The sequence below is a fragment of the Stegostoma tigrinum genome, chromosome 11 (genome assembly GCF_030684315.1).
Source record: "Stegostoma tigrinum isolate sSteTig4 chromosome 11, sSteTig4.hap1, whole genome shotgun sequence".
Classification (NCBI taxonomy): Eukaryota; Metazoa; Chordata; class Chondrichthyes; order Orectolobiformes; family Stegostomatidae; genus Stegostoma; species Stegostoma tigrinum.
Genome location: NC_081364.1, coordinates 44,780,504 through 45,357,219, shown reverse-complemented (window position 1 = coordinate 45,357,219; position 576,716 = coordinate 44,780,504). Strand labels below are relative to the sequence as shown.

The following is a 576,716-nucleotide window of genomic DNA, read 5'->3' as shown; positions in this document are numbered from 1 at the left end:
ATCTTTGTATTTATATTCACTATCTCTAATTTTACCTCCTTTGTGGAATTGAAATGCTGCTGCTGTAATTTATGCACAGGGAATGAAACAGCTGAACTTTGCATGGCTGGGAGCTCAATGTTAAACCAAGAACACGCATACTAATCAATATCTCAGTTCTGTCTTACAAACAACTAATAACTCCTAACTGCAAGACAGGTCAGGTAAGATTGTGAAGGTTGCATTAGTTATGATAATGGTTTCATCGGGTTTGCTCATTAAAGCCTTGTAGCTCACTGCAAGACAAAGAAGGATGAAATCAAACCTTTTAAACTGCCATCTCTGTAAGCCATTTGCAGGCAGAGGACAAGAAATGAAAGCCCGATGAAGTCACCCCAAAGGCATGTTTCTCTCTGAAAGAGTGATCTGGTGCTCTGACAGACTACCATTTAATTTGCCATGCAAGGCATAATGTCCTGGCACACATCAAGTTTCAGCATGATTCCTTTATACATCAGATCAATGCTCTAATATTTTAATAGTCATTAGCTTGTTTCCTTTCAGTTTTGTTTTCCCCCAATGCCCCATAGATGAGGTTCAGTATTGTTCCCTTAAAACCAGAATGTCACAGTTAGTTACACAGCCTTTCTCACAGTCGTGCAGTATTATTACATTGCCATATTTTTCACATAATCATTGACTTAATAAGGAGGCTGCACTGCTTTCTGAGAGAGGCAAATTACTTGCACTCTTCTGCTCTTTCACCAGTTGTCCCTGCTTTGGACACTTCAACCAATTTGTGTATTAAAAACACTTTACCCAAGTGGTCTTGCAGGTGGTGCAAAGAAAGGCACAAAGAATTCAGTTTGTTGTTCAACTCAGTTTTAAAAACAAAATATTCCTTGTTAAAACCACGATGTGAGCATTTCCAAAATTCCCATCAATTTTTACTCTTTATCTGGCTCTATACATCTGACAACAGATATTTCCTGCAATGATCCATGTATTTGATAGCAAGTTTTGAGAATCCATGTATTTGAGCTAAGCCATTGGAATTTCCTTCCTCTCTGATATAGGACTGATCTCTCCCATAAAGGTGGCTCTCACAGGTCAGGGTGGATCTTCTCCTGCGTCTCTTGGGCTCCACACAGACATCCGTCACAGATCTTGCTGCCAGTTTTTGCTGCAAGTCTTTGTTGACAGGTGGTTTCCAGGTTTGCGTTCTTATCACCTCCTGTTCCAGATCTTCCTGAATGTCCTGTGGCCTTTGACTAATGGGGTCATGATGGGGTTCAATGGGATTTCACCAACACCCTTCACTATTGCCATGCCAAAGACATATAAAGTGCCCTTCCTCAAGCCCTGGCTCGAAGTAAAGGTGCCAGAAACTCTGATCAGTACTTCTCCAGTACACAAACCTCAGGTTGGTTGTAACTGGTTCCCCCAAACCTTTATGACCTCTTTGACCTTGGTTTCCACTGTACTCTGTAGCTGACAGCTGCTGGCTACTGTTAAACTTGACCAATTTTCTGTCAAGCCCGAACACTCTGGCCGTAGCTCAATTTAGAATTTCCAATTTTGGGCTGTTGTTACCCCTTAGAGCCTGATAATTTTCCTGTTAAATTTACTTTAAAAATTAGGCATCTCGTTTAAGGCCAGACAAAAAGTAAAGCCCAGGATGCATCAACCTCAGGTTCAGTAACACCAAGTTTGGGATTTAAAACCTATAGCTTGCATCAAGACAGAAAGAAGTAGGGAATTTGAAAATGAATAATGCATATCGATTGTAACACAATGTGTGAACGGAGGAAATGTAACATAGTGTATTTGGAATTAAGATGTAACAAGTGACGACAGTTAATAGGAAGACTTAATAGGAAGTCATTGTGCCTTCTATATAATTGAGAGAAGCTCAAAACTAGATTTGAGAGAGCAATAATATCCTGTCCAGAATTACAAGCCCTTTGTTTCCAACATACAGAAATAAATCTATTCTACCATTCAATCAGATCGTAGATGCATAACCTGTTCGTATTTTGAATTTCATATCCTAATTATCCCTGATAACGTTTTATTCCATTGCCTGTTCACCACAGCTTTAAAAATGTTTAATGGTACCATTTCCATGGCCTTCTGAGGCAGACAGTTCCAAAGCTGCACAATCCTCAGACAAAAAGATTCTCTTCATCTTTGTCCTAAAAGGCAGACCCCTAATTTTTAAACTGTGATCTTAGCTCTGGGTTCATTCAGAAGAGGAAACATCATTTTCGCCTTGCCAAATCCATTCAAGATCACTTATATTCAAGTAAGTCATCCTTCTAAACATCAATAGAAATAAGCCTAGTTTATCTACCTTTTTATCATCAGACAACTGCCTATTCCAGGTATCAATCTGGTAAACCTCCTTTGAACCACCTGCAATGCATTTACATTGTCTTAAATACGGAGAGCTAAACTTTATAGATAAATTCAGCAACATGCTTTAAAAGCACCTAGAAGGCACATTGTGCCCATGTACGTTATTTATTACAGGAAGTAAATGAGGCAGTACTTTTTGCCCTGGAAGCGTCAAGACCAATTTGGCGAAGTGATCTTTTCCTTGCACTCCAGAGACCTCACAGCCGAAGTAACTATTTAATACCTGAGATAGTAGGGGGTCTAGACCTGAAACGTTAGCTTTCCGGCTCCTCTGATGCTGCTTGGCCTGCTGTGTTCATCCAGCTCTACACCTAATTATTTACTACCTGATTGTTGCTGGCAGTACTGCCCCCCAATTTTTGGCACATTTATTAACCTTAAGATAATTCACAAAAATTACTAAAACTGCCCATAAAAGCAGGCAAGCATTTCCCAAAATCTGCCAACAAAAACAAGCAATTTAACATGTTCGAATTCAGATTTGTGAACAGATCACCAAAATGAGCCCTTGGACAAGGGTATATTATTTGGACAGGCTGCATAGAATAACACTTGTATACACTAGAGGATAGAAAATTAAGGATAATCTAATTGGAGTGTTGACCATGATTAAATTTGAGAGTGTAGATAGAAATAAACTAGCTGCTCCAACTTTAAAATTAAAGTAAAGTGGTGTGAAGGTGAGAATATTATTTTCAAACATAGGGCTGTAGATAACTGCAATATGCCCCTGTTCAAAGTTGTTAGCCAATTCAAAATTTCACATTTGCTGCTGATAGATTTTTGTTAAGTAAGGGTACAACAATTACAGGATCAAAACAGGTGAATGCCCATCAACCACCAGTTGAACTGATTGATGGTCCAAGTTTGAAGAGGTAAATGATATACTTTTACTCCTATAATCCCCTGCTTTAAAGTGGCAGAATAAGTTAAATTCTATTAAAACTTTATGAGATTCCAGTACTTTTCACAGTGTCTTAAAGTATCATTTCACTGTTATGAGTCACAATTATCCTGAGTTTGAAATCAGCAGATGATGAATATGTCACAAGTCTACACTTATATAATTGATATAACTGAGTGAGGTAGCATTGTTAATAAAAGCTAAAAGTGCTGCAAATTCTCAGCAGTCTGGCAGCGTCTGTAGGCCCAGAAGAAAAGTTAACAGGTGAAATTTTATATCTATCACGCTACTCCACCCAATACCCAAATTATACTGGGAGGTGGGAATATAAAATTCAGTAACGTGCAGGTAAACTGTTTCGAGCATCTACCAGCTAGTACCAAGAGTTTACTAGTGGAACTGTTGTGCTATCCATCCAGCCTTGAACCATTTAAGGCATCCTCCTGCTGCTTGTGGAATTTTACTAGAGGCAGGGGAGATGCCACCATGTGATGATGGCAACATTTCATGGGAGCTGGAGTCAGTCCTATTCAGTCACAATGTGCTACACATCTGGAGAGGGCAGAGCAAGTCTAGAGGAAGTTATAAAGGAGCAAGCACATTGTCGACATATGCTCGTGTGGGTTTGGATGTCCCAAGAGCATGAGTCCTCAGAGAATTCACAAACAATGGAAAAAGCCTACTGAGGAACAGCTAATAATATAACAGGCTACTCTAATATTTTTGAAACATTCAAATGTCACAATCAGTTGTCATATTGTAATTCAGATGTATCCCTAAATGCAATGATTCATCAAAAGGACTCTGTCCTGCAATGTTAACTATTTCATTTATCAGCAATGTGCGAGTGTTTACATTAATTGCAGTACGTTTTCCATTGGAGAAAGGATGTGTTCCAGCAAGTGAGGTGTAAAGGGGTGTAATCAGTAATGCTGATGACATTCAGGTATATGGCATAAATGAAATTATCATAACAATAATCTTCTGCAATGGTCCATGAGGAGAATCAGGAATGGGATCAAATAAAATACAGACAATTGCATTATATCAGAATTCCGGTTCTTCAGGATCGAGTACACTGTTAGTAGAGTCAAGCTGACTCCTGAAAGAATGATGTCCATCTCTGGGAGAGAAACCTTCGGAGATAAAAGAGAGTTGAGAAATTTCCTTGAGGTAGTCCAAATCATGAACTCCTTCATTCTGCGTATGTCATGCAGAAAATGTGCAGGAGCTGATGAAAGCAGGTATAGAGTAGCAGTTGTCCAAGTCATGTGACAAGAGTTTCAACAAACTAAAAACAGGAACATGCAAAGCCAGAAATTTGCCATACAATGAAAGAACAAAAAACTACCATTATGCGAGTCGACAATTCCACAAAAGGATTAGGGTCAGAAATGGTAAAGGAGGGAATGCCAATAGCATTTGCACCCAAAGATTTAACCTTTTATTTGCTGAGACCAAATTTTCTAGCATAAAAGGAAAGCTTCTGACTGTTGTGTATGGATGTAAGGAGTTTCACACATCTCTCCATGTGAGACAGCTCATATGGAGAGTGATCGTCCTCTACTGAAGCAGATCTGCAAGAAGAATCAGTGCAAAGCACCAGCAAGATTAGAAATTGCATTTGACGCTTCAGAGTTATGGTTCCACTCTGAAATTCAAGTCAGCAAGAAAAATGGCGAAGACAGTTACCCTATCTCTGTTGTTGCTATAGGAAAAACATGAAACGAGTACAAAGATTCATCATCAACATCACAAACTAAATCAAATAAGAGACCAGCAAGATTTGGGAGTGAAAATTGTTTCAGAGATAGTAGGAACTGCCGATGCTGGTGAGTCTGAGATAACAAGGTACAGAGCTGAATGAACACAACAGGCCAAGCAGCAGCAGAGGGGCAGGAAAGCTCATGTTTCAGGCCAAGACACTTCTTCAGAGAATCAGATTTTCTGAAGAAGTGCCTCAACACGAAGCGTCAGCTTTCCTGCTCCTCTGATGTTGCTTGGCCTGCTGTGTTCATCCAGCTCTACACCTTGTTATCTAAGATTTGGGAGTGTCCTGGTCTCTGAGTCAGTTTGCTTAGGGTCAAGTCCCACCTGTTCCAGCTTAACATCCCAGAATAATTTGATTAAAAAAATCTCCATCACATTCACTTGTACCTTGAAAATTGAAAGAACTGCGGATGCTGTAAATCAGGAACAAAAACAAAGTTGCTGGAAAAGCTCAGCAGGTCTGGCAGCATCTGTGAAGGGAAAAAACAGAGTTAACATTTCGGGTTCAGTAACCCTTCATCAGAACTGATGGTGGCTGGGAAAACATCGGCTTATATGCAGAAAATAGGGAGGTGGGTGTGGTGGGGAGTGAATGATAGGGTAGAGCCCAAAGAGAGAGAAAAGCAGTTGGACAGAGAAAGGAGTTGTGAACAATTGGGCTGGGAGGGTGAGTAGTTGTTAATGGGGACTGTTAGTGACTAACAGCACAGGGTGTGTAATGGCAGGCTATGTAGTAACAAGGCCTGTGGAGTGTGGGGTAGGGGCCTGAGATATGGGGGAGTTTAGGCCCTAAAATTATTGAACTCAACAATGAGTCCGGAGGGCTATAGGGTCCCCAAGTGGAAAATGAGGTGTTGTTCCTCCGGCTTGCATTGGGCTTCACTGGAATGCTACAGCAAGACAGAGACAGAGATGTTGGCCAGGGAGCAGGGTGGTGCGTTAAAGTGGCAGCATTATACCTTGAGTTTTATTTTGCAAACTTAATGCAAGTTCTTACATGTTCCAAGAGCTTTATATGCAAAGCGGCATTGTAATGCACACGCAGAGTATGAAAGTGAAATAGCCAGTGATTTCTTGTATTAAATACAAAATAGATTGAATCATACAGTGTGTGATAAAACATAACATGGCCATTCAAGTGTTTGAGAGATAATAGGAACTGGAGATGCTGGAGAATCTGAGATAACAAGGTGTAGAGCTGGATGAACACAGCAGGCCAAGCAACATCAGAGGAGCAGGAAGGCTGATGTTTTGGGCCTAGAAGAAGGGTCTAGGCCCGAAACGTTAGCCTTTCTGCTCCTCTGATGCTGCTTGGCCTGCTATGCTCATCCAGCTTTACATTCGAGTGATTGACTTGTTTCATATGATGACAATGATGAGATATCAAAGTAAGACACTTCAGTGTTGCAGCTAAAAAACGATAGTTTTACCAAAGTCTAAATACATGTGAACAATGTTTGCACTTAATAAAGAAAGAAGTAACAGCCAGCTACCAATTCTGTTCTCATTCAGGATTTATATTTTTTGAATATTTATTTATTGAACTAAAAGTAAGAACTTCCCTAATCTGCTGCGAGGTGGTACAGGAAGGTGAAGTTACGGCCCAGCAGTACAGTGGCTCCCAGCCCATTTCCACTACAAGGAAGCACTCTCTTGCTTCCGAGAAAAGTCCAAATGATTAATATTCAAAACAGAATAATTAAATCATAAATTTAATCACAGGCCGCCTTCAGGTGCAAATGAAGCCACGAGCTTGTGCCTGTCAATGGAGCTGTCACCGGGACTGCAGAAAGACAGGAAATATTTGTTGGATGCCGAGGAATCTCAAAAAAACTCAATGGATATGAAAGACCTTAGCCCTTAGCTTGGGATAAAGAGTCTGAAGCCTAATGTGGGGAGAGAAGCTACTACCAGACTGACGTCCTCCGAAAGGACATTGGTATGTCACCCACTGCTGCCCTGCAGTTTATTGTCAACCATCTCCTACCCGTGCCTAGAACTGACTAAATTATAGGCACTGAGCAAGAAGACTTTGCAGTTCCCCACACCCATGCCATAATATGTAGAACAGACAGGGAAGGAATCATCAGTGGCCATCCCATTAGAGCTGGACCAACAGAAGATATAAATGGATTACAGCAGAGCTACATTGGCTCATCTCTATATGCATGAAGACAAAGGATAATCCCACCTCGTCTTTCAACAAAAAATGAATGATGTGGTAAATGAGATTGGAGTGACACTGAGGTAGCATTTGACCAAGTTTGGTATCGAGGAGCTGTAGTAGACTACAGTCAAAGAGAATCAGGGAACATTAAGTCACATCTAGCACAAATAAAGATGGTTGTGGTTGTTGGAGGTCAATCATCTCAGTATAAGGTTCAACAGGATAGCCTCCAAAGTCTAACCATCTTCAGTGGCCATATCAATGGCATTCCCTCCCTCATAATGTAAAAATTAGGCTTTGGCTGACAATTGTGCAATGTTCAGCATGACTCCTAGCTCATCATTTACTGAACAATCCATGTTCATATGCAGCAAACCCATAAAATCCATATTTGTGTTGGCAAGTACAAATAACATTCATATGCTACAAGTTTCAGACAATAACCCTTCCCAGTGAGAGATCTAACCATTGGCCTTGACAATGAGTGCTATTACAATTGCGGAATCTCCTGCTACCATGAGGTTATTATTGACTAGAAACTGAGCAGGAACAGCTGTAGAAATGTTCTGGCTATAAGCGCAGCTCAGAGACTTGGGAATTCCAAAGCAAGTAACCTATCAGATGACTCTTAGAATCCTGTCCACCATCTACAAGGCACCAGTCAGAAATATGATGGAATATTCCCTACTTACTTGGATTCATACAGCTCCATAACACTAATGAAGCTTGACACAATCCAGGGCAAAACAGTTTGCTTGATTGACACCGTCCACATTCACTTCAGCATTCACTCCTTCACTTTACACACTGGCAGCAATGTACAAGAAGCACCCAAAACACACCAATACTCTTTTGATGGCACCTTTCAAACTCATGACCTCTTTCCTCCTTATGAACAAAAGAATCAAGTGCCTGGAATACCTGCAAGCTCCCGTTCAAGTCACACACAGCTGATTTGGAACTTTATCGCTGCTCCTTCACTGTTGAAGAATCTACATCCTGGAATCCCTTCAGAACAGCGCCATGGATTTCCCTGCACCCCATGAACTGCAATGGCTCAAGAAGACTGCTCAAAGGGCAATTAGGAATGGACAATAAATGCTGGCCTAGACAGTGACACCTATATCCCATTAATAATTTTTTAGAAAGTGATTAAATCTTGATGATTGTACATTTGGATTGCAAACTGAAAGCAATAATGAAAGTGAGCATTGATACAAAGCTAAAACAGAATCAGTTCAATAGTTCAAATGAGAAAATTACAGCTGTCAGAAATTTCTGAAATATAATAGTATCAGATTTCACCTAAATTGGTTGTCTTTGAGTGGCAAATATATTCATTTGTAACAGGTCAGAATCTGCCTCTAATGAATACAAAGCAGAAATAAATCTACACATAAACCTTTTAAGTGTTTTAAAATCCCAAATTAAGCATTCCAAATTTACTTTTAATTTTGGGACACAAGCATTGGATGGAACTGCAAAAAGGTGCCCTCACTATCTTTCTTTTAGTTGTATTCTCAGTCATGGTAGAAATTATATCCCTTAATTTGGTTCAAAGACACGTAGTTCAGTAGTTTCAATTTTTCTTTTATCTTTCAGTTGACCTCCCCAGATTTAAAGTTAAATCTCTGCCCTGTACTGAGGTCAGTCATTTAGTGGACAACGGAGAGTGCTAGATTGGATTTTACTGTGATGTCTCGCCTGGATGAACAGTATTCCCTAGGTTTGCAGATAAACTGTCATCACTGACTAAATTGCAGGCCTTGATTAATACTATGGGTCCACCCCAAAGTATGACCAATGTCCTTGGGAAAGAAAAACATTCATTGAGCCTTTGTTTTATTCAGCTGTTCATTACCATGGAGGGTAATAGCAGTTCATTTTTAATAATTTTACTTCAGATTATTGATAAATGGAAAGGAAGACAAATCAAATTTGAATATGACCTCAAGGCAGCTACCAAACTATCAGACACAAGTTTCTATATTCAATGTCTTATGAATGATATCTTTTTAAACTTAAATGTGGTCAAATTCATTAATATGCAATTAGAATTTTAAAAAGAATAACAATAGTCTATAACATGCTAACAAATTATTTGTGTCCCACTCAAGACATGAAAGTTCATAACTAAAGACTGATTGTGTCATTCATGATTTATAGGGTCGTCTTTACTCAAGTCATTAAAAATCATATTTCAATTACAGCACCTGTCCTCTAAATTAGCACAAAAAACAGAACAATATTTTACAGAAGTATTATGTGGCTTTATGTTCTGAATCTTTCCATGTGGAGGAGAGATATGTTTTCCAATTAACATGTGCTTTATTTCATTTGTTGTGTAATTTGTGTTTGTGGTTTCATTGTCACTGATGGATTTCACATGCTTAAGCTACCTGAGGGCTTCTAAGTTCTATATCCCTGCTGGCAGTTGAGCTGTCTTGTATCTATATCTTCTCATGCCAAGCACAAAGTCAATATCTCTGATGGGAAAATTGTGTGGGATTTATTCCTTTAATTTGTCGACTAGTAATAGTGATTAAACACTCAGTATAAAGTATGCATGATATGAATTTTTTTTTAGGATTTCAAATTAAAGGCTTCAAATGATGGTTCTTAGCAATGTTGAAAAAAAAAATTCATAGCATGATTGATCATTGTGTTACATGTAAAATGAGAAAGCATAGGAATAGAAACATAGGAATACAAAGAACTCGAAAAGGCATCTTGTCAGCTCAGAATTTCAAAGTCGGTGTATCGAATTCATTATCAATGATGTGAAATAGGCAAGCTGAGAGTTGTATTATTGTGTTTCACCTGTCTTTCTTTCTGTTGCTTGGTAATTTAGAAGCTGAGAATATTGCCCTAGAAGTTTTTATGTTTAAGAAAAATAAATAACCTGTATCCTGTTACATGTTTGGAGTATATTTGAAAAATAATTAAACTTTGCACGAATAATTATAATTGATGCCCTCGGATGTCTTATGCTGAGCGGAGTATCATTGTGTCTTACATTTTTTTTAATCGAAGGGCCCATATAAAACATGCTGGGATATTGATTATAATTTCCAAAAGAAATGCATAGAAATAGGATAATATTATTAAAAAGAAAATCTCTATACATGAACAGGCTCGAAAGCATAAAATGTATAAATTCTGATTTCAGCTAGAGCCTAGGTTCAAACCTAAATCTAAAAAGAAAATGAATGTCTTTTGTGCTTTGACATCAATAAACGTTTCTGTGAAATGAGTTAAGAGCCTGAACCTGGTTCCTATTGGGTGTGAGTCCATAGCACAAACTGCATGCCTTTCTGTATTAAATTGCCAATCTCACTTTGAGAGGCCACAGGGGTAGTTGGTATGGCTTTTAATCACCCATCAGTGCAACAGGGAATCAGGGTCTATTATTGAGAAAGAGTAAGTAGTATTTTGACCTGCATTCATTTCTAACCAAACTTGGAACTCTTGGTGCTACTACCGCATGCAAAAGGTAAAAAAAAAATCAATCTTCAGCACTGACATCTTTCATCTTGATAAGTGGGAACCACACACTCATTCCCATTAAAACAGAGCTAGGCAGCAGACCTTTCAGCTTTTAACTATGTTCAAAGCTGAAGGTTTTTATGGTGTCTCTGAACTGAAATGCTTTCAGCACACCTAACAATCTGTCCATCTGCTATCAACTTTGCCATTTTTCTACATTAATAAAACATTGCTCCTGCTGGTACACAATCATTCAAAAACTAATTGGCAATCATTATCCCAATGATTCTTTGGGTAGTCATCACTGTGGTTTGGAAGTTAGCTTGAGTGTGGTCAGTGATGTGACTAGGTGCATAGCAATATTTGTAAAGGATTCACTGCACAAATCTGTCTAGAATGCACTGATACAGACAATCAATGTCTGTTTTTTGGGACCGTTTTCCTGTCTGCTGGGAAAATTTCATCTCAGTGAATAGGCCAATTTGGACTGTGTGGTTTAGATGCTTCAGCAGAATATCAAAACAGTTCTATGTTATCTTTCTCTTTATTTCATTTTGTTACTTAATGACCCAAATATTGCCCTCATCTTATTTCTAACTCTGACTGGATGAAAATTAACTCACTTACCCTAAGATGACTTCTGTGTTGAAGAGTTCTGGACAGAGGCTTCCATTATGAACTTGTCCAGGAATTTGTGAATCCAACATGGAAGAAATTATTCACAGAAACCACAACTCGTTTTGCAGCAGAGACTGTACCATATTCTCTGATTTAAATATCCAACAGCACAACCAGTTACTTTGACAGCTCCTGCGAAAAGGTAAATGTGTAAGGTCAGTGTGGGGTCAGGAATGGATTGTCAGTTCAGGCCAGGGTGTGGAAATATCCGGCTGGACTGGAGTCTGGTCGGGATGGGGGCTTGCCGTGTCTGACTGGAGGGAGGGGATGTTAGATGTGGGGCAACAGGGGAGATGGTGTCAGTTCCTCACGGGTGAGTAAGGCCGCTGGTAGTAGGAGGAGATATCTTCACCTGTCCTGGTGAAGGCAGTATGACGAAACTAGGGAATTCGTGTTGCGTTGGGGCTGGAATTTTGGTAGGTCAGGGAGATTTGAGCAGAGTGCCCTTCCAGAGTTGGGTGAGGTTTAACTGTGGGAAGGCGGAGAGGGGGCTTTAGGCTCAGTTCAACAGTTACCGGGGAATTGAAATAAGTTTTTAATTTCATTTTTCTGAGTTACCTCTGAAAACCTTAAGCAAGTTGGGACCTTTCAACTCTCCAACATGAAAGAACTCTCTTAGAGCGTTCCATATGCAAGTGAATAGCCTGTCAGGGAATCCAATTCCCAGGCAGTCTCTGCCAATTCAGCTGCATGGGCGATTCTACACGGTCTCAGCACACAACTCCAGCCCATGCTGCTCCAACAACTCTCTGGCCATTGGAATATGTGGGCCATTATGCTTTGTTTTTAATGAGTAAGGAATCAAAATTGCTAAATTCTGACTAATGAGCTCTTCTACTTAATCTGTAATACATACTGCACACAAGTGAACTTACTGCCACAAAATCATGTGAAAACATCACTGAGAAAGGGTACCATTCTTACTGACAGGACATTTCAAGATCACAGCTGAAACACCTAGCTCTAAAATAGCATAAAACATACATCCTAATACACAAACTGCAAAGAAATGCCCCTAACAACAGTCAGAGAGCTCGGCAGCAAAGGTTATATGCCCAATGTTTGCCAATAGGAAAGTCTTCCTTTCAGTGGTGTGACATGTAAGTTCCTGGGCCTTAAGAGAATGAAGTAGAGAAGACACTTTGGCTGGAGAGAGATAATGGGAACTGCAGATGCTGGAGAATCCAAGATAACAAAGTGTGGATCTGGATGAACACAACAAGCCACGCAGCATCTTAGGAGCACAAAAGCTGACGTTTCGGACCTAGACCCTTCATCAGAAAAGGGGATTGGGGAGAGGGTTTTGAAATAAATAGGAAGAGAGATGGAGGCGGATTGAAGATGGGTAGAGGAGAAGAAAGGCCTCTCTCCCACTGCAACTAATTTGTTTGTCTCCTCTCCACCTACCTCCTCCTCTATCCATCTTTAATCTGCCTCCCCCTCTCTCCCTATTTATTTCAGAACCCTCTCCATCACCCTTTTCTGATGAAGGGTCTAGGCCTGAAACATCAGCTTTTGTGCTCCTAAGATGGTGCTTGACCTGCTGTGTTCATCCAGCTCCAGAATTTGGCTGTATGTTTTTAATCATTGAATCAGAATCTGTCCTCCAGTCAATTGACGAAGGCCATTCAATTTCCCTCACAGCGGGAATAGTCATTCACAGCAGGCCAGCTATTCCTGCCAGTGTAACACTGAAAGTTAGAGGGTACGATAAATTGAATATGCAACATTTTTCCATAGCTGATCATTATGACCCTTTCCTGTACATATCATCTGTTACTGACCAGATCCTGACTGCAATGTTATCATACCCCACCCATCTCCATGACGAAGGACAAAGAACATCATTTTACTATGTTAGAATGTGTGATGCATGATTAAATTATATTAACATAAATTATGAAATAGACTAGCATTTCCAATTACTATTAGAACAGATCTACCTGACAGGAATTGTGTCAAAACACGGCCATCGCCTTCGCTCTACTTTTAACTGCCTGACTTCTGACTCTGCCCTGTCCCAGGATATTGTTGGTCAGCATATAAGTCCTATCAACACAAAAATTTATCTGTGCAGACGGAAATGAGACATAAGTCATCTTCAACTCCCTCAGGAGTCCAGTGAGGAATGTTTTAAATTACTGCTTCTCATCCCAGTCCTCTAGAGGGGCCACCTGAGTCACACGGACAGACAGAAAAGAAGTAATAAATCACATGACTGGTTCAGTGCCAGTTGGGCTTTATCCAAGAGTACCTGAGGTTCACTTCCTAAACTTCCCGGAGGTCCCCATTGGAGATGAGGGGAGAGTTAAGTGAAGAGCATGAGGTCATGCACTGTCTCACTGGAGTTTGAATCTAAGTGTCCTCCATCAAGCGACTGACCTCGTCCAAGGGTATGGAGCTATTTCAAAGCCACTGGCTGATCATGGATGTATCGACCCCATCAGAGGGCCTTCCTGCCTTCCTTACATGTGAATGCTCTCTTCTCAGCTCACGAGCATCTATGGTGTCATCTGATTCCAGTGTAAACTCACCTTGCAGTGTCTGATGTGGATGGGATGTGGGGTGAGGGAGTTTTGGTGGCATCAGCCATAGACATTGAGTGGATCTGATGGATTTGGAGACAGAGTTTTTTCTCATATTGGTCACCTCCTTGCAGGCCTGGCACTGCACACTGCCCAACCAATATGGTAGGCAGCCTCCTCATGCATCACAATAAATACTCCTCCTCCTCTCCCATTGGCAGAGATGCGGAGGAGGAGTTTAAAAATAAGGAGATTAAAGGGTGGAGTATTTGACAGAATAATTAGTTGTGCGTTAGCCTCTAAAGGGTCCATTAGCATGAATGCCCCATCCAAAGTGAATCCCTTTTCCAATAGCTAGGTGCACCATCACCAAGCTCCTTCACCCAATCTCTCAACAACTCCCAAGTAATGGCCTCTGAAGCATTCAATCAGTCACAGTTTATCCAGCCACTGATATCTTTAGCTTATTAACAGAAATCTCCCTTCTACTCTCGTCGCTCTGTACCAACAGCTCCCAGAAGTGAGATGCCTCTGTGCAGGAGCAAACAATAACAAGCTTGTAGCTGGGAATATTTTCTTTGACCACTTCCTCACAGACTCAAGAATGAATCCTGCTCTGTAGGCTGAGTCTAAAAGTTTAGTTAATTATCAGTGTCAGATGATAAACCATTTTTGAGTCTTAGAGAGTTTAAACAAATGTTTTATACAACAAGATGTAGTTTAAAGTGATGAGTTAGGCATAAAAATAAAATAGAATTCCCTACAGTGTGGAAACAGGCCATTGAGCCCAATGAGTCCACACCAATCTCCTGAAGAGCACCCACCCAGACCCATCCCCCTACGCTATCCCTGTAACCCTGCATTTCCCATGGCTATTGAACCTAACCTACACATCGCCAAACAATATGGTTAATTTAACATGGCCAATCCACCTAACATACACATCTTTGAACTGTGGGATGAAACCAGAGCACCCAGCAGAAACCCATGCAGACATGGGCAGAATGCCCAAACTCTACACAGACAATCCTCTTCGTGTGAAATTGAATCTGGGTCCCTGGTATTGTGAGGCAGCAGTGCTAACCATTGAGCCGCCGTTCCACCCTAATTACAAAGACTATCAAGAGCTTAAGATGGAACATGGTTGAGACCTTGTGCTAGACTGTTCCTTCTTCATATGAAGACTTTGTAAAATCATCAGATTGGGTGGAGTTTAATGCAACTTCATCATTTCAGGATCATTATCTTCTTCAGCAGAGTTCAAAATCATGAAGTGTCTGGACTGAGTGGAAAGGGAGTAACTGTTGTCACTGATGGATGCACCAAGAAGCACTGATTAAATGCACTGATTAAAGATAACTGGTGAAAGAAGCAATAGTGATGTGAAAAAAAATCTTCTGGATGCTGCAAGTGGTTAGAATTTGTAATGCATTGTTTGAATGTAGAGCAGGCAATGTCAACTGAAGATTTCAAAAGGGAGTTGAGTGGAGTGGAAAAGAAAAATAAGCACATAGGTTTTTCAGGAAAATACAGGGGAGTGGCATCAGGTGAATTACTCCATTCGAGAATCCACACCGACATAATATGCCAAATATCAACCCCAGCCCCACCTCTAAGCTGTATATTCCATACAACGCCGAGATTGAAATTTGTCATTGGGGTTTGCGTTCTGACCCCAGCTAATGTTATTCCTGGGCTAGTCAAATCCCAGAACGAAATCTACTTTGATAGATCATGTTTTGTTTTGGTTTTGATGAGACTTCTCATTGAAACATAAGCGTGAAATGTTGTAGATTCGAGATAAAACCATAATTAATATGGCAAAAGAAGTTAGGGTAAAATAGAATAAACCAGACTATTTGCTTATAACACAAACTTAGAAGATTTTAAAACACATAATAACATATATCCCCATCAATCCAAAAAAAAACTTCTTGACAGGCCTGAAAAATAAAAGCCCCTGCACAGTACCCAAAAGTGCCCTTCGTTTAATAATCACATTGGAAAATAAAATCTCTTTCTCTAACATATCTATAGGCTTAATTTAACTTTGAATTTAATTCCCTGTCTGGAAATTCTGACAGGCTTTTCTTGGAGTTTAAATGTTCCTAGCTTCAAATAACGTCTCTAGGGTTGTACCAAACACTTCTAGTTTGGGACAAACACTAAGCACTTACACTAAAGTAATTTATTTTTCTATTACCTTCTCCCTTTTGAACACTGCTTTTCACATCAATCTTCATCCAAAATGCTTACAAACTGTCCCAAAAACCTGAAAACAAATAACTTTTTTTCCAAGCTGTGGGTGGTTCTTTTAGCTTTAAAAAAATACAATTCCTGACATTTCTAACAGAAATCTTGAGTCAAATTGGTCTCCTTGCTTAGTTGTAAACTCTCCCAATGTTCAGAAAAACAAATTAGTTTTGAAAGCTACTCCTCAATCAAGTTATTTTTAAAGAAATCACCATGGCAATAGAGAGACTTACATATCAATTATTTAATTTTTCGGAAACACAGAAAAACTTACAAGTTATTAATTCAAAATTTAAAAATCCAAACTTATATACTATTGAAAGTGCATAAAAATCAGAATCAACATTGTATTACAAAAAGTACGCTGTAAATTTCAAATAATAATGGAAAGCTTTTATTTTTATTATCTGAATTATAATATTCAATTGGACAGGAAAGTTCCTTTGACAATGTTTAAAGGCTTGTAGCTGAATTTCTTTTTGAAATTGATGCACTATGCGATAGTCGTACAATAGTTAAACCACACCAGAGAGGTTTTCAATAATATCATTACGACCAGAATTATCAGATCAGCGTTGTTGATATTTCACAGTGATAACAGAAGAACCATTTTTGTTTAAGTCAGCAACAACTCATTAACAGATTAGGAATTTAACATTAACATATGATGTTAGTTACGGACAAGTTAAGTGGACATAAATGACAGGCCACCCCAGAGTAACACTAGAACATTCTCCATGATCTTGAATTAACGCAACAGGCAAAAATATAACTTACACATTATCTGAGATCTTGCTTCTAATAGGAAAGCTGTAAAACTTTAAACAAAGTGGTATTTTGATGTAAATCTTTACTCTATTAGCATCGAAATACACATTTTTCTCTCTACTCCACAATCTCCATTATTGAGTTGCACCAGAAATTGGGAGTATGAGCAAGAAACGCAGCCTGGATCTTCCACCAATGGATGGACGAGGTTACAGGACATAAACCACAGTGATGCAACCACAAAACTTCCCATTCCACCTGGTGGTAGGAAGGTAGGGGTAACTGGGGGATGTTGAGAATATTTACAGATGCTCACAGCTCATAGACGGCAGAAGATCTATAAATGGACGAAATAACAACAGCACTGTTTCCATTTATATGGCTCCTTAAATGTACTTAAATGTCCCAACAAGCTTCACAGAATCTTCACCAAACAAAATTAAAGACAACAACTAAATAAGGTGATATTAGGTCCTAAATCTTAGTAAAGTATATAGGTCTTAAGAAGCATCTTAAAAAGGACAGGGGATAATTCTAGGGCATGTGCTCAGGCAGCTGAAGGCACAATGGTGCTTTTAAAATATAATGTGCATAAAGCATTAGAATTAAGCAACACAGGGATATGGAGGATTGTAAGGTTACACATGGATACCCGAGGTTCTTTTCTAGATGTGGCTCACAGCCAGTAGAGCAAGGAAATAGGGCTACCAGATAAAAGAGCCCCCTACTTCCATTTGTATGCAGAAAAAAGGTAAGTAGCAAATACTACATACCTCACCCAACCTACTGATGCCTTAAAATTGTTTCAGCAGATATGTAAGACTAGGAAGCAATGATAGGTCTTTCCATTCCATTTTTTCTTTTTTGATTGCTTCCAGACTACTGATAAATGGATGGTTAGCGTTGGAAAGTCCAGACCTTTATACGGCCACATAACATTACCTTTGATTTAACTGGTTAATATCAAAGGAACAATGCGAAAATATTTTCGGTCTTTTTCCAATAATTGAGTGTCATGCATTAAGAATAGGTTCAGGAGAAGGCCATTTTGTCCATTGAGCTATTTCTGCCATTTAATACAATCATGGCTGATCAAAACATCAATGCCTTTTACATACACTATCCCGATCACCCTCTTAGTCATTGACAATCAGAAACCTCTAAAGATAGCCAAAGACTGAGCTTCCACAGCTGTGGGGTTGGGAATTCCAAAGATGCACCACCCTTTGAGTAAAATAGCATTTCTTATGTCATTCCTAAAAAGTATCTCCATTTCTTTTTAAACTGTGCCTCCTGGTGCTAGACTCGCCAACCAAGGGACACATCTCACTTGCACAACTCTGTCAATAATGTAACTTTATAAATCACTTTTCTTTTCCCATTTTTTGCCTTCAACTCGCATGGAGGGAAATGGACAACTGAGCTGTTTGGTGGTTTTGCGTAGTATTTATTAGGCCAATTATCATGAGGGACATCACTACCTGCTCAGTCCTGTTCTGAGCTAACATTCAAAAACATACCACTGGAACTCATCAGAAACAAACAGTTGATTTTTCCATTTCATAGCCTAAGGGTATTCAAAGCAAAATTGCACTGTCGTCATCTAAGATCAGCTAATTTAGCAGAACCTGAAACTGAGTCAGATACTTTCAGATGTACACAGATAAATATCTCACAACATCATGGCTCATTCACCAGATTGTAACTGGATTGTATTTCTTTGTAAATATATTTGCTATCGGTCAAACCTTTACTCCTGACCAATGTTTTCTTTGAACATTTCCTTGCTATTTCTGTTCACAAAGTGGCTTCAGTTCTAGTAGATATATGCCTTTGTGAAAAAATATGACACTATAGTGATTGGAAACAAGGATGAGACTACACTATTCAGGGTAATAATTAGGTACAGAAGCTTCGAGACACAAAACTTATCCAAATCAAGGATTAATGGAGCATATTACTAAAGACAATGAGTTAAATTTATAATTGCAACAGTAAGATTGACTCAGGTGATGCTTAAAAAAAATTGTACTAGTTCTATACCCAGTCAACCAACTTCTGAAAATTTGGTCTGGCTCAGATTCATGATATCTGACAAAGACTAAATTATGTTAGTCTATGTTTCAGATATGGTTCTCACACTTCTTGACTGAGTGCAGTTCAAGTCATTTCATACAGGGAATAAGCTATATAGTGCAGAATTTTATACTCACCAGTGGAGGGTTAGTGTTTAGGGTTATACTATTCAGCATGATGGACATGGTCACCTTTCCTGATTATGATCCATACCTATTGTAAACTCAAGGTTATTTGATGAATTTTGGGTGTGCTCTCCCTATCTTACTGGGTGGCAGTTCTCAGATATGAGCTTCTTCCCAGAGAAGTGTGGAAGCCTTGTTCTGAGTCCATGAGGACAATTCCCAGCTTAGATGGGAGCTGAGGAGCACATCACTAAAGAGGGCTGATTCATAATTGTCTTGTTCACTGGGAGGGTAGGAACTCCAGAAAACCATAAAATCTTGTCCATAGTTGCTTGTTGGGTGCCAAGGTCAGTTCTAAATTTAGATAATGCGATAAAATTGACTTGTCCAATTGTCTTTCGAACTTTCTGAAAGTGGACTATCTTATGGCAATTTTCATTTTCTATAAAATACATCTTGCAAAAATTTTGCAGGTTAATTTAATGCCTTTTTATTGTTCTAACCGTAATCCCTTTCCATGAAAGCCCAATCATTTTGACTGGGTATTTTTAGTCACAAAATAGGATGAGATTAGTAAAGAACTTCACTTACCAGTAACATTCTACAGTCAGTCAACCAGCACGTTAACGTTTCCAGTCAAGTGACCCTTCCTCAGAACTTGACCCAGAACATTAACTCTGATTTGTCTTTGCAGATGCTGCCAGACCTGCGGAGCTTTTGCAGCAAATTCTATTTTTGTTTCTGATATACAGCATCCACAGTTCTTTCAGTTTTTATTTAGAACACTACTGCTAATAGGGTGAGATAGATGATCACCTCCATCTTTACTCCCTTGAGAAAGAATATTTTCATTATCCTCCACTAAATAATTTGTTACAGAACTCACAAAATTCCCCATGACTGAAGTAGTAAATCCCAAACCTTGGACTTGCATTTACTTGTATCTGCCTTTAAAAGTTAAATGTGGGTTCATATTTAAGATTCAGCATCATTTAATTTTAAACTTTTATGGGGTTCCTGAGTGCTAATGGCTGTATTAAACAGATCACAATGAGATTGTCTGAAAGTTCAAATTTATCACTAGAGCTTGGAACAGTTTGGCATATGTCTTTTGCCAATTGACAGATTCTGACCTCTTATTCTGGATTCCCCCAAATAATTTCTCTCTACCTATTCTATTGATGGTTAGTTTTCTTTTTAAAAAGAATCATTATTAGCACATTACTTGGGTCATCAAGAGATTGCCATGTCTTATATAATATGTCCCCTTAATTTAACTCTTCAACTTTGAGCATCACTCATATAAGTTTGAACCCAACTCCCTCCAAGACAACTATACCTTTTTGTGAGGTGAGTTGCCCAGACCTGAACAGGCTGAAATGGTGGTACATACTGGAACCAATGACACAGGGAAGAAGTAGGGCTAGGGCTACAATATTCCTAGATATTTCCCTGCTGACTGACAATGAAACTGCATAGATGATCAATCCGGCATTATTCCCAATATCACATGAAAGGCCAGTAGATAAAATTATGTGTGAAAGTAATTACAGATAGAGTAGAAGATTAAGCTTGGCTGAATGGCCTGTGCCAAAATGATAGTGTCACTGCTTCTGGATCAGAAGGACTGGGCTCAAGCCCTACCTGTAGCCGAGTTATGTCAGAACATATCCAAACAGTTGATTAAGATAACAACAAGGATGAGTTTGAGAACCAAGGTGTTGGGATGAGATCTAAGTTGGAGGAAATACTGCTGACAATCTGAACTCTACTTCCTCTGGGGATGTTATGAGTATTCTTGAAGTGAGATTAAGGAAAATGTAAATCAGTGAAAGGCAACTTAGAAAATGTGGGGTGGAGCTAAAGCATAAACACATAGTGAAGGAATAACTTTGTCTAAAAGGAGAAGCCCATTCCAGGGGGACAATTAAAGAGTATGCAAACCACAGGGAATACCCAAGATTTGGATCTTGTGGTTGAATGAATGAGAATGTTGGCAATATTCACTGTTATTAAATTGTAACACAATTATCAAATTCCAGCAACTACAAATAAACTGTTAAATTCTGAAATTAGGAAGTTGTTCTCTGAGCTGCCTTGCACCATCAGAAGCTGCACTGCACTGTTGTCTTGCTGGCAGGTTCAGCATAGAATGTTGAATGTATCAGTGTGTAGTTGTACTATCTGTATGATAGATCTTCCAAAGTAAATCTTTAGAAGAATGAAAGATTTAATTTCTGCCAAACAATCCCTCAAGACTTGAAAGTTGTACTTTGTAAGTGTGAAGTCTCAATTTGTAATTTTTGTTGGAGATTTAAAGAAGCTTTTTTTCTCTTTCTTATCTCATATCTCTCTTTCTTAATACAACCTTTATTTCCCTCTCTTTATTTTGCTTTCTGAACTTAATGTGTCACTGAATTCAATATTCTAATTCACACATCTGTATAGAAAGTGTATTCGATAAGAATCCTTCAAACTGATCCATAATTTACCTATGTCTCAGATTATCTTGTAAAGAATATACTCCAAAATGGAATTTTAATCATTTCAAGTTGCAGTACAAAAGTTTGTGAACAAGTGTTAGTGTGATGAATGGCTGCATTATTACATTGTTGCTGTCAGCAAAATTTGGCCAATTATTCACTTCATGAAATAAAGTGGTTTGAAATCACCGTAGTCATTTGGGACACAAAACTTGGCGCTATTATGCTTGCTTTTTCAGCACTGTGTGTGCTTCTCTGAGTGCAAAATGTTGATACAGCTCTATGTGCATACTTCTGGTACAGTTTTCAATGTACACTATTTTTGGCAACTCTTTAGTGCACAAGTTAAAAGTCTACGTTTGAATTATGCAAGAATGCAAATCATGACATCAGCCAGCAACTGACACTAGTTTTGCTATGACATGCTAATTTTTAACTTCTATGATCCAGCTTGCACTCTCAATCTTGGACAACAGTAGATATGCTCAACATCAGGTGCTCAACTCCTGAACAATGCTATTAAAGTGGTCATCAAATACCATCAGGCTATTTGCTGATTGATGTCTACTGTTTGTAGAAGCACTGAAAGTGTTCTTTTATTACAAAAAGTTACTGAAGCCTACATGTGTTTCATGCAAGGAAGGGCTTGTTCTGACTTCAAGAGTCTGAAGAAATTATTTATTTCAAGTCCTAGGTGCTGTTGTTACCAAATTCCTAGTCCTGCAGTAGATCAAGGGATTTGAGAAGCGATGGCATAGAGGATCAGCTGATTAAGTAGAAAGAAAAAGACTGTCAGTGGGAAGTCTTATCCACCTTTGGACTTCAGGGAAATCTGCCATCTGTTGCAAGCAGATCTGCAACATCAGAGCTAATTGCAGTTGGTGCTGTCAGTGATTGTGAAGGTGATAGGGGCTAAGAACATCTCCACATTAGAATCCTTGATGAATGAAGCAGGTGATGTCTCCAACATCTCACGCTTTTGTAGTAGAAGGGATGTCATTAACATTCTCTATGTCAGAACAGGAGAATATACAGCATTGTCTCTGGTCAAAGATGAGCAGTGGAATGTTCACATGGCTTTTTCAGGATAACAGATTCTTCTATGATTATCAGATGCCATTGAACACCCACATGTTGCTTCACTAACACAGTGAACTGTCACAAGTATAAAATGTTCTCTTCCCTAAATGTGCTGTTGGTTTACAACGATACTAAGCACAATCAGGTAAGTAAATGTCTAATACCTCAGCATCTACATTTTGCAAGTCAGCTACATCATTAACATTTATATGTGTATTGCTACAGTGTGCCATGTTTCATTATGTCTACATGAAAGTGAAGTCCAAAATGAAATATATATTTTTTAAAAAACTGATTCATTTTAAAAGAATCAATTGAACACTCAAGAGATCATTCACAGTCTCCTGCTTATCCCCTTGGAATATCCCAGAAGTAAAAGCATTTGGGGTGATACTTTTAAAGTGCCAATTCATTTATGTCACTTAAGCTTTCTCTTTGCAACCTTGTCAGTCAGCTTCATTTCTCTCCTATCACTAATGGATCTTAGATGGACCAATGTAATAGCTATTATTTCTGGAGAAATGTGACAATATCGCCCTTGCATCAATATTGTAATATTCACACCTCATCATCAGTTTGCTTCTAGAAGCAGTTCACTTAACCTTGAGGTATCATGCTGAAATATAACAAACTTCAGTGTAAGAGGGTATTGACCAAGAAAATAGCAATTTAAATTGCTTGCTATTCACTTTTGGCGTTACAGATTCATTCTTCTCTGCGTTGCCCAGTAACAAGCTATGCAAATCAGCGTGGCCATCAAAGGGAGCATGGGAAATATTGTCATCTCCTTGCCATCAGATTGTCCAAGAACCTGCAACCCAGAAAGGACAGTTATGAGGGGAATAAAGAATGAAAAACAGTGAAATAGAATTCAGGGTGTGAATGGTGGTAGGGAGGCACAGCACCTCTCACAGGCAGGCTCAACACATTGTTTAAAGTGGAGATAACACAGTGTGGAGCTGGACGAACACAGCAGGCCAAGCAGCATCTTAGGAGCATAGAAGCTGATGTTTCGGGCCTAGACCCTTCATCAGAAAGTGGGGATGGGGAGAGGGTTCTGAAATAAATAGGGAGAGAAGGGGAGACGGACCGAAGATGGATGGAGGAGATCATAGGTGGAGAGGAGAGTATAGGTGGGGAGGTAGGGAGGTGATAGGTCAGTCCAGGGAGGACAGACAGGCCAAAGGGACGGGACGAGGTTCGTAGGTAGGAAATGGAGGTGTGTCTTGAGGTGGGAGGAGGGGATAGGTGAGAGGAAGAGCAGGTTAGTGAGGCGGGGACGAGCTGGCCTGGTTTTGGGATGCAGTGGGGGGAGGGGAGATTTTGAAGCTGGTGAAATCCACATTGATACCATTGGGCTGCAGGGTTCCCAAGCGGAATGTGAGTTGCTGTTCCTGCATCCTACGGGTGGCATCATTATGGCAGTGCAGAAGGCCCAGGATGGACATGTCATCTAAGGAATGGGGGGTGGAGTTAAAATATTTCGCAACTGGGAGGTACAGTTGTTTATTGCAAACCAAACATAGGTGTTCTGCAAAGCGGTCTCCAAGCCTCCACTTGGTTTCCCCAATGTAGAGGAAGCCACAACAGGTACAGCGGATGCAGTATACCACATTGGCAGATGTGCAGGTGAACATCTGCTTGATGTGTAAGTCATCTTGGGGCCTGGGATGGGGGTGAGGGAGGTGGTGTGAGGGCAAGCGTAGCACTTCCTGCGGTTGCAGGGGAAAGTGCCGGATGCGCTGGGGTTGGAGGCGAGTGTGGAGTGGACAAGGGAATCGCGGAGAGAGTGGTCTCTCTGGAAGGCAGACAAGGTTGGGGTTGGATTGTAGATGGATGAAGTGTCAGAGGATGATGCGTTGTATCCGGAGGTTGGTGGGGTAGTATGTGGGGACTAGGGGGATTCTCTTTTAGCGGTTATTAAGGGGGCAGGGTGTGAGGGATGAGTTGCGGGTTATTAAGGGGGCAGGGTGTGAGGGATGAGTTGCAGGTTATTGTTTAACGTGGTTCATTATGGTTCTCACATTGCTTCTCACCTTCACCCAGCCCTACCATTGTCTCCTAGTAGTTATGAGCATGCTGTTGGGGTCACACTTCAATAAATTGTAATGATAGGTGAGTCAGGCCTGTTGTCTCAGATCCTATAAACCTACAATAATAATTTCCTGGTTATTATACTGAATTCCCCTTGCAGCAATTCATTTTTCTTCCTAATTACTGCAAACTAACCTTTGTGACTCCTGTACAAGAACACCCAGATCCGTCTGTACCACAGAGCCCTGCAATCACCCTCCATTTCCAATCTTATTGCCAATGTGGGAAAGCTGACATTTTCCCACATTATACTCTATCTATCAAAAAGTTTGCCAATCACATAATTTGACTAAATCCTTTTGTCAACTATATCTTCTTGACAACTTACCTTCCTGTGCGTTCAGTAAATTTAGCTATCGTGCATTTGGTTCCTTTACTCAAGATATTACTGTAGCATATGAATCATTTTGGCCCAAGAATGAATACTGTGGTCGTCTGCTAACAATTTTCCAAATTGAGATTTTCTAGAATCTAAGGGACTTTTTAAAGATCACAACCGATGCATCGATTATATTTACAGCAATTCCTTTTAAAACCTTAAGATGAAAGTCATCATGTTCAGAGGACTTGTTAACCTTTGCTTCTAATTGCTTTCCTACTACCATTTTCATAATGACTGTGATTGATTTAAGTTCCTTCTTTCCTTTGATCTCTTGATTGCCGAGTATTGGGATTTTTCTAATGCCTTCTTCAACGGAAACAGACATGAAATAACAATGCACCAATTTTTTTATTTAATTGCTGCCCATATTCTTCTATCTTAACCTCTATAGGGCCCATACTTATTATAGCTATTCCTTTCCTTTTCCTGTACTTGTCGAAATTTTTTTTTTCAAAATAGTTTTCTCGTATCCTCTAATTTCTCCCTCCGTTTTTCATCCGTTGCTTGTTTCTGACTTCTGTCCATACCTTGGGCCGATCTCTAATCCTCACAGTTTTGTGCACTTTTTTTCCTTAACTGCTTTAGCTAGCTATAGATGGTGCATGCTTCTCTTTCTTTCTTAGTGGAATATTTTGCTTCTGGGATGAATGAACAATGTTTCCTCGAAGCTACATGGCTGCAGCCTCTCCAATGTTCTACACACGATGATCAGAGTTAGCACACCGATCATGACATTGACTTCCAATTACAAAAATCACTGCCACACATGGGCCCAGGAGGCCTGAACAGCCAGTAAGTAAATTAGAGAGAATGCTGAGTGTGATCTTCTTTCTTAAATATCTGCCATTGCTTTGTATTGTGCTACCTTTTAACATTTTCCCCAGCTTACTTTAACCAACGCCGATTTCATAGCCTTCATCGGATCACTGTGGCCTGAAGAATCTTTTACAATTAGGTCATTAATTAATTTAGTCTGAATGCACAGACAGAACTTACTGCCAGACAAGTTATTCTGAATACATTCTATGAACTCATCATCCAGTCTATTTTGCTAATCTGATTTGTCCAATCTATAGGAAGATTCATGTTACAGTTATTACTGTACCTATCTAATAATCATCCATTTTTTTTCCAGTACATTATGTCCTCTAGTTAGCTACTATCAGAGTAGCTAGAAACTGCTCTCACTCATGATTTCTTACTATACTTATTTCCTATTTTACATAAGCTCCTTCCATATCTCACTGTTCTGAATGAAGGTCTTTTATTACCATGCTAGTATGATTCTTTAATAATAGAGCCACCATCATTTTCTCCTAGTTTCCTGTATTCCATAAATGTTAAAACCTTGGATATTTAGGTCTCCATCATAGCTATTTCAAAGAAGCAGTTGCAGGATGACCATCAGACAAAAAATGTCTATTTCTAGTTGTGCTATCAATTTAGCATTTATGGGATGACCATCGGGACATAAATATCTCTTTCTAGTTCTGCTATCAGTCTTATGAATATCATTCACTCAGATGCAGAGTCTTTAACTTTTTTTAACCATTATTACAAACTCTGGTCTTGCCTTCTGGAGCATTCTTAACTTTGTACACTTTGTCCCTTCCTGTTATACTCTGGTTATCATTGTCCACATCACCGCCTTAGTCTATTGGTTTACTGAGATAATAGGGACTGCTGATGCTGGAGAATCTGAGATAACACGGCGTGGAGCTGGAGAAGATAGGGTGAGAGGAGACAGACCGGCCAAAGAGGCGGGGTTAGAACCAGTGAAGGTAAATGTAGATGGGGAGTTAGGGTCGTAGGAAAGCAATTAGAACCAGAGGCTAACAAATCCCTGAAGAAAGGTCTCGACCTGAAACATCAACTTTTCTCCTCCTCTGATGCTGCTTGGCCTGCTGTGTTCATCCAGCTTCACACTCCGTGTTATTTCTTTTGGCTTACTCTTTCTCTTAAGTTTACCACATCTCCTTTCAGCAACTTCAGTTGTGAAGATTGCTGTAAAAAGAGAAAGCTGAAGTATTTTTATTTCTCAATAAATTGAACAGTGGCCATCCTCTATACTCAATTAAGTTCTGGGTCACAATTTAAGTTTAGATATATTTTTTAGTGGTTTTAGGACGTAAGTGTTACCTTGGTGGCAGGCACACATATAATTTCTAGGAAGGATTGCTGTTGAGATTTGGTGGCCTGCAGGTAAGAAACACAATTGTGAAATGAATCATCACTACCCAATTAGCTGGGGCCTGAATAACATATTATAGCCTACTGCTCTGGGATCCTATTGGATTGTATGGCTAAGTACCACACTGTGGAGTGTAGGTATCCATTCAGCCATTGAATAGCTCAATTTTTCTTTTCAGATTTGACTTTGAATTTATAAACCATGGGATTATTATTTCCTCATAAAGTGTTCACTTTCAGCTAATGCACAACTGGTACATTTGTGGTACATCTCAGAGATAGTCATTGAAATCAGTAAATTTGTATGCCTTTTCAAGAAACTAACTAACAAGTCCTGAATTTTTCCATTTAAAACATATATTTGTGAGTACGTTAGGTATACTCCAGTAGGATGATGTCACCTTGACAAAATAGAGGGCAGAAGTTTAATATGGGAAATTATTACAAATTAGCCCTATATTTCTATATTTTTACATACTATGGTGACTAATAGCTTTAATTTGTTTAAGCTGTCTATGTAGAACCCTTTGGAGGCAGACACTGCTAAAATTCCTTTGATTAAAGCTAATAATGCCAAATTTGCATGTGCTAACTGAGTTACAATATTAGTTGCAGTTTTTCAGACAAAACTGTACAAAGGGCATTACTGCAACTTTAAGGACTTTTGACACTTCCTCAGGGACTTATTCTGTTGACAAATATCACATGATAAACATAAAAATGCAAACAATCTTCCTTACCTATTTATATATGCAGCAACTCATGCAAACAGGCCACAGTGAGGCTCGTACATCATTACTAGTCACAAAATGGTGCATTATAATGGCAAATTTACTAAACAGCATTGTAGTGCTTTGACTCTGTTGCTCACATTGAAATGATTTCTGTCGTTATTTTAGTCCTGCTCTGTATGCCTTTCTCTGTCAATCATATCTAAATCCACAAGGACTAAAAGCTTGAAAATACTTGTGCTGTGAAATTGTTACTTAAACGGTGTCAATTATTTGTTTCTCAAGCAAAGGTCCATAAATAAATGGAGCAATTTGTAGCTGCATCAGGTAAAGTTACAGTCTGAATGAACATTTTTTTATACTGATATGTAGGACTGAATTTTGAAGTATTAACGTGTTCTAAATACAATAATTTAAGGACTCAAGGTCATTTATGTGGTTAAATTAAAACAAATCATTAGAAACAAATTATTGGTGTTATTTTCAGATCAGACCTTTCTGTTTTTACTAGATTCTTTTAAAAAATTATAGTAAAGGTAGAATTAGTAATAGCCAGAAATAAAGTTATATCATTTTTATACATCTAAAGGTCTGATGTAACTTAACGACCTTTGAAAGTGTTTAATTGAGTGAAATTATCTAGAATCCTCAATAACTTTTAACTTCTTTCAAATCCCAAGACAAACCAGGAGCTGAATATAGCTCTCATACCAAAAAATGGCTTTTTCAACATTTCTCTTTCATTCTAGGATAAGGTGAAACACTGTTTTCATCTTAGAGAAGATGCTTACCTCATCAGTAGCTCAAAGTCTTTTTGTTTCTATTCATTACATTACTTCATACATTCTGTCCATGACAATGCATATAAGCTCTGTCATTTCCTGTAACTGTAATGCTTTGCATGAAAGGAGGTGTGCCTTTTCTTATCCTTGGATTGGGCTTTCAATTCAATGGGTCAGCGGGAAATGTTTGTGAGTTGAAACTAAAGAAGGTTATTTATTGTCACACATAGGAACTGAATTCCATTAGTACGTATCAGGCTAGGGGTACAACTTTAAGTTAATTCTCTATCTGATTTCTGAACTCTAGATACGGACTGCCAGGCTTGAGCTTTTCCCCTGAATAGATTCAATTAATTCAATTTGAAGTGACGCTATTATAAGGTGAATGGTCCACAGAAGTGTGTCCCTGCATTTTGTAACTGCATATCAAAGAGTTTGGTTATCGGGTGAAGATTGAAACTCAGATGTCAAGGCGTAGAGCTGGATGAACACAGCAGGCCAAGCAGCATCAGAGGAGCAAGAAAGCTGACGTTTTGGGCCTGGACCTTTCTTCAGAAAATGAAGAAGGGCCCAGACCCAAAACGCCAGCTTTCCTGCTCCTTTGATACTGCTTGGCCTGCTGTGTCCATCCAGCTCTACACCTTGTTATCTCAGGTTCTCCAGCATCGGCAGTTCCTGCTATCTCCAAGTTTGAAACTCAAACAGGTTAAATATATTGAATAAAAATGAAACAAAGAATTGTGGGTGTTGGAGGTCTGGAACAAAAACAGAAATTACTGGAGGAATTTCAACATCTAGAGACAGAAAGCAGAGTTAATGTTTCAGGTCCAGTGAGTCTTCTTTAGAATGCTTGATGACTTGTAGCTAGTTTGCAAGTCTAGTTCTCAAGCTGATTGACAACTGATGGTTCTAATGGATCCACTTCTGCACATCTCTTACTTGATCTTCTAAAATACCAAAAAAAGTGGTTGTTTTGCCATGGACCTTTTCATTAGTCCAAGATATTTTCCAAATGAAATGTTGTAAATTTGTTGATTTCCTCCATTCTGTGTCATGGGTTCAAACCTCAGAGGCCCACTTAGTTTAGTTTGGATGGGGGAGGCCCGTGATATAAGAAGCAAAGACGAGAGTACCTCTTTACTCCCATCGATCACAAAGTAAGCTTTGATTATTTTTCTTTTATTCTGTGTGAAACTAGGGGAAAAGCAGCAGGGAAACTCCACAGTATTTAGGTCAGGGCCACTCCTTTTACAACGTGATGTGTTGTTCCCAGTTGACAGGCAGCATCACTAATGTCTATTTTAATTGAGTATTTGAAAGTCTATCACCTCCGTGATTACTGAACTACCATCCCATCCAATCACCAACTTCTCTTACCTCTCCAAAGTTCTTGAATCTGCTATCATTTCTAAACTTTTTGCCTATTTTCCCTGAAACTCCATGTTTCAATCCCCACAATCAGGTTTTCATCCATGCCACAGAACCAAAATTACATCTGATCCAAGTCTCAAATTTACATCATGCGTGCATTTATAGAGTCAATGAGTGTTGCAACACAGAAACAGACTCTTCAGTCCAACTCGTCCATGACGATCAAGTTTCCCAAACTAAACGAGTCCCACTTGCATGTGTTTGGCCCATATCCCTCTATCCCTTTCCTATTCATGTACCTATCCAAATATCGTTTACATGTTATAACTATACCTGCATTTACCACTTCCCCTGGCAGTTCATCACACATATGAACCACCCTATGTGTGAAAAAGTTGCCCACCAGTGCCCTTTCAAATCCTTCTCCTCTCACCTAAAAGATGTGCCTGGTAAAGTTCTGATAATTATTTTCAAATCTCTCCTTGATTTTATAACTTCTTATCTTGCAATCTCTCCCCAAAGCAAAACCCTCCAGGATGCCTATGCTCTTCTAATTCTGGCCTCTTGTGCATTCCCGATCATAATTGTTCGACTTTTGGTCACTGTGCCTTCAGTTGACGAGGTCATGATCTCTAGAGTTTGCTCTCGGCACCCCTTTTCCCCACTAACCATCTGCCTTCATTTTAGAAAACCTCTTAAAACCTATTTCTCTGACTGGCATTGGCTCACTTGACCAAATACCTCTTTATGTTGGGGTTATAATTGACTCAGAGATAGCAAGAACCACTAATGCTGAATTCAGAGATAACATAGTTGGAGCTGGAGAACGCCAGGCAGCATCAGTGGAGCAGGAAGGTTGACTTTTTGGGTGGGGACCCTTCTTCAGAAATGGGGAAGGGGATAGGAAAGTGGAACGCCCCATCTTGGGGGCAGACATGGTGGAGGCAGAGGAATTGGGAGTAGAGGATGGTATTCTTGCAGGAAGGTTGGTGAGAGGAGTTGTAGTCTAGGTAGCTATGGGAATCAGTGGGCTTGAAATAGGTATCTGTTTTGAGGCAGTCACCAGAGGTGGAGACAGAGAGGTCCAGGGAGGACAGAGAGGTGTCAGAGCTGATCCAGGTGAATTTGAAGTTGGGGTGAAAGGTGTTAGTAAAGTTGATGAACTGTTCAAGCTCTTTGTGGGAGCATGAGGCAGCACTGATACAGTCATCAACATTGTGGAGGAAGAAGTGCGTTATAGCCCCAGTGTAGCTGCGGAAGACGGTCTGTTCCATTTAAACCAAGAAGAGGAGGGCATATCTTGGGTCCATATGGGTTCCCACGGCCACTCCCTCAGTCTATAGGAAGTGGTAGGAGTTGAAGGAGAAGTTGTTAAGGGTAAGGACACGTTCGGTTAAGCAGGTGAGGGTTTCAGCGACTGGGCCTGTGGGAGAGGAGAAGGCGGAGGGCTTTTAGGCCATCTGAACGGGGAATGCAAATATATAGGGATTGGATGTCCATGGTGAAGGTGAGGTGTTGGGGGCCAGGGAATTGAAAGTCTTGGAGGAGGTGGAGGGTGTGGGTGGTGCCCCGGACATGGCGGGGAGTTGTTGGAATTGGGGGGGTAGAAAATAGAATCAAGGTAAGAGGTGTTCCACTTCTGAACATCCCAGATGTCCTCTTATTTCAAGGGCTGCAACTTCCCCCTTTCAGTGATCGAAGATGCTCTCCACTGCATCTCTTACGTTTCCAACACCTCTGCTCTCACATCTCCTCCCCACAACCAAAACAAAGATAGAATCCCCATTGTCCTCACATATCACCCCACTAACCTCTGGATTCAATTTATCATTCTCCATCACTTCCGCCACCTGTGATCTGACCCCACAACCAAGGATAGATTTCCCTCCCCACCCCTATCTACCTTCTGTAGAGACTGCTCTCTACATGGCTCCCTCATCCACGCCACACTCCCTACTAACCCCACCACCCTTGGGACCTTTCCCTGCAACCACAGGAGGTGCTTCACTTGCTCTTACACCTCCCCCCTCACCTTCACTCAAGGAACCAATAAACCTTTCACATCAGACAGATGTTTACTTGCAGATCCACTAATGTGGATCTGCTGCTCCCGATGTGGCCTCCTCGACATCGGAAAGATCAAGTGGAGGTTAGGAGACCACGTTGTACAGTACCTGCATTCTGTTCACGACAAACGAGAACACCTTCCAGTTGCGAACCACTTCAATACCCCCTCCCACTCTCTGGCCAACATGTCCATCCTGGGCTCCTCCAGTGTCACAACGATGCCACCCGGAAACCGGAGAAGCAGGACCTCATATTCCACCTTGCGAGCCTACAGCCCAATGGTCTCAATGTGGACTTTACCAGTTTCAAAATCTCCCCACCCCGGCCTCATCCCATGACCAACCCTCCCTCTCATCCCTGCCTCCTTGACCTGACACAATCTGTCCATTATCTCTCCCATGCCTCTCCCATCTCACTGACCAATCCTCGCCACTCCCCACCTGCACTCCCCTATCACCAACCCACCTACCTGCCCCAGCCCCACCCTCCTCTCTCTATTTTTTTCAGACCTCCACACTGTGTTATTTCTTTATGTGGCTTGCGTTTTAAAGTCCTCCTGTGAAATGTGTGGAAATGACTCTTTACAATTAGATGTTATACAAATATAAATTGTTGGTGTATATTTGAACATGCTAAGTGCATGTCTGATTTTAAAACTTCTGAAGATGCAAATATCTCATTCTGAACACTTTTCATTCTCCATATCTATTCGTGTTGATATTCAGGACTCATTTGAGCCTTCTGCCACTCTAACTCATTGTTTCCCAGGACCTCAACAATAACGAGTTTCTTATAGTCTTTAAACATTATTCAGGCTTTTCAACACAAAATTGACGTCCTGGCGTCATCACGTCTAGGTTTACTTTGAGTTTCCTTCCTTTTTTTTCAAATCTGGCAATCTGTTCCAAGCATATGAAATGCTGAGATTAGTCTGAAGTAATTCATTTATTTTGTTGTAGGTGTGATAGAGTAAATCTGCTGGTGGTCAGAAAATGTGTTTGTGTTTCCAGGTGCTCAGTGGTCAATAGAGGTGGTTCGAGGATTATTTTGGTTTATATTTTCACCTTATCATCTTTCATTTTACATCATAGAAGTCAAATAGCAAAGATGCCTTTCTATGACATATATATTGAGAAATACGTCTTGGGCCATGTCATGACAATGATCTCAAAATGCATGTTCAGAGGAGTTTACTCAGGTGCAGTGGACATATCGGATATTATTAGGGATCATTTGAAAAAAACATGTCGCAACAAGCAATTTTAAAGGAAGTATCACAACAGGATATCTGTTTTTGAGATTGCTCCAAATTTACTGGCTGTCTCATTTGAAAAATATGAAATTGAGCTGAACTGTACAAATATTGACAACAACTATAATAGATGAAACCTTGAAATTAATTTCCTTAAGATCATCAAAATGCATCTTTTAATCACGATCAATATCCATTTCCAAATACCAGAGCTATGTTCAACAGACTAAGTTATACTTGCAGTGTTGCTATGCAACAGCATGAATTGCACTGCTCTGTAAATGGGATTTTTTTAAAATGAGCTGATGTACCTTGGGGTATTTGTCTGAAAATTGAAATACTGCTGCAGGTAACAGCACCCACATGTTTTATAGAGCATTTTAGCATTTGATGGTAAACCTTAATTGGTCATGCTCAGGCAAAAGATTATATTATCCTCGAACACCGCGGCTTTGAACAATAAAAAAGAATGTAATGAAAGAGTTTGCTTGTATGCATTTTCAATGACCTTGACTTCACAGTGTTTGATGCCCTGAAACATATCCCACAATTTACTAATGAATTATTTGTTACTGGCTTAACAGTCTTCTGAAAGTCATTTACATTGGCTTGTTTCCGATCACATGGAAATATTGAAAACAATGAATGTGTTACAGGCAATCATATGAGGTAAGATGGGTAAAATATAAAAATAATACAAATGCAAAAAATCTGATGTAGAATTTTTAAAAATGTTGGAAAATTACAACAAGTCAATCAGCATCAGAAAACTTAGGTTTGTTTGTTTCTGCTCAGCCCTTTCTTAAACCAATGGCACTGTGACTTCATGTGTCCCCCTCTATTACATTGGATTCACTTCAGGCCTTTCCGCTCTTTTCCACCTTCTTTGGTCTCTTTTTCACATATTCCCAGTGGGATCTATTTTTCATTGAAGGATTGGCCATTTCCCAATTTCTATCCCTCATAGAATGAAATTGCTGTAGGAAGCTATATTTTGATTTATGCACTAATGTATATTCATCTGCCAACTCTGAAGCTCTTCTCACTGTTTTAACTTTCTGTTCCTCAACACAAGTTCTTATCATTTCTGGAAGGGAATTTTTAAACTCTTCCTGCAGAGTAGCCTGTCTAAGATCCTCCTATGTCTTTCCTATCTTTAATGCTCTCACCCATCTATCAAAGTTGCTCTGCTTGATTGTTTCAAACTTTGCATAAGTCTGACCTGGTTTCTTTCCTACATTCCTGCACCATTGTTTTTATGTCTCTGGTACCAATTTGTAGGCACTTAAAATAGCTTGTTTTACTTTTTCATATACTCTTGACACCTCTCTGATAGCGCTGCAAACACTCAGTAGCCCTGCCTACCAACTTGGTCTGAATTAACATTATCCACATATCCTCTGGGCAGTTCATCTGTTTAGCCAATTTCTCAAAGGAAATAAAGAAGGCTTCTAGAGATAGTAAGAACTGTCAATCTGGAGTCAGAGAAAATACAGGGTGGAGCTAAAGGAACACAGCAGACCAGACAGCATCAGAGGAGCAGGAAAGCTAACATTTCAGTTCAGGAGCATTCTTCAGAAAATCATTTTCATCAAATATTGGTAAGGCTTTGACATATTTGTATATATCCCTACCAGGTCTTTGGCTATAATTCGTTTTCTCATCATCACACTCCTCTTCCCTAAGCCTACCTTCTCAACTTCATCTCCATCCTTTTAACTCGACTTTACTGAATAATTAATTAAATTAATCTGCTGGAGCTCTTCTTTCCCTTTCTTTTTCCTCAATTAGGAATCTGCTTTCTCTTGCTTTATCTTCTAATTGCAATCAGCTAATTTGCATTTCATTTTCACTGCACTTAACTGTTTCTCTGTTACACCTAAATGCTTGGCCAACTCCTTTACAATTTCCACTTTCTTGTTACCCCTAGTTAAACCCAATTCTAGCCTGTTTGCTAAGTCTAAAAGTATATCCTTCCTCTGTCTTTCTAAACTTTGTTGGCAAATTTAGGAAACATCCTCAAACCGAAGAAGCTCTTTCGCAATGTTAAGAGCAATTTCCCCTACTTATGATTTAACCAACTGCAATGAACCAAAATTGCAGATTTTCCACTTCTCACCTAAGTTTTATTTAAAGATCTAGGACCCTAATCCCCAAGTTGTTTAAATCTGCCTGGAGCTTTTACATCCTGATTCTGTTCAAACCTGTCCAAACCCCTTCAGACCTATTCAGATCCTATACACAAACCAGCCAGATCATGGACCTGAGCCCCCAGTCTGTCATGGAGGAGTGATTGAACCCCTCTGACAATTACTGATTGAATACCCAGCAGAGCTCACCTCGCCTCATAATCTGTTAAATGAAATGTGAAAAGTGGTACAACCTGCTTTTCACCTCCCAATCTGTTATAAAGGGGGGGGGGGGGTTAAATAAAATGCTCTCCGACAGTTACGCTATGATCAACAAGTAGCAATTTATTTATTTAACGCTAACAGTTAACAAATTAACAGAACTACTAACAAACCAAACAATTCCCCTTTAATTACTAACTATTCCCAAATAAAACAAAATTCTAATAGTATGCTGTTGAAATAGATACAAGATCCACTGATGTAAAACCAAATTAATAAAAAAATTAAAACTTAATCTCACAAAATTACTGTTAGAATAAGTATTCTAGAATGTTCTTTGCTTTCTCTGCTGTCCTCCAATCAGGAACGCATTCTCCATTGAATTCCTCTGTCAGGAATGCTTTTCTCCATTGAGGTCCTCTGTCAGGAACATCTTTCTCGGTCAAATTCCTATGTCAGGAATATTAGCTCAGAGTGCCATAGTACCTTTATTTAGATGGTGCTTAGAGATTTCTGTGAGAACCAGTGAGTTCCTTTTCGGATGACAGTTTTCTCTCACACCAATTTTCAAATATCCTCATTTTTTATACTCTTAATGACCTGTCAATTTCTTACAAAATGATTGGCCCTAGGTTGTCAAATTTAATTTTAATTGATTTTTATCTCTAAGCGCCTGGTTTAAATTAATTAATTGATATTTGACTGATTACCTTGCTAACAAAACAAGACTGTAGCTTTTCTTTCTAACCATAAAGCATTTGATATAATGTTTCAATTTCCAGAACTCTCTGTGCATCTGCAGACATTTTATTTTTAAATTGCCAAGCCTAGAAAAGCACATTATCTTTTAAAGGGACGATGCACTCTTTCCCCCTTATCATTTTGCAACTAAATTCTACTGTCTACCTTCCAATCCACAAGTACTATACACAACTTTGTTCATGAAATCAAAATGTAGACCAACATTAGAAGGTATTAGTTGAGATAATGTAACATTAGAAAGTGGCATGGTTCGTTTCCAGTTTCAAGTTTCAAGGTGGATACCACAATGCTGATTTAAAACTATATATAATATTATTTAATATCTAATAATTAGAAGCAAAATTGTTGTGAAATATCGTAATTTAGTCCTTCAAACTGCCTTTGGATAATCAGCAACAATGACAATAACAAGCTTTAATGTAGTGCCTTTAAAGTATTAAGATGTCACAAGGCACTGCATAAGGACTGTTGTCAAACAATATTTGACAGCAAGCCATAAAGTGTTATCAGTTTAGTGAACTGGTGGTTTTCAGATTAGTCTTTTGGGGGAGAGTGAACTAGAAAATCAGAGGGACTGATGGGGTGATTTTCAGCCCATACAGCTCCAACAGTTGGAAGTATGGATGTTTATGGTGAGGTGATCAAAACTGGAGATCAGAAATGGAAGAGCTCAAAAATCTCAGATAGTTAAGCAAAGAAGGAGGTTACAGGGTAAGGAAGGATGAAGTCATGGAGGGATTTGAAAAGAAGAAAAATCATGTAAAAAATACTACATTGCAAAATGAGGTGTGTTAAAAATTAGCCAGCACTGTACTTGCAGCCCAAAGAAGCAAGTTAGAGACTGCATGCACAGATAATGTGGAGAACACAATGCTTTGCCTGCTGCTTTAAGCCAATGCTGCTATTTGCACACGTACAAGTTTGGAGTACCTCAGGCCTCAGTTACAGTAAGTAAAGAAGTTTCAGTCTTTATATACTGTACCAATTGTTAAGTACACCTGTACATAATAGACACCAAACATAGCACTCTGGTACAGTGTCTAAGACCTCTCTCCTCACATGTTCATTCGAGACTGGCCTCTTATTTCTTACTGATGTTAGAGTCAAGAGATCGTTACTACTTACATGAATCCTATTATTTCTTACTTCCTCAAGTTTTCTTTCCATTTGGTCAATATTATTCAAACAACTTTTTTTAACTGACTTACATATTCATAGTAATCATTATCACCATTATCATCAGTATTGCCTTTATTGTTGTTAACACCATTCTCACTATCTCCCCGTTTGCCCCCAGGGTCCAAATCTCATGGCACGCAACAATCTAGAACTCTGATTGTTTTTTCTGATCTGCTTTGATTGAATTCAAAACTAATGGTGATAGTGATGTGCCTAATACTTTGATAACCACTGTTTTGGTGACTGTTTTTAGGGTACCAGTGCCACCTTGGTGTCTATACATCCAACAGAAGAATCCTTATGTTTCCTCACAATACATTAAGAGTGACCAATTTTGGACCCTGAGTTCTGCCTTCTGTCGAATCGGGCTAACATTAAAACTCCCTTTTATTGAAAAAGTTGCATAGCTTTTCATCCCTCAAACTGACTATTATATCAACATCAACCAATTCATTTTTCAAAGCTCCATACTCACATAATCCTTCTGAATGATATAAATCATTCTAAAAACTGCTATTGTTTTGCTTAAATACCTCAAGCTTTGATTAAATCTTGTCCATTATATATTTTTTTTCTTTTAAAGGCTGAAATACATGTTGGATGCTTTAATATTTACATCATATTCCATAAGGTTTTCTTTCATGATTTGTCCTACCAGAATATCATCAACAATGCATATAAAATGATAGTTTGCTCTCACAGCAATTTTCAAATACCCTCTTTATTATACCCTTAATGACCTGTCAATTTCTCACAATAGGATTGGTCCTAGGTTGTCAAATTTACTTTTGTTTTTTTTAGCTCTAAATGCCTGGTTTAAATTAATTAATGGTTATTTGAACTGATTACCTTGCATATAAAATATACTGGCTAGCTAGAGCTCCACCTTAACGTGTAAGTCCAAAACCATCCTATGATGTTGAATTGCCAATTTCAGAGCTTCCAATTCTGGCATTGCTGTGATTCTCCGACATTACGAAATGATCGAGTTAATGGCAAAGTTTATATTCTCGCTTTGTACTTTGTGGTTTCCTTCTTATTGCCAAAGTATTGTGATCTTATGTTTTTATTCTTTAGGGTATTGCCATCTTTTGATTAGGCTTGAAGTATTCTAAGATTCTTTCATTCCTGTTTTGAGTCTTTTTGCTCTGTAGCCTTGTAATTGAAGTCTTCCAAGGTATTATTTCCATGCTTTCAGAAATCTTGCAAAGTCATGATACCTACTTAAATTTTCCAAGCTCCTGTCCTTTTTCAGCTGTGCCCCTAGGACTCAATTTGAATTTCAGATCCTAGCTCTGGAGATGTCTTCCCTCGTGGCCGACAAGCTTTATCTTGTACTTTAATTCTGTTACTATCTGATGCTACCTGTATTTTGAGATATAGGGCCTGGAGTATCTCTGGGCTGTAGGTATATGCACTGCACTGTCTCAAAGGCTGCTTGCTGCTTATCATTAAGCTTCAACTCCTTATATACTGTACCTCTATATACATCCATATATAAAACAGGTTATCAATACAGCTCTCTAGTGTACTATCTAAGACTTCTCCCTTCATTTACTCATTTTAGATCAGCATTTATTTTCTTCCATGTATCAGAGTCATGTGATCAGTTACAGCATCACAATTTATATGAATCTCACTATTCCACAGCCATGAAATGCAAAAGCCCAGGAAAATAAATTAAATATTGCGAAAGTAAAGCTTATTTAGGTCTGCAAGAGAGTGAGCTGCACTAAGTTGGTGGTCTATTTTACTTTTTAGCTTAAATGGTTTTCCACAAGTTGTTCAATTCTGTCATTGTTGTATGGCGTTTAAAGTCTGAAAATATCGAGTGAAAGGCTGGGAAGTGGATAATGTTCTTTAAGAATACATCTGAATGGAATCAAAAACACTGTTTTCAAGCCAAGCTGCTGCAAAATTCTGTATTTGTTTGTCAATAATAATCTTTAACAAGATAACAACATTATTGGTCATTACATTGAGTATAGGAGTTGGGAGGTCATGTTGCAGCTGTGCAGGATATTGGTTAGGCCACTTTTGGAATACTCATTTAATGCTGGTCTCCCTGCTAGAGGAAGGATGTTATGAAACTTGAAAGGGTTCAGAAAAGATTTACAAGGATGTTGCCAGGGTTGGAGGATTTGAGCTACAGGGAGAAGCTAAATAAGCTGGGGCTATTTTCCTCAGAGCGTCAGAGGCTGAGGGGTGACCCTATAGAGATTTATAAAATCATGAGGGGCATAGACAGGGTAAATAGACAAGGTCTTTCCCACATTGTAGGGGAGTCCAAAATTAGAGTGCATAGATTTAAGGTGAGAGGGGAAAGATTTAAAAGGGAACTAAAGGGTACCTTTTTCATGCAGAGGGTAGTGCATGTTTGGAATGAGTTGCCAAAGGAAATGGTCGAGGCTGTACAATTACTACATCTGAAAGGCATCTGGATGGGCATATGAATAGGAAGGGGATAGAGGAATATAGGCTAAATTCTGGCAAATGAGACTAGATTTATTTAGGGTATCTTTTCGGCGTGGACAAGTTAGACTGAGGAGTCTATTTCCATGCTATACATCTCTATGACTCTATGACTGTAAGTAAAAATGAAGATTTTCAAATTTTTTTATGAATGTCTATTCCTCTACTTTTGGATCATTACATATAGATAAGCACTAACCATAGACAAAGGGACTCAGTGGAACTACTTCACTTCTTTTTTACTCATATATAATTTTATTATCAAATAAAATTTTAAAAATTGAAAACTATGTTTGCATTTTTTAAAGCAGAAATAAGAACGTTTTTACTTCACTCAACATTTGGGACTTCTATTTGGGGTTAAGTAATGCACAAACTGAAGAATAATTTCACTCACAATTGTGATTTGTAATAGAGTATTTATATATCTTTTCTTCATGAGTCACATACAATACTATAGTTATTCATGTAAAATCCTTTCAGATTCATCTGTATGACTCACCAGGATTACGATTTCCCTTGTGAAATATTTTCAAATTGCAGCATTACTTTCTCCAGGGTTTTCATAGATTCGTGGTTCAATCTGTAACAAGTTCCAATTATTTTAGTTCCATCTGATATGAAGTAATTACTTCATCCCAATCAGTTTTCTATTTGAAGCCATTTAAATTTTATCTGTGCAAGCCACATACTGAAGGTCTTAGTTGCAGCATGTATCTGGCTGGATAAACAGAAATCACTGGACGTTGATCTTGAATTCACAGAACTGATGAGACAGTGACAGCTAGATGATTGGAAAACAGATAGGGCAGTTTTCAAGTTGTTTGAAGTTTAATCTGGATAGATATAGGACCTGCCAACATTGTTGACATTTCATTTTGATTACAACAGCCGAGGCAGGACGGTCCCAATAGCCCAGTGGATAAGTACACTACACAATGTGGTACTGAGCCAGAACAAGCAAGCCTGCAATTTGATTGTGGCCTGTGCTTTGTTAGCCGGTCTTTTCAAGATGGGAATATGATTGTCAGTATTATTCTCTGAATCCTTAGTTGAAAGAAGCAAATATTTTCAGGGTTCCTGTTCCTGATTCCTGCACTGCAGAAGTGTGATGTTGAGGAAAGATCTATGGTTCAGCTGTACTTTGGTTGCTTAAACAAAGATAGCAACAAGCAAAACTGAAGTTCTTCACATTTTTTTCCTGGATGTCCTTTTTACTTTTGGATAGTTACAATCAGAGAAGCACTAACCATAGAAGAGGTGATTCAGTCAAACTACTTCTGATATTTCACTTCTTCTTACTCAGTTTTATTCTCTTAAACAGTGAGAGGCAGGGAAGTGTTGAACCTTTAAGGGACTTGCGTACTTGTATTCTTATGTCACTAAAGTCAGCAACTCGCGATTAAGAAGGTGGATGGCATGTTGGTCTGTAAAATGAGAGCACAGGAACAAAAGTGTCTTATTTCAATTTGATAGAACTTTGATGAGACCATAATTGGAATACTGTATACTGTTTGGTCTCCTTATCTCAGAAAAGATATACTTGCCACTGCAGGAATTTAAGGAAGGTTCACCAAACAAAATTCTGGGATGATGGGTTTGTCCTTGGAGGAAGGATTAAATTGACAGGACCTAAACTCTCTGGAGTTTAGATACATGAGAAAGTATCTCATTCAAACATACAAAAAGATTACATCAGTATCCAGAAAGGATATTTCCACAGGTTGATGAGGTAGTATGGAACAAGATGACATAGTCTCGGAGTAGCGGCCAGATCATTTAGAACTGAAATGAGGAGGATTTATTCACATGGGGAAGTGATTCTTTGGAAGCTTCTTTACGTATCTGTGGAATCTCTGCTGTTAAGTATATTCAAGAAAGAGATTGATAGATTTTACACATGAAAAATGCCAACAGCAGGAAAACAGTGATGGAAGATCAGCCATGATCTTGTTGAATGAAGGACTAGATAGAAGGGCCGGAATGGTCTGCTGGTCCTACCTATCATGATTTTGTATTCTTTTGAACCATCTCGTGATTTCAGCACATTTGCATTCGCAACCAGAATAGGGATATTTCTAGCGGCAACATTTCTTCAAGTCAGCATTCAGAATGTTTTTTTTAGGAGGAACTGTCCTTCTTTAGTGATGGGACTTGCAAAGATTATTGTATCCGCTGAATTTTATCCAGTAACATCTGATCTGCATTGCAGTGCTCCACTTACCCCCTGGCAGAGAGCTGGCTGAATAATTGCATAGTGAAAACAAGTTATCATATAAACCGAACGACCAGCTAAAATGAAGGAGGGGTTTCATGTTTTTCTAATTTGTTTCTGAGTTTTAGCTACTGAGTACAAAAGGAAAGCACTTTCCTCATACATTTAATAAAAAAGAAAATCTGATTTGAGGACAAATTTGGAAATAATATAGAACAAATTGAGGAAAATAATTAAATACGTCATGTTAACTTTCATTTTCTATTCATTCCTTTGTTTTGTATTACTTTATTTTTATTCACACAAAATCCTGATGCAACCCATCATAAGACCTTATGGCATAGCAGCATAATTAGGTCATTTGGACCATTGAGTCTGCTCCACCATTCAACTATGGTTAATATTTTTCTACCCATTCTCCTGCCTTCTCCCCATAACCCTTGATACTCTTACTAATCAAGAACCTATCTATTTTTACATTAATAAATTGGCCTCCACAGCCTTCCACAGCAATGAGTTCCACAGATTCACTACAGTTTGGTACAAAAAAAATTATCTTCCTATCACTTTTAAAGGATCACCCATTCAATCCGAGGCTGTGCCCTCAGGTTGTAGTCTCTCCCACTAGTGGCAACATCTTCTCCATATCTGTTCTATCCATGCCTGTTGGTATCCTGTAAGTTTCAATCAGATCTCCCCTCATTCTTCCAAACTCCACTGAATACAGACCCAGAGTCTCAACTGCTCTTCATATGACAAGCTCCTTGTCCCCAGGATTATTCTTGTAAATCTCCTCTGGACCCTCTCCAAGGCCAGCACATCCTTCCTTAAATACAGGGCCCAAAACTGCTCACATTCTTTTAAACGTGGTTTGGCCAGAGCATTATACAGCCTCAGAAGTATGTCCCTACTTTTGTATTTTAACCCTCTTTCTCCTCCCACACTAAGTTCCTCTGCAACCCAGATGAGATATTCTGAACCTAGGTGCCAGACAGACAACACAGCCTTTGGGACTGTTCATCCTAGCCACAGAAAATATTGTCTGTTCCCTTGACCATATAATACCTATTTCTCTTTTCTTCCCTCTGTTGAATCACTCCCTATGCCACACTCTCATCCACATAGAAGCAAGAATCTCAAAGCTGTTAGACAAGCTCAAAGACTAAGGCTTCTTCATCATTGTCTCCTGGATCCCTTGACCTACTTCAATCATTGTCACACCCTCCTGTCCTTGATCGCTGTCTGAATTTGGGGTAGTTAATCCACGGAAGTCATCCAGATAATTCTGCCCTCCCTGATGTGTTGCAGTTTTTGTAAGCCAAACTTCAACTTGTCAATTCTGAGTTCCTCAAGCAACCAATACTTGCTGCAGATGTTCTCACAGATGTTCTCACAATGAATCTCTGAATTGGGTCCAGCAACTCCCACAGGCACAACACATTACCTGGCCCAGTGTCTCTATTTTAATTACTTAGTTCTCAATTTGATTTTCTTTCAAAAATTCATACAGGTCTTTTAGTTTGTACCCTGTAAACATTACTCCTATTTACCTTCAATCTGAAAGTAATTTAGATAGTCAAATTAGCAGTTAATACCATCCAATGAACTAACAGTTTCCTGTGTTGCTCAGTTTTGCCTTTGCGCTGGGCACCTATTCTTGGGCTTCAATTTATTCTGTAAAAAGCCCTTCCATACTATGAATGAAAAAAAAACAAGCAAAATGCATCTCATACCGTCTGCAATGATTTCACACACTGCCTCCAAATTTCTCAAACTACACATTCACTCAGTCTGTGTATGGGATCACTCCTTCCTGTGCTGCAATCATATTTAACTGGTGATATCCCCTCTTTTAGCTGCTCTTATTTTTATACACTTTCAAAGCATCATTCAGAACTATTCTGCTTTATTATTTTCTTTTTGCAGGGCTGAATTACCATGCAGCTAAAGAATTTCTATAAATTGCAGGACTGTTAAAGGCTGCTAAGCATGCCAATCACGTTCACTACGTTTATTCTCAACCTAGATCACATCTATTCAGTATTTTCATGGATATTGTGCCCAGAGCACATTTCACTGGTAAACCAAGAGCTGGTATGACAGCCAGTGACAATTACAGCTGGGATTAATGCATTGATGGTGGTCTCATAAATATGCAGGAAAATTTGGGCAACACCATTGTCACCAACCTACTTGTCATGACAGACCTAGCTGGTTCAGCCACTTCATTTCATTTATTGATTCATGAAGTGTGGCCATCACTTACCTGGCCAGCATTGATCGCCCGTCCTGTTTGTTCTTCTTTAACTGCTGCATTCCATTTGTTCGAGGTACACCCACAATGACATGAAGGATGGAGTTCCAGGATTTAGTCACAATAACACAGAAGGAACAGCAGTATATTTCCAAATCAGAATGTTGTGGGACTTGAAGGGAAACATGCAGATAGTGGTGTTCTCACGAACTGCTGCTTTTGTCATTCGAGATGGAAGTTGTCTTGGGTTTGGAATGCGCTGCTAGGAAGCCTTGATTAATTTCTACAGTGCATTTTGTAGATGTCACACACTGCTGCTACTAAGCATCAGTGGTGGAGGGTATAAATGTTTATTGATGTGGTGCCAGTCAAGTGGGCTGCTTTGTCCTTGATGGTGTCAAGCTTCTTGAGTGTTGCACTCAACCAGGCAATTGTGATTATTCCATCACACTCCTGACTTGTGTCTCGTAAATGGCATACAGGTTATGGTGAGTCTAGAGTTGAGTTACTCACTGCAGGATTCCTAATCTCTGACCTGCTTTTGATGCAACAGCATTTAGATAGCTAGTTCAAGATAATAAAGTGTGGAGCTGGATGAACACAGCAGGCCAAGCAGCATCTCAGGAGCACAAAAGCTGACGTTTCGGGCCTAGACCCTTCATCAGAGAGGGGGATGGGGTGAGGGTTCTGGAATAAATAGGGAGAGAGGGGGAGGCAGACCGAAGATGGAGAGAAAAGAAGATAGGTGGAGAGGTAGGGAGGGGATAGGTCAGTCCAGGGAAGACGGACAGGTCAAGGAGGTGGAATGAGGTTAGTAGGTAGGAAATGGAGGTGTGGCTTGGGGTGGGAGGAAGGGATGGGTGAGAGGAAGAACAGGTTAGGGAGGCAGAGACAGGCTGGGCTGGCTTTGGGATGCAGTGGGGGGAGGGGATGAGCTGGGCTGGTTGTGTGATGCAGTGGGGGGAGGGGACGAACTGGGCTGGTTTTGGGATGCAGTGGGGGAAGGGGAGATTTTGAAGCTGGTGAAGTCCGCATTGATACCATTGGGCTGCAGGGTTCCTAAGCGGAATATGAGTTGCTCAATTCTGTTTCTGGTCAATGCTAAGCCCCATGATATTGACAGCGGGGGTTTGAGTGATAGTAATGCCATTAAATGTCAAGGGGCAATTGTTAGATTTTCTCTTACTGGAGCTAGTCATTGTCTGGCGGTTGTGTGATGCTGGATGCCCAGATTAAAGGTAAAGTGGTGTGGCTTCTCAGGGAGAATCAGTTAGGCCTTGTCAAATGCTCATGGTGAGAGGTGAAATGGAGAAGAATGTTGGGCTTTTTCAAGTGGAAGCAGTCTTTGATCATAGTGGGAGACATCCATTGGACACAGTGCCTAAACAGGAGGACCCCAGTGCCCCACTCCAACCTGCAGTCAGGCCATAGCATTTCCCTGACAGCCTTAGTGTGTGGGCTCCCCACTGCAGGTGAAGTGCCAGTGGCAGTAGGAAAATGCACTGAAGAGGCACTTTCTTTTTACTGCCTATTTAAAGGTTTCTATTGGCCCTGGGCAGGCAACTCATTCACCATCGACTTTATCACTGGTAGCATATCTGCGACAGGCACAGCAACCCTTCCATCTTACCCAATTTTTCATCTTTTACCCACGGCCAGCCTGGGGATGTACAATTCTGGACTGTGGCCCATAATCATTCGTGATTAACATAAAAATAAGATTTAGGGAAGTGAGTCACTGACTTAAAATTCTTACTAACATTAACAAATAAATAAAGTTCCAAGTTTTTTCCTTTTAAATTTTAATGTATACCACACAAATGGGATTATCAAGATGGATGACAGCCATTTCTTCAAAGTGTTTGGAGGCAAACTCACTCAGAGAAGGATTTGATAATTTCCAACACAATCATGGTTCCTAATACACAATCGATTTTCAAAACCCGTTATAACATAGAAAGTGGAAATGCATTATCGAACATAATTCCAGTTATGCTCCCTTTGACCTAAGATGTTTATTTTGGCATTCAGTACTTTTGTTATGATGGTACTGATACCTTGGGTGAAATTTCCTTGTCCATCATTATTAACATTGCGGCTATTAAGGGAGAGAGTAAGAGCATTTCATTTACAAGTTTCAGTCACTATTTTTACTAGATGTCAAATGTCTCCCAGCTGAGATCAGGCCATATCTACTTGTAAAAATGATTTTATAGAGAAATGAAAGTCTCGGGGCAAGGTTGATAATATGGATTGCTACTATTATTGAAAATAATACAGTGATTGAAGATAATACACAGAGGCATTTGCTGATAAAGTATCTAGCAGCACTTTTAGCCCAGTCATTTGTTGAGGCATCAATAGATTATCAGTCCAATTCTATGTACACAGATACTCTCACACAAGCATTCACACAAACACAGTCAAGGAATATTGGATTAAGTTCACCTGTCAAGGTATATACTTGTGATGCCTTGCCTTCTATCAACTCCTGACATAAAACAAAGACAGTTTTATATTCTATCTTGAAGTATATTAAGAATGGTGATCAAAGAGAAATTAACAGAAGAGACCTATTGAAGCCATAGGCCAAATAATATTTGCAATTAGATAATTTTATATTGATACATCTCATGGCAGTTAGTTATGTAGATGAGAAATAATTTAATAGAGTGTTTTGCTAATCGGGGTTAGATGTCATAAAGTAGGAATAACTTTTTGTGGTGCTTAAACCTGTTGGACTGAATGATCTGCTTCTATTCTGTCAAATTCTATATATCAGGTAATTAGCCTTGATCTACAAAGGACCATTGGCATCTCTCTTCAACAGAGAGATGAAGTTAGCAATGCTCAGTGTGAACTTCAAGCATGGAATGAAGAGAGAAGCAGGTCACCATGAAATCCCACAATTAGTATGAAATTGAACCCACACTGCTGTATCTAGACAACTGAGCTAACCAAATGTAATAGGAGCAGGTTGGCATTCAGTTGAGCGAACATCAGCAGGCTTTATTAAATAAAGCTATATGAATGGGATCATAAAATAAGACATCTCTCGAAGCCCTAAAACACAGGTTCCACCTGACATTCCAATGGTCTAGCTCCTTTCGTACCTGTTCAACAGGTATTCATAGAGTAAAGGTATTGTTAACCCAAAGACATATTGCTAGAGGTTCTAGTTGAGGCTATACAGTAAAGAAAGGAAGTCTCCTTCCTGAGGGACGGTCTCAGGAATTGTCTCTTCAGAGCCGGGTGTCCTGAAGAAGGTCACAGCACTGGTCAGTGCCAGTCGCCCACACACCTAAGAATCTGGATCTTTGCAGAAAGAGAATGAACGGCCTGCTGCTCTGCATCTTCTCACTGTAAGCTCACATTCATAGGGTGTCACTCAGTCTAACTGTGGAACTGTTCAGGCATGTTACATAGGCTGAGAATTTCAACCACATCAAGCTGTCAATGTTCAAACAGTTCCAAGGCAGCATGATTCCTTTTCACTTATTGGGAGAGCTCAGGACCTGTCATGGCTGTGCAAACTCATAAATCACTAATGAACTTCAGTTCTCCTATTTCTCTCCTTGCAAGATAAGATCACCTACAACAAAAGGGATTGGGACCATGTTGATGGAGGGATGCTGTATGTACAAATCCGTACCTATTTGAAAGCTGGCCTCAGAGCTGACAGGGAAAGACTATGACCATGCCTGTGAGAGGGTCTGACAGGAGTGTCACAAGAAGCCCACAAGGAATCTTGTTGGCTGCTGTTCTCAGATGTGCTGACAACATCAGGTCTTGGTCTAGATAAGGGACTGCGCACTTTCACCAACTTATGCCTTCTCTTCTCCACCACAGGTATGAAGAGAATGAAGCATGGGATGCAGCAATCCTCCCTTATTCGCACCACCATCAGCACCAGCGGCACATCTATGTTCAATGTATCTGAAACTTCAGTGAAGGCACTAACATGATATTTACCTTCACTACCCATTACAACAGAGATATTCACCGTGATGAGTGTACTTCTTACACATGTGGAGGATGTAAATCTCAAGGTCTTTGACATTCAGTGGACTGCTGGCGAACATTTTCTGCTGAACTCCCTGCAGAAGATGTGCCTTTCTATTCAGCCAGGAGTGACATGTTGTACTTGTACAGACAGGTGGGGAATATCAGACAGCGATGCCAAAGCCATTACCGGACAAGACAGCAAGATTGAGGAGCCCACTCACAGTGAATTTGCTGTTATGCCTCCACAGATAGAGTGGCAAAATGGCTTCAAGGCCGAGACTCAGCAAAGCACTAGATGGTTTTGGATGGGTGCCTAGAAGCTCACATCTACCTCTGTGGTCATGGATGCACAGTAACATTGGTAAAGTGAGCTTCAATTCCGTTTCTGGTCAATGCTAATACCCATGATATTGCTGGTGGGGGATTCACTGATAGTAATGCCATTGAATGTCAAGGGGTTAGATTTTCTCTTGTTGGAGATAGTTATTGTCTGGCATTTGTGTGATGCTGGATGCCCAGATTACAAGTGGAACATCTTGACCTCTGTTCTGGTACCCCTTCATCTCAATGAGATGGAGAGGTAATATCAGGGACTCACATGGTTGAGGAAGGTCAAACTGGCACCTCAGGAGCTTCATCTCAGGATAGTCCAGAGATGATTTGCCTCTTTACCCCCTGTCATTGCTCATAGAATTTCAGGTTGAGGAGGGTGCTCCTTCATAGGACAATCTCAGCAGGGTAGGGCCCTGTAGGCCTAGAGACACCAGACGATGCCTACCAGAGTCATCACAGTCACTCAGCATAACAATCAGCAAACTACATCTATTTCTGCTGGGGATCCTGGGGTAACATTTGATGAGGCAATAGGCAAAGAAAGAAGATATTCTGATGCAGTTGGGTGGCACAGATTTTCATACCATTTAGTTGATATATCTGTAAGTATATGTTCATTTGTATGTTGGAATATTTGCAGTACTCTCATTATGATCCTGGGTACTGACACATTTATCAGAAATGAAAAATGTTTGGCATGCATTCGCATCAGAACACACTGCTGGCATCCCATCAGCAAACCTTTTACTGGCTTTCATCAACAATTTGTATGTCTAAAGTTGTTTTCATGAGCAAGTGAAACATGGGTGTAGTATTTGAGATTGCAGTCCAGGTCCATGAGATTAACCTTAGAATCATAGAATCCCTACAGTGTGGGAACAGGCCCTTCAGCCCAATAAGTCCACACCGACGCTTGAAGCATCCCACCCAGACCCATCCGCCGATAACCCACACACCCCTGAACACAATAGTCAATTTAGCATGGCCAATCCACTGAGCCTGCACATCTTTGGACTGGGGGAAGAAATTGGAGCACCTGGAAGAAACCCATGCAGGCACAGGGAGAATGTGCAAACTCTGCACAGAGAGTCACCCGAGGCTGGAATCGAACCCAGGTCCCTGGTGCTGTGAGGCTGCAGTGCTAACCACTGAGCCACCGTACTGCCCCACCTTGCCTAATGAGATCAGAGTGAGGGCACTGACACTGGATTTTGACAAGGTGGACACTACAGAGACAATTTACATGAGTAATGGAGAAATGTGCATGGTTCTGCAGGATATAGGAAAGAGATTTTTTTTCCCCTGGCTGCGACCTTGAAAGTTGTACAAAGCATTCTCAGCATAAGAGGCAGGTAATAAATTACTGATGTGAAAGATTGTATTCTCTTGGGTTTGAAAGGATTGGATCTTGGATTTGTCCAGCTATCATATTGGAAGTGCAGTTACTGAAGATGCTCAGCAATTTTAACAATACAGTCAAGGAACTTAACAGTGTCTAGGGTCTGTAGAAATGGTTTGAGAATAAGGTGACAACTAACATCAAACAGGATATCGGAGAACTGGGAAGCATACACAAAGGTGTGTGTGCCCTAACCTTCCTCCTCTTTGCTTGAGTCAAGGTGCATACATTCCATCATGAGTCCTGGTCATGGGAGTACACACTGTGGTACAGCTGCACTCACTGCAATTTGCATAAAGGCTAGGTTTCTCATGCAGTTTAATACTTTCAAGTGATCACAGTGTCAGTGCTTCCATTATTTCCACTCACCACACTCCCTTAATTAAGTTAAGAATCCTAATGGCATTCTTATTTGTTTGTGGATTTGTGAGTTGTTAAGTATGAAACTTTAAATACAGTTGGTTCTGATACACAGCCAAAGCTCCATTCTCATGCAATCTCTCATTATAAGAAAATGGTACAATTGCCGTGACATTTAAACTAATTGGGCCAGAATCACAACATAGCCAATACAGGTAAGGAAGAATGTGTTCTACAAATCATGATCTAAATCCTTCAGAAGCGTTAAAGCCAATTTGTGTTTAAGAAACATGCGATATACTAGAACTGACTGTACTTGCTTTTCATTATTCATTGTAAGAATCAATTTTGATTATATTATACTCACCATCCAACAGATTTCTTAACTTGATGGCTTATCTTTGGAAGGGGAATTCTCTCAGAATTTACATTTTCTTGTACCCTATAAGCAGACTGACCTGTGTCTGTGTGTGCTGTGTTTATTTCATTCTAATTTTAAGACTTATCCTGTAGCCCATCAAACAGGTCGGCATTGATCATTCCTCAAATTCTAAAGCAACAAATAATTACTGAAGATCATAACAGCACTTTATTTCAAGAGGTTTAATTTGGAGAAACAATTTTACAGGCACAAGATTAGTAAGCATTAGTTCATGATCCTGGCAAAATTTCAAATATAGATTTTAACAACTTGAATGCATTCATTGCTAGATAAATTTTGTGCATTTCTACACAGCAGTACCAGGACATTGAAATACTACAAGCATCCTTTACTTTAAACAATAGTGCAAGTAAAAATCATTTATATCCAAAGAATAGGTGGTTTCCAAAAACAAATTACAAACACAAACATGTGTAAGTACCTCGATCACAAATTAGTTTACTATAAAATTATCACAAACTTGTCTTTCTCATGGTTTCTTCTTATTGTTGAGTGACCTCCTATCCCAGCTTCAGATTCTTGTCTTCCCTTTGCCATCAGAGGCTTTTCCCTTCTACATCTCTTTATCTCCTAAGAGATATCTACTTTGTTGAGTGAGATTGTGGAGAACACCACAATGAGGTGGAACAACCTCGAGAAGCAGTCAAGGTATTGGAATATCACTTTCAGCAGTCCTATAGCCTGCTCAGTAATGGCCCTTATTTCCTTTCCTGCTACTACATCTTGGCAGCCAAAGCTGAGTTTAAGGAAGCCAGCTGGCTGCTTTGCCAGTTTGCCTCAGATGACTTGGCAGTCATTCTCTGGTGGTTCGGGTCTTACAGAGCTCCAGTCACCTGAGGGTCATCTGTAAAAGTGCAGATGCAACATCCTCAGCTTGTCCTGATGGAGACATATGGATCATTGACAGAGAGTATATAGTATAGCTGGACAACTCTAGAATGTCCTCAGATGACAATCCCTGCATACCTGCCTGTCACTCCTATGCCATGTCAGAGCACAATGCCACCTCCTTCAGGCCTTGAGGAAATGGAACATCTGGAAGTTTGGGCCAATTTCCCTCACGTCCTTAGCCACTGAATGCATGCATCTATGGCTCAAGCAATGTATTGAAGGTTTTTGTATATGTTTGACTGGTGCTGCTTATTTCTGCTAGAACTTACTTTCCGTAGCAGCTGCCAAACATTCCTTGGAGGCAGCTATATGCCCACATGACTGAGCCACAACATCAGACATCAAAAAGAATGTGGGCAAAATCCTATGCCTGGATGGATGCAGCTTCAACAACTCTCAAGAAACTTGACACACTCAGGGCAAAGTAGCCTGCTTTATTGGCACCACATCCACAAGAATTCACTTCCTCTACCACCGATGCTCAGTAACACAAGTGTGCACTATCTACAAGATGCACCACAGAAATTCACCAAAGATCTTTGGATAGCACTTTTCAAACCCATGACCACTTCCACCTCAAAGGACAAGGGCAGCAGATACTTGGGAATACCACCACCCACAAGCTCCTCACATTCTTAATTTGGAATTCTGTTATTGTTCCTTCACTGACACTAGGTCAGAATCCTGTGCTTCACCCCACCCCCGCCAGGGGCATTGTGGGTCAACCCACAGAGTAGGGTCTGCAGCAGTTCGAGAAAGCAGCTCACCACCTCTTCTTAAGGGCAACTAGGGATGGGCAATAAAAGTGCCAGACAGGCAATGACACTCACGTCCCAAGAGTGAATTAAGAAAAAACGTTCTGCACATGATCTCTAGCACTACTACCAGATATTCCTTGCCTTACCTATTCATCTCTGTGAGCTCAATAATGGTCAAATCATGTAGCTCGTGGTCTCTGTGGGACTCAGATGAAACCTGCTCTCCAACAGTCCAAGGCTCAGAGACCTTTTCTTCCTTCTCTAGCTGTTAGCCCAAGTCAGTGCTGTGCTCACCAGAATGTGACCCCAAGGCCATACTAGATGGATTCCTCAACTGATTGACTGTCTCCATACTTGAGGAAGAAGGCTGTTGCCTGTGTGTACCTCCTCAGAGGTACACTTTGAGGGGCTGCTAGAGACGGTCCTGGCTTCTTCTTTTCTAGTCCTGGCATGGGAATGAGATCTTGAGGCTGTATAAGAAAAACAGATTATTTTTATTGTGAGTCCCCACTTTTTCCCATAGTTTCGTTCAGGCAATGGGACTTAATATGCAAAAGGAAGTGGCGAATTAGGGTTTTTCTTATGAGATGGCTATAAATATCGGAGCTCCCTTTTCATTATAGGCATGTTTTCTTTGCTCTACTGCCTGCAATTGAAACACTATGCAGTCCTCACAGCTTACGTGTCTTATACAAGCAGTTAGAAAGTAAATTGTGATGATCATACGTAACAATTCTGCATTACAGGTTCAACATGTCAAAGGGATTGCTCACAAATTGGTTTTCGTAAAATCATAGGAAGATTAAATATAATCAGATTTTGCGCATATCTGTTCCAAGAGGCAATATATTTCAAGCCATTTATAACTTCATATCCTCTGCAGATATTCCTCAGTACATAGTTACCACACAGGTGATGTCCCCAACTCAGCCGAGGTTCTAGCTTCAACATTTTGCTCAAGAAGTAATCCTTACTTGACTGATTGTTGAGATTGACTCCTATTCAACATTTAATGAAATACTGGAACAAAAACAAAGTTGTTGGAAAAACCCAGCAGGTCTGGCAGCATCTGTGAAGGAAAAAAACAGAGTTAACGTTTTGGGCCCCGTTGACCCTTCCTCAGAACTGATGGTGGCTGGGAGAACATCAGTTTATATGCAGAAAATAGAAAGGTGGTGGGGAAGGGGGTAAACGATAAGATAGAGACCAAAGAAAGAGAAAGGCAGTTGGACAGACAGAGGGGTTGCTACCGATCAGGCTGGGAGGGTGAATAGTTGTCAATGGGGACTGTTAGTGACTAATAACAGGGGATGTGTAATGGCAGGCTATGTGGTAACAGAGCCTGGTGTGTGGGGTGGGGGGTGGGAAATGGGAGAATTTAGGCCCTAAAATGATTGAACTCAATATTGAGTCCGGAGGGCTGTAGGGTCCCCAAGCAGAAAATGAGGTGTAATTCCTCCTGTTTGCATTGAGCTACGCTGGAACACTGCAGCAAGCGAGAGACAGAGATGTTGGCCAGGGAGCAGGGTGGTACATTAAAGTGGTAGGCAACAGGTAGTTCGGGATTTTTTTGCGAGCAGAACGTAGATGTTCTGCAAAGCGGTTACCCAGCCTATGCTTCGTTTCCCCAATGTACAGGAAACCACATTGTGAGCAGCAAATGCAGTAGACTCGACTCTGGGAAGTGCAGGTGAAGTGTTGCTCCACCTGGAAGGTATGTTTGGGCCCTTGGATACTGGGGAGGGAGGAGGTAAATGGGCAGGTGTTTACCTTCACCGGTCACAGGGGAAGGTGCTGCAGAGCTGTGGGGATGTTCTGGGGTGAAGGAAGTGTGGACCACGGTGTCCCGGAGGGAACAGCCCCTGCAGAAGGCAGACAAGGGAGGGGAGCAGAATATGTGTGTGGTGGTGGAACCTCACTGGAGTTGGCGGAAATGGCATCGGATGATCGTCTGGATGTGGATGCTGGGTGTTGGTAGGTAAGGACAAGGGGAGCCCTATCGCTGTTGCAGGATGGAAGAGAAGGGCTAGTTGATGTTCACGTATCCTGGTGGCAAGCTTTCTGCCTGTTTGTCCAATGTAATGTTTGTCACAGTTCTTGCAAGGTATTTTGTAAATGACACTTGTTTGTTTGTTGTCTGTATAGGGTCTTTTAAGTTCATTACTGCTGTTTTAGTGTGTTGGTGGGTTTGTGGGCTACCATGATGCCGAGAGGTCTGAGTGGTCTGGCAGTCATTTCCGAAATGTCTTTGATGTAGGCAAGCGTGGTTATGGTTTCTGGGCACGGTTTGCCTGTTTGTTTGGGTTTGTTGCTGAGAAATCGGCAGACTGTGTTCGTAGGGTACCCATTCTTTTTGAATACGCTGTATAGGTGATTTTCCTCTGCTCTGCGTAGTTCCTCTGTGCTGCAGTGTGTGGTGGCTCGTTGGAATAATGTTCTAATGCAGCTTCGTTTGTGGGTGTTGGGATGGTTGCTCCTGTAGTTCAGTATTTGGTCCGTATGTGTTGTTTTCCTGTAGAGCCCATCTACCACCCTCTGAGAAAAAGAACAAGAAATGACATCACCAACGCAGGAAATGACATCACCAACCCAAGGAAACCTAAACAGATAAATAGAAAGCGGGACGTAACACCGGCGCTTCATCGGAGGCTCTCTGATGATGTTACCTAGAATGGTGATGAAACGTCTGAAAACTAACCTGCCAGCTCAGTGAGCAAACTCACATCCAGAACCTCAACCTGAGCTACAAATCTTCTCAAAACTTACTACCAGAGTTCAATTCCAGCATTGGTGCCTGTCTGCATGGAGTTTGCACATTCTCCCCATATCTGCATGGGTTTCCTCCAGGTGCTCTGGTTCTTCCCGCAGTCCAAAGATGTGCAGGCTAGGTGGATTGGCCCTTCTAAATTGTGCATTGTATCCAGAGATGTGCAGACTAGGTGGGTTAGCCAGGGTAAATACAGAAATGGGGTAGAGGTGTGTGTCTTGGGTGGGAGGGTTGGTGTGGACTTAGTGGGTTGAATAGCCTGCTTCGACACTGTCAGGATCGTATTCAACTTTCCCTATTGTCATTATGAAACATCCAGCAAATAACAAATAAGTTTATTTTATTCTTGTCCACGCCTGGCATCACTTTGCTGAAATAAAGGAACAGTTAACCTTTCAACTCCATTATTTGATCCCTCATTTTCTCTTGTAGACTTTTGAATTATTACGGTGTATCTTGCCAGAAAAATAATGAATCCCTGAAGAAGGAGGTAACTGTTTGTTATTTGTCAAAATGATCAAATAAGCCATCTTCTCCCATCACAGTTAACAAAGTCCAATTGCAACTGAACAACAAATGAATTTGGCAAGAATATGAAAGGTCTTCATGAGTCCAATAATATTTATAACTCAAAGCTGGTAATTTAGCAATGATTTGAACAAAAGAATACATTTCAAAGTAGGCATTGTCCAAACAAATTATAACAAAGTGAATAACCGTAATATTTCACTGCCTATCAGGGGACTGCGGGCCTGTGTAAAGCTCCACTGAAACTCATAAACCAGCTTTCACACCTGGACACAAAGAAATGAACAGCTGGCAATGTTACAGCCAGATTTACAGACTCTCAGATTTAATGGCTTAGAGGCCTTGGGATGACAGAGAGACAGTGAAGAAGAGAGAGAATATTGCCACAAACAGCAGAGGAAGTGACTAATACCTAATAGACAGCAAGCAGATGCAGGTGGAAGCATATTTTCTGGTCAGGAAAGATAGAACCTGCAGACATTTGAGGCTGCTGGAAGATTTGTCCTGGTGTAAGCATGAAAAATGTGGGAGAATCATATTAGACTAGCTGCATAGACAGGGCTGAAAGACAGCAGTGGCGCCAGCAATGACAGGATATTCTGGAATACTCTGGCAGTAGCAAATATTTCCATCCAAAGTGAGCAGAGAAATTTGGGCTAATGTTAGAGAAGCGGGATGCCAATGGTAAGTAATAGGTATTTCGGGAAGTATACTTACGGTGACGGCTCGCTAGACCTGGCAAAGCAGAACCTTCCATGAAACACAACAACTTCTCAAAATTTGAGAAGATTCATAGAACATGGAACATAGAACATAGAACATTACAGCACAGTACAGGCCCTTCGGCCCTCCATGTTGTGCCCACCTGTCATACCGATCTCAAGCCCATCTAACCAACACTATTCCATGTATGTCCATATGCTTGTCCAATGACGACTTAAATGTACTTAAAGTTGGCGAATCTACTACCGTTGCAGGCAAAGGGTTCCATTCCCTTACTACTGTCTGAGTAAAGAAACTACCTCTGACATCTGTCCTATATCTTTCACCCCTCAATTTACAGCTATGCCCCCTCGTGCTCGCCGTCACCATCCTAGGAAAAAGGCTCTCCCTATCCACCCTATCTAACCCTCTGATTATTTTATATGTTTCAATTAAGTCACCTCTCAACCTTCTTCTCTCTAACAAAAACAGCCTCAAGTCCCTCAGCCTTTCCTCGTAAGACCTTCCCCCCATACCAGGCAACATCCTAGTAAATCTCCTCTGCACCCTTTCCAAAGCTTCCACATCCTTCTCATAATGCGTTGACCAGAACTGTACGCAATACACCAAGTGCGGCCGCACCAGAGTTTTGTACAGCTTCCCCATAATCTCTTGGTTCCGGAACTCGATCCCTCTATTAATAAAAGCTAAAACACTGTATGCCTTCTTAACGGCCCTGGCAACCTGGGTGGCAACTTTCAAGGATCTGTGTACATGGACACCGAGATCTCTCTGCTCATCTACACTGCTAAGAATCTTACCATTAGCCCTGTACTTTGTCTTCTGGTTACTCCTACCAAAGTGCATCACCTCACACTTGCCCGCATTAAACACTAATTGCCACCTGTCAGCCCATCTCTGCAGCTTATCTACGTCTCTCTGCAACCTACAGCATCCTTCATCACTATCCACAACTCCACCGACCTTAGTGTCATCTGCAAATTTACTAACCCATCCTTCTACGCCCTCATCCATGTCATTTATAAAAATGACAAACAGCAGTGGACCTAACACCGACCCTTGCCATACACCACTAGAAACTGCTCTCCAGGATGAACATTTCCCATCAACTACCACCCTCTATCTTCTTTCAGCAAGCCAATTTTCGATCCAAACTGCTAGATCTCCCACAATTCCATTCCTCCGCATTTTGTACAATAGCCTATTGTGGGGAACCTTATCGAACGCCTTGCTGAAATCCATATACACCACATCAAATGGTTTACTCTCATCTACCTGTTTGGTCACCTTCTCAAAGAACTCAACAAGGTTTGTGAGGCACAACCTTCCCTTCACAAAACCGTGCTGACTATCCCTAATCAATTTATTCTTTTCTAGATGATTATAAATCCTATCCCTTATAACCTTTTCCAACACTTTACCAACAACTGAGGTAAGGCTCACTGGTCTATAATTACCAGGGTTGTCTCTACTCGCCTTCTTGAACAGGGAAACCACACTTGCTATCCTCCAGTCATCTGGCACTATTCCTGTAGACAATGATGAGTTAAAAATCAATGCTAAAGGCTCAGCAATCTCCTCCCTGGCTTCCCAGAGGATCCAAGGATAAATCCCATCTGGCCCAGGGGACTTATCTATCTTCACCTTCTGAAGGATTTCTAATACATCTTCCTTGTGAACCTCAATCCCACCTAGTCTAGTAGCCTGTATCTCAGTAATCTCCTCGACAACATTGTCGTTTCCTAGAGTGAATACTGTTGAAAAATATTCATTTAGCGCTTCCCCTATCTCATCTGACTCCACACACAACTTACCACTACTATCCTTGATTGGCCCTAATCTTACTTTCGTCATTCTTTTATTCCTTAAATACCTATAGAAAGCCTTCGGGTTTACCCTGATCCTATCCACCAACAACTTCTCATGTCTCCTCCTGGCTCTTCTGAGCTCTCTCTTTAGGTCTTTCCTGGCTACCTCATAGCCCTCAAGCGCCCTAACTGAGCCTTCACATCTCATCCTAACATAAGCCTTCTTCTTCCTCTTGACCAGAGATTCCACCTCCTTCGTAAACCACAGCTCCCGCACTCTACAGCTTCCTCCCTGCCTGACAGGTACATATTTATCTAGGACACACAGGAGATTTTTCTTGAATAAACTCCACATTTCTAAGGTGCCCATCCCCAGCAGTTTCCTTCCCCATTCTATGCTCCCTAAATCTTGCCTAATCTCATCATAATTGCCTTTCCCCCAGCTATAACTCATGCCCAGTGGTATATACTTATCCCTTTCCATCACTAAAGTAAACATAACAGAGTTGTGATCGCTATCACCAAAGTGCTCACCAACTTCCAAATCTAACACCTGGCTGGGCTCATTACCCAGTACTAAATCTAACGTGGCTTCGCCCCTTTTGGCCTATCTATATACTGTGTCAGGAAGCCCTCCTGCACACTCTGGACAAAAACTGACCCATCTATAGTACTCGAACTATAGTGTTCCCAGTCAATATTTGGAAAGTTGAAGCCCCCCATGACAATTACCATGTCTCTCTCACTCCTATCGAGAATCATCTTTGCTATCCTTTCCTCTACATCTCTGGAACTATTCGGAGGCCTATAGAAAACTCCCAACAGGGTGACCTCTCCTTTCCTGTTTCTCACCTCAGCCCATACTACCTCAGTTGACGAGTCCCCAAACATCCTTTCTGCAACTGTAATACTGCCCTTGACCAACAATGCCACACCTCCGCCCCTTTTACTATCTTCTCTGTTCTTACTGAAACATCTAAATCCCGGAACCTGCAACAACCATTCCTGTCCCTGCTCTATCCATGTCTCCGAAATGGCGACAACATCGAAGTCCCAGGTACTAAGCTATGCTGCAAGTTCACTCACCTTATTCCGGACGTTCCTGGCTTTGAAGTAGACACACTTCAATCCAACTTCTTGCTTGCTGGTGCCATCTTGCTTCTCTGAAACTTTATTTCGGACCACCCTACTCTCAACCTTAGTCTAATATTACTTTTTGGTGATAATAAGCCATCTATTGTGGGTTCTGGATAGTTCAAGGTAGGTTCACATTGGTCCAACTGCAGCCTAACACTGTCACTGTAAGGGAAATGCCAACAGAAAGCAAGGAGAAACCCAGAAAAGCGATTTACAACAAGATCTCTCTCTCTCTCTCTGCCACCTTTGTCTGTAAAACTGCTCTCTCTCTAAGTCTCTATAGAAACAGTAGGATACAGAGATGTTGAAAGAAATAACTCCAAAGTCCAAAGGAGATAAGAAAGACCCCCAGGGATAAACAATCAACCTGTGCCGTAAAGATAGGTCATTACCCTAGAGATAACGTTGCGGTGTTATCAAACAATTGAAAGGATTGTGAGATCAAACTCTCCAGTTTTCGTGATTTGGAGTAATAATCCAGAACTGTGTTTTGCTGATTTTTTTTCTGCCAGTAATATTATGTTGGTCTTGTCTGTTTATTTCCTGTGTCTGCGTGTGCATGGGGGGGATATTTAAAAGGGGTAAAATATAAGTTGTAAAGTTTAAAATTTTTTGTTTATCTTTTTTTGCCATTGGTTAAGAAAATCAGTTAAATTACAATAGAGAGGTGGCACAGTGACCCAGTGGTTAACACTACTGTCTCATAACGCCAGGGACCCAGATTTGACTCCACACTTGGGTGTTTGCATGGAGTTTGTACATTCTCCACGTGACAGTGTGAGTTTTGTCCAGGTGCTTTGGTTTCCTCCCACAGTCCAAAGATGTGCCAGTTATCTGGATTGGCAATGCTAATTTGTCCATCCTGTTCAGGGATGTGTAGATTAGATGGGTTATAGGGGCATGGGTTTTGGTGGGATGCTCTGAGGGGCGGTGTGGACTAGTTGGGTCGAAGGGTCTGTTTCTACGTTGTAGGGATTCTATGGTCCACAATAGAGAGATATTTTCTTGTAAATTATAATGATCTGGTGTATGTTTCTTTTAAGCTGAATCAGACAGTTAGATAAATTTGGCATTTTGGTAGTTCAGCTTGATATCAATGCACTTTTCTAAGTGAGTTATAACAATGTTTCAGTTTCTTTGTTGGGGATATTTAAGAACAAGAACAATATAAGATTGAGTGTGGAGTTACTGAATGTGGTAAAAGATAAAAGGGCCAGGAAAATAGATTCTCTATTAGAAAATAGGATGCCATTAAAGGCTGCTAAAACTTTCTTGCAGGTAGGAGAATTACGTCTAACCAATTTACAAAACCTGACAAAAACTGAGTTTGTGGAATTAGCAACAATAAGATGGAAATAGTATTGCCTGTCAGAGTTAAATAGGGAGAGATATTGTAAGGACAGTATTTGGGTTTGTTTGAAATATAAAAGAGTGTTGGTATTTTACATAGTGAGACATTGGAGTTAATTGATATTGAACGACAGTTAAAGTAGTTTGAACGAGGAAAACTGCAACAGCTGAAGGTGGAATTACAAATGTAGAGGAAGGCAAAGAAAAACAATTGGAATTGAAAAGAATGGAATTGGAATGAAAAAGTTGGAATGAGAAATCTGGAACTAGAGAGTCAAGGGAGGCAGAGAGAAAAAAAACTTTTGCTCAAAATGATAAATTTAAAAAAGAGATACATCAGATGTTGGAGGCTCTGATGAAGAAAGTTCTGGTCAAAGTCAAAAATCCAGTAAGGGAATGTTTAAACTTGTATAAGATGTACTAAAACATCAGAAAATAAATGTGGGTATGTTTTCCATACTACTGGAGAAAATAGTGAGACAAATGAATTCACCAAAGGAATACTGCACATTGCCAATGTAAATTGAATGGAAAGATAGATCACAGGAAGTTTATGTTTCACTGTTAGAGGTAGTTTTTATGGATTATGATGATATGAGGAAATTCTATTCTGAGTGCAAATGAATTAGTTTCTGAAGCATACAGACCAAAAATTCAAAACTTAAAGAAAACAGCCTTGAAATACCAAAAGTGAATTTGGCTGGGTTAAACCAAGTAATTTTGATGGATAGAAATTATCACTATAAGTGCAAACCATGTGTTAACATTCTCAAGATAACAAAGTGTGAAGCTGGATGAACACCGCAGGCCAAGCAGCATCTCATGAGCACAAAAGCTGACGTTTCGGGCCTCGACCCATCATCAGAGAGGAGGATGGGGACAGGGTTCCACCTCCTCCAGAACTTCCAATTCCCTGGCCCCCAACACCTCATGTTCACCATGGACGTCCAGTCCCTATACGCCTGTATTCCACATGCAGATGGCCTCAAGGCCCTCCGCTTCTTCCTGTCCCGCAGGCCCGACAAGTCCCCCTCCAACGACACCCTCATCCGCCTAGCCGAACTCGTCCTCACCCTCAACAACTTCTCTTTCGATTCCTCCCACTTCCTACAAAGGGGGTGGCCATGGGTACCTGCATGGGCCCAAGCTATGCCTACCTCTTCGTAGGTTACGTGGAACAGTCCCTCTTCCGCACCTACACAGGCCTTAAATCCCACCTCTTCTTCCGTCACATTGATGACTGTACTGGCGCCACGTCTTGCTCCCCAGAGGAGCTCGAATAGTTCCCCACTTAAAATACACTAGGAAGAAAGCCATTAAGTCCATAAGACTTATTAGCCTTTAGTTTTAACAGTCATCCCAGTATTTTTCCCAGAAACATGCTTGTTCAGCCTTCAGACTTACTACTCATCCTTGCATTACTACTCTATATTTTCTCTTTAAGCTTGATACTGTTCTACATTTATTTACATAGCAATTGAAAACCCATCCTTCTAATAGAGCCTTTATTTCTCAATGGAATATTTTGTCACAGAGATTTATGAAATATCTCCTAATTGTCTGCTGTTCTACTGCCATACCTATTGACCTATTTCCCCAATTCATTTTGAGCCAACACTTTCTTCATGCTCTTCTAATTGCCTTTATTTGAAATTAAGACAATAAGCTTCGACCAACTTTTCTCATTCTCACAAGTTGAATATATAATTTTGTCATGTTACATTACTGTTGTGTAGGGACTTTTATTGTAAGGTTGTTAATTAATCCTGACTCATTCAATATTAACACATTTAAAATAGTTTTCTTGGATGGCACTATAATATACTACATAAATAGACAGTCAGAAGTATATTCTCATAGATTCATAGAGGTCTATAGCATGGGCACAGGCCCTTCAGCCCAACTTGGCCACACGCCCAATTTTCACAATTTATAGTAGCCCCATTTGCCTGCATTTGGCCCATATCCCTCAATATCTATCACAACCTTATACCCATCTAAATGTTTCTTAAATTATTGAATTGTATTCACTTCCACGACTGCCTTTGGCAAACCGTTCAAGACACTCACCATCTTCTGTACAAAAGAAGCTCCCACTCTAGGCACTTCTGTATGTCTCCACTCTCACCTAAAACCTAATTTTAGACTCCCCTACCATGGGGAAAAACTGTTGACTACGTACCTTATCTATGCCTCTCATGAGTTTACAGATCTCTATAAGGTAAACCTTCAGTTTTCTACGCTCTGGTGAGGAAAGTCCCAGCCTAACCAACCCTTCCTTATAACTTAAACCTTCCAGTCCAGGTAGCATCCTTGTAATTTTTTCTGGTTTAACCTCTTTCTAGTTTAGTTCTATGAGCTCATCTTCCAGGCTACCTCTGCCAATCTGATTTGTCCACCTATGTGAACATTAAAGCCATCTATGATTATTACAGCATCTTTCTTGTATTAGCCATTATTTCTTTCTGTACACAGTATACTGTGTAGCTATTATAAGGTGCCTAAAAACTACTTTCCCAAGTGAGTTCTTATCTTCACGATTTCTAATCTCTATTCAAACTGATTCTACATCTTAATCATTTGAAACAAGGCCAGAATACATTGTAATGTTATCCTTAAATAACAGCTACACAGACATTTTACTGGATTCCTGTCCTGCCAAAATGTTAAACACCCTTGAATATTTAGGTCCCATACATGGTTATCTTGTAGTCATGTATCTGAAATTGCCACCAGGTCATCAATATTCATTTATTTTTATTTGTACTATTTATTTATTGTTTTTGGTATTCATATGGTTCCATTCTTCTGGCATGTACAGCCTTACTCAGAACAAACTTGGACTATTAGCACTCTACAATTTACTTGTAGCAAACACAAATATGATACATTTTAGCAATCGAGAAAGGAAGGTATTTTTCATCAGCAAATAATCAATTATTTATCATTAGACTAAAGTCTCAAGCACATTATCATTGATTTTACAGGGCAAGCTCAAAAGATTTCAGGAAAAGCAATGAATTTTGCTATCGTGAATTTATTGCTTGAGCAGATCTTTTCAGCTGCTTTATTTGGAAGTTTTCTGAAGGCAGCCATCTCAGAATATCAAAACAACCCCATTCTCAAAAACCAGTGCTTCAGCCCAGCAGGAAGGAAGTCATTTATCATTGCTTTAATTTTTCATTTTCTCATTTACATGTCTCCTCCAAGACTGAAAATTTTCATTGATTATATTGAGAGATGTTGTTAATTCAAACCATACACCAGGAAGGGGGCGTATAGATTAGAAGCATGTCAGTCTTCAGACAAGCACTTCAGAAAGAAACAGTTAGCTTGAATTCCTATGAATCAAAAACATTAGGAATTTTTCTTTTTCGTTTCTGACTATCATTGGTTTAAGTAAAGTATCATGACTTCTAACTCTGCTGTTTGAAAAAATCCACATAACACTGTTTAATAGATGATGAAACTGAAATAATATATTTTAAAAATGAAGCTTCTATGAACAAAAACTATCAAGGGACAAGTTAGTCGTCTGTGTTTGAATGCAATGGATAACATGCCTGATGGTTCCTAATGCTGACAACCAGCATATTTTCAAGCATATTACAATTCAACTTCACAATTTATTTTTTTGATCATCTGTCTGGGAGCACACTGTTTAAATAAGTAGACTTTTGTGATACTGCTGAATCATCCAATGAGAATAATATTTTAACTCGGTTACGGCAGAGCAAATTGATAGGTAAAGTATGAGGAGGAGGACTTGGTCACCTATATCAAATGTTGCATAAGCTGAGTAGGATAAAAACATCGAGTAACATGGTCACAGCCACAGAAGATGTAATCTGTAACTTTGATTAGGCTATTTCAGTGACATAGTGAGGTGGAAACCTTAATGGAGTGGGATAGATGATCGTGTATTTGAAAGGTGGCAGCACATGCAAAGAGTTTGAAAAAAAGAGCAGTAGTTAGAATTAGAATTGAAATTAGATTTTATTGCCACATGTACTGGAGTATAGGGACTCATGAATACGGTGAAAAGTGTACAAAGTCGCCATTTCCTGCGCCATCTTAGTACAAGATTGTCAGGTACAAAATCTTAGGTATAAATTAGAAAAATCAAGAAATAAAGTTAAAACTTCAGCATTGCATTCCTTCTAAATCAGAGGAAGGGAGAAAGAAAATAAAAGCAGAATGAGCAGGAGAGTCCCCACTGGATTTTAACATGGGTCCATGCTGGGCTTCACCTCGAGACCAGGAGCCTGTGCTGCGCTTCTGTTTGCAAGCATAAAGGGGCTGTGGTTGAATTTTCTATTTTGAAGCAGGGAGAGAAGGATAATATTTATGGATTAGGAACCATTTACAGTATTAGCTAAATTGGGGTTAGGAAAGAAAGCTATGTTTCCAATATTTTGTTTGAGACAGGGTAGTGATTATGTCTTGCATGTCTAATATGTAGTATAAACAAAGTGTCGTCCATTTTTATGATCTTATTTTGATGAAATTGTTAACAGGGGTGCAGAAGATAAACAGTCAGTTTAGTTTAAACAGCACTAAAATTATGAGGTATAAAATCCATAATATCAGTGGGATATAATGAGAGATTTCAGAGGAGTTTGGCAGGATAAAACCAGCAGGCATAAAAGCAAATCATCAAGCCAGTCAGAGCAACAGGTAACTCTAACAGGAAGCCCACCAGTGATATCAATGCAGGTAGAGAGCTGATGGACAGGTTATTGGTTAATTGTTATTTTCCACTTTAAAGCTACATTAAGGCAAAGTAAGAGATCTAGCATTTGTTCTTAATAGAAACTTAAATAATTTTACATTACAAAGTGCAGACCTGGATGAACACAGCAGGCCAAGCAGCATCTTAGAAGCTTTTGTGCTCCTAAGATGCTGCTTGGCCTGCTGTATTCATCCAGCTCCACACTTTTTTTATCTCGGATTCTCCAGGATCTCAGTTCCCATTATCTCTGATTAAATAATTTATACTTGTCTTAAAGTTAGTGTAAAATACTTTAATTGAAGGTATGACAGAGGAACTCAGTCTGTGTGTTGCAAGGCACGCAGCATGTAGGATGTCTTAGATGTTCCTAGCAATCTGGATGACCACATCTGCTGAGGTGCAATTGGTTTGACCAGTTTTAGTTCACAGACATTGATTATCTGCAGGAAGTACTGCAGCACATCCAGAAGGCTGAGATTTACCGGTACAGCAGATTTTTAAATGTGGTCATATGTTTAAAGAAGTGCAGTTATAAAAGGTATGGGTGATCACCTGTCAGAAGAAGAAAGGCCAGTAGGTAGTCAGGAAAGCCCCAGAGTACATCTCACTCAATAACATCTTTTCTGTGATGGAAAATGGGGAGAGTAATGGCTTCTCTGGGGACTGCAGCCAGAGCCCAGCTGCACAAGGGGGAAGAACAACAGTGATAGGAAACTCAACAGTGAGAGGTACAGACAGGCATTTCCATGTTCACAGATGTACACTTGCAAAAACTCTACACCTCAACACATAGAGGAGGAAACCGAAGTCTGAATAAGAATAAAAACCCTCTTTTGCATTTCCCTTGGCTTTCCAAAACATCCTGGAGGAATAAGTGTGATGCTTGTATTTGCATCACATGGAAGAAAAACAGACATAGCAATTAAGTGTTAGAGGTCCAATGTAATCCCGAACCTGATAGGAAATCAAATGGGTGGCCAACCATAGATTCGCAGAATAAATATGCAGTTTACCTGATGTCACTTTGTTGAGGACTTTAATATAAAATTTTTCAGCCTCCTGAAACACTGGGCTCGGAGCTTTTCTGACTACTGATTTTGTTGCTTAGCAGCTGGAAGGACCTAAAGCTAATGGCTATTTCGATGCTGCAGTTTTTCAATTCTGTATCAAGGGCAGTATTCCTGAACTGTTTTCCAGGGACAAGGCCCTGTTGGAGAACATCTGCCTCTGGGATGTGTTAGCCTTTATTACTAAGCAACTTGAACGCAGGAGGTTTAGGACAGATCAAGTTAGAACAGGCAGAGGAGCAGGTGTTACTGGGCAGAGGTCATGGTCGAGACGGAGATAGCTGGCTGTGCGTGGAAACTAGGCAGGATAATTTCACACAAAAGTTTACAGTCACCAAATGTGAATTGAGAAAACTCAAATTCAAGACATTTGTTAAAAAGCTGAAATTAATACATATCTTATATTTCACACGCAGTAATTGTTTATAAAGTTGTTTCCTGTGAAAACTCACTTGATAGAGACTGGCCTGTATTCAATGCCATATTTTCTGCAACTATCTTCATTTCAGCTGCCTTAATGTTGATCTCTCTCTGTGCACCTTCTCTGTGGCTGTAGCACTGTATTCCGCACTCTGTTCTGCCACTCTGATGCAGTTTGTATGGTAAGATTTGCCTGCATAGCATGCAAAACAATACTTTTCACTGCATCTCAGTACATGTAACTACAGAAATTCAAATCAAAATGTTTCTTCTTTTTGGGATGAATTTCTGCTTAGCCTCTCAAATTACCCCCAAAAACCCTGGCCATAGCTGATCCACCATCTTCCCAGTTAGGCTACCATTCCTATCAATTCTGTCCAGCCCCTTCCTGAAGTCTTTGTAGTTACCTTTACTCAATTGTAATGTTGTTACATCTGATTCCAACATCTTCCTCTAAAATTACACAGTGAAGTCTATCACATTATGGTCTCTGCACTCGAGGGGCTTAGAACATAGAACATAGAACATTACAGCACAGTACAGGCCCTTCGGCCCTCGATGTTGTGCCGACCTGTCATACCAATGTGAAGCCCATCTAACCTACACTATTCCATGTACATCCATATGCTTGTTCAATGACAACTTAAATGTACTTAAAGTTGGCAAATCTACTACCATTGCAGGCAAAGCATTCCATTCCCTTACTACTCTCTGAGTAAAGAAACTACCTCTGACATCTGTCTTATATCTTTCACCCCTCAATTTAAAGCTATGCCCCCTCGTGCTCGCCGTCACCATCCTAGGAAACAGGCTCTCCCTATCCATCCTATTTAACCCTCTGATTATTTTATATGTTTCAATTAAGTCACCTCTCAACCTTCTTCTCTCTAACGAAAACAGCCTCAAGTCCCTCAGCTTTTCCTCGTAAGACCTTCCCTCCATATCAGGCAACATCCTAGTAAATCTCCTCTGCACCTTTTCTTCACCATAAGCTCCTTATTCAAGCCTGCCTCATTATGGGGTGGCACAATGGCTAGCACTGCTGCCTCACAGCGCCAGGGAGTCAGGTTCGATTCCAGCCTTGGGAGACTGTCTGCGTGGAGTTTGCACATTTGCCCCGTGTCTCTGTGGGTTTCCTCCAGGTGCTCCGGTTTCCTCCCACAGTCTAACGTTGTGTAGGGTAGGTGGATTAGGCATACTAAATCGTGAATAGTGTCCAGTGAGTTAGACAGGGGTAAATCAGGGATAGCAGAATGGGCTTGGATAGGATGCTCTTTGAAGGGGCAGTGTGGATTTGTTGGGCCAAATGGCCTGTTTCCACACTGTAGAGATTCTATGATTACATGTACCAAATCCAGAATTGACTGTTCCCTAGAGAATTCTACCACAAGACACTCCAAGAAAAGCCATCTTGTAGAAATTCTACAAATTCCTTTCCCTAAGATCTGCTACCAACCTGATTTTCCCAATCCACCTGCATGTTGAAGTCCTCCATGATATAGTCACAGTTTCTTTCTTATGTGTCTTTTCTGTCTCCTGATTTATTTTCTTCTCCACATCCTGACTACTGTTAGCTGACCCATAAGGGTTTTTCCTCATTTGCAATTCCTCAACTCTACCCACCAATCCTATGCCTTGCAACTCCATATCATTTCTTGTTATTGATCTAATTTCATTTCTCACTAACAAGGAAACTTCAATAATTTATATGGCTATAGTAACACAGACTAATGTGGTCTGTGTTTATAGTCTATAGTCTGGATTTTGTGCTTACTGATATTGCTTCATATACATATAACTGAACAATTATATCCATTACATAAAGAGAGAAAAATTGAAGGCAAATTGGGTATTTTTGTGCTGAATGCCACATGTAGTGATGTCATGTAATTATCTTAAACATATAGTGCCTGTGAGGCCTAAAACCGATGTCATAGTAAAACATTCCTCTTTTCTCCCTTCAAAGAATAGGAACACTCTCCAAGGATGCATATAGATGCATTGTCACTACATATTTAAATAATGCTTTGATGCAACCAGATCAAGGCTTCATTGAGCTACCATCACTTGATAGTGTATCTTCATGCTACAGTGTGATATCTCTCATTGTCGATGGACATGTATTGCTTGTTGCAGGTGTGAAGTCGTTGTCTGCCATGATAGCTTCAGCATCCGAGTTTTCACCCTGTGTGATGGATTGTTGATATTGGGCATTTTGGATTTGTTGTCCATGTCTTAGCAGGACTTGGCCATTGGCCTTTACATCACATCTCATGATCTAGGCAGCTCTTCCCATGAATCCATATGCTCATATGGAAGCTTTAAACTTGTGTGTTTTGTCTTGGTTCAGGATGGGATAACTGTCTACATGTTGCCTGATCATGCTCTTGTAACATTTTCTCCTTTCTTGTTGATAATGCATCATGTATATATTGGTGGGTGATGAGATTATGAGAGGGAAGAGCTGTGTGGATCTATCTTCCAAAAATGAGACCTACCAGTGAAGGTAAGCCATTACCTTAGGGAGAAGCACATGGATTTAATGTAGCTATTTGAAAATATTGTTTAGTCATTCTACATTTAATCATTATGGATTTGGCAGTATAGACCAACACTTGTGAGATTGTCCAACCGAGATTATTGAGAAGGAGTAATACAGGTATTTATCCTCTAACACAACAGTTGCATTCTTGTGAGATCTCATGCTGTAGAAAATCACGCTGTAGGGAAATCTCGTTGTAGGGAAATCGTTATAAAATACAGTGCAAAGTTTGCATTATCTATATAGTGTCCACTATTCATCAATTGCGTTACAGCCAAATCACACTAATGAAGTGTGTGTTATAGCAGAAATATCTGTATGTTGAAACATTGCAGTTATAACATTGCACATCTCTCAAAGACACAAAACTCCAGAAAGATTTCAATACAAGCAATGAAATGTGAGGCTGGATGAACACAGCAGGCCAAGCAGCATCTCAGGAGCACAAAAGCTGACGTTTCAGGCCTAGACCCTTCTTCAGAGAGGGGGATGGGGTGAGGGTTCTGGAATAAATAGGGAGAGAGGGGGAGGCGGACCGAAGATGGAGAGAAAAGAAGGTAGCTGGAGGGGAGACTATAAGTGGGGAGGTAGGGAGGGGATAGGTCAGTCCAGGGAAGACGGACAGGTCAAGGAGGTGGGATGAGGTTAGTTGGTAGGAGATGGAGGTGCAGCTTGGGAGGAAGGGATGGGTGAGAGGAAGAACAGGTTAGGGAGGCAGAGACAGGTTGGACTGGTTTTGGGATGCAGTGGGTGGAGGGGAAGAGTTGGGTTGGTTGTGTGGTGCAATGGGGGGAGGGGACGAACTGGGCTGGTTTTGGGATGCGGTGGGGGAAGGGGAGATTTTGAAGCTGGTGAAGTCCACATTGATAGCATTGGGCTGCAGGGTTCCCAAGCAGAATATGAGTTGCTGTTCCTGCAACCTTCGGGTGGCATCATTGTGGCACTGCAGGAGGCCCATGATGGACATGTCATCTAAAGAATGGGAGGGGGAGTGGAAATGGTTTGCGACCGGGAGGTGCAGTTGTTTATTGCGAACCGAGCGGAGGTAATACAAGCAGTTGGGTTAGAGCTGTACAGATGTCACTTCTTTCCTTGCCCTCAGCTTCCAACTTCTTTCCATGTCATGATCTTTCCTTTATTGATTCCACCATGATAGACTGTTCTGGTGAGTATTGTCCCATTGTTTGTTCCAGGTTCTGTTCTCCCCCCATTTCCACATCATCTTGCAATCAAGATCAATGGTAATGCAGTCAATTCTAATTCATTTTTACCATGAACAGAAAAATATTCAGCTCCTTCCTTCCTTCATACATTCCTTTTACCATTTATCAATGCAGACTTTTATACCAAATCTAGACGTCACCTGTCATGACCTTATTGAATAAGCTTTCTCCCTGACTCTTTACAACATTCATAGTGTCCTGCCTGAAGGACAAAGAACTCTGATCTAAGTTTGTCCATTGAAAGCACTTATAACAAAAGGAATCTGCTTCATCCACAATCCGGCTTTCATCTGGCACTGCAAGCTATACAATTATTCATTCTGAATTCAGTTGCCAGCTTCTCTGCTAAACTGTTTGTTATGTACAGTATGGATTTTTCCAAAGATATATCTATATGAATAGGTTTTTCACAAGAAGTTTTAATCAATAAAATTTTAAATGCTGAACATATTAATAAAAGACGCTGGCTATCGAATGAAAGCTTAATCTTGCAAACATAAACAAAAAACAGCCTCTTCACTGTCCTCCAAGTTATCCATCATGAAATCGGTCGAATTATAGTATTTATTACAATATACATTTTGGCTGAATGTGGTCTTGATTATGTAACACTCAGCAAGTGCAGTATTGGTGCAAACTCAGCGCAGGTTACCTATAGTATTGAACACTGAAGTTCATGGTATTCCTGTTTGCTTAGTGAGTTAATGAAATGTGGATGTCTTTGTGCTGTTGAGTACATATACTATGGCTCATTAAGGAAAGTAAGATATTAATAGCCTCCTTCCCCATGACTTTGTCACAGTACATGAACTGCACTACTTAGCCTCGGCATTCATATACAATGTATCAGGTTGGTGACCTATGCGGCATTTTAGTCATGTTCCTTAAGGACCAGTCTGCTTGATAGCTGTATCAATTATGAACATAACAATGAAATTATTTTATTGTTCATTTGTTGTCTTGGCGCTTCACTGCTGCTTTTGTCACATCTTCTTAAAGCTGTACCTCAGGTGACATCTTGGTATTTTTTGAGTGAACTGTAGCTGAGCTCTGCATAAATAGTATCTTCTGCAATTCTACTGGACATCTCTCTAGATCTGTAAACATAAAGATAACACACAACATTCATGTCCAGTTTTTTTACAATTATTATGAGCCCCATCCAACCGATGGACTTTTAAAAAAAGAACTATGAAGTACTTAGTGGTAAATTCAATGTATAAATATGACAAGATTTCATATTTTAAATGTTAGAGCAAAATCATAACCAATTTAAACATTGCTTTGTAGTTAACTAATACACCTAACTAAAGAAAGGGTATTTCTCGTTCATTTCTTCAGGTAACTGAATTCCCTCTGCCACATTTATATATTACATTGCACTCTCAGAAGAGAGTATAAAAGCCTAAGCCATACCCAGCTTTAGCAAGATCCCTTCTCCCTCCCCCATCATGGTAAATTTTTCAGTGTCTTGTTAAACAAAATGCCTTCCCTCAATTTTACGTGAATAATTTAATTCACACCAGGTAGTAAAGTGCTCTCTGACAATTTTTAAAAATTTATTCACAGGAGGTGGGTATCACTGGCCATGTGAGCATTCATTGCCCTTCCCTAATTGCCCCCAGCTAAGTTAAAAGTCAACTACATTGCTGTCGATCTAGAGTCACATGTAGGCTAGACTGGGTAAGGACGGCAGATAGCCTTCCATGAAGGGTATGAGTGAACTGTATGGATTTTTCTGATGATTAGCGATGGTTCCATGGTCACCATTAGACTCCTAATTCCATATTTTAGACTCTTTGGTCTTTAATTCTCCACAACCATTGTTTTTGAATAAGGGATTTGTCCACACAAACTTTCAATTTGGTAATTAACCTAAAAATAGTTCATCTGTTATGGGACTAGTTTCTCAAATCTTTCCAATTGTATCTGAGAGCTTGAGCAAAGCAAGATTTTTATGCTCCTGAGATGCTGCTTGGCCTGCTGTGTTCATCCAGCTTCACAGTTTGTTATCTTTAATTGACATCTCCTGTGTTTTCAAATGTTAAAATTTGCACCTCACTTTCAATAAGCTTTGATATGGGCCCCAGTTCCAAATAGAACCAGATCACATTGGCAGATTTCAATAAAGATCACATTTCCCTCTCCAAACTGCTCAATTTTATTTAGAATTAAAGGAGTCAGTTTAAAATGTAACTATGTTATCAAGTCCACCAAACAGAACCTAACATTGCAAAGGGCCTTGATAATAAAATGGACAGAGAAGGTGAAAACCTGCTCAGCTCTTGTTAGAAAAGGAGATTAACCATCTTGCTTTGGTTACATCAAGATTAATTTTGTCTTCAAGCTACCTGTTTGTTTCTTGTCACATATATTCTATAGGTAAAAATACATAGTTCAGTTCTGAACTGTGCTAAAGCTGCATTTGGAACGAAATTGGATATTTTCCAGAATGTTATTCTTTCTGCCTCTGTGATACTCTATCAAGCAAACAATGATGTGCTGTTTCAATGTATTGGGAAGCAGCACTGCAACACTTGTCAAAATATGACCACATTTACCTTAACAATCCTTCAGTGATTACAGCATTTCACCTTTCATTTTTCCCAAAATTGATCACCAGTCAGACAACACAAACTTCAGTGGGTTCTATATAGGTTCGGCACCCTCTGTGTCACAGCCTGTAAGATCTCATGGTGACTGCTACCAATATTTTTTTAGAAAGTAGTTGTAGGATTTTATGACATGTTAACATGGATGAAACTGTAGCTTTTGGTGGACAAATAAGATCGAATCAATGTACAGTACAGCTTTTGTAACCTTTATTACAACAATAGCTAATATTGTGCTTTCAATGTAATAAAATATGCTCACTATGGCTGAGTCAAAAATCCAGGTCAAAATAATAATACAATGATTATTCTTCAAACCTAATATCATGATATAATGCTTTCAATGCAGTGAAATATCCCGAGGCTCTTACTGCAGCTGAGCGATACATCCAGGTCAAGATAATAATACAATTATTATTTTTCACATTTAATATCGTGAAAATATAGTTTTTTTCCCAAAATTTTTTTAGGGTGTGTTCTTAATCTATGTAATCTCAATGTCTAATCTCATGATCCTGCCTACAGTTATAAAACAATTAAAGTTGTTGTTTCAGTATTTTCATTCCATGTCATGTTAAGCTTTCAATATAAAAACTTCGAACATTTTTATTTGCCAGTGGGTTGTGACAAACCAATGGCTGCGACCTATTATCTCATGAATCAAATGCATCATGATAATTTTATTTAAAAACACCTCCCACAATGTAATTATTTTTCATATTATTCCTAAATTGACTGCTGAATAAATCATTGCACATGATGAATTTCTTAGCATTATCAGATTTATTCTCCATAATATTGAAAGAGTTGCTTAAAAACTTTGAAAATAAAAGAGCTTGTCAACTCAACAATCCATACTAATGCTTATTTTATAAGTGAACTGGAACCCTAGTCCCAAATGAAACCTTGTGTCCGAAATAAAAGATCTGAGCCTACAGACAAGACAACAGGACTCTATTTTTGCTCTCTCCTTCGTGAAAGTAATTTGGGCTATTCAAGCAATAATTATGCTTCCTGTTAACCTAGTCTACCGACAAAAAATTAATAATTTTGGACTTTATTTTAGATTAACCAATAGCTACACAAAATTTGAATTTGTGGAACCAGATTGTTCACTTGAAACTTCTTTAATGTTGTAAGTGATCTGATGGTAAAATGCCATGTTTTTAAAAAAAGATGTAAAGAATGATGGCAGCAGAAATTTTTAGCTGGTGCTCACTATTCCCTAAAAGAGGATAAAGAGTAAAGGTCGCAATATTATATTCAGTAGTGTACTGATATTGCCATAGGATGATAAAAAGTAAAATGTAAATGTTGCTTGCATATAATCCTGCTATGTTTTAGCAGCTACTTCCATACATTCTGTGATCATATTTAAACATGGAGGCTACTTTGATTGAAGTTATAGTAAAATGGTTAACACTCTAACTTTAAATTCCTCCCACAATTAATTTAATTGAAGCCTTACCATTTTTTACTTGAATCTGGGGTAAATGCTCTGTTCCAAGAATGAGGGAGAATCTACATCTTTCTTTCAGTTTTCCACAATGTTTTCTTCTCAATAGTTCATATTTCACTTGTTTTCTACTTAACAGTTACCTAAGAAACATTAATAAACTGTTATTGCGTTGGTGATTTACAAGTATAAATGATAAAATATGGAGGACAACATATCTAGCGATGTTCAGTCTTACTAACAGGCCTGGTGTGTGAGGTGACGGGCTGGGACATGGGGAAGTTTAGGCCCTAAAATTATTGAACTCAATATTGAATCAGGAGGGCTGTAGGGTCCCCAAGCGGAATAGGAGGTGTTGATCCTCCAGCTTGTGCTAGGCTTCACTGGAGCACTGTAGGAGTACCCCACACACCAGGCCTTGTTACCACATAGGCTGCCACTACACACCCCCTGTTTTAAATCACTAACACTCCTCATTAACAACTATTCATCCTCCCAGCCTGATTGTTAACAACTCCTTTGTCTGTCCAACTGCCTTTCTCTCTCTTTGGGCTCTATCCTATTGCTTACTCCCTACCCCACCCACCTCACTATTTTCTACACATAAACTGATGTTTTCCCAGCCACCATCAGTTCTGAGGAACGGTCACCGGACTTGAAACATTAACTCTGCTTTCTCCTCCACAGATGCTGCCAGACCTGCTGAACTTTTCCAGCAACTTTGTTTTTGTTCCCAATTCTAAGATCTCTGGCTTTCAGTTGCCCCAACCCTTACTGTCCATGATCCATATACTGAGATGTAAAGTATCCCTACACAATTTCCAACATTACTCTGTCCAATATTCCTGGGTCTTTGTCACTGAATCCTGGTCGTACAGACTCCAAGACACTCTTGTTCTTCTTCTGGATCTCACAACCCAACTCAATCACTACTTGAAACTGAACCCTATGGGCCCCACTATACTGCATTATCTGCATTAAAATGAGATTTCATGCCTAAATCCCAGGAGGCCATTATTTGAGTACACTCAGTTAACACTGTGTAAGTATGGGCTTCTAATAATGGTGTTTCCAGATCATCTCCAAGTGATAATGTATGAGATGGGAGGTCACATTAGTTCCTCAAGTACTTAATGACCATGATATTTTGGAGACAATCACGATGATTAAATTCAAGTTCTGACAATTCGTTTTTATGTTCTTCAGCTCCACATGTGTTATGTCCTTAACAAGGGTTTGTTACCTTACCTACCAAGTTAAACTACAATTCCAGATTAACCTTTCCTTCTTTAATCTTTTTCAGGATCGGGGTTTTTACTGAGAGGGCAAGCATTTCTTGGTCTTCAGCTGAGTGGCTGGCCATACCATTTCACAAGGGAGTTAAGTACAAACCACATTACTGTGGGTCTGGAGCCACATGTAGATCAGACCAGGTAAGGACGACAGACTTCCTTCCCAAAAGATCATGAGTCAAACAGATGGGTTTTAACAACAGATTGTACAATTCTTGACTTAATCACTGAATTTAAATTTGAACAGCCTCTGGTGGGATATTAATCCAGGTCTCTGGAGGATTAGCCTGAGCCACTTGGTTTAATGACCTAGTGGCATTATCACTACATCACCATCTTCACCAAATATCCCCCTATCTTCCTTTTAGAAGATAAAAATCCCGTTGCAATTCATTATGTTCTGGCCCCACTCCCTGTTCTACTGAAGGATTATGTTTAGAAATATACGTCTCTGTTATCTTCTTATTTTCTTTGAGTATCTGGAGTTTCACTAAGAGGGTTTAGTATGGGCAATTTCGTCCTTCTAAATATAAATAAAAATACTAGCATTTAGATGGTGTCATTTTACAATTTCAGGACATTTCAAAGGACTGTAAAGCTCATTAATACTCTTGAAATGCACTTAATGTAGTAACTTAGGAAGCATGGTAGCCAATTTTCACACAGCAAGTTCCCATAAATTGCAGAGGAATAATATCCAGATAATCTGAGACAGCCATACACATTAGTCAGAGCACAGGGCATAGCCCTGCTGAACTTCCATTAAGTAGTGCATTGGAAATGTTATGTCACCTGAGAGAGTGGAATCTGAGTTTCAGGTCTCTTCCAAAAGATAGTACTGTGGTGGAGTGACAGCCTAGATTGCTGTGCTCAAGTCCCTGGAGGAGGGCTTGAACTCACAGCTTAAGGGGAAGAATTTTACTAGTGAGCCATGACTGATAGAAGTAATCTTTGACTGCTTGTACTAATGTAATTTCCTATTGATTCACCTTAATCATAAGTAAAACAAAATATACTTTCAGTACCTTTGCCATTTCTGATCATCTCCGGGGGGTTTACTTTGCTCATCCTTTCAGATGATACATTCATCAATGTCTTTTATGTCAGGGATATTTCTGAATTTTATTTTGTATTTTCAACAAAGCTCAGATCTGTCACACATTTAATTCCTGAGAAGTCATCAAAATCTTTCTATTTCAATAGAAATAAATTTTAATTGGCATTAATTTTTAAAGCTGGAAAACAATTGTGTTTAAAGGAAATAAAGGTCTTAAGTTAATTTCTGGGTCTAAATTACATTTGGATAAGTGAAGTTTTGCTATCAAGGTTTATAATTTAGCTGAGCACCTCTTTCACATCTGTACTTCTACTTCTTTGCGTAGAATGTTTGGTTTGGGGAGATAATTCCCTTGAAATTAATATCGTCCTGGGATGCTGGCAACATCCCACCCTTTTCAGATTTCCTCAATGCAGGTTCCAAGCCCAAAGGAGAATTCTCTTGGGCTCTGAGTGGGAAGCAATTGAACCGATTAAATATGGATTAAGAGCCTTTTTAATTTTAGATTTCTTATTTCACAAAACTGCACGGGTTTCTTGTGTTAGCAAGGGTCATCAAGGAGTATGGATTGCAGGCAAAATTTCTTCAGTGAAACTGACACACTACAAAAGCTTTAATCAATGAAAAACTGTTAATCAAAGCAGAGATAGCAGGAACTGCAAATGCTGGAGAATCTGAGATAACAAGGTATAGAGCTGATGAACACAGCAGGCCAAGCAGCATCAGAGGAGCAGGAAAACTGATGTTTCGGGCCTAGGCCCTTCTTCAGAAATGGGGGAGGGGAAGGGGGTTCGGAAATAAATAGGGAGAGAGGGGGAGGCAGATAGAAGATACATAGAGGAGAAGATAGGTGGAGAGGAGATAGACAGGTCAAAGAGGTGGGGATGGAGCCAGTAGAGGTAAATGTAGGTTGGGAGGTAGAGAGGAGACAGGTCAATCCTCCGACACTTCCGCCATCTGCAATTCAACCCCACCGCCAAAGACATTTTTCCCTCCCCATCCTTAACTGCTTTCCAGAGGGACCACTTTCTCCACGACTCCCTTGTCCGCTCCACACTCCCCTCCAGCCCCCCCACACCCGGCACTTTTCCCTGCAAGTGCAGGAAGTGCTACACCTGCCCCTACACCTCCCCACTCACCCCCATCCCAGGCTCCAAGATGGCTTTCCACATCAAGCAGATGTTCACCTATACATCTGCCAATGTGGTATACTGCATCCACTGTACCCGGTGTGGCTTCCTCTACATTGGGGAAACCAAGCGGAGGCTTGGGGACCACTTTGCAGAACACCTCCGCTCGGTTCGCAATAAACAACTGCACCTCCCAGTCGCAAACCATTTCAACTCCCCCTCCCATTCTTTAGATGACATGTCCATCCTGGGACTCCTGCAGTGCCACAACGATGCTATCCGAAGGTTGCAGGAACAGCAGATCATATTCCGTTTGGGAACCCTGCAGCCCAATGGTATCAATGTGGACTTCACCAGCTTCAAAATCTCTCCTCCCCGTACCATATCCCAAAACCAGCCCAGTTCGTCCCCTCCCCCCACTGCACCACACAACCAGCCCAGCTCTTCCCCTCCACCCACTGCATCCCAAAACCAGTCCAGCCTGTCTCTGTCTCCCTAACCTGTCCTTCCCCCCGCCTATCCCCTCGTCCCACCCTAAGCCCGACTCCCATCTTCTACTTACTAACATCATTCCACCCCCTTGACCTCTCCATTCTCCCTGGACTGACATTTCTCCTTCCTAACTCCCCACCTACGCTCACCTCTACTGGCTCCATCCCTGCCTCTTTGACCTGCTTGTCTCCTCTCCACCTAACTTCTCCTCTATTCATCTTCTATCCACCTCCACCTCCCTCCCTATTTATTTCAGAACCCCCTTCCTCTCCCCCATTTCTGAAGAAGGACCTAGACCCGAACTGTCAGCCTTCCTGCTCCTCTGATACTGCTTCGCCTGCGGTGTTCATCCAGCTCTACACCTTGTTATCTCTGTTATTCAAAGCAGTTCTTCTCTCAGAGATTGTAATCACAGCTTGACATGTGATTGCCAACTGCTTGTAAAGAACATCACCTGTGTAAGGACTTCACTTGTGAGTAGTTGCACATTGCAGCTGCCAACCAACATCACACATGGACAGGGTTATACAGTTCCACCGTCCATCTCTGCTGAGGAGAAAGGCAAAAGTCACACCAGAATCAACAATTAAATCAGCTGCAGCTCCAGCTGCCTTCTTCTCACCATATACACCTCCATTTGACAGAAGAAGTAGATATGTCGATCAAGCAGGAAGGAGACAAGATCTCATATAGGGTCTGCGGAGAATCAAATCCTTACTTATGTCTGAGCAGTAGCATCTCAGGAGGCTCAGACTCTCACAGAAGGTCGTTGCTCAGCTCCTGGAACAAGACCTCCTTCCCAGTGGAGTAGATGGTCACACATTCATTCTATACAGGAGGGATTCTCATCAAATTATGTTTTCTTTTCCGGGAAGAAGCGAGCGCTCACAGGGGTTTGTGTGGAGAGGATAGAAGGACATCCTTTGTGTGGGGTGACTATGAGGTTCAATTGTGAGAATTTAAAAGGCTGGGAGTAGATGCTGGCTGTCCAGGTGGAAATGCAAGGTGCCAGCAGAGACAGGAATGAGTGAAGTTCTAAGGTTGTGTTGTCCTGAAGACTGATGCAGGAGAGTGCTGGGATAGTCAGAGAGCAGGGCTTGGTCCTGAAAGTATTATACCTTTCACCATTTGTCCTGAAACCTGTTGATGTAATGTCTCATGGCTGGAAAGACCACACTCCTCTACAGACTTCCTTGGCCACTTCCTCTACATTTCATTCATTGGAGAGTTTGTCCAGTCCCTTCCATCCTTCGGGGGCCTTACCTTGTCACTGGCCCTTAAGTCCTGCAACAGGACACCCAGGGAAAACAGACAGACTTCCCATGTCTTCTCTCCATAGATAAAGTTGCTGCAGCCACAAATATCCAAATGCCGGTAAACCTTTGTACCCCATGCTGTGGTTGTCAAAATTTGAAATCTCCCTTTGACAGCGTGGAGCTATTATCCTCCCTACCCTTGCTAATCGGCCAGGGAGCTGGAGGATCCTCAGCAAAGCCCACATGAGTAAATTGTTTCTTATCCTCAAAACTAAAGCTAAATACTCAAAATTTCAACCCACATTTATCTAGTTAATCATTTGGTTTAGTTAAGTCTGCACAGGAACATTTCTGCCAAAGAACTACAGTTTAAACTAATTTTGGCTGACTTCAATTTGTCGATACTAGCATTTTTTTATTTCTATATCTTCTGGATATGTTTGGCAGAATTTTGTCCAAAGTGAAGCTTTAGATGACAAAGACACTGAAATGTTACTATACATGTTACACAATGAACCAAAACTGAATTACTTGCTAGCAAGTTTTGAGTTTGCGATTTCTCAGCAACAAACCCAAACAAACAGACATACCGTGCCCAGAAACCATAACCACTCTCCCCTACATCAAAGACATTTCTGAAATGACTGCCAGACTACTCGGACCTCACGGTAGCCCACAAACCCACCAATACACTAAAACAGCAGCTAATGAACTTAAAGGACCCTATACAGACAACAAGCAAAACGAACGTCATCTACAAAATAACTTACGAGAACTGTGACAAACACTACATTGGACAAACAGGCAGAAAGCTAGCCACCAGGATACATGAACATCAACTAGCCACAAAACGACATGACCCACTATCACTCGTATCCTTACATACAGATGAGGAAGGACACCACTTTGATTGGGACAGCACATCCATCCTAGGACAAGCCAAAAAGACACACGAGAATTCTTAGAAGCATGGCATTCCAACTGGAACTCCATCAACAAACACATTGATTTGGAGCCAATCTACCATCCTCTGAGAAAAAGAACAGGAAATGACATCACCAACACAGGAAATGATATCACTAACCCAAGGAAACCTGAACAGATCAATAGAAAGTGGGACATAACACCAGCGCTTCATCGGAGTCTCACTGATGATGTTACCTAGAATGGTGCCGGATTGTCTGGGAACGAACCTTCCGGCCCAGTGAACCAGCTTACATCCGGAACAAAATAAAGACCCATTCTTTTGTGGACTGAGCAGAGGAGAGCGTGACTGTGTTGGAGGTGGAAGGAAGATGTCGGGTTGGCTGTGCACCCTTGCAACCGATGGATGTTAATGCTGGCTTTGGCCTAACGCTCGTTCAGGGGATCAGCCAACCTGCAACGATGGCTGCGGCGAGTGCTTGTGCCCTGGGTCAGGGGGTCCGGAACACCATCCGTGTTTCCGTGAAGAAGGTGGATGAAGGTGCACCTGTGGACCGCACCTTCTTTGTGAAGAGGGTCCTATTGGACTGTTGTGGGTTCGCTGCTGCGGACATTTACTGCCTGCAGGATTTCCCCGGAGGAGGTTTTTACGATGTAACCTTCCGGAGTGCCAAGCCTTGCCAGCGCTTCCTGGAGGTTTTCAAGGAAAAAGGAGGTGAGGGCCCCCTCTCTGTACTGACCGCTGTCCCGCTGTTCGTGATGCCGGTGCAGAAGAGCCGTATGGTGACTGTACACATGTACAACCCGTATGTGCCAGCAGTTGATGTCCTGACCTTCCTTGGAAGGTACGTGAAGGTGGAAGGGGACCCAACCAACATAATGGGCCCCTTCGGGATCTGGACCAGTAAGAGGCAGGTCAGGGTGATGCTGAGGACAGGCATGGATGGGAACATCGTACACCCACTGTCCAGCTTCGCGATCGGTGGGAGCAAGGGCTACCTGACCTACGCAGGGCAACCTAAAGTCTGCCATGCCTGTGGTAGGTCAGGTCACGTGGCGGCCGACTGCAAAGCCACCATCTGCAGGAACTGCAGAGAGGAGGGACACCTTGCAAAGGATTGCCCACAACAAAAAAGCTGCAACCTTTGCGGGGAAGCGGGCCACCTCTATAGGGCATGCCCGCAGCGGGGGACCACCTACGCCCAGGTCACCAGCAGGGGCAATGCGGGGCAAGCCCCCCCAGAGGAGAGGAAGGCACCAGGGCCCTGCAAGGAACCCCCTAATGTGCAGGAGGGCCAGGCCGTGCAGGAGGGCCAATCCCCGCACGACGGACCTGAGGCCAGCAAAGCGCCCCTGCAGGCTCTGCTCCCCCACCAACAACCCGGAGTCGATGGAGGAGGCGACAGGTGATCCAGGGGAGTGGACGACAGTCCAGAAGGCGAGGAGGAAGGCGTGCTGGAAGGCCCCAGTTCCACAACCGTCACGTGGAAAGAGGCAGCTACAGGGGGGCTATAAGAGCTCCTCTGACGAGGGAGATTTGGAGGAGGCCCGCCCAAAGCAGAAGCTGAAGATCTCAAGGGAGAAGGAAAGCAGCACCCCGCTTCCAGGGAGCGGGAGGTGTTCTGAGGTTCCCTCCGACACCCAGCCACGTGCCGCTGAGGCCCTGGAGGGCCCCCTGGAACCTGCAGGCGGGAAGCAGGAAACAACGTACCCCCAACCTGACCCAGAGCCGGACTCTGCTGCCTCCGTACCCCTGGCGGGGGGATGCCACCCGGAAGGGAGCACGGATGGTTTCCTGAGCCCGGAGAGCATCCAGCAGTTCGTCCGGGCAATGGGCATGAAGGGACACAGGGAGGGGCTGGACCTTGGACTTGGGGAGGGTACTGCGGTCACTGCCCACAATGGGGGTACGAGTTGCGAGCATTAATGTGCGCAGCATCAAGTCCACCACAAGATGTGTTTCCACGTTGGCCTACCTGACCACCGTCAGGGCGGACCTCCTGTTTCTGCAGGAGTGCAGGATACCGCACCTCAGCAGGTATGGGAAATGGTCCGGCGTCTGGACCTGTGGGCCTTCGATCTGGTCAAGGGGTAACGACTGTCGCTCCTCGGGCCTGGCTATTCTGCTGCCGGGGGGGCAACTTCACCATCTCTCAAGTTCAGGAGGTGGTGGGGGGCGGGGGGCGCCTCCTAGTTGCTGATGTCACCTACAGAAACGGTCCCTTGAGGCTGATCAACGTGTACGCCCCAGCGGTACGGAGTGAGCGGTTGGCCGTCCTGTAGCGGTTTCCACCCCTGCTGGCAACGTCCAGGCCGGTCATCCTAGGCGGAGACTTCAACTGCATCATCGATGCAGATGGAAGATCCGGTGTGGGGACAGCGGGTGGAAGCTCAACTCGACTCTGTTGACCCCAGAGAACATCGAGGAGCTTAAGTGGGAATACGCCAGTTGGAGAACCGTGAAACCCCTCTTTGAGTCTCCGGGCGACTGGTGGGAGACGGTGAAGGAGAATATCAAGAGGTTCTTTGTCCTCAAGGGTGTTCGGAAGGCAAGAGAGAGGCGGGGAAAGCTGTCGTGACTCCAGAAAAGGGTGTAGAACATGCTCCTTCTGCAGTCGATGGGGGTCGATGTCACGGAGGACCTCCGTGAGATGAGGGGCCAGCAAGCCTCGCTCTTCGCCGCGGAGGCCTCCAGGATAATTTTCCGGTCCAGGGTCCGCTCCGTGGAGCAGGACGAGACGTGCTCGTGTTTCTTCTTTCAGAAGGTGCACAAAGAGAGCTCTGTGCTTAGCCGGCTGAAGGAGGACGACGGCTCGGTGACGTCGTCTCGGCCCGACATTCTGCGGATCAGCAGATCCTTCTATGCCGGACTGTACGACACGAAGCCCAAGGACAGCACGGCCTCTGAGTCATTCCTGTCGTCTATCACGGAGGTCTTCGATGACGGCACAAGGGAGTGGCTGGACCGGCCGATATCCCTGGACGAGCTGACCAGAGCCCTCAAGTCATCGGAGAGGAATAAGACTCCCGGGAGCAACGGCTTACCATTCGAGCTGTATTCCTCTCTGTGGGACCTGGTCGGCCAGGACCTGCTGGAGGTGTACGATAGTGCACTTCGGGCAGGGGAAATGTGCAAGTCCATGAGGAAGGGCATCATCACCCTCATTTACAAGAGGAAGGGGGAGAGGGAAGAATTTAAGAATTGGTGTCCCATTTCACCATTGAACGTGGACTACAAAATCCTGGCAAAGGTCACAGCCAACCGGGTCAGGTCTGTTCTGGAGTCGGTGATTCACCCTGACCAAACCTGTGCTGTGCCGGGCAGGAAGATCGCTGAGAGCCTCGCGCTCATAAGGGATACGATTGCCTACGTGCAGGACAGGCGGGTGGACACCTGCCTCCTCAGCCTGGACCAGGAGAAGGCCTTCGACAGGGTCTCTCATGCTTACATGAGGGATGCCCTCTCCAAATTGGGGTTCGGGGAGGGCATCCGCAATTGGATCCGGCTGCTCTGCACCAACATCGTTAGCGCAGTCTCAATCAACGGGTGGGAATTGGACAGTTTTCCTGTCAGATCTGGGGTCAGGCAGGGCTGCGCGCTCTCTCCTGCCTTGTTCGTGTGCTGTGTGGAGCCCTTCGCCGCATCCATCAGGAAGGACGTGAGCCTGAAGGGTGTGACTATCCCAGGCAGTGGAGGCCTTCAGGTCAAGACCTTCCTGTACATGGACGATGTCGCCGTCTTCTGCACCGATCGTCGGTCGGTGAGTAGACTATTGGACATCTGCGGCCAGTTTGAACTGGCCTCGGGTGCCAAAGTCAACAGGGGTAAGAGCGAGGCCATGTTCTTCGGGAACTGGGGCGACCGTTCCTTCATCCCCTTCACAGTCATGACAGACTACCTGAAGGTACTGGGTGTTTGGTTCGGTGGAGCTGGGGCATGCACTAAGACTTGGGACGAGTGTATCACCAAACTGAAGCAGAAGCTGGGCATGTGGATGCTCCGGTCCCTCCATCGCGGGTAAGAACCTGGTTGTCAGGTGCAAGGGGCTTTCGGTACTGTTGTATGTGGCACAGGCCTGGCCTATTCCCTGGGCCTGCGCTGCTGCGGTCACCCAGGCCATCTTCCACTTCATTTGGGGGTCAAAGATGGACCGGGTCCGCAGGGACACCATGCACAAAGACCTGGAAAATTGGGGGGAAAGGACGTACTGAACGCCACCCTCGCCCTGATGGCTACCTTTGTGAGCAGCTGCATCAAGCTGTGCATAGATCCTCAGTACGCAAACATCAAGTGTCACTACTTACTGAGGTTCTACCTGTCCCCGGTGTTGCGGAGGATGGGCCTGGCTTCGTTGCCGCAGAACGCTCCGAGTAGTTCGACCATCCCATACCACCTGTCCTTCGTGGAGAAATTTTTGAAACGAAACACCTTTGATCACAAGGCCGTCAAACAGTGGTCAGCACGTAGTATTCTCGAGACCCTTCAGGAAAAGGAGAGGGTGGATCCCATTGTGTGGTTCCCCACGCAGACTGCCAAAGTCGTTTGGCAGCATGCCTCATCGCCAGAACTTTCAAACAAGCACAAGGACATTGCTTGGCTGGCGGTGAGAGGGGGTCTGCCAGTGAGATCCTTTATGCACGCCCGGAATTTCTGCGCCACCGCACGCTGCCCTTGAGGTGGCTGCGGGGGGGACGAGACTGTCGATCACCTCCTTCTGGAGTGTGCCTATGCACAGGAGATCTGAAGGAGTATGCAGTTGTATTTGTCAATGTTTGTCCCGAGCAGCTCCGTGACACGGGACTCTGTGCTCTACGGGCTGTTTCCCAGGACGCACACCAAGACCAACATCAACTGCGCCTGGAGGACCATCAATGCGGTGAAAGATGCTCTTCGGTCTGCCCGCAACTTGCTGGTCTGCCAGCTGAAAGAACTGACCCTGACCGAGTGTTGCAGACTGGTGCACTCCAAGGTCCAGGACTACGTGCTGAGGATCGCGCTAAAGCTTGGGGCAGCCGCCGCCAAGGCACGGTGGGGAAAGACCACCGTATGAACCCCCTCGTCCAGAATAGAAACAAGGGCCCTATCTGGTAACTGGGCCCAGCTGGCGCCTTCCCCAACTGGTCAGGGGGCCAACAGGGACTGTGCGGGGAGACGACTGCTGGGGTATTTTCTTTGCTTCGTTTTTTTTTCTTTGTTTTGTTTTTTTCCTTTAGTTGGTGTACGTACCCCCTGGGTAACCCGGAGCGGCTTGCATGACTGGGTAGGTATATAAATGTTTTATTTTTTGTACATTCTATGAATAAAGTATATTTTTTTCAAATAAAAAAAGTGACGAAACGTCTGAAAACTAACCTTCCAGCTCAGTGAGCAAACTCACATCCTGAATTACTAGCTGCTTGAATCATTACTCATATACACTGAAAATTCTAATGCTTTAGCAGTTTGTATATTCTCACATTCCTATTCTAACATGACATGAATTTGATTGTGTAAGTAAAAGTGAACAAATCTTAAACTAACCTTAAATTTGTTTTAGAGAATTTCAAAGCTGTTAGGAATTTTACAAGGAAACACTGGATATGATTGGATCAGCCAATGGTGTTCTCTTGCCTAACACTGTTACCATTCAACAAACTACAAGAAAATAAAATTGTTTTGTAATTTAATGTAAATGAATTAATTAAAAAGATAGAGTTTAGTAAAACTCAACATTTCAAAAATGATTATCTAAAAATGTAATATTAATTAAATGTCTTCCTCCGTTCTTAACATTTAATAATTGTATAAATCATTTTAAAGGGAATTTAAATAATATTCTGTTTTACTAAGTGGTGCACTTAATTTTGAGCAGTGCACCCTGTTTATTCTCCAATCATCATACTTACTGATCCTTTACCGCTATAGACAAAAGAAGATTTATGAAAGAACATGGCAAATCTGCTATGGACAACTGGAAAATAAATATAATGAATGCATGTACACTGAAAAGGTATTGCAGCAAGCTATTAAGAATTTAAACTGGAACTGCAGGTAAATTTACACAATCTTTTGCACAATGCTTAATTTTTAACACAATGATACTGTATTTGTTTGTATTCATCTACATTTTTCTAGGAATAAAGAGGCATACTTTGAATTTAACAATTACAAATAAATTTCAAGTTCTTAATCCTTCAGGAAAAGCCAAATTGAAAATGTCAAATAGTTGAGTGGCAAGACTTTTGGACTGTAGTTAATGAAAAGCCCCAAGTTTGACCTTGGTAAGTTTAACAGTAAAAGGCAGCTTTAATCCAAAGGCATATGGCCTTCGAACTACAAATGAAGCTGCAAAATGGGCTCCCACTGGAATTAAAAGCCTCATTGGAACTGTAACAAGTAAATGAAGCATTATGCAGAGTGCGTGTGTGTGTGTCCATGAGTTAGAATGGATGAGAGTGAGCTGCTGTTTTAAACCATCATTCAAGATTTGCAGTTGAGCTCTCCAGTGGTCTAGTACCAGCTAAAAGGCTTACACCTGAGTGGATCCAATCATGTAAGTTTGTTTAAGATGCATAATTCATGAAGGGTGTATATCACCACCCTTGAATAACTTCCCACATATGACATGCTTGACAGGAAGAGATTGGCAGGAGAGCATAGCTGAGGAAATCTGACATTATCACATCACATTTGCCAAAGAAGGACATCAGAAAGCAATTAATCCATGAGAATAGTTACTTCTGTCAATAGAGCTTTGATTCAAAATGGAAAAACTGTTATTTTTCAAAATCTGTGGTTAGTGAATAAGAGTCCAAAGTTGTCCTCACAAAGGCAATTAGTATGCTGTAATATAAATAGCGGCATTTCAAACTTATTTTTAAATAAAGTTTGTCACCAGTGTTTGATTATAATTTCTTAATTTTTTCCTCCAATTTGTTTTCAGCCTAGGTGTATTCATTTTCTAATCCTATGGCACAAAGACAACCTTTTGATAGTATCTCACCTAAATTAACACAAGGATAGAAGAGGTGTTTTGGAACAATGTTAGCTCATTGCCATAACAAAGATGGGTTAGAATTATTTATAAATATTTCTCTAGAAAGTAAAATGACAGCTTGCCTAGTGGTTAGAACAAAATTAGAATGCTTCATTTTATTCAAAGAACATAGGGAATACCAAAGCATTTTATTCTTTGATGTATTTCACCAATCCTGCTTCATGCTACAGTACAGCTTTTGTATTGCAAGTAGCAGAAAGGCACATAAAGCTAATTGCTAAAATGTTCATGTGCTTGAGCATAGTCAGGATGTGCTGGTCTGGTATTTCAATCTTTAATGGCCCACAATGAGTAATGCAGCTGTGATTAATGAGAGATGAATTATTAATAAGCCTGAATCTAACAAAAATGATTATTTTGTTGACTATTTAATGCAATTCTAATTTTTTGCACAATAATTTAGGAAAGTATATCTCTGACATCACTTTTGTAAATCTGGGTTCAGTCTTTCAGTTAAATCATTATTTTTGTGAAATGATAATGAGTTAGTATTTTCCAACTTTTTGTATTATCAAAAGAAATTTAAGAATACAAATGGAGCATGGGACCATTGCAATTACCTGAATGTGGCACACTACTGATTCATGCAAAAGGCCATCTAGAGCAATTGTATTTAAAACTGACCTGTTTTATATTCATTTTGAGTATTTCCATAGCAATGTAGACTGTTATGTTGTTAATGGTTAATTGCTACAATTTCTTTTTATACTGTTGAATTTGAATGAAAATTTAAGAAGCATTTAAGAATGGCATCTGTACAATTTGCTTTTCTGTCCTCTCATTTAACTTCTTTGTGGCTTATTGACTGACAGGAAAATAAGTCGAGGTAAACCTACATTCTGTATAGATGGTGTATAACCCCAGGAAATTTTACAACCATGAAACTTGAAACTCTAAAATCCTGTCAGACAGAAATCAGAAGCTGAGCAATACATTTCCAACAGCAATTACCTCATTGAAATACAAATTTTAAAACATGTTTTCATGAAATATCATGTATTTGCTGAAAAATTCAGTCTCTCTCCGATGAGATTTTAAACCAGTGCAGTCTATCTGCTCAAGTAGATTAAAAGCCTCATTGAAGCATGTGATGATGAATCTGAATGAATAAGAGCAGGGAAGAGATTTGAAGAAATACAGGGAATTTTCCCTGATATCCTTACTCAGTCTTATAAGCATATTCATTGTGCATAGCACTTAACTCACTTGCTTTACTCCAATCTGTTATATAAAGTTTACTCTGAATAGTAGGAGTCACTTTGAAATTGGTTCACAGCATTAACTCTTCACACTGTCAGGACGATTTAGCAAATGCTGTTCAATCATTGAATCACATCTAATGACAGACACTGCGCTGTTAGTTCTGCAGATGTGGGCCACTTGGGTTCATCAGTACTTTGCATGTTACAAACAGCTGAAGGTATATGCACTTTGTCATGATCTACCAATCTTTGGGACATATAACCCTTGTGTACGATCACAACCACTATGCTAGTTGGAGTTCCACAAGGCACATAGGAAGATGGTTGTGGTTGTTGGCGATCAGTCATCTCAGCTCCAGGGCATCTCTGCAGGAGTTTTTCAGGGTAGTGTACCAGGTCCAACCATCTTCAGCTGCTTCATCAATGACCTTCCCTCCTTTATAAGGTTAGAGATGGGCTGTCCACCGATGATTGCATATTGTTCAGCACCATTCGCAACGCCTCAGATATCGAAGCAGTCTGTGTTCAAATGCAACAAGATCTGGACAATATCCAGGCTTTGGCTGCCACATGAAAGGAAACATTCGGACCACACAAATATCAGGCAATGACCATTACCAATTAGACACAATCTAATCACTGCCCCTTCAAATTCAATAGTGTTGCCATCACTGAATCCCCTACTTTCAATGTCCCTGGGAATACCATTGACCAGTAACTCAACTGGGGTTAACACATAAACATAGACGCTGCAAGAGCAGGTCAGATGTGGCATGTAACTCACCTCCTGACTCCCCAAAGCCTGTCTATCATCTACAAGGCACAAGCCAGAAGTGTAATGGAATATTCCCCGCCTCCCTGGATGAGTGCAGCTCCAACAATACTCAAGAAGCTTGATACCATCCAGGATAAAGCAGACTCCTTGATTCACATCACATCCACAAGCACCTACTCCCTCCACCACAAATGCTCAGTCACAGCAGTACATGCTATCTACAAGATGCACTGCCGAAATTAGTCAAAGATCCTTTGACAGCACAAACGAAACCCCTGAACAATTCCATTCAGAAGGAGAAGGGCAGCAGATCCATGTGAACACCACCACCTGCTAATTCCCCTCCAAGCCAATCACCATCCTGAATTGGAAAGGTATCACTGTTCCTTCACTGTTAATGGGTCAATATCTCAGAATTTCCTCCCTAAGACCATTCTGGGTCTATCCACAGTAGACGGACTGCAGCTGTTCAGGAGGGCAGCTCACAACCAACTTCTCAAGGGCAACTAGAGACAGGCCAAAAATGCTGGTATAGCCAGCATCACTCACATCCCACAATTGAATTTTTAAAAGACCATTTCTCACTGTATATTGCACTATCTCAAAAATAGGCTGAAGGCAGTCACTTTCATTCTGAAAAGCACCCTGTATGTCTTAGGGAGGTATAGTATTTCAAACATTTGCTCAGCTGGTGAAGTTAGCTGTAAATATGTAATAGCAATGCAAATGCAATGCTGCTGTGCAGCCAAAAGGACATACAAGTAACTAATGTGATGTATGAATTTCAGTGATGCTGGAATATTAGACTTTTAAACCATGTGTCTCAAAAACCAACACATATTATTGAAAAATATATACGGATGTTAGAATTGTCAGTTGAGCTCATAGTACGGTGCTCTTGCATGTACTAGAAGCTACCTATATTAATATAAGGGGACTTCCTTTGCAAATGTGTTCAAACATTGTAACAGTTTCATTTCAACAATATAGGAGGCAGTCATTCTTTGGTTCATTTCTCAGCGTAATACTTTGACCAAAGAGAGTCAACTTGCCTGATTTAAAATTTGATCAAATCTGGGCAATTATTTGTCAGTCATCATTAAGTGGTGCATTCTCCAAGGCAACACCTCTACCAATTAGAGTTTACTTGCCAGTGAACCAGCAATGTCCTCTCATACAGTGTAAATGTTTTTTCTTTACTTTGATATATCTTCTGAGTTGTTCTGATGAGTGTTAGGCTTTTTAATGACATATTACGTAAGGGCTCTTAAACACCCTCAGAGGCCTTGAAAATTAATTTTACATTTTACATTTATATATGAAATATCAAATAGGGAAGTTTTAATCGTGAAAAAAAGAACGTTTTTTAAAAAAACACTTTAACACACTTTGTTTAAAAAGCTTATAGTTTTTTTTAATTTTAATTCATAATCATTATCAGTTATTTTGTATCTAAAAAATAAAGACTAAATGACGGTATTCAATGCTTTTGACTTAGAACACAGAACATAGAGCAGTGGAGCACAGTACAGGCCCTTCAGCCCATGATGCTGTGCAGAACTTTTACCCTAAATCTAAGATCTATCTAACCTCCACCCTCACCTTATACTATCATCCATATGCCTAACTTATAGCCACTTAAATGCCCCTAATGAGACTGGCTTCACCACCCCCTGGGGCAAAGCATTCCACGCCCCTCCCAGTCTCTGAGTAAAGAACCTACGTCTGACATCTTCCCTGATATCTACCTCCACTCACTTTAAAACCACGCACCCTCGTAATACCTACCCCCACCCTAGGAAAAAGTCTCTGTCTGTCCACTCTGTCTATACCTCTGATCATTTTGTACACCTCTATCAAGTCACCTCTCCTCCTTCATTGTTCTAAAGAGAAAAGTCCTAGCTCTTTCAACTTTTCCTCGTAAGACCTTCCCTCCATTCCAGGTAACATCCTGATAACTCTCCTCTGCACTTTTTCCAACGCTTCCACATCTTTCCTGTAATGAGGCAACCAGAACTGGACACAATACTCTAGATGTGGCTGAACCAGGCTTTTGTATAGAACATAGAACATAGAACAGTACAGCACAGAACAGGCCCTTCAGCCCACAATGTTGTGCCGACCATTGATCCTCATGTATGCACCCTCAAATTTCTGTGACCACATGCATGCCCAGCAGTCTCTTAAATGTCCCCAATGACCTTGCTTCCACAACTGCTGCTGGCAACGCATTCCATGCTCTCACAACTCTCTGTGTAAAGAACCCGCCTCTGACATCCCCTCTATACTTTCCTCCAACCAGCTTAAAACTATGACCCCTTGTGTTAGCCATTTCTGCCCTGGGAAATAGTCTCTGGCTATCAACTCTATCTATGCCTCTCATTATCTTGTATACCTCAATTAGGTCCCCTCTCCTCCTCCTTTGCTCCAATGAAAAAAGTCCGAGCTCAGTCAACCTCTCTTCATAAGATAAGCCCTCCAGTCCAGGCAGCATCCTGGTAAACCTCCTCTGAACCCTCTCCAAAGCATCCACATCTTTCCTATAATAGGGCGACCAGAACTGGACGCAGTATTCCAAGTGCGGCCTAACCAAAGTTTTATAGAGCTGCAACAAGATCTCATGACTCTTAAACTCAATCCCCCTGCTAATGAAAGCCAAAACACCATATGCTTTCTTAACAACCCTGTCCACTTGGGTGGCCATTTTAAGGGGTCTATGTATCTGTACACCAAGATCCCTTTGTTCCTCCACACTGCCAAGATTCTTATCCTTAATCCTGTACTCAGCTTTCAAATTCGACCTTCCAAAATGCATCATTATAGCTGGAGCATAACTTCACGTCTCTTGAACTCAATCCCTCTATTAATGAAAGCTAACACACCACACGCCTTCTTAACAACTCTATCTACCTGGGTGGCAGCTTTCAGGGAACTGTGAACATGAACCCCAAGACTCCTCTGCTCCCCCACACTGCCTAGATTCTTTCTGTTAATCCTGTGTTCTGCTTTCAAATTTATTCTTCCAAAATGAATCACCTTACACTTTTCAGGGTTAAACTCCATCTGTCACTTCTCAGCCCAACTCTACATCCTATCAATGTCCCTTTGTAAACTAGAACAGCCCTCCGCACTATCCACAAAGTGAACCACCTTCGTATCGCCCGCGAACGTATCATTCTCGAACTGCCTTTCAGTAGCTGCTATACTAGCGCTGACAAGCAATGCCACTCGACCGCCTCTTTTATCACCATCCCTATTTCTTTTAAGCATCTAAATCCCAGAACTTCCAACAACCATTCGTCTGCCTGAGTTACCCAAGTTTCTGTAATGGCCACAACATCGGAGTTCCAAGTACTGACCCATACTCTAAGTTCATCCGCCTTATTCCTGATACTACTAGCATTGAAGTATACAAACCTCAAACCATCCCTGTGTCCACAATTACACTCCATCGACCACATTTCTTTATAAACAACCTCACTCCCTGCTGTGTCTGTAGGAAGACCGAATACCTCATTCTCTGAATTATAAATCCCGTTCCCCAACCCCTGCCAAACTAGTTTAAACCTTCCTATACAGCTTGAGCAAACCTCCCTCCCAGGATATTTGTGCCCTTCTGGTTCAGGTGCGACCCATCCTTACTGTACAGGTTCCGTCTTCCCCAGAATGTGCTCCAATTATCCACATAATGGAAGCCCTCCATCCTACGCTAGCTCTGTGGCCACGTGTTTAGCTGCACAGTCTCCCTACGTTTTATCTTGTTATCACATGGCACTGGTAGTAATCCAGAGATGATTGCCCACTGTGTCCTGGACTTCAGCTTCCAACCTAACTCCCTGTACTCATTTTTCACATTCTCAGTCCTTTTCCCTTCTATGCCACAGGGCCAGGCTCAATGCCAGAGACCTGTCCGCTATGGCCTTCCCCTGGTAGGTCGAACACCACCCCCCAAACGTATCCAAAACAATACACTTATTAGTGAGGGGAACTGCCATGGGGGATCCCTGCACCGCCTGCCTATTCTCTTTCCCCCTCCTGACAATCAGCCAGCTACCTTTTTCCTGTACCTTGAGTGTGACCACCTCCTTATGACTCTTCTCCATCTCCCCCTCAGCCTCCCGAATGATCCGGAGTTCATCCAGCTCCAGCTCCAGATCCTAATGCAGTTGAAGAGCTGGAGTTGGGTGCACTTCTCGCAGGTGAAGTCAGAGGGGACACCAGCAGTGACCCTTACCTCCCACATCCTGCAAGAGGAGCATGCAGCTGCTCTAGCTTCCACTCCCTCTACTCGAGATTTCCAGGAGAATTAAAATAAAAGCCTTACCAAACCTCCACACAGACTCTTTTTTTGGTTAGAGGAGGACGATGAGTGGGAGAGACTACACGTGTAGTCTTTTGGGTTTAGTCAATACCTGAATATTGGTTCCTTCCTGGCTCACGTTCTCTCCACTCCCACTGCCGCTGCTGCAATAGGTAAGTTTTTATAAGGAAATGCTTACCTTCCCAATGGCACACTGGCTCACGTTCTCTCCACTCCCGCCCTGAAAGCAAGAGTTACTGCTGTGCTAACTATGAGAACAGCTACTTTTGATTGCCTGCTTATCCTGTTGCTGACATCACTGCTGGTAGACACCTAGAGACCCTTTTGACTTGGCCCTGATTTAAACTACTGTCAGGAAAGGGGGTATCTCTGATACCCCCTGAGCAGAGATCTTCAGAATCTGCAGGGATCACCATTGCTCTGCCGCTAACTACAAAATCTATGTCTTCTTTGTAGCGTTGCACAAAGTTAGTGCGGCATTAGTGTGATTTTGATATGAAACATTACATTTAATTGCAACACTCAGCAGGTCATTCTTTTGACATAATGAAAGAATCGAAGATATTCCTAGAAGCAGCAGCTCATGCTGAATGTATGGTCCAGGCAGGCATCCTATCCTTCGCAAACGTGTACTAACCTTGTCACTTATGCTACCTAGAGATTCTTGGTGCATCAGTCACTTCATGTCCATGATGTTAACTGAAGATAAACATGTTTTATATTTTTGCTTGAGTTAGTTTATAATAAAGTTAATTTTGATTAACTGGAGATATATCTGTCTTATTTCTTAGTATCTCTCTACAAGGGGGATTGAATCATAATCTCATCAGCAAGTATATAATGAATGGGAAAAAAACAAATCAAATTTTATATAAGCAACTTCAGGAGTGAAAAGAGAGAAATTTATTCATCCCTCAACTGATTATTGATGCATTTTGTGGATTTCTAATTTGTGTCTGCATTACATACACTAGGTTCTTGGTGAGACAGATGTTTTTAAGTCTATTAACAACACTAATTAACTACACAGTGTGATATCACAGGCATACAGACATAGTCTGTAGTCTGTGATTACTAATGTTACTGTACATTACATATGCATATTGGGAACCTGATTTATGAATGTCCAACTTACAAATACTTGTATTTATGAATGCCATCTCACACAGGAGTATATTTTAAAGATCCGACATATGAACGGGATGCACTCACAAATGACTACTTTATTCTGTTCTGCGTTGTGTTTCAGTTTATGTACAAATTGACTTGTGAATAGATTCAAGAAGGGAACTCATTCACAACCCAGTTGGCTGATTTAAGACACCTCATTAGTCACTCTCTCTGTGGAAGGGAGTCAAAGGTGAGACAGACATCATTATACCAGAACATAATATGTAATGTCATGTAACTGTCTTAAGGCTACAGGCCTGAAAGGTCTGGAATCTATTCTATTTTACAACAATAATGGTATGTAAAAACAGATTTGTGCAAATACTCTGTGGACCAGGAAATAACTGTACAGAGGAAATAAACATTGAATTTATGAATGGTCATAGACCTGAAATGTTATCATTGGGCTGGATTTAATGCTGCCCACTGACAGGTTTGAAAGTGAAGGAGTGAGTTCATTTATTCTAACAGTGGCTTGCGCACTGTCCACTTGCTTGACCCAATTCCATAAACATTTTAGCAGTTGACAGGAAATTTGGCATCTCATATAATTCAGCCCAATGTATGTATCTTCACAGTTTCTATCATACCTGCTGCGTGTATTCAACTGTTATTTGTATTTCAGATTTCCAGCACAGTTTTTGCTTTTGGACGTGATTATGGTGATAGTCCAAGCTGTTACCACTGTACTTAAAGCCTGAGTGATTAAACAGCAAGTACTCAGAGCACTTGGTTCAGCCAACCTCCTCTTAAAGCAGAGATAATGGAAACTGCAGATGCTGGAGAATTCCAAGATAATAAAATGTGAGGCTGGATGAACACAGCAGGCCAAGCAGCATCTCAGGAGCACAAAAGCTGACGTTTCGGGCCTAGACCCTTCATCAGAGAGGGGGATGGGGAGAGGGAGCTGGAATAAATAGGGAGAGAGGGGGAGGCGGACCGAAGATGGAGAGTAAAGAAGATAGGTGGAGAGAGTATAGGTGGGGAGGTAGGGAGGGGATAGGTCAGTCCAGGGAAGACGGACAGGTCAAGGAGGTGGGATGAGGTTAGTAGGTAGCTGGGGGTGCGGCTTGGTGTGGGAGGAAGGGATGGGTGAGGGAAGAACCGGTTAGGGAGGCAGAGACAGGTTGGACTGGTTTTGGGATGCAGTGGGTGGGGGGGAAGAGCTGGGCTGGTTGTGTGGTGCAGTGGGGGGAGGAGACGAACTAGGCTGGTTTAGGGATGCAGTAGGGGAAGGGGAGATTTTGAAACTGGTGAAGTCCACATTGATACCATATGGCTGCAGGGTTCCCAGGCGGAATATGAGTTGCTGTTCCTGCAACCTTCGGGTGGCATCATGATCTCAAAATCTCCCCTTCCCCTACTGCATCCCTAAACCAGCCTAGTTCGTCCCCTCCCCCCACTGCACCACACAACCAGCCCAGCTCTTCCCCCCCACCCACTGCATCCCAAAACCAGTCCAACCTGTCTCTGCCTCCCTAACCGGTTCTTCCTCTCACCCATCCCTTCCTCCCACACCAAGCCGCACCCCCAGCTACCTACTAACCTCATCCCACCTCCTTGACCGGTCCGTCTTCCCTGGACTGACCTCTCCCCTCCCTACCTCCCCACCTATACTCTCTCCATCTATCTTCTTTACTCTCCATCTTCGGTCCGCCTCCCCCTCTCTCCCTATTTATTCCAGCTCCCTCTCCCCATCCCCCTCTCTGATGAAGGGTCTAGGCCCGAAACGTCAGCTTTTGTGCTCCTGAGATGCTGCTTGGCCTGCTATGTTCATCCAGCCTCACATTTTATTATCTCCTCTTAAAGCAGTCTGCTCTTATTAAAGCAAGGGGAGACCCATACATTGGAAAGAAGTTACTTCTGATCCCATATACTGCTATGGTTGCAAGAAATTATTGCACAATTGGAGCACTTTTAAATACATGGATGTGATGCTAGAAGTCTTGGTCCTACAGATGGACAGAGGGAGAAAGGTCATTTATTCATGGTGGAATGATGTGACCCTCATACTCCAAAGAGACTGGGACAAGGGAGCTCAGGTCAGTGTAATGCATCTAATAACAAGGGCTGTGTAGCAGTGCTAGAATAAACTTAATGACCTCTCAAGGGTGGTCAAGCTCAGTGAATGCACCTCCATTTGATATCAACCATTGACACCCACTAATATCACATGCTTTTCATTGCCCCTCCCCTGCTGTCCCACAGCTGTCCCTGGAATTCTAGACACAAACCTAACATTAATACTCACACACCGACTAATACTACAAGTCTCATATCCATCTCCCATGACTTCTACATATCTCCAGCTACAGTAGATATACCACCCAAACATAATGCAACGCAATCTTGAAAAGTCTAAACTCTTGCTTTTGGGACAAGGGAACACTAAAAAAGGAAGAAGGACAGAATGTTGGCAGCAAGAACACATGCATCTCCTGAGCCCTCTGGAGAAGATGGGACTCCATATCATGAGCCCAATTGCAAAAGGATGGATGACGATGGCCGCACTCAGAACATTGACAGTAATGGCATGTTCCTGCCAATGCTCCTTCTTAACTTGTAACTCTTCTACGTTCTGTTATCTGACAGATTGAGCAAGCTACTAATGGCATAGAACATAGAACATAGAACATAGAACAGTACAGCACAGAACAGGCCCTTCAGCCCACAATGTTGTGCCGACCATTGATCCTCATGTATGCACCCTCAAATTTCTGTGACCATATGCATGTCCAGCAGTCTCTTAAATGACCCCAATGACCTTGCTTCCACAACTGCTGCTGGCAACGCATTCCATGCTCTCACAACTCTCTGCGTAAAGAACCTGCCTCTGACATCCCCTCTATACTTTCCACCAACCAGCTTAAAACTATGACCCCTCGTGCTAGCCATTTCTGCCCTGGGAAATAGTCTCTGGCTATCAACTCTATCCATGCCTCTCATTATCTTGTATACCTCAATTAGGTCACCTCTCCTCCTCCTTTTCTCCAATGAAAAGAGACCGAGCTCAGTCAACCTCTCTTCATAAGATAAGCCCTCCAGTCCAGGCAGCATCCTGGTAAACCTCCTCTGAACCCTCTCCAAAGCATCCACATCTTTCCTATAATAGGGCGACCAGAACTGGACGCAGTATTCCAAGTGCGGTCTAACCAAAGTTTTATAGAGCTGCAACAAGATCTCACGACTCTTAAACTCAATCCCCCTGTTAATGAAAGCCAAAACACCATATGCTTTCTTAACAACCCTGTCCACTTGGGTGGCCATTTTAAGGGATCTATGTATCTGCACACCAAGATCCCTCTGTTCCTCCATGCTGCCAAGAATCCTATCCTTAATCCTGTACTCAGCTTTCAAATTCGACCTTCCAAAATGCATCACCTCGCATTTATCCAGGTTGAACTCCATCTGCCACCTCTCAGCCCATCTCTGCATCCTGTCAATGTCCCGCTGCAGCCTACAACAGCCCTCTACACTGTCAACGACACCTCCGACCTTTGTGTCGTCTGCAAACTTGCTGACCCATCCTTCAATTCCCTCGTCCAAGTCATTAATAAAAATGACTATGAACTTCTGTTTTCCACCCAACATCCTTCTCTTACGTCAATTTTTTTCTCATGATTTGCTGCTTTCAACTACCCAAGAAGTGCTGACTGCCCAGCCACAACAGCCCCCAAGAAGAAAGCAACACAGTACCACTGAAAAGTCACTGCCATTTGATTGGATAATCACTGGTACCAGCATATACTGCTCTAACCTTAAAAACTAGGATAGAATTGGGACTACTGTGAGGAAAATCACTGCTCAGCAGAAAGTTGCAACTGTGTCAGAGAAAAAGGGTAATTCCTATGCCAGTTCCCAGAGGGTGAGATCACACATTAGGTCAGCTAGACCACAGATCCAAGTTTAATGCTCTTAATGTCTGATACCACCCTACTACCTATTTAAACTATTAATTTCTATTTGTAAAGACAAATTATGAAAAATTGATATTATGCAAATTTTAACAATATAAACTTGATCCCTCTATGTGTTTACATTACACCTATTATTAACATTTATGGAAAAATTAACAAAAAATAGTAGACAACAATATGTGCTTAATAATGACTACAACAGTGTGGCTTAGTGATACTCAAACATCCCCATTATATTTTGTTAGAAATGAATGTTTCTTTGGCCACCCAAGCTGGAAGTTATACAATTACATCTTAAACAAATATAATTTTGAATGCTCTCATTTGTTTGGGTAGATGAGGAAGGTGTACTTGAAAGATCATTGTGGATATACAGTAATAAAACCAGAGAATGAATTACTGTTTAAATTAAAACTTTTTAAATGGTTGATCCTACATATTTGGTTATTCATGGTATCACTAAAAGCATCTCCAAACTCAACTATTCCTATAAAACATTATTGGAAAGTAGCAAGTGAATATAGTTTATCTAAAATGAACTGTTTGCTGTGATCGCTGGCAAGTTTCACAGAGGAATTATATGCAATATGATGCTGTTTTTATATATATGACAGATCAGACCAGATATCTGGTTCCAATTTTAAGCATATTTACATTACGTATTTGAAAGGAATTGATATTCATACTAGCATCGTAATAATTTGAAACCTTCTACTTAGAGATTGTGGCGTTTTGAAGATGTCTGTGATTTATGAAAAGCTATCTGCACCTTCCAAAAGGAAATGACTCATCCTGATTTTTATTGATTGTTTGCCACTGGCCCCTGTCAAGTTAAAATGGTTTGATTGTTTAGCAGATGGATGCAGGAACAAGTTACCCATAAAATGTAATAAGTGGAAGTAGATACCAAGTCCATCCTATTGATGGAAGTAATCAATACTGACCACCAAGCTGTCAAAGGAACATAGGTATAGTCTACTGCATTTAAAATTGTTGCAAATCTTTTGATAGATGGCTAACAGTGATATGTGTCTCAACAAGGTAGTTCTGTTTACCAGACTTGCAATTCTGCATTGTCTTCAATGTGAGTGTATTACTTGAGTCAAGTACCTGAGAAGCTCCCATAGCATTTTTGAGAATTGACTTATTGTCTGTCATTTTAAGTGCTGTCTCACAGTAGGCCAGCTTTGACTCATTGGTTAATTGCGTATGGGAGCAATCTGTTCTGCTTTGGCAAGGACATTTGAGTGGCCGACAGTTACTTCTCATTGAGGCCACCAAATGTCCATCTGTATCACCTCCCATCCAAACATATCTCCCCCTACGAACCCACAGCAGCATTTTCCCTGGGGGTGGAATGCAGGAAACAGGAGTCAGATCAACATCTGGTGGTTAGACTCAAAACTAAAGGACTAGCCTGAAGATTTCCATTTTGAAGGAACCACAGGCTGTAACAGAGACTGAGCATGCTACCAACATTTTTATCAGTAGTACGAGACAAACCAGGCAAGATCTGCTAAAATGGTTGTCCTCATGTTGAAAAGTTTTAAATGGTAATTATCTGAAGATTAGTCTTGAAGATTTCATGTGGTTTGTGTGTGATTATTTCCAATGAGTTTGTTCCATTGCATGATTGTTTTAGGGAAGAAAAATTCCAGTAAATAAACTTTTGTTGTAGTTTACATGGTTGGCAACCAGGGGTTTTGTCTTTGTCAGAGGGCATGTACTGGAGACAGAAACAAAGTTAATGTTGACCTTTAATCAGAACTGGTAATGGTAGAGATTGAACAGATATTAAGCAAGTTCAGAGACAAGGAAAATGAAAAGGTGGATGGGAGGGAGTAAAAAAGATCAACAAAAAGGTCTACAATAAGGTGTAATGTAGAGGAGATCAAATTACAAATGATAGGATGGTGCAAGGTAAAGGGGTTTGTAATAGGGAAATTAAAGATCCGACATGGTATCGATTCATAGAATCATACAGCACAGAAACAGGCACTTCTGTCCAACTCCTTCATGCCAATCAAGTTTCCAAAATTAAACTATTGCCACTGGCTTGCATTTTAACCATATCCTTCCAAACCTTTCCTATTCACGTACCTGTCCAAATGTCTTTTTAAATATTTTGCATGTTTCTTGTGTGCCCCAGCATTATTCTCCAGTGCCAGCAGCTACAAAACCCTTTTCTTAAATTGTATATTTGTTTTTATTTTTCACTTCAAGGCTTAATTTAGCGCATAAAAATTTCCTTTATTCTCTTCTAAAGATCTTGAAATGGCTGTTTGCACTTTGCTCTTTCAATGCCATTTACTATTGAGTTACAGGTCCAGAGAGTAAAAAATAGGGAACATGGAATTCTGAGCGTGTAGAACACATAGACATGAGAGAGAAAATATTATGGAAAACCTGTTCGCAGTATGTTTCAGATTTATTGTAAATTGTTTGGAACAGGGAAGCGTTAGGATCCCTTTGAGCACTATGTTAAACTTCCCTCACACTTTGCTGAACCTATACCTTTGTCTCATCATGCTGTAAATGTTAAATGATAACACAAATGCAATAGGAATTCTATAAAGGAAAGGCAAATGAGAATATATTTAATGCACTAAAACATAAATCAGATTTTGAAGTAGTGTGGCAACTTGTGGTTCATAAGGCAATGACCTAGTGGTATTATCACTGGACTGTTAATCTAGAGATCTAGATTACATTCTGGGGACCTGGGTTCAAATCCGACTACAGCAGATTGGTGGAATTTGAATTCTACAAATTTCTGGAATTAAGAGCCTAATGATGACTGTGAATCCATTATCAATTGTAAGGAAAAACCCATCTGGTTCACTAATGTCCTTTAGGGAAGGAAACTGCCATCCTTACTTTGTCTGGCCTACATGTGACTCCACACTCACAACAATGTGGTTGACTCTTAACTGCCCTCTGGGCAATTAGGGATTGGCAATATTTGCTGCTTAGCCAGCAATGCCCTCATCCCATGAATGAATAAAGAAAAAATAATTGTAATCTAAGTACCCTGAGATGCATTGTACTTGAAGTCACAAACTGAGAAAGGTGTCATGCTAAATAAATACTGGGAATTAGCAAAACACTAGTCTTTTGGGATTAATATAGTAGTGAATTTCCATTCAGAAGAGCTAATATAATGTTGTGCTGTTCATTGATGACTTATGGATTTAGGAAATTCTAATTTTCTACTAAAGTGCAGGTAATCCTAATATTATTATGCTCAGTTAGATCTAACCAGCTTCAAACTAAACCTAAGTCTCAAACTGTTGCATGAACAATTTAAAATTCTGAATCATCCAAATGTTGATCAAGACTGCTTAATTAAGAAAAACAATCAAGTATGTGAAGTGATATTTGTATGACATATCTATTGTCTGCAAAATGCAGAAGAATATAATATAGAATATAGTTTAGTTATTCAAATCATAAAATATTTACTGAGACTGCAATATACATTTACTTCTTTTACAACATTAATCATTATAATAAATATATATTAATTTTTACTGGCAGGGAGAGAAAAGGGATTACCACAACATAGATAACAGTCATAACTACCAAAAGGTACACAATAGAAGCTAAATAGGAGACACCCATATATTCCTTTAGAAAATTATTCTTTCCCCTCCCTTCTAAACTGATTGAATCAAAGTTCCTCTTTCTGCTGTTGGAAGCCATGGGTGTAACATTTTCACTGATATCAATCCACTTCTAAGAAGACAACAGCATATAACATGAAACTGCTTAGAAAAGAGCAGTAATTAGGCCAGATCACTTGAAGAGAACATTGGAATAAATGCTGCGAGAAATGGAAAAATCATAACAAGTACGTGTTAAAGTCCATTACTTAACAGTGTAGATGGAGTTCCATGTTGTGCATAATCCATGAATTACTTAACTTTAAGGAGGGAAACACTTTTTTTTGTTAAAAATGTTGCCTTTTATTTTTAATAGGGAAAAATCATAATAAAAGAACCAATATAATAAAAACTTCTTAAGTCATGGGGAACAAGAAAATGCCACTTAAACATTGTTCCAAAAAAGCATGAACAGTTGGCTGTTACCTGTCTGAGGTAAATGTCTAGATGTTTGCCATGAAACATTATTCAGTAGGCTTTTTGTGATCGCTCTATAGTGAGTATCATTTTAAATTGAAATTGGCAACCTTCCAACTCGTAGAACAATGTTCTCTGCTGTGGTGGTCAACTCAGTGTCAACTAGCACCTGTGGCACAGGAACTCTATTCTGGTATGACCTGCTCTGCTACAAGTGCTGCAGTAAAGTAGTGTTTAAGAAGGTAGAAGACTTATTGACCTTTGTTTTCTCTGACACCTCTTTTCAGCAAATTGAGCTTTGCATTTCTGTTCAACTCTTTCAAAGCCCCTCCAAACAGTCAGAATCTTGAAGTTGCAGGCATCAGTGAGAATCTCCTGGTTGTCAATGCCCACTATATCATACTAACAGGTAAAGGTAGTATGCGCTTCACACAAGTGCCAGATAATGTCCATCTCCAAAAAGAAACAATCAAATCATTGCCCCTGACATTTAATAGCATTACCATCACTGAATCTCCACTATCATCGCATTACCACTGACCAGAAACTGAAACTGGGCCAGTTAAATTAATACCGTGGCTACTATACCAATTCGCAGGCTAGGATTCTGAAGCAAGTATCTCACCTCCTACCTCCTCAAAGCCCACCAAGATATGCAATGCACAAGGTGATAACAGAATGAAATACTCTCCAATCATCTGGATGAGTGCAGCTACAGCAACACTGAACAAGATTGACGCCACTCAGGACAAAGCAACCTGCTTAATTGTCTCTCCATCTGACACCTTCAACATGCACTCCCTGCACTGCCAATACACAATGGCAACAGTCTGTACCAACCATAAGATGCATTGCAACAGTACACTGAGTGCCTTGAACAATGACGTGGAAACTATGATCTCTATTGTTTAGATGGTCAAGGTCAGCAGATACATGGGATCACTACCTCATGCAAGTTCCCTTCCAAGCCTCTCACAATCTCAACATGGAACTATGTGTTGTTCCCTCATTGTCACAGGGTCAAATCCTGGACTTCCTCCCGAACAACACTATGGATGAACCTAAAGCATGATGACAGCAGTAGTTTAAGAAGGTGCCTTCTCCAGCACCTTCCTTGGATCAATTAGGCAATAAATGGTGGACATATCCACATGTCATGACTGAATAAAACAAAGCCGCAGCAGAGGTGTGATTCGTCAGGTGTGACCCAATGGCTAGTTTACTGAACAAAATATCGCTTGTTGCATGGCCAGCATCCAGTCAACGAATGTGTCTGAGCCAGCGCAGATGTCATTGACAATTAGTCTTTGCTAACGGAATATGCATGCTTCAGGACTCCTGTTTTGTGACCTTGTCCTGCAATGAGATGATTCTCCATTTTGGTAGGAGAAATAATTTTTTTTAAATGGTGTAAGTTTGGGAAGTGTAGATCTGCACAGGAACCTGGGAGTCCTTAATCAATAAGTCGTTGAGGGCTAATACGCAGGTGTCGCAAGCTATCAGGAAGGATAATAGAATATTAGCCTTTACCATAAGCAGCCTTCAGTACAGAAGGAATTAAGTTGTGATTCAATTGTATGGGAGCTTAGTTAGACAGCACCTGGAGCATCATATTGCAGTTTTGGTGTTCTTACCTCAGAAAAGATATTGTTACTCTGAAGGGAGTGCATCAAATGTTCACCAGGCTTGTAACTAGGTTGGTGACACTGTTCTATGAAGAGAGATTTGGGTAAACTGGGCCTGTATTTCCTAGAGTTTCAAACAGTAAGAGGGAATCTTATTGAAATGCTCAAAAATATAAAGAGGTAGACAAGGTAACTGCAGCTAAGATGTTTCCCTGGTTGGAGAGTGAGGGGGCTGGGTGCAATTTAAAAATGAGGGTGATACCATTTAGGATTGAGATGAGGAGAAATGTTGTTAATCAGAGGGTTGTGAATCTTAACAATTCTCTATCCCAGAGGGTTGTGGAAGCTCAGTCTTTGAATATATTTCGAGTGGAGTTTGATAGTTTCGCAATGGCAAAAATGTTTCTGTGTAAAAGACACTGAAGTATTCAATTCATCATGACTATATTAAATTGTGGAACAGACACAATGGGCTGAATGGTCTACACCTGTTCCAACATTCAGCATTTTTTTTTCACTCGCCCATATGTTGCCATAAGGCCGTAAGACATAGGAGCAGAAATTGTGCCATTCAGCCCATTGAGTCTACTCTGCCATTCAATCATGGCTGGTAAGTTTTTTAACTCAATTCTCCTGCTTTCTCCTTGTAACCTTTGATCCTCTTGACAATCAAGAACCTATCTATCTCCATCTTAAATATACTCAATGATCTGGCTTCCACAGCCTTCTAAGGCAGTGAGTTCAATAGATACACCACTCTCTGGCTGAAGAAGTTTCTCCTTATCTCCATTCTAAAGGGTCTTCCCTTTGCTCTAAGGCTGTGCCCTCAGCTCCCAGTCTCTCCGACCAATGGAAATCTCTTTCCAACATCCAGTCTGTCCAGGCTGTTCAGCATTCTGTAAGTCTAAATTAGATTCCCCCTCATCCTTCTAACCTCCATTGAATACAAACCTAGAATCCTGAAACGTTCCTCATATGTTAAACCTTTCTTTCCTGGGATCATTCTTGTGTACCTCCTCTGGGCCTGCTCCAGGGCTGATACATCCTTTCTGAGGTATGGAACCCATAATTTATGACAATACTCTAAATGTTGTCTGACCAGAGCTTTGTAAAACTTCAGAAGTAAATCCCTGCTTTTATACTCTAGTCCTCTCAAAATAAATGCCAACATTGTATTTGCCTTCCTAATTGCCTACTCAGCCTGTAAGTTTACCTTAAGAGAATCCTGGACTAGAACTCCCAATTCCCTTTGCATATTGTCCAGTTCTCACTGCTGGAGAGGAGTGCGTCGTGGATATAGGCTTGGTAACCTCTGGCTGATGTAGTCACAAGAGTCTCTTATTCAACTCAGAGTTAGCAGCTGCAGCTTTTGCTCTGCCTGTGTTGATTTCAGCATCAAGTGGCAGATTGCTGGTCATAAATTGAACCTGGATATATGAAGGTAACAACAACCTACAACATTACATTGTCAATGCTGATAGATGGAGTAGAGCAACATCACAGACCTTGTCTTCTAATGCTAATGATCAACCAAACTCTTTACAAGCATAAGTGAGTTTGTCCATTTGCAGAAGGAGGTATTTGTCCATCTGGAATGCTGGTTTACTTTCAGCATGGAAGAATCCTGTTATCAAGGCACCATTGACAACTTGTCTTAGATTTCAGGTGAGCAAGAGGGAAAAGTTTTCTGTCAATTATGGGATGGTTGTTGACACCGTTCATTGATGACCTGAAGGCATATGACAGCAATTAATAAGATATGCCAAAAAGTGCCAATGCTTGGATACTTTGCTGTTTGACCACTCTGTGGACCCTAAAAGATTGTGATGATCCCCATCATTGCTGACTTTATGCCCATCATGTTGTTATAGAAATAGACATCATATTGAGCTGCTTCGGCAGGCAGCCAATTTTCCCAACTCTGCTAAACAAGGTTGAATGCAATGTTGATATCGTAGGCAATATATAGTGTTCTCCTTTACTCAGTGTTTCTCTTGCAACTGCTGGGCTAACAAGATCATGGAACACCACTTTGAGATATAGTCTCAGAGAAACACAGTTACAAGGAAGCTCCAGATACCATAGAGAAGCTAAGGATCATGGGAAAGGTAAGAGTTATGTTGAGATAGCACAGCAAGGCAACTGTAAAACCTGCGTTCTGTGCTGCTAGGACATCAAATGTTAGTTGCATTCTTAAGAGCCTTCCCTCCACTTAATATTGTCTAGCACCTCCCATCAGTATGTAAAAAAGAGGAGGATAAAGAAGCAGAGAGACAAGCAAAAAGAAATGAGAAAAAAGAGCAAACTAGCCATTCAGGGAAGTAGAATCTATTAAGAGAGAGGAAACAATCTTTAATATACAATAAGGAATGCAATGAGAGAATGTAATCTAATTATATTGTATTCATTGTCTTTTATATAACACATAAATATGTAACAATTTCCCCCATCACATTTTCTTCAATATAGTTTGTTGATTGATTCAAAGTAAAAATGATATCAAATCAGCACAAAAGCAGTAGAATGTACAAATGAAAAGTGGCTAGAGTGGCTGAAAACTGAATGACATACGACTGATGACTTATGTAAATAACAAATCCTGAATGGGCAGATAAAAAGATAATAAAGTGTGAAGCTGGATGAACACAGCAGGCCAAGCAGCATCTCAGGAGCACAAAAGCTGACGTTTTGGGCTCTGATGAAGGGTCTAGGCCCGAAACGTCAGCTTTTGTGCTCCTGAGATGCTGCTTGGCCTGCTGTGTTCATCCAGCTTCACACTTTATTATCTTGGATTCTCCAGCATCTGCAGTTCCCATTATCACTGGAGCAGATAAAAAGTTTTGTCATCAAGGCAGAAAGAAGGAAAAGCTATCAAAATTGCTTTAAAAACTTTTTGAAAACAATTTGTTCAGCCTATTTGGCACTGTAATTGGAATTCATAAACATCTAAAAATATTTTAGTGGTGACATATTTCCCAACAGAATGAAAGACTAACTATAAAGTTATATTCCATGTCTTTGAGCACCTTTGCTAATGTTTTTCACTGAAGACGTCAGTATCTTACAAAAGCCTACTGTGGGAGTGAATAAGTAGTATCTTATCGAGGCCCAAACAATATGAACTATAGAGATAAATGTGGCAGAATCATGTGAAAAATGTAGCAAGTCCTATATTGACCTGAGGGGCAATTCTCTGCAGAGGATATTAAATCCCCATTACATCTAATCTCCAGGGCTGCTGACCCTCAGAACCTGGGGTGCAGCACTCGTAATCACAGTGCTATTAGACACATGGAAATTTCATCTTTAAATGGGTACATTTTACAAATGATTTGTCTCTGATTTCAAAAGGCCAGATTAAATATATGGAAAAAAAAAGTGCTGAAAAACAAAAATAAAAAAAACAAGCTGATAAAGAACACCAAAATGGAAAAGAAAGGAAGGAGCATAAGAGTGAAAAATGGAGAAGCAGCCAGAGACTGATGCCTGAGTCAATTAGAGAATACCTAGCCGCAGACTTACTGTGAATAACACAATAGGAGATCGAATGGTACTTAAAAAGGTTTTTGCAACCTTGTGCAATTGGCCAAGGCCGAGTTATTGTGGAGGTCAATAATATGCCTCTGGGAACAAAAAGACAACTATATTAATTCAGAAATAAAGTAAAGATTAGATCTCAGATATTAATCACAAGAAAGCTCAACTCAAACCCTTTTAAAAAGGCAACGCTCAATAAAGAGATCAGCAAAGCTATTCATCAATGGGAATGTTAATTGCCAAAACCAGGTGTACTTCCCTTGGGTTGGATGTATAAAGTTCCTACCTCAAACAGCACACTTCTGATTATAACAGCAATAACAAAGTGGGGTGGGAAACCAAGGTAAGAAGGTAAATCAACTCAAATTATTTCTTTTTGCAAAAGAAATAACCAAACTGTTTTGCTCAATGTATAAACATAAAGTTTTTTTTGTATTTGAGTACCTTTGGTAATAATTTTACTGGACGACCTCAGCTTCTTGCAAAAACTTGACAATACATTTGCCTGATATTCCTCTCCTCCAAAGTAAAACATAATCCCTGGAGGTAGGCTGCTCATTTGAATATTTTTAATCAAGCTGTGTGTCTCATTTATTGACTCTCTGATGGATATAATTGTGACCTGTCAGCTGTCAGCAACAACTGCGGTGTGAAAAACAGCTTTGATTGTGCTCAAGGAGGTGAAGGGGATTTTTCCTGGCCCCGTAAATTAACCTGCTCATGCCTTAGCAGTCAGGTACCCTTTGTGAACGGATCTCCCTGCAAGCACTGACCCTTCTGCTCACCATGAATTTGAGCATAACACGGCCCCTGTTCTCCAATTGTCTCCAACCTCCTGTGAAAACCCTGACCCAACAAGCTATACCTTACCCTCCACTTCACCAACACTTTCCCAACAGGTTCAAGTATACCATTTCCTCAGCTGCGGCCGCTGTGAGCACTTTGTGCCTTTTAAGGATCCACTCCTGTCATTCAGGCTGGCTTCCAGCCAGGAAACCTGATGAAAGAAAACATCATCTGCTTGGAAATACTGCCCTAGTTAAGATCAGGATCATTACACTTCTAAATCTCACTTTCACAGTGTTTTAGATCATGTAACTCTTTCAAACCTGCTTCTTAGTAAAACATGTCACAAAGACAGTACAGAAATTCTTTCAGAGATGTACCATCAGCTACTGATGTGCTATATTATAAAACAGCCTGTTCATTTTGTATCATTGTAGCTTCTCAAAAACAATGCATCCTGTGAATGATTTGTAGAAATTGTTTCAAACTGCTCAAAGTATCACCTTTTCTGAAAAGAAAACCTTCAAAAAAAAGACAGATGAGGGAAATAGGTCATAACCCTGTCATCTCCCTTGTCTGAGCACTACATATCCCTCACCTTTGGAACATGTAATTACTGATGAATGAAATAATTTGTCCCCAGCATGAAAGCTTATAAAGGTATGAAGGATTTGGCAGGTCATTTATAATATTTTTATGTGGAATAATGGAGAACTTACTGCAGAAATACTTTCTTTGAATTTAAATGATGCTATACATTGATGAAAATATAAATTTCATTGAACCCTAACCCTTTTTGTGTTAACTTTACAAGAGGGCTCCAGTATGGGCTGGTTTTAGATAAATTACAATGAGCAGTTTTCTTTTCTTTTCCATTCTTTAATGGAAACACAGTTACATATGACCTGTATGGTGATATGCAAGCAAACAAATGTAATAAGGTCACTACAATCTGACATTTGTACTACAGGAGCCTGAAATCTTATTGGCTTCAGTAATTATCATGAACAGCTTCACTTAGCAAAATGATTGTGAGCAATTCTCAGATTTTCATCTGATAGTTATGAATGTTTTGCTTTCAATGCTGCTATCACAGCTGAAGTGCAACATTCTGATTTCCTGAAGTGTAAGGCAATGGTTCGTGTGCTAAGTTTTTTTTAATGCATACTATGAAGATCTTGCAAAGGTAATTGGAAGAATATACACAGCTGCACTGAACGTCTTAGAGTGCTGCTGAAGAGAAAATTTCAAAGCACATCTCTTCTGTGCATTATTCCTTTGAGGTTTGTATTTTTAATAAAAATTACAGTTTCAATTTTACCTAACTTTCGAATATTCATAAGGTCAAATGAATGCATGCATAATAAAATATTGCAGATGGCGTAAAAATTGATGTTAAACCCTGAGTGAATATATTTGTCATTCACGATTAGAATTAACTCCAAACCATAAGGATTTTATCAAATCAAAAATCCTAACTGGATCTGACAGTACTAATTTGTGCTTTGAAATTTATCCAATCTCCTTGCCTGTGAATTCCCCACAAGGATACTGCTATGGTCTTTCAGGTTGTGTTTAGTGCATTACCGTCTGAGAAATTGAAGATATCCTCCTGTGTTAATTTGTACTCTGTTCCCTGACATTGGTACTGTCCTTCTCAAAGCCACCATTATTCTTCTTGTTAACACAGTTACTCTTACCTTTTCTTACACATTTAAACCATTTGCCAAAATAAATTATAAAATATATCTACATATATTAAAACAAGTTGTTTCCAAAGGAGGCATTTATTTTGAAGTTGAAATTCCTTGATAAAGCATTCAGTTCAACCTAAAAATTATGTACAATTGGGAAAGTTATTTGATCCATTAAAAAAACTATTTGGTGCATTGATCTTGACCTTTCTGACAGATCACATATGATTTGTATTATCATTGGCTCTTCATAATCTATTCAGTCTCTTGGGAAAGGCAAATAACTGTACTTAATTTGCTATGAGGAAATAAAAATGAAATTTCTTCTGAAAACCTAAAATGATTAAAAAGGAAGCCTGTAGGCATATCAGTTGAACAATATTCTGTCAAACAGACGGGAACCAGATTTTACCATGGAATACCTGAAATCAATGATTACATTGATTCTTATGATACATAGTTTCCTCATAGCCAGACATAAATATAACTTTGCTATAAAGTAGTTAATCAAGTTATAATCAATTACCTAAAAGTCTATCAACATAAAAACAATTTAGCTTGTTTTTCAATATGAAACAAAAATGCTGATTGATAAGCATGCTGATTGGTAGAGGTGTTGTCATGGAGAGTGCACCTGTTAGATGATGACTGACAGTTATCTTCCAATGTTTTTTAAATATTAAATTTTAAACTAGCTCAGTTGACTCTGTTTGGTTATGGTAAAGAACTGAAGATTTAGTCAAGGTTTTCTGGCTTCATATACAGCGTTCCCACAAATTTTTATTCTACCTGTGCGGGCCTCAGAGTGGTCTGAGTGGTATATTTAGACACTGCAGAAGTCATATGGTGAAGAATGATGGAATGTATGTAGTGTTTATAGCTGCTGCAAGACTGCACATACATACAGCCTTCAGGAATCATTTCTTACACGCATGTTCTTCAAACTTTTAGCTTTAAGCTAAAGTCTAATATCACCAGTACCTATGCTAAATGACAGCTGAGAAAATTACATGATACATTTTAATTTCCCGTGAAGATAACTTAAACATTGCAAATTTTGCCCTTTAGAAACAAAAAGTACCCATTGGAGTGACTCTTGCTTATTCTTTACTTGTACCAAGTTTTCAGATGTATCTCTCCGTTTCCTTAAAAAAAAATCTAGCCCAATTAGTTATTTAAATATGAATTAATTTTCTGCAATTGTAGAGAGACATCAATTGTCATAATAGTGTTTTATTTGTTCCATTTCTTTTCTTGTGACATTTTGCCTTTACGTAGAAGAGATGGGCATTTAAGTAGTAAAGACTTAAACATATATTGCAAAGAGATTTGAATACATGAATGACCCAAGGATCATGAGTCAGGATTGATTATTTAGGCTGATATCAAATCATTACAAATATGGAGGGAAATTATAATTAAACACAGAAGTCATTGTACATAGATGGAACAAGGTTACTGTTTTCCATATGGAAATTCTCTGTCTGATCCTTCTTCCCAGTCCTCCTTCAACTTATGATGCCTTTTCTTCCATAAAGGGTCCATTTGACAGCCCCAGCTGCACTACTTGGCAGCCACCTTCATCATTATCGCTTCCTGCTGAAGCTTCTGTTGCACACTTCCCTGCTTAAATCTTGCTGTCCCAGCAACTATTCAGGGTACCTGGTGACTATTTGCTAAATTGTGTGTGATTAGAAGGTTCAATTACAACATGATGTCTAGGATGCATGGATCCTAATCGATAACAGTATTCTCTTCCTTACAATGCTGATCCAGCATTGGTAAGGTAATATCCAGCATATGCATAAGAAGACCTTTTCAGCTTCTCATCTGTACTGGTACATAGCAAGAATTCTGTGGTGGATCATTCACACTGGGGTTTAGTTGGGTTGAGTCTCCAAGAGTCATATGACTGGTCACTTGTTGCTTCAGTTTCCACCTCCCAGTAAGTCACTACCACACAGGTGGAGGTCGGACTCCCCACACTGAATACATTCCCTGGATTCACAATACACAGGTCTTTTCAGAATCCTTCATCATTTCTGACTCCACCCCACTCAAGCCATCACACACTGGCAGTTCTGCAATACCACTAAGTGATTTATGTGCTTTCATGTTACTGACCAGACTTCTGACTTGAAGCACCTACCTTCTGTTAAACATTTTCTGAGGCTGCCCTACAGCTATTGGTTCCACAACATCGGTAGAGCCACACACATCCAGACGATTGATCAATGTGGGTCTAGTGTTTCAAGCATCATGTATCTGGCTCCAACTCTTGACATTCCAATTTTGGAATTACACCAATTGGAAGACCAATTCTATCAGCCTATAATCAATGAATGACTTCCTTCTCAGTGATCTCCTGCACTTCTCTTGGCCAGCATCTCAAACATCTGGTTTAGCCTCATGTGACGCTTAGCTATTCACTCATTGCTCTGGCCAAAAGTTGTGGTGACCCCAGGGAGATGATCTATGGGAGGACTGGGTGACAATGGGCTACTGTTAAGAGTATAAACCAGCTCTGGAATGTACTCAGACCACTTTTGTTTACTCTCAGGAGGCTGGGTGAGAGATTATTATGCATGATATAATTGAATTGTTCACACTGCCCATTATCCTCTAGATGAAAGGGTATGGTGCAGCATTTGGCAATACCATAGACCTTGCAAAAATCCTGTAGGATCTTAATCTCAAAGTTGTTACAAAGTCATCAATATCATCACCTCCTCCCTCCGGACAAACCTCAGGGGATCTCTCCTCTCCACCTCTCTTCTCCTCTATCCATCTTCACCCCGCCTCCCCCTCTCTCCCTATTTATTCCAGTTCCCTCTCCCCATCCCCCTGTCTGATGAAGGGTCTAGGCCCGAAACGTCAGCTTTTGTGCTCCTAAGATGCTGCTTGGCCTGCTGTGTTCATCCAGCTCCACACTTTGTCTTCCCAGGCTAGTTGCCTTTTCCATTGATGTCCTGCTTGATTATGACAAGCAACCAACACTAGCCGCTTGAAGGAAAGGATGAGTTAATTCACCTTGCTCTCTTTGTCATGGACCAGCCGATAAAGGATTCCATCCTACTCCTTGATCCATTTCTAACACCTCCAGGTCTTCTTTGATTTGTCCTTAGGGATTTTGTATGACCACCTCAGATTAGGCCTCAGTTTAATTTCTCATCTGAAGGGCTGCATCGCCAACACAGCATACACCCTCAGTACAGCACTAAGTACTAGGTTCCATCCCAGCGCAAGGACAGCACAGGGCTTCAACAGTCAACATTTATAATTATAGGCAATTAACATTGCTACACAGGTCATACCATTTCAAATGAAATTTTCAAAATACCTTGTAAAAGTTAATGCCGATCGATATCTCTATAAGGGAAGTTTCATGTTGTGAATTAATCTCAGTGGAAAGCATAATGAGCTGTCAGGAGTTATTTTACTTGTCACTTTAAACAGTTATCATAAAAAAGGGATCTCATATTTCCTTTGTTTAAAGTAAGTAGTAACAATGTTCTAAAAAATAGATGTCCTTTTTCAGTACAAACAATTATGGAAGCATTGTACAATCTCAATACTCAATTTCTGTGCTACTAAACTACAATCTGTTATCTACGCCACAGATTTATCGCCCCGCCCACCCCCCCACAGTTTCTTTGTAAATTGCAGTCACTTTCACCTTAGAAAATAAGTGTTGCTTCTTAGTGTTCGGGGGAAAGGAGTGTTACAATGATTTCTACCTGCTTGACATGTCACCATCTGTTTTGCTGGGTTTGTTCATTAATAATTGCTTCAACCTTTCTCCGTAGAAGTTCCCTGCTCATGAGAAGACATAGCAACAAGGATCGCCTCATGGCAATGGCTAAAAATGTTGTGGAAAATCAGCAGATGTTCTTCGCCAAGCAGCTGGCAGCCAATTGAATGTCCCGTCAGTTGATCCCATTCTTCATTGATCTTTGAACTAGCAACCACAGGTGTGGTGTGGGTGGCATCTTGAGTAATACAAGTGATTTAGCAACATGCCAAGAATTTTGTTATTACATTTTACACAACGTGTCATGCAGTACACTATACTTTGAGCATAAAGCTAAGACAGCTTTCTATCAAGAAACTTATTTGTAATCTTAGATCAAGTATTATTCCTTCAATGTACGAACAAACACATAAACATACATACCAATTGGAAGTGGGAGTAAGCCATTCAACCTCTTGAGACTGCTTCGCCAAACAATAAGATTACGGATAATCTGATTGTAACCTCAAATCTGTATCTCTGTGTACCCCTGATATTGCTCTAATCCCTTGTTTGACAAAATCTAATTATCTCTGCCTTAAAATTATTCATAGAATCCCCACAGTATGGAAGCAGGCCATTCAGTCCATCAAGTCCTCCATTATTCAAGGACTCTGCTTCTAACATTTTTTTCATGAAGAGCATTCAAAGACACTCAATTGTCTGAGAGAAAATATTTAACCTCTTCATTTTTAAATAGACAACCCCTGATTTTAAAACAGTGGCTTTATTTCTAAATTCTTCCGTAAGAGGAAACATCTACCCAATGAAGACCCATCAGAATCTTATATGTTTTTATTAAATCGTCTCTGACACTTCTAAACTCCAGTAGATACAAGCCTAGCCTATCCAACCTTTCCTCCTAAAATAACCCTCTCATTTTAGGCACTAATCTAGTAAACCTTCTCTGAACTGCTTCCAAAAAATTCATATCCTCCCTTAAATAAGATTACAAATCTACACAGTACTCTTGATAATAAAATGTGAGGCTGGATGAACACAGCAGGCCAAGCAGCATCTCAGGAGCACAAAAGCTGACGTTTCGGGCCTAGACCCTTCATCAGAGAGGGGGATGGGGGGAGGGAACTGGAACTGGGAGAGAGGGGGAGGCGGACCGAAGATGGAGAGTAAAGAAGATAGGTGGAGAGGGTGTAGGTGGGGAGGTAGGGAGGGGATAGGTCAGTCCAGGGAAGACGGACAGGTCAAGGAGGTGGGATGAGGTTAGTAGGTAGCTGGGGGTGCGGCTTGGAGTGGGAGGAAGGGATGGGTGAGAGGAAGAACCGGTTAGGGAGGCAGAGACAGGTTGGACTGGTTTTGGGATGCAGTGGGTGGGGGGGAAGAGCTGGGCTGGTTGTGTGGTGCAGTGGGGGGAGGGGATGCACTGGGCTGGTTTAGGGATGCAGTAGGGGAAGGGGAGATTTTGAAACTGGTGAAGTCCACATTGATACCATTGGGCTGCAGGGTTCCCAGGCGGAATATGAGTTGCTGTTCCTGCAACCTTCGGGTGGCATCATTGTGGCAGTGCAGGAGGCCCATGATGGACATGTCATCAAGAGAATGGGAGGGGGAGTGGAAATGGTTTGCGACTGGGAGGTGCAGTTGTTTGTTGCGAACTGAGCGGAGGTGTTCTGCAAAGCGGTCCCCAAGCCTCCGCTTGGTTTCCCCAATGTAGAGGAAGCCGCACCGGGTACAGTGGATGCAGTATACCACATTGGCAGATGTGCAGGTGAACCTCTGCTTAATGTGGAATGTCATCTTGGGGCCTGGGATGGGGGTGAGGGAGGAGGTGTGGGGACAAGTGTAGCATTTCCTGCGGTTGCAGGGGAAGGTGCCGGGTGTGGTGGGGTTGGAGGGCAGTGTGGAGCGAACAAGGGAGTCACGGAGAGAGTGGTCTCTCCGGAAAGCAGACAGGGGAGGGGATGGAAAAATGTCTTGGGTGGTGGGGTCGGATTGTAAATGGCGGAAGTATCGGAGGATAATGCGTTGTATCCGGAGGTTGGTAGGGTGGTGTGTGAGAACGAGGGGGATCCTCTTGGGGCGGTTGTGGCGGGGGCGGGGTGTGAGGGATGTGTCGCGGGAAATGCGGGAGACGCGGTCAAGGGCGTTCTCAATCACCGTGGGGGGAAAGTTGCGGTCCTTAAAGAACTTGGACATCTGGGATGTGCGGGAGTGGAATGTCTTATCGTGGGAGCAGATGCGGCGGAGGCGGAGGAATTGGGAATAGGGGATGGAATTTTTGCAGGAGGGTGGGTGGGAGGAGGTGTATTCTAGGTAGCTGTGGGAGTCGGTGGGCTTGAAATGGACATCAGTTACAAGCTGGTTGCCTGAGATGGAGACTGAGAGGTCCAGGAAGGTGAGGGATGTGCTGGAGATGGCCCAGGTGAACTGAAGGTTGGGGTGGAAGGTGTTGGTGAAGTGGATGAACTGTTCGAGCTCCTCTGGGGAGCAAGAGGCGGCGCCGATACAGTCATCAATGTAGCGGAGGAAGAGGTGGGGTTTGGGGCCTGTGTAGGTGCGGAAGAGGGACTGTTCCACGTAACCTACAAAGAGGCAGGCATAGCTGGGGCCCATGCGGGTGCCCATGGCCACCCCCTTAGTCTGTAGGAAGTGGGAGGAGTCAAAAGAGAAGTTGTTGAGTGTGAGGGCGAGTTCAGCTAGGCGGATGAGAGTGTCGGTGGAGGGGGCCTGGTCGGGCCTGCGGGACAGGAAGAAGCGGAGGGCCTTGAGGCCATCTCCATGCGGAATGCAGGTGTTCCACTCCCCTCCCATTCTCTTGATGACATGTCCATCATGGGCCTCCTGCACTGCCACAATGATGCCACCCGAAGGTTGCAGGAACAGCAACTCATATTCCGCCTGGGAACCCTGCAGCCATATGGTATCAATGTGGACTTCACCAGTTTCAAAATCTCCCCTTCCCCTACTGCATCCCTAAACCAGCCCAGTGCATCCCCTCCCCCCACTGCACCACTCAACCAGCCCAGCTCTTCCCCCCCACCCACTGCATCCCAAAACCAGTCCAACCTGTCTCTGCCTCCCTAACCGGTTCTTCCTCTCACCCATCCCTTCCTCCCACCCCAAGCCGCACCCCCAGCTACCTACTAACCTCATCCCACCTCCTTGACCTGTCCGTCTTCCCTGGACTGACCTATCCCCTCCCTACCTCCCCACCTACACCCTCTCCACCTATCTTCTTTACTCTCCATCTTCGGTCCGCCTCCCCCTCTCTCCCTATTTATTCCAGTTCCCTCCCCCCATCCCCCTCTCTGATGAAGGGTCTAGGCCCGAAACGTCAGCTTTTGTGCTCCTGAGATGCTGCTTGGCCTGCTGTGTTCATCCAGCCTCACATTTTATTATCTTGGAATCTCCAGCATCTGCAGTTCCCATTATCTCCAGTACTCTTGATGCATTTTCACCTGTGTCCTGTATAACTGAAACATAACCTCCCTACTCTTTCACTGTATTTCTCTCACAATAAATTATAACTGTATATTCACTGTCCTAATTGCTTGTTGTACTTGCACATTGACTTTTTTGTGACTCAGCATCTCACCATTCAGATAATCTGTTCCTTTCTTTATTCTTTCTGTCAAAATGGACAATTTCATGTTTTACTGTATTTGCTACATATTTGTCTACTCAACTTTTTTTTTCTTTTTGCACCTCTTTATGTTTTCTTCATAACTTACCTTCTTATGCGTCATCAGCAAATTTGGCAAGAATACTTTCTGTCCCTTTATTATGGCATTTACATGAATTGTAAATAGTTGAGGTCTCACCTCTGATTTACGACTTGCCAATCTGAAATAGATTTATTTATCCCTATTATCTGTTTCTTGTCAGTCAGTCAATCTTCTATTCATGATAATGCGCTATCTCATACACTTCGAGCTTCTATTTTCCGAAATGATTTTTGCTGTGGCACCTTACCAAATGACTTAAGTCCATCCACGAGTTCCGTGTTATCCAAGGTAAGTACCACATCCTCAAAGAACTCCAATATATTAGTCAAACATTATTTTTCTCTCAGAAAATTGTGTTGATTAAGCATGACTACCTTGAATTTGCCTAAGTGCCTTTCTATTACATCATCAAGAATAGCTTCTCATATTTTCACTACAACAGATGTTGATCTAAAGCCTGTATTTCCTATTTTTTGTCTCCCTTTCTTTTGAATAAAGGAATTACATTCACTGTCTGCAAATCAAGGTAGCTCTGGAAAGTAAATCAATGCACAAAACTATCTCACGAAGCAATTCAACATCTAAGAACTTGTTAGTCTACAATTCTCTTAGTACCACTCCTCAGGTGCTTGTGATTTCCTGAGTTCCACACTCCCTTCCATTTCCTTATTTATTGCTGCAGCTTGAATGTCATTTATATATTGTGAAGACTGAAACAAAATACATGTTCATTTATCATATTCGTTTTTATCATTAATTCACCAGTCTCACCTACGCCAATGCTCACTTTATTAACTCTTTCCTTGCTTAAATATTTGTAGAAGTTCTAGTTATCTTTTTTTTATATTTTTAGGTAGCTTTCTCTTGTATTCTAATTTTTCTCTCTTTATTACTTTTGGTCATTCTTTGCAATCTGTCCAAATTTCTGATCTGTCCCCTATCTTTGCACAATTGCATGTTTTTTTTCTTTCGGTTTGATACTATCTTTAACCTTTCTGGTAAATCTTAAATGGTGGGCCCATCTCTTGGAACTTTTCTTAGCAATTGGAATGTATCTATTCTGTGTATTCTGAAGTACATCATTATATATACGCCACTGCATTTCTGCTGACCCCATTGTTAACCCAATCCATTTTAACCAGCTCTGTTTTCATGCCCTCACAAATGCCCATAGTTAAATATAATACATATATATTATACACATAATTTTAGATCACCCCTGTCTCCCTCAAACAGGATGTAAAATGTTATCAAAATGTTTAATTAGACGTTCACTATGAGATATTAATTAATCCTATTTTATTGGAAAATACCAGTTCTTTTATTTATTCATTCGGGGGAGATGGGCACCATTAAATGAGCCAGGATATGTTCAAACCTGGCTACCCTTTGTAAAAATAGTAGTGAGCTCCCATCTTGAGCCTCCATTTGTGTAGGTTGATCCATAGTTTTGCCGTTTTATTTTCATTTGTTAACATACATTGTAAAATTGCTCATATTAGTGACTCACTTTTCCTTCACAGCTGTTGGATAAGATGGAAATACTAAGGCAGCATTTATCAGATCATGATGATGATTAGAGGATTAGATAGGGTGGACAGTGAGAGTGAGAGTCTTTTTTCGAGGATGATGACGTCGGCTTGTACGAGGGGGCATAGCTGCAAATTGAGGGGTGATAGATGTCAGAAGCAAGCTCTTTACTCAGAGTGGTAAGGGAGTGGAATGCCTTGCCTGCCAATGTAGTGAGCTCAGCCACATTAGGGGCATTTAACAGTCCTTGGATAAGCATATGGATTATGATGGGAAAGTGGAGGGGGATGGGCTTAGATTAGTTCACAGGTCGGCGCAACATTGAGGGCCGAAGGGCCTGTTCTATGCTGTTCTATGTTCTATGTCTATGTCTATGTCTGTCTCGGGAATTAACTTCAGGGAACATTTTAAAGATTGAGCGCATAGACATAAACCTGAATATTATGTTTTTAAGACTCATTTGCCACTATTTGGCTGTCTACACAGTGTAAGACTTGGACACTATGTGACCAGATGCAGTAGTGGCATTTGAATTCACATGCCAGTATCATTAGTCCAACGCTCCAGACTGAATAACTAAAGATGGCAGTGATGGACTCAGCAGCATTTGGTTCCTGATCCCGGGGCTCGGTCGCTCATGGGCAACAGGTAATGGAGCCGGCCATGTCCACACCATCTCACACATCGTCGTTGTTCGATGCTATGGTGGCTTCATTGTCTTTCTGCATTTTAGTTCTGCGGGGGAGTCAGTCAGGGCCGGGCCCCATGCGGCCTCAGATCCATGGCTGGCTCTGAGGTCACAGAGGCTTCAGCATCAGCAGGGAACAAGCCAGGAACAAGTGTTCTGGAGACAGATGACCTGTGGCAGCACCTGGTGGAGCATTGGAGTTGGAGCAGGAGGCATGAAACCAGGCCTATCACTCCAGCTCGGGCTTGGTGTTTGCAGAAGTGGCAGCGAAGGGGGGCCAGTAACTAGACCCAGGAACCCATTTCAGAGATCCCAGTCAATGTCGAGCAGTGAACAGAGGAGTAGTGGAGGGTAACAAGAAGAAGAAGGAAAAATAAACTCAATTGCAGCAAAAACGTGCAAAATATTCGGTATTTCAAGATGGTGCCAGAGCAGAGTGACACTTTGCATTTTGCATACGAAAACACCTTTCATTTTATTTTTATATACATATGAGAATAAATCTAAATCCAAAGCAAAACTGATAAAATATTTTCAAGTTTCTCTAGTGGATTTATAGTTGTTTGAATTCTACAGCTACTGAAACATAAGAATAAATAGAATATATGTTTCTACAAGGTACACTGTAGCTTTCTGTTTTATCCTAACATTCAGCCTCTAAGTCAACTTGTTCCAAAATATCCATTTCAGTGTCTGCTCCCTGTCTTTTGTATCACTAATAATATATTGACAAGTGAAGATAAATGACTGTCCAGAAAGGAATGATTTGATTTTGGGTGACTAATCAAAGATCATGAAAGCAGAGCTACATTTTCATAAAAGCATTATTGTTGTGCTTCAGTGTTAAATTTGGGCATAGCATTGACTTTCTAGCATGAACAGAAAAATTAAAGGCTGACCCAAGAAGCGATAACAAAAGACTCAAAATTACTTTCGGAGGACAGTTTTATCACAGAAATGAAAGTAATTAATATATATATTCTATTTGCAGATTGTCCAAACATCTTTTCAATTGTAACTTAGGTTGCTGAAGTTAATGAAACAAACTCAACCAGCTGTCAGCAGAGCAGATGTGGAAGGTTGCTAGATTGAAAAAGCAAATTAATGTAAATTCTGAGAGTAGGAGACAGGACACGGTTCTAACACTCGACAATGCATTTAAAGTTGGGCAACTTAGCTGGCTTAAGCAGTTGGTTAAGATGTTGGCACAAAGAAATTTAATATGACAGCAAGAACATGACTGTAACATGTTAATTACGTGAAGCAAAAGGTACGTAATGCATGTCATTTCCCACTGATGAGTGTTAGTTTTGTGAATAATATGAGGCTTGGCAACTCAGTGTGGTTCTCAATAGAGATAAAGTGGTACAACAAACTTCTAAGAAATTCAAAACTCCTCAACAATCTGAAATGTTAGAAGTATTTTAAGGAGCTAAATACTATGACTTGTTATAAAAGAATCAGGTTGAACAGTAATAGATTATTGATCTAATGATTGATAATGGTTTCATTTATAAGTCTCTTTGATAGGTACTTGAAAAGAATGCCAATCATACAACAATGTAAACGCTTTAGAGTTATTCACTGCCTGATATGTTGGCATTTCTTAACTTCAGATATTTGTTTCTGTCAACATTATTAAACTAGAGAAATTGCTGTCTTCTCATTTCATGATACAATATATAAGGGCTTTTATTTGTAGCTTTCACAATTTAGTTCATCTTAAGGTATAGATTTTATCACTCAAACCGTGATAAGTACAGTTTCACAGTTCTAAATCCAAATATTATGTCTAAATGCTTAAGTCTGAATGAGCTGAAATAAACGTTTCATTGCTTAGATATGTTGATAAATAGAAAGTAACAATCAAGAGTTTGAAATATAATATCAATAGAAAATGTGTGATCTGCGTAATGATGTGCATCACTGGTTACTCCATGTCATTCATAGCCAGTTTCCAGTTAATGAAACAGCTGTTAAAATGAAACGAAGAAAAACATTGAAAAATATTAAACATTTGAAATGTTTATGCTTAAGCCTAGGTATTAATTATATATTTCCATGCTTTCCATAACTATGATAAATGACAAAATAAAGAAAAATGATATTGAAACAAATGCATAAAAGTGAATAACCAATTTGCATGTTCTAACTGATATACCATACAGCATTTTGTGAATATGCATGTTTGATTCAGAAGAATGGAATCAAACTGGAATGAAATGGAATTACTTCTAGTATTGTTTGTATTCACTAAATATACAAGTTTATGACTTTTCCAAATAACATTGTTTAATCTCAACAGATCCAGCAATGATTTACTATTCACCTTTTGCCCAAACGTTGATATGTTAGAAAACAAATTCAGAACATAGCATCATCAACCCGTGGACTCACTTTTGTTCCCAGGTCTGTTTCTAGGCTTCCAGGACATATTTAAAGGTACAATTTGAAGAATAGAGCAAGATTTGTTTTCAACACCTCCAACAGTTACAAGTTTAGAATGCAGATTATTTTTCAAAATATTTTGGTAGAGTTTGCCCTCATTGTACAATTGGAGACATAGGCTTTGAAAATGTAATTCTTTCATTAGCAGAAGTATCTTACCAATGGCTATTATATAAATTTTGATACAAATTCAAAAGAAAAACCAAGAGATAGCGCAATTAAACAACGAAATGGCAACATAATATTAATGCTACTGGACTAGAGACGCAGGCTAATATTTTCGATCTTTAAATTCAACACACCAAACTTAGAATTTAAGTTCCTTAGCTAATGGGAGTAAACTGTTAGTCTCATTAATAAAGAATCTACCAAATTGTAGCAAAAATCAAACTGGTTCACTAAAGTCCTTCAGAATATTATTCTTAAGTGACTTGGCCTATATGTAACTTGAGATTCACAATAATATGTTTGATGCATAAATTCCTTGTGAAGTGGCACTGCAAGGCAGGCAGTTGTATCAACAGAAAAGAACACACAAAATAGCAGTGTGTCTTTTCTTATCTGATATAGTCTGTAGTGGTTCAAGAAAGTCACTCACTACCACCTTCTCAATTAGGAACAGAATGATGGCCTTGCATGCAATACCAGTATGCCAAGAACAAAGAAACTAAAATAATTCATCCAGTAAACCTCTCATACAGAATTGTTCATGTGCCCCATATTTTATAATTTAGCATATTTTAGTAAGCAGTAACAACTTACAGATTATAGAGGAAAGGATATAATCCAATTACATGACAATGTTGAAATGATGATGTGACTTTTTATTTGAGTTTTTCTTATTTGTGTTCCTTGGCTTCAAAAGCTAACATATTGATTATTTCATTATTGCCTGTACATTGTGCGCTTTATAAATGCCTTTATTAGTGCTTGACTTAATTATGTACATTTTAAAATCAAAGATGCATGAGAAAATATACACTTTAGTCCATTGCCTTGCAGTCATACAACCAAAGCATAATTTCACCTTAAATTAACAATTTGGGTGCATTGTAATGAAAAATACAATAAGAATTGAAGAATTTAAAAAACTCAAATGCTCCAATTTTATATGGAGGTCGAATTATGTAAATTTACTAAAATATTTGCTGTTGGATCAATGAATTTCAATTAGTTGCTGTTCAATCAAAGATAAAAGAATTCTGAAAATCAGTTACTTTGCTTGTTTAAGAGATTTTAAATCTTGATGTGGGATCATTTCTATCTTATAGGTATTTCTGATGAAGTAGAGGCACATTCTTTTAGTGCACAACAATAAACTAATAATTAAACAATAACATTTATATGAACTTAAAATTCAACGTTACTTTTGCTCCAGGTGCCAGACAAATACATGATGTGGTAAAATGGCAAGTTAAAACAAACTATGTAAATTGCAAATAATTCAGTCAGCACATGAATCAGATCATACGCTGAAACATTCCAGCTGAGTTTCAATTGCTGTCTACATATTACTCTTCTGTTTTCCTCCTTCTGTCAACACGTGGTTAATTTGAACACCTTCTACCACTGAAAAATGTTTTTGTACCTTATTAGTAGCCATGTGTTACAATTTCCATATTGCTGTGTTGCATTATGCAGATACTAATATTTCCTTTGAAGCAGCTATGAGCAAGCTGACGGTAATTGCCTCTGACCATAATTGGAAGCATGGCTGTGGCTAGGTTTAAGCTGGAAGAAAAACATACCAGAACAGCTGTCAAACACTTAAGCCTGGACAAGCGCCATGGAAACCAGTCCTAGCAGGAAATAAGCTGATGGTGCCGCAGAGGAAGCACATACTACCTCAGATAGGGCTATATATTTTTGTCTTTCTCTCTGGCAAGAGATGATTTGGTGTTGGTCTGACAGACAGAATTTGCAGAAGTTAACCTCAAATTGACCAAGCATGGTGAAAATGTAAGAATCTCAGAAGCTAGTTTGTCCTGATTCATACAGCAAATTAAACAGATGCAATGTTGTAAGATAGATAATGTTCTATTAAGAATAACTAATATGTAGATACATGTAAGATGTTCATTTGTCTTTTTTTTGTTTATGTTTTTATCATTCAACTTTCTCCTTTTCCTTCCTGACGTCACCTCGTTATGCATGGTGAGGGTAAGACTTACAAAAGCACTCTGATACCTCAACCAAATAGTAAATGATTTGGCAAGTTATCCCAACATCATTCAAGAGATGGCTGAACTTAATACAGGCCTCAACTGACATTAAGGCATAGGGTGCTTACTCATATCCAGATCAATTAGAAGTGCGAACACTGGCTTGTTGTCCACCTTGTAGCTCTGTGGTGCTAGTTCAAACCCAGCTGAGGTCAATTCACCTGCTCAGAATGAAATCTAAGACTTGTTCCGTTCATGGAATTCAATTCCACATCTATCAAAGTAATTATAAATGAATCATTTTATTATACTTTATCTAAACTTTACATTTTGTCCAACATTCTTACATTATGTTTCAGTGTTGAAGTGGCAGAGTAGATTTTTCCTTTCTAAGTTCAGCTTTAAAGGAGTAAACGAGGCTGTAGAAAATTGGACAGTTGCCTAAATTTTCCCCACTTACATGGAGTACAAACTTTCCACATGTCTTAAAGTGCTTCCTGATAATGAACCCCAATGCTGGTTAAAAACTGGAATTTATTTAAGAGAATATAGTCCTTTTCATTGTTTGCTGACTGGGATTGAGCTCATGGGATAGAAATTGGCATGTATTTCAGGTGTAAACTGAGCACAAGGCATATCAATTTAGTGTTGGAATGGACTGCAAACAGTCTGTGCAGCCATTGTAACTCTGCCAAGTTATTGACATTCATCCTCTATGTCTAAAATCCATGAATATGTGAATTAGGATCTTACCATCCTGTCAACAAATCCATCATCAATAAACATGGTCCAGGTTTGAAGCACCAAAGACAAATGCTTTAACAACTTTCATTTAAGAAACATCCTCTTGTGAAGCTGGATTGCCATTGCCTCATCATCAAGCACTAGTCCCAGCGTTCGACAGCCTAATCTCTCTTATCCCACCCTTATTAAGTATATGTCACATCAACACACTATTGTTTGGTAGTGATCTGTTGTTGGCAAGGCTGGCAGCCTGAAATTGACGTCTCCTGTGAGACCATCTCTGTGGAGATTCTGTCAGAATCTAACAGCATCCTCCCATCTAAGTAAATCATCAGATGGCTTCTGCAAATTGTTGAGACAGCCGAATACAATATGTGCTGCCTGTGCCCAATGAGATTTTGACTGCAAAGAGATGCATTGTAGAAAGAAGGCATGCCAGAGAGACGCCACAACCTGATTGCCAGTTAGATACCTGCAGGTTTGGTTGTAGAATGGCACAAGCAAAGATCATGATCAAATGGCTCCACACTCTCAACTCGGCATGAAAGCGGCTGCGGATCTGTGCCATCTGCTACATGGAGCCAGCAACCAGCCAGGATCATAAGGCTGTCACTGTCAGGGACTGTCGAGGTCACCTCTTCATCCACTTACTATGCTGCCATTATCTCACATGTAAGCAGTGCTGACATTCTCTTTGGATGTCATAAGTGGAAATCAGAAACCCCTTCCTCTGAACTACTTCACAGAGCTGCTTAAATCTCAAACCACTTTGCTCCAGTGCCACAGAATCTATTTCTATTTCAACTTTTACTGCATGCTCTTTCAGGTTTTCTTCAACACTGTTTTGGGCACAAACCAATATTGGAAGGCCAAAAATCTACTTCAAATATTTACAGCCTTTTTGAAGAGTAAAACAATTTTTTTTCCTCATGTGCAATCGCTTCTCTCTAAGTGGCAATACTTTAATTATGCCAGCCGATCTTTTGACAGCTGTGGGTATGCAATTGCTGCCCCTCAATCTTTGCCAATATTCAAGTGTTTGGGCCAGTCAGGAATGTGTTTGCATATTTAATTAGACCTAAGCTCAAAAAATCCCGGACTATCAACCCATGTGGAAAGGAGACAAGTGTGATCTCCACTCTGTTACAGCACCGTTTCACTTACTAAATTTGTGGAAAGTCTTCTCTTACATTTCTTCCCAGTGCACCTTCAGTCACTTCTCTCAAGCTTAGAAAGAGTTTTGAGTTGTAATTACCTCATGCTGAAAACGTTTGTGTGCAGCATATGAATCATATAAACAAGTTCATATGAATGCAGTCAGCTCATAATACATACAGTTGGATGTAAGAGTACTCCCATTAAAATCAAATTTATTCCATGCAGCAATTTCCTCCATTTGCTGAAATTACTTATTTTATACGTTATGCAATGACTTGTTTTAAAAAAAATTCAATCTTCAATCATAAGTCAACAAAGCAGCTAAGTAAGCATAAAATGTAACAATGGAAGGAATGAAAAGCTGTATCTTTGAAAAATGGCCCAAAATGTCTTCCAATGAGGACCTGAGCAAATCTCTGCTTTTTACAGCATCGTAATTATGCCCCTTTCTGTATATTGCTGAGTAAGAGCAGAAATAAGGAAGATATGTTATTTGATAGAAAGTTCTGAGTATTTTGATAAACTACTTCCAAAATTGTACATGAAATGCTGCACTCATCCATATGATATCACCTTAATAAACATAAGTGAAACATTTATTTGTTGCAGCAGAAAACTATGAGGTTATCCAGAGACTACATCCCAATAAAGAATATCGATTAATATAATTTGTAAAATGATTAGCTTATAGTACTTTATTATAGGCTAGCACATCTTCAAACTTGCTTTTATTCCAGTGCAGTATAATATTAAGCAGGCTAACAACTGTTTAGCTGCCATTTCTGGGCACAGGGACACAATTTATGATCTCCCCTCATTCAAACCCTTTGAGACAGGCGATCTTCAAGCAATGTGCTACCCCTTATTTGATTGATTGTAGCAGTCTGCTGGTTAGGTGAATCGTCAGCAGAGATCCCACAGCATGTGTGGCAGGCCTGCACTTCTCAACGGCAATATGATTCTCTTAAAGGGGAAGTGAGCCAATTGTAAGGAAGCTAATGCTGACCCTTTTCTACAAGAATTGGCCATAGCTTAAAGAAGCACCCTAAATGGAGAATCAGGGAAGAGGCAGGTGTCCTGGATTTCTGTGTGATATGTATGTATATTTCAAAGTTCAAAGATATCACATAATCGTTCAAGGTCAATTAATGCAGCTTCACATGACATCACCCACCTACCACACCGCCCCTAACCAGACTTATGCCTAACATTCATATATTCCACCTCACCCTCATCTGGAGCTATTAGGACAATGGTATGTCCATGCCCGATGTACCCTCTGAAATCCCACTTCACTCCCCTATTGCTATCTACCATGTAGCAAGTTAACTTTATGGTATGGATGTATCCAAATTGTCTATTAGTCCTAGAAATTTAAGACGGGAAATATCAATCCAGCTCTTCACTTTTATTCTGGAGTAGCTTGTTTGATATTTAGTTTAATAGTCTTCAAACACAACTTTGCCCGATGAAGAGTCCAGACCCGAAACATCAGCTTTCCTGCTCCTCTGATGCTGCCTGGTCTGCTGTGTTCCTCTAGCTACACACCTTGTTATCTCTGCACCTAATGGTAACCTCTGCTGGCACTGACAACTGTTGAAACATGTCAGTCATGTAGAATCTGTCTAAGTTGATGGTGGGACCCTTGTGGTAACCTCAGCTGGTGTGGGAATTGAACCCATGCTGTTGGTATCTCTCGGCAGCCGACTAAGCCAACAAACTCCCAGTCAGGAGGGAGTTGCCCTGTGACCCCTCATACTTTTCAAGATTAAATTCTATCTGCCACTTCTCCGCCCAGCTCTGCAACCTATCAATGTCCCTTTGTAACCTAGAACAGCCCTCCGCAGTATCCATGACTTGACCCACCTGTGTACCATCGGCGAACATTGTCTCCAGATACCATCACCAGACACCATGTTCCTTTTTAAAAGGATATAATTATGTAATATATGTATTAACTTGGCATGTAAGAACAAAATGTATATATCTTTAATATTCATCATTCAATTTCCATACTGAATAATGGGAAGAATACAATATAGAGTTATAGAGTCATCAAATTGTACAGCAAGGAACCAGATCCTTAAGTCCAACTTGTCCCTGCCAACCAGATATCTTCAATTAATCTTGTTCCATTTGCCAGCATTTGGTCCATATCTCTCTATGCCCTTCCTATTCACATACCCATCAAGATGCTTTTTAAATGTTGTAATTGTGCCAGCTTCCACAACTTTCTCTGGCAACTTATTCCATACATGCACCACCCTCTGCATGAAAAAGTTGCCCCTTCAGTCCGTTTTAAATCTTTCCCCTCTCACCTTCAACCTATGCCCTTTAGTTTAGGACTCTCCTACCTGGGAAAAAGACCGTGTTGTAAAAACTGAACTAGTCCATGCCTGTAGGTATTCTATGATTCTATGGCAAGTCTTATGTCATCAGGTCAAACATAGGCTTGAAAACTTGCTGATTACCACTTGTTGTCATCCCTCAGTTGATGAGTTAGTCTTGAACTTCCATGTTGAACAACACTTGCAGGGAGCGCGGAGGGTGGCAAGCATACAGAATGTACTCTGGGTGGGGGATTTCAATGTCTACCACCAAGAGTGCCTTGCAAGCAGCACTACTGACTGAGTTAGTTGAATCCTAAGTGACATCACCATTGGACTGGGTCTGAGGAAACCAAGAGGGAAAGACATACTTGACCTCAGTCTCACCATCTGCTTGCATCCATCCATGACCGTATCAGTAAGAATCACCATTGCACTGTCCTTGTGAAGGTGAAGTTTTATTTTCACATTGAGAATACCAGACATTACGTTGTGGGACACCGACTCTGGGCTAAGTGGGAGATACTTTGAACAGATCTAGCAACTCAAGATGCACATCCATGAGCATTGTGGGCCATCAAAAGCAATAGAATTGTACTCCAACACAATCTGCAACCTCATAACCTGGCATATTCCCCACTTTACCATTACAATTAATTCAATGAAGAGAGCAAGAAGGCCCACCAGGAACAGTACCAGTACAATAAAATGAGACATCAACCTGGGTGAAGCTACAATGAACTACTTGCAAGTCAAACATAAGCAGCAGTGATAAACAGAGATAAGTGATGCAACAACCATCAGATTAGATCTAATCTCTGCAATCCTGCTACATCCTGTCCTGAATGGTGGTAGGTAATTAAATAACTCACTCGATGAAGCACCTCCGCAAATATACCCACCTTCAATGATTGTGGAGCCCAACACTTTAGTGCAAAAAAAAACCTGAAGTATTCACAGCAATCTTCAGCCAGAAGTGTCAAATGAATGATCCAGCTTGGCCTCCTCCAGTGGTTCCCAGCATCACAGATGCCAGTGTTCAGCCAATTCATTCATTCCACGTGACATCAGGAAAGAATTGCACACGCTGGATACTTCAAAGACAATGAGCCCTGACATAATTCTGACAAGAGCTCTAAAGTCTTCTGCTCCAGAAATTGCCGCTGTCCTAGCCAAACTGTTCCAGTACAGCTATGACACTGACATCTACCTGACAACATGGAAAATTGTTCTAGTATGTCCAGTACACAAAAAGCGAGAGAAATCCAACCCATCCAATTGCTGCCCAATCAGTCTAGTCTCGATCATCAATAAAGTGATGGAAAGTGTCATCAACAGTGATATCAAGCAGCGCCTGATCAACAATACCCTGATCAGTGATGCCCAGTTTGAGTTGTTCCAGGGCCATTCAGCTTGTTACAGCCTTGGTTCAGACATGGACAAAACAGCAAATTCCGGAAATGAAGTAATAGTGACAACCTTTGACATCAAGGCCTCATTTGATTGAGTGTGGCATCAAGGAGCCCAAGCAAAACTGGAGTCAATGGGAGTCAGGGGAAAACCTCTCCGCTGGCTAGAGTCAAACCTGGCACATAGGAAGATTGTTGTGGTTGCTGGAGACCAGTCATCTCAGCTCCAGGCCACCTCTGCTGGAATTTCTGAAGGTAGTGTCCTACAGCCAACCATCTTCAGCTACTTCATCAATGACCTCCCCTCCATCATAAGGTCAGTAGTAGTGATGTTTGCCATTCATTGATAATATTCAGCATCAATCATGACTTCTCGGTTACCAGATTAGTCTATGTTTAAATACAGCAAGACCTGGACAGTGTCAGCATCTGTGATGCTGGGAACCACTGGAGGAGGCCGAGCTGAATCATTCATTTGACACTTCTGGCTGAACATTGTTGTGAATACTTCAGCTTTAGTTTTTTGCACTAAAGTGTTGGGCTCCACAGTCATTGAAGTGGCAGGCAACATTTGCACTACAGAATTGTCAGGCAATTATCATCTCCAGTAAGAAACAATCTAGCCATTTTTCCTTTGGCATTCAATAGTAATACAATCACACATTCTCCCACTATCAATAATCTGGAGGTTATCATTGAACCGAAACTGAAACTGCTATATGAATACCATGGTTATATGAGCAGGTCAGAGGCTTGGAATTCTGTGGCAAGACACACATCTCCTGACTTCAAAACCAGTACATCATCTACAAAGCTCATGCTTGAGGAGTGTGATGAAGTCCTATTTGCCTAGATGGATGCAGTTCCAATAACAGTCAAGAAACTTGACACATCCAGGACAAAGCAGCCTACTTAATAGGCACCACATGCAAAACCCTCCACCACTGACACTCAGAAGCCACTGCATATACCATTTACATGATGCACTACGGAAATTCACCAAAGTTCCTTAGACAACACCTTCCAAACAGGACCATCTAGAAGGACGAGGGCAGGAAATACATTGGAACATCACAACCGGCACGTCCCCCACTAAACCACTCACCATTACGGCTTTGAAATATTCTACAGTTTCTTCAGGTTGCTGGGTCAAAATTCTGGATCTCTGTTCCTAGTAGCATTTTGAGTGCACCTACACCAAATGAACTGCAGTAGTTCAAAAATGAGCTCACAACCACCTCCGCAAGAGTAACTAAGGACAGGCAATGAATGCTGGCCCAGCCAGCAATTCTGACATCCCACAAGTGAATTTTAAACAAAAGGCCTGTATATCTCTTTGGGTGATAGTTCAGTAGCCAACTTGTTTCCAGAGGCTGTAAAATTGATTGTCCACTGCTGTAGTCAGGGCTGTTGGATTTCCTTTTCCTTGCCCAATAAAGAATGGAGTAGTAGTTCTGTGACCCTCTTGAAATTTCTTTTAAAAATGCTCTTCCATTTTTTTTGTGTGTTCAGCCAAATCCAATTCATTCATAGGCACTATTTTACCATTTGCTAGGTTTCTTGTGGGGCATACTAGCCTATATACTTGGCCATATTTGTTCCTATACTGGAAAATGAGAATCCCAATATAGGAAGTGCCTTTCCTGACTGCAGTGGTACTACCTAATTACATTGTTTTGGTAAGGCAGAGACCTTAGTGCAGATAATAACCTTAAATAACTTTGTGGAGTTTCAAATATCAAGCCTCTAAGTCTCAGTCCACTTACAACTATTTTACCACTCTGTCAGAGTGCTACAGTGTGAATAGAAGGGTCAAGCATTTTCCACACACAAATCATTTGTGATTGTATCTTAAATTTTAATGATCAAATGTGTAGGTAAGTGCTTTGTGAATCTAACACTCAGTTTGATTGAACTGAAGTAGAATGCTTGTGCGATAATGAAGAATGATTGATGTTTATGATTTGAAACAACTCATTTGGTATTGACAGTGGAAAGTTAGTTGAGTGAATTGGGGTCAGACCTATTGGCGTCACTCTCCTTAGCTTACTTCACTTTGAAATGATGCTCTGATTTTCTGAATAACCATCACCCCCTCCCCTCACAGAAGAAAACGCATACATTTACAACATATAGCTGCAGAGAAATGGTCTCACCAGCTTCAATGTAATCCAGGACAGCAAAACATTTTTCTTCTAACATGAATGATTTCCCCACCCCTCCCATACACTCAGTTGTTTTGATTATACTAAGTTGGTGAGAAAATATGGATTATCTGCTTACTAAGAAAATTAATTCATTACTGCATATTGTCATGAACAATGCCATATTTATGAGGAGTTTGTCAAGCTTCCAATGACAGAAAGTGAAGTTCTACTATTGAACAAACATCGCTTAAATGAACATAATCTAAGCAGAATTCATGGTGAGCTGAAAGATTTCTAAGATGTATGATTCTATAATCAACCTAATAAGATGGTGGTTGGTGACAGTGATTGAAATATAATTTAAACTCTCACATCAAATTCATTGTTACTCCTAAAATGTAACAGGATTTCAAAAACATTCTGAAGACTCCTAATTGTTGAAAATAACCTACTTGTTGATATTCTGTGGCAATTCTCATGATGAAAATTGATTTTTTTTCTGCAGTGACTCCGCTTCTCTACATTTCTGTAACTCTTCTGCATATCATAAAATTCCATCGTGTGAATTTATAGCTTTTCTTACAAGAAGCAACCAAGCAATACTTAACTTTATATCTGCGATAGACTGAGATAAGAGATTTGCCCTTTGTCACAAGTTGGTGGCAAGGCAGTAGCAAAAAAATTGTTCTGTATACGGGTCCATACCAGTTTGAACCCTGAGCCAAATTTCACAGGAGGCATATTAGTTACTAAATGGAGCTCCAATGCAGCAAAAAGTCTGAGTACTTGAATTGAAGCAGAATTTGCTTTCATCTGCAGTACAGAGGATCCAAGTAACGTCTAAAAAGTGGCTGTTTGTTAAGAATTGGATTGAGGGAGGATAAAATTACAATCATCAGGCAAGTAGTACAGAACAAATTGTTGGAAATGCGGGTTGACAATTCCCCAGGTCCTGTGGTTTTTCTCCAAGAGCTTTAAAAGAATTGGCTCATGAGATAATTGAAGCATTCAATTTTTCACAATTCACTAGATCCTAGGAAGGTTCCATTTGATTTTAAAGTAGCTCATGCAATTACTTTATTCAAATGGGAAGCATACCAATTAGCCTAAGATCCTTGATAGGAAAAATGTTTCACAGTGACTATGAAAGTCATTATTATTCTGGGCACACTGAGATACATTTGAGGAACTCAAACAAAGCCATCATTGTTCTGTGAAAAAGAAGTTGTATTTAACTCATTTATTTCTGTTCTGTGAAGAAGTAAAAAGTACTGTGGATGAAGGAGAACTGGTAGATATACTGTACCTAGATTTCCAAATGCCTTTGACAAAGTGGCTCAAAGTTGATTGTAAAAAAGATTATGGTGTAGATGTAACATAATGGCATGGATGGGAGATTGGCTAATAATCAGGAAACAGAATTGACACCCATGGGTTACTTCTGGTTAATAAGATATAATAAGTGGTGTGCCACAGGGATTGGTGTGAGGACTTCAACTCTTTTGCAATTTACACAAATGATTTGGATGTACAGACAGAAGTATGTTTGATAAGTTTGCTGATGACATAAAGATGGATGGGAAAGTAAGTTGTGAAGAAGGCATAAGGAAGCTACCAGCAGCCTGCACCAACAGTTTACACAGAAAACTCTCTGCACATATTTCATGCAAATTGTGATTTCTGAAAGTCAAAGGAGAGCAGTCCTTAGTGGGCTAAAGTGGGACAATGGTCATTCAGGAGTTCCAGCACAGTAAATCAAGGGTATGACTGATTTTATTCTGGGGAATTGAACACTTAGTCAGTGTCTCGGTTCTACCAGATTCTGGGATTGGTGTCCTTGCAGTCAGAGGATTGGATCATGATCAGTCCTGCAGTTCAAAAAGTGCATCTAGTCAGTGTTTATAGATACGTCAGATAGAATGCAATAGAGACATCAGTCCAGCGGATGCACTGACATTTTCTGCTATAGGTCAAACACAGCGATTGAGTACAATGGAAGAGCAGTTAGTGATGACATAACAGCAGGAGAGATAATGAGGCTTCCCAGTGAGTAGAAAACACAGAGGGCAGGAAAAGTTAGTAATTATGGAGGATGAGATAGATGGGACCCATTGAGTGGACATGATGCATGTCATAGTGAGAGCTGAAAGCCATGAACTTTCATAACAGGCATTTGATATGGTAAAGCTAGAGAAAATGATGGTCCTGCGAGCATGTGGTTGCAAAGAAATGATGGTGGCACTTACACTTGCAGAAAGGTGTCATCTGTCTTACCTTGGGCTGATAGAATAAGCTTGTACCAAATGGATTTTGAAATATTAGACTCAGCAATCAACAAAGATGTCCACATTAGGTGGATTGGCCATGCTAATTTGTCCATAGCTTCCAGGGATGAGGAGTTTAGGCGCATTAGCTATGGGAAATGCAGGGATAGGGTAGGTGAATGGTTCTGGGTGGAAAGGTCTACAGAAGGTCTGTGTGGACTTGTTGGGCTGAATGGCCTGTTTCCACGCTGTGGGGCTTCTATAAAGTGATTCATCAAACATGGTAGCATGACATCTGTAACAAATTGAGGCATTTTACGGTCAAATATTGGGAAATCTCACCACATTTTCTTGTAAGTACTTTTTCTTATTATTTTTGATGAGGTTTGAACACTGCCGAGAATGCTAATGCTTGTTGACTGTGCCACTTTATCCAGGAGAAGGTGGTCGTGAGCTGCCTTCTTGAATTGTTATAATCCATGTGTGATAGGTAGACTGGCAATGTTGTTAAGGAAAGGAGTTCCAGGATTTTGATGGCAATATATTTCCAAATCATGCTGGTTTGTGACTTATAGGGAAACTTGCAGGTGACTGAACTGATACTTCTCAATTCCCCTTCCCTGCTTTTCCTCTATAACCTTTGATTTCTTTTATTGAGTAAAAATCTATCTTAAAGCGATACCCATAACACAAGAAAAATGATGAATGGGAGATAGCTAGAACTGGAGATGTTGAAAGTCAGACTCGATACAGTGTGGAGCTGGAGGAGAACAGCAGGTCACACAGGATCAAAGGAGCGGGGAAGTCAGGTCCTGATAAAGGGTCTGGCCTGAAACTTCGACTTTCCTGCTCCTCTGATGTTGCCTGACCTGCTGCGTTCCTCCAGCTCCACAATGCGTCAATCTACGATGAACAATAACTTTCTGGACATGATTCAACAGTGCAGCAGGAGACTGAGACCTCCTCAGCATTTTGCTGCTGCAATGTGTAGTTTCTTGGACAAGTCCTCTTTCTCAGTGGACCGGGTGAGCGCACAAGGTTACTGCAGTCCTGAATATTTTAATCTCCAGATCATTCCATGCCTCCATTGATAACATCACCAGGATTTTACAATAATGCCCACAAATACATCAGCTGAAGTAACAGTGATTGGTAAAGTTGCTGCAATCCCACAGGGTCTGCCCTCTCATTGGAGTGAGACGGCTGGTGGCGATTTAACCTGAGGGTCACCGTGACTCAGCTCAGGGGAGAAGCTGAGAAGCAGAGTCCTTCACAGTAACCTCAGTCAGTGTAGGAATTGAATCCATGCTGTTAGCACCACTCTGCATTGGAAACCAGACATCCACTAACTGAACTAACTAATCTCCCAATAATAACTGATGACATGCTGTGTCTACTAGCAACTGATGTTTATCAGTTTATCAAATATATTTATCCAATTCACCGGTTTTAAAATCTCCCCACCCCCAGCCTCATCCCATGTCCAACGCATCCTCTCATCCTTGCCTCCTTGACCTGACATAATATGTCCATCATCTCTCCCACCTATTCACCCCATCCTTCCCATGGACAGATCCCCACCACTGCCTTCCTGCACTCACCTATCACTATCCCATCTACTTTCCCCAGCCCGATGCCTCCTCTCTTTATCAGCATTGATTATCATCATTGATAACACTTTATCATAATTGGATAAATGTATGAATGATAATGGAATAGTGTAGGTTAGATGAGCTTCAGACTGGTTTCACAGGTCGGCGCAAAATCGAGGGCCAAAGGGCCTGCACTGAGCTGTAATATTCTATGTTCTATGATGACATCAGTCAGAACAAGCAGGTCGTCAGATTTGCTAATTGGCTTGCATTTGCCCAGAGCTAGGGTGTCTAGGTCCTTTCCTGACCAACCCAGGACTATTTGTCTACCAAAAGGAATTCTGCTCCATTAACCTGTAGCTACTGCATAGCCACCAGGAGTTCACTATTGTGTATGTATAAGATGTCCAGAATCTGCCATGATGGCCTTACGCTGCAACAGTCAGGTCTGTCAATGTCCAAATAAATTCACATATCATTGTCTTGGATGGGGCATGCTTGAAGATACCTGTGAGAAAAGACAGCTTCAATGTATAGGAGAGATACAGCTGAGCTGAGGGTGGTCAGTGAGCAAGCCATTAGGATGCTAATGTAATTCACGAGCCCGAACGGTTCAGTGGACACCAAAGCAAGCAAACGCGTGGCAATGATCGTAAGTAGCATCTAGTATTACACGGCACAGCAGAGAGAACTGGAGCTGCAGGAAAGTGATACTCATATACTGCAGTTTCAGAGGACAGGGGCAACCAAAGGTGTCCAAGGAGCAATATGAGGAATAACAACAGCAGGAGAGGTCTTTGTTGTGACCAGAATCTCTGCAGCTGCATACCTCACCAATGCAGAACATTCTTCAGCACAGTCAATAATCCTCGCAACTCACCGATGCCCACTGTTTATTTTCCACTCCTGAAATATTCCTTGGCAGGTGGGAGGCGACAAGCAAGATGACAGAGCAAGAACTGCAGATGCTGGAGTCAGATTCAACACAGTGTGGAGCTTGAGGAACACAGCAGGTCAGGCAGCATCATGAGAGCGGGGAAGTTGACATTTTGGGTTGGGGCACTTCATTAGAAATGGGGAGTAGGAAGGGAGCTGGGAAATAAATAAGGAGAGGAGAGGTGGGGCTGGGGAAGATAGATGGGATAGTGATAGGTGAGTGCAGGTAGGCAGTGGTGGGGATTGGTCCATGGGAAGGTTGAGGCGAATAGGTAGGAGAAATGATGGACACATTGTGTCAGGTCAAGGAGGTAAGGATGAGAGGGTGGGTTGGACATGGGATGAGGCCGGGGGTGGGGAGATTTCAAAACTGGTGAATTCTTTGTTTAGGCCATCAGGTTGTAGGCACCCGAGGTGGAATATGAGATATTGCTCCTCTAGTTTGCAGGTGGCATCATTGTGATTCTGGAAGAAGCCCAGGATGGACATGTCACCCGGGGAGTGGGAGGGGCAAGTTAAAATGGTTGGCAACCGAAGGTGTTGTTGATTATAGTGTACAGAACACAGATGCTCTGTGAATTGGTCATCAAGTCTGTACTTGGTCTTGCTGATTAGAGGAGGCCATATGTGGAGCAAGGGATGCAGTAGACCAGATTGGAGGATGTGCAGGTGAATCCCTGTCTGATATGAAAGGTTTGTTTTGGGCCTTGGATGGAGGTGAGGGGGCGGGTTAAGGGGCAGGTGTAGCACCTCTGGTGGTTGCAGGGAAAGGTGCCGGGGGTGATGGGGTTGATAGGGAGTATGGAGCAGTCAAGGGAGTGATGGAGTGAGCTCTATGAAAGGTAGATCAGGGTGGGGAGGGAAATATCTCTTTAGTTGTGGCATCAGATTGTGGGTGGCGGAAGTGGCGAAAGATGATGTGCTCAATGTGCAGGTTGGTGGGGTGATATGTGAGGAGCAGGGGGACTCTGTCTTTATTTTTGTTGGGGGAGGGGTCCGAAGGCTGAAGTTTAGGAAATGCAAGAGATGTGGTTGAGGGCATTACGAATCGATGGATGGGATTTGTTGTGGTCCGTGAAGTAGGAGGACATCTGGGATGTCCTGAAGTGGAACACTCCATCTTGGGAGCAGGTGTGACTGAGTTGGGGGAATTGGGACTAAGGGATCGCATTCTTGCAGGAGGATGGGTGACAGGAGGTGTAGTCCAGGTAGCTGTGGGAGTTTTGTGGGATTGAAATAGATGTTGATGCTGAGATGGTTACTGGAGCTGGAGATGGAGATGGAAAGGTCCAGGACTTTTCCATCTGTCCAGGACTTTTCCTCCAATATCGGAGGTATAGGAGATTGTCCAGGTGAATTTGAGGTTGGGTGAAAGGTGTTAGTACAGTTGATGACTTGGACAATAGAAACTCAAAGTATATTTTATAGTACCTAAACACTAATAATGATTTAACACATGAGCACACTGTTCAGCACCCACGCGATTTCCTAGTGTGATAGGAAAAGGAAAATAGTTTGCTATTACTCTAAAGTGTTGCTACTTCAGTGGTTTTGACAGAAATGGAGGAAGGCTGTTCATTGCCCTGTTCTGACTACTCTGACATCCTCTGGGTGTTTGAGCCTGTAAGCATCCAGTCAAAGCTTCCTTCACCTGCCATTGGGACAGGAGTTAAAGAGCGGAATTTAATATCTTCCACAGCGTGGGTTTGGTAGTGGATGACCGGTGGTGACTAAAATAAATCCACAGCTGTTAGTACCCCATCACCAAGTCACCCTTTATTTACACATAAAATGTCCTCAAACCAGACCCAGCTCCCTCAGAGCCAGCTCTCAAAGTGAACAGAACTTTTGGCACTTCTGTTTCTGTCAGCCAGGACTCCCTGATTGGACCAAGTTAACAGCTCCAATCAGGGAACTCTTATTCTGTGAGGTTCACCTGGCTGACCTCATTACAAACACTACAGCGGCCTTGCCAACTTCCCAGCTGTACCCCAATTAGATTGGTGGAAGGAAATGATTACTTTACTGCCTCCCAATCAGTAGAATTAAGTGCACAGCTCATGCTCACCTACTGACCCCAGTGCACTACCGCTGATATTAACCCAGTATTGGGCAGGATGCTTGCAATTTGAGGAGCAGGACAAACAAATCCTGATGCTGTTGCTTGCCAGACCACAGGGGAATCTCTCAGTCAAAAGCATTCAGTGTCCGATGGAGGAACCATTGGAGAGGTGAGCCATTGATAGTCACACTTGGCTCTTGCTGCTGATTCCCCTAAACACCACCTTTGTGAATTAACCACATGCCATGCTTCCCTCCTTGATCTGAAGCCTCAGGAGGATGTAGCAATGGCCTATCCAGTGGCATTTCTGTGTACACAAGATGTGCTAGTGTCTGATTTCCTGGTGCCTCTCGGTGGAGAGCTATTCCTAACCTAGGAGTCCTGATCCAGGTGAAGACCTGCTGCTGGCCTGATGCAGCAGGCTGTCCCTTAGAAGAACGCCAAAGGCGCTTGAGCATGTGAGATTCTGACTGAGGACGGATAGGGGAAGGGCCAGATGACTTGAGGACGATCTCCAACTTCATGCATCCTTTCTCCATCACCACTGCCATTCTGCCATTCTGTTAGCTAAGAGCTGAAGATTACTTTTTTTTTGCATCTTAGTGAGGTCTGAATTGCCAATGATTTTACATTTACTTTAAACCAGAGACTGAAGTCCAGCCCATGACGGCTAATTATCACTTAGTCCTGCAGCATCTAATGTTTGAGGCTCGTGGAAATCATCAGAAAAACCTAAGAAACTTCCCCAGTATTGACTGGGACTCCCTTAGTGCCAGAGAGGCTTAAAAAGGGCAGAATCTGTCAAATGTATCCAGGAAACAATATGTAGCTGGCCCAGCTAGGGAAGGGGCCTTGTATTGGGGAATTAGTCTAGCATTTTGGGAACAGTGATCATAATTCTGTATATTTTGAGAGACTTATGGATAAGGATAGCTCCTCAGAAGAAAATACTAAATTGAGGAAGGTTAATTACAACAATATTGAGCAGACACTGGAGAAATTAGATTGGGGGTGGCTTTTTAAAGATAAATTCATATCTGACATTTGGCAGCCATTTAATGGCCAGTTGATCAGAGTTCAGGACCAGCTTGTTCCTGTGAGGAGGACTTTTTTTTGTTTATCATTCAGGGGATGAAGGCACCACTAGCCAGGCAAGTATTTTATTGCCCATTTTGCAGTTCAGAGTTAACCACTTTGCTGTGAGCCTGGAGTCACATGTAGGCCAGATATGGTTACGATGGCAGTTTCCTTCCCTAAAGGACTTTAGCAAAACAGATAGGTTTTTCCAACTATCAACAATAAATTCATCGTCATCATTTAATTCTTAATTCCAGATATTTTATTGTATTCAAATTCAATCATATGCCGTGGTGGGATTCAAACCCACGACAACTGAACATTAGGAGTCTCTGGAGTAACAGTCCAATGAAAATACCACTATGCTATTGCCTCCTCATAACATACAAGGAAATGTATGGATGTAAGGATTTGGGAACACTGGATGACAAGAGATATTGAAAGATTAGTCAAAAAGAAAAAGGAAGCACTGGTAAGATTTAGGAAACTGACATCAGACAAGGCCCTTAAAGAAGATAAAAGAAGCAGGAAAGAACTTAAACAAGAAATTAGGAGGGCCAGAAGGGACCATGAAATGCCTTTTGGCAAGTAGGATTAAGGAGAAACTCAAGGCATTTTATACCTACATTAGGATAAAGAGGGTAGCAAGGGAACGGATTGGTCCACTCAGTGACAAAGGAGGGAATTTATGTGACAGGTCAGAACAAGCAAGTGAAGTCCTTAATGAGTATTTTGCATCTGTATTAACTAAGGAGAAGGACATGGATGATGTTAACATTCAGGATGGGTTTGTTTAATTATAGGTCATGTTGATATTAAGAAGGAGGTGGTGTCTTGAAAAAACATTCAGGTTGATAAATCCTCAGTGTCTGCTGGGATCTATCTTTAGCCACAGGCAAGACCTCAGAAGACTTAAGAATAGCCAATGTTATTCATTTCTTTATGAATGGCCACAGGAATAACCAGGAAACTATAGGCTGGTGAGCCTTACCTCAATGATAGGGAAACTATTGGAGAAAATTCTTAGGGACCGGATTAATTCACATTTGGAAGTTAAAGAACTTATTAAGAATAGTTAGCATGGCTTTATGCAGGGGAGATCTTATCTCACAAGTATGATCGAGTTTTTTTTGATGAAGTGATGAAGATGTTTGATGAGGATAAAGCAGTGGACGTTGTCTACGTGGACTTTACTAAAGCATTTAACAATATCCATTGTGGTAGGCTTGTACAGAAGATTAAGTCACATGGGATCTATGATGAGTTGGTAAGTTAGATATAAAATTGCCCTGGTAATAGAATACAGAGAGTAGTGTGGGAGGGTATTTTTCTGACTGGTGGTTGTGACCAGTGGTGTTCCACAAGGATCAGTGTTGCGACAGCTGTTGTTTATAAAATATATATATAAATGATCTGGATGAAACTGTAGGTGATCTGATTAATATGTTTGTAGATGCTGTGGAAATTAGTGGAAATGTAGATAGTGAGTAAGGTTGCCAAAGGATACAGCAGGACATAGAAAATTAGACAGCGAAATGACAGATGGAGTTTACTCCAAACAAGTATGAGGTGATGCATTTTGGGAGGTCAAATGCAAGAGGAAAGTATGCAATAAAAGGCAGGTCCTTTAGGAAATTTGACATACTGAAGGATCTTGGAAGTGAACATACAAGTGGATAAGGCGGTAAAGAAGGCATATGGTATGCCTTCCTTCATTGGTTGGTGCATTGAGTGTAAATGTTGGCCAGCCACTTTGCAGAGACTGAAGCAGGAGGATTCAGTACAGCAAGTTATACAGCGCTGGTCTGTAGTAACAGATGAGCTCCTGTCTGACTGCTGAGAGTCAGTGGACTGGCCCATATTCATTAACTGAGCAGCCACTCTAAATGAGCATGCCACTACCATCACAGACTTCATCAGTAAGTATGTAGAGGACTGCATGCCAAATAAGCTAATCCCAACGTTCCCAAACTGGAAACCAAGAATGGACCAGCAGATCCACTCCCTACTGAAGTCCAGATCTGAGGTATTTAAATTGGTTGACCCCGATTTATAAAGAAAATCTAAGTAAAAACCTTCACAAAGTCAGAAATGCCAAGAGACAATACCAGCTAAGCTAGAGTCCAAAGCTAACCATACACACGCCAATTGATTATAGCAAGGCTTACATGATATAACGGGCTAGAAAGTAAATTCATGGAGAGCCCAATGCACTTTATGCTCATTTTGAACAGAAGGTCAGTGAAATGATGTCACCTGCCCCAACAGTCACTGCTGTAAACATCAAATCAGCCTTCTTGAGCGTGAACTTATAGAAAGCGGCTGGCCCGGATGAAGTCCCACACTATGTTTCAGATCCTGCACATACATCTTCAACCCTCCTTACTCTGATGTAAGGTATCCAGCTGCTTCAAGAAGACCACTATCACCCCAGTTCGAAAGAAAACTCAGGTAGCACGCCGTGTTGACTACTGTCAGGTGGCTCTGACCTCCATAATTATGAAGTGCCTCAAGAGGTTAGTCATAGCTCACATCAGCTCCAGCCTCCCAGGCTGCCTTGATCATCAACTGCCCACCTACGGTCATGATAGCTTCACAACAGATGCCATCTCCCTGGCCCTACACTCATCTCTGGAACATCTGGACAATAAGGGCACCTTATATACATCAGGCTCCTACTTATTGACTATAACTCTGCTACTAACACCATAAATCGTACTTAATAACACCATAAATTATGCCAAACTCATCTCTAAACTCTAAGACCTAGGACTCAGTTCCCTCCTCTGTAATTGGATCCTTGGTTTCCTGATCTGCAAACCATAATCAGTGAGAATAGTGACAACATCTCTTCCTCAATAATATTCAACACTGATGCCCAGAAAGGTTGTATGCTTAGCCCCTTACTATTGCCCTTTTACACTCACAACTGTGTCACCAAGTTCTGTCCTAAATCTTGTTTGGGCCAAACCAAATGCCTTCAAAATGTACTAAGAATATAGCCTAGGCATGAATTTTTTTTTAGTTTTAAAGATAAGTGTAAGGTGTTGTGTTCCAGATGCAATTTTATTGGTCAAGCTGCCAGCCTTGAAGCAAAATACACTTTACTCTTACATTATATTTAAAATACAAGCAAAAGAAAGAAGTCTTGGCATAACTTGATGGTATTGGAAAATTTCACAAAATAATAGATTATTTAACTATGAAACAGTAACATCCCATAAACACACCTTTGGTGAAGGCAAATTCAGTAAAATAAATTGTCTCACATAAAGTTCTCCAGGCCAGCAGAAAAGAACATCGAGAGAGAGAACTCAAGTGTGTTGGTGTAGCAGGGAGAGATGTACAGCAGCTTCCAAGTTACTCAGAGCTAAAATCCTCATACTGTGGGAATTTGACCCCAACCACTCATGATTATTTTGCTTATTTTTTTGAAAGAAGCAAAGCTAGCTACATTGCTGGGCACAAAGCAGACAGCTCACCTCCAAGTTTATAACATTTGCTTTCGAAGAAACATAAAAGAACAGATCTCTTTTAAAAGCACATTCCATGACACTCCATTTACAAGTTTACTTATGATATCATCTTTGTTTGTTGGATCTCAAACAATGATGAGGCAGAGCACAGGAACGTGATAGAGAGAATGGTGGCATGGTGTAAAGTCAACAATCTCTCCCTCAATGTCAGCAAAACAAAGGAGTCGGTCATTGTCTTCAGGATGTGGAGCGGAGGACATGCTTCTGTCTGTACCAATGGTGTTGAGTGGATGTGGTCAAAAGTCCAAGCTCCAAGGAGTAAAGTTTACCAACAATCTGTCCTGGGCCATCTAGGCAGACACTATGGTTAAGAAAGCACACAATTGCCTCTACTCCCTCAGTAGAAAAAAGAAATACTGACTTTTATCAGTTTTTATAATTGCACCTTAGAAAGTATTCTATTCAGATGTATCACGGCATGGTATGGCAACTGCTGTGCCCAAGACCATGAGACATCGCAGAGAGTTGTGAATGCAGCTCAGTCTATCATGAAACCCAACCTTGCTTCCATTGATTCCGTCAAAAATTCCCACCGTCTCAGGAAAGCAGCCAAATAATCAAAGCTCCCTCCTATTCTGGTTATACTCATGTCCACCCTCTTCCACCAGGCAGAAGATACAAAAGTTTGAAAACATGCACCAACAGATTCAAGAACAGCTTCTTTGCCGCTGTTATCAGACTTTGAATGGACAGTTCATATGTGAGAGTCAGTCTTTCTCTGCGTTGTTTCTGTAGCTGTAACACTATATTCTACATTTTGTTCCATTTCTTTAATGTGCTTATGTAAGATATAATTTGCCTGAATAGCATGCAAAACAAAACTTTTCACTGTATCTCAGCATGTGTGACATTAGTAAATCAAATCAAATCAAAACAAAATCTAGGGAAAGTGAAAGGCGTAAGTTAAGATGGACAAGGACAAAAGGTTCAAAGTCCTCATTGTATGAATGACCATATTACAGTTATTCGTGACTCCACATCAGAGTGAGTGGTTGTTGTGTATCAGGTGATTAAAAGACTTCTAGTTCTACTTGCTCTACTTCTAGTTCTACCATCAGCTGACTGTAAACCCTTCTCTTTCCATCTCCATAGGTAATGTAGTCAGTCAATCACCAGATTTCTTGACCATAGTGGTCAAGATGGTGATTATTGAGAAGCCAACTCTATACTTCTTTGCTGTTCTTTCGTCTTCTATATTCTTGTTTTAAGGAGAGAAAGCAAAGAAATATGACTCTGAGCAATGCATTGCAATGAGACGAAGGAAAATTACATTTGTGGAAGGTGGTTGAGAGGGAATCTGGTGAAATGGCAACAAAATTACAGTGAATTGTTGTGGCGTTTGTTCGGATAGAGCTGTGAGGAGGACCTCAACAATGAAGAATGAGTAGAATAACAAACTATTTGTCTGAGGAATGCTGGACAGAAGAAGACTTTTTAATTCAGAATGAAAAGATGAGCAATTGATTGTGGAATGCTGCACACTTTTCCTGCTCTTGTGAGATCCTCTTTCAGCACTGTATCCCAGTAGGAAGGACTACAGTCCTGCTACTGACCCTTTTTAAATTCATTTCTGGCCAAAGGTGAGGTGCCAGTGGACTGGACGACAGCTTATGTAGTTTCACTTTTTTAAGATTGGTAGTAGGGATAAGCCAGGGAATTACAGAGGAGTGAATCTTACATCAGTGGGAGAGAAACTACTGGAGAAAGTTTTCAAGAAGAGAATTAATTTCCTCTAGGAGAGATAGTGAGGGGTGGGGGATGCAGTTCATTTAATTTACGTGGATTTTAGCAAAGCATTTGACAACGTCCCACATTTGAGACTAATAAAGAAGACAGACGCACATGTAATCCGGGATAATTTGGTGAGAATGATCCAAAACTGGCTTAGTGATGGGAGATAGAGGATGGAGGTAGGAGGCTGTTTGTGTAAGTGGAGGCCAATGTGTAGTCATGTGCCCCAGGCATCAGTTCCGGTCCCTTATAGTTTGTGATACTTATAAACAATAAACATGAGAATGTGGGGGATGAAAGGAAGTTTGGCCAGGTGGTTAACAGAGGAAGAAAGTGCTGGCCTACAGGAAGATACAGCTGAGTTGGTCAAATGGGCAGATCAGTGGCAGATGGAAATTAACCTCGATAAATTTGCAGCGATGCAAGTAACAAGATAAGGGAGTACTCAGTGAACGGCAGGACTCTGGGAAGCTCAGAGGAAATGGGATATCATTGCAATGCTTCTCTGCAGATCCCTGAAGGCAGGCTGGGCAGGTTAAAAAAGTGGTTAAGAAGGCATACAAGACAATTGTCTTTATCGGTTGTGACATAGATGAGAACAGCAGGGAGATTATTTTGGAGCCGCACAAAACTTTGGTCAGGACACTGCTGGAATACTGTGCACTGTTCTGGTTACCACACTTTCACAGAAGGGAGTGCTGAGCTGATACTTCAGGACGTTTCCTTGATTGGACATTTTAGCTATGAAGAGAGGTTGGATAGGATTGGGCTGTTTTATTTAGAGCAGAGAAAGCAGAGGGTGTCCTGACTGAGGCGAGAGACATGGACAGGTTGGGTAAGAGGCAACTGTTCCCCTTAGCTGAGGAGAAAATAATAAAGGGGTATAATTTTAGGGTGAAGGGCAGTATGGTTAAGAGGGTATTTGAGGAAAAACAATTTCACCCAGAGGATGTTGGGAATCTGGAATGTTCGACCTGGGAGTGTAGTTGAGGTGGAAAACCTTAACTTTTTTTAAAGGCACATGGATGAGTACTTGAACTGTCATAATTTCAAGGTTAGGAACTAAGTCCTGAAAAGTAGGAGTAGTGTTGAGGTCAGGACAGATCTGATGGGCTGAAGGGCCTCTTCTGTGCTTTAACACTATGACTCTTCAGCTACTTTTGCATCGTTTCAGAGGCTTTCACTTCATTGATAAGAGCATTTCTCTATGTACACTTTATAGTCTGGGGATGACTCAGAACAACTGTGGAGGGCTGCGCTTTCATTTTGAGTCCCTTGCTTTCTGTGTCCTGACCTGACATTTGTGGCATGAGGTCATTCTAACCTCTGTCCAGTCCTTTTTGTACGAGTGCATTTCACTGCCTGATAAGAGACATTATCATGCCTGTCCACTTTGATTGATTCGGCAAACGGCTGAAAAATATTTGAGTAGAATAATGCGTCAAGAGATATTTGGGTACAAACTAGATGCATTCCAACCAGAGGAAAAAGTACAGTGGATACCTAACTAGGACTACTTGAATAACAAGGCAAATTGAAGATGTGGTGAAACCAGAAGAGGAGGAAGCTAGATGCATGCCCAGTGAACGCGTCTTGCAAGAAATACAATACGCAGAAGTTTCAGAGGGAAAGTGAAGAAGAAAGTAACATTGGTTAAGAGAATATGAGAATGAAAATGGCAATCAAGAACAAGTAAACTCAGATGACCATGACAATCATGTAGCTGCTAAACTACAAGGGGTGTGTGGGTTATAGGGGGATGGGTCAGGGTGGGATGCTGTAAGGGGCAGTCTGGACTTGTTGGGCTAAAGGGCCTGTTTCCACACTCTACGGAATCTAATCAAACCTGAGAGTAGGTGACTGATTTAAAAAGCCACAGCAAACCTTTTTCGCTAGCATTCATGTTCCTGATCTGCTGTAGCCTTCCCCTGCTGTGAGCAGGTTGAAATATTCGAACTCTATTAGGAGTCACTGTTGTCTTATGGCAACTCTAATTGAGAACACTCACATTTCTCCTGTGACATAAGAATAATAATCAGTACCCACAGCGGTCTCAAAGTTTACAATCCTCTCAATCATCTTCAAGTCCACCTCCAACGATTTGCATATTTTATCGTTGCATATATGCCTTACATTCCCAGCCATAAGGCTTATCATTATCCATCTACTTTGCTTAACATGAACACTATTTCAAATGTTCAAGATTGTTACATTTTTCGCATTTCAATTATATGCTGAAACATTACTTTGACTGTGCCTTCAATTATACAATAAAAGACTATGGGTAAGTTTTATTTGGCAAGCACTTTGCTGTTGAGAAACTCTCCATTTATTTTCAGCTTAGATTGCTAGGTTCTGTGTCAAGCCTGATGACATTTTCAGATGTTGTAAAAAGTATCCCAAAACATTGTCAATCACAGGCAATTTGAACTAAGCTCTTTTAACTGGAATTAAAATCACAGCGAATCACGGCATTAAAAAAAATGAATGATCATTCTTATTTCTTGTATTTATATGTCCTAGTGGCAGAATGCCTCATTGTGGTGCAAATTTGGGGGGAAACATTTGGCTTTTCTATTCCATATGCAATATTCTGAGGTTCTACCTCAAGTGCACAAGTTTATAATGAACTCTGCAACTTGTGCTATGCATTAGCAAGAGTGCTAACAAATACATCACTAATCTCTGTATGAGCATTTGCTGTATTTGTGGAAGTCTTTCTTTTCAAAGTGACCATGACAATTTTTGTCTTTCCAGATCATTGCATATTAACACATTAAATAAACTTTGTAATGTACAGATTACAGGTTTCTTCAGGAACCACCTTGTATAAATAGCTCATGGACAAGAAGGGAACAAGTGAACGTTTAACCTCAGGTGTTAAGTTGGAAGTAATGCAAAGTTACTAGTAGGCAAGTACTCAAGGGTGAAATATTAGCAGAGTGGAAGCTGGAAACATAAAAAAGATGAGGTAAAATTTTAAGCACAATGAAATAAATCTTGGAAATGCTTGAGATGTGGTAGGGCTAAGGTTTTGGATCTTGTCACATTTAATGGAGTCGGGTCTGTAATAGTATATTTTATACGCCTCAGAATTATGTAGAGATGACACTGGTTTCTCAACATAACAGATTGTATTGTCAGTGCTTTAAAATGTTTGTTCCATGTTATTAGCTCCTAAATTGTTTGTTCTCTTTTTTCAGTCCACATCAATTCATATGTAAGATTCTGATGTTCTTCCTCAAGTGCACAAGTTTATAACGCACTCTGCAACTTGTGCTATGCCATTCGCAAGAGTGCTACAGTGCCAGCACAGTGGGTATCATTGGGAAACTGGCTCCGATCAAACACAGAATAAGTAAACACTCTAGCATTATTCAGTGGGGTTGGGGGTGCAGATATAGGTTGAAAAGATTGGATGAGATCTTAAACTCCTGGGATTGGCAGGCATGCAGCATTATGGCAAGGGTGGTGCTGAATCTGGAAATACTGGAAAGTGGCTGGGATGGTACTTACTCAGACACAAAAAAAGTAGGGGATGTGGAGTCAACCATCCTTGGGGAGGAGAGGCTCAGATCAGACCATCTACAGATCAGGTTACGGATTTTGATCATTTGTGAAAGGGCTAAGATAGCCACCACAAAATAGAAGGTTGAAGATGATGTGAAGCAGTAATGATGGGCAAGTCAGATGATTGACTGGAATATGAGAATGGTAGAGAATGACAAAAAGGCCAATAGTGAAGAAGAAATTAGCGTATGAGAGGAAGCTAGCTAGAAATGTAAAAACAGTGAGGAAAGGTTTCTACAGGAGTTTAAAAAAGGCCCAAAAAATGGAAGCAAAATGAATGCAGGACCTCTACAGAGTGAGGAAGGCAGCTAAATAATGAGGAATAACAAACATAAGTGAACACACAATTCTAAAAAAAATTCTTGTAACAAATTTAGAAGTGGAAAGGAGAGGCGAACTTAATGAAATTACAATTGCTAGCCAAGCAGTTAAAAGTAACCTAATGGAGCCGTGAGCTAACAAGTCTTCAGGTTCAGATGGATTTCATTCCAGAGTCTTAGAGATGGTTCATGTTGATTTTCCAATGTTTCCTATATTCAGGAAGGGTTCCACTTGAGCTGAAAGTAGCAAACATAAACCCTCCATTCAGGAAAGGACGTAGGCAGTAATCAGGAAACTATCTGCCAAATGACTTAAAATCAGTCATGGGGAAGTTGCTAGAACCAATCATTAAATAACCCATAATGAGAGACTATGAAAAGCTTGAGGTAATTGTGAAGAGTTATCATGGTTCTGTGAAAGGAAAATCGTGTATAACTACTTTTGTAGGCTTCTTTGAAGGAGTAAAATTAGCCTGTAGATGTACTGTACTTGCCTATTCAGGAAGCATTTGAAAAGATGCTGCATCTAATGTCATTATGAAAAATAAAAGCTCATAGTGTATGGGTATACATTTTTGCATAGATAGAACATTGGGTGGCTGACAATGTTTGCACAAGTGAGTCTTCATCTATTTGGAGGATATGACAAATGGAGGGATATGTACTTATTCTCAGAGATAGTAGGAACTGCCGATGCTGGAGAATCTGAGATAACAAGGTGTCGAGCTGGAAGATCACAGCAGGCCAAACAGCATCAGAGGAGCAGGAAAACTGACATTTCAGATCTGGACTCTTCTTCAGAAATTCTTCAGAATACTTGTTCCCAACTTCTTACAATTTCCATCAATGACTATGATGAGGAAAGCAAAGGCATGATAGCTAAACTTGTAGATGACACAAAAGCTGGAAATTATATTACAAAGGTGATGTGAGGAATTGCAGGCAAATATAGATGAGTTGAGAAAGTGGGTAAAGGTCTGAAAGATGAAATATAACGTCGGAAAACGTGATGTTGTTCAATTCAGCAAGAAGAATGACAAAGTAGAGCTTACTTAAATGGAAAGTGATTAAGGAATTCCATGGTTCATAGGTGCCACAATGCAAGGGTCACAACTGGTTAATATGCAGGTACAGCACGTAATTAACTAGACTAATGAGATGCTGTCCTTTATTACAAGAGGAATTCAACATAAAACTAAGAATACTATGTTACAGGTATACAGGGCATTGATGAGGCCTCATCTCAAATACTGTCTGCAGTTTTGGCTTCATTTAAAAATTAGGCATCACCCTTTTAGGTCTGAGATGAGGACTGAGTAAGGGTTTCTGAAGAAGGGTCTAGGACCGAAACGTCAGCCTTCTAGCTCCTCTGATGCTGCTGGGCCTGCTGTGTTCATCCAGCTCCACACGATCTTATCACTGAATAAAGAGTTTTTTTCTCTCAGAGCTCTGCCTCAGAAAGCAGCAGAAGCGAGATCAGTGAATATTTTTCAGGCAGAGATAGATAGATTTTTATCCTGCTTTTTCCTTTTGCTCGGCAAATATGAAAGTATATCAAAGGTTACTGAAATCGTTGAGAATGTGGAATGTGAAATGTAAACAGATAAGTCATGATTATATTGAATGCTGAGGGTTGAAACTGCTCTTCTTTCATATACTCATGAAATAGAGGTAGCACTTACATCCAAAAGCAAAAGGAAGGGGATGGACATTACAGCAGTTTATAAATGAGGACATTGGTGTACATATTTGAGATTTGCCAGGCCGGTAATCTTTCCAGCTTCATCATTATTCACTACCACCTCCAAAATTTGAATGTATTCTCCCTGCTTATGAACCAGAACTGAATGCTCATAGTGTAAATGGTCAAAATGCTACAAAGAATGAGCAGAACTGCATTTGACACATACTCTACAATATTTGCCTCTGTAAATCAGTATTAGCTTCACTGACTGCTGCTGTAATGCAATTGGACATGTTAAGTATTGGATGTATACAGCTCTTTAAGCTCATCCTTATCTATATTGTACCATTCTAAAATATCGAGATCATCAATTTTTGCCTCATACGCATTTGACAATGATCAGCATTAAATTTCATCTTCGATTCTGCTCTCTGTCATACTTTGCATAACTCCTGCTGTAATCTTTGAGCTGTTACCTTTGAACCTACTGGCACTATTAGTTTAATTTCAAATTCTGTTCAAACAATTTTTTCTAAATTCTCTTTTGTATCAACAATTCTAACATTTCCTTCTCTAAGCTTATCTGGAGGAGTAATTTGGTTTGGAACAAATGTGTGAGGCCTTTCTCAAATGCATCCAGACACAAAACCTTTGAGGATGTTTTGCCAAATTATTTTTTCTTTGTTCATGGAAGACACCTATCTTCACACTCAGCTTAGAACCAGAGTTGTAGAGATGTAGGCACACCTTCGACCCAGCCAGTCCATGCCGACCAAAATCCCAAACTAAACTAGTCCACCCACTTGCACTTGGCCTATATCCCTCGAAACGTTTCTTATTCCTGTATTTATCTAAATGACTTTAAACATTGTAACTGTACCTGCATCCACCACTTCCTCTGGGATAACAAAGTGTGGAGCTGGATGGACACAGCAGGCCAAGCAGCATCTCAGGGGCACAAAAGCTGACGTTTTGGGTCTAGACCCTTCATCAGAAAAGGGAGTGGGGGAGAGGGTTCTGAGATAAATAGGGAGGGAGGGGGAGGCGGATTGAAGATGGATGGAGGAGAAGATAGGTGAAGAGGAGACAGACAAGTTAAAGAGGCAGGGATGGAGCCAGTAGAGGTGAGTGTAGGTGGGGAGGTACAGAGGGGACAGACAGGTCAAGGAATGAGGTTAGTAAGTGGGAAATAGGGGTGCGGCTGGAGGTGGGAGGAGGGGATAGGTGAGAAGAAGAACAGGTTAGGGAGGCGGGAATGAGCTGGGCTGGTTTTGGGATGCAGTGGGGGGAGGGGAGATTTTGAAGCCTGTGAAATCCACATTGATACCATTGGGCTGCAGGGTTCCCAAGCAGAATGCGAATTGCTGTTCCTGTAACCATCAGGTGGCATTATTGTGGCACTGCAGGAGGTCCAGGATGGACATGTCATCTAAGGAATAGGAGGGGGAGTTGAAATGGCCTGCGACTGGGAGGTGCAGTTGTTTATTGTGAACCGAGTACAGGTGTTCTGCAATGCGGTCCCCAAGCCTCCGCTTGGTTTCCCCAATGTAGAGGAGGCCACAACAGGTACAGCGGACGCAATATACCACATTGGCAGATGTGCAGGTAAATATCTGCTTGATGTGGAAAGTCTTCTTGGGGTCTGGGATAGGGGTGAGGGAGGAGATATGGGGGCAAGTGTAGTACCTTCTGCAGTTGTAGGCCAAAGTGCCGGGTGTGGGGGGAGCTGGAAGGGACTGTGGAGCAGACAAGGAAGTCATGTAGACAGTGGTCCCTCTGGAAGGCAGACAAGGGTGGGGATGTCTTCGGTGGTGGGGTCAGATTGTAGATGGTGAAAGTGTCGGAGGATGATGTGTTGGACCCGAAGGTTGGTGGGTTGGTATGTGAGGACAAGGGAAATTCTCTTTTGGCAGTTATTGTGGGAACATAGTTTGAGGAATGAGTTGCGGAAAATGCAGGAGATATGATCAAGGGTGTCCAGGTGGTTGCCTGGGATGGAGACAGAGAGGTCCAGGAAGGTGAGGGAAGTGTTGGAGATAGCCCAGGTGAACTTGAGACTGTCATTGTTAAATCCATGATCATCATCCCCAACCCCTCAAGCCCTCCCCCTGGAAATCTCTACCCATGATCTAACATCTTTCGTAGTCTACATTTTTATTCTGGGTATCAGCAGAAACCGGAGACACCATGTGGTGAAAATTGAGGAAGGACTGAATTACTGCCTCGGCCTGAGATGCAAAGAGTTCCTGGTTGCTTTAGTAAATGTGTTTCCGCAATTATGTTAATGCTAGACTATTATTTGTAATAAAAGTTAACTCTCTCTCTCTAAAAAGTAGTTCCCTGACCGGGAATCGAACCTGGGCTGCGCGCTCCCCTCCCCCTTTTCTGATGAAGGGTCTAGGCCCAAAGCATCAGCTTTTGGGCTCCTAAGATGCTGCTTGGCCTGCTGTGTTCATCCAGCTCCACACTTTGTTATGGTGGATTCTCCAGCATCTGCAGTTCCTCTGGAAGTTCATTCCACACACCGACCACACTCCGTGTAAAAAAATTGCCCTTCATGTCTTTTTTTAAAATCTCTCTCCTTTCACCTTGAAAGGTATGCTCCCTAGTCTTGAAATCCTCCACCTTCAGGAAATGACGCCAGTTTTTGTTTCACCCTCATTTTTTTTGTGAAGTTCTATAAAGCCACTCTCAACCTCCTAAGCTTCAGGAAAAAAATTCCAAGTCTATCCAGCCTTCCCGTATAAATCAAACCATCCATTCCTAGCTCTTCAAGGACCGCAACTTTCCCCCCACAGTGATCGAGAACGCCCTTGACCGCGTCTCCCGTATTTCCTGCAACACACCCCTCACACCCCGCCCCCCCCACAACCGCCCTAAGAGGATCCCCCTCGTTCTCACACACCACCCTACCAACCTCCGGATACAACGCATCATCCTCCGACACTTTCGCCATTTACAATCCGACCCCACCACCCAAGACATTTTTCCATCCCCACCCCTGTCTGCTTTCCGGAGAGACCACTCTCTCTGTGACTCCCTTGTTCGCTCCACACTGCCCTCCAACCCCACCACACCCCGCACCTTCCCCTGCAACCGCAGGAAATGCTACACTTGCCCCCACACCTCCTCCCTCACCCCTATCCCAGGCCCCAAGATGACATTCCACATTAAGCAGAGGTTCACCTGCACATCTGCCAATGTGGTATACTGCATCCACTGTACCCGGTGTGGCTTCCTCTACATTGGGGAAACCAAGCGGAGGATTGGGGACCGCTTTGCAGAACACCTCCGTTCGATTCGCAACAAACAACTGCACCTCCCAGTCGCAAACCATTTCCACTCCTCCTCCCATTCTTTAGATGACATGTCCATCATGGGCCTCCTGCAGTGCCACAATGATGCCACCCGAAGGTTGCAGGAAAAGCAACTTATATTCCGCCTGGGAACCCTGCAGCCTAATGGTATAAATGTTGACTTCACCAGTTTCAAAATCTCCCCTTCCCCCACCGCATCCCTAAACCAGCCCAGTTCGTCCCCTCCCCCTACTGCACCACACAACCAGCCCAGCTCTTCCCCTCCACCCACTGCATCCCAAAACCAGTCCAACCCCTCTCTGCCTCCCTAACCTGTTCTTCCTCTCACCCATCCCTTCCTCCAACCCCAAGCCGCACCCCCATCTACCTACTAACCTCATCCTGCCTCCTTGACCTGTCCGTCTTCCCTGGACTGACCTATCCCCTCCCTACCTCCCCACCTATACTCTCCCCACCTATCTTCTTTACTCTCCATCTTCGGTCCGCCTCCCCCTCTCTCCATAGTTATTCCAGAACCCTCACCCCATCCCCCTCTCTGATGAAGGGTCTAGGCCCGAAACGTCAGCTTTTGTGCTCCTGAGATGCTGTTTGGCCTGCTGTGTTCATCCAGCCTCACATTTTATTATCTTGGATTCTCCAGCATCTGCAGTTCCCATTATCTCATTCCTAGCATCATCCTGGTAAACCTTTTCTGAACATTCTCCAGATTAATAAAATCATTCTTAAACAGGGAGATCAAAACCGGACACAATGCTCCAGAAGAAGCCTCAGCAACATTCTGTACAAACTCAACACACATCCCAAATCCTCTACTCAAAAGTCTAAGCAATGAGGGCAAGTATGCTAAAAGCCTGATTAACCATCCATTTATATGTTTACATCAAGCTCTCAGTCCAATACTAAGTATTTAAATCCTCTGATGCCACTTGGCCTGCTGTGTTCATCCAGCTCTACACCTTGTTATCTCTTTAAATACCCTCCTCTTTCTGACAGCTCCCCCGCACCCACCTGCCTAAACACTCAGATACTCTGTCCCCCTTGTAAGCTGGAGAAAACAGAAAAAGTGACTTTATAAAAGGGGAAAAATCAGATGAAATATGAACATGAATTTAGCGAGTTTAACAATGTTATCCCAGAGATACTAAAGTCAGTCATCTGAAGCTTGCATTTCCAGGCTTTCTTGATCACCTGACATAATTTCAGCAGGAACTCTTGGAGAAATGATGTACAATATTATTTTTAGCCATTGATTCCTGTGTCTTTGGAGGTTCCATCAAATCCTCATGGAAATTCTTGATTCTGTATACACCGAAAGCCAGACACTTTTGATATGTACTCAGGCTGGTTTAGATCCATTATTCATTTCCCCTCTCTCAATAAACAAAATCCTGGACACTTCTGCCACCCTGTAGAGCACAAGAGAGTAAAGGGAACCACAGAACAAAAGGCGAAGTAGAAACAACACAGATAAAGAACAAAAGATGAGATCGAAAGATAAAGATGTGAGCCAAGTTAACTGATCAGGGCTGTGCAGCAGTGAACTCACTCTAATTAGCCTCAATGTCTCCAGGCTGATGAGAATTAGTGAGAGAATGAAAAACAAATGCTTCCAAAACCTAATCATTATCCATGGCCTGCTGAAGAACGCATGTGTGTAAAAGCAGGCGAGGACATGATTTAGAGATAATGGGGACTGCAGATGCTGGAGATTCCAAGATAATAAAATGTGAGGCTGGATGAACACAGCAGGCCAAGCAGCATCTCAGGAGCACAAAAGCTGACGTTTCGGGCCTAGACCCTTCATCCTCTCTGATGAAGGGTCTAGGCCCGAAACGTCAGCTTTTGTGCTCCTGAGATGCTGCTTGGCCTGCTGTGTTCATCCAGCCTCACATTTTATTATCGAGGACATGATTTAATTCAGTTGTATTGCACCTCTCTGGCTAATCTGTCCATACTAACTGCCAAAACACGCACAAATAATAGCCACTTGGATGAGTCATGCAAGACTGTAAATTCCCAAGGAACCACAAGTTTTGCTTGAGCTGGTTAAAAGAATAACAGTAGAAAAAGTGATATTCATAACAGACATTCTCGGTTGAGAGAAGGTTTTGAACTACAGAAAAGCTAGAAATAGAAAACTAGGGGAAAAAAGTGTCAATAAATATGCAAAAAGTAAATAAGATCTGATTTTGAATTCAATAAAGAAGTACTGTTGAAACAATATTGAAAAGAAATCGATGAAAGAATACAAGTGAGTAAGGAAGTTGTTAAGAAAAGTAATGTCATATTGGTGCTTTAAGATTTCAAATGTTAAAACTTAATGCATTTTTGGCATTTTTCAATGATTTTATCAAAGCCATTAAACCACTAAAAACATATTTCAAATAACTAACTCAGAGATAGCAAGAACTGCTGATGCTGGATGAACCAAAACCTATGCCCAAACGTTTACTGAATTAGATTGTGTGCCTGGAGATTAACAATTGCCCTTCAATAACACACTGCATGTGTGTGTTCAATGTGCACCATACTGCTTTCTACTCTGAAAGACCGTAACCACTAGACAGGCATGCTGTTACATTCTGGTTATAACTCTCGTGAGATTTAAAATCAAAAAGTTCAAAAGACTACAATAATAATATTGATAATAAAATGTGAGGCTGGATGAACACAGCAGGCCAAGCAGCATCTCAGGAGCACAAAAGCTGACGTTTCGGGCCTTAACCCTTCATCAGAGAGGGAGATGGGGAGAGGGAACTGGAATAAATAGGGAGAGAGGGGGAGGCGGACCGAAGATGGAGAGTAAAGAAGATAGGTGGAGGGATAATGGGAACTGCAGATGCTGGAGATTCCAAGATAATAAAATGTGAGGCTGGATGAACACAGCAGGCCAAGCAGCATCTCAGGAGCACAAAAGCTGACGTTTCGGGCCTAGACCCTTCATCAGAGAGGGGGATGGGGGGAGGGAACTGGAATAAATAGGGAGAGAGGGGGAGGCGGACCGAAGATGGAGAGTAAAGAAGATAGGTGGAGAAAGTGTGGGTGGGGAGGTAGGGAGGCGATAGGTCAGTCCAGGGAAGACGGACAGGTCAAGGAGGTGGGATGAGGTTAGTAGGTAGCTGGGGGTGCGGCTTGGGGTGGGAGGAAGGGATGGGTGAGAGGAAGAACCGGTTAGGGATGCTACACTTGTCCCCACACCTCCTCCCTCACCCCCATCCCAGGCCCCAAGATGACATTCCACATTAAGCAGAGGTTCACCTGCACATCTGCCAATGTGGTATACTGCATCCACTGTACCCGGTGCGGCTTTCTCTACATTGGGGAAACCAAGCGGAGGCTTGGGGACCGCTTTGCAGAACACCTCCGCTCAGTTCGCAACAAACAGCTGCACCTCCCAGTCGCAAACCATTTCCACTCCCCCTCCCATTCTCTTGATGACATGTCCATCATGGGCCTCCTGCACTGCCACAATGATGCCACCCGAAGGCTGCAGGAACAGCAACTCATATTCCGCCTGGGAACCCTGCAGCCATATGGTATCAATGTGGACTTCACCAGTTTCAAAATCTCCCCTTCCCCCACTGCATCCCTAAACCAGCCCAGTTCATCCCCTCCCCCCACTGCACCACACAACCAGCCCAGCTCTTCCCCCCCACCCACTGCATCCCAAAACCAGTCCAACCTGTCCCTGCCTCCCTAACCGGTTCTTCCTCTCACCCATCCCTTCCTCCCACCCCAAGCCGCACCCCCAGCTACCTACTAACCTCATCCCACCTCCTTGACCTGTCCGTCTTCCCTGGACTGACCTATCCCCTCCCTACCTCCCCACCCACACTTTCTCCACCTATCTTCTTTACTCTCCATCTTCGGTCCGCCTCCCCCTCTCTCCCTATTTATTCCAGTTCCCTCCCCCCATCCCCCTCTCTGATGAAGGGTCTAGGCCCGAAACATCAGCTTTTGTGCTCCTGAGATGCTGCTTGGCCTGCTGTGTTCATCCAGCCTCACATTTTATTATCTAAGATAGGTGGAGGTCCAGCTTTTGTGCTCCTGAGATGCTGCTTGGCCTGCTGTGTTCATCCAGCCTCACATTTTATTATCTTGGAATTCTCTAGCATCTGCAGTTCCCATTATCTCTAATAATAATATTGATATAGTTATAGTATAAAACAGATCAGATTGAATCAATCCAGGATGCATCAAGATTTCTTTCTTGGAATGCATTTGTTATAAATAATTTGCAACAATTCATTGTATGTAGAATTTCTTAAGTGTGGATTGAACAATGTTGAGCACCTATCCTATCCATATAGATTCAGGACTGAATTTTACTATATCACACCATTGTATTTCAGACTTTGTAGTGAAAAAAAATTGGACTAGGAGGTTAAACAACGTGTAGCTAACCTGCTTTTGCCGATGGGAAATTCCTTTGCACCTACCACCGTAGGGACACAGCAACTGACTTAATTCTGAGCAACAGTCAGTATTTAGGCTGGAATAGCAGCCTGGGTGCTTTTCCTACCTTCTCCAATTTCTCTCATGTTCAAGACCGTGAGAAGGACGATAGCCAACCCTGAGACGTACTTTCTTAAGTTGTCCTTACTTCACCATGATCTAATTGCTCAGATTCAGTCTATTTGAAATTTACGAAAAATGTGGTGCCCTCGTTAAGCATCTCATCCTCCCCTCGTACCACTGTTTCTTCCTTTCTTTGTGATGCAGGTGCTACCTTGTTTAAATGGTGAACCTAGAAAAATGGAGCTTGAACATGGTGGAGTCAAACTGTGAGGAAAGAAAAATCAGTTTCAAACGACACCCGTAAAAACAGAAATGTAACTGAAAACTGCACTCAGAGTATTCAAACATGGAACTGAAATTAGAGGATCAGCATCCTTATGATAAAAGAAATCTTTCAGTTCACAGGTGTTGATCTGAGATCATCAAGCATTTTGGTGTCAAATATATTAACTAATGGGTTCTTCAATAAATGTTGTAATTTGTTCTATGTCCCCATCTTAAAATTTACACACATTGATATTTACCAGCTTATCACTTCCCCATAGAACTTATGGAGCACAGAGCACCATTTTGACACAACGTGCAAATACTTTGGGATAAATTTTCCACGTATCAGAATTGAGACTGCCTGTAGGATTTGGAGTGGCGCAGTGTAAAGACAACAATCTTTCCCTCAATATTAGCCAAATGAAGGAGCTGGACATTGATTTCAGTAAGTGGAGTGGAGGACATACCCCTGTCTGTATCAATGGTGCTGAGGTGGAGGTGGTTAAGAGCTTCAAGTTCCTAGAAGTGAATACCATTAACAATCTATCCTGTCCGTCCACATCGATGTTACAGTTAAGAAAGCACACCAATATCTCTACTTCCCCAGAAGGCTAAGGACATTCAGCATGTTCACAATGACTCGTCATTTATACAAACGTACCACAGAAAGCATCTGTTCCGAATGCATCATAGCTTGGCGAGGCAAGGCAACAAGAAATTAAAGAGTGTTCTGATTGCAGCCCGGTCCGTTACAAAAACCAACCTTCCTAATATTGACTAAATGTCTAAACTTCCTGCTACCTTTGGAAGGTAGCTCATATTGTCAAGGATTTCTTCCAGTTTGGTTATACTGTCTTCCACCCTCTCCCATTAGGCAGAAGACACAGAAGTTTGAAATCATGTACTAACAGATTTAAGAACCGCTTCTTCCCTGCCATTATCAAACGAAAGAACAGACCTCTCATTTTTTGGAGTTGATCTTTCTCTGCACCTTTTCTGTAGCTGTAACACTATATTCTTCATTTTGTTCAATTACTCTGATGTACTTATGTCAGGTGAGATTTTCCTGGATGGCACACAAAACAATATTTTTCACTGTATCTTGGTACATGCAGCAACAATAAATCAAATCAGATCAAATCAAATCAAATCAAAGTTTGTGTAACTCTAGAGTTTTACCTTTCTGACTTTCTATACTTTTTTAGGCAAAGTTGTTTGAGATAACCTCCTTTAGAGGATCAGAAAGCCGTTATGCGATACAATGAGCAAATGGATAGGGCTGACCGAAAGCTTTCTCTCATGATGTGACCAAAGAATGCTGACAACTATGACAAATATCCTGGATTTCTCCTACACTAACCTGCAAAGTAATGCAGCAGTAATAGGGCCTCAGTATTCCAGCGAAGGGACGACGTTTAAAAACAAAGGCAACTCAAGGCAGGGATGCTATAATCATCCAGGTTAGATGAAAAAGTGAGCACTAAGACAGCCAGTGGAAAACCATATGCCATTCTAGCTCCTTCCTGGCCATAGTCCACATTGTTCAGATCCAAACCTTTATTGAAGAAAATTTTGACAGTCCAAAATTGGATGCTGGACAGGCAGCTTGAATACCAACAGCAGAAAGGTCAAGAGAAAGGTGATAATAAGTTATACCCACCTCTTGCAAGCTGCTCCCTTCCACAAATTTCTCCTCATCATTATCTCAAGTGAGTGATCTGAGAATAGGCCCTCTGGTCCTAGACTCTCCCATGAAGGGAAAAGAAAGCACGAACAAAAAAGACTTTCAAATTGAAAGTGGAAGAAAGTATCAAAAGGCAGAAAAGATTGTCAAAACATTATTAAAATTTTTATTTTTTGCAAAGTTGAAAATAGATGGCTTGTAATTGTACACAACCTAATAAAGAATGGCTACTAATATAGGTTTTGTGTGTTGAAAGAATGAAAAAATAATATTGGCCTTCAAAGTGAATCAGTTTGATCAAACCACAGTGCTACCTTTCTAATTTACTGATCAGTTACATGATTTCTCATAAAGTCGATGTGTTTGTAGGATCATAGACATGGCATCTTCAATAAAACTATAAACCTTTACAAGCTCTTGTACTTGTCACAATGTACCTCTCCTTTCCTCTAGTAATATAACTTCTCAATTTAGAAGCAATGCTCAAAACTGTGATCAAAATAATTAAAGCAATCTGTACACCTGATCCCAGATTTTTATCTTGAATGCTTTAGTTAAGATGCCCTTTCATTTCTCTTGGGTATCCATAAAGCAGTCATGTTAGGGGAGTCAAGCTGGGGTACATACCCTTCTTCTGAAATTCTCCAATCCCCATCGCAGAAGACGGCATGCAGTGTTTTTCTTTATTTCAGTGTCTCTGATTCGTGCTGGGAGTGCACATCTGTAAATTGTACACCCCAGTTCATAATTACCCATTCATTAAAATTATTGTTCTGAAAATTACAAGGCTGTGCATATGCAATGGCCTTTTTGTTTCTAATTTGCAATCACTTTGATCAAATTGCCTTCTTAGTCCAAGCAAATAGACAACTCACTAGGAGTACCTTAATCCCACAGTGCTGCCAATTGCCTTTCCTGTTTATCAGATATTTGGCACATTTGCTATTTGTTTCTCAGTATGATACTGCATACCTAAATCTTCAAAATGCAGTTCTATTTCTCAGGCAGCATGCAGTTACAATATTATCCTACCTTATTTGTGTCAAACACTGCCAATTTCTAATGTTATTTTTCCCTTTACTATGTGCTTTAGTCCAACTTCAGTTAAGTAGTCTACTACGACAATCTAAATGTTCCAATAACAGCAAATGTAACTGTTAATTTGAACCAAACTGAAACCTTTTCACAAGTCAACCCACAACCAACAAGCCACTCAAACTCAAATTTCATAGACAAGTCTTACTTACAGCAGGAAATGAAGATTTTAAACTCATAGGCCTGACCTAGACTTGAATCCAGACCATGAGTGAAAATATCAGCATATCCCTTAAGGCAATTACCATTGTCCATATGACACCTGCAACGCACAAAATGATTTTTCAAAACTATTCAAATGTATTGTAGACAAATAGAAAACAACATGACTGTAAACAAGGGGAGCACAGTGGTTCGCAGCACGAGACACCTGGGTTACATTGTGACCCTTAGGTGTCGGTCTGTGTGGAGTTTGCACATTCTCCCTGTGTCTGCATGGGGTTCCTCCCACAGTCCAAAGGTGTGCAGGTTAGATTGATTGGCCATGCTAAATTAGCCATTGCATTCAGGGATGTTCATGTTAGGTGCCTTAGCCAAGGGAAATGCGGGGAGATGTGCCTGGGTATCATTCTCTTCAAAGGATCAGAATGGACTTTTTGGGCTGAATGGCCTCTTTCCACACAGTAGGGATTCTAGGAAACTTGTGAATAAATTCTAGAAGCCCTAACACCTGCAACTTACCTCCATGAAAACAACATTCAATGCACTGACTGAGGAACCCATGTGTCTCAATGCTGGCCAATGGCAATCATTCATAGCCCATAACAGTGCTTCTGGAGAAATGAGGAAGAACCTAACATTAACTGTGAGTGTGAGTTTTATTGTACTGTTCCAATAACAGTGTCAAAATTGAAAATTATTTGTGACTAAAGCTATTCAAAATGATAAAGGTTACAGTTAATTTTAATTACTTGTTTATTTTTTGATAAAAATTGTGTTCACCAGCATGAATGAAAAGCTTACTTTGCTATTTTACTTCCATTTAGTGTCAAACTCAAGAGGTCAAACTTAGCACTGGTTAAATGAAGAACTAAGTTTCTTTTAAACTCTTCTAATGATACACTTCAGTTCTTTCTCGTGATTGTGACAAGGTCAGCCTTGTGGACCTTATGGAATATGAGTTCCCCGACTGGACCTGTTAATTTGGTCCAATCAAGGAGCCCTGGCTGACAGATTAAACAGGAGTGTTCTGTTCACTCTGTGACCTCATTCTGTTGAAGTTGGACCAGTGTTAAGTATGATGCACGTGTAAATAAAGGGTGTCTGGGTAATAGGATATCAGCCTCTGTGGAGGTATTTCACCTTAACTTAAGAAAAGAAACACCTCTCAAACTAACAGAGATACATTTAAGTGTCATTTATTTCATGTTACTGATTTTTTTGCATCTTAACTTAGCACTGATTAAGGATATTAAAAGTTCTCCAAATTATTTCATTCTTGCAGCAATCAGATAGATAATTTAATCCCATGTGACTGGAATGCATTCACTGCCAAGACTCATGCTCTAACTCATTGTGCCAGTTAATTCCATTGCCTGCATCATTTTTTTCTTACCAAAAGGGTCATATTTTCTATTTGCAGGAAGTGTGCTTGTTCAAGTTAAAAGAGTTAAAGCAGACCTGTAGCTGACAATCATTATGATGATTGAAACATTTGTTTGACAGAACATTGGTCTTCTTATATAAGCATTTAATTAAAGCCAGAGACTGCAGAAGACATATGCTAAAGCACTGTGATTACTGGTTACTCAGAATCTCAGTATCAAACCAGTGACATTGGCTGAATCCTGCTGAACTGCTGATGTGACATTTCAAATGTTCTGAAAATGTAAGGTGACAGAAAAATCAATGATTCTCATCTAGGAAAGGACATGACAAGACTCATTATAATCCCCTGATATCGCATTATACAAGAGCCCTGAGCCACATCAATACTCCATATTCACAAGATATTATTCTTCCATGACAAGGTTGGTCCAATCCTTTGTTAGCTAACAACTTAATTAACCATTTGCATTCTTGATCAAGTCAAGCCTTGCAGACACAAAAAGCTTTTAGTTTAAATGAAAAAGTTAAGTTGCCATCTACTTCATTCAGATATATTTTATTACTAACTTTGCCACCAAGTACATCATATTGTAACAATTCATTAGCATCAATGAATTCCTTCATTGTCATTCTGACAACTTGGGTGGGAGTTTTCTTGTAGGCTTCTGCACGCAGCCTTAAAGGGGCTGATGTGTCTACACAGCTGAAAAAAAATGTCAAATGTGATTTTCCCTGAGGTGGCCAACCAATGGCCCGAAGAGGAGGGGCAGTTTGAATTAAGAATGTTGGGCCAGGCTCTAGAAGGGTCAATGAGAGACATTTCAACCTGAAAGGAGCAACGGTTGCCGTGGAAGGCAAAGAGAAGGCATTACAAAATGGAGTTATCCTCTCACCAATGTAATTTAAACAAAAGAATGGGTGTTGCAGCCAGTCCCTACAGCTGTAAGGGGCAAGTTCGGGGGTGGGGTTGGGTTGTTACAGGGAGAGTGGGTTGAGAGGAGTGGGCCGAGGGGGCAAGTTCTCAAAGCTTTCCTGAAATAGTGGTTCTCCAGCCCACAAGCAAATATACATGCTCCAAAAGCTTACAGAACCTGGAGAACAGTTAGAAAATTCCATTCCACTCCCCTTCATAATCCTTAACAGGCTTTTAGCTACTCTCTGTATGTGGACAACTTGTTTCCATCACCTTCCCCAAACTGTGCAGACAGTGAGATGAAACCAAGATGCAGGAAAGCAGCACAGCAAGCTGCTGGCACTATTTTTAGCATCTAACTACTATTGACTTCAAAATTACACCTGATGGGATGTAAAATAAAGTTCCCTAGCTCCACATTCCATTTCACAAGAGTTAGCTCCTCCAGAAAATTATTTTTTTAAAAAAAATGACATGAATGAGGAACTAACAGGGTCAAAGAATTAACACAGAACTAAAGATGTCTGGTCTTTCAAAGGAGCATTTTAGGCTGAACATATCTTCTGCACAATGAGTTGTACCTACGTCAGGTAGATTTAACTCTATCCAGCCAGCTCTTCCATTTTCTTTCCCCAAATCCCCACAAAGCAAAAACCTGTGTGAGATCATCAGTCCTTATTTGATGTGGGTGCCATCTAGAGAATGGAACCTACTGTTACAACCTGCAAATCTTAAAATGATGGTTTTAAAAGGACTGAAGCCAGGAAGGGAGCAGTAACTAGGGAAATATAAAGGGAAACAAGTTCAAAAAAGGGAAAAAAATTAAGGAGAGAGAAGCAAAAATAATAAATGGAATTAAAAGAAAACACTAGGCTTCACTCTGCTTCCTTTTTAAAACAAAGAGCTGCAAAGAGAAACACTTATGGATTGGGCATAATAATGGACTGTGTATTCAATAACACATTTACTGAGCTACAACTACTCAAACAACATATGTTATTCTATCTTACAGATCAAATTATACATTATCCTGAGAAAAGAACTCTGAAAATTTTACTTGCCACCAGGAAAAAATTAAGGGCTTCACAGGATTAACACATAGCATCAGGGCATATGGCACCAAGGGACATTCCCCACATTGTGATATCTGGGTTCAAAATCTGAGTCAGACCCCAGAACAAAACACAAGTGACCAACAAAGATGACAATGTTACAATGTTGGCAGAAAGGAAAGATAAGAAGGTACACAAATAAAAACACATTGATGAAGTACAGAGTCAAACAAACTAGATTTTGAAGTCTACTACCTCAGTAATCACCTCTTTGAGGATCCTAGGATGAAGTCCATCATAACCCAAAGGTGTGTCAACCCAAATTCCAACAATTTTGCTTAATATTACTTCCCTTTTGATTGTACTTTTAGTAAGTTTCTTCGACTTCCTTATTTATTGCTGTTACTATGATGATTTCTGTGTCCTCTTTAATGAAGACAAAAGCTAACTATTCATCCGTTCCATCCACTATTTTCATATTAACTACTGTTATTCCTTGTTGTCATTCTCTAGAGGACCAACAGCCACTTTACTGTCTCTTTTCCTTTTAAATATCAATAGAAACTCTTGCTGTTTGTTTTCACATTTCTAGCTAGCTTCCTCTCATGCTGTAATTTCTTCCTCCTCATTAACATGTTGATTATTAGAACATAGAACATAGAACATTACAGCACAGTCCAGGTCCTTCGGCCCTCAATGTTTTGCCGACCTGTCATACTTTCGTTCAAATGTGATACTTTCACCAACTTACTTCACAAACCACAGATGCTAAAGGGCCTCCCTTTAGAATTGTATTTATAGTAGGAATGCACTTTTTGCACAAGTTCTGAAATATTTCCTTGGAGCCAAAAGATCCAGCCACAACAGACATTATCACCATTGTGACCACAGTACAACAATGATGCTGAGATGTTAAGGAAGAATAAGGGGCAAAAGAGAGGCAAAAGTGAACATTGGACAACTGGAAAATGATGGTGGAGAGATAGTAGTTGGAAAACAAGGAAATGGCTGAGGAACTGAATAATACTTTGTGTCAGTCTTCACGATAGAAGAAACGAGTAATCTCCCAAAAATTCAGGAGAGTCAGGGGGCAAAGCTGAGTATGGTGGTCATCACCAAGGAAAAGGTGCTAGTAAAACTGATTGGCCTGAAGGTGGATAGATAATCTGGACCAGATGGACTACAACCCCCATTTCTAAAGGAGATAACTGAAGAGATAGTGAAAGCGTTAGTGGTGATCTTTCAGGAATCACTCGAATCAGGGAGAGTCACAGAGAACTGGAAAATCGCTAAAGTGACACCTCTGTTTAAAAAGGGAGTCGGGCAAAAGACGGAAAATTACAGGCTGATTAGCCTAACCTCGGTTGTGGGTAAGATTTTGGAATTTATTTTGAATATTTAGAAGTGTATGGTAAAATAGGGCAAAGTCAGCATGACTTCATCAAGCAGAGGTCATGTTTGACAAATCTTCTGGAATTCTTTGAGGAAGTATTGAGCAGGTTAGGCCAAGGAGAGTCAGTGGATGTTATCTACCAGGACTTCAAGAAGGCCTTTGACAAGGTACCACACAGGAGGCTGCTGATTAAGATAAGGGCCCATGGTGTTACAGGCAAGGTGCTGGCATGGATAGAAGATTGACTGAAGTGCAAAGAGAATTGAGAGTTCCAGTCCAGGAATTTCTCAACACAAACTTGCAGGTTGAGACAGTAGTCAGGAAGGGAAATGCAATGTTTGCATTTATTTTGAGAGGACTTGAATATAAAAGCAGGGGTGTACTACTGAGGCTTTATTAGCTCTGGTCAGGCCACATTTGGAGTATTGTGTGCAGTTTTGGGCCCCATATCTCAGGAAGGATATACTGGCCCTGGAGCGTGTTCACAGGAGGTTCACAAGAATGGTCCCAAGAATATGTGGAGCTGGATGAACAAGCTTAACATATGAGGAACGTTTGAGGAGTCTGGGGCTATACTCATTGGAGTTTAGAAGGATGAGGGGGGATCTATTTGAAACTTACAGTATACTGAATGGCCTGTACAGAGTGGATGTTGGAAAGAGGTTTCCATTGGTAGGAGAGACTAAGACCTGATGGCACAGCCTGAGAGTAAAGGGAAGACCTTTTAGAATGGAGGTAAGGAGAAACTTCTTCAGCCAGAGAGCGGTGAATGCATGGAATTCACTACTACAGAAGGCGGTGGAGGCCAAGTCATTGAGTACATTTAAGACTGAGATGGCTAGGTTCTTGATTTTGAAGAGGATCAAGGGTTATGGGGAGAAAGCAGGAGAATGGGGTTGAGGAACTTATCAGCCATGAATAGTGGAGCAGACACAATGGGCTGAATGGCCTAATTTCTGCTCAAATGTTTTATGGTCTTAATTAAGGGAACAGTTAGCCTATGACTAGCAGAAACCTCCAGTGTTCACATGAAGAGGTTATAGCTGCAAGAACCCTCAGGATACAGAGGTACAAGAGGTTTAAAGTTTATCGTCCTCACCATCATTTCCACCAGAAAAATGAGGCATCTTGTCACTGCATACTGAGGATGCCTCAGGACCCTGTCACTGAACTATGCCATCTGCTGGAGTAGGACTTGTAACATGATCCGAATGACCACAAAAGTGATAGCTAAGCAAAACCTTTACGCAACTGGCTGCTTTCAACAAACAAATGTGCCAAGGCAGTTACCAATGCAATTTGTGCCAGATCATGCAACTTCACCTTGCTTCCCTGTGGCAAGGTTAGTGCTGCTCCTCGGGCAGTAGATTTTGCCAGCATAGCTGGTTTCACCTTGATGCTGGACACGAAAGACTAACTGTCTTATTGAGTGCACCATAACAAAACATGGATAACTTTATCAACAGAAAAGAGTTCTATACTATCAATGTGCAAACTATCAGTGATCATTGGTATCACATCTTAGAAGTACAGATGTGAATCACACTGGGGACTGTCATCATGCCTATATCCTTGCTGAATGTCTTACAAGGATGATTACTGGGAGAAAAAGGCTACCCTCTATGATCATAGCTGATGACTCTATTACATAATCCCTGCTTAAGCCAAGCATAAATACAAGGCAGCACATTCTTCAATCTGGATCAGCAAGAAGCAGATGGTAAATCTCCCTCAAAATGTTCCATTGCTTGGATTGGTCTTGAGGATTACTATATAGTATAATTGGTGTCTGTCGTGTTATTCAGTGATCCTTTTCAGAGGTGAGTCATGTGAGCACTGTTGTGCCACATTGCTGGGTCATCTGCCAGGATGCAGACTCGTTCAGATTTCTTTGAGCTTTTACAGACTGCACAGCTTCAGAATAAAAACCTCCCTGTTGGGTTACAGCAAAAATCAAGTTCCTATGCTCTTAGCTCTGACTGGAGCTTAATAATTGTCCAGTACAGAGTAGGGGGAGACCTTGCAGTACAGTTCAGACAAAATGTGTCACATAATCCTTGCATTGTACCATATAAACTGGAGCAGGCAAAGGGAGATGTGATGGACGTTGAAGAGCTGGCAAAGTAACAGCAGTCTCCAAAGAGAAAGGTCTTTCTTTGTCTCACAGTCAGGGTGTCAGTAAATCTTTAAAGTTCATGAAATAATCACTACAGTTTAGCATGTGCGGCTATGTGAGGTGAGAGTATATCTTATATTCCATCTTACCTCGGATCACTTGAAACATAAGATGGTACAGAAAAACATGCTGCTCCATGCATGCTCCATAGCTTAATATCAGCTCAAATATTTTATGCCTGAGAAACGTATTTTTTTAAATATAATAGTCGCTGTAAGAGATGTGTTGTAAATCATAGAATCCTACAGTGTGGAGACAGGCCCCTCAGACCAACAAGTCCGCACCGACCTGCACAGCATCCCACCCAGACCCAACCCCCATAACCCACCAAATCTACGCATCCCTGAACACAATGGACAATTTTACATGGCCAATCCACCTAGCCTGCACATCGTTGGACTTTGGACTGTGGGAGGAAACCAGAGCACCTGGAAGAAACCTATGCTGACCCAGGGAGAATGTGCAAACTCCACACAGACAGTCACCCGAGGGTAGAATCGAACAGGTTCCCTGGCGCAGTGAGGCAGCAATGCTAAGCACTGAGCCATTGTGGATTCTACAATACCATAACATTTGCATCTAATCTTTTAATGTCACAATGGTTAACATTAGCATTGCTGGTATTAGTATTCACATCTAGTTAAATACCCTTATTGATGGCAAAATCACAGAAATCACCATCCAGAACAAAGCAGCTCATTTGAATGGTATAACATCTGGCACATTGACTATTCATTCCTTCACGATTGGTACAGAATGACAGCCAAGAATACCGTTTGATACAACTTGCTAAACTTCCTTCAACATAACCTCTCAAACTGCTGATTTCTACCTATTAGAAACATCAGGCAGCAGACTGAAAATTCCACACCAAGCCAAACGTCATCTCAACTTGGAACTAAATTGTCATTCCTTCATTTTCACAAGGTTAAAATTCCTTCCTAAAAGCACTGTGAATATACCTACTTCAGTAATTGTATAAAGTGGCTCCTGGCCCCTTCTCTGGAGTTGTTAGAAATGGGAAATGCTGGCGTGGCCCACATCCAAAGAAGTAGTACAGAAAATAAACAATGGTTAAGATATTGATCAAAGTTTTTAAAGAAGTTATTTAAACAAGTGGGAGATGGAGTCACAGTGAGGTTTATAACAGCAGTTCAAATACTTTCAGAAAAGAAAACATAGAACAGCAGACGCTAGAAGCCAGAAACAATGAACAGGAATTGCTAGAAAATTCTGCAGGTCTGGCAACACCTGAGTAGAGGAAGCAGATTTAACATTTTGGGTTAGCTCTGAAGAAGGGTCACTGGACCTGAAACGTTAACTGTGTTTTCCCTTCACAGATACTGCCAGCCTTGCTGAATTTTCCAGCAATTTCTGTCTTTATTACCATAGCTTTCAGTCCCGACAGCATGAGGAGAACAACCTTTGCTACGACTTTGTTGAATTGAAATATGGTCTCACAAAGGGCTCGGTCTGTATTTCTTTGATCCAAATTCTGACAGCTTTGTCACTTTTAATTGCTGCTGAAATGGTCTCCACAGGGAAATGAATTGATTTTTTTTATAGTTTATTGCAAGAAATGACAGTCCACCTTTCTCCTTTTAGGATACTAAAAAGGGAAAAAAGGAACACATTTGCTCCTTTATTATACCATTTGCGATCTCATATTTTTCTTATTTGAACCCCTCCAGAAAATTTTAAGGCTTAGATATTTCCCTTAAAAAACCAAATTGTCTCACAAACTTGAAAATTGACTCAATATAATTATTCAGTTACCGTTTTTTTAAAAAAGCAAATAATTATACTTTGAGACCATTTGAAGAGTAAAATATAAAATATAAACTAAATTACTCCAGAGCTAGAAGAGGCAGAAAAGCAACAGAGATCCTTCTTGTGATAATGGGAACTGCAGATGCTGGAGAATCCACTCGGTTCCACTTGGTTCGCAATAAACAACTGCACCTCACAGTCGCAAACCATTTCCACTCCCTCTCCCATTCTGTAGATGACATGTCCATCATGGGCCTCCTGCAGTGCCACAATGATGCCACCCGAAGATTGCAGGAACAGCAACTCATATTCCGCTTGGGAACCCTGCAGCCCAATGATATCAATGTGGACTTCGCCAGCTTCAAAATCTCCCCTCCCCCCCACCGCATCCCAAAACCAGCCCAGTTTGTCCCCTCCCCCCACTGCACCACACAACCAGCCCAGCCTTTCCCCCCCACCCACTGCATCCCAAAACAAGTTCAACCTGTCTCTGCCTCCCTAACCTGTTCTTCCTCTCACCCATCCCTTCCTCCCACCCCAAGCTGCAGCTCCATCTCCTACCTACTAACCTCATCCCACCTCCTTGACATGTCCGTCTTCCCTGGACTGACCTATCCCCTCCCTACCTCCCCACCTATACTCTCCTCTCCACCTATCTTCTTTTCTCTCCATCTTCAGTCCGCCTCCCCCTCGCTCCCTATTTATTCCAGAACCCTCACCCCATCCCCCTCTCTGATGAAGGGTCTAGGCCCAAAACGTCAGCTTTTGTGCTCCTGAGATGCTGCTGGGCCTGCTGTGTTCATCCAGCCTCACATTTCGTTATCAGAGATCCTTCTTGTCACTGCTTATTAATTCTCTGAAAAAATCTTATGACACACTACAGAGATTATTGACATTACTGTAAGGATGAAACTATTACTCTATACAGGCTCAGACTTTTCTTATTTACCATTCTTCACTGCAGAGCAAATAAATTGTTGAACACTCTTTGAGGCCCTAATTTCAACCTGGAAAACTGATCTGTCCTCAAAATCTTTGTATTTTCTCCTTCATGCTAACACAATGGTGCATGCCTTTGATATGGTTCAGGTTGCAAGCAGTAGGAAATTTCATTGATTGCAATGATCATTCTAAACCCAAATATTTGTGATGGAAATAGACAAAATATGTCACTTACTGTTAACAACTTTTTGTTTTAATTATGTGACACCTCCTTCCATCTAGAAAGGTAAGTCAAGTGTAATTTAAGGACTATTGAAGTCCTCAAAAGGCCTAAAGATTTACAGTTGTAAAATATTTGAATAATAAATTGCTTTTATAATTCAACATATCATATTTACCTAATGTCAGTATATATCCTGTAAGTCCAAAAAATTGCATGGAAGCAATTTTACACTTAACTGTTCTATTAATTCATAATAAAACACCACAATCAATGCAACTGTAAAGACAAATAAATAATGGGCAATAAGCAAAGACAGAACTAGAAGAACAAAACTGTACTGAAAAGTAAGGAAGAAACAAAATTCACAGCCATTTTTGATATAGGAATTTCCAGGAAAGGAGACTCTAGGGACAAGAATTTCCCCAGGGTCTTCCGAAACTCAGTGCCACATTGAAATGGAGGTGAGGCATTGGCACACTGATATAGACATTCAATCAGTGTGGGCAACAAATTAATAAGCAGAAAGCAGGCTCGCAGTCCAATTGAGAATGACGGGTAGTCCCTTCAAGCTCAGAGGTGGTGAGGGCTTGGTGAGGTTGCAGATTCATAGATCTTCCAGTATGAAGGAAGCAGCAGGATCTGACGTCATAAGTGAGAGGACGCTTCAACATGGAAGCACTTCTGCTCTCCAATTTCTTTCAAAGTTTAAATTAAAAAACGGTCTTTGCAGCCAAGTCATGGAAGAGCAGATGGGGGTGGAGTGGGATACTGTAGCACCCGTACAGGATGACCAATGGCTGCTGGACTACTGAAGTAGCAGAAATGAGCTCTAAGCCTACCTGGTATGCTGGGACGGTGGTACACAACCTGCAGGCTTCCTGAGACCACATAGAAAATCCCAGCTGACTTCCTTCAATTCAAGTTAGTTCGTCATTTGTTGTGCATTGCCAGGTGGATCCAGTGTCCCATACTACTCCCCCACCAGCTTACCTCCAGTAGTTGGTCCAGCAATAGGGTGGAACTGTACACAAGCTGATGGCTTTATTGTTAGCACCAGCAAATTTCCATTCCTGGCCTCAGTAGGAGCTCCATTTTCAAACATAACAGGTGATTTTTCTTGGTTTCCAGTCTGCAAGGTGTGTGTCCAGCAGCTCCCATTAGTGTGATGGGAGCAGTCCAACAAGGCCTGACTAACACGATTTTCAGACTGTCCCATTCAGTGAGTAGACAGTTCACCCTATTGGAACAGGCACGTGGTTGCTTGACCATGTAAATTGGTATCCGATAGCAACTGGAGGACATGTGTTGCAATTTTTAGATGTAATGGAGTGGAATGTGCGGCAGCTTTCCAGATATCATGTGGCCTTAACAGTGCTGCTCCATGAAGCTGCTGTAGTTAGTTTAGAAAAATGCCTCGGGAACTATTCTTTTTTTTCACTGGGCCCTGAAGAAACATTCCTGTTCCTCCAGGTTCCCCAGGCAGCCCTCGACTACCACCACCTCATTCTAGGGTTCTTCCCACTGCTCCACTGACCACCACTCCCCAATATCAACACCCTCCCCATACCACCCTATTCACCCACCCTCGAGCGTCCCTTCTCCCTGGATACTTTTGGTGGATTATGGGGTAATGGAAGTGATTTTGGCAGTTTCTGAATACATTTAAAGAAGATCAAGGATTATCTGCTGCAGATACATGGGCTGATCTTGCACTGTTATCTGGTTCCAGACATGGAACAGACCATTTTATTCTCATTCATTCCTTAACATACTTACCAATATAACCAAATGCTGGACAAGTTACATATTGTTAAGACATGTGTTAAAATGTTTGATTGTTTGCTGCTTTGTTTACATGTCGAGCTCTGTCATGTTGTCGCAATAGTTTTTAGATTAACTTTGTGATCAATCATAGGTAAAATAAAATCACAGGTGCAGGTTTCAATACAAAATAAAATTCCTATTCCAATTTCTACTACCCTGGTACATTGTATTAAACAATGAGAAACTGAACCAAGACTTTAAAACGTAACTGTTAGGAAATATTGTTTATTTTTCTCTCATAATAATGCATTTCCTAGTAGAAGAAGTAATACCATTTTTCCATTATAGTTTATGCATTTTTTTGTTGTTTGCATTAAATTCCAAACCAACTGAATACAAACTGAGGCAAAGATGGAAGAGACAAGTGCCACATCCATAACAATACTGGAGGAAGTAGTGGAGGCTGGCATGATTACAACATTTAAAAAGCACCTTGATGGCTAAAGGAATAGGAAGGGTTTAGAGGGATATGGGCCAAATGCTAGAAAATGGAAACGGATTAATTTAATATATCTGGTCGGCGTGGATGAGTTGGACCGAAGGTCTGTTTCCATGCTTGTACAGCTCTATGGCTCAGGTCAACCCTAAACCTACCTCGTGTTGAAATGCTCAGTTATCTTCATCCTTGACTATTCTAACGTTCTTCAGACCCAGCCTCCCATCCTTCAACCTTCAAAAACTCCAGTTCATCAAAAGTAGTGTCTTTCACCTCTTAGCTGAAAATCAGTCCTGCACAGTCTACATTCCCATCCTTATTGACTTCTGGTTCCATAATCTTAATTTTAACCTTCTAATTCTTAAGATTAAAATCCTTTGTGGTGTTCCCCTGCAAATTTCCAAAAGCAGTTTCGATATAACACACCAGTTTCCCAAACTCTCCATACTTCTGGTGCTGATCTCTGGTGTATCCCAGTCCATCACACTATCTCCATAGCAGCAATGTTGGAATTGCTTTATGATGCCCCGTTTTAAAGGTGCTACACAAATTTAAATTATTGCAATGTTCTCTTCCCTGCAGACGTGAAGATTATTGAGCACTTTTAACCTAAGTTACAAGCCTGTGTAGCTGACTTGACATCTCATGTGTCATTTTTTGGCAGCTGTTGTCAGTTCTATTGATTGGTATCTGTCGAGCAGCTGTGAGGAGCAATAGGATTGTTTGCAATAAACAGCGGAACAGCAAAAAAAACAGAAAAAAAAAGATAGAAAAATACACAACAGGTACTTGCTGAAAGTCAAAATGAATCAGACCACTTCAAGAGCAAAGAACCAACATATAGAAAGGGATATTTATAGCAGTTCTCATGTTATCCAGGTTTGGAATGAGTGGAGTTCTGTTCAGAGAGGCCAGAGAGATTTTGGGACCTATCCATAAGCTAACATTATTTGAATATATTTTAAATAAATTGAAACCAGTGGTGTTTTTTTAAAAATTGAACTATCAGCTTCCATGCCCTGTTGTGTTCAAGTTGAGGGGCTGAACTGAAAAATCATTCAATTAGATTTTGCGTTAATTTTCTCCCATAGATATAATGCTGGCTTTTCGTGATACTCTTCACGTTTTACAAACTTAAGTCTTTCAAAGATAGCATAGAATTTAATCTGATGGGGAAAGCTCAGAAAACCATTGGTTTTACAGTGATTAACTGTGCAGTGGTCTGTTCCTCACTGCATGTGCATACAAAGGCCATGTTTAATTTACCCCATGGATTCACATAGTGGAAAAAGTCATGATTGCAATTCTAGTGCTCAAATGAAGGTATCGGAAGTAAACATCTGCCTGCTTTTGTTAATTGCTTTCAATCAGAAATGACTTTCCATTCAGAAGAATTTTGCTTTAATCAGCAAGAAAAATTTGGCAGCTTGCTTGAAAATATATGTGACAGTGAAAATGTAATAACATATGACTGAATCTAAGAGATAGCAGGAACTGTAGATGCTGAAGAATCTGAGATAACAAGGTGTGGAGCTGGATGATCACAGCAGGCCAAACAGCATCAGAGGAGAAGGAAGGCTGACGTTTTGGGCCTAGACCCTTCTTCAGAAAAAATCTTAAGTTTTTTTGGCGAAACCTGAGTTGTACTGTGTTCAGCAGAGTGTTAGTTGCCATGAGGCCGAGCAAATTCTCTTGCATATCCTACCAAACTCGCCTCCTTAGCCACCTACCACACTCCTGTGCTATTTCTCACATCCACTTAACATGTCTGGGGAAAACATTACGGCATTATGATGTGCTTTTATATCCATAGATATTGGATATATGACAACTCTGGAGTGTGAAGGATGTGGATTTATTCACAATAAGGACATATTACAGTGAACCTAAGAATGCAATAGCCAATTGATGAGCTTTGAACAATGTGGTAATGTGCAAAATTAATGAAGGCTCAATGAGAAATCCCTGTAGCAATACTAACCCAAAGGTCATTGAAGCTATTGGTGGTTGGAGGTTTAAGCATAAAATCCTAATAAGACAGTCAGACACTTAAGTTAGTTTTGAGATTTAACAGGATAATTTGCACTATTGATAATGCATATGTTGGCAAGGGTTTTAGTTTCACAGGTTAGTAGTTTCTGTGACATCAAGGAGCTTGGGCCATATGGTCAGAACATCATTACTACTCTGAATACCTTTGCTTCCAGTCACACTAACCGTTCAGTTGTGCTACCCACTGTCTTCATGCTAAAGTGATTTCACTCTTGCATCAATACAAGCTCTATAAAACAACTCAGACATGAGGTTAGCCAGATTGAATTCTGCAAATAAATGTAAAATACCTTCAATTAGAGAGTCCAGAAATTAATTTAAAATGCAGTTTAATGTTGGCAAACAGTCAGCTGCCTCATCAAGTTTTCTTTGACATTAAAAATTTAACAGGCTGTTCGACGATGGTGACTTTTTATGCTTACGGAGGCATTGCTGGCACGATGACTGAAAGTCAATATGACACTTGCCCTATCTTCCAGTGGTGATCCTAGCCAGGGTACACATGTGAGCTGGAAGCTAAAGTAGGACACATTTAAGGCTAAATTAGGTAGTCCCCAAAAATTGGAGTGAGACTTGTCGTGAATGTGTAACATATATTCATTGATTGAAATGTAGGCAAGCATGCTCAAACATCAAGTTGTCCACTAAAATGATGCCTGTGTATGGCAGTGCTAACCATTGTTTATTGGCTTCACATATCTGCAAAATACCTGAAATTCTAGTTTCCTGGCACTATGTAATACCATCCTGCACTGTTGAAAATTAAGTTGCATTGTGACTGCAAGTAATCATGAGGAAAGTGAATCACATCTGGAAATCACTGAAAAATGCTACAACATGGAAGACAGCTGGCTTTAAGACTTTTAGACCAGGCACTTTAGGCTTTGGTGGAGATGTTGGAATGTAGGAAAAATGTCCTCAGTCTGCAGCATGTCTTGCAACCCTCCAGCTACCTCCAGAAGACAGTGCAACTAAATAGCCATGGCAGCCACGTCAGGAGTCACACTGGAATTCCAGCTCATATGAAGGATGACTGTGCTCCGTAATTATGCACCGGCTGCTTTGGTCATCTCTTAGAAAATTTACTGATATTGGTATATAGAAACATAAAAAGTAGAACAACAGTAGGTTATTTGGCCTTTTGGAGTTTGCTCTGCCATTCAATATGATCATGGCTGGTCATTGTACTCAGTGCCTTGTTCCCATTTTTGGCTCATACCCTTTGATCCCTTCAGCCCGAAAAACTGTATGTCTCTCCTTCTTGAAAACATTCAATGTTTTGGTGTCAATTGTTTCTTGTGACAGAGAATTCCACAGACTCACCACTCTCTGAGTGAAGAAATTTCTCTCATCTCAGAACAAAATGACCTCACCTGCAACTCTAGACTGCAACCCTCAGTACGGAGGCCCCAGTCACCAGGAACATTTTTTCTATGTTTTCCGTACCTAATAGACATAAATTTGTGAATATCGATTCACTCTTCGGCCAAATAGCTGGAAATTTACATTGCATTTGGCCTAGCATTCCTCAGGTTACTGGGAACATTGATGACAACTAAAATGTGCTCCAATTACTGGATTGCCAATTTTAGATGACTCATGAAAGAAAACAAATGCAAAGAAATGAAATACAAAAAGAAGCATGGGAACTAACGGCCAGGATTTTGGGGTGAAAATTGTCTGAAATTGTCCACAGATTACAAAATTATAACTGCTATTATGGAAAGTTTGATCCAATGCCACTGTGCAATTTACACTGCACCGTACATTAGAACATAGAACATAGAACATTACAGCACAGTACAGGCCCTTCGGCCCTCCATGTTGTGCCAACCTGTCATACCGATCTCAAGCCCATCTAACCTACACTATTCCATGTACGTCCATATGCTTATCCAATGACGACTTAAATGTACCTAAAGTTGGCGAATCTACTACCGTTGCAGGCAAAGCGTTCCATTCCCTTACTACTCTCTGAGTAATGAAACTACCTCTGATATCTGTCATATATCTTTCACCCCTCAATTTAAAGCTATGCCCCCTTGTGCTCGCCGTCACCATCCTCGGAAAAAGGCTCTCCCTATCCACCCTATCTAACCCTCTGATTATTTTATATGTTTCAATTTAGTCACCTCTCAACCTTCTTCTCTCTAATGAAAACAGCCTCAAGTCTCTCAGCCTTTCCTCATAAGACCTTCCCTCCATACCAGGCAGCATCCCAGTAAATCTCCTCTGCACCCTTTCCAAAGCTTCCACATCCTTCTTATAATGCGATGACCAGAACTGTACGCAATACTCCAAATGCGGCCGCACCAGAGTTTTGTACAGCTGCAGCATAACCTCTTGGATCCAGAACTCGATCCCTCTATTAATAAAAGCTAAAACACTGTATGCCTTCTTAACAGCCCTGTCAACCTGGGTGGCAACTTTCACGAATCTATGTACAAGGACACCGAGATATCTCTGCTCAAATACATTACCAAGAATCTTACCATTAGCCCAGTACTTTGCCTTCCAGTTACTCCTACCAAAGTGCATCACCTCACACTTGCCCGCATTAAACTCCAATTGCCACCTCTCAGCCCAGTTCTGCAGCTTAACTATGTCTCTCTGCAACCTACAGCATCCTTCATCACTATCCACAACTCCACTGACCTTAGTGTCATCTGCAAATTTACTAACCCATCCTTCTATGCCCTCATCCAGGTCATTTATAAAAATGACAAACAGCAGTGGACCCAACACCGACCCTTGCGGTACACCACTAGTAACAGGTCTCCAGGATGAACAATTCCCATCAACCACCACCCTCTGTCTTCTTTCAGCAAGCCAATTTTCGATCCCGACTGCTATATCTCCCACAATTCCATTCCTCCGCATTTTGTACAATAGCCTACTGTGGGGAATCTTATCGAACGCCTTGCTGAAATCCATATACACCACATCAACCGGTTTACTCTCATCTACCTGTTTGGTCACCTACTCAAAGAACTCAATAAGGTTTGTGAGGCACAACCTTCCCTTCACAAAACCATGCTAACTATCCCTAGTCAATTTATTCTTTTCTAGATGATTGTAAATCCTATCCCTTATAACCTTTTCCAACACTTTACCAACAACTGAGGTAAGGCTCACTGGTCTATAATTACCAGGGTTGTCTCTACTCACCTTCTTGAACAGGGGAACCACATTTACTATCCTCCAGTCATCTGGCACTATTCCTGTAGACAATGATGAGTTAAAGATCAATGCCAAAGGCTCGGCAATCTCCTCCCTGGCTTCCCAGAGGATCCTGGGATAGATCCCATTCGGCCCAGGGGACTTATCTATCTTCACCCTCTGTAGGATTTCTAATACCTCTTCCTTGTGAACCTCAATCCCACTTAGTCTAGTAGCCTGTATCACAGTATTCTCCTCGACAACATTGTCGTTTTCTAGAGTGAATACTGTTGAAAAATATTCATTTAGTGCTTCCCCTTTCTCTTCTGACTCCACACACAACTTCCCACTATTATTCTTGATTGGCCCTAATCTTACTCACGTCATTCTTTTATTCCTTAAATACCTATAGAAAGCCTTCGGGTTTACCCTGATCCTATCCGCCAACAACTTCTCATGTCTCCTCCTGGCTTTTCTGAGCTCTCTCTTTAGGTCTTTCCTGGCTACCTCATAGCCCTCAAGCGCCCTAACTGAGCCTTCACATCTCATCCTAATATAAGCCTTCTTCTCCCTCTTGACCAGAGATTCCCCCTCCTTCGTAAACCACAGCTCTCGCACTCTACAGCTTCCTCCCTGCCTGACAGGTACATACTTATCTAGGACACACAGGAGCTTTTCCTTGAATAAGCTCCACATTTCTAATGTGCCCATCCCCTGCAGTTTCCTTCCCCATCCTATACTCCCTAAATCTTGCCTAATCTCATTGTATTATTATCTTATATTTCAAAATTTGCAGAGCTTTCAAGCAAATTCACATTTGTCAAAGCTCTCAGAGAACCACAAGAACAGGTTGTGAGGGATTCAAATCTCAGTTTAAAATATGAAGATATACAGAGGGCTGAATGATCCCATTTTTAGGCAATGTGTTTCCCAAGTGAGGCTCACGGTGGTGCCCATATCCATGTCAACTTTTCTCATGCAATTTTCTACTTTTTATCTCATTTGTTCTGCAATCAGTCTCTCCAAGTACCGTGTTTAACTTTGGTTCTGCACCATTATTCCCAAGGATATGGCTAAGAGAGGTAATTAGTTCACGATTCTCCAACTGGGTCCTGGATGTGTTGGAGAGGAGGGCAATGCTATATACTGCTGATGAACAAAATGGGCCAAACCAGACAATGTTGGACTGGACTAAGACATCTATCCATCCAGGTCAGGGCAGTGGCCAGGGTCAAATCCAAAACAGTAGGGTGCTGAAAGACTGTTAAAGATGCATGAGAGGCACATGTGCCCCTAATGCAAAAGGACCATGTCCAGCTCCTGAACTTGAATCAGACAAGGCTCTCAATTGAATGTGGCAACACACCCTGACTGATTGGTGACCCTCTTGAACCCCCTCAGACACGGCCATTTGATTGAAGCATGTGTACTGTGTTTGCCCTATAAGCTGTTGGAACATGCTGTACATGTAACATCAACATAGCACAGCGCTATACAATGACATTTACACCAGCATTGATGTTCAGTGCTGGGAACCAAATCAAGCTGCCTGCCTTGTCTTATGTGCTGAAAAGCAATGCAAGCCAGTTAGCCAATGGGCCTCCAAGTAGGCTATATAGTATATTTTCTATATGTACTATATTTTCCTACATTTCTCATTAACCATTATCCAAAATCCTTAAGGGAACAGAAAATCCCATCCACAATTTCTGTATGATAACACAAAGAAAAGTACTGAGTAAACAGGGAAATAGATGCTGAAAATAAATACCTCAGGCCACCAAAGAAAACACTTGTATCACACACTCATAGTCTCTAAAGCATCAGAAAATTAATGTGTCTACTGCATAGCTCTTTGGAGTTCTGCAGAAACAAATATTATGAACATTTATTGGCTCTCAGTCAATGTGAAGTATCTGCCACATTAATATGCAAACTACAAACAGTTTGAAGAGATATTCTAAATAAGAATTTAAAGTAGCCTCCTTCCGAGGAATTGCCATCAGCAGTAAGATGAATTTAGAATTGTACAAATGTTTGGAATGTCACTGTCTATATGTGTACTGCAATCGCATCCAAGGGAAAATCTTATCATCCATTCTGGGAAAAATGCGGATTGATTTAGATTTAAAATTTGCAGTTCACCCTCAATTGAATATATATGCAGAGATTACATACACATACAAATGAGGAAAGATGGATGCAACCATTTTAGTTTGCATTTTCTTTTACACTTTTGGTCAGTTCAGAATTTTTTTGAAAATGAGCAGAAAAAAGTAAAATCCTTCAGCATCAGCAATGCAAGGGCTGGCACAAAATTAAAAATCACTTCAGGATCTCTGGCTTCTTAATTTTTGATATAGTGAAGTGCAATAATGAAGTGGTTCTTGGAAGCGGCACATCTGACCGGCCACTTAGTCTGCAACTTGGAAGCTGTCTGATGATGAAAGGTTAATGCAAACACATATTTTAATTATTCACACAAATTGATCAATAATGTGTCTTCATCAGATCTGAACTGGGGACTGCTTTTGCTTCCTCTGCACCAAGGCTGGATGTAATACTTTAATGCATCAGTGAATCGCAATATGTTTCTCTTCAAAAATGTGTTTTTTTTAACAGTACTAAGATGAAGGTTATGTTAGCGATCCAGACTTTTGGAGATTGTTGTACATACTAAGAACCCAAGGTGAATTGGAAATGGCAAATCAGCTAAAATTTGCATAAACGCACTTTCTTCAAATAAGTGTATTCTTGTAGTCTTCCACAGATACAGACATCATGTTTTAACAGCTTTTTTATACTGTGCTTACCACATTTACACATCTTTCAAGATTTAAAGAAACAGTTTTTGATCACTTTACCACTGGAGATGCATTGGTGTCAATTCTAGGTAAAATTACAGAAAACTGCTTAGCCATTATTAAACATAACTTGCAAATATGAACGAGTAATTAGGCGAGAGAAAACAAGATTTAGAAATTAAAACTGGAACTGTAAAAAGATATGAAATCAAGTTTAAAAGTAATCAAACAAAAATTTATGGTAACCATCCTGATAACAGGAAGTCAGTTCCTTTCAAGATCAGTTTCAAAAAGTTTTCTTTTTGTTCTTATGTCAATTATTATGTTTATAGCAATGATATGATCCATCCAGTTCAAAGTGTGTCAGCAAATAAACTTAAACCAATAAATCAAATTAAAATGCAATTTTTACAAATACCCACAACCCATATCTCCAAAAGTGTGTTTGCGTCAGCTATAAGCTGTGTTGTTGTAAACTGTATCATCAAAGCAGAAATTGGATCTAATAACTGAAGCTATTAAAGGCAATAAGGTTCAATTTCAACAGGGGAACCACAATGTTTACATCTTCGAAGGGTTCCTCGAATGAGGATTTGGCGGTAGAGTTTAGGAATAAAAAGGAGCAGTCACATTGCTGGGAATGCATTTTTGGCTCCCAAACAATCAGCAGACAATAGCAGAGCAGTTATGTAGACAATACACAAAGGTGTGTAACGAAACAGGAAGGCAATGGCCCAGTGATATTCGTACGAGACTAATAATCTGGAAACTGAGTTAATGCTCTGTGAATGTGGGTTTGAATCCCACCACAGCAGACAGTTGAATATGAATTTGAAATTGAATTCAATTATAAAAAAAATCTGGAATTAAGAATCTGCCACCCTCGCCTGGTCTGGCCTAAATGTGACTCCAAAGCCACAGCAATATGATTGATTATCAACTGCCCTCTGAAATGGCCTAGCAAGTCACTCAGTTGTGTCAATTGCTACAAATCCCATGAAAGAGATGAAACTTGGCATCAATCTAGGCACTGATAAACCAACAGCAGAAACAGCCCCTTCAACACTGTAAAGTCATCATGATCAACATCTGGGAGACTAGTGCCAAAATTGGGAGAGCTATCCATAGACTAGACAAGCAGCAGCCTGACATTGCCTATAAGATATGATTCTGTGAGTATGATTACATCCCAGACACCAATATCACCATCCCTGAATATGTCCTCTCCAAGTAGCAGGACAGACCCAGCAGAGGTGATGGCACAATGGGGTTGGAGTTGCCACAGGAGTCCTCACCATTGACTCCAGACCTATGAAGTCTCATGGCTTCAAGTAAACATGGAAAGCTCTTGCTGATAACCACGTATCATCCTCCTTCTGCTGAGGATTCTACTTCTCCATGTTAAACAACACTTCAAGGAAGCACTGAGGGTGCAAAATGTTCTGTGGATGTGCAATTTCACTATCCACCACCAAGAGTGGCTCAGCAGCAACAATACTGGCTGAGCTGGTTGGGTCCTAAAGGACATGGCTGTTAGACTGGGTTTGCAGCAGATGGTGAGGAAAAAGGAAAAAAAAACATACTTGATCTCATCCTTACCAATCTGCCAGCTGTAGATGCATCTGCCCATAATGATATCAGTAAGAGTGACCACCTCACAGTCCTTGTGGAGATGAAGTCCAACCTCCATATCGAGAATATCCTCCATTATGTTAAGTGGCACAAAATTCAGCGCTAAATGGGACACACTTCAAACAGGTCCAGCAACTCAAGACTGGGCATCCATGAGGTGCAGGGGGGCATTAACAGCAAAAGAATTGTATTCCACCACTATCTGGAACCTTATGACCCGAAAAACCATCCACTCAACCGTTACTATCAAGCCAGGGGATAAAACCTGGTTCAATGGAGTGTGCCAGAAGGCATGCTCGGAGCAGTACTAACCTGGTGAAGCTACCAACATGACTACATTCCTACCAACAGCATAAGCAGCAAGCAACAGACAGAGTTAAGTGGTCCCACACCCAATACATCTGCAGTCCTGCCACATCCAGTCGTGAATGATGATGGACAATTAACCACTCACTGGTGGAGGACGCTCCACAAATATCCCCATCCTCAATGATGGAAGACCCCAGCATAACAGTGCAAAAGATAAGTCTAAACGTATTCATAATGACCTTCAGCCAGAAATGCTTAGTAGTTGATCCACCTCAGCCTGCTCCAGTGGTCCCCAACATTACAGATACCAGCATTCAGTCACTTTGATTCACTCCACGAGATAGCAAGAAATGATTGGAGGCACTGGATACTGCAAAGACTTTGGGCCCTGTCAACATTCCCACACTACCACTGAAGACTTGTGCTCTAGAAAATGCCGCTCTACCAGCCAAGCCCTTCTAGTACAGTTACAACACTGGCATCTACCCTGTTGACATGCCAGGGGATTCCTGGAGGCCTGGTATTCCAACCGGAACTCCATCAACAAACGCATTGAATTAAGTCCTGCGTACAAACCACTGAAAAACGGAACTGGAAGTAATGTCAGCCACCCCAGTAAACTGAGCATATAGATAACCAGCAGGACAGAACACCAAAGCTTCACTGGAGGCGCACTGATGATGTTACCTAGCAGGGTAACGAAACGTTTGCAACCAAACCCATCAGCTCTGTGAGCATGTCTACAACCTCAATGACCTTTCCTCCATTATAAGGTCAGAAATGGCATTATTGACCAATGATTCCACAATGTGCAGTGATGGGAATGCACTGAACATTTACCAGACTGATTCCTGGGATGGTAGAACTTTTGTATAAAGAGAGATTGAATCGATTCAGACTATATTTGCTGGTTGAATGTGGGAAGACCTCATGAAAACCTAGAAAGTTATAACAAGATTGATAGAAGAAGGATGTTCTTCATGATAGAGAAGTCCAGAAGCAGGCGTGACAGTCTAAGGATACGAGTCCTCAGATGAGGAAAAGCTCTTCACCCATAGCATGTTGCGCCTGTGGAAATTTCTTACTATGACCAAGTGAGATTTGGCAGCGTTTACTGATTATTGCACTGAGCTCAGTCCCATTCAGTCCTCAGATAATAAAACAACACATGTCCAAGAGCAGCAAGACCAGGACAGCATTCTGGCTTAGATAATAAAATGTGAGGCTGGATGAACACAGCAGGCCCAGCAGCATCTCAGGAGCATAAAAGCTGACGTTTCGGGCCTAGACCCTTCATCAGAAGATTCTGGCTCTGGCTGATGAGTGACAAATAATACTTGTGCCACACAAGTACCAGGCTATGAACATCTCTAATGGGAAAGAGTCAAATGGTCATAGGAGACTATTTTCTCAGTTCTGAATCATCAGAGAACTAGTCATACAGGTCTGACATTTATTGCACTATTCATGCACCATGGGTTGACATATTTATTGACAGAAATAATAGCTTTAGCCTGAGACTTGGTTCCACCTCCTCATTGACATGTCGCAAGACACAAGGATAATGCAGTGAAAATGTAGTCCAGTCAATGCAGTTCTGTGTTACCTAAAATGTCATGGGCCAAACATGAGTTAACAGCCAGCTCTGAGAAATATTGAGAAGGAATCTGATGAAAGACACTAATCCAGCAGGTAGGAGATTAGTATTCATTGGAACTCTTTTGATGGTCATGTCATTTGCAAAAAAATGTGAATTTCATTGGAAAATAATCCAGATAAATTGACAAGTTTGCAAAACAAAAGCTGGAAGCAGTTTGGACACTCCACTATGATAATAATTAAGGAACCTTCTCTCAGTTTATAAATATTTCATGATGTGTGTTTGAAGAGTTTTACCAGTGAATACTGAACGCATATTTAGCAGCTGTGAAATGACACAGACTGGACTAATTATGCAAAGATCTGGGAAATTTAGAACTAGAGGCAGTGAAATTTGACAGACCATGTCAAGGTCTATGAATCTGGGATGCACTCAATATAACAGGCTGCTGTTTCACTGGATTCTTATTTCCATCACTTTTTTTTATTGGATGACATTTTTCATTTGACTCAATGTGACATTTAGGCCTCACTAGAAGCGAAGGTCTTTTGCTGAAAGTTTATCTCACCTTATCTGAACATAATGTATTTCAAGGCATTTCTTGAGAAAGTGTGAGCTACTGTGGAGAGGAATGCACTGAACTTGTGGCCTTATTCAACAATGTCTAATTTATTTTTGAAGCATTTAAATGGAAAATGAGTCTTAAGATTCTATTTGCAATTTTCTTCTTGAAATCAATGAGAATAGAAAATACTGTTACATTGAAAGCAAATGAAACTTCAGTAAAATTAATTGAGATAGTTTTCGGATGGGTTAGATTTTCTTCACATTGGGTCTCTTAAAGTTCCAACAAAAGTTTGAAATTTTGTGAGACTACTTCAGCAAGGTAAAAGCGCATATTGCCAACTTTAAATGTACAAATGGGCCTAGGTGGATCATTCTGGTCTTTAACAATAATACAATACAACACAGGAACAAGCGACACTCAAGCCTATGCTAGATCCTATTCCTTTTTTTGACCAGCTACTTATTGCCCAATACGCGGCTTCTAATCCCCCTGGTCACCTCCTGTTCATGTGTCTGTTAAGATACACCTAAAAGGTTGCTGCCATGCCTGTTTCCACTTCCTCCATTGGCAACTAGTGTTACTTCAGTTCTAAGTCAATCACCAAGGTTCTGTGAATGCCGTGAAATGTACATGGAGCTGTATGTGAGGAATCCATAAACATAGATGAGAGATGCATGAAGGTATCATTCTGTAATGAAAATGGAAGCTGCTGGAAATATACAGCAGCTCAGTTAGCATCTGTAGAGGTAAAAACAGGTTAACGGGGCGTTTTTTTTTCTCTTCCAGGAACAGAAAGCGAGTTCAAGTCTATTTTTGACTACTGAACCTGCCCTGGGGGTGAGGGGCTGGTGGATGGAGCAGTTACTCACTAACAGTTTATCCCAGGATGCCCAACTAATGGCCTGGAAACAGGTACTCCATCAGAATAAGGAAGTTGGCCAGGCTCCCATGGGTCCATGGAAATCCAGCTTGAAAGGAGCATCATGTTGAAATGGAAGGTAAATAAGAGAACGGACACTTCCAATCTGGACAGCAACTGGAATATTCAAGGCAGCTTTTGTTCATTGGCCTTAAAAAGCTGTTTAACATCTGAATCATTGACCCCCTGTATGTGTGGGCAAAAGGCTTTGCTACCCCCCCACCCTGAATCTGCCTCTAACACAAATAACCCTGATGGGGCCTAGGAACCTGCTCACCAGAAAGCAGGGTCAATTTCAATTTCAACTCCACAGGAACCAATAACTATCCCAACAGTTCTGATTAATGGGTTTTCATCAGAAATATTTCTCTGCCTTAGAACTTGCAGTTTGGCATCAGGACTTTTCTTTTAAATCTAAATTCAAATTGAAACAAATACCGTATGTATAAAATCTGCATCATGACAGTAGGAGGCAATGACAGTGGGTGGAAGACAGAACCTTATTAATAGTGCAAGCATTTGGATAAGTATTCAAATTCAGCAGAATTCATTAATTTACATTCTTGGATAAGAGGTGCTAAGACCTATTTTTCTAAGTTGTAAATAGGTCTTGTTCATGTATGCACATTAAACTGTGTGTGAATATATATATGAATGTGCAAGTATGCGTTCATTTAAAAGGTGATAAAGAGGTCTGTCACAGCATGAAGCAAGAAGGCACAAGTTGGGCATCTAGCTCCAGAGTCCTGCTGCAAGCCAAGATAACTCATGTCGATTTTGAATACAGTTAGCATTTTTATAAAACAAAATGAATTAGGGTAACTGCTATTGGAGCAGATTGATGAAGACATAGAACATAGAACATAGAACATAGAACAATACAGCACAGAACAGGCCCTTCAGCCCACAATGTTGTGCCGACCATTGATCCTCATGTATGCACCCTCAAATTTCTGTGACCATATGCATGTCCAGCAGTCTCTTAAATGAACCCAATGACCTTGCTTCCACAACTGCTGCTGGCAACGCATTCCATGCTCTCACAACTCTCTGTGTAAAGAATCTGCCTCTGACGTCCCCTCTATACTTTCCACCAACCAGCTTAAAACTATGACCCCTCGTGCTAGCCATTTCTGCCCTGGGGCATGAAGACCAAATATTTGCAAGGCAGAGAGTGCAAGTCAAGAAAACGCTCAACTCAGCAGAACAATTTCATGGAAACTTCATTCATACATTTCAAGTGCCAGAAGTGTGATTAACACAGAGTTGTCTGATTAGAAGACCCATCTCAGTTTTTTTAAGACTTTAGCCCAGATATAGAGATAACAAAGTGTGGAGCTGGATGAACACAGCAGGCCAAGCAGTGCCTCAGGAGCACAAAAGCTGACGTTTTGGGCCTCGACCCTTCATCAGAGAGGGGGATGGGGAGAGGGTTCTGAAATAAATAGGTAGACGGGGGAGGCGGAATGAAGATGAGTAGAGGAGATGGTAAGTGGAGAGGAAACAGACAAGTTAAAGAGGCGGGGATGGAGCCAGGAGAGGTGAGTGTAAGTGGGGAGGTAGGGAGGGGATAGGTCAGTCCAGGGAGGACGGACAAGTCAAGGGATGAGGTTAGTAGGTAGGAAATGGGGGTGCGGCTGGAGGTGGGAGGAGGGGATAGGTGAGAGGAAGAACAGGTTAGGGAGGCAAGGATGAGCTGGGCTGGTTTGGGGATGCAGTAGGGGGAGGGGAGGTTTTGAAGCTCGTGAAATCCACATTGATACCTTTGGGCTGCAGGGTTCCCAAGTGGAATATGAGTTACTGTTCCTGCAACCTACGGGTGGCATAATTATGGCACTGCAGGAGTCCCAGGATGGACATGTCGTCTAAGGAATGGGAGGGGGAGTTGAAATGGTTCGCAACTGGGAGGTGCAGTTGTTTGTTGCGAACCGAGCATAGATGTTCTGCAAAGCCGTCCCCAAGCCTCTACTTGGTTTCCCCAATGTAGAGGAGGCCACAATGGGTACAGTGGATGCAGTATACCACATTGGCAGATGTGCAGGTGAACATCTGCTTGATGTGGAAAGCCTTCTTGGGGACTGGGATGGGGGTGAGGGAGGAGGAGTGGGAGCAAGTGTAGCACTTCCTGCAGGGAAAAATACCGGGTGTGGAGGGGTTGGAGAGGAGTGTGGAGTGGACAAGGGAGTCGCGGAGAGAGTGGTCTCTCCAGAAGGCAGGCAAGGGTGGGGATGGAAAAATATCTTTGGTGGTGGGGTCGGATTGTAGATGGCGGAAGTGTCGGAGGATGGTACGTTGTATCCGGAGGTTGGTGGGGTGGTATGTGAGGATGAGGGGCAAATTCTCTTTTGGTTGTTATTGCGGGGAGGGGGTGTGAGGGATGAGTTGCAGGAAATGCGGGAGATAGGTCGAGGGCATTCTCGACCACTGCGGAGGGGGATGTCGCGGTCCTTGACAAATGAGGACATCTGGGATGTACGGGAGTGGAATGCCTCATCCTGGGAGCAGATGTGGCGGAGGCGAAGAAATTGGGAATGGGGATGGAATTTTTGCAGGAAGATGGGTGGGAGGAGGTGTATTCTAGGTAGCTGTGTGAGCCGGTGGGCTTGAAATGGATATCAGTTTCTAGATGGTTACCTGAGGTGGAGACAGAGAGGTCCAGGAAGGTGAGGGATGTGCCGGAGATGGTCCAGGTGAACTTGAGGTTGGGGTGGAAGGTGTTGGTGAAGTGGATGAACTGTTCGAGCTCCTCCTGGGAGCACAAGGTGGCGCCGATACAGTCATCAATGTAACGGAGAAGAGATGGGGCTTAGGGCCAGTGTAGATACGGAAGAGGGATTGTTCCACGTAACCTACAAAGAGGCAGGCATAGCTTGGGCTCATGCGGGTACCCAATGCCACCCCCTTTCTCTGTAGGAAGTGGGAGGAATCAAAAGAGAAGTTGTTGAGGGTGAGGACGAGTTCGGCTAGGCGGATGAGGGTGTCAGTGGAGGGGTTCTGGTCGGGCCTGCGGGACAGGAAGAAGCAGAGGGCCAGGGAATTGGAAGTTCTGGAGGAGGTGGAGGGTGTAGGTGGTGTCACAGATGTAGGTAGTGAGTTGCTGGACCAAGGGGTAGAAAATGGAGTCCAGATAGGTGGATAATAAAATGTGAGGCTGGATGAACACAGCAGGCCCAGCAGCATCTCAGGAGCACAAAAGCTGACATTTCGGGCCTAGACCCTTCATCATCGATGATGAAGGGTCTAGGCCTGAAACGTCAGCTTTTGTGCTCCTGAGATGCTGCTGGGCCTGCTGTGTTCATCCAGCCTCACATTTTATTATCTTGGATTCTCCCGCATCTGCAGTTCCCATTATCACTCCAGATAGGTGGAGATGAGTTCGGTAGGGCAGGAGCAGGTGGTGACAATGGATCAACCGGGGCAGGCGGGTTTGTGGATTTTGGGAAGGAGATAGAAGCTGGCGGTGCATGATTGGGGAACAATGAGGTTGGAGGCTGTGGGTGGGAGATCACCTGAGGTGATGAGGATGTGAATGGTATGGGAGATGATGGTTTGGTGCTCTGGGGGTGGGGTCATGACCCAGGGAACAGTAGGAGGAGGTGTCTGAGAGTTGGCATCTGGTCTCAGGGATGTAGAGGTCAGTGCGCCATACTACAACTGCGCTTCCCTTGTCCACGGGTTTTCTGGTGAGGTTGGACCCCAGATATAGAGCACCGTTAGGTCCACTAGGCCTCACTGCACAGTTGCATTACCCATTCTCGTGAGATCTCATACCCTGCATTCCTGCCCTTTGCCTTCTCATGTCCCAAATCCACGTCCATATCCACATATACCATTATGCCACTTCAATGTCATTTCCAACCTCCAAGTTAAGGCAATGGCCTAATGGTGTTGTTGCCAGGGCATTAATCCAATATCCAGATAATTTTCTCTGGCTACTGGGTTCAAATCTTGCCATCACAGATGCTGGTTTTTGCATTCAAGAGAAATCTGGAATTTAAATTTGAATGACTATTGTCAGGAAAAGACGACTGGATCATGATGTCCATTAGGGAAGGAAAGAGTTGTCATTACCTGGCCTGGCCTACATGTGACTCCAAATCCACAGCAATGCGATTCACTCTCAATTTCCCTCTGGATCAAAAGTGTAATGCCAACGATGTGGGCTCAATTCCCACACCAGCTGAGGATACCATGAAGGACTCTCCTTCTCAATTTCTCTCCTCACCTCAGGTGTGTTGACCTTCAGGTTAAACCACCACCAGCGGTTCTCTCTCTGATGAGAGAGCACCCCATGCCCTCTGTTACTATGAAAATTTTGCCTTTTACTTTTACTCTGGACAGACCTCAAGGGCACAGTGAAACTTTTCGAGTCTGTACTCCCTTCATTGGAGTTCTGCATTTTTTTCTTTTAGAAACTGATCTGTCATGGACTCTTTACTGCCGCTTTTACCTGTGGCTCTTTTATATACTGCCTCCCCTTAGGCCCAATCACTCTGTTTTCACTGAATCTTTGCTGGCACTATTACCTGTTGGTATGTCACGCTACTTCCCATTAGGCTCATTCCCTGCACTTTTATAAGGTTTTCAAAAATCTAGTGGAGTAAAAGGAGTACAGTAATGAAGCAATTTACAAGTTCCTAATTAGCAAAATAAAAATCAATAAATTGAGTTTCAGAGATTTGTCAGAAATATTTTTTTCAACGATGTTATTGTGAGAACTGGGGAGGTCTGTCATATTGTAATGAGCAAATTTCCCCTTTCCAAAATAAAGTGAAAAATGGAATTTACCCAGAGACCATTCAGTCAATCATAAAATATGTCAAACTACTTTGATTCAAACAAAAAAAAACAGCTTGGAGAGCCAATTGGTCCCTAACCAAATTTACTTTGAAAGTCAGAATGGCAACAAAGACATTTTTCAGCATTTGCCCTGCAGCAGAATGATGCATTGAGCCAATACTGCTATCCTTTACTCTGCAGACTAACCATCTGCCGCAAAATGTATCCAATACTTGCCATCTGAGTTTTTGTCTCATGTAGTCTTGTTCTTAAAAGACTTGATGAATATACATAAATTATAATTAACATAAGGACAAGTAGAGAAGGTAACTTCTTATGGGCCTTTCCTCAGGTCAGTAGCACATCCAGTGCAAAAAGGAATGAACTCTTCAATTTCTGATGTGATGCTCAGACACCTGGCAGAAGAACCAAAACCAGAAATTTCGGAGATTAAGTTGTGGTTTGGAAAAGAAAGTGTAAAATAACACACTGTAAGCACAGCTATGCGGTGAAAGAACAGAACAAGCAATAACATGTAAGAGTCATTTCACTGCATACAATATTCATGGTACATACATTGTGCAATGTTTAATCTTTATTCATAGTTATGATTGTTATGAAATAAGGATTTCTGATTATCACAATAGTCTCTCTATTCACCAAGCGTCCCAGAAAAGAAACAGTCAAAAATCTCAAATTTCTACACACACTATTTTTCTAAAATCTTAGAAGCATATTGTAGTTAAGACAACACTTCAGAGACCAGTATGAGTAGTTTTGTACAATGTTCTTTCAACTATTTATTTTATAAAATAAATAATAATATTAAAGAAAGCTCCAAAAAGGGGAAGATCTTACAATCAGCAACATCTCTGTTATTGTTTTGTCATGATTTAATAGCAAAACACAACACCAAGGATTGGATGGATGTAACATATTCCACTGTTTCTGTAAATTTCTAAGGTAGAGATTGAAGTTTTCTTAATTTGTTCTTTACTCCAATCCATATGCCCTTCCTCTAAATATCAATATACTATAAATATAACTTTCATTATAAAAGTATTTTGGAACAAGCCCTTATTTTGCACCCATATACCACATGAGTTAACATACAGTATTTTTTAAAAGTGTAACATGGAATTATTTGATCTGTCCATTTGTCCACTGAATTCAAATTTGACAGATATTTCACTCAATCCGTCTACTTAGGTAAATGTCAAGACTCTTTCAAATATTGTATGTTTATTCCTTCACAAAACACCAATAGCAAAACTGAAGGAAAATTTAACATGAATTTGTTGGAGCAAATTTGATCAGTCCATTGTAAGTTACATTCAAACTAAAATATGATTTAAAAATCACTCAAAAATATTCCACGAGGAACATGAAGCATACACTTTAATTGAAGAATTTCAGCAACATCTGCTTTATCTTTCATTTGGCAACTCACGTATTCCCTTGATCTGCATTTGGATGCTACCTTCTTTATTCACAAGTAAGAGAAAGCATTAATGTTATCTCTTGTAGGTACTAACACATCTTGCTGCCCATTGTAGATTTTAAAGGCTGTCCAAACTATTGGCCTTCTGAGAGCAAAATAATTCATTGCCCTAAATAAATGCTGATTGAATAAGCTCATTAGAAATGGGTTCTTATTGAGTAATCAAGCAGATTCCTCTCAATCTGTTGGTAGACATCCCAATGACACATCTGCCCTTGTTCTGTCTTTGAATATTGGCACTGTTGTTTCAACAGTTACTAAAAGATAGTGCCAAATCTATCATTCCTGAAAGCAAGATATATTGTAATCATCACATTTCGAGATTCTCCATTGCACTACACGACTTCTGACACAGAGAACAATCTGCCTTTTCAATGCTCAAAGGTTCAATGTTTCTTATATCTTCATCCAAAGGGGAGGAAATTCAAGGATGTTTGAGAAAACAATCCCACTTTGCCAAATTCTTTCTGTTTGTTATGACTTCGGAATAAGGCTTGAACAACATTTCCCAAGTTTTATTTCTTATTTTTAACAATTACAAGGCTAGATATTGACTTCAATGCAAATGACAAAATCATGCTTATGGAAATTGCAACAAAAGTAATCAGCAAAATGAGATTTTATTTTCTATTTATGAACATTTTAAGGGGAAAATATTAGATGTTATCTGTAATTGTGTCAATAATATATTCTATGTTTCTTTAGTCTTTGAATTTCAAGTGTAATAACTAGAAAATACTTGCCAAAATTAATATTTATTTTAAAGAGATAGGGTCAATTATATAGGTGATTTTTTTCTAGCTGTTTATTCCTAAAGCGAAAGAATTCATGGGAGCAAAATTTCTAATTTAACGCAAAAGGGGAAGTATCTGTTTTTCTTCATAATTAACATCCTACCACCAAAAACGTGATTTTAGAATATGTATGGCACATTAATTACAAAGAATTCTGGACTTTGTTTCAGAACTGATTTTGTTAACCCCCATTTTGTTGGTTAAAGCGCATAGAATAAAATACAATACTGCTCTACTAACCTAAACTCACGGCAGAAATCATTGTGACAGTTTTCTACATGACAGATATAATGATAGTTATTTATTCAACTGTTTTCTTTCTGTCTCTCTTTCTTTCTCGCAGAATAGCAAGACATACATTGCCAACAGACAATCTACAATGCAGCAACAGTTGCAGAGGTAACATTAAAACAAATGTGGAGTTCAAATGATATTTCCATTTCTTTAAAACAGCAGATGCGCTGTTAACCTCCCATCACCTTCCAGCAGAATGCTAAATGAGTATCTGTCAGCAATGACATATACATATTTCTTCCAACCTGCCATGGCAGCTAGCCTGAGATTTGAAAACAGAGGATGCTAGTGGTGCTTAAATCCCCAGTTTGACATTTACAAAGGCTATATTCATTTCAACATAGAGCAACGTAATAGGCAAGAATATATTTAGGCTGAGATACGATCTGAATGTTAAAGCAAGTCATTCCACTATGTTTATTATAGACAAATAAATATTAAGCAATGATATATATACAGACATTTTTGGTCTTTTACTGCCTCCTTTGCACCTCAAAATGGGACAAAAGCATCTGGAAAATGGAGCATATTTAATCCTAATTATTTAGTGCTGGTTTTGGAGGATGAAAGGTACATGTAATTGAAAAAGAAATATATCATGCTATTAGTGTGGATTCAACAGAATCATTATTGTTTATGTTTTTATGTTTATTACAAAAGTACCAGGCATATAATAAAGAATCAACATAATCAGATAAAATTTACACAAAAGGCAGTATTGGAAGGGTTAACCAAAAATTTAGTCAAAGCAGATTTTAAGGAATGATTTAGAAGTGAGAGGTGGAGATGTCAAGATTTGATGTCAAAAACCTAGAAAGCTGAAGCCACTGGCCCTAGTTAAGCAGCTGAAGGAAATCAAGATTATACAAAAGACCAGGATTTGAAGAATATAGTTTTCAGAAGGCAATGGAGGAGTTTGAACACAATATGTCAATGTTAGAAAGTAAGTGGAAAGAGGTCTGTTCCAGTTTCTGGAATAGATCTCCCAGTGAAGAAGTTGAGCATATGAATACTAGTCTGATGACCACAGGCACAATTTGGGTTGTTCTTCAATATCCAGTTGTGGAATTATTGGCCACACCTACCCTGACCGTCACTACATGATTGAGGGCTCCCTAAATTTTCAGTAAGAAGATGAGAGGTGAGGTATGGATGGGTGGGGAACCATAGAACCACACATAGAAAGATAACCACAGGGGAGGTGATGGCCTAGTGGTATTATCGCTGAACTATTAATCCAGAAACTCTGATAATGATCTGGGGACCCAGGTTAGAATCCCACAACATCCCATCCCATAAAATATCTGGAATTAAGGATCTAATGATGACCATGAATCCATTGTCGATGAAAAAACCCATCTGGTTCACTAATGTCCTTTAAGGAAGGAAACTGCCATCTTTACTTAGCGTGGCCTACATGTGATTTCAGACTCACAGCAATGTGGTTGACTTTTAACTGCCCTTTGGTAATTTGGGGATGGCAATAAATGCTGCCTAGCCTGCAATGCCCTCATTCCTTGAATGGATAAAGGTAAAGAAAATCTTCAGGTACTCTTCCCGTCGAAGGTATATTTACCAACAACAACACTTGCAGACAAATGCTATCAAGTAGATTATTGAAACCTGACCGCTAGATTCTTAGTCTAAAGAGAAGTCATAAAAATTCAAGTGCAATATTAATCCAACATATTTTCAGTACCACCCGTATTAACGATGATGTGAATTATATTGTAAGCATGGCTCAAAAAGAATCTAATTGCCTACAGTTTGAATTTTATTACAAGTATATTTGAGATTTCTAAGCAACAAAAAAACGAAGTTGTATAAGCAGAAAAACTTGTCAAATTAGATCAAGTTGTTGAAATGTTTAATGCATGATTAAGGAATTGATCAGTTAGTTAACAATCACCAGTATATTTTCACAGAAATTGCAGCTCTCGGTGATCTACTGTTAATTCATCTTTGGAGCCATTTACATAAATCCCAATCCAAACTGATTCTCAAGTCATTCTGGCATATCTTGTCTCAGGTTTGATGTTAGCTGGTATCTTTTCAAGCCTAGTAGTCAATCATTTCCATTGGTGACCTGATTATGTTTTATGGGATAACACAGTGTGAAGCTGGATGAACACAGCAGGCCAAGCAGCATCAGAGGAGCAGGAAAGTTTGACATTTCGGCTCGGGACTCTTCTTCAGAAACGTTTTATGGGAGTTGATTTACACTGCCCTTTGTCTACTTGTCCTATTGCATAAAATCAGTGATATAGCCATAGAACCACCTTGTAAATCTGATATTCATACATCCCAATGATTATTTCTTCAATTTCCCCAAAGGTAATCTGAGTTGTTGATACTTTGGGGTCTGATATGAAATCAATACAAAAACAAATTAATTTGTTACAGTAAGATAACTATACAGAATAGTATTTATGATCAACCTCACTTCATCCAAGTAGCTTAACATTTTTTGCAATGATATACAATAAGGGACAAAACAAAGATCCCAGCATAACTGGCCTATATTAGATTTTGCTAGCACAAGATGTTCCTCCGAAGTATCTAATCACTTAGTCTTCACTTAAGTTCCTACATTGCCAATTTTAAAGCCATGACTGCTGTGTAGCATCCTGTTTAAATGTTCTCTCTGTCAACCTGGGTCCCATCTTATATCTTCCTGCTTCTTGTTAAAAAAAAGACTTTGAAAACATTAGGTATAAGGTATTTTATTAATAGCTGTAACAAGCTAGTAACCAGCATGGTGCTTCCAGGCTAGGAAGAAATCAAACTAAAATGGCAAAATCTTATCCACCCAATATATCTTTCTTTTTTCAAAATTCTCAATTTGGCTAACCTTGTGACAAAAACCAACATTACAAGTAACTTTTTCCAAATCTCAAAATTTAAGAGTATATTTTCAGAAGGTCAAATTTACAGTTTAAATTGGGTAGCACTGAGATTAGGTACAATGTGCAGGGAATGTGCGGAGTCCTGGCCTGTACACTTCATTGCACACTTTCACCACCATTATTTGTGATACTATGGAATCAGTGATGATTCTACACAACTCTGCAGGGAAAGGTCCGTTCTATTGATCAGCCTTTCAAGGAGCAGACTGCCATTGAAGGTTTGGGATGGGCAGATCACATATCCACTTCCCCACATAGTGCATTGGCCTGCACAAAATAGTACTTCGCATGGGTCCAATGCTGTCCTTGAGGATGCTGAAGCATTTCAAGCAGCCTAACAGTTTAAATGCATTCTGAAACATTGAAGGGTTAAAAAGGAATTTCTCTGAATTCCACAAGCCCTTGGCTATTATGAAAAGCTTTGCTACACAACACCCTGGCTTGATATCTGATGGTTTTCTTAAGAGGTACCAAACTTCAATGTCATGTTATGTTGCTGCCCTGATCATTGACTCAAGCATACAAGATATCAAGCGTAACAACACATGGATAATGAGATTTTTAAATCGCAACACAAAAGGCCCAGGACTGCAAAAATAACATTGTCCTCATTTCCTTTGTATTGAACAGGGGCTGCTTGCCAGGTCACTAGCTAAATGTAAAACAAAGTACAAGCCAGCTCATTCATCCTGGAAGCCGATTTTAATTCAGTTATCTCTGGGTCTTGGACGTGGCTATATATTCCTCTGTTATGGTTTCCTAGACAGCAACCTGGTCAATACTTTGATCCATGCAGACTTATGTTCATTCACAGAAGATTGCTATTGTTCCCTCATTTCATCCAAGTTATAGTTGGTGTCTCCATTTTTGTTGAATGTGGAGCAGCACCAAGGCCAATAATAACACCAGTAAAAGCAATCTCTATTTGTGAGCCATGAGCAGATAATCCATGGGGAATATCAGAGGATACGATTTTATTGAAGCAACTGCTGAGTGCTAACATCTATCACATGAAAATTCATGTTATGTCCTCACACAGTGCGGCATAGAAGCTTTTTGTGGAGGTCATTGTTATGCTTCCATAAGGAGCCTGAAGTATATGACTTTATTCAAAGCGCAACCAAAGTTCTTGTGCTGCTTTGAGTGTAAAATTCTGCCAGTAAGCCACATTGAAATACCCCTCCTCCCAAAGAAATGGCCCCCTTCCACTTTACACTTGGACATTTACAGGTGGGTAAAAATGGCCCTGAGCTTTCAGTTGGCCTGCCACTTCAACACACCACCATATTCCTGTGCCAAAGTTTCTGTCTCAGATCTGCTGCAGCGCTCCAGCAAGACTCAACAGATGCTGGAAGAACAACACTTCATCTACTAATTAGGGGCCTTCAGGATACAACATTGAAATCAATAAATTTACAGCATAAGCACCTCTTTCCACTTCTATTTCCTAGCCCCGGTTGTGGCATGATGCTTGCAATAAAGCCATTTGTAACCTTCATTATCACTGATCTCGCCTGTCTTCTTTACTGTCTTACTATCAACAATTATTTTTAATGCCAAACAATTTTCCTGTCTCTCTCTCTGTCTCCTTCTCTATCTATCTGCTCCCTCCTTTCTTCCCATGCCATTCCCTATCATCAACAAGGATTGGCAATGGTCTTATGGTATTATTGCTTGACTGTTAATCCAGAGATCCAGGAATCATTCTGGGGATCTGGATCCAAATCCTGTCATGATAGATGGTGGAATTTGAATTCAAGAATCTAACAAAACTTTGGAATTAAAAGTTTAATGATGACTATGTGTCAATTGTCAAGGAAAATCCATCTGGTTCACTAATGTCCTTGAGGAAAGCAAACTGCCATCTTTAGCTGATCTGACCTACATATGACTCCAGACCCACAACAATGTGGTTGCCTGTTAACTACCCTCTAGGCGGTTAGGGGCAGGAAATAAATGTTGGCCTCTCATTCTGTGAATTAACAAAAAAGAGCCACTTTTTCCTAGCTGATTCTTTTTCTCCTAGTTGCCACTGTTTAGAAATAGTTCTGGCCACCGCTGCTCCTTAGGTTGTGGTTGGACCCACAGTTGTTATTACACCGTTGCCCACCATGTGCGTGTGGATGGGTTTCTTCATGCCTGAAGAAATCGTGTGGAGTAAACAACGTGGAGCTAATTGCACAATTGCAGCCATTACTGGTAGGTAACATGAATGTAGCCCACATTACCGTACAGCCTGCTAAGAGCACTTTCGCCTCAGATTTGTCTCCTACCACCCCCTTTATTTAGCACTGACCAAAACCTCATATCATCGTATTTGGCAATAATTACAGCATTTAATTATCTTTGTGGAGCTTCTGTAGTGGAGCCAGGATTCTATATGGATGTTGATTCACTGTGTGTGAGTTGGCATGACAAATGGAAGGCTAGTGCTAAGTTCTGCTGTAGTTTTATTTAAAAAAAGACTGTTTTTTAGGAATTTTTTTGCCAGAGGATGTTGCCATTCACAAAAATAAGCTGTTGTGACAGTGGAAGTCAATGCCACAAAATCAGTAAAACAGAACTGGACATTTTCATTCTGCCTTATAGCTCTTCATGCAGCTTTGTGTTCATCTTTGAACATGCCTGACCGAGCACTAAAAAAAAACTGTATATTAATATTATCATCTCTTGAAATTGAAAATGAAGCAATGTGCAAGGTATGCTTTTGGTGTGATTTTATTGTATGCAGTCAACTGAAAGTGATACTTGCATCAAGAATACAGCAACAAATAAACTGGAACACTGTCCACCTTCTCAAGTATTCAAGCAAAATAGCCCTAAAAATGTCTTGCATTGAAAGGAAATGAAGCTGATAAATAGCTGAATTTTTAAAAGTACTTTTTTGTTTTATTATCCCTCAGATATGCACATAATTAATCTATAAAAGCCAACAATCTTCCATTATCTTTTTCAAATTACTCTCTAATGCTTAAATCAAAACATTTTTTAGTCACAGGCTGCCTGGAATTTGATTCGCCATCACTGTGTTAGGGAGAAACTATCATCAGCACTCTTTTAATCTTGTGAGGGAAAAAAAGATTAAACTGTCAGTATAGGGATGAGCCACCATGACAACCAATCTCATGGAGTCAGGCTTCAGACTTCAGGCTAATCATGTATATGCCAAGAATGTATTTTTCTTTATAATGCATGTAATTAGTAGTAAGCACAAAATACTCTATTCAAATTCACAACATGCACAACTAATAAGGATGAGAGGATGGAGCTTTTTGCTATTTATTTGTGTGAAAAGCTCCAATATAGGAAATATTTCAGTGAAATTAGTTTTTAATCTTAGTGACTCGATGAGATTTTGACCCGGGCTGTTTTCAAGTTGACCCATGAGGGTTTGTACTGAAATACAGCACAGATTTCTACGTCCAAGTCAGATTCCAAACATGCATTATATTTTCATTAATTTCTGAAGCCCGACAGAAAATGTTCAATACTGACAGAAAATTGTCCCTTTGAAACATCACCTTCATGGATTCATTGGTTTAAGGTGTAGCTAGAATATATCTTCACACTTTTAAAATGGACTGAATCGTAAGGTGGAGGTTAAATGCTTAGATTACCTTTTATCAAAACTGTAAAAGGAAAAAAATAATAGGTATAGATTAGAAACAAACATATAATAGGTATAGATTAGAAACAAACACTAGACTATGTTTGAAACAATTGCTAAAATCTAAGCATTCAAGTGATAAAAGAGGAGACAAACATTCAGTCTAGTAATATCAGGCTATTATACTACGTTAATAAATCAGGTGAATAAACAGGGTTAGATGCTCAGAAAGCTAGGTAGATTGCCATTCGTTTATCACCTCATCTACTTTTCCAGTTAGGTTTTGCAACTGATAGTAAAGGTATATCATTTACCTGCAGTTAAAGCTATATTTAAAATTTGCTACCCGAATGTGTAAATATGATCACATTTCCTCTCCTTCTGCCCTCACCTTCCCTTCCCTCCCAGGAACACTATAAAGATCCCCTTGTCCTCATTTTCCACCCCACCATCCTCCATATCTAAAAGATCATCCTCTGCCATTTTTACCATCTTTGTCATGATGCCATTGCCAAACAGATCTTGCCTTGTCAATGTTCTAAACAGACTATTCCATCAACAATACCGTGGTCCAGTCCTCTATCGCTCCTGATACATTGTTGCTTTCCCACTGCATTTTTCTTAACACTTGCCCTTTTACCTCATCTCGTCTCGCTGTCCAAGGCCCCAAATGCTCCTTTCGGGTGAACTGCTGATTTACTTCTGCTTCTTTCAATCTAGCCTGCTGAGTTACTGCTTACCAGGCAGTCTCATCTACATTGAAGGAACCAAACACAGACTGGGTGACTGCTATGTGCAACACCTCCAGTCAGTCCAGAAACATGCCTCTAGCTTCCAATCTCTTGTCATTTCATTACACCATCTCACTCACAACTCTACCCTAAATCTCCTACAATGTTCCAGAGAAGCCAAATGTAACCTGGAACTTAGACATTCAGCCTTCTACACTCAACGCTGAGTAAAATGACTTCATACCAAGAGTACTATCCCCAGTTTTGATTATTCTTTCCACAACCCAACGCCTGTACTTGGTTTCATGCTTTTGTTTCTAGTCAGAGCTGATCTATATTCTGCTATTAGCTTTGTCTCTTCTATTCCCACACCTTTTGTTCCATTATAGCTTCAGTCCTGATCTACTGTTCCATTTGCTCCTCCCCACATTTTTAACTGCACAAATTCCATCATTTTTTCACCTCACTTCAGTTATGAAGATTCATGTTGGATTCACAGCATTAACGCTCTTTGGCTTTTCCCACAGATGCACTAAGACTTGTTGAATTTCTACAGCACTTTCTGTTTTGGCAGCTTGTGCTAATGTGATAGCCAGGCAATTTCTCAATGGCCACTGTCATGTGGTGCTCAACCATCCCACAGCTGAATTACAAAGGCACAGAGAAGTTTGTTTGAAGGGCGCTAAAGCAAGATTCATAATAAAATTGTAAGGCTATTTTGGAGGTACCGCCTATTAATTTTTTGCACTACTAATTTGCATTTTAAAATATATGTTAATTACCAACACTTCTTGCATGTCAGCAATATTAGACAATGGGAATTTGCTGCTCTCACTTGCTGACGTCCACCCATTCACAATTCCAGCTCAGTTCACCTACATGAAAAACACGGTTAGAGGTAAATAGATAGACAATGCAGAGCAATATTGATTGTGCTTAAGATTTCTTGAATGGCAATGACTGGCAGCTATCTCCCCTGCTTTCTTCCATCCCAAAGTGAAGGTCTCCTAGGTGACTGTTGGACACTGTCCTCACTATCATCATTCCATATCCGAACACATGAACATCCAAGTAAATTAATTCGGAACAGAAAGGAGGCTATTCAGCCCCTCAAGCTTACTCTGCCATGTAATAATAGCATGGCTGATCTCTTTGTATTTTGAATCTCACATCTGTCTTTACTCCCCTTAACCCTTGACTCTCTTATTGATTAACAATCAGTCTGCCTCTGGAATTATTCAATTTCACCATCTTCTGAAGCAGAGAATTCTAACATTTAGGAAACACTCAGAGAGAAAAAAAACTCCTAATTTCAGTCTTAAAAGGGCAATTGTGTTTTTACAAACAGTGGCCCCAAACTCTGGATTCACTCACTACAAGTCCTTTCTACCAGCACTTTTTCAAAACCATTCAGGATTGTGCACACTTCAGTCAAGATACACATCACTCTTCTAAACTCCAGTGGACACAGGGCCAGTCTGTTCAAACATTCCTTATAAAAACAATTTGATCTATCCGGGTGACAATCTAGTAAATGTCCTCTGTACCACATTTAATACACTTACATCTTTCCTTAAGTAAACAGACCAGAACTGCACAAAGTATTTGAAATGTGGTCTCACCAATGCACTGCATAATTGAAGCATAACACCCTTAAACTTTCTGTTCAAACTTTCTTCCTGACTCAGTCTGGCTCCTGAAGTTGCCAGGCTCACTTCGGAGGTGAGCAGCTTTGAAGCCTCAGCACCACCACAGGGAGAAGTGAGCTTTGCTGAGGCAGACAGGAGGCATGGCGAGCTCCAATAAGTAAATAATTTCAAAATAAAACCAGAGGAACTGAGGTCCAGAAGGGAAACTACTCTTGGGGGAGATTCCTTGGGCTTTGTGGGGTTCCTTCCCTGTACAAGACTCTATTTTAAGCCATGGAGCATTTACCTCTGATGGTCTCTGTTGGACTGCTGCTATGGATAGTGCATAGGGCATTACCTAAAACCAACAAAGTATCCATTTCAAGGAGTTCCATGCCTGAGTTTTAGGGAATTATGCAATCCTCCACAGCTCACTTAGTTATGAATGTTTCATAGGTCTGTCTCCAGCAAAACTGGTAACTTCCCCCATATGATGGTTAGGTATACTGTCATTGGTGAAATGCTAACAGCCCTGTCAAGCGGTCCCTCATAGGTACATGAACTATGCAAATCCATAGTTATCCTGTTGCTCACTGCTGAAAAAACATTTTTGTTTTGGATGTTTTGTTTATTTAGCTATCTTTGATGTGCCATTTACCTTATGTAAAACAAATAAAAAGCAAAGTCCCACATTCTCATTTGAGAGAGATGGCTGAGGGTGGTTTACTTGAGAGTCACCACACCTCAAGTAAGGGGTAAGGTTGAGGTGGTAAGATATTCATAGTTACCTCAGCCAGTGCGGGGACTGAACCTATGCTATTGCATTGCAAACCAATCATCCAGCCAACTGAATGAACAAACCCTCACTGTGCTCAGCTCTTGGAAAAGCACCCCAATCTATGGCCCAGAGGATGCCATTCTGAGATAAGCAGCCACACAAGGTACCCACAGAACTTAGAAGAAATATAATTGAATAGAATGAACTAGACATACAGATTGGCATTTAGGAATATCCTTGATATAAATAGACATCAGGCCAATGGCCAGAAAATAGCATTGAGGGGCTTGTGAAGATAAAGGTATGTTGGCAATTCTTGATAATTAGGTTGTGATGTAGTTGTGTTAGTCTGAAATATCAAAGGGCGATTACCTGTCAACTGTCATTGTCTGTCTCATCTAAAATTCATTGTTATCTCTCAGCATTACTTGTTCCTGATGTACATAGATATCCAAATCCTTATACATGTAATGAGTTTGTGGCTGCAGACATGAATGTGAAATGCCAGAATTACTCTTTTAACTATTGCACTTCAATGATGTATCAAAATATAGCCAACTAAACAAGTTATAATAGTCTTGATCCTGTAAATATAAATCCACAAATAAAGGTTCTATCTAATATTTCAGTAACACCATAAGTATGGTAAAGCGTGTACATTTGAATTACAGTACATTCAGTGTGAATGTTAGAAATAGGAGCAGGAGTAGTCTCAAAGCCCCTCAAGTCTGCCTTGCCATTCAAGAAGATTGTGGCTAACCTTTTACTTCACCCTTCCCCACCGTAGTCCCAAATTCCTTGATTCTCTTGTTGAGTTTTAAGCAGACAATACAGAATTCTAATGACATCAAATGCACATTCAGGTGGAAGTTAGAGTTCTGTAAAGCTTAAATGGAACTTCACACAATCTACTCAAAGGAGTAAAACTGAAGACCACTTGCTGTTGCTGGTGGAAGTGGCGGATGAAGCTTAAGCTCCAGAAGCTCAGCACTATGAATAGTGCATAGGGCATTACCTAAAACCAACAAAGTATCCATGTCAGCGAGTTCCATGCCTGAGTTTTAGGGAATTATGCAATCCTCCACAGCTCACTTAGTTATGTATGTTTCATAGGTCTACAGTGCCCCTCTGTACAATCATGCAATCTCCAGCGACAGAAGTACCGAATAAACTCTACCCTGAAGAGAACAATCCCTCCAGACATTACTTCTCTCTCCACCCCCGAAGAAGAACCACAGACCGTGCAGAGGCAAAGCTATCTCCTGCACCCTCCACCAGCTTAGATACTAACACCGTGATAGGTACATTAACTGAATTAGAGTTGGGAAGACATGCTAGTGAGCATATTACTGCCATGTTTCCATTGGAGATCAGACACCTGCTTAGGCACAGGCAGAAGAGGACCACATGATCTTGGCCAATCATAATTTCATCCAAATGCTCAAGCAGATATATATGAGCAGCTGTTGGGTTGTTGGAGGCACTGGCAAACTGAATCAAAGGTTAGAGGCTTTCACCAATACTATCTGTACCATGCTGATTTTGGCATGCTGAGGATTGGCTGCTTCCATGAACAGATTGGAACAGTCAAGTCCTGCACTCTCAATATCTACTGATATGTACACAGCACTGCACTGCTCAGCATCAAAAACCAAGCCACAGGAGGATGATTGATTTTAACACCTTCCTCATAAGGAGTTGGGGTGATGTCAGTAGGCAGCTGAGGATGAACCATATAGAGATCCTCTCAGAAATCTCTTCTCCGAACATAGCAGACTGGGACCAGTCTGCTATCTTCAAACTGATGGGAGTTCAAGCTGAGCAGAATTTCTGGGTTCTCAAGCCATGAATGACCTCAGGGTCACCCAGACAAAATATCAAGGTCAACAGGTTCCATCCCAGCTGTGGACACCAAGCCATTACCTAGATGTACTGGGAGAGAAAAGGTGAAGATCTTATGAAGGTATATAGGTGGAATATAAGTGACATGACCAACTGTCATTTTAGGTCCAACTGTGAGAATGAAAGGTACAGAGATGAGGCAGGCTCAGCACTATACAATTCTGTTGGAGTGAGACTCATCCTTTCCATTATGCCTGTACCATCGTGACATTTTCGCATGATTGAATGAGGCAGCATGTATTGTTGTAAATGCTTCCATCTTTTCATAACCTTAACTTTTATTAAACAGCATGAACTACACAGTAGGATCAAATTATTAGCCTGCCATTGAAGTTGGGATTATGCAGGAATTTCGAACCCAGCCAGTGAGAGAAGACATTGAATAAAAATGTCTTCCTGCTTTGCAATGGCTGACAGTGCTGCACTGTAGAATTCTGACTGAAGGTACTGTTCCTGTGGCCCTTGTTGGTCACAGTGGAAGACAATGCAGCATTGAAGACGTGCTGGATAGATTTACATGGCATTATGAACTCCAATACCAACAATGGAATTATTCTATGCCTCATGATTTGGCATACTCATTCATCACTCACTAATATGATGTGCCATTATTTTTGCGCTTGTTTTGCTAATTACATGTTTTAGCAAGTCCAGGTCATCACCATCTGTGTTGTATTGAGTAGGTTGTACTGAGTAATATCAAATTGTCCCATGTGATGACCTTCGGTTTGGAAGCAGTGATGTGGGGAAATTTTGTAAATTATAGAAAATAGTTAGTGAATGTGTCATTGTTTATAAGGTTGTTTGAATAAGACTTTTGTGTGCTTCCTTCCATTATAAGGGAATCAATTATAACTGTCATATATAATAATACTGGTCCACATATCAAAAACTCTTCACTCTCCTGCACAACAGGAAGAAAGTTAACGAGCCAAAGCTGACAAATATAAAGCCTAAGGAATATGCTCTGAGGAAGGGTCACGGGACCCGAAACATTAACTCTGTTTTTCCTTCACTGATGCTGTCAGACCTGCTGAGCTTTTCCAGCAACTTTGTTTTTGTTCCTGATTTACAGCATCCACAGTTCTTTCCATTTTTAAATACAAAGCCGAGTTGTATATAAAAGGTGGTCAACAGAGGAGCTATTTGAGGCACTGTGTGAGTTTGCTAAAAATTTATGAAGCCTGGGAGGTTGTAGTAATAACTCAGACAATTTGAATAGTTGGATCTATACCAGAAAAGGCCAAATCATAATCTGGGCTTTTTTATTGGTTGGCTGGTTAAAAAGGAATTCTGGAGAACTACACCTTCAAGACTGTACTGATCTGAGGAGGAGTGGCTTCATAGTTGTATATATTACTCATAAGCATACCTGTGAAACTAAGGGGTTGTAAGCTGTTGTCAGATCAGAATTCTAATACCATGCAAGAAAAAAGGACAGCATACTGCATATTTAGGAAATGCCATATATGCTGAAGGAAAATGCTTCTAGTTGTTTTAGATATATCTTTGCTGCTTCGACTATTCAAGTTCAAATTTATCTTTTTCATTGAAGCATCACTTGTTTGTTAATTCATGACTGAAATGCTTGGTTCTGATTTATTTTGTGATTGCAAAAAATAAAATTTTGTTGTCAATTTTTGTGTGGGGGCTACTTCAGAAAATATAGTTCTTTAGGGCTCTGGTTCCCTATGGGGATCGTAACAACAATCAAGAAAAATTAATGTGTACTAAAGTGAAAATGTTCATCACACTAAATCACTTCAGTGTGCCTTTTAGCCCTTGACCTGAAGTAAGGTTGTAATGAAAAAAAGAGATTGTTCAACATCCATCCATCTGCCCTTTCAGTTCAGCTATGTCTTCCAATAGGGAATTGCAGTTCATCAATTACTGGACTTCTGTTCAATAACTGACTGCTTAACTTCCAAGTTTCCTACTTCAAAGGGAAGCATTCCAATATGTTGAGTGTAACTCAACAATAGTTCTTTACTGCTTTGTGCAATGGTTAATAGGTATAAGCAAAAGATTCCAAGCAGTTCACTTATGGGTTCCTTTCCTCTTGATTGTTCTGGAATATCATTTCACTGCCCTGAGTCAGTGTGCTCAAGGGACTCAGTCATCAAATATTTAAAAAGCCAACAATTCTAATGATAGATTATTCTGTTTGGCTTAACTGGAAAAGGAAAGCTGGCTTTTTTTCTTAAAAAAGTTTCATAGGGCTGAACCTGAAATCAGCTAAGCATCAGTTTTGTTGAGTTTCATGAAGGGTGAGGCTGAGCAAGTTTTCTCACACCGTTGTCCCAAACTCACCTCATTCCTCCCTACCATGCCATGATGAGACACCCCCCTGTCCAATGCTAGCTGGGTTCTCCCACTAATTGTATTTGGAAGCTCTCAACCCTGCCAGGATATCTTGGTATCCCTCGCATTGACACTATCTTTTACACCCAGCTATGTATTTTGAGTTGCCTTCACCATCAATTTGGTGGCACAAAAACCAAAAACAATGCGTTTCATATCTCATGGGTGGCACAGCTGAAACATCCTTGCACATGTGATGTTACATTCTAATCCCCCATTGGTGTTTCAGCAGCTGCCCACACAGCCTACCTGCCCTCAGCCACATTCAGTCGATAACCTAGTCTAAGTCACTGCTGCTCTTTCCCCCATCATCCACTATAACCCAACATCATCTTATTGTTCAATGTGGGACTGTCACATGCAGAGAAGCCTCAAATGACCTCAAAGATTCAACTTTATTCATCAACACTAAAAGTGAACAAAGATCAATCAAATACTGCATTTGTCTCTCAAAACAGGATTGTTTGCATTTTGAGTGACAACAATTTTGCAGTCCACGAATGATCACTACACCCAGCTGTCATCTACTGGGACTAGACGTCAATTACATCCTGTCTGGCTTTTAGGACCCGACACTGCTGTACTCAATTGTGCAGAATGTGACGTTCCTTCTGCTTGCTGTCCTCTTCTTTCTTGGAGACCCCCTTCTCGTAGCCTCCATCACATTCCTGCTTTGTCTGGTCTGGTTATGAAGGCTGTGCAGCACAGGAGTCTATGACATATTCTGTCTTGTGTATCTCACAAAGCACACCACTCGACCAATCCAACCAGTAAATCATCATCTTCTGGAAGCCATTGTATGCCCCATGAAAGCCCTGATCAAAGAAAGGGCTGTACTGTATCTACATCAGCGTCAGTCGAGGATTGTGTATTGGAGTGCCCTCCCATGGTTAGAGAATACCCTTCATCTCCCAGTAATTAACAGATAAGGCATCCTAATCTTCAAATACAGCGCAAACATGAAAATTCTTAAGCATATAAGCATCATGGCAGTTCCCAGGATATTGACTTTAAACTTTGAGGAAGTTGTATTTACAATGACAGCCGATTTGTACATTGATGGATTTGACCCCTTTTTTATTGATGAACACATTTGCATAACAATACAGTGCTCTGAATATGATGCATATATTGTCTACCATGCCCTGCAACTAGAGAAAGCCAGCTATATTGTCAATTCCTAATACCCGAGCTCTGGCACTGACCTCATCATGGGGAAATGAGATGAAACAGCATGACCTGCCACAAGTGGCATCAGTTGTAGCTTTGATAAATTAGTGGGGGTGATTTAAGATCCCATACAGGTCTCCAGTGGCTCCTTAGAAGAAGTCAGTTACACAAAAGTCAACACACTATCACCTTAATGGCCAATCCTTCAGGTTGTGGCTCCTATTCCAGCAGTTTGTGCAGTGGTACAATTCTGTGACAGTGTCCCAGGACATCCTCAGTCTGCTCTTTACTTAGTGGAGGAAATAGCATTAAGGATAAATAGACTCAGGCACTGGTGTATTCATGCATATCTTCAGAAAAAATATTCAGCTGTGGCTATTTCTTGAGGACAGTTGTCAGCAGCTGCTTCTCGTCTTGGGCTTGGTGGTGCATCTATTTACTCTTCCACTTCTCTGCCCTCATAACACCACATCAAAAGCAACAAGAATCTCCACTGTGGCTGGATCCAACATTCACACATACAATGAACAAATATTAGAAAGTTATGTGAGCAGTGTGTATTCACATCTCTCAGAAATGATAACTTTGCAAATTGCTTCACAAAGTGGGACATGGAGCATGCTGACAAGGAGGCCCATGACTGCCTCTACATGGAATTTGACATTGGATTTTGTTGAGGTAAAAGTGCTATCAGTTATGTTATAAAGAGACAATGGCAGATCACAAGAGCTGGATGAGACAGAACGGTTCTTCTCCCACCCCTATAGAAGGCATAATTGCATATTTCATAAAACATACAGTTCAAGATGAGAGGAAATCGGCTCCATGCCTTTATGCAGCTTATGAAGTCTTGCATTACGTGAAAACTCTCGCCGATTTTTCATTGTTTTAAATTATTTTTGGTTTCGAGCTGTGATCTATAACCTGAGAGCTGAAGGTGACCTTTGGATGGTAAGCAGCAGCTTGTTTTTTTTAGAAAACAAACAAACAAACTGATTATTGTTGTTGAGGCAAGGCCTCAAAGTTAACTGCGGATTGTTTCTTATTTCTAATCTTAGATATAAATTCAATTACATTGTGGCTTAATTTTGCTCTGCTAAAGCAAATGCATTGATAATAAATTGTTAAATTTTTTGCTTATACTATAAACCTGTTGTCTGGTATTGGTCATTCACAACGACTGGTTTGGACCACTGGGTCAACTTTGAGGGTGTTTGAAGGTTTTAATTTTACTGTGTTTGCAAATACAGAGATTGGAAGGCTGATTTGATCTAGCTCTGTTTAATAACAATTAGCTTTGTGCTTTGTGGGCCCTAGGTGCCTTAAGGTCTGCTGGATTACCTCTGCCACTCAGAGATGTCTGTCTTGAATGTGAAAGGACCAATTTCATGGTCAAGTTTCCATGTGAAAGCTTATGCACCCCAAACAGTTATGCAAAACATATATTTCATAACATGATTATACATGACTTCAACATGTACTCCTAAAGTGCATGATTTATGCTATTGCCCCTTGAATGGCCCTCTGTCACTCAGAAGTTAAGTTTGATTTTGGCCCAGAAAAGAAACTCACTTTGCCCATTCTGGGTGTGGTCACAGCCATTCCATCATAGATCTCATTCAGGAATAGCGAGATCATCAAGGGTCATGCTAAGCATTGGGCTCAGCCTAGTCCTCAGACATCCCTTCCCCCAAATCTACATGTCTATTTCCTACCAGCACTTCCTGATCAGGCTACCAGTACTGATTCTCCACACAATCTCAACCTCCACCTGAAATTACAACTCCAGCACCTGGCAGATCCCTGAACCCCATCATTACATTTTAGTTGTGCCCAACATCACGTTCCACACTCCTCCATCAAAGCTCAGCATGATATAAATGTCATGCCTGAATAGAAACTGTTTAGTGGCTGTTTGCACTGAGAGGCCAAAAAAGACTCCATTGTACAGAATGTGGAATAATTTTATGTTCTGCTTCAAAGTGCTGCCATGAATAAAACGCACGTTGCAGGCGATAAATATAAGTGGGGGGACATGAGTAACCTCTTGATTTTAGGAAATGCCACAAAATGTGCTACTGGTAATGAGGCAAGAATTTCCTTCTGAGACAATTCTCCTTGGCTAATTGGTTCCACATTCGTACTCATAGAAAGCTCCTAGGAACTGATGAAGCCAGGCAGGTTCGAAAACTAAATTCATGTAGGGTCATAGCTGTAAATAATTAACATTTCATTTTTGTTAACTTCAAGGTGATGAAAGCTGCTGAATAGAAGTCACTCTGACAATCTTATCTTCCACTGACCAGATCAGCATCAACTTGAGAGATGCAATGGATGGAGTTGACTGATTAATAATTTAGTTTCCCTCTTCCCAGCAGAGTCATTTACATGACCAGAAACAAAGTAGCCCAGAATAGTAAATGACCTCAGCTCACTTTGTCCTACAGGTTCAGTATCCATTTAAACATATCTGTTTCCTTCCTCTGAAAGTGAAGGCTACTAACCATGACATTTGATCCAACAATCTATCATTATAGGTTTAGAACAACTGTCAATTTTTAAATTTGTGTGAACTTTTTTACCATACTATACATTTGTAATGTGAGCATTGAACTATTCAGGGAAGCTTAATGTTCCTACATTGGCTACATCAGAGTTCCACTGCTGTTTGTTAAATGCAAATGCTGCCTAGAACCAGGGTGGGGCTTGTTGTAAGTCCCTGCAAACAGTTCAAGGGTTACAAGCATTTGAGGTCGGTGTGTGAGAGTAAGAGATAGAGACAGACAGAAAGGAAAGCCAACCAGCAGTAGGCTCCATGCCAAAAAGTACTACTGCGCTGCCAAGAAGACCAGTGGTTCTGCAAAGTTAAAGCTCATGGAGGAGTCCCAAGAGGAATTGGATAGCTCTGACCAGTTAGGACTCATGACAGAAGGCTCTGCCAAGTGTTGGAGCAATGGGTTTCAAAACTGTGATCAGTTTAGAACTAATGCTTCTGTAAAACTGAGATTATGGAGTTGAACTTGTCACAAGGTAAAACAGTATTTGCTTGGAGCAGCTGATAGGTCTCAAATTAAAAGAAAACGCAACAGTCCTAGCTTGGTGAAGCAAGCAATGAGAAGTTCGAGCTGTGCCTGTGAATAAACACTGGAGTGTGCTTTTAAGAATCTAGGGGAGTGCAGGCGCAAGAAAGAAAAGTGAATGACTGGAACATGAGTACTCATTGAGAGTATCAATGATGGGGTGACCTTTGAAGAGGTTCTCAAGCTATGTCTTTGAAAGACTTTGTTTCAACAAGATTTGATGACCCAGTGTCATTAACATCAGGGGCACTAGCAAGGTGAGGTTGGAGATGTTGGTGAATGGAGCTCAAGCAAGTTGTTTTAAAATCAGTGTGGTCTGTCTTTAATACATTTGTTAATTAAGGTGTCTGTTACATATAATTACTTCAGGTTAATTTGGATTTAGAATATAAATTGTGTATATCTTGTAGATTATGTTTTGGTTCTAACCTTATAAAATTAATTATTTTTGTTTACTCAAAACAGTGGAATTTTGTGGTTTTAGCTTCTTAGTACGTAGGATCTCACACTTGCTTCACTTTAGAAAATGTTACTCGTCCTGAGGCAGTTTGTCACATAATATTGGTGGTCTGGTTGGGAATCATAGCAAGTGACAATCATTTGCTTAAGTGACTCAATCAACTTATTTTTCGGACATTTGATCCACTATCATTAGATTGTTCAGGAATGTGACTACTAAAAAAAAACTCTCATGATCTAGTCTGTTGCTTATATATCTCTTCAATCTTTCCAGATGCAACTGTTACCAGTAGGTGTAACAAAACTAATTCATAATTTAGAAACTGCTTTATAACAGAGAAATGCACCTGAATAGTCATAATCAGGATACAGAAATATAATGATTATATTCCCAGACAAGTGGCCCAGACTTCTAAAGAAACTTTGGAACCCAAATGATTACGTCTGTAGCAGTGACCACAAAGCGGCCCAATCGCCATTAAAATTCAACTGATTCACTATTGGGAAAGAAACCTGCAATCCATACACTGTCTGGTCTGCGGTTGATTTCAGTCACAAACCAACATATCTGATTCACCTCTCTGAAGTAAAGTAAACAGCCAAAAAGATGACAATACCACCACCTCAAGATCATTAGGGATGATTAATAAATGCCTCGCCAGTAACACCCACAAACAAAGAATGAAGATGAGAAGATCAAATCATTCAGTTCATATGGAAGAACAAATGTTTTGCGCACATTCTCATATGTTCATATGTAATGCTTCAATGGAAATGGCCAGCATAACCACTAGATGGTCATCTTGGTTGGCAAGATTTTGGTTGCAGCAATAAACTATCAGCTTTTTTAAAAGATCAGAACAGAAAGCCAACCGAACCTCATAAAGCTGCCCGCACGTCGGAAGCAGCCTTGCCCCGTCTGTCAGTTCTGATAGTTATTGAGAGCAGGAAATGACTGCAGAGTTGTGCTTGGAAGAGCTGCTACTGCTGCTCCTCCAGTAACAAAGTCTCCAGGATTACTGTATTGTGCTTGTGTTTAGAGGAGCTAACAGATCTGTCACAGTGCCTCATGATCATGTTAGAAAAGTTGAATGAGTGCGGGAGGTAGCAGGTTTGAAGTTACATGTTAGTATTTTGAAGGGGGCTGGAACCAAGTCAGATGGTAGAATAAAATCTTTTCAGTCTAAAAATAACTTCACCCTGAGGTCAATAAGTAACCAATGCCTCTTTTGCTAGGCAACGACATCAATTAAAATGCAATGTCAATTTCCTGGCTACTTATCTTGGTTATGGATAAAATGATCTCTTACTATTACATTATCTCTGGTAACATGAACGCTGAGCCTGAATGTTTTCTGAAATCGAACATCAGAAGATTTATTCAGAAAGCAACTAAATACATTACAATCACATCTCAGACATTTTGGTCTTCCTGACTCAAGCTAGTCCATGAACTGATGAAGTACAAAATACAACAGCAGTTAATCAAGATGATGCTGATACCTTTATTTAAAAATACCACATGGCATAAAGGCAGTGATTTAAAATAATTCAGTTCATGGGATTGTGGTATCTCTGGCTAGGCCAAGATTCATTGCCCATCCCTAACTGTCCAGAGGGCAGTTGAGAATCAACCACATTGCTGTGGGTCTGCATTCACTTCCAGGCCAGACCAAGTAAAGATGCCAGTTGCCTTCCCAAAAGGACATGAGTGAACCAGACGGGTTTTTCCTGACAATCAACAGTGACTTCATAGTCACTACTCAACACTTAATTCTACTTTTTTTTTCATTAAATTCAAACATTAACATCTGCTGTGGTGGAATTCAAGCCTGCGTCCACACAACATTAGGTGGGTCTATGGATTAATAGCCCATGATAATACCACTAGGCCAACAACACCCCTGAATCATATTATCACATACCTCTCTTCAAGGTGCATTCTTTTGTGATCAGAGATCCATTATCACACCAACAAGGGTTAAAGTATAATGTCTCCGAATCCATATCAATTATAAACTATTGCCCCTTTTTTATCTTGTATTTAATTCAAATTTAATCTTATTTTGAAACTCATTATCCTTATTTCTTTCATGTTCCTAATTTTGTAGCTGAATTCAAAAGAAGGAGCACTAGTTTAGTGCACATGAACATGTAAAGTATATGAGCAGAGAGTTTGAAAATTAATAGGTTTCTGGTTACTTATTTCACAAGGTAGAAACTTCATTGCATGCTTGTGAGCTATGCTGTACGTCATCACCATCACACTGATTTTAACATTCCACAGCAGTGAAGATCCAAAAGATCCTTAACGTCTCCAAACTTTGCCTTGACAACTGACTCAGTCACCTAAACAAGGTCACAGTTACCAGACTCCATTGAATCCAGCTAATTAGCTAATTTAACACCATCTCAGAAAGAGCTGCTAACCTCACTTGGATTTTAAAACGAGTCCCCTACCTCTCTAGAAATGAAGCATATTAGTGATTCCCAAACGCATATTTGTATATTTGAAGTTGCAAATTTTGCTGTTTTAATTTGACTTCACTAGGACCAACCATCTTCAGCTGCTTCATCAATGACCTTCCTCCATCACAAGATGACAATATGGGAATCTTGCCTGATGATTGGACAATACTCAGCATCATTCGGGAATGGCTCAGATATTGAAGCAGTCCACGTCCAATAATGTTAATAAGACCAGGACAATATCCAGGTTTGGGCTTACAACTGGAAGTAACATTCACACTACGCAAGTGACAGGCAATTACCACGTCCAACAACAGACAATCTAACAATCTTCCCTAGACATTCAAGGGAATAGCTATGCCCGTATCCCCCCAATATCAATATACTGGGGATTACCATTGACCAGAAACTGGACTAGCTATACAAATAATGTGGCTAAAAGAAAAGGTCAGAGTTTAGGAACTCTGCAGTCAGTAACTCACCTCCTGACTCCTCAAGCCTGTCCAACATCAACAAGGCACAAATTGGGAAGGTAATTGAATATCGTCCACTTGCCTGTAGCTTCAACAACATTCACAAAGTTTAACACCATTCAAAACAAAGAAGTCATCTTCAATACTATATTTTGTTGCCATTTAGCACGGGCACACAACTTGTCATGATTGTCAGTGATCCTCAGTCAACTGAAGGGAGATTGGCGGTCCCAAAACAATAAGTCAATAGCAACCTCTAGCACCTGTCCAGAAGCTTGGACAGTGTGAATCAGCCAATCTGGAGGTCAGAGTCAGGACTTTCATGAGAAGACTAATGTTGGCCAACACACCAACTATATTGATACTTTCTGTCCTATCGTGGGCTTTTTTCATTCTGAAATGAGCCAGAGGGAAACATTAAGAGAGATGAATTTGGATGACATAGTCAATACTCTTGGGGCACATGGGATATGTCCCAGTTGACTAAGTAGGCTGAGCAGAAGGCATGCGTGGTTAGTATTGTCAGGGGCTGGGTGGGTGAGTGAGAACAAGCAGGAGTAAAAATTGACAGTAACAGTGAGACAGGTAAAGCATGAGCCTTGATCGGAAGATGGTATGGCAGCACAGATAGACTGAGCATGAGCTATTGGAGAGAAGATAATGGCACTTTAGCAGGCTAAGCGGAGAATGTCATTGACCTTCTTCCTACATTGCTGGCCATCCCTCCAGATGGCTCAAATTCTACTGACCTGGGTATCAACATTGGGCCAGGCTGGCATGGTCTGGTATTGTAGTCTCCACTGTCAGTCCTGGGGAAGAGGGCATCTCATCACTGCGCCATTCAATCCATCAGGATGATCATAATCCTGTCCACAAAGTGGGGTGCAATTTTACCTTCACTGCCAACTCCAAGACAAATATCATGAACTCTACAGGGTAGAGACTTTTGAGTGCACAATGGCTTTTGACAGGTCAGACCAAAGCCACTGATGTCAGTCCATTTTAGGAAACCCTGGCAGCGACAACTTGTTCTGGCTCTGGTGAGTGGTGGATTGCCACTGGAATTCGGGCAGATGGGTGCCATAGGGGACCTAAGTAATTAATAAAGTGGGTTTGGTAAGATATGTCAAGAGATTTCACTAGACCTCGAGGCAAGAAACTGACACTTAGCCAAACAAAGTGGGATCTACCACTTTAAATGTGTTATTTCTGCCCTGATCATTAAACACAGACAATGATTATATTAACTTCTCATGTAATAATTAATTGTCCATATTTATCTATTATAATATCATTCAATAATATAGCTTCTCAACTTAAGTTAAACTTTCATATTTTGTGTTACTTTTCTGCGATTAAAATCCAAAACCAAGATTTAAAGAGCCACAAAGTCTCAGAAATACAGGCTCTATACTCAATGTAAGCAACTCAGAATATGACACAAAAGATGTTCTTGACTACCCCTTTTCACATTATTCCCGATGTTTTATTGCATCGAAAAACCATCAGCGACAGCGGACTTTCCTGGGTGAAAAACTCAAAAGGCGCATTGAAGCACAGGGCCCAGCGAAAAGTTGTGCAGTCAATAGCAGTTGACACATGCTGGTTTGATATGTTGGTTGCTTCTAAATGATGTCAAAAGAATGTATCTTGTGAGAATAGCATTAAGAACTGGGGACAATGATCTAAATGAGTTCTGATAAATGATTCCAGCTGCACAAGATCACTTTCAGACCCACACAGGAAGCACTTCCAGCTTCATTCCAGTGCAAGGAAATATAGTTCTCTTCATTTTCAGTCAAAGCCATAAAATACAAAATGCTTTATTCATAACATCTTTCTCGCAACTTTCTTCAAGTTATTTCCCAGTCACCTTGTCCATGTAACCCACATTTGGCAATTGCAACCCTATTGTGATTAAGCCGTTGACTTGTCTGTTTTGTATCTGCCCTCTGTGCTAGCCAATACTACAAATAGTTTCAAAAACACAAATTACTATAAAAGCTCAGCACGTCTGGCAGCATCTGAGAAGTAAACGTCAGAGCTAAAGTTTCGGGTCCGATGAACTGATGATAGCTGGGAAAGTGTTGGTTTATGTGCAGAAAATAGGGATGGGGATGGGGTAGGGAGTACATGATAAGATAGAGCCCAAAGAGGGAGAAGAGCAGTTAGACAGACAAAGGAGTTGATAATGATCTGGCTCGGAGAGTGAGTAGTTGTTAATGGGGACTGTTAGTGACTAACAATAGGTAGTGTGTAATGGCAGGCTATGTGATAACAAGGCTTGGTGTACGGGTTAGGAGGCTGGGGTATGGGAGCATTCAGGCCCTAAAATTATTGAATTCGAAGTTGATTCCGGGGACTGCAGGGTCCCCAAGCAGAAAATGAGGTGTAGTTCTTCCAGCTTGAGCTGAAATTCACCTCAAACACTGTAGCAAGCCAGAGACAGAGATGTTGCCCATTGAACAGGGTGTTGTGTTTAAGTTTCAGGCAACAGGTAACTCAGGGCTAACAAGGTGTGGGAACAAAAACAAAGTTGCTGGAAAAGCTCAACAGATCTGGCAGCATCTCTGAAGGAAAAAAGAGTTAACGTTTTGGGTTTTGGTGACCCTTCCTCAGAATCGGACCTGAAATGTTAACTCTGTTTTTTCCTTCACAGCTGCTGCCAGGCCTGCTAAGCTTTTCCAGCAACTTTGTTTTTGTTCCGATTTACAGCATCCGCAGTTCTTTTGGTTTTTGTAGCAAGAGATAGATCTAGATGAACACAGCAGGCCAAGCAGCATCACAGAAGCAGGAAAGCTGACATTTCGGGTCTGGACTCTTCTTCAGAGTCTTTTTTGCGAGTAGAATGTAGATGCTGTGCGCTGCAGTTGCCGAGTATACGCTTCATTTCCCCAATGCAGAGGAGACCACAGTGGGCAGCGAATGAATTAGACTAGATTGTGGGAAGTGCAGGTGAAGCGTTGCTTCACCTGGAAGGTATGTTTGGGCCCTTGGATATTGGGGAGAGAGGAGGTACATGGGCAGGTATTGCACCTTCGCCGGTTACAGGGGAAAATTGGATCAGGAACGGTCCCTGTGAAAAGCGGAGAAGGGAAAGTATGTCTGGTGGTGGCATCTCGCTGGAGGTTGCAGAAATGGCAGCTGATGATCTTCTGAATGGGGATGCTGGTGGGTTGGTAGGTAAGGACAAGGGGAACCCTGCTGCTGTTGCGGGAGGGAAGAGATGAGGAGAGGGCAGAAGTGCGGGAGATGGGTCAGACCCGGTTGAGCACCCCGGAAACAAGAGTGCTGGGGAGTCCTTGACTAAGGAAGAAGGCGGACATATCAGAGGCTCGCTTGTCAGAGTTGGCGTCATCTGAACATAAGCGGTGGAGATGGAGGAAATGAGAGAATGGAATGGAGTCTTTACAGGAGGCAGGGTGTGAGGATGTATAGTCCAGGTAGCTGTGGGAGTCAGTGGGTTTATAATGAATATTAGTGACCAGTCTATCCCCAGAAACTGATACAGAGATAAATATTTCCCTTCCTTCAGATGTAGTCCCTTACATTTCGAATATGTTGTCATCACCTGCCCCACTCAAACAAACTACCTCCTCACTGTCCAGGCAAGCTACTATCTTCTTTAAACACCCTACACCCCTTGATCTCAGGTCTCTCCAAATTTGTTCCTACTCCAATTTGAACTTATTCAAAAAGGTGCCCTCCCTGCACATGGTAAGGGGCTAACATCTATTTTCAGCATGGGTAAAGGATGCATTTTTGTTTGGCCTTACCCAATACAGGGGTTAGTGCACTTCCTGTCCATTTCATGGTGACTCAGGGACTGTGCAAAACCCAGCACTAAATTAAGGGCATGATCTTAAATTCCACACATATGCTGGTCACAGCTCCATCTATCACATTATCTTTCACTGAACTTGTGTTGTCAGTATGTTTTCCAATTATCAGGTCCTAAATGAGTTTAATTTCCTCCAACTAAACATTAGGAACATCAAAACTACCATATGGCACCACCATTGACTTTGTTTCCATGTTATCAAGTCCCATTCTTCCATCTGGAGTTGATCCACATGGTTGGTAATCTTAATGCCTTATTCGCTGTACCATTTCATCACAAAGATCATCTACTTCACATCATTCCAAGCCTGCTGCCTTTCCTCTGCTCATCTGTGACCAAATGTTTTGTTCATTTTTGTATCTCTGAATGCCATTATTCTCATGCTATCCAAACTAGTTTCATATTTTCTACTTTATGTAAGCTTAAGATATTAAAGTGAATCAAGTCTCAACAATGTATTGCTCCTGTGACCAGATACCTAAATTCACTACTTCTCTGCTGATGCCTTAAATTTAATGTTCTAATCTTTGTGTCCAAATCCATCCAAGGTCTCATTCCTTCCTTCCTTCCCTTCACTGTAATTAATTCCCTTTTCTGACCATTGGCAGCTGTGCCTTCAGCTGTGAAGGCCCTGAGGTCTAGAACTCCCAGCTTATATCTCTGCACATATCCCATCCATTAAGAAGTTTATTAGATATTTAATTAGTATTTAGTACCATATCAATGCCTCCAGCTTTGGTATACTATACACCCATGAAATATCTTGGGATATTTTATTACATCACTCACGGCTTTTACCCTTCCTTTTCCACAACAGATTTTTGAGCAAATTTATCACTCATGGAGTTAAAGGGGTAGTAGCAACATGGATACAAAATTAACAGAGTGACAAGAAGCATCGAGTAGTGGTAGACAGCTGTTTTTCAGCCTGGAGAAAGGTTTATAATGGAGTCCCCCAGAGATTAGTTTTGGGAGCTTACTGTTCCTGATACATATTAATTATCTATATTATAGTAAAGACCACAATTTTCAAACTTTGTGGATGACATGTTAACTTTATTAACCATGAGAAGGAAAGTGTAGACCTTCAAAACTACATAGGTTGGTGATGTGTGCAAACAAGTGACCAATGAAATTTAATGTGGTGAGATGTCAAGTGACTCATTTTGATAAAGAATAATGAGGAGAAGCAATGTAAAATGAAGAATACAATTTTAAAAGGGGATGCAGGAGTAGAGGGATCTGGGGTTTTTGTGCACAAATCATTGAAGCACAGGTTTTGAGATCGGTTATTAATGCATTGGGAACCTTGGTTTTATAAATTGGGCATATGGTACAAAACCACAGGTTTAGTCCCAATAGTTCTGAGCACCGTACTTTAGGAGAATGTGAAGTTATTATAAAAAAGATTTACAAGAACGCTTCCATGGGTGAGGAACTATAGTTACATAAATTGAATGGAGGAGCTGGGCCTGTTTTCCTGGAGAAAAGAAGGAAGGAAGAGAGGAGATTTAATTGAGATATTCAAATTCATTTGGGAGAGAAACAGAATTGATGGAGATGGACATTAGTGGAAGAATCAAGAACAAGAGGACAGAGATTTAAAGAAATTCATGAAAGAAGCAAAAGGTGACATGACAGAAGAAACTTTTTATACTACAACTGCTAAGATTTGCAATGACCTACCTGAGAGTGTGGTGAAGGCAGATTCTTTCATAACATTCAAATGGGAATTGGTTTATTATTGGAGAAAGAAAAATCCTAATGATACAAGTAAATGCTGACATAGCGATGCTAGGTGAATTGCTCAGTGGCCCTTTGGTTATGACTCTGATCTCTTCCAGCCCCAAATTTGGCCAAGAATTCCATGTGACCTGACCCAATTCTGGCCTCTTCTATATTTCCAAACACTTTATCCTTTTCTGTTGGTAACAAAGTGTAGAGCTGGATGAACACAGCAGGCCAAGCAGCATCTCAGGAGCACAAAAGCTGACGTTTCGGGCCTAGACCCTTCATCATCCGATCTCAAAACCTGTGCTTCAATGATTTGTTCACAAAAACCCCAGATCCCTCTACTCCCGCATCCCTTTTTAGAATTGTATTCTTCATTTTTCATTGCTTCTCCTCATTTTCTTTTGGTTATGCTTTCAGCTGTCTATATCCCAAGTGGTCAAATTTCCTCCCCAGATCTTTCCATGTCTCTATCTTTCCAAACAAACATTTGTTCACCTGTCCTAAAGTGTCCTTATGTTGTTTATGTTGTTTGATCACATTCCTATAAAGTCCCTTGGTCATTTTATTATGTTGAAAGTGCTACATAGATGCATATTGTTGTTGATGTTGCATCGTCATAATTTTCACATTTACTTCTCCATTCAGTCAAATTCCATTAAAGAAAAATACTTAAAACAATGCAACAAGTAAATATATTTTTCAAGGTACAAAATAATGCAAATTATTTACAAGAGATATTAGATTAGACAATTGTGTACTTTATGGGTTAAATGCTAATTTGTCTGTAGGAGCAGTGATCTCAATTTATTCATCCTGAACTTAATGTAACATTACATAAATTATACCTCAAAACTTTTCAGTTAATGATGCTTTATATAAATTTGTGCTTCTGAGCAATTGCACATTTCCAAATATCAGCTATTCTGAGGTAAAACCATTTTACACATCATGAGAAACAAAGATCATAATTTCTTCTTTGAAAAAGTTTATCTTGAAAAACTGAACAACCAGCAAGTGGGAAGGACTCCTTACATCTGCAAATAATCTTCATAATTAAGTTTTATAATTTTCCTGAAAAAAATTCAATTTTCTCGAAACTATTTATTTGAATCATTAATAATGTCAGTCTTGGCTCAGTGATAGCCCTCTTATACAATAGGCTGGGGATTCAAGGTCCACTTCAGGGATTTGAGCATGAAATTAGCTTGATTCATTGGTGCAATAGAAAGGGAATCTGACAGGGCCAGAAGTGTTGTCTTTCAGGTGAAGTGATAAACCAAGGTTCTGCCTAGTCTTTAAAGTGGGCAAAGGCATTTTCAGAGGAGCAGGGGAATTTCATGATACTGGCTTATATTTATCACTCAATCCTTCCTATCCTGACAGATAATCTGATCATTTCTCTTGCTGCAGTTTGCAGGATCTTGTTGCACACAAATTGTCCCATCTCCTACTTTATGGTAGGGACTATGTTTCAAAAGAGTTGTTTTTTTTAGGTTAGGTTTTTGGTGAGAACCTAACATTATGAAAGGAGAGATATAAATAGAAACTGTCCATTTATTTTCTAGAATGTTCTTATTCTTGATAAAGTCCTTACTGTTGTCAACATTGTACAATGTTGCATGTGATCTGGGATATGTTATGTGGTTTTACCACCACCAATGCTTCGTAATAATATTAGTCAAGCTACTGATAGAAAGTGGGGAAGGATGCCTTCACAACGTCTGAGGCAAAAGATAAGTTTGATCTTGATGAACAGTAAATAGTTATTACATATTATTTAATAACTAGTTACATTATTGCAAATAAGCATACAACATAGAGCAGTGCAGCACAGCACAGGCCCATCGGCCCATGATGTTGTGTCTACTATTATCCTACGAAGATCAAGCTAACCTGCATATCCTACATTGTACTATCTTCCATGTGCCTATCCAAGAGTCATTTAAAAGTCTCTAAAGTATCTGACTCCACTACCTCTGACAGCAGTGCATTCCACATGCCCCCCACTGTCTGTGTAAAGAATCTACCTCTGATATCTGCCCTATATCTTCCTCCAATCGCCTTAAAATTATGCCCATTTGTAATAGGCATTTCCACCCTGGGGAAAAAAGTCTCTGGCTTTCCACTCTATCTATGCCTCTCATCATCTTGTACACCACTATCAAGTCACCACTTATCCCTCTTCGCACAAATGAAAAAAAGCCCTAGCTCCCTCAACCATTCCTCATTAGACCTGCCCTCAGGCAGCATCCTTGTAAATCTCCTGTGCACCCTCTCTAAAGCTTCCACGTCCTTCTGAAAATGAGGCGACCAGAACTGAACACAATATTCCAAGTGTGGTCTAACCAGGGTTTTGTAGAGCTGCAGCATAACCTCGCGGCTCTTAAACTCAATTACCCTGCCAATGAAACCAACACACCATATGCCTTCCTTACAAACCTATCAACTTGGATAGCAACTTTAAGGAATCTCTGGATATGGACCCCAAGATCCCTCTGTTCCTCCACACTGCTGAGAATCCTGCCATTAACACTGTATTCTGCATTCAAATTCAACCTTCCAAAATGAATCACTTGACACTTTTCTGGGTTGAATTCCATCTGCCACTTCTTTGCCCAGGTCTGCATCCTGCCAATATCCCACTGCAACCTACAACAGCCCTCCATGCTGTCCACAACTCCACCAATAAGGTACTTGATTACCCCTTGTGACATTAAAATGCTCCCACACAATATTGGAAACAAGCACAGAATCAGCAGCAGAATTAGTTAAAACTCAAATACATACCAGTTCGTTCCTCCCTAGAATGATTCTTTAGACTGATGTGTAGAGCTTATCATGTGATGTCAGTTGACCCTTCAGGTACTAATTCCTTAATATAACAAAGATCATTTCCATTAGCACTCTCAAGCCCTAAAAATGTTGCTTCAGTCATGCACATGCTGTTGTCTACAATTAATCTAATATTCCAGATATGTAATCTTTTCTGAGTTTCACATTGTCTTTATTTATCATGTCCTTCATGAATTGTAATAAACTGGCTGCTCAGATAATCCCTTCTACAGCTCCCAAGAAATGGTTATGAACTAACTATTGAGTGGTTTCTTTCAATCAGCAAACTCACAAAAAAGTGTTTTTAATTAGTGTCAACCCTCAAGAAAAGACAGTTTCCATTTCCTTTGTACTCCCCTCCTCAGTGGCAGCCTCTTTGTAATTAAATATGCCACACATCAGCATCTTAAATGTCCTAAAAGCTGGACACTGATACTGTTTATTCCCTTACTCAGATTTGTTTATCGTTAATTTATGGTGGGTGGGTCAGTAACAGGGAAATGGGATAGCAGCAATATACCAGTAATGTCACTGGGCTAGTAATCTAAGAGATCGAGACTAATGCTCTGGGAACATAGTTTGAAATTCCATTGCAGTAGCGTGTGGAATTTAAATTCAATTAACTAAAATTAAACATGAATCATAAACTTGTCTTAGCAATTGTGCACTGAAACTACCATCAATTGTTATAAAACCCATCTGTTTTAAATGTTTTTAGCAAAAGAAAGGCCTTTATGTGACCCCAGGCAAACAGAAATGTGATTGACTCTTCAATGCTCACTCACTCTCTCAAATGACTTAGCAAGCTATTTAGTTGAAGAGCAATTAGTATGGGGAACTAACATTGGCCATGCCAACAATGCCCACACCTCAAGGAAGAATAAAAAAATTAGTCACAAAAATCATGCTGTGTAAATATTAACACTTGATTAGTTCAGAACAGTGTCAGCCTATGGCTTGTTCTGAAAAAGAATCAAACGCAAAATGATATACTGCAAATCTGAGGGAAAAAGAAACTTCATGTTTCAGCTGTGGAAATCACATTGCTGTGGGTCTGGGGTCACATGTCGGCCAGACCATGCGAGGATGGCAGTTACCTTCCCCAAAGGATGTTAATCAACCAGATGGGTTTTTCCAACAATCGACAATGGACGCAGCCATCATTAGGTTCTTAATTCCAGATATTTATTGAATTCAAATTCCACCATCTACTCTGGCAGGATTTGAACCTGGGTACCCAGAATATTGTCTGGTTCTCTGAATTAACAATCCAGTGATAATACCACTCTGCCTCCCCCTGTAGAAAATCTCTTGTAGAAAATGAGACCCAGTAGACAGTGGTTAGGTCTTATAGGCAATAACTGCTTTACTGGAAAGGAAATACAGGTGCAATTATTTTAGCTTTGCAATAATGCTTTTAAAAAAGTATTTTAATCTCATGAATTGCACAAATAAGTAGTAGCTCAAAGGAGTAACTAAACATGAATCCCATCCAATTTCTGAAATATCCATGTCCATTGGGCATCGATCTTTTGTTTTTTTTTTATTTGTCACACTGCGTTTCTGGTATGTTTCAGAGTATCAGCAGTAGCTCAGACAGCAGCACCCAGTTCACTGAGTTCAATTTCCACTCCAGGTTTTGAGCATAACAATCAACATAATCTACTCGTGTACTGAGGAAGTGCTGCAGTGTTGGCGGCCTTATCTCCTGGATGAGATCCTATGACCCAGACTCCACTTACCCACTTGGATAGATGTAAAACATTGCATGGCACCATCATGAAGCAAAGTCAGAGATTGATCTCCTATATTAATACTTAGTTCTCGATATCACACGATACCCTCTGATTATCATATTGCTGTTTCTGTGTGTTTACATTTTGCAAATCGAATGCTAATTCTTTTACAATATAATATTGACAATTCTTCAAAAGTACTTTGTCAGTCAAAAGACACTTAAGGTGCTATGATTGTGAAAAATGCTATTTAAATCAAGTCTTTCATTTTCACTGCTATATTTTGTTATAGTTAGTAGCAAATTATACTCTGAATGGGTTAATCAGTCCCTGCTGTTCTTTCTCTTAAATCTAATTTTCACACTCCAATTTCTTTCAGCAGATAAAGCAAAAGTTGCTACTAGCCAGATTACTTTTGATATTATATAGGACTTTGTCAAGTATTTCATCTAGTTGATGTACAATTCCCTCATGCTTGCAAAGTAATCATAGACACATAAAATGATACCCAGACTTAAAATCAATATTATATAATAGCAATTCACTGCTACATCTAATAGAAATCAGCTTAGCTTTTCAGGAATCCATAATAAATTCTAATTTATAGTTCTCCAATTCATGTTAAGTTTCATATATTTCAGAAATCCCGGGAGCTAAAAAGAAAATTGTGAATATTGAAAAGCAAACCAGGAAGTCGTAAAAGTGTACATCTCAGTAGAAGAGAGATCTACATTTTGGGTGTAATCATATATCAGGATGTATGAAGAATTGCATTTGAGACCTTAATTTATGTTTCTTTTCAAATATCTATCAACCTGTTATGCAATTGTAAGATTTTCCACACATTTTTCAGTTTAATTATTTTAATGTGATGCTGAAAAATACCAGGAAACATAATAGCATATTTGAATTTTGGCAAGTGAAAAGGTGTCTCTGCTTTGGAACAATCATTTTAAGGGCAATTTTAATACTTGTTGCCTGCACAATAGAGGTATGAAGATCAGAGGAGAAACAAAGTTTGAATTTCATTCAATTTCTGAAATATCCATGCACTTTGGGCCCTGATTTGTTTTAAGAAAAGTTACTTATTTCTTTACCTTACTGTATTTCTGGTTGTGACTGTTGAATTCCTCGCCAAGCTGGCCTGTTTTTGTGCAGATGTTTCATCACCATGCTAGGTGACATGATCAGTTAAGCCTCTGATGAAGTGATATTATTCTACTCCACACTTTGAATTTATACTGTATGGTCCATTGTGGTGAGTGCTGTCATTTCCGGTTTTGATCTGTATGGATTTATATATTGTGTCCGATTCTACTTGTTTGCTGATTGAAGTATGGGTGGAGGGCCATGCCACTAGGAGCTCCCCTGCATGCCTGTGTTTGGCTTGGGCTCCTATGGTTACTTTGTCCCAGTTAAACTGATGGCCTTCATTGTCTGAACGTACAGATATTGGGGAAAGTTCATCATGCCATTTTGCTGCTAGCTGATATTTGTGTATTCTGAGTCTAGTTTCTTTCCTGTCTGTCCAATGTAATGTTTGTAGCAGTTGATGCATGGTGTTTTGCAAACCATGTTCATTCTTCATGTTGTGGGAATGGGGTCTTTAATCCTCGTGTTTGTCGCAGAATGGCTTTAGGCTTGTGAGCTATCACAAATCCTAGTGGTCTTAGGAGTCTGATTGTCAGTTCCGATATGTTCCTGATGTAGGGAAGTGTGGCCAGTGTGTTAGGTCATACTGTGTCCTCCTGTTGTTGTCTGTTATGTAGACATCTGCGGAAGAAGTTGCAAGGATATCTGTTTAAGGCACTTGTACAAGTGTTCTTCTTCCCAGCATAATTCTGGAATGTTGCAGTGTGTCCTGGCATGCTTAATTCGTATCCTAATGCAGCTTTGTTTGTGGACATTGGGGTGGTTGCTGTGGAAGTTGAGGATTTGATCAGAATGGGTTGCTTTTCTGTATTCTGAGGATGCTCAACTTTAACATTTAGAAATGGAAGTTGGTTGTTGTTTCTTCTTTCCTAGTGAATTTAATCCCTGTGAATACGCTGTTGACGAGGAGATGGGTCTCTTCTAATTTGTTGTGTTTAATAATGACGAATGTGTCATCTACATACCGGATCCACAGTTTAGATTGAATGTGGGGGAGGGAGGTGTGTTCTAGTGTTTGCAGGAATACTTCTGCAATGAGTCCTGAAATGGGTGACCCATTGGTGTACTGTTGATCTGTTTGTATATTTGATCATTAAAGACAAAACGTGTGGTGAGGCAGAGGTCTAGTAATTCATGAATGTTGTCATTGCTGATGGAGCTGCTGGCCTGCGTTGCTGCTTCCTTTAGTAATGTGGCCTGAGTTTCTCTGGCTAGTGGGATATCGATTGATGTGAATAAAGCTGTGACGTCAAAGGATGCCATAATCTCAACATCACTGATTTTTATGTTCTTGAGGGTATTGAGGAAATCTTGGGTTGAGTGGATGGAATGGGGTAATTCGTCGACCAGCTGTTTCAGTCTCTGTTGTAGGTCCTTGGCCAGTTTCTGTGAAGATGTGCCTGGTAGGGAGACAATGGGTCTGAGAGGAATGTCTCGTTTATGTACTTTAAGCAATCCATAGGAGTAGTGGGTGATTGTGCCTTCTGGTTTCATTCTCATGAAGACTGTCTTAGTTATCTGCCCTGCATTTATTAGTTGCTTCAGTGTCTAGGTGATCCTATTACCTAGTTGTAGTGTTGTATCTATTGCCACAGTGGTAAGTGGTTGTATCTGCAAGCTATGCCCATGCTTTTTTAACAGACTGTTTTGTTCCTAATGATGGTCATGTGCCCTTTGTCTGCAGGTAGGATTATGATGTTCTTGTCTTTCCTGAATTTGTCTAGTGCTTTTCTTTCTGCTGTGTTCAGGTTGTCCCCTTTGTTCCTTCTGTGTAGTGTGGGGAAAAACGTTTGTTGGATAGTTTGTTGTGTTTCATCCTTGAGTTTGTTGTATTCTCCAGAGCATCCATGAAGTCTGTTCTTTCACATCTTTGTGGTTATAGTTCAGTCCGGGTAATAGGACATCTTTCTCTCAGTTTCTGACAGCTGTCTGTTAGATAGGTTTCTTATCCATGTGTCCAACTTGTTGTTGTCTTTGTTTTTGTGGTGGATCAGTTTGGTGAGCTTCTTCTGTAGTTCGCGTCTCTTCTTAGTTTTGGTTTTGTGTTGATTGATGGTGCTGGCCTATTCTAGGGCAGTAATCCATTGCTGGCCCATTGAGTTTAGATACTGTGATTTTTGGTGCACAATTTCTCATTCCAACCTATGGAATTGGTTATGGGCATCATTAATCATTGCTTGTAGCATTTTACGTCTGTTCTGTTCAGCTATTTTATATGCTTGTCGGTTGTTGAGTGGAGGTCTGTACCTGGTTCCTGAGGCATTCGTGGAGGAAGTGAAGATGTTCACAGGTACAGCTCAGTTGGTTGGCGAAGGTTTCCCATTGTCTGGCAATTTTTAGCACGTTACGCCCCTAGTTGTTTGGGTGGAGAACCATGCCTCTAGGAATTCAAAATGGCACGACAAATTCTCCTTAATATAGGTACACTCAGACAATGAAGGCCATCAGTTTAACTGGGACAAAGTAACCATAGCAGCCCAAGCCAAACATAGACACGCATGGAAATTCCTACAGGCATGGTCCTCCACCCTCACTTCAATCAACAAACATATAGAGTTGCACCCCATATACAAACCCGTACAGATCAAAACTGAAATGACAGTACTCACCGTGACCGACTAGATAGTATATATTCCAAGCAGAGTAGAATAACATTGCTTCATCGGAGGCTCCACTGATGATGTCACCTAGCATGGTGATGAAACGTCTGAAAAAACACAAGCCAGCTCGGCAAGGAAGTTAACAAGCTCATCCTCAACTCAAGCCTAAGATCTTTAAATGCTTATTTCTGCTTGTGTTTCAGAGTATCTTCTGTGACCACAGAGTAGCATCCTCACCTCTAGGTACGAATTCCACTCTTGCTTTTAAGCACAAAAACTACAAGTAACATTTTAGCGATTCATCTAACAATTGTTTAAGGAAATCTTTGGAAAAAAACACGATTTTCAAAAAATCTTCCGAAGTGAGGAAATCTGAAAAAAAACAAAGAAGCTCCCAGAATTAGTTTCCCTGCAGTTAGATCAATCATCTTTAAGTTAGGGTTTCAATCATTTTAACTATGTGAATGTAATTAAATGCTTTTGAAACTGACAATCCTATTGTTATATATCATGAAAAATGTATTTATAAGCATTATAATGCCACAGCATTTTGTTTCTGGAATTCAACTTGCTGCTTGCATGCAGTTAATTGCAAAATATTCATTCTTAACATCAGCTTACAAATATTTTTTACTTTGGGTTGCAGTCTGTGATGTGGATATATTTGGTAAGAATAATGATTTATAAGGAAATCTCCCAAAGTTGTGGTAAATTAAATATAATTTCAGTATAACATTTCAAAAATATTGACTTCATGATTTTGATCCATTGGTTGTTTCTAATAATGATCATATTCCCTTACTTAAAAAAAAATTGAAATTTGCTTCTGAGATAAAGTTCATTGAATAATATCCTCTAAGTTTGAATTGTTAAATCATAGAATTATAAAATTCCACAAGCACTTGTTTATTTTTTATTACTGAGGCAGAGTTAAAGGATACTGTATGTTCAATGGCATTAAGTTTTAGTGTACTACCACTCTAATCTTTGCAACAGAGATGAATGCTCTGCTCAAATACATTTCAAAGACATGAATCAGGCAGTTAGTTACTCATTGGACACTGCAATTTCACCCAGTGATAGATTGGGCCAAGGTATATCATTGGAAGAGTCATGTCAGGAAGGTCCAATCAACCATTGACTGAAGCATTATTAACATTCTTAAAGGAGTCTATGTCTTTTGTGCTGGAGGATATCTGACAAGACAAACAATAAACTATTGTACATATTCAGGAAGTCAAAAAGAGAAAAGTTGAAACGCAAAGGTCTTTACTGGGAAAATATGCAGCAAGAAACATTTGCAACTTAATACTTATTTTGAATTTAGTCATGCAGATATAGTGACTCCTGGTAATTGAAATACCATTGAGATTTTCATTCCTTCAGTCTGGCAGTAATTATAGTTAATTCAATGACCAAAATACAGTGGGATTCACTTTTATTTCTAATGAGAAGTCCTCAATTCTAGTATTAGCATATTTGCTGTTCTGCACTCAGTTCCCATGGTATTGTAAAAATAAATCCTCTACTGTTTAATTTAAAGCCACAACTTTTTCAATCACATAAAAGCAATATTAGTCTGGCCCAAGCCTCTGTATGAAGCTTCAATTAAACTGGAAATTAATCTGTGATTTACTGCAGGCAGAGGGAGATAAAAAAAAGAATGAAGAAAGCCAAGTGTAATTGAATTTTACAAAAAGCTCCCAATATAACAAAGCACCAACTTGTCTCTTTATTGGAAGCTCCCCAGATGATCTATAAGCAAACACAAGTGCTATTAGCAGCTACGTGATACAACATTACTTGGAGTCACTGTTGAAGAATACTATTGATTACTTGAAAATGATTCTTTTCAGACTAACAGGGAATGGTTTGCACAAAGCAAAATGTACTGATGCCTATCAATACCAAATAAATATTAGGTATACTATTGTATTTGGCTAAGCGGCAAACTCCAATGATGGCAACCTTAAATTAATTATGTTTCTTTCTGAAACTATTGTTGCAAGATATACACCACAACTGGATGGCGCTGGCTTGCAGTATGCAATAATCACAAGAGTCTAGAAAAGCCTTTCCCCATTATACATTATTAGTGCGGCTGCACCACAAGTAATTTCAACATCAGCCCCATCACTGAGGTATACTGTACCTACCTCGCAACAACTCAACATAGATGACAAAGTGGAGACAATTGATGTTTTCCTGATTCTAAAAACTGTCCTGGTCACATTACATGGCTTAAAACAATCCATGACATTGTCATAACTTCCAGTTCAAAATGGGGCTTGTTTGTAGAACATGGTGACGTTTTGGATCCAAATAATTAAATAAATTTGGCCGGGACAGGGAGTAGAGATCTCCACTGGCTAGTTGCCTAGATTTGTGCAAGAATAGCTACAAAATGGCAGGAACTTAAATTTGGTTTTATAGTGAGTGGATTATGAGACTGTTTTTAACATCCATGCTATTCCCCCCTGAGAAGGTCAGAAATGCAATCTTTATAGAAACAAAACCAGAAGTTGCTGGAAAAGCTGAGCAGGTCTGGCAGCATTTGTGAATAAAAAAAATCAGAGTTAAAGTTTTGGGTTCAGTGACACTTCCTCAGGACTGATGGTATGCAGAAAATAGGGAGGGGTGCAGGGTAGGGAGTAAATGATAGGATAGAGCCTAAAGCAAGAGAAGAACAGTTGGACAGAAGGAGGAGTTGATAACAATCTGGCTGAGAGGGTGAATAGTTGTTAATGGGGAAAGTTTGAGACTAAGAATAGGCGGTGTGTAATAGCAGGCTATGTGTTAACAATCCTTATAGATTTGCTGAGAGACGAGTGACATGCACGAGCACCATGGCTTTGCCTTTTGCTACAAACATTTTGTAGAAGAAACTGAGGGAATTTAGCTTTCTTTGGAATTTCTTTGTCATGCCCCTCTGGGCATGACCTCACTGTTACATCTGAAGGTTCTGATGAAGATAAAGACATTAATTAATATTCAATAGGGGAAAGGATCCTAAATCATCATTGTACAAATGATCATATTTCATGGCACTGATGCAAAGTCTGCTGAATATTGCATGTTATATTTGTATTGGTGGCTACCTCCTCCTCTGCACTCTGAACACTTTGTCAAAGATTTTTTCAATTGGCTGCCATCATTTTCTCTCACCAAACAAGCACTGGTTCAAATATTCCTGAACTCTCAATCTGTGGATACCACTGTTCCATTTGTATTAACAACCAAAAAGCAATAGTGACTGGCTATATGATAGATATTTTTCCCCAAGTGCTGCTCTACTGTTATCACACTGAGGAGTAACTTTGCCTATTGAAATAATAGGACCTTGGCACTGATGTTGTCATCACTGATTATTTGATGTGATTGAAAGCAATGTGCCCCATTACCACTGAACATCATTTATGGTGAATTTACATGGAAGTTCACTTTAATGAAAATTTGGGCAAGAACTTGGCTAAACGGTTCAGGCAAAATTGAACCAGCTTCATACTTATTGATGTGGAGTTGCGAGTGTTGGACAGTGGGTGGGTGCAAAATCAGAAGTCACCAGATTATAGCCCAAATGGTTTATTTAAAATCACAAGCTTTGACAAAGAAGCAGTACTCAAAGTTGTGATTTTAAATAAACCTGTTGTACTACCTGATGTCACATGATTTCTGACTTCATATTTCTTTGTAGTTGCATTTCTGCTACATCTTGCACCCTAGCAGCAGGGTGAAGTCTTTCTACTGTTAATCCATGACCTATGTACTCAGTCATCATCAGCCACAGCTTTTCCTTGGGGTCTTTTGGGGGGAAATTTCATCTGATTCTGATCACGGTCTGCAATGGTTTCTTCCATTATAACATACATCTGCAGACAGATCATTCACAGTCTCTTCCACTCCTGGATGTTTATTAATTGTCTCAGAACTGATGGTAGCCGGGAAAAATGGTTCTCATCCGGAACAATAGAAATGCCAGCACAACCATCTGTAGATCTCAAATGGCATCCAGAAGGTAATCGGAACACTGTTGCTTTCTTGCAACTTCTCTTGCCAGTATCAATCTGTCACATTTAAGGTAGTAAATACCTTTGTCTTGGCAAATTGAGGCAGAATTTGTCTGATTACTAGCATGGGCGAGCGAGGTGTCTTCAAAGCTTGACTAATATTCCTTTGGATCTATCCATGCTCATCTTTCCATTTTTCACTACCACCATGCCAATATAGGATTTGAAATTCTTTTGATTCCTTCAATCTTTTCCAGCTCCTCTCTGTTCTCTATCAGGCTGAACTTGAAGAACTTACCATCCAAAGATGCTGAGCTGGTCTCACACTCTCACATCCCCTCCAATATATTATTCACCTGGTAATCACCTAAGATCTGTAAAAGGGATTGGTGAGACTTGGGAGACAGAGGCCTTATTGAAGTAAACTTTGTCAATGATAATTTTATCAGAGAAATTTGGGTGTGAAAGCTCTTGTTGTTTAGGTCTTGTGATCAATCATTCTTCTATTTCAAAAATATACTTTATTCATAAAAAAAATCTTTAATATATTCGTAGTATCAACTACAGCTCGGTTCTGTACAGAAGCATGAGGAAACAATCAGATATTGGAGAAAAATGTATCCAAACAAACAAAAGGCAACCCTTACTTGTGCATGATTATATTTACATATATTTGAGGGACCAACAAGATCTGAAAACTGAATGAACCACCCCCCCATTTAATTTTGGCAGGAAGACATCTGACAGTATTCCTTCCTCACTACCCCTTTGTGGCAGCTGCCCCAAGCTTTAGTGTGTTGCTGGGGAGGTGATGGCCTAGTGGTAGTGTCAGTGAACTGTTAATCCAGAGACCCAGGTAATGTTCTGGGGACCTGGGTTTGAAGCCCACCACAGCAGATGGCGGAATTTGAATTCAATAAATTTCTAGAATTAAGAGTCTAAAGGTGCCTGCGAATCCATTGCCAATTGTCAGAAAAACCTTTCTGATTCACTCATGTCCTTTAGGGAAGGAAACTGTCATCCTTATGCAGTCTGGCCTACAGGTGACTCCAGAACCACTGGTGTATGGCTGACTCATAACTGCCCTCTGGGCAATTAGGGATTGGCAATAAATGCTGTCCTAGCCATAAATGCCCTCATCCTGTGAATGAGCAAAGAAAATAAAGCTCAACATGAAATCCTGGATCTTGAAAATGTGCCAGTCTACAACATTCATTCTGGATCAACTCCTTGTTCTTTTTTGGGCAGACAAAAGGCCATCTTTCACAGAGTTGATGGTCCTCCAGGCACAAACAATTTTTGTCTCAGTGCGTACCCTGGGGAACAGACCATAGAGCATGGAGCCCTGCGTTATGCTGCTGTTCAGGATGAACCTCGAAAAAAAATCACTGCGTCTTTCTCCAGACATATTTTGCAAAAGCACATTCCATCAGGAAATATGTGACAGTCTCAAACCTTCCCGCAACTGCATCAAGGACAGTGTGTGGTGGCACATACTGACTGGGTGTTTTTGAAGAAGGATCTCACAGGTAGTGTTCTTCACATCACCAACCAAGTGATGCTCTGGTGCTTATTGGAACATTCTGGTGATGAGGCCTTCTGCTGACTGACTTTGACCATCTGCTCAGGGAACCACACGACAGGATCCACCCTGTCCTTTGCCCTTTCAGTTTTGCAACTTCAACTTCTCATGGGAGAGGAACTCTCCCATGTCCTAGACCCCTACCCAAAATACCAAGCCTTGTTATCACATAGGCTGCCATTACACACCACCTATTGTTAGCCACTAAAAATCTCCATTATCAGCTATTCACCCTCCTAGTGAGATCGTTACCCACTCCTTTGTCTGTCCAACTGTTCTTCTGTTTCTTTGGGCTGTATCCCTATCTATCATTTATTCATTAACTCCAACACCCAGCCCCCCACCTTATCTTTTGCACATAAACCAATGTGTTCCTCGCTACCATCAGTTCTGAGGAAGGGTCACTGGACCTGAAAGGTTAACTCTGAATCTTCTTCACAGATGCTGCCAGGCCTGCTGAGCTATTCTAGCAACTTCTGTTTGTGTTTTCGATATACAGCATCTGCAGTTTTTCAGTTTTTAACATGAATCTGAGGTTCGTTGTTATAAAAATCCATTTGGTTCACTATTGTCCTTAAGACAAAAATATCTGGCATCCAGGCCTATCCTGGCCTACATGTGATCCAGACCCACAACAATATAGTTGACACTTAGCCTGCTGTCTGAAATGACCAAACAAGCCGTTCAGTTCAAAGCAATTAGGACATCCTACATCCAATGAAAAATACCAAAGAAAAATAATTGAAATTATTACAGAGGCTGCTTGACATGCACAGCCACAATCCTTAATACAAAGGAACATAAAATGTGTTTGTCTCGCTGAAAAAAGATCTTGTATAATTCTACAGATGTATGATCTGTTAAGTCTTGCTGGCATTTTCTGCTTTTATTTGTCCACAGTAATTTGTTTTAAAATATAAATTTTCATAAATATACATTTCATAGTTACATAAATTTGAAATCATTTCTTGTTCTGGAATCAAATTACATACAACTAATTATGTACAACAATCTATAAAATCATAACAACCTGTAATTGGACTCATAAAATAATATTGCCAAGAAGCAAGATATATGACTCATTAAAAATGTGCCAGCTCTTTAGTAGAGCTATCCAATTAGTGCCCTCCTTTGCTCCTTTCCATAACCCTGGAAATTATTACAGTAACATTGTCCTTTACAAGAAACTTTTTTTTGGGCCGATATAGTGCTTAGTGGTATTCGGTTAAAACTCTCTACTCGGTGCACCACAGGCTTGATGTGAACAATGGGGTCATGATGAGATTTTCATTCAATAGCCTTCAAATCTTTTGAAGCGATTTCAATTGATCCACTGTACAACAGATTGTGTCATAAACAAAGTATTATAAGTCACAGAGTCAGATGATTGTATTAATAGGAGACCCTGTCACAGATAGTAATGTTCTTTGTAAGCTGGTATGATAGTATTTCAGGCAGTTCAGTACTAGATAAACATGTTAGCTAACTTCCATCTTCAGGAACGAAACAGTAAAATCTAAAATTACCTTTGTCTGATTGAAAGATACCATTTTAAGATATCCCCCGATCTGCCAGTTGCATTGTGGTACAATTTAAAATTAAACAGAGCACAAATTACTGAAAACATTAACATATTAAAGCTACTTGAATGCTTTAATACATTTCTATGTGTAGTTAAACCAAAGGAGTTCCAATTCCAATAAGGTTGTCCAGGAGTAAATAGTCCCTGAAGAAAGATCGAATTAACCCATGTTACTTTCCAATATTCCCCTGTGAGTTACAGACTTCTTTCTTTTTGATCCTTCAGATGTTCCAGTCTCTAAGCTCCAGTTACTGATAATTTTTCAAGGGGTCATTATTCTGACAACATTCCACTTCTAAATAAGCAGCAAAGGTGGCCATTTTGGTTATAAATAACAGATCTCAAAGCTGAGCTCATCAACTTCACAATTCAGCAAATTTTCCAATTAATAGTTCCCTCAGTCTTGCAATGACCTCTCTTCACATCTGCCTTCTTGATTTCCTGCTCCCTCTTTAGCCTTCAAATACTTAATTAATCTAAGATTACAAAAGTCAGTGGATGGAAAGGATAATTTAAACACCTTCATTTTAGGAGTTCAAAGTATAATTATGGAGGACAAAGTTGATCCTCTATCCTTAGTTAGCAACTGTTTAAACAATTTCATACGAAAGATAAACTGTATTTGACTTGCTTTTGATATTCATTAGATATTCTAAAAGTAGAGCAAGCAGAGACTGGACATAAGGTTTCTTGTAAAACCAATTTTTTTTAGTGATAGTGATTAACGATAAAGTCCTTCTGACATGGACTTTTAAAAGGTGAATAGCTGAAACAGTAATTTTTGTACTATTTCTAAATTAAAATTTGTGTATTATATGCTTCAGTTATTAATACAGTCAACTGAAGGCAGTCTATATTAATATGATGGTGCCAAGAAATTTCTTTAATTATATTTTTAATTTGACTTCATGTTAACTGTGTATATAATAAACTGCAATATATCCTCATGGGTAACCATTAACCATAGCCAAGAACCTGATTCTAAAAGGGTACAATTTTAACAGAGAAGTTTAGTTTATGGCTTGTGCAAGACTTTCAGCTGTTGCCAGGTTAAAGTTCAGCTATGCATCTGATTAATTGTTGCTAGTGACAAATGGCCCTTCACAGTGTCCATGGTGGAGAGAAAATGGTAAAGTAAAGCTTCTTGCAGCACCTCAGCAGTGCAGATAATGCTTCACTGGAAATAGAATCACACAATCAGAAATAGAATCATAGAGATGTACAGTATGGAAACAAACCCTTTGATCCAACTCATCCATGCTGACCAGATACCCTAAATTCATCTAGTCCCATTTCCCAGCATTTGGCCCATTTCCTCCAAACTCTTCCTATTCATCTACCCATCAGGTGCCTTTTAAGGTTCTTGCAAAGATTTATAGCTCAGGTTGTGGTTGAAGTTTTTGGCTTGCCCACCGAGCTGGCTGATTATTGTACAGGTGTTTTGTCATTACACTTGGTAACATCATCAGTGCGGCCTCTGATGAAGCAATGTTATTCTACTCTGCTTGGTATTTAAATGATTCTGTCTGTTAAGTTGGGCTGAGTCATTTCCGGTTCTGTTCTGCATGGGTTTGTATATGGCGTCAAATTCCACATGTTTTTTGTTTGAATTACAGGTTGAAAAACTAAGCTTCTAGGAATTCCCGTGCGTGTCTGTGTTTGGTTTGAGCTAGGATGGTTACACTGTCCCAGTTAAACTGATGGCCTTCATTGTCCAAGTGCAATGAGATAACGGAGAGTTTGCTTTGTCGTTTTGCCACTAGCTGGTGTTCGTGTATCCTGATAGCTAGTTTTCTTCCTATCTGGCCAATGTAATGTTTGTTGCAGTCATTGCAAGGTATTTTGTAAACTACTTTGGTCCTGCAGGTCATGGGAATGGAGTCTTTGGTGCTTGAGTGTTTGTTGCAGTGTGACTGTGGGTTTGTGTGCCTCCATGATTCCTAGTGGGTGCAGGAGTCTCGTGGTCAGTTCTAATATGTTCTTGCTATTGGGGTAGTGTGGCAAGTGTCTTGGGTTGTGCTGTGTCCTCTTGGCATTGTCCCCAGGACCCTACCATTAACTGTATAAGTCCTGCCCTGATTTGCCTTACCAAAACACAAAACCTCACATTTAACTAAATTAAACTCCATCTGCGATTACTTGGCTCATTGGCCCATCCGATCAAGGTCCTGTTGCACTCTGAGACAACTGCTTCACTATCCACTACACCATCAAGTTTGCAGTCACCTGCAAACTTACAAATCATACGTTTTATATTCACATCCAAATCAGTTATATAAATGACAAAAAGCAGTGGACCCAGCACCGATTTTCGTGGGACACTACTGGTCACAGGCCACCAACCTGAAAAACAACCTTCTAACACAACGCTTTGTCTCCTACCTTCAAGCCAATTTTGCATCCAAAGGAATACCTCTTTACATCATCACTTATCTGACCGAGTGCTGCTTTTGCTTGAATGTCCAGCATGGCACAACATCTCGTCAAGGTTCAATATGGAGCATTGCTTATTGCAAAGCCTTCAACAGTTGATAACATTAATTTCTATTAAAAAACAGTCTGGCCACATCTGGAGTATTGTGTCCAGTTCTGGTCGCCTCATTACAGGAAAGATGTGGAGGTGTTGGAAAAGGTGCAGAGGAGATTCACCAGGATGTTGCCTGGAATGGAGGGAAGGTCTTATGAGAAAAGGTTGAGAGTGCTAGGGCTTTTCTCTTTAGAACGACGGAGGATGAGAGGTGACTTGATAGAGGTGTACAAAATGATCAAAGGTATAGATAGAGTGGAGAGACAGAGACTTTTTCCTAGGGTGGAGGTAGCTTTTACAAGGGGGCATAGTTATAAAGTGAGCGGAGGTAGATATCGGGAAGACGTCAGAGGTAGGTTCTTTACTCAGACAGTGGTAGGAGCGTGGAATGCATTGCCAGAGAGGGTAATGGAGTCAGCTTCATTAGGGGCATTTAAGCAGCTATTAGACAAGCATATGGATGATATTATAAGGTAGGGGTAGAGGTTAGAGAGACCTTAGATTTACGGTAAAAGTTCGACACAACATTGTGGGTTTCAGGGCCGGTACTGTGCTGTACTGTTTTATATTCTAAGGGGCAGCACAGTAGCTCAGTAGTTAGCACTGCAGCCTCACAGCGCCAGGGACCCAGGTTCAATTCCAGCCTCAGGCAACTGTGTGGAGTTTGCACATTCTCCCCATTTCTGTGTAGGTTTCCTCCAGGTGCTCCAGTTTCCTCCTACAGTCCAAAGATGTGCAGGCTAGGTGGATTAGCCATGCTAAATTGCCTGTAGTGCTCAGGGGTGTGTGGGTTATAGGGGGATGGGTCTGGATTTGGGTCTGGGTGGGATGCTCCAATGGGCAGTGTGGACTTGTTGGGCCAAAGGGCCTGTTTCCACATTATAGGGATTCTATGGATAGGAGAAGTGGGGGGGGGGGGGGAACAAAATCTGCATTTTGCTTCTGAAAATAAACATGGCTGCTTGCATTTTTAACAAGATGTACACTTCATTATTGACGGCCTCACCCAAGAGTGATCTATTGAAACCAGGTGTCAATTAAATCCTGTCTGACCTATTGTACCTATTATTGCACCCTCTATCATTACTGAAGGTAAAGTTCTTCCAATCAAATGTCCTCATCCTCTTCCTCCTCCTCAGAAGATTGCTGCTGTTCTCTTAGCTATCCATAGTCCATTACATTTCTTCTTTGTTTCCTCAACCTACGTGCTCTAAGTCACTAACATTTTGAAACCCTTTATATGTTGAGACGCTCCCCAGTCCACCATCCAGAATTATTGTCCACTCTGCATCCTGGCCTGCTGGCGTCAATCCCAATAATGACTTTGCCAACTTCCTCACTATAGAAAGGGGCCCTGACAACCCACTTTGACTTTCAATGAACAGAGGCCCATGAGTTGACCACAGCCAACCCCCACTGACTGATCTGGAATGACAGCCATGACCGATAGATAATCAGATCCCTGAGAGATCTCTGCACAGTTCCCCAAATGACTTACCACTAATGCACAGACTGGTTGGACTGGACCTGTGTGACTGAGCATGTCCTACTCTCCTGACTCTGTACATGCAAGCAGCCGGATGACAATGCCCTTGATTTAGAATGCCAGCACTTCCTGTCTGATAACAGATCGACTGAGCCCTAATCCCTTTGGAATTTCAGACATAGCCATTCAGTTGGTTGGGTAAGCTGCTGGCACATGCTGATATTAATGCAATACAGAGTGTCACAGCAACATATCCACCCTACTAACTAATCATTACTGGCAAATGCAACAGGTCACTTGGCTTTGTGTCTCTTCCAAAAATAAGGCAAGACTGTGCTGAATGAGGCAGCAAAACACAAAAAGGTGTGATGTGCTCATTAAAGTAAGTGCAGAGTGAGGAAGAACAAAAACAGCAAGGTAACAGCACTGAGATGCACTCTGTTCCTTTCCATGAAATGGGTGCCACATAATACAAAATCTGCATTTTGCTTCTGAAAATAAACATGGCTGCTTGCATTTTTAACAAGATGTACACTTCATTATTGACGGCCTCACCCAAGAGTGATCTATTGAAACCAGGTGTCAATTAAATCCTGTCTGACCTATTGTACCTATTATTGCACCCTCTATCATTACTGAAGGTAAAGTTCTTCCAATCAAATGTCCTCATCCTCTTCCTCCTCCTCAGAAGATTGCTGCTGTTCTCTTAGCTATCCATAGTCCATTACATTTCTTCTTTGTTTCCTCAACCTACGTGCTCTAAGTCACTAACATTTTGAAACCCTTTATATGTTGAGACGCTCCCCAGTCCACCATCCAGAATTATTGTCCACTCTGCATCCTGGCCTGCTGGCGTCAATCCCAATAATGACTTTGCCAACTTCCTCACTATAGAAAGGGGCCCTGACAACCCACTTTGACTTTCAATGAACAGAGGCCCATGAGTGACCACAGCCAACCCCCACTGACTGATCTGGAATGACAGCCATGACCGATAGATAATCAGATCCCTGAGAGATCTCTGCACAGTTCCCCAAATGACTTACCACTAATGCACAGACTGGTTGGACTGGACCTGTGTGACTGAGCATGTCCTACTCTCCTGACTCTGTACATGCAAGCAGCCGGATGACAATGCCCTTGATTTAGAATGCCAGCACTTCCTGTCTGATAACAGATCGACTGAGCCCTAATCCCTTTGGAATTTCAGACATAGCCATTCAGTTGGTTGGGTAAGCTGCTGGCACATGCTGATATTAATGCAATACAGAGTGTCACAGCAACATATCCACCCTACTAACTAATCATTACTGGCAAATGCAACAGGTCACTTGGCTTTGTGTCTCTTCCAAAAATAAGGCAAGACTGTGCTGAATGAGGCAGCAAAACACAAAAAGGTGTGATGTGCTCATTAAAGTAAGTGCAGAGTGAGGAAGAACAAAAACAGCAAGGTAACAGCACTGAGATGCACTCTGTTCCTTTCCATGAAATGGGTGCCACATAATACAGATGCCTGGCTGCGGTACTGTAATGTCAGTGTGCTCCAAAGTGCCCTATCAAAGTCTCAAACTGTATCGTAAGTGAGTCAGACATGACGTAGCGGTGCAGCTATTATGCGTCCAATGTCAACCTCCACGAATGAAGAATCCATAATGAATGTTGTTACCCATGTGCTTGGGTGTTCAGGATCAGGAGAGTAGGCCATGGTCAGCTGTACAGGTCCAGTACAGCCAGTCTGGGAATCAGTGGTAAGTCATTTGGGGAAACACGCAGTAATCAATCGGGGTCTGGTAATCCATCAGTCATGGCTGTCATTCCAGATCAGTCAGTGGGGTTTGGCTGTGGTCACTCCTGGGCCTCCGTTCATTGAACGTCAAAGTGGGTTGTCAGGGCCCCTTTCTGTAGTGAGTAAATTGGAGAAGTCATTATTGGGATTGAAGCCAGCAGGCCGGGATGCAGAGGGGACGGTGGGGGTGGGGGTGGAATCAGCTCAATATATAAAGGGTGCAAGATGTTAGTGACTTAGAGCACATAATGGGCTTCAGATCAGTATGACAGGTCGGCACAACATCGAGGGCCGAAGGGCCTGTACTGTGCTGTAATGTTCTATGTTCTATGTATGTAGGTTGAGGAAACAAAGAGGAGATGTGATGGACTCTGAATAACCGAGATAGCATCAGTATTCTTCTTCTGAGGAGAAACAGGATGTGGATGAGAACATTTAACAAGAAGAATATTACCTTCAGCAAAATAGAATGGTGCAGTAACAGAGACAAGTCATGCAGGATTTAAATGACATCTGGTTCCAATAGTTCTCAGATAACAAGGTGTAGAGCTGGATGAACATAGCAGGCCAGGCAGGAAAAAATTCTGAAGGATCCAGACCTGAAACATCAGCATTCCTGCTCCACTGATTCCGCCTGACCTGCTGTGTTTATCCAGCTCTATACTTTGTTATCTCAGACTCCAGCATCAGCAGTTCCCACTCTTTCCAATAGATCTCAGTTAGGTGAGGTCATCAATCATGAGCTATAGGCCTTGGAGTGTACCCTGAGCTGTTGGGAATGATAGCCAAGCTGGAGGAGCAAGCAACAAGCTGAAGCACATGGGTGCTTACATGCTAGTAATTGTTACTGTTTAGTTTTTCTGCATTGTCTGGTAAAACAGCAATCTGCATGTCAATGATGCAAGGTTGGGTAATAACAGGCTATTAATGCTGCAAGTTGGCCTCCTACCACTCATGAGTGACATTCCTATTTTACCAATTTTTGTCTCAACATTAACAATCTCATTTTTCCATTCTTACGATATATTACCAGCACACTCAAAAGTTGCTGGTCTCATTCAAGGACTGTGAAAATCCTGCCCACTGAATTTGCTTTTGATTCTTGAGATTTTAGGATTTAGCATTAATTGTACATTTGCATTTCTGTAATCTTTTTATAAAATTTATAATGTTATACATATAGCACTTGATACAAACATAGGGTACCACTGCCGCTTGGAAAGGTAAGAATTTATTCACTTTTATGATTGTTTTAACAGAGCACACTACCCTTCGCTTTTAAATTTAAATCAATCTAGTGCACACTAACTGTTTACAGGCAGGGTTAGCCAGAAAAGAAAAGAACCGGGCTACAGACGTGTTTCAATTATTGCAGGATTTCTGAGGCCATTTTGAGCATTTAGCCTGGCTAACTCTTATATTTACTCTCAAAATCATTGCAAAATGTGAAGCATAGCAACACAAGAAAGAATACATTCAATGAAATGTACCAACTGGTGTAGGAAATGGGATAGCTAATTTGCACATTGACAAGGTGCCAGAAGCAACATTATGATAACTTGAGGCTCTACTTTAGTGATGCAAATTGAAGGATGGACATTGCCAGGGATTCAAAAGAGGATGGGGGTGGACTCAGTTCAATGCGTCATTGTACATTTTATAGTTACATCTCCAGAGTAGGACTTTAATCCACAAGCTCACAAATAGAGTTGAATGTGCTATCATTGAGTCAAAGGTACCTAATGGAATAGCTGGATAAATACTTGCCCTGCCTATTGTAAATGCAATTCAGGAATTGTTGAAATCAAAAAGAATGCCAAAAAACTAACTTACATATTTATTCGGTTGTCACACTCATGGCCACAACCCGCCCACTACCAGTTAGTGGAGGACTCAGAGACAAGAATAGCATGTATATCATAATTACTGGGTTTAATCATTGGTTACCAATTTAGAATTTTGTTTTGAAGGACACAAAACCAACTAATGCCTCAAATAGGCTTGAGCTTTGCTGGAAGATTAGAATTGGAATCATTCAATGGACATAATGTATTATAGGAAATCTTTGTTTTATGAAATATAACTTCCTGCATAATAATAGCACATAATGTCATCCCGAGAGGTTTGCTCTACTGTTTAATATTATATTAATATGTACATTCACACCTTGTGTAAAAGGGAAGAGCCTAATTCTGTGGTATTTAATTCCAAGTGTAAATAGAAAATAATTATATGAACTTTGCGTGTTTCACTTGCTTACTAATCGCTGCAAAAATGTAACAGAATGGACTGAAACAATTTAAAGAATAAAGAACAGTACAGCACAGGAACTGGCCCTTCGGCCCACCAAATGGTGTTAACACGTGATGCCTTTCTAAACTAAAAGCTTTTTGCCTCTAATGCAGGTTGTGTCTCTCTGTTCCCTGCCTATTCAGTGATGTCTCTTAAATGTTGCCATTGCATCTGCTCTACCCACTTCTCTGGCAGCACATTCCAGACACATCCCACTCGGTGTAAAAAACTTGCCTCTCATATCTCCCTTAAATTCTCCTTCTTTTAGCTTAAACCTATATCCCCAGGAAATTGGCAATTCAACTCTGGTACAAAATACATTATCTATTCTATCCATGTTCTCTAATTTTGTTAATCTCTGTCAGGTCATCCCTCAGCCTCCAACATTCAAGAGAAAACAAACCAATGTCTGTCAGTAACTGATCCCATAGCTAGTACTCTCCAAACCAGGCAACATCCTGGTAAACCATTTCTGTACCCTCTCCAAAGCTTTCACATGCTTCTGGTAGTATGGTGACCAGAGCTGTAAGCAATATTATATTTCACTTCTAACTAAAATTCTATACAGCTGCAATACAACTTGCCAAATTTTATATTCTATGTTCTGGGGAAGGATCACTGGACCCAAAACGTTAACTCTGAATTGTCTGCCAGACCTGCTGAGATTTTCCAGCATTTTTTGTTTTTGTTGTTTATATTGATGAAGGCAAGCATGCTGTATGTTTTTTTCACTGCCTTATCTACTTGCCTTGCCACTTTCAGGGAACTATGGAACCAGAGGGTTGGCCCCTTCTGTATGTTAATACTTCTGAAGGACCTGCCATTCTGGCATCAAACCTTCTAAAATTTATAACCTCACACTTATCCAGATTAAATTCCACCTGCCATTTCTCTGCCCAAGTCTACAGCCTAACTAGATCTTGCTGTATCATCTAGCAAACCTCATTGCTATCTGCAGCTCCCCCAATTTTTGTGTCATTTACGAAATTACTAAGCAGACCACCTCCATTCTCTTCCAGGTCATTTATTTATATATATACTCATTAAAAACAACAGGGACACCAGCACTGCTTGTTGCAGAACACTACTGTCACAAATCTCCAATCAGAGAAACACCCTTCTACTGCTACCCTGTCTTCTATGATCAAACGAATTCTCTATCCATTTGACCAGTTCACTGCAGATCCCATGTGATTTCACCTTCTGTATGAAGTCAGAATTCACATGACTCTAGGTTATAGTCCACCAGGTTTACTGGCAGTCACAAGCTTTCTGAGCGCTGCTTCTTCATCAGGGTCTGAGGTCACGTAAACTTGTGATTTGAAACAAACCTGTTGGGCTGTAAGTGATAATGGGAACTGCAGATGCTGGAGAATCCAAGATAACAAAGTGTGGAACTGGATGAACACAGCAGGCCCAGCAGCATCTCAGCAACACAAAAGCTGATGTTTCAGGCCTAGACCCTTCATCAGAGAGGGGGATGGGGTGAGGGTTCTGGAATAAATAGGGAGCGAGGGGGAGGTGGACCAAAGATGGAGAGAAAAGAAGATAGGTGGAGAGGAGTGTATAGGTGGGGAGGTAGGGAGGGGATAGGTCAGTCCAGGGAAGACGGACAGGTCAAGGAGATGGGACGAGGTTAGTAGGTAGGAGATGGAGGTGCGGCTTGGGGTGGGAGGAAGGGATGGGTGAGAGGAAGAACAGGTTAGGGAGGCAGAGACAGGTTGGACTGGTTTTGGGATGCAGTGGGTGGAGGGGAACAGCTGGGCTGGTTGTGTGGTGCAGTGGGGGGAGGGGACGAACTGGACTGGTTTTGGGATGCGGTGGGGGAAGGGGAGATTTTGAAGCTGGTGAAGTCCACATTGATACCATTGGGCTGCAGGGTTCCTAAGTGGAATATGAGTTGCTGTTCCTGCAACCTTCGGGTGGCATCATTGTGGCACTGCAGGAGGCCCATGATGGACATGTCATCTAAAGAATGGGAGAGGGAGTGGAAATGGTTTGCGACCGGGAGGTGCAGTTGTTTATTGCGAACTGAGCGGAGGTGTTCTGCAAAGCGGTCTCCAAGCCTCCGCTTGGTTTCCCCAATGTAGAGGAAGCCACTCCGGGTACAGTGGATGCAGTATACCACATTGGCAGATGTGCAGGTGAACCTCTGCTTAATGTGGAAAGTCATCTTGGGGCCTGGGATAGGGGTGAGGGAGGAGGTGTGGGGGCAAGTGTAGCATTTCCTGCGGTTGCAGGGGAAGGTGCCGGGTGTGGTGGGGTTGGAGGGCAGTGTGGAGCGAACAAGGGAGTCACGGAGAGAGTGGTCTCTCTGGAAAGCAGACAGGGGTGGGGATGGAAAAATGTCTTGGGTGGTGGGGTCGGATTGTAGATGGCGGAAGTGTCGGAGGATGATGCGTTGTATCCGGAGGTTGGTGGGGTGGTGTGTGAGAAGAAGGGGGATCCTCTTTGGGCGGATGTGGCGGGGGCGGGGTGTGAGGGATGTGTTGCGGGAAATGAGGGAGACGCGGTCAAGGGCGTTCTCGGCCACTGTGGGGGAAAGTTGCGGTACTTGAAGAACTTGGACATCTGGGATATGCGGGAGTGGAATGCCTCATCGTGGGAGCAGATGCGGTGGAGGCAGAGGAATTGGGAATAGGGGATGGAATTTTTGCAGGAGGGTGGGTGGGAGGAGGTGTATTCTAGGTAGCTGTGGGAGTCGGTGGGCTTGAAATGGACATCAGTTACCAGCTGGTTGCTTGAGATGGAGACTGAGAGATCCAGGAAGGTGAGGGATGTGCTGGAGATGGCCCAGGTGAACTGAAGGTTGGGGTGGAAGGTGTTGGTGAAGAGGATGAACTGTTCGAGCTCCTCTGGGGAGCAAGAGGCGGTGCCGATACAGTCATCAATGTAACGGAGGAAGAGGTGGGGTTTGGGGCCTGTGTAGGTGCGGAAGAGGGACTGTTCCACGTAACCTACAAAGAGGCAGGCATAGCTGGGGCCCATGCAGGTGCCCATGGCCACCCCCTTAGTCTGTAGGAAGTGGGAGGAATCAAAAGAGAAGTTGTTGATGGTGAGGACGAGTTCGGCTAGGCAGATGAGGGTGTCGGTGGAGGGGGACGGGTCGGGCCTGCGGGACAGGAAGAAGCAGAGGGCCTTGAGGCCATCTGCATGCGGAATGCAGGTGTATAGGGACTGGACGTCCATGGTGAAAATGAGGTGTTGGGGGCCAGGGAATTGGAAGTCCTGGAGGAGGTGGAGGGCGTGGGTGGTGTCACGGACGTAGGTGGGGAGTTCCTGGACCAAAGGGGAGAAAATGGAGTCCAGATAGGTGGGCTGTAATCTCATATCATGTGACTTCTGACTTTGTCTATGCCAATCCCACACTGGTAGTTCTATATCACAGTTACTTTCTGCATGAGCCTTGCTAAAGACCATGTAGACAACATCTTCCTCCCTGCCCTCATCAATAATCGTTGTCACTTCCTCAAAAAACTCAAAGTTTGTGAGACACGATTTCCATTGCACAAAGTCAGACTGCCTATCATTCGTGAGTACATATTTTGCTCCAAACGTGAATAAATCTTGTCCCTAAGCATCTTCTCCAACAACTTCCTGAACACTAATATAAAGCTCACGCATGTAATTTCCCAAATTATCTCTGTTGCCCTTCTTAAACAAAGGAACAACATTAGCTATTTTCCAGTCCTATGGGATCTCTCACATGACTACACAGGATCCAAAGATTTCAAATAAGGCCTCAGAAATTCCCTCCCTCACTCTCTTCCATATTCTGGGGTAGATCCCATCAGGTCTTGGGGACTTGTCTACTTCAATGTTTTCAAAAACTTAACACTGCCACCTTTGTTATATCAACCTGACCTAGAATATCAACAGATCCCTCTCTAGACTCACTGTCCACCATGTCCTTCTCCATCATGAATACTGTTGCAAAGTATTCATTAAGGAAATCACTCACTTTGTCCAGCTCCACACATAAATCCTTTCCTTTATCCTTGAATGGACCCATCATTTCCCCAGCTACTCTCTTGCTCTTTATATATGTATAAACTGCCTTGGCTTTTTTACCCCCTAATCCTGTTTGTTAAATACATTTCATGGCCCCTTTCAGCCCTCCTAATTCCCTGTTTAACTTCTTTCCTGCTTTCTTTATACTGTTCAAGTACTCTATCTGTCTTTAGTTTTCAAAACCTTATGTATGTCTCCTTTTACTTTTTGACTCAGGTCACAATTTCTCTTGTCATCCAAAAATTCCTGAACCTTGCAATCATTATCTTACATTTTTGCTGGTCTTGCACTCTAAACAATTGGTCTTTAAAAGATTCTTTCATGACAGATGTGTGATTGACACTCAAACACCCAATCCCAATCCACATTCATAGATCTCCTAGAGTTTGGAAGCAGGCCATTTGGCCCATTGAGCTCAAACTGACCTTCTGACAGCATCCCACCTGGTCCCACCCCCTACCCCTACATTTCCCATCCTAGATACTATGGGCAATTTAGCATGGCCAATCAACCTAACGCACACATCTTTGGACTGTGGGGAACTCTACACAGACAGTTGCCCAAGGCTGGAATTGAACCTGGGTCCCTGGTACTATAACGCAGTAATGCTAACCACCATGCCACCACACTGCTCCTCCAGTATCTGTCCGATACTGTGGTAATTAGCCTTTCCCCGTTTAGTACTTTCACCTATGGATTAACCTTATTCTTACTAATAAAGAACTTAAAACTAGAATTATGGTTTCTGTTTCCAAAACTCAGTTCTGAACAAGACCAACCCAAAACGTTGATTTTCCTGCTCCTCTGATGCTGCCTGATCTGCTGTGTTCCCCCTGCTCCACACTGTGTTAAACTTGACTTCCCAATTATTTTGTCAAAGGCAATTTATGTAGTGTAGCAAAAGTTAGCTGAGCTGAATGATCTTGTCTTGTGCCATCTGACCCATTTAATTCTGTGCAAAATTCATGTTGTTTTAGTATAGAATCAAGTAGCTATGTAAATTTCCATTGTGGCTTACTAACCAAAGAAACATAGGCGTGCTCATTACCATAGCTCCAGGTGATTTTAAATGTATCCCAAATCTTATTTTGATGTTCACTCATTTTATTTGCAGATATTCATATATGCAACCAAATATATTGTTCTACACTAATTACATTTAAAATTTACAGGAAAGAAAGTAGGGCTCATCTGTAAACATATAAAATGATATTATTTGGCTAGTATTGATGGAATGCCCAAACAATAGCTGGATCACTGCGAACAGTTCTGGGCCTTTTATTTAAGGGATGACATTACCAACATCAGAGGCAGTCCATACAAGATCTCTGGCTGATCCTGGATATGGAAGGTCTTTCCAATGAGGAGACGTTGAGTAGGTTGTGCCTGTGTCCATTGGAGATTAGAAAAATGAAAGGCAAGCTTATTGAAACATACAAGGTTCTTAGGGGGTCAAATAAAAACAGAATTTGCTGGAAAAGTTCAGCAGGTCTGGCAACATCTGGGAGAGAAAGCACAATTAACATTTCCAATACATTTCCAATCCAGTGTTTCAGTCCATTCTGTTCCACTCTGTTTTCAAAAATGGCCACTGGATCCAAAATATGAACTCAGCTTTCTCTCACATGTACTGTCAGACCTATTGAGTTTTTTCACCAATTTATGTTTTTAGATTTCTACTATTCATTGTTCTTTGGGTTTTATTTTGTTAAGATTCTCAGCGTGCTCGGCACACTCTATGTGGAAAGGTTGTTTCCCTTTGTGGCAGAGTGTTGGACCTGAGGGCATAATCTCAAAGTAATGAACCACCCATTTAAGACAGAGATGGAGGAAGAATTCCTTCTCTTAGAGTGTAGTGAATTGGTGGAATTCTTTAGCATATAGGGCTGTAGATGCTGGATTAATAAGTATACTTAAGGCTGAGATAAAAAGGTTTTTAAATCAGTGAGGGAATCAAGAGTAAAAAGACTGCAATAGAGTCGTAGAGATATATAGCATGGAAACGGACCCTTCAGTCTAATTTGGTTATGCTGACTAGACATCCGAAGGCTGTAAATCAAGTTTTCTGGGGAAAAGGTAGGCAAATGGAGTTTGGGAGTTATCAAATTAGCCATGATCACATTGAATTACAGAACAGACTTGATAGCCTGAATGGCCTACTTCTGCTCCCACATCTTATGGGTAAAAAGTGACTGAGGTTTGATGCTGGGACAATGCCATAGTGACAGCAGTGGATCATGAGTTTTGATGGCAAGAATGTGCAGTAGCAGACTTAGAGTGAGTACGAGGTATCAGACACAATGGTGACACTAACCCATGTGAAGTGCACAAAATAATTACCATCTTCCTGCTGGACACTCCTCCAGACTGCAAACACCACATTGACCTGGGTGGAAACTTTGGACCACACTGTTAGAGTCTGGAAGTAGTTTCATCTAGTGGCCCTGATGAAGGAAGAAGGCCCTTGTCGCCAGCACTCAGTTCACCATCACCTTCAACTCAATCAATGAAGCAAAGTGCTAATTTCTTTTTGGCAGCCATCTCTGCAGAAATTCTTCAAACAGTGAAGAACAGCTACTCATTGACAGCACTTAACCTGTTGCACAGCTGCAATTAAACATAGTGCCAGCACCAGGAATCCCAGGAGTTTCTGGCAGTGGCAAGTCTTTTCATTGTTGGTGATCATTCGATAGCATGAGCAGACCATTATAGAAGCATGGTGCATACACAATGAGGCAAGGTGCGGTAGATTGAGAGAGATAACTCAATACATCAGAGAGAGAGAGAGAGAGAGACACTCAGTGAAACTTTCTGAAACTGACACTGAGCCATGTTGTTAAAACTAAACCTTTAATTCTTAGGAATATCATTATTAAATGAACATAAATGTGAAATAACACTTTACCATTACTGTTTAAATTTTTTCTATACTGAGTAAGAATGTGTAGCAGCATACTGAATAAAAATTCAAAAAGAACACTTTACAATTTCAAATACGATGGCCAGTGCAGTACTGCTCCTTCCTACTTCATTGTGATTCACTCATTCTTGTCGATAAAGTTAATATGGATTGAGACTTTCAATTGATGACGTCTTAACATTTGATAAACATATTCAATCTAAGCTAAAAATGACAGGTAGAACAAAGTTCTTTAATAAGTGCTTAAAATTTGTAACAAAATGGTTTAAATTATTTCTCTTATAATAAAGTGTTAAGCTGGATGAACACAGCAGGCCAAGCAGCATCTCAGGAGCACAAAAGCCGACGTTTCGGGCCTAGACCCTTCATCAGAGAGCTCTCTGATGAAGGGTCTAGGCCCGAAACATCAGCTTTTATGCTCCTGAGATGCTGCTTGGCCTGCTGTGTTCATCCAGCTTCACACTTTATTATCTTGGAATCTCCAGTTCCCATTATCTCTAAATGATTTCTATTATCATTTTATCAGGAACAATATTTCAGTCATTGCAAGTGCTTGTTTTCCCATTATGCTATTAGAGATATCACAAACAGTAATATGATTAAACTTTTGAAACTTTAAATAAAGTTTTAACAGAATCAAGTCTTACAATAACTCCCACTCAATGAAAACTTAAGCTGGTATGTTTCGTTATGTACAAGCCTTAAACAGATTGCTCTATTTGCCAAAAGATTTGACTGGAATGGCCCTGACACTAATTACACTTTGGATTAGCGCTAATAATTTTTTTCTAATTAGTTCTAATAAATGTTGAATTCTAATTATCTGTCTGATGTTAGCTTAAAACAATTAATGAAGAGAAAGATGTAATTCTTGTATTAGATTGAAGTAATCTCAAGTGGCATGTGATGCAGTGTGGTGAAGCACTAATGTGCCATGAAATACAACAATCAAATATATGTTTGAATTTATTGTGCAACTGAGTCTCAGCTGTACACGGAGAGGAGCTATTTCTTGTCAAGAAGAAAACATAACTAAGAAATAGATGTTTTCCATAAAGTTTCTTTCATTGACTGATAACAACACAGCAATGGCAGAGAAAATTACTGTACAAGGAGACAGGAGGGTACCCAGCTAGAGGAAAAGCCAGGTACAGGCCCATCGGAAGTCTCCTCTTAGAACAATCCAGTAGGCTGGCCTACTACCTCCCACTCCCAATCTTCCACCAACCGTTGGAAGTTGAAGCTAGGAAGGTCCACATGTCTCTAGCAAAACAACTTTGAAGATGTCTGGTCCATCCAGATGCAAGGACTCTGTGGGGTCACCTGACCAATCTTCAAAAGCCAAACTCCCACTGCCAAGCAGGCTTTCTCTACACCGACTGTGAAATCTCGGGCAATACTGAGACGTAATGGGAGGGAAAGAAAAATACAAAAACCTTTAGAGTGCACTTTGATAGCATGAGTGTCAGCACACTGTTTATAAAGTATGATGGTTGGATAAACTTTATGCATTTTGCACTACATCTGCTGGCTTGAGTCTCTGTCTAGCCTTAAATCTAACTGTGCCAGCACGATGCCTCACATCATTGATACAGATGTGCTATGGATTGATGTCTGCATTGACAGCCTGCTGCAATACATGGAAGCAAGAGGAGCAAGACATTAATGAGGTGTGATGTGTAATTAATCAGGTTTTTAACAAGCAACAATCCTGCTTCTTGGCCAACTGCCTGCTCTCTTGCAAGAATCTCACCTCGATGCCTGGAATTTAGTGAAAACATACAATGAATAGCTCCTGACAGTGCAAAAGGCCCTGTGCTGATTTTCTGTAAGATTCTCACACATTTCTTTCCAAAGCCCCATTGTTCAGGCCCCTACACTATTCTGCCCAATGTTGCTTTTCGAAGCAGTGAGATTGTCACTTTGATAATAGTGTGGCACCGGGTGTCCTTGAGTTTAAGAAGACTACCTGATGATAAACTCTCAGATGAGTTAAATTACAGTTTATTACTGATCTGCAAGTGTGTAGCAGCCATTCACATTGAGAGCAAGCAAACTGAAAAAAAATCTCTCTACCTTCTGTCAGAATGAGGGAAAAGGCTGAAAAAAAAACTAAGCAAGAGGAAAATAATTCTATTACAAGGAAAAACTAGGGTCTCCAGAACAACTTAAAGAATAACTGTCACTTTATATGTTATCATTACTAAAACCAAAAGGAACTGAGATAACTTAACCCTGTGGTTAAGTGACCAGGCAGGCCCAAAGTGAACAATCTAAATTGAGCCACAACCAGAAAAATTGGGTCTGATAGAAAATTGGCTGAACTAAAGTAACCAGCAGCTATTGGCTAGAGAGAACAGTGGAAACAAAGGTCAAATAGGTCACAAATATTCAGGGGAAATCAGTCCAAGGGTTGTGTATTCGAGAAGTATCAGTCAGACTTTCTGGCACCTTGACTTTCAGCCAGTAACTGAGGATGTGCATTTTACAGTTCCCTGGCACAGCAACAGTAGAGGGTGTTGACGTGGCCCCATTGGATGCTTTGAAGCTTGGTCATGACACATTGTTCTGCAGCCTCTGGCCATTCAGGAACATCTGGGGCAAGGAGGTAAAAACACATGCCTGGGAACCACCCCCACAGCGCAAACTCAACTTAACTCAGCAGCACAACACCAATCACCTGGATAGAGAGATCTGCACTAGCCTGCAAGAGCCAACTTCATGGTAGAGAGCCAGCTCTACATTGGAGAGGAAGGAGATTCTGATGGCCCAGTATAAACACATAGAACATAGTGGGTAAATCCTCTCTCAGATGAATAAAGCTAGAAAACGAGTAAATATTATGGGAATTTGGGAAAAGCTCACATGTTGTATTTAGTGCAGAAGATGTTAGTACTGAATTTTGCATCCCTTTATCTGCACCATAGACAACATCACCTGGTAAAATGTTTTTAATACATAAACTCCTCAAAGTGTCCAAGGCAAAGACAACACCCTCACCTTGTGACCGGAGCTTTAGATGTTTGGACTTGTTCATTGCCTATACTTTTTCACTTAACCTATCGGTGTCAAACTGTCTGTCTTAATCATGAATCAGTGTACGTTTTATTTGTACTTTTAAAGGAATATAGTTTAAGTTACAATAGGTCCGTGATCCTTCACTTTCTCCCTTTATTAAACCTGTATGGTAAAGAACAATTAGTTTCTGTTTATAATGAAATCTGATATGAATTGCTTCAGTCCTGAAAAGCAGTCAGGTGATTTTGTCACCAGGGTGATCTAACTGGGTACTTGCATATTTTGTGGAACAGTGGAGCACACAGTTATATTGTGACAATGACAAAGAAGTGCTGATTGGTTGGTAAATGGGCTCTGGCTGAAGAATTGCTGGGGTCAATGCTTCAGAGAACAGTTGTCTCCAAGCTTTTGTTTAATTAAAAAAAACTGCAAAACCTGGATGTGCTGTATCTAAAAGTCAAACGCATTCATGAGCAGGGCCCTGCCCTCTGCTGAGTTGAATCATCATTTTAAAATGTAAACAAAATTTTGTAGGTTACCATTCTCTCTGGAAAAGTCTTGACCAATTAACATCCACTTGATAGCCAATCAAAATCCTTCACCTCATGCACTATAAAGTTGTCGCTTTCTTTGGAATGTGGCGTTCTTGCATCTGTTTTGATCAGTGCAAGACGAAAAAAAATGTCATCAGCATGTTTCTTTCAACAGCAGTATGTTCAACTTCTGTACCACTAAGTCATTACTCCTTTAGAATCTATTGTTTTCCATATACGCTTCCTTCAGTACAATACAGAATATTTGAGGCAGCATGCAAGAGAGCCTCAGGTAGGCCTTTACTCAATAAAACTGCATACAGCCACCAAGTACCATAGGAACCCAATTTCCACAAGCAAAAGAATCTTGAATAATTCAGGTTCAGATGGTCCAAATAGTTAGGAAGGCTTTAGATGTGTAGCATTACATCTGAAAATGCAAACTTAGCTGCTAAGAAGCCTCAGTCACACTAACTCACAAACATCAACTCCCTTACTTCTATGTGTTTTCCTCAACAGTATAACTGGGTATTTGAGACTAGCTGTGAAAAACAGAAAACCACAACACAATGCACTGGTGCATTTTACACGACAACACTGTGACATTTTGCTTAATGGGAAAAAGCTATAGCAGTTAACATTGCCAGATATCTTGGAGTTGTTCTGCAGCAACATATAATTAGGATTCTCACAGAAATACAATAGGCAGCCAACACTTTGAAAGATGAGGACATAGAGGAACTTAAGAAGTTGTGGCAATATTTAAGCAGTCATGCTCATCTTGGGAAAAGAAGATATCTTCCTGCACGGGAGTCAGATTTGTAAAAAGAAGTACTGTTTGTATTATTCTTGAGAATTTTTCAGGAGCATGAGTATTTAACAGTAATAACACATCTTTCTGCAGGCCCTCCATTTTTGAACAAAAGTGAAAAAAAGGAACTTATGTTTATATTTTCCCAGAATGTATTAGTGATGAAAATTAACATATAGCATTCAGGATTTTAAAACAATGCCACTATTTACAGAAATACAATGTTAGTTGATCTTTTCTGCCCATCCAACTTCAACTTTACAAAAATATCAATTCACTGATTCTGTGATATCAATGTAAAATAATGTTTCTTCCTCACCTGGTAAAATTACCACAAAATAGTCATCAGCCAATATCAAAACCATCTCCATAGACCATTCTGATTTGTGATGCTCAGCAGAAGCCACACTAATTTGGCACAAATTAACAAGCATTTCAAAATATGATGTCAAGTAATTGCCCAATTTTTCAAATGGGAATGATGTCTGATATTATGTAGTCAATGTAACAGGCAGGATATATAGAAGCAGTAAGAAAAAAAGATGAATAATAAACTGCACGTGGTTTCCAGCCAATTCCTACAATGCAACACGATATTCACTTTACTTAATATGTTGTCACTTGTACCTGGGTACAGTGAAATGTAGATATGTCGCCAGATACAAAATGCAATTTGTTAAAATGTTGTACATCTTTCTGACCTCAAAGACATCCACAGAAACATATCTTAATTCGATTTCAAAATATTTAATGATCTCAATACAGAATACATTAGAAAGTGATTGTTGGTGCATGAAGAAATTAATTCATTTTAGGCTGAGGTATTGTACTAATTCCCACAGAGATGGATACCTATTCATAAAAAAGACTTTTATTGTAACGAAGAATAAAAATACCATTGACTGAACTCTTTAAATGCTACTTGTAGTTTAAACCCCCAAGAAACAGAACATACCATTATTTTGCACAATCAAAACACACACTTCATAGATTTACTCTACACTCCTCTTTAAGTCAACATTCCATCTCTTAGAAACATTTCAAGGTGATTCTTCACTTGCAAGGGTTTATTTCAATCCTTTTCCTTTCTCAACCTGAGAAGTTCTAATCTAAGAGCAGTCTTGCACAATGCAGTTTGCCCCCTGAAGATTCTTCCTTTCAAACAGTCCAGGTGAATCTTTCAGCTTATTTTAACTCTTTTCAGTTCAAGCCCGAGCTCCCATTTGCATTCCTGCATGGCGAACCACAGCATCAGTTGCTCTCTTTTGCTCCCTCCCAGATCCGTGCTGGCTACGTGCATCTGAGAGTTCCAAGTTTTTTTCTTACAAACCTTTCCCCTCTCAAAGTCATGTGCAAGGCAGCATCAATCTTGTGGCTCCAGTATCCAGTCAGAAAGGCTGATGAGCTATACTTGAGACCCCAACTCTCTTTACTGAGAGAAATAAATGGATACTTAAACAGCAACCCTTTACAGCTTTCTCTTCTGGGAATTTGGAGACTCTCAGTATATTCAACTTAACACAAGTTGCTGTCATCATCTCCAAGCATGAATATTTGGCACCTTCCTCTGAGTCGTTTTAATATCTAGCAATCAAACCAGACAAGGATTGCTGTCAGGCAAACTTTAGAACAGGTCATATTTTGTTTTTATTCATTCACAGGATGTGGGCATCACTGGCTGGGACAGCATTTATTGGCAATTTCTAATTGCCCATTGGACAATTAACAGTCAACCACATTGCAGTGGGTCTGGAGAAAAGTACGCCAGGCCAGGTAAGAGTGACTGTTTCCATTTATAAAGAACATTAGTGAACCAGGTGGGTTTTTCTGACAACTGACAACGGTTTGATGGTCATTTCCAGATTCTGACTGAACCCAAATTATAATATCTGCCATTCTGGGATTTTAACCCTGATCCTCAGAACATTAACGCGGTCTTTGGATTAATTGTTTAGTATAATACTACTATTCCATCACCTCCCCTAAATGATTCCCTTCACATTTTATATTAAAGATACAGTTCTGAAACAAAATGATCTTAGAAATTTTAGAATTCGAAGAATGTACACTGTCTGCCACACCCTCTGCCTGATAATTAATTCCAATGAGGATGATTGAAATTCAAAGTCATTATCTCTAATAAGGACCCTGTATTCAATAATTTCCCACAATATTTGTGAAACTATCATTGGATGAAAAGATGATATGGTGTTACAATAAAGATAATTGCCTCTTCTATTTTAAAAGTGCTGTTCATAGGCATTTGAGTTTGTTTTAGTGCAAAGAATGTTTTGATAGCAGCTGGCCATGATACGTCATTTCTTGAGAAGATGAGTGAATACTCAACTATTTTCAAATGCCTCTGTCATTTCAGCCATTCTAGTTTTCAAAGGTACTATGGAAATGAAGTTCCTTCTTTTACCTTTTACTTGACTGAATCCATGTATTGACCTACAGTCATGGCTTCATTTATAGTGTTACAGATCTACATTTTCAACACTTTTTTTAAAACTTGTAATTGTTTATTATTTTACCTCTACCATGTTTTATAGTCTTTTAACTTAATTCCCTTATCTGTGGAATGATAATCATCATTCAAAACCAAATCAGCATCAATACATCGACAATTCCACAATAACCAGAAGGGAGCACAACCGAGTGCTTGGACCAGTGCATTATACTGTCTAAATACAACTTGTTCCATCTTGCAAGATACTGGTCAGTACTTTATTGCCTTATTGATAACTGCTCTGTTATTTTTGGAGGCAAACAAAGCATCTTTAATAACAAAAGCAGAAGTTGCTGGAGAAACTCATCACATCTGGCAGCATCTGTGGAAAGGAAGCAGAATTAATGTTTTGGGTCCAATGATCTCTCTTCAGAGTGCGTCTCCAATGTTAGTCCGATTTTACTTTACCAATTGAAACCCTAATTCATGACTCATCACATCCAGGTTTACTTCAATGATCATCTGGCTATCCTCCCACATTTCTAGCTTTTTGGGAAATAAGAGTGTTGTGGTCATGTCATTGGAGAATGTCTCAGAATCACGGGCTAATGTTTTCATGGGATGGGTTTGGATCCAAGCTGTGACAGATGGTGAAATTTAATAAATGCTTGGAGTTAAAAATAAACTAGTCTAATGGCAACCATATAACCAACACAGTGGACTGGCATAAAAACCCATCTGTTCACAAATGCCCTTTCAGGAAGGAAATCTATGTCCTTATCTGGTTTGGCTATATGCTATTCCAAATCCACACCAACTGGTTGACTCTTATCTGCCTGCTGGGCAAACTGGGATAGGCAATACATGTTGGCCTAGCCAGTGGTGCCCACATCCAATGGATCCATTTTTAGAACAGGTCATTCAAAACCCTACTGCCCATCTCACACCAGTTCTCTGTTCATAGTTATGAAGTGTCTTCCAAACATTCAAAACTTCAAATATAATATACTCACCATCCTATTCAAAACTTTCTCTCCTGATTTATGTAACATTTTTCAACATTCCAACCTCAAACTTCTGGGCTTCTTTGACACTGGTCTTGTACATCCAAAAGTGCTCACAACACAATTAGTTTAATAAAAACAAAAGAACTGGGGATGTTGTAAATCAGGAACAAAAACAGAAGTTGCTGGAAAAGTTCAGCAGGTTTGGTAACATCTGTGAAGAAAGAAATCAGAGTTAATGTTTTGGGTCTGGTGACCCTTCCTCACAACACTACATTAACGAATCAGTTTAATGTAGTGTTCAAAAGGAGGAATAGTTAATAAGATCTAAGATATGGGAACGCTGCATTTCAAGATGCTAAGACAGAGACTGCCAGAGAAAATTGAACAAAACTATTAATGGGCAAGATAATCAGTAGGAGAAAAGTAAGAGACAATGGCCTAGTGGTATTAATTGCTGGACCGTTAATCCAGAGACCCAGATAACATTCTGGGAACCCAGGTTTGAATCCCACCAGGACAGATGGTGGAATCTGAATTCAATAAAATATCTGGAATTAAGAATCTAATGATGACCATGAAGCCATTGCTGATTGTCATAAAAGCCACCTGGTTCACTAATGTCCTCCAGGGAAGGAAACTGCCATCCTTACCTGGTCTGGCCTATCTGTGACTCCAGACCCATAGCAATGCGGTTAACTCTGAAACTTCCCTCTGGGCAATTAGGGATGGACAATAAATGCTGCCTAGTCAGCGACATCCTCATCCTGTCAATGAATAAATTAAAAAAAACAAATTCATAAAATGGAACCAGTCAGTATTCCTAAGGGGTAAGAGCTCTACTAGCCAAAATGATGGCCAAAAATGAATATATGAATTAGGAGCAGACATGGACTATTTAGGCCCTTGAACCCGCTCCACTATTCATTAAGATCATGTTCAATCTGTCTATGGTTTCAGCTCTCCTTTCCATGTGCCTGGATACGCTGTGATTATCTTCCAACCTGTCTAAAAAATTTACCTAATGCATCAAATGAATCATTGTCTATTGCTCTCTGGCAGAGATAACTCTAAAAAGTAATGACCCTTCGGGGGGAAAAAAAATCTCTATATCTCACTCTTAAATTGGAGATTTCTAACTTTAAAACTGTTGTCCCGTGGGTTAAATTATCCAGCACAGGAAAACATTCTTTTAGCACCATCTTGTCAAGTCCCCTAAGAATTTTACATGTTTTAATAAGATTACCTTAATTTTTTTTAAACTCCAATGAGTACAAGCCCAACCTTTCCTCATAGGCTAAGCCCTCATTCCTGGGATAACTAAAGACATAAGGGGTGGCATATAAGCAAAACGAAATGGCATAAAAAACAGAAAAAAAGTCAGATTCACACAATGGGCAAGATATAAATAACAGCAAAGGATGACAAAGAAGAAAGCAAGAATTTTAAAAATGGGACCACAAAATGGAAATCAAAAACGATGATCAAAACCAATCCAAAAGGATGATCTGGACTAATGCGTACCATGAAAACTAATAATGATGACAATGTCAGCAAAAAGGTAGCGGGCAAGAGAGAAACAGCAGCAGAACAGGACTCACTGCTGACAAGCCAGTAGAAGCCGAAGGAATCAAAGGATCTCCTTGTGTGCATATCAATGTTAGGGTGAAGTTCTGAACGTTTTATTTCTTTATTTTTCTAATTTACTTCAGGAGTAATCTTTTTTTAACTTATGTTTGTTTTCTAAGTATCTGTACTTGGGTTCCTTTGTACCCAAGATGGCGCTGTAACGCAACAACTTTTAAACTTTTCACTATGCTCATTTGAGTACACGTGACAATAAAGCTAAAGCTATTTGATTCATTCAATTCATTCAGGCTCAGTCTACTTATCTCCTATCTCTGCTAGTAGCTCTGGTCAAATTCAGCTCGCTAAAGACATCTCTCCCACTGCAAACAATACGGTAATGTTTTAAGTAAGATGTTGTCAAGGTGTTTTCGGATGTCAACATATGCCATGTCATTCTGCTATCTGCAATCCTCATCAAATGTCAGCACCTTCAACAGAGAAGGGAAGAAAGAGCAAATTGAAAAAAACATAATCCTTTTGATGACAACAGATGGCAGATATGTAGACAGATTTTTTTTCCCTCCAATAAACAACTCAGCCGTTTTTAATTACTAAACATCATTTAATCACAGCATGAAGCTCAAAATATCAGGGAGCTTTAAGGAAGGGGTACTGAAGCATTCACATATCACAATATGCCTTCTCTTGAGAACTTAAACACTCATTTATTTTTCAGACACATCCATATCATTCAAATATTTTATTCATATTTGGAAGACATCTGATGCTACAAAAGGTAGCCACAGGAACAATTTATATTAACTTGCTTGCACTGATATACTTGGTTTCACAATTGTTTAAAGAACTGTAAGTATGAGAAAGGCCATAGAAGAATGAAACAAACATGTTTGGGCAGTCATGTTCTAGCACGTTAAAAAAAAGTTTTATAAAAAGAAAATACTGTTGAAAGAGAAGTGGAATTATTAAAAATCTGAGTTAAGAAAGATTATTTATCCATGAGAATAATTAATATATTCACCTGCCACATTCTATGCATGCCCAGACTAAGCTGGCTGCAAGGTGACTTCCTTAGCAATATTGAAGATTAAGGCTTTTAAGACAGCACCAATGTGATTAGGTCTGTGGCTGGACAAGCAATGGTGTTGTTTTAGTCAATTTGAAGATTACGGCAAAGGTTAAGCTCCTTCTTGCAATAAATGAAGGTTACAAAGATATTTTAAAAGAACATCTTGTACCATTATAATATTCAAGCTTCAAAATTCTTAAAAAAAAACATAGTTTTTCACAAAAAAATCACATTAAGAAATGATATTAGCATGCAAGGGCTTTCTGGAGTAAACAAATAATTCCATACTTTTGTAAAAACTTGTCATGTACAAACCTTTTTATAAATCTATCCCTGAAGGTTGTATGAATTTATTGAAAATTATTTCTGTTCATTCGATCATTGTGTGAGATACAAATAGAAAATCTATCATTCTAAAATTAGTGGAAACATGTGATTGGAGGATACAGTATAAAGAATGATCATTAATGGGATAATGCCCTTCATTCTGCTATTTTGGGACCATGCTGGCAACTGCCTTCTGAGCTGCATCTTCCAGATTGCTGGCAGAAGTGATCGGTAGTCCACTCTCATCCAGGATGCGCTTGGCTTCATTAACATTGGTTCCTAGAAACATAAAGGGAATAAAGGATGTTGGATGATAATAGGTAATAATTAAACAACATGCTCTCATCCCTTGAAACCAGTAGGTTTTGCAGATTAAAATAATGCCCTGACACGAAATTCATTTTATGCAAGGCAAGCAAAATATTGTTATTTTGTTAATTTGTTAAATTGCTGAAAAGAAACTGTAAGTACTTTTCCATCATACTTTGCAAAATGAGTTTGGATGCAGATTCATACTGTAGTGACCCATCTCATCCTTGGAAGCAAAAACACACCAAATCTAAATTGGGATCGGGGAGCATGCTGTCTGCAGGACTTAGATCCTGGGTTTCAAAAACACGGCCCCCAGTAAATTTCTACCTTATAACTTTGTTATTTTCTGATTCAAAAGTAAAATACTGCAGATGTTGGAAAGGTGAATTACAAACAGAAAGTGCGAGAAATAATAAGCCAGTCAGGTATGATCTGCAAAGGGGGAAAACAGTGTTAATGAGTGGAATTTAATCCAGACAACAGGAATCTCACTGGCTGGATGAAATGCTGGTGAGAGTCCAGCAGTGGTTCTTTTGGGGAAGGCCTGCTACATCAAGAGGTCAGCAGTGGAACATCTTCAAGAACAAAGTTGTGAACAGTTCAATGTCTTGTAATTTAACCTCTCCTATTTTCCATCCTATCACAGACCCTAATTTTTTTTCTTTCTCATAGAACATAGAACAATATGGTGCAGAACAGGCCCTTCAGCCCTCGATGTTGCGCCGACCTGTGAACTAATCTAAGCCCCTCCCCCTACACTATCCTATCATCATTCATATGCTTATCCAATTTGTTTAAATGCCCCTAATGTGGCTGAGTTAACCACATTGGCAGGCAGGGCATTCCACGCCCTTACCACTCTGAGTAAAGACTCTCCTGACCTTCCCTCTGCGCTTGTTCAAAACATATTACATTACTAACTTGGCCCAGTTCTGTTCAAAGTCCATCAACCTGAAACACTGGATGAAAGTTAATGACTACCTCCAAGATGAGTTTGAAGGCAGGGTTGAGGAGTGGAGTTGAATGGAGACCCTTGCTTCGTGCCAATTAAGTTGGGGTGGGAAGGTTCATGGATAGTCTTCCTTCCCCAATACCAATTACACAAAACAGACATTAAACAGATTTTAATCTCAACTCATTAAAAACCAGAATGGAGTATGCATTTCTATCAGGAAAAGTCCCATTGTTAAATAATATAGTCATAATATATTGCTATCTCACATATGCAAAGCTAACCTGTGCAATCTCATAGCGAAATCTTTAAATAAGTACCACAATTTATCTTAGATTAAAATAAGGTTGGTCTTCAATGAATCTCTGCTGCATGCTAATGATATAGAAAACCCCATTTGTAAAATGCACTTGATGCATCATCAACAATAAAACAACATGTTTTGTTTAACCACCATGATTTGGAAAATATATCCCAACTTTGAGTACAAATACCAAATTGTACACCAAAGGATAATTACTGCTCAAAATATGAACAGCAAAAGAAAAGTACATCTGTAAATCATGGAAGATATTTCTAGAATAAAATTATTCCACTGTTGTCAAAGTCTCAAGTGGCTCACAAAAGACAAATACACACTTGGATAAGGTACAGTTAATCACTGGAAAAGTCAATTCTCAATCACAGCTTTCAGTCTGGCATTTTTTGAGAAAAGAAGCAGGCTTACTGAAACAACTAAGATTTAGTATTTCGGCTGACATTCTGACTACCTGCTTCACTGCAAGGAACTGTCACGACTTTGGAATAATTGTTTGAATGTGAGAAATACAACAAAGCCATGTTTTGGAGGGTTTTCAAAGTTTCATTCATGCAGAACGCTGAAACTCGAATATACTGGCTTCTGGGGAAAAGAAAATTATGGTTAAAACAAGCCAAAGGAAGAGGCAGAAGGAACTTCAACTGGAAAACTAAAAAGGTTTCACAGTTTTAACAATTTGACACAATCATGTAAAGAAATATTTTAGCAATATACTTTTAATTACAATGCAAATGATTTTGTTTAAATTTTCATATCTAATTTCATAAGCAGGAAAAGAAATCATTAACATTCACAATTCTGGTCCAAAGGCTCTTTTCATCCAATTTGCTTTTGCTATTGACCTTTGTTCTTGCGTTGGACTTTTTTTTGAACAAGAAGAATTTCCACTTAGTATTGCTGTTGGGCAGAAAAATCAACCTCACTTCAGAGGAAAACCTCTGCATTGAAAACTGTCAGAGGAACTAGTGTATTTTTCAGTGCGTCCTCATTGCTGTCATGTTCTGAAAATTTTGGAGCTGTTTTCTGAATGTTTATAAATGAAACCACAACATTTTAATATGAGATAATTTCTTAATGACAATCAAGTTCTTTTTGTAGAATTTTGGACTTAAAGCTTCTGTATGAATTTGTTCAGATCAGGGAATGAAGCACACTCCACTGCTCTAGGCTATTAATGTACTCTGATCGTTATCCAGCAAGCTCATTCCATACAAGTTGCATATTAATAACATTCCATGTAATGGTATCAAAGCTGATATCATGGTGATCCGGATTGCTTGAATATCATACTGATATGGGAGTGACAACAGGCAGCAGACTACGTGACAGTATCTGGGATCATACCGTTGGAGTCAGAAAATTAGATTGCTAAACTGTGATCATATTTGATATTAAACCAGGATTTACATCAAATTTGCCTACATTAAAATCTGAAATCATGATTAACCAACATATAAAGCTAAGATAATAAAATTTAATTTTCCATTGTTGAAAGTAAATGTGGGACAGGCCTGTTAGGTAGCCACTAATGCGACACTCATTGCCGATATAACTTTATCTATCCTGCTCCAATTAACTCATTAAGAGCTAACAGGCAAATCTCAGGCAAGCCTTTCAGCCTAGAGCAGGCCTCAACACTGGTGCTCATGGTCACCAGAGCTGCCAGCTAATTGGAGGCCAGCAGTTCTGAGTCCTAAAGACTGGTTGGTTGAAGCCTACTCTTTGGGCAATTTAGCAGTGAGAGCGTGATTTTTTTTGTTCATGGCAAGAGTAAGGTGGAAGTAAAGGTAGATGGAGGTAATTGGAATCCTAGTTTGTAACCCAGGAGGCAGGTCATCCCGATTTCAGTGGACAATCCAGCTACTTATCTCACCTGCCAGGAAGACACGTAATAAGGAAATGGTGAGTTGAATCCCTTTAATGGCCATTAGTGAATCACTTAAGGGGCATAATTTATGTGTATCAGTGTGTTTGTGTGTCTGTGTCGTGGCAGGGCCAACTTGCTTAATTATTTCTCCCTCCTCCCCCTCTAAGGAAGGGATAACATCCTGATACGGTGATCTATGAAAGAGAAAATGCCTTGCACTGCCCAATGCATGCAAACCATCTATTGTGATGAAATATGCAAGATTCAATGTTAGAACCTATGGAAGAATTATGTGCAAGATTCAATGTTAAAACCTATGGAAGAAAAATGCAGAAGACCATACAAGAAAGAAATAAAATGGTGCGTATTAATTCAAATAAATTTTATATATGACAACAGCACTTTTTATTATGTTAGGATGCCATATACATTATGCAAGTATTGATCAACCTCTGAAATAGTGACATTGTTGTAAGGTTGGAAAGATGACACATTGAAAAGTCCCACAAATAGTACTGAAATAAATGAGCAGACAACTTGGGGATGCAGTTTGTTGAACAAATATTCATCATGATGCAAACAGATCCCCTGCCCTGCCTCCAATGAGCCACAGAACCTTTCAAAAAAAACCCAAAAGAACTGCAGACGCTGGAAATCAGAATCGTTTACATCTGCATATGAAGGCTTTTGTTGAGTCTGACATCTGAACGTTAGAACCTCCGAAATGCAGCACTGACCAGTGTCAGACTATATTTTAGTCTCTGGAACTGCCCTTGAACCCATAGTCTTCTAAATGAGAAAAGTGAATGCTACTGCTGCGTCAAGGCTAATACTAGTGAAATGTGACATTTTGATTGTAGAAGGGATGATGGCAAATAGATATAGCTATAAAGAACTTTCTTCAAAAGCAAATTATTTTATGGCACACAATGCATATGGGTAAAAAAGACATTCTATAAAATGTAATGTCAATCCAATAATTACTAACAATAACCCGTTTATTGTATGCAAGTAGATATGTTATGCACAAGAAATTATTGATACAGATTTGCCAATCCTTATCAACTGTACTGATGCAAATTTTTCTGCTTATCATGCACTCTAGACTTTTTGTTTCTAGGTCTTTATTTCTCTAGTTGATAGTTTTATAGCTTAAATACAGCTGGGCTAACAGGTGGCGAAAGTGACGGAAGATCAAACCTTTGAGGCTTTTAAGACTCGCGTTCAGAGGATATACTGCTATACATTACATCAACAGAACTGCACTGGGCATATCAATGACTCAGGAGGTTTGTTAATCTCCACCGATATTGGATTGTCAAGTGCAACCTTTCTATGCGTGACAAGTAGTGGGCCTTCTAGCCACACTGGAAACCTATTCAATCTTATTTAAAGAAAATGGCAATGTGATCAGTTTGATAAGGTTTTAACCCAGTTTTGTTGCACAGGCAGTAATCTGATGAATTGGAGGGGATTTGGCTTGAGGAAACAAGATGGAAAGTCAGGTTTATAAAGTAAAATCATGAAGATTCTAGAGGGGACCGAAAGAGAAGGAAACAGAAAGACACTCAGAGGAAAGCATTGATACCAATTATACATACTACAACTCATATTTGAAGTTGTGCCTGGAAGAAATTGAAGATCCTGATAAACCTGAGCATTCCTTCACGCTGAATAAACACAACACACTAGCCTTGATGTTTTTCCATTCCTGAATGAACAACCCCCTATTCGTGGATGTCATAGCAGTAAACCCATGCATAAAACTAGCAGAATTTCAATAGTTACATCCTTCTCAACAAGTGGCACAATTAGACAGTGCCTGCTGAGCTGACAATTGTTCAGACCAGCAATATAAAGAGGACCAAAACACAGCAATTAATAATGCAAACATAAAAATGCACAGTTTTGTTTATTTACAGACTTGTCGCATCACTCAAAAACATGTCATAGTAATATGAATCTAACGAATTATCCTACAGCAATTTTATGTAAAGGTGGAGCAAGCTTACGTAAACTGAACTGAACTGAATTTCTGGTTTATCTGCTTTTGATGGTGAGAGTTGAGGCAAGAGCATTGACTAAAACACGAAGAGATTCTCTACTGATCTTCAATTATGGCTGAGAGCATGTGATATCCATTGTACCACTGAGATTGAAGGACAGACTCATTTTGAAACGCAGTACAATACTCCTCAATGTTTGAGGGCTAATCAGGACTTTGTACTCCAGACTTGAAATCAGAAACCATAACCCTTGCTCAGAAATGGCAACCCTGTTAACATATTAATCCAAGGCATGTTATTTCCATTAAGCTGGAAGAACAAGACCTCAATTTCCACTTGGACACTTTACAGTTTCTAGGACTCAGTATTGAGTTCAACAACCTCCGAGTACAATCTTCCGTTGTTCATTTTCCTTGCAACCCACCACCCTCCTCTGGACATATCTTGTTTGCATCTTGTTGACGTGGCTCCCAGCAGAGCATATCTTTTTAGTTAATTGTTTTCACACCTTGATTTATGCCATTTTACACCTCCTTTGCCATATTCTCACTTCATTTTACTTTACCTCTGGGTAATCTGTTTCATTTGCTCCTCCATTTTCTAGCAACATTCAGTTCTGAAGAGGAATTACACTGGATTCAAAATGTTAACTCTGTTTCCCTCTCCACAGATGCTGCCACACCTGTTGAGTAGCTCCAGCACTTTTTGTTTTTAAACAATTAAGCTAATTGCAAAATAATTGCAAAATAATTGCATTGCCTGGATTTGAATGTTGAATTGCCATGGTTTAGCACTGTTTGTGCCCACGGCTCTAACAAATTTAACAATACATAACTTTAGGTCAACAAACACTTCTGGCAATTATCTTGGAATCTCCAGCATCTGCAGTTCCCATTATCTCTGAGGCTAAATCTTGTGTTTTACGCAAGTTATAAAATACCCATATAATCAATGATGTCAAAATATTTGCATTTTTTTATCTGGACATGCCTATGAATTGTGGAAATTTCAACCTAAATGCTTTCCAGAGAATATCACTCTTTCTGTTTGCATATATAGGACATTATAGTATTTTTGAGTGAATGTGGCTTTCAGCTTAAGATACATACTGCACATTACATAGCTATCAATGCCTCAGTACTGCAGCTGATACTCACAATGTATAACTTACATAAAGTGTTGGGAAATAATATTTCCTAGAAGTTGAGTATTATACACTGTAGTACGAGCATTCTGGTACTGTGCGTGTCCGTTACGTTACTTACATAACATCCACTAGAACTTCATTTACTGAGGCAAGATTGTTATTTGAAGGATACTAATGCAGTAGAAAAGTTACAAAACACAAAACCTGAAATATATAACCCTGAATTAACTAATTTTAAGATCAAGCTGTGCCCCTTTGTTCCACCAATTGCTGTATCATAGCACAGACTGGGCATTTTACACTTTCAAATCACATCAAACATGTTAAAGCTTGTACACAGCTTCACAAACATGGATTCCTTAAGTTATCTACCCTAATAAACAAACCAAACAAATATCCGTGTGCTTTCAGTATGAGAATCTACTCATGAGGATATACTTAAAAAGTCATTTTCATTAGGAAATACGTATCACTGATCATTGAAAGTTGTACATTCTGAAGACAGATGGGTGGATGGGTATGAATGGGATTGCGAGTGATTGAGAGTGTGCACTTGGAAGGCGAGAGCGTAGGTTCCAGTGGTCGTAGGTGTTGGTTTGAGAAAGTCAAGCCATATGTGGGTGGGGTAATGGAAGTGTGCAACTGAGTGATGTGGGTGGGTGGGTGGGTGGGTGGGTGAGAGGATGTCGACCAGTGAGTGTGTGTGGGTGAGTAAGCATATAGATTGATAGGAGCAAAAACAAAGTTGCTGGAAGAACACAGCAGGTCTGGTAACTGCGAAGGAAGAAACAGACTTAATATTTCAGGTCCGGTGACCCTTCCTCAGAACAATTCTGAGAAAGGGTCACCGGGCCCAAACGTTAACTCTGCTTTCTGCTTGACAGACGTTGCCAGACCCGCTGAGCTTTTCCAGCAACTTTGTTTTTGTTCCTGATTTACAGCATCCACGGTTCTTTCAGTTTTTATTGTGTGGATTGATAGGTATGCACGCAGGGTTCTTGGTGGGCAGGCATGTGAATCTATGTGTGTGGATGGGTGAGTTTGATTGTGTACATGGGGATGGGCACATTTGAGTGTCAAGGTGTGTGGATAAATGGGATTGGCATTAATTATTTCTTATTTCCTTTACACCATCGTCAGCAGGTGGCAGGTCCTGTAAATCACAAAGATTCATAATGCATTCTGGCTCTATGAGCAGGTTTAATGAACCAGTGGGTCATTTCTTCTCTGTCACTTTATAATGGATAACTGTGTTTTTGTAGTGTTCAGGCACTTACCAATCCCATGTTAAGAGCTTGTAGAGAGAGGCGTAAGATAAATAATGAACCAATGCCAGAATCACAGAGAATGGCAATTATGACTTTAGTTAGGGAAGGAGCAGAAACTGAACCACAGAAATTCGACCTGGGAGTTTCAGAATTGAGAATGTGGTAAAAACAGTTTTTCAAAAAAAAAATCAGATAGAAAAGGATGGTTGGATTTGTGCTGCAATTTAGAAGGACAGATGGTGTTTTTGATAAAGGGTGGTTTTGAAAAGGAGAACAGTGCTTGAAAATAGGGAAGCATTTACAAGTATCAACAAATGTCACTTCAACAGCACAACTAGCTACAGGTTCTGCGTCATTCAGCAGAGCTTCATCATTGACATAACAACAATCTCCCTCAATTAAGACTTGTACCTCATTTTTATACTCTCATTTTACCCTCATACACATAGCACTGCTCCAAGCCGCAGACCCACATCCTGGACACACTGCATGTTATGCAATCATGACAACCAAACGTCCCAAAACGATTGCACCCAACTCCTGACACACTGCCCTGTCTCCCGCAGGACAAGGTGTTAACTGCAGGCAGCAGGAACTAATCTGCAGCAAACAGGAATTATTTATTGCATGTCCTCACCCCAATAGAGCTCTCATTGTTGGACCATAAACGTGTGAGGCCTTGAAAAGTGGTGAAGCTGAAAGCATCAAGGGTGCTGCTAAATTCATACCTAATCCTCCACCTTACATATTGCATGTTGCCTGGCAGAATGGCTCTCATTATATGTCTATTGTTTGCTTTGTACATGGGCTGTGCACTGGAGGCAGGGTCCATGTGGTCAGTACATATTATTTGTCACCCAGTAGTCAGCCTCTGGTTGCTCATGTGGCATTGCTGAAATGTTGATACTATGACAGACTGGCACAGAGTAAAGGCATCAAATGATACAGGGATACCGGGTTAGTTTTGCTGAATATGGTCACACATCAATAAGACACTGAGGGACTGGATCATTTGCAATGATGATACATCTGAGTTTACCTGTGGTAACCACAAAGCAACAAATCTATGTTATATGGAAACCTGTAAACAATGCAAAACTTTGCATCGAACCACTTGCTTCTGACATTATGTTTTGCCTACTCTGCATATTTCTGGCATATGCTCCTGGCACCCATGTAACAACTGAAGAAAAGTGGCATGCAGCGTGACCAACCGCAGAACTGTCTTCGTGCACAGAGGAAATGGGATTTTGGGCTCAAACCAGCAACAGACTGGAAGCAGATGCACAAGTTGGATAGCTAGTCCACCCCCCTCCCCCTGCCACCCCCACTTGACTGTTATAATTGTGACAGGTTGGTGAATTCCAAAATTGGCATCTAAGCCACCATCAAGTAAAATAAGAGGCTAACAGTGGAATTAATCAGGTTCCTGTCAGTTTAGTGACCACTACATTTTTTTTTCAGTCTGTGGGTGGTGTGGTGTGGGGTGGAGAATGTTTCAACAGAGAATGTATGGAGAAACATGGAATCACTGAAACTAATTTCTGTTCTTTGGCATTTATCTACACTTGGGCACTGCAGAGCTGTCACTTTGAGAGGAATAAATTCAGCACAAGCTGATAATTCCACCATCATAACTAACACAAACTCCAGACCAGTAATTCAAAATAAGCCAAAAGACATATCGGAAGATACATTTTGATTCAGAAATTGAACGTTCACAGAAAAACGATGGTGTGGAGGGCTCTTCCAGTGTAGCCTCAGGACAAGAAAGCCCAGATTCAAGTACTACCTGGTCCAGAGGTATGCATTAATATTCCTGAACAGATTTTTACAAAATATTTATGAAATATGGTAATAGTAAACACTTGCTCTCACTGTCAATTTTGTAACATACTGGAAAAAATTCCTAACCACATAAATAAAGAAACTATCAGTTCGTTGTCTTCCTAGTTATCTTTCTAATCTGAGCTCAGCACTGTGCCCCTTTAAGATGAAACCTGGATGGCTGTGCTGCAATCAGGGAAAGAAGCAGGCTGTGAGAAATGTTTTCTATTACACATGTGCATGCATGGCTGCATGTCAATCTTAAAGAAACTGTGACGTGTAACAAGCCAGCCATGCACAGTCAACAGAAGTTGCAGTGAACGAGTGGTCAAATGAGAATGATTCATTGGGAAGCCGGAATAGTAATTGTAGTCAGGCTTTTTGATGAAAGATGTTTTAGATGTGAGTTCCTCCCTCATCAGCTTTCTAGATAAGTGCACTTCCTGGCATCAATCCCCTTCATTTACTTTAAAATCACAGTTGAATGAGTAACTCATGCTATAAACAAATGTCACAGACATTGGAAGCTTGGAACAAAGAGAAAATGCCAGAAAAACTCAGTTCAGGTAGGGTTCTGAAAAAAGGCCACTGACCTGAAAATTTAACTTTCATTTACCATAGGTTCTGCTTGACCAATTTTTAAAAAAATAGCATTCTGTTTTTATTACTAAAGCCTTTCTAAGGACCAACAATACATAATCTACAGTCTGCTAATGAGAACGGTAGGCTTTCAGAAATTTATAAAGGGCTTATTGTGAATCTATAGTTCAGAACAAACGTCAGCTTCACTGTTTCTTGCCCTGAAGCTGCCCCCAACACGAGCGAAGAACTCAGTTCTAATTATTTTCAATCCACGTGTAATGACACACTCATTGTGGCAAGTGGGACTTGAACCTCCTGGCCCAGAGATAGGGAAATTAAGTGATTTTGTGCTGCATTGGTGAAGGGCAAGGGGACAACGTTGTTGTTCATTGGGGAAGGAGGGAATGGGGTTCGGGCAGAAGTGCAGGAGGCAGGTCAGACACGGCTGAAGACCTTATGTGGCACCGTCGGAAAAGATGCAATGGAGGAGAAGGGAGAAACAGTGATAACAGAACGGAGACATTGCAGGGAGGAGGTGTGGTCAAAGCAATTATAGGAGTTAGGAGCTTGTAATGAATATTGGGGGTGAAGCAGCCTATCCTCAGAAATTGAAAGTGAAGTCAAGAAAAGGAAGGAAGGAGTCAGAGATGGACTGGGTGAGGGTGAGATTAGGGTGGAAATCAGAGGCAACACTTTTGAATGTTTCCAATTCTGGACAAGAGCAGGAAGCAGCACTGAAAACATCACTGATGAATCAGTGAAAGAATTGCAGGAGCCTCAGTGGAATTGGATCAACGAAAGTGATTTAGGTATTATCATTAGACTCCAATCTAGAAACCAATGTCTGGGGACCAGGGTTCAAATCGTGCCACAGCAGATAGTGGAAATTGAATTCATTTAAAAGAAAATCTGGAATTTAAAAAACTGCTGATGACCATGAAACCATTGCTGACTGTCAGGGAAAATCCATCTTGTTACTAATGTCCTCACATTAAGGAAATCTGAAGGAAATTTGCACCCTCACCTGGTCTGGCCTATATGTGACTCCAGACCCACGGCAAGGTGGTTGTCTCAACTGCCTTCTGAAATGGCCTAGCAAGCCACTCAGTTCAAGGGTGATAAATGCTGGCTAGCCATTGATGCCTATGTGCCACGAGTGAATAAAAAACAGAATGTGAATGTAGCCCACAAAGAGACAGTTAGAACTGGGAACCATATGGGTATCCACAGCAATACATTTGACTCGGACAAAATGAGAGGAGTCAAAGGAGTTATTGTTCAAAGACAGGGTGGTGATGGATGTGGACTGTTCAGGATTCTTTTCAAGAAGGTTTCAGAGAGTCTGCAGACTGTCCTGATGGGGGATGGAAATGTAGAGGGATTGCACATCAAAAAGGAGGTGACTAGGACCAGAAAAGTGGAAACTGTGGAATGGACATAAAGCATCAGAAGAATCAGAACAGCAAAAATGAACAACATGGGAAAAGATAGAGTCAAGATAGGAAGAAATAAGTTCAGTGGAGCAAGAACAGACTGAAGTGATGGGTCTGCAAGGTCTCTCCTGTTGCAGATTTTAGGGAGGAACTCAACTCTAGATGTTTTCCGATCACCATGTTCAGGGATATTATTACACACCTCTGGAACTTGAACTTGGGTCTTCTGACTCAGAGGTAGGGGCCTTACCACTGTGCCATGAGAGCCCTTTTCTGATCAGCCTGCTCAGAAGCATCATGATACATCTCTGCATCTTTTCTGATGGTGCCACATCAGGTCTTCAGCCGTGTCCGACCTGTCTCCAGCATTTCTGCCCGAACCCCTGTTCCCTCCTTCCCCAATGAAGAACATTGTCCCCTTGCCCTTTAAGTGATTCGGTGCTGAACTGGTAATGTCCCTATCTCTGGGCTGGGAGGTTCAAGTCCCACTTGCCACTGAGTGCGTCATTACAAGTGGATCGAAGAACCTAAATCTTCCCACGCAGAAGTAAGGGACACTATTTACTGCACCATGGCAGATCTTTTGCTTCTGTCTGGAAGTGGTGTCACACACAATTCAACAGCCTTTTCCCTACCACTAAATCACCCATGGTATTTTTTTCTTATCTATTAACTACCACCAACCACAACAGCTCTCAATAAAGAAAAAATCTAATGAGCATCATCTGCTCTCAATCAATTCTGGATCTGATCTGTTGGAACCAAATGGGGTCTTGTGGCACAGTGGTAACTTCCCTACATCTGAGCCAGGAGGCCGGGGTTTAAGTCCAACTTACTCCAGAAGTGTGTCGAAACATGGGTGGCACAGTGGCTAGCACTGCTGCCTCACAGCGCTAGGGACTTGGCTTCGGTTCCAGCCTTGGGAGATTCTCTGTGTAGAGTTTGTACATTTTCCCTATGTCTGTGTGAGTTTCCTCCAGGAGTTCTGGATTTCTCCCACAGTTCGGAGCTATGCAGGGTAGGTGGGCTGGCCGTGCTAAATCGCCCATTGTGTCCAGGGACATGCAGGCTAGTTGGACTAGCCATGAGAAATGCAGGATTACAGGGATAGGGCAAAGGATGGGTCTGGGCTGGATGCTCTTGGAGGGTCGATGTGGATTCGATGGGGCGAATGGCCTGTTTCCATTCTATAGGGATTCTATGGCTCGCCAATAACAGATTGACGAGGAAAAAATACTTTCTGTTTGAGTCTTGAAGGGACCTGCATTTCTAATACTGACAAAGATTATTGGTGTGTAGCTATTGGGCAAACAGTATCAAAGCATCCTGAGAGTATAAAATACTGTATATAAAAAAAGACTGCTTCAATCTTGTATTGCTTGATTATCTTAAGTAGTTATGAATATTAATTTTGTTGGCAGGCATTGATTATGCATTATCAGTTACTTAGTGCAGAATGAAGGGCTACATTAATCTGCTGCAACCTCAGGTTGTCTCAAGTCCACGCCTGAATGAAGCACTCCAGATGAATGAATGAAACAAGTGTCTTGACAAAACAGGTTTAGTTTTTTGAATCCATATAAATCAAAACACAGTCATCGCTGTTATTTTTCAAATGTACTGTTTTGCAATACAATATTGAAACATGTCAAAACATAGCAAAAGGTATTCAACAAAATTTCTACAAAGTTTTTAATCAATTGTACTGCGCTGCTGAACTTGTATATGAGAAATGCTAAAAACGTAAAGTTTACGGCTTTGACTAGTGTAAATGTTGAGGAAATGTCACAGAAATACTTTGCCTCAGTTTTGTAAGATATTTAACGAGGCCTTCTTTAAAAAATGGGAGAAAAAAAACCATATAATGTATTTTAAAATAAATAATCAATTAGGTTATACAAAGGTTTTGAAGCCAGGTTGATAATAGAATCAGAAGCACCTTTTTAAAATGTTGCCAGTAACCTTCTGGCACTTGGTGGCGGCAAAGAACTGTGAGCTGAGTATTACACTCTGTCTGAAATTTAAATAGAGAGCACCCTAGCTTTATTTTAAAGTGTCACCTCTTAAAAGCTAGTATTCGTGGGTATTGCCATTATCCTGCTTTTCCTCCTAAACAGGTCAACAGTACTCTGTAAATAGAGTGTCAGTTACTGTTTATAATATTGTGATAATGATAGCACTATTATATTTTCTGAAGGTGATTCTTTACAGCTAAACAGCAAAAATGCACATTACTTTCTGATCAAATCTTTCTCACCACTCCCTTTTCTACAGCAGCATGTCATAATTCTCTTAACTCATTGTAAAAAAAACCAAAGTTGAGAGGGAAAAGAGCTGTAGAAACACTACATCATTCATGGTGATTTTTCACATTTCATATCAGCTAAAACTCAATTTTATAAATGCCCAAACTTTTCATTTGCAAATTTTCACTTAGGAAAAGGAAGTTATAATGCACTAAGTCTTGAGTTCATCCTGACTCTCTTAGTTTGATCATTTTCATTTGGCAGTCAGAAATGAATGTTCAAATAAGAAAACTATGTTTGCCACAATGGAAACATTTAGATAATGCATCTGACTGGATCTGGCACTGATAACATGCAATTTCAAAATCCTCAAAATGAGCAAGTTCGTACAGAATTAACGTCACATTAAAACCACAGCATCAGTTGAATTAATACAGTCAAAAGTTGGGAGATTATTTTAAATAACACTAACGACAGCCTGAAATCAAAGAATTATAAACTCATACACTAGGTGGTGTGAGAGGCCTATATAGGAACACAACATTAAAATCTCCTTGCTTGCTGACATGGAAGAGCAGATCAGTCTTATTGTGTGGTACTGCTGAAATACAAGTATAGATTTGCTGTTGAAAACTTTCCTTCCTTGCATTTTCCAATTTCAAAGCAAAGGTACTTGTTTCTTGTTTTCTCCCAGGAGATTGCACAGGTCTTTGTGGGGAATTAGAAATTAGCTACATGGCAAATATGACGCAAAATTAAATACACTTTTAGCTTGAAATAGGTTAGTATTCTGACCTTTATTTTCCTACACTGTGTTTTGTTTCCCTAGCAACAGAACAGTGGAATGATTATTTTTAGGGATGACAATGCACCTACCATAAAAATAGGCCCATTGGCAGACACTGCCTCAGCAATTGTGGTAGAAAATGGACAGATACTTAAAGCAATTAAGATATCTCAAAACAATAAGCCAAAGAACTGTGGATGTTGGAAATCAGACACAAAAATCATTAAATTCTGGAAAACCTCAGTGGGCCTGGCAGCATCTGTGGACAAAAAGCAGCAGTTTAAGCTTCAGTGACCCTTCATCAGAACAGGGTGAGTCTGAGCTGGAGGCAGTCACTTAAGAATGCGAAGTGGCTGTAGAAATGAGTTTTTGGAAAATACCTTGTCACACACCAAAAGTGGCAGCAAAATTAACGATGATGAACAAGAAGAATGACTGGAATGGATATCTTGTTGGAAAGAGAATTTTTCCTTTGTGTTCCGAAGAAGGGTCACTGGACCTGAAACACTAACTCTGCTTTCTCGCCACAAATGTGGCCAGGCTTGCTCATATTTTCCAGTGATTTATAATTTTCTTACAAAACAGCGTTCAGCTTTTCATAATTAAAGTGACTTTTGCGAACAACATTATAGTTCAAAAGTCTGAGAAGAATAGACTGAATAACCATTACATGTATATATTATATATATATATATAATTAACAGGATTTATAAACAGCTTTGCCATAAATAAGTGGTGATAGGACAGACATGGATTAAGAACAACTGAAAGCACTGCAGATGCTGTAAATCAGGAACAAAAACAAAGTTGCTGGACAAATTCAGCAGGTCTGACAGCATCTGTGAAGAAGAAAATGAAGGAGAAAACAGAGTTAACGTTTCGGGTCCGGTGACCCTTCCTCAGAATTCTTGGATTAAGAGAACTTCTGTAAATTAGCTTTGAGGTTGAGGGTATGGAATTTTTTTGGAACAATGAAAATGTCAAGGTAGGGCAGCTTGAGATGTGATAAGGATGAGTCATTGATCAAGACCTGAAGGTAAATGCAAAGGCTCAAAAAGCAAAAGGCATTATAAGGTAGGTATTTTATCCAATAGTTAAAACAAAGAACTTGATATTTTAGAAGATATTTTTGGAGCACTTAAATCTTTAGAAGGTAAAAAATACCTTGCCAACAACCCAGCGGCATTCTGCCCATACAAATTCTTAAAGGAAGATACTCTGGATGACATCAATGCAACAGGCAGTGAAGAGGGGTTCTCCACGCTAACCCTCTTGCATGTCACCACAAAAAGGAAGGAAAAGGAGGATAGGAAGGAAAGAAAGGAACGGAAAAGGAAAAAAAGAAAAATGGTTGGACACGTCAGCTATCTTTCCCAATATAAACGTATGTTTTGCGGTCTGACCCCTAACATTATATCCAACCTTAAATTCTGGTTAAAGTTAATATCCCAACTTATTGCTTGCAGTTGATCCTGACAGTGATAACATAACCATCTTTTAAAAGATTAAAATTAATACAAAATTCAGGTGGGAACTAAATGTCTTATGATGACATCACAACTGTCTGAGACAAGATAGATTGATCAGGAGATAAATACACAAATTAACAAAAACTTATGTTTATTTAGTATCTTCAATAAAATAAAATGCTTCACAGTTTGCTCAGAGAAAAATGTTACAAGCCAAAGAAAAAAATTAGATCAGGTGACCAAAAGCTTGGTCAAAGAGTGGGTTTTAAGGAAGGAGTGGGCGATGGAAAGACAAAGTTAGTCAAGCTGGGAATTTCAGAGTGTGACGAAGATATCGCCACCTTTGATGAAATGACAATCAGAGCACAATGGAGAATGGCGACTGAAGAAATTTACGTCAAGGGAAAACAGTGATGCCATGCAGCACTAGAAATATTAACCTCATAAATATAAACTAAAGGAGCAAATTAATATCAGCAAGACATGTGGGTCTTAGCATGCAATAGCAGATGGACAGGCCAGTTTAGCTACAGCTGAAGTTTATGGATGGTGGACAGTAGTTGGTCAGGAGAGTTTTGGAACTAGATAATACTTTCACAAAGTTGGTGTCTCAGTTGACTCCAAGGTGAGCTTTAACCACATATTTACTCTATCACCAAAATGGTCACATTCCACCTCCGTGGAATGACCCAATTCCAGGCTGAAATTCTCATCCCTATGTTTGTCAATACTTCTAGATGTGTCATTTCTAATCCTTTCCTAGCTGTCGTCTTCTTTGCTCTCCACTCTTTGCAAACTGGGGGGCACCTGAAACTCTGCTGTCTGTATCCTAACTCCCATTCATTCATAACTCTTATGCTTGCTAACTTATACTGGCTCTGTGCCTGAATTGTTTTCAAATCCCTCATTAGACTCACCTCTCGATATCTCCATTTGGTCACTGGTGGCCATGCCCTCTAGACTTTGGGATTGACTTTGTAAGCCTATCTGCCTCTCTCTCTTCCTTTTAAATATGTCGAAACTTACCTTCGTTGCTGCACGTTTGATGATCTGCCCTAAATTTTTCTCATGTGTCTTGGTGTCAATTTTTGTTTAACTGCACTCCTGTGAAATGCCTTAGAACATTTTACTCTGTTAAAGGTCCTGTGGAAATGCAAATACACTTTTGCTCCTGGATGTGATTGTGGGTTTTAACAGCAGCTGGGTTAAGACAAGAACAAATGTGGGGAACATTATGGAGAGGGTTTGGGGATTGAACATTTTTATGTTATTAGGTCAGATGAAATACCATGTTGAAATTACAAACAGACAGTTCAGCCTGTGTTGACAAGGAAGGAGGTGGAATGGGTAGGCAGGGAGTTTGTGGCAGAACTGAATACAATAGACAGATGAGCTACAATTCTCGTACTGTCAGTACATGTGTGCAAGTTCACTGCACACAGTGGTAGGGAAACTATCGCAGAAAATTTTGAAGTAGGGAATTAATCTCCATTTAGAGAGAGGCAAAATTGATCAGTATGGCTTTGTCGGGGCGGGGGGGGGGTGGGGGGTGCGGCAGCATCACACTTAGTATATCAGTTGAATTTTTCAAAGTGGTGACCAAGTGTATAGACACCAAAAGAACTGCAGATATTGTAAATCAGGAACAAAAACAAAGTTGCTGGAAAAGCTCAGCAGGTCTGGCAGCATCTGTGAAGAAAAAAACAGAGTTAACATTTCAGGTCCGATTCTGGGGAAAGGTCACCAAAACCCGAAATGCTAACTTTTTTTCCTTCACAGATGCTGCCAGTCCTCCTGAGGTTTTCTAGCAACTTTGTTTTTCTATAGACGTGGGTAGTGAATTTGATGCAAGACACTTGACAATGTCCCAAATTGGAGACTGATGAAGATAAAAACACATGGGATCCATGTACCGTGGCAGAATTGGCTTAGTCTGTATGCAGATAACAAGGTGTAGAGCTGGATGAACACAGCAGGCCAGGCAGCATCAGAGGAGCAGGAAAGCTAACGTTTCAGGTCTGGGCCCTTCCTCAGGAAAAAACAGAGTTAATGTTTCAGGTCCGGTTCGGAAGAAGGGTCCAGACCCAAAAAGTCAGCTTTCCTGCTCCTCTGATGCTGTCTGGCCTGCTGTGTTCATCAGGCCTACACCCTGTTATTGCAGACTCTCGCATCAGTAGTTCCTACTATCTCTTAGTCTGCGTGCAGTTCTGGTCCTAGGAAGGATACGATTGAACTGGATGGGGTGTGGGGGAGATTTACCAGGATGTTGCCTGGGATGGAGTGCTTTAACTATGAAGTGAGGCTGGATAAGCTTGGGTTGTTTTTCTTTGGAGCAGAGAAGGTTGAGGGGGGACCTGATAGAGGTGTATAAGGATAAGGGACATTGACAAACTGAATAGAATACAGCACATCCCTTTAGTTGAAGGGGCAATAAATGGGGACACACTTATAAAGGTGAAAGGCAGGAAATTTAGCAAAAGATCTGAGGAAAAACATGTTCACCGAGAAGGTGGTGGGAGTCTGGAATTCCATGCCTGGGAGGGTAGTTGAAATGCATCGCCTCACAGCCATTAAAATGTACTTGGACAGCACTTGAAATGTCACAATAAAGCTATGAGCATAACACTGCAAAGCCAGGCCAGTGTAAATGTAGGTAACACAGTATGGAGGTGGAAGAACAGAGCAGGCTAGGCAACATCAGAATAGCAAGAAAGTTGACGTTTTAGGTTGGGATTCTTCTTCAGAAATTTTCCTGCCTAACCTGCTGTGTTACCTCTGACTTCAGCATCTGCAGCTCTTGCTATCTCCCAGTATAGATGTAGTACACTTTTGGTTGTACAAATGTGATGGGCTGAGGGGCCTCTTCTGTATGATTCTGTGTTTCTGAGTTGGAAACTCCAAAGCTATTGGAGGTGGTTCAGGAACAGGAAACATTGCAGGAGGTACTGCAGCCACAGTTGGATAGCTAAGAGTAGAACCAAGTGGCTGTAGTCTCACTGAGCTGGGCAGTGGTGGAAAGGCACCTTGGCATGATATTGTGGTCAACTGTGCCAAATACCATTAACAGACTGAGGAGAACAAGGCACAATGATGGACCATGGTCACAATCACAGAAAGGGTGATTTTTGTTGGGGATTTTTCTTGAAAGACATTAATCAAATGCTTATTAGAATCATAAATAACTTAGCACACATTTGGTCCATTGTGTTGTGGCAGCTTTTGATTGTGCCACCGACTTAATTTCATTTCTCTTCTCTTTTTAAATAATCCTCTTTTACCGTCATTTATCAAATTTCCCTTTGAAAGTAGTTAATAAATCCACTTCCACCATCCTTTCAGGCAGTGAATTCCTTCTCGTCTCAAGTCACAAACTGCCTACCTGTTCATCTGAGATTTCATGCCCTGGTTCCAGATCACACAGCCAAGGGTACCTTCCACTACCCTTTGTGCTCTGTCGGAGTCTACATGGTTCAATGAGACCACCAATTCTTCCAAATTCTAGATAACATAGACACAGTTTCCTCAAGGTCACTTCACAGCACATCCCGGAGATCAGTCTCATCAATGTTCACGAAAATCTCTTTATGAAAGTATATCGCCCTTTAGGTCATGAGACTAAGGCTCTCTGTTATACTTCAAGGTCTCACCAAGGCACCATACAATCTCAGAACAACTTTACTTCCATACTCAAATGCTCCTGCAATAAACATACTCTTTCAAAACCATTCATGACTTTTAGTACCTCTGAAAGTCATGTGAATATAAGACCATAAAACAGAGGAGCAAAGTAGGCTATTCAGCCCACAAATCTTTTCAATCATTCTTTGAAATCATTGCTGATTTCATAACCCCCAACTCCACGATCCTACTTTTTCCCCATAATCTCTGATTCCCTTACGGATTAAAAATTTGTCTATCTCAGCCTTAAATATACTTAACCACCCAGCCTCAAAAGCCTCCTGTGGAAGAGAATTCCACAGATTCACCACCTACCACTCAAGAGAAGAAGTTCTTCATTTTTGTCTTAAATACATGACCCTTTATTCTGAGATTATGCCCTCTGGTCCGAGACTCCCACAAGGGTAAAAAACCTCTCTGCTTCCCACCTGTCACATCCTATAAGAAATGTTTCAAAAAGATTGCCTCATTCTTCTATGTCGTAATGAGTACAGGCCTAATCCAGTCACCCTCTTCTCGCAAGACAGTCCCTCCATACCTAGTATCAGCTTAAGAGAACACTCTTTGGATTGCTTCCAATGGTGTATATTTTTCCCTAGATACAGGGCCTACAGCTTTGATAATATTCTCGCTGTGGTCTGGCTACTGCCTTGTACATTTGATCAAATCCTTCCTACTTTTATATGTCATTGCCTGTTAAATAAAGACCCACATTCTATTTGCCTTCCCTTTAACCAATGAATTTAGATGTCAGCTTCTTTTGTGAATCATGGATGAGACTCACAAATCCCTCTGCTGTGTTCCTTTCTGCAGTTGATCTTTATTTAAATAATATGCAGATCTATATACATCTTGCCAAAGTACACAATATCATATTATTCCGCATTATATTGCATCTGTCTAGGTTTTTGTATTCACTGAACAAGTCTCGACTTCTCAGTAGACTGTGTCTTTCACACCGCCTGTCTTCTACTCTACTTTTGTAGTATCTGCAAACTTGGCTACAGTACATTCATTCCTCATCTAAGTCACTATTACATATATGGTAAATAATTGTAGCTTCAGTACTGATCCATGTGGCACACCTATCTACAATTTGCGAACCTGAGCGTGTCTCCTCTTCCCAACTCACTTTATTATATTAGGTAGCTATATTTCTACCTATACTACCTCCAGCACCATGCATGATTTGGAAAAGAATGGGCTTATTAGGGATCATTGGCATGGCTTTACGCAGAGGCGGACTTATCTCACAAATCTGATTGAGGTTTATGAGGAATTGAAGATGATTATTATGAGGGTAGAATAGGGCAGTAGATGTTCTATACATAGAATTCTAAAGCATTTGACAACGTCCCTTATGGTAGGCTGGTCCAGGAGATTCAGTCACATGAGATCCATTACGAGTTGGTAAGTTGGATACAAAGTTGGCTTCGTCCTGGAATATAGAGGGTACTTGTGGAGGGATAGTTTTCTAACTGAAGGTCTGTGATCAGTGAAGTTCCAAAAGGATCTGTGCTGGGACCCCAGCATTTGTAATATACATAAACGGTTTAGGTGGTTTGATTAGTAAGTTTGCAGATTACACAAATTTTTGATAAAGTTGTGGATAGTGAGGAAGGTTGTCAAAGGATACAGCAGGATATAAATCAGTTGGAAGGTTCAGTGGAGAAATAGCAGATGGAGTTTAATCTCGCCATGTGTGAGGTGATGCATTTTCAAAGCTTAAATGCAAGAAGAATGTATACAGTAAATGGCAGGAGCATTGATGCAAGGGGGATCTTGGGGTGCAAGACCATAGCTCCCTGAAAGTAGCAACACAGGTGGATAAGGTGGCAAAAAGGGCGATGGCATGCTCATTTTCATCAAGTTTAAAAGTTGCTAAGTCATGTTGCAGCTTTCTAAAACTTAAGTTAGGCCACATTTGGATTATGTGTACAATTCTATTTGGAGGCATTGGAGAGGGTGCAAAAGAGGTTTACCATGATGCTGCCTGAATTGGAGTGTATAAGCCATAAGGAGAGGTTAGACAAACTTGATTTGTTTTCACAAGGGTCTCAAAGGCTGAGGGGCCACCTGCGAGGGGTATATAAAAATTCTGAGAAGCATGGATTGGTTGGATAGTTGGAGTCTCTTTATCAAAGTGGGACTGTCAAAAACAAGGCAGCATAGGTTTAAGATGTTCAGGGCAAGTTCTTTTTTTCACAGAGGGTGGTAGATACCTTGAACCCGCTGCCAAGGGAGGGGGTAGAAGCAGCAATGTTTAAGAGGCATTTAGACTGAAGCATGAACAGGCAGGGAATACAGGGTTAAGCACCGTGTGCAGGCAGGTGGGACTAGTTTAGAATGGCATCATGTTTGGTGCAGACTTGGTGGGCCAAAGGTTTCTGTTTCTGTGCCGTGCTGTTACATGTACAGGTTTTTTGGTAATAAGTATGGAACTGATTGAATGTGAATGAACTGGAGATTAGCACGCTCACAGGAGAAAATAGCAATCCATAAAGACATGATAAAGCAAGTGAAACAGTCTGTGCACTTAGCCATTGTTTGCTGACAAAGGGTGGGAGTGAGGTTGACATGCATGCAGGACTGGCAGTAGCCAGGATATCCTTTAATCAATCACACTGACAGTTGTGGCTCTATGACTTTCTAATCTATTGGAATGCAACATGAATGAACATGGTTAAAAATAGGCTTTTCAATCTTGTGTAGAAAATTGGGTTGTTTGATATAAAACAGTATTGTTTGTCTCATTTGCAGTTACGCGCAAAATCCTTGATCTCATCCCATCCTATTTGTTCCCCTTTTATATGACAAGAATAAAGTAAATAGATTTACTAAAACTTTAATGCAGCCGTTTGTACGCTTTCCTAGTCCGATTGCACTAATTAGCCTTTATTGGCTGGAACATCAATTTACACTATTTCTCTTTTGCTCATAACAACTTGCACAAGTGTGTGTGATGATCTTTAGCATCTGAAATATTTGCGCTTAGTGTAGCATTAGAGAGGAGTTATTTGTCTTCATTCTGAGGCAAATTGTGATTTTGTTGAGCTACTACTTGTGACCAGGCTGAGAAAGGGCTAACAGAAATTCAATATCTGACTGATAATTTAAAAATTCAGTTGCCTTTAGGTTTTCAACAGATTGATCATTAATCTCCATAGTTAAGTTTTTGAAGTTTAAACTTTTTATAAAAAGAGACAAACAGGAATTGCATTTGATATTTCTCCTATAAAGTAAAAAAAATTATAACAAAGGTTTTCAGATAAACAAGGCACTGGTGAGACCATATCTCAAATACTGTGTATAGTTTGGTCCCCTTATTTATGGGAGATGGTAAATGCATTTAAGGCAGTTTAGAGGAGATATACTAGATTGATGTCTGGATTGTCTCATAAGGAAAGAGTGGACAGACTGGGCTAGTTTTTACTGGAGTTTAGAAAAGTGGGGGGTGGACTCGAATGAAATGTTTAAAATCCTAACTGGAAATTAACCTTCTTCTTGTGGGTACATCCTGAACGTACGTGTGCGCGCGCATGTGCGTGTCTGTGTCTGTTTGGGGTCGGGAGTCTCACCATTTAGGACACAGATGTGGAGAAACTGCATTCTATCAGAGTTGTGACACTGCGAAATGGTCTGCCTCAGAAGACCGACGGCTGAGGTGGATATTGTATATTTTTAAGACAGTGATAGATTTACTTTTGTTCGCTAAGGAATCAGAAGTAAATAGAAATGTGGAATTGGAAACACAAACAGATCTGCATAATCTTATTGAAGGCAGGCAGGTTGAAAAGGCTGAATGACTCATTTCTCCTCATTCAATTGTCTGTACTTAACTTATAAAAGGAAAGCAGTGGATATAACATATTTGGATATTTAGAAGGCATTTGATCAGGTACCACATATTAGACAACTTAATAAGATTCAAGCCGACGATGTTGAATGAGCATGGATACAGAATTGGTTAAAAAGATAGGAGAGGGAGTTGGGATAAAGTGGGCATTTTCAGGAAGCCAATCTGAAATAAGGGGTTGCACATTTAAGATAGCGATGTGGATGAAATTCTTCTCTGAAGGTAGTGAATCTATGGAATCCTGTACAAGAAGGCTGTTGAGGCTGGTTTATTAAGCATATTCAAGGCTGAGAAAGACAGGTTTTTATTCAGTGGGAATCAACGGTTATAGGGAAAAGGCAGGCAAGTAGAGTCAAGGATTCGCAAATCAGCCATGATCGCATTAAGTAACAGAGAAGACTCAATGGTCTGAATGGCCTACTTCTTTATGGTAGTTTCTGTTTCTGTTTGAGATCACTCCAAAGCAAATGTTGTCTTAGAGATGAGTCGTGTGGGCAGGGGGTTATTTTGATTAAGTTATTGAGTCATACATAGAACATAACAGCGCGGTACAGGCCCTTTGGCCCTCGATGTTGCGCAAACCTGCAAAACCAATCTGAAGCCCATCTAACCTACACTATTCCATTATCATTCGTATGTTTATCTAATGACCATTTAAGTGCACTTAAAGTTGGCGAGTCTACTACTGTTGCGGGCAGAGCATTCCACGCCCTTACTACTCTCTGGGTAAAGAATCTACCTCTGACATCTGTCCTATATCTATCACCCCTCAATTTAAAGCTATGTCCCCTCATGCTAGCCATCAGCATCTGAGGAAAAAGGCTCTCACCATCCACCCTATCTAAACCTCTGATCATCTTGCATGTCTCTATTCAGTCACCTCTTAACATTCTACTCTATAACGAAAACAGCCTCAGGTTCCTCAGCCTTTCCTCATAAGACCTTCCCTCCAGACCAGGTAACATCCTGGTAAATCTCCTCTGCACCCTTTCCAACGCTTCCACGTCCGTCTTATAATGCTGCGACCAGAACTGTAAGCAATACGCCAAGTGCAGCCACAGAGTTTTGTACAGCTGCAAAATGAGGTCATGGCTCCGAAACTCAATCCCTCTACCAATAAAACCTAACACACCGTACGCCTTCTTAACAACCCTATCAACCTGGGTGGCAACTTTCAGAGATCTATGCACATGGAGACCGAGATCTCTCTGTTCATCCACACTACCAAGATTTTTACCATTAGTCCAGTACTCTGTATTCCTGTTAATCATTCCAAAGTGAATGATCTCACACTTTTCCGCATTAAACTCCATTTGCTACTTCTCAGTTGAGCTCTGCAGCTTATCTATGTCCCTCTGTAACCTGCAACGTCCTTCCGCACTATCTACAACTCCACCGACTTTAGTGTCATCCACAAATATACTAACCCATATACGCCCTCATCCAGATCATTTATAAAAATGACATACAGCAGAAGCCCCAAAACAGATCCTTGTGGTACACCACTAGTAACCAAACTCCAGGATGAACATTTTCCATCAGCCATCACCCTCTGTCTTCTTACAGCCAGCCAATTTCTGATCCAAACCACTGAATCACCCTCAATCCCATGCCTCCATATTTTCTACAATAGCCTACCGTGGGGAACTTTATCAAATGCTTTACTGAAATCCATATACACCACATCCACTGCTTTACCCTAATACACCTATTTGGTCATCTTCTCAAAGAACTCAATAAGGTTTGTGAGGCACGACCTACCCTTCACAAAACCGTGTTGACTGTCCCTAATCAAATTATTCCTTTCTAGATGATTATAAATCCTATCTTTTATAATTCTTTCTAACACTTTACCACAACTGATGTAAGGCTCCCTGGTCTATAATTACCAGGGTTGTCTCTACTCCCCTTCTTGAACAAGGGGACAACATTTGCTGTCCTCCGGTCTTCTGGCACTATTCCTGTAGACAATGACGACAAAGATCAATGCCAACAGATCCTTCGGTACAAATTGTCTGTGCTGAGCTGATATCCTAAACTGATCTAGTCCCATCTGCCAGCATGTGGCCTATATCCTGTTCATGTACCCATCCGATGATAAAATGTGAGGCTGGATGAACACAGCAGGCCAAGCAGCATCTCAGGAGCACAAAAGCTGACGTTTCGGGCCTAGACCCTTCATCAGAGAGGGGGATGGGGAGAGGGAACTGGAATAAATAGGGAGAGAGGGGAGGCGGACCGAAGATGGAGAGAAAAGAAGATAGGTGGAGATTACAAGAGAGTTGCAATGGGAGAGAGATTCCCTGCATCTGCAGTTCCCATTATCTCATGTACCCATCCAGTTGCCTTTTAAACATTGTACTTGTACCCGCCTCCACCACTTCCTCTGGCAGCTCATTTTATATTTGGCTGTTTGCTGACAGAAGCACTAAATTTGGTTTGCGAACAGAAATAGTTACAGATTTGGTCCTGTGTTGAGAGAGCCAAAGGAAATCATTGTAATCAGGTCTGTGTTTAAACAGATAAAATTATAACCTTATTGTTCACTGTGTGGAATGTGGAAACAACTCAAGTTGAGTTTGGAACTTATGAGTGGGAGAAAAGGTAGAAAATTTGAGGCAAACAAGGGGAAGAGATTTATAATAGTCCATAAAGCATTTTGGCAGAAGCGGTCAACAGGAGTTAGCTTGGAAGTTGTGAGCAGGCAGCTGGTTATCTGCCAGCAACTTATACAAGGAACTGAAGCACCCACATTTGTATGAAATGAAAAACTGGAGGGCTGCTTAGTAAAGAAGCCAATGGAAAGAACCCTAAAAAATATTTCCCCAGAAAACACCTGAAACAGTGAGGAGAGCTGAATTGAATAACAGCAGAGATAGTAGGAACCGCAGATGCTGGAGAATCTGAGATAACAAGGTGTGGAGCTGGATGAACACAGAAGGCCAAGCAGCATCAGAGGCGCAGGAATGCTGACCTTTCGGGCCTAGGCCCTTCTTCAGAAAAAGAATAATGGCAGGTTGTGGCATAACTTTTGGGTCAGTTCTTAAAGAAGTGAATGAACCTTCAAGAATATGGTAATAGAATTCTTGGGTTGTGAAGGGTGGTGGGAGAGACTATTCAGCATAACTCCAGCAAGTTGGAGCATAAAATTAAGGCATCTTGTGCTCCTCGGTTGAACGTATTGAAATTAGTAACTGATAACTGTAATGGCTTCAATGTGTCCTGATGATACATACATAGTATTTTAGTGATCAGATAGCTCTCTGGGGGCCATTTAAACCATCCTGCAGGAAAATGATCAGATCAGATTGACTGTCTGCTTCACAAATTGCCCCATTAACTTTCCATTGACTCTATGCCAGATGGGATTGTAGTTGGGAAGGGCACAACAATTTGGAATCAGAAGGATGTACGCTGGAATGCAAGTTGAACGAGGTTGTGGGAATGAACTGACCAATTGTTAACAAGAATAGGATTTTGTAATTGAAGAAGGGGAACTGGAAACTAAAGAACAGGGAATGCTGGAGGCTGGCAAGAATAGACATGGTAGACAGGAATTCATGTAGACAAAATACGTAAGAAAGAAAAGTTTTAGGCAAGCCGGAACTTAGCTGGTGCAGTTAAGGATTCATGAGACAAATCAAGCCTGGAAGCAAAACATGCAACATGGAAAAAAGATTTTGGCAGCAGCATTGGTATGGATATTGGAGGAACGTGATTTGAAGCTTAAGTCAGGATTAAACAGCATATTCTATTTGTCCCCGCTACCAGGTTCAGGATCAGTCAACAGCCAGGAAGCACTATGCCATCAAGGGCACAACTATAACAACTTAATAGGAGCTGAGCAGGATTTAGTTTTGGTACAGGATAGCTGTGCTTTTATCATGTTAATTTGGAGACAATTCTGAATTATGTCAGTCAAATGTTTTGGTTGTGAATATTAGAGTCAAGCAAACCTAAAATAATTGATATGAGACACCAAAGTAAAAAACAAAATCCAGACTGAATTTATTCTGGTTCTACTTTGAAAAATAAAACATGTATGTTAAGTGATTTGACTTGGCACATGGAAATTTGAGGAAAAATTGAACACACCATTCTCCACATGAATGGAATAACCTGAAATTGGAATGAAACTGATGTTGAAACTGCTACGGTGGTTAACAAGTTATTGGGCCACACTTCAGAGGTCAGATAACATTGAAATAGTTTTGAATTTTTTTTTGCCCTGAAACAGAATTTAAACCATTTCTGTTCAGCACGTCACTGAACATCAGACTTGTAAAATCAATTGAGGTGTCAATCATCCATAGAACCAATTGCACTGCTTCCAATACATATCAGTTCCTTTGAAGAAACAGTAAGCATAGGTAAAACAATCTTTATATTACAATACCCCAGTGCCTAACCTCAGTTAAAATATTGGTCTTCTCAGAAATTAAGAAGATCTGTCCACCTTGATGAAATATCCAACTCTTTAAAGTTGCAGCTTTGTACAGGGTTTAACATACTAAACAGTGGCTGATAAAGGCATTATACAACACATATTCTGATATTAACACTACTGTTCTGTTCAGTAACATTTAGAAAAAGAAAGAGGTTTATTGATTTGGCTTATGCCTTTATAAACAGAACTAAAGTGAATTTCTAGCCATATGACTCCAGAATGCTTTTGTTTTAAAAAAGTCTTCTGAGCAGTTTTGCTTGTGAGTTTGTATCTGATTTTAACATAAATTTGAGGCTGATTAATTACATCATTTACAAGTGTTATGCAATGACACTGTTGTCAAGGGAGTTAAGGGTAAATATCATCTCATAGTTTCAATTCAAGAGATCTTGCTAAAGACTGATGTGCTGTCTCATTTATGTAACCTGTCTGAGTAACATCAATTTTGATGGTCTTAGAAATCTACATTTTACTAGCCTTGGGAATATTGCATAAGCATGTATTTATATCTAAAGTCTTTAAAGATACTTAATTATTTACAGATCATGCAGTTAGCGTTTTTACTTAAAACAAACAAGTACTTCAAAATTCTCAGGAATCCATAATATATGGACACATTCATGCCAAAAAATGATGTACATTTTAAAATATGCACAATTGTGAAGAAGTTGGAGGGGGTTAGTGAGTGAATGGTGAACTGTGATAGACTGCTAATGTTGCAGGTTGATTAGCGAGAATTGGTAAGTATTCCCAGCTTTTAAAGAAAAAAAAGGTCTTCAATTTGTTTAGATCTCTACTGTTTCTTTTCCCTTTTCCTGAAAATGCCTTGCTTAAGTAGAAGCTTGATACTGGTGTATAAAAGATTATTACAGTAAGGTGTAAGGAGCTAGGAGTGTGTAAAGAGCAGGTTATTAGTCAATAAATTAAACAAAATACAAAGGTGAATGAGCAAGGTGATGTGCTACTCCTGCAGCATGAGCGCGCTGCTGGACACTAAGAATTTCCAGGGTGAACACGCCTGTGGTAAGCGTTCGCATCTTGCGGAACATTTAATCTGAATTAAGGAGCTGAAATCTGACTTGCAGACATTGTACTATATCAGGGAGGGGTGAAAATGCCTGGGACACTTCGCTATAAAAGGTGGTTACACTTTCAGATTAATTCAAATTTGGTCTGTTCTTACCTTCAAGTCTTACAACCAATGGCACTTTCAGTCTGAGTTCACGGCATGCCTTGGTTATGCCATGTGCTATTATTGCACAGTTGACTATTCCACCAAAAATGTTGACAAGGATTGCTTCAACCTAGGAAAACAACAAAGAAATTTTCAGGAAAAAAAAGTGCATGTCATCAGGAACAGCATAACAAATTAAATTGATCCAGAATTAATATGGCTTATTAATGGTCTTCAAAATATGTGTATGCACAGGGACTGTCTGAGAAGGATGGCTTCCTTAATACATTTAAGGTGGAAGCTAAAAAAGTGTAGCATTGAGGTTATCCGTGGGTTTGCAGTAGAGTGAGGTACTGAGGAGTCTGTCCTTGATAGAGATGTGTGTGTCCAAGAACTAGACTGATTCTGAAGAGTAGTCCATGATAAGTCTGATGGTGGGATGAAATCTGTTGATATTGTTATGTAGTCATTTCAGTGATTCCTCACCATGAGTCCTACATAGCAATATAAACAAGTTTCATATCATGCACATACACAGGACCTGCTCAGATGAGGAGGAATGCAACGGACATCTAAAGATTTTGAAGGACACCCTCATAAGGACGGCATATGATGCTCAACTTGTCAATCGCCAGTTCTGATGTGCCAGAGTGAAAAACCACAACCACCTCCTCAGACAGACAAGATACGATTGATAGGATGCCCTTTGTCATCCAGTACTTCCTCAGAGTGGAGAAACTATGCCATGTTCTTTGCAGCCTTCAAAATGTCATCAATGGCGATGAGCATTTTGCCAAGTTCATCCCTACAGCTCCACGTCTCACCTTCAAACAACAGCCAAACCTTAAACAGATCACTGTTCGCAGTAAACTACCCAGCTTTCAGGAGATCAATCACAACACCATACAACCCTGCCACAGCAACCTCTGCAAAACATGTCAGATGATCGCCACGGTTACTGCCATCACATGTGGGGAAACACCACCCTCCAAGTACACGATAGATACTCTTGTAACCTGGCCAGTCTTATCTCTCTCATATGGTGTATGTGAAGTTGCCTCGAGGCATGGTATATTGGCGAAACTATGCAGACGCTATAAAATGGCTGAAGGGACACCGCACAACAATCGCTAAACAGAAATGTTCCTTTCCAGCTGGGGAACACTTCAGCAGTCAAAGACATTCAGCCTCTGATCTTTGGGTAAGCATCCTCCAAGGCAGCCTTTGAGATACACAACAATGCAGAATCACTGAGCAGAAACTGGTAGCCAAGTTCCATACCCATGAAGATGGCCTCAACCATAATCTTTCATTCATGTCACACTACATTTGACCCCACCACACTGCTGTACCTGTAAAATCTTCCTTATTGTCTTGTTTTGTCACAATCACTTGATAACTTGTTATGATCTCCATCTTCATTAGCTTGTACAGTTTTGGATTAGTTATTACTTTAGTTTACCCTTGGCATGCAACTCTTATACATATCATGTTATTCTAAACATTTGATTTGTCTCCAGCACCACTTTAGTTTTAACTTTTTGTAATTATTTTTCTGCCTCATTTAATCGGATTATAGGTCATCCCTCCGCTTGTTATTCAACTGTGGACACTTTACTTACACCGTGTAACACTTCAGATTACCTGCAGGGACTTATTATTCGACATTCCATTGACACCATTTATATGATCTTTTGATCTCTCTGACCATAAATTCTGTGTTCTGTGTACTTCTCTTTCACTTCAACAGATGAATGAGCTACATTCTGAAAGCTTGTGATTTCAAATAAACCTGCTGGACTATAATCTGGCGTCTTCTGACTTTGTCGACCCCAGTCCAACACTGGCACCTCCACATCTCTGATAGCTGTCAGCTTTGTCTACTCAACTAGTCTGACAGCATCCATCACAAAGCTCCAGCTAATTTACAGTCAACTTTAAGTCATTAAATTGGGTTCTAGTGACAAAAAGAAACAATCAGTACTGTCAGTTTAATTATTGCAATGTGAAGCCATATTTCACTCAATGTTTGACCGATATCAATATAATTTGAATCCTTGAAAATATTGAAAACCATTAAACTGCAAAATACTGTAAAACTTGTTCTATTCAAGTCACTAGTAATTCATATGTTGGTTTTTCAAGAAAAGGACAAGTAGCAGTATTCAACTGAATCTCCATAAAACGGAAATATCTAGAGGTGTCTTTTTTTATGGATATTTTTCTTTTTCAAATTAACTCAAGGGCAGCTAATGGAAATCACTAAGACCCAGTTAGATTGCTGAGCTTAAGCTTGGAAAGAAACTTTTTGGGATATCTAGGATGTGGTATGTAATTATACTAGCTTGTTTTCACAAAGAACTTACTCAAGATATCGTAATGATTTATAACTCACCCATGACAGTTTACTGCTGAAAGTAAAATTTGGGAGGCATTAGAAAACTTTGTTATGACCATCATCAATATCAAATTTTATGACAAAGGAACAAGCTTTAGACATCCCTAAATGATATCATGATAATCATTAAGAATCATTAACAGGCTTTTTTACTTGCAGATTTTGTTGAGCACTGCATTGAGCTTTAAACTCATCTATTTTGTTTTTAAAATGGCTGTGCTATGTATCCAGACTTTTCCAGTTCACACATGACTTTTTAATGTCTGATTTTCAGTGTTCTACCTTTGAATATACAATTAACACAAAGGATTGTTACTTGTACTTATTGAATTGTCCTTGATTAATATCTTGTAGTTAAAGAATCTCTAAAGCTCGTTCCTTTGTCATAAAATCCAATATTGATGCTTGGCATAGGTAAGTTTTCTACAATTCTCAAGTCTCAATTTCAGCAGTAAACTTGTCATAGGTGAGTTATAGATCATTATGATATCATGGGAAAGTTATTTGTAACGACAAGCTAGTATAATTACATACATCATCTTATATATCCCAAAAATTTCTTTCCAAGCTTAAGCTAACTTAGTAGCTTCCACAAACTTTCCTTGAGTCTATTTGTAAAAGAAAAATATCTGCAAAAAGTGATGCCACTAAGTATTTCTGTTGTTATTTTGAATCATTAGAGCTAAATATCAATAAGCATTTGATGTTCAGAATACACAGATAGGAACTTAAAGCAGAAGTTTAAAAGGCAATTGAGACTATTACCCCCCCCCCGCAAAAAAATTGCGATTTGAAAGGAAAATTGCATTTGTTCGTCAACATACTGCTTCTTTCAAAATTTGGTTCTTTCGATTTGTAAGAAAAATGACTTCAATGATGGATTGTGTCATACCCTTTATTAAACCATGAACCTTTTGCAAATCAATGCAAATAATTTATGAGAATGCATCAAAAAAACCCCTTACTTCTCAAGGAAACCGAATGCACCTAATTATCATTGCTAGCTTTTAAGAATCATACTGAATAAATCCAAGAAATCCAATATGGTGTGACTATTAAATTAAATTTCAGTTAACTTTCCACAACTCTAATCAGAAGTAAAAACTGAAAGGACTGTGTATAATGCAAATCAGAAACAAAAACATAAATTGCTGGAAAAGCTCAGCAGGTCTGGCAGCAGTTTTTTTTGCTTCTTATTCGAAGTAGTGTATTTCAGAAATAGCCTTCACCTACCCCAGTCTTCGACAATTTAACTGTCAACAAGTAAATTATCTGCAAAGTTGTGATCTGCCACCAGAATATATTTGCCAATTTGAAGTATTCATGCAGCTGTGTGTATGTGAAAATTGATTTAGCTACCAAAGTTCCATTAACTAAAGCCATTTCACAATCTAAACTATGCGTTAACATTATATCAAACTATAAACACTACTCATAGTTGTCATAGAAAATATTAAAGAACTACCTAGCCTCATTCATTTCAGTGAATTTCCTTTAATTTGTAGCTGTGTCTAAAAGCGCATCATAAATTTTATTGTTAAACAAAGAATATGCTCTATGTATGACAAAGCCAATCAAATAATTTCAGTTCTAGTTGCATTCAATGACTTCCCGCCTTCCCGTTGCTTTTTGTAAAGATTTTGAAAAGCATCTTCAACATGAAGACATTATCATTTAAGCTTTTAGCAATCAGAGGGAAAGCTTCTGCATTCCATTGTCAGCAACAATAAATCTCAGCTACCAATATCTTTTGACGATGTTCCTGTTTGTGGTGTTATCGTAGTTCTCAGTCTGAGGGGCTTATTTTGTTGGAGACTATTCAGCAGATGTCTCTAAATGCCATTGGAAGCAAATTAAAAATTTCACTGATAGACAAGTCTTCACAGGCTGAGATGATTGAAAGCAAATGAATTTTCACCTCGGAAGTCCTAGTTATTGGACTGAACACTTCCTAAATTTGGCTGGTTCTATGGATATTGCTTGTGTTCTGCTCTGCCAAATCAAATTTTGAGAGGTTGCAACATTAAGGTCAAAGGCAATCACTTGCCAGTATTAATAATGGAATGGGGAAAAGGAACGTTAGCTTGGAGGAACAGCAAAGGCACTTGAAGTAACTGCAACAGTTCTAATGCAAGCATAAACTCTTGTTGGTCAATAGGGCATCATTACTGCAAAATGCAAGTATTTTGGAGGAAGTTTTCTATTAATAAATGATAGTTTTTCACCAGCATTTTGTTCTGTTCATTTTATTTTACTGCCTTTTAACCAGAATTAATTTTTCAATCCAAACATTTAAACTAGGAGGCCGTGTCTACTAGCCATCCAAATAAAATCTTAGATTATACCTAACTGTGTATTGACACTGATAAATGTGCCTATAATACTAGACTTTAAAAATAGCTAAGTGGTAGTAAAATGCTTTGGGCCTTCCTAAGGTTTTGATAGATACTATATAAATGCACATCTCTCTTTGAGCATGTAACCAACTTTACTATGAGTAAATTAAAATTTTGTTACTTTTGCAGCAAAAATTAGTTCAAGCATTGAAACGAATGGTTCCTGAATTCCAGTACTTGTCGATTTTAATACTAATTGAGTATATTTTGAAATTAAATTTTAAAGAGCATAGAAAGGTGCAAAAAACTGTTAACATGGCAGTAGTTTTGACTATCCAGTAGAGGGCAGAGCTGTTCACTACTCTTCCACAGCTAAATTAGTTTGCTCCAGTCAAAACTATATTCAATCTCCTGTGTTAGTTTAAGCATTAAAAATACAACTAAAGTAGTCTTGAGAGAACTGAATAATAGATGTAATTTTGAAATGAATTATTGAGTTAAATAACAAACATGTAAGATTAAGCAAGAAAATTAGTAGCAGGACAGAAGTCGTCACCAATCATAAATCATAATAGCTTTTCTCAGCAAGGTGAAGAGCGAGGATTGTTGGACAGCTAAAGAATGACCAAAGGCAAAAAGAGAAGAAAAAAACACTAACATCCTTTCCCTAAGGTCAATAGGAAACATTAGTGGGGGAGCGAGGAACAGAATTGCAAGGAAGAAATGATAGAGAAATGGAAGAGAAAGAAAACAAAGACCAGGAGAGGAAACAAGAAGGGGAAAGAGAGTAAATTTATGATTCTGAAACTATTCTATTTGGTTCCTCATCCAGATGCTTGACACTAATAGTCAAAGATTACATATGTACAAGGTTAGCACAAACAATGAGTAAAATTTTGTGGTCCAGAGCTATCTTGTTGAACTAAGAAGATGCCTTGCGTACTGCAAACTTAGATTTATTAAAGAATGCTGTTGTAATTCTGTAGAATGAATTACAACAGAATAGGCCATTTATGTTGTTGTCAAAAGCAGTCCAAAGTGATTTCCAAAATAAATAAGTTACCCTTAGTGATGCTTGAAGTAACGTTTATTGTAAAAGATGGTAAATACTGATCTGTGCCTGTGACAGCAACCAATGTTCATTATTAGATACCTAGGTAATTGTAGAAGGTTGAAAGGTTGAAGTGTTCAGGACTTTACACAGTTCTACAATTGCTGTGCCTTACAGATTTTCTTCAAGAGATGGTTTCCTTTGTGTGATTGTTAACAAAACTATTAATAAAAACTCGATGTGTAGCTGTCAAAACATGGATCAGTTGAAATCCATCTCCAAGAAAAGAATCACTGCCCCTTGACAATCAATGGTGTTATCATCACTGAATCCCTCACTATCAACATCCTGGGGGTTACCATTGACCAGAAGCTCAACTGGACCCAACATATAAAACAATGTAGCTACAAAAGCAAGTCAAAGGCTAGGAATACTGCAGTGACTAACTCAACTACTGAAATCCTGTCCATCATCTGAAAGACACAAGTCAGGAGTACAATGGAATACTCCCCATTTGCTTGGATGGGTGCACTCCAAAAACACTTAAGAAGATTGACACTATCAAGGATAAAACCACCTGATTGACTGGCACCACATTTATAACCATCCACACTCTCCATGACTGACACTCAGTACAAGCTGCTGCTACTATCTACAAGATGCACTGCAGAAACTCAGAAGATCCTGAGACAGTATTTTCCAAACCAATGACACTCCATCTCAAAGGAGAAGGGTCCCAAGATCCAAGCCAGTCACCATTCTGACTTGGAAATATACTGTTATTCCTTCACTATCACTGGGTCAAAATCCTAGAATTCCCTCCCTAACAGCATTGTAAGATTACCTACAGCACATGGGTTGCAGCAGTTTAAGGTGGCAGCTCACCACCACCTTCTCAAGAACATCCATGGATGCAAGTGTTTCATGAGTGAATAACAAAAACATCATTAAGCTTCACTGTGAAAGCCATTCCAAACTGACATACTTACAAAACCTATACACTCATGAGACATAATGAATTAGCCATAACAAAGTTAGCCCGACACAGTAAATAACTTGTAACAATTTGCGCACTGATGTGGTTTAAAAAGAAATTAGTATTAATACCGCGTCCGTTATGACCTCAGAATACCTGAAAGCATTTTACACGTAATGAAGTAACTTTTATCATATAGTCATAGTAGTATTGTACAAAATGCGGAAGTCAATTTGTGCACAAACAGAAATACAAGGATAACTTGATGGTAACAAAGTATGAAGCTGGATGAACACAGCAGGCCAAGCAGCATCTCAGGAGCACAAATGCTGCTTGGCCTGCTGTGTTCATCCAGCTTCACACTTTGTTATCTTGGATTCTCCAGCATCTGCAGTTCCCATTATCTCTGATAACTTGATGGGGTGCTTTAGTGATATTGGTTGTGGTTTAAATATTGGCTAGACTACTTGCTTTAAGCACATATTATTCCTAATTGCATTTGGCCCAGAGTTAAAGGAAACTTGAATAACGTGACTGGTATTGCTAAAAGGAAAAATACAGGATGTACAATGATTTATTTGGGGGTCTTCCAGTATAAATTATTTTCCATAATTCTACATCTTAGCAAGAACTAGGCCTAGAGGGATCCTATGAAAGTAATATCTACTTGAGTTTACAGTGTAATTGAAACTGAACTCAACAGGATGAGTTAGTAAGTTCATGAATTTGATGAATGCAGACACTATTGATACAGCTAAATATGTAGCTATGTATCTCAATATTGAGGACGTTTATGGTCCTTGTGAAAATGAAGGAATCCTTCACAGTGTGGGTATGAAACTCATTTAAAACTGGTTGTTACAACTCACCCAACAGCTTGGTCAATTCATATTGAGCAAGGCAGTCATAAATGGAGCACTGTTAAAAGGGGCATTGGTTCTATATCCCCTGGGTATCCCATACATTCGAACCTTCAGTGAGCTGTTAGGGCAAATACAATCACATGTATCACCAGAAAGTTCCACACTTTCACAAGTCCAACAAGTCCCTCATCAATTTCTTCAAGTGTGGCTATGTGGTCCTGTGTAGTAGCAAGTCATATGTAAACCGAGAACCATCATTAAGTGGGTGTTTTGTTGATGTAGGCATGTTTGTTCAGTGATGACTACTTCAATCCCTTTGTTGGATTTGCATTTGTATATATCAGTGTTTGTCTAGAGACTACGCAGTGCTAGAAATCATGCATGTTGTCGATGAAAAATCTGTCAAGTCATTAGATGTTCCACATTATTCGTATGCCAGATCTCCTGTGTGTGTTTTCAGGGCCTGAGCTTTCTTTTTGGATGCTTGGTGGGGTGAGGTAACTGGTAGTGAATGAATTTGAGCTCAGTGAATACTTCTTCCCATTTATTGTGAGATGAGAGCACACAGTTAAACAATGAATGAAGACAAACTCCTTGTTTTTCAAGGCAGAATGTTTGAAGAGATTTCTCACATGTTTAGCAGCATCCTTAATTGAGCTACTAAACCACTGCTGTTTAAGTGAGTTTATACTGTGGCTATACTTTAAGCAGATATTGTTTATTAGTTATCTATTGAAGAAATAGAGCGGCGCAAATGGATGAAACGACGAATGAAGAAAACAAGTGCACAGTTCAGACCAAGCCACCACCACTGGCAGTCCCTCACAGACAAAGATGACTCTTCCACCCTCAGGGTGAGCCTGTTGGTGGCTGGATAAACCAATGGGCTCCTGCAGGCTCTGTTACATTTGGGGCGGAGGGTGATTGTGGGAAGGGCTGGATGGCAGCATACTCCTTTTGCTGTTTTCGCCTGGCTTCCACTTTTTCCTGCCGGCAAGTCTCGGCGTGCTGAATGCCTTCCTGGATGCTCCCCTCCACTTTGGACAGCGTTGGGCCAGTGATTCCCAGGTGTCTGTGGGAATGCTGCACTTTGCCAGTGAGGCCTTGAGGGTAGCCCTGAAGCAATTCCCCTGTTTACCTGGGGCTTGCCTGCTGTTTCGAAGCAGGGAGTAGAGCACCTGCTGGGACATTACTGTATTGGTCATTAATGCCCCATTCTCAATATGGTTCCATGCATTACAAGATCAATAACATTGATCTTGTGATGCATGGAACCACATTGACCAGTAAATGTGGACCATTGTAGCCGTTGCCTGTGCAAGATTCCTCGAGTCTGCTGGGAAGACAAATGCACCAACACCAGAGTCCTCCATAAGGTCAACATCCCAAGCATTGAGGAACTGACCATTCTTGACCAGACCAAGTACAGTGTACAACATAACCTAGGTTAAGGACACTGTCCCAATCTATTTTATTTCTGTCTCTACAAAAGCACTTTGGCATTGGGCAGTGTCTCATTTTAGTTCTATCATAACGGTTGATAATGGACACTGGCAGGATCTTGGGTCCAATGCACTTTATGAGGAATTCAATAGTTTGTTAGTTCTCAACTTTCTTGTAAGTTTAACTATTTTGTTAATATTCCTTGCTTTGTCCTTGTTGTACCTTTATCTCAGGTATATGAATACTTTTTGATAGTCTGGGACTCAACATAACTGGGCTGTCAGAAACAAGGCTTGATAAAGGAGCACCAATTTATGCAGCTTGGGAGGACTGTGTTGATTGGTTGGGCCACCTTTGGTGTGGAGTTGCAATGCAAACAGTTAACTGTCAATTTTAGTAGTCAGACCAAGTAGATCCTATGTGGTCAGGACTTTGCCATAAGGAACACAGTGACGTTTTCCAGTATCCATTTTTTCCTCTAAGTGAAAAAGATGTAATATGTACTACTTCCTTTTTCCTACATGAATAGGATCTTGTGGCACAATACATGTCCGCTCTAACAATAAACATGACAAACTCCCTTCCACGCTAAAGTGTGCTATAGAAACACAGCAACCAAACAAGTTCCATTTTGTCAATGTACAAGTTGAGAAATCTGCTAATGGATTTGCTACTGCTATCTATCAAAATCTACATTTACTGGTCAATGTGGCTCCATGCATTACAAGATCAATGTTATTGATCTTGTAATGCATGGAACCATATTGAGAATGGCGCATTAACCATCTGTGTAAGATATATTCTGAGATAGAATGTATTATCTTGTTTGATAATAGCTAACCTAGTCAAATCATCACTTGCTGTATTTCGTGCAAACTCACAAAACAGCTTGCAGCCATCACCTTAGACTCTGAACTAGATGATTCTAGATGGTGTCTCAAAAAAAAATGATCAGAAACAGTTCACTGTGGCTGGCTACTACTTTGTAGTAAACCCATGAGTGTTTATCTCCATCAACAAGATACTGCCATCAAGGCAAAAAAGTTTCTGTATGTACCACGCAAATGAGGAATGAGATGTACGAGTTTTAGTGTAGTGCGCTGTCAGTCATGTAGGCTGTACATCCCAGTGGCTAGTGGACCATATCGAACAGATTGTGTTGACCATTTGCCAATTGTGCTCAGCCAGCTGTGCCTGCAATCATCAGAACACCGTGTCTAACATTACATGTGTTTCTGCTGTTGGACCAAAATCATTGAAGAATCTGAACTAAGCTAAGAATTATACCAGGGAACAATTTAGGATTACCAGTTGGGCTTATAGCGTGATGCATTTGCGCATATTAGAAGCTGCACATACTGAAATGCTGGACTTGTTTTATGTAGGCAAAGGAATTTGTATGTACATTGCTCCTATTTTGTTCAGGAAAAAGGGATCAAGAGACTATCAATCTCTGCTGCATTCCCTATGGCAACATCCTGATCAATCAGGATCTACTTGCCTGGTCTGAGAATTAAGATTGACAGTTACCCACCTTTCCTGCTGCATCTCCATGGCAAAGATGTCTGAACCAATCTGCCTAATACTATATAAAACGGATTCTTCTTTGAAAACATTTTCTTGTGTCCAAGACCCAATGAGTGCAAAATTCAAAGGAAAACCACTTTGGCTTTGTGTTCTTTCAACAATGTTTATGTTCTACTTTACAGTTTCATATTATCAGAAGATACATTATTTGATCATTCAAGAAATGGTGGCATATTTTGTGGTGAACTCAGATAATATAGCTTGTTCTGTTCAAGTCATGTCTAAGTTTTAGCACGAGGAACAGACTGATTCAATCTGCTCCTATAAATCTACAGAGTAAAGTTACCGCTGAAATAAATGTAACTTCTTAAAATTATTGAAGTTGCAGAATACCTCCAAGTATCAATATTGATTATGCCAAATAGCAAGTAGTTCAAAGAATACAACTTTTCGGTTAGATAAGGCACAACCTCCCCTTCAGCTATGCAAATATCTTTTGATTGCTCATGCATTATTCCTAGTCACACACTACATATTTGTCTAAGGTTAAAGGGAAGCATTAATAACATTAAGAGGTACAGGATCCTCCAGAGTCCTAGAGGATGATGCTCAGTACCTTAGTACTTAGAGATTAGATAAAGTAAAATAGCTCAAATTTTATTTGTAAAATAAATTAATATTTTAATGATACAACAGTCAATTTTATGACACTAAGATGTTTGAGCCAGTAGAATTGAATATGGCAGTGTCCCTATTAAAAACAGTGAATGTTTATTGTCCTAGCTTTCAATGAATCATTTAGAGGGGGCTGGGATGATCATTTCCTATTTATATTTTAAAATATTTAGACAATTATTACTCATTAGTATACATGTCACATACTTCACTATTGTTATGAAATGTGTTTTCAATTTTGACTGATGATTTTTTTTCTTCCATTTTTTGAAAATGTTTAGCATTTGTAGCCTAGTTGGAAATCACATCACACATGAATGGGATATCACAGCAACCCAAAATTGTATGTTAGATGTCATCTGCTAAATACACTAGTAGATAAGTGGCAAAGAATCATATATATATATTAATACAACAAAATCCTTTTTAGATAGATGGTAAGTCAGGCCCTTTTTAAGAGACAATTGTTCAATGTACTGAGATTGAATTTTATGAATAACAATCAAAATAAAAACTATGCTTCAAAATAAAACGTCTTCAAATATGTCTGAATAGAGAAAATATTAGTTGGCCCACTTAATTTTTTTTGCACATATTCCCAGGATCTTTACTGAAATAGAATCTCTAGCAATGACTGAGTCCATCAAATCCATCACAAAACAACTATGCCAGAGAGAATTAATTGTATTAATCAAAGAAAAAGAAATATTTTAATCCTTACTATTTGCTCATGTTACATTGCGCAGCATATATAGTACTGAAACAAGCCCTCACGTACATACCTAGTCCCTTCTTAATTGTACCATTTGCTTCAATCATTGCCTGAATCTAAAAATAAACACAATTTTTAAATAACTGCTTCACTGAGTGTATTTTTTACCCTGCACTTGCCAACTTTTTCTCTCCTGAAAACAGATTTTTGCAGGTAGGGATCTAGTGGCGTCAGCAGCTGCCTTGCCCCACAGCCAAGTGGTATTTTGGGTCCAGACAATGAGCATCAACTGGCAAATGTACCTAAAACGTTAAATCTATTGGGTTAGCATTATGTTGGGCGGCAGCTTTAGTTAATTTGCTTTAAGGTTTAGTGTACTTAAGATTCAACACCATTTTCGGTTGATTCACAGACGCCCGATCTGATCATAATTGTGATTTGCAATCTCTTCCAATCAAATCTAATTTTTTAAACTGAAAAAAAAAGTAAAATGGAGAGAATAGAATAGAATTAGAGCCGTAAAAGTAGACGAAAGGTGATGGAAAATTTCTCATTTTGTGCAGGTAAACAGTATGAACTACATAGAATTTTGCAGTAAAGTACACTGCTCTGATCTAGTAATGCATCTCAAGTCCAGTCTAGAAGGCTATCTTGACAACACTGGTGAGAGAAGTTTCCATTCAGCAGACCACCCGTTTAGTTTTCTCTGAATGGCCAGTTTGAATCATCATTAATCTTAATGTCAACTAAGAAAAATTGAGATTGCCCTGAAAATTAATACAATTCATGACAGGAAACAACAGACCAAGAGATGGGGAAAGTAGTATCAATAGGGCAATAAGAGCTAAATTCTTCCTTTTTAATGTAATTTTCTTAAGTATTTAAAATTTCACTATCATGTTACTATTATATGTGCCTCTGCCAGCAATGTTTACATCATTTCGGTGTCTTATTAGCATTCAACTCAATGTTATCCATTTTCTATTTAATGAAACAGAATTAGTACTGAACATCAGATTCTCTTACCCTTCTAATTAAAAATAATTCTAATATTTGGCTTGCACCATACTTTATCTGGAATGTTATGTATTCAAACAGGGATTTGCAACATACAACAAGAGACTAACTGCAAAGCACCCTTACATAACGATGATTGCCAGCAGGACGGGTGCAATTTTATCAGTAATATATGGACAGTAATATATGAATAGCTTCATCTTTAAGCTGACTATCTCGAGGGATCACGTGATCAACCCAATTTATTTCCGTATTTATATTTACAAATGCTGAAATGTGCAACTACAGTCAGGTTTCTACTCAAGTATTGTGGATACCGTTCACAAAAACATAGATGTTAGGAGCTATGAGCAAATTTCATTCATGCTTTCACAGAAGTCCATCCACTGGTTCCAAGAGTACTTTTTTTAACATTAGATAGACACTTAACGGCTTTTTAAATATTACCTCAGAAGGTGCAGCTCTGAACTTGCTGACACATCACATCACTCATGTTGCAAACAAAACTGATGAATTGCTAGGTTATTGACAATTTGGTTTGATCTGTTAATTTTAGCTATTTCTCCAATCAGATTTTTCCACATTACATTTTGTTTAATTTAAAGTATTCAAAAAATTGGATGAAAATAGTCAATTATTACTATAAACCAATCAAACTCATCCACTGATAACTTGCTGCATTGCATGGGGACAGGGATCTAGGCAACAGAGGTAAAGCTCAATACCATAAATCTTAGCAAAAGAACAATTTTATAAGTTTAATTATTCCCAGTATTTATTTTCTTTTCCTAATCTTAATACTTGGCTAGATTTAATTAAAGTAAGTGAGGCATTTCATTGGTATAATTTAATTATTCCAGATGGACAGTATCAATTCAATAGTAAGGTGGTCTATCATAAAATGTAAGCTATATTTTCCAACCACCCGCATTCTCCCTAACTCACTCAATCCTTTCACTCTCGAGCCACATCTATAATTGTCCCTTCAAACATTTGGACTAGTTGGCTCATTGATCCTCCTGGTAACTTATTCTAGAACTCGGTAACCCTTTAATGAGGAAAATATTACAGTCATAGAGTCAGAGATGAGCAGCATGGAAACAGATCCTTCGGTCCAACTTGTCCATGCCTACCAGATGTCCTAAATTAATTAGTTCCATTTGCCAGCATTTGGGCCACATCCCTCCATCCCCTTCCTATTCATATACCCATCCAGATGCCTTTTAAACGTTTCATTTCATTCAGCCTCCACCACTTTCTCTGGCAGTTCACATTCTATACATGCACCACCCTCTGCATGAAAAATTCCCCCTTAAGTCTCTTTTAAATCTTTCCCCTCTCACCTTAAACCTATGCCCTCTAGTTTTGGATTCCGCTACCCTGGGGGAAAAGACCTTGACTATTCCCCCTATTGATGCCCCTCATGATTTTATAAACTTCTATAAGGTCACCACTCGGCATCCAATAATCTCGGGAAAATAGCCCCAGCCTATTCAGCCTCTCCCCATAACTCAAACCCTCCAACCCTGCCAATACCTTTGTCAATCTTTTCTGAACCTTTCAAGTTTCACACCATCTTTCTTATAGCAGGGAAATCAATATTGATTATTTCCCCCTCTTTTGTTCCCAATGTTTCAAGACAATGTTTTGGCAGTATTTGAATTATTCCCCAGAATGCGGTCACTCAAAAATATAGGGTAGGGCAATTTGCCCAAGATATAACAGCTATTAATGCTCCTTTCGCACCCCTAACTGCATCCAAATTTAGACAGCTGTATAATAAAGTGAACTGAATTAGGCTGACCAGGATGGCCCAGTAACACTACTTTGCAGATAGCTATTGTGTTTGTAAACTCAATTACATACACTTGATACTTTTTCCCAAGCTGGAATGAAAGGCCCTATTATAACACACTTGTAGCTGCATTTGTTTTATTTTAGATCTTATTGATCAGTCATACTGTAATTGATCTGTAATAATACACAAGATTAAATGTTGTTTAATACAAATAACATTACACCTTTAATCATCATTTCTAACATTATGAATGTGAAGAAAGAAGAATGAGCTCGACCTTATAAAATTGATTATTGATGATTTCAGAATGTTACAAAACACACTACAGCTTATGAAATATTTTTTCTTCGAACATAGTCAATTTGGACATGTGGAAGCTCTGGTGAAATACAATACGACAAAGGCATAAATATTGGCTAACACAGTGAGCTAATTTCACCTGCAAACAAATAGCACAATTTATCATAACAATATAGATTTATTATTCATGACACAAACAAATCCAACAAACTTAAAAGTTCTGTGATAAGTTCCACTACCTTCATGCACCTTTACTTGAAAAAGATGCCAAAGAGAAAAGGCCATTTTAAAAAAAAGTATTCATACATGCGACGTGGGTGACACTAACTGCACCAGCATTTATTGCCTGTCCATAGTTAACCTTGAGAAGGTTTGCTGAGCTGCCTTCTTAAAGAGCTGCTGTCCATGTGCTGTAGATACACTCACAATGCTGCTAGGGTGGAAGTTGGGCAGGATTTTGACCCAGCAACTGTGTATGACAAACATCTTTACCATAATTGCCTTTGTAAACTCTTAGAAAAGAACTAACTCTGACCCACAAAAAAAAGTAATGCAACTTTGCTTAGAACGTTTCTACAATGTGCACAATATTTTCAACAATCAGTGCAGGGAAGAGAGTGCCAAGAGCTTCTTAACGTACACCAGTCATTGATTTCTTTTAAAAAAAATCTTTTTGTTCTACTGGGGAGACTATAGTCTTTGCAGTATTTTGACTTTATGTTAGACAATGGGAGATAGTGTATCAGTTTTAGTAAATACAGTTTGCAGCAGAAGCACAAAGCTATGTTCTGCTGTTAACTGACACAATATTTTGTTTTGCAATACCTTTGGCACTTTAGTCAATTTATTTTAAGCAATGAGTTCAAATGTGTCACAGAAATTTGAGACATTATTTTTGTTTCAGGCAAACATCTGTACGACAATAAAAAAGTGGGCTGATTGAAAGGATCTACTTGTTACTTCAGAAATATTAAATTATCCACATTTTGTATTTATTCAAAAATCATAAATCATTAAATGGATCTATACTATATATAAAAGACTAAACTGCAAACAAAAACTTGCATTTATATTGCACCTTAGCACATCTCTGAAACATCGTGAAGGACTTCATGTAAAATTAGCTATTTTGGAAAGCAACTTATCTGCGAGTGATGCTACAGTCATTCTGTGCTCAAGTACTATATTGCCAATAAGCTGAACAGAGAGTTAATCCACTTCTGATGGAACTGGTTGAAGGAAGAAGGTTGATAATTATTCTATTCTTTTCAAATTGCTTTGAAAGGATGGAAAAACGAGAGCTGAAAAGGCCAGTCTCTGCCTCTTTAGAGTTATTAAATAAGTCAGTCTTTGTTCAACGTTGATAGCCAGCTAGTCTGTTCAATTAATTCAAACTAGAGCCTCAACCTTGAGTGGTATGTGTTTTGGAAATATTAACTTGAAAGTGAATTTGTGTCTACAGAATCTGTAAAGTTACACTTCCTTGCAACCCCTCCCCACGGCCCCCATAACTGAACAGCTTAAAAAAAAATTGATATCACATGAAAATTATATTCAGATCATTCATGCATTTCATAAAAAAACAGATCAGTTATTTGGCTTACAGTCATATCCTGTCTTGTTCTTTAAACCCCTGCCTTCTATTAAAAGGCAAAAAGTAGGTAACATGGTAGCATACAACAATGACATAGCCGGCATACACAGCACGGGTTCCATGTTTTCATGGGTCACACTGTTGTTAAATTAAATGAGGGATACTAAAGGATGCATTTTAGTTCAAATGGGGCATGAAGTCTGTGAGTTTAGTCAATGGTGCTAAAGCTGGAGAGACATTGGCCCAGTGTTTTTACTGCTAGACTATTAATTCAGAAACTCAATTGACGTTCTGGGGAACTATGGTAGATTGCAAAATTTGAATTAAATGAGTACCTACAATTAAGAGTCTAATGGCCATGAAATTACTATCAATTTTTCGAAAAACCCATCTGATTAACTCATGTCCTTCAAGAAGGGAAATCTAGTCTGGCCTACATGTGAATTCAGACCCACAACAATAAGGTTGACTCTCAAATATCCTCTGAAATGGCCTAGCAAGCCCATTAGATGTACTAATTGCTAGAAAGTCTCAAAAAGTGAATGAAACTGGCTAGAACACTTGGTATTGAACAAGGCACTGGAAACAGCAATGGTAAAACATAACTGTTGGCTCTACAAAGTCACCCTTAATAACATCTGGAAGCCAGTGACGAAACTAGGAGAGCCGTCTCATAAGCTAATCAAGCAACAGCTTGACCATAGTCATGCTTAAGGAATCATACATGTAGCCAATACAACTAGGTAAATGGAGTCTGGGTATACAGGAACAAAGAAGGGGTGTGGTAGCAAGTTGATAGGCAGGCCATTCTCCGGACCAAAGGATGCAAAGATAGGAAGGTCCATCATAGCCTGAATCATGGAAGGACATTCAAATTCTCCCAACATCAGTCAGTTGGCCTCGGGACGGACAGCCATCTTCCACCTTGCCCCATTATTGGTACAATATCAAGGCAGTGAGAAGAGGCAAGACTCCACATTAGCCTTCCATCATCACATTACATGATTTTCCCACCTCTTAATCCATCCACATTGGGATAGTAAAATCTAGTCCATAAAAATAAAATCAATAGAAATGTCAAAGTTTTCAAAACAAGATTTCTACAAATCAAGACATGGAAATGGCTTATGAGTCACAATTTGGATACTCATCATCTGGTCTATCTAAGCCCCACCTAAGCTGGTCTGAACATTATTGCTATTTGAAGTGATTATCTGTAATGAAGTCTCATTTGAAACAATTTGTTGCATTGATTTCCAAATGTGTTTCATGGAAATTAAACATTTCATGAAATGACAACACTCTTGCGCCCAATAACAGTAATATTGAAAACTTTAGTCTGAAGAGTTGAACCACCCTGTTGATGAAAGAAAACCAACTCAGTAATTTTGATATATAGATGTATTATCCTATAAACTGATATTGTTTGTGCAAAATTATTTTCAAGACAACACGATCTCCAAGTTGCAGGATTCTGCCAGCCCATAATTAGTTTATAGTTTTAGTCATAAGCCAGGCAAGCAAACACTATGTAAACTTAGTATCAGAGATAATGGGAACTGCAGATGCTGGAGATTCCAAGATAATAAAATGTGAGGCTGGATGAACACAGCAGGCCAAGCAGCATCTCAGGAGCACAAAAGCTGACGTTTCGGGCCTAGACCCTTCATCAGAGAGCAATGATGAAGGGTCTAGGCCCGAAACGTCAGCTTTTGTGCTCCTGAGATGCTGCTTGGCCTGCTGTGTTCATCCAGCCTCACATTTCACTATGTAAACTTATTCTGTAACATTTGTCCAATTGCTGTAGAAACTGCTGAATGTTAATCCAGATTTTCGTAAATTTTCTGTTCAACCATGGATCAATGATAAGATTGAGGCTGCTAAAAAATTAATTTCTTTCTCCCCCGCTAAAGAACTTGTCACTGATAGCAATGGAAAATAAAGATGGGGAGTAAAACATGCATCCAATGTAAACCCATCTCATTCCTGCCAAGCTGGCTCATTTAAAATTTGAGAGGGAACCGACAAGAGTTTACATAAAATTTGTAAGGTTGAGATTAAACTGTGAGAAGACCCATGCGTATTTCCTATCAACAAAGCAGTGGTGATTCGGCCATTATGCAAACAGGTCACACACAAGTTAAGTGGAAATTTCTTTTGGTTTAATACTCACTTATCAGTTTTTAAATAATAAATGGAAGAATCAGCAAATAAGTTGTTTCAGTAAAATAAATAAAATAATTTGGTCACATTAAGTGTGGTTTAAAATGAAAATAGAGGAATGTGCAAAATGGAAGAAATTACAAAACAACTAATGTGTTTTCTAATGCAAGAAAAGGAAATCTGAGTAAGAAAATAACAGATTTACTTACACATATTGTATTAATTCTGAAAGTATAGATGTATTTTTCTGTATGATATCTCAAAGACAACAAGTTCAAATAACGAACCACAAATTCAATTCTGGAAAGAATTTTTCAGCTTGGACTTTCTCAGAAGTTTTCTAAAGTCAAGAGTGTAAAGTTTGATGAGGTTTTTTTTGATTCACAGTAACTCCAGCCAGTCTATGTAGAAATGCTACAGGATATGCAGGTCCGCTTTAAAATTACACGTGCAATCCAGGCTGTAATCAAAGGCATTTAATCTAGATTGAATTCAGGGCAGATTCTGTTGCTCAGTCGTGCTGTTGTTTTCCCATGTAATTGACCCAAAAACATTTAAACTCGTGTAAATAATCCCGAACTTTAAAGTGCAAATTGAGCTTTTGTGGTCTTCAGCACTAGTTTATAAATGCAATCTACCAGCAGCAGCTCGGCCCAAAACTGGTCACACTCCTAAAGTAAAATTTATTATAATTTTAAGTGTAGTTACTCCCATTTGTGGGTCTTGAGGCAGTGTTTATGATTAAACAGGCATTGCCATTTTAAAATCTGAGGAAATTAATAGACATTTTTAAAAATAATCTTTATTTTTAAGAACTTACTAAAGAAATGATTATTGTACAATTAGTGAATAGTTCTGTATTGAAGTTAAAAGCCATTTTCAGTTATTTCAAATTGGGCCACGAAGGTCAGGGGCTAGATACCATTGTTAAAATGCTTTTATTATGATAAATTCTTTAGCTCTATTACTACATCACTACCAGTTTCCACATGATATAGATCAAGGACCATTTTTCACATTAATTGTTTTCTCCCCCCAAAATATTACATGCTAAATTGTCCATTTGAACCAACTCATTACATAAATGGCTGAATGGAAACTCAGTGAGGCAGGGCGAATACTTTTCAAAATGCGTGTAATTTTGAGCACAATCTGCAACCAGATTTCTGGTTGTACCAAAAGTAGAAACCAAGAAAACTGATACAATAACTGCACAGATCATTCAAAGTGCCAGGAATGTGGAGAGAGCAGTTATAAATAATACAATGTTCTCAGCTTTATTGATACGGACATAAGAGTACAAGAGCAACAGAATGATGTTGAATTCGTATTAGGCACTTGTTATACCTTAGCTGGAAAAGTGCGTATGGTTGAGAGTGCCACATTATAGGAAAGAAGTCAATTCATTAGAGGGAGTGCAGAAGCAATTTACAAGAATGGATCTAGGGTTGAGAAACTTCAGTTATGAGGATAACTGTGTGTGATTGGCCCCCAGGTAACTGAACAGCTGGTGGGTGTGAAGATTTGCTCAGAACACATTTGACTTCCAGAGAGGAAGAGCTACCCTTCTTGCTGCAGTAAAAATAAACACCTGAAGCCTTAATAAAGCCAGTTTATTTTCCCTAGTCAGTTGCTGTAAGATGTGGCTTTTAAACAAACAGAGGCATTAAAAGTATGAACCAGTCACATTCTGTGTCCTTCAAGCAAATGAAAATACCAGAAGGAAGACCAAGGAGCAGTAAGTCCTGTCAGCAAATCACAGAATCACAGAAACTGTAGGGACAGGAATCACTGAAGTACCTTCCCAGGTTTTCCTTCCATCCATACGACTCATGTTTTATTTGTGTCTGTCTGTACATGTGTAGGGTGTAGGGGGCTTGTAAGGTGGTTACAGTTTTAACTAGTCAAGGTTGGATGGGCACATGAGGGATATGGGTCAAATGCTGGGAAATGGGACTGGACCAGTTTAGGATATCTAGTCAGCATGGACAAGTTGAATTGAAGGGTCTGTTTCCATGCTGTACAACTCTATAACCATATTATATATTGATCGCTCACAATTGTTTCTGTATCCAGAACCTATTTATTTGTAATAAGCTATCATTCTTGTTAAATCTAATCGGAGAGTTCTGTCAAGCTGGGTCTAAAACACAGATAAATTGGGGTATTTTGTATATTGTTAAAAATATTTAATTTTTGTAACAACTCCAAGAATAACAGACGTCTATTTCCAGTGCACTGCCCCAGAGCGATGTAGTATGTTCATTGTTCTGCCTGATCTGAAATTCTTATGTACTAAATGCAGACTTATATGAGGATTCCACTGTCATTGTGTACGGAATCAGACAATGCCATCTGTACTCCAATAAACTGGTGTGAGCGAAATAGATTTCAGCTTTTTGGGCACAGGCACCAGTACTGCCAAGAAGGTCAAAAAAACCCCCAAATAACTAAGGATTCCGGAAATCAGAAACAAAAACAGGAATTTCTGGAAATCAGCAGGTCTGGCAGCATCTGTGGAGAGAAATTGGGGGAATGTTAACTATGACAATATTGGGCAGGAATAGGGGACATGTACACTGGGGACAGTGGTTTGAGGGGAATTTGGTTGGTTTGGAGGATACTTGCTACGAGGAGCGACTGGACAAACTTGGTTTCACTTGTTTTCACATCTGGCACGTGGACTCTTTTAAAAGGTTAGTTGATTAAAATTCAGGACAAGCATGCTTCTGTGAAAATGAAGGATAACAATGACATGAATCTGGAACCTTGGATGGCAAGCAAAATTGTAGCATTGTCAAAAATAAAAGGAGGCACATGTCAGGTTTAGGAAACTTAAGGCAGCCACAGCACTCAATGAATACAAATGTAGCAGAAAAGAATTCAAACAAGGACTGAGGAGGCCTAAATGGGCCATGAAATGTCTTTGGCAATCAGAATTAAGGAGAATCCCATCGCATTTCGTACATAAATAAGGAGCGAGAAGGTAGCTAGGAAAAAAATGGGTCCACTCAAGGGCAAAGGTGGGAATTTATACATGGAAACCAGAGAAAGTGGGTGAGGTCTGTAAGTACTTTGCATCAGTATTCACAAAGCATGCGGGGTGACTGGATAGAATGTTACAAACGAGTTTTGAGAAGATTTGTAGCTCAGGTTGAGGTTCCGGATGTGAGTTAGCTCGCTGAGCTGGAAGGTTCGTTTTTAGACGTTACGTCACCATTCTAGGTAACATCATCAGTGAGCCTCCGACGAAGCGCTGGTGTTATGGTCCCGCTTTCTATTTATCTGGTTACATTTCCTTGGGTTGGTGATGTCATTTCCTGCGTTGGTGATGTCATTTCCTGTTCTTTTTCTCAGGGGATGGTAGATTGGTTCCAAATCAATGTGTTTGTTGATGGAGTTCCGGTTGGAATGCCATGCTTCTAGGAATTCTCGTGCCTGTCTCTGTTTGGCTTGTCCTAGGATGGAAGTGTTGTCCCAATCAAAGTGGTATCCTTCCTCATCTGTATGTAAGGATATGAGTGATAGTGGGTCATGTCGTTTTGTGACTAGTTGATGTTCATGTATCCTGGTGGCTAGCTTTCTGCCAGTTTGTCCAATGTAGTGTTTGTCACAGTTCTTGCAAGGTATTTTGTAGATGACGTTTGTTTTATCTGTTGTCTGTATAGGGTCTTTTAAGTTCATTAGCTGCTGTTTTAGTGTGTTGGTGGGTTTTTGGGCTACCCTGATGCCAAGAGGTACTCGGACACATTGATTTGGAACCAATCTGCCATCCCCTGAGAAAAAGAACAGAAAATGACATCACCAACCCAAGGAAACCTAACCAGATAAATAGAAAGCGGGACCATAACACCAGCGCTTCGTCGGAGGCTCACTGATGATGTTACCTAGAATGGTGACGAAACCTCTGAAAACGAACCTTCCAGCTCAGCGAGCAAACTCACATCCAGAATGTTATAAAGTTCTGAGAGGCCTGACGGGATGAAATTTTTTCCCCGGGTAGAAATGTCAATCAGCAGAGGGCATAGGTTTAAGATAAAAAGGGGGTATATGTCTGAAGGAAATGTGACAGGCAAATTTTTTGTTTACACAGAGAATGCTCAGTGCCTGGAATGTACTGCTAGAAGAGCTGGTGGAGGTGGATTCAATAGCAACGTTTAACTTGACAGATCCACGAATAGGCAGTGAATAAAGGGATGTGGACTGCATAGCGGCAAAAGAGTTTTAGTTTAGAAAGATAACGAGTATTGGCACAGGATCTGAAGGGCCTGTTCACGTGCTGTACTGTTCTTTGACAAGAGAATATAGGTGGGCTAGGCACATGGGCAAAATTATGGAAAATGGAATTTAATCCTGAAACGGATGAAGTGATGCTATTTTGGAGAACTAACAAGGGAACATATGGTGAATCGTCGTCCCCTAGAATCTACAGAAGATCGGAGGGAACTTGATGTGCTCAGGCCCTTGAACGTAACAGGACAGGCGGATAGGATAGCTGAGAAGTCCTATGCGATACTTGTCTTTATTAGTTGATGTACAGAATACACAGACAGGGATGTTACGATGAAGCTGTATAAGATGTTAATAAGGCCACAGCAGGAGTGCTGCGTGCACTCCTGGTTGTCACACATTTGGAAGCGTTAGAGGGGTGAAGGGGGCATTCACCAGGATGTTTCCTGAGATGGAGCATTTCTGCTATGAAAAAAGACTAGATTGGTCAAAGGAAGGCAGCCCCAGCCTGTGAAGGTTGAGGGGACAATCGGATTCAGGTGTTCAAAGTTATCAGGGTACAGTTATTTTAGAGGGGAAGAAACGTTTCTTCTTAGTAGAAGCCTCAATAATCATGGGCTTAGATTTATGGTAAATAGGCTTTGAGTGGATTTAAACATTTCTTTTCACTCATGGCATCTGGAATTCACTACCTGAAAAAGTAGTACAGGCAGAAAAGATCACAACATTTATAGAGCATTTAGATGATCGCTTGAAGTGCCACAGCATACAATTTACGGGTCAAGTGCTGAAAAATGGGATTAACCTCAATAGGTGCTTGACAATCGGCATGGCACAATATTCGAAGGGCCTCTTTCCATATTATAAAACTTTGCAGCTAGAATACTCTGAACAGTTTTCGGCATTTATCGTAGAAAAAAGATATATTGGATTGGAGAGAAGTTTCATTAGTCATGTAGTGATACCAGACATGTAGAGACTGTCTCATAAAGAAACATTAAATACACTGGGCCTGTACTCAGTGGAATTTAGAAGAGGCGGCAACATTTTTGAAACATATGTGATTCTTAGGGACTTGAGGGGGTACATGTGAAAAGGTTGATTCCAAGATCAGAGGGCACAATCGCAGAATAAGGCATCACACATTTAAAACCAAGATGAGAAGGGATTTCTTGTCAAAGAGAATGTTGAAATTCAGAGAGCTGTTGAGACTGGGTCATCAAGTATATTCAAGGCTAGGATAGTCAGATTTTTAAATCACTAAGGGAATCAAGGAGTTATGGCAAAAGTCAGGAAAGTGAAGTTGAGGAGTATCAGATAAGCCATAATCTCATTGAATGGTGGGTCAGTTTCAATGGTTGAATGACCTACTTCTGATCCTATGACTCTAAGTCTACAGTCGCTGTTTAAAAATAAGGATTTATTTATATTAAGACGGAGATAAGATGTCGCTGTTTCTCAGAGGGTCAAGATTGTTTGAAAATCTCTTCTTTAAAGGGTAGTAGAAGCAGAATCTTGAAATATTTTTAAGGCAGAAGTTGATAGATTCTTGTTGAATCCATCTAAGGGGAAGAATAGGATTCAAGAGTTAGTAGGAATGTTGAATAATCAGATTTGCCAGGAACCCATGGTGGAACCGATTTGAGGGGACAAGTGGCTTGTTCCTGTTTCTAATTTATATGTTCGGCTGTTGGTATTTTCAATAGATGTTGCCTTGTTACTTCACATTTTACTGACAACCTATTTATTCATATGAGAAACATCAAGTTATTATGAAGAAGTAAAAGTTCACTACAGTAACATTCAATATCAGTACATGAAAACTTATTCCATAACAGCAACTTTTATAATTAGCATGAAATAGACAGAATAAATAGAAGCTCTGAAGAGAATCTACACGTTACAAATACCACAGTTATTCTTGCTAGATAAAATGACCTCCTTCTGTGTCATAATGACTGTCAATTTACATAAACACGTTTGTTAATTTTCTTCCCACCTTCTCTGGATAATATATTGAAGACGTTTTCAGTTAAATTGAAATATATAAGCAGATAGAAGTTAATTCATAAAAGGTTATTTAAAAAGGACAAAATCATTGAAAAAGATTCTATGACAGTAATGTCCCTAACTTGTTCAGCAGGAACAAATGATTTTTATTTTTTAATAACTGAATACTTTGGAGGTATAACTTATATATAGGCACAGAACTTCTGCACATGAAATTACATCAAACATTATCGAGCAACAATTTAGGATCCAAACATTCAGCAAGATGGTATTTCAACCAAACAAAACTCAAGCTTTAAAAAGAAAGAAAACCTTTCCTCAACCTTTTCCTGATAAAATATTATCCTGATACCATATTTATCCAACATGTAAAGCAAGACTGACAGCAATAGTCCTCTTGCATTTATCTGAAGGCATCAGATAATTCCTTATTTGTAAACAACTATAATTATGCAAAGCATCCTCGTTCACATGCTGACAAGAAAAAGCGCTCATGATAATTAATCATAATGTAATGAAATCCAAATAACATTGATCAAATGTGCTCCTTCTAAGCTCTTCAATCTGAAGTAGTCAGCTGTATGTATAGCTACATGTATTTGTTAAACAATCTAAATTATCGGCCCAAGACATATGTGCAGCTCTATTCAGCTGAAACAATATGACACTGCTAAAGCATGTCTCAAATGTATCATTTAAAATTCATGTTATGCCTGTTTATTGTTAAAATAAATAAAATCTCATAATGCAAAATATTTTCCACAGTGGCATATAAACATTATTAAAGATTATCTATTAAATGCAGGCAGCCATAATTACACTCCCCACCCACAACATTAAGGGAATATTTGCAGTGGATTTTTTTGAGAGATGACAATGCAAGGTCAGAGGTTACATTCATTTTATTTTAAATGTCAGTTAAATAATGCTTTTGCTTCACAGCATTTTACAAAGATATGAGAATTTGAGGTAAATAGTTGACAAGCTATGGGAATAACATTTATGAAAATATCATAATTAGTTTGGAATTATGCTACAAAGTAAATAATATCATGACATTGGCTTATAAAATTTTGTTGCTTTGTATCTTTCATTAGTTATTCTACAACTTTGAGCCATAAAAACCTTATTTCTCTATGGAGTACGGTCATGATAATGGCTGTCAGAATTTAGCTGCACCTCAATGACACTGTCCATTGCAAAACAAAGCAAATTCTGTGGCAAGAAAGTCATGATTTTGCTGTAGAACTCTTTAGTTAGGGGATGTGCTACACTTGTTTTCGCGAGGGAGTATCAAGTATGCTGAAAACTACTTTCAATTTATTTTCTGAGATGTTTGCAACATTCCCTGAATCCCCTAAAGATATGTTCCATCTCTACAATAGCCATAACAGTTCAACAAATTAATCTTAGGCATCCTCTTAAACTTATAAAATGTTCCTTTATTTGCCACATTGGCCCCTCTATTTGGACACAGTTACTAAAAATAACAAGTAACTAGTCACAATGATCTTAAAAGGGTTACCGGACCCAAAATGTTAACTCTGATTTTTCTTCACAGATATTGCCAGACCTGCTGAGCTTCTCCAGCAACTTTGTTTTTGTTCCTTCTTACTCAGTTGTTTGTAAAATATTTCCTGATGTTCCAAACTGATGAAACTGATCATTCAACACAATGCAAGATAATAAAATGTGAGGCTGGATGAACACAGCAGGCCAAGCAGCATCTCAGGAGCACAAAAGCTGACGTTTCGGGCCTAGACCCTTCATCAGAGAGGGGGATGGGGAGAGGGAACTGGAATAAATAGGGAGAGAGGGGGAGGCGGACCAAAGATGGAGAGTAAAGAAGATAGGTGGAGAGAGTATAGGTGGGGAGGTAGGGAGGAGATAGGTCAGTCCAGGGAAGACGGACAGGTCAAGGAGGTGGGATGAGGTTAGTAGGTAGATGGGGGTGCGGCTTGGGGTGGGAGGAAGGGATGGGTGAGAGGAAGAACAGGTTAGGGAGGCAGAGACAGGTTGGACTGGTTTTGGGATGCAGTGGGTGGAGGGGAAGAGCTGGGCTGGTTGTGGGGTGCAGTGTGGGGAGGGGACGAACTGGGCTGGTTTAGGGATGCAGTTGGGGAAGGGGAGATTTTGAAACTGGTGAAGTCCACATTGATACCATTAGGCTGCAGGGTTCCCAGGCGGAATATGAGTTGCTGTTCCTGCAACCTTCGGGTGGCATCATTGTGGCACTGCAGGAGGCCCATGATGGACATGTCATCTAGAGAATGGGAGGGGGAGTGGAAATGGTTTGCGACTGGGAGGTGCAGTTGTTTGTTGCGAACTGAGCGGAGGTGTTCTGCAAAGTGGTCTCCAAGCCTCCGCTTGGTTTCCCCAATGGAGAGGAAGCTACAACAGGTACATCTACATTCATAGAGCTTCCTCTACATTGGGGAAACCAAGCGGAGGCTTGGAGACCGCTTTGCAGAACACCTCCGCTCAGTTCGCAACAAACAACTGCACCTCCCAGTCGCAAACCATTTCCACTCCCCCTCCCATTCTTTAGATGACATGTCCATCATGGGCCTCCTGCAGTGCCACAATGATGCCACCCGAAGGTTGCAGGAACAGCAACTCATATTCCGCCTGGGAACGCTGCAGCCTAATGGTATCAATGTGGACTTCACCAGTTTCAAAATCTCCCCTTCCCCAACTGCATCCCTAAACCAGCCCAGTTCGTCCCCTCCCCACACTGCACCCCACAACCAGCCCAGCTCTTCCCCTCCACCCACTGCATCCCAAAACCAGTCCAACCTGTCTCTGCCTCCCTAACCTGTTCTTCCTCTCACCCATCCCTTCCTCCCACCCCAAGCCGCACCCCCATCTACCTACTAACCTCATCCCACCTCCTTGACCTGTCCGTCTTCCCTGGACTGACCTATCCCCTCCCTACCTCCCCACCTATACTCTCTCCACCTATCCTCTTTACTCTCCATCTTCGGTCCGCCTCCCCCTCTCTCCCTATTTATTCCAGTTCCCTCTCCCCATCCCCCTCTCTGATGAAGGGACTAGGCCCGAAACGTCAGCTTTTGTGCTCCTGAGATGCTGCTTGGCCTGCTGTGTTCATCCAGCCTCACATTTTATTATCTTGGAATTGTCCAGCATCTGCAGTTCCCATTATCTCTCATTCAACACAATGCAGTCTGTAGAATTTCACTATATGCAATTGCCTACTCTGTTTACCTAAAACACCAGTAACTCATCAAAAATAATTAAATGGCTATGAAATGTTTAAGGGTATGATGTTATGGCTTATAAAGTAGAACAGAAATGTACTTCTTCTGTCCTGTTCGAACAGCTGAACCACCTAGCCTTACCTCGCTTTGTTCGAGAGAGCAAAACAATTGTCCTACGGATAAAGGAAGGTTTCTAACAGCTAAGCTAAGTCATTCGTCTTGAATCTGCTACCTCAACAGACGTCAGCCCGTCTGTGTTAATTTTTTTGTCAAAACTGATGGAAAGCCTAATGAAATTATGAGAAATTCACATTTTTGTTCTGTTTTTCACAGTTACTGGATTGGTGGTGTTCGCTGCTGATCCTGAAAATAAAGCAATTCACAACTATCCAGCAATCTCTGTGACGTGAATTTCCTTTTCTGATGTCAGTTTGAATCCAAGTTATGTAAATTTGCAGACTTCTAGCAACAGTGACGTCATTAAGTAGATAAATATGCAATTTAATATAAGCATTCTTACAGATAGCAAACCTGGAAGTGAAACACACTGAATTTTTCATGAATATATTACAAGCAGCAATATTAATAATTAATTGCACCACATATGCATGATTTTGGTATGTGAAATACTGGAACCTTCAAAAATATTTTTAAAATATGGATTTTGAAAAGATCACAACTGAAAACTGATTCAGTTCCCTTTTCTCCCTCTAGTCTTCTCTTTTTTGGCATTATTGGGCTGCTCTTGTTGGCCACTGATTAGAACTTGTAATTTAGTTTAATTAGTCAAATTAGTGATTTGTAGGTAGATTTTTCAAAACAAAGCGCTTTGAGTTTTTCCCCCAGGAGGGGATTGGCTTCTGAACAGAGAAAGCATCTGTAAGACAAAGTTGGAAACTGTTTGTAGTAAGTTGTGTTAAACTATAGATTTACAATAAAACCTTTTCAAATCTCTGGGAGTGTTTTGCCATCGATTTCAACGCTATCAGCCAATGAAGCATGGTAGCAAATGAACACCATTGATCTAATCTCTTTAGGTTGGAAAATAAAAAGTGAAGAGGGTTTTTGATAGAACTAAAGTCACTGGAGGCTTCTTAAAAGTGCAATAGCTGAGTCACACTGTTAGGTCATGAACTATGATTATTTAATGGGCTTTACAGAACTGGAGCCAAACAAACAGGGGAAGACTGAGGTGGAGATGTGAAATTGAGTCACTTTTCTAATCAAGTAGTAAGGTACATCTTTGCTTTTATTCTTACTAAGAAGGATAAAATCAGAAACATAATTTTATTATTCATGCAATTTACAGGTATGGAATCATACCCAGGAGAGATAAATACTACCACATGAACTAATTCAAAATTTCACAATCGTGATTCCCTGAAAAGATGAGGCAATTTTAACAGTAGTTTTGAAAAAAAGACATATTTTGCTGATGATTTCATCTTCCACACATCAGGACAATTTGCAAGCAATGCCAAAGTAAACAGAAAACAACATTTGTACTGGATGAGAGGTTGAAAGGAGAGTACTGATTGGTTTGCACAGGAGAGTAATGATTGGTAGAAATGTTGCCATGGTGAATGCACCAGTTGGCGATGACTGATTGCTAACTGTCAAGCTTTATTTAAATTTTAAGCAGGGAGGTTTTCTCTAATTGCTCAAAGAATTGCCCTGAGAAATAAACCAGGGGTTTATTTTGTCGACTTGAACCAGGTATATTTATAGAAATGTAGAAATATTTATAGAAAGCATTAGTAGCAAATCAAGAAATAAATCTTCCTGATGTGTGCTATAAATTAGCATCTAATTTCATTACAAAGTTTTCTTCGTACGTGTTTTCAACTAACATTGCCCTTAAGCTCCAATAAAATATCTGAATTGGTTTTATTGTTGGTACCTGAGGGAACATTTGTCTTTAAGTATTGCAATAACACTGCAAATTAAATTTAAGAAATGCTATTATTAACACTTCAAAATTGAACTGCTACTAACATAAATAGATGCAGACTTTAGCACAGGGTAAATCAGAAGTCGGTTGATAAAATTAGGATACCAGAATTATTTAAAATGCTTTCTCCGATGTTTAAATGTAACACTCAAGTTGAAAAGTAGTCTTCCATACTATCCATGAATAACTAATTTACATCACTGCCTATCCAATTATTACCAGAGGAGTGGTAATGGCAGTTGGCCAACTGGCATATTCTCCCTGTGAGATGTAGGAGATCTGAGAAAAGTCAATGTCTGACAACAGGGTTTGCAAGGAAGTCAGTCCACAGCAGCTCCTCTCATACCACATGGAATAGTCGGAGCAACAGTTGGACTCACTGAGGAGCACACAGAAGGCATCAAGTTTAACAGACAGGAGTTTCAGGGATATGTTCACATGAAAGGATCAGGCAGATAGATGGATGACCACTGGGGAGGGGGAGCAGGCAGGCAATGCAGGAGTCTTCTATGACTACTCCCCTCTTAAACAAGTATAGTGACTTGGATGCAGCTTTCGGGGTGGTGTGTGGGTCTCAGTGTAAACCAACAACAGCAGCCATAATTGGCTCCGTTATACGGCAAGGAGCTTCGAAATGTAGATGAGCAGTAATGATAGGAGCTTCATGGTGAACAGCATGGATAGCGTTACTGCAGTTGCAAGTGAGACTCCAGGATGGCGCATTGCCTCCCTTGAGTCGGGTTCAAGGATGTCTCCGAGTGACCACAGGACATTCTAAAAGGGAAGGGTGAGCAGACAAAGGTCATGGTCCATACTGCTACTAACAACATAGACAGGAAGAGAGATGAGGTCCTGCAAAGGGAATTTAGGGAGCCAAAGTTAACTAGTGGTTCATTCAATTATTGGACCCCTAGGCGCCTCAAGTGCATGTAAATGCAGTCTTATACAAGTAAGAAATACCTTCATTTGTACTCCATATGTAATGCCTGTACAATATCAAACTGCTCTAGTGACTGTGTATGTATATAAACATTTTGTGAATAAAGTATATTTTTGAAATAAAAATATAAAACTTCGGGAGTTAGGTATAAATTTGAAAAGCTGGTTTTCCATGTTTGTCAGCTGAGGTTTATTTCCTGCATCACATGCCGCTGAGGTTAGAAATAGGAAGATAACACAGTTAAATGCACGGCTATAGAGACGGTGCAGATTGGGTGGGGGGGTTTAGATCTCGATCATTGGGATTTCTTTCAGGGCAGGAAGGTCCTGTACAAAAAGGATGGATTGCACCTAAACTGGATAAATAAATGGATGAAGTCCTTGATGAGTACTTCACATCAATGTTCACGAAGGAGAGGAACATGGATGATGGTAAGATGAGGGAGGTATATGGTGATGTTCTAGGGCATGTCAATATTAAGGAGGAGGTGATGATGTGATTTTTCAAGATACTGTGTGTCAGGTAGATAAATTCCCAGGGCCTGATGAGATCTATCCCAGGATAATGAAGGAGACAAGGGAGGAGATTGTTGGGGTCTTGACAGAGATCTTTGTATCCTCTTTAGCATAAACAACATCCCAGTAGACTGGAGAAGTGCCAATGTTGTGTTCCTTTGTTTCGGAAGGGCAATGGGGACTGGGATAATTCAGGAAATTACAGGCCAGCGAGCCTTACATCAGTGGCATCGAAATTATTGGAGAAGATTCTTAGGCACAGCATTTACTAGCATTTGGTAAAGAATGGACTTATAAAGGACAGTCAACATGGTTTTGTGTGGGGGGGGGCACCTTGTTTTACAAATTTGGTAGAGTTCTTTGAGGAAGTCACAGAAATGATTGATGAAGATAAGGCAATGGATATTGTCGACATGGGCTTCACAAAAGCATTTTACAAAGTCCCTTGTGGTCAAAAAGAGTAGATCATATGGGACCCACGGTGAGTTTGCAGACAACACGGAACTGTGGATAGTGAGGAAGGTTGTCAAAGAATGCAGCAAAAAGAAGATCAATTGAAAAGTTGGCAGAGAAACGGCAGATGGAGTTTAATCTGGACAAGTGTGAGGTGATGTATTTGGGAGGTCAAGTGCAAAATGAAAGTATACAGTGAATGGCAGGTCCCTTAGGACACTGTTATATGGAGGGATATTTGGTGCAAATCTAAGCTCACTGGAAGTGGCCAAGCAAGTGAATAACGTAGTAAAGAAGGTTTTTACTACCTTAGTAAAAGGTATGCTTGCCTTCATCGGTTACGCACTGAGCATAAATATTGCCAGGTCATGTTACAGCTGTACAAAATTTTAGTTAAACCATATTTTGAGTACTGTAAGCAATTCTGGTCACCATACTATCGAGGGATGTGGACGCTTTGGAGAGGCTGCAAAAGACTTTTACCAGGATGTGGTCTGGATTGGACTGTGTAGGTTATAAGGAGAGTTTGGATAACTTGTACTTTTGCCAGAGCATCAGCGGCTGAGGAGGCGACCTGATAGATGTGTATAAAATTATGCAAGGCTTAGATAAAGCGGATAGTTGTTTTTCCAGCATTTAAATGTCATATACAGTGTTTTGGGATGGGGAAGTGGGGTGCATGGGTATGACATCAGAATGGAACTGTGCAAGGCAACTTTTTCAAATAGAGGGTTGTAGATGCCTGCAGTGCATTGCTAGGGGGGGGGGGGGTGGCAGAAACATATATAATAGCAACATTCAAGGGGCTTATTGACAGGCACAAGAACATGCAAAGAATAGAGGCAAATGAACAATGTGCAAGCAGAAGTGATTAATTTTGAATGGCATCATGGTTGGCTGAAAGGCCTGTTCATGTGCTGTACTTAAGTGTGACAACTTAAGACTTGTAACCAGATAATACACTTTGGCAGAATCAAAATATGATTCAAAGTCAGGAGTCCACATAATTGAGATGATTTTACAAGGCTGTATATGCCTCTTTATATTGCTTCTCTACCCCAATTGCCAATAATACAGTTGTTCTTAAGTCCCTCACATCCTCCAGATCCACTACGATACTCAGTTCTTACTCATTCACCGCTCACAGCTCTCATTAAACTTCCTCTCACTATGAAGCCTAATTTTTTTTAATCAACCATTACTCTTGCCCCAGATCTATACTACCTAATAAAAGCACTCAGGTTCAACCTTTCCCAGTTATACAATATTGTAGTTCATCTTTTAAAAACTGGGATCATTGTCCTTTTCTAAAAATACCCACCATTAACCTTTCATTCCCCAAAATTACATACCCGATCTCCAACCTGTTCTTTCTCTCTCAAGGCCATGAATACATCATCGCAATAACCTATTAACTCAGCTCTCTCACTGTTCTAATGCATCCCATCTATCCATCCCATGCAGAAAAATGAGGCCGCCCTAGCAAAGTAACAAATTACATCCTCAGTCATTGTGATTATGTCTAAGTATTGGATGTATTTCTTTATGATAAACGTCATAGAGATTTAAGTTGTTGATGCATCGACCATTGGGAAGCAGTAAAAGAATGGTGCACAAGTTACTGCTTTAGATTCAGACCACACTTCAATTCTCATCAATATCTGTACCAGATTTAAGAACAAAATGGAACGAGTATCAATCTAAAAGGCAGTAAATTATTCAAACATTTCTCAATGAAAATATTAAATTATTTCACAATACTTGAAGACCTAGATGAGTTTGAGTGTTGTTATTGGATTTATCATGCAGTAGCTACAGACTGAAAAAAAGACTTTAACCTATATATTTTGATGTTCCAAGAAGCTTTTTTTAATGCTGTACTCTTAAAAGTTAAAATCAAATTGAAGAAGAAAAATGAATCCATATTTATCAATACTTCATCATTCCAAACAGACACAAGATTGTCACAGCGTTTCATCTTGCACTCATCAGGACAAAGGCAAGACTGTCAAATTGCAAAAGGTTACAACAATCTATACCACAAGGGGAAAGAGTGCTGATAGGTTGACAAGTCTAATTAACCGAGACAATCCTATGGAGAAGGCAACAGTGTTACACACTCCTGAAGCTGGTAATTCATGCCGGGTTGGTTAAATACTCTGTTCACTGCTTATTAGGAACAATAATTTACACTTGCTAGAAATAGTATATTTGCATATGCTATTATGGACCAGACCAAACCCCTTTGCAAACTATATTAAGATAGCCCAGGCCCCAACTTTTTCTTATTTTAAAGGCAGCTGTAAAATGTTATGTTCTGGATGCAATTTGACTAGTCAAACTACCAGGCTTGAAGCAAAACATACTTCATTCTTACACCATAGGTAAAATACAAGCAAAATATAAATAAAATAAAAATTTGCTTCACTGTAACTCCATTGATATACTTAATAAGATAATATATATGTCAACTACCACGGATTAGTTGTTCCAAGACAGTAACATCCCATAAACACACCCTTAGCAGAGGCAATTTCAGTAAAATAGATTGTCTCATATGTTTCTAGTCCAGGAGGAAAGAACATCAAGTGAAAACTCTGAGATAGTGACAGAGCGCGAGAGAGCACGATGCGAGAGACAGAGTGACGAGAGGCAGTGCGCGAGCAAGAGACAGAGTTAGAACTTGAGCATTTTGCTATAATAGGGAAAGATACATAGTAGCTTCCAAACCCCAACACCTACTGAAAGTTCCTAAAATCCTGGCTCTGTGGGAGCTTTACCCCATTCCTTCATGCTGATTTTATTGTTCGAGGCCTCACAAGCTATTTACTTTATGGACTTAGAACCAATACTCGTAATCTCTGTCTCAAGCTCGCTTCATTTAAAAAAAAGACAAAATACACCTCAAAACCACAGTGTCGTCCAAATTCAGACTCTGATTCTGCACAAATAAAAGACTGCACTTACTTGCCAACACTAGTTGCCCTGAAAGTATTAACTGGATCAAATGTGGGAGTGATGTATATATCAGATAGAATATGAGCGGTGGGTTACCAACTCTGTAGGATATTAACAAACTAACTGGACATTCGGAACAAAATAAAGTTATTTTTCTAGTGGTAACATTTAAAGTACACGTTTTATCTAATTCAATTTCATAATTTGCCCTGGTCAGATGTGTCCTTTCAACATCTGAGTTACTAGCTGCTTAGACAGTGAATGTTGCTGCAGTAGTTGTAAGTGCCTTAAACACAATGTGATCATTTTTTAAAAATTGCTGCATGGTAGCTTTTAAACTCTTGAGAGAATAGTTCAAGTTATCACCATGAGTACATAAAATTAAGCAAGATTTTTATGGATTTAGATGTTGACATGTGACAAAGACATGACAAAGAACTAGCTGTCAAGGCTAAAACAATTTCACTCTCCAGAGCTGTAGCCAAACTGATCAAAGCAAATGGTGAATATGCTACTAAATATGATTCACAGAAGGACCAGAAAAAGAACATTTCTTGAGGTACATATTAAAATCAATGAAAGAAAACAGTTAAAAATTCAAATTACTGTAGAAACTCATTTAAAAGATCACACAAGGGAATCAGAGTCTATAATGTAGTAAATACAATCCAAAGATCAAAGCACAGATGTTTGTATACTTTTGACTACTGCATCAAAAAAAAATCTAACGTTTCACTGCAACAATGGGAATGTTACTGTGTATTATTCTTCTCTGTCCAAATGGTTTACTGCGGTATGTTACTGATTTAGCTTTGGACTTATAGATATTATACATGCAGTTAGAAAAACTAACAAACTCGCTCTCGGCTTTAGATTGTCGCTGAGCCATAAACTTTGATGGATGTACAGTACTAAGTGCTACGCTGAATGACAAGCACTTGTTTCCAAGCATTCTATCAATATGGTGTAAACAACTTGTAGCAAATCTGACAGCTGTAGCAATCAAGCACACCACATTCACATTGCAACTAAAGTAGCAAAACCTACTAGATCTATGAAAATAGATTATATAGACAGAACCATTGTGGGACTTAAGTAGGAGCTAAGTTAACATAGTTTAAAAAAAGACAAATTAATTATTGTTTTTTTTTCGATTGCCTAGTCAGTAAGCCCAACGCATGGTGATATTCGTACATTAAAAAAAGGACAAAGACCATCACATGGCCACTTGCGTTTATGCCATCATGAAGTTATATCACGTCTGAGTTTGCCCATCAATCACATTTTCCCATCTTACTCTTGTGGCAATGTTAGTTGCTTAGACCAGGCTGATTCCATCTTGCTGCCACCAATGTACTCGCAGAAAGGCCAGTTAGAACACTGGGATAGTATGTAAACTGATAAGATGGAGGACATTCATAACAGAAACAACAGGAACAGAAAAGTGAAAGACTGTTGAAAAATAGATTTAAATGCTACTGCAGGCACAACACTATTATACTGAAATTCCAGGAATGTGCAGCAGGTACGAAGTTTATGTAGGAAAATAATCAAACACGCAGCAGAAAGAAATAATTGATTAGCTGAAATTATATTAGGTGTGGGGACTGAAAACTTAAATGGAGGTCAGAAAATGGGTTTTAAAGGAGCAAGGTGATGGAGAAGGTTGAAAGCTGTCAATATTGAAGGGAGGGACTGATTTCAATCTGTGAAACTACCAATATTATTAACATTTCAGATACATGGCTGAACATAAAATCATAAAATAGCTAGGGTACAAAAGATAGAGATGTAACAAGGACAGAGATAGGCAAGGGACAAGGGAGGAATTACAAAAGAGAAGTTCCATGATAGAATGGAAAGAAGGAAAGGTTACATTAGAAAAGACATGTTCGTGCAAGGTAAATGAAATGGTAATAAACCACACACCAAATAAAGCAAAAGATCAGTCCAAGGAAAACCATTATCCCACCAACACATGAATACCAATTGTTGTCTTATAAAAAAGGACAGAGGTACGATTTGAAATTGTTCAACTCAGTGCTAAATCCAGAGGATTATAAAGTGTCTAGTCAAAAGACAAGGTGCTACTCCTCAAGTTTATGTTGAGCTTCATTGCAACCATGTAAATTGCTGATGACAAAGATCAGAGTGGGAATGATGCATAGAACTAAAATGACGAGCTATTAGAAGCTCAGCATTATGCTTACAGACTGAATGGAGTACTCCACAAAATGGTCACCTAATCTGTGCCTGTTTTCCTGAGGGTAGAGGAGGCAGTGAATACAATTCATCATACTGAAAGATGTCCAAGGAGATCACTAATCTTGAATGAATATTTTGGTCCTGGGCAATAGGTAGAAAAGGAGTGAAAGGGCAGGGGTTTGCTTCTCCTGTGCTCATGTGGGAAAGTACTGTGGGAAGAAATGGGGATGAAGAAATAGACTAGAATATTGCAAAGGGAGCATTCTCTCGGAAACTGCGATGCAGGATGAGAAAGGAAAAGGAAAACACACTTGTTAATGGCATTACAGAAGAAGTGGTGGAAATAGCAGAGAATGATCCATGAACTGAGGGAGCCGGTGGTGTTGAAAGTGAGGACAGGGAGGAAGATAACATCATTTTGAGGCGGGGGGGGGGGATGGTGGGGAATGGATGAGAGCAGAAACGTGGGAATTGGAGCAGACATAATCAAAGGTTCTGTCAGCAATGTTGGAGTAGAATCCTTAGTTGATGAAAAAGGAATATCTATCAGATGCACTGGTATGGAAGCTGGCACCGACAGAACAGCTCCAGTAGGCAAACTGAAAGAATAATCAAAAGCTCTTACAGGAAGGACAGCAGGAGAAAACACAATCAATCCACCTGGTGTGCACTTATTATGGATATTGGTTGATAATCCTCTTACCAGAAATGGAGGTAAGAAAGTATAAAGAGCTAGAGATGGATGATGTTAACTATTAATAAAAAGTAATACAAATTTAATGGCATTTTCCAGTTCAAGGCACAAGCAAGACAGCAACACTGATAATGGTCATCAAGGTGGCATCCAAAGAATGTGGGGTCAGATTAAAAGATTGGGAATATAGGTTAAAGGGTTGAAGGCGTAAGAAAAGAATGGGACTGGGACTTAAGAGCTTGAAGTTCTGATGGGCAGTTGCCCAGCATCCTCTGAGGGTTAAGAGTTGTAGCAACAACATCAAGAGGGGGTAGTAATGATGGAGAAGCAGTAACTAAAATAAAAGAACCAAAAATGGAAAGTAAGGGCAATAAATGGTCAATTGGAAATTAAAGACCCCTGCAAATAAAAGACATTACAACAAATTCCTAACTTAGATATTTCACTGTAAATCGAGCCAATGCTGTGACAGAAAAACATTGATCGTACGTTCATAGCAGTGCATGGAGAGTGGACAGCGTGAAATTCCAAAGGCACTGAATGTTACAATCGTATCGTTGACCCTGAGTGGTAATCTTTCAGATCCACTCCACGCAGAATCAGAGAAATTTGAAGCATGTAGTAAGGAATTTAATATGGCTGTAAAACTAGCCCTCAGTAAGTAAACAATTAGTATTGTTAAATGTATACTAATGCAGTAGTATGTACGCATCTTTAAAGAATTAATCCAACAGTACACAAGCTTTTTTATCTAGTATCATATTTCCTACATGGTGAATGTTTCTTGTTCATCTCCCATTAAAAGATAACATGTTCAGAGCAATACATCATTTCGTTAAATATTAATTTAAGTACTGTAGTCACAAATGGAAATGTCACTTGTACAGTGGCATACGTGAGCAGTTTTGTCATAAACATTTACTTTGGTTTTATTACGGCTATAATTCATATTTGCCATAAGCGAGCCTTTCAAGACAAATTAATGCATCAGAATTTATCACTAACTGTTGAACAGAATTCGATGAAACTCTTTGACTGAATCTGAAGTAAGCAATGAGATTTATGAGACCTCTTTGACTGAATTAGCATTGGAACTATTTTGCATTTGTCCAAGCACAACAATATGCTGCTGACAGAAAAACATGGGGATTTTCCTTCGCTGCTTTTCTCCTGGATGGTATTTATTGAACAGTAAAGTTTAATAAAGAGTATAATATTTTGCCTAGAGATAATGGGAACTGCAGATGCTGGAGAATTCCAAGATAATAAAATGTGAGGCTGGATGAACACAGCAGGCCAAGCAGCATCTCAGGAGCACAAAAGCTGACGTTTCGGGCCTAGACCCTTCATCAGAGAGGAAGGGTCTAGGCCCGAAACGTCAGCTTTTGTGCTCCTGAGATGCTGCTTGGCCTGCTGTGTTCATCCAGCCTCACATTTTATTATCTTAATATTTTGCCTAGGTAGTCTTTTGAAAACATCAGCATGCTGTAAAATGTAAAATATATATATAAGACAACCTTCTGAAAATAATATGGAAATAGAAAACTGCATCCGAAGCAAAAAACTGCCTTATCTAGAAAAGTAACAAAATACGTAGGATTCATGTACAAGATAGTTTTACCAAATTATAAATGTGCTCTTTTTATTACTTTACAAGTGTAATGCACTGTAGTACCTCTCCAGTCTGGAGTGCATAGGGGCAAAGTATTTCCTGATTTTGGAGTTTTTGGATAATGCAGGGGCAAGGGGGTGAGGCGGGTTGGGGGAGAATGGCTAAAGACAACATCTGAAAACCATGTGACAAGGAATCCTGTAACAACAGCACTTTTCAATTATCTATAATGAAATACAGAATCTTCCAGGGCATTTCAAATGGTGGAATTATTACACTTCAAGTGGGCAGTATTAGTTTTTCCCTTGATTACCTCTATTACTGTCAAACCTGTAGACTAATACATTAGTGTCAAGTTCAGCATTCAACAGTTAGTGCATGTAACACAGGATGAAATCCATTTAACAACCACGTGACCTTGCTAGATTATGTACACAAATATCTTGCAAACTATTTCTTAGTAGTATGCCATCTTAACTCAGCACTGTCTTTCCAGGCATAATTTGGGATTAGTGACAAAGACTGTTCCTGGTTTTGGGTAGGGGTGATGGGGGGGTCATTTTCTATGAACGAACAATTACATACCAGAAAATCTTCTGATTCCAGATGCCAGTATAAGACAAAACTGAAATAAAACAGTATAACAGCATCTTGTATGTTATTATTAGAGTTCAAATAATAACACACCAAGTATTACAAAAATCTGTTTTAAAATCACTTCGGAAAAATGTCACTTCTTTTACACTTAGTTTGTCAAACTCTCCATATTTTATGCTAATATGTAACTCAGTGAAGTCTCTCACTGCCCCCTCCCAGCCATGCTGAAATCCACTCAGCTCCCTGCATTAAACGTCTTTCCCAACCACCTCCACTCGCCCCATCTCCCACACAATCAGGACATGGACCCTCTCCCATATTCTCTCAGCCCCAAATTTGTCACTTGCTACCTCTTGTCCCCACTCACTCCTTTCCATCCCATTCAGGGCACATCTTGTTGTCCTTCCCCAACACTTTCCTTCTTTCTCCCATTCATCCCCTGCTCTATTATCCTCATAAATGTATTTCTCCACCTTACCTGGATGTGGACGTCCTAGCGTAGAACCACAGTGATAATGATACTGGATCAAAGGGAAAAAATTTATAAATTAGGCACCAGTTCAAAAACTTGCTAAAGCTTTGACTTGTGTGGGAGAGAAGCAGGTGGGAGGTTCAAACTCCAGACCTGGGTATTAGAACACAGATCATGGCTCTAGTCCTTCCTGTGACCCTGCAACCCCTATTTTCTGCCAATCCTTCTACCACCTCTTCCCAATTGTTCTCTGATCAGGAGAAGATCTTCCAATTATGTCCAAGTACATCTACCCCAGTCCCTTGCTTATTGAAACCTTTGTCTATCTTTTCGATATTCTCCAGACATGACTACTCCAACAGATTCCTGACTGGAATTTGAGCGATCAGTTTGAGCTTCTTCAAAATCTGCTTTCATGTTCCATCTCACAGAGTCTCACCTTTCATCACCCCTGTGCTTTCTTTTCTACAACATCTTATGTAGAAGCAAAGCCTTAATTTCAAAATGATCACCCTTATTTTCAAACAGTCAATGATTTTGCATCGTCTCTCCATCTCTGGAATTTCTTCCAGTCCTACAAACCTACAAAATAGATGCACTTATCCATTTTGCATTCCAATATCAAAAGAATTAGTTACTTTGTTATTGGTGTCATGCTTGCAGCTGCCAGAGTCCTAAGTTCTAGAATTTCCCCTTTATAAACCTCAACCTTCTTTCCTGCTTTAAAGAAGCTCTTTTAAATTTACCTGCATAGTGGCAATGCCTCCAGGGATTGGCTAATGATCTGGGGACAAAGACTCAAATCCTACCACTGAAACAGGTGTGATTTCAATTCAATTATTACATCTGGAATTGAAAGTTTTTCACCTTTAAGGCGATGTGTAACAATGTTGCAGCCCTGCCTGGCAGTTGATCTGCAAAGCACACACATACCTGTTGGTTTGGTGTCAAGTCTGCTTGAGAACTTATGACGCAATTTTACTGTTTTAGACAAACTAACTCATGGAGTTACGTATAACTGATTATTTTGCCATTATTGTTGAATATGGGAGAAAATATTGTGCTGATGAGGCTCATTGCACTTGAACGCTCAGAAAATACATTATTCCACACTGATTCATACCGTTGACAGTGTTAAATTATGCTGAAGTGCACGAGATAACCCTTTATGTCATTGTTCATTTCACTGTAGGAGAGTAATGAGAATATATTTTGTTGGGAAGCAAACAAATCTATATAGAAAGGTCAGTTTAACACATCTGATAAAGGCAAGCAGTACCTGGGATTGTAAGAATCCCAATTTGCATATTGGTCAGTGAACATAGGCTGTAGATTGAAATATTGACAAATATGTCATCTACATATTCAAAGCTAGAGCATGTCCATGTGCTCTTTTGACATAGTGTTAAGCTGATAAATTAGCTGCAAAAACTCAATGACATCTGCACTATATCACTACATCATGGCAATCGAGATGTACCACCTGTGTATGGTCTGTGGTTTTCGAACTCGCGAACCTAACAACTCATGTGGGCGAGTTCAGTCTCAATAACACCTTGGACATCCAAGTAGATGGCACTACCATCCCTGTTGACTCAACTCATATGAATATCTTTGTTGGCTACCATCAGAGGTGCACCTTTGATGGGGAAGCATTAGCCTCCTACTTCTTATATAACTCCAATATGTTGAGGCATATTGTTCTGCAATACTTCATACTTCAGCTGCATCAGAGAATTTCTTTGCACAACTTAATAAATTCCACCCTGCATTCAAATTTATCATTAAAATGGAACAAATGAGCTTTCCCATGTGATCATTAAGAAGTCGGAAAACAGATTCATACTTAGTATCTACCAAAGCCTACTTTCACAAGTCAATGTACATGTTGGGATCTGGTCCCACATGCTAGAAGATCAAACTTACTGACAATCTCAAAAATGCAGCCCTACTCTCTGCCCATCACATAGTAAGCTTTACACTAAGATAGGGCATATCATCTTGCGTTATAACAGATAACCTCATCAGATCAACACTCACTGCGTATCACAAAAACTCATGACTGGGTCACATCCATCACTTTTTGCTTTGAGCGGTGCCCAGTCCACCTCTGGAAGGGGAAGGTGTCTCAAGAAGATTGAAATTAGCTGCCTGACACTGTGCTATCCAGCAAATTCAGGAGTGGTATTCTCCAATAACACTATGCTGTGATTGAGCCAATAAAATGACTTGCATAACACTCAATTGAGTAGTTTGATACAAGAGTTTCAATGCTGGTGTGATGCCAGGTATGTAGGCTATACACCCCAACAACTGGCAGACTGTGTCAAACAACACTTTCTATTGACTATCTGCAATTGGCAGACCATTTGTTCTCAAATTAGCCTGTGCTCGCGAGCATCAGGAAGTATATCCACTATTACATGTGCTCCTGCTGTTGGAAACCATTTATTAAATAACGCAGACCGTACTAAACGCTGCAGTGGAACTCAATTAAAATCACTAGTTGGGTGCTTAGTGAGACATATTTACAGTTGATAGAAACTACACAGATAATTACACAAGACTCTGCTTTATGTCAGCTAAAGCAATTTGTAAATTTATGCAACATTTTCAGAAGGGGACATGGAGACATCCAAACTCTGCTGTATCTCCGTAGCAAAGAACTGACCAATCAGAATCTGAATGCCTTGCCTGACATTAAGATCAATGTTAACTGTTCATAGAGCTGCACCTCTATGCCAATTATGGGCCAACCAATCAGTACTTTCTTCTTATTCTGTATAAAATGACATCCCTTTTTTGCAGTTTTGCTTCTTGTGTCCTAACTCTGATGCGTGCAAGATGAAAAGCTTCAACTTCTAGTCTCCTTCTCACAATGTTTAAGTTCCATACCACGGAACATTTATGTATCCAAATAGAAAATTATTGTCTGTCATTATTTTAAGCTATTTTAGAATTATATTTTCAAATATTATAGTAAAGCACACTCACTCTTAAATAGAAACTTCCTACACATAAGTGAGCAAAGGGCCTAAGCTTTTCATTACACATTGTCAGGAGAACTACTCTCAACAGCTTGATGTTTCAGTAATTATTTCTCCTGTACTTTGCTGGATTTGAAATAACAAGGCTGTACTCCACTAATTTACCAAATTTCTTATGAAAAACAGGAGGTCTGAAGCTAAAGTATCACAATATTTTTAAAGCACTTTCATAAAATACAAACTGGCTCAGGTAACAGTGTAAGTTACTTACGGGTTTGGCAGAATTCTAATATTTGGAAAACATGCTACGAGGTAGGCTTACATTTTTACATTTTCCCATTCTATAGCCTTCACAACGCACAAATTCTGTGACTGAGAGTAGGTGAGATATCTGCAGGCTGCCACAAATGCTACTGTGAATGGTCCAAAAAAAAAGAACTTAGATGTAGAATCATGTTTCTCTCTCCAGTTTTCTCTTCTTTCATTTGGGAAATCCTACCATAATCACCACCTGCCAACTTTTACAGATTCACAATTCATAATGTATTTCAGAACCAGCATGGTTACTTTGAAAGTTTTCTGTGTCGCTGAACATTTCTTGTGAGCAATGTATTTGCCTAAAGTCTTTAGTCTTCATTGCAAAATGTTGACGTGGGGAAGAACATCTACAACCTGTCATGAATGTCGACTCATTACTGGTTGGCATCCGGTTCAGCAACAGCAGTCAAAGGAAAACAATAAAACAAAGTTAAGATACTGAAACATTTCACGCAATGTCGCTTTAGATAGCCTAGAGTAGATATGATGTTTGATTTCCCAAAAGAGCTCAGCATTTTTATTTTTCTGGTCCTTGATGGTCACTTTTCAACAATTATCAATGGATAAATGTCTGAATAGGCAGGTTTCATTTTTGGGGTAAATTGTTTATTTTTGCAGAGTCAATTTTGCATCTGCTCTCAAACCTTTCACATCTGGTTTATCGTCTCATATGGCAAATAGCATACGGATGTCTATTACATTAAATCATAATCACATCATCTTTCATTCATCTTAATATCTTTAGATCACTACATTATCAAATTTGACTCACATAAACTGGAAAACTATAGTTTGCATATTTCTTTTATAAGATCAAGCCAGCTTCCTAAATTTATTAAAGTATATAACTAGCACCATCTGCAAAACAGGGGATGTGAGCTTACAATATCAGGATGGAGGTGGGGAGTAAAAAGTCTAATCATAGCACTTCTGACAAAGGTAGCACTTACGTTTAGACCCTGAAGTAAACTTTGTAACATAATAGAACTGTCAATTAAATCTTTTGGCCATCAGAATTAACACAAAAATTGGAACTGTTATATCTGCTTCAGACCACTGACTGCTACATAATTACTCCTTTGTATCAGAACAGAATAGGAAAATAATATAATGTATTAATTTGTTACCAAATACATCGCAAAACATTTGGCTAAAACGAACAAACAATTTAGGTAAATGCAAAAAAAAGGATACTTCTGTAGTTACAGCAAGTCCACTTTCAGAATTACAAGTTTTCATCTCTCAATCAATAAAATATGATCTTATGGGCTTTACTATGAAAGGAAGGTCATGGAACACCTCTGGTTTCCTTTCTATGGTAACTATTCCAAGATTATTTTTAACATCTTATAGTAGACAGAATCAAGGTAGCATATATTAACAATTCAATACATTGTCCATGCTTTTAAAAATAGATCAAGATCATATACAGGCTAATCAAATAATATTTTATGTCTTTTATAGGAACCACTTAGGTTCCCATTCAAGTAACCTGTTTAATACTCATGAAGTGGAATAACTAAAGGTATTCCAAAATTCTTAATTATTTTTGAATTTGTTGGCCAATAGCACTTATTTGGAATTAATAACTGCAACTTTGATGAAACAATAATGAAAATGGAAACCTGAAGGCAAAGAAAGCTAATTTTGCACCATATCTCTTGAGAAAGTAACAATGTTTAACTCATACACATCATTGTGTCAATTAGCCAGCAATTGTGTGAGAAAGAGTTGCCCAATGAATTGTCACTTGCCAGAAGCTGACAACTAATTTGTGCCACTATCATTAGCTTTGCAAAAGTAAATATTTTTCACAAAGTTGCTGTATTTATTGTAACTGTCCATGAAACGTGCAAAAAAAGCTAAGACTACTAAAATCAAACCACACATTTAATGACATGATTAATGGCTATCAATCAATTCCTCTTTCCAAAACTAAAAGGATTATAAGCATGGAATCATATTCCTTCAGGTTATGAATTATTTTTAGAGATTATAAAGTTTAAAATTTTAAATGAAAAGAAAAACCTCTATCTTAATCTAACCTATATTTTATGCCCTTTATTTCTCTTTCTGGAAATGATTTCACATCAAATTCATCTATCTTCTCAGTCCTTCTTCCGTTTCTTTTTAAATCTTTAATTTGCCAAGATACATTATTTGTCTCATTGTTTGCTAAGCAATATCCATTGGCAGCCATTTCGGCCAGGATAAGTCTAACTAATAGGGCATGCTATGAGATAGCCAATCCCAGGAAAATCTCGTACACCATGATCATTATCTTGGCAATGACTCATCAGTGAGTATTGCATCCAGGAACTAAAACGGTCCTAAGCCAGTTATATTTTTACCATCGCTTCACCGTTCTTGTTGCTCACTGACGTTTTTTCCCAATCTGCTTAGTTAACAAAAAATGTCTGCAAGATAAAAGCGCAAACGAATTCATATTCTGAATAACCACGATTTCAGACAAGAAAAATCTCTTTTCCTAACTTATATGCCATTTAGAAACTCCTTCAAGGTCCACAAACATATTCTCAATGGATGGATGTTGTAATGAGAACCTCGTGTGAAAAGAGTAAAAATAACATTTTATTATAAAGTTTCTGTGAAATGCAGGAAGAGGCAATTTGGTCTTTTATATCTCCTCCAATGGAACGTCATGAATTTCAGTCCCAGATCCTTTTAATCAAAAGATGTGCCAGAATCTGTTTTAAAGCTCCAATGTGCATTTCTGTGTGTCTACAGTGGGCTAGATTCCACGAACAAGCAGCAGAAATGTTTAAAATAATAAAACAGTGCAAAATTCTGCTAAATACTTCTAACTCTTTTAAAACAGAGAGAATTAGCTGTAAATACTCATGACAAGTGAATGATTCATTTTAAACACATATTGCAGCAGGGAACAGCAGCTCATCTCATAGATAACTAATGATCACGTGTAGACTCCATGCAGATATCCTTCCACAAATAGGAACCAAGAGGACCGATAATGTCATATTGAATATGACACAGTACCAGAAAAAATCACTTTACTGACTAATACTACACAATTCAGAGAATCTATTGTTTAAAAACAACTAAATGTTTCACATAGACGTAAAACAATGTACCCATCTTCCAACTTTGAAGAATTGTTGACAAAGTGAAAAGGATCAAAAATAAATTTAACAAGTTCATATTGTACAGCAATTTGCACATAATTCCAAATGCCAGAAGTTCCTTTCTTTTTCTACATCTCCAAATTGATTTGTTGCAAATGTCTGAATACTAATAACCATAAAAAATGTAAAGACCGATTCAGAATTTTTACAGTGAACAATCTGGCTCAGATTTTGCATTTGCGGTGACTGTGAAACCATTAACATTGTCTTTATTTCTACTATGAAACTGGCAGCAATTTGCAGAAGATAATAACTTTTAAAATTCTCGGTCTGCTGTCTGTTAAGATTCTTCAAAGTTACTGATTATTTCTGCTGCTAAATGACACTTATTTCTGAACGTCAGAAGGTGTTTGAGTTGATAACATATTTAAACTGTGTGTGGCTCAGAGGCTGCAGTTGTATTTGAGATCAGCAATGAGCAATGTTACCTCTTAACTAATCACAATATTCAGGTCTTGAAATATTAACCTACTATTTTTACCCTTTTATATAAACTTATTAGCCATTCAAAATGTAATCAAAGATTTATTAGCTTACATCCAATATTTCTGAGACTGTAAGCCAAAAAAACAAATCAAGTCGCACAAGTGTTCATTTACCTACTTGCAACCTAATGCATTATCACAATACACAGAATTTATAGCATAGAAATAGGCCTTTCAGGCCAACTGATACATGCCAGCATTTATGCTTAACATGAAGTCCCTGTCAGGCATTCGGAAAAGGATCTGAAACAGGGCATGTCAAGATTCAACAGTTACTCAATTCTTTAGGGTTCAAGTATTATTAGACTATAGCTTTGAAAGGCAAAAAAAAAACAATTACAGTAGTACCTGTGAACATTGCACCTTGAATTAGTTCTGCAGCCTGTGCGAGACAAGCAAAGTCATGCTGGAAATCAGCAGTATAAAAAAAATCTGGCTGCAGAGTCAATGTTACAGGTGCCTCAGGCACCCCATTCATCTGCTCTATGTACGTAAAGAGAATCACTTGGGCAATCATCAGCAATTTCTGAATTGAAAGAAGCCTTTCATCAGCTGTATGAATGGAAAGGGATTCACTCCAACTTCTTGACACATCACAGAGAGACCACTTATATAAAATCTAAGAAAGCTTTGCAAGTTCAAGGGATCTAATTCATAGTGAATTTGTACTGAAAGCAAGCTGTTTAAATGCTTGAAGTAGGAAGACACATCATTCCTCTTTCATTTTAATAATTGCAATGTGGTAGCATTTATCTTCAAATCAAACTTGGGAATACAGAACCAAATCTTCTGTAAAACAAACTTTATAATTTGTGTACAATTGGACTGATACAAGCCTAAAGTGTCTCTAAGTATAGGCTTGGCTGCCTCTTTTATTACAAAAGTCAGGCAATTTTATAAAGTGGAACAAGATTTCATTTGGCTCAGGGGAAGATTTTTGTTCATTCCAGTTGCGCAGAAAACCTTAAATTTTATTAGGTGAGCTTCCTGCATATGTAGAAAGTACTTAATGTGCCATTAACAAAATTAATTTTATCAGATGCATTAGCTCCTGGATCTCAAAGGTGTAGTTTATGATATCGTTTACATAACTGGCTATAAATATTATACTTATTTATAGGTTCTGATTACTGGAGTATTAAAGGAAAGTTATTTTAATACCTGGTTATTTTATGTATTTTCCACTAGTTAATCACTAAAAGCATTTCAATTGCTTCACCTCTTAACTGTCTTACAAGCTTCAGATTAGTTGGCACAACCTCAACCACAAGATTTGACCTACACCCAAATATAAAGCTAATTGGTTCTGTTCCTCCTTGTCTAATCATGGATATAATACCAGGTGCATAGACTTCTCCAGGCTCACTCAGTAATCTATCCTAGGCCCGTTTCTGTCTTTTTTTATTCACTTACAGGATGTAGATGTCTCTGTCGAGGCCAATATTTAATGCCCATTTAATGCAGTTAAGAGTTAACCAAATTGTTGTGGGTCTGAAGTGTCACATGTAGGCCAGGCTAGGTAAAGACGATAGATTTCCAATGTAAAGGACATCGGTGAATTAGATGGGCTTTTCTGACAATTGAAAATGGCTTAATGGACATCATTAGACCCGTAATTCCAGATTCTGTATTGGACTGAAATTAAGCCATCTGCCTATTCAGGTTCTGAATCAGGGTTCCTAGAACATTAGCTAAGTTTCTGGATTAGTAGTCTAACAGGCCAGTGCCTCTCCTAAAAGCCTCATCTAAAAGCTGCTCCTTGGTGACATCATTTAAAAAGACAATATTGGCTTTCAAATAGACAGAGATGGCACCCAGTTCGACCTCACCACCACCTCTCTTGACTCTTGCACTGTTGTTGAATTCTAAAGATTGCTTATCTAATATCCAGTACTGAATGAGCAGAAATTTTCTCCGCATAAAACTGAAACCATTATTTGTTTCTCTAATCCAAATTTCATTTCTTAGTGATGGACTGCAACGTTCTCCCTGGCACCTGTCCAGTACTAAATCAGGCTGCTTGTAACTTTGGTAAACATTTGACCACAAGATGAGCTTTCAGCCTCATACTTCTGACTTCCCAAAGACCACCTATTTCCACTTTTGTAACATCGCCTGACTTGGCCTGTCTCAGCTCATTTGCAACTGAATGTTTAAGGGGACATTTCAGAAAATTCAGAATAAGTGTATTCCCTCTTTAAAGGAACATTCTAAATGAAGAACACATTTTAGTGGTTAAATAAAGAAACTGAAAAAAAGCAAACTGCACAGAGAAGTGGCAAGACACATGATTGGTACAGAAAGACTCAAAGGCTAATTACGACAAAGAAATTAAGAGCACGAGAGAAAGCTTAGCTGGAAATGTAAAAATGGACAGCAAGATGCAAAGAGTTAAGTGGGAAGTCCACTACAGAATTGGATTGGGGAGTAAATAGTTGATGGTTAGGAAATGAATGAATATTTTCCTTCTATCTTCCAGTAGAGGATAAAAAAATCAGGAGGTAAAAGGTATAGAGGAACTTGTTAAAATTATAAATCAGTAGGAAAGCAGAGCACAGCAAACTGATGGGGCTGCAGACTGATAAGTCTCTGAGTCTGTATGGACTTTATCCTTAAAAATCTTGAAAGAAGTAACTGATGAGGTAGAAGATTAGGTAGTGGCAATTTTTCATAATTTGCTAAATTCAGGAAAGGTTCTGGCAGACTGCCAGATTGCAAATATAACCCCTGCATTCAAGTTGGAAAGGAGGCAGAAAACAGGAAACAGGCAACGGAAGCAGAGCTACTGAATATTTTTAAGGCAGAGGTATATCAATTTTTGTTATGCAAAGGTTATTAGGGGTAGATAGAAATGTGGAAGTCAAACGCGAAGAGATCAACCACTGAATGCAGGAGCAGGTTCAGGTACTGAAAGGGCTACTTCTGCTCTTAATCTGTACGCTCATATGAACCCTTTATTTAGTACTTGTTAGCTGCAAACTTCAATACCCTCCTGATTGGTGTCTCATATTCTATCCTTTATAAACTTCAGATAATTTTGCTGCCAATGTTTTAATTTGCACCAAATCCTATTTATACATCAGCCCTGTGCTCATTCTCTTGCATTTGCACCTGGTCAAGCCATGCCTTGGTTATAAAATTCGCATCCTCGTTTTCCAGTCCACTCATGGTCTCGATCCTCCCTTACACTTAATTTCTTCCAACTCCATAAACCTTCAAGATATGTGTTCTTTTCTGCTCTCTGAACAATCTCTGATTTTAATTGCTTCACCGTTGGTGACTGCTTTTAGTTGTGGCTCTAAGCTCTGGAAGAGTCTCCCTACATCCCTCTACTTGCTTCCCTCTTTTAATACACCCCTTAATTTTTTTTGTCATACCACCCAATATCATATAAAACAAAGTATGACACTGTATTACAAGAAAGGTTACGGTGTGTTTCACTACCTTAAAGATGCTGCATGAACAAGATGCTGTAACTGAAGAGGTTGTCTTTCAGCAGAATAAGGTTGGAGTTGGCAATTTTTTTAAACAGTGCAGAATTTAACTTTTCATCTGAAACATGTCAGTAGAATTTTAAACGAAAGATGCACACATCATGGTAATAGTAGGCTTGTGTGGCAGTGTAAAATTTCAGCCACACAAATGTAAAACTCTGTGTGAAATGAGCTGAAAGATCCCACAATCTCTAGTGTCTCAGCAAAGGCTATACGTGTCCCCCAGGCGCATAGAGCTGAGGAGTAAAAGAAAGAGAATGGTGACATAAAACTAGAGTTGAAGGCCAGTATATTCAAAAACATTTTGCAAACTGTGAAGAAGCTAACAAGATGAAGACATTAAGGAAATTTTACTCAAAAGTGACAAGAGACTGGACAGGAAGAACACTATCCTGAATCGACAACAGGGCTGAAGTATTCTGCCGACACCATTGTATATGAAGCTGCAGGTGAACTTTGGTCAAGCAAAAAGTAGATAAGGTGAGAAGAAATTAAGTGTAATCCTTCCACTGTTCACTGCTGATTCAGAAGCGCAGACGTACAATTTTAACTTCATGATGCTGTAACCCACCACAAAGAAGGAAGCTTTCTTCAAAAATCAATCCATACAAATAACAATCTCCTGTCCAGCATTCATATGTGCTGTACTACTTGACATGGCACATCGCATAGGTCTAATACCAGTTGATACCGCACCCACATGCTGAACCGACGATTATTTAGAAAATTTGGTGGCTGCTGAAAGCATACAATGAGCTAATTAAGATGATCATTACAACATCTATTAAAAGAGAATTTTTAGATTTTTTTTCAAGTTTGTCAGGAATTAACAACTTGAACATTAAAAGAAATAGCAAAGCAGCTTCTCAAATCCCATCATCCTCGATTTCTTTTTATGTCAAATATTTCTGATAATATGATGCATCAATGAGAAACATCTGATCCTTATTTTCATTGGTTTGGCACTAATTCTTTCTTAATATACAAATGTTCATCAACACAGATTCTCCTAACTATCACATGTTGCTTTTGAGACTGAACTTTATTATTTTAGACTAATTTACAATGTAGCTGCGACCAATAACTGCAGTTTGGGTTTCAAAATGGCAGAACCTGATTAATATTTCTTGGCTCTGGATTGGTCAAAATTCCATTTGGTTTAGCAAGGAACTCTGTACATTATGGATACCTACACGTGCAACATTGATTCCTAGATGTCAGAAATTCATTGTTTGGACATGGAAAGAGCAGCATCTCATGTTCTATAACACAGATTTTTTTTAAAAAAAGCAGGAAAGTTTTATAACCACCAGTTCTGAGGAAGGGTGACTTGACCCAAAATATTAAGAGATAATGTGAACTGCAGATGCTGGAGAATCCAAGATAACAAAGTGTGAAGCTGGATGAACACAGCAGGCCAGGCAGCATCTTAGGAGCACAAAAGCTGATGTTTCGGGCCTAGACCCTTCATCAGAGAGGAATGTTAACTCTGATTTCTTTCCACAGATGCCAGACCTGTTTAGCTTTTCCAGCATTTCTATTTTTGTCAGCATTGACAGTTCTTTCTGTTTTTATTTAAAACTACCTGACTGTATATGTCCAGGAGGTACTATTGCACTCCACTCCAGAACTTAGTTTGGGCGTTGTCTACAGATTTACACTGTCAGGTTCACACTGATACAGCACTAATGACAAGCTTGCCATGTAGATGTATCCTTAAATATACTTAAGTACTTTGTTTTAAAAAAAATCCTGTTAGAAATAGTTGAGAATATCCAAACTGTTATTTTTACTAATGACCTACTCAAAGGTGAATTCTCTTGTTAATTTTTAGACAATGAATAAAGAATTTGAAACAGATTTGATAACACACAGGCAGATAAGATAATTCAGTCAGCTGTGTTTTCCAGTTCCCAAAAAGAGTGGCTATGCTGCAATGACCAGCTCAAAGTGAATGATCTTCATATTCAAAAATGCTGTGTCCTAAGCACCAACCATAAGATGCAAGTCAAGTTATATGAAAACATAAATTGCTTTTTAATTATATAACTAAATGCAAAGTTAATGAAGCTCATCTAATGTAATTCTTAGCCATAAATTTCAGTATAATAGAAAAATCGTAAAGTGATAATAAAGTATTTAGTCCTTCCTTATTAAGATTAACAGTGTGAATCTGACAATACATCAAGTTTTATATGATTGTGTGCTGTTTTACCTTGACGAGTTTAATTAAAATCATAAGTTAAAAAATTAACATCTCATCCTAATGGGAAATAATCAGCACCCATTTTCTTTCTTGCAGTAATTTTCCATTACCCAAAATTGTGCATATATCACTGTGACATACCATTAAATAACTAAATTATAACATAGTGATAATTTGATAAGGATGGCCATTATTGCTTAGGATAGTTTTGTTATGCCCTATCTCAGCACCAAGTGTCCACAGTGAGCAGACGGTTTGGGTCTATTCATGAATGTACCAATCAGATTTACCTTATAGCACATGGAACTACAGGAATCCATATGCACACACTGACCGGTGAACACAGGTTTTTGATAGATTGTACTCGAGAACCCATTGGTAGATTTCTCAATCAATACTTCAAGGAAAGGGACGTTGTCTGATTATTCCATTTCACAGGTAAATTTTACCGGAGGATGGTATAGCTTAAGCTGTGCTAATTTTTTTTTGTTGCAGCTGCAGATTCAAATATCACAAACCTGTGACCAAAACATCCTTGACTTAGAAGCATGCAAATTTAAGAGGTCATTGGTCATTCAACTGAAGCTGCATTTCTCAAGGTAACTAAAAGAGAGGTCATCAAGTGGTGGACCTTGAGCAGATCTCATGGCAAGGCCATTTAGATGGGCATATAAGATGTCATTAAAAATAAACTCAACTGCAGCAGTAACTAAGTTCATGAGTTTGATAGAGACAGATTCAGGCAGGTAGCACAGTTAGATTGCCATGATATAGTGACATGGTGCAAACGTCAATCACTCCCTTGAATGGTATGTTAGCAAATAAACTAGCAATGTCAAAAGATCACACAGACACGCTGATTTTGTCAATATGAGGCAATTTATAATCTTTGCAAGAGTGAAGGAATCCTTCACATTAAATACGGAAATCTGAATCAAAACATGTTGCAATAGCCCACTAAAATATTTGGCCAATTCAGACTGTGCACAGCCAGTCAAAGATAATACAGGTCGGGAAGGAATGTTGGCCTGTCTGTGTTTTGGGCAGCCTATATATTTAAGGACGCATGACCTGCAAAGATAAATCTTATATACAGATTCAGGTAGGTCAACAGCCTTTTGTAAATCCCATACATGCCTCAAACTTGCCTTTGAGTGTTGCTATATATAGTGTGGCAGACTTCAAGAGTATAAATTAAGCACGTTGAGCACAGTGCATTTTGCTGCTGTAGTCATTTTTGTTGAGCATGACTACAGGTCCTTTGTCATGTTTATTTACATGCATATCAAGGTTTGCCTGGAGCCTACATAACAATAGCAGTTTGACCTTCGCCCTCCTTTGCCCCCACCATTGGTGGCCAAGTCCTAATTTGTCCAATTCTTATTTAGTATTTGGGAATCAGAATCACAGTGATTTCTTTAAAAGAAGTTGCAACATTTCCAACAGGCAACATGAAGTGTCAATTAACAACATACTGATATGAATGCAGCCTCGGTGTACTGAAGATGCTTTCAGCATTGAGCTTTTCTTAAAAAAAGAGTAACAATATACCAGTTAATTTAAAAATTCAACTCATGATATCTTGTTAAAATATTTTCAGGAATTTTTAACTAAACACTTCAGAAACAGAAAATTCCTAAACCTTACAGTCTTAAATTCTACTGACACTTGTATTCTTTCTACACTATTTATACTAAATGTTCCACTGTATCAGGTTCCATATTAAATGTGCAACATAACAAAGTGTGATAAACAGAACTCTGCATTTACAGGTCGAAAATATCAGGGTTTGATTTAAATATGAAATAGTTTTACTTTATGATTACAGCTTTTTTTTGAAACCCCTCTTTATGTATATTACCTTTCATATCATCCACCTTAGATAGATGTGCTCAATAACTCTATCCAGGTTTCTGACATTAAAAATTTTGAAGCAACCATACAGAGATATACAAGACAATTTGATAAGATTCACAGATAATGGGAACTGCAGATGCTGGAGAATCCAAGATAACAAAGTGTGAAGCTGGATGAACACAGCAGGCCAAGCAGCATCTCAGGAGCACAAAAGCTGACGTTTCGGGCCTAGACCCTTCAGAAGGGTCTAGGCCCGAAACATCAGCTTTTGTGCTCCTGAGATGCTGCTTGACCTGCTGTGTTCATCCAGCCTCACATTTTATTATGTTGATAAGATTCACACTTTCATTTTTACTCCCTTTGTGTGAGGAAAATACCTGACCCTTATTTGCTGCAAATGGTGGAAATGAATTGAGAAATTGTTGCCCAATAATAAAGTATGTTGCTTTCATTAGTGATGGAAGAACAACGTGTCTTTGCATTATTTCCTAAAAATAGTTGACAATCCTTTATATAAGGCTGTAAGGAATGATATAAAATGAATTGGTAGCCAATTAGTTTAGTAGAGTCGTTACGACACCTATGCAGAAATGCAGTGGAATTCTGACAAAAAGTGATATGCAGATCTACGCTGATTTCATATGGAAGTGATGGCCTAGTAGTAGTAAAGGTAATGTTCTGAGAATACGGGTTCAAATCCTGCCACAACAGATGGTGGAATTTGAATTCAATGAAAATGAGAAATTAACAATCAAATGATGACCATGAAGCCATTGTCGATTGTGCTAAAATTCATCCAGGGAAGGAAACTGCCATCCTTACTGGTCTCCAGACCCATAAGAATGTGACTCCTAACTGCCCTCTGGACAATTACGGATGGGTAATAAATGCTAGGCCAAGGCAGCAGCACCCGAATTCCATGAATAAAGACAAAACAAAATGCTGCACAATTGTACAACTCATTTGTTCATTTGCAGAATGCATTTTCACCAAGGCTAGCAACAATAACAAACTATAACATAAAATTTGTTCAAACAATCTATTAACACAAAACTTTACCTTATTAGCTTCCAGAGAAATGCACAGGCTAAGATTCTAGATTTTACAGCAAACTGACAACTGCTAAGTAAAAGATACTTCCTGAATTACTTCTCATAATTTGTTGCTTTAAGAAGAATTCAACAATCTGGTACATTATTAACAGTACACAGATGAGCTAAATTTGTCCATATGTTTTTCTAAGCTGCAAGGTAGCAGGCTCCTATTGGAACATGATATGGCACAAATCTCATGGGTAGCTTGGAAGAATGTACAATAAAACAAATTGGACTAAAATTATGTAAAAAGATTCCATTAGTTCAAATGGAAGAGAATTACTGTAAGTCAGAATTATTCAAGTACCTTGTCTCCCTTCGATATAAATGGTTTAATTATTCAAAATATGGTAGCTGGATGATAGAAAAATTTCATGCTCAGTTCACATTTTTCTTTCCATCAGTGCCTCACAAAGAATTTTCAACATTAATACAACTAATTTGCAATTGGGCTAAGCAAGACAGAAGCCCTTCAAGGAGAGTGGATTCATCCTTAACTCGTCACCTCCAGAGGGAGAGTGGATAGCTGGAAAAACCTTCCAAAGCTCCATAAACAACAGAAAAGGACAGAGGTAATGGAGTATGTAAAGGTGCAGTATGTTCGAAATGCGACATCAGTTCTGAGTAATGACTACAGGAAATGCATGCTTTGAAAGACAAAGGTGATAAAGTTTCAGGCAATCATACACTGTACATTAGCCTTTCAGCAATTACTCTGACATGTCTAAAAATGAGCTACTATATCAATTTTAAAATTTATTCTCAATATATATTTAAGATTTTCCAATTTCCTACATAATGAAACTCTTTTTAGATAAGTAAATTTAGGTCAGCAGCTACAAATTTTTTTGACTATTAAGATTTTTAGATAAAAAAAACAAGGTGAAATTGAAAATACTGTTGAAACCCAAACTTGCATCATAACTCAGAGTGCTAGAAGTATACTGAAAGGTTTATTCTCTCAACTTAAAGTATTGAAAGGACTTGTATCAGTCTAAATGAGAATGCAGGATATACTAATTTTATTAATCTGCCTTCAACTTCCATTCGAAATGTGGCATTACTATCTAAAAACTGTAATTTTTCCAATGAACAAGTTCAAGAATTTCCAAACATACTAAAGTGATGGGTGCTATGCTTATATATACTATGCACCTGGAATACAGCGATATTTTACACTGTGCACAGAGAAAAGAATGGAAATCTGGCTGCAGAATGTATAATTAAATACATTAGAATATGTACAATGCCCATTTGGCAAATAGACCTGCTTATAAGCATGATACTGCAGCAGTAATAATTTATCATTAACCATGATATGTTGTATTAGAGAAAACATGACATATCCATGAACACCTATTGCTTACTCCAAAAAATATGAAGTATTAAACCATCCTACTATTCCAATTAGGTTTAAACTTAGTCTTTTTTTTCCAAAATCATATCACATGAAACAAAGCTAATGCAATGCAGAAAGAAAACTATACACATCAGTCCACAAAGAATTATAATTTCCTTTCTAGAATGGATTGCTTACACTTTGATATCTGGTAGCATTTTGGGATGCCAGAACCTTACAGAACTTTAATGATACCTTAGGCTACTTAATTATTATGTTAACACCATCTTCCTGAGCGCTTTGAATTGCATTGCCAGGCTTAGGGTAACCTCCTAGAGCCTGTCACATACACTGACACAATACAAGATAATACTTCTGGATTATCTTCTTTCCTAACTCCAGACTTCAATCTCCATTGCTTTGATGACATAATTTTGCTGAATGTGATTCATTAAAATCTCTCTTGCTCCCCTCTGAGCTCTAGGCATGTTCCCTAACACGATCAAATTTTCAACACAGAACATAACAGTTGGCGGCCATTTGGCCTATCAAGCCTGTGTTGGCTCTTTGTCGAAGCTCTCCAACTAGTCATTACCCATAATGAGGTAAAATTTCCTGTTCAAGTATCTATCCCATTTTCTGTATGATCCAGACACAAAAGCCTTGTTCTGCAAGACAAAAATCTCATGCTAATCTGCTTTCTCTGGAGCTGGTACATCTGCTCCTGAAAACAGGTTCTCTTTATTTACCATATCAAAGACCTTCATGATTTTAAACACTACATACAATCTCCGTTTAATCTTCATTGTACCAAGCAGAACAACACCAGTTTCTTGTGTCTGTCCATGTAACTGGAGTTTTTCCAACCCTGATACCATTCTAGTAAATCACATCTACACACTAAGGCCTTGACAACATCCCAGTATTTGCTGCCACAACTGACCCAACAGTTGGGGCCTAATCAATTTATTTTTGAAAGTTTAGCATCTTCCAGGCATTGCTTCATGGATGAAGACTGTAATCACCAAAAGTAACTAGTCAGGCCTGATCGTGATCATCAAATTCTGCCATAGCAGGGTGGTGAAGGTATGGCTGCTGCTTTGGGCAATGGATTTATTCTTTCCTCTTTCATTTTGGTACTATGCATTTGGTGCTGAAGAGTATTTCAATATGCCATAACTAGTGATCCAGGTCCGACTCCAGCATTCCTCAGTGGGTTTTGAGTTTGATATGCTAGTCCACAGGCAAATTTTAGTGCTTCATAGAAACTTCTAATGTCGAAGAAGCACATAAAAATGAGTCTTTTTTTCTGTAAATGTGATCCATCAGTGATAACGGAAGCTCTGCAGTTTTCACGGAAATATGCTGCACGCTTAATGGTTGATTATATATTTCTCTTGGCTAGCCAACTGAGCTTTGTGACCTGATGTCTTTAATAAGAACATAAGACATAGGACTTTCAGATTTTGGATTTTCTCACTATCTTTATCAAACTACTCCCTGGTTTTCTTGTGCTGGGTCCAAAGATCTTGTTGCAAGTAGCTTTGCGTTCCCAGAGTTTTGCTAGAATAGAATCAGCAGTGAAATCAGATTGTTACAATCTGATCTCTAAGACTGTTTGATATCTATCTCTGCAGGATGAGGTTTACAGGTTGCTGACAGGGCTCTTCTTAGGCTAAGGCTAGAAATGGAAGTTCAAACTTAAGCAAATGAGCCAGTGGTCCGTACACCAGTCAACAGTGGACACAACTCCAGCATACAGAATATCATTAGGTCACACTGCTACACCAAGACACAGTCTATTAGACACCAGTGTTTACAGTGGGGCTGCATGGTTGGGGTCTAAAAAACGATCTTTATGCTGAAAGAAGATTTCGCATGTGGAAAACTGCTGTTCGGCACAGATTTCCAGGAGTCGACGTCCGTTTATACTGCAGTCTCTACTTCATCAGTTTTGAGCACTCGCTTTCGTAGCCAACATTAATGTGAAATTGTCAAAGCAAACAATGTTGTCCTTGGGAGAGACTAAATGGATTAGTTCATGGTGATTTGTGCAGAACTTAACCTGTCAGCTAGGTCAGTCTTCAAGATTGGAGAGCAACCGCTGATGGGAGTTGGCTGTTGCTGTTTTTGGATGGGGAGGTGCAGGGGCATGATGTGCTTGGAATGGCTGACTGGCAGGCTTGAAAGTTTAATGATTAACAGTTTTCTTCACATTACCAGGATGTTGCCAGGATGCGAGGGTTTGCGTTATTAGGATAGGATGGTTAGACTGGGACTTCATTCACTGGAGCACAGAAGGTTGAGGTGTGACTTAATTGAAGTTTATAAAATTATAAGGGGCACAGGTAAAGTGAACAGCAAAGGTTTTATTCCCCCTAGGGTTGAGGAATTCAAACTAGTGGGCATATTCTTAAGGTGAGAGGAGAAAGACTTAAAATGGATTTGAAAAGTATTTTTTTCACACAGAGAGTGGCTCACTTGTGGAATAAACTGCCAGAGGAAGTGGTAAATGCAGGTATAATTATAACATTTAACAGACATTTGGACAGGTACATGAATAAGAAAGGCTTAGGGGAATATGGGTGGGACAAGTTTAGTTTGGGAAAATTGATCGGCACGGATGAACAGTACTGAAGGGTCTGTTTCCATGCTGTCTGAATCTGTGACTCTATGGTGGTACATTTGTCACTGTCCAGTCTGCTGAGGCTATTCCAGGACCTGCAGCATTTTGAAAAGCGACAACCAATGCATGTAGAACTTACATGCCCATCTCCTTTAGTGCCCTGTAGAGTAGATTAATCTGGTCCTGGGTCTTATCTGCTCTTAGACCCATTAATTTCTTGAGTAATACTTTCTTTTATCTAATAATAATTTCCTTCAATTCCTCCTTCACAAAAGACTTCAGCTGACCTAGATTTCTGGGAAAGAGTAGCATTCGTAATGGAACAGTAAATTTTGGTGAACATCACAGTAGGCTAAGTGGATTCACGCTTAGATTTTATTTCCCCTGTTAGTATTAAGCAAAGTCACAATCGATGGTTAGCACTTTCCTACTTTGGAAATAAGCCGGATGCGAATGCATAAATTTATAGACAAAGAGTTTTGTGGCTATAGTACAACATGACATAGATAATTACAGATCACTGGCCATGAAAATGCACATGCATTAATCATTGAACAATTTAGTGTTTGTGCATTCAATCTTTAATTAAAATAATTTCATTAAAATTTAAACTATTTACAAACCCGTTAAATAACTGCCAGTGCAAAAACACTTGTTATTATACATTCCTTTCCCCTTACGAGAAAAAATGTTTTTCAAATACGTTGCCTTACCTTGGGATCTGCAGTTAATAGTTTAAAGGCTTGGTACACCTGATTCTCTTGCACACCACCACCCAGATCAAGGAAGTTCGCTGGTTTTCCTCCATGAAGTTCAATGATATCACAGGTAGCCATTGCAAGGCCAGCTCCATTAACTGTTTGTAATTGAAATATCATATTTTACAATCTTGCAAGGCATCATCTTTTAGTACACCAGTTGTTACAATACAGAAAGGCATAAAAGATTGGAACATTATGAACGGTTTCATCTGAAAATTTCAAGTTTTAACAACACTGACAAAAGGAGGAGGTTTGCATGAAAGATGGCCCAACAGGCTGAACAGGCTTACACTGTTGTGACACCCAAATAGAAGGCAACCCTTTTTAGTCCTATCAGCAATTCAGTAGTACCTTTTTGGCTAGAGATGTAAATTTAAAGACTGTTTCTTTTCTTACTACTTGATTCATGAAAAACACAGAAGTTCATCTTCACTGAAAAGGTGAAAATTTGAGATAATAAACCAGGTATAAATAAATACAGTTGCTTGTAAACAATAATTAGACAACATAAAAAGGGATTCTATTGATTAATGGACAAATACAAAACTATTACAACAAATGGGCTAGAAATATAATCAGCACCCATTCTAAGAAATCCTGAACTCTCAACATAACAGAAAGGAAGCATATGGTCCTACAAGTACTGTGGTGGTATCAGGAGTGTGCATTGGAATCGCATTAACAACTAAACATCTGACTTAGTTTCCTCAAGTTCTAGCAGTATCTGTTTATCATTTCGGTAAGCCCGAGTGTGACATGCTAAATTCACCCAGCAGCATGTGGTAGTATAGAATAGAAAATACCCTTCAGGAATGTTACATGATCATGAAGTCTGTATCAAAATAAAGTAAGACCTAAACAATACCCAGGCTTGATCTGATAATGCAAAATAACATTTGGGCCACACAACAGCTCTGCAATGGCCGTCTCTAACATGAGAAATTCTAAACATCTCCCGATAATATTTAATAGAATTCACACCATTGAATATCTGATCATCACTATTCTGAGAATTAGTGAGAGTTAGGCTCTTAACTGGGCTAGCAGCAGAAACAGTTCCAACAAGGTTAGTCGGTTAGAAATCTGCAATGAGAATTTCCATCAGCCTCCACAAAGCCTTTCCAAAGCTTACATGCCACAAGTCTGAGTTGTGAAGAAGGGTCACTGGACCAGAAATGTTAATTCTACTTTCTCTCCACAGTCAGGTAGATGGGTTAGCTCCAGGAAGCTAGGAGAGGTAGGTAGGTAGTGTAGGTTCCCTTCTCAAACAACTAATGTGTTTTAGAAAAATGTATCAGGGTTTCTAGTACTGAAACTGGCTATACCGTAATGAGCAGTACATCAAATTCCAAGTGATCGATTGTGACAGAGGACCTTCTAGTCAGGGACACAGCGAGACATCAGAATGGTGTGCTGCCTCCCTGATGCCAGGGTCAAGGATGTCTCAGAGAGGGTGCAGAATATTCTTAATAGGGGGTGTGACTGGCAGAAGGTTGTTGTACATGTTGGTATCAATGACATAGGGTTTCTTGCATATTTCCAACATGTGACGTTCCCATGTCGAACCATGAAAAGATGTTATGGTACACTGGGTGGTAGGGAAAGAGTAGCATTCACTTAGAGGGGTTCTAACACAATAGCCTGTGTGGCTTGATTACTATAGCTACAGTTACTGTGGCAGTCAGACAGGTGATGATGTAAAATAACAAAACATTTACAGATGTGTGCTTCTATTTCCAATCTAGTACAACCTATGTGCCCCTGAAAGGTTTTTCTTTTCATTTCCCTCCCATTACAGGGACTGAAAAGGGTTATTTGTAGCTGGCAGCAATTAACCTGATGCAAATCTCAGCTTTAAATATGACCCTGGCAGCAGAAATGCTGGAAGATCCCAGCAGTGGTAAATGCCTCAAGCAAGATAGTGCATGCCTGGTGCTGTGGAGATGTGATAAAAATGTAATGAGGTGAGTAGCGCAGAATTGCTCAAGATAACACACTATAGCTCAGGCAGAGAAAAGCCCTTCATAAAATTCTCCAAAACTTTAGGAAATTTAGTCCTTGGTGCTAAAATTGTGGATGAATTACAGCATATATGAGGAATTTGGAAGGCGTCTCTGTAGGTTCATTCTGAAATGAAGTAGCAAAAGAAGGTACTGGGTTTTAGTCAATGATCAGACTAAGCTTACATTTTAATAACGAATAGGATTTGGCAGTTTAAATCTTAGTTCACTGTGAAACAGAGTGTAGAGATTAGGAGGAAGATTACGTATGTTTCCATAATGACCAAATAAGATGCCTGTGGTCTTTCCAGTGTTTAACTGGAGAATGCAAAAACAATAACTCAACAATTTCACATTCAAACTGACTAAAAACAAAATTCAACTGACAAGCATGACATTATATTGTCGAAGAAAATTACTCAGACCGCTCCTTTCAACCAAAACATTTTACAATTGCTTCTGGGTATATCAACAAAGAATATCTCTTTTTAATACAGCAAAGAAATATTAGATTTTTCATTCAATTAAAAATTCTTTCTAATAGCTTAACACACTTGCTCCGCTTACCAAAGCAAGCGATATTTCCGTCCATACCGACGTATTTGAGGTCATACTTTGCTGCTTCACATTCCAAGGGATCACTTTCTGAGGTATCATCCTGAGAAAAGATTTCCTTCTGTCTGAATTCTGCATTGTCATCAAAGTTGATTTTGGCATCGAAGCACACAACTAAAAGGCCAAGATAGGAATGAGTTTTAAAAATAACATTTATAAATTGTGCCATAAAGTTCCTCCATTCAAATATCGACCTGAGTGGTACTTAAACTAAAGTTCTTTAAACAATTTAGATAGACTTCTCACCTCACGTCTATATCAGTTTAAAACAGCTGAATGCTGTGGATCTATTAGGAGCATCCCTAATAGAAAACAGTAACAAAGCAATTTGTATATTCCAGTCTAAGTTCTAATCACAGTCTTTACATTTTGATCCAATCTTTCCAAGCTTCCTTAGGGTGGTAGATGATAAAGCTAAGTTTTAAATTGTTTTAGTCACAAACCATGCATGATCTGTAATATAAAATTTGGCTTGATTTATTGTGTAATCAATATCTTACCAAAAAAAATGACATTAACATTTTCATTATTATCGTGCTGTATATATTTCCAAAAGTGCTACTTCAACGAATCCAGTTGAAACTATCACTAGTAGAAATACTCTTTAAAGGGCAAACCCGAAATGCTCCAAAGTTGATTAAGAGTAAGTGAGATTAATTAGATTTTGGATTTAGAATTAAGTTCTTCATCAGTGGCAACATTGGCTTCTGGATAGATAAAGATGGGAACTGCTGTTTGTGATGAAGTATAGAATTATAACAAAACTTCTGTGAATCTGAAAGCCTTTCACTGCTTAATTCAACATATGGTTACTGGTATGTAAATAAAAATATTCATAATTGTTTACAGATGCTGATTCCCATTCCTGGTTTTAAGTAGAACTTCTAAACAACATATCAAGACTTTGTTGCACAATTCATTGAAAGGTGGCACTGGGATTAAAAGCATAGGTTTTATTGATGCTTGAGGTTTCCCCACCTCCTGACATGTATGGCACCTGTGGTAAAATTTGACAGTATCTTCATGTTATGCTGGCCAATAATGATGTTTTATTACTTCAGCCTGGGTTTTCCTAATATCTAAGTGGCCTGGCATTGGAATTCTGTAAGCCACTTATAAAAATTTATTTTGATACTCAGATGGGACTCCGCCTGATGGACTACTGCCCAGTCCTCATCAGCTCACTTTTGATCTGTTCTCAATTTCTTTAGTTGTACTTTGCCTCTCAAATAACACTCCGGTATTAGTTCTAATTCAATTTCAGGGTTGACTGTGATACAACTCTCTCAATTTAAAATCTGCTTGCTGTATCTCTATTAAAAACAGAAGGTCTAAACATGTGAACCTCATTCTCTTTACTTACATCATTTTTCAAAAATTGCAACCGATAACCTAAGTTCCAAGTTAACTCCTTTTTGCACAGATGATTCTTCTTATTGACAAACTCAACAGGCCTGAGATTGTAACACAACAAAGTCAGGAAACAATTTGGGATGTTCCTCCTGTAACATGCAGGGTTATTTTACCTCTACTAGCTGTTCTAACTTCAGTAAGGCCAATATTTTTGAACCAGAAAAGCCCTTCATGAAATTCATCCACTATTTTAGAGAATTCAGCCCTTTGTACTAAAATTGTGGATGAATTAGAGCATTTATGAGGAATTTGGAAGGTGTCTCTGTGGATTCATTCAGATATGAAGTAGCAAGAGAAGGTAATGGGAATTTCCCAAAACCAGATCAATTTCCTTCTAGGATTTGTTGCACCAATCCAACTGCAACTTCTCCATTTAGTCAGTCACACTTCACTCCAGCTCTGTATAATTGAGTGAGTTTGCAACCTCAATGTATACCTCCAATTAATATTTTGTTAACCCTTCTGGAAGACAAATGATATTATCAACCAGACTGACCTGTTCCAGTGTCTCTCAATGTTTTTATTCTTTAGCTTTTTGGCTTAAAATACAGGGAGTAGCTCTCATTTTGAAATAAGATATTCAGAACTTCCCCCTCCAGTGGATCGATTCTCTTCAACAATAATTAAAAAAATAATTCTCTTGACAAAGTCATCTGTCCTCTTAGAAAATTCTCACAGAAACATGTATTTTAGCTACCATTTCAATACAGCTTTTATTTTCTAATATCACCATTTTTATGGATTTCTTGGGCATTCCTACTAGTCCAATCAGTCTCTAATTTAACTTCCAACAACCAGCTTTGGCATGTGTTTTTTTTTACAACAGAAATAGATTATTTTCTTATCACCTTGGATTCTAGATTGTCTACTTTGGTATCCTTCTGCCTGGTCCCTAAAACCAGTACCTCTTCCATTTCTGAAATATTCCATAACAGTGATAGTCTCTTATCTTAAAACCTTTCTCTAATTACTGATCAAAACGACTGATCCCGCAGTACTTATTTTTCACTTGTGGGTTCTACAGAGGTCTGCTAGGTTTCTTTCTTGTAACCATAAATACTCTTCAAGGACAAGCTGATAAACATTAAGTATTGCTTTTTTAATTATTTCATAGTCACAGATTGTTCTTCTGATTAACTGGATTATACCTACATAGGTCTACCTGTCAAAATACACTGTAAAGTTAAGGTCCAAAATCTTTTGGCCACTTTATCTGCCCAGCTACTTTTTCAAAATGAGATTTTCAGACTTTCAACTCGAACCTCAGAAAATTTAGGGACTTTGTATGTATTTCTAATTGAATCAAACCTTTCATTGGAATCAGAAACATCCTCCGAACACTAACTCTTCTTTCCTTTTTTATTCTAGTTTTTCCCTGGCCATGCCATGTTGTCTGATAATCCATCTCTTTGGAGTTCAAGCTTTTAAAATTTCTATTTCCTTGCCTTTTTACTTTGTCCACTTTTCCAGTGCTGATACGTTTTCATTCTTTTCTCTTTCCTCCGTTCTTTGTTTTTCTTCCTCTTCCCTTCTTGTTTTTCTTCCAACTCAGATCTTTTCATTTTATTTCTCTCTTTTCCTCCAACTTAAGTTTTAAATAAAAATCCATCTGAATATCAACTAATTCCAGCAATAAATTTTAATTTCAGGTTTAATCTGCTTCTAATTCTAAGTAATTCTATCATCTTATATGCATAAGCCCCTGTTTATTTCTAGCTTCAATTCATGTGCAAGCTCAGCCTAGCCTCAGCCAAAGATTTCAAATAATCCATATTGTATCTTCTGGTCCCAAACAAAGTATCATCAACATTCAATACTTTTTTGACTATCCAATCTGTGGAATAAACTTCATCACAACACTCTTGTTGATGTCCAAAACCTCCACTCACCTTTTTCTTCAATATGGATCCACATTTCTCTTATACTCAATGAATTCAAGGCCTGGTCAACAGCCTCTTTTGATCTCAGCTGTTGCAACTCTTCAACAATTCAGAATTCAGACTGAGGCCTGGATTGAGAGTTCAACCTTGTTTAGTTAGTTACTGTGGTGGTTAGTCACTGGAACAGTATTACAAGAGGGCACTTAAAAGTCAACCACATTTCTGTGTCAGCTGTCACTTTTAGATTCTACTAGATAAAATGGCACATTTCCTTCCCTAAAGGTTTGTTCCTAATTCTGCTAAACTCCAGTGAATACATTCCCAACCTACTCAAACTCTCCTAATAACAGGAGCCTCTCTATTCTTGGGATTAGTGAACCTTCTCTGGATTACTTCCAATATCAGCATATCTTTCCTTAGATAAAATGGATCAAAACTATTCACGGTATTTTAGGTGTGGTCTAATTAATGCCTTGTACAGTTTTAGCAAGAATTCTTTATTTTTGTATTAATAGAACAATATAGAAAATATATAGAAGTAAAGGCAAACAATCTGTCTGCTTTCCTAATTACTTACTCAATGTGGACACTAGTTTTGTTTTCTTGTTTGTGTATAAGGACTCTCAAATTCCTCTGCGTTACACCCTTCCTCTATTTAAATAATATTCAGCTCCTCTACTCTTCCTGCCAAAGTGCATTACCTCACATCTTTCCACAATATATTACACATGCTAAATTTTTGCCAATTTGTTAACTTGCACATGTGTCTTGAGAATCAGTTAGCTCAGTTGGCTAGACAGCTGATTTGTAACACAATGACACCAACAGCGTCGGTTCAATTCTTTCACAGGTTGAGTTTACCAAGAAGTCCCTGCCTCCTCATCTTGCTGGAAGTGTGGTGAACTTCAGGTTAAGCTCCCACTAGTCATCTCTCTCTAATGAGAGAGCAGCCCTACGATCCTCTGGGATTATGATTATGACCACATCCAATTGTAGACTCCTAGTGGCATCTTGGTGACTTGCCTTCCCACCTATTTGTGTGTCATCCACAAACTGAGCAAAACACCCTCTTGCCTCATTCAAGCGATCAATACATGTTGTAATTAACTGTGGCAATCCGGTAGTTACAGGTTGCAATCCCAAACCTATTTCCTTTATTCTAACTCTGTGTTCTATTAATTAGCCAATCCTTTGTGCATACAAATACACTACCCTATTACCATGTGCAATACTTTATCAGATATTTTTGGATACCCAAATATATTACAACCACTGGTTTCCCTTTTGTGCAATTTAGACTATAGTTACCTGCTCACGCCTCCTTCCATTCTGAATAATGGTGTTACATCCCCATTAGATTTCCTATTTATTTCTCTGTTGATAGTTATTGTATTTATTTCCTCCCCTCTCCCCACTCGTCCCTTGATTATTTAGTATTCTTGGAAGAGTATTAGTGTCAACCACAGTGAAAATTGACGAAAAGCATATATGTTCAGTGCCACTGCCATTTCTGGTTCCCTATTGTTATTTTGCCAACCTTACTATCTATGGGGCCTATATTACCTTTGGCCTCTCTCTTCATTCTCATAAATTTAAAAAGCTCTTCCTGTCGTTCCTATGTTACATGTTAGTTAACCCTCAGTTTAGCTTTTTTCCCCCATTAGCTTTTATACTTACCCAATCCTTTTGTCAATAGATCAGAAAAAATAAATACTATCTTTTGCATCCTTGATTTACCATGGTTTATCCCCTTACTAGAATCCTTCTTTCTTACTGGGTATATCTTTATATATCTGAATCATGAACAAACTTAAATGTCTATCATTGTTTACCAATCATCTTTTTTTACTAAACTCCTCTCAAAGTCCATCTAATCAACTCTGCCCTCAATCCTTTGTAGTTACCTACAAGTTTAGCACTGTTGTTTTCAACCCAAGTTCCTCACTCAATGAAAAAAATCAGTATTCTCAGTAAAGAACTCTTTGCCCAAAAGCCATTTATTTCAAAAAATCTGCGATGGACTTCTGCACAGACTGACTTCACAAGAATCATGCTCAGAAGGAATGAACAAAAGAGACAATGATCCCAATGCAGTTCAAGTTTCAGATGCAGCAGCTTTGCCTGAGTTTAAAGTTATTAAAAGTGTCACTGCATTTAAAGTTGCCTATTTCATATTTCAGTCTGGAAACATTTAAGAGCCAGTAACTTCTTTTCATTCACTCATGTTGTTGGCATCATTGGTGAGGATAGTATTTACTGTCTTCACCTTGTCAAAGCAGCAATGGAGGATTGGAGATATGGATCCAAATCATGATGCTATGCATCGAAGGGAAGAACATGCAGATGTGGTGTTCTTGCCCATTTGCTTTGCTCTTAGAAGCGGTAGAGGTCAGTAGTTTGGATGGTGCTGCTTTTCCTTTGATGTTATTTGCTTTGTCATTCAAGAAATTCTACATTTATTTGGTCTCCTCTTTTCCCCTCAGGCAATACATTTTGACCATATAAAGTCTAAACTCTCTTTACAGGGAGCACATTGTCTAGTTGGCTGAGTTCTGCAATGCATTTTGGACATAGTGTACACTGTTGACAATGGACATCATCGATGAATGAAGTGAATGTCGAATGAGGTGGACAGGTTACTGATAAATCAAGCTACTTTGAGTTGGACAGTGTTGAGATTCTTGGGGGTATTGGAGCTGTCCCCATCCAAGCAAGTGGGGAGTATTTCTTCACAGAACTGACTTGTATGCAGCTGACAGCCATTGGGGAAACAGAAAGCGAGTTACCTTGCTGGACTCCTTGGCTCTCAATATCAAGGGAGATTAGCATTACGAGGTTTAGGAATAGGTTGTAGAGCAATTCAGAGTAAACATAGTTAAATGATCACACCACTGTTGTTGCACCAAACCACAGGGTGGCTCTCTCAGTAGTGACAGAATGAACTGATGCTGGTTTAACTAGAGGGTCACCATGTCTTAGGCAAGGGGAGAGGTTGAGAAGGTGAGTCCTTCATGGGAGGTTTAGCCAGTGTGGGAATTAAACCTGCGTTGTTGGCATCATTCGGCACTGCAAATCCAGTCTGAGGTAAGCAACTCCACACCACGCCCCCACCCGACCCAAACATAAACAGCTTCAATGGCTTGAGAAGTGGTAAACTGGAAACAAAGACTGCACTGTAAAACTGTAACTGAACAATGTGCTCCCTCTAAAGAGAAGTTAGACTTCACATGGTCAAAATATATTGCCTCAGGGGAAAAAGGAGGCCAAGTAAATGTAGAACTTCCTGGATGACAAATGAAATAACAAAGGAGAAGATCAAATGAAGATCAACATGAAAAATGACAGTTTGAAGGACATTGAGAACCAAGCTGAATACAGAGGATTCAGAGGGGAAATAAAAAAAGACAGTTGAAAAACTACAACTTTTATGGCAGAAACCAAGAGCTACTAAATCTTTCCAGAGAGGAGAAAAAAAACTTTGGAAACAATTAAGAATGGTTGAGAAAGGAGCAATGAATAAATAAATTTGCTATGGAACCACTGTTTCTTAAATACAAACATTTGAATAACAGGATTTTACACAAAGGCTTTACTTTCTTTCCTGATAGGGACCTGCACACACAGCTAATTGGATAGCTGAACACTGCAATGTTCCCTAGAGAAATGAAACAAGGTGGTTTTCTGGAAACCTGACTTACAACAAAAAGAACCCCTAAATACCCTAAAGTAATGGAAACAAACTGGTTCTGTCCAAAGAATCATAAATTACAAAGTTACTATGTATAGCATCCAAATGCCAACATGGCAAAGGCCAAACCTCCCCCTATTTTTAATTCAGTTAGAATTTGATTATTCCAAAAAGCCATAAAAACTACATTTTCTTATAAACATCAGACCTCTCAAAATTAAAAAAAAGTAGTTAAAGCAAATGCAAAAACAATACAAAAGCATTATATAGTACATGCCAGCAATTTGAAAAAGAAACATAGATTACTTTAGGTTGATAACATTTTATCACCGCTGTGAAATGTTAACTATATTTCTCTCCTCACAGCTGCTGCCTGATCAGTTGAGACTATCCAGCAATGTCTGTTTTTATTCACTTTATTGACGAGCAGTGATTGCTAATAAATCATTCATATGAATCACTAGTCAGTTGCTTTTCCTCATAAAATGAAGCAAAGACTGTAAGGTCATTTTAAAGTCCTACAGATTCAGGGCAGCATGGTGGCCTAGTGATTAACACTGCTGCTTCACGGTGCTCAGGATCTGGGTTCGATTCCAGTCCCAGGTGACCGTCAGTATGGAGTTTGCATGTTCTCTCCATGTCTGTGTGGGTTTCCTCCAGGTGCTCTGGTTACCTCTCACAATCCAAAGATGTGCAGGTTAGGTGGATTGGTCATTCTAAATTTCCCACAGTATACAGGGTTGTGCAGGTGGATTAGTTATGGAAAATGAAAGGTTACGGAGATAAATGTAGGGCGGTTAGGTCAGGATGGGATGCTCTTCTGAGTGGACTGAATGACCTGCTTACAGACTGTGGGGATCCCATGATTAAAGCTAAGGATGGGCCCGAATTGGACGTAAATAATCTAATCTTAAACAGTCAAAAACATGGCTTCATCCTGTTTATTCAGTGGACAGTTGGTTTCTTGAGCTTAAAAACGGAAAGAACTGTGGATGCTGTAAGTCTGAAACAAAAACATAAATTGCTGGAAAAGCTCTTTTGGTCTGGCTGCATCTGTGGAGAGAAAGCACAGTTAATGTTTCAGGTCTGGTGACCCAAATTTTGAGGAAGACTCACTTGACTTGAAATGTTAACTCTGATTTCTTTCTACAGAAGCTGCCAGACATGCCAAGCTTTCCCAGCAATTTCTGGTTTATTAAGCCGCTTAACAGAAATTATAACGTTTAAATGATACTTGATTGTTAGCTTTTGGGAGATGTTTGATTTAGGAGTTACAGACTGGGGTTCCCAGGAATTGGAAAAGCCAATACCTATTATCACAATTCATTCTTCTTTCAGGCAAGAGTTTATCTTTGTCATCCTCTTCTGAAGAGAGCTGAGTAGATTGCATCCGTCAGAATATTCAAAGTTGATAGATTTTTGATTTACAAGGACTGATGGGAATATGGATTTAAGGGCATTATCAGATGAGCCATGATTTCCTGGAATGGCAAAGCAGGATAAAGGGACTGAGTGTGCTACTCGTTTTCTAATTTCTGATCAACTTATGAAGGTATGCAGGAGCTGTCACACCCAGCATGTCTTGCACTGTCAGTGAGCCAGGAGGACCAGCCATGATTCTGCATGGTTCTTCCTGGTCCTTATAAGCCGTTTTGATTGACTAACACCTCCCTAACAATTACAGAAACAAAAACTGCTGCAGAAATTCAACAGGTCTGGCAGCATATGCGGAGAGAAAGCAGAATTAACATTTACAGTCCAGTGGCCCTTTCTCAGAATATGACAACCTTTACCTTTCTCACCGAAGTGTTCTGACACCCCCAACATATCTCACTATTACACAATGTCTGGACAATACAACACAAAGACATAATTGGCATGTTATTTCGGTATAGTGGTCAAAGAGTGCTACTTTTGTTCAAGATGTTGATTTAAAAGAGAACATCAAAAGCCTCATATGCTTCTTTAGTTGAATGCAAAAAAATCACATTTCACCATTATGAACATGAACAGGAAAGTATCTTGAGTTTGGTCAACATTTGTTTATACAGCCTGTCTACTGCTGAACGGAGTCCAAGATCTGTCAGCTTTGGTCTATAAGTTTCTAATAACTCTCTGCAAACATTGAATTAATTGTTATAGTGAGTACTTGGAGGATTAATTTATTACTTAGATTAATAAATCTGATAGCTACCAGCAAATAAGTCAATGTGGTGTTCTGTATGTCTCATCTTCAGAACAGTAAAAAATTCATTGTTAATTCAAAAGTATTAATACTTTTCATTTCAAACCATAAAATTTAGTCAGACTTGCATTACTTGGAAGCTAGATACTGTAGGTGCAAAGGAGCAGAATCTGCAACGATCATCCTCTGAAAATAGTCAGCGTCCTTTTCCATTTGAACTCAGCTAAAAATTGTGTCAGGAAACACGTTTCTTAATATTGTCCAAAAGTTTTTATTTGAAGTTTCTATTACACACGTGCAAATAATATTGTAATGAATTGCTGATTGTTAAAAGTATTTTCTTTACTACGTAAATTGATAATGCACAATTAGCTTCAGTTTCTCCAGTTTTACAAAAAACCCAGTTTGACAAATTTAGTGGAGTTTTTGATGGTACATCTGGTGCTGTAGATAAAGGAGAATCAGTCAGTGCAGAATATTTGGATTTCCCAAAAGCATCTGATAAAGTGCTGTACAAAAGGATGATGGGCAAGATTGGAGCGCTGAGAGTTGCGGCAACATATTAGCATGGATAAAGATTGCTTCATGGACAGGAAGTAAAATGTAGACATTATGGGTTATTTCCAAGTTGGCAGGGTATGGTTACTGAAATGCTGGAAGTGAAAAGATGGCAAGATTACAATATACAGTCATGACATGGATTAAGAGGCAGAGTGAAATGTGTCCAAGGTTGTGATGATTCAGGGAGGTCCAAGTTCAAACTCCATATCTTTTCAAGGTGTGTCATAACATGCCTGAACAGGTTGACTTAATATATTTTAAAGCTAGGTGGAAATGCAAACTGAGGAGATGACGACAGAGGCTGCAAAGAAATATAGACAAGCATAAAATGTGGACAATTGGATATGAATGTGATAGTAATTGGAGCACTAATGTGGAGATTTATGATGTTATACATTTTGGCCCTGAGAACAGAAAAGCAGAATACTTTTAAAAAGATATGAAACTTGTTAAAGTTGATGTTAATGTTCAGTGACTTTTTTTATACATGATCATGAACACAAAGTTAGCATAGGTATATAGCAAGCAGTTCAAAATGTTAATGGTATGATGGCCTTTACTGCAAGTGAATTAGAATACAGCAATACTGAAGACTTGCTGAGAATGCACAGGGTTTTTATTGCACAGAAATTGGAATGTAGGAATGAAGGAGTTTTGCCACAAATGCACAGGAGCTATATTGCAAGGGATTAAAATATAGGCTTAAAGAAACTTTGCGATAAATGCTCAGGGCTTTGGTGAGACCAAATCATCCTGTATTTTTGTTGTCCAAGTTTAAGGAATGATACATTGGGTGTATTACAGAGAAGGATGTCTAAATTGGTCACTTTGACAAAAGAGTTGGCCTTTGCTGAGATAGGAGAAAACCAGAAGAGACTGACAGGCAGTGTCATTGAAGCACACAAGATTCTGAAGGGACTTGACAGATTAGTCACAGAAATTGTTTTGCTGGTTAAGGAATCTAAAATGCCACTGACAATCTCAGAATAAGGGCCAATAGTTTAAGAGTGAGATTAACAAATTATTTCATGCAAAAGGGTACAAATCTTTGGAATGATCTACCCAGTGGATTATCAACACTCAAACAGAAGCTCAGCAGATCTGGCTGCATCTGTGAAGAGAAAATCAAAGTTAATATTTTGGGTTGGGTGACTCTTCCTCAGTCCTGAATAATAGCATTCACAGTTCTTTTGGTTTTGATTAGGGATACTCCATCATTGAATATATTTAAGGCTGCAATAGATAGATCTTAGATCTCACAGGTCAGCAAGTGATGAAGGGAACAGTAGGGTAAAAGAGTTGAAGACAGAGACCAGCTATGATTTCAACAAACTATATGGTCCTTTTTTTATATTCTTGAATATTATATCACAATAAAATGAATAATATATACAAAAAGGAAAATGTTCATCTGTTTGAAAATTATTGTTCCTGAACTGCAGAACAGAGAACTAAAGCTAAATGAGGCCGATTGATACGTATTTTCTAAAATGCCACAATCTTCTCCTCAATACATTCTATACCTCTGTTTACAATTTCTTTGCTCTGTTAGGAAAGAATAAATTCTGGTAACTTAGCGTTAAATATGAGAATTAATGAAGAAATTGCCTGATCAAAAAAAAAGCAATGTTGGCAATGCTTTTTAATAGCTGATTAATTACAAGCTGTATCAATGGAGAATTTACAACAGCGGCAGGTCTAAAAATCTGAACCACCAATACACCACTTCTGAACAGTGAATTCTGACAGCTATAATCCTTTGATCTAACAACTTTCATCGAGGGTCTGAGTGTTAAAGCAAAGTACAAAAGACAATATGTCTAGTTAGAGGGTCACTTCCAATTCACAAAGTAAGAGTCACAATTTAACCCCTAAAGGGAAAGGAATGATTAGGGATAGTCAGCAAGGTTCTGTGCGAAGAAAATAGTGTCTCATAAACTGGAGTGGGTTTTTTGAGGAAGTAACAAAAAGAATGATAAGGGCATTGTAGACATTGCTTACTTGCACTTTAGTAAAGCCTTCGACAAGGTTCTGCATGGTAGACTAATTAGTAAAGTCAGATCACGTGATTCAGGGACAACTCGCCAATTGATGAAGAGACAGAGGATGGTGGAGGAGAGTTGTTTATTGGACCAGCGGCATTCCACAGGGATCAGTACTGAGTCCCTTTTTTTTGTTATTTATATAAAACAATTTGGATGAGAATAGAAGAGACATGGTTCGTAAGTTTGCAGATGATACGAAAGTGGACAGTTAGGAAGGTTATCGAAGATTACAAAGAGATCTTGATCAATTGGGTCAATGGGCTGAGGAGTGCAGATGGAGTTTAATTTGGACAAATGCGAGGTATGGCATTTTGGTAAAACAACAAGGGCAGAACTTATGCAGTTAATCATGGGGCCCTGGCTGGTGTTGTAGAACAGAGAGACGTTAGGTGTTCAGGTATGTACTCCTTTGAAATTTCCATCACAGGGAGACAGGTTGGTTAAGAAGGTATTTAGCATACTTGCCTTCATTGCTCAGACCTTTGAGCATCAGAGTCAGGATATCATGCAGAGGCTGTACAGGATGTTTGTGTACACAGTTCTGGTCACCCTGTTGTAGGAAGAACATCATTAAACTGGAGAGGGTACAGAAAAGATTAACCATGATGTTGCCAGGAATAGAAGGCTTGAGTTGGAAAAATAGGTTGCATGGGCTGGGACTTTATTCACTGAAGTGTAGGAGTTTGAGGGGTAACCTTGTAGAGGTTTACAAAATCATGAAGGGCATAGATAAGATGAATAGCAAATGTCTTTTCCCTAAGGTGGGGGGGGGGGGGGGGGGGAAAGGGGGGGGGGGGAAGAGTTCAAAATGAAGGGGCATAGTTTAAAGGTGAGAGGAGAAAGATTTAAAAACGACATGAGGGGCACGGACAGTGATTCGTGTGTAGAATGAACTGCCAGAGGAAATGGTGGATGCAGGTACATTAGCGATGTTAAAAGAACATTTAGATAAGCACATGAATGGGAAACGTTTGGAGGGATTTGGGCCAAATGCAGCCAGGTGGGGCTAGATTGATTTCAGAACGTGGCTGGCTTGGACTAGTTGGACCGAAATCTGTGTCCATGCTGTATGACTCCATGATAATGCTATTCTTAATATCTATGGTGCAAAATTATGGCTTTTTTTTGCTTCAAGAGAAAGCAAATAAAGAAACATCTTGTAATATTGCAAAATATGCAATGAGAAATAATGAATGACCAGTGACTTCTCACCAAATAAATTCAAGGTTCAATATAAAGAATGACTCCAAATTATTATTCACTTCCCAGATAATTACAAACAAGTAATTTACCTCATAAATGCCATGACTTGATAGTATTGCATTTAGCTACAGCACACAAGATTGCTGATTTTGATGAGCATGCCATAATTCATGTTACATGGTCAGTTCTGGCACATTGATCTACACTGCACAACAAACTAAAGCATGCGTAGAACGTACAGCACAGATAAAGGCCATTCAGTTCAACTGGCCTATTCCAATGCCATTCTCCAAACAGCCTTCTACTACCCCTCTCTATTGCATAGATTAGTACAATATTCTGTTCCCTTTACCTTCATGCTTGTCCGGCATGTCCTTAAGTCTATCAATATTATTCACCCCCACCAAACCTGGAGACGGCAAATGCTACATTACCACTCCCTAGATAAAGGGCATTTCTCCTCAACTCTTGATTGCATTTATTGGTGACCGCCTTATATATTTGGTAGATAGGGAAGAGGAGGTCATAGAAAGAGAGTTAGAGATTCATACAAATAGAAATAAAGGGCAAGTAAGGTTGTCTAGTGCACGGTGGGTGAATTTCAAATGAAGATGTGTACAGCAAAAGAAGAAAACACAAAATCAGAGGCATATATGACAGACTAAATATAGAAGGAATGGGAGCAACAGCCAGAGAAGGGCTGAAATTGAGAGAGGCTGGAAACAGTTATTGATCCAAATTGACAGAAGGACTATCACCTAACAGCAGCAGTTGCAAGGAAAGTAAACCTAATGCCATTAAAAATAATGATTGCAATTGCCCCATTTTGTAGCTCCATTAAACACTGCTTAAATATTTTCAATGGTAATGAATTGAAGAATGGTAGTGACAGATGAGCAAGTGAGTTTGTTACCAAATAGTTAACATTCAATGTTGCACATTTCCTATTTCAAATTCACCACAAAAGTCAAATTCAAATATTGATTACCTAATAAGAACTGCTCATGTGATTTCTGCAGGAAGCCCAATAATAGCAACATGATGTGCAACATAGCAACAATACACCACAATCAGAAAACCAAGTTCTGGGAGGACTGCACAAGATAAATTATATACAAGATGTGCAAAATCATTTTGCTTGCTCTGTAATTCTCCCTCCAGACTACATATGGTAAATTTGACAGCCCTTAAAATAGACACAAGAAGTTCTTTAAATCACATTCTTTCATAAGATTCCCTCTCATTCTTCCAAACCGGGAATTCAGGCCCCCTCTCCTTAATTTCTTCTCACACGACAGTTCCACTATCACAGGTATCATTCTGGTAAGCCAGTGCTGCACTCCTTCTAATGACATGTAGATTCTTCCTTAGCAAGTGGACCACAGTGCTGCAGGGATGGCCTAACAAGTGTTCTATATGATTGAACCAAGACTTTGCTTCTGTGCTTAAATTCCCTTGTACTGAAGGCTAATATACCAGTTGCCTTCTGAACTGTTTGCTGCACTTGAAAGTTAGCTTTCATCTTCAAAAATGTGGTATTATCATAATATACATATGAAACAGGGTATGCAAATCTCTTGACACTGATTCATCATTTTGATGCCTTTAGAAAAATAAACTACAATTTCGGTCCAGATGGCTTTACTTATTCCACATGGTCCTCCCAAAGCTTGTCAACATGTAGTCATTTCAGGCTCATGTTTTTGTCTCTTCAAAACCAGTTGAGTCCACAGTTAGTCTCTGGTCTAACAATCAGATGATGAAGTTAAAATTTGATAGTCTATTTTCACTACTGTTGTAACAAATTTAACTAAGAAATAAGCTTTAACTTTAATTGGTGAGCAGATCCTTCTTGATACTGAATCACCATCTTTAGTGGGGCATTAACCGGAGCAAGGAACTCCACAATGGCACTACTGGCATCCAACCAGCAATACACATTGATGTCACTGTATAAGCTTCTCTGCACACTTCCTATCACTGTTTGCTACATATTCACTAATGCCCTCAACAAATATCTGACATTCAGTACGGCTTGCCACAAAAACATATAAGTGCTGTGGATGCCATTTGGTCAAACAGCAGCTGTAATGCCCAAATAATTCAATTTTGAGGCACAGTTGAGCACTGAAGAATGAACTGTTTCTTAGGAAATGTCAGGAAAAGAAAATCAGAAATGGACATAAAAAATACGCAGTCTGCCTGACACTTCCTTGCTCAGGTACTTTGTGCTTTCGATTTTCTCCAATAAAACTGGAATCAGTACCTCTCTCTCCCTTTTGCCTGCACATTTAGCTACAAAATGCAAACTTACAAAAATGGAATTAATTGGCTCATTTGTGTGACAGCACACAAAGTGGGTGTTGCAAACCCCATAGATGAACAATGATATTCTATCAGGTTCGATTTATCTGTCACTGCAGGCTAAGTGCCTCAAGGACTTATCATGGATCCTTTATTGCACAAACAATAACTTCAAATATCAGGAAGATTTTGCAAGGATAAGTAATGAAGAATCTCTCATGCTTATCTTCATATTGTGGTGTTAGATCCCTGTTTGGAAATGTTTTGCAAACTAGAGGGTCTGTAGAGGTGCACAGAACATTAATGGAGCTAACATACGTGACTACAATCATAACCAATACATTGATTTACAATTACTGCCTGAAGGCACTGACAGACAAAAATTTCGAACTGACTTATTAAAGTGACAGTTAAAAGTAAGTGCATGATACATAAAGATGCCTCTTAAAACGTAAACGTGCCCATGCAAATTTATTGCCAACTTATTCAAACATTCCAGAATTAAAATGAAACATGTAAATTATGTATCTTATGAATTTGGGTAGTAACAGTGGAAAGATCACATAATCAGAAACCTGCAAAGTGTTACCAGCTAAACTTAAGAAGCACAAGCCCATTCAACTGAAAAGATCTCTTTTTGAACATCAGTTAACATAATTACTTGTCCAAGCCTCAACAAGCTGTGAAAGGAATTACTTTAAGTGCAAATGTCTCAGCACAAGTATAGCAAGTTCAGAGTCTTATTAATCCTACTGCTCGTTTAAAATTTTTTTTTCAGTTTTTGTCTTTCCACATTGCTCTCTTCACCTGTTAGGGTCAGCTGTTGAACCTTTCAAATGTGAAACTTGTTTTTAATCCCATCTGATCAGCCAGCTTGTACCCTTTTATTGAAGAAAAAAATTCTCAGAAGGAATCTGTTCAAGATTAGAAAGCAAAATTTTTTCTTTCTTACGATTCTATTTGAACACAGCGCATGTGCACAGATAGTCAGAAAGCCCAGCAGCATATTAATCTCACATGCGCTTCAAATTACTCCGGAATGAATTGTCAAATCCAGCTTCTGTACACAGCCAAGCTAATTATGTTTACTTTTTTTCCTTCTGTGCACTTGTAGGAGTGAAATCATAACAGGTAGTGTTCGGTGATTATCTCAAATGCTCAAACACCAAATTGGATTTTGCAACTGATCAATGCACAGAATAATAGCTCCAAAAATAATCGTGCTATTTCAACATCTTTGAGGAGGGCAGGGCAGAGAAACTATTTTTAAAGAAGGCAGTATAGTTAAGCTTATTTTTAAAATGGTGCTGAACATCACAAAATTCTGATCTACCGTTTCACAACATAGATCATTCAACAGTTTAATCCTTTATTAGTGATCAAAGGGTATAATCATCACCCAAATTTGCATTAAAGAAAATAGGAATTAATGTGTTTCCTGAAACAATTTAATTACGAATATAGAATTTCATGTTAGTAAAATTAAGACAGCAATTGTAAAGATACATTATCCCTGATACACACAAAATACTAGTCCCAATTCAATTCAATATGTAACAAATAATTTGGAGTCCTTTTTCAAAGAAGCAAAAATTAAATAACAGAAATAAATTAGAAGTGCAATTCAGCACTAAATTAGTGCGAACGTTAGCATGTTACAAAAACACAAACGTCATAATTTGGTTAATACATTTGGAAACCATCACAGATCACTTAACATTGCAATCCACACATGCTGATGTTCCATATGTCACTTTTAATAGTGAAATATCACTTCCTCAAATTGGAAATCATCAGTTTATCAATGTAGAACACTGTAGGAGAACTTGTACATTTTAAAAGAGCACAAGAGGCAGAAAGGCAAAAATTAAAAAAAAACAATCTTAAAAATCATTATGTAGAAAGGGCAAAGGAGAAAGCAGTGAAGTCCAAGGAATTGGAGATAAGTGCAAACCAATCAACATAAGTCACTTAAATAATCACTAATTCATTTCCTGAATATTTAATTTGAAATCAACCAAAAATCCATCTGCTAAACAGAATCAAGATTTCAGTCCAGCAAAGGTAGATTAATATAATTAAAATGGAAAATTGAAATTTCAATTTCTCTACTGGAAGTTTGAGTGGAGATACAATTCATTCACCACCTATAATCTAGACATTACTGCCAAGTAATACATCAATAAACACATTAAGAATTGTAATAAGAGCACAAGCTGTGTATAAAGATTGCTGTGTATAGAGATGTGTGGACAATGAGACCATCTCAGATTGCCACACCTCCAGGAAATGTCTCTAACTTGATATTCCAAATCAGCATCTCTAAATTGGGGGCAATGAGACATCATATTCAGTGAAGCCTGGAACTCTCGCAGTTTAGGGAGAAGTACCACAGCCTTCAGAGATCTGCAGTGGTTTGTGACTGTTCACAATGACCTGCTCCAGTTAACATTTATTCTGCCAACTCATTCTTGTCTATCTGAATAAATTCTGATTTTTTTTAAAACATGCAACGTATTGAATTTGACATCAGTAAAATATTACCCATTTTTGTGCTATAGAAACACAGATAGCATTGTCTTTAAGAATAACAAGGTATAGAGCTGGATGAACACAGCAGGTTGAGCAGGAAGGCTGACTTTTTGGGCCTAGACTCTTATTCAGAAATTGTCTTTAACATTGTTTCTGTTACTTTAGCAGCCAGAAATGCAGAGGAACACATTGACTGCGTGTAGGGTCTTACAGATGCATACATAATCCCATTCTCTTGCCTTCTCTTTACTAGGTATCTTAAATGCACTGAGTGACTTAACCTCCAACACCTGCTGTGGCAAAGAGTTCCACAAATTCACCACCTTCTGGATGAAGAAATTACTCTTCTCAGTTATAAAGCCCTTCGGCCCTTCTCTCTGAGGTTGTGCCCCTGGATCTTAGAGTCTCCTACTCGTGGAAACATCATCTCTATGTTCACTCTATTCAGGCCTTAAAGTATTCTGTAAGTTTCAATCAGATCTCCTGTCATCCTTCCAAACTTCTGGGTAATTTGAAGCCAGTGTGAGATTAATATGCTGCTGGGTTTTCTGACTAACTGTTCAAATGTGATGTCTTCAAACAGAATTGTAAAAAAAAAACAACTTAGCTTTCTAACCCTAAACAGATATCTTCTTAAAAACTGTTCTGCCATAACAAGGGGCAAGCCCTCTGGCGGGGATGAGACGGGCAAAAAGAAGTTCTCATTTGAAGGGTTAAAAAACTAATCCTAATAAAAGTGAAGACAACAACATGGAAAGAATAAAAAAAGAAATTAAACTGATAGCTATCAGTAGGAATTATATTACTCTCAATTCTGAGAGGCGGTTTCTGCTAAAGTATCACACATGAAGCTGCCTAGTGACGTTGTAGATTGTTGATTTTGATGTTGGCAATGGTTGCCAAATTGCTGTACCTATTGCTCTGCCATGTGCCAGCCTTTAGGAGCCGCTGCCATTTACCTTTTTCACCAGCTGATGACTGCCAAGTCCAAAGGGGCACTTATGCATCTAACCATCAAGATGCCTACTGGTCATCTGGATCTGAGTCTCACCGTATTGAAAGCCCAGGAGTAAGTGACTGCTTTCCATCTTCTGGCTCTGCCCAATCTACCAAAGCTGACTTGATTTGATTAATGCCAACACACACAGCAATACTGCATTTAGGAGGACAGATGATTTATACTTTTGCTGTGCTTATCAAGACTGTGGAATAAAAAAAAACTAGCTGCCAATCAAAGCTCCTCTGACTCCGCTGCTTTTTCATTAAAATGACTTCCATGTTTGGAATTCTTGACATCTATATCATCGAGAACATTTAGTTAGATAGGAAGATGAATATTAAAGAGGCTAGTTATAGGGTAAATAAACCTTTTAACATGCTATAAGCTCCCTTAATTGGCAAATAGCTGTGCCCAGTCAGAAACTTGCCTTGCAGCTTTGCAAATGCAGAAGAGATTCCGGAACTGTAGGGGAAGCGATGGTCTGTTGGTATTATCGCTGGACCAAGAAACCCAGATAATATTCTGGGGACCTGGGTTCGAATCCTGCCATAGCAGATGGTGGAATTTGAGTTCAATGAAATACCTGGAATTAAGAATCTAATGACGACTGTGAATCCATTGCCGATTGTTGAAAAAACCCATCTGGTTCGCTGACACCCTTTAGGGAAAGAAACTGCCATCCTTACCTGGTCGTCGCCTACACGTGACTCCAGACCAACAGGAATGTGGCTGACTCTCAGCTGCCCTCTGGGAAATTAGGGATAGGTACTAAATGTTGGCCTAGCCAGTGACACCCTTGTCCCGTGAATGAATTTAAAAAAAACTTGTTGTTCCTGACATTGAGGTAATCCTCACTGGACTTCTCACACTATTGGGTCACAAGTCTCACTATAGTCAACTTGGCCGAGATTCCTATAAGATTCCACCTGTCATTTTTCATTTTTATTCATCTCCAAACAGTTATATGCAGCTTTACTTTGACTGTTCTGAAAACAAAACCTCGTGGAGATCACAGTGGGCCAATTCTGATGAAGAGTTATCTAGACTCAAAATGTTAGCTTGCTTTCTCTCCATAAATGCCACCTAATCTGCTGTTATCTCCATGATGTTTTGTTTACAGGGCAGTCAAAGAAAACCTGCATCTGGTTCTGATGAAGAGTCTTCTAGACTTGAACTGTAGGTTGCTTTTTCTCCATGGATGCTGCCTGATCCGCTGTTATCTCCATGATTTTTTGTTTTCAGTTTGTGGATTCAAGCATCTGCGATAATTTGTTCCTACTTTGACTGTTCATTTGAAATGTTAAGTTCCTTGGGTACTTGTTGTTCCTTTTTCACTGTTTGATCTGTGCTCTATGCAGATGCTGAGTTTATATCTTTCTCATTGACTCCCTGAAGTTGAAGAAGTGTTTCTGTTTGCGCCAATGGTTGCTAAGTTTGTCTGGTTGTTCACTGTCTTCATAAAACATTGAAGTTACAACTGCTGTACACAAATCTGCAGTTGTCATTTGAGTTGACTCTGTTGAGTGTGTTGAAGGTTTGTACGCTGGCTCTCCAAAGCTCAGCTCTAGCAAAGGATTGGCAATTCTGTCGAAATGAGATTTGGCTTTCTGCTATTTCACCCTGTTCGTTACTTCATCGCTTTCTGTTAACCTATGCAGTAGGTAAATTTGGGACTGTGTACTTTGAGAACATTTTTAACTTTTGTTACAACAGTGGGGATAGAGGGGCATAGCAGACTACTTGCCATTCCTTCAGTAAGTGTACTTCTCTACTTAAGGATTGGCTTATATACACTTGGAATCTAATAAAGCTAATGTACAATCTACTTCTAATTCATTTGGAGATTTTCATGGCCATCTTAGTCTTTACATTTGATTCGGATAGTGTGGAAATGTCATCCACAATGAATTTCCCAAACAACTATGAAAGAGCTGACTCTTCACTTGTAGACTGAGGGCTATTGTTACTCATCACAATGTCAGGAATGACCTTGGCTGGAAACATGCTTCAGACACACTATAACCTCAATGGTATTTGCTAAAGCCAGACTTCCAGTAATCAGAATAGCAGTCTACAGTAATGAGATTATCAGCTCCTGTGATAGCGAAGAGCTCTATTCTTGACTTTATCTACGGTCTGGGATGTCACATAAGACCAAAGGCTCTCTAAATTGCATGGCTTAGTCCTCGTTATAAGTACTACCTTGTCCTTTTTCAATGACCAGATTTATCTCCTCTCTCGTCTTCTCAAATTTGACACAATTCTTAAATAACAACGTGTGACAATACTGCGGTTTTAAGGAGTGCATGTTGTCCCTGGTTTTTTTGTTAAAGAAAAGTTTTAAGACAGATCTGCACCAGCTGTCTATTTGAATCCAATAAAGTGGACAGAATGGGAGGATTGGGGATTTTTTTTTGAAAAGTTGGAGAAGTAGAAGCAGCCTGAGTGGGTGGGGTCAGACTCCCACAGAACAAGGATTTTTAGTGATAGTAGGAACTGCAGATGCTGGACAATCTGAGATAACAAAGTGTAGAGCTGAAGGAGGGTCTCGGCCTGAAACGTCAGCTTTCCTGCTCCTCTGACGCTGCTTGGCCTGCTCTGTTCATCCAGCTCTACACCTTGTTATCAAAGACTTTTAGTTGTAGTTTTTCCAGTAACAGTTGTTAGGGGGTAGAAGCTGCAGTACATTTCTCCTTGCTATTACCTCCCTCTCAGACCTTTCTCTTGATGTCTTTTTCCTCCCAGATTGCCTTTAAGGCAATCTATTTTTCCGAATTTACCTCTGGCAAGGGTGTGTTCAAGTTATGTTACTATTTTGGAACAGTTACTGTTTAGTATTTAAATAATCTGTTATTCTGCTCAGTTTACCAATAGGGTTAAGTTATCCAAATTTCTTCCTTCTTTTGTTGTATTTTAACCAAAGTGTGTGAATAAAGTGCGTTTTGCATCAAATCTGGCAATTTGACCAGTTGAATTGTACTTGGAACACAATGCTTGGCACTTGCCCTTAAAATAAGAAAATGTTAGGGTCTAAGCGATCTTCTTAATATGTTTTGAGGCGGTTTGGTCTGGTCCAGAACACAGGTGTAGATGTGATTCAGAATCTCTCCTCTCAACGCCTCTATCTCTAACCTCTTTCTTCTTCAAAAGGAGTATTGTTATTGATGGCATGTCAGCGATATTCTCTTAGATAATGTGAGGCTAGATGAACACAGCAGGCCCAGCAGCATCTCAGGAGCACAAAAGCTGACGTTTCGGGCCTAGACTCTTTGCTCACTTGTCACTGAAGAGTTGTAAGAGTTCGAGTGTCAGTGACAAAGTGAGTCTTGAGGTCTTTTGGGCAAATGTGTCATATCTCTCGATGCCGAGGAATTTCGTGAAGCGGTTATTCATTTCCGACCACTTGCCTTGTGCGCCCATCACGAAGCCAAAGTAGCTGGGCACCACGCCTCCCGTCAATTCCGTGATCTCGGTATTCAGGTGTTTATACTTTTCCACTTTCTCACGCCATGCTGTTTCCAGTGCTTTACTGTCATTTTCGTACCGCACTGTGACATCTACGACCGCGATCTTCTGGTCTTTTTTAAATATGAGATCGGGTTTCCATAGGGAGCCGTGTTTGTCGAATAGTCTGGGCTCCACGTACGATGTCCAGCCGTACTTACTGACGTGTTTCTGCAACTGATCAGCGATCTTGTTATGGCGTTTGATCCGAGCGTTTTTAACGAATGGGCAGCATCCTGAGATGTGCGGTATGGTCTCGTTTGCCATCTCACACCTACGGCATAATTTGTTTCTGTTCTACACCTACCACCTCATACCGCAGATGGAATGCTATATGCTAGCAACAGGAACGGTGGTCTAGGCGTCCCAAAACTCGAAGTGCAAATACCATCCGCGATTATCCGCAAACGCGAAGCACTAGACATGTCCAGTGATGTGGTCATTCGGGCCTCCTTTCAATATAAAGGGGAGAGCAACACAGAGACCGTTGCGGGACTGCATGAACTCAAGGTCCTAAAGGAAATTGAACATTTCCAACCCAACAGCCGTGGCAACGGTGAGGGGGAAATAGACCTGATGACTGACATCCAGGACATGATGCCGGCACTCCAGAAGGCAAATGCGGGGCGACCGAAACCACCCAATAGGTATGCAGGCTGGAGGGAGTGGGAATTCGAAAAATGGCAAAAGCTGGAATGTCATGGAACAGGCATCCAGTACTTTAGAGATGACAAGTTCTCTAACTCTTGGACCAAGGCCGGAGTACAACAAAAGTCCTCTAGATTCATTAACAGCGTGCTCTTCCGGTGTAATCTATACCCGACGAGAACCACATTATCTAGAGGTAGGCCGAACAGAAACAAACTATGCCGTAGATGTGAGATGGCAAACGAGACCATACCGCACATCTCAGGATGCTGCCCATTCGTTAAAAACGCTCGGATCAAACGCCGTAACAAGATCGCTGACCAGTTACAGAAACACGTCAGTAAGTACGGCTGGACATCGTACGTGGAGCCCAGACTATTCGACAAACACGGCTCCCTATGGAAACTTCTCTCTGATGAAGGGTCTAGGCCCGAAACGTCAGCTTTTGTGCTCCTGAGATGCTGCTGGGCCTGCTGTGTTCATCCAGCTTCACATTTTATTATCTTGGATTCTCCAGCATCTGCAGTTCCCATTATCAGCGATATTCTCTTGTTTGTTTGTTATGTCCAGACGTTGTGCCCATAACCCGAGCAACAGTTTTCACAGATACTTTGAAGCAGCTCGAGGAAAATGTTTTGAAGTGGCGGTAGAGTTCAACTGTCACTTTGTCTCTTCCACGTAGATAACGATCAAAGTTTCAGAAGCATACAACAGCTGGTAGGCATTCTTTCTCAGTCATTCAAAATATAGTGCAATTTGTGATAATGCCCTGAATATAAAAGGAATTAACTGTCCTTGCTGTATTATGGTTGTTCCAAGCCTTCCCTCTTTGGGATCACATCGAAGGGCAACGTTACCATTTATCTAATTATATTTCAGCACTGGCACTGCCGTCATTAGATGTGTGATTTTAGTGAGGATTTTCTCTTGATCCACACAAATGCCACCCCACATTCTTGGCACTTAGCTGACGTAATGATTCACGGTCCAATGACAGAATAGGACCGAGATTTTCTTAAATAGTTCAAAAATCTGTCAAATCATTGCACTGCTTTTAGATGCGCTGGTCATTGCTTCTCGTTGGATCTGGAAGATTTCACACCGTCACAGTATTGTTACTTTCATCATAAGTAGTACTGTTTTGGATGACAGGTCAGCAACGTGCAACTGACTGGTGTATATCTGACACTGTACGTTGACTTGATGCTCTCCTTCTGCAGTCACAATTCCAATAGTGACAAACTATTCCTCACCTATCAACTGATTGAACTAATGCGTAGTAATGATGTAGAGTGATTAGCCAGAATCTTTGGCTGATATCTATACAGTGTCTACCAAATCAACTTATTGAGCTTCTTTCTATTCGGATAATTGTGTGCCAATTTCTTATTTTCATGCAGTTAAAATACTGATCTGCCATGCTGGACATGATTTCTATCTCTTGTGAGATAACCTCCACAGTATTTGCATTCTGCTCTGAGTAATTGCTCTGCCCTTTTAGCCTTTAATATCAATCAGCAAAATGCAAGACCTGGTCTGTCCTGAAGTGAACACGCTCTAGCTATTAATTTGCAACTTTCCTGCTTCTGCATATGTTGACTGTTTTCCTGAAAGTAAGTTTCTCTTCTCTCAGTAGACGTGCTTGCAATGCAAAATCGTTTGTCTCGTCCAGTCCTGTCTTTAAGTTGATCATCTTTTGGTTGTTAAAAGGCACAGGGCTCTACGAGCTATGTTAATGCTGTCATATATTAATCAATGGACTCTTTTTTTCACCTTGAGCTTTAAAACCAAACACATACAATTCATAAATTACATTTAGTTGGTGTTTAAAGATTGTCTTTCAGGCTTTTAAGATTTCTGCATTCTGTTTCTTTCTGTTCTTTGGAAAGGCTTGGGGTGGCAGGAGTATGCTTTGAAACAGTCTCACTATGACACTGATAAGAGTGTTGCTACTTCTAACTGCTGACTTAAGAACATCTGTCACAATTTCACAATGTCATCATTGCATGTGGAAAAACTGACCATTCTGATGCATATCACCTTTCATTTTGAACAGCATTGAGAAAGAAATAGTTGCAGCCACTGTCTTACCTAGTGTAGCAGCTGTGGCCTGTTTTTTTGATCCTTTTCTCTGACTTCTAGTGGCAGCTTCTACAATTCTGAACATTGAGACTGTTATGTTTCTATATACTTTTTCCACGCTCAACTTCAGCTCCATTCCAAAACCAGGCGATGAGCTCAATCCAATGTCATGTTGCCTATTTTGTGCCCTTCACTGAACTGGCTGCAAGATGCCAATCATAATCAGTGCTTCATGGCAGAGATCACATGACTATGGCAAACCAGGAAGCGCGTTAATGCAGTACTGCCTTTCTGTCCCAAAAGCCGTGACTTTAAGTAGCCAAAGATGATTTAATTATACACACAATAGGGATTTACTCGAACAGCTCAGAACTAAGGTGCATTTTAAGACAGGAGATAGTCAGTTGGAAGTAAAATCAAGAAACAGGTAAAGGAACTGATTCTAAAGTAAGATACATATGTAGCAAAAACAGAATATTTGTGCCGTGTGAAAGAACTGTACCAGCCATATGCAAGGAAAACTTCCAATTCACTTACACCTGAGATTCTGAAATCATTAAGTCCATACTTTTGTGGAATTTTTTTTAAAAAACAGTTGAATGATGCCTATGCCCTTTCATTATGCTCAAAAGTGTTGGTTAAAACATACACCGAGAAATACTTCTGTCATCGAAGAAGACAAAATTGTTAAAAACCATTAACAATTATTCACTCTCCCAGCCTGTTCGTTAGCAACTCTTTTGTCTGTCCGACTGTCTTTCTCTCTCTTTGGGCTCTTTCCTGTCGTTTACTCCCTAACCCACACACCTCCCTATTTTCTGCACATAAACTGACATTTTCCCAGCCACCGCCAGGTCCAAGGAAGGGTCACCAGACCCGAAACGTTAACTCTATTTGCTCCTTCACAGAAGCTGCCAGACTTGCTGAGCTTTTCCAGCAACTTTGTTTTTGTTCCTGATTCACAGCATCTGCAGTTCTTTTGGTTTTTATTTAAGACAAAATTGTCATTCAGCACTTTTTTCAAAACATTTACTTTTACAAAGCTCAAGTTCAATTTCTTTTGGGAAAGCATGAACCACCACACAGAGCCCTTACTTACACTGTTGGGAAGAAAATAGAAAGATTGAATGGTCAATACTTTTAACATTGAACAACAAATCCACTAGGGAATCAGAACCTTTTAAGTACCATGACTATCACATGCTGTAGCGAAGATGAAGCATAAAACAGGAATTATATTATGGATGATTTATTTTGGAAGTATATTTTTTTAAACATAAGGTTAAGAACCAGAGTTTAGAGAATAAAACCCTTCATATTCTGGGGCCCATTTTCTAAAGGAGGCCCAATTGGCCCTGCTGGAGAACATGCAGCAGAAAGCAACATGCAGATCCCAACAGGGAAACTAAGATCCCAGTATAAGAGATGGTGCTCATTTTCTAACAATAATTCAAACAAAAGGTTACAGTTTTTATTTCATTTTACCATAACTACAACACAATGTTACCATACGTTAATATATTACATAAATTATCTACCCAACGTGTTAAATACATCAAAAGCAAATTATTTTATTTACCTGCCATGTTGGAATAGTTACTAGTGTTAATACCACTGTCGTATATTCACCTAGATAATACTCCACATGTACGGTCGACAATCAAAAATGGTACCCATGAGATCTAAGCCACACAGTGTCTGATCAGTATCAGGAAGTGGGGACTAAAACAGCCATATCCCTGCTGTTGCTGCTGACCCGTAAAACCTCTTGTCCCAAGGTCTACAGAAACAACTGGCAATTACTTAATGCTATTTAGCTTTCTCACTAGACTTGACGCAAAACAGCTCTCAGTTTAAATAACTGAACTGGGTGACTTCAAATTAATAAAAGCTTTCACTTAAGTGGCGGTATAGGAGACAGTAAAGAAATGTCCTCCCTATGGGGCAAGTGACAAACAGCAAACGAGGCAAGAGAGAAAGGCAGAGACAGTTATTGAGGTAGGAAGTACAGAAAACCTGTCAGGGTAGAGAGATGAATTACAAAGGAAGGAAGACCCTAGTAAAGCATTAATAGATGAAGAAAAAGATGGATTTGCTAGTGAGCAAGTGGTGGTGGAGGAGGGGTAGTTTGGGGGCTGCGGTGTAATTGATAGAAAATGCTGGATGAAAAACACAGATCATTTCTGCTTTAGATTACACAAGGGAAAGGGGAAAAACAGATCAATAATTCTTTAAATTTTACCAAATTATCAAAAGTTTTATTTACTCTTGTAGATATCAGAATGGTTTACTGCAGTTGATGATTTTCATTTTGAAGAAACAAAGAACAGTATTGGATAAGTATTTTGAAATCATTAGCCTTCATGGGACTTATTCAGAAAGTCACTGCATCCAAACCAGCTTATATAGTTCCCAGTGGTTATCTCTCCTTTCACTTTACCGACAGAAGTTATCAGAGATCATGGAAACTGCAGATGCTGGAGAATCCAAGATAACAAAGTGTGAAGCTGGATGAACACAGTAGGCCAAGCAGCATCTCAGGAGCACAAAAGTTGATGTTTCCAGCCTCGACCCTTCATCAGAGAGCAGAAGACCTGCTTTGTTTTTTTAAAAAATCAAAACCAAGACCGGCAAATCAGGTTTATCCACTGCGATCATTAGAGATTTCAGCATCTTTGACTGTAGGTAGAGTGGTCTTATCTTATAACTACAAAGTCAGAAAAGAATGAACACTTGTTTAAATACTCAGGGTATTTTGTGCACAGCCAATGAAAGCTTCATAATTCAATGCTGAAATTACATTGGCACTAACAAACCATTGTTTGCAACGTATGTGTTTGCTAATGTCTTCTTTCAGAATGTACACAAAAGCAAAAAGCATGCCTTTCTTTCTACCTCACCTTGTCCATCTGGTGTTTCACCAAAGGGATTCACTTCTACCTGGATGGCATCAACTTTCAAAAATAGATGATACAATTTCTTAATCTCTTCTGCAGCCTGTTTAATGAAAAAAAATCACTTAATTAACACTGTGCAAAGGTGAACAGAGGTCACTATTCTGACATCCTGTAGAAAATTACACAAAACCACATGGAATCAAAGCTAGTTATACTTGAAATATAATAACACTTTTATTTTAAATCAAGTTAAGTAGTTCAAATTCAGAGATAAATATGGATAAAATAATGAAGAGGATCATTTCCAGTTACCCCTCATTCATTTCCAATAAAACAACACAAGGTAATTAATAAAACAGAGCAATTGTGGTCCCCTAACTCTTAGGGAAAACTGTTTTCTTGTTATTTGGAACTAGACACAAGCAGCTAAAAGCATGGTTGCTATATGGGGAACTACACAACAATAAATTTTACATGATTTGTTGAGGTACATGCCCAGTCATAAAAATCTTTCATACAAACAGAATTTGCTGGAATGTATGATAGGTGGACATGGAGTCCAGGGGAAGAGAAAGGCAATTAGGCAGTTACGGATGGATAAATTGTAAGCCACGAAGATGTAGGTGAAAATGAACTGGCTGTGCTGAAAGCAGTCATGTCATGATGATAGCATAAGGTAGCGGTGGAGGTTAGACTGTCCTTAGTTTTAGAGTAAAAGTTCGGCACAACATCGTGGGCCGAAGGGCCTGTACTGTTCTATATTCTATGATCATGTGTTATGATATATGCCTTTAAGAAGGATTTGTTTTATCTCATGTTTCTTTTGATAGCAAGTGTTGTGAACGTGGAGCCAAGCTGGCTTTTCTGGGCCAGGCTAGCTTTGGATTTTGTTTAGCTGGAATAATAGAAACAGTATAAAGGGGCAGCGTCAAACTCCCACAAAACCAGGATTTTAGTTTAGTTTTCAGTAGCTGTTGGAGTTTGAAAGCTGCTATGTATCTCTCACAGCTATGGCAAAATGCTCGAGTTTGCTCTGTCTCTGAGTTTACTCTTGATGTTCTTTCCTCCTGAACTGGAGACTTCCATGTGAGAAAATCTATTTTTCTGAATTTGCCTTTGCCAAGCGCATGTTTATGTCTTGTTATTATTTTGTGACAATTGCTGTTTAATAATTTTTTTTCTGTTACATTTTCCAACAGAGTTAGGTTATTTCAATTCTTCTTTGTTTGTATTTTAACTATAGTGTAAGAATAAAGTGTGTTTTATTCCAAGCCTGGTATATTGACAAATCAAACTTCATCAGATCACAAGGCCTTACATTTGTTTTTAAAATAAGAACAGATGTGGTCAGATTCTAAAACTATTGAACTCAATAATGAGTCCTGAAGGCTGGAAATAGAGATGCTGCTCTTCCAGCTTGGTCTGAGCTTCGCTGGAGCACTGCAGCAAACCTGAGACAGAAATGATGGCCAGAGAGTATGGCAGTGTGTCGAAGTGGCAGACAACCAGGGTCATTCTCATGGGCAGACATAGGTATTCTGCAAAGTGACTGTCCAGTTTGCGTTTCCTCTCCTAGTGTAGAGGAACTCACAACTGCGATAAAAATCAGCTTGAAGATGTGCTGGTAGTTCTTCCATCTGTCAACAGCATGGGTAAATATAAATTTATTTATTATTTATCCATTAAAAACATTTTTGTTGGACTGAAAAGCAGTAATCTGCTGTTGAATATTAGCAAATTTTGGCCTCTTGGATTTAGACTTCTGATCTCAGACCAAGAACAGAGTTAAGAAAACACCTCCAAAGCTACAGCAACTCTGAACATTTGTTATCATTACAAGGCCCTGGGAATATGATAGTGCTTTCTACCCGACAAAACCTAAAAGGTGCAGACAATGGTCAATTCTCAAGAGCTCAAATCCAGATTAGAATCAATCAGAAGTGGGCATTTACTATCGTCAGCTGCCAGAAATTCGGATTTTCCAACAGGAAATCCAGTGAATTTGAGGAGACACTGCATTTTAATCTTTTATTCCATACCTTTGGTCCAGTTCTTTTTGTAAAAAAAAATCTCCACATGACTCACCTTGTTTGTACTGTATGGTAATGGCTGGTATGCAGGATTAATGGGATAGAGATTTGATTCCAGAACATACATAACATGCTAATCAGTAGTTGTGACTTGCCCTGAGAATAAGGTCGTTTATTACACATTTTTTTTTAAGAGAATTTGTTACAATAGCCTAGTGGACGTTATTTTTTATTCCGGTGAGTATTTAAGAATGGTATTAGCCATTTTAATAACAGAATCAACCCGCTTACACAGTGCGATGAATACAGCAGTGGGGTTTGGCTTTCAGTGTATTCTTCTGTCATGGCCATAACACTTGTAAAAGTCTAAGATTGAGCCCATCTGTCTGAAACCTTGGTGTCACATATAATCACAAAATCAGTTTCCAACTTCATGCATATACTGTCACCACAACCACTATCCATGTAACATTATCCTGACTTCACCCTGTTAATGCTCATCTGCTGCTGAAACTCTCATCTGTGCCTAATTACCTCCGACTTGGCTACTCAATGCAATCCTGGCCTTTCACAAATTCTACCCTCCATAACCTGAGGTTGTAAAAATTTCAGCTTCATGCCAAAACTTGTAGCAGGTCCCATTCACCAATTACCTTGTACTTGCTGACTTATAATGGTTCCTGGTTAAGCAAGGTCAGTCACTGTACCTTACAGTTGCCCCATGTCTGAAGCCCTCAATATTCCTCCCTATACCTCACCTCATTTTCCTCCACTCAGATGTTCCACAAAACCTACCTCTTTAGCCAAACCTTTGGTCATCTGACCTAATATTGCCTCACATGGTTCAATGTCATACTTTGTTTTATAATGTTCTTGTGAAGCACCTTGAAACATTTCATTACATTAAATGTGCTATTATTTAAGTTGTTATTGTTGAAAGATGTTTAAAAATGTGTCTGCTACTATTTGTGCATTTATGAAATTGCATGCAAATTGACCAGCCTTCAGTACAATCAGCAACATGTTACAATTTCAACCTTTAAGGCATGGTCAAATTTGCAAAAGAGGACTGATCTAGTGATTTAAATCTTGGGACTAGTGTAAAAGATAGTGAAGGCATTTGTGTTTTCACAAGTACCCCATTTTTAACTTCTCCCAGTCCTTTTCACTGGTTCAGTTAATTCAGTGGAATCTGATTACAAATTAGCAGAATTAAGTCCTTTACTTCCAGAAGCATTATTTCCACTTCTGCTCTGCTAAAGTAATTTGAGCAAACTCAAGTTATTAAACATTGAGCAGTTTAAGCATTACAAAAGTACTAAACATGTGGCAATTAAAAAAACCATGAAGCTACATATTATTTAGAAGAGGATGTAAATGTATGATTTTGTCATAAATATACCTAAAAAGATTGGAGCAGTGTGGAGTTGTTGGTTGGTTGGTTTTCCAAGCTGATTGGTTTTCATGCAAATGTTTTATCTCCCTTCTAGGCGACATTGTCAGTGCTGTGTAGCCTCTGTTGAAGCACTGCTTTTCTGTCCCACCCTGAATTTATTCAGTCTGGTCTGTCATGGTGGGCAGTCTTGTTTCTGATTGTGTCCCATATTGTTATGCAGATGAGGTCTATTTCAACATGTTTGTTCATTACATCGGTGGTTGAAAACCCCACCCGCAGGAATTCTCATGCTTGTCTTGGTACCATAACTCTGTGCTAGTCAAATTGATGTCCTTCTATGTCACAGTGCATTGAAATGAGGAACAAAAACAAAGTTGCCAGAAAAGCTCAGATAATAAAATGTGAGGCTGGATGAACACAGCAGGCCCAGCAGCATCTCAGCAACACAAAAGCTGACGTTTCGGGCCTAGACCCTTCATCAGAGAGGGGGATGGGGTGAGGGTTCTGGAATAAATAGGGAGAGAGGGGGAGGCGGACCGAAGGTGGAGAGAAAAGATGATAGGTGGAGAGGAGAGTATAGGTGGGGAGGTAGGGAGGGGATAGGTCAGTCCAGGGAAGATGGACAGGTCAAGGAGGTGGGATGAGGTTGGTAGGTAGGAGATGGAGGTGCGGCTTGGGGTGGGAGGAAGGGATGGGTGAGAGGAAGAACAGGTTAGGGAGGCAGAGACAGGTTGGACTGGTTTTGGGATGCAGTGGGTGGAGGGGAAGAACTGGGCTGGTTGTGTGGTGCAGTGGGGGAAGGGGACGAACTGGGCTGGTTTTGGGATGCGGTGGGGGAAGGGGAGGTTTTGCAGCTGGTGAAGTCCACATTGATACCATTGGGCTGCAGGGTTCCCAAGCCGAATATGAGTTGCTGTTCCTGCAGCCTTTGGGTGGCATCATTGTGGCACTGCAGGAGGCCCATGATGGACATGTCATCGAAAGAATGGGAGGGGAGTGGAAATGGTCTGCGACTGGGAGGTGCAGTTGTTTATTGCGAACCGAGCGGAGGTGTTCTGCAAAGCGGTCCCCAAGCCTCCGCTTGGTTTCCCCAATGTAGAGGAAGTCACACCGGGTACAGTGGATGCAGTATACCACATTGGCAGATGTGCAGGTGAACCTCTGCTTAATGTGGAAAGTCATCTTGGGGCCTGGGATAGGGGTGAGGGAGGAGGTGTGGGGGCAAGTGTAGCATTTCCTGCGGTTGCAGGGGAAGGTGCCGGGCGTGGTGGGGTTGGAGGGCAGTGTGGAGCGAACAAGGGAGTCACGGAGAGACTGGTCTCTCCGGAAAGCAGACAGGGGTGGGGATGGGAAAATGTCTTGGGTGGTGGGGTCGGATTGTAGATGGCGGAAGTGTCGGAGGATGATGCGTTGTATCCGGAGGTTGGTGGGGTGGTGTGTGAGAACGAGGGGGATCCTCTTTGGGCGGATGTGGCGGGGGCGGGGTGTGAGGGATGTGTTGCGGGAAATGAGGGAGACATGGTCAAGGGCGTTCTCGACCACTGTGGGGGGAAAGTTGCGGTCCTTGAAGAACTTGGACATCTGGGATGTGCGGGAGTGGAATGCCTCCTCGTGGGAGCAGATACGGCGGAGGCGGAGGAATTGGGAGTAGGGGATGGAATTTTTGCAGGAGGGTGGGTGGGAGGAGGTGTGTTCTAGGTAGCTGTGGGAGTCGGTGGGCTTGAAATGGGCATCAGTTACAAGCTGGTTGCCTGACATGGAGACTGAGATATCCAGGAAGGTGAGGGATGTGCTGGAGATGGCCCAGGTGTCAGAAAAGCTCCACTGGTCCGGCAGCAGAGAAAACATAGTTAACGTTTCGGGTCCAGTGACCCTTCCTCAGAACTCAGATTCCTGCATTGAAATGCCGGAGAGTTGGTCATGCCGTTTTGCTGCGAGTTGGTGTCTGTGTATCCTAGTGGCAAGTTTCCTGCCCGTCTGTCCTATGTAGTGTTTCTTGCAGTTGCTGCATGGTATTCTCAATATCACATATGTCCTGCTAATTGTGGGCATGGGGTCTTTCGTCTTTGAGAGTAACTGGAAAAGTGTGGCTGTTGGTTTCAGTGCTATCCCTTTTCCAAGAGATCGTAGGAGACTTGTCGCCAGCTCTGACGTATTTCTAACATAGGGTAGGGTGGCCAGAAGTTGAGGCATACAGAGTCTTCTCTGTGTTGTCTGTTTGCCAGGCAGCCCTAGCACGAGTGAGACAAAGACAAGCACGAGAATTCCTGGAGGCCCCGTCTTCAACCATGGGAAACAAGACTGTCCACCATGACAGACCTGACTATATAAATTCAGGGCGGGACAGAACAACAGCGCTTCAATTTAGGCTACACAGCACCGACGATGTCACCTAGAAGGGAGACAAAATGTTTGCATGAAAACCAATCAGCTTGGCGAACCAATCAACAATTCCAACCACAACCTGAGCTACAGATCTTAGTTAAAACATTAAATTAAAGCAGTATTGTGGAGCAAAATAAGTTATTTGGTAAATTTCAAAAGATGTCGTTTTTAAAAATGTAACAAAACATTTTACAAGAAGTTAACATTAGACGCAGGTCCAATTACTTTTAGGTAGTTTCAGCAGGTGCCTGCCTCGCCATGGTATCTTTCTCCTTTCCCTTCAGAACAGATTGATTTCCAATCACAGCAGCCTGTACAAAAACATAATAACCATTTTCTACTCAATTAAAGAGGCCCACATATAAACAATTGTTGCTCATTACCTGTTGCCGCAGTAGACCTTTAAATCCCATACTGGCCGCCATTCGAAGTGCCTGATCTTCTCTAACCCCTTCAAAGATATCAATAACCTCCTGAGAGATAAAACCAACAGAATAAGTTGAAAAAGAAATTGTTAAACATTTCAAGAATCTGAAAATGAAGAACAGATATCTCATACACTGATACATGGGAAGCTACTGGTCAATGTATATGTTATTCATGTGTGTTTAAGGCCAATTGTAACAATTTCTATAAACATTTTAAATATTAGGCCTGCTTTCGTAAGCCATGCTGACAAGACAAATTAGCATAATTTTAAAATTTGATTTCTATATAATAAGCACAATATAAATCTGCTCCATTAAATGTTTTTAAAAAATCCTTTGTGAAATTCTACTATGATTGACCACAGTTTAATTTCTTGCATTGAACAGCATATAGTATAGATTCTAGTATCAGTTTCATTTCACAGCATACCTTAAATATCAGCTCAGGTTTGGTGGCTGCGACTTCCTCGATGTCCATTCCTCCCTGTGGGCTGCCAACTATAACTGGTCCATTGAAGGCTCTATCCATTAGAATAGCTAGATATGTTTCTCTGGAAATATCCAAGGCCTCTGCCACCATTACCTTCATGGTAACATCAATTAGAGACTTTGTTATCCAAATAGCTTTGCAATTTGGCTATCAATCTTAATGATTTTTTTTGATTCTGATATCTTGTAGTCATTAATTAACACCCCGTCAAGCAATTTGTTGTGTAACTAGCAGTACGTTCGAACCCACGATTGCATTCCTCAAATACATTTAACTTGCTGCAGACAAATAATGATATTACAACATAAATCTATTCTCACTTTGTCCATACCCCTTACCTTGTTAACTTTGACACCATCTTTTGTTGTCTGATTTGTAATGAGATTGTATCCAAGCATTTGTTTTGCCAGCTTCTCCACTTCATCAGGGCTGCAAAAACGCATGAAAAAATATAAAATATTTTCTTTACTTTAGCTTCATTGCATTTTGACAATTTGTCTGAAAACTGGATCTTCAGACTTAACCTAACAACATAATGCTAACACTAAAAGCAGAGACTTGACAAGTCTCTGAATGAACAAGCTGAGAAACGATACAGGAACACCCTTGTCCACCGCCACAAGCAGCTCAAATTTTCAATTCCTGATAAAATATGTCATGTTCCACTCAATGTTGTAATATTGTAGCACAGACAATTACCACTAGAAGCCACAAGTGAGCTATGCAAGTGTGAGCTCACTCTACAGGCAATAGCTTGGCACTGCAACAGCTAATTTAGTGCAGAGCCCGCAATTCCCAAAAGACTATTTTCAGCTGATCTTGAACCCTGATCTTAAGCCAAAAGAAAGCAGCCTGAATTGATTGCACTCCTTTATAGTTTTTATACATTTTGGATGATCTGAACTGCTAAGGTACAGCATCTGAGAGACATGCATAAAAAGAAACAAATACGTTTGAGTTGGAAAATTGATGTTTTTCAATGCTGAGCTACATCATGAGACAGTGAGAAGTTTCAACAATGTATAATGCGTGCTGGTTTGAAATCTGACGTAGAGACGCACACTGATATTGAAGGAAAGGACTTGCATTCATAACCTATTTTTCATGATCATGGGATGTGCCACAACACGTTAAGTTATTTTTGAAGTTAATAGATATGAACTTACACCCATTAAGGAAACATGGCTACAAGAAGATTAAAGCTGGGAACTAAATGTTCAGAAGCATTTTATTTTTTGAAAGGATAGACAGAAGGGAATAAGTGGCAGTGTCATTTTGTAATATGGAATAAAATAAGTACAACAGCAAGCGATTATCTTGAATTGGAAACAGAATCCATGTGGGTTGAGGTAGGAAATAACAAGGGGAAGAACACACTGGTGGGATTGTCTGTAAGCTCCCTAACGGTGTCTGTTATGTAGCACAGAAGATAACAACGGCACATGAAAAGGACAGTACATTAATCATGGGTGACTTCAAACTTCATGTAGATTGGGAAAATTAAATGGGCAAAGGTAGAGATGAAGAAGAAGAATTCACAGGGTCTGTTTAGGATAGTTTCACAGAACAATATGTTGTGGGGTTAGGAATCAGGCTAGCTTGGATCTTGTAATGTGCAATGAGGCAGGTTTAATAAATGATCTTCACATAACGAGGCAGCCTAGGGAAACGGTACCTTAACATGGAAGAATTTAGCATTCAGCTTACGAGTGAAAACCTTGGGTTGGAAACTACAGTGCTAAACTTAATTAAGAGTAAATATGTAGGAATGAGGGCAGAGTTGACGGGAATGGACTGGGAAAGGAGTTGAACAGAAAAGACAATTCAGCAGCAATGGCAGCCAAATGAAAATAACTGATGACTCAGAGCAAAGGTGTATCCCAGTGGAGAAGGAAGATTCCAGGAAGGAGGTTATTTGACCATGGTTAACCAGTGAAGGTAAGGATAGTGTCAAATCGAAAGAAACATAAAATGTGGCATAGATTAGTGGGAAACCGGAGGATAGGGATAATTTTAAAGCAAAAAAAAACCCAATAAAATACAAAGAAAATAAACTATAAAGGCAAAATAGCAAATATGTAAAAATAGATAAAAGGAGCTTCTTTAAACATATAAAAAGAAAGAGGGCATAATGAACATTGGCCCCTTAGAGAGTGAGGCTGGGTAAAAATAATAGATGGCCAAGAAATTACATTGGAGTTAGATAAATACTTTGCATCAGTCTTCATGGTAGAGGACACAAATAACATTCCAAAAATACAATAAAGAATCAAGGGGCAAAGGGCGGCGGTTGGTAGAAATAAACATGACAGCTATGGTTAGAGAAAAGGTACTAGGGAAACTAATGGGGTTAAAGACCGATAGGCCCCCTCAACATGCCAGGTTGCATCTTAGGATTTCAAAAGAAGCAACTGCAGAAATAATGGATGCACTTGTAATAATTTTAAAGAATCCTTAGATTCTGAAACAGTCCCAGATGATTTGACAGCTACAATATAAAACCTTTATGCAAAAACAGGAGACAAAACAGAGGCAACTATAAGTCAGTTAGCTTAGTGTCTGTCATTTGGGAAATGTTATATGCCATTATAAAGGACGTAACAACAAATCATTCAGAAATACATGACCTAAACAAGCAAAGTCAGCATGACTCCATGAACAGGAAATCATGCATGACATTTATTATAGTTCAAGCAGAATAGAAAAAGGGGAATCAATAGATGTAATATATGTGAATTTCCAAAAGATATTTGATAAGGTACTGCACATAAGGCTACTTAGGATAAAAGCACATGATTTTAGGGTAGTACATTAATTAGCATAGATAGAGGATTGGCTGACTAATAAAATTGGAGAGTTGGGATAAAGTTGGCATTTTCAGAACGGCAACTTCTAACTAGTAGAGAGCCACAAAGATCAGTTCTGGGACCACAATCCAATACAATATATGACTGGCTTGAGTGACAGAATGAATGTACTTTTACCAAGTTTGCATTTGACACATCAATAGGTGTGTGGGGAAAAAGAAACTTAGCAGATAGAATATCATATGGAAAAGATGCACTGTTATGCATTTTTAATTAGGAAGGGGAGACTGGATATTATATAAATAGGGAATAGCTGCAGAAGGCAACAGCACAGAAGGATCTGAACATGAATCACAAGAAGCTAATATCAAAGTTCAGCAGGTAATAGGGAAGGCAAAGAAACTGATGGCTTTTATTTCAAATGGAATAGATTATAAAAATAGGGAGATCTTGCTAAAATTATACATGGCATTGATCAGAACATACCAGGAATACAGTGGACAATTTTGGTCTCTTTATCTGAGGAGAGATATGGTGTTGCAGACAGTTGGGAGAAGGCTCACTAGGTTGATTCTGGGTATGGAGGGATTTTCTTATGAGGGACGTCGAGTAGGTCAGGCCTATACTCATTCATGTTTAGAAGAACAAAAGGTGACCCGGTTTTAATTTTTAAAATTATGAGTGGACTCAACAGGATAGGCAAAGATTAATTGCTACACTTTTTGGGAGAGTCCAGGACCAGTTGGCATAACCTCAGCGTAAGGAATCACCCATTTAAGACAGAGATGAGAAGGATTTATTTTTTCTCTTAGACCACAGTCAACCTGTGCAATTCATTACCCCAGAGGGCTGTTGAAATTTAGCACATTCAAAACTAGGTGTGTTTCTAATTAGTAAAGGAATCAAGGCTTAGAGAGGCAAGGTGGGAAATTAGAGTTGAAGACGAGCATTAGCCATGATCTCAGTGAACGGAGAGGCTGGAATCTAAGAGTCTATATACCTGACAGTCGTCTCTATATTGCATGAATGTCTACTCAGATGGAAGCTGCACTCAAAATTACATGAATTTTCTAATGAGAACTACAGAACCTTTTCCTACTTTCATGTGCGCACATTTTGCAGCTTCTCAGTAAAATAAATTTGCTTTGATTTTTCTTTAGAATATGCCCACTAATAGGGGTTCAGTTGGCCAGTTTGCAATGCTGAGTGATGTCAACAGCATGGGTTCAATTCCTGCACTAGGTGAGGTTACAACAATGAGATCATAGAATCATCATTGATCACAGAATCCCTGGTGTGGAAACAGGCCCTTCAGCCCAACAAGTCCACAATGACACTCAGAACATCCCACCCAGACCCACACCCCTATAACCCACCTAGTCTACATACCCCTGAACACTTTGGGCAATTTAGCATGGCCAATCCACCTAGACTGCTCACTTTTTGACTGTGGGAGGAAACAGGAGTACCCCGAGGAAACCCATGTAGACACAGGGAGAATGTGCAAACTCCACACAGACAGTCGCCCAACGCTGGAATCGATCCCTGATCCCTGGTGCTGTCAGGCAGCAGTGCTAATCACTGAGCCACCGTGTTGCCCTGTAGGACTCTCCTATGCAACCTCTTCCTTTATATGGTTGGTGGACCTTCAATCTAATGACAAGGAGGCCAACGGTCTAATAGGACTACAGCAAATATACCTTTACCTATTAAATGGCTTTGTTTCTGGAAGAAAGGCTTCACATTCAGAGTTTCCTCAAAGAACCACAACATGCGCAATTTGTGAAAACCTGAACATGGTGATTCATTCAAGCAGGCACACTGGACAGTTTTAGGGGTGGAGCTGGCTTTCAGCGTGATGTGTTTTAAACCAGAACAAAAGACCTCAAGCTCAAAATGCCCGAGAAGTAATGTGCATCAAAATTCCTTAATCCTTTATAACAGTTTAGCCAATTTCTGGAAAATTGAACTGGAAAACAAATCAGTGAGACCCAGCAGAATCTCTGGTAGTTAGCAGTAGGTGAAAGAGAGATTTGGTTTCACAGTAGTGGATGAGTTCTGGAATTCAACAACAAACCAAGAAGTCCCAAGATACAAATGTTGGAGTTAGAGTACATAACGGGGTTCACCTAACCCAGTTCATTGTGGAAAACAGAATGAAATCTGATAGAGCTGTAAGGTCCGAAGGAACAAATGTATGGTTTGGCCGACAAGTGCATTCCTAGTTTGTCATTGGCAATAGGAAAGAAACAACAGGTAAAAACAGAACTGTGGCTCTCACAGCATTATACTGTAAGTTTAAAGAAATCAATGCAAACTGATTTCTTTTCCAGTCAAAAAGCAAAGAACTGTGGATGCTGGAAATCTGAAATAATTACAGAAATTGCCGGATTAACTCAGCAGGTCTTGCAGCATCTGTGGGGACAAAACAATTAATGTTTCACGTTCAGTGACTCTCATCAAAACTGGATTCTTTTACATTTGGTTCCGCAAAAATAGCTAGCTAATTGCAACTTTTGACTACTAAATAACTACGGCATTTTCCACACTGCAAGTCTCTATTTCAGATCGCTCTAAAGCAATAAACAAACTAACGCTAACAAAAACAAAAATCAATATTTAACAAATAAACCTTTGGCTGTTTAAATAACATTCCTTTCTAACTTAACTGTTTTATTTAAGATTCCTGTCTGGTGGAGCATGGTGCTCAAGAAAGTTCAGGTCGGTTGCTGGGATTTGGTAACAGGTGTGCCATTTCAGTCTCCTTTATGAATGGCAAACGTTGCTGTAGTCCATAAGCGCAAATCTGAAAGTGACAAGGATTTCAGAAACTGATGGGCTGAAGCAACAGAGAGGTGGAAAATGAAGTAGAAATAGGCATTCTTTATGAAGTAAGAAGCTGTGTTGTTAGAAAGTTAATTCTGGGTGAAATAGGGAGCTGACATCATTAAGTGAGAAGAAAGTTTTGGTTACCCAAACTTTTAATACAAAGAAACTGAGGTTCATCAAATATTGAAAGTCAGACAAGAGTCTACAAGGGGGAAGAGGTAACAAAGAGTCCAAAAAAGACAGCGTGGAAGGGGGTGAGGGATGTGTCAAACATTATCGTAGTTGCAGAGGACAAGAAGGAAGAACATGCTACAATCAGTGGTTGTCACATGTCACTGTGGTTAGTATCGTTTAAATAGCAGGGATGAAACCCAACTGTTAAGATTCAAAGATAGTAGGAACTGCAGATGCTGGGGAATCTGAGATAACAAGGTGTATAGTTGGATGAACACAGCAGGCCAAGCAGCATCAGAAGAGCAGGAAGGCTGGCATTTTGGGCCTAGACTTACAGAAGGGGTCTAGGCCCGAAATGTCAGCCTTCCTGTCCTCTGATGCTGCTTGGACTGCTGTGTTTATCCAGCTCAACACCTTGTTAAGATTCAAACTTGGACTCGAGCTAAGATGGACATTGATTTGGGAGACAACTTAATTTCACAGCCTTAAGGAGACGGGGAGGCTATTTGGTTTAATGCTCCATTTGGAAGCCCATTCTCCGCACTGATCACCCTGTGTGAATAAGAATTTCAAATCTGTCTTATTTGTTGAAATATTTACCCTCCACGCTGCCGAATTATTAGTTTCCTTTTCATTTTCTTTCAAAGCAGTATGCTATAAGATCACTTCTCATGCAACACCTTTCAGGGCAAAAAGTCAAAATTTCTCTAGTCTTTTCTTGTTATATTAAGCCAGTTTACCCACAAATCAAATGCATGCCCATTCAATGCACTATGTCCTGCATTTGATTCTCTCTTTTGGCAATAACACTGTCGTAGTTTTCAAAATATTATATGTGCAGGGTATAAAATTTGACTTCTATGTTCGCTGAAATATATTACTGTTTTTGTACTGTTTACTTATCTTTTAATAAATAATAATTTTGACTCGACTGAACAAGTCAGGAATTAAATTTACATCCTGAGGTCATAAAAAACTTTGAAACATGAATGCTGTTTCTCTCTCAGATGCTGCCAGACCTCCCGATTTCTCCAGCAATTTGTTTTTATTTCAGATTCCCAGAACCCACAGTTTTTGCTTTTATCAAATTATATTCAGTTTACTTGTTATTAATTGCAAAAAGATATCGTTAAGGACGAATACCATATGACCAAGATAAAAAGAAGTTTTTTTGTTATTTCATGAACAGGCTAAACTTAGGCCAATACACAAGAATGTTGTGAGGTCAATGGGTTTAACTCAAAGACACAGTTATGATACAAATTGGTTTAGTTGTGAAATATATTCCTGCACTAATAAGCCAATTAGATTCTGAATGTGTCTGATACTTGCCACCATACCCTGTGCATAAAGAATTAATATGTGCGGTTCTGTGCACAACAAGGAAGACCAAAAACAGAAGAACTTCAATCAACAGAAGAGAATTGAGACCTCTGCCAAGTCAGTGTCACCAACGAACATCATGAAATGAACTGATTGAAGAAATACTGTTTTAATTAAGTATTATTGCTTTTCTACTTGTTATCATACATCTTAGCACCCAAGATGAGTCTTGTAACTAATCATACTAACAAACATTTAGATTAGCTCTCTCAAACTCAATCTATAATTGTAACTGATTTAAGTTTTAGAAATGAAGTTAAAGTACACCCAAATCTCATACTTTTCTTACATACTCCAACATTCTACTTGTTTTATTTCTGCTCCACTGCACCAGCTGAACTCATTCAATGTGAATCTCGTCAAAAATCATAAGTCACATTCAGTTTCTACTTTTGTGACTTCAACATAATTGTCTATTATTCTTTCCTTGCTGTGCTTTTACACTTGTCTGGATACTGTTTCAGTTGCCATTGTCCTGCAACTTACATGTCATATCCACTCATTATACAATTTTTAAACTATCTCTTCCAGTTCCAAAGCTCTTTTTAAGATGGCATTATTTGTAAATGTAATTTAAGATACTTCTTTTATGAAATACTATTAAGTACATTCTACAATAAAATTTGTGACTTACTTTTTAGTTAAATGAACTCCTCCCTTCAATCCACTGGTGAAGCTGCCCTTTCCTCTGCCACCAGCCAGGATTTGAGCTTTTAAAACAATTTCCTTTGCCTCTGTTGGGGAAAATGAACAGGAAAACACTAGCTATGTTTGTCTATGAAGACGGTGGCTTACTGTAACTTGAAAAACAAAATACACAGGGGAGATTTGGTTAAAAAGTAGCACAGACAACGTAAGTGGATCAAAAACAGAAAATGCTGGAGAAACTCAGCAGGTCCAACAGCATCTACAGCGACAGAAAGAGTTAATGTTTTGCATCCAATACAATTCTTACGTAGAATTTTTCTGTGCAAAGTGTATGCTACACAGTCCAGCCATAGAGCACATGACCCCCTAAAGAACGCCAATGAATTGGTGAAACATGATTTCTCTTTGACAAAATCATGCTGACTCTTCCTAATCACCTTGAGTTGTTCTAAGACACTCTCCTACAGATCATCACTCAGGCTATATTCTGGTCCTTCAGCTATCTGTTGGACAAGCTAGATCAACAAGATGCATTGTGGTAACAATTCCTTTGACACGTCATTCCAAGTCTGCAATTTCAACCATGTAAAATAACAGGCGCAACAGGCTAACAGACCAACGGGGCAACAAGGACTGGTGTTTTACTTTCTCCTTCACGTCAGTCATCATCCTGACTTGGAATATTTCGTCATTCCTTCATTATCACTGAGCCAAATCCTGGAATGCCTTCCTAAATAACACTGTGGGTATATCTACTCTACATACCACAACAGTTTGAAGAAGCCAGTTCAGCACTACCTTTTTAAAGGGGGATAAATGTTGATCTTGCTAGCAACATAACAAATGATTTTTGTTTTAAATCCCCTACACAACTTTCATTTTTCCAATTGATGCTTTACTTACTTCTTCAAGCCTCCATTCATTTCCTCCCTCACCCTACATAATTTTATCTTTTCCACTGCTACCTTCATGTGCCAATAACCTGTTAATCTTTAAGAGAAAAGGTTCACTGTAATGTCCCTTTTTAAACACACTTTTTAGTGCGTTTCCTTTGGTAATAGACCCATAGATAATGAAAAATTGTCTGAACTACTTCTATCTCTGCTTTATGCAAAAAAGTAATAATAAACATCTATACTACACATAATATTTGAAGCCAAGTTTAACTTGTGGCTTCTTACAGAAATACTTCAAACCTTTTAATCTATATTTTTAACCTTTGCTAAAACAAGCTAGTGCCAGATACACCACCTCCTCTTGCAGCTAAGCATCATGTTGACAGTAGCATAGCAATATACACTATCAAGTGAAGATCTCCTTTCTAATATACCATTCATTTTCCACATGCAGTAATAATTACAATTCTGCAAATGTATAATTAATTCTATCAAAATTGATTTAAGAAAATGTATCATCAAGCTGGCACCTAGTCAGTTTCACAGGTGAGCCAGGCTCCGAGTTTGTTTGATGGGATGAGGCCACGGAGAATTTAAAACTGGTGGCATTCACATTTAGGCCATTGCTCTGTAGGCTCCTGATGTGGAATATGAGGTGCTACTTCTCTAGTTTGCAGGTGACTTTCCAGAATATTTCAACCATTCGACCTGCTATACTGCTCTAGGCATTCAAGAACATGATTAGATAAATAAAAGCATGGTGTTGGCTTGTCTGTGACAACAAATGTTCTATCGACAAGACTAAAGTGGCTTTAAGGGCAAAAGATGGCATGTTGGAAAACGTGGAATTGAATCTGCCTGAATTGAAGTTAGAACTGGCAATGTAGTGAATTATTAATTGTTTGTACAAAAGAGAGTCAGAAATAATCCAGAACTTTTTTCATTATGGTGTGTGGGTCAAGTACCAAAGGACATGTGCTGATCTCCACTAGGGCCTTCTACTAATCACACTTACGGTAGGCCTTTCAGGAGAATCTTAAGAAGTTCAGCTTAAGTTAGTACAATAAATATCCATTTGTATTTCAGGTGCAAGGATACTAATAGTCACATGAAAAATCTATTCAATGTAAATGGTTAGTTTACTAAGAAATAGATTCCTTTATCTCCAATATTGCTGGGAAATAGTGTTTTTTGAAGTTATTTGTCAGTAACAAAATGTGGTTATTAATACCTACTAATTGACAGTGATTAAAAACACTTTATTTGCACTAAACCCATTTTCAATTATATTAAACAGACCACAGTTGCTACTTCAATACATCATGACGCATTTTTAAAAGTAATTTAAAAAAAAACTTTTTAAAGACTGCCTAATTGCACTTTTTGAAGACCATTTTTGAATTTGGAAGTATGCAAATACAGTTGAGTAGAAACCCAGAAATAAAGCACTGATTAGAACAGGCACATGTTTGCCCTTTTTGGTATTTGAACCACAAGCAGAAGCTCCACCTCTAACATGTTTCTTCCTGCAAAATCAAATTGAGAGTTTCACATGACTTACTATTCCAACTGTTCTACTGTATTAAGAGGAACTGTCAAATGTCAGCATTCTTTTCTCCATAAAGCCAACAGGCAGTGCTTGCTCAAGCACACCTACTTCTAGGGTGATCCAACTGAGTTTCATTTGCTCTGTACAAAACGACTAACTTTGAGAAAACATAACCTCACTATGTGCATGTATAATTTTATGATTTAAGAGTAAGACATTTTAATTGTATTGCTTTAATCCTGAGTGAATGAATTTTATTGAACAGTATAATATTAGGAAATACAATGGAAGAGTTGATGGTTATACCAGAAATGGAATGCCAACCTGAGTAATTCCATGCATAATGTCTCATACAGCTTCCAAACGAAGGTGTGAACATCACAAGAAAACAACTTTTAACCAATTATTTTAATTAGTGCTTGTACAAACTACAGTGAAATACTAATGATATTTCAATATAACTTTTCAAGAATTTATCAGAAAGGATCTGTTTGCTCAAAATTTAACCAAGCTTTGTTCTGTCCCTTCAATAAAGCAGTAGAATACTTGCACAGAATTATGCTTTTGGTCATTAATACAATTGTTCTGCAGAAGATACACCTCGTTCTGTGGTTACCACAATGCCTGTCATTTGCAGAACCATGGACAGGGCTCCAACTTTGAAAAATATTTCTGCACTGTCTCTCACGGATCAGAGGTTTGGATTTGCAATACACAAACACCTAAGCTTCTGAATACAAGCTCAAAAAGTAAACTCCTCTTAATGTAAACAATACATTGATTGATAAATTATTTTCAACATACACAAACTTACAAAATTATAATTTAACAAGAGTCATTGCATATTTTGAAAGCTTGTCATAGGAAAAATGTAATCTTATGAAAGGATGTAATTCATAAACTAGTGACCATCTGTCATTAGAGTCACCTCAGCTAAAATCTTCCTTGGGAGTTATGATTACTCTGACAATGCAATGCCTACAGCAAAATGAACAACGGTTTTCTGCTCAATCACCCTGTTCTTCCTTAACTACAGCATCAATCACAGCACAACACTAGGGGAAAATGACAAACATATTAACTACAACACCACTTATCAATGACTGCAAAAGACTTTTAACATTAAATTACATGTTACACTGCTATGGACCAAGCTAGATTCCCTCAAGATACTTCAAGAAGGTAGCCTAGACCTTAACGTTTCTTATTTTAAAGGCAGATGTCAAATGGGTGTGATGCAACTGGTCAAACCACTCAGCTTTAAGCAACACAAAATCTATTTAAACTCTACAGTTGAAACACGAACGAAAGAAAGCAAAATTTAGAGCAACTTAACTATTAGGAAACCTAACTGATCCAATACAGCAACTGAACTAATTAAACTGTTACAATACAGTAGCATCACATAAACATACCCCTCAGCAGAAAGGTAGATTCAAACAGATTCTTATAGGCAGGTAGAAACAACATCTGGGGAGGGATTTCACAAAGTCAGGCTAATCCTTTACTGAAGCTTGCAACACTTCCGGTACTCAAAACATCTTGAGATTGTTACAGCTAAAAAAAAACTAGCAAAAACATGAACTGGGAGAACTGGTCACTCCCCTTCCGTTGTTAAACTGCTACTCCCTAGACTCTTTGGTACTTCTGCCTTTACAAGCTCTCAAAAAATAACAAGGACAAAGTAACGTTTTCAAGAAGTGACAGCATCATCACAACATTCAAGGTATTGCACACAGATACCTAATACTGATGGAAGAAAAGGACCTTCTAGCTGTCTTCTTCAAATTACTCCAGAAATTATTAGCAAAACGTTATTGTTGAACAGTGATTGTTTCTATAAATTAGTTAACTACAGACATTCAGCTTCGGCATTTCTCAAATTTACCAATAAAATCAGTGGTCACTTAAAGGCTCGATAACTAGTACAATTATCTTTGATAAATTTATTACCTTGATGTGGGGATACCAGATAATTGGGCTGCTCCATGATTCACAACAGTAGTATACGTTTAATGGCCATCATCTCGGCTTAGTCCAAAAGAATTCCCTAAATCTTTTAACAATCTTGTAATCATCTTAACCACTTGATCCACTATGTTCTTTGAAAATTATTTAAATGAAATCGATGGGCGGGGGGGGGAATGGGAGCGGGATGCGGGAGGGGGGGGGCGGGATGTGGGGGGGAATGCGGGGGGGGGAGAATGCAGGAGGGGGGGAATGTGGGGAGAGAGGCGAAGGAGGGAGAGAGGCGAAGGGAGGGAGAGAGGGGAGGGGGGGAAGAGAGGGGGGGGGAAGAGAAAGGGGGCGGGGGAAGAGAGAGGGGACGGGGGGAAGAGAGAGGGGACGGGGGGAAGAGAGAGGGGGCGGGGGTAAGAGAGAGGGGGCGGGGGTAAGAGAGAGGGGGCGGGGGTAAGAGAGAGGGGGCGGGGGTAAGAGAGAGGGGGCGGGGGTAAGAGAGAGGGGGCGGGGGTAAGAGAGAGGGGGCGGGGGTAAGAGAGAGGGGGCGGGGGTAAGAGAGAGGGGGCGGGGGAGAGTGGGGGGAGTGAGGAGAGAGAGAGAGATGGGCAAGAAAGAAAGACAGAGGGCAGTACAGGAGGGGCAGGTGGCAATACAGGAGGGGCAGGTGGCAATACAAGGGGAACCAACAATAGAAAGAAAATAGTGAGGGGGAAGAGGTGGCAGTGAGAAGGGGAGTGATGGCAATGAGACCAGCAGAGACGGTAGTGGGGGTGGGAAATAGCAGTGAGGAGGGAGCGGGGTTGGGGTCGACAATGGCCAGGACCGGAACGAGAGGGGGCGGCAGGGAGAGGGGAGAGGGGATGGTGGAGAGAGGGGGAAGGATTTCGGTGAGAGGGGTTTGAGACAGTAGCTCAAGAGTATAAGGGATGGCAGCATGATCTGGGTGAACAGCAGGGTGAGGGACATAAATGTGAGGGGATGCAAAGACAGCACATGGAGGGACAACAAGAGTGGAAGCACAAGGTGAGTGAAGAAACACGGATGGCAGTATGAGTGGGAAGGACCACAGAGCAGAAGGGCAGGACGGCAACAGCAGAAGGTTGAATGTTGGAGAAGATGAACAAAAATTCTCAAGTGCTGACTTCTACTGCATCTTCATTTACCCCAAAATTTCTTCTGTTCACTGAGCTATACGCAAACAAATTTACACCAAATTACTGAAGTACAAAAATGTGAAATTTATTTATAATTCAACTTCCATTATCAGTTCAATTGCATGGTTTTACATGGCTGGACTTACAAAAATGCAGTCTTGATGGCAATGTTTACAGAAAAGACCTTAATGCACAAATTTAAGTGTAAAAATGTAGACGTTCCGCAAGCACATACATGCACACACCAACTTCAACATACAACACGTTAAGAAAGCAATGTTATTTTTGTTCAAACCTTCTTCCAAGATTGCAGTGTCAAAGTTGGCTGTGCAAGTAAAGCAAGTGCACTGTTGGTAAAGTGGAAGCAAGTTGCCGTTGCCCATGAACTGAGATATTTTGCACTTTAATTTTACCTTTTCCTGATAAAAGACGGACAATATGAAACAGAAGGTTTCATCAGCAAGTAAATTAAAACCTCTAAAATGCTGTTTCTGAATTCTTCTCTCCACTGTAAACGCAGTATATCATGCTGTTTCTAGTCATGCATGAACTATGGGAATCTGCTTTCTCTTTCGTAAAAACATCTTTGTAAAACTGGCTTCATTACCAACTGAGAATGGAATTTGATTAGCAAGTCATTGAACTTTGTGGAAAGAATTTTTCAGCTTGATATTCCCTTTGATTTTGGTTTTCAGATTGGTATATAAATCTTGCTTGAGGTTACGGATGAGCTTATGCCATCTGTTATTTAATTAAGCGATAAACCATTCCACCAAGGGAGTATACAAAGAAATCAGCCTCAAGCAACTATGGTGAAAAAAAAATCTGCCAGTGTTAGGGGACTTTATTTTCTCAATGTCATGGTTCACTAGCTAAAAAATACTCAGACAAAAATGAAAGCATCACAGCATTTAAAAAAGCAGTCAATACAACTGTCTAAGAACTTTAACGAGATCTGAAATTCCCAGAGCTAAACAGAGAATGTAAACATGACCTGGATTAGCATTCAGGAGGGATAATGATGTTTTTGTTGTGGTGCATTTACTTAGCAATTCCAGCTTATCTTAAGATGGAAAACATATTTTTTAACAGAACTCTCTTGGTGCTTACTTTTATCCAAATGCAGTACTTAGCATTGTCAGTTAGTTTAGTACCAATGTATCTGCTTATCAGATGTGATCAGTTTCAAATAATCTAACTCTAAAAGATATTGACAATAAAAAAACTCTAACTTTTATGATAAATCTAAGATATTGTTTAGTGTTTTGAAAAAGTACATTTTGTCCACCAGATTGCTTTGTTTTGTCTTTGTTCAATTCTAATTCATACAAACTAGGTGTATAAACAACACATTGCCAAGTTTTTCCATTTGCTTGCATTGTCTTCAACCTATGAAAAGGGAAAAAAACACGAATCTGTCATATACAGTTCAGCAAGAGTTATCTATGTTGTAGCTAGCAACCAAAATAACTTGGAAGGACAAGTACCAGTAAGTGCCTCAGGGGTAAGCATGACTCCATTAACAAACAAGCACATATAATTACTGCAAGGATGGGAAATGGGTTCCTTTTCTTTAATTCATATCTATCCAGTATCAAGACTACGAACATTTTGATTATATCACAACTACAATTTGTGAGATGGGAATATTTAAATACAGTATGAGCATGCAAATTTTAAAATTAACTTAAATTTCAAAACATAAAAATTGTTTGGTTGACACCACACTGCAACAGCAAACATATTTGAAAGAATTTTACCATCATTGATTTTTATAAAGAACATGTGGAAATCTTCTTGTCAATACTTGGTGGATGAATTAAAAGGCTTCAATTTTTAAATGTTTAGCTGTCATTTGCAAATGCAGTTTACTTTGATATACGTGTCATTTCTTAAATGACAGTTAACTTTATAGTTTTTTCAATAACACACAATCGTTTTCTGCGTGCTCTCAGAATTTAAAAAAGGAGCCAAATCAGTGGAAATGATTTTTGATTTTGACCATAATCTAACTAATTTTTAAGATCATTGGCTTGAGATCTACAATGATGATGCTGCAGCCGGAAATGCAGCAAAACTGCAAGATCACTGCTGGTTTTAGCCCACTGAAAACCAGGGAAGTTTGCATTGAAATATTATAATTCACTTTTCAAGGCATTCTGCATTATTTATATAGAGAATTCAACAGCTGGAGAAGTGGAGAAAGTGGGGAATTCAGCAATGTTGCAGCAGATGAAAGTAGCTAGGCAGCCATTTTGTACCTTGTATAAATTAGTTTCCATTAACGTCCAAGGTCAAAATGCTTCTTCACGGCATTGAACCAACGTATTCAAAGACAGTTGGCTTGAGGTAATTCGGAAAAGGGGACCCAACTTCTATTTGCTGCAAGTTGTGACAGCGCATCATAAAGTAAATAACTGGCCTTGGTCTCAACTGTTACAGCTTTCCACATAATTATCTAACTGCAAAAAAGATTCTCACAATCCTTTTCAAGGCAGCCGAGGCAGTCACAGCTTAAAGCAATGCACTGCAATACACAATTTTCCCAGTCAGTGACTTGTCCATTGTTCTATAACTCGCTGAAAGTGGCCATGTAAGTAGATCGGGTGGTAAAGAAGGCATGTGGCATGTATGCCTTTATTGGTTGGGCAATTGTGTACAAGAGTCAAGACATCCTGTTGCAGTTTTGTAAGGCTTTGGTTAGGTCACAGTTAAAGTACTGCATTCAATTCTGGTCAACACATTACAGGAAGGGTGTGAATGCTTCGGAGATGGTAAGGAAGAGGTTTACCAGGATGCTGCCTGAATTAGAAGGTATGAGCTGTAAGGAGGCGCTAGAAAACCTCAGGTTGATTTCTCTGGAGCAGCGGAAGCTGAGGGGAGACTTGACTAGGGGGCATGCATTTAAGGTGAGAGGGTGTAGGTTAAAGGAGATGTGAGCAGAAAGTGTTTTACACAGAGTGGGAGGAGTCTAGAACGCACTGCCGGGGTGGTGGTGGGGAGGCAGATGCAATGGGTGTATTTAAGGGATAAGAACATGCAAAGAAAGGATGGATATGGACCAATGGGCAGGCAGAACTGATCAGTCTAATATTGCGTCCTTTTCGGTACAACATCGTGGGCCAAAGCAACCGTTCCTGTGGTGCAGAGTCCTTAGTTCCAAAGTTGTGAAGAATATAAAAGGAGTAGACCATTCAACCTACAAGCCTATACCTCAATATTCTTCACACCAGCTTTCTTCAGAGAAGCGTCTCATTGCTCAAAGATGTATCGGAACAAGATCGGGGATACAAAGAAGCATGGTCTTTTCATTGTTAATGGCTTTATTCCTTTCTAAAATCTAGCTTGCTGTGAGTGCATTTCACACTCTCTAATTTCTTCAGAGGAGGACAGTGTTCCAGCACCAAAGATAAGAACATACAACTTCAGTACCCCAAAGCTCTAACTCTAAATCAACTTCTAGCCATAGCAGAATCTTGCAAAACATCTGCAGGAAGACTGTCTGGTTTAAAATTTAAACAAAGCTTGGCAGTTAACCGTCAATCATCAGCAATCAACGTATTCTCCATGGCAATGACTCTACCTATCAGAGTTCACTACCCTGACAGCACAGAATCTCTCACTTCTGCATGGGAATGTGAGCATGAAGTATGTGCTCAAGATTTTGGGATTTGAAAGCACCTCTTTCTGATGCAGAGGGAAGAGCCAAAGCTGACAAAATAATCAGTTTATTGTTGGTACTGCACAAAAATGCAAGGGAGGCAGTTCCAACAGAACTTCAATTTAGTTGACACACAAAACTGTGAATTAGCTGAACTTTTTTCAACTCTTTGGTATACAACTCTCTTCATCACCAACATATTAAAACAAGCAATTTCCGCACTGACTTGGAGGGGATGACAGGGATGCTTTCTAAAATTTGTTATGTGTATGGTTTTTTTGCTGATTTGTGTGTCCTGGCGTAAATTTGAAGTGCACTTGAACAGACGGACACAAATGATTGTTACGAATCTTGACGTGCATAGTTTATATTGACAATTTCACTGGTGTGGTGATTATTGGAAGCAGATCAGAATAATGATAGTCAATCATTTCAGGGAGGTTACAAGCAAGTTCAAAGGCAAAAATGAGAGAATGCTCAAGAAAAACTACTAGCCAGGAAATAAATAAAAATAGCAAGCATGTATATATGGTTAATTTTTGAATAAGAAAAGATTCTAAAGAGCTCGATGTTGGTTGACACCAAACATTTTCCTAAATGATACTGAAGTGGATATAAACTTCATCCCAAAGTTAATGGATAACAGCAACGTAGTAAGGGATGGTCAACACATTGAAAAAGGTAATAAAGTGTGAAGCTGGATAAACACAGCAGGCCAAGCAGCATCTCAGGAGCACAAAAGCTGACATTTCGGGCCTAGACCGGCTTCATCCAGCTTCACACTTTATTATCTTGGATTCTCCAGCATTAGCAGTTCCCATTATCTCTGATACATTGAAAAAGGTAACAGGTTACATTGAGATTTAAATTTGGATAGGTGAACAGATAATTAGCAGCTGTATTTCAAAGCACAATCTCAGCAACAATATTACACAGCTAAATAATTTACTTCAAACAAAATGCCAATCAAAAAATTGGAATCCGATTATATAGATCCTGAAAGACATCATGCTAATATCTGACAGCTGTCAGCAAAACAGAAAAAGATTTTAGGGTTAGATTATAATTCTGAAGAAGGGCTACCAGACTCTAAATGTTAACTCTGCTTCATCACTACAGATGCTGCCAGACCTGCTGAGTTCCTCCAGCAATTTGTTTTTGTTAATGATTTTAGGTGGTGTACTGAAAAAAATGCAAGAATGTATTGATCTCAGGAGGTTACCCTGACACAGAATGTAATCTGGAACACTGATTTTAAGATGGATGGAACTGAGCTAGAAAACATGCACTGAATGCCTTTTGAAATGAGGAGACGGGAGTAAATACAGGCAGACTTGCAGAGCTTAAATTGTTCTCTTTCAAGGGAAGAATCCGGAAGGAGATTGCAGTGACATATTCAAATGAATATTGCTCACTGATGTTAAACACCACCAAGTATATTGATTAGAGTAGTACATCAGGAGAATAGGATACAAGTGAAAACTGAAAAAGGATACTTTCAGGCAGGACATAAGAAAGCATACTTCATTTAGGCTTTCTCAAAAAGTCTGCCAAGGCAAATTATGGGGCAAGTAAAGTTAGCTTTCTTCAAGATCAGATAAACTGTTTTCAAAGTATTTGTTCTAATAGTTACATCTGAGACAACAAGACGCAGAGCTGGATGAACATAGCAGGCCAAGCAGCAACAGAGGAGGAGGAAGGCTGACATTTCGGGCCTAAACCCTCCTTCAGAAAATCAGTTACAACTGTCAGGATAGAAAGAAGGCAAATAACAATGCTAATATTTAATGCCCAAAGCAGACAACAACAAATTTCAAAGAACAGCATAAAGAAACTCAATCCTGTTCATTTACTGATGGCTTACTGAAATGTTGAAGCTGTAGCTTCAAGTTGTTGATAAAACAAATCCTTTCATGAGGAGTTGTTCAGCAAGAATGATCACTTCAATAATACATGCATCTATAAAAATGTGCCTAAAGTTTAAGTGATTAAATTAAACAAGTAGACTTTTCCCTCATTATTGGTAGAGATTATTTTTGTGATTTAAGTTACTCCAAAAATCATCCATTAACAAATACAACTTGGTTTAGTGGAATGTTATTTAAGCTTTATTGTTGCATGTACAGTGTCATCACACATGGCACCATCTTAGGTACAACGCTTAGGGAGAAGTAGGGACCATGAGAAACAAAGTTAAAAGTCAAGCATTACCGTTGTTCCTAATTTAGTAGAAATGAAATTAAAAGTTAGCATTACAGTCCTTCCTATTATTAAGTGGGGAAAATAAATTAATAAAGGTAAAAGTTACAGACTTATTTGAGTCCATTTAATAAGGATATTTAATATCCTGGAGTCTATTTTAGTTGCCTTTATGATTCCATAACTTACTAGTCATGATGTTAACCAGGGTTGGACCAGCTGAGAATCATGAGTAACCAGTTGTTAATCTTTTATATTTACTTACGCAGTTATAGGTTGATGCCGAAAGATTATGATGAGGCTGAGCGTACTCAATGTGGTTCTTCACTGTAGACTGATAAAATTTTCAATATTAAAAAGGGGTAACTGTAGGTGACAGGATCTTGAAAGAAAACTCAATTTGCAGCCTTTATAACCCAAGCGAGTTCTGCACTCTTTATATACGTTATTTGATATTGTAACTGGCCTCAGGCACAGGCCAGAGTATCATGTTGATAATGATTGTGGTATGAGATCGAGTGTGTGGGTGAAGACAGCTAGCAAGTATTCTGCTTTTGTATGCTAGTTTGGTTCTCTCCCTCTGCTGATACTGCCAGTGAGGAGCAATGCAAGAAAGAAAAACAAATATCTAAGTGTCTTCCTGTCAGTACAAATCTCTTCACTGTCAAATTCTCATCTGTGCATTCTTGAGAGGACACATGAGAACTGGGTGACTCACAGCCCAAGGCAAAAACTTCAGACCAACTCCACGGAGGTGTGGTTGTTAGACATGAAGTGTGCAGGCCCACTGGCAAGTGGACACAAGCTGGCAGCACTTAAGAGTCAGCCTCCCAACCAAGGTCAAGCATCCTAAGTTGCCTTGTGGGTACTTCAGGAGAGCTGAAACCTAAGGGAGAGAACGCTGACAAAACATGCGGAATGGAGCCCAAAGACAGACTGATGCCTAATTACATTACCATCCAAGCAGCACCTCAATCAGGCAAGTATCAAACTTAGAGCTTTGCATTCCTGAGTTTTTTCGGGGGGGGGGGGGGGGGGGGGCACAGTAGGGATGTTGATGGCGTGTGTTCATGTTGGTCAACACATGGGCTTGTCCTCCGGATACTAACTCCAGTTAGTCCGCATAGTGTTAACTTAAGGTTGGAGGCCAACAGTTACAAGTGATAAATCCTACCCAAAATGATGTAGAGAACAGGCACTGTGGATGGTCTGCAGTCCTTGATAAGTTCTTGATAAGTCAACCACATCTCAGGAGCAGCCAGCAAATCTTTTTTGAACTGCAAATATCTTTCTTTTTTAAAAATTTGTGAACAAAAACTGTCTGTAGTACTCTAGGTACAACTTCTTGTACCATGATTACCCCATTTTTTAAATACTCCAGCCTCCCTGCATTGTCAGACAAAGTTCCATTTGCCTTCTTATTTACATGCTGCAGCTACACGTTATCTTTGTGCATTCCATGTACAAGAACATCCCGATCCCTCTGTGCTTAACCTTATTCAAATCTCTCTCCATAACGGTCTACCATTTGATTCTTCCTATCAAAGTGCATGGCCTCAAATGTCAGTAGATTAACCTCCATCTGCCAAGGTTTTACCTACACATTCAGCATATCAATACTGTCTTGCAGATTCCTTAGGTCGTCATCACAACATGCCCCCTCTCACCGATATGTTTATCATTAAAAATTTTGGATACATTAAACTTTCCCCTTCTCTAAGTCTGAACACAGAAAATAGAAGTTGAAACAGGCCCTTTGAGTCTGCTCCACCTTCAATCTGATTATGGCTGATAATTCAACACAACTCCCTGTTCCAACTTTCTCCTCATACCCTTTGATGTCTTAAGCCCTAAGAACTCTATTTAAACTCCTTCATGAAAACATTCAACATTATGGCCTCAACCATTTTCTGTGGTAGAAATTCCACAGGCTCACTATTTTCTGGGCAAAAAAAGGTTCCTTCATCTCAGTCCTGAATGGCCTATCCTGCTTTCTAAGATTGTGACTGCCGGTTCTGTCCATTGATTGGGAACATCCTTCCTATGTTCACCCTGATTTGTCCCAGTATAATTTTACAGTTTCTATGAGAAACCCCTCATTCATTTAAACTTTACAGTATGCAGCCCTAATCATTATACTTCAGTCCTGCCATTGTAGGAATCAGTCTGGTAAATCTTTGTTGCACTCCCTCCATAGCCAGAACATTCTTCCTCAGTCCCACAACACTCCAGGTATGGCATCACCAAGGCTCTGTGCATTTGCAGCGAGACATTTCTACTCCTGTAATATTTGCTTTCTTCACCAGCCACTGCGCTTGTATGCTTACTTACAGCATACACGGATACCCTTGTTTTGCTGTACGTCCCCCTTCCTGATTTATCACCTTTCAGATAATCATGCTGCTCCATATTTTCACCCAAAGTGATTCTCCATCAAGGGCTGCAGTAGCACCATCATCACTCATCACTGTACTGATACCTTCCTTTATTAACAAAGTCACATCACCTTTTTATTTTTGCCCATTTTTACAGGATGTAAAATACCCTTGAATGTTAAGTTTGTAATCTTGGCCATCCTACAAGTGCAGTTCCAGCATAACCTTCCTCCTCTTGTATTCCCTTCCTTGTCTAACTAAGGCAAATATTACATACGCCTTTGTAACCACCACATCTACTTTGTTTACATACTAAGCTCTTTCTGATCTTCAGTGCTTTCCAGCATCTCTCAGTCATTGTGTCATTCCTTGCTTTGTTAGTGCTCCTGAGGTGCATGGCATCACACTTTTCTTTGTTGCATTCCACTTGTAACTGATCTGGCCAGCTGGCCAATCCACTGATGTCCTCCCACAAATGACAAGCTTCCTCCCTTATGGCGGCACGGCGGCCCAGTGGTTAGCACTGAAACCTACAACTAGCAAGGACCAAGGATTGATTCCACGCTTTGGTGACTGCCTGTGTTGAGTTTGCACAATCCCCCTATGTGCATTTTCTCTGGATGCTCTGGTTTCCTCTCACAGTCCAAAGACATGCAGTTTAGGTGGATAGGCCATGCAAAATTGTCAATGTGTCCAGGGATGTGTAGGATAGGTGGATTAGCCATGGAAGATGCATGGTTATAGGCTAGGTGGTGGGTCTGGGTAGGATGCTCTTCGGAGGGTCTGTGCCGACTCAACAGCTGAATGGCCTGATTCCCCAGTACAGGGATTACATGATTTACCACTTTTCTGCTTCTCGTGTCAACTGCAAACTTCATACCTCCTACAATTAAGTCCAAATCACGAATGCACGCCACAAACAGTAAGAGGCCCACTACAAAGCCCTGCAAAACTCCACTAGAAACAGACTGGCAGTCAAAGAAACACCCCTCTACCACCGCTCTCTGATTCTTGACACTGTCAATTTTGGATCCAATGCATTATCTTGCCTTGATTCTCAAGGGCTCTTAGTTTGTTGACCAGCCTGACATTAGCGAGGCCTTTGATACAGTCCCTCAAAGTCCATGCAGATCACATCAAAATGATTCCGCTCCTCAACACTCCTGGTTACCTCCTCAAAAATATGATCAAATTTGTCAAATACGAACTTCCTTTAACAAATCCACGTTCACTGTCTCTGATTAATCACTGTTTCTCCAAGAGTTGATATATTTTGCTCCAGAGTTGTTTTCTAATAATTTCACAATTAATCGACCTGAATTTCTTTAGCTATTCCTTCCTTTTTAAAAATAATTGGGCAACTTTATCAGTCCTCCAGTCATCTGGCACTTCACTCGTAGCCAAGAGAATTTCAAAATTAAGCCTTGCTTCCCTCAATAGCCTGGAAGGGATATGTTTTATCTGGTCTATGGACTTACTTACTTTTAAGGCAGCTGAAACCTCTTGTGCTTCGGGTTATAGCGCAAAAATAATCTAAGGGGTCAGGTATAAAATTCTTTTAAATTTGCATTACGTGTAGGCAGGATGGTTAGGAAGGCATTTAGCAAGTTTGCCTTCGTTACTCATACCTTTGGGTATTGGAACTTGGACATCATGTCGAGGTTGTACAGAACATTGGTGAGGCACCTTCAGGAGTACTATATGCAGTTCTGGTCACCCTGATAATAGGAAGGACATTAATAAATTGGAGAGGGTTCAGAAAAGATTTCCAAGCATGTTGCGGGGAATGGATGGATTGACATATAAAAACAGGTTGGAAAGACCGGGACTTCTTTCACTGAAGTGTAAGAGGTTGAGAGGTAGCCTTCTAGAGGGTTATAAAATAATAAGGGGCATAGACAAGATGAACGACAAGCACCTTTTTCCAAGGATAGGGAGTTTAAAACTACGGTACATAGGTTTACGATGGGAACTGGAAGACTTAAAAAGGATATGAGACACAACTTTTGTTTTACACAGAGTGTTCATGTGTGCAACGAACTATGAGAGAAAGTGTTGGATGCAGGTACAGATACAGCTACAACATTTAAAAGAGTCTAGATAAGTTCATGAATAGAAAATGTTTGGAGGGATACGGGCCACGCACAGGCAGGTGGGAGTAGTTTGGTTTGGGAACATGACGGTATGAAGTGTTTGAATGGAAGGGTCCATTTCCATGCTGTATGACTCTACATCTATGACTCTATAACTAGGAGAAGTACTCTTATTGTATGTTCTGACACTTGAGGTATTGGGAGTAGAGCAACAGTGTTGTCTTCCATTTTTATGCAGAACACAGCACAATCTGCTGCCACTGGCAATATTTTGCTTGTTTGGCATTGAAGTCAATGGGTGTAATTTCAGCATGTGGACATTCTAACTAGTTTATTGTGATCAGTACTACAACTTCTTTCTGTTCTTGACTCTACCTCATAATCAAATTGCTGCTCTCAAAGTACTCTCTTAGATCATTTAAGGAAAAAAAAACTGTAGATGCTGGAAATCTGAAACAAAAATAGAAATTCAGCAGCTCTGGCAGCAACTGTGGACAGAAAGCAGAGTTAACGTTTTAGATCCAGTGGCCCTTGTTCAAAGCGCTGTGACCCAAAAAGTTAACTCTGCTTTCTCTCCACAGATTTAGCCAAGCCTATTGAGTTTCTATAGCTACTTCTGTTTCTGTCTCTTAAATCATTTCTAGGTTTTAATATCTTGATCCTTTTCAAAAAAAGGAAGAATGACAGACTGAACCTTACTTAATTTTGGCTAAGCCCAAGTTGTATCAAGTTTTTGGAGAGCTTGTCACCATGGGAGCTAGTGAGTTCTTCCAGCATATCTTACCATCCTCACCACAATGACTGCCGCAAACATGACATCGGACAGACAAGAAAACTAGCCATCCGAACACACGAATGTCAGCTAGCAGCAAAACGGCTTGATGAACTCTCTTTAATATCTGTACATTCAGACAATGAAGGCCAACAGTTTAACTGGGACAAAGTAGCCATAGGAGCCCAAGCCGAACATAGACACGCAAGGGAATTCCAAGAGGCATGGTTCTCAACCCATAATCCAATCAACTAACATGTAGAATTGGACCCCATATATAAACCCACACAGATCAAAATCTGAAATGACAGTACTGACCATAATGGAGTGAACAGTATAAATTCCAAATGGAATAGAATGACATCGCTTCATCACAGGCTCCACTGATGATGTCACCTAGCATGGTGACGAAACGTCTGAACAAAAACAAGCCAGCTGGGCGTGGAAGTCAACAACCTCATCTACAACCCAAGTTATAGATCTTTGCCAAAACTTTAAATGATCTATCCTGCCTCAATGGTGTCTTTCATACCCCATTTCCACCTCATCTTACCACATGCCATTCTCACAACAACTTGCTGCTCAATGGATATCCCGGAATTCACTGGCACGTTGTGCACCCATACCATCTTGAAAACTTTGATGCAGCACACCCAAGTAAGCACTGTCAATCCTGAGTTGTCTGTATGGTTACTGATTTTTGCTCTGGACCATGGGACAGAGGGAAACTGGCACCCCAACTTGCAGGCAGCGTCTTGTAGATCCTGCTGGAAGGAGTGGTGCTAGTGTAAGTCTTCCTCTTCCCTTAGGGCTAGCAGTGGAGACCATAACATCAGGCCATGCAAATCTGGTCTGAGGTCGCCACTGGGGAAGTGCAGTCTCAGCTATCTGGAAGAAACCCCAACAATGCAGGAAGATAGAGAGAGATAATGGGAACTGCAGATGCTGGAGATTCCAAGATAATAAAATGTGAGGCTGGATGAACACAGCAGGCCAAGCAGCATCTCAGGAGCACAAAAGCTGACGTTTCGGGCCTAGACCCTTCATCAGAGAGGGGGATGGGGGGAGGGAACTGGAATAAATAGGGAGAGAGGGGGAGGCGGACCGAAGATGGAGAGTAAAGAAGATAGGTGGAGAGAGTGTAGGTGGGGAGGTAGGGAGGGGATAGGTCAGTCCAGGGAAGACGGACAGGTCAAGGAGGTGGGATGAGGTTAGTAGGTAGCTGGGGGTGCGGCTTGGGGTGGGAGGAAGGGATGGGTGAGAGGAAGAACCGGTTAGGGAGGCAGAGACAGGTTGGACTGGTTTTGGGATGCAGTGGGTGGGGGGGGAAGAGCTGGGCTGGTTGTGTGGTGCAGTGGGGGGAGGGGATGAACTGGGCTGGTTTAGGGATGCAGTAGGGGAAGGGGAGATTTTGAAACTGGTGAAGTCCACATTGATACCATATGGCTGCAGGGTTCCCAGGCGGAATATGAGTTGCTGTTCCTGCAACCTTCGGGTGGCATCATTGTGGCAGTGCAGGAGGCCCATGATGGACATGTCATCAAGAGAATGGGAGGGGGAGTGGAAATGGTTTGTGACTGGGAGGTGCAGTTGTTTGTTGCGAACTGAGCGGAGGTGTTCTGCAAAGCGGTCCCCAAGCCTCCGCTTGGTTTCCCCAATGTAGAGGAAGCCGCACCGGGTACAGTGGATGCAGTATACCACGTTGGCAGATGTGCAGGTAAACCTCTGCTTAATGTGGAATGGATCCTTCTCTACTCCACCAGGATAAGTGTCATTATTTTCTCTCTGATATCAAACATTTACCCTGTCTCTGTTACTACACTTAACTCCGACTACGACTCAGTCACTCTCACACTACATCCCATGATTCAATTTAAAAACTGATTAACCATCTTAGCGGTAATCCCAAATCTTGCGAAAAATCTGATGGAGGAAGGAAGAATGAATTTTATTGGTGGAAGGTGATTTTTGTATTAACACAGGAATATTTTGAGAAGAGAATATTGGAAAGTCAGATAAATTTACAATAATGCTTTTTTATCATTACTGGAAGCCAAATTTATATTTTTCTTCTTTATAATAAAATAATGGTGGCCCAAACTATAGAACTCAACGCTACAGAAATTCACACAAAAATAAAATAATCAAGTCAGCTGCAATTTAAATATGCACACCGTAATTTTAGAATTTATTAAAGCATCCACAAAACTAAATAGCACTGTTCTGTGTTGTCCTGTTATTTAATTTTATATAAAACTCATTTTTCTTTGAACTCCAGATGGTAACAATCTAATTTGTGGGGTCATCCAACTTTAAACAGAGACTTTTTTTTAAAAACAAAAGTGCTTGCTAGGCTCCTGCTGTTCAGTGGTTTCTTAATGGAATATGACACTCAATAGCTTTATTTGAAATGCATTCACAAATAATTTCCTCTATGTTGCAGTCAAACAAAATGGTTCTGCAACTTGAAAATGTCTGGAAGCTGAATGAAACGCTGAAGCAACTTATAATCTTACAACTACATCAAGGATTTATTTCCCTAGCAAAGCATTAATATAGCAGCAAAAAGTACTTATTTAGCAGCTTAATTAGGTTCATAATGTGTATGTTTGACGAAGGTTCATCTAAGGTGAAGAGGATATAGGAGTTCAGGGAAGGAGTAAACAAGATAAATTTGAGGCATGCAAAGGCTCTGCCACCATTGATAAATTAGCAAGAGTCAGACTATCAAAGGATGGAAGAGGAAACAAAACTGGGAATCAGAAAGGGAAATGGAAAGATAGCGATAGGATAGGAAGTTTGTCACAGGACAAATATTAAAAAGACTCCAGTCACAGGGCTAGGAAAAGAACATTTTGAAGAAGCTACAATACAACGATGGATGAAAATATGGACAGCTTGAATGCAACATTATGAGTTTAAGTTTGATATCTTTGTATCGTACTGTGTTCTGTAGTTTGCTGTTTTGTTTTAAGGAAATGGGACATGAGGGAGTGCAGAAATGATGGATTATCAAGAATTAAAGAAGAATTGGGCAGATTTTTTTTGCGAAAATAGGGGAGAGGAAGAGGATGACACAGATGACTGTGACGAAACCAGCTGGGATTTTGTCTGATGGTAGATCTGAGCCACTTACCAAGTGGCTGTTAGCTGAAAAAGATTAATTTCAGTGCAAATTTGGTAGGTTTGCCTTCAGAACCCCATTTTTGTAATGGGGTCTACATTTCATGGTTCTATCAGCCTCAGGTGACTCTGTGGTTTGAATCATTGAGAAGTAAACCTTGTTTTGGGCACTGTTGTAAACTGCGTAAGTAGACCTTCCAATGCTCAGCTGGAGAATTTTTTTTTATTCGTTCCCAACTGATCAAGAAGCTTGAGGTCACAACTGAAGTCAATCAGAAGTCGCAGAAGCCTCTCCACTTACTGGAGTCACATGTAGCACAAAGGAACACTGTTGTGGCTATTGGAGATCAATTATCATCAGCCCCAGGACACTGCAGCAAGGTCTTCAGGGCCATATGTTTTGCTCAATCTTCTTCTGCCTCTTCCTTAATGATCCTGTCTCAATCATAGAAATGGGAATGTTTGTTGTTGAATTGCACAATATTCAGCACTATCCTCAGTCTCCAGGTAATGAAGTAGTCCAAATCTGGACAACATTCAGACTTGAGCTAATACAAAGTGGCAAGTAACATTCATGTCATATAAATGGTAAGTAATAACCAGTCCAACAGGAGAGAATCTAATCATCTTCCCTGCACATTCAATAAGAACATAGAAAATCCGCCATTCAATCCATCACTGCTGTCCATCCAACTCAGTGCCCTGTTCCCACTTTCTCTCCAAATTCTTTGATACCTTTAGTCCTAAGAATGTTATCTAATTCCTTCCAGAAAACATTCAATGTTTTGGCCTCAACTGCTTTCTGAAGCTTGATTTCCACAGGCTTATCACTCGCTAGGTGAAGAAAAGTCTCCTTGTTCCAGTCCCTAATTGGTTGTTGGGAACACCTTTCCTATATTTATCCTGTCTCAGCCTGTTAGAACTTTTCAAGCTTTTTATAAGAACCACAACCCCACCTCCCCCACCACCTTCATACTTCTGAACTCCAGTGGATATTGTCCTAGCTGATCCAGACTCTCTTCGTACATCATTCTAACATCCCACCAAGTGTGGTATTCAGCGATGGCATTACCATTGTCTAATCTCCCACCATGAACTTCATGTTGGAGGCCACCGACCACAAAGTTAATTGCAATAGTCACACAAATATTACAGCTATAACAGCAGGCTATTCAAGCCTGCAAATTCTCTGGTGAATATCTTGCCTCCTGACTCCACAAGTTCTGTCGACCATCTGCAAAGCACAAGATAACAGTATGATGGAATACTCCTCATTTGCCTGAATGAGTCGACGTCCTACAGCACTCAATGCACTTGAAACCATCAGAGCAAAGCAGCTGAATTTATCAGTATGCCATCCATCACCTTAAACATTCATTGACCCCATCACAAGTGCACATGGTCATAAGGTGTGCCTGTGGTGAAAGTTCACTGCGGCAAATTGCTAATCTGCCTTCAAAAGTATCTTCCAAATTCATAACATCTACCACTCAGAACAAGGCAAGCAAGTACATGGGAACACTAGCAATAGCAAGCTGCTCTTTCAAAATACCACTACATTCTTAAATGGCAGTGAGGGACAGGCAATAAATGCTGTATTCCCAGGATCACCCACATCTCAGAAAACAAATAATGATAGGAAGGTTCTCACTCAGTTGAGGAAAATGACAAAGATACAGTGCATGTAAACTGAGAGAAATAAGTGGTTCAAGGTCAAGGATGGCATGGCTAGATTGTGAAACATGCATTGAAAATATTCATCATGATAAAGCCATTAGAGAAACCATAGACCACGGAGGGATTACTAAAGCCACAGTACCATGTCTCCACTACTTTTTGTAAGGAATGAGGAAAAAAAAGATAAACAACATGACTGAATTTTTTTTTGTCTCTCGTAGGTTCATTATTTTCAGGAATTAGATTTTATATTACATACGAATGCACCTTTCAGTAAAGATTCAGAATCACAATATCATATACTTGGAGCCAAGAAAAATGTAATATGTTCACAAATCATTTAAATAACACTTCAAATTTCATTATGTTAGTGGAGTGCAATGAAGCTTGGTTAAAAGAAAAACGTACTGAACACTTTCTTTAAAACAACACTTTTTGGGGTAGACATTTCTTGATTTCTTCCTTACTATTCTTGTAGTCCTGGACACTAGAATCAGAGCTGATTTGGCCAAAACTTCAAGAATCCAATCAACAATTTTGGTTCTCTCTCTAATGGAGTGGTACTCAGAATAAAAATGGAATCACTTTTACTTCAACTGCTAGGTTATCCCACTCTAACTGGAGTCACTCAAATCTAGAAATATTTTCTGACTAAAGAAAGATTAATTTAGGACAAAGTAATCAGAACACGGCTATTATAATGAAAAGCAAGCTGATGAAAGGCAACAAATTGTACAACAGCAAAGAATGAACTGGAACTGGGTATAAAATAAACATAACACAAAAATAACTTCAGCCCATGAATAAAAACCAGTTGAAGTTTTTAAATGAGGACATTACTACTGGCATTTTGTCAATGTTTTGTTTGTGCTTCAGTACGCAGGTGGAGTTGTGATGCAAAACCTTTGCCAATGTACTGTGCCTGACATAGTGTGACTGAGGGTAATAACTGCTTTCCTGCATACTGTGGAGACTAAACTGGCAACCCCATGTACATCCTTCCTGTCCTTTGACTGAGCAATAAGCACAGGGCTAAGCTGCTACTTTATTGAATATGGTGAACAATATATTAGAAATAGTAAAACATAAGATAACAAATGCAAACAGATCACACATTAAGTAAACAAGTCCAAGACAAGTAGCTTGTTTTTTCAACGTTTGATCAAATCTGTATTACAATTCAAATGAGAGGTGATCTTCTCAAAACTTCCACACCTTCTCTTTCCATTCAGCTATCCCCCACTTCTTTTTCTTTATCCCTTCTCACTAGACAGTCAATGACAAAGCATAGGGGAGCTTAAAGCTACCATGTGACAAAAGAGTTATGCTTGCTTAGCAACCACAAATTTGCTTGATTATCCCTCCCAATACATTGTTTCATTACTTTCAGTTATGGCTTAGTTTGGACAAGATGCTTGATACGTTATAACATAAATCATGTTTCATGCTATCTCATAGATTCAATCAATTGAAGGAGTAAAAAGGGAGCTTCCCAGATTTATTTTACAAGAATTAGCTTGGGATTTTTTAAGCTGGGCAAGACATTATAATTATATGGAATAAGGAAGATGAATAAAATCCTTCCTACTATTTTCTTATATTCTTTATGGTTGCTTCTTTTTATTTCATGCTACTGGTGTAGAGGTAGATGTCTAACTGATGATTCCAAATGTGGTGCTGAGCCAAGAGGAGAAAAAAAAGGGTTAATTGGGAAAAATATGATGCAATAGGTTTTGACCACTTCTGCTATTACCTCAAGACCTTAAGGATTAGATCTGATCACAATTGCCAAACCTAGTTATCTGGATGTACGAAGAAATCAAGGAAAAGATCAGTTACAAGCTACACAATGGCCTACCTTGTGGATCAAGGAGCGCTCTTCCTATATGTATGAACTTTACCATAAAATGAAACTTCAATACCAACAGGCTGCTGCAACAGACTGTATTCATCTCAAACATATTCAGTGCTTGTTTAGTGAGCTACATCTGTGAAATGCACAATCTCACTAAAATTTATATAAAAAGACATCAACTGGACAAATGCACAATGTTCATGAAATGGTAGGGGTCCCTTGAGTTGTATGTTTCTTATATCGTTGATATCTACAACCAGTTTGTGTTACAGGAAATATCGTTATCATTGCCACATCAGATAAATATCCTTTTGAAGAGAAGCTCATGCCAATTTGAGCTCGTCAACTAGGGCAAGTGAGCAATAGGCAAAGGAAGTAGTGACATGGATATTCTATACGGCACTGGCACTTGACCTTGGCAAATAAGGTTATATTCTAGTGATGATGATCATCGGTAATGTCAAATTTCTACTTAATTTTGAAACTACACATTTTTTTAAAAAAGGATCCTTTATTTATCTAATACAGTAAACTGGCAAATAGATATGTGTCAAGAAGAATTTGACTTATTACTCTTTTTGAGAAGTATAATTCCTATTTATTTATACCTTGTGTAGGCAGAGTAAATGGATAAACCATTTTTAACTTCTACTATTCAGAATACGTAGAACATAATGTTGCAATAATCCTGTAGCAGGTTTTCTTAGGAGGAGGAGAAAAAGTTAACATTTCAGGTCTGGAGATAGTAGGAACTGCCAATGCTGGAGAATCGGAGATAACAAGGTGTACAGCTAGATTAACACAGCAGGCCCAGCAGCATCAGAGGAGTAGGAGCAGGAAGGGTCCAGAACTGAAACGTTAGCTTTCCTGCTCCTCTGATGTTCCTTGGTCTACAATGTTCATCCAACTCTACACCTGGTTATCTCAACATTTCAGGACTGTGATAACAAAAAGTGTGAAGCTGGATGAACACAGCAGGCCAAGCGGCATCTTAAGAGCGCAAAAGCTGACATTTCAGGCCTAGACTTACAGGACTGTAGTCTTTCATCAAAATGGGCTTGAAATGTTCATTCTGTTTCTCAGAGCTGCTGTCTGGCTTGCAGACCATTTCTAACACTTGTGTTCATTTCCAGATTTCTAATATCTGAACTGTTTTGCTGTTGCATGTCTTTTTTCCCCCCCCATATATGTAGTTTGTTTTGGCTTCTGTTAAAAAAATCATTGTCTGGCATATACCTTGAAATTGAGTGCGCCATTGACAATTAATAATTCATATTTTTAGCCTGTTATCCAATAGCTTGAAATGGATTAAATTTGCCTTCTCTTACAGAAAAAAATTCTGGTGCCACAAGCAGCTGAAACATACTGCACAGTACACTCCCTTCAATCAAAACCATCGTTGCAGGGCTTGAGAAATTCTAAACACCGGGCAGGAGGGAGCACAGCAGTTGGCAAGAACAGCCTGAAGCTTGTTTGCAGATGTATACGTACAACATGAAAAAAAAAACACACAGATTTGAATCAAGAAGCTCCTACCTACCATGATGCCAAAAGTTATTTTTTTAAAAAGCAAAAAGTCTTTTTAATTGATTACCCTCGAGTCATTGTACTCTAAGGCAACCAAATGAAGGGCTTTTTTAAAAAAAAAAATCACATTTCTGAAAAAAAACACTCACATCTATAGTGTCAGATCACAAATGGATCTTGTACCTTATCCTTTTAAGCTGACATCGTTTCTTTTAAAAATTACTTTTCCACTTTGTAGGTAAAGGTCAAATCCACTAAACGAAATATTAAAATATTCCTTATATCAAAAAATCACAGGTTCCTCACCATATATTAGAAGACTCTGTTATCAAGAATGTGGCCAAACTAAGAAATTTCACCTCATTTCATCTTCTATTACATCCCATTGTCCAATCAGGCACTTTATTGCCTTCTAGACTCAGCAGAGAGTTCAACAGCTTCAGACTATGAATTCTGTCCTCCGTAAAATTTCCTCAGTGCCTGTATTTTGAAGGGTCTAGGCCCGAAACGTCAGCTTTTCTGCTCCTAAGATGCTGCTTGGCCTCCTGTGTTCATCCAGCTCCACACTTTGTTATCTTGCTTGCATGTTGGTGCTTTTAGTCAGGGCCAATCTTTAACCTGCCATTATCACCTACTCCGGATCAATGCTTTGTCTCTTCACTGCAACCATTATCATTTGCTTTGGATTGTATTCCATGACACCTTCGACCTCTCATTTTCCATTTTGTCTAACTTTTCCCTGATCACCTCTTTTGTTGCACTTGCCTTCCCACTTTTCAATAATATTAAACCGATCACATTTCCACGCGTTTTCAGCTTCAAAGAAAGACTATATTTGACTTGAGACGATAACCCAATACCTCTGTTTACAAATGTTGTCATGCTGCTGAGGTTCTTCAGCATTTTGTTTTTATTTCTTATTTATTTTCGTAGCTGACCTAGGATTCTGAAGCATACAGCACTGTGGTGAAGATAATCATCTATTAGAGTTAGATTTTAGTTTTCAGCTTAATATCATAAATGGTTCGGTGGTTAGCACTGCTGCCTCTCAGCGCCAAAGACCCAAGTTCGATTCCAGCCTCGGGCAACTGTCTATGAGGAGTTTGCACATTCTCCCCGTGTCTGTGTGGTTCCCTCCGGGGGCTCCGGTTTCCTCCCACAATCCAAAGAGGTGCAGGTTGAGTAGACTGGTTAAGCTAAATTGCCCGTAGTGTTCAAGGGTCTGTAGATTAGGTGGGTTATAGGGGGAATCAGTCTGAGTGGGATGCTTCAAGGGTTGCTGTGGGCTTGTTGGGCCGAAGGGCCTGTTTCCACACTGTAGGGATTCTATGATCATGTGGATTGACACAACTATGGAGGTGATGTAGCTAGAACTTGCTTTCTACAATGTGAGCTGTTAATTCTTCACCAACTGTGGCATCTCCAGAGAGCACACTACCAAGATTTGAAAATTCTTCTGTAGCCTCAAGACTGATGCCAATAACAGATACACATGATGGTATATAGCATGGCCAGTCCAGGCTCAAACGTAGCCTTAGTCTTGGGCACGTTGATTTTTTTTTCAGAAGCACGTAAGAATCTGTTTGTTCTAGGTTTTCCCATTTCAGGCAGCTAGAACACAGTTACCTGCATCCAGGTGATCTCTGATTACTGCCTCTGAGGCACTGGTGGAGGCTCTCAATCTGTTGTGGTTGAAGAGGTTCCCTGGACGAAACCTAATATTAACACCTGCAGGCATGCACCTGGTGGTTTCTGCAACATTGCAGCAAAGAAGAATTTGAAGAATTGGAGAGCCACAACACATCTTTGCTTAACGCCACAGGTTACCTCAAAGGTATCGGGCATTTTGTCACAGGCACAAGCACATTTGTTTGTTTATATTTCAGTATACCGAGGGCATCCCCTGTACTGTTGTTTGAAGTGGTCAGACTGTTTTACAAGGATAAAAATATCACACTGGTCACATGAGGCAGCTGAAAAATTTACAAAGGCAACTGTTCACTTTTAAATTTCTCTGCTCTCCCTTAGGTGGCTTGCAGAAGCAACTTTCCACCACCACATTATTTGTTTTTAAATTCCATCATAATGCTTAAAGAGTTTAAAGCAATTTCACTCAAAAATCAATGGAACTGAAATTGAGCAGGGTGAACAATGATCAGAAGCTCACTTCACCAGGTTGACTTCCAAGGGCCAAAAATGGAAACTAGCATCCTGTACATATACAAAACATCATTTTGATCATGAACTTGACTTGAAGGAGTGGTCCAGATATGAAAATGGTTTGATCAGCTGTGTGCCTGATTGGCTGATCCTATACATTTAGCAGACATTTAAATCCAACATTTCCTGTATCAGTTAGTCTGGGATTTCCCAATTACAGGCAATGAAAGATATTACTGTAAGAAAAGAAAATAAAGAATTGTTCGGTAAAGAGGGTAAGAGTTTGATTACTATTAGTTTAGTGCATAGTTGTAAGCACCTACCTTAACTGATTGGAAACCCTACCACAATTAAAGTATTTTCTCGGTTACCAAAACTATTTGCTATAGTGTAAATTCAATAATTGTTCAGCAGTACTTTTGCTCAAACTGAATGATTGTAAACAGATATGAGCTACAGTGAAAAGTAGATCATTTGTCGATCTTGTTAACTAGCATTGTAACAGGCATGCCTTCAGTATCACTGCATGACAGTTAAGGACAGGTCTTTCCACAGAACGGCCTTGCCATTAACTATAACACAGCTGTGAAATAATACTAAGGTGAAACCTGAACCTTCTGCCAAATCCCCTGAGTTCATCTTGTCTGCACAGCAAGTCCTTAGTTCAGACAGAGCGAACAGACTAGTTCCTGGCTTCTCAGTGATCTGTCAAAATCTTTGTATAATAAACAACACATGTATGCCAAGCACACTTTGACATATTCTCTCCTAAGTACGTAGATATAATTCCGTATATTCAGTCACAGAATCACTGGCACTGTTACTACATTCTCCCTCACCGAACTGAACAAATAAGTCATGTTTATGCAGTGCTACTCTTACCAAATACATTTTGAATTTAGTGGTTCATGTCGATTTCAAGTAATCCTACTGCAATGTTTGGAATATTTGAAATCAAGACTCTGTAAATGCTGTGAAGACAGATGTTTCATTATTTTCTTTTGTTAGGCATGCAGATTATCCGAGAGTTTAGGCGTGGTAATTGAGAAGATTAGAAATTCCACATTCTGATGCACAGGATACTATTTCTTCAAAAGATGGCTAACCCTTCATTTGAACGTCTGGATCAAAGTACAGGTTTCTAGAAAAAAAAATGATGTTAATTTAAAAAAATGAATTCAATTTCTTGGTTTCAACAGACTCTATTGTTTATATTTCCATGTGTTTGTTTTAATATCGAAACCTATTATGAATACTTCACCAAATTTCAAAGGATCCAGGGACACTAAGCTTAGCAAGGGGCTATGTTCACATTTTGACTGACAGTGTTAGCAAGTCATTAAAGGATTCTCTCTTTGATGTGGTAAGGGATACATGTTTGTTTCTTCAACATTTAACCACTTGAGGGGATTTAACTAATCCCTTTCCATACAGCCATTTTTTAAAAGGTCAGTTTTGTTTTCAGTATGGTGTGTGGATAAAATCAAGTTTCTTTTGTCCAAAAGCCATTTCAAAAGCATCCTGAAATCTGACTATAGCGGTTACTGAGTAAGTAGTTATGGTGGATACATCGAAGGGAATGAAAAGGGCTGTGAAGGCACCAGGGGATATAAGATGGCATAAACAGGGGTTGGATTATTTGAGGGAGAACAGGAAGGTGTGGTCATGGCACAAGCAAGTGGTGCACGAAATGATATGTGGGACATAAAATGGCATGGAGGAGACATGGGTGCATGTGATGACCTGAAGGGAGAATGAGGGTGTGAGTCAGAAATTGGGACTCTGAGGGGGTCTAACAGAATGAGGGTTGGGTAGGTGGAAGATGAAGGGCAAGGAATGGGGAACACAAGCACTATGTTGAAGATTGGTCAATGTCACAACAAACCAGGGAAGGCCTCCTCACCCATCTGCCTTAACAACTACACAGCTGCAATACTGTGCTCGGACTCAGAAAATGCAATCACTGCCTAGCCTACCCACAGGGTAAAAATATGGTGGGTATTACTAGAGGGTTGGTTTTCAATCTTGGAAAATGGTCAATCTCACATTTAACAAGACCATCGTGAAAACCCATCTCAAGGTTTCCACTTGATCAGATTTAAAGAAATATGTTTTCTTTGATGGAAATAAACTAGAAAGCAAGAAATATCAATTATTGCCTGTTTTAGAATTAGACTTCTTCACGATTTCAGTTACATAACATAACCTAGAGAGAAACTATATTTATTTCTGCAGAAGGGTAGAAACCCAACAGAACATTAGAACCTTTGTGTTTAAATGCGCGTTCTTAATGGCTCACACCAACCTGAAAAAACACTCAGATATTTGTTTCATTGGTTGCTCATTGTTGCTTAATCAATTATTTTTGATTGGTAGTTTCCCCGTTTTCTGGCAATAATTCTAATCATTGTTTTGAATGCACAGGAATTACCAGCATTTTTAACCTCTGGACATTTTCCAACTCCAAAAAAGACACTGGAAGTTAGTCAAATTGTAATTTATTTGGATCTCGGATATACTGGCAGCACAGTGGCTCAGTGGTAAGCACTGCTGCCTCACAGCACCAGGGGGCCGGGTTCGATTCCACTATCAGGCAATTGTTTATGAGGAGTTTGCATGCTGTAACCAAGTCTGTACGGGTTTCCTCCCACAGTCCAAAGGTGTGTAGGCTAGGTGGATCGGCCATGTTAAATTCCCCAAAGCGATCAGGGATGTGTAGATTAGGTGAGTTATAGGGGGATGGGTGTGGATGGGATGCTCCAAAGGGTTGGGGTCAACTTGGTAGGCTAAAGGGCCTGCTTCCACACTGTAGGGATTCTATGATAATTCCTGGATTCCTACATGTAGCATAAAACTGTGAAATTGCAGGAATCACACTATAAAATAATCAGAGGGTTAGATAGGGTGGATAGGGAGGGCCTTTTTCCTAGGATGGTGACGGCGAGCACAAGGGGGCATAGCTTTAAATTGATGAGTGAAAGATATAGGACAGATGTCAGAGGTAGTTTCTTTACTCAGAGTGTAGTAAGGGAATGGAACGCTTTGCCTGCAACGATAGTAGATTCGCCAACTTTAGGTACATTTAAGTCATCATTGGACAAGCGTATGGATGTACATGGAACAGTGTAGGTTAGATGGACTTCAGATCGGTATGACAGGTCGGCACAACATCAAGGGCCGAAGGGCCTGTACTGTGCTGTAATGTTCTATGTTCTATAAAAATGTCAGAATTCAAGGACCGCATTAGCAATATGACAGTATTTATAAATAAGTAGTTACAAATAAATCCAAACCACGTTAAGTTAGTGACCATAGTACTTTATCTTTACCTTACTCTCAATCGACATTTCTCCAACACTGAGAAAGCTACTTTTTTCTGTTAAAGACAGCATTGCTCACAATTCCAGCCAAAGACAAAGTTACACCCTGTTGCAAGTGTGATATAGTCTATTGATGTTCACAGAAATGAGTTCAAGGTCGCTTTCATCCACCGCTAAAATTCTATTGACCTCTTGTGAGAGGACTTATGATGCTACAGCCCCATTGTAAGAGTCAATGTTTGCATGTCATTAAAAAGACAAAACTCGACCATAAGCCACTGCAGGTACTGAACGTCTGTAATGGATACTTAAAACTCTGGAAATATTCAAGAAATATGGTAACATCTGTGGCAAAAGAATTATGATTATGGTCATGGATCAATAACCATTTATACAAACTGAAAAAGTTCAGAAGTCTTATAGCTTGAAAGCAAATACTAAAATTGGAGGGATGCAGGAAAGGAAAGAATAAAAGAACAAAGACCAAAGAAAATTACAGCACAGGAACAGCCCTTTGGCCCTCCAGGCCTGTACCGACATGTTGCCCATTACAACCAAAACCCCCTATCCTACCGGGCACTGTATCCCTCTATTCCCATTCTATTCATGTATTTGTCAAGCCACCCATTAAAATTCATGATCACATCTGCCTATATTACCTCCCCCAGTAGCGAGTTCCAGGCACCCACACCCCTCTGTGTAAAACAAAACTTGTCTCATACATCACTGTTAAATCTTGCCCCTCACCCCTTAAACCTATGCCCCCTAGTAACTCACTCTTCCACCCTGGGAACAAGCTTCTGACTGCCCACTCTGTTCATGCCCTTCATAATCTTGTTGACCTCAAACAGGTCACCCCTCAACCTCCATCGTTCTAGTGAGAACAACCCAAGTTTCTCCAACCCCTCCTGACAGCTAATGACTTCCATATGAGGCAACATCCTGGTAAATCTTAAAGTGAGATTTGAGAGAGGGTGCAGTAATGGCTCCAGTGGGCAAATAAATGATGATTCTAGAGAAGAGTTAAGGAGAAAATGCAACATCATAACCACCAGTTGTCATCTAAAACAAAACAGGACGTCCAATTATGACCCAAAATTGCTGAACTGAGTGGACACCACACCTAAAGATGAACTGCAGTTCCTCATGTACACACTGAGCACCATTATAAAAGTGAGGGAAACTGAGGCAAGAGTAGTCAGAATGACAGTGAAGCAGAGAATGAAAAAGATTGGAAGCACAAGATCACACATGCAAAATGGAAGGAGATGCTCAGAAAGTGGTCACATAACCTGTATTTATGCGCCCCAAATTAAGGGGTATGAAACTGAGCAACTAAATTGAAAGAAGTATATTTAAATAGCTTTTTCTACTGGGCGTCTTGTTTGGGGCCTTGGACAGGAGAAGGGATGAGTAAAAAAGGGCAGGTATAGCATCTCCTGCACTTCCATCAGGCATCATGGGAATGGAAGAGGGGGAGATGGATTTTGGAGGTAACAGAGTAGTTGTCTAGGAATTCACGAAAGTCACAGTTCTCTTATAATGTTGGCAGGGGTCAGAAGACATGCTGGCACCAGAATGAAGGTAGGGAAAATGCTGGAGGATGATCATTAAATACAGTCTGCTGGGGGTGTGAGGACAGGGGAAAGAAAGAAAAACATGACAAAAATCGGGGAAAAGGAGGGAAAGAATTGGTAGTATTTTGCACAATGAGTGGATATCTCAATTGTTTTGTAGACAATTAAATGCGGTTTGACGTGCAGTTAATATGAACTTGATAAATCGCCACAAACATCAGTGAGAGGATAACCGTATGATCTGGGATGTTTATTATGCTGACTGCAAAATAAATATTGGCCAGGACACCAGGACTAATTCTACTGCTCTTCTCCAAAATACAGCCATCTGTCTATGTAGACAGCTGTCATCCAAGAGACAAAACCTCTGACAGTACAACATCTCTGTACTGCACTGGATTGTCAGCCTTGATTTTTCCGTTTGAGACAATAAGTAGAAACTGAACTGCAACCTTATGATTGAGAAGAAAGTTTGCTACCAACTGAGCTACTCTTGTAATGTCAGGGAGAAAAGCTAAGAGAAAGCATGTGCTGAAAGGGCATCTCAAAAGGTCCTGTCAATCAGAGAAATGAGGAAACCTTCAGGTTAGGAAAAAGTACAGTAATCTCTTCCCAAAATGAGCAAGCAACCTTTAATTCCAACACACTAACATTCCAAGATTATCATTCAAATCAATCTCGGTACAGTGACTCAGTGGTTAACACTGTTGCTTCAGTGCCAGGGACCCAGGTCCGATTACACCCTCGGAGTGTGGAGTGTGCACATTCTCCCTGATTCTGGATGGGTTTCCGCCAGGTGCTCCGGTTTTCTTCCACAGCCCAGAGATATACTGGTTAGGTGGGCTGGCCATGCTAAATTGCCCATAGTGCCCATGGGCATGTAGGTTAGGTAGATTAGCCATGGGAAATGCAAGGTAACATTTTTTATTTTGACAGAACTTAAACATAAAAGAGGGATGTACTGCTGGGGCTTTATAAGGCTCTGCTCAGGCCACATTTGAGGTATTGTGTGCAGTTTTGGGCCCCATATCTCAGGAAGGATGTACTGGCTTAGCAGCAGATTCAGAGGAGGTTCATGAGAATAGTCCCAGAAACGGAAAGCTTAACATATATGAGGAACGTTTAAGGACTCTGAGACTACACTCATTGGAGGTTAGAAGAATGAGGGGGGATCTAGTTGAAAATTACAGAATACTGAATGGCCTGGAAGTGTAGACATTGGGAAGATGCTTCCATTGGTAGGAGAGACTAGGACCCGAGGGCACAGCCTTAGAGTACAGTAATGGGGTTATCTTTTAGCTAAGAGATGAGGAGAAACTTCTTTAGCCAGACAGTGGTGAATCTATGGAATTCACTGCCACAGAAGGCTGTGGAGGCCAGATTATTGAGTCCATTTAAGAGCGAGATAGACAGGTTCTTGATTATCAAGGGGATCAAGGGGTTACGGAGAGAAAGTGGGAGAATGAGGTTGAGGAACTTATCAGCCATGATTGAATGGCAGAGCAGACTCACTGGGCTGAATGGCCTATTTTCTGCTCCTTTGTCTTATGGTCTGGTGGTAACTGGGCTAGGGTAGGGGTAAGTGAGGAAGCTCTTCAGAGGGTCACTGTGGACTCAATGGGCCAAATGACCTCACTCCATACTGTCAGGATTCTATGATTCTCACTTAACCAAACATGCCACTCCAGCATTGATAGGAAGGCAGATAGAAAGACAGACAGTATAAGCACATGCAAATTAGGCAAAAAAAGTTCAAAATAATTTAAGCAATTGTCATATATAAGGCCAAATCCTACCAACTGTAAGAGTTGTTGAAATCTGCCATCCAAAATAGGCATCAATAATTGTGAACCCTTCTTACCACTCATTACACCATGTTTCAAGAGATAACAAGGTGTAGAGCTGGATGAGCACAGCAGGCCAAGCAGCATCAGAGGAGCAGGAAGGCTGATGTTTCGGGCCTAGATCCTTTTTCTGAAGAAGGGTCTAAGCCCAAAACATCAGCCTTCCTGGTCCTCTGATGCTGCTTGGCCTGCAGTGTTCATCCAGCTCTACACACCTTGTTATCTCAGATTCTCCAGCATCTGCAGTTCCTACTATCTCTGAAACACCATATTTCAAATTGTTTTATTGATACAATACATACAAACCCTAGTTATTCCGTGTATTTCAAATGGCTTAAAGATAGATAAATTCAAAAAAAAGTTTTTACAATCCTTAGTTTAGATACCCTTATGCTAAATATTTCACAATATAATAATCCACATTTTCTAACTTAAAGCTTTGCATAGGTCTAATGGATTCAATTAATAATAATAATATACCAACTGAGACTATTGTTCCTCATTTTGTAGCAAAGCTTGCAAAATGTCAACCTTTACTGGGGTGCTCAGATTTAGTTCATTTTCAAATGATGTAGTTGGAAACACAAATTCTGAATTGTTCACCTATTTGGGAAAAGATTTACAATATGTGATCGTGTGAATTTCAGAACTTTTGATAATGGTTTATAAATTGAAATAAGTAGCAATAACTATGTTTGGAATAAACTATTAAAGGTCAAGGACAAACTTATACAGGAATTGAAAATAATTAACCATGCCTGGGAAAGGCGGCATCAAAGTTACACAAAAAAACGGTTTTATCAATTGCTTGATGAATGACTGCCTCATGGCACAAGGTCAATTGATTGCCCTGCAGAAGAATTTAAGATTTAAGGAGTTAATCACAGGAAAGCCATGTCTTCAAACAGGCAGTTAATGCCAAATGTAATAAGGAACAACAAAGCTACTTCTGAATAAGAAGGCAATTTGCAGACATACAATATTCTGAATGAATGAATCTAAAGAATCATTAATAATATCACATCAATAGACAAGAAAAACAAAGAAAAACAGTGTAAGAGCCCAACACCAGAACTTTCCTGCAACAGAACTTTGAGAACAGCACTGCACAAGGATCAAACACTGGCCCTGAGACAGACACGGTCAGTTAGAATGAAAGCCAAATTCCACCATTAATTGGGAAATAGCCAAGTTAAGTTATGAGGCTTAACTTGCTTACTTGAGTCGTCTTATTTTGGTTGCTACATACAATAAAGTTTAGATGGTTGTCTGTGAGATTTCTTAATAGTTAGCCAAATTAAAGGCAACTTTTGGTGATTTAGCCACAACAAAGTGCTTGTTTTTGACCAGTAGAGACTTGATGGGCTGAATAGCCTTTGTATTGTAAACCTCTGACTCTACGACTCATCCTTAGTTCATATTTAAAAAGGCAAAATAGTGTGAATGCTGGAAAGCTTAAACAAACACAGAAAGCCGTAGAAACTCAGTCGGTCCGGTAATGTGTGGACGCAAACACAGTTAGCATTTCAAATCTTATCTGATGCTTTTTGAACACTCAACTTCAACTTCAGAATGGTTCTGAAGAACAGACACACCAGGCTTGAAATATTCACTAAGTCTGTCTCTCCACAGGCGCTGCCAGACCTGCTGAGTTTCTCCAGTGTTCTCCAATGTTTGTTTCATACTCACAAGAACTGACTAGGCACTACAATTGATCCTAATGCCCTTGGGTGAAAAAAAGAATTAGTCAATTAATCCTTATCAACATTTGGTGTCTATGCTGGAAATGAAGGCATCGATATTGGATGAGGACAGGATTGAGTTTAGTGGCAATTCCCCACTGTCTTCAGTCTGTTGACATTCACCATTGATGTCCACAAAAACAAATGCCACTTGAGCGTAATTCACGATTTGGGGATGAGTACAGCCCAAACTCAGAACAGAATTACTGAAAGCAAATAAAGAATACCAGCTTCATTACAATTATGACAAGAACTGAGATACTAAATAATCTTAGCCAAAATTTATTATTTAAAGTGAAGAAAACCAACCTTAAATCCATTTGCTTTTTTCTAAAAATTGAAATGCAGTGCTTTCTCTTCCACAAATCAACAGAATCATCATTGGAGTTTAGCTGTTGTGCAAGGATTTTATCTAACATACAACACAATAAGTGGCTAGGACATTAATGTCACACTTTCGAAATGAGATTTTGATTTGTTAGGTTCCTGGCAATTATTTTCAGTTGCTTGCATCCATTTACAAAAGCCCAATGTAAGTTCACTCAACAGCATGTGCTACACTGATCAGCTACAGCAAGAAGCTGTCACAGAAAATAGACTATACCATATCATAAGAAATGAAAAATCTTTCTTTTGGCTCAACAATTGGCAATTCACTTATGTCACCCTGCCACCACCTCACAAGAACAGACTCAGAATAATAGGTGACCAACAACATAGCTCTTTCTCTAAAATGCATAGAATTCAAGGGGTCCTGACAAGATTTACAGTAACAAGGCATGATCATATCTGACAATGATTATTGAAAGTTCCAATCTATATCTTCTTATCGCTGTAGAATATTTTTCATACATTTAGAAAAACTGCAACAAATGAAGAAATTACACAATGACAATGTCCTCTGTTCACCAAACTGACCTTACCTGTGTTACACTTACACGAACATAAGAAAAGGAATTTACTTATCTTTGTTTCTAATTTTAAGTTCATTGTTTACGTGAATAATTATTTTTTTAAAAGGCTTGTAATCAGTACTACAGTATATATTTCTGTAAAATTCAATCTCATGCAAAGGTCGACTCCTTATTTTTGGCCAAAGAATCTTGAATTTTCCATTTGTCTCATGTGAGTGTCGACTCTAGTTCTTCACAGAAAACAGATCAAAATTTGAGAGTCAAGATTTTATCCTGTAATAAATGTTACGATGAGGAGATGATCACTAAGACTATGTGAGAGTCAAATGTCTGATAGCTTCGCTTAATCAGAAATAAAATCTTAAAACGTTAGTTTGAAAAACTAAGACAACAATAGATGAGAGAAAACAGAGGTAAATGCAAGTATTTGGCACAAAAGTTTAAAACGCATCAGGTCAGAGTCAGGCACTCGTGGAGTAGTTATATACTTAGTTGAGGTTTTAAAATTTCTTCATCATTTTGTGTAAAATGCCTTCCAAAAAGAAAAGAAAAACATTACAGCAGTGTTAAAACTGTAAGTTATTGAAGTTGCAGAGACAAATAACTGTGCAGCAGCAAAAGAATTTTGTGTTTCGGAGAAATTTGTGAGAAACTGTAGAAAGCAACTGAACCAACTTCAGACAATGCCAAAACAAAAGCGTGCCAACAGATGTACACTTAGCAAGTGGCCACAATTGGACAAAAAATTTGCTGATTGATACTTAAAAATTGTCAAAACGGAACAAGTGTTAGTTGTGCAGCCATCCAAATCCGTGGTGATAGACTGAATCAAAGACAGGCTGAATTTCAGATTTTAAGGCAAATGCTGCACTGGTGCACAAGGTTCATGAGAAGTTATGACTTAGTACTTCAGCAGAGAACTAAGATTGCACAAAAGCTGCCTGCTAAACCTGAAGATATTGAAGTTACACCAATTTGAAATCAGAAAATCTGCAGAAGGCTACAAGTTATCACTCGTTGAAAACATGGACAAAATACCTAATACTCTCAACAAGACACAGGATCAAACTGTGAACCAAAAAGGAGAAAAAAAAACAGTACTGGTGAAAAACAGTGGCCATGAGAAAAGTAGGTTTACTTCAGTTCTTTCTTATACAGCTGTTGGCACTAAGTTAAAACCGATGGCTGTTTTTAAGAGGAAAATAGTGCCAAAGGAGAAATTTCCAAATGGAATTATGGATGTATAGCAATCTACAAGGCTGGATGGATGAAGGTGGATGTAGTATATGGATAAAGGAAGACTGGAATTTACAACCCATTTGCTCATTTGGGGCCAGTTTAGATCACATCTTGTGAAGAGTGTCGTTGATAACACATGATCACATAAAACTGATGTAGTTGTAATTATTGGCAGACTTACAAGTGTTTTGAAACCATTAGATGAACCATTAGACAGGGGGCAGAATGTGGGCCCTATCACTGTCATTGATCTAGAACATAGAACAATACAGCGCAGAACAGGCCCTTCGGCCCTCGATGTTGCGCCAACCTGTGAACTAATCTAAGCCTCTCACCCTACACTAGCCCATCATCATCCGATCTGTGAATGGACTGTGGATTCATGGAAGGAAGTAAAAGCTGACACTTTTTCAAATCATTTAAGAAATGTGGAATTTGGAATACGTTGCACAGTACAGGGAACAATTATCTATGGGATAACAGATGAAGCAGCAGCAAATGATGAGCCACCTCTAACTACAGACAGCAAAGATGAAGAGGATCCATACGATGATATCATTTATTTTGATGATTATGAAGTTTTATTCAGTGTTGAAGATGGTGAACAGTGTAATTGTGCAGGATTTTAATGAACTTTTGTATTTGACACGTTTAAGATGTACTATGTAATTTAAATTTTAATTTAATTTATAGTTCTACTTACTTTTTGTATGTATAAATAAAAGCTTACTGATTGTTTCTATTGTCTTTATCTATTAATTACTGTAATTCATTGTTTGTTTTCTTTATTCGTTTAGAAGTCAAGTAGGCTTCTGCTAATGATACGGTATTTTGGACTATATCATGAATTTCAGCATCTCAAAAGTAATATCCATGTAATAGGCGACTCCATAAATTTAATCTTAAAAATAGTTTAAATAATTCAACTTTTATATGAGTATATATGGTAAATTGGATCAGTATCATGGGTTTGCAAAAGATCAATTATTTTTATACATCATTTGCTCCATAATAAATGGCATCAATCATGCAGAATATTCTGGTGTTAGTTTTCATTTGGTACTTTCAAGATGCAATGGAGTAAATGAAAGTATGCAATTTACAAAAAAATATATTCTGGCACAAACTCAATGTACATCAAAGGTTACAAAATTAGGATTTTAGTAACAAACTGGCATAACTGGCAGTAGCACAACAGAATATTAACAATCAAGAATAAAACAGTTTCAACAATAATAATTATTATTTCATGACCTTTCAAATATACAACACTAGAAATCAACAATCAATGCATTTACCAAACGTAACAAAGACATATGGAATTGACAAAATGTGGTCACATAAATAAGAAGAAGGAGGGCAGCACAGCAGCTCAGTGGTTAGCACTGCTGCCTCTCAGTGCCAGGGACCCAGGTTCAATTCCACCCTCAGGCGACTGTCTGTGTGGAGTTTGCATATTCTCTCTGTGTCAGTATAGGTTTCCTCCGGGTGTTCCGGTTTCCTCCCACTGTCCAAAGATGTGCAGGTTAGGCGGACTGGCCATTCTAAATTGCCCATAGTGTCAGGGATCAGTAGCTTAGGTGGGTTATAAGGGATGGGTCTGGTTGGGATGCTCCAAACTTGTTGGGCCCAAGGGCCTTTTTCCACACTGTAGGGAATTCAATGAGGGTAGAAAGCAAAGGATTGGAGTGAGGTGAAATTCACTAGCTGGAAAGTTTTGATGAGCTACTCTTTCTTACTTGGAGATTATCTGATCTGGACTTGGTATTTGAGTGAACAAAATTGAAATTTGATAAACAAACCAATTTGGCAGGGCTGTAAATTAAAATGAAGTCTGTTGAAAAATCTGAAGGCAGCATTGATGGGATGGTGCAATGGGCAGCTGAATGGAAGAAGCAGTTCAATGCATGGAGATATGAAATAATATTAGATTAGATTTCCTACATTGTGGAATCAGGCCCTTCAGCCCAATAAGTCCACGCCATCCCTTGAAGCATCCCACCAAGACCCATCCCCCTATAACCCACACACCCCAGAACATAATGGGCAATTTAGCATGGCCAATCCACCTAACCTGCACATCTTTGGACTGTGGGAGGAAACCGGAACACCCGGAGGAAACCCATGCAGACACGGGGAGAACGTGCAAACTCCACACAGACAGTTGCCCGAAGCGGGAATCAAACCCAGGTCCCTGGCGCTGTGAGGCTGCAGTGCTAACCACTGAGCCACTGTGCCGCCCCAATATATTTTGGAAATAAGAACAGGGAAATTAAAAATATTAAACATAAGAGCTAAGTGTTCACATGATGATACACTGTCAGCCTTCTCAAACGTGAAGTGTTTTCACAATGATAAGGTGCTTCTATTGCCTCAGGAGACAATAGCAAGAGCGCACAAATTTAAGGCTGTAATTACAAAAGGTGTTAAGAAGTTCAAAGAAAAAATGCCAAGGTTGACCACAAACATAGAAGCCAAAATGGTCATTGAAGAAGTGTCTATAAGTCTTTTAAAAGGTAAATTGACTGTGGCTGGAATGGAAAATCTGTTCCGGTACCTTTCCAAAACAAGCATCTACCCTGCAACATGTGCCCACATATTCCTGTCTACAGAATGCAGGACAGAGCTGAACTGACCAATTACAATCCCATCAATCTACTCTCAATCATCATCATGCAAGATGACATCAATAACGGTATCATGTGACACTTGCTGAACAGCAACATGTTCATAGGCGCTCAGTTCGGATTCCACATGGTACAACTTTAGTCCAAACAGGGTCAAAAGAGCTGAACTCAAAATGGGGTCAGGGTGACCTCCCATGACTTCAAGATATTATGAAACCCGAGCAAAGCCGGAGTCAATGGGAATGACATGGAAGACTCTTCACTGATAGGAGTTATACTTAGCACAGAGGATGATGACTGTGGTTTTCGAGATGAATCATTGCGGCCACAAGACATCAATGCAAGGGCTTCACTGGGAAAGATGGTAAGTCCAACCATCTCCAGTTGCTTTGTCAGTGACCTTTCCTCCATCATCTTGTCTGGGGTGTGCATGGTCACTGATGCTTATATAATGTTCAGCACCATTCACAATTCCTCAGATAGTAAAGCAGTCCACATACAATTGCAGATGTTTGGACAACATTCAGTCTTGTGTTGATGACTGACAAGTAACATTTATGTTAAACAAATGCCAGGCAATATCAATCTCCAACAAGAAAGAATCTAATCATTGTTCCTTGGGATTCAACGACCATCACTCAACCTCTCACAATCAACCCAGAAACAGAAATGGACCAGCCAAGTGGATATTGTGGCTGCAAGAGCAGGTCAGAGGATGGCAATTTGAGCTGAGTAATTCACCTCCTGACTCCTCAAAATCTGTCAAACCCATGAATGCTTTCATCTGAGGATAAGGACAGTAGATATTTGGGACACTACCACCGGAATGTTCCCCTCCTGGCCACACACTATCCTGATTTCAAAATACATTGTCAATCCTTCAATGTCACAGTATCAAAATTCTGGCACACTTCTTAACAGCTTTGTGGAGGTCCCCATATTCCAATGACTTCAGGAGTTCAGGAAGGCAGCTCACAACCACCTCTCCCAGGTCAATTAGGGACAGGCAACAAATGCTGCTCTAGCCAGTAACATGCACAGCCCTGGACAAATATGAAACTGATCCAATGGTCTGCTTTATATTCCATCTAGTTTAGATCGTAGGCTTCGACAATATAGCACGTAGTTAACACCATTCCTCATTCCCAAACAGTGTTGCCTTTTCTAAGTATTTATTCACCTACCTTTCAACAAATTCCTTTATAGAATCCACTACGGATTTATGTTTTCAGCATTGTTTCTGGCAAGATGGCACATGCTTCAACAACACTGCGTCAAAAAAAAATCCGAAAAGAATTATCCTTACTTTTGCTGACGATCTTACTAATGATGATGCGACCTCACCAAGTAGATGTCATTTTTCCATGAACTGTGAATGATATCCTTTCAGATCTGTGCCATGTCTGGAGACAAGGGTTTGAACTGGAAGGAAATGCATATCTGCCATCATTTATGCTAAATAGTTCCATGGAGCCAATTTAAAGCAACATATTATTTTGAAATATATTGATTGACTCATTTACTTTATCCATACAGCTTTTAAACCTGGTGATAGAATTTGAACTTTAAATTTGCAGAAAGAAAAGATGTACTGTGTACTTTTGGGATGTTGGATTGTGGGTAAGTGTGGTATGTTAAAATTCTATTGAATAGTAGCAGTTAACCAGTTATTTTTAAAATCGCACACTCAAAAATTATAATAGATTCATCTTTTTATTAACAGCTTCTTAAATTACAACTCAGCAACATAATCACAAAAGCTTATTAATTCTGACAATCAAAATATTAGATTTTGATAGGCTAAACCAGTGTTTCATTTGACCTCAGGCTATGACTGTGACCCTCATATCAATTTGAAAATCCATTTCCACTTCGAAACTTGGCTCGTCCACCCGAATTCAGCCGATCTGCTGTTAAAATCCTCATCCTTGCTTCTGTTGCCCCAGATGTGATTAAGCCAAGCTTTTTTGGCCAGTCTCCCATCTTCTAAATTCCATAGACTTGAGCTAATCGCAAACTCGCACTGGCTGTATTCTAACACATATCAAGTCCCTTTCACCACATCAGTGTATTCCTTTTCGAAGAGTTTATGGAAGATATGCTGCCAAAAAATAAAATTATCAATGGATAATTTCAATTGAACTTTTTCATTCTTCTAAGGAACTCGAGTCTTCGCACTGAAGCTACGCATCTACATATGCATAATTTCCATGCTGTTTCATTCAAGCTGCACAAGTTTAGTTACAAACCAGAAAGCATGGTTGGTAACATCTAACTTGTCATATGTCTGGATAATCCTTGCTTAAACACACAAATTGTGTTGGAATTTGGATCACTGCATTATTTTGTAGAAAGCAAAGAAACTTAACCACATTCAGAAATTACACAAAATGGGTAACGATGGCATACAAAAATGCTCTCCTTTGATAGGAACAGTTTGAGAATAGGTGTAAAAGCACCTGAACACTCATACTGATAATTTTTCAATATAAACTGGCATGGGTCACACCTCCAATCTCAAATCTTCAGTCAGCTTCAGCATAATCAAATTTTACACTCATACATATAAACAGGTGTTAATTCAAGCTGCTTCTTACTTTATACATCATTGTTCTATTGACTTCACATACCCAACATTTGTCTAATTGGCATGAGAATGTACCTGGCCATGATGAAGAATAATCTTTTCAGAAATTAAGCCATCATTTAAATCATCTCATAAGGACACTTCCAGCAGCATAAGATATTCTCCCAATTTACGAATACAAAGTAATTAACTCAATGATACTTTTTTTTAAACTGACTACCATAATTTTTGAGTGTTCCTTTACCATCCCAGTAACCTATCTGGCACTGCAAGTAGAAGCCAAGAAGGATAAACTATTTTCTCTTCCATGTGACACAACAGTGCTTGCCCACATTTCTCAAGGAAACTGTGGGCCTCAAAAACTAATGAATAATCCTGGTTTAAAGCACCACAACACGTTATATTGGTGGCACACCATTTCAAATCAGTGTATCACATGAATTCTGTGTAATCATATGCCTGAAAGTATAACTAGTCCTATTCCAATTGAGATGCAGAGGCAGAGCTAAGTAGGCCAAGCAAACTGTAGAAGGTCAGCAGGAAACTTTGCATAACAATTTTCAGACACCTTATGCCTAGTCCAGGTCATATTAAAATTTAGCAAAGTTGCTGCAAACACTTCTGCATTTGACAATAAGGTGAGGAAATGATGACAGGCTGTAAATTCTCTTTGAAGTCTAAAATAAATCATTGTAACTGTTGTCACTGCTCAAAAGATCTATTTAACTTATCATAATTTACAGTTTAACATACAATGTAACTAAGCTAAAATCAGCAAGTTTCCTGTTCACCACCTAGATTCGAAATAAATGTGCAATATCCAAAGCACAGATTTCCACAGATTATAGTTTTGTTTACATAACAGGAGTGAGAGATGGTATATTTGGAGTAAAACCATCAAACTACTTAAAAAAAATACTTACCAAGTATTTTTCTTGAAACAAATATTAATTCTATGTTGTGCTCTCAATATCTAGCTACTTCCATATATTTATTTAACCTGTTAATAGTTTCATTAATTTTAATTGTACATGATCTCTTACGAGAGTATTTCATAAAACAATTGGTGATCCAGGGCAAAAGATTTAAAATTATGAGACCATTACTTCCTTCTAAAGTCACCCTTTCTGAATGAACATAGAAGTATATTGGGAGACAAACTGACCAAGAAATGTGATAATGGGAACTGCAGATGCTGGAGAATCCAAGATAATAAAATGTGAGGCTGGATGAACACAGCAGGCCCAGCAGCATCTCAGGAGCATATGAAGAAGGGTCTAGGCCCGAAACGTCAGCTTTTGTGCTCCTGAAATGCTGCTGGGCCTGCTGTGTTCATCCAGCCTCTCATTTTATGACCCAGAAATGTGTCTATTTTAAAATCAACAGTATTATAAATATTTCATGTTTTAGTACACTGATAGATTTTGTTCCCCAATTATCCAATGCAACAATTATAAAGAATGGAGTCATAGTGACTATGCCACTGACCAATGATCCAGAAACAACATCTAAGCCCATCATGTCAGCTAGGGAATTCAAATCCAGTTAATTAAATAAAGCTGGAATAAAAAGCTGTTCTCTATAATGGTAGACATGTAACTGGCGAACTGTTATTTAAAAACCCATTTATTTCACTAATGACTTTCAAGGAAATAAATTTGCCTTCCTTACTCAGTCTCACTCACCTGTGTGCTCAACTCCAAAACACATCCTCTAAAGGGGTATAAACTAACCATTCATTTGCATTTAAGTACCATTGAATTACAATCTACTAATCCCTCCAGCTGAGGAATGAGCATTCTTCAATGGACAACACCACTTGGAATGCTAACAAGAACACCGAGGTCCCTGTACAGAGTACACTCTATGTCCATCAAAGTGGCTCGATTGCATCACTACTGGCTGAGCTGGCCAAGTCCTGAAGAATGTACAAACAAGGAGCAGGACCTCTCGGCCCTTTGAACCTGCTCTGCTATGCAACAAGATCACGGCTGATCTGGTTTTATCCTCAACTCTACATTCCTGCATACCCCCAATAATCTTTCAGCTCCTTGGTAATCAAAATTCTATTTACCTGTGCCTTAAAAATATTCAAAAATTCTGCAATTACTGCCTTTTGAGGAAGGGAATGCCAAAGACTCTCAAACCTCGGACAGAAAAAGAGTTTCCTCTCTCTGCTTTACATGGTCAACCACTAATTTTTCAACTGTGACCCACCACTACTAGATTCTACCACAAGGGGAAAGTCTTTTAATATCCACCCAGTCAAATCCCGTCATTATCTTGTATGTTTGAATTAAAATTTCCTCTAACATTTCTAAACTCCAGAGGTTTCAGTCCTAAACTGTCTTGCCTTGCCTCATAGGGCAATCGACTTATTCCATGTATTACTTTACTAAATCTTCTCTCAAAATACATCCAAAACATTAACATCTTTCTGGGAGTAGAGTGATCAGTATTGTAGACAGTGCTCCAGAAGCAGTCTCACTAATGCTCTGAATAACTGAAGGATAATCTCCCTAGTCTTGTAGTCACTGCCTTTTCCAAGGCACCAGAACACTCTATTGACTTTCTTTAATATTTGCTGTGTCTGTAGCCTAACCTTCTGTGATCCATGGGACACGTAGATCTCTCCGCATCTCAGAGTTCTGCGATGTCTCATAATTCAGATAGTATGTTTCGTTTTTCTTGTTTCTGCCAAAATGGACAATTTCACACTTTCCCACTTGGTCCTCCATTTGCCAGATCTTGACCCACTCATTTAACCTTCGCATAACCATTTGTAGGGTCATTCCTCTTCATAACTCACTTCTCTACCTATCTTTTTGTCATCAGCAAACTTAGCTACCATACCTTCAATCCCTTCACCCAAATCATTTAAATAAGTTGTAACAAGTTGAGGCCTGAGCACAGAGTCCTGTGGCACACCACTCATGATCTCCTACCAAAGCCTGAAAAAGATGCACTTATTCCTACTGTCTGCTTCGTGCTAGCCAGTCAGTCTTCTATCAATGCCAATCTGCTACCCCAACACCATGAACTTTTATTTACTACAATAACATTTGATGCAGCACCTTATCAAATGTCATTTGGAAGTCTAAATATTATAAGCTGGTTCTCCTTTATCTATAGCACAAGTTAGTTCTTCAAAGAACTCCAATAAATAATTAACCATGGTTTTCCTTTAACAAAATCATGTTGGCTCTGCCCAAATACCTTGAACTTACCCGAATGCCGAAAGCTTTAATAATATCATCTATCATTCGGAGCAGCGCCATCATAAGCTTCTAGGGTAATTTGGGAGGTTCACAGCAGAGATTTATCCCAAGGAAGAAGAAATATACTAAAGGGAGTATGAGGTAACCATGGCTGGTAGGGGAAGTCAGTGACAACACAAAAGCGAAAGAAAAGCATACAATATGGTGAAGTGGGAAACCAGAGGATTGGGAAGACTTTAACACTCACCAGAGGACAACTAAAAAAGCAATAACGGGGGAGAAGCCAACAGATGATGGTAAGTTAGCGAGTAACATAAAAGAAGACTGCAAGAAATCTTTCAAATATAGACAAGGTAAAAAAGAGGGAAGAGTGGGCATCGGACTGCTAGAAAATTAGACTGGAGGAGCAGTACTGGGGAGCCAAGAAATGATAGAGGAACAGAATAGGTTCTATGCGAGTTTTGAGAAGATTTGTAGCTCAGGTTGAGGTTCCGGATGTGAGGTTGCTCGCTGAGCTGGAAGGTTCGTTTTCAGACATTTCGTCACCATTCTAGGTAACATCATCAGTGAGCATCCGACGAAGCGCTGGTGTTATGTCCTGCTTTCTATTTATCTGGTTAGGTTTCCTTGGGTTGGTGACGTCATTTCCTGCATTGGTGATGTCATATCCTGTTCTTTTTCTCAGGGGATGGTAGATTGGTTCCAAATCAATGTGTTTGTTGATGGAGTTCCGGTTGGAATGCCATGCTTCTAGGAATTCTCGTGCCTGTCTCTTTTTGGCTTGTCCTAAGATGGATGTGTTGTCCCAATCGAAGTGGTGTCCTTCCTCATCTGTATGTAAGGATGCGAGTGATAGTGGGTCATGTCGTTTTGTGGCTAGTTGATGTTCATGTATCCTGGTGGCTAGCTTTCTGCCAGTTTGTCCAATGTAGTGTTTGTCACAGTTCTTGCAAGGTATTTTGTAGATGACGTTCATTTTATTTGTTGTCTGTATAGGGTCTTTTAAGTTCATTAGCTGCTGTTTTAGTGTGTTGGTGAGTTTGTGGGCTACCCTGATGCCAAGAGGTCTGAGTAGACTGGCAGTCATTTCGGAAATGTCTTTGATGTAGGGGAGAGTGGTTATGGTTTCTGAGCCCGTTTTGTCTGTTTGTTTGGGTTTATTGCTGAGGAATCAGCGGACTGTGTTCGTAGGGTACCCATTCTTTTTGAATACGCTGTATAGGTGATTTTCCTCTGCTCTTCGTAGTTCCTCTGTGCTGCAGTGTGTGGTGGCTCGTTGGAATAATGTTCTAATGCTGCTTCGTTTGTGGGTGTTGGGATGGTTGCTCCTGTAGTTCAGTATTTGGTCCGTATGTGTTGTTTTCCTGTAGACGCTGGTTTGATGTTCCCCATTGACTGTTCGCTCTACTGTGACATCTAGGAATGGCAGTTTGTTGTTGTTTTCCTCCTCTTTTGTAAATGTTATGCCAGTAAAGGGTATTATTGATGGTCTTGAAGATTTCCTCTAATTTGTTTTGTTTAGTGATGACAAAGGTGTCATCCACATAGCGGACACAAAGTTTGGGTTGGATGATTGGCAGAGCTGTTTGTTCGAGTCTCTGCATTACTGCCTCTGCTAAGAACCCTGATATCGGAGATCCCATGGGTGTTCCGTTGGTTTGTCTGTAGGTTTTGTTATTGAAAGTGAAGTGGGTGGTGAGGCATAGGTCCACTAGCTTGATGATGTTGTCCTTGCTGATGAGGTTGGTGGTGTCTGGTGTATGTGTCTTCTGTTCTTCTAATAGTGTAGTCAGTGTTTCTTTGGCCAGGTTGATGTTGATGGATGTGAACATTGGACAAACTGGCAGAAAGCTAGCCACCAGGATACATGAACATCAACTAGCCACAAAACGACATGACCCACTGTCACTCGTATCCTTACATACAGATGAGGAAGGACACCACTTTGATTGGGGCAACACATCCATCCTAGGACAAGCCAAACAGAGACAGGCACAAGAATTCCTAGAAGCATGGCATTCCAACTGGAACTCCATCAACAAACACATTGATTTGGAACCAATCTACCATCCCCTGAGAAAAAGAACAGGATATGACATCACTAACGCAGGAAATGACATCACCAACCCAAGGAAACCTAACCAGATAAATAGAAAGCGGGACATAACATCAGCGCTTCGTCAGATGCTCACTGATGATGTTACCTAGAATGGTGATGAAGCATCTGAAAACGAACCTTCCAGCTCAGCGAGCAAACTCACATCCAGGTTCTATGCATTAGTCTTCATGATGGAAGACACTAGTAGTATACCAAAATGTCAAAAGAATTAGGGAACAAAGGACAGCATTGCAACCATCATTAAGGAGAAGGTACTAGGAAAGGTCTGGAGGTTAATAAATCTCCCAGAATAGTTGCATTATATCCCAGTTTTGAAGGAGATAGGAGGAGGAGATTGTGAAGGAATTGGTGATCTTTTGGGAATCACTGGAATTGCTGGAATCTAGGAAGGTCCCAGAGGACTGACAAATGGCTAGTGTAACATCCCTGTTTAAAGAGGAAGGGAGGCAGAGGCAGAAAATCATAGACTACTTAGACTGACATTGGTTGTTGGAAAGATTTTAAGAGTCCATTATTAAGGATGAGGCTGGAAGTGCATGGTAAACTAAGTCAGCACAGTTTCATCATGGGAGGTCATGCCTGACAGATCTGTAAGAATTGTTACGGAGGTAATGAGCAATTTAAACAAAGGAGAGCCAATGAATGTAACCAATTTGGATTTCTAGAAAGTCTTTGACAAGGTGCTGCACGGAGGGTTGTAAAAGAACATAAGAGCCGCGCCATATTAGGGGCAAGATACTGGCATGGTTAGAGGATTGGCAGACTGGCAGAAGGCAGACAGTGGGGATAAAAGAATCATTTTCAGGACGGCAACCAGTGAGCAGTGGATGTCTGCAGGAGCCAGTGTTGGGAACACAACTATTCATCTGAATAAAGGAACTGAGGCCACTGCAGAAGGCCCAAGTATAGGTGGAGGGACAGGTAGTGTTGAGGAAGTGGGCAAGCTGAAGGTGGTCTTGGACAGGCTAGGGGAATGGGCAACATATTGGCAGATGGAATGCAACATGGGAGAATGTGAGGTTATGCACTTTGGTTGGAAGAATAGAGAGACAAACTATTTTCTAAACGGGGAAAGGTTTCAGAAACCTGAAGCACAAAAGGGCTTAGGGAGTCCAAGGTCAGGATTGTCAAAACGTAGGTTCAGCTGAGACGGCAAATGGCATTAATTTCAAAAGGTCTAGAATACAAGAGCAGAAATGTACTGCTCAGGATGTACAAGGTTCTAGTCAGACCTCATTTGGAATATTGTGGACAGTTTTAGGCAATATATCTAAGGAAGAACGTGCTGACATGGGAAGGGGTTCAGAGGAAGTTAGCAAGAATGATCGTGAGGATGCCTCCTTCCTGCCTCATTCCCATTTCAAATAAAGGAGTAACATCCATTATCTTCTAAGAAAAACTCTTTTGAGTCTCATGAATTTTGGAAGTTTAAATCAATGCAACAACTGGCTACATTTTTTAACCCTCAGTTAAATCCATCAGGATTTGGAGACTTGTCAACTTGCACTTCCAACAACTTGCTCTGTATTATGTCCTTGGGAACTGTGATTTTCTTGAATTTCTCCCTATTTCCAGCTCCTGACTTACAGGTATTTCTGGGATGATACTTGCATCATCTCTAGTGACAAGTGACAACCAACACAAGGAAAAAGCTAGTTGACCTCATCCCCACTAATCTATCTGTTGTGTAATTGTATTGTGAGAAGTGACAACCATAAAGTTCCTAAGGAAACAAAATTCGTCTTCACACTGAAGATACTTCAAGTGGCATGCGTGACACTGTTACTGTACTAAATTAGATAGATTCAGAACGCATCTAAACAGTTCAAAATTGGGCATCTGTGAGAAGTTGTGGGCCATCAACAGCAGTCTGTAATCTGACAATCTGTAAACTCTCAACATATCACCTCTGCATTCTACCAATTCTTCATCCTGGGGGACAAGCCCTTACTCTTTTTTATATTATTCATTAGTGATTCATTCCTGGTGATATCAAAAAACTGCTGTGGGCACTTGAAACAAGCCCAATAATATAGTGTTGAACATGATGATCCAGAATTAGCTTCTCTTGGAAATGTGGAGAATTGCCCAGGTAATGCATAGAAAGAAGGGAAAATCCATTCTATTTCCTTAGTTACTCATCTGTCTGTTCGCAATGCTACAGAAGATGCTGATGACAATGTGATCACACAGCACTTACTTGGCAATAACCTGGTCATTAACATTTAGTTTGGGTCATCAGGCAAGTCACCGCAGAATAAAATTGGGTAAAATTAAAGCCCATGAGAATAAGAGGGAAAATCTTTCCAATGACTGAATTTATAATCAGCATAAAAATATATGTTATTCTTGGAGATCAAAGATCTCAGTCCAAGAGATTTCTGCAGGAGTTCCCCACACCAACATCTTAGATCCAACAATTTTCAGGGACTTCATTAGTGCTTAATGAAAAGGTAAGACTTGGGAATGTTTACTAATAACTGCATGGCACTTAGTTTGATTCACAACTGTCAGATATTAAAGCTGTTGTGCCCATTTGCAGGGAGGAAAAACTGGAATCCATGAAAATTTGCACTGTTAAATGGCATTCATTTGCCAGGTAATGACTATTTCAAACATCACTCTTTGCTATTTACAGGCAGTACTATCAAATTCCCTGCTAACAGTTCACTAAGGACCAGAATTTTCTATCACCTTATGTGGAATGACATTAAGTGTCTGTGGTTACAACAACAGAGGCATGAGTCAGGATATGTACTAGAATTCTCTCCATCTGCTTAAATAAGCTCAACAAGCTCAACACTATCTAGGATATTAAAACAGCTACTTGATTTGCACCTCATTCACCTGCTAAACACTCGCACCATCCACCATCTATGTAAAACATGCAAGCAGCACTGTGGCAATTCATTGTGCATTCTTCCACAGAGACTCCCAGTTGTACAATCTCTGACAAAGCAATGTCACTAACTGCAAGTTCCCCTCCAAGCTACAAAATACCCTAACTTGGAAATATATTACCATTCCTCTGGCACTCTGTCTCTAACAGCACTGTTGGAACACCTTCACCTTAAAGACTACAGCAGTTCAGGAAGTTGGCTCACCACCGCTTTCCCAAGGACAATCAGAAACAGGCAATAAATGCTTACACCTTGCCAGTAATACTCTCATCTTATCAAGAAATAAAAAAAGTTACCTTCCATAAGCTAGAATGGTAGCAGATCAAAGAAAATACAAAACAGCAGAGAAAAAATTTCCATTTATCTACCACTTTGCTCAACAGAATTGAAAGTAACCACATAATTAGAGTCTTTAAAAAGCACACATGAAGACATAAAATTAAAAAAAAAGCTCAGTGCTCAGCGCACATCAACAAACACCTTCAGTGTGACAGTACTGTAGACAAGCCGCATCTGCAAAAGCAATGAAGATTCAAAATCAGCTGCTCCAAGTAGATCCCATTCTATCCATTAGCAACATTAAAAGACCGGTCATTCTTCATTAATACTTTAGATCATGCTGACACTCTGCTCTCACAATCATTTGAACCTTACTTTGTATTGTTATTCAAAGAAGAGAATGCTGACAAAACATCAGTAAAATTGTTGATCAAAATAGTGACAGATGAAGTGAAAATCGATAAACAGGACGTAAAGGAGAGGCTGACTATCCTTAGAGTGGATAAGTTGACTGGTTCAGATGGCTTATACTCCATGATTGCGAAGGGAGCTGAGCGTGAGAAAGTAAAAGGCCTTAACATAATTTTCAAAGTTTGCCTTGATATGAGGGGGGACCAGAGGATGGAAAGTGACATCTCTATTCAAGAAAATACATTAGGATATCCCCAGCAACATTTCGTCAGTCACCTTGACATCAATGATGTCAGATTTTAGAAACAACAGAGATTTGAGATGATTAAATTAACTAACTAGAGCCTGTACATGTATGTTAAACGCAGATCATGTCTGACTAGGGCAAGTGAATTTCTTTGCTGAAGGGTCAGAGGTTTGACAAAGGGAATGCAATGGATGCTGTCAGTATGGGTTTTGACAAAGTACTGTTGCACAACGTAGAGGTGTCTGAAAGGGTTAATTCTGAGGAATGTATTAAATACCATCCATTATGATCATGTCATATGAACTTGTGGCAGAACAGTTTGGAATGGTGACAAAGTGAGACCTACCATACAGATCTTCCCTACAGCCTCTGTAACAATGTGAAAGTAACATGTACCTAGTTGATATCATGTATTAAAATATAATTTGTTTAAGACAAGAGCCTCTTCTCATTAACCCACGAAAAGGATGGTGCCAGCAAATCTATCTTGTAGTGAACAACGATACAGGGAACCCATTGCAACATGATGACCAGCAGTATGGATTGCTCATACAAAAACAATATAAAAGGCCAGTTAATAAAACTGAGATTCACAGAATAGGAGGATCAGTATTAATGTGGATAAAAAATGTTGGCTTAAGTACAGGAAACAGCGAGTTATGGTTTGTTTAAATCATTTCGGGAAGGAAAACTACCTGCTGTATCGAGTCTGACTTACATGCAACTCCAGCCCACAGCAACATGACCGAATTTTAACCACAGTACCTCTGAAATGGCCTAATAAGCAAATCAGTTCAAGGACGAGATGGGCAACAAATGCTGGTATTGCCAGTGATAGCCGCAATCCATGAAAGAATAAAGAGAGAAAATGTTGTTCTTGAATTTGTAACGTGTTAATTGGAAAGGTTACACATCAGTTCTGTTTGTAAACTGCTGCTGATACCACTCAACTTACTCAGTCTCTTAGCAGCCTCCAAAGCATCTTGTGAGTTGTCAGCAACAAAGAATCTTTGAACTGTGACCCCATGATCCGCCATGATTTTTTTGCTCTGGTACTCTTGAAGGTTCAAACATCTCACAGGGATTACCCGGACCATCTGTGTTTTTGTAGAGGGGAGAAAACAAAGTTCAATCAGCTGTCTAGCTAGTTCATGTATTCACAAACTCTCATTATTTCATGCTGCTGAATAATTAAAAATGTTCCAATGATTGGCCATCAGAATAACTGGTCATTCTAATGGTTCACTGAGCATGTTCACACCTCAGGCTGTAAGAATCTATTCTATTTTCCATTATTCCCAGTAGTTAAGTCCTGTTGCCATTCCATATCCACTATCCGATTTAATTACACTGGTTCTAATGTCATGGGAGCTTCAATCCCTGCAAGCTTGTTCCAAGATGCTCAGACAAGATGTTAATGAAACAGACTTGGAGAAAAGGGACAAGGTTGACCTGCCTCAGCAGCTGTCAGTGAAGGTTGCCCAGGCGTACTCCTGCTTTTTGCTGCCTGCCACAATCTCAGGATTATCTACTGCTATCACTGCATGTGAATTAGAAGGTGGTCTTTTTATTCTGTTGGTATGAACATTTACTGTACTTCAAATAATCAGTGAGTAAAAGATATTCAAATGAACAGGGACTAATCACTTGTAAATCATAGACAAAATATAGGCAGAGGTTTTGTACGAAGAAAGGGTAGGACACGATATGAATAGGACATAATCTTCACTTTAAAAAGCCATTGATAAATCCTGCATTAGTTACTAAAATTGCAAACAGTGCTTTATAAAAAATACAGATTTAATAAACCACAGTAATATAAAGTACAGGAAGAATGCCACTTGACCAAATCAACTCAATCACAAAATATACTTATGTACTCCATGGTCCTCTCCCAAATCACTTTGGCGCTATTCTCTGCGATATCAATTAAAAAAACCTATTCATGAAACGGCTTGTTATTCTGTTCCATAATTCCAATTTCGTACAATATATTGTTTAGACAATTTTCTTAATTTGAGAGATTTTCATAGTTACATAGTTATGAAATAACATATTGCAACTTTCTGTTTAACTTCATTACTACAACTTCACATTTTTTAAACATGTTTAATGGTGCAACGCGAGAGGTGGTGGCAGTAGCATTGTCATTGGATTTGCAAACTAAGACGATTTATCCTCTGGAGATCCTGGCTGAATTTTCACCACAGCAGATAAATCTAAAGTTAAAAATCTAACAATGACCACATAACCATTACCGATAATCGTAAAAGCCTCTCTGCTTCTCTAATGGCATTTAAGAAAAGAAAACTGCCTGTACGTAAATAACATGACAAATGCAACCTGGCCAGTTATTTCCCTGTTAGCCGATACTTCTTCAACAGCAAAGTTATGGAACAGGTCATCAAGCAGCACTCATTCACAATAACCTGCCCTGTGATGCTCAGTGGGTTCTGTGTTCAGAGCAAAAATTTTATTTGTACTTTCTGGAGGAAAGTAGAAGTTGTCACGCTGATGACACTAGTCTGAGAATCGAACACTCCTCAGAGATTGATAAAATCTGTGGCTTAGTTTATTTAAGACAAGAAAATATGTTATAAAACAAACATCATAGCAAAGCAATTGCGTTCAGCATGTATTGCCTGCACATCCTAGCCAGACTGACTGGTAAGCAGCAACACCAGGAGTCCTTAATGGTTACTCAGAGGCAAGGGGACAAATACAACAGTCTCCTCCTTTCCAAAAGATGAACTATTTATAATAATAAGTGAGCCCATGAATCTTTTATAATACGTTGCTGGTTTACAGATCCATCCAAATCTCGTCATGGCGGCTTTATGTGGAGATATCACTGATTTCCACAGTCACCATGATATTCTCTGTCATTCCCATTGGTCAAGCTTCATTTTGTTGGTCTTCTCAGAAGACTAGGCCACTTACTGCTTGTGGTTATTTTGGTTTCCTCCATGACCTGCTTGAGTTCTCTCACTAGAGCATGAGTGTTGCCATTTATTTGTTAAATGACCTTCTCTTGAAGCTTGGTTTCTCACAATGTGCACTATCCATCTCCAGTGGGTTTTTTTTAGGTCTGTCATTACTTTGGGCTCAATCTGGTGTTTCTGCAGTTGCTCCTGCTGAGCCTGATTTGACTCATCTGTAGTCTTTCTGTACAGTGGCAACCTTTACACTGGAATGGTGACTTGTAGTGCATCCAACTTCCTTTCTTGCTCTTTCAGATCATTGTTCATCTCGGTGAGATACGCGAAGGTAACCACTGAAGACTTTGCCGATCTCCAGGATGGTATTCTCAAGTTTAGATTTGAGCTTAAGAACTAGGTGCAGCAGTAGGTAATTCAGCCCCTCAAGCCTGTTTTGCTATTTGATACGATCATCCCAAATTCATCTCAGTCTCAACTCCACTCTCTAACCAAGTCTCCATAACTTCACAAGCTAAACTGCTCAATCTGTCTTCACAAGACAAATGCCTCAACACTGGAATCAACCTAGTGAACCTCATTTGAACTGCCTCTAATGCAACTACATCCCTCCTCAAGTAAGAGAAGCAAAATTGTGCACCATACTCCAGTTATGGTCTCACTAATGCCTCTTACAGTTGCTGCAGGACTTCCTTATTTTTATACTCTATTTCCTGAGTAAAATTTCTAAACGCCAATATTTAATTTGTCCTGCACCAATTCAGCCTTTTGCTGAAATTTCCAAAGAAGTCACATCAGCCTTGAAACATTAACTCAGTTTTCCTCCATACAGATGCTGTCAGACCTGCTGAATGTCTTCAATATTCTATTTTTAATTCTGACGACAGATGAGAATTTTTGCAAACACTACGATGGTTTGATGAAGTCAATGCTTTCTATGAGATCAACAACGCAAAACATGCATTGACTACATACTTGCATACAGTCAGATTCTGGTCCGTCAATCACTTCATAAACATATCTGTGACAGAATACTAGATGATTTTATTGTAGATTAAATATATCTTGTGTGTTTTGTTTGGATCAGTGTATAGTTTATTGCAGCTACATATGCCTCTGGTCCAGTGTACATACTGCACCAAGGGCCTTCACAATCAGTGGCCTCGTAATATTTATTGAAAGTTAGGCCTTTACTTGGTGCGTGCAGAAGGCTAGACATTCCCAATGTCTTGCTGTGTTCGGGTGTTCTAGTGATTGGATCAACCATCAGGTTTGTATTAAGGACTGTAAGCTTTGACCACTTCGTACTTATGGCCATTCTTCACTCACTGTTTGACACCAAGTCTTCAGTTTGTCAAGCAAATCTTTTTGGATAGCATCCATGGGGCTTGGATGTAAACAGCAACTTAACAATTTTGGCAGCTAGCACACAATCAGAAAAATCACATTTACTCCTTTTCTCAGCACCTGTCTGCAAAGTGGTCAGTGGATTCTGTAAGCTCCCGTCTAAACATCAAGTTCTAGTTGATGAATACATAAAGTGAATTTGGTTCTGAGCTTTTCTTCTAATGTGGCCCTTCTCTTTTGGGGAATATTTAAGCTGTTCAGCTGTTAGTTCCAATGTACTGAAGCCACTCCCAATTGCTAAGCACATCTTACTTACTTACCATCATGACTTACTTCACTGCGGGCACTTCTCAGTCTAGAAACCATTTTTCTGAAAGCTGTCTCTTAAGTCTCTTAAAGGCAAAAGTACGCAAACAATAGAAATATCGTACCAACAGTTAATCTATCATCATACATTTGGATGAAACAGTAACTGGAGAAATTGCTAATTCAATTTCCAGCAGTGGTCTAGGCCTATGACAGAGAATACAGCCACATGAAAATGAGATTTTACAGTATTTATCTGGAAACACTAGAAGACATGGTCCAATACAGTGCACAAAGGTTCCAGGCTGATGATCTATTTGTATATTCTATTTAAAATTGTCAAAGCCTGCCATTTATTAACATGGTGCTACTTCAATAACTTGGCTCAGAATTTCCAGGTTTATTAGTCAAGGTTTGTTCCACTAATTTTCCCCAGCCCTCTAAATATGTAGTACAAGTTGGCACTTGTGTAATTGCATTCTTCATTGTGAACATTTCTGAGTGACAAATGATTGCTTGAGCAAAGGTGCTCTCATAACTCAAGCAGTTGATGCTTGGAAACTTACCAGAAAGTCATGAGGTTGAAATCCTACGGCTTATATGAATAACACTTTTCACTGGCAATGAGTGAGAAATAAGGTAAGAAGCAAGGTGAAGGAAGGAAGGTTAAAAGACATGATATATCATCAGCCATCATGGAAGACTGTAGCTAAACAACAATCTAGCTCATTCTTCACTCTGTTCTGATTAAATCCAATCCATTGTTTCTTTAAATGGAGCTTCTTACATAAATAAACAAAGTATTTGTGTGCATGTGCGTATTACATAAATAACCTTGTGAAGTTGTTTACGCATTTGAAAATCAGGATCATTGACCCTCATTTAAATATTTGCAGAGTAATTACTGTATCATTTCAAATATGATTTCTCTTAAACATTAATTGCTATTTGAATGCTGCAATCCATTTTCAGATGAGCATAACATGGAAAAGCGCTGCTAAGCTAGATTTGAATTAAAATACTGCACATAAATAGGTTTATTAAGGGTCATCTACCTCAGTAAAGGAAGTCTTGAAGCTTAGGGCTTCCAATTTTCCAAAAATAGTACTCTTTACACTCAACAGGCACAAAATGAAAAAAAAACTCAATTTTCAAAAATTCACAGTCCAGTAGCCAGATATTGAGCTGGGAAGTGAGACGTTACATACATAAAAAATTGACTGAAAATAAATGCTATGCCACTTTCAATATGTAATTTGTTTATATCTACAACGGCATTTTTGCAATCATCCATAATGATGCTCACTGAATGGCTCATTATTTTGTCTTTTCTAAACAAAAATCTAACACAAACACGACAAATTACAACAAATTACTATAAATTAACCTTCAGCTTGTGGATCATTTGTGCTCAACTGTGTAGAGTCAAGTTTCTTTTTTTAAGAGGCTGGCTACACTGTGCATTGAATAGATGACTTGCTAATATATAGGTTTTCAGATCAGTAGTAAAGACTCAACCATTATTTTAATTTTAAAATATTATTTCAGGTGTTATTCAATGGCAACTTTCAATGATTAATTTTCTGAAAAGTAAATTCAATGATAATTCATAACCTAACTTCCTTCGCAATCAACTGAAGGAAAGATTGCTACATTGTTGAGTGCATCTGCAAACTGACCATGCATACCCTCTGATCAAAATGCCCCATGTTCAATTTTCACAAAAGGAAGTAGAAGAGAAATTCATTAACTACAACAAATTGCCCCTTAAATTAAGTGTCAGGTGAATACTTCCTCCACAGGTCCTAAAACAATGTTTTGACACTTCAGCTTCAACAAATCACTGGTTTGACTCAACATTCTCCCAAGTTACTTTACCAGGTCACTGAATTATTTATCTAAACATTAATGGTATAATAACGTGGCAAACAAGTTCATAAGTATCAACATCACCTAACAATTAAAGTTCATTGCAAATAACTGCGAACACTTATTGTTCAAGCGACAAATAATTTAACTTTTTTTCATATCAGCTAAAGTGAAGTAAAGACTATAACTACACAACAGCTTATGCTTCAAGATAATGTGGTCTGTATAGTACTTGTTACAAAAACAGCAATGGACAAAATTGACAGTATACAGAAATGTTGCCAATTGGATTTTAAAGAACTATAATAGGTGTTTGAAGCTACTGTAAAATGCGTACTAATAAACGCATTCATCTTTACAATTGTAAGTTTGAGCCTCCCAAGCTTGTGTTATACAACATTCAAGTGAAGTCTTGATTGTAACAAAGATCTTGCTGTTATGATCACTGCAATTTAGAGATGGTGCATTAAGAGTAGTTTATATTATAGTTTAGGTTGCACAAACTTATTGTTGTTGCTATTAAAGTATACTGGTTAAAGTACTATTTTACTTATAATATAACACTATCAATACTTGTGATAACATTGCAGAATAAACTGAAAAACATAAACAACGAATAGAAACAGAAGAAATGTCAGATTCCAATTCATTTCAGACATTCCTTTATGAGACACAACAACGTTCTAAATCATGGGTCATAAATTACATTTCCAGAAAGATCAAAGGATTAACTGAGTGCCCTTGCAAATATTAAGTACAATGACAGGGAAAAACGACTTGTATTTGCATAGAACATTTTACGTCTTCAAGAATTCCGAAAGCAATTTAGCCAATCAATTACTGTTTTAAAATAGACTGGGATGGTAGTCGTATGAAAGACAAAGACCAGGCAAGAGTTCCTAGAACACATTCAGGGAAATGTTCTATGACATTATGCTTCCAGCTCAAGAAGAAACGAAGCACTGTTGACCTGGTTCTTGGCAATGAGATCATCCAAATGGATAAACTGTCAATAGAAGAATCTTCACGGGACAGTAATCATTGTTTTCCAAGGTTTCCACTGATTGTGGAAAAGGGAAAAGAATAATCCACAGCTAGAATAATTAACTTGGGGAAGACCAATTTTATTGGGATGAGAATGAATCTAGGCCGGACAGCCTCTAGAAGGTGAGATAGCAAATAAGAAAAGCAAAGACAGGGTGTGAAGACTGGCAGTAACTGCAAAGGGGAATCCCCAAATGTTCTATAAAAATATAAACAGGAAAACAGTGACAGAAGGCAGAGGCTTCATGAGGAACCAGGAAGAGGTTTATACATGGAAACAGCTGGCAGAGATGAGGTAGTAAGTGAAGCTGTCATTACTAAGAAAGATCTTGGTATCAGGCCATGAAGAAAAAGTAGGTAATTCTGATACTAAGATTTAAAATTGATAGGGGTAAGGTAATGGGCTGGTTGTTTCTATTTAAAGGTCATAACGTAGTAGGGCTGGCAGAAATGCATTAGAACATAGAACATAGAACATAGAACAGTACAGCACAGAACAGGCCCTTCAGCCCACAATGTTGTGCCGACCATTGATCCTCATGGATGCACCCTCAAATTTCTGTGACCATATGCATGTCCAGCAGTCTCTTAAATGACCCCAATGACCTTGCTTCCACAACTGCTGCTGGCAACGCATTCCATGCTCTCACAACTCTCTGCGTAAAGAACCTGCCTCTGACATCCCCTCTATACTTTCCACCAACCAGCTTAAAACTATGACCCCTCGTGCTAGCCATTTCTGCCCTGGGAAATAGTCTCTGGCTATCGACTCTATCTATGCCTCTCATTATCTTGTATACCTCAATTAGGTCCCCTCTCCTCCTCCTTTTCTCCAATGAAAAGAGACCGAGCTCAGTCAACCTCTCTTCATAAGATAAGCCCTCCAGTCCAGGCAGCATCCTGGTAAACCTCCTCTGAACCCTCTCCAAAGCATCCACATCTTTCCTATAATAGGGCGCCCAGAACTGGACGCAGTATTCCAAGTGCGGTCTAACCAAAGTTTTATAGAGCTGCAACAAGATCTCACGACTCTTAAACTCAATCCCCCTGTTAATGAAAGCCAAAACACCATATGCTTTCTTAACAACCCTGTCCACTTGGGTGGCCATTTTAAGGGATCTATGTATCTGCACACCAAGATCCCTCTGTTCCTCCACGCTGCCAAGAATCCTATCCTTAATCCTGTACTCAGCTTTCAAATTCGACCTTCCAAAATGCATCACCTCGCATTTATCCAGGTTGAACTCCATCTGCCACCTCTCAGCCCATCTCTGCATCCTGTCAATGTCCCGCTGCAGCCTACAACAGCCCTCTACACTGTCAACGACACCTCCGACCTTTGTGTCGTCTGCAAACTTGCTGACCCATCCTTCAATTCCCTCGTCCAAGTCATTAATAAAAATTACAAACAGTAGAGGCCCAAGGACAGAGCCCTGTGGAACCCCACTCACCACTGACTTCCAGGCAGAATATTTTCCTTCTACTACCACTCGCTGTCTTCTGTTGGCCAGCCCAATTCTGTATCCAAGCAGCTAAGTTCCCCTGTATCCCATTCCTCCTGACCTTCTGAATGAGCCTTCCATGGGGAACCTTATCAAATGCCTTACTGAAGTCCATATACACCACATCCACAGCTTGACCCTCATCAACCTTACTAGTCACATCCTCAAAAAACTCGATAAGGTTTGTAAGGCATGACCTACCCCTCACAAAGCATTCAAGAATATGGAGAGAAATGAGAATGGAAATTAAAGAACACAAGAGATGGGGGACCTTTAGTATGTGTTACTTTGAAGAATAAGTACAAAAATACTTAAAATAATTGATAGGCATAGCATAACACCACACCAGCAGAGAAGCTGTTTTCCTGTGCTCCCTGGAAATACACAAACAGTCTGTGCAGAGGTCTTCATTCAGGCTTCCACACTGATATTCCTAAATTGGTGTGATGGTACTTTGTGTACTCTTAACTACGCAAGTGTCAAGAAACAACTGCATGAAGTAAACTAAGAAGTGACTATTAGCTAGATTGGGAAAAAAGGCTGCAAAGAGACAGCAGTTTTAAACCTGTCAACAAAGGAACACTCAGCAAATTGGAGCCAGAATACTTGAAATCGTTGATGCAATGAATCACATGCAGATGAATAAAGAATTTCTACCACATTCAGGAGTTACTAAAGGAGAGAACAATACAGTGGGACTATCCACTGTGTTGTTAGATATTTTGTAATCAGCCTGCTCAGTGATGTTATTACACACCTCTGGAGCAGGTTGGACCTGAACCCAGGTCTCTTGTTTCAGGGCAATGACCACTATTGCTGCACAATAACAGTCTCCTTCCACTTTGTTGCAGTTAACATGGCGTCAATTGTTAGATTTAAATCTGAGATTGAAGTAAAGTTCAACTGTCTGGTTAACATATTCAACTTTGTAACATGTGATGAAACTGTGCTAGCTGCAACTTCAGCAATCTGAAAGGTGACGGATTTTTGAGTGTATGAGTATGTCAGTTATTTTGAAAACCAAAAAGATTAGGCTGCTGATTTAAGACTATAGTCTTGTGCCAATTTAAGTATTGTGGTTTCAAGGAAATCAATTTTTTTTTTAATGCTGTAGTTTCAAATAGAATGCAGGTTAATAATTTGAACACAAGAACAGACGTAGGCCATTCAGCCCCTCAATCCTGCTCTGCCACTCATCAAAATCATGGTTGATCTGTTGCCTAACTCCATAATCTGTCTTGGCTCCTTGTTTAATAAAGATTTGTCTATATCACATTTAAACTTGACAAATGAATTAGTATCAACTGCAGTTTGAGGAAGGGAGTTCCAAACCTCCAATACTCTTGAGTGTCGAAGTGCTTTCTAACATCTCTCCTATATGGCCTAAGATCCCTTGTGCTTTGACTTTACCTCCTGATTCTAAATCTTCAAGCAGAAGAAGTAGTTTATCTTTATCTACCCTGTCTTTCTCTGTTCATATCCTGAACATCCTGATTAGATCTTCCTTTAACCTTCTAGGTTCCAGAGAACAAAGGCCTAATTTGTCTCATCTATCCTGATAACTGAACTCATGAAGTCCAAGAAGTATCCTTGTAAACTTACACTGGGCTCCCTCCAGGGCGAAAACATCCTTCCTCAGATGTCGTGCCCAGATCTGCTCATCATACTCTAAGTGTGGTCTAAAGAGGATTTTGTATAACTGCAGCAAAATGTCTGCATTATTATACTCCAGCCCTTTAGATATGAAGGCCAGCATTCCATCAGACTTCCTGACTATTTTCTGTACCTCCTTGCAGAATTTTGAACAGAGTATTGAAAATAATTACTGAGGGTATTGATGAATTTTCCAAATATTGCATCGGTGAGAGCCCGAATATTCCCCACATCAATACAAACACAGAAGGCAAATTCTTGTAATCATGTAATAAATTAGTTAGTGAGAATGAGAAAGAAGGCCCCTGAAAACCAAAATGTAGATCCCAGGCAATCACCAAATATAGCCCTAAATAAAATCTCACAAGGTCCTCCAGAAATAAAAATTATTTCGTGCCATGGTATCCTCCCTGTATTCATTGGTTGGCAAGGTTCAAACAAACTGACAGACTGAATTGCCACCCTGAGAAGCAAATTATTGCATAATCTACAACTTATGAAGAATAATAAGAACAGAAGTAGGCTATTCAGCCCTCAAACCTCTGCCTCAATACTCTTTACACTAGCTTTCTTCCTTTCGAAAACCTGGTTTGCTGTGATTGCACTTCACACACTCTAATTTCTTCTTTAAGGACAATGTTTCAAAATCAAAGAAAAGAAAATTCAACCACAGCACCCCAAAGCTCTAACTGCAAGCCAACTTCTAACCACAACAGAATCTCAAACAGAAGATTGTCTGATTTAAAATTTAAACAAAGCTTGGTGGTTAACTGCCAATCATTGGTAACTGGCACATCCTCCATGGCAATGCCTCAGAGTCCAATTGCTAACCAGTCAGCATTGTCCTCTGTGTATTGTGCAAATGTTGGTTTTCCCCTTGGACTGAATGTGCTGTGAACTGATGAGTGCAAGGCAGAAGTTTGACAATCTTTTTCAGCAATACTCAAGCCATGCAGGAGGATTAGAAAGTTGATGTCAAGACACAGATAATTTGTCAGAAGAAGGGGAAAACTGCTCTGAAGGAGTCAGCAAACTGTTAAAGTTATTTACAATTGTTGTTAGGCAAGACGTGTATAAAAGGCAGAATGATTTCCATTCGGGGCCAGAACAGATCTAACGTTTTTCATCAAGAATATTCATTTCTAAATGAATCTTGTTAAGTTGGAACCTTGAGGTGTTGTACCAAAGGCTGGAACAGTGATTAGCTTTCAGGCAGCTGGTTTCTGGCAGGGGTCAACATTTCCCCCTACCCCACCCTGAGGACCCTTCTTGAAACATTGTTAGGGGCAATTTTGACTTTTACGTGGTTAATATTTGGTCTTCATAGTAATCAATTCCCCTCAAATTCTCAGATATTGAAGAAGTCAACATGCAGCAAGTCTTTGGCAACATTAGGGCTTCAGCTGATAAGTGGCAAGAAATATTTTTGCCACACCAATGGCAAAAAAAGGGCCATCTCCAATAAGAGTGTAGAACTGTTTCTCCTTAACATTCAACAACACTGTCAAACTCTCCCACCTTGAACATCCTGAGGTAAGCATTGACCAGAAACTAAATTGGAGCAGCCACATAAATACTGTGACTAACAGAGCATGTCAGAGGTTTGAAATTCTACACTGACGGACTCATCTCTGACTCTTCACAGCCTAACCACTATTTGTAAAGCTTACTGTAAGTCAGGAGGGCAATGAATACTGCCCACTCACCTCAATGAATGTAGTTCCATCAGTCCTTAAAAGTTTAACACCTTCCAACACAATACACTCCACTGGATTACCACCAATCTAGCAGTTTACATATTCAAGATAACAAAGTGTGGAGCTGGATGAACACAGCAGGCCAAGCAGCGTCCTAGGAGCACAAAAGCTTTCATTCTTTCCACCACATTTAACCTTCACAACGCTGATTAACAGCACCATATAGCAACTGCGTACCATCTGGAAGTTAGGTTTCAGCAAACCGCCAAGAGTTCAGGAATAGCACTTCACAAAGTCACAATCTCTATTCCCAAGGACAAGATGCAGTGAGCCTAAGAGAACACCAGCACCCAAATTACATACCATCCTGACTTGCAAATAAATTGCAATTCTTATGTAATTACAGTTTGTAATCCTGAAACTCCCTGCCTTCACCACAGGGTCTGCAGTCATTCAAAATAGTTTATCACCACCTTCACAAGGACAATTAAGGATGGGCAGTAAATGCTAGAGGTGACATTAAGCTCATATCGCATGTCTGAATCAAAATAAAAGTACAGACTGTTATCATTGCACTCTGGCAGCTACAGTATGATGTATGAAAACAATGCCAGGAGTTAAAGGTGAGAACAGAAGGAGAAACAGCATTTTTTTTAAAAAACAGAAAATTAGAAAATAAAGGCCATTCAAAATCCTTGAGGCAATAGAAGAATCAAAATTTTAAGTAACCGTGGCACATTACATGATGTCACCTTTTTCTTTGTTATATCTAATTTCTAAATCCCCACCACTGTGGGAAAATAATATCAGTCAGTTAACTAATCTGACAGTGAGACCGCATTCAACAATATTGCCAATACTAATTAAAGCCTCGGTATTTATTCTCCATTGCTCCCAGGGTGTTCAGTTGTCCTCTAATCTCACCATTCAGCTCTAGATGTCTCATGCCAGACTCTTCAGACTGACTCCAGATGCCCAATGCAGACACAGACACCCTTGGCCTGATTCCAATAGCCACTTATTCCCATTGTCAATAAGCCACTGATCTTTCTGGCTCGGTTCCAAGTTGACCCTATACTCTCCTGACCTGTTCTGACAGGTAGATACAAGGATACGTCTTCTTGAAAAGAGAAGCACTGAAATAAAAGAAATTTGCCAAAGGGAACCAGATAAAGAAGGCAAAACATTAAGACAATCCCGAATGCAAATGCAAATTTAAACTATCTTTTCAAAGCACACAATAAACATATAAGATTTAGCGAGGGCTGCAGTTGTGCCTAGAAGAAAATGAATATAAATTGTGAGAGAAAGAAAAGCAACATTAAGAAGTGCAAATCAAAGTTAAAGGATATCACTGTATGAAATAGTTGGGCCACTGTCAAAAGAATTAGGCCAAAATTACTAGAGGGTTTCCTTCATTTCCCTGATGCAGATTTTGAATCAGCTTCGATTCAGGTCAAGACTTTTCCAACACTATTTTGTCATGCAAACAGTCTGGCAGCTTCAGTAAGTGGAGCACATCTCTTTCTGTCCAAAACCTACCTTTCCTTTAGTCCTCGGTTATACCAAGTTACTACAGCATGGATTTATGAATTAATCCTGATTACAGAGATGGAACCTGTCAAGGAACTGCACCTCAAATCTAATCAAATAAAAATACTTAAAAGAATACACCATCTAAATCAGAATAAAATAATCAATTTATTTCCCAACTAAATTAACTAAAGAACACATGTAAATAGATGATTACTGTGGAGCAGAACCAAATAAAAATACCATCCTTCTTCTGCGTAATGCTGCAATCAGATTCTCCCACACAGACTCACCAAGAGTTTAAATTAGGCAAGATACAGAACCCCAGCTCAACCTACATATTTTCTAAATTGCAGGAATTATGGTTTAGTTTTTCCTCTTACAACATAGTATGCATTTTAAGCAACCTAAAAACAATGTCAACAACCTTTTGAAAGAAGACAAACAAGTGTAAAAAGCAAGGCTTATCAGGATAAACTATTTAAAAGAGCTAATAGCTAACATTTTTTCCACAATGAATTTAACAGGAAGTCTCCTCCTTTTATGCATTCTTGCATGATCTTCGGACAAAATGTTCTCAGAACGTTGCAAGATGTTTTGAGTCAATCTTTTGCTGCAATTCAAATTCAGTCCATCGTCAAGGAAAATTTCCAACCGAAAACAGGTATTCAGTAGAATACAAGTGGTTCAGCACATTTCATGCGTTAGCTTAATATCATGAAAGGGAGAGATTTTCTGGGTCACAACAGTGTGATATCTTTCAACTGCACTGCACAGTTATTCAATTGAAAAGGGCATCAAGCATCTAGGAAAGCACACTGGAACAAATATTATTCATCCACTGCAATTACAAAAAACTACTGCCAATTATATGCCTCGTAATATCAAATAAGGCCCTCGTTTCTGCACTAATATAGGTATTTCTTCAGTAACAATAAATATCAAAAAAAGCATGACATTCCTGGATCACCTCTAAATACAGGAAAGCAAGAAATTACTGCTGCATGCTGCACTTAACTGAAAAGAAGTCCTAAATTGGTTAAAATAAAGAATACAATGTCTCAAAGGAATAAAATCAAATATAGGCAAGGCAGGTGGCGGTCATTCGTTCAATTCAGTCTGTTCAACAGCAATTTGGTTAGTCCCATTCTTGCACCCATTCCTTGTAGCTATGGACATTTATTTTCTTCAGGAGCTTACCCTAATTTCTTTTAAAAGCCACAATTTATTTAGCCTCCATCACCTTCTCATGCAATGCATTCTATCTTAACCGCTAGCTGTGCTGCATAAAATGCTTTCCCATGTTACCTCTGGTTATTTTGCTAATTACCTGTAGATATACTAGTTTTAGCTGTATTGTACAAAGATAATCAATGACTACCCACGTAGATTTTTCTTATGGTAATTAACTACTTCATCACTTAATCTAGAAAATGCCTGCACTGTATTAATACAACTTTGGTGGAAAATCTGTTACTAACTTTTGCTTTCATACAAATAAAATGCATACTTTACATTCATTTCTAAAAATGAAACCGGTCAGTATTTGATCTTTGGATATTTTACATTTTTAATTCTATCTAGCAGTTAGCTGATCCAATGCAGCTTCATTCATCAGGTTAAACAATAGAGTCACAGAGATGTACATCATGGGAACTGACCCTTTGGTCCAACTTGTCTATGCCTACCACATGTTCCAAATTAATCCAGACCCATCTGCCAGCATTTGGCCCATACTCCTCAAAACCCCTCCTATTCATGGACCCATCCCTTTAAAATGTTGCAAATGTACCAGCCTCCACCACTTCCTCTGACAGCTCATTTCATACATGCACCACCCTCAGTGAAACAATTGCCCACAAGGTCCCTTTCAATTCTTTCCCATCTCACCCTAAACTTATGCCCTTTAATTTTGGACTCCACTACCCTGGGAAAATATCTTTGCTAGTCATCTATCCATTCCCTCATGATATATAAATTTCTAAAAGGTCACTTCTCAGCCTCCTATGCTCTAGGGAAAACTGTTCCAACCTATTCAGCATCTCCCCATAGCTCAAACCCTCCAACTCTGGCAACATCCTTGCAAATCCTTTCTGAGCTCTTTCAAGTTTCACACCATCTTTCCTACAGCAGAAAGACCAGAATTAAATGCAGTATTCCAAAAGTGGCCGAGCCTAAACATGCCCTTCCAACTTCTATACTCAATGCACGGTCCAATAAAGGCAAGCTCACCAGACATCCTCTTCCCCACCCTGTCTACCTGCAACTCCACTTTCAAGGAACTGTGAGCTGTACCTAAAGGTTTCTTTGTTTGGCAACACTCCTCAGGACCTTATAATTACGTATATACGTCCTGCCCTGGTTTGCCTTACCAAAATGCAAAATCTCACATTTATCTAAATTAAACTCCATCTGCCATCCCTGGTTCATTTGCCCATCTGATCAAGGTCCCATTGTACTCTGAGGTAACCTTCTTCACTTTCCACTACACCACCAATTTTGGTGTCATCTGCAAACTTACTAAACCTACTTCCTATATTCACATCCAAGTCATCTGCATACATGACAAGAACAGTGGACTCAGTACCAAGCCTTACGTGACACCACTGGTCACAAGCCTCTAGTCCGAAAAGCAACCTTTCACCACCACCTTCTATCTCCTGCATTTGAGCCAATTTTGTATGCAAATAGCTAGCTCTCCCTGGATTCCATGTGACCTACCCTTGCTAACCAGTCTACCATGCAGAACGTTGTCGAATATCTCATGGAAGTTCACCATTCTGCCCTCAATCTTCTTTGTCACTTCTTCAAAGAACTCAATCAAGTTAGTGAGACACAATTTCCAGTGCGCAAAGCCTTGTTGACAATCCCTAATCAGCCCGTGCCTTTCCAAATGCATAAAAATGCTTTTTCTCAGAATCCCCTCCAACAACTCATCCACCACCGATTCCAAGCTCACCGATCTATAGTTCTCTGGTTTTGCCTTACCACCTTAAGTTATGGGAAAAGCAAAATTCTGAAGAAACGGTGATATTCACAAACAGCTGTGCAGACAAAGCTCAGATTTTCAGCACTCAATTAATTCATCAATTGATTGTATTTTGGTGCACGTGACAATAAAATCAATGAAAAGCTTCATTTACAAATGATACAGGCAGATCACAGCAAGCAAAGAATGTACAGATCAAAAAGACTTAGAGGTATACAAGTTACATTGCAAGCTACATTATTTGAGGCTAGAGGCAATTCAGTAGTCTGATAACAGCCATAAAGAAGCTGATCCTAAAACCTTCTGTATCTTCTGCCTGACAGAAGAGGTTGTACGAGATCATTACCAGCGTGCGATGCGCCTTTCATGACGTTGGTGCCTTTCTGTAGCAGCAAGCCATGTAAATAGAATCCATGGATGGAAGGTTGGCTTCCGTGATGGTCTAGGCTGTGCACACCACCTTCTGTAGTTTCTTAGGCTCCTGTGCAGGGCAGTTACCGTACCAGGCTGTTATGCACCCAGGCATTGCAGCTGTAGAAATTGGTGAGGGACCTTATGTACATGCCAAATTTTCTGAGCTGCTGAGGAAGACAAGGTGTTGTTGTGCCTTCTTAACTGTCTTACCTAAGTGGGAAGCCCAGGATAGATCATCAGTTATCATCTCTCCGAGGAACTTGATGCTCTTCACCCTTGCAACCTCAGTTCCTTTGTGTAGACGGGGACATATTCTCTTCTCATCTCGCTGAAGTCAAAGATCACTTCTTTAGTTCTGCCGACATTGAGAGGCAGATTAGTTTCACTGCATCATGTCACCTAGCCCTCTATCTTCCTTCTATATTTTGACTCCTCGTTGTTAGATATCCGTCCCACTACAGTAGTGTCATCAGCAAACTCGTAGATGGCGTTCATTCGGAATTTGGCAAAGCAGCCACAGGTGTACAGAGAGTACAACAGGAGGCGGAGGATGCATCCTTGGGTGGCTCCAATGTTGAGGGTTATTGTGGAGGAGGTGCAGTTACCTATCCTCACTGATTGCAGCCTATGGGTCAGAAAGCTGAAGATCCAGTTTCAAATGGCAGAGCCAAGACGAAGGTCACGTAGTTTTGAGATCAAAGGGGCGAATGGTGTTGAAGGCGCTGTAGTCAACGAGCAGAAGTCTGACAGAGGTGTCTTTATTGTTCAGCTGCTCGCGTGACGGGGGTAAGCAGGGCCCAGGACGGGGGTAAGCAGGGCCCAGGAAACAGCATCCTATGGTGACCTGTCACGTCAGTAAGCAAACTGTAGGGGATCGAGGCAGGATGGGAGACAGGAGTTCGCGTGGGCCATGGCTCAAAGCACTGCATTAACTATTGAAGGCAGAGCTAATGGGCAGTTGTCATTAGGGCACACTTCATGTGTTTTCTTGGGTACGGGGGTGATGGTGGTTTTCTCGAAGCAGGTGGGCACTTCAGTTTGTAGGAGGGACATGTTGAAGATTTCAGGCAATATCTCTGCCTGTTGGTCCGCACAGGGTCCGATTGCTCAGCTCAGTAACCTCGTTGTCAAAGGAGAAAACCTCCTTTGCTGACACTTGCGGGGGGGGGGGGGTGCAGAATGAGGGCAAATAGCAGGGTAGAACACTCAAGTAGGGAAGGTAGTTCACCCTTGTCAAGCTATAGTTGAAGCAGCACTTGGCGGCAGTGGATAGCTCGACCTGTTGTGCTGCAGAAGCAATCTTGCAACAGCCATCAAGTTCATTTACTTTGCAATCAATGTTCCTGTAAGCTGCTCAGCAATTCAGCAACCCAAGGCCCATTGAAAAATGGACCTTACACATAAATAAAACATCCATGTGCTCCATAAAAGTGTTAAAAGGAACACTGCTGACAAATGATGAAGGGCATGAGGTGATGCGAGACATTTTTGGTGTTGCTCAGCAGACTCTTGCGGTAGTGAATTTTGATAGTATTTATCATGCTTTGGTCAAGGGTTCAGAGAGCAAAGGTGATTTTGCCTTAAAATAAAATACACTACATTGATGCTAAAAAGATATCAGATTGCAGGTTGAAAATGACCTTGCACTTTCAGCAGCTCATTTAGCTGCTCGAGTCCATACCTGAAAGTGAACAAAGCATCCAGAATTGTTGTGGTCCCAGCAAACTGCCTTTGCAGATAAATCCAGGTAACAAAATGCTTGAGCTTTACATAATAACCAATGATCAGAAGTATGTTGAACACTAACAACCTTCCGTGCAAGACAATCGTGGTGTGATATCTGATTTTTTGCTTCCTTTATATCACCCACTGAGCTGATGAGGGTCTGACTGGACACAGCGAGAAACATTCTAGTTTCATCCATGTTAAAAATGGATGCATTATTCAATTATTTACCCATGGGCATGGTGCTACTTCCAGTCATCGACAATACAGAGATGGTTGCTCACATTCTCACCCACGATGTCTTGAAATCAAACAATTGTCATAACTCAGGACTAGGCATCCATGAAGTGCTATGGGCCATCAACAGCAGCAGAACTGGACCTCAGCTCACTCTTCACCTTCATGGCCTGGCATACCCCACACTCTGACATTAGTATCAAGCCAGGGTGTCAACCCTGGTTCAATGGAATGTGCAGGAGGGCATGCCAGGAGCAAGACCAGGTATACCTAAAAATGAGGTGTAAACCCGGTGAAGCTCAAAACAGGACCACCTGCATGACAAACAGCATAAGCAGCAAGTGATAGACAGAGCTAAACAATCACACAACTAATAGATCCAATCTAAGATCTGCAGACCTGCCATATCCAGATGTTAATGGTGGTGGACAATTAAACAACTCACTGGACAAGGTGGTTCCACAAATATCCTCAGTGATAGAAGACCCCAACACATCAGCACAAAAGATAAGGCTGAAGCATTCACAGCCTCTTCAGCCAGAAGTGCTAAGTAGATGATCCATCTTGGCTTCCTCCAACAGTTCCCTGCATCACAGCTACCAATCTTAAGCCAATTCGATTCAATCTATATGATATTGAGAAACAGTCGGAGGCACTGGATACTAGAAAGGCTATGGCTCCTAACAACATTCCAGTAATTGTACTGAAGACTTGTGCTCTAGAACTTGCTGCTCCCCTAGCCAAGCTCTTCAAAGTACAGTGATGACGTTGGCATCTGCCCAATGTGGAAAATTGACCAGCTATGTCCAGTACACAAAATGCAGGACAAAACCAACGCAGCCAATTACTGCCCCATCCATCTACTCTCAATGATCAGGAAATGAAGGAAGGGGTCATCTACAGTGCTATCAAGCAGCACCTGTTCAGCAATAACCTGTTCAATGACGCCCAATTTGGATTCCACCAGAGCCGTTCAACTCATGACCTCATCATAGACTTAGTTCAAACAAAACAGCTGAATTCTAGAAGTGAGGAGAGAGCGGTAGCCCTCGACATCAAACGCTACACTTGATGGAGCGTGACTTCAAGGAGCCCAAGCAAAACTGGAATCAATGGGTATCAGGGAGCAAACTCTCCGCTGGTTGGAGTCATGCCTAGCATGTAGGAAGATGGAGGTAGTTTTTGAAGGTCAGTCATCTCAGCTCCAGGGCATCTCTGCAGAAGTACCTCAGGGTAGGATCTTGGGCCCAATCATCCTCAATTGTTTCATCAATGACTTTCCCTCCATCATAAAGTGTGAATAGGGATGTTTGTTGACAATTGCACGATGTTCGGTACCGTTCATGACTCCTCAGATACTGAACCACTCCATGATCAAATGAACGTGATCAAATGAAGAAGATCAGGACAATATCCAGGCTTGGGCTGACAAGGGGCAAGTAACATACATGCCACACAAATGATAGGCAAAGACCATCTCCAATTAAAGACAATCTAATCATCACCTCTTGACATTCAATGATATTACCATCACTGAAACCCCCACTATCAACATCCTCAGGTTGCCATTGAGCAGAAACTCAACTCAACTTGGCACATAAAAACAGTAGTTACAAGGGCAGACCAGAGGCTAAGAACATTGCAGCGAGTAACTTACCTCCTGACTCCCCAGAGCCTGTCACACCTTGGAACACTGCCTCCTGCAAGCTCCAACTCCGCCACTCCAATCCACTCAGCATCCCAAGTTGGAAATATGATTGTCGTTCCTTCCTTCACATTCGCTGGGTCAAAACCTTGGAAATCCCTCTCCAATGGCATTGTGGGTCAACCTACAGTACATGGACTGCAGCAGTTCAAGAAGGGAATGCGCGACCACCTTCTCACAGGTAACCAGGAACAGCAATATATGTTGGCAAGCCAGCGATGTCCACATCCCATGAATGAAGAAATAAAAAGTAATTTATTCCAGCTTCCCACTGAATCATAATACATCTACAAAAGAGCCAAACTAAAGAATTTTTTTGTTAAAAGAGTGTACTAGCAATGGGCATGGATTGTGTTCAAGCACCCTGGAACGAGACATCAAGGAAGAGAGAGATCAAAACTCGAAGTGGAATTCAAACGCATGAAGCAGCTAACTTGCATGACTCAAGATGCAGGAAACTTGTGCTTGACTACGAGGGGGTTTTTGCTAACTCGGGTTCTTTTGCAGCTGTGCTCATGCTGGTTAACGTGCTGGAAATTTTTATCCAGCAACAACCCAGTTCGCAAATGATTCCTGTTAAATATTTGCCAGACAGTCTTGAAGAATCGACTCAGATTATGACCAGTGTGGAGCCAGCTTTTCAGAAGTAGACAAGTCAGTTTGGAAGCAACAAAACACATGTCTGTCCCTGCCCCACCGCCAATCCCAATAAACATAGCATTATACATGACTCAAGGTTGACTGGGTCTAAGTACTCCAATATTTCTTGTCTATGTGCAGACCCCAGTGCATATGTCTTTCAGGTGTACCTGCAGTCTGAATATTGACAGGGACAACAGTCTATGGGAGATTGAAAAAGTAACACAACCCGAACAAGGAGGAACAATGAGCTTCAAACTGATATATAAGCTACATACCTTGAATATTTTCAAGAATTAAGTCAGACTGTGGCATTATATTCAAAGTCGTGAATGAATTTGGTGCATTAAACACTGCCTGTAGATCCCAATTTGCAAACACCCATGGTTTCAAGACACAGCTTGTATCAATACCATGAATTATTCTATACAATCAATTAATATCTTTTTTTTTAAGGCTGTCAATTTGAACAAATTTCACTGTATTCTCAAACTATCTTGACTATTGCACGTCACGTTTTGAGTAATTCCTATGAAGTACATGTGCACTTGTGTTTGGAAACTGTAATCAAGCTTCTGCTTGGGCTTGCTCTAAGTACGCCAGTATTTTCTGCAACGGTGAGTTTCAGCATACAGCTCTCAAAGCAAACTCTATACTGTACATCAGTTTAATAGATTCCACTGTGAGGAATCAGGGGTTGTAGTCACCAGAGAAAAAGTATGCTGCAAACAAAACAATCCAAACATTCTACACCAGGTATACTTTTAAAACAATGCATTTAGTGACTGATTGAATCATTCAGTTAAGTCACCTGTCTCAAGTCTACAACTAAACATGGACTTAAAATAAGTCCTTAAGGCTTAGGAGCAGAAGTAGGGTATTGAGTTTATTCAGTCTGTCCTGCTATTCAATGAGATCATGGCTGCAGTTTCCCCACAATCCTTGATTCCCCCTCTGATTAAAAATCCTTATATCTCAGTCTTAAAGTCCCAACTCCTACAGTCCTCTATCATAAAGAATTCCAGATTCGCAACCCTCAGAAGAAATTTCTCCTTATCTCGGTCTTAAAAGTTTTACCCATTAAAGTGAACTTATGCCCTCTGGTCTCAGATTCTTCCACAAGGGGAAAGAATCTTTCCACAGCTATCCTGTCAAGTATCATTAAAATCTAGAACATTTTGACAAGGTCATCTCTCATTCTTCTTTACTCCAATGAGTATAGGCGCAAGCTAGTCAACTTCTTTTCATAAGACAGTACTTCCATTCTTGGTATCAGCCGACTGAACCTTCTCTGGAATGCCTCCAAAAAGGAGCACAAAACCGTTCACAGTATCTAACTATGGTCGGACTAGTGCTTTATTCCGGGTTAGCAGATCCTCCCTACTTTTATGCTCCATTTCCTTTGAAAAAAAGGCCAACATTCTATTGGCCTTCCCTATTACCCACTGAACATGGATGTTAGCTTTTTGTGATTCATGGCCAAGGACACCCAAATCCCTCTGTTCTGTAACTTCCTGCAGTCTTGTTCCATTTAAATAATATTCAGCTCTCTTGTTCTTCCTGCAAAATTGCATGACCTCACATTTTTCCACTTTACATTCTATCTACCAAGTTTTTGCCGGCTCACTTAACTTGTCTATATCCCTCTGCAGACTCCTTGTGTTATCCCCACCACCTGCTTTCTCACCTATGTTTGTGTCATTCATGAACTTTGCAATACTACATTCATTTTTAGCATCTAGGTCATTAATATGAATGTGGAAGTGCCAGTGTTGGACTGGGGGACAAGGTCAGAAGTCACACAACATCTGTTGATCAATAACCTAGTGTTGTGTGATTTCTGATCTAGATCATTCATATATGTTGCAAACAATGAGGGCCCCAGTACTGATCTCCATGGCATGTCACTAATTACAGGTTTCCATTGGGAAAAGGCATCTCTTATCCTAAATCTCTACCTTTTATTAGTTGTCACTCCACTATCTCCAACACCATGGCTCGTATCTTAAGTAGCTGTGCATGTGATAGCTTATCAAAAGCCTTCTCAAAATTCAAATACATTGCATCCAGTGTTTCTTCTTTATCTCTCCTACGTGTTATCTCCTCAAAGAATTCTAACAATTTTCTTAGGCATGACTATCCCTTCACAAAGCCATGTTGACTGCTTGATTGTATTATCTATACTATGCAATTACATCCTTTATAATAGAAAGTGTGTTGTACACAACTAGTTGGGCAAAAATAAATGTAGCAAAGTGTAAATGAATCCCAAATGTGACTGACACATGAATCCCAAATGTGATGAAAGTTGTAGAATTAACTGGGCTTTGTCAAAAAGAAAAATATGTTTTTACATATTCACAGTTAGCTTTTACATTTGCTTTAACTGTTAGGGCGGCAAGGTGGCACAGTGGTTAGTACTGCTACATCACAGCGCCAGGGACACGGGTTCGATTCCAGCCTCAGGCGACAGTCTGTGCGGAGTTTGTACATTCTCCCCATGTCTGCGGGGGTTTCCTCTGGGTGCTCCGGTTTCCTCCAACAATCCAAAGATGTGCATGCTAGGTGGATTGGCCATGCTAAATTGCCCGTAGTGTTCACGGATGTATAGATTAGGTGGGTTATAATGGGATGGGTCTGGGTGGGATGCTCCAAGGTTCGGCGTGGACTTGTGGGGCCAAAGGGCCTGCTTCCACACTGTTGGGATTCAATGATATATCTACGTTGTGTTACTGCTTGTACAATTGCAGTTATAATGTATTTTGGCAGCATTTATTGAAAAATTAAACAACTCCAATATTTTTGCACTGATACCAATATTAAGTTCCTTTTGCCAACATGATAGTAGTTCTGCCTCTTTCTTCGTGACTACTTTGACAGGGTATCTTTTCAGAACACAGAAAGCTTTAATGATAATCAGCACCTGCTGCTGCTTTTACCTCATTTGATGGAATTACTCCATGAAATCAGGCAGTCTAAATACCTTATTTTCAGTTTTGTTTTGAATGTCAAACACTACATTTCATAACCAATGAATGATCCACAACTGACCAAGGTTACGTAAAGCTATAGATCACAAAGTCATATGGTACTTTTGGAGACATTACAAATCTAAAAAAAACTAATATTTTGCAAGGTATAAATAAAAGTTCATCTGCTACCACTAATAGCATAATATGACAATGCGTCCTTATGCTGTATCACCATCTCACCTTCATGAGGTAATCTCCTTTCAGTCATGTATTTAATTATCGCTACTGCTTATGGATCTACAGCTAGCTGTTAGTGTCAAATGCTACTCCGGTTACTGAGAGCATTGATTTGACATCTTCATGCTCCACTAATAAATAATTTTAGATTGAAAATTTAGCTTTTAAACTTCATGTATGCCGTGCATGTAGGTGGCATAAAAACCTGTATCATGCCCCAAACATAACAATATCTATAGTAGTTTACTGGGGTTATTTCAAGCTAATTAATTTTAAATTAATTAAATGTGACCTTGCACTCTTCAGATTCATACATTAGTGACACCCAAGATTATAGAGTACATCAAAATCTGAAACGTTCAAATTCAAAGAACTCAGTAGCTTTTCTGGTCTCATCATAATCTAACTGGCTATCAGAACTGTGAATAGCAATTGTACTGAATGATTCTAGGGAATATTAAGGATTTGTTTAATTCTTGTGAACAATAAATGTGTTGACATCTTCAGCCAAATTAAAATGGCAAGAATATGACAGTGGCGAGAGATTTTCTAGTATGTAAATTGAGTAATATTAATAAAAAGAAATAACATTTACAGATTACTGTAATTGTAATTAGTTGTCATTTTCAGCCATTTGTTAAAGATTAGTTAAAAAATCGCATTTTCATCTTATACAGGACTGCTTTTTCCCAAATGAAACTGGTTTGAATTTCTGAGCAGCATAGAGTATTGATTTTTATGACCAAGGGCAAATCAAGTGAACCATGTCTTTCCAATGGAGAAAGAAGCTGACGCTATCAGTCTGGCACATCTGGCTTGGCATTATACAATGTTCTGTGATGGGAGACATACTGAATTGGCCATGCTGTTTAAATAAAGCATTTGTGTCCAAGCCCATGAACCTTCTGAGAAATAAAAAAAATGTCTTGAACTTGTAGCTGCTCATTCTTCAGCCATCAAAATGTGACTAACCAACTTAAATTGTGTATTGCATGCTTAAAACTTCAAATCCGACGAGATTACTTCTCAGTCTACGAACACGAATGCTGATGATAGTCCGTGTCCTAAGTTAGATAACCAATATCACATTTAGATCCAAATGAAAGAATCTAAGACATGCATGGGATTAATGAAGCTAGACAATTGATGAAGCGTGTATTGTCTGGCACTAGATGTCATTAAAGCATTTAGTATCTACAAATACTGGATTGAATTTATCAAACATGCATGAAGCATTATTGCCATATAAAATTTCTTTAAGTTTAACAGACTTACAAATATCTGACATAAAGATGCTTTGTTTTCAAAATTTGAAAAGAAGTTGCAAATAGAGTCATACAGCATGGAAACAGACCCTTCAGACCAACCAGTCTATACCGAACACATCTTCCCTGTTCTTAGCTCGTATCCTTCCAAACCTTTCTTATTCATGTCCTCATCTAAATGTCATTTAAACGTTGTAATTGTACCCACATCCACCACTTGCTCAGAAAGTTCATTCTACATGCAAACCAATCTCTATGTAAAAAATCTGCCCCTCGTCTTTTTTAAATCTCTCTCCTCTCACCTTAAAAACGTGACCCCATTGTCTTGAAATCCCTCATCCTAGGGAAAAGACAACTACCATTAACTCTATCTATACCTCTCATTAGTTTGCAACCTTCTCACATCATCTCACATGACTTCCCAACTCCTATACTCAAAGGACTGAGCAATGAAGGCAAGTGTGCCTACTGCCTTTTTAACCATCCTGTCTATATGAGGCTCAAACTTCAAAGAATTTTGTACCTGCACCCCGCTGTTCTACAACACTACTCGAGAAACTATCAAATATACAAGACCTACACTTGCTTAACATTACATACCTTTTAAGGCAATAAATTAAGTTCAACTCATGTATGCATTTATTCTCTCAATTTCATAATTTGGAGCCAATCTACCATTCCCTGAGAAAAAGAACAGGAAATGACATCACCAATGCAGGAAATGACATCACCAACCCAAGGAAACCTACCCAGATAAATAGAAAGCGGGACATAACACCAGCCCTTTGTCAGAGGCTCACTGATGATGTTACCTAGAATGGTGACGAAACGTCTGAAAACGAACCTTCCAGCTCAGCGAGCAAACTCACATCCAGAACCTCAACCTGAGCTACAAATCTTCTCAAAATTCATAATTTAAACTGATATGGAAAGTGATTTTATATTATTAATGTTGCTAATTCAGTTTCAGGAATTAACACAGGGTTCTTTGGTAACTAGGTCATTTGAATGTCTTCGATGTCACAAATTACACTTTTGTGAATATAATGGTGATAAACTACTCCTTTTAACCTTTTCAACTGTTTGCAATCTTTGAAATGGTCGGTACACTATCATCCTCCAACAGCTCTTCTCCAATCTTCAACTGGTAGGGAATATACTGACTTGAAGCATATCGTAAATAAGCAGTCATAAAACACATGTAAGGGCATCCCTTTCCTGCTCCCAGACTTTAGTTCCTCATTGGTGGCAGCCACACTTACAGGTGTCTTGGATCCAAGAACTGGAACTCTGTTTCTTCCCAACATTCGTACTAATCCTCTTTCTTTAACATGTTTCTAAAAACCTAGATCTTTGAGCAAGCTTCTGGTGGGATGTTTCATAATTGTCTTTCCCACCTCAGTGTTAAGACATTTTTAACAACATTATTCTGCAGTTCCTTTGGATTGTTTTTAAGGTTATGTACCTTTGTCCTAGTGTTTTCTCCATCAGATGAACAGATGGTTCTCTATCTACTCAAATCAATTCCTTTCAAATTCTAAAGATATCAATCAAATCAAATCTTAACCTTACATATTCTGTGTGAACAAGTAATCTCTCCTCATCTAACCTTCAGAGCCCTGATAATATTAAGTGAGTCTGCACTGAGCTGCTTCCAAGTTCAAGATTTATTTTCAAAGGAGCAGTGCCCAGAACTGTACAGCTCTAACCTGAGCTTCGTACAGCTGTAGCAACACCTCCTTTACACTGAAAAACATCTTGTTATAAAGGCTGACATTTCATTAGCTTTTAAGGCTTTTCTGGGCCATGCCTTAATGATTTGTGTTCTTGGACAGCGAGAGCTCCTTACTGTCCACTGTTCTTTGCCTCCTGTCATTTACAAAAGAATGGTCCAAACTTGATGACCGCATACCCACCTACACTGAAATTTAACTCTCGTGGTTTTGCTATATCTATTAACACCTTTATTTCTAACTATGTATTGCATCATTTTAGCGGGGATCTTGGCAACATTAGCATACTTCAAACTGCCAACATTTAAAATTTTAACCGGAGCACGATGACCTTGACAGTTTTTTTTCCATCTTACAGGAAGTGATATAATTGCTGCATTATTTTTTTGACAGTAAATATCACAGAAGGAGTAATCAATTTAGTTTAATATAGCTTCTGCCAACACAAGATCAGTGACCTGATTCTTTCTTCAGACAAACATACTTAAGGTAAACAGTTCTCAAACTGGTAGAAACTGGGACCACAGCTCAAATGCATGTCAATACTTCAGTTCAATACCTTATAATACAGAGCATGCAGGAAAGGGATAAAAAAGGAACTAAGAAAGGAGTTCCTGTCTCAAGTGAGGGACTACATTTTGCACATTTCCACCCGGTGAAACCCATTTGAATGTATCCAGTTCCCATACTGAACTAAAACAAGAGTTTTTTTGTAAAAATACCTGCTTGCCAAACTAGTTGGAAAGCAAATGGCAAAGGGCATAAATGACTGCAATATAGAAGATAATCTCAATTACTATATTTATATGGCAAACTGGTAATAAAAGATCACACCTCCATTACATAAAGTAATGCATTTTTTACCAGTGCGCATTCTTACTTTTGACATAATTATCCATTTAATTGCTTTTAAAATACAATGCCAAGGTGACAGAACAAATTAAAAGAATAAGGTGTACGTGCAACTTAAACTGATGGTCAAGTTAGATTGTTTACAGAAATGATCAAATTTCAAAAAAAAATGTTAATCACAATCCTTACCTTCTTCATGTTGTCAGGTTCACCTGGATAAATGATAGTTTGAGCTCATTTGTAACTTAAAGGAGATGTGCTACTGTCTCTAATGTCCTACCATTATTTTCCAAACTGAAATGAGTAATCTGCAAATAAACTAAATTAGTTGAAGTGCTATTCATTTTTGCATAAGCTAACAGATAATTTTAGTGGACGACAACCATGCACCATCACACAGATCGTTTACAAATACGTGTTAGGGACAGGTATTATGCAGCCATTATCCTCAACATTACTTGAATTGACATAGAGCAATAAACCTGCTAATTTAACTATCAGTTGATTGATTTCAAAGAAGATACTTCACACTACACACTTTTACACAGATACATGAGATTGCGGCAATGGCCAATTGCTGGACTGTTAATCCAGAGACCCAGATAACACTCAGGGGACCCGGGTTCGAATCCGGTCGTGGCAGACGGTGGAATCTGAATTCATTAAAATACCTGAAATTAAGAATCTAATGATGACCAAGAGCCCATTGTTGATTGTCGGAAAAACCTATTTGGTTCACTAATGTTCTTCAGGGAAAGAAACTGCCATCCTTACCTGGTCTGGCCTACATGTGACTCCAGACCCACAAAAATATGGTTGCCTCTTAAGTGCCCTCTGGGCAATTAGGGATGGGTAATAACGTCTGCCTGGTCAGTGACACCTTCAACCATGAATGAATAAAAAAGTACATAAATTGCAACTGGCTAGTTTAAAAATTAAATACATCTTTAGAAAACAGCTAATTATATAAAATAAATCCTCTAATATTGTTTCTTCCTAAAAGCTAGAGAACACCTGGATCCTCTGCTACAATTTTTACAGTTATAAAGACTGAAAAAAATGGAGACCTTTTTGAAAATAATAAATTATCAAATATGTCAATAAAACACATTCTTCCAAAGTGGAAGACCTGTGGTGACTGTCGTTTCCTACCATGAATAGCACGAGCTAGTTTTCATGCATTAAAGTTATAGTCTTATCCAGGTATGCTAGTTGAGAGGCTTTTCAAATTTGACAGGTCACCGAAAACTAAATCCTGTATAGTGGATAGTGATCGCTTTTGTTTATTAAGGCAAATCATCATTAATACCTTTCAAAATTATTTTCTCTCCTCTCTTTGCAATGTATAATTTCAGCACTCCCTCACAAAATTATTCAAAAGCTATGTCATTTGACAAAACTCTTTAGTCTAACACCAGAGTTTGAACGGCAAAAAAGGATTTAGAATGAAAAGTCTTCATTAATGTGTGCAAATAGAGCAGTACAGTTCTTTTGTTTTAAAATTATATATATTTAGAGTTACTATTTTAAATACCTTACCACCCAGGTGACTGATAATATAGTTCTGTATTGACCTGTTTCCTTCAATCATCTCTAACATGGTCAAAATCTTAAAACCTCAATTATCTGAAAGACACAACAGTAGAAATGGCAGAAGGCACTGATGTAATATCACAGTGGTTGCAGTGGCTTAAAAACCTGTGCTAAGGGGCTGACTCAAAGACAGGGATTATGAAGATTTGAAGATAAGGACAAGAGCAAATTAATCAGTTCAAGATAAACTTTAAAAGCAGTCCTAATTTCTTTTCGTCACTGACAAACAATAATCATGAGCTGGGAAGTAATCAGGAATTGAATAAAATAAGACCCAGGAGACAACAGATACACCAAGGGAAACTCAACTAGTGCTTGCAATTTAACATACAAAAATGTAACTTCTATCATACTGCACTTAGTGGCTACATTGTGAGCAAAGAATTCAAATTTCAACACACAATTACACAAGAGCTCACTTTGACCAAGTGCTCAACTGGTGCATCTCAGATACAAGAGGTCCCTGATTTATGAGCATCCGTACTTATGACCGCTATCCCATACAGATAATTTTAAATATACAAATATTTCCTCTACTTAAGAAAGGTTGTTTTATATTGTCCTGCATCGTGTTCCAACTTGTGGACAAATTTATCTGCAAATAGACTCAGGAACGGAAATCGTTCACAACTCAGAGACTGCCTGTACATCAAAGCAGTAAACTTAAGCACAAGAACTAAGAATAATTATATAGGGCCATTCATCTCAAATCTATGTTAGCATTTGGGATTTTAATCAATAAACCTTTAACATTAAGTATAACTCTACTGGCTGAATTTTACATTCTTTGGCTAAGTCCAAGTGGCATCAAGTTTTTTTTTAAAAAAAGGATTTCTTTCTTTGACAATCATCTGGTTTTCTTATCCTATCTTCCCAAACTTGTCCTGTTAACTGCCTACCACGCCTAATGACATCACTCATGTCCGAATTCTGCCCATCTTAACACACTCTGCCAGTGTAAATGCGACAGTCCTCTTTCCGATATCTGACACTCACTATCTCTCCTACTCAACCCAACATGGTCTACCACTCTCACTGCTGTCTACAACATCTTCTCTCACTCCATCACTGCTAACCATGCATGTCCTCTGTGCTGCTGCTCATTCACTCAGAACATCTCCTCCCATGTACCAGTAGTAACAGCTGTGCCACCTATGCTGGTCTTCCATAATACTGCTGGTTTGTCATTCCATGAGGAAAATAGACCACAACAGGCCAGGGAGACTTAGGATGAATGGCCTGATGCCTACCATTCAGCTTCTCACCCCTTATGAAGAAAAGATGCTGGCTCTGGCAGGCCTCAGCAGGACTTCGGTTGGTATCGACCGAAATATGCCAGAAACCTCTGAGCAAAGGCCTGCTGACAGTTACGACAAAGCTTCCTGAATTTATGTCCATACTCAACTGCAAGGCTGGCTGTGGGGGCAAAAGTGGAAAAAAAAAGGCAAGGTACCGACACTGTGAGAATCCATGAGGGGGGTCAAAGTGAGTGGGCACTATGACGATAAGCGGACAGCCCAAAGTCAAGTCTGGTCCTAGCCGTAATTTAGCTGCCTGTCTCTGAACAGTGTCCTCACTGCACCATTAGCGCAGCTAAAATACTTCCTGAAAGACATATTATGCCATGGATCACATTACTTTGGGATATAAAATAATGAATTGCAGAGATGAATAAAATCAGTTTGTTTTTGAGAATGATATAATACAAATCTAATTGTACGATCAAATATTATAAAAGGACTGGCTTTGCTTATGCAGAGCAAGAGTTTTACAACATGCTGTATCATTGACCAACTGGACACAGATTATAACCCTAATTTTCAATTGTTATTCCCAAGTCATTTCAGGGGAACACCGAATGACATTAGTGTTTTCTTCATGAAGGGAGGCTGAACACAGTACACAGCACAATGCAATACAGCACAAGAACAGGCCCTTCAGCCCAGCCATCTTGTGCCACTTCTTAATCCTTATTTAGACCCACTACTTACTGCACATGCACAATGCCCTCTGTTGCCTCCTACTAATGTGCCTTTCAAGATATGCCCTAAATGTTCCTAATGTGCCTGCTTCCACCACCTCCGCTGGCAGTGTGTTTTAGGCCCCAGCACCCTTCATGTGAAAGATTTTCCCAGCATTTCTCCTCTAAATTTTCTCACTCTCACCTTGAACCTGTATCCTCTTGTAGGTGACTTTTCCACCTTGGGAAAAACCCCTCCAACTAGCCACCCTATCTATGCCTCTCATAATTTTGTAGACCTCTATCAGGTCACCCCTCAGCCTCTGACTTTCCAGTGAAAACAATTCAAGTTTATCCAACCTCTCCTCACAACTAAAACCCATCAGACCAGGCAACAACCTGGAAGCCATTCTCCACACCCTCTCCAAAGCATCCACATCCTTCTGGTCGTGTGGAGTCCGGAGTTCCATGATATTCCAAATGTGGCCTAAATAAAGTTTTATACAGCTGAAGCATAACTTGCCAACCTTTATATTCGATGACCCTGCCAAAGGAGGCAAGCATGCTGTATGCCATCCTGACCACCTTATTCACCGGTGTTGCCACTTTCAGGGATCATAAATCAAGCAGTCCTTACGAGAACCTGAAGAATACATCCATGGGCAGAACTCCTTGAAGTGAGCTATCCCTGAGCAACGTCAATTTGTTGAAATCAAAGGAAAAAAATGAGACAGCAACATTAATTGTAGTTTCTTTTAAAATCTAACAGCCGTGAGACCACAACATGAACCCACTGAAACGAAAACGATTACCAATAAATTCAATAAGCAGTTCAGGTGAAAATTTAGTTAACTATTTACAATGTGGCTCACTGATGAGGCAAAGAGCATTGGTGGATTTAAGAAAAGCATGATGCAGATGGTTATGCCAATAAGATTAATTGTGACGGGGTGGGAAAAACTTTTGTGGAGTATAAAAACTTGAATAGACCGATTGGGCTGAATATTTGTTTGAGTGATACATTCTATGTCAATTATGTTAAGACGTTTTAAGATTATGTTTCCTTCCAAAGGCTCTCATTGACTTCTTTCAAGGTCTTCATATTCCTGAATTATGAGAAACCATCAAAAGTTGAAAATATATTTTAAACGCAACCTCACTAAAGCCTTTAAGAAATTAAGTATCACATTTCTATTTTTATGTCTATTATCCGAGGTTATTTACATCCAAATATACACCATATATAATTAATTTAATGTACAAATTTTACTTTAAAATGCATTGATTTAAGTTTCCTTTAAATATCTAAACATTTAATATTTAAAATGCATTTAAAATGGTTTTCACAACCTCGGAATGTGCCTAAGAACATTAAGACAATTAAATATTTTTGAACTGAAGGTTTTTGTTGTAATAAAGGAATAAAAATAATAAAAATAAGGGCTAACGTATAACAAAATATCAAAATGTTATAAATTAGATTGCTTTAATTTTTTTTATTTGAAGAAAATCTTGTTTCTAACAAATTGTTTTCGTGAAACTGTTGTCTCATCACAGAATCACAAAACTGTTACAGCACAGAAGGAGACCAACTGGCCTATCAGCAAGGGAATTAATTCCACACGTGCCTCTGGGATGTCTCAGCTCAATGAGTTTAAACTGCAAATGTTAGCAAATTCACCAACAGCAGGATGACACACTGCTGAACCCAACATTGTCCTCACCAGATGTTGATATAGATATATATTTGTGGGAGTCACCATCAATTATACATTAATTATCTGCAGGTAGTCGACACTGATTGGGGATTTCACTTGTCCCTCTGGAAAAAAGAACAGACTGAAACTGTGGCTGTTGGGTGAGAAGGTAGATGTTTGTATTTTGAATATCTGTAGATAACTGCTTATAAAAATGCATAAACATTAGCTATGTTTGATGCAGCATTGTATACACATGCACATACAGCATTGATTTTGAACTCAATGACAGAAAACTATACATTAATGTAAATAAGGTCATCAGGACCAGAAGAATACAAGTACACTTGGGTCAATGGTTCAAGAATACTTTGGGTAAGATTGCCATGTTTTCTGTTGCCAGAAACTTCACTTCCCAAAAACAAAAAATCTTCTCTGGTGTTTCATCTAGGAGGTATTTTTTGTAAGCCATTATCTTTAGGAAGTGATTTTTTCCAATCATTATTTCTGCTTTTTGTCATTTTGCATTAGTGAAACAGAGTGTGTATTTAGATGCAGCCTTTCTACACTTATGGCATAATGTCTCAAAGGCAACAGGAGCCATAATCAATGGTGACACCCTACTTCTACATGCGGAGTGCACAATCTGATAGAGATCATCTCTAGCTCTATCCTTCCCAACTGGTCTTCTTACCACAACATGGTAGCAGATAAAGATGATGGTTGTAAACTAAAGTCAATTCTTCAAGAAGGATACTAAAATCACAGTGACCATTCTGGAAAATGGCAGAAAGCAAAAGTAAATTGTTGGGATGTGAATACTCTTTGATGCTAAGAGTAGATTCTAAGACACCTAACAAAACGAAAAATGAAGTGGGGATATGTAAACACAGATGAATCCCTACCCAAAAAAAAAACTTTGGTGTTGTCACTTCCAATAAGCAGTAAAACCAAAAGCAATTTTTGAGCTAGAAACCAGTCTATCATATTAAGCAGATGAATTGAACAAAATTTATAAGCAAGATGATTGTTAGATATCCACAAGTTTTGATCAGATTTCAACAGATGTTGGAGTGGAACATGGAACATAGAATATAGAACATAACAGCACAGTATAGGCCCTTTGGCCCTCGACGTTGTGCCGACCTGTCATACCGATCTCAAGCCCATCTAACCTACACTATTCCATGTACGTCCATATGCTTGTCCAATAAGACTTAAATGTACTTAAAGTTGGCGATTCTACTACTGTTGCAGGCAAAGCGTTCCATTCCCTTACTACTGTCTGAGTAAAGAAACCTCCTCTGACATCTGTCCTATATCTTTCACCCCTCAATTTAAAGCTATGCCCCCTCGTGCTCGCCTTCATCATCCTAGGAAAAAGGCTCTCCCTATCCACCCTATCTAACCCTCTGATTATTTTATATGTCTCAATTAAGTCACCTCTCAACCTTCTTCTCTCTAACGAAAACAGCCTCAAGTCCCTCAGCCTTTCCTCGTCAAACCTTCCCTCCATACCAGGCAACATCCTAGTAAATCTCCTCTGCACCCTTTCCAAAGCTTCCACATCCTTCTTATAATCCGGTGACCAGAACTGTACGCAATACTCCAAGTGCGGCCGCACCAGAGTTTTGCACAGCTGCAGCATAACCTCTTGGTTCCGGAACTCAATCCCTCTATTGATAAAAGCTAAAACACTGTATGCCTTAACAGCCCTGTCAACCTGGGTGGCAACTTTCAAGGAGATAGTCATTCCATGAGATAAGATTGTGATATAGTTGTAGTAGGACCAGGAAGCCTGGACTCAAGGCTCACCTGCTCCAGACGTGTGTAACAACATCTCTGAATAGATTGATTAGAAAAATGAGTTAATAAATGTACTTTATCAAAGTAAATAGACAATTAATGAAATTCGATTTTGTAATCCCTGGGTAAATACCAGTTTTTAAAATAATTGGGTAGGACCATGGCTTCTCATATAGGCTGGTTCTATCGCAGAGAGGGAAATTCTATTAGATCAGGTGCATGCTTTCGTAAAATAAATTCCTGAAGTCACTCTAATTTCCTTCAGCCTTCATGGAACAAACAAAATGTTCTTCTGTACCACAAAGAAAAGATTCAGTAATTTTCCAACTTCAAAACTGTTTGGACACTAAGGGCACGACACCAACACTCAAGAAGCTTGAAACATTACAGGTAGAAAGCTCAAATGAAACAACATGGAGCATTAAAAGACAATTATTTCTGGCAAGTCAAGTAACATGGAATTCAGGCTAAAGACTGCTTTAAAGCATGACAGCATGGCTGATGAATAACATGAGACCGATAGAAGTATAGTAGGTCCTCCCTTAATGTTGACTCACTTGACATTGTTGCACACACGATGGTAATTTCTTATGGGATGATACTGAAGAATTCAACAAATATGATGGCAGCAAGATTGGAATGCAGGTTAAAATTAGCAATCTGTCTTATGGGCTTTTAGACATATTGGTTTGGATATTAAGCAAAATGAGTCTGACATAACTTTACATCAACAAAACTTCATCCTGGCTAATCACACTAAGTCATCACAGAAAGATGACGTTAAATCTAGGGAAACAGACGGAATTCGAAAGTTTGAAATGGTTCTGCACTGAGACTGCACCGGATGCCAATTTTGATGTGTTGAACTTAAGTATTAAAACAAAACACCCTAAGGTTAAGAGGAAACTTCAAAAAAAAGATACTTTGCACGTGCTTAAGATCACATCCAAAGGTAACTCTTAAAAAAAACACAAAATTAGTCACGTGTAGCAATGTTTGACATGCTAATCTTTCTTACATGAATTCTAGTGCAGCTGGTTTCATAAAATTTCTGATCAATGAGAATGGGCTATGTTGCCCTGACATCTTGGTGAGCTATGGAAAAAGGGTTGTCAAAAATACTATGGCTGGTGAAACACTAGTTTTGTGGTCACAGTGGGTATGAAACATGTTAAAATATTTCAAATGAGGCTCTCTCCAATGGACATGCTAAAGGCAGTAAAGTCATCAATGATAACAATGTCTTCCTCGTGGAATAATATCTATGACAAATGTGAGTGAGAAAACTTTATGACTGACCTTGTATCAGAGATAATTGGAACTGCAGATGCTGGAGAATCTGAGATAACAAAGTGTGGAGCTGGATGAACACAGCAGGGTAAGCAGCATCTTAGGAGCACAAAAGCTGACGTTTCAGGCCCAGACCCTTCATCAGAAAAGAGGGAGGGGGAGAGGGTTCTGAAAAAAACAGGGAGAGAGGGGAAGGCGGCTCAAAGATGGATAGAGGAGACAGACAAGTTAAAGGGGTGGGGATGGAGCTAGTGGAGATGAGTGTAGGTGGGGAGGTAGGGAGGGGATAGGCCAGTCCAGGGAAGAGTTGCGGTCCTTGATGAATAAGGACATCTGGGATATACGGCAATGGAATGCCTCATCCTGGGAGCAGATGCGGCGGAGGCGAAGGAATTGGGAATAGGGGATGGAATTTTTGCAGGAAGGTGGGTGGGAAGAGGTGTATTCTAAGCAGCTATGGGAGTTGGTGGGCTTGAAATGGATATCTGTTTCTATCAGTTTCTAGGTGGTTGCCAGCAATAGAGACAGAGAGGTCCAGGAAGGTGAGGGATGTGTTGGAGATGGTCCAGGTGAACTTGAGTTTCGAGCGGAAGGTGTTGGTGAACTGGCTGAACTATTAGAGCTCCCCGTGGGAGCACAAGGTAGCGCCAATAAAGTCATCAATGTAACGGAGGAAAAGGTGGAGTTTGGGGCCAGTATAAGTACGGAAGAGGGATTTCTCCCCCTCTCCCTTTTCTGATGAAGGGTCTAGGCCTGAAACATCAGCTTTTGTGCTTCTAAGATGCTGCTTGGCCTGCTGTGTTCATCCAGCTCCGCACTTTATGATTGACATTGCTGGCTTAAGAAAAATGCCAGAGAGAAAGGAATTCTCAAAAATTAAACGAGTGACTGCAAGTCATCAACTGTCAAGAATATACATGCATTTATTTCTATAAGAAACTGTTCTGTGTCCTTCGGTGAAATGCCTTGTACAGAACATGGAGTATTTTGATTTATTTTGTTTTGAAATTTCAGTTTCACAACTAAACTCAGTAAAGAGAAGGGAATCTATTACTAATATATTAATTGTGTTTAACTGCATGCAGGTTTAACTGGGTATTCAATTGCGGCCCCGTCAAAGAGTAAACTATGGTTGATGGGTGAGGTGGTCCATGTTTGTCATGTTACACCTATGTAAATAAATGCTTATAAAAATCTGTGAAGATTGGATCCAGTTCGTTCTCCATGACCAGGCTTTCTGAAAAGCAATTACATATCAAAGACTAAATTGGTTTAACCTGGACGATGCATATTTTCTGTCCGGTCTATGGGATGATCTTACCTGTAGCAGACAGACTGCTTCCTACAGTTACTGCAACATAGCTCAGCGTCAAAACCTGGGATCCTCTAACCTGAAATGCATTAGGCAGGATGTTTAACCACTAAGTTGGCCATTTTTCTTTGCTGAGAAGATAGCATTTTCTTCCCACATTAAGAAAACAGGTTAAGGTTAAATTGGGTTTATTCCTTAAATATTTGCTGTCTGTATTTTGATTGCAAGTTTTTACCAGTAAACAATGTTAAATTTTTAATACTGATTTTCTATCAATGCATTAAAACAAGCCAGTTTGTTCCCATTTAATTTTAATTTGAATTATTATCCACTGAAAATTACTCTAAAACAAATAACAGGGTTAATTAGCATATTTTAATGGCAGGAGGGTTAATTATTTCAGCTGTTCGCTTCGCAATTTTTTTTAACCTTTATTGCCCACCTCCAAATGTTTGGTAAAAGAATAGGCAGAGAAAGGATTTTGCATTATCAGCATTAGGAATTTATCAAAAACATGCTTGGACCAGACAAACATCATATCCATTTTTAATACTTCTGCATCTGCAGGTGCAGTCACTTCACTGTCCTACTTCAGATATGAAGTGCTAACTGCAATATTATTAACCTGAGTGTTTGGGTGTTTAATCACAAGCCGACACATCTTGATAAGCTTTCATTATAAACATAAGACTGACCTAAATAAATGCAATTGCTTTATTGCTAAACAGGTTCTAAAAAAAACTGTCATACATGCTTGAGAACAGGTTGTTATTGCAAGTATTATTGCTACAGGGGTTGTAACAACTAGTCTTTTGATGTCTTCTAAGCTCCTACACAGATTTCAGGACAAAAAAATACAAAAAGGTAATATAGTTTTAAAACCATCATGTAGCATGACAACATCATATAAAGTATCCTTAAAACATATCCATTGGGTGCAATTTTCTATGATAAGAGCCAGGGGCTGCACTCTAGCTGACAGCTACTTAATTTTCCACCTAATTGTAAAAGAAGCAGCACACCACTTTTTTATTCTGATCTCCCCAAATCAAACTATCATGCTAATTCAAGGTCTGGAGACATCTGCCAGAATTTCACGCTATGTCATTATTTTCTATTTTTTTATTTTGTGCCATTATTGGCTAAAAGACAGGCAGGAACAGAGTTATCAACAACATAATAAGCTCTCTTTTAACCAAGATTTCATCTCTTCATTGATTCCAAGTTCAATGTTATAAATTCCAGCTAAATGTCGTTCAGAACAATACAGATGAAGTCATCTCTACCATTCCCTGCATTCGTCATTGCAGCATGCACTCTATTTCTTGAATAGCAAAATCTTTTGTGGTTGTACCTACAAATAGGATTTTTTTTTGTTTTAGGCACAACTATTCACTGTGATTTTGAAAAAGGACATTTCAGCAGGGTTAGCTTTATCCATATGGTTTTAAATTATACACAATTGGAATTATACAAATTGGAATCAATGAGGACAAGGTGTCCTGCCTGAAAAAAAAACTGGCTCTACAATGATTCTTCATCTTAACTTTTTGATTGTTTGTTTTTTACTATTTCTTCTCTGGGATGTGGAAGTCACTGGCAAGGCCATCATTTGTTCATCATGCCTAGGTGCCCTTCTGAGATGCTGCTGGGCCTGCTGTGTTCATCCAGCCTCACATTTTATTATTATGCCCTTAAACTGACTAGCTTTCTAGGCCATTTCAGAGGCTATTAAGAGTCAGCCACGTTGCTGTGGATCTCAGTATCTATCATTTAAGAAATACTAACCACCAAAATCTTATATTTATGTGCTTTTTTAACATGGCAAAACATCCTAAGGTGTTCTACAGGCGTACTATAAAGTAAAACTTGACCGTGCATCACAAAGAGATATAAAGGCAGATGAACAAAAGCTTGTGCAAAGAGATAGTTTAAAGAAGCATCTTAGAGGAGGACCAAGAAAAGTAGGAGGCAATTCCACGGCCTAGATAACTGAGGGCGCAGCCACCAAAGAAGAACAAATAAAATCAGTGGTGTCCAAGAGGATAGGCTTACAGGAGTGAAGATGTCTTGAAAGGCTATTGATTGAACAAGCCACAGGGATTAAGGACAAAGCCATGGAAGAATTTGTGAACAAGCATGAGAATATTTTTTAAAAAATCAAGGTGTTTCTTAACCAGAAGACAATTACACATCAGCAAATTCAGCTGTTGTGGGTAACCAGGGCTTTGCCAAGGTAGGGAGTTTTGACAGTAGAGTTTTGGAATGACTTCACTTTTGAGAGAAGTAGAAACTGGGTGGCCATCCAACAGTGCGCTAGAATTTAAAATCAACTGTCAAATACCTGTTGTCATAAAGAGTTGCTATGTTAAATATTAACTTATAAAATTGCATTGGCTGGTGATACATGAAAACTTTTTTAACAAGATACTAATGCTAAGCAAAGGGAAGGCTGAGCAGGTGGAACCCATACTCATGCGAGTTTAAAAGAATAAGAAGTGGTCTCATTGAAACAAAGGAGGCTTGGAAGTGGAGATGCTAAGAGAATAATTCCTCCCATGGGGAATTTAGAACTGGGGACATAGTCTCAAAATAAGAGTCTTCCATTTAAATTATCGAAGAGTTTCTGTGCTGAGACAGTCATTGGACTTGAAATTCCTCGCCTACCCACAGTGGAAGTCTGGTTATGGCAGATATTTAAGGCATTGTTGGAGAGTTTTTTTTGACTGTCAAGAGGGACAAGGATTTATGGGGGCTTGGCAAGAAAGCAGAGTAGGAGCCATAGTTAGATCAATAGACCAAATGGCTGACTCCTGCTTCTATTTCTTATCATCTAAAGGACACTAATTTGAAGTTGCTGCTAATTTATACCTGAATGGAACTCTCATTCTATTCTGTAAAATTCTATTTCCTTTTGCATGCTTGGGGAGCATGTGTATGTGTGCGTTTTCACACGTTAGTAAGAAAGTAGATAAAGTGCTTTTATCTCATTAGGTTTTAGTAATAAAACTAACACCTTCCAAGTTTAACTCAAACATAACTCTGACCTATTTCTTACAAGTTTGCACACAACAGAGTACATGTTTAACTAGAAATCCAGAATTTTGTAAATTCAAAAGGCTGTTGCAGTCAACGGAATGTAAAAACTACGAGCTGAAGTAGGCAATTCACCTTCAGCCTGGTCTGCCATTTGATACGATCATGGCTGTTCTCATCACAGCCGTGACTGCACTGTCCTGTCTACTTACCATAACCCTTCAACCCACTATTATTTAAAAATATGGCTATCTTCTCTCCTTAAACTTCCTCCATGTCTCAGCATCCACCACACTCTGGTGCAGTGAATTTCACAGATTCAAGGTCCTGTGACAGAAGCTTCTCTCATCTCGGTTTTAAATCTGCTTCCCATTATGCTAAAACTCTGGCCTCTCATTGTAGCGTGGGCAGAAAAGGAAAGCCATTCCATCCCCCCAACACTGTCACAGCAACCTACTGAGGGAGATTATTATTTATACACATTAAATATCTTTCTGAGAAGAATGAACAATGATTTACAGCCCACTAGGTTTCCTCATACTAGATCGCTGCAGCAGACAGTACTGAACTATCGTTAAAGTAGGGAGCATGCAATGCATTAATTTTTATCAATATTCTCTCTTATACACCTCAAACTGAAGACTGAAAAGAACATGTTCTGCAAGAAAACGGTGTGTACCAAAAGCTTCTGAAAACAGCCCCTTCAGATAGCATGTCTAACGTAGGAGAGAAACGTGCTGGGTTAAACCAACACAGGCTTCACTCAGACTTGTTACTCTGTGTGAAATACAGTAAAGTGTTTACGCTATTCACATGTACCAAGACCTGCAGATTCCCAGGTGGTTGCTTACAAAGAGTCCATCCACAGGTGGTTTTGCATCTGTTACGTTGATGATAGCAATCTGAACTTTAACACTCCCAAGCTCCGTATGTATCTTTAGAGAATTTTAGATTTAATAATGGTGGATTTACAAAATGTCACTGCCGCTTAGCTGCACTTAATTTTCAACTAAGTTCTTATTCTTCAGAATAAAGGAGTTTACGCAAGTTTTTCTTGATTGTAATATAATTAGCACAAGACACAATTCAGAAGTCATTATCATTCAAAAGCTTTAGAATGCTCTTTTAGGACCTGGCAGCTTAAACAAAAGTATAGAGGCACAGAAAACTTTTCAGAAGTCTACTTTAGCCACTCACTCAGAGAAGCTGGTGGTGAGCCACCCTCTTCAACCATTGCAGACCAAGTGCAAAATTCTGGTATCCTGTTAGAAGGAACGTCAAGTTCAAACCTCACATCATATTCATCCCCACAATACTGCTTGCCTCTGAGGCTTCATTCTCCCGCTTCCAAACCATTTATTTACGCTTCTTCCTTCTTGACATTACATTTCTTAAACGTCTTCTCACCCAGCTTCCCATTCTCCACCTTTAGCAAATTTCAATTTATTTATTGCTCACCCCATCATAACATATCCAACCTACCCAATCTTATGAATCTACATTGGCTTGCTATCCTCAATTTATTAAATTTAAAATCCAAACCTTTACACAGAAGTTCTGTCCTTGCAGGTATTTAGATTCAAGTAATGCTCTCTATGGCAAGATTCTTGAAATAGCTAGCCAGACAAAAATAAAGCTTCATAAATGTGTTATGGCATGACTACCATATGACTTTAGTTACTACTCTTATATACTTGTGTCTGCAAGCGAATTTCTAAATGCAACCAAGTAGCAACATCACAGTTAGCAAAGTCAACTGTGTACTCCTTCAATTGGAACACAGGCTAAGGAAAATGCCATGTTACAGAAAACAATCCCGTACATCTCCTTAACAGCCAAATCAAAATCACTACAAGCAACAGAAGGTGGCAAGGATGATAAAAACAAAAACGTAACTATAAGTGGAAGAGCAGACAGGAACCATTTATGATTTTTAAAGCTGGAGGCTTTTTTTTGAAAAAGAAAAGCAGAACCAACAAATATACAACACAATTACTACATCAAAATGACTTTACTTCCCATGGATTGAAATAGTAGCCAACTTGTGATTTCAACTCAATTAATTCTTTAATGAATTCATTGATTTTTGTCCACCTCTATAATCATCAGGATATTTTCATTACACAGTAAGCCCTTATTTCAAGTTGCCCCACTCAACAATATTTCTTTGTAACCATGTTTATTCCTTGGGGCTTATTCTTTCATTTAACATCGCTAATTTCATTTTAACATAGTTTGCATGCGCTGTCAGCATTAGAGCTGCAGATTAGCATGGCAGCTGCACGACAAATTTGAACATCTGTAATGCACATTAATTTACTGCTGATATACACTCCCTTCTGTTCTGGCATTTTAAAATTCACTTAGTCAATCGCAATGCTATACCTTCAATTATTACAATATTTATTTACTATCTAATGTTTTATTTTATATCGCAAGCTATTTCAGCTAAGAATGCAGCATGGTTCGGCATTCTAACGTGTATTCTTTATCTGGGCACAAATTGGCTGCACACCCTAACTCTACTTTAACATAGTTTCCAATAGAAATCAATGCTTTAAAATAATTTTGATGAGAGTCACAATTTTCCACAATACAACCATAAGGACTTACTATACATTACATATAGTCAATTTACAAACAATGGAAAAAGAGACAAACAAATACATGACAACATGATTTAAAATTCTGCTGCCTTTTGGTACAAAATCAGTTAACATTCAGTCCAAATTAATGAAACAGCTGATACTGACAAAAATGTATAGTAATAAATAACCTTCAAGATTTGTCCACAATGAAATAAATTGGAAAAAAACAAAAGAACTATGCCTAAAGCTCCTCAATACATTTCTTTAAAATAAAAATTAATGAAGAGCTTCCGTCATCAGTGATGACCATGAACTGCTGGCAAAGTGAGCTCAATTAGTAGCTACAAAAAAGGTTTAGAAATCAATACCAATCATTGGGCACTAAAAAGGCACTTTACAAATTCTATCCTTCATTATATAGTCACCCACTTTACATAATGAGCTCCAGGACAGGAATTCTGAACCACTTCTAATGCCATAAATGATGATATCTTTAGCAACCTAGAAAGAAAGGGCAAAGAAGACTGCTCGAACAGTTAGTTTCTTTTCAGATATTACAAAAAAGTTCTACTTGCAAAGTACACTTTAATCTAACTCATTCTTGGGTTTTATTTGCCTAGAATGTGTAATTATAAATTACATTGAGAAAAATGAATTATTTTTGTTGAAAAAAGAAACGATCACCGTGGATTACAGAGTGTTACAATCTCACCCTCATACACTTAAGTCAATCAAATCTTATAGAACATTTGCCAGATATCGCTCGTTGTAGATAACTTCTATTGATTAAAATTATGGATTTAACCTTTTCATTATTACATTTTGACAAAGGGTTTAAATTTTAAGCTGTTTCAACTGTAGCTTCAACAATTCTATTGCATGGGGGCCATTGCTGAATTCAACTCTCAAAAACATGTCTAAAAGATTGCTATGACTGAACTAGATTTCATTGTCAAAATCAACCATTAAGATCATTCAAAAGACAGGACCAAAAGCTGTCAGAATCAAATTAGTTAGAGATCAGAAGCAAACCTACTAGAGCTAACTGGATCATCTAAAAAGTAAACTGAGGTCCAACCCAATCTTGTCAATATTACCCAATTAGTTGACTCTTTTCCATTAGAAAAGCAGTAGAAAATATCCTCAGTGCTATCAAGCAGCACTCACACAGCAATAATTTGGTCATCAACTTGAGTTCCACCAACTCAATACAGCTCCTACCTCCTTATAGCCTTTGTCTAAACTCCTTACAAAAGAGCTGACCTCAAGAGGGGAGTTGAGATGCCAGTGACCACCTTATTCATTAAGGCAACTCTTGATTTAGTGAGGCATCAAGATGCCTGAGCAAATTTGCAGTCAATGGAGAACCGGAAGGAGAAGCTCTACATGGTGCAATCATATTTAATACAAATGGAGATGATTGTGCTTCTTGAAGGTCAGTTATCGAGGTCCCAGGACATCATGGAAAAGGGTCCTCAGAATAATATCCAAGGCTCAAAAATCTTCAACTTCTTTTTCAATGTACTGCCTTGATTCATAAGATAGAATTTGGGATGCACATTGATGTGTGCATTCGTTTAATGCCATTCAATAACCCTTAGACAATGAAGCTGTCTGGCCATGTGCAACAAAATTAATCACCATTAGGCTTGAGCTGATAAATGCCAGGCAAAGGCATTCTTCAACAAGACTGATCCTATTCATCTCTTCTTGACACGTAATGTCATTGCCCTTGCTGAATCCCACATTATCAACATCCACTATGGCAGCAACAGCAAGTCAAAGCCTATGAAACCTGTGATGAGGAATTCATCTCCTGACTCCCCAAAACCTGTCTACCATCCACAAAACACAAGTCAGCAATTTGAAGGAATACTGTTTACTTGCCTGGATTAGTGCAGTTCCAACAACATTCAAGAGGCTTGAAACCATCCAGGACATAGCAACCCAAAGTAAAGCAATTACTCAAGCAATCTTTGGATGGCAGACTTTGATTTCTGGCATGTTAACACAATGAGGTGTAACATCAGTTATGACTTGATGTTTCTGTTGAAACAGCACTGAATTGATGCTGTAGAAACATCTAAACATCACAGTACCAGTAATTTCATAATTATTAATATTTTGTAGCTTTCCATTCTTTTGTTTAAATTACATTATTAAGCTTAGTAGCAAACAAAATATCGAATAGTTTTGCAGACTTGCTCACTGACCCAGTGTGTTTGGTTGCAGATGTTTCACCACCCTACTAAGTCACATCGTCAGTGCACCTCCAGTGAAATGTTGGTGTTCTGTCCCGCTTGTTATTTATTTGCCTCAGTTTGCTGGGGTGGTTGGCATCACTTGTGGTTTTGTTTTTCAATAGTTTGTATATCAGGTCCAGTTCAATGTGTCTGTTGTTGGAGTTCCGGTTGGAATGCCAAGCCTCCAGTAATTCCTTGGCGCATCTGTTTGGCTTGTGCCATGATGGATGCAATATCCCAGTTGAATTTGTGTCCTTCTTTGTCCATGTGTACTGAAATCAGTAAGAATTGCTCTTGTCTCTTAGTGGCTAGATGGTGTTCATGTATCATTGTCAGTTTTCTTCCAGTCTGACATGTAATGTTTCTCACAGTCTCCTTTCTCTTTCAACAGAAAGCCAATATTTACAAGCATTCTGCTTGGTTGTTAACACAAATCTGTTCTTCACACCATCACTTCTGTTTCTCTACTAGCAGTACAGGTAGTTCTGCTTTAACGAGTGTTTCATTAACGTGAATTGGTTATAACGTGATTGATCAATAGTGGACGTTGTTTGAATAATACAAACTTTCTGCTGTACTGGTACAGCGATTTTCTATAGTGTGCAGACACATAAGAATGCAGCTATCACATTTCAAGAGAATGACTTGTAATTCCTTTGCCTCCTATCGCTCATACAGAACGTTGTGTGTCGCTGTCACTCTTTTGGTGTCAAAGTGTCAAGATATCACTTAAGTGTTCAATACATTTAAATTTGGGTTTATTGTTTAATGTCAACCAGATCACACGGACCTGCAACTGGGCACAGATTTAGTGTGGCCACTCTCTTCAATTCAAACTATGTTTTTCTAAACTTTAAGGCTAAGTGTCTTTGTAAAGTCCAGCATTTGGAACAATATTCAAATTTATAAAAACTTCTTAGATACTGGTAAATGCACCAAATTGAATGTCAAAAGTTCAACAATCTGGGAGTGGACAGAAAAGTAAATCCTAATTTAAATCTTGTAAATTAGAATGTAAGTCTAATGGTAGCTTTCCAAACTACGATTGCTGCAAAAACATTTTTCTATATTTGTCCACCCCAACCTCAAGTTCACCTGTACCATCTCCAAAACCTCCCTCCCCTTCCGGGACCTCTCAGCCTCCATATCAGGCAACCACCTAGCAACCGATATCCACTTCAAGCCCACCAATTCCCACAGCTACCTGGAATACACCTCCTCTCACCCACCCTCCTGCAAAAATTCCATCCCTATTCCCAATTTCTTCGCCTCCGCCGCATCTACTCCCAGGATGAGGCATTCCAATCCCGTACATCCCAGATGTCCTCGTTCTTCAAGGACCGCAACTCCCAATTCCCCCCGCAGTGGTCGAGAACGCCCTCGATTGTGTCTCCTGCATTTCCCGTAACTCATCCCTCACATCCTGTCCCCGCAATAACTACCAAGAGAATCCCCCTCGTCCTCACATACCACCCTACCAACCTCCGGATACAACGCATTATCCTCTGACATTTCCGCCATCTACAATCCGATCCCACCACCAAAGACATTTTTCCATCCCCACCCTTGTCTGCCTTCCAGAGAGACCACTCTCTCCAGGACTCCCTTGTCCACACCACACTGCCCTCCAACCCCAACCCACCCAGCACATTCCCCTGCAACCGCAAGAAGTGCTACACTTGCCCCCACACCACCTCCCTCACCCACATCCCAGGCCCCAAGATGGCTTTCCACATCAAGAAGATGTTCACCTGCACATCTGCTAATGTGGTATATTGCATCCGCTATACCCGGTCTGGCTTCCTCTACATTGGGGAAAGCAAGCGGAGGCTTGGCGAACACTTTGCAGAACACCTACGCTCGGCTCGCAACAAATAACTGCACCTCCCAGTCGTGAACCATTTCAACTCCCCCTCCCATTCCTTAGATGACATGTCCATTCTGGGCCTCCTGCAGTGCCACAACGATGCCACTCGAAGGTTGCAGGAACAGCAACTCATATTCCGCCTAGGAACCCTGCAGCCCAATGGTATCAACATGGATTTCACAAGCTTCAAAATCTCCCCTCCCCCCCCACCACTGCATCCCAAAACCAGTCCAGCTCGCCCCCACCCTCCTCAACCTGTTCTTCCTCTCACCTATCCCCTCCTCCCACCTCAAACCATACCTCTATTCCCTACCTCCTAACCTCATTCCACCTCCTTGACCTGTCCGCCCTCCCCGGGCTGAACTATGCCCTCCCCGGGCTGACCTATCCCCTCCCCACCTCCCCCTATACTCACCTCTACAGGCTCCATCCCTGCCTCTTTATCTTGTCTGTCTCCTCTCCACCGATCTTCTCCTCTATCCACCTTCATTTCACCTCCCCCCCTCCCTATTTATTTCAGAACGCTCTCCCCAGCCCCCTTTTCTGATGAAGGGTCTAGACCCGAAATGTCAGCTTTTGTGCTCCTAAGATGCTGCTTGCCCAGCTGTGTTCATCCAGCTCCAACTGTCTACCTTGTTTGGTTTCTGTCTGACTGTGATTCTAAAGGAACATTTAGAGTTATGGTTATTTAAGGTTAGGGTTAGGATTCACACTGTGGATCCGGAGTGCTCTGCCAACACTTTGAACATAATTTAAAATGCAGAAATACAAGAATCACTCCATCCATAAAAATTAAGATCAAGCAAGTTTAAAACGTGCCCAAGGGTCCTTCTCTGAACATTTTGTAAATTAAGCATGACACCATACATTCACTATGATGACAAATCCAATCAGAGAGGAAAACTTGCCTCCAGGGAGGCTCATTGACAGTTTAGGTCCTGACTTCAGCTTTAGCATCTACGTCAAACAGAACAAAATGCTGAATTTAGACCAGAAGCACAGGTCATTTTAATCAAATTCTGACTGAATATGGGTAAATGGCACAGAATCGTACACGTTTTATCATTAAGGTAGCAGCGTCCCTTAGATATACCATATTCCACATATATACATGGATATTGTTCACATGAAGCCAAAATATGCAATAACAGTGACTAACGGCATTTGCTGTTACCTGAAAATCACACAAAAACTTCAGGTGAACGCAGACAGTTAAAATCGAAAAGAAAGGAAGTTGCTGAACTACATCATACCTCTGTAAACTGCACATAGGCATTGTTTCACCATCTTGCACCTGGGCCAAATATTTGCTGCTGGGATAAAGCTCCAGAAATTAAACTGACAACAGCATGTTGAATGAATAGCAGAGACATTTATTCACTAATTAGTGATTTCTGGCCAAAGTTTGGGAAACAATACAATGAGATTTAGTCTGCACCTGGCTCATGATATCCTAAACTCAGTCTGTTTTGTGCTACTACAAGGCAAAAAAAATTCAGTGAGAAGCTGGAGGAACACAGCAGGTCAGGCAGCGACAGAGGATTTGGAAAGTCGCTGTTTTAGGTAAGAGCCCCTCTTCAGTGTTCTGACTTTCCTACTCCTCTGATACTGCCTGAACTGTTATGTTCTTTCAGCTCCACACTGTTGTCTCTGACTCCAGTACCTGCAGTTCTTGCTATCTCAGAAGTAATTCAAAAAGCTTTTCATTTAAATTTAAGATTATTTGAAGCAGAATAAATTAATGTCCACCCACTTTACAAGGCACTCATTAACTAACATTTATCTTGCCTGTTAGCAACGTCAGGCAACGTATTCAAAATTGTATTGTCACACAGTCATGAACAATCAGTGCTCTTGAAATGATACCAAGTCTGTCTCATTGTCAGAGGCAGGTCCTTCTCTGGTAGTATACTCGTACATGTAAGTAAATTAAGTGTGCCTGCAATGTTAGCAATGCAAGTAACATGGCCAGCCAGTCAACCATTTTGAAATACAGGGAAGCATTCTAAACAGTAAACTTCATTGTGGTCATAAATAACATACCATCTTTTAATTTAAATATTAAACCAAGGAACCATTCACAAGTCCAGGGGTATGTAAAATCATCATTCGAGAAAGAAAACATAATATTTCCAGTTTCTTGATCAACATTCATTCCTGAATCAAACCATCAAAACAGGAGTAACTGTTAATCTACCTTGATCTTTACACAATTTAAATGCAAGTTCTTTGTTCCCTTCCCATTTTATTGGCACCTTGTCATAAAACAGCCAGAATGGTGGCATTAAATGTGAATTAGGCAAGAGATATAATTTAAAAAGGAAAGTATCAGTACTTGAGCCTAAAAAGTATGTAAAACTAAATGTGTACATTTAGTGGCAAAGAACCACGGAGACAAGGTATAGCTCCTTTACCAAAAACAGTCTCACACCTCTTGTGTAGTATGGTAGAACACACAACCATAACTAACTTGTTACAGTACTGAGCAGTTTGAATAATTTAAGGATAACTTACACACTAAATAATTTACATGATTCAGTTAGAGAGCTTACAAAAACAAAGCTAATTTACAGAAAACTTGATAATCTTTGTGAGTTGTAAAACAAAAAGATAATTTTGCAACAGCACTAGGCTTGTCATTCAACACTGGAAAATTTTGTGCACATTGGTCTGGTCTGTAAAATTTCAATTTCATTATTTATGTTTGCAATGAATATTAATATAACTTGTATTCATTTCTGCAGTGCAACAAGACACTGTAGAACATACCAAATTCAGAATGAAGCACACAGACTGTGCGGTTATAAAATTTGTTCTCAGTATTGTTAGTGCTTAGCTTATCAAGAAGACTAGTTGTACACTAATTTTCAATTCTGGTGCTTGACAGATATAGCCACATTAGAACTCACATCATCAATTCACTAGTGCTTGCTTTATTTCACTCATTATTGGTTATGTTAGCAATAGGATTTCCAAGTGCAAAATAATTTGCAGCTACATAGCACACTCTCAGCTGTGTGAAAGACTCAAGATATTTCATAGTGAATTACATTTTTGGAACTGCTGTTCTCTACTTTCGCTACATTTTCCTATCTGTGCTGCCTTTGACCACATTGATCATAAGTTAGAAAACCCGCTCATGGTTTAATTGTATATTTCCAGTTTAGCTCCATTGTCTTTTCTAAAGTGAACAAATTCAGAAGTTATGCAACACAGGGTTATTGTCCAAAAGATTTATTTGAAATCATAAGCTTTCAGAGCATAGTCCCTTTGTCAGATGAAGAGGACCTGAGGAAGGTGCAGCACTTTGAAATCTTGTGATTTCAAATAAACCTGTTGGGCTATAACTTAGTATTAGATGATTTCTGGCTTTGCCCACCCCAGCACTTCCACATTACGGCACATGGACAAACTAAACACACTGCAGGCAACTCTTTATGTTTAATATGCAAATCTGAGTAAAATAAGAGGTGCAAATTTCCTGATATCTCATGGAGTTTATGTTTTTTAACTTAAATAGTAGTGCCAAGGAAGTCTTGATACGTTCCATGTAGGTTGCCTGGGATTGTCAGGTGATCACATCAGCCATTTGAGGTCAGCAGTGTCTTTTATAATACTTTTTTTAAAGTCTATGAAGCTCTTGGGTCTGAAAGTCAATTGCTAAAATTTGAATATTGATCATCCATTTTTGTTACAATCATAACAATATATCAACATTCAAATTACGAGCAGGGGTAGACAATTCGAGCAGCCCCAAACCTGTTCCACTATTCAATAAGATCGTGGCTGATAGGTTTGTTTCAAATTCTACATTTCATCTACCCCGGATAACCTTTGACTCTCCTTTCAAACTGGAATCTATTGACCTCTGCCTTAAAAACATTTACAGGCCCCATCTGCACCACCTTCTGAGGCAGAGTTCCAAATTCAGAGAAAAAAAAATCATTCTAGTCTCTCTCCTGGAAGGGCAACCCCCTAATTTTAGCTACAAGAGAAATATTTCCTTCCACATTTAGGCCATTGTCTCGACCATTCATGATTTTTAAGACTTCAAACAAATCACCCCACAGTCTCTTATACTTGAGTGAAAACAAGCCCAGCTTGTTCATGCCATTCTCACAGGACAGGTGTCAACTTCTGAAATGAAAGCCAATATATTGATATTTATAACAATATATTTTTCACTGGTGCTACTTTTACAATTTGTCAGCAGGCAAACTGCAGGACCTTAGAAAAACATTAACCTAAGAATCCTGCAACTTTCAAAAGTTGCAGCACTGATAACTCAAAGTTGAATCAATTAATACAGTTCACTGTCTAATGTCTACTGATTATTTAAAACCAAATCTACATTTTTGCACACTGGCCAGAAGCGCAAAATGATTTTTTAAAATTCTGTCGACCGAACTTAAAAATCAACAATTTACACTGCAAATGAATTGGAAGGGTTGAAAATGAGTCAACCCTTTAAATCCTTTGCAATCTTTCAGGAACTGCATTAGAAGTCAAGGGCACGCCAGAGTAAAAAGTTGTGAAATCTTAAATCTGCAAGTAAAACAGGATAAATTAATGGAATAACAGCGTTTAAGGGGTAATTAATTTAAACTTAAAAATATACAACTCAAATTATTTTTCATTTCTGTGATGAACTAGTAGTGCACCTCCCATGTGAGATGGCATGCACATAAAACTTCCAATCTTGTTTCCAGTGAATACTTTTTGCTTCAATTTAGCATAAACATTGCAAAAAAAAGTTAAAAATAGATTAATCAAATATTCTGATCAATTGCCAAGTTAATTTTTTTTCCTGAAATCAACAGGCCTTTTTCAGGAATTGATAATGGCTGCCAGTTAATCAGAAACATCAATATTTAAGTTACCATCTCTTAATAATTCTGCAAGACATACAACTGCGCAGGAAGTATCATTTCTAAGCTCTCAAAACTAATCTTGTTTCTTTTCTGCTCTAATTTAAGACTTAACAATTTTAATTGCAAGTGAATACTACCAACTTATTAAAACATATGTGTAGCTATACTACAAGTACCATTTTACCAGTGAAAAGCTCCCTGGCTGTTAAGTTTCTGGCTCTACGAAGGCCAATTATTACTCCAAGAAAAATGTGAATCAGAAATGTCAACAGCTATTGACAGAATATCAAGCAAAATGGTCAAAACCAAGTTCAATATTTATTGCACAAGAAAGGAGGAAAACAAAATGAAACCGAAGTGTCCATTTCTCTCAATGCAATACTCTTGTCTATAACTCAATAAATTGTAGATCCATGCCTCATTCTATAATCTTCATTGACATATTTATACATTTATAATGTTTCTGTGAAAAAAGGAGTTTGTTTATGTTAAAGACACTATAAAAGTTTTAATTGACATTAGAACGTAATACAGTTGCAGTTCTACTGGAAGTGCCATTTTTAGATAAAGCATTAAACGGAGATTCTTCCCATTGACGCAGCATGTATACCATCTATTAGACGCAGTACTCTAACACTCACCACAGGCTCCTTCAAAAGCACCTTCCAAACCCATAACCTACATTACCTAGAAGGATTAACCACCCTCCAAGTCACTCACCATCCTAATTTGTGACAATAGTCAGCATTCCTTCACTGTAGCTAGTTCAAAATCCTGGTACTTCCTTCCTATCAGCACTGTTGGCATCACTACTCCCCAAGGACTACAGTGGCTTCTGAAGGCAATTGCCCACTACCTTTTCTAGATCAACTAGAGATGAGTAATAAACTGTGGCTTAGCCAATGTATCAATCAATGAAAAAAAAACAATATCTTGGTGATTTATCTAGCTTTTTTGTGTATGCTTGCTGTATTTAAACTGACTGTCATATTTCCTTACAACTGTGCCTAAATATCAAAAGTATTTACTTGGCTATGAAGTGTTTTCAGATGTCCTGAGGTTATGAAAATTGCTATATAAATACAAGTCTTTTTCCAATGTAAAAATGTCTCCAACTTGAGTTCCCAAGTGAATTAGAGCACCAACATCAGAGAAGATTTAGTAGTACAAAAGCACATTTCAGAAAGTTGGCGCTGGCACAACATAGGGGATCAATAACTTGCCTTTTGAATGCTCAGTTTTTTAGTTTGGAACAAAACTTCTTTAAGACAAGCCATAATTTCAGAATGTTTATTAATATTCCATTGATGAATACTCTGGCCCACTGTTAAAGTCCACAAAAGTCAAGCACCAAACAATTTTAATAGATTGTCTGCTGAAAGATTAGTGGCTTAATCCTAGAAACAGGAGTTTAAAGAGATAGGCATATGCTACTGTGCTTCTTCAATAGCGTGATTGGTATGTATCAACAGGTAAGTGGAAAAAGTGACAATACATTCTATGCAAGACACTTGAAATTACTCTCCACCAATATTAGCATATGTGTAACACAGCTGTATATTGCTCCTCTGATACCTTTTTAAATGGAAACATCAATCTTTCATTTCAACCTGCAAATGGGACTCGTGATGGTATTTGCACCCAATTCCAGCTAAACCTGCTTAGTATTTTGCCTGTAGCAAATAACTGTTGACCTTTAAACAGCTGGTATGGCACATATTTGGCACCTAAATCACAGTTTGCCTTGTTCAATCAATGGTGACTTACCATTCATTGATACAGGCATTATTCACACTATAGCTATTTGGCAAACTTTCAGCTCTTAAATACCATTTAAGCGTCTGATACTGCTTCAGCAGCTATTTAGGGATGACTCCCTGCAAACAGAAAAATTGGCTTTAGATTACACTGGAAACTGCATGCAAAATAACTGAATTAAAGGTCTGGGATGTAGTAGCGTAAATTCTATTGGCATTCAGGTCAGCAAAGTTTATGAGGCCAACAGGGATTTATAGGGCATGGAGCAAACAATACAGACATAAGAACAATAAGAGAACAAGGATTGAGATAATCATCTTCACAGACATAGAATTCTAATGCAACTACAACTGAAAAATAACACTAGAACACAGTTTTAGAGAGGGGAAATAAATTATTGTTCATCCTAGCTTTGCAGATTTGTAAGATTTGGACTAATTCCCTTGTTAGTCATTCAGAATTTTGAAAATAATATTAAAAACTGTTAAGATCAATATTAAATAAGATTAATTCTCTACTGATTAATTATTACAGCAAAACTCACCAAATACCTTCTAGGTGACAGGATTTGGTAGCTACTGAAGAGAAGCTAGTCGTGCAACATAAATGACAGTGTAATATGCCAAGCAGAAATGGGATACAGGCATCAGGTGGGTTGGTAGGGTAGCAGGTTAATGAGCACGTACATTCAGTATTGGCCAGGGACGGGGGGTGGGGGGGGGTGTGTGTGTGTGTGTGTGTGTGTGTGTGTGTGTCCCTGGAGTTCCTGTCCCTATGGAACTCTAGGGTTGAGTTTGCTGATGTTTTTCAATTAGGTAGAGGGGAGAATCAGACTTTGCAGGGGGGGGGTGGTGCTTGGAGGGATGCATGTTTCAATGGTTAGTTGGGTGAGACAGTTTCATTATACACCAGGAGATTTTGTCTCCTCTGACATAATTCATTTGTGGAATATGGGCATCACTGGTTAGACCAGGATTTATCACCAACCCCAAATTGCCCATACAGCTGTTCAGAGTCAACCTCATTGCTGATGGGCCTGGAGTCACATGCAGGCCAAACTGAGTAAGGGTAGCAGATGTCCTTTCCTAAAAGCCAAGTGGTTCACCAATGTCATTGTCCAATAACTGAATCATTCCATGGGTCATCATTAGAGTCTTAATTCTACATCTTTATTGAATGCATATTTCACCATTTGCCACACTAGCTATTCAGATAAAAATAAGAACAAGAACATAAGAAGCAGGCGCAGGAGTAGGCCATCTAGCCCTTCAAGCTGACTCTGCGATGGCTGATCTTTTCATGGGCTCAGCGCCATTGACCCACCCCTCTCACCATAACCCTTAATTCCTTTACTATTCAAAAAATTATCTATCTTAGCTTTAAAAGCATTCAATGAGGAAGCCTCTACTACTTCGCTGGGCAGGGAATTCCACAGATTCACAATCCTTTGGCTGAAGAAGTTCCTCCTCAATTCAGTTCTAAACCTGCTCCCCCTAATTTTGAGGCTATGCTCTCTTGTTCTAGTTTCACCCACCAGTAGAAACAACCTCCCTGTTTCTATCTTATCTGGTCCCTTCATAATTTTATATGTTTCTTTAAGATCCCCACTCATTCTTCAAATTTCCAATGACTAATAATCCCAATCTATTCAGCCTCTCCTCATAAACCAACCCTCTCAACTCTAAAGTCAACCTACTGAATCTCCTCTGCACCTCCTCCAGTACCAGTACATCCTTTCTCAAGTAAGGAGATCAAAACTGCAAGCAGTACACCAGGTGTGACCTCACCAGCACCCTGTGCAGCTGCAACATAACCTCCCTGCTTTTAAACTCATTCCCTCTAGCGCTGATGGACAGAATTCAATTTTCCTTAATTACCTGTTGCACCTGCAAACCAACCTTCTGCGATTCACAAGGGCACTCGGGTCCCTCTACACAGCAGCATGCTGCAATCTTTTACCGTACAAGTAGTCCTTTTCACTCTTATTCTTACCAAAATGGATGCCTTCACATTTATCAACATGGAATTCCATCTGTCAGACTTTTGCCCACCCACTTAATCTATCTATACACCTCTGCAAACTTTCAGAGTCCTCTGCACACTCTGCTCTACCATTCATCTTAGTGTCATCTGTAAACTTTGACACATTACACATGGTCCCCAACTCCAAATCATCTGTGTAAATTCCAACACTACTAGCAACTGAATCACCAACCAGAAAAACACTCAATTATCCCCACCCTTTGCTCCTTGTTCGTTAACCATTCGTCAATTGCTAATATATTGCAACGTCATGCACTTTTATCTTATGCAGTAGCCTTTTGTATGGCACCTTGTCAAATGTCTTTTGGAAATCCAGATATATTATATCTACTGGGTACCCACTGTCTACTGTGCTTGCGATGTCTTCACAGAATTCCAGCAAATTAGTCAAGCATGTCCTGCCTTTCATGAACCCATGCTGCGTCTGCTCAATGTGGCAATTTCTATCCAAATGTCCTGCTATCTCTACATTGATGATAGATTCAAGCATTTTCCCCACTACAAAAGTTTAGTTAACCATCCTATAATTATTCCCCTTCTTTTGTCTACCTCCTTATTTGAACAGTGGCATCACATTGGCTATTTTCCAATCTGTTTGAACTGCCAGAGTCCAGCAAATTTTGGAAAATTACGACGAGTGCATTTGCTATTACTCCCATCATTTCTTTTAGTACCCTTGGATGCTTGATCAAGGCCTGGAGACTTGTCTACCTTTAGCTCCAAAAGCCCAACAATACCACTTTCATGATTATGATCGTGTTTAGATCCTCACATACTTTGTTATCAATTATTGACAAGTTATTCGCATTCCTGTTATTAAATTGCCCTTCTCATCCCCTAAAAGGCCAAGGTTAACCACAGCTACTCTTTTTCATTTTATATACTTAAGGAAACTTTTGCCTTCTATCTTAATATTCTAAGGTAGTTCACTCTCATAATCTATCTTACTTTTCTTTATAGCTTTTTTGTGGCTTTCTGTTGACCTTTAAAGTTTTCCCAATCTTATAGCTTCTCACTAGTTTTTGCCACTTTGTATGCCTTATCTTTCAATTTGATAGCCTCTTTTATTTCCTTAGACATCCATTGCTGATTACCCCTTTTCCTAAAGTCCTTCCTTTTCACTGATATATATTTTGGCTGAGCACTTTGAAAAACGGCTTTGAAAGTCCTCCACTTTTTCTCAACTGTCCCACCGTAAAGTCTTTGCTTCCAGTCTATTTTATCCAGCTCCTCCATCCCATTGTAGTCTGCTTGGTTTAAGCACAGGACCCTGATGTTGGATTGTATCTTCTCAATTTTCATCTATATTCTAAATTCAACCATACTCTGATTGCTCCTTTCAAGAGGATCCCTGTCGATGAGATCATCAATTATACCTGTCTTATTACGCAGGACCAGATGAAAAAATGAACAAGTACAGCACAGGAACAGGTCCTTTGGTCCTCCAAGCGTGTGCTGACCATCACACCCTAATTAATCTAAAAACAAACCTGCCCTTTTTGGTCCATATCCCTCTATTCCCTCCCTATTCATAGAGTCATCTAGGAGCCTCTTAAGTGTCTTCAATGTGCCTGCATCCACCACCTCTTCTGGTAGTGCATTTCAGGCTACTACCACTCTCTGCAAAAACCTGCCCGCACATCTTCCTTAAACATCCCCCTCTGACTTTGAACCTGTACCACCTTGTAACTAAAACTCCAACCCTGGGAAAAAGCCTCTGACTATCCACCCTGCGTGTCTCTTAATTTTGCAGACCTCTATCAGTAGTTCTCTCAGCTGCCGTCTTTCCAGTGAAAACAATCCTCGGCTTTTTAACCTTTCCTCACAGTCATTGCCCTGGAGACCAGGCAACATCCTGGTGAACCTTCTCTGTCTCTCTCCAAAGCTTCTACATCCTTCTGGTAGCGTGGTGACCAAAGCTACACACAGTATAACATATATACACAGGCCTAACAAGGGTTTTATATAACTGCAACATGTATTGCCAACTCTTGCCCTGGGCAATGAAGGTAAGCATGCCATATGCCTTCTTAAGGGGGGTGGCAATGGCAGTATTATTGCTGGACTGTTAAAAAAAAGAGACCCACATAATGCTCTGGGGACCTGGATTCGAATCCTGCTATGGCAGACAGTGGGATTTGAATGCAATAAATATCTGGAATTTAGAATCTAACAATGAGGATGAATCCATTGTTCGAAAAACCCATCTCATTCACTAATGTCCTCTAGGGAAGGAAACTGCCATCTTTACCTGGTCTGGCCTACATGTGACTCCAGGCCCACAGCAATGTGTTTGACTCTCAACTGCCCCCTGGACAATAGATGTTGACCTAGCCAGCAACGCCCCTCATTCTGTGAACGATTAAAACAAATCACCTTGGCTGCGTTGCCACTTACATGTAACTGTGGAATTGCACACCCAGATCCATTGAAATGTTAGTGTTCCTAAAGGTTCTGGCCAGTTACAATAATTCACTCCTAAATATGATCCACCAAAATACACTGCCTCGCATTTGTCTGGAAAAACTCCATTTACCATTTCTATCTATCTTTGTCCTGCTGTATACTTTCACAATCGTTGGTACTCTCAGCAACTCCACCAATCTGCGTGTCATCGGCAAACTTGCTTATCAGACCACCCACATTTTTCTCCAGATTTTTTATGACAAACAACAACAGGACCTCGGATTGACCACTGTGCAACACCACTAGTTACCAGACTCCATTCCACCACTTCCCTCCGTCTTCTATAACCAAGCCAGTTTTCTATCCATCTAGCCAGGCCACCCCAAATCCCTTGTGACTTTAGTTTTTGCACCAACCTGCCATGTGTATCAAATGCGTTACCAAAGTCCATACAAACTACATCCAAAGCCCTTCCCTCATCAACTATCCTTGTTACTGCTTCAAAAAAAATCAGTCAGGTTGGTGAGACATGACCTTCCCCAGACAATACCACATTGCCTGTCACTAACAAGTCCATTTTCCTCCAAATGCTCATATATCTTGTCCCTCAGTAACTTCTCCAAGAGTTTCCTCACCACAGACATCAAGCTCACCAGCCTATGATTTCCTGGATTATCCCTGCATCCCTTCTTAAACAAGACAACATTTGCTAATCTCCAGTCCTCTGGAACTTCCCCTGTGGTCAAGATGGGTGTGAAGGTATCTGCCAATGCCCCAGCTATCTCCTCCCTTGCCTTTGAGAAACCGGGAGTAGGTTCCATCGGGCCCTGGGGACTTGTCGTATCTTAATGCAACTTACCAATCCCAAAACTTCCTCTTTCTCCATGGTGACATTATCTAAAGCATTCACACACTCATTCCTGACCTCAACATTAGTCATATCCTTCTCCTTGGTGACAACCAATACAAAGTACTCAATCAGGATCTCTCCCACCTCCTGTGGCTCTATGTACAACTTCCCTCCTTAGTCCTTCAGTGAATCCACTTTTCCCTTGTTACCCTCTTTCTTCTAACATCTGCATAAAAATCCCTGGGAATCTCCTTGGCCCAGTTTACTAAAGATATTTCATGGTCCCTTTTAGCCTTCCTAATTGCACATTTCAGTTCCTTCCTAATTTCTCTCTACTCCTCCAGGACTTCTTCAGACTAGTTGTAGTCTGCCTAGATTTATTGTATGCTTCTGTTTTTCTTTTAGCTAACCTACAATTTTCCTTGTCATCCCACAGTTCCTGAATCCTGCGTTTCCTGTCCTTCAGTTTTGGAGGTACATGCATGTTCTGCAATTGTCCTTTAAAAGCCTTCCACATGCCAGGGTTAGATTTGCCCTCAAATAACTGCTTCCATCCACCTTCTTCAGTTCCTGTCTAATTTGGGTGTAATTGGCTCTTTTGCCCAATTAATCACCCTCGTGTCCTTTTCCATGACGACTCGAAATCTTAGAGAGTTATGGTCAAAAAGCCTGAAATGCTCTCCCGCTTAAACATCAATCACCATACTGGCTCATTAGTTAGGACCAAGTCTAATACGGCCTCGTCTCTGGTTGGTTTGTCAACATACTGCCTCAAAAAGCCGTCATGGGCGCAACTAGCAAACTGCTCTCTATCCAAGCCCCTGGCTGTTAGGGAATCCCAGTCAATAAGAGGCAAGTTAATGTCACCCACAAGAACTACCCTGCTGTTTTCACACATTTCCTAGGATCTAAGACAGATCTAGGGTAGCATTCTCCTAGTCAGTTCCATCGTATACTGCTCAAGGAAACGATTCTGGACACATTCAGCAAACCCCTCCTCAAGTCTTGACTGACATGGTTCGACCAATCGACGTAGATGAAAACACTCCATGACAATGGCCGTACCATTTTTATAGGCATTAGTTATTTCTTCTTTTATTGCTTGTCCCAATGTGATGTTATTATTTGATGGCCAATAAACTATGACTTTGAGTGACATTTTCTTCTTAAAAATGCCACCCAAATTGATTCAAACTTAATTCTCCGTCGAACCTATATCACCTCCCACGACCACCCTGATGTTGTCCTAACATACCAGAGCGATATCACCTCCCTTACCTTCCTGTCAATGCTTCTGAATAGGATGATACCCCTGGATATTAAATTCTCAGTTGTGACTATCCAGTAACTATGTCTCCATAGATAACAAAGTGTAAAGCTGGATGAACACAGCAGGCCAAGCAGCATCTCAGGAGCACAAAAGCTGACGTTTCAGGCCTAGACCCTTCATCAGAGGGGTTTCTGGGGCGGGTGGGGAGGGGGGGGAAGGGGGGCGCGCGCGAGCGAGGGTACTGGGGGGGCGCGAGTGGGGGCGAGGGCAAGCGAGCGGGAGCGAGAGGCGCAGCGGGGGAGAGAGAGAGAGAGAGAGAGAGAGAGAGAGAGAGAGAGAGAGCGAGAGAGCGAGAGAGCGAGAGAGCGAGGGGGCGGGCGCGGGCGGGCGAGGGAGGGGGCGGGCGCGGGCGGGCGAGGGAGGGGGCGAGCGCGGGCGGGCGAGGGAGGGAGCGAGCGCGGGCGGGCGAGGGAGGGAGCGAGCGCGGGCGGGCGAGGGAGGGAGCGAGCGCGGGCGGGCGAGGGAGGGAGCGAGCGCGGGCGGGCGAGGGAGGGAGCGAGCGCGGGCGGGCGAGGGAGGGAGCGAGCGCGGGCGGGCGAGGGAGGGAGCGAGCGCGGGCGGGCGAGGGAGGGAGCGAGCGCGGGCGGGCGAGGGAGGGAGCGAGCGCGGGCGGGCGAGGGAGGGAGCGAGCGCGGGCGGGCGAGGGAGGGAGCGAGCGCGGGCGGGCGAGGGAGGGAGCGAGCGCGGGCGGGCGAGGGAGGGAGCGAGCGCGGGCGGGCGAGGGAGGGAGCGAGCGCGGGCGGGCGAGGGAGGGAGCGAGCGCGGGCGGGCGAGGGAGGGAGCGAGCGCGGGCGGGCGAGGGAGGGAGCGAGCGCGGGCGGGCGAGGGAGGGAGCGAGCGCGGGCGGGCGAGGGAGGGAGCGAGCGCGGGCGGGCGAGGGAGGGAGCGAGCGCGGGCGGGCGAGGGAGGGAGCGAGCGCGGGCGGGCGAGGGAGGGAGCGAGCGCGGGCGGGCGAGGGAGGGAGCGAGCGCGGGCGGGCGAGGGAGGGAGCGAGCGCGGGCGGGCGAGGGAGGGAGCGAGCGCGGGCGGGCGAGGGAGGGAGCGAGCGCGGGCGGGCGAGGGAGGGAGCGAGCGCGGGCGGGCGAGGGAGGGAGCGAGCGCGGGCGGGCGAGGGAGGGAGCGAGCGCGGGCGGGCGAGGGAGGGAGCGAGCGCGGGCGGGCGAGGGAGGGAGCGAGCGCGGGCGGGCGAGGGAGGGAGCGAGCGCGGGCGGGCGAGGGAGGGAGCGAGCGCGGGCGGGCGAGGGAGGGAGCGAGCGCGGGCGGGCGAGGGAGGGAGCGAGCGCGGGCGGGCGAGGGAGGGAGCGAGCGCGGGCGGGCGAGGGAGGGAGCGAGCGCGGGCGGGCGAGGGAGGGAGCGAGCGCGGGCGGGCGAGGGAGGGAGCGAGCGCGGGCGGGCGAGGGAGGGAGCGAGCGCGGGCGGGCGAGGGAGGGAGCGAGCGCGGGCGGGCGAGGGAGGGAGCGAGCGCGGGCGGGCGAGGGAGGGAGCGAGCGCGGGCGGGCGAGGGAGGGAGCGAGCGCGGGCGGGCGAGGGAGGGAGCGAGCGCGGGCGGGCGAGGGAGGGAGCGAGCGCGGGCGGGCGAGGGAGGGAGCGAGCGCGGGCGGGCGAGGGAGGGAGCGAGCGCGGGCGGGCGAGGGAGGGAGCGAGCGCGGGCGGGCGAGGGAGGGAGCGAGCGCGGGCGGGCGAGGGAGGAGGGAGCGAGCGCGGGCGGGCGAGGGAGGGAGCGAGCGCGGGCGGGCGAGGGAGGGAGCGAGCGCGGGCGGGCGAGGGAGGGATCGAGCGCGGGCGGGCGAGGGAGGGAGCGAGCGCGGGCGGGCGAGGGAGGGAGCGAGCGAGCGCGGGCGGGCGAGGGAGGGAGCGAGCGCGGGCGGGCGAGGGAGGGAGCGAGCGCGGGCGGGCGAGGGAGGGAGCGAGCGAGCGCGGGCGGGCGAGGGAGGGAGCGAGCGAGCGCGGGCGAGGGAGGGAGCGAGCGAGCGCGGGCGAGGGAGGGAGCGAGCGAGCGCGGGCGAGGGAGGGAGCGAGCGAGCGCGGGCGAGGGAGGGAGCGAGCGAGCGCGGGCGGGCGAGGGAGGGAGGGAGGGAGCGCGGGCGAGAGAGCGCGCGGGCGAGAGAGGGAGCGAGAGAGCGCGCGGGCGAGAGAGGGAGCGAGAGAGCGCGCGGGCGAGAGAGGGAGCGAGAGAGCGCGCGGGCGAGAGAGGGAGCGAGAGAGCGCGCGGGCGAGAGAGGGAGCGAGAGAGCGCGCGGGCGAGAGAGGGAGCGAGAGAGCGCGCGGGCGAGAGAGGGAGCGAGAGAGCGCGCGGGCGAGAGAGGGAGCGAGAGAGCGCGCGGGCGAGAGAGGGAGCGAGAGAGCGCGCGGGCGAGAGAGGGAGCGAGAGAGCGCGCGGGCGAGAGAGGGAGCGAGAGAGCGCGCGCGCGAGAGAGGGAGCGAGAGAGCGCGCGCGCGAGAGAGGAAGCGAGAGAGCGCGCGCGCGAGAGAGGGAGCGAGAGAGCGCGCGCGCGAGAGAGGGAGCGAGAGAGCGCGCGCGAGAGAGGGAGCGAGAGAGCGCGCGCGAGAGAGGGAGCGAGAGAGCGCGCGCGAGAGAGGGAGCGAGAGAGCGCGCGCGAGAGAGGGAGCGAGAGAGCGCGCGCGAGAGAGGGAGCGAGAGAGCGCGCGCGAGAGAGGGAGCGCGCGCGCGGAGAGAGGGAGAGCGCGCGCGGAGAGAGGGAGAGCGCGCGCGCGGAGAGAGAGAGAGAGAGAGATCGAGAGCGCGGGCGAGAGGGGGGGCGCGGGCGAGAGGGGGGGCGCGGGCGAGAGGGACCGCGCGAGAGGGAGCGAGATTGCGAGCGCACCTGAGAGGGAGAGAGCGAGCGCGCGAGAGAGAGCGCGAGAGAGAGAGAGAGCACGCAAGAGTGAGAGCGCCATAGCAAGAGCACGAGAAAAAGCACGCGCGATAGACAGCGAGAGAGAGAGAGAGAGAGAGAGAGAGAGAGAGATAGAGAGAGAGAGCGCGCACGAGACGGCGAGAGAGAGCGCGAGAGCGCCAGAGCCAGAGAGCACGAGAGAGAGCACGAGAGAGAGCACGCGCGATAGACAGCGAGAGAGAGAGAGAGAGCGCGAGACGGCGAGAGAGAGCGTGAGAGCGCCAGAGCGAGAGTGCGAGCCAGCGCGCGCGCATGAGCGAGAGAGAGCGCACAACAGCGTCAGAGCGAGAGAGCCCGAGAGCGAGCGAGCGCGATAGACGGTGAGAGAGAGCGAGACAGCAAGAGAGCGCGCGAGAGAGACAGCGCGCGAGAGAGCGCGAGAGAGAGAGAGCGCGAGAGAGAGAGAGCGCGAGAGAGAGAGAGAGCGCGAGAGAGAGAGAGAGCGCGAGAGAGAGAGAGAGCGCGAGACAGCACGCAAGACAGCGCGCAAGAGTGAGAGAGCACAAGCGAGAGAGAGCACAAGCGAGAGAGAGCACAAGCGAGAGAGAGCACAAGCGAGAGAGAGCACAAGCGAGAGAGAGAGACAGCAAGCGATCGCAAGAGATTGCAAACACTCCATCACCTTGCGAGGTAACATTGTCAGTGCACTCTGGTGAAGCGTCAGTATTCCGGCCTGCTTGTTATTTATTTGCCTCGTTTCGCTGGGTTGGTTGCTTTCACTTCAGGGTCTGTTTCTCAGTGGTTCGGACATAGGATCTAACTCCATGTGTTTTTTGGTGGAGTGCCAGTGAGAATACCAGGCCTGCACAAATCCCTAGCATGTCTTTGTTTGACTTGTGCCACTATGGATGTGCTGTTCCAGTCAAGTTCATGTCCCTCATTGTCCATGTGTAATGAGGCCAGTGAGAACTGGTCGAGTCTCTTGGCAGGTATTTGGTGTTTGTGTATCCTTATTGTCAGTTTTCTTCCAGTTTGGCCTATATAGTGTTTCTCGCAGTCTTTGTTACAGTATTTAGTATATTACACTGGTTTTGCTGGTTTTGGGTAATGGATCTTTTACATTCATCAGCAGCTGTCGTAGGATGGTTGTCTGTTTGTGGGTGACTGCTGCTGAGTAGTCTTGTGGTTATCTCTGAAATGTCCTGATGCACAGTCAGGTGATTAGTGAGTCTGGTCATGTTGTGTCTTCCTATTGTGGTCTGTCTTGGAGGTAACGGTGGATTGTACTTTTTGGATATCCATTCCTTTTGAACTCTATACAGGAGCTCCTGTTCTGCTTTGCATAGTTCCAGGTTGCTGCAACGATTTGTGGCTCATTTAAATAGTGTCCTGATGCAGCTCCGTTTGCATGTGTTGGGGTGGGTGCAAGTGAAATTGAGTATCCAGCCCGTACGTGCGGTCTTTCTGTACGCGCCAGTCTGAAGTTCCCTGTTGTTTCTGTATTCTACATTTATGCCCAGGAAGGGTAGTCGATTGTTGCTCTCTTCTTCTTTCATGAACTTTATCCTGGTAAGGTTGTTATTTATGTGTGGGTGGGTTTCTTCTAACTTTGTGTTGAATCATGAAGGTGTCATCTACATATCGGACCCAAAGTTAAGATGGCACAGCAAGGAGCACTGTCAACTCTAAGCTTTGCATTACTGCTTCTGTAATCAGTCCTGAAATTGGGGATTCCATTCTGTTGATTTGATGGTGCATGTTGTTGTTAAAGGTGAAGTGAGTTGTGAAGCACAGATCTAGTAGTTTCATGGTGCTGTCCTAATTGATGTTGTTGGTGTTATAGAGTGCCAGCCCCACCTGATTCATCCAGTAGCGTGGCAACTATTGCTTTGGCAAGGTTGATGTTTATGGACGTAAATAGTGCTGTCATGTCAAAGGATATCATGTTTTTAATCCATTAACCTGCATTGTCCGTGTCATTGATATGGGTGATTTTGGACAGTTTTTCTGAAGGGGCTGCTCTTTTCTCTGTTCTGGTCTTTTATTGTTGTATGCTGATGACAAAACCAGTGTAATATACAAAAACACCATGCAAGGACTTTGAGAAACATTCCATAACCCAAACCGGAAGAAAACTGACAATACAGATACATGAGCATCAATTAGCCAACAAGAGACACGACCAATTCTCACTTGTCTCACTAAACACGGGCAACAGGAACACAAATTTGACTGGGATAACACATCCATAATCTCACAAGCCAAACAGAGGCACGCCAGGCAATTCCTGGAGGCCTGGAATTCCAACTAGATGTCCATCAAAAAAGAGAGTGAATTACAGAACTAGAAGTAATAGAACATAGAACATTACAGCACAGTACAGGCCCTTTGGCCCTCGATGTTGTGCCGACCTGTCATACCAATCTGAAACCTATCTAATCTACACTATTCCATGTACATCCATATGCTTGTCCAATGATGACTTAAATGTACTTAAAGTTGGCGACTCTACTACCGTTGCAGGCAAAGCGTTCCATCCCTTACTACTCTGAGTAAAAAAAACCTCCTCTGACATCTGTCCTATATCTTTCACTCCTCAATTTAAAGCTATGCCCCCTCGTGCTCGCCTTCACCATCCTAGGAAAAAGGATCTCCCTATACACCCTATCAAACACTCTGATTATTTTATATGTCTCAATTAAGTCACCTCTCAACCTTCTTCTCTCTAATGAAAACAGCCTCAAGTCCCTCAGCCTTTCCTCGTAAGACCTTCCCTCCATGCCAGGCAACATCCTAATAAATCTCCTCTGCACCCTTTCCAAAGCTTCCACATCCTTCTTCTAATGCGGTGACCAGAACTGTACGCGATACTCCAAATGCGGCCGCACCAGAGTTTTGTACAGCTGCAGCATAACCTCATGGTTCTAGAACTCGATCCCTCTATTAATAAAAGCTAAAACACTGTATTGCCTTCTTAACAACCCTGTCAACCTGCGTGGCAACTTTCAAGGATCTGTGTACATGGACACCGAGATCTCTCTGCTCATCTATAGTACCAAGAATCTTACCATTAGCCCAGTACTTTGCCTTCTGGTTACTCCTACCAAAGTGAATCACCTCACACTTGCCCGCATTACACTCCATTTGCCACCTCTCAGCCCAGCTCTGCAGCCGACAACATCCTTCGTCACTATCCACAACTCCAATGACCTTGGTGTCGTCTGCAAATTTACTAACCCATCCTTCCACACCCTCATCCAGGTCATTTATAAAAATGACAAACAGCAGTGGACCCAACACCGACCCTTGCAGTGCACCACTAGTAACTGGTCTCCAGGATGTAGACAATGACGAGTTAAAGATCAATGCCAAAGGCTCGGCAATCTCCTCCCTGGCTTCCCAGATGATCCTAGGATAAATCCCAGCCATCCCAGGGGACCTATCTATCTTCACACTCTGTAGGATTTCTAATTCCTCTTCCTTGTGAACCTCAATCCCACCTAGTCTAGTAGCCTGTATCTCAATATTCTCCTCGATAACATTGTCGTTTTCTAGAATGAATACTGTCAAAAAATATTCATTTAGTGCTTCCCCTATCTCCTTTGACTCCACACACAACTTCCCACTACTATCCTTGATTGGCCCTAATCTTACTCTCGTCATTCTTTTATTCCTTAAATACCTATAGAAAGCCTTCGGGTTTACCCTGATCCTATCCGCCAACAACTTCTCATGTCTCCTCCTGGCTCTTCTGAGCTCTCTCTTTAGGTCTTTCCTGGCTACCTTGTAGCCCTCAAGCGCCCTAACCGAGCCTTCACATCTCATCCTAACATAAGCCTTCTTCTTCCTCTTGACCAGAGATTCCACCCACTTCGTAAACCACGGCTCTCTCGCTCTACAGCTTCCTCCCTGTCTGACAGGTACATACTTATCAAGAACACACAGGAGCTTTTCCTTGAATAAGCTCCACATTTCTAATGTGCCCATCCCCTGCAGTTTCCTTCCCCATCCTGTGGTCCCTAAATCTTGCCTAATCTCATCGTAATTGCCTTTCCCCCAGCTATAACCCTTGCCCAGTGGTATACACCTATCCCTTTCCATCACTAAAGTAAACATAACAGAATTGTGATCGCTATCACCAAAGTGCTCACTTACTTCCGAATCTAACATCTGGCCGGGCTCATTACCCAGTACCAAATCTAATGTGGCTTCGCCCCTTGTTGGCCTTTCTACATACTGTGTCAGGAAGCCCTCCTGTACACACTGGACAAAAACTGACCCATCTATAGAACTCGAAATATAGTGTTCCCAGTCAATATTTGGAAAGTTGAAGTCCCCCATGACAACTACCCTGACTCTCTCACTCCTATCGAGAATCATCTTTGCTATCCTTTCCTCTACATATCTGGAACTATTCGGAGGCCTATAGAAAACTCCCAACAGGGTGACCTCTCCTTTCCTGTTTCTCACCTCAGCCCATACTACCTCAGTTGACAAGTCCCCAAACATCCTTTCTGCAACTATAATACTGTCCTTGACCAACAATGCCACACCTCCCCCTCTTTTACCATCTTCTCTGCTCTTCCTGAAGCATCTACATCCCGGAACCTGCAACAACCATTCCTGTCCCTGCTCTATCCATGTCTCTGAAATGGCCACAACATCGAAGTCCCAGGTACCAACCCATGCTACAAGTTCTCCCACCTTATTCCGGATACTCCTGGCGTTGAAGTAGACACACTTTAAACCAACGTCTTGCTTGCCAGAGCCATCTTGCATCCCTGAAACTTTATTTTGGACCTCCCTACTCTCAACCTTTTCTGTCGTCAAACTAAAATTTTGTTTCCCATCCCCCTGCTGAATTAGTTTAAGCCCACCCGAATAGCCTTAGCGAATTACCCCCCAGGATATCGGTACCCCTCTGGTTCAGGTGAAGACCATCCTGCTTGTAGAGGTCCCACCTACCCCCCGAACGAGCCCCAATTATTCAAGAATCCAAAACCCTCCCTCCTGCACCATCCCTGTAGCCACGTGTTCAACTCCTCTCTCTTTCCCTATTCCTCGCCTCACTAGCACGTGGCACGGGCAACAAACCAGAGACAACAACTCTGTTCGTCATAGCTCTAAGCTTCCATCCTAGCTCCCTGAATTTCTGCCTTAAATCCCCATCTCTCTTCCTACCTATGTCGTTGGTGCTTACGTGGACCACGACTTGGGGCTGCTCCCCCTCCCCCTTAAGGATCCCAAAAACACGATCAGAGACATCACGCACCCTGGCACCTGGGAGGCAACACACCAACCATAAGTCTCTCTCGTCCCCACAGAACCTCCGATCTGTCTCCCTAACTGTGGAGTCCCCAATGACTACTGCTCTGCTCCTCCTCCCCCCCCTTCCCTTCTGCGCAGCAGAGACAGACTCTGTGCCAGAGACCTGTGCCCAACTTATTGAGAAACAGAACCCGAAGTAATACGAACCACCCCAGCAAACCGAGGCATATAAATAACAAGCAGGACAGAACACCAATGCTTTATCGCAGGCGCACTGACGATATTATCCAGCAGGGTGACACAGCATTTGCAAACAAACATACTGGCTCAGCGAGGATGCCTACGACCTCATCAACGACCCAAGCAACAAATACTCAAACTTTAAACTAGCAAATATATGGAATTACTACATGGATGATCTGATACATATATGTGAAATAAATTCAGTAATAACAACAGAAAACATGGTTCAATTGCATTGGAATAGACTTTCCATCCTATATCCAACTAAAGCAGGACACACTCCTTTATTTTTCTGATATCTACTCCTTTATTAGTACAAGCTGATGCAACTGTTTTTCAGGATATTTAAACAAATTGGTTGAGATAATTGACACAGAAATGTTGTAGTTAACCCTTCAACTTATTCCAAAAGTCTAATTGTGCAAGTCATATGCATTCTCAATTGTTTCATTGCTCCAGTTTGGGTAATAAACTGAAGTCTCAAATCCACTTAAATAGTTATCATACAATAGGTGGTACATAATGTGCTGTACCTTGGGGATAACAACCAGCTTGTACAGACCCAACTACCTAAATCCCAATTTTCCAACATGTAGACATTCAGGTAAAAGATTAATAGAAGTGTGAAAGAACAACGAAAAACTGGATCCCGCACAACTTTTTAAAGTAAAATAAGCAAAATGTTCACTGCTTCAAAAGTTTAATTGCCTGTGCATTTAATGGCTCATAAACATTATACACATAACCATTGCTGACCTAAATGAAAGGAAAAATTCCCCAACATTTAACTGTGTACTCCAAGAACAATGAAAAGAAAACTATGTTCCAGTGACCATTCACAGCGCGCTGTATGTCACATCATCAATCAGCTCATTCTTTTGGTCTTGAATGTCCACATAAGATGTGATTTGGTTACTGGAAATTATTAATTAAATATCGCAGACTGTACTATGAATTACTCTGGAAACAAATTTAAGATCATCAGTCAGATTCACAGTATGATCCATTTGCATGTGGTAAAAGTTACATACGTTAATATGTTTAGTGTAAGCAAAAGGAATTTGGACATATATTGCACTTTACTCATTACAAAGGGGTCATGGAGACTGCCAATCTCTGATTAAATTGTACTCCAGCTGCAGAGATGGAATCAAACATTTTGTTTCCTCTAACTGTAGTTCATGATCCTAAGTATCCCTCCTATCTCTTACCAGTTTTAGGGGTATAACCAATTCCAATAAAGACTTGAAAGATTGGAGAAACTCTGAATCATTCAGCAACACCGATATTCAGCAAAAAATTTAAAAACATCACTCCATGGCCATAGGATCCCCACCATGTGGAAGCAGGCCATTCAGGCCATCAATTCTACACCAACCCTCTGAAAGGCATCCCACTCAGACCCAACCTTAGCCCTATAACCCTGTATTTCCCATGGCTAATCCACCTAACCTGCACATCCGTGGACACTATGGGCAATTCAGCACGGCGAGCCAACCTAAGCTGCACATCTTTGGACTGCAGGAGGAAACAGCAGCACCCAGAGGAAACCCACACAGACACAGGTAGAATGTGCAAACTCCACACAGACAGTCGCCTGAGGGTGTGGTCAAGCTCAAGTCCCTGGCGCCAATACCGAGACTAAAGTCTACTTGTCTGATCTCAGAAATAAGATTGACAGTTGACTCAAAAACAGAAATTGCTGGAGAAACTTAGCAAGTCTGGCAGATTCTTGATGAACAATTGGAAAATTAAAAACTCTCCAGTGTGCAACGTTGGTCATCCAGAGCAGACAGGTAATGGAACAAACAAACGACTTATACTCAATTCACAAATGCAGTGATACAGTCTGCTTCTCATAATGCAATTATCCAGCTTAACCACCTGAATGTATAATTATAGTTTTGTTCTACTTCTGCAACAACCATAGAAAAGAGAGAGAGATTGCACTACAGATAAACTGACATGCCAGTTTGAACTTGCTGTGGAGAAAAGGCAGAGTTTACACTTCAAGTCCAGTAACCCTTCTTCAGAACAGACTTCTCTTAAGATTCTGTAGAAGGCTCCCTGGACCTGAAACATTACTTCTGCCTTCTTTCCACAGATGTTACTAGATTTGCGGAATTACTCCAGCATTTTCTGCATTTGTTTCAGAATTCTAGCATCCACAGTTCCTTGGTTATACCTTGGTTGACTGTTCTAGCTTCATCTCCACACCAAAAACAGCTCAAATAGTAAGTACTCTCTTCACATCCTGTACAAATTGGTATCCTTTTTTTTAAAAAGTCTGTCTCTCACAGCCTCGTCCTGATGAGTGCAAGACTTGCTGTCTCCTTTTAGCAATGTGAAAGCAAACTTTTGCCTGAAAGCTCTATCAAGCCAAAACAACAGAAAAATGCAACCATAATGCAGCCATGATCTTACTAACCTGATGTTATTCTCACTATTGTCATATGTAAGACTGAAAGTTGCCAAGTATCATATTCGCCTTTGCATCACTTCATCAAATTACTTTGAGTCAGTACACTGTTGAAGCTATAATGGACGCTACTCAATTCACTTCTCAAAGAGGAATTACTGTTTGAGTATTTCTACCATTATTCTGTAAAGTGGAAAGATGTTCAACATATTTAATTAGGATATGGAAAATACCCTACACTCTTGCTAAAATGCTATTTTGGTGTTCTCATCAGCTATACGAAAACAATAAATAAACAAGTTAGATTTGTTTAATACGGTTACTGTAGCTAAGTCTCTCAAGATTCCAAGTAGGGGTTGTCACCTTTAAACCAGGGAAACTTGAACACAAGGGCACAACTGTGGGATTAAGATCAGGTCATCTAAGCTCAAGAAGAGGAGAAATTTCTTCACTCGAATATTGTGAACCTTTTGAATTTTCTACCACAAGACTATGAATTCTCCATATATAATATGAAAATTGACAGATTCTGAGGCCATCAAGTGATACAAAAAAGGCAAATGATTGACAATCATCATTTTCAACAATGGAAGCAGCTCAAGAGGCCACAAGTTCACTCCTACTTCTGTTTCTTATGTCTCAATAACAAGGAAGCAAATGAGAACCAAGCAGAAGTTAACAGAGAAGTCATGGAAGGTATGGGGCACAGAAACTAAGAGATATAAGAAGAACTTGATATTCGGGAAGAAACTATCAAGCTGGGTTACGATGGCCAATTGCTCTGTCCAGAAAAGTACCTAACTTCCAAACCTAATGTTTTACTCTGATATTACAGCTGGTTTTCTTTTTTCTTAATCTTGAAATTGTTTAATACAAGTATTAATATAATAATCAAATTTTAAAAACTCAGAAAACTGAAACTGGGAGGCTTGCGTGAAATAAAGCCTTTGATTCCTGAATTACAGACTTAAGAAACCATCATCTCATATGATCCCTTGCAAAGGCAGGAAAGTAGTTTGCAAGAGAAAATAAAAAAATGTCAAAGGTACACACACTTCTCATAGCAGAGATTTTGAGGTCTCAGCCTTCCTGTTTTATTCTGCTGCGACATTACTTTCCTACACTGTGAATTAAATGTTGAATATTATCAAGCAAATTACATTTCTGCAACCTCTTCATCTTATTATAGCAGCATTAATGTTAATAAAACATGAAGTAGATGAACTTACTGCCGTTCACAAAGGTCAATTTATTCCCCTAGAGATGCCCTATACGTCTGCAAGTATTGCAATTGCCATTAATATATACTGCAGCTCATGTTGGAGTTTGTGTTGCTTATTGTAGTACTGTTGAAAAATTAAATTCTGTATGAAATAACTGAATTCTCCATTTTCATGCAGCAAGATAACTACTTTAGGTATCAACACTGTTAGAATCTAGAAGTTCTGTGCAATTGTAATCCAATTTTTTATTGCTACTTTGGAATGAAACACTAACAATAATTATTTTTAAAATGTATCAGCTGCTACCACTCACTGTTTAGCTATGGAATCAGTGTTTTCCATGATGGTGACAAAGGCTGTTAGTTCAATTTGCACAGCTTCACTTTTTTAAGAATGCATCAGTAAAAGTGCATGCTAATTTTGCAATTCATTAAGTGAATACAGTTTATCCAGTTGCAGTCAATTTAAAAAAAAATTCAATGCAACAAAATCCAGAACTGAAGAGCTAATGAGGTAAAGAACAAAACAGTATCCCATCATCTCCTAATCATGAGGCCAAAGTTAAGTGAAATTGGTCAGAGGCCTTAGGATCATTAAGTGGACTGTCAGCACTACTTGCACTATTGATTTTGCAGTTCAGCTAATGGAGAGGAGGGGGAGAATAACACACACTCCGATGCTATTTAAAAGCAGATGGCACCTTTAAATGGGAAAATGCAGTTTGCCTGCAGGCAACCATAAGGCAGCATCTTTTATTATTTATTTATTAACTCATGGGATGTGGGCTCCACTGTGAAAGCAGAAATTATCGCCCATTCATCATGTGCAGTGTGCAGATGATGATGTGTTACTGTCTTAAACCACATAATTCAATATGGCATCAGCACATCCTGCGTTGCTAGATTGGGAGCTCCAGGATTTTGACACAGCAACAATAAGAGAACAATTTATTCCCAGGTTTGACTTAGAGGAATCAGGCTTTCCAAACATCTGCTGCTATCTGTGCCTCAGTGTGGCAGAGATTTCAAGTTTGGAAATTACTGAAGAACCTGGCACTTTTGACACAGCAGGCCAAGGAGAAGCTTCATGAAACCACCCAATTCTTGAATTCAACACTGGGGATCTTGATGGAATTAGAGCAGAGAATGTGGGCATTTTCTTCCTAAGAGATGCTGTTGGCAGAGAAGGTCAGCCCCATGAGAATCCACAATGCCGTACAAAGTTTCATGAGCTGATCAAGGTTGTTTAGCTGCCACCATCTTGTTCCTTATCCAAAATTTTTCTGAAATAACAGTGATTTCTTTAATTTATACAATGACTTTACCAGAGTAAAATATCTCAAGGTGCTCTGTAGGAGTATTTTTCAAACTTGATGTCAAGCCACGCAAGGATATATTCGGGTACAGCATGATAAGTTTTAAGGAGTATCTTAAAGGAGGGAAGAAAGAATACCAGAGCATAGCACCTAGGCAGCAAAAAGCACTGGTGCCAATGGCGGAACAATTAAAGTTGGAGTTCTGCAAGAGACCAGGATTAACAACGCAAAGATAATGGTATGGGAGGTTAAAGGAGGATGCAGAGGTAAAAATTCATAAGGCATGGATGAACTTAACACAAGGGTGAGAATTTTCAACTTGAAGTGTTGTCAGACAGGATGTCGTGGTAGGTCACTTGAATACAAGATTGATGAGCAAATAGACTTAGTGAGAGTTAGAATACAAGTAACAGAGTTTATGAAAGGTAGAAGATGACAGACTACTCAGATAGAGTCATATGGGTACAGTCAACGATGGCGTAGTTATTTTTAAAATAACCTGTTCAGGCATGTTACAACATGTATGGAACCTACAGGATTTGAAGTTGGGCCTTTCAGTCTAGAGATATGTACACTACCACTACATTACAAAACATTTAATGATGGTCTACACTTGGGGAAATTTAGCAGGAAAACCAAGTAATCAAGGTCAATCTGATAGCTTTCCCCTCCCAACTTGCAGCCTCTTGAGGGAAAACAATGCATTTCCACATCTTTGCAGACAGCAAATCAGCTACTCAATGAATGTACAGATAGAAAACTAATGGCTACTGACATCACTCATTATAGCCTGAAATAAACCTGATGAACACAAGTTGAGGGTTCTAGTAAACTTCACAGTCACTGCACAGCCCTGTGCACATGGAAACCTGCTCTATTTCCTCATGCAAAAGGGACAGACAGCCTCATCATGCACTGTCCTTCTGAGGCAAGGAATGCTGTTACAAAACACTGCAGGCTACAGACTGTTTCTTCCCGTGTTTCCTTCACAATTTCTTTGAGCTTTGTATTAATTTAGTCAAAGGGTTCGGATACAAATTCATGACAACTGGATGTGAGTTTGCTCGCTGAGCTGGAAGGTTAGTTTTCAGACGTTTCGTCACCATTCTAGGTAACATCATCAGTGAGCCTCTGACGAAGCGCTGGTGTTATGTCCCGCTTTCTACTTATCTGGTTAGGTTTCCTTGGGTTGGTGATGTCATTTCCTGCATTGGTGATGTCATATCCCGTTCTTTTTCTCAGGGGATGGTAGATTGGCTCCAAATCAATGTGTTCGTTGATGGAGTTCCGGTTGGAATGCCATGCTTCTAGGAATTCTCGTGCCTGTCTCTGTTTGGCTTGTCCTAGGATAGATGTGTTGTCCCAATCAAAGTGGTGTCCTTCCTCATCTGTATGCAAGGATACGAGTGATAAGGAAACGACATGACCCACTATCACTCGTATCCTTGCATACAGATGAGGAAGGACACCACTTTGATTGGGACAACACATCTATCAAAACGTCTGAAAACGAACCTTCCAGCTCAGCGAGCTAACTCACATCCAGAAACTCAACCTGAGCTACAAATCTTCATGACTACTATATTTAATACACAAATTTGGTGCTGTGCGTCCCATGAAGAAGCTGTTAAGTTAAACACTAATTTTGTACCCAAAAACTGAGTAAACAAAACGGAATTTCCACTCAGTTTCACAAATAATGAGGTATAGTTAATTGCTATTGAAAATGATCATGTGGAGCCTACTCTTTAGTGCTCAAAATTCAGAAAGGGTAAGCGAAAGTGCATTCCGTTGCCGTGGTGTTAAAAAAGTAAGACTTTAAATGTTATATTACATTGATCAGGTAAAAGTATAAATTTCAAGACACTTAAAGTACAAATGCCCCAATAATGTGTAAATAATACAAACCACAATTACAAAAGACAACTTAGAAGATAACTAGCAATACCTCAATGGCTCTAAACACTTGACCTTGCTAACCCACAGGACCTTGTATCAATTGTGCAATACAATGATCATGTTTACTCAAGCTGAGTATTCTAATGGCTTCTATAGGTTATAATCTTTCATGCTTTTTGAACACAAATCCAATTTTATGGTAAGTGAGCAACATTTAATAATTGGAAATCTCAAAGCATGAAGGACTTCCAGCCTTAATTTACCGATAAATAATGGACACTGGGCCAATGTCAATCAAAAGGATTAGCAAATTCGTTACTTAGTAATAGCAGCATAATTCTTTCTGCAATTAACATTTTTAAAATCAGAAGATGACGTTTTTGCTCTTCATTATATCATTTCCTACATCTCTTATTAAGTACCTCAACTGCAGTCCTGGGAACACTAATTATCTCTTGCTAAATGACTTGTATCTGCTGAAAAAAAAATTGTACTAGCTTCCTTGTATTTCTTCAAATGGTCAAACATATGACTGAGAAGGAAGCAATGCCAAATTAAATACCAAATTCTTAACTTACCAATACAACAAAAGAACTGAGTATGCTGGAATCTGAAACAAAAACAGAAGTTGCTTTACAAACTCATCAGGTCTGGCAGCAACTGCAGAGAGACAACAAAGTTAACATTGAATTCAGTCCTGCTTTGAAGATAGGTCACTGAACTTGAAATGAAAACTTTTCTTTCTCTTAATTTTATCTGTGGGGTGAACAAATTTTTTTGTTTATCATTCAGCTCTAATTTATAATCAGGAAATATAGCTTTAACTCCAGAGGATTCACCTCCTTGACCAGATAGACTGAAAGGCAGGCCAGATTTCCAGAGGCAAAGTAAACAAAATGGCTAATACATGGCTGACATTTTAAAAAAATACATAGTATGCCAATACTGTAATAATTACAGCACAATCCAAAAAAGCACATCACAGCATCATTGGAAATATCGCAGCAACTTCTGTGTCGCTATTTAAAAAAAAACAAAAACCACATGTTAAGAACTGGTTGCACAGAGTAGGTAAGATGCGTGCAACACATTCCCTAAATTTAACCAGAAACCTCTCCACTACTATCTGGTAGACCATTCAAGATGTTCTTCACTCTTAATGCCAAGAACAACTTCCTGTCAGTGTGAAATGTATCCCTTACTAGTTTAAACCTGTGATTCTGTGGTCTACTCTCCTCAATTTTCTTCAGTTCCATTTTAGATATTACATATCATTAATAAGTATTTTGATATAGAACAGCAAAGCAAGTGGATTCTGAAAACCAGAGTTAGAGCAAAACATACTGGAAATACTCACCAGGTCAGATGACCAGACACTTGGTTCTATAAGTGAGTGCGGAGCACTCAAAGAAGAAAAGGAGAGTCAAAGAAGAAAAGGAGAGTCAAAGAAGAAAAGGAGAGTCAAAGAAGAAAAGGAGAGTCAAAGAGATATTCCATACAGACTTGACAGCTATCCGTTGACAGCAGAGCGCACACACCGTTGTAGGCTGGAAAAGGATGAGCCAACAATGGCAAGTACAAGTCACGAGCAAGTAAATTTTGTTGTAAGTAAGGATATAGCAGCAGAGTTAACATTGAGTTTCTGTTGGAAGGGTGAAAGGAGGCGGCAGTGGGGACAACCGGTCATATTCAAGAGGGATAAAGCAGGGGGAGGGCAGGGCAGATTGTTGAGCTGAAGGAGATGGAAGGGAGAATAGAGTGACGTCAGGAAGGCATTTAAGCACAAAAAATTTGAGTTTAATTTTCCTTTTCGGTCTCCAATTCTGACGAAGAATATAACCTAAAACATTAAATTGCACTTTTCATTTATAGGTCAAAGAGCAAATGTATTTTCAGTTGTATTTTGCTTTAATTCAAGACGTCCAGTTTTTTTTATTTCCATGCATCTTTGCTTTCTGATTGATGCTTGCAATTGGAACAAGTTTCTGCACCAAACAATCATTTATAAAAAAAGGTTAATATTTCTAACTAATTCCAGTTTGTTATTACAATGTATGTTCCAAACATGAGCTGTTATTACATCTCCTTACGAGTGACAGAGGGGTAAATTGCAGTATTACGTCTACCATGAAGAAACTATCACCCAGAGCCATTTCTATTAGCTCAGTGTTAGTCTTATAATTAAACATTAATAACCACAAAAGTGTATTTACTCCACCACAGCCTTCACCAAACACCATCTCCTCTGCAGCAAGCATAATATTACAACTTCTCTTTTTAACTATTTGCAATATACATGGACAGCATTTGATGCTCTTAAAGCTTTTATGTTCTTTAGTGTTAGCAAGGTAACAAAAAGATCCTTAGACTAATTTTTTTTGTACAAGAAGAAACTGAGTAATAGCTTTCTGAATTTATTAAATTCATTGGCGAGAACCTTCATTTTGAATTTTCTTTTAAGAAAGTACACGACTTCATCAAATCACCAAAATGAAACTTCTCCACTATAAATTAAAAATGTGCCTTTCAGGGAAAACACTCAATCCATTATTATAGAAGTCCAAGCCCACTATGCTTGGCAGTTTTATTAATAAATAGCACTTCCTCATGTTTCCAATTGCAAAGTTTTATTTAAATGAAATTACACATTTTGTTGCAGAGTCAACAATGAGCTTACATGTTTTCTTTTTTCCAGTTCTTCGAACTCCATAACATATCCATGCACTTTATTCTGTGGGTTCAAGCTCTGCCCATGGTAAAACATTATCAGCTGCTATTCCAATTAAACATTAACCCAACTGTATATTGAACTAAGAAGCTTATCATTAAAACTAAATGGAAACAGTGGCACAATAAACTTGTGCAGATTTATGCACAAGGGGACCTAATGTCCTATCACATCCTCTATTTAGCTCCAACCCAAACTCTTACCAATAAACCTCTTACACCATTTTTTCGAAGATCCAACCCAATGATTACAGCACTAACTCACAAATTGTTTACATGTTATTTTTGCAAGAGTGATGAACCTTTAAATTAACTTCTCAAGTTGCCAGACGTAACAACGCACTAAGGAAAGATTGGTTTAAAGTTAGTAAAAACAAATATGTACAAATATGTTGGTTTTGTAGTCACATGACCAAACCTGAAATGAACCAAAGTGCATATTCAGCAAAGAGACAGTGCTTGTCAGTGACTTCAAAAAAGCTGGACACAAGTAAATGAATGTATCAATTAAAACACCTTCACGCATTCGAGAATGCATTGTACACTTCACCTGTTCTAAAAAACGTGTAACTTGCAAGGTAATTCACGTGACCCCCTATTTGCATACTGTGTGAACATAAGAGAATCTATATATATATCCTAATTTTTACCTGAAATAAGGATCTAGTAACTTCTTCAGAAAATTTTAAATCAAAGTTACTTGGGTATAGTAAGTTATTAATATTGTTTGGAGAACAGAGTAGAGAAAAATCAGGCAAAATGACAAACCTTGATCTTTGGAAGAATAATAAAGGTGCGTAATCAATCATTCTTTTTTGTTCTCATTTTCTTCACGCACCATAGGAGTCAAACTGAAAAGGGCAGTTGTGAGAGAATGCAATTCCTATTATCAGAAAGGAAGATGCAGCTAATTTGGGGTGGGTAACAGTTAGCTAAACTGCCAAGAGAAAATCTACTTGAATATTTATTAATATATTCGTTAGCAAAACAAAGAATATAAGTGTACTATTTATAAAAAGTTGCGTTTAAACTACCTCATTTAATTATCTGAAGAAATATCACAGTAGATAGGAATAATATATTAGTGTTTACTAATATTCTGCATTCCTTTCTCTATTTTGCCTTTTCTTCCTTTCCTGAAGGCACTAACCCCAGGTTTATTAGATTAGATCCCCTACGGTGTAGAAACAGGCCCTTCAGCCCAACAGGTCCACACCGCCCTTTGGAGCATCCCACCCAGACCCATCCAAGATTCCTCAGCAATAAAACCAAACAAACAGACAAAACGGGCTCAGAAACCATAACCACTCTCCCCTACATCAAAGGCATTTCCGAAATGACTGCCAGACTACTCGGACCTCTTGGCATCAGGGTAGCCCACAAACCCACCAACACACTAAATCAGCAGCTAATGAACTTAAAAGACCCTATACAGACAACAAATAAAACGAACGTCATCTACAAAATACCTTGCAAGAACTGTGACAAACACTACATTGGATAAACTGGCAGAAAGCTAGCCACCAGGATACATGAACATCAACTAGCCACAAAACGACATGACCCACTATCACTCGTATCATTACATACAGATGAGGAACGACACCACTTTGATTGGGACAACACATCCATCCTAGGACAAGCCAAACAGAGACATGCACGAGAATTCCTAGAAGCATGGCATTCCAACCAGAACTCCATCAACAAACACATTGATTTGGAGCCAATCTACCATCCCCTGAAAAAAAGAACAGGAAATGATATCACCAATGCAGGAAATGACATCACCAACCCAAGGAAACCTAACCAGATAAATAGAAAGCGGGACATAACAACAGCGCTTCGTCAGAGGCTCACTGATGATGTTACCTAGAATGGTGACGAAACGTCTGAAAACGAACCTTCCAGCTCAGCAAGCTAACTCACATCCACAATAGAAAGTTCTGCTCTGCATGTGCTACAGATACTGGATTTCTCATGTCACAAAATGGACCAAGATGGATACGTTGATTAGAACAAGGTCAGCCGGGTGAATGTCACACAATATGAGCTCCCTGATTGCGGCTACTCTTCTGGTCCACATATTAACACGAGCGTCAGGAGTTCTGTTCAATCTTGGAGCCAGCTCTGACCTAGCTATACTATATACTTTGTACATATAAATAAAGGGTGACTTGCTGATGGGATACTGGCCTCAGAGTTATTTCAATGATCAAATGTTATAAGAATGATTTTGGATAAATAAATTCAAGCTTACTGCAAAGATTATGAGCAGAGGAAATCAGTGTTAACGAACCCTTAAAAATATACTCATACTGCACACTGGAATACTTAGCAATCAATATACAGCAAATAAATACTACTTCTTGAATTTAAAGTCATTCAAGGGGTGAAATGCATGAACAAAATCATGTTTTTTTTTCCGCCTCTACTTTTATTCAGCAATTAAAACTGTCTGACCAGATACTCCAATTGCCAGCACTATGGGGACTTTTCACAATTATATTTCCAGTTTGTTTACAAAATCTTTATTTTTTTTCTCTTACACCAATGCTGTTTCTTCAAAAATCTCATTGCCTTCACCAAAACTATTTCAAACAGGCACTTCAGCCCCAGTACAAAATTTTCAAATATTCGGAACGCAAAAGCAACAGCATCATTTCTGAGATAACACGGTGTGAAGCTGGATAAACACAGCAGGCCAAGCAGCATCAGTGGAGCAGGAAAGCCTGACGTTTTGGGTCGGGACCCTTCTTCAGAAATGGGAGAGGGGAGGAGCATTCTGAAATAAATAGGGGGACAGGGGGAGGCGGATAGAAGATGGATAAAGAAGATAGGGTGAGAGGAGACAGACAGGTCAAAGGGGCAGGGTTAGAGCCAGTGAAGTGAATTAGGTGGGGAGTTGGGGGGGATAGGTCAGTCCAGGGAGGACGGAGAGGTCAGGGAATGGAGGTGGGGCTTGAGGTAGGAGGAATGGTTAGGGAGGCTGGGGCTAGCTGGGCTGGTTTTGGCATGTGGTCGGGGGAGAGGAGATTTTCTGGCCCAGTTAATCAATCGCTGCCCAGGATGAAGTACTGAAATAGAATCTGTCAAAATAAATAACTCAATCGTATAATTTCATCATCTTGAATCACCCACATGTTCAACTTTAAAAGGGTTGCGCTATCCTTTCTGAAATTAGAAAATTGTGTTATTTATGTGCTGCCTAACTCAAAGATAGGTTTTGGCAATTAACCCTTAAAATGTACTACAAACTCAAATATTCTCACACAAAAATGTATTCTCACAAAATAATTATTCTGCGGTCCCAAAAATGTCATAATTCCTTCAAAAGGTACATAATACGCAGCCATAAAATATAAGCCCACACCAAGTTGTACTTACATTCCTTAAAATTGTAATTCAAAATGAGAAGTCTAAGTGAATCATTGGATCACAATGAAATCAACATTAAAACCTGAGCCAAGTTCCTTCAGCTGTTTCTTGGTCAGAGAGACCAAGTTGCAGACTGAAGCACTTCAATGTCCATGTGGAACACCATGCATTCCCGCTTGGAAAAAATAATAACATAAATCACAAAGTGTATAATAAATAGTGTACATTTAAATTAGATAATATTCAGAGTCACTGTCTTCTTAGGTAGCCCACTGAAATTGAGGACAATTCATTTCCAATACAGTCTGATAGACTCTGAGACAGATTAGAAGTTCAATGCATGATCTGCAGAGATATTTTATTTTCTACCTGCTAATGACTGCTCATGTCCCCTCCTTGCTCTTCTTAACTGTCTCTTTATATCCTTCCCAGCCAGTCTGTAACTCTCCATCGCCTCATCTGAACCAACCCGTCTCATCGTCACATAAGCCTCCCTCTTCTGCTTAACAGGAGATACACTTTCTTATTTTCTAATCAGCCTGTTCAGATATGGACTTACACACACCTAGAGCACGGAGGCTCAGTGGTTAGCACTACTTCCTAACAGCACCAGGGACCTGGGTTCGAACTCCAACCTCGGGCGAATGTCTGTGTGGAGTTTGCACATTCTCCCCGTGTCTGCATGGGTATCATCCGGGTGCTCCGTTTCCTCCCACAGTCTAAAAATGTGCAGGCTAGGTGGATTGGCCATGCTAAATTTCCCTTCATATTCAGGGGTGTGTGGGTTATAGGGGGATGGGTCTGGGTGGGATATTTCAAGGGGTGGCGTGGACTTGCTGGCTGAAGGGCCTGTTTCCACATTGTACGGAATCTAATCTAATCTAGAGCAGAGTGGACTCAAGCCTAGACCTCTGGCTCAGTGGTAGGGCTATTATTCCAAAAGAGATTTTGCAAGATCTGCAGAGGGTCTTATTCTAGTTACTTTAACAAACCTGCTCAGACTTATTATAGCACACTTCTGGAGTACTTAGGACCTGAACCTAGATCTACTGGTAGGGATGCTATCACTGCACCATAAGAGACCCTGCATGATTTACAGACTTCACTTAACTACATGTGGTCAGGTATTGCTTACAGGATCAATTACATGTCTGGATAATTTTACACTTTGTCTCCACTTTGCCTTCACCTGTGTACGTTTCCCCAGTATATGCTTTTGATGCTTTCCTGGAAGAAACATCTCCCATTTCAGTCAGTCACCAGTAGTAGTAGAGATACTTGATGGCTTAAGGGTTGCTTTGAGGATGTCCTGAACGTGTATCGGTGAAATTGGGCTTGCCTGTTTGTTTTGACATATGGCTTGGCAGAAGGTCTTGCTCTTGCACCGCATTTCCTACCATTAGATTTGGACGACCCTTCGTAGATACAGCAAACGATACATGCCTGCTACAAGTTGTCCAAATTTCAGAAACAAACGGTAGGAGTGGAGAAATCACTACTGTGCAGTGAATTTCAGTGACTTCAGTCTTGCTTTTAAATCCTGGTTCAGAATCGTCATATGATAGTCAGCCAAAGATTGAGTTGGTGCAACAATAGAGATGCCGAACTAAGTTGTTAATGTCTGTTTCTATCAATAAGGGGTTCAAAATGTATAGAGAATTTTCCACATTGACTTGATTTAATTTGATTTACTATTGTCGCATGTACCTAACCACAGTGAAACGTTTTATTTTGCAAGAAGTACAGGCAGATCATGCCACACAAACATCATAGGGTGATAGAATAGAGCAAGGAATACAAAGTTACAGCTGCAAAGAAGGTGCTCAAAAAACAAGTTCAACATTAGATTTGAAATTTGAGAGGTCCATTCAGAAGTCTAATAAAAGTGGGGAAGAAACTGTTCTTGAACTTGGTGCTACATGTATTTAAATTTTTGTACCTTCTATCTGACGGAAGAGATTGTAACCAGGATGGGAGGAGTCTTTGATGATGCTGGCTGCCTTTCCAAGGCATTGAAAAGTGGACAGGGAGTCAATGGATAGAAGGTTGGCTTGTGAGATGAACTGGGCAGTGCTCACAACTTTCTATCGTTTCTTACAATTCTGGTCTGAGCAGTTGCCGTAAACCAGTGATGCACCCAGATAGAATGCTTTCTGTGGTGCACGTTAAAAAGTTGGTGAGAGTCTTTACAGACATGCTGAATTTCCTTAGTCTCTGAGGAAAAAGAGGTGTTGTTGTGCTTTCTTGACTGTTACATCAATGTGGATAGACCAGGACTGATCGTTGGTGATCTTCACTCCCAGGAACTTCACACTCTGAACAATCTTTACCTCAGCTTCATTGATGAGGATAGGGGCATGACCTCCATCTTGTGTTCTGAAGTCGAAGATCAGCTCATTAGTTTTGTTGACATTGAGGGAGAGATTGTTATCTGTACACCATATCATCAAGCACTCAGTCCCTTACCTGTATTCTGTCTTAGCGAGTTTTGAGAAGATTTGTAGCTCAGGTTGAGGTTCTGGATGTGAGTTTGCTCGCTGAGCTGGAAGATTAGTTTTCAGACGTGTTGTCAACATTCTATCTTGTCATTGTATTCTGTCTTGTCATTGTTTGATATCCAACTGACAATAGCGGTGTCGTCAGAAATGTGTAGATGAAATTTGGCCACAGTTATGAGTATACAGGGAGTGCAGTCATGCATTGAGGACTGTCATAGAGGAAGTGCTGCTGCTTACCTTCACTGATCGCCAGTGAATTGACCTTAATCAATGGGAGGTGGCGTTGTGCATTAGGAGCTGCTTAGAGGAGGACCTTTGCTGAATTGGTGCTGGTAGTGAAAGGTCCATTTTCTCACTTGCTGAATGAGCAAATACACGTGTCTTTCACTTGCTCAAGGACTGAATTTGGAATAATTTCGATTTTCAAATGAAGATCGCATATATTGAATATTTCTTGGGCCTGGTGGAAGTAAGAGCATAAAGGGACAGATTCATCTATGACCTGGAAGAAGGTAAACAAGGGCTGTTTAAAGGCTTCTTCCATTCTTCTTCTGATACATGGCCACACAGCAGTTATCATTGATCACCCATTCACTTCAGCACTGCACTCTGCATTTGGGTCATGTACAGGAACAAGCTGTTCAGATGCAAAATGACTTTCGAGTTTCACTGAAACTACATTCCTCTCTGTGGAGTGAAAGCATTTCACCACATCAGCTTCATACACTTCAAAAATAAATCATGATTTTAGTGTGGAAAGTTAAGTTGCTGATGACTGCTTTCATCAACCGGGGTGGGGGGGGGATGAAAATCAAAGTCATCATTTTAGATTCTCTGACTGCTGACAGACATTAGCCAAAATTTCCACACACCATTCAGATAAAAAGGCATGACTTCACCCAATGAATCAGCAACATGGTCAATACTTTTGTAGACACACCAAATTCCAGATCAATGGCAGATTCTGACCGTTTGTTGTGCTGGAAGATAAAATGACGGATAAAAGAATGCCCATCATCCAGGTATTCTTACTTGAACCCAGAATGTTCCTGGTATAATTCTCCAAAACCTGTGTCTTCTAGGATTGGTATACCACTCAGGGCTTGCCCTTGAAATATAAGCAACGTTCCTAATCAAAACAGTCAAGTGATTTACAGGTTTGTATCTTGGTGTGAAATGAAAATGTACATCCTTTGTGGCATACACTTACATTAAATTCCAATCTCATCAGCATTAAAGACCAATTTACTGAATAGCCACATTCTTGAATGAGTCTGAACTCTAGAAAATCTCTGCAGGAGTTCTTTAAAAGGTAGTGTCCTAGACCCAACCATCTTCAGCTGCTTCATCAATGACGCTCCCTCCATTATAAGGTTACAGGTAAGGACGTTCACCAATGATTGCAAAATGTTCAGGATCATTCTTGACTCTATGATAATGAGGCAGTCCATGTCCAAATCTAGCCAAGAGCTGGATAATATCCAGACTTGGGCTAATGAGTGGCAACAAATTCTTGCCACATAATGCCAGCTAATGGCCATCTCCAAAAAATATTTAGCCCTCACCCTTCTATATATAATGGCATGCGTCCAGTTCTGGGCGCCCTATTATAGGAAAGATGTGGATGCTTTGGAGAGGGTTCAGAGGAGGTTTACCAGGATGCTGCCTGGACTGGAGGGCTTATCTTATGAAGAGAGGTTGACTGAGCTCGGTCTCTTTTCATTGGAGAAAAGGAGGAGGAGAGGGGACCTAATTGAGGTATACAAGATAATGAGAGGCATAGATAGAGTTGATAGCCAGAGACTATTTCCCAGGGCAGAAATGGCTAGCACGAGGGGTCATAGTTTTAAGCTGGTTGGTGGAAAGTATAGAGGGGATGTCAGAGGCAGGTTCTTTACGCAGAGAGTTGTGAGAGCATGGAATGCGTTGCCAGCAGCAGTTGTGGAAGCAAGGTCATTGGGGTCATTTAAGAGACTGCTGGACATGCATATGGTCACAGAAATTTGAGGGTGCATCCATGAGGATCAATGGTCGGCACAACATTGTGGGCTGAAGGGCCTGTTCTGTGCTGTACTGTTCTATGTTCTATGTTCTATGTTCTATTTTCATCATTGAATCCTCACTAACAACATTGAGTGTTATTATTGACAAGAATTTAAACAGAACCAACCATGTAGATAATCTGTCAGGTCAGAGCAGGGAATTCTGCAACGAATAATTAACCCCCTGGCATCCCAATGCCTTTGTACCATGAACAAGGCACAAGTCAGGAGTGTGATGGAATAATCTCGTCCTGCCTGCCCACTTGGCTGTCAGCCCAACATTCCCTTCCTTCACCACTAATACACAGTGTGTACTGTCTACAAGATGCACGGCAGTAACTCACCAAGGTGCCATCAACACTACTTTCCAAATCCATAACCTCTACCAGCTATAAAGGAGAAAGGCAGTAGATGCAGAGCAATGTCATCATCTGCAAGTTCCCCTCTAAGACACCCACAACTCTGCTTTGGGTCTGTATGAGTACTTTTTTTAAACCGTAACTGAGTCAAAATCATACAAATACTTCCCTCACAGTACTGTGATTTTATACCAAGAACTGCAATTGTTAAGAATACAAATCATGATCATCTTCTTCAAGGCATCTAGGTATAGGCAATAAAAGATGCCCGAGCCAGTCACAGACAAATCCCATGAATGAATGAAAAATATTCTCTTCAAATAAGCAGAGAATTCATCAACTGTTTCTGGAGAGGTACAGGCTGCTGCACCAGTTACAAGCAATGCAGATAGAAATGCTCTTTGCAACATTCAAACCATTCATGACTAGCAGTGAAATGTTCCAACCAAGAACTCTCCCGTGACTCATTCAGTATGTAATCATACTGACCATAAATGACCATCTAATGGAAAAGTTACCTGGCGTGCACTGCAGTGTTCAATCCAGACTGTCAGCTTTTCCACATTCTCCATGACGCTGCTTCTTATCAGAGTTACTCTGTCTGCTGCACTGCTTTCTTCATATTAAAATATAATCATCAGAAATAATGGGATAGGAATCAGGATAGGATTATGCACTTTTTAAATTTATATGCTAACGTTCTTTTTTTATTTATATGATAGAACAGAATAATGGACCGCAGAAGAAACTCATTCAGGCTATCTTCCTCTATCAATTCTTTGAAAAAGCTAGCCAATCATTCCTACACCCCTGTTCTTTCCCCATAACTCTATAAAATGTTTCAAATATACATAACGCCTTTTAAAAATTACCGTTTGCTCACACCATGCATTCCAGATCAAAAGATGAATTGAGTAATATTTCTTATCATCGGAGTGAGCCTAATATCCGTTTTGGGGAAAATTCTTGAATCCATTGTCCACTGAGCATTTAGAAAACAGTGTCAAGATCAGACAGTCAGCATGGATTTATGAAGGGGAAATCATGCTTGACAAAACTGTTAAAATTCTATGAAGATGTAACTAGCAGAGTTACCAAGGGAGAGCCAGTTGATGTAACATATTTGGACTTCCAGAAAGCATTTGACAAAGACCCACATAAGAGGATAATGTACATGGATAGAAGATGGATAGAAAACTGGTTGGCAGAGAAAAAACAAAGAGTAGGAATTGAAGGGTCCTTTTCAAACTGGCAGGCAGTAACTCGTAGGGTGCCACAGGGATCGGTGCTGGGACCCCAGTGACTCATTATACATTTATGATTTGGATGAGAGAACAAAATATTACATTTCCAAGTTTGCAGATGATACCAAGTTGAGTGAGAGGGTGAACTGTGGCAATGACGCAGAGATCCTTCAGCATGATCTTAACAGGTTGGGTGAGTGGGCAAATAATGGCAAATACGGTATAATTTGGATAAATGCGAGGTTATTTGCTTTGGAAGCAAAAACAAGAAGGCAGATTACTATCTGAATGGCTGTAAATTGGGAGAGGGAAGTGTGCAGCAGGACCTGGCTGTCTTTGTACATCAGTCACTGAAGGTAAGCATGCAGGTGCAGTAAGCGGTAAAGAAAGCAAATGGTATGTTGGCCTTCATTGCGAGGGGTTTTTGAGTAGAGAAACAGGGATGCGTTGTTGCAGTTACAGTGGTGAGGCCACACCTAGAATATTGTGCGCAGTTTTGGTCATCTTTTCTGAGGAAAGGTGCTCTTGAGGGAGGATAACAAAGGTTTATTCAGCTGATTCGGGGAATGGCAGGTCTGGCGTACAAGGAGAGTGTGACTAGGTCGGGACTGTTTTCGCAAGAGTTCAAACGAATGAGAGGGGTTCTCTAGACACTTATGAAATTCTAAGCTGATGCCAAAAACTGAATGTCTTCAAGAGGCAACTAGATATAACACTTGGGGCGAATGGGATTAAAATTTATGGGGAGAAAGCAGGGTTAGACTATGATGCTGGATGATGAGACACAATCATGAAGAATGGTAGAGTAGGGCTGAAGGATTGAATGGCCTCCTTCTGCTCCTACTTTCTACATTTCTATGTTTCGTTCAACAGACAATTAAAAAGATTATTTAAAACCAATATTAAATCAAGAAACCAATTATCTTCCTATTGTACAACTTTATATCTTCGATAGACTATTTTTCAAGATCTACAGTTAAGTAGTCGTCATCTTGCTTGGTAATTGTCTCACTCGGTAATGGGGGCAATGGACAGAAATAGCCAGGACTGCCCACCATGTTTTATTGAAAGAATCGCGTCATGCAAAGTGAAATCCTTTCAGTTACCAGTTTTCACACCACTGGTTTGCATACTGAAGAATAATTATAGCCCATTATGCTGAACAAAACCCCGCCCAGCACATGATTACCCATTACATTACTCAATGAATATAAATACTCCGCATATCTATCTATAATTTATCATACAGAATGTTAAATTTAACATACTGTGTAAGCAAACAGCACTACTTCCACAATTCTAAAATATTCAGAGCAGATTTCTATTCCAGCTGCGTATATTGAAGGCAGGTTATCAAACACAAATCATAAAGTGACAAGGTGCAATGAACAAGTTAAACTTCTACTCTCAATATTCACATGGTCAGCTATAAAAAATGCAGAAGACAGGCTTTACTGACCGAGCAATTAGAGGGAAGTCCAGAATTTGTTCTCAACCAAATCAAACAGAATGCTAAATAATTTCAAACCAAGCTGGAAGGTTAGTTTTCAGACGTTTCGTCACCATTCTAGGTAACATCATCAGTGAGCCTCCGATGAAGCCTTGAAGCTTCATCGGAGGCTCACTGATGATGTTACCTAGAATGGTGACGAAACGTCTGAAAACTAAGCTTCCAACTCAGTGAGCAAGCTCACATCCAGAACCTCAACCTGAGCTACAAATCTTCTCAAAACTCGCTAATTTCAAACCAAAGTAAAAAAATGTCCATCCCTCAACATAAAAGGAAACAGCAGCTCTGTACACAAACAAATAAGCAATTTCATAAGACTGAGAGAGGCTGGATGAACACAGCAGGCCAAGCAGCATCAGAGGAGCAGGAAAGCTTAACATTTCGGGTTGAGACCCTTCTAGGGTTCATCCAGCTTCACACCGTGTTATCTCAGATTCTCTAGCATCGGCAGTTCCTACTATCTCTGTAACAATTTCATAAGACTTACAGCTTGCCATCTAAACTAGTTTAAACTTGATTTGTTGTTATTCAGTGATATTTCAAATCAGTTAAAAAATAAAAATGATAAGATCTGTATTTCTAAACCAAGGCCAGGATGTGCAGTATTCCAGTTTAAGTAGGTTAAAGCTTAGCACCATCCAAACAATAAGTGTACTGGTCACTTCACTTAGCAACATGATAAAATCAGAATTTATTATAAGAGTGCCAGAGGGCAAATCATTTCTGCTGCTACACCACTGTCATCTAATAACAATTTTATTTGTCACAGAGCCACTGTATTTTAAACAACACCCAAAACACTTATTAAATTCAGAAGTGATAAAAGTGTGCAAAATTATATTCATCTTTTGTTATCCAATAAGCTGTTCCTGACCTTTTCATTAATTGATTGTCAACTGAAATGTATTGAGTCATTAATTTTTTTTAAGATTAACCACTATTGTACTGTATATGGCTTTAGCCTTCAAAAAGAAGTTCCAACATAACCATCAAATGAGTGAATTGATTCAAAGAATATGCTTTATCGATTTGCTGTAAAAGATTAAGTTTTCAAATTCAATATGCAAATCAATTCAAAACTTTCACTCAAAACAAAACACAGATCTCCAATTAAAATTTTATTTGTATTTGCACACAAGGTCCTAGAAATCTTCTAGAACACTATGATGTGCACCACATCAGATAACTGCTCTCCCGTTCATTAAGATTATTCTAACACTGAAATAGAGTTGCAAGCATCTTGTGCCTTGGCCAATTACAGGTCAAATGTATGAAGCATTGAAACTAGCTGAATGAGGTTCTCAGACATTGCAAACAATGAACAAAAGTCACAGACTAGTAAACTTTGAATTAATAGATTGGGTCAACATTTTTATAAACCGAGGTATTTGCACTAAAAGATAAAGGAGCGAAAAGGTGAAATCTCATAAAGAAGATCTAAGGGTTGGTACCCAACATTTCAGTCTGTGAAAGTAAGTCAGGATGACAGTCACCTCAGGGTAGTGTCACATGCCTTCTTTCAGCCAGTTTTAAAATAGCATTGGCAAGATCCTGGCAGTTACAAACATGCCATGTTTCACTGTGATGTAGGTGGAAATTTAGGTGAAAAATGAAACCTGTGCAGCTTTTCAGCACATAATTTTACTTACATAATACTTAACATAGTAAATAAATGGTTCAGCAATATTTGAAAAGGCAACTAAGAGGAGTAGAATTTCATATTCTCTTGTTCATCTGGTTCTTGTTGATTGTTCTTCACACTATGAACTGGCAAACAAGATATAAACATTCTACATTAAGACCATAAGATTCAGATGCAGAATTAGGCCTATTGAGCCTGCTCCACTATTTGGTCATGGCTGAAACGTTTCTCAATCCTACTCTTCTTGACTTGACCCGTTACTATTCAGGAACCTATCTACCTCTGTCTTAAATGACTTGGCCTGCGCAACCTTCTGTGGGAACAAGTTTCACAGATCTACCACCCTCTGGCTGAAAATATTTCTCATCTCAATTCTTAAAATGAGTTGAGGTGGTACCTGTAGAGGTTTTCGCTTCATTTGAATTTTTAATATTTCTGTAACACACTTCCAAAACAGAGATATTCCTTTGCCAATCACATTTGCAATCATATGGCACGTTAAGCATCGTGATGCATCAAAAGGTACTTTACAGATGGCCCATCAAATCCCAAATGGCCCATCGAATCCATACCAACCCACCAAACAGCTTTCCACAAGACCCAACTCCTGACCCTATCACTGCAACATGCACTTCCCATGGATAATGCAACTAGCCTCCACATCCCTGGATACTACAAGCAATTGAGCAAAGCCAATCCACCTAACCAGCATATCTTTGGACTGTGAGAAGAAACCAGAACATCCGAAAGAAAGTCATACGGACAAGGGGAGAACGTGCAAACTCCACACAGACAGTCACCTGAAGGTGGGGTTGAACCTGGGTCCCTGGCGCTGTGAGGCAGCAGTGTTAACCACTGAGCCATCATGGGGTGAGCTTTGAAAGGAGGAAAGTTATGTGGAGCAATAAAGCAGTTTATGGACAAAATTCCTGAGTATGCTACCCAAACACAAAAGGCACAGCCTTCAAATGGTGTGAAATGAATGGGGAATACACAAGGACTAAAATAAGCAGCATTCTGGTGAAGTTCAAGAGCTGGTGGTGGTTATGGAGGAGAGGAGGCAGTCAACGCAATAAATGAATTTACTTTAGATTCCTAGTGTGCAAACAGGCCCTTTGGCCAAACAAGTCCATACCGCCCATTGAAGCATCCCACCTCGACCCATCCCCCTATAACCCACACACCCCTGAACACTATGGGCAATTTAGCACGGCCAATCCACTTAGCCTGCACATCTTTGGACTGTGGGAGGAAACCGGAGCACCCGGAGGAAACCCACGCAGACACGGGGAGAATGTGTAAACTCCGCTCAGACAGTTACCCAAGGCTGGAATCGAACCCGAGTCCCTGGTACTGTGAGGCTGCAGTGCTAACCACTGAGCCACCGTGCCGCCCAAAGATATTCATGGTAGAGACACTAAATCTCACATCATAAATTATAAAGGGCAGTATTGGTACATAAGCAGGATGTTATACATGATTTTACTGGAAGCTAACTTTTAGAGAAGCTGAAGCTTACGGACCATTCAGATGGGAAATTAAACAAGGAAATGTTGAAACAGTCAAGTGCGGTGAGAATAAGAACATGCTTGAAACTTTTCTCAGCACTGTGGATGCACCCACATGAAATGGACTTTATTTATTCAAGAGGGTGGCTCATCAACACTTGCTCAAGAGCACATAGGGATGTGCACTGATTCTCACATCCCATGCAATGTTTGAAAAACTATCCTGCTGCTGTTAAATTCAATCCGTCTAGAAGTAAACAGCAATTGTTTGTCTGCATTCTTAATAGCCATTTTTTTCAGCAATTTCTGTTTCAGTATTCCCAAATCTCACTGATCTTTTACCTTATATACCTGTCTTCCAAAAAATAAGTAGCGTCTTTATTCCTCCTACTCTTAAATGAAACATTTCATAATTCATTATACTGACTTCTGTTTACCATTTATCCACCCACACTGCAAGCTTCTTTATATCCTCCCATATTAGTGCACAGTCCTCCACATTATTAGTAAAACTTCCAATTTGGCACTACCTGCAAATTCTAACACAAATATTTAATTTCTGAGTCCAAGTCATTTAATTACAGGATAAACAGTAATTATGCTCTCAGCAAAGGCAACTTCCACTTATTGCAAATCTCTTAATGGCTATCTTTTTCTGTTTTATAGCTAACTTACAATGCATCTTACGTAGTCTCAACTCTTATTAGAAATCTCATATTACACTGTATCAAAGCCTTCTGAAAGTCCACGTAAATTACATTTGTGAAGTTTTCTCTCCACAGATGTGCAAGGTCTGCTGAATATTTCCAGCTATTTCAGATTTTGCATGTTTGAAGTATTCTGCTTTTCCTGTACATTATCCTTTTCTATTATGTCTTCAAAAAAGTTCAGTAAATTTGGTTAAACATGAAAGCCATCTTTTTGAAAGCTGTGATGATTTTATTTCATTTTCTCTCTCTTGATGTTTTGTTATTTCATTTTTTTTATACAAGATTTCAATATCTTCTCTACTACTGGAGCTAAATTGAATTAGTTTCCTGCTTTGTGAAAAAAGTAAATACATTTGCTGTTCACCATTCCCAAAGGCTCAATTCTATCCAGTTCCCTTCCATTCCCCCTCTCAGCACCATAAGGCAGAGGAGCAGAGGGGCATTCAGTTCACTGAAACTATTCTACTTTTCCACAAGATCATGCATAAGCTGATAATCCTCACCTCCAAATTCCTTCCTTATTGCGGTAACCATTGATTCCCTTACAGATTAAACGTAGGCCTGTCTAAGCCCTAGGATCACAGGAAAAGGAGTAGGCCAGGAAGCCTGTCAAGTGTGTCCCACCGTGCAATACAATTATGGTTGACAAAACACTTCAATGCCTTGTAACTCACCCCACCGTATCCCCATGACCCTGTATGCTAAAGGTGATCAGAAAGTGATCAAACACTACGTCAAACAAATTCAAAGACTGTGCTTCCACAGCTTTCCATGGTAGGGAATTATGAAGGTTCACAACCCTCTGAAAAAAAATTTCTTCTCATCTCAAAACTACGTGACATTGTTAAATTGTGGCCCGGGTCTATACTCCTCATCAAGGAGAAACATCTTGCCTGCATCTGTCGGTCTGTTCCTTAGGTAATTTGCAAATTTCAATGAAGCCACCTTACCGCTTTTAAAAGTCTTGAGTGTACAGGTCCAGTTTGCCCAGTCTCTGCTCATTGGGTAGCCCTGAGAACAAGTCTGTTCTCAGTTTGGTCCACTCGCTCTATGGTAATAGCATCTTCCTGAAGCATGTAAGGTGGGGTAAAAATCTCCGTCAGCTTATGGATATTCCCTGAACTAAAACCCTCTAAAGACGTAAGTCTGTGGAAATTCTATTGGACTAAAATTCACTGAACTTTTGGAATCAGGAAGCCATAGCCTCAACCAAACCAGGGAAAGGCTGGTTGGGACACACTCGGTAATATGTAGGCCCAGGGACAAAGGTCTGGAAGAGCAGTTAGCCTGCAAAACTAAAGGAAGGTCCCCACCCATGTCCCAAATTAAAACATGAAAACGAACAAATTCAGACCTTCTGAGGCTAACAGAGGTAAAGCCATTCAATTTGAGAGTGTGAAGGTAAAGTCCAATATCAGGGTCCTATGCTTGAACAAGGGGGACTACAATCGAATGAGGGAGGGCTTGGCTAAAGTAGACTGGAAACAAAGATTTTATGGTGGGACAGTTGACGAGCAATGAAGGAATTTCAAAGCAATTTTTCAAAGTGCTCAGCAAAAGTATACTCCAATGAAATGGGAAGACTTTAAGAAAAGGGGTAATCTGCCAAGGGTGTCTAAGGATATAAAGGAGGCTATCAAATTGAAAGAGAAGGCGTACAAAGTGGCCAAAAACAGCATGAAACCAGAAGATTGGGAAAACTTTAAAGGTCAACAGAAAGCCACAAAAAGCTATAAACTAAAGCAAGATAGAACATGAGGAAAAAAACTAGCACAGAATACAAAGACAGATAGCAAAAGTTTCTATAAATATATAAAACGAAAAAGAATGCCTAAAGTAAACATTGGCCCTTTAGAGGATGGGAAGGGGAATTTAGTTGTGGGATATGGCGAAATGGGAGAGGCATTGAACAGGTATTTTGTATCAGTCTTCACAGTGAAGGACACTAATAACATGCCAGTAACTGACAAAGAGACGAAGGTAGATGAGGACCTGGAAACAATCATTATTACAGAAAAGGTAGCGTTGGACAAGCTAACTGAGCTAAGAATTGCTAAGTCTCCTGGCCTGGATGGAATGCATCCCAGGGAACTAAAAGAGATGACGGGAGAAATAGCAGGTGCACTGGCGGTAATTTTCCAAGGTTTGCTGGACTCTGGGACAGTCCCAGCAGATTGGAAAATAGCAAATGTGACGCTACTGTTTAAAAAAAGGAGGTCGACAAAAGGTGGGGAATTATAAACCGGTTAGCTTAACCTCTGTAGCGGGGGCGTTGCTCGAGTCTATTATCAAGGAAGAAATAGCAAGACATCTCGATAGAAACTGTCCTGCTGGGCAGACACAGGATGGGTTCATGAAGGGCAGCTCATGCTTGACAAATCTTTTGGAATTCTATGAAGACATTACAAGCAAGATGGACAAAGGGGACCCAGTGGATGTGGTGTGTACCCATATTTCCAAAAGGCCTTCGACAAGGTGCCTCATAAGAGGCTGCTGCATAAAATAAGGATGCATGGCGGTAGGGGTAAAGTATTAGCATGGATAGAGGAAGCAAGAAGTGGGGATAAGAGTGCTATTCTGGCTGGCAATCAATGACTAGTGGTGTGCCTCAAGGATCAGGTTTGGGACCGCAATTATTTACAATTTATATTGCTGTGGAATTGGGGACCACGTGTAGGGTGTCAAAGTTTGCAGATGACACGAAGATGAGTGGCAGAGCAACTGCCAGGACTGTGAAACTTTGCAGAGGAACATTGATAAATTGAGAGAGTGGGCAAAAGTCTGGCAAATAGAATACAATGTAAATAAATGCGAAGTCATACATTTTGGTACGAGTAGTAGTAAAAGGGATTATTGCTTGAATGGTAAAAAGTTGCAGTATGCTGCTATGCAGAGGGACCTGGGTGTCCTTATCCATGAATCTCAGAAGGTTGGTCTGCAGGTACAAGTAATTAGGAGGGCAAATGGAATTTTGTCCTTCATTGCTAAAGGGATTGAGTTTAAAAGCAGAGAGGTATGTTGCAGCTGTACAAGGTGCTGGTGAGGCCACACCTGGAGTATTATGTGCGGCTTTGGTCTCCTTACTTGAGGAGAGATGTACTGGCACTGGAGGGGGTGCAAAGGTGGTTCACTAGGTTGATTCTGGAGTCGAGGGGGTTGGTTTATGAAGAGAGACTGAGCAGATTGGGATTATATTCATTGGAATTCATAAGATTGAGGGGGGATCTTATAGAAACATATTAAATTATGGAGGGGATAGAAAAACGGAAGCAGAGAGGTTATTCCCACAGGCAGATGAAGCTAGGACAAGAGGGCATAGCCTCAAGATTAGAAAGAGCAGATTTAGGACTGAATTGAGAAGGAACTTCTTCACTCAGAAGGTTGTTAATCTATGGGACTCCTTGCCCAGTGAAGCAGTTGACGCTACTTCCGTAAATGTTTTTAAAGCTAAGGTAGATTTTTTTTCAATAATAAAGGAATTAAGGGATATGGTGAGAGCACGGGTAAGTGGATTTGAGTCCATGAAAAGATCAGCCATGATCTTATTGAATGGTGGCGCAGGCACGAAGGGCCAAACAGTCTACTCCTGCTCCTAGTACTTGTATCCTAATTTCCAACCAGTGCTCAGGTAGAGAAACACTGAACATTCCACACCATTGTGCTACATGTAAACCTGTTTCTCCTTTGGATATAAGGATATTCACACTACTATTCAAAACTTAACAAGTATGCATCCAAGAGAAATACTGGACATTCCAAATGATCAAAACTAGTCACCTTAATCAAAAAGCCATTCTCAGTGATCCTCCAGTAATCAGGAAGCTCATTCAGCCCCAAGAGGAAGAACAGCTCGGCAGCCGAAACCCGATTTGGTAGGAGATAAGGGGGACTGCAGCTGAGCATAACCGGGGGCCCTCAATCCAAGCAGTATTGCACTGTGATACCAGCAAAGTTTTCTGATTCCAACTAGATATGTGCTCTGCGGTGGGGTGGCGCTATGTGTACGCCTGGTGTGAGCAGTTCACGAAAGGAGTTTGACAGCCCGAACAAGAAGCAGGCCCCGCACACAAAGGAGTCCTTGAGTCAAAGCCACAAGGCAGGGAAAGGAGATGGGTGAGGCTTACCAACCCAGAGAAAAGTTCCCGCAGACACCCCTGAGTCAAGGACTCCGCAAGCCCTCCACGCCGAGAGCAACCCTCATAACCACTGAACACCATCAACCGATCATGAACCTCGCTCGGTGTCTGGAGGCGACTGAAAGCATGCAGAGCCATGAGACACCGATTGGAGCAACAGCAGCAACATGCACCACTATCAAAGACAACAACCCACTGGCAAGGACAACCAAGAAAGAAACTCAATGTACTCACCCGTCAGGTCCAACACACCTAACTGCATCAGCAGACAACACCACACTGACAGTTATCAGCACTTGCGGCCCTCCACGGAGCACCAGCTACAAAGAGAGACCTTGGACAAGAGCAAGTCAAAAGCACATTCCACTCCAGAGGCAAGCCTATGGTCATCAAGATCCTCTAACCCAGCTTGGCTAGCCTAAAATAGGGGAAGGTGGAGTTTGGGAGCAAACGGTGTACGGCATCCCTTAGGAAGGGAAGCAGGGTAATAACTTCCGCTAAGTCAATAATCTCTCTCTCTCTCTCTCTCTCTCTGTCAGCCATTAGGTAACAACCATTCACTGTAACTATTAAATCCATTGTATTAAGTCTTGGCTTCAAAGCTTAACTGGAGTCAAGTTAAGTGTGAGACAGGTCTGTCAGTGATAGTCAGCTTTGATGTTAATTTTCCAGTCTTCCTGTAAATATATTCAATTTGCTTGTTTTTCAATATCATCAAGGACATCTAGGTCCCTTTGACACCAACACTTCCAAACATTTTACCATTTAAGAAATACTCTACATATCTGTTTCTCCTCCCAAAGTGGATACCCTCACATAAGATTCGAATTGCTGAGTTCTAATCCATTCATTAATTCTGTCCAAAATATACCTGAAGAGACTTTGCAGCTACCTCAAAACAAACATTTGCATGTGGCTTTGAACAATCTGCAAATTTTGAAATACTATATTTGGTCCCCCAAGTCTAAGTCATTGATATATATTTGAACAGCTGGGTCCCCAGTATAGATCCTTGTGGTACACAACTAAGCCTGCATCCTCTGGAGTTTAGAAGTGTTAGGGAAGACTTAATTGAAACACACAAATTCCTGAGGTGAGTTCACCAGATTGATGTCGAAAGAATGTCCCTCAAAAGAAAACAATCTAAAAATAGGGGTCAATGTTTAAAAATAAAGGGTCACTCATTTAAGGCAGAGATCAGGAAACATTTCTTCTTTCAGAGGGTTGAGTTTCTTTGGAATTCTCTTCCTCAAAAGGGAGTAGACAGAATTTTTCCATTTTTTTTAAGGTAGATTTAGACTGATTTTTGATTATGAAGAGGATGAAATATTATCAAGAATGCATAGGAACACAAAGTTAAGGTTAAAATCAGATCAGTAACAATCTTATTGAATGGCAGAGGAGGCTCAAAGGGCTGAGTGGTCTACTCTAGTTACTTGCTCATAAATTTGTGTGTCTCCTCTCATTGTTTCTCAACTCCAATGAGTACAAACCCAGTTTACTCAACCTCTCATAAGAAAATCCTTTAATACATAAAAATAACCTGGTGAACTTTGAGACTGCCTTCAATGCCATTATATCTACAGGTTGAATCACAGAATCCCTACCATGTGGAAGCAGGCTATTTGGCCCACTAAGTCCACACTGACCCACCACCCCTACGCTGTCCCTGCAGCCCTGCATTTCCCATGGCTAATCCACCTAGCCTGCATGTCCCTGGACACTATGGGCAATTTAACGTGGCCAATCTACCTGACCTGAAAATCTCTGAACTGAGAGGGGAAACTGGAGCACCTAGAGGAAACCAATGCAGGCAAAGGTGGAATGTGCAATCTCCACAAAGACAATCACCAGAGTGTGGAATTAAACCCAGGTCCTGGCGCTGTAAGGCAGCAGTGCTAATTACTGAGGCATAATGCTGACCCATAGAACCAAAAACTGTTCTGACTCATGTTTGTATAGATTTAGCAAGAATTCCCTATTTTCATACTCCATTCCTTTTGATGTAAATGCCAAGAGCCCATGTGCCTTCCCTATTACCACTGAACCTGGACGCTAGCTTTTTGTGATTTACACACCAGGACCCACAAGTTCCTCAATAGCTGCACCGAAGCTATTCTGACCCACTCTCACTCTCACTCTCCTAACCCTTCCTTCAGTGCTTTTCAGTCTGGGCTCGAACCTGACTTACTCAACACCACATAATCCTGGTCTTTACAATGTTAAATGACAGCAAAGACTCTACAATGTTGGCCCAAATTTCACTAACTCTAAAATAAGTTGCCAGAGGAAATATCAAGCCAACAGGATGATTAGTATGGCACAACTGTAAAAACTCAAATGGCAACAGAGAACATTAACTATTTAAAACTTTCAATTCTGACAGCGAGATCTGAAATAAATGATCTAAATTTAATCTGCCATATTTATTCCAAAACAAACATAACAATATGTTCAGCAATGTCTGTCCAAAAGCGAAGTAGCAAAACAACAAAGCAATGTATTGTTTAACATAAACCTATTCTGGTAAGATTCTCAATATGTTTTGACGATTAACAGAGTTACAAATAAAAGAATGTGAATGTCTATCTTGGTGTGATGAATCCTTCCTTCTGTAAACATTTTATGGGTTCAGAAATCAGCAGAGTTGCGAGGTCGCTACATTCAATTCTACTCAGTAATAATGGCAGTGTTTATTCCTCATTGAAAAAAAATCCACAGACAGAACTGGCTTGAAGAAACTATCTGAGATAATAGGAACTGCAGATGCAATAGAATCAGGCACAACAAGGTGTCGAGCTGGATGATCACAGCAGGCCAAGTAGCACCAGAGGAACAGGAAGATTGACGTTTCGGGCCCACACCCTTCTTCAACAATGGGGGAGGGGAAGAGGTTTCTGAAAATAAACAGGCAGAGGGGGAGGCAGATAGAAAATGGATAGAGGAGAAGATAGGTGGAGAGGAGACAGACAGGTCAGAGAGGCACGGATAGAGCCAGTAAAGGTGATTGTAGGTGGGGAGTTAGGAAGGAGATAGGTCAGTCCAGGGCAGATGGACAGCCAGTCAAGGGGGAGAGATGAGGTTAGTTGGTAAGAGATGGGGGTGGGGCTCGAGGTGAGACGAGGGGATAGATGGGAGGAAGGACAGGTTAGGGAGGCGGGGACAAGCTGGGCTAGTTTTGGGAGGCGGTCGGGGGAGGCAAGATTTTGAAGCTTGTGAAGTCCACACTGATACCAATGGGCTGCAGGGTTCCCCATCGGAATATGAGGTGCTGTTCCTGCATCTTTTGGGTGGCATTGTTTTGGCCCTGCAGGAGGCCCTGTATGGACATGTCGTCTGAGGAATGGGAGGGGGAGTTGAAAGGGTTCGCGACTGCAAGCTTCAGTTGTTTATTGCGAACCGAGCATAGGTGTTCTGCAAAGCAGACCCCAAGTCTCCACTTGGTTTCCCGAATGTACAGGAGGCCACAACGGGTACTGCAGATACAGTATACCACATTAGCAGATGTGAGGTGAACATCTGTGTAATGTGGAAAGTCAGTGGAGGGGGATTGATCAGGCCTGCAGGACAAGAAGTAGCAGAGGGCCTTTAGGCCATCTGCATGGGGAATGCAACAGCCTTCAACCTCATCGTTCCCTGGTCCCGCACTGCCACTTCTATCTCCTTCCCAAAATCCACAAACCTGACTGTCCTGGTCGACCCATTTTATCTGCCTGTTCCTGCCCGGCCGAATTTATTTCCACCTATCTAAACTCCATTTTCTCCCTCTTGGTCCAGGAACTCCCCACCTATGTCTGTGACACCACCCATGCCCTCCACCTCCTCCAAAACGTCCAACTCCCCGGTCCCCAACGCCTCATCTTTAGAATGGACATCTAGTCCCTATACACCTGCATTCCCCATGCAGACGGCCTAAAGGCCCTCCACTTCTTCCTGTCCCACAGGCCCAACCACTCCCCTGCCACTGATACCCTCATCTGCTTAGCTGAACGCGTCCTCACCCTCAACAATTTCTCTTTTGATTCCTCCCACTTCCTACAGACAAAGGGAGTGGCCATGGGGACCCACATGGGCCCAAGCTACGCCTGCCTCTTTGTAGGTTACATGGAACAATCCCTCTTTCAAAGCTATACTGGCCCTAAACCCCACCTCTTCCTCCATTACATTGATGACTGTGTCAGCGCCACCTCGTGCTTCCACAAGGAGCTCGAACAGTTCATCCACTTCAACACCTTCCACCCCAACCTTAAGTTCACCTGGACCATCTCTGGTAACTCTCTCTCCCCTTCCTGGACCTCTCTATTTCCATCTCTGGCAACCACCTGGAAACAGATATCCATTTCAAGCCCACCGACTCCCACAGCTACCTAGATTACAACTCCTCCCACCCACCTTCCGACAAAAATGCAATCCCCTATTCCTAATTCCTTTACCTCCACCGCATCTGCTCCCAGTTTGAGACATTCCACTCCCCGACATCTCAGATGTCCTTGTTTTTCAAGGACCGCAACATCCCCCTGTCAGTGGTCAAGAACGCCCTCAACCGTGCCTCCCACATTTCCCACAACTCATCCCTCACACCCCATACCCACAATAACAACCAGAACAGAATCCCCCTCGTCCTCATGTACCATCTCACCAACCTCTGGATCCAACGCATCATCCTCCGATACTTCCGCCATCTGCAATCTGACCTTACCACCAAAGACATTTTTCCCTCCCCACTTTTATCTGCTTTCGGAAGGGACCACTCTCTCTGGGACTCCCTTGTCCACTCCACACTCCCCTCCAGCCCCACCACACCCGGCACGTCTCCCTGCAACCGCAGGAAGTGCTACACCTGCCCCTACATCTCCCCCCTCACCCCCATCCCAGGCCCCAAGAATACTTTCCACTTCAAGCAGATGTTCACCTGCATATCTGCTAATGTGGTATACTGTATCCACTGTACCCGTTGTGGCCTCCTCTACATGGGAGAAATCAAGCGGAGGCTTGGGGACCGCTTTGCAGAACACCTATGCTCGGTTCGCACGAAACAACTGCACCTCCCAGTCACGAATTAATTCACAGGAATTGCTAACACGCAGTGATACTATAAAAAAGTCCAGTCTGAGAAACGGTGGTAGCTGAGACAATAGTTCCATAATATAAAAACTAGGTTTTGTATGTTACCAAAGTAAATTCTTAAATTTGGTAAGAAAAAATACATTTTAAAATTCCAGTTATACCCATGTTTATTTTTAAAAGATGTGTCAGCATCTTTACACGTGGTTGATTCAACTGTTTTGGGCCAAGGCAATAGTACATTTTGCAGCCCTCAGATTTCGCTTTTAACTCAAGTACAATATAACCCCATTTCCAATCACTCCTTCATTTACAGGATTCAGTGGTACACAAGGCAGTGAAAAAGATTGAACAGCCTTTAGAGCTTTAATTCAGCATCATTTCTGAGGCAATGAATATTAAAGGCTGTCAAGGAAATGTAAAACTATAATCAGGATTGAAAGGTTGTAATTTTAAATACCTTTCCACTAACTCTTTCATTTAACAGTTTCCAGCTATACCTTGTGAATTTAATGAAATTTTCCATTCCAAATTTTATAAAACATGTAAACTAAACTTGAAAAGGTGGCTGCAGTAATTATATCAATTAAATGTCATTAAAATCATGATTAACAAATTACAAATCTTAAAACAGGAGATTAATTCTGATTATATTTTTAATTGCTTCTCTAGCTGAATATTCCAGACATCAGAAATGACGTGTCAACATCCATGTGAAATACAAGTTTTTTTTAATATATATTGATGTCCCCAAAGCCTGCTCTCCCTTTTCTACTAGGCTCTGTATCATTGTTTCCTAATGTCTAAAGGTCTAACACCCATAACTCTAAAAAGTGGCCAAGGGATTGACCAGATCCCAGCCATAGTCAGACACAGGGAGTTTACTCACACTGTGGCATGCACATCAACAGTACATTATGTACACATGTAAAATGACAAGTGGTCTGTATGACCAACTTTACTTTTATAAATGTTATACTGCTACAAAGTGGCATTCCTCTTTCTCATTGATAACTAATATCAATGTAACAGTTTCCAATAAGACATCATTACTCATTGAGGAACATCATTAAGAAACAGCAGTTCAATTTTACATTGGAAATTAAAGTCTGTAAAATTGAAGTTTTTCGAACATTTAACCAATATAGTATATACCTTCCTATCCTGAAATTGCTTGGACAAGGTTACACAGTGAGTAAAAGCCCTACAAGTGCTTGCTCCACAACAATATTCTTCATGTGTTACTTTGAAGAGGGTCAATAGATCAGCGAACTATGAAGGACAGCACAAACAAGTACAACTTCCTTCTTATTTGATGTCCTCACATGTGTGATTTACTACAGTACTCATTGCACAGCAGGGAAAATGTAGTTTGTTTTGGCAGGAAGCCTGGCTTTTCTTTATAATTCTTCCATGTAGGAGTACAGGTCTTTATCACAGTCCAATTGAGACTGGTTAACTCAGCACACGAATGGAATTAGGCTGAATTTCTAAACTGTGTTTAGATTATACATTGCAAAAAAGAGACCATTCATGCAACTCCTACTGGTCTGTGCCAGTGTTTATGCCTACTACTTCATGTTGCCCAATCAGCACACAGTTCTATTCCTTTCTCACTCTAGCTGGACCTTACATGGTCCCATGCTATTCAGCTGAATTAATTCTTGTATTACCTTGTGTTGGCAGAGCATTGGGCCTGGAATTGTCAGGTGAACTGACAACTGAATGAGGACATAGGAATTGGAATGGGCCATTAATTGAGCCTCCCTGTCAGTCAATGTTTTACAGCTGATCATTTCATCTCCTTATCATTTAATGTCATTTGTAACAAAGTTCTGTCAGTTTCTGACCTAAATATGCCCAATAATTGAACTTTCACAGACCTCAGCAGCTAAGAATTAAAAAGATTCATCTTGCCCGTGCACTGTTTCTTTACTCAGAATTAAGACCCTAGTTTTTAAATAACTATATTGCATTGAAACTTCATTACAAAATTTTGTTATGTTATGGTCAGTATTTTAGTGCATGCCCCCTCACCTTGGGTTGAACCAGCACCGGTTGTCTCTCTAAGTCCCTTCCTGGTTTCTCTGCTTCACCTTCACGTTTTGATGCTTCGCATATATTATTCAGTTGGCCACATGGGTGATTGATGATGGGTTATAATTTTTAAAAAAACTTCAGTGATTTGTGGTGGAAAAACCATTCAGTTGTGTATGATAGCACTTCTGGATATAAAGAGAAAAGAATTACATATCACCTTTAAATCCGATAATTTTATACCTGTTTCTTAGGTGCAGAACAGACACCTAAGTATCCAAAATGACAGGCAGGACATGTGCACATATGACCAGAACTGTTCTGCCTTCCATACTGAAATAGGTGAAAAAGAAAGGCCTGAGGACTGCTATTGCCGAGGTTGAAGAGGTACACATTTTCCTTCTCTAATCCCAATCCTCTACTTGTAACAATTGATTTTAAATTTATGATGATATGGCCAATTATAAAAGTCTCAGACCATGACAGGATCAGTATGAAGAACAAATCATCAATGACAAATAACTGATTTAACACCAAAAAAAGTTACACAAGAAAATTTGTAAATATTATTGACATTGTTATGGTAATTTTCATATATGTCAAAGACATAAATCTGAAGAGAGACAAAAATAAAACACATAATTTGTACAAAAGGACGCAAAAAGGTCCAGATGGACAACTTTTTTCACACAGAGGGTGGTGAGTGTTTGCAAAAGGCTAAGCAAAGATACTGATGGAAGCGATTACAATTTTGTACTTAAAAAACATCTGGGCAGGTACATGGATGGGATAGGTATGGAGGGTTACGGACCAAATGCAAACAAATGGGTCTTGATTAATTGTTAAAACTGGGCAGCAAGGAAAAGTTAGGCCAAATGGGCCTGCTTCCATTGCTCTAAACCTCTATGACGATGACTATGATAGCTTCATAGTTTGACAACGCCAACCCAGGCAATAACTTACCCACAGAGCCTCTAAGAACTTTTGAAAGGATTTTCTTCGTGCATCTGTGTTATTTTTCAAGCTTTAAGAACATCTTAAAAATATTAAGTTTGACTATTTGATAAATGGTGTGCTATTTAGGTTTAATAGACAATTTTGTTATTTTTCACAAAATTGAATGTCAAAGAGTGACCAGGAACAACGTGATACAAAGTAAACTCTGTAACTATCACAGATCGTCCTACAGAGTGCTACACACTGCAGTCACACAAGCTGCACAAAATGCAATCTTGTTGGCACCAACTAAAAACAAGCAACAGAAATGATATTCAACGTGCACTCATATATATCCTCACACCGTCTCACATTCATTTGTAAATTCACAAAACAAACTTGCGGTCATAAAACTCCTCTATCACAGGAAAACTTCTCAAGGTGCTGCAGAGGGAAAATAATCAGATTAAGACACCAAAGCAAATAATAAATGATTAGAACTGTTCGTCAAAGTAGCCATACAATGAAGAGAGAAGGATAGGGATTTAGGAAGGGAAATCTGGATTTGCAACAGCTAAAGGCACAAATACCGCTGTGGTGCAAAGGGAGTGAGGATGTATTGGAAATAAGCACAAGAGGAATGCAGAGATCCTCAAAGATTATAATGTTGAAGATAGGGGTAATCACTTCCATTGAATAAATTCTAATGTTATAATATATGAATATGTTTAGCTAAATAATGAAATCTAAAAACATAAAAGCCACCTTTTAGTGACTGTCATCATCTCCACAGTGCACCCTACTACTCCAGCTCAATAAAGTCTAAGGAAAACCAAGGATGGAGAACCATGGATAGGATGAAATAATCAATGTCTTTTCCCCAGGGTGGGGGAGACCAAAGCTAGAGGGCATAGGTTTAAGGTGAGAGAGTAAAGATTTACAAAGGATCCGAAAGGTAAAGTTTTCATGCAGAGGTTGGTGCGTGCATGGAACAAGCTGCTACAGGAAGTGGTGGAGGCAAGTACACTTACAACATTTAAAAGGCACCCACCTGGGTAGACGAGTAGGAAGTGTTGAGGGAAACGGGCCAAATGCCGACAAATGGGACTAGGTCAGATTGGGATGTCTGATCGGCACAGACGAGTTAGACTGAAGGGTCTGTTTCCGTGCTGTATAACTCTATAACTTCACTTTACAGTTTCACTTGCGCAGCAGTGATCATTCACAATAATTTACAGTTTACAGTTATGAATACTAAACAGTCCACTAAAATTGAATTCCGTTTTAAACTCTGTTCTTCAACTGTCCTAAAACTAAGTACATCCAAAAGACCCAAGTTGGCAATCCACTATTTTGCCCATTAATCTGGCCAGCAGTTGCTCAAGGTTACACAAGGATAATGCACCTTGTTAGAGCAGATAATAGGAGTTATACTGCTATAAACATAAAATTGATGGAGGTTATATTTCCTGCTTGCTATTGTAAACAATGGAAATTTAAAACAATCAAGATGCCCAAAATATATTTTTCTGATGAACTATTAACAGCAGAATCACCAAAATGGAGGACTTCTCGCCTGTATGATGCTGGTGGTTCCACAAGCAAATCTACAACACACCAATTAAAATAAAAAGGTAAAGGCAAATAGCAACATATTTTCTAGTACACACACACACACACACACACTCACACACACACACACACACACACACACACACACACACACACACACACACACACACACACACACAGAGAGGGGGGGGTTTTGGATTGCCTTATAAAACTGAACAGAATATAGGTTATTGTCCACAGGTTTATTTAAAATCACAAGCTTTCAAAGCGCTACTCCATGGTCAGGTGAACACTTGACCTGTTGAAGAAGCAGTGCTACGAAAGCTTATGATTTTAAATAAACCTGTTGGACTATAACCTGGTGACGTGACCTCCAACGTTGTGTTCCCCAGTCTCCACACCAGGTTTAGAATAAAAGCAATGGCGTATTTTCTTTTGCAGTGACACTGGTTACACTCCGTCAGTGTTAAGTGGGGTAATTTTGCCATAGCAAAAGATTTCACACTTGTGAAAAATGATCTAAGTCCTGGCTGTTTAGCTAATGCCTTCTCCCTTTTGCAGAAACCCTCTAGTTCTCAGTGAATAATTGGTGCTCCAAGTTACTTTTTCACTGGGTACAGGCTTTTGTGGTTGATGAGAGACAGACAATGAGACATTACTACAATTCTTTGCAAATCTGTTTTCCCCCACCTGTTAAATTCTTGTACTCTAACGCACCTATTTAAATATAGTCCCATTGTGTATTCTAGGGTCTAGTTCCATTGTCTTTTCAAATTGGATAGCTAGCAGACGAGCTTTTCATTTCCCACTGTGTGACATATGCATGAATTAAATAAGATACGAATCTCTTACCACTGACTTAGGTGTCAACTGTACAGCTTTTGGATTAAATGGTAACTTCAATGCAAACTGCTTATCTTTATCTTACGCTGGTTTCACAAATCTTGCTTCAAACTATAGTCATGTAATCATTTTGGATAGTACTTAATCTTTTTAGAAGTCATTTCAGTTCAGGAGGTTTCAGGTATCAAAATCAGATGATGGAAGTTGAATAGCAAAAATCCACATTTGCTATTATCATAACACTAGCAGCATAACTCATCATAAGAGTTATGGCGCAGTGCCACTAACCCTTCGGCCACAAAGGTGATGGTCCAGTGGTATTATCGCTGGACTGTTAATCCAGAGACCCAGGTAATGTTCTGGGCATCCGCATTCGAATCCTGCCATAGCAGATGGTGGAATCTGAATTCATTAGTAAAATCTGGAATTAAGAGTCTAATGATGGCCATGAATACATTGTCAATTGTTGGAAAAACCCATCAGGTTCACCCCTTTCCTTTAGGGAAAGAAACCAACATCCTTACCTGGTCTGGCCTACATGTGATTCCAGAACCACAGCAATGTGGTTGATTCTTAATTTTCCTCTGGGTATTTAGACATGGCAATAAATGCTGGCCTAGCTGTCACTGCCCTCATCCCATGAATGAATGAAAAAGAAAACAGGTTCACTCAATGCTCAGTGAAATCCGGGTTCCACCAGCTAGAAACAGAGGTCCGGCAGCTACTCACAGAATCCAACCAGTGTGCATGTATATGAAACACTCCGGGTGATGATTTTGAACTTTATCCATCAGCCATACATGGTAATAGGATAACACAAAGCAACTTGTGACATAGCAGCCATCACAAGTTCAATTACACATGCAACTGCTAATTTCAGATTCATTAAAAGTAATGTTGGCAAAGAGATATTCCTGTTGTCATATTGGTTTCACTTCCAGAGCCCAACCTTTTCCCATTTGAATGCGTCCCCGCTCTGGGTCAAATTCATCTTTGAAACTGGCCCAATATTCCTCTCTCAAATGAGAAAGGATGTTAATACATTCCTAAAAACTAAATCATGATGGGAAACGTTTGAACATTCCTCTAATTCCTTAATTATGCAGAAGCATAATTCGATACTCAGGGCAACCTTCTGTCATATTCCATTATTTAAAATTGTAAATAAACCCCAAATATACCAAAATAAACAGGAAGCACTGAAATTCTCACAGACAATCCTCGAACAGCCATTTTGCGGCATTCATCACAGACGAAAGCTTCAAATCTGAGGAATAATGGACAGATGAAACTCAATTATTTTTCCAAAGAGTATCATCCACTGATCTTGGATTACACATGCTGAAGAAAATCCAGCCACAGTCATATTCATATAGCTTTCATCACATTAGAAACACTAAAACTATGAAGATGTTATTAAAATTGATTAGTGGTATGTTATTGGGATTCCCATGAACTATACCAATCATAAACATTTTATTCATAAAATAATTAAACTTCAAATCACTGTATCACCCACGTTCACACCATACTACTGTGCAAGTCACTTGGTAAGCTTAAATAATATCAACAGGGTTCCTTTGTCAGATTTTCTTCTCAATAAGATCCATACCTTAAACTCATCATGGAATGGCAACAGCTCCTATTTTGCCAGGCACAGCAAGTCACCTTCAAAATAGGTCAAATATTTTCAGCTATGAAATCAGCATAGATTCTTCACCCCCATTGGCAACTTTTAGTAGTCTTAAGATTTGAGGATGAGAAACAAAAGGACCGCACTGTCGAGGCATTCCATGTAAGAATGCTGAGAATAATTCCACAATGATACAAGATCATTTCATTCCAATACAAAAGTCCCAAATCTCAGCACCTACAGAATGAGTTAATTTGTATTTATACCATTCCTTATTGTAGCAGGAAATACCAAAATATTTTTCCACTAATGCATTACTTTTGAATATTGAACTGTTGATCTTGAAACATGAAACAAAGGATAACTTGCACAGCTGGATAGCACTCTCATCGAACAAAGGGACCTGAGAGTGCAGGTGCACAGTTCCCTGAAAGTGGAATCGCAGGTTGACAGGGTGGTGAAGAAGAATTTGGCGCACTTGCCTTCACTGGTCAGTACGCTGAGTGTAGGAGATGAGGTGTTATGTTGCGACCGTACAGGACATTAGCTAGGCAACTTTTAGAATACTGCATTCGATTCTGGTGTCCCTCCTAAAGATGTTAAATGCGTTCAGGAAAGATTTACAAGGGTGTTGCCAGGTTTGAGCTACAGGGAGAGGCTGAACAGGCTGAGGCTTTCTTCCCTGGGGCTTTGGAAACTAAGGGGTTACCTTTCAGAAGTTTATAAAAATCATGAGGGGCATGGATGGGGTGAATACCCCAAGTTCTTTTTCCCAGGGTAGGAGAATCCAAAACTAGACAGCATAGATTTCAGGTGAAAGGGGAAAGATTTAAAAAGGACCCGAGGGGCAACGTTTTCATGCAGAGGGTGGCATGTGCACGGAACAAACTGCCAGGAAGTGATGGAGGCAGGTACAATTACAGTATTTAAAAGGCATCTGGGTGGTTATATGAATAGGAAGGATTCAGAGTGATGTGGGCCAAATGCTGACAAATTGTTCTGAGGAAGGGTCACTGGATCCGATTCATTAATACTGATTTCACTCCACAAATGCTGCCAGACCTGTTGAGCTTTTCTAACAGTTTTTATTTATTTATGTTGCTAGCAACCAGGGCTAGATCAGACTAGGATACCCAGTCAACACAGATGAGTTGGACCGAAGAGTCTGTTTCTGTGCTGTATAATTCTATGACCCTTGCCTCTGAACCACAGGGTCCTGGGTTCAAATCTCCTTTCAGACTGAGTGCATAAAAACCAAGGTGGACGTGCAGAGTATTGAAGGTGTTCCATAGTTGGAAGAGCAATTTTTTGAATGAAATAGAAAATCAAGATCCCATGGATGTGTGATGTTATTTCAAAGAACAACCAGTGTCCTGGCTAATATCTGTCTCTCAAATCAAAATGCTAAAAAAAAGACAGATTATTTAGTCATTTTCACAATGGTAACATCATTCACAATAAGAAAATATTTTGGCAAAATATAAATGTTAGTCTGTAATGTTGATGCAAAATAAGCAGTTGCACCACTGGTACACAATCCTAGTTCCCCATCCTTTTGAAACGTGTAAATTTCAAACTTGTCAAACATTTTGCATTAGTCTGGTCTCTTACAAATGTTTTAATAGAGTTATCTCAATTCTAGCTAGTGGTCACAAACTCCAACCCTGCAATCAGAGTCTCATGCAGATCCAAAGGCTGCCCCATTTAAATCCCAAAGCCCCAAGTTACTGTCAGCCACCCTACTATCTGTACTGGGCACGGCAGAAGATTACAAAGGTCAATACAAGGTTTTATTGACTCTGCTGAAAAGGAAAGACAACTCTGCTGACACGATGAAAATTCCAATAGTTCGAAAACACAAACAAAAGCTTGTGAAATGCACTGCAAAATAAAACCCCAATGTTCTTACAGTATTCTATATATGTTACAGACAACCTAAACTTTCCTCGAAAGGCCGATCTTAACAACTTCGGAGGAAGTGCGACACTTTAACGTGTTTTGATAGCTTTGTTTTAAACAAATGTCAGCGATTACGGGAAGCGATGATCTAAGCAGTTTGCAGGCTGTATCTGACAACAAGTCATGGGCTGTAAAACCTAGCATATTGTTGGAGGAACCAGGACAGGGATAGAGACAGAGGGTCCACTCCAACCCGGGACAGGGACACAGCGGGAGCAGGACACTGCCACAGACCGGAGCCCAGACAGTGGAAGCGGGGCCTGAGCAACCCCGGGCCGGCTCCATCCGGACACGGAGTGTCGCCCTCCCCCTGAGCCGAGTCCCCATTCCCTGCACCCACCTGACGGGGGGAAGCGGCCGGCCGGCTGGTCCCTATCCACAAAGCTCTCACCGCCTGCAACGACATGGAGGCCGCCATGTTACTATCAGGGAGGGCGGGGCAGAGGGAGTGGGCGGGGCAGGTGAGGGGGACACGTAACCATCAGGGAGGGGCAGAGGGAGGGGGAGGAGCAGGGGGTGGGGCAGGGTGAGGGGCTACGTAACCATCAGGGAGGTGGGGCAGAGGGGGAGGGGCAGGGCGAGGGGCTACATAACCATCAGGGACGGTAGGTGAGGGGGCCACGTAACCATAAGGAATGGAGGGACAGGAAGGATCAGGGAGGAAGGGGTACAGGGAGCGGGAGAGGCAGGGTGAGGGCCCCATATGACCATCAGGGATGGAGAAAGCAATGAGCGGAGGGAACAGGCAGAGAGACAGGGAGAGTGGGTTAAGTGAGGAAGGCGGGAGGAATGGATGAAAGGAGGGGGTGTGGAAGGTAGGGGAGAGGGTGAAAAGGGGGTGGGGTGATGATGGTATGAGTGAGGTATGATGGTGAATGTAGTGAGGCATTTAGTGGAAGGCAGGGAGGGAAAGGGGAGTCACTATTTTCACACCTCCAGAGTAAAACCACCAGTGTAGACACTTTCCCTCCCTCTCCCTTCTCCTTTCCCTCCCTCTCCCTTCTCCTTTCCCTCCCCCTCCTTTCCCTGCTCCTCCCTACCTTTCCCTCCTTGTTACCCTACCTTGTCAGTATTTTGCAGAGACCATTCCCTCCAGGACACGCTGGTCCACTTCTCCTCCACTCCATCAACTCCCCACAACCCCAGCAACTTTCTATATAATGCTCAGACAGTTTTCAGGTGAGGTAGCAGTTTACCTCAAACTACTCTACTGTACTCATCAGGGTCTAGGCCCAAAATGTCAGCTTTCCTGCTCCTAAGATGTTGCTTGACCTGCTGTGTTCATCCAGCTGTACACCTTGTTATGTCTACCATATTGACCACAATATGGTCTCCTGTACACTGGGGAGACAAAATTGGGTACTGCTTTGCAGAACACCTATGTTCTGTCTAAAAAAACAACCCCAAGCTTCTGGTTGCCTGCTACATCAAAACCCCGCCATACTGTCTCAGGCTTGCTGCAGTGCTCTAGCAAAGTTCAGCACAATCTGGAAGAACAACCTGTTTGTTGCCCCTCCTGCCTTCAGAGCTTAATATCAAGTTCAATAATTTTAGGGTCCGAACACCACTTTCCATGACGTTTACCCACCCCCATACCCTGCCTTGTCATTATGCAGGCTGCTTTCTTCACAGCAACACATTTTCACCCACTAATAATACTCCCCGATCATTGTTATCCATCTTTTGCCCAACTGCTACTCCATTTCTCTGGGCTCCATCTCCACCAAGTGTTTACTTCTTTACCCCAGCCAATCACCTCCTCCCATACCCCCTCTCCCCAGCACCTTCAGCATAGTTACCATGTTTTCCTGGCTACAATCAATTCTGAAGAAGGGTCACAGGTCTTGATTTGTTGACTCTTCTTTCTCTCCACAGATGATGCCAGACCTGCTGAGTTTCTTCAGCAATTTCTGTTTTTGTTTCAGATTTCCAGCACAGTCCTTTGTTTATCTGTTTAAAGTTTATTTGACAGAGGCTGACTGTGATTTTGCAGTAATGTCCCCAGGCAGTGAGAAACAGTTTACTTGCCTGGATGTGCTCTCCCAGTGCAGACAGTGAGATCAGTGCTCTAGGTATGCATAAGGACTCCCTTTACGTGCCTATTTGCAACAGTAGCCACAGGTAGCCCTAAAGTGTTGTTCCCCACTACAGTGATAACCTGGTTGCAAAGGCCATGTTTTTATTTATTGTCTTTTACTTTAGCATAGACTCAACGATGAAGTGAGTATTCTTGTTACTCCAATCCCTGTCCATGCCATGTCCATCCTTTCTATGTTATCTGTCTCAAGTCATTCCCCTCTCATTGCTTTTATCTTTCTCGTCACACCCACCCCACTTCTCCTTCCTATGCCATTCCCATTCTTCATTCCAAATCTCTCATGTCACCCTTTTCCCCCTCTCTTCCAAGCATTCTCTCTCCCTCTGAAACCAATTCCTCCTCCCATCCTCCCTGCCCGATGCTTTTCCCTCTTCTCATCTCATTGACCACTCCATTTGGCCTGTTTCATGCCTCACACCACCCCCCACATGCTGCCATAACACCCATGTCACTCACCCTTATCAACCTTGTATTTTTCTATTCCTCCATGCTGTTCACCTGCACCATATGATTTCTCCATGCAAATGTGATCTCACCTCTGTCCCATGCTATCTTGCACTTCCATACAATGATGTCCTTCCTGTACCATATTTCCCCTTCATGGCATCTCCTCCTTTAACCTCCCCCACATCCCCTTGGCAGTTCTCCATCCACTCCAAAGTTGACATCCCTTCCCCTTTTCACTCTACCCCACTTCCCAAGCTATCTCATTTACATGCCTTCTGCCTGTCTCCACTCCTACTGCATCCTATTACTACTCAAATTGATGACATTATTAGTGGCCAGCACACTATAAATAATAATGTTCACACTTTGCAAAACATCCCATAGTAGCTGAAGCACCAAAATACTGTTTAAGAAGATAAAATATTTGCTCAGTAGTTGATTACTCACTTTTTATGACAGTTGCTTAAAGTTCCCTATTATTTGGTGTAGGTTTACAATACAGTCATTGGCCAAGGTTTCATTAAACACAAGCTTCAAACAAGCCAGCATAAGCAACTAGCTAAGAATTGATTAGTTTAATTCCAATATAAAGTAGTGCACATACAGGGAATGTTGCATGTCACCATCTGATGTGCAGCGAGTTGCTTTCATCCTTTGTAATTTGACACTCCCAAACCTCTTCAAAGAAGAAAATTAATTGATAAAGAGCTTCATGCTGCATGTGTCTACTAGACTAGTTATCAAGCATAATAACATCATAACAACACAGAAAGGAACTATTCAGTGAACTAAGTCCATGCGAGCTTTCTGTAGATAATCCAATCAGGTGCATTCTCAGTGTACTGAATAGTTTACTCCTGCTCTTACGTTCCTGTGTTTCCATTTCCCTCACCCACAATATGCCAACACCCTGACATACTGGCATCAACATCCCCATCCGCAACATTCACCTCCACCCTGTCCATCTGCTCTTATTCATATGGCACCTGTCCAATCGCAAACCTATCCACCTGGTCCCCTAACCACTCAAAAAAGCTGCCACCCTATTCCCACTGTTAATCTACATAGTTACCTTTTCACAGCAGCTGTTAGATTTTCAAGCTGTGTTGATGGACATTTAAATCTCAGAACTATCCTGCACGATAGGGAAGGTCATTTTAGAGGAGTGCTAAAGGAGCCAGCATTAGAATTCCTAGCTCGAATTTGAAGCTCACTGCTACCACCAAAAAATAACAGTGGAATGGCAATCTCGCTGAATGTTTGAATCAGCAGTTGGAGAACTGGTGCCAAGTCAGTTTTATTTTATCAAGGGGCATGGCGAATGCTGGCAAAGTTAACTTTTTAAAATGTAATGGCAACTAACGTTATAATGCTACAGCAAGGACACTGCATGCTCAGGGATATTCACTGAGCCCATAGACTGTACCTGCCTGCATCTCCAGTCTCTTCACTTGCCGTCTTGGTTGCTTGCATCATCTTTGCCTTGGACTGTCATGCAGTTGTGCACTTTGTTCCCTCAGGCAAAATTACTAGCCTCATGGTACGAAAATAAAACAATGAACTGTGGATGCTGGAAATCTGAAATAGAAACAGATCGCTTGAGAAATCAGCAGGATAGTCTGAGACCATTTTTTACAGGAATGTAGAAGGTTGAGGGGTGACCTTGCAGAGGTTTGTGAAATCATGAGAAGCATAGATAAGGTGAATAGTAAAAGTCTTTTCCCTACGTTGGGGGAACTCATTACAAGGGGATGTATTTTTAAGGCGAGAGCGGTAAGATTTAAAAGGGACCCAGGGGGTAACTTTTTCAGACACAGGCTGGTTCATATACGGAATGAACTAACAAAGGAAGTAGTAGATATAGGTACAGTTACATGTAAAAGGCATTTGGACAGATACATGAACAGGAACAATTTAGAAGGATATGGGCTAAATATAGGCAAGTAGGACTAGATTAATTTTGGAAACTTGGTTAGCATGGAAAAATTGGACTTAAGAGAATGTCTCCATGCTCTATGACTCTATGAGGTCCGGCAGAATCTGTGGAGAGTAGACAGAGTGAATGTTTTAAGTCCAGTGACCCTTCTTGAGAACTGATAATAGCTAGGAAAAGACTGAAGATGGGTTTGTAGGTGAAGAAAGAGTAAGTGGATAGGTGGGGATGGAACCCAGAGACAGAGAATGACAGTAAGGTAAAGGAATGAATGAAAGTAATCCAGGGAGAAAGAAAATCTTAAAATGGGTTAGCTATGTTTAAAGCAGCCATATCATGACAGAACGTGCGGTGTAGGGGTGGGTAAAGGACATGGAAGAAGGTTCAAGTTCTAAAATTATTAAACTCAATATTGAGCCCTGAGGGCGACAGGGTCCACAAATGGAAAATTAGATGCTGTTCTTCCAGTTTACACTCAGCCTCACTGGAAAACTGTGGCAGGCCCGAAACAGAGATGTTGGCCAGGGAACACAGGGGTGCCTTGAAGTGGTAGGCAACTAGAAGTTCAAGGTCATTCTTGCAAACAGAATATAAGTGTTCTGCAAGTCAGTGTTTTAACTCCCCAGTGTAGAAGAGTGAGTACAGTAGATAGCTTGAGTGAAGTACAGGTAAATCACTGCTTCAACTTGAAATTGTGCCTGCAGCTTTGCATGGGAAGGTGCTGGGGTTGTAGGGAGCTATTGGGTGTGGAGTAGGAGTGGACTAGGGTCCCCCTGAAAGAACGGTACCTGCAAAATACTGACTAGGGAGGTGAGGAAGATATTGTCGTGGCATCCTGCTGGAGGTGATGGAAATAGAGGCATATAATTCTTTGGATGAGAGTGTTGGTGGGGCGGAAAGTTAGGACAGAAGTGTGGGAAGGCTCATATTACTTCTCTCTTGCCATTTAGAGCAGACACAAAACAGGGAAGCTTGCCTTTATTGCCAGCTGGCTTCAACCAAGTCGAGGGAGACAGTCTGTGGTCGGAGGGTTCTGCACAGTCAGTCAAGGGTATCTTCTGGATATCAGTCTAGAGGTTTGGACATAGCCAGTCAGGTATTCAGTACAGAAAGAGTCAGGATTCTGTCCTCATAAGGGTTGGGGACCTAATTGTGAAATAGACCACCACCCACTTTTACTCCTTCTGCCATACTGGGGTCTGTTATCCTCCTGGAATGAGAGAATAATAGGTACTGTAGGAGATGAAAATGGGTGATACAGCTGTTACTTTTGGTGCAGTTGGAGAGATGTCTCGGACATGTGAGTATGCAGCACAGAGGGCAAACAGTTAGTGTTTTGGGAGTTGGGATGGATGAGAGTGAGTGAGGGAAGATGTAGCAGGCAATAGTGAGAGTGGTACAACATGAACCTTGATGAAACAAGGATGAATTAGCAGATGTAGAGTGAGTGTGAGGTATTGTAGAGAAGATGGTGGCACATAAGCTGTGGGAATGGAGAAGGACATTGACCTACTTCGTACAGTGCTGGGTAGTCCTCCAGATGGCTGAGATTGCATGAACCTAGGCGGTAATCTTGGACCAAGCTGGCATGGTCTGGTGCTTTGTCTTCTACTGCTGGTCCTGGGGACAAAGGAGTCCTGCTTCTGCCCACTCCATTCAGCAGGACCTGCAACTCCCTGCCCACAAAATGGGTCAAAAATTTCCTCCTGTTTGACATGCCCAGGGCAAATGCTACAGATTGACTGTGCTTGCCTGTGTGTACAATGGCCTTTAAAAGAACGCAGAAACATAGTAGCCATTGTTTAGAATCTCTCTTATTGGAGGGTGTCATTGCCTGAGTAACATGAATGTTACTTTCAGCAGATAACCAATGAATGGTGAGTTATTCTGGGAACAGCTCAGTAAGATTTGGATGGAATTGGACATGAGGAAAACTTGGGGGAGGACTCAATTGTTAATGAGTTGCATTTCGAAGATATGGCGAGAAACTTCATTGGGCATTAAGGCAAGAATTCCTGAAAAGAGCTAAATACAACTTGCACCAAAAACAAAACTATGATTCAGCCCATTATCCCTCAAATCTAAAAGAGGGCTCAAGTATCAACCCTCAGTGTGATGGTGTATTGATAGTTATAAAATTAAACTGAATTCTGACAGCTATCATGAATTACAGTCTTTTCAGCTGGTTGGTGGGCTAGCTGAATGCCTAGAAAATGAGATGAAAAGTACATAAAGGGATTCTGCACAGACAAGCTATTTGCTTCTCAACTGGACTATTAAGGAAGACTGACTAGAATAAAGATTTACCATGACTGTTTATGGTGTATTGTATCATATGACATAGATGCTTTGTAATAAAGAAGTTCATTTATTTGATAGAAGAGTTTGAAGTTTGAACATTTACAAATGAAACATATTTCTTTATTTAGTCCTGGGATGTGCATCATTGGCTGGTCAGCATTTAGTGCCTATCCCTAGTTGCCCTTGAGAAGCTGCCTTCTTGAACCACTGCAGTCTATGTGCTATAGACCCAGAATGTGTTAGGAAGGATGTTCTAGGATTTTTATCCAGGTACATTGACGGAATGGAGATATATTTCAATGTCAGCCTGATTTGCAGTTGGAGGGGAACTTGCAGATGGTGGCATTCCTATATATCTGCTACCTTTGTCCTGCTAGATGGGAGTGATCGTGGGTTTGGAAGATGCTTTTGAAGGATACTTGGTGAATTCCCACATTTTGAGGATAAATATACATTGCTGCTACTGAGCATGGGTGGTGCAGAGAGTGGATACTTGTAGATGTGGTGCCAATCAAGTTTGTTCTGGATGGTGTGAAGCTTTTTGAGTGTTGCTGGAACTGCATCCATCCAGGTAAATGGGGACTGTTCCATCACAATCCTGACTTGTGCCTAATAGATGATGGACAGGTTTTGGTGAGTCAGGAGATGAGTTACTCACCACAGTATTCCTCACTTCTGACCAGCTGTTGTAGCCACTGTATTAAATGACTAATCCAGTTCTATTTCTGTCCAATGGTAACTGTCACCTCACCTCTAGAATTCAGCTCATTTGTCCATGTTTGAACCAAAGCTGTACTGAGGTCAGGAGCTGAGCAGCTCTGCTGGAACCTAAGCTGGGTTACACTGAACAAGTTATTGCTAAGCAATTGCTACTTAAATGCATTGTTGATGATACCTTCAATCAGTTACTGATATTGTGAGTAACAGAAAAAAATAATAATTGGCCGAGTTGGAATTGCCTTGCTTTTTGCATCCAGGACATACCTAAGCAATTTTCCACATTGTCAGTGGATCCCGGTGTTATAGCTGTACTGGAAAAACTTGACTGGTACTGCAGCAAGTTCTGTGCTAGTGCCAGAATGTAGAGCAGCCCATTTTTTGATATTGCGTAGAGGAAATTGAATCCACTATGACTGGCACCAGTCAAGACTGGGACCTTTGTGGTTCAGAGCCTAACATATAAAAGTAGGCTTGTGCAGTAGGTAAAACTCAGGGAGAGGTCAACCTGAATTTCTACTCTTTCTATTACATGCTACATGTACTACATGAATAAAATCAATTTCATACACTTAACCATCACATATTTAGTTGAAATATGTAGCCAGAGCTACAGTTGGAGGATTTGATAATTATAGAACAACAATAACTTTGTAAGGAATCCCATGCTTGAGGAAACCTTTTCAGGCCCTGCTATGTCAAGACAATTTTATGCAAAAATAATACTAAAGTACCAACGTTAAACCAAAAAAGTTAGACTGATAATATATTGGGAAAGATGTTCTGAAATAATGTCTCAGAAATTCTACATGTTAATTCCAAATTTCCCTCTTCCAATCCTGCGAAGCCATTTTCCAGTTGGGTTGCTTGACATAAATATTTTTAAAAATATATTCTCATTATTTGGAGGTCATGTTTTTCCTTCATAATTGAAATATTTCATGTGTCAAATTTAAAAAATTGAATCAATTTATGCAATAGTCTTTATTACTTTATCATTAGTTAAGATTTTGAGCAAGAAAAGCAATAGGAGGAGAGATTGAACCCATTTCCGTAAAAGCATCTACAATGGAAGGATTACCTTATCCATTCTTATATATCTGCTGTCAAATCTGCTGAGATTTTCAGACCTGTTAGCCCGGGTTTTGTGTTGGTAATGAGAGCAAGATGAGCAGTTTGTCATTGAGATTGAAAACAACTTCTGGAGTCCTCAAATGCATTTCTCCAAAGGGTTTAATTTCAAATCAATGTAGGCTGCAATTACTGGGAAATCTTTGGCTGAAGAGAACTTCCACTTTTACTCAATATCCTATAAATACGCTTATAAATGCCCTGGCACCAGAATTAAACTGTCATCAAGAAAGAGATAAAACATAATACAAGGGTTGCTAAAGACTGTGGGCAACTTTCTTTCAGGTAATGGTAAGCATCCTTGTTTTGTTGATGACTGCACAATTGTAAGTGGTTTCTTTTTTCTGTTCCCCCACATGAATATTATTTGATCCTAGTGTCAAATGACATCTATTTTGCCATCTCTTGTCAGTTGGGTGTTTCCAGTGTTAAGGTTCCATATTTCTCCCGTACTGTATAGCTTGTTTTCATGCTAGGACATCAGGACTTTATAGAGAAGAAAATTGCACAGATACAGGGTTTGCTTCAACTTTTGTGTTTATTATTAGTAGTCATGTCTGCAGGGTTTGGACTTTCTTTCCCCATTAACCTTTCATTGAGTCCATTTGGAATGGATTCCAACTCCTCTAGATCCAGTTCAATTGGTTTACCTTTTAAATTTCTAGGGTTTTTTTTGTCTGATACTCTTAAATTACCTTTTTAAAAACATTTTCTTTTCATCCCTCTTTCTCATTTACCCTGCAATTACTTCTCTCAGTTTCTACTACGCATTCACTTTCTGTATTGCATCATTCCAGTACCACTCTCCAAGCGGTAAAAATACACACCATTCTCTCCTTCAGAACTAGGTAACATATTGACACATGAGACATTTTCACTGAGCGCCATAACCTCCACCACGAATGAATAAGGACTCTTAAAAAAGTCAAGAATTTTGTCACCTTCACAGATTTAACCAGAACTGACACTTTTGCAGAGATAATGGGAACTGCAGATGCTGGAGATTCCTTTGCAGTTGCAGTTGAGTTGAATTTCCAGTTGTTCCAGAAGAAAATATTGCAGAGAAACAGCTGGCCATGGTGATATTTGTCTCAATTCCACGTCAGATATTGCAACCACATGCCTGGGAAAAAATTCAAATTCCTCTGGATAAACAAGTCTTAACACAAATCTGTGATTATGGTGCCAGCGTGCAGCTCGAACTCACAATATGCCAGCTGTGCATGCACTGACCCATAGTTGTTCATTCCAGTTCCCTGAGCAAAAGTGAAACTGAATTAGCTATACACAGCTTGATTGTGACTTTGCTGAACTGTTGGCATATCATTGACCTGCCATTAGGACATTGATGCCTGAGTTGGCCTTTTGATGAATCCCACACCATGAGAAATAAAAGCACAATTATGTATATGCTGGTGCATGAGACACAGTAGGTATGACTATTATATACAATGCAAAATGTACAATAAAAATCTTACTTAGGTGTTGAATTTTACATCTAAAGGAAGCGTCATATTTTGTAAAAGTGCAGATATTATAATTCAATGTTTAAACATAATCAAGAAAAAGTTAATTAACTCATGGCTTTACAACTTGAAACTGCAAATCTTAAATGTGTTAACGCCTCTTGTTAACTAAAAGGTTGAAGAAAGAATATAATTTGTGAAAGACCTTAGTGAAAGACAATGAAGTTAAAAAGAAATAGAGCCTATACTTTAACTGGCTTATATTTGAAGTTGACCCAAGAACAAAGATAGGAGGTGTAAGTGGAAGGCTTTTTCTTACTCACTCAGGGGATATGTGTGTTGCTGGCTGGACCACCATCTTTCCCATTCCTAGTTGCCGTTGAGAAGGTGGCAGTGAGCTGCCTTCTTGAAACACTGCAATCCATTTGCTGTAGTTAGACCCACAATGCCATTACGGAGGACATTCCAAGATTTTGACCCCGTAAAACTGAAGGAACAGTGATATACTTCCAAATCTGGATAATGAGTAGTTTGGAGGGGAACACGAAGGTAGTGGTGTTCCACATGTATCCACTGCATTTCACCAAGCCATCAATTCTTTCAATTTTAAAAGAACTCTGTAAAAGTTTAACACTAAGGAGATTTTTAATTCTTCTGACTTTATGAGCATTATTTGATCCTAGTGTCAAATGACATCTATTTTGCCATCTCTTGTCAGTTGGGTGTTTCCAGTGTTAAGGTTCCACATTTCTCCCGTTCTGTAAAGCTTGTTTTCATGCTCAGATGTGATGGTGTCATGTCTCTTTCCAAGTCCTCTTTCCAGTGTTTATAAGCCTTTGTTGTCTGTGTTGTGTACTATCTATTAACTTCATTCATAGCATATGTGTGTTGTCTTCATGTCCCCTACTAAGTAAATCTTAACTTCAAAGTGAACCTTTTTGCTGATTGCACTGGAGTCTTTAAATTCCTTGTTCCACATGAATCTTTATCTTTAAATATTTTTAATACCAACGGATGTCCTACCTAGTTAGTTATGATAATTTCTCAATCAAAGCAGATTTTGCTACAATATGGCCCGCTCAATGTTTACAAGGGTTAACCTGAGGCAAGTGTTGTATCTTTTCTCTGTAGCCATCCTTTGGTACCTCACAGGAATGAGGAGCCATGTCCTCATTGAACAGCCTTTATCAGCTAGATCATGCCCTGAAAGCATGCAAGGGTACTGAAAAGCCATGATAACAGGGATTGCCAATATATATAGGTGTTGTGGCTGTTTCTTGTAAACCATGTAAAAACCTGAAGGATACTCTTCTAATGGCTGTGAGCTACTTGTGCATTGAGTGGGTGGAAAGCCTTCCTGCTGATGAAGGCCACTGGCTGGTGAGTGGGAGCTGTAATATCATTTGCATGGATTCAACTGTGCCTTTCATCTGGGAAATCCAGCAATAGCCTCAGATCCAGCAGTTCTCTCATCTTGGTTGTTTTGGGGTGGTATGGAAATGAACATAACTGTTAGTGTGCTGGAACAGGTCATCACCCAGCACTGTGCTGCATCAATGTGCTGCAGGCAATATGAGCCCACCAATATGTCCAAGGAATCCTGAGGATGATCCTGAGGTGCAGGAAGCTAGTGCCATGATGATATTGTCATTGGGTGGTCATCATCAAACATGAGGTTTTGCTTCTCTTCCAGAATAGCATACAGGTCATTGATGGCTCATCACCTGCAGCGAGAGAGATGGCACCCACGAGGAGTCCAAATGAGCCATTTAAGTGGTCAGATAATGGTGATTCCTACCGCAAGAGGCATTTTGCCTGTATTGTCAATCCAATATCATGGAGGGTGACTCTCAAGTGAAAACTGGGCCAATCCCAGTGGCTCCTGAGGGTCATCTTTATTGAGTAAGCAGTAACTAATAGACAAGTCTCTTGCAGAAAGGTCACACCCCTGGCAATGGTACCGGCTCTGCCTCACGACATGCACCATAATCACAGGGTATGCCTACCTAACCCTGGCATCTCACAAGCCAAATTATCAGGTTTCAAAGATAGCCAGCCATTCAGGAGCTTTCCCTTGCAGCAGCAGCTATAGAATTGATAAAGATGTGAATTTTCAGCCCTCTGATTTTGCGAGGACCTTTTGGGAATGAGAGCCAATCTTAATTAGTGAGGGGCAAAATGGCCACTACTTAATTGGTCAAGAGAGGGAATCTCTCTA

General features: G+C 40.3%; 1 protein-coding gene across 10 annotated transcripts; it reads right to left on the bottom strand.

Annotated features, from left to right (window-relative positions):
* Positions 1 to 263,725: 263,725 nt before the first annotated feature.
* suclg2 (succinate-CoA ligase GDP-forming subunit beta) lies at positions 263,726 to 564,847 on the bottom strand. Of its 10 annotated transcripts, none has more exons than XM_048548127.2 (13): positions 564,746 to 564,846; positions 561,995 to 562,080; positions 529,189 to 529,220; positions 453,057 to 453,198; positions 400,061 to 400,160; positions 392,572 to 392,662; positions 392,174 to 392,326; positions 391,699 to 391,788; positions 385,508 to 385,604; positions 357,515 to 357,676; positions 354,900 to 355,042; positions 293,918 to 294,038; positions 263,726 to 264,817 (listed from the first exon to the last, which is right to left on the bottom strand). In XM_048548127.2, exons 2-13 carry the CDS (start codon positions 562,044 to 562,046, stop codon positions 264,702 to 264,704), a joined length of 1,299 nt encoding a protein of 432 aa, XP_048404084.1. In that variant the 5' UTR covers positions 562,047 to 562,080; positions 564,746 to 564,846; the 3' UTR covers positions 263,726 to 264,701. The 10 variants fall into 10 exon arrangements, with proteins under 10 accessions (XP_048404084.1, XP_059505908.1, XP_048404089.1 ...); XM_059649925.1 differs by lacking the exons at positions 529,189 to 529,220; positions 564,746 to 564,846 and adding exons at positions 540,130 to 540,227; positions 557,463 to 557,650 and having other exon boundaries at positions 561,995 to 562,070; XM_048548132.2 differs by lacking the exon at positions 529,189 to 529,220 and having other exon boundaries at positions 562,026 to 562,080.
* Positions 564,848 to 576,716: the final 11,869 nt, after the last annotated feature.

Coding starts and splice junctions, on each gene's coding strand:
- suclg2 (XM_048548127.2), bottom strand. CDS start 562,046: ATGGCTGTTCGAGGATTGTCTGTGAGAATTTCAGTGCTTCCTGTTTAT. Junction 400,161..453,056: donor GGAGGCTGCTAAGAGACTGA/GTAAGTTGAGTG, acceptor TTTCCCCAACAG/AGGCAAAGGAAATTGTTTTA. Junction 355,043..357,514: donor CGGAAATATCGCTTGCTTTG/GTAAGCGGAGCA, acceptor AATTACAAACAG/TTAATGGAGCTGGCCTTGCA.